This window comes from Pleurodeles waltl, chromosome 3_1 (assembly GCF_031143425.1).
Source record: "Pleurodeles waltl isolate 20211129_DDA chromosome 3_1, aPleWal1.hap1.20221129, whole genome shotgun sequence".
Taxonomy (NCBI): domain Eukaryota; kingdom Metazoa; phylum Chordata; class Amphibia; order Caudata; family Salamandridae; genus Pleurodeles; species Pleurodeles waltl.
In genome coordinates, this window is record NC_090440.1 from 1482442102 (window position 1) to 1483018817 (window position 576716).

The window sequence follows — 576716 nt, forward strand, 5'->3', positions numbered from 1 at the left end:
AACAAAAACAAACATTCCCCTTTCCTAGTGTGCTATCGACAAAAACACCTCCGAAGCCGCCTTGCGACTACGCAGTTCGAACACATAAAATAGGTAACATGCCAGATTTCTGTCAGTGGAAGGGCACTCAGGTTACATTTTTTCACTTCTTCCTACTTTGACATATGCCAAATCCTGGGACTAGGTCTCTGAAGAAGACCCTTACCCTCTGACGGAGGCTTTAGGATGGACCTCTGCCCTGCAGATTCATCAGAACTTCCAATCAATTGCGCGTCTGCTCACCTTTCCTTGTTGTGCAAATGTGAATCCGTCCGCATGTCCCTTTCCCTCAGCTGCAGTCTGGACCGAGGTACCAATCAGCTCCTATCTGGTGTGCCAAAATTTTGCTCCAATGTGATTTATCTTAAAAAAATGAAAGACAAGAGGTGTTTGTTTAATTAAACATTATGGCCGGGAGAACATTTATAGAACTGGGGTCTGAGGACTGTCTCAAGGTACAGTTGATCTGAGCGGTGTTTTATACATTTCTCTGAGTGCCATAAAACAATTACAGCATTACTTTTCAGGGTAAAGAATGTGAACAGTTGTCTTGGAGTCATAAATAAGGTCCTCATAACAAATGCAGGTGGGCATCAACCTTATGTGGACTCAATAAGGGCTAATGGTTAACATGTCAAAATGCCCAGCCTGAGGGGCGCATGATTGCGACATGTTACTGTGCGTGCTGTGTTCTCATTGGCTGAGTGTTCCTAACTACATGTGGCATCTGACTTTATGGTGTTTGGGAATGTGTGCAGCACTCTGGCCAAGTGTGCTTTATTGGGGCCAATCTCCTGGAACCATTGTGGTGTTGCTGCGCCTATCTGTGGGATTGATCTGAGTTTCCTGTTCACGTGCTAGTCTGCCGGCTACGTGCTGCTCCACCTGTAACCTTTAGATTCGTAACCTCAGACCTACGTCTCAGAGCCTGCCTGACCATGTACTTCTGTGTTGGGGTTGACAGAGAGTTCATGAGGGGTGAATTTGGCACTAGTGATGCAAGTTTGTTTTTATATGTGAACATATCACGGTACGTATCAACATCGCCTTTTCCAATATTATAGTACATACAAATTGTACTACCTATGTATCTTAAGCCACAGTGACATTTCACTACTTTGGTTGATCTACCAATTTTATAAAGCTTGTAAAATTGGTAGATCAACCAAAGTAGTGAAATTATGGGATGAAATGGAAATGAAGATAAAACATCGAATAACCTGTAACACAAGATTCACAGTTTATGTAATTGAATGTCACTGTGGCTTAAGATACGTAGGTAGTACAATTTGTATGTTAAAGAAAAGGATCTTAGAACATGTTAGAGCAGTTCTACATAAGGACATTACGTATGCCTTAGCCAAACATTTCCAACAACATGAAATTAATAGTTGGAAAATGTTACAATGTTATGGAATTGACCACATTCCTGAACATGAAAGAGGTGGAGATAGAGTAAAAAAATTGAGACAACTTGAATCTAAATACATTATCTTAATGAGGACAAAGAGCCCTTTGGGACTCAATAATGATGAGGAGCTTTATGTCCATCTTTACTAACCAAATAGATGTATTTGGAATCTTATTTATAACATTATCAAATTTATGAATTGAAATTGAGATACATTAAAATGGTCAATTAATTAATTAATTTGCTTTTGTACATACTGCAGGATAAAAAGATTTTGTGAATACATAATGTGACAAATTTTGATAATTAATTACTATTATTATCCAAATGAAAAGGCTGATTATTGTTAATTTATCACTTATGAATTATAATGTCCTTCTCTAATATAGTTCATTAAGGTATTTGAGCTATAATTTTCAATGCACACAGAATTTTATGAATTTAATTTTGAGTATATTCTTAATTAATTTTGTATGCACATTGTAAATTTTATATTTTATACAAAGGACTAATTAGACCATAATGCATTGTAATGGTTTTGGGGAAAGAGTAATATATAAATAGAGCTAATAGAGAAAGGACTGCATAACTAAGAAGAAGACTGCAAAGTCGAAACGCGTTGTTGTTGTTTTTTCTGCACCGATTAAATCTTCAAAAACGTCCTGTGGCTGAGCGGAGTGCGTGGCAATTACTTCCTTGTTTGCAAAAAAAATATCTATCTATCTATCTATATATATATATCAACTCCTCTTCTATTGTAAAGATCCAGGCGCAGACCACTGACACAGTTCAGCCAGAACACTGGCTTTGATCACATGACACGCAGCACTATTTTCCACCCATATTTATAACCCAGCTTGATTGTTAAAACAACATAAATACAGACAAAAGACTGGCTTTCTCGATTAAACATCAAACGGGGATTACATAATTCCTGTATTTTCATTTTATATTCCTTTTCTCCAAAATGAATGAAAATTGCCACTTCACAGAACCTGGTTTCATTGCACATGACTATTGTACGTTGGCTTGATTATAGTTATTATTATCTTGCCGTCTTCCATATTTCAGCCATCAATAAAAATACCTTTGCAGATGTGGTAATCATATTACGTTGGTTCAAATTCTATCCTTACTCTTAGCCCTTCATACACATTAATCACGCCCAAGTCTGCTATGTCTTAAATCTAATGCTAAAACACAACATGTATTACTTCATCTTAGATTGTATTAATGACCACGAAGACATGAAATGTAAACTATTTTTGGGTTGTTTCATACTACTAAAGTTGAATACTGAATAAATCACGTTTACCAAACTTATTATCATACACATTAAATCTTGGCCCTGCACACCAAAACAATCACAACCAAGTGGGCTATGTCTAAAACCTAGGGCTGATAAACAACATATACAAATTCATCTTAGATTATACAGATGACCATACTGATATGAAATCTACACCAAATGAGGGTTGTTCCTTTACTATTTTTCACTCCAGCTGAAAACTAACAAAATTGTGTTTGTCAATCTCATAATCATGCACACTGCATCATCATGTATCAAAAGCCCATGTTGCAACCTCTTTACCCAGCTACATGCTCATTAACTGTGAGCACTCATCATCAAATCACAGCAGCCACTCTCATTTTCAGTCTTACTCATGCTTTGGTGGGCTGTGTCTGAAAAAACGAATGAGAATAGTAATAGTGGCAATATCTCTCACCCCTCGAATAAAATATGAAAGCGGAGCCTCTATTTTACATCACTGTTGCCCCTATACTTTACTTGTATACAGCATGTCTCAGCGAGTAGTACAAAATTCATTGGCCAATGACCACTTTCCATCGGACTGGCTTCCACAACTATACATGATTGAGCAAATATTGCAGATTCATATGTACTTGAACCATGTCTCCTATAATCACTGGCCTATTAGTGGTAAATCAATCGCACTCAAAGGTCCACCCAGATGTAGTACCTCTTGTATTGATGACTGGGACAGATCTTACTTGTCTGCATATGTACTAGCTCAACATATTCCTGCACTGTTCAAATACTTGCTCAGTGCACTGACGTCAGTGTGGGAACTAAGCAATGCTAAATGCTACGTATCATTCTGAGCTCGGAACTCTTGTCGTGATTCACTACTTGTAACAAAGATGATCATAAACATTTTTGAAGTTCCTCTTCCATGTTGAGCCCATTGGGAATCTTGCTGTTTAACTTAATTATGTACCTGCTCTCCATTTGTCTTAATTTTCTCTCCTTGTTTCCACCCTATGATTATACTGCAACTGCATCAATCACAAAATACTTGAGATCGCTGCTGTCACCCCCTCGCATTTTTGCATTTCTGAAATGTGCCTGGCTACAGGGTAAGACGAATCCTTGTATTTAATGGCTCTGATTTGATGGAGTATTCTTTTATGGAGCTGTAGTTTTGTGCTTTCTACATACTGAAGGCCACACTTGCAATGTAGTACATATACTGCAAACTCAGACTTGCAGTGAAATGGTCCCTGACTAGAAAAGTACTTACTGAAGAAAGGTAGGTTACTCACCTTCATATCTAGCTTTGCATTTCAGACAACCATGGAATTCCTTTTTCTGCAACCAGCTTTTATTTTTATTGTTTCCGGATTACTAGAGACAAGGGAATCTTTCATAAGGTGGGCCCTCTGGAATGTAATTTGTGGGGATCTCAGAATGTAATTTGTGGGAATCTCGGAAGAGTCAGTCCTAATATTGGATCAGCCTTTCCTAGGTACTAATACTTATTCATAATGGCTCTCAATTCTCTGTGTCGTGTATTGTATGTAGTAATCATCCTGGACTAGAAGTCAGTGCTGTTCTGTGTTTTCTTGGAAAAGAGTATGGATTCCCTACTTATCGTCTCAAAAGCTGTGTTAATGATAGTAGTGGGGTAACCCCTCTGTTGGAATTTCTTTCTTGCTCTCTTCCCAGTCTGGCTTAACACTGCTATTCCTTTTCACCCTCAAAAGTTCCTTTTATGGTATGTTGTAATGTGTGAGTTTCAGGTGGAAACCAGCCTTGTCTGCAGTCTACCATTTAATGCGAAAACCTGAAGATCCAAAAATTCAGCATGTCTTTTCTTTCACTGATATGTTCGGTGAAGTGTAAGTTCAAATCATTTGTGTTTATGGCCTCCACAAACACCACAGCTGACTCAACTGTTCCCTTCCAGATGACAAACACATCATCTATAAATCTTAACCCGCTTACAACCTTCTCTGAACACCAATTACCATAGTCACCAAACAGCACCTGCTCCTCCCACCAAACCATATGCAGACAAGCATAGCTGGACGAAGCAGTTGCCCATTGCTGTCCCCGTATCTGTTTGTACTATTGCTTTTGAAGTAGGAAAAAGGTATCATTCAAACACCAGTCAATCATTTTTAGTAACATCATGGTATATTTGAACAGTCTCAGATGGCAACATCTGAGAAAGTGTTCTACTACTCTCAATCCATCTTTGCTTCGTATACTGTTATATAAAGATGTGAAATCTAAAATAATCCAGCTATATTTATCACTCCAAGGTATATCACAGATTCCTTATACATGATGGTAAACTATGCACATGTTCTTGTAGGAAAATGTCAACATATTTTGAGGTGTTTTCAAAAAGTCCATATTTATATATTCATATATACATAAAGATAGATAGATAGAGATATTGATAATTGTTTTCTTCTAAACAAAGTCTAAACATCAACCCCCCCTCACCGACTAAAAACCTTTACCTATAAAAACTATCAAAATCCAACCTATCCTAATCACTATGTATCTAACTGTTAAAACAAAAAACTATAAAGGTAACCCTAAAACATTCTTCATTAAAATGTTTATGCAAGTTGGGAGACCTGCACCAGGGCCTCCTTAATGTTGTCCATTCTCACCCGTAAGCTGGCCTGCTCACTCTTAATGGCATCCAATTTCTTGTTGATTGTCCTCTGTTCTTCTATTATGCAGTATTAGAAGATAGAATCTTGTCTTCTTCTGGGCCTCCTGGCCTGTGTGGTTGTTGGCCAGTTGTTTCCGGGTGCAGTTGGTGGAATTGGGGGTTTGGGTGCCTGATGCTGGCTTTGTCCTGCTGTGCTAGGGACATGATGTGTGTGCAATTAGGTTAACTGGAATGCTGGACTGGAGTCCAGAAATGTCCCTCCACCCACAAAATCTTCAGTCATATATGCCTGACCAGACCAACACCAGCAATAGAGATGGATATATGGACATTATAATGTCACTACATAGACATCCCCCACATGAGCAGGGAAAATAGAGTCAGGTGCCATCTGTGTGGGTGCATAAAATGTAACAGTAGTCACAATGAAATCACAACCATGTCATACAGAACATTAATTCACACTCATGATGATCCCCATAGTTGAAATTGGATACATGGTCCATATTTTTCCAAATTTTGTATTTGGAGTTGTGTCATGTAAATGTGCTGATCCTTGCTCATCAATAAAAGTGTAGGAGGTTGAGGTGATACAGTCAAGGCAGTGTGGCTCTGCGCTGTATACGCCATCTGGAGTAACACAAGGCAACACATATTGAATGCTTCACATCTCTGTGTCAGATAGTCAATAAATGGACAGAGGGTTGTTATGTATTTCTTGTAGACCATGGCTGTGGAACATTACTAATATTTACTCTCAGGCAATTGTACAGAAATGTAACATTTGTCTTCTGCTTCACACTTGTAGCGAAAATCAGGGTGAGTCATACATAAACATGCTTACACATACCATCCTAAGGCTGCATTTGGATGCATAAATTATACATTTCATAAAGTATCTCAGTAGTGTGTTTATGCTTGCCAGAGTACCTGTCTGACCAACAACATTGTTGCATATGATGCATGGACCCTTACACCATGACTCTTACGGAGGCTCAACTACACAGAGGTTGGATTAAAATAAATATACCTCGTGGTAGGCTAAGACATCACAGATGTATATGTCCATATCATAATGAACAAACACAAGAACAGACACACATTTAGCCATGTCATTTGTTGTCTGTCATTGGCCAAATACATTACTCATGAAGGTTTTTGTCCATCAAAAAACATATGCTGCAACTACCACATTCAAAATTGGTTTGGATATTGGCAACCCTGCTGACACTGTCTTACATGTTTCCACAACTCTGCTTTAGTTTTGTCATACTGGTTCTTTGGACAGTTATGTTTTCTACCAACATATTAGGTGTAACACAGCAGGTGTGTTTGCCCACCCTAATAGTCAGTCAAACAGAAATGTTTCTGGAGAGCTCAAAAGTATACAGCATGTCCGAGTCAAAATGTTGATGGAACATGTGTTGCATAATTATACAGTGTGTGGTTCTGATTCCATGATACCTATCCTGACCATGCTTGGTAACAATGCATGGGTATAAATATTGCACATCATCTGCACCTGCGTTATGCAAAGGTTTGGACATATTCATCAGAACTCTTCCCAGACATGCTTAGCAACACACATTTCACTGTGCTACGACATACATTAAATCCAGATTTCTTTGGTTTGTGCCATTTGATGTCTGAGGTAATGTGTTTGTGTTGAACATATGCAGAGTTTGCGCTAGATAATGGTCATTGTGCCCAAAGCAAAATTACTGTAGATGTGTCAACATTAAAAAAAATGTAAAGATCTGGGGGCCTGCTTACATACACCATGCATTCATAATGATTTTCCTCCTTGATCATTCCTAAAGAATCTGTGGGCATGTTTTGTTCTGATTCACAAACTAATAGCTAATTGACAGTAAGTGAGTGTTACCTCCCACCACACATCACAATGTAACATATCACACAAAGATGTCAAAATGGAACATACATGTACTTATAACACTTTCGGATAGCATAGGGGTCCTGGAAGAAGTTCACCTCTTCCTGTGTAAATGGTAGGTGTCCACCTAGAAGACATGAATGAGGACATTGCACTGTAAATAGTGCTTTCATGTATGTTTACATTTATATCTATCCCAGTATTTCCGATTTACACAATAGCTAAAACACACATATGCCAATATGACCAGATTTGTGGGTGCAACTAGCCTGCTTGCAGGCCTCAACTGGCTGGATGATGAAGTTCAGATATACCCATCATCACATGCCTGAAGCATGCCTCAGGCATGTGATCTATTTAGTAATGCTGGGGAGTATCATGTCAGACTCGATTATACCATGACACCTGGGGGACAACATTGATCCTAGGATTAAGTAAGTGTGGTTGTGATAGAAAAGAATAAGCATACACCATATGTAACATCATAAAATCCATATAATGGATTACTGGCACTTGAGCACAGAGTGCTGACTAGTGTTAAATCACTGTACCTTCCAACTTTGTGCAATGCTGCATGCCTGTCAGCATGTATAATGTTTTTGTTTTGCTTGGAAAAACACATGTAGATATACATAAGGCATATCAATCTGTGTGCACCTGCAGTACAATGCAGCACACATTTGGGATTTTGCGTAAAAGGATTTGGAAATTAGATCTCCAGCTCAGCCTTCAACAGCTCGTGTCCTGGGAACTTGGAAGCATCCCCTAGCCATTCCTGTATGTTACCTATGGAAATAGTCATACATTTTTGCACTTTAATTTATGAGTTCCTCCCACTAACCATTGAACTGCCGCTTGTGAGAGAGCATGGGAATTGAATGATTGACCCTGTGCTTGCTTTACATTTGATAAAAGTAGGTAATCTGAGGCACACAATGTCTCCTTAGATTAATCATTTCTTTATATAAATTTAGCTTTATATATACATAATGCACATTGCGATATGGAAAAAAAAAATGATGTACAGTCCATGTTTAGGTTTGGCATTATTTATAAATCTACATCACAAAATACTGAAGGAACACACATTCATACCTATGAGTCCACCATTTTCAAGTCCAGGGAGGTCAATGACATCTGCCTCCTGCGCAAGAACATCAGCCCATCTATGTTTGATCTGGATGGTGGTCCAAGAAACCTTAACCTCTTCTATGTCAAGGACGTAACGGTTACATCCTGTGGCACAACACTGCTGTGCCACGGACATAACTGTTACATCCTGGCAGTGACTCTTGGGGAAAGCGCTGGTGCTCCCCCCATGGGCCACCCACTGCACACCCCTACTGGGAATGGCAGCGGAAGACCTTGTGCTTCCACCCCTGTCACCCCAGCGATCTGATGACCTCAGAGTATGAAAGAGTTAAAGAAGTTCTTGGGTTTAACTTTTTTGATGGGATTGATGAGGAAGCTGTCACTGTCTTCATATTGGTCTACTAGTCCCTTGATGGCAACCGATATACTTCATGCAACCATGAGTCGTAATTGGTATTTGCTTCTTCTTCAGATGCTGCATTTTGTTGATAATGCTTTAGCGTTACCACAAAATCACCCTGATTCTGACTGTCTTTTTAAGATTCAGCCTGTCCTTGATCACGTTGTAGATTGGTTTTCAAAGCTATATGTTCCAGCGAAAGAAATAGCTGTGGACGAGTCTTTAGTCCTGTGCAAGGGCCGTTCGATTTTTAGGCAGCACATTCCTAGCAAGAGGGCACGTTATGGAATTAAGATGCATATGCTGACTGAGAGAAGTACTGGGTATTTCTACAATTTCCGGTTCTACACTGGTAGGGATTCCAGTATTGACCCCCCTGGTTGTCCGTCCATTTTTGGAGTTGGTGAGAAAATTGTGCAGAAACTTGGTAGACGACTATATAACAAAGGTCACCATTTGTACCTAGATAACTTCTACACTGGTGTGCAATAGTCCTGGGAATTGTTCACAGTAGACACTGTTGCTTGTGGCACAATCCACCTAACGGTTAAGGCTATCCAAGGGAGCTTGCGTGTAAAAAACATGAGAGGGGACAGTACAGTGCCTTGCATAATGATGACCTGCTCGCCGTAAAATTTGCAGACAGGAGGGATGTCTATATGCTGACTAACATCCATGATGAGCGTTCTTCACCTGTGACTGTTTGGGGTCAGGTTGATGAAGTGCGCAAACCTGAGTGCTTTTTAGACTACAATAAGCACATGGCTGGTGTAGATAGAGTAGATGAGAATTTGGAACCTTACACTGCATTTCGTAAGGCTTACGTTTGGTATAAAAAGCTGGCTATACATCTCTTCTATTTAGTAATTTTTAATTATTTTGTTGTGTTCAAAGATTGTTCTCCTGAGTCAAAGATGGCATTTGTTAAGTTATAGGAGTCTGTGATAGAGAGCGTTGTTGTAGTGGAACAGGCAAGAGTTTCTAGAGAAGCAGTAGTGGAGGATGTGGCTAGATTGAAAGATCGCCACTTTCTTGATCACATTCCTCCCACGCACAAAAAAGAGTTTCCCGCTAAGAAATGTAGAGTTTGTGCCCAAAGAGGTATCCGGAGGGAGACTCGTATGTACTGCCCCGATTCACCCTCTGAGCATGGGGTGTGTGTGGCTGGCTGTTTTAGAAGTTACCACGCCCAGCAGAATTGTTGGGCAAAACCGTAAAAGTGAGCTGCCTGTTCTGTATTGGTTAATATTTTTTGTTCAGTTTCATGGTTGGCATTACTGTTGTGTATTTAGTTAGAGCTTTTGTGTTTGTAGTTTTGTACTTACTTATAATTAGTGTTTTCTTTTTTGTTAAAAACAAACGTGATGGCCGTGTGTGATTGGCTGGTGGTGTGTGTGTGGAGTGGCGCTTGGCTGGCGGTATGCATGGAGTGGCGCTTGGCTAGTGATGTGCGTGGAGTCCGCTTGACTGGCAGTCTGTGTGGAGTGCCGCTTAGCTGGCAGTTTGCATAGAGTGGCGCTTGGCTGGCAGTGTGTATGAGCTGAGGCTTGGCTGGCAGTGTAAATAGTGACTTGCTGTTGGTCACTACAAGACACTGCTAGCCAACCCCAAGCCTCAGACTCTGTCAGCTGTGTAATTGCTGTGTCAGGCATGTGGGCCTATGAAAGTGATGGGCCCTTGAATGTCGCTGTCTGTTGATGTGAGTGTTGTAATGTGCTGGGCCCGCGGCGAGCGGCGTGAATGGTCTTGTACATGTCACATATGAAAGGTGTATGAATGGACTGTAAAGCGGTTTGTGTCTTGACGTGGCTTTACTGCTCATGATCTGTGAGTAATTGGATCAGTTTTTTGGCCTTTCAGTTATTAATAGTACATTTCATTTTTGTGAAATCTCTTGGTAATAATATTTGTTCTATTGAACCATCACTTCTATTGAACCTTGTGCCAAATCCAAGCAGTATTTGTGTGGTAAAATCATAAAGGAAAAAACCCCATCAGCTGGCGTCGTAGCACACCTGTGACATGCTAGGTGTCTCGAGTGGGACCCCAATGATGAAGCATGCCACCAACTAGGCTGGTGGGTGAGGGGTCTTTTTAACAAAACCTAATGGCGTTTCTTTTCACAATTTGAGTGTTTGGAATATCACAGAAGTAAGAGTCTTGGTAGCAGGCTCGCTTCTTCTTTAGGGAAAAAGTGCCAACTCGAGATAAGTTTGAAAACTAGACAGCCGGTGGAGTACAGGTTGGTGTGCCTCTTGTGGATCCCATTAAGTTTCTTAGCCACAATGCCCTGTAAATCTAAAAATGTGACTAAACTCATACATGTTTCCTGCATTTCTGTGCCATATTCTTCCAGAAGCAAAAATAAATCAGAAACTTCCTACCACCAACTGTTCCCCCCGGTCGCCTGATAAAAATGCTACCTCACTTGTGTGGGTGGGCCAAGTGCCGATGACAGGGAAGGAGCCAAAACACAACGTGGACACATCAAAATTATCTATTACAAAACGCCTGTTTTTTGAGGTGGAGGAACCTGCATTTTTAGTCCCGGGCTCGGCGGCCATCTAGGGAAAACTACCACACCCAGACATTTCTGAAAATTAGACTCCTGGGGGCTTGTGTAGATCCCCCAATATGTTTCTACCCAGACTCCCTTGCAAACCTCACATTTAGCCAAAAAAATCACATTTTCCTCACATTTCTGTGTAGGATAACCACATCGGCACAAATTTCCTACCACCCAGCGTTTCCCTCAGTCTCCCAAGTAAAATGATACCTCACTTATGTGGGTGCCCGAAACACAGTCAGCCTAAAAACAAATAAAAACATTGTGCTTATCAATTCATTGTGGTATCCCCTAAATCTCTACACGTTTTTGGCCCTTCCCTGTCGCAGGGACTTTGGCCACCCATACAGGTGAGGTATCATTTTTATCAGGAGACCAAGGGGAACGCTGGGTGCTAGGACATTTGTGCTGGTGTGTGATTCTACACAGAAAGGTACGGACAATGATCTTTTTTATTTTAGCTAAACTTAAGGTTTGCAGGGGGTTCTGGGTAAGAAAATATTGGTGGATCTATGCAAACCACACCTCCCTGGACTCCACTGGGTGTCTAGTTTTTAAAAATGTCTGGGTATAAAATTGGTAGGTTTCCCTACCTGACCGCCAAGCCGGGCACCAAAAACACAGGTGCCGTCCCCTTGCAAAGACAGGTTGTTTTGTAGTAGATGATTTTGATGTGCCCACATTGCGTTTTGTGGCATTTCCTGTTGCGGGCATTAGCCCTATCCACACAAGTGAGGTGCCATTTATTGTGGAATGCTGGGTGGAAGAAAGTCTGTGGCTCCCTCTGATTCCAGAACTTTGCAGCACACAAATGTGAGGAAAAACTATTTATTTAGCCCAATTTCGAGGTTTGCAAAGGATTCTGGGTGACGGAACCCAGTGACAGCCCCACATTTCAACTCATCCTGGTTTCCCCTAGGAGTCTACTTTTAAAAAATGTACAGGTTTAGTAGGTTTCCCTAGGTGCTGGCTAAGCTAGAAGCCAAAATCCACAGCTAGGCACTTTGCAAAAAACATGTCTGTTTTCTTTAGGAAAATGTGATGTGTCCACGTTGTGTTTTGGGGCATTTCGTGTCTCAGATACTAAGCCTACGCACACAAGTGAAGTACTAATTATTATCGGAAGACATGGGGGAATGCTGGGTAGATGGAAGTTTGTGGTTTCCCTCAGATTCCTTTGCAGCACCTAAATGTTTGGAAAGAGTGTTTTTTTAGCCCAATTTTGAGGATTGCAGAGTATTCTAGGTGACAAAACCCAGTGTGAGCTCCACAAATCACCCCATCCTGGATTCCCCCATGTGTCTACTTTCCGAAAATGTACAGGCTTGGGAGGTTTCCCTAGGTGCCAGCTGAGCTAGTTGCCAAAATCCACAGCTTGGCACTTTGCAAAAAATATGACCGTTATCTTTGGGGAAATGTGATGTGTCCATGCCGTGTTTTGGGACATTTCCAGTGGCGGGCACTAGGCCTACCCACATTTTTATTGAGCGACTTGGGGGAACACAAAATAGAAGAACAAGTGTTATTGCCAAATGTCTTTCTCTATATTGATGCCTTCCAAATGTAAGACAGTGTGTAAGAAAGATGTCATTTTAAGAAATGCCCTATACTTCAATTGCTAGTATGGGGACCCCAGAATTCAGAGATGTGCAAATAACCACTGCTTCTAAACTCCTTATCTTGTGCCCATTTCGGTTTTCTTTATACCTATTTTTCACTCTTTATATTTTACCAACTGATTTGCTGTATACAATGAAAACCCATTGCAAGATGCAGCTCATTTATTGGCTCTGGGTACCTTGGGTTCTTGATAACCCTACAAGCCCCATCAATCCTCACAACCAGCAGAGTCCAGCAGATGTAACGGCATATTGCTTTAAAAAATCTGCCATAGCTGCTATAGCTGGAAAAAATTACAAAAGAAAACACAGACAGAAATGGCTGTTTTTTCAACTCAATTTCAATTGTTTTTTTATTTCAACTGTTACTTTCTATAGAAAAACCTTGAAGGATCTACAGAAATGATCCCTGGCTGAATTCAGCATGTTATCTACTTTTCAGAAATGTTTAGTTGTCTGGGATCCACCATTGGTTTCATACCCATTTCTGTCACTAACTGGAAGGAGGTTGAAAGCACAAACAATAATAAAAATGGGGTATGTCCCAGTAAAATGCCAAAACTGTGCTGAAAAATGTGGTTTTCTGATTAAAGTCTCCCTGTTCATGAAAGATGGGAAGGTGGTGATTTTAGCACAGCAAACCCTTTTTTGAAGCCATTTGCAGGGAAAAAACAGATGCTTTCTTCTGCAGCACTTTTTCCCATTTTTCTAAAAAAACTCAACTTTTAGCTGTATTTTGGCTAATTTCTTGGTCTTCTTGAAGGGAACCCCCAAACTCTGGGTACCTTTAGAATCCCCAGAATGTTGCAAAAAAGGACACACATTCGGCGTGAATAGTTTATGTGGACAAAAGGTTATGAGGGCCTAAGCGTGAACTACCTCAAATAGCCCAAAAAGAGTCTTGGCACAGGAGGGGGAAAGGCCTGGCAGCGAAGGGGTTAAGCATAAGCTGATGGCACCAGCACACACACTTGTCCTTTGCAGGGTAACAATGGCTAATCCTGCACCAATGCCAGAATCCTGGGAAGATAATGAACAATGAGCCATATCAGCCCTGCCATCTCTGCCTCAGGAAATGTCTTCCTCCTCCCAGACATGTCTCTATCCCTCCAAAACACACCAAACCCAAATACAAACCCCCTTTCAACTATCTCCACCCCAACAAGTAAACCCCAAAAAGACTAACTCCCAACAAGACAGTGACAAATATTTATACAAAACAATGAGAAAGGATGAAATAGGAATAACAGAGACACAATACAGGGAAAAAGCACACACTAACAAGACCAAAAAACTCCACAATCACACAGACACTCTCAACACAATTCCATCACCCAGCACAAACTAAAAGAGAGCAAGAGAAAGTGATTGTAACTTCACACTTCCTGGTTGCAGCTTGCCATACCCATTGCATCAATCCCTTGGTGTATTCCACCCCTTTTTGACAAATGCGTCATAAACAATGCATCAGTTCCAAAATTGCCATTGCGTGATGAACGCACAGCACATTAGCACGTATGCCTTGTTTTTCAAGCATTGCCATCGATGGGCACAATGTGCCACACAAATGGGTTGGTGCGAAGGTTCAGACCCACACATCCTGCGTATTGTGTTAGATTCACTGGAGGATATTGCGCAATGCAGGAAAACACTTGTTAATTGGCCCTGTTTTTCTTTACCAGATCGGTTTGGTTTTTGCTGATGTGGGAACTTTCAGTGGTCGCAGTGTGCCTGTGGCAATTTACCTTCTTAGTGGTGACATATTGTAATGTATAGAGACATTTACAAGTGTTTCTTCCTCTATGGGTTTGTAGTATACATGGGTGAACGTAGGTATCTGGGTATAGTCAGAAGTGCCTTTTCTGCACATAATCTATATCTAGTTAATCAGTCAGGATTCCTACCATAGGATGAGCTATGAATGCAACACATACTTAGGGAACCACAGAGATAGTCTATATCAGCCATTTTACAGTGTATGTGCCAACCAGCTTACAGATTTACTGGATGAATCTGATAGGTATGCTGAAATACCAATATGGCACATGCACTCGTCAGGTAGCCATGTCTCTGCACACTAAACTAGGCAACTTCCAAAATGTAATTTGGCGGTACAGACACCTCTGCACTCAGGGCTAGTGGCTGAACCAATATGTGCGGCGCTTGCACAATGCACCATGGTAAATGTGTTTCGCAAACCTGTTTGCCTATTGTTTGAGCCTAACAGAGACAGCTTGAGTAGCCAAGACAAGTTTCATTAACCATGAGAGGCACAATAAGTTGCAAATCACTGTGTTGCCTTACTCTGCACAAGAGAGAGGTTCCTTGACCACTGCATGTGGGTAGCCATTCATATCTGATGGTAATATATGCCTTTACAAACATACCACACCAGAGAAAACTGAAAATGCGTCAGTAAGTAGTACCTTCCCAAGAGTGGCATTACATGGAGTTAGACCTTTACATCTCCTTGTTACTTCATTTTTCTATGTGTCCTGTGTAGAGCAGCACATGTAGATGGAGGAATATGGCTCACAGGATATATTGGTTAGATGTCAAATGCATCTTCAACCTCATATACCTTCCTGCATGCAATAGTTGAACCTTTGCCCCATGGTGCAAGTGTGCCATGGTACAAATGTGCCTGCGTTGGGCATAGGCAGCCAAAACAGCACAGGGGAAAAGACATTTTTAAAAAAAGTTTAATTAGATACAAAACATTTCTTGCAATTAGGTGTCACACCTAGCGGTGGCGTAGGGAGACTATCTGTGCTCCATTGTGTGGCCATGCTCAATATATACCCTTGCGTTTACAGCCACAGGACAATATGGGAACTATACTGTGATCCACATATGTAAGACCGAAACAAACATCCTGACGTGTAGCACACAAACTCAGTAATCGCACACTGTTTGGAACTGCAGTCCCTTTGGACTGTGCTAGAGGGTCTGAAAGTGAACATATTGTTGCAGCACACACACTCTCAGCATGTGAACACTCTTTCCACATTGCAACCTTTCTGCTGTGTATGTCCTGCATAGGCACACGGGGTCTGCACACGGTGTTATCATGCACACATATTTCTGAAGACATAATGTTGGTCATGGGTGAGTGTGACACACAGCAACAGCCGTTTGAAATAGGTGAGTGAGCCAATAGGCATCACTGCAGGGAACCTGGGTAAAATTGTCAATTTAACTAGTGATGTTCAATTAACATAATGCTGCCTAAAACACATGGGGGGTGATTCTGACCCCGGCGGTTCACTACCGCCGGGGCCAGGGTCGGCGGGAGCACCGCCAACAGGCTGGCGGTGCCCCGCAGGGCATTCTGACCGCGGCGGTTTGGCCGCGGTCAGAAAGGGAAAACCGGCGGTCTCCAGCCGGTTTTCCGCTGCCCTGGGAATCCCCAATGGCGGCGCAGCTTGCTGCGCCGCCATGGGGGATTCTGACAGCCCATACCGCCATCCTGTTCCTGGCGGTTCTCCCGCCAGGAACAGGATGGCGGTATGGGTTGTCGTGGGGCCCCTGGGGGCCCCTGCAGTGCCCATGCCACTGGCATGGGCACTGCAGGGGCCCCCGTAAGAGGGCCCCACATTGTATTTCAGTGTCTGCATTGCAGACACTGAAATACGCGACGGGTGCCACTGCACCCGTCGCACCTTCCCACTCCGCCGGCTCAATTCTGAGCCGGCGTCCTCGTGGGAAGGCTCTTTTGCACTGGGCTGGCGGGCGGCCTTTTGGCGGCCGCCCGCCAGCCCAGTGCAAAAGCCAGAATCACCGCAGCGGTCTTATGACCGCGGAGCGGTGTTCTGGAGGGGGGAACTCTGGCGGGCGGCCTCCGCCGCCCGTCAGGGTCAGAATGACCCCCATGATCTCTGTTTTACTTCTGTCAATATTAGGAGCAGTACATTTACTCTGAGAGTAGGGCTTTGTGTGGGCCTCCTGGTCCAACAAGACTGCACTCCCTGACACAGGCATACGCAATGGCACACACTCAACTCACATTTCCCCTTTGGGATGATACAAGATTTGTGATCCCCTCAACTATGCACTTGTACACTCAGGTCAGAGGTAAACAACTCTTGTCATGCAAAGGTACATTTATACTAAATTACTCCATCAGGCCATGCACAATGTGTTAGTATTTATGCACATACAGTGTTGACTGACTTTTGACATAGCAAAATCACACACTTGACATCTCTGTATTCTTCAGGGTTTCAGATGTTTGCATACTTCTCTGGCTATTTACTCACTGTACAATGTCATCTACTCATATTATTGTTTTTCAAGCATTTGTTCCTCATTGCATTGCTGTGCAATGCATGACAAATGTTTGATTTATCTACAGCAGCATGACGTGGTATATGTGGCAATGTAGCCAGGAATTTGGTCATATGTGCTGTGTTTTAAGGATGGCCACACATGTATGTATGCGTTCTTTACAAGTGACAGCTTTTACATGTTCACATGACACTAGGCTTTTGTCCATGACAACTGAGACTCATTTTGCATGCTACTGCATTGGTGAGACACACTACAATGGAGGTTTTTTTCAGGTATGGTAGTTGGTGGTTTATGTTTCAAAACTCACTGTGTGAAATCTGTAACACACTTTGCTGCTGCGGAACACAGCAAGACTTCTAGCTGTGGAGCTCTGCACTTCTCCAGTGTGTAAGGAAAGAAATGATAATTTTGGAATTGGAAATGTGGAATGCCAGGCCTGTTCCTTTAATGCATTACATTGCATCACGTTGAATTGTATATAGGTGGATTGATCGATGAAAGGCCTGGCCCCATGTTGCTCAATGGGTCTGATGACATGATTGTTACATGTGGAGGCCTAGGTCTAGTTGAGGAGATGTGAGTGACTTGATTTTTACTGTGACATAAAAACCAACACAGAGAACAAACTCAAAAATGTATTTTCATGTTGAATATTTCTAAAAACAATTGTCCATCAAGGTAAAAATAATTCAAGTAAAGACATTTTTCACAATGTTGTTGCATCGCTGTCTACCAGTCAATGTGTGTTAGATCTCTCCTCCATCCTCCTCCTTCTCCTCCATTGGTTCCTGCTCATCATGGTCCACGCCCCACAGGACATTCCTACATACACAAATGTTGTGGAGGATCGCACATACTAGGATAATCTTACAGACGATAGGGAGCGAGTATAGCAATCTTCCCCCTGAAATGTCCAGGCACGGGAACCGGGACTCCAGCACACCAAAAGTATGTTCCACAATATTCCGGATCATGACAAGTGCCTGGTTCTGTCTCAGTCTAGGAATGTGCAAGTGGAGTCATGACCCATGGCTGGAACCATATCTTTGGCCAGCTGAAAGTAAAAAAAAGAAATTACAACTGTCAAGGAATCTGCTCATTGTTACAGCAATATTCCTGTCCATGTGTGTTAAGTGTACTGAATAACTCAGACAATTTTTTTAAAACAATATGTGTTACATATACAGTTGGCTATTGGTTTACATAGGTCTCTTCCAGTTCTCTGTGTAATAGCAAATGATGAGTATGCCCTGATACTTTGGACACTTGTGCATCCTGACGTTAATGTTTATCCAGAATCTTACTGCGATAGGTATTTTGAGAGGCTATAGATCACTAAATGTTAGGTGCACTCACTACGGGCCCGATTCATAAAAGTAAACTTAGGCTTTTGATCTAAGTTTAGACCAAAAGTCTAAGTTTAGAACTTTTTGGTATTCACAAAAGTTATGAGTAGAATCTTTACCTCCGTACTTGGGACGGAATCTCAGCCCCAGTGCAGAGATTCTACTCCACACCTGGAGTGTAATCTCTGCATTCGGAGCGTTCTCTCTGCACCCAGAGTGAAATCTCTGCTCTCAGAGCGGATCTCTTCCCGAGTGTAGAGATTCTGCCTTGAGTGCAGACGTAAAGAAAGAACTCGTAACTTACCTTTGTGTATACCAAACAGTTGTAAGCTTAGACTTCTAGTCTAAACTTAGACCAAAAGTCCAAGTTTACCTTTGTGAATCAGGCCCTACATGTGTAAGATTATTGATCATATTTTTGACCAGTTGATCCTCCCTAGGTAGTCTGTGACATTGCCAACATGTTTGAAACACACCCATACATATGCTCATGTAAAACCACTGATGTTGCTGGCCTACACGACATTGACACAGCTTTTTAATTGTTTACTAACTTTAGCTTTTAGATTTGGTGTATACATGTGGTGCATTTCAAACAGATAACATGAATAGTTCTACAATTAATGTCTGCCTTCAGCTTTTGATTTCTGACAGAGAAGTTGTTATGGTGCACTTGGATTGACAGACAGGTCTTACAATGTGGGCCATCTTCATGTGGGACACACTGATGTTGTTACACATAGCTGTCTACTGTAATCCTGGACACAATACATTGGTTTTTAATAAGTATGTGTATGACTTAAAACCTGTAGGGGATTCTGTGCTTTTATATCTTGATTCTGTCACATTGCTGTGACCAGTGAATGTTGACATTGAAATCCTGAGTACATGTAAATACTTTTTACAGGTTGCATTTTAATCTATATTCATGACTGATGTATGACATGTTTGACAGCATTGTGTTAGACTTTGTGAGTTTTACATTGCTGGATTCATGTGCTTTTCATTTGGCAAATTACTCCACAAAACCGGTGATTTATAACACGTTGCTTACATAGGTCAATATGGCTTAATACCAATGTGTACGTGTGTACCTAGACTGTCAGTATGGTTGAGGCATATTTGTATTTTGTACTGCTGGTGTCACAAAGTTACCCAGTACTGAAATGTATACATTTATGTGGCCCACGCTTACATTAGATGCAACACATGGACTTTGCAAAAAAGTCTTCCAGTGTTGCTCTGGAAACTTTGGCCAACATACACAAATACTGTTATGTGTGACACACATATTCATTTCTGCCATATTTGTTATCACTCCATTGAATTTGTGGACCTTTGACTGATGCTAAGAGTAGGTACACCATTGAGGAGACACTCATCTCACATTTATCTATTGTGTAGCCGTAATACTCATATGGACTTGTCTGGCATACACATGTTTTTTTACATGATTCATTGACCAGTGCAGATGATGTGGTTCGTTTCATTCAAAAAGAAGTAATGCAACATTACTGCTCACAGATGTTTTGTAGTTAACAACCCTGTCAGATTAGTGAAGGAATGTCAGCACATGAAAACCTTAGCTACATGTTATTGTACATTTTTGATACTATGTGCTCATGCCACGAGTGGCCAGATATTTAGCAAAGTTGCACAATGCAGTGCTGCAAGCCACCTACTTACACTGCAATGCATCACTAGGAAAGGGCACTAGTGCACAGTATTTTGACAAAACAGTGCATTTCTGTCCTTTCACCCTGCATTGGCACACAATGGGCTGCCTAGCACAAACATAGGCATGCTTGCACCATGGTGCAAGGGTACCTGTAATGCACGCAGAATTGTCTTTGTGCAGTAAGGGACACATTCCTGCAAATAAATAGCCCTTAGAGACATAGGGGCTGATTCTAACCTTGGCGGACGGCGGAGGCCGTCCGCCAAGGTTCCGCCGTCAGAACACCGCACCGCGGTCGAAAGACCGCGGCGGTGATTCTGAGATTTGCCCTGGGCTGGCGGGCGGCCGCCAAAAGGCCGCCCGCCAGCCCAGGGCAAATCAACCTTCCCACTAGGATGCCGGCTCAGAATTGAGCCGGCGGAGTGGGAAGGTGCGACGGGTGCAGTTGCACCCGTCGCGTATTTCAGTGTCTGCTAGGCAGACACTGAAATACTTTGTGGGGCCCTCTTACGGGGGCCCCTGCTGTGCCCATGCCAGTGGCATGGGCACAGCAGGGGCCCCCAGGGGCCCCGCGGCACCCCCTACCGCCATCCTGTTCCTGGCGTGCGAACCGCCAGGAACAGGATGGCGGTAGGGGGTGTCAGAATCCCCCATGGCGGCGCAGCAAGCTGCGCCGCCATGGGGGATTCTAAGGGCAGCGGTAAACCGGCGGGAGACCGCCGGTTTGCCTCTTCTGACCTCAGCCGAACCGCCGCGGTCAGAATGCCCTGCGGGGCACCGCCGGCCTGTCGGCGGTGCTCCCGCCGACCCTGGCCCCGGCGGTAATTAGACCGCCGGAGTCAGAATGACCCCCATAGTCAATTATGTATGTGTGCCATGGAATGCAGCACACATATGAAGTGGTAGTGACTTCAGGGAATACAGTTATTTACCCTTCTTGCACATCAGCTGGGAGGTACTATTTCTTTGACACACTCCCAAGTTTCCCTTGTTTGGTATGTATGGCTTGAATCATCAACCATGAAAGCTTAATAGAAACACCCATACATCTCACATGGAACATCTCCCTTGCACACAGTGATTCAACACAGCATTTTGCACAGGGTTGCAATAGTCCTAGATGTTTTGATATTCAATTCCATATACAGCTGCTTTGTGTGTCCTGACATATCAGACTTAGGGATTTGCATTACACACGTACCATAATGCATGATGCAAGTCTGAATGACACCTCTCATGGAGATGCCCCTTGCTCTGTTGACAGACACAGAGATGACTATTCTGTCTTACATTTCTATATTTGTTAGAAATGGGGTCTTTGGTTGGCAGTCAGGTTAACCCCTGTCCAAGCAAGGACCCTCAATCTAGTCAGGGCAAATGACATACACACCTGTTTAACCCCCACTTCCCCCTTGGTAGCTTGGCACAAGCAGAAAGGCTTAACCCAGAGACAATGTGTAAAGTATTTGTACCAACACACACAGTAATACAGTGAGACACTACAAAATGGATACCACACTGGTTTAGAAAAATAGTAGATATTTACATAAGTAGAACAAGACCAAATATGTTAAAAATCCACAATACACAATTAAAAATATGACTTTGGCAATTAAAAACACAAAAATAGTGCAATTTAATGTTAAGTGGCGTGGTAATGGAGTCGTTTTCGGCAATGCAACACCACTGGCGCCAAGTGTGGAAAATAGGCCGGTGCACAGTTTCGGGGAGTGAGGCGTCGTGGCTCTAAGGCGGAATCGGTTCGGTGCTGCGAAGCAAAGGAGCGGAGGTGTCACAAAGAGGCGTCAGGTCCTTGCTGCGGAGCGGTGGAGGTGAGGCAGTCTGAGTTGCGAGGAGTGGATCCCTGGCACCTCCTGTAAAGCCAAAGTCCGGAGAAGTCACAATGCTGCGGTATGACCTCATGGGGTTGCAGTCAAGTCACAGGTGCTGCGAGGGAGTCCGGTGTCATGAACATCGGTGCTACGACACTCCGATCTTACGAGTTCTTGGGACGTCAGCGGCGTCGATGATGCAGGGCCTGCATCATACTTCTGCGAGGACCACTGATTCAGGTGCAGGCGGCGTCACAGGTTCTATGCAGCGACCTCCTTACAAAGTTGTACAGCATCGTCTGGCATAGTTTCACAGGATTTTACCAGAAATTCACTCTCAGGGGCCGAGGAACTGGAATGACTCCCGCTGACAAGCTAGAGATCACAGCATGCAGACTCCAAGACTGGTTTGTGAAGCCTTTGCTGTCCCTGAGGCATCAAAACAGGAGGCAAGCTCAGTCCAAGCCCTTGGAGATTCTTCTTAAGCAGCAACATACCACAAAGTCTATTCTTTGTCCTCTTTCACAGGCAGAAGAAGCAACTGCAGGATAGCCCAACAAAGCACAGTCGCAGCAGGGGCAGCACTTCTCCTCAGCTTTTCAGCTCTTCTCCTTGGCAGGGGTTCCTCTTGGTTCCAGAAGCAAATCTGGAAGAAATCTAAAGTCTGGGATTTTGGGCCCAATACGTATACCCCTTTCTGCCTTTGAGGTTGCCCAACTTCAAAAAAGGTTTCTCTTGTTTACAGGATCCTACCTTGCCCAGGCCTGGCCCCAGACGCACACCAGGGGGTTAGAGATTGCATTGTGTGAGGTCAGGCACAGCCCATTCAGGTATAAGTGACCACTCCTCCCTCCACTCTAGCACAGATGGCTCATTAGGATATGCAGGCAACACCCCAGCTCCCTTTGTGTCACTATCTAGAGAAGATTCACAAACAGCCCAACTGTCAGTCTGACTTAGACAGGGAATCCACAAACAGGCAGAGTCACAGAATGGTTAAAGCAAACAAATGCCTACTTTCTAAAAGTGGCATTTTTAAACTAACAATCTAAAAACCAACTTCACTAAAAGATGTATTTTTAAATTTTGAGTTCAGAGAGCCCATACTCCATATTTCTATCTGCTCTCATAGGGCAACTGCGCGTCAGGAATATTTAAAGGGATCCCCCTTGTTAACCTATGAGAGAGAGAGGCCATGCAACAGTGAAACACAAATTTGGCAGTATTTCACTGTTAGAATATACAAAATACATCAGTACATGTACCACCTTTAACATACACTGCCCATAGGGCTACCTAGGGCCTACCTTAGGGGCGCCTTACATGTATAACAAGAGAAGATTTTGGCTTGGCAAGTGGGATCACTTGCCAAGCTGATATGGCAGTATAGAACTGCACACACACACACACACACACTGCAGTGGCAGGTCTGAGCCATGTTTACAGGGCTACTCATGTGGGTGGCATAATAAGTACTGCAGGCCCACAAGTAATATTTGATTTACAGGCCCTAGGTACCACTAGTGCACTTTAACAGGGACGTACTAGTAAAACAAATATGCTGATGTTGTGGTTTCTTGGGGAAGAGAAGCTACTGGGGTGTGAGGCAAAAGATGGCATCCAGGACAGTGGGCAAGAAGGCAGAAAAAAATGCCTGGGATATTCCTGCCACTCTTGCTGTTGTGACCTGGAATGACCCAGAGGTAAGCATGTGGAGCACAGCCATCAATTTCGCCACAGGAGGAATGGTGGTGGGGCTGGCAGTTGGTGGCAGCAGATGTGGCCCAATCTTATGAAGCAATTCTATGACAGACTCCCTACTCAGCTTATGGAATTTTATCAACTCATCCTTCCTGAGGTTGATGAGGGAGCTAGGCTAGCAGAATATACGCTCCCTCTTCCTCCACTGCTTATGTGGTGGTGGTGGTCTCTTTGGACACCAAGCTGCAGGATCACTACCTCCATAGTGTATTGCAAAAGTGTTTTTGGGTGTTCTGTTTTTTATATCACTGCCACTGTGTCATTTCCTATGACTGGGTTACAGATGCACAGAAATGATGGCGCATTTCAGGTTCTGTGTGCTGCATCCATATGAAGTGTCAAAGACTGCCATACCCATAAATATCACTGTGTTAGTTTTCCATTATATTTTGCGGGGGAAAGCCTACCTTGCATATATTAATTTCTGCATGGCGCAGCTGCATTACGTGCAGTGTTTGTCTGATGCAAATCTGAAAAATGTATGCATTTGGGCAAATGCGCTGTCTCATAGATTTCGAGTAGTGCTTGCGCCGCAGATGCGGCAAACCTTTTAGCACAACAGTAGCACAAGCATCTCATAAAAATGCCCCCTAGTTTTCACTTCCCCAAAAATTGCTCCTGTTCTCATATGTCTAACAGTGTCATCTGTCCTCACAATTATTTTCTTGAACTCTTTTTTCATTCATGCCCTTCTTTTTGAAAAAGGCATGAGCCTCATGCTTTCTCTTCTCAACCCTCCACCTTCCTTTCTTTCTCTTACATACCATCCTCTCTCATAATGTTCACTTTTTTATTTGTACACCCATTTTAGTGTATCCTTTGAAACTTTGCTTTGTCATTCTCACTTCCCTCAAGCGCTGCACACACACTAATATTCCTGACTAATCTCACTGATATCTGTCATACACTTCTTTCTCAATTTTCTTTTCACACCCTTCTCTCAAAGTCATCTTATCATTCATTTTCAGTCATACATACACAAACCCTCGCCTCTCAATGAAATTCTCCTCTCACAAACACATGCACATATTCCATTCCTTGTTTCAAACGCTCCTTTCCCTCTCAAACCCCATTTACTTGCCTTTACCATACACTTAACCTCCAATACACTTCCTTGTCTTACTCATATTGCTTTCTCAGCTTCTGTTTCTAAGAAGCTCTTTTAGTTTGTTGTTCTCTTCCTCACACATATGCAGAAACTCATAGATTGCTTTATTTGTTTGGCCCTTATAACCAGTTTGAAAATGAAATGATTAGAGGCACTGCTGATGAGGTATGCATAGAAAATGGTATGCAGGATTATAGACTTCAATCAACACAGTGTTTTTTGAAGATGACAGGGATATTTTTTGGCAAACTGGAGAAAAATTGAAGTTTGGTGCCATTTACAAACTACTGGATCTGTGTTGATTCTTTTGTTTTCCACATATTGAAAAGTAGCCATTACATAGAAGACCATTGTTATATGGAGCAGCTCAGCCACAGTATAAGTAACAATGCTCCAGACAGGTGCACTGATGCCATCCTCTCAAAAATGATTTGCGTGCACACGCTCCTAGCAGCTGCTGGGAGATCCTAGCCTCAGTGCTGCACCTGTTGAAAATGTTGAGGGCTGCCAGTGGTATCTACGCTCTTTTAGCTGGACTCTTTGCCCTTCAAGCATGGCTGGGCTGTATCCATGAAGGTATCCAAACAGAACAGATGATGGACGGAATGCTAAACAATGACAAACATTCCTGTTCTTTCACACTGTGCTGGTGGCATTTTGGCTGCCAAGTGCCAATGCAGGCACCACTGCCCCATGGTGCAAGGGTGTCTGTGCTGTAGACAGGATTGTTTTTGTCAGGAAGTGACACCTTCCTGCACAAAAGCAATCCTGTAAGCCATTTTACGCTTTCTATGTGTGCTGCAGAGTGCATCACAGTTAGAAGAGTTAAAAATGAGGAGAAATAAAGCTATTTCTCCTTGTTGCGTCTGCTCTGGGGAGGCATTTGGTTTTGACTCATCCCCAGGTTTAAATGGCCTTGTAGATCTGGTGCTGCATCAAAATCCATGGGTGTTACATGGAAACACTGTGCAAAGCCCATGGAATGCCTCCCTGTCACAGAGTAAGGCCACGCAGCAATTTGCGCTGCCTTGCAATATCTATGAGGCTATGCAAAGCCATGCAAAGTGGCTTTGCGTGGCTTATAGATATGGTTAAAAGGTTTGGATCTCCATTGCATCACTAAAAGTGAAGCAACAGTGACGCAAACCTCTCATAAATATGCCCCTTAGGGTGACTAATGCAAAAAGCACAGATGATGGACAGAGTTCTGAACAATTTGAAACATTGGCCCTGAATCAGAGATCTAGGCCTAAATCCATCATTTTTCTGCCCACTTGTCCACCCCAGTTTAGCCCACCCGTATGCAAATAAGTGTTGACCCTGCTCACTATGGAAACACTCCAGCCGGAATATCCAAGTCAAGTTCTTCCTAAACCGTAAACAAGCATCCTGGGACCGGTTTCTGGGTATCACCCCTTATCAACTTGGCTAGCTTGAATCCAATGGCACAGTGAATCTGGGACCCACGTCTGGGCATACCCGGCGCACTTATGGTGACAAATGCAAAAAGAACAGTTGATTAACAGAATGATGAACAATGTCAAACATTCACCCCCAGTCAGAGATTTGGGCCTCAATCCATTGTTTTTTTTGCCACAATTCCTCTCCAGTTTGGACCCCGCCATGTGCAACTCAGTCCTGACCTTACACCCTATAGAAACAGTCCAACTCAAACTTCCAGGTCCTTCCTGGAAAGAAAACAAACATCCTGAGGGCTGGTTTCAGGGTATCAACCCTCAGCAGCCAGTCTAGTTTGAATTCAATGGTAGAGTGAGCCCGGGACCCATGTCTAAACACACCAGGTGCACGTAGAATAACAAATGCAAAAAGAACAGATGATGGACTGAATGCTGAACAATGTCAAGCATTCACCCTAAGTCAGAGATCTGGGCCTAAATCCATTGTTTTTTTTTGCTCAACGTGCCACCCCAGTTTGGACCCAGCGATATGCAAATCAGTCTTGACGTGCTCACCATGGGAACAGTCAAGCCCAAACTGTGAGGTCAGCCATTCCTGGACCAGAAACAATCATCTCTGGACTGGTTTCGAGGAATCACCACTCATCAGCCTGGCTAGCTATAATCCAGTGGCACAGTGAGCCTAGGACCGATGTCTGGGCATACCTGACGCACTGAGGACAACAATTGCAAAAAGAACAGACAATGGACAGAATGCTGAACAATGTAAAACATTCACCCCTTTCAGAGATCCTGGCCTATTGTTATCATTTATTTCCCACCATGCCACTCCAGTTGGAATCCAGCCATATGCAAATAAGTCTTGACTCTTCTCTCCGTGGAAACAATCCAGTCTGAATTGCCAGGACAGGTCCTCCCTGGACTGGAAACAAGCATACTGGGACTGCTTTGGGGGTATCACCCCTCATCAGCCAGGCTAGCTCAAATGCAGTGGCATGGAGAGCATGGGTCCCATGTCTGAGCATACCCTTCTAACTTAGGTGGACAAATGCAAAAAAGAACAGATGATGGACAAAATGTTGAACAATGTCAAACATTCACAAGGGGAGCAGGGTCAAGACTGATATGTATATGACTGGGCCAAAACTGGACTAGTGTTTAGAGTAAAAAAATGATGCATTTGCGCCCAGATTTGTGTCTGGGGTGAATGTTTGATGTTGTTCAGCATTCGGTCCATCATCAGTTCTTTTAGCATTTGTTGCCCTAAGTGGGAAGAGTATGCCCAGAGGTTGGTCCTGTGCTCGCTACGCCACTGGATTCAAAATAGCCTGGCTGATGAGGGGGGATATCCAGAAAACTGGTCCCAGGAGGCTTGTTTCTGGTCCAGGGAGGACCTGCCCTGGCAGTTGGGGCTGGACTGTTCCTATGGTGAGCTTGGTCAAGACTGATTTACATATGACTGGGTTCAAACTGGAATGGCGTGGCGAGCAAAGAAATTGTGGATTTAGGCCCTGATATGTGACAGGGGGTGAATGTTTGACATGGTTCTGTCACGATCTGCACGTCTCTTACAGCTGTAGGCGGCAGTACTTGGAGGGACGCCTGGTGTCTTGCTCGTTCTGGGCTGGCCAACATAAGGGCGACCCCTTCTAGTAGCCATGGTGTTGCTGACTAGAAAAATGCCAAGGCAGATCGTACCCTCCAGAATGAGTCCAAGAGGAAAAACCCAAGTAATGGGAAAAAAACCTCTATCACAGGAACACCTGAAAAAGAGGAAAAACAATGAAAAAGACAAAATAGAAATCAAATCCGAAGGGAAAAATGCAGGAGCAAGAGAAACTGGAAAAAGGAGTGAGGATCACTACCAGGACAGAAGTGTTTGCAACGCAAGGAAGGAGGGAACTGCAATACTTATATACCATGAAACAGTAAGTGACAAAACAGGAAGAACGTACAACACCATGTTGGATTGGGAAAAGCCACATAGAAATGAATGAGAAAGAAAGCCAGGTAGAAAAGGAAAAGGAAATAGGCATGATGGGAAGACAACCACCACAGAAGAAGACAATTTTGACAACCAAGAAGAAAGAAGATGTCAAGACAGAAGAAAAAGAAGAAAAAATAAGAAAAAAGTGAAAGGACCCAAGTAAGGTATGTGGGAATAGAAAGTCAGGGAGGCTGCCAGGGGCCGCGTGCGACCCGGAGCACGAAATGTGCCTCCTGGGCCACACTGCGGCACAAAATGCCAAACGAGCACCAAAAAACAGGCTGTGGCGGTTCCAGCATCCCAAAACATGGACTGTCAGTCCAACCGCGGCCCGAAAAAGGGACGCTGCGATAGTCTGCGGAGTCACAGGTTCAGCATTCTGTCCATCATCTGTTCTTTTTGCTCAGGATTTTAACCAGGCTTGTTGTCATTTGGTTATTCTTTCCGCTCAATGCATATTTCACAGCAGTATAAGCTGAAATCACCCCTTTTTAGGGTCTAGTCTGCAATAGCATGCGCATGCATATCGCTATCGATCGCTGTCGTGGTTAAAAAAGGGCTTGGAGCCTGCCCATCGCTTACCATTTGATGGCTGCAGCATCCCTCTTCTCTGCATTCTGTATTAATGGCCAGTGATGCCCAAACGTCACTTCCGATTCTGTCAATGGAACAGGGACAAAGCACAGATTAATTAAACTAAATTAGTGCCCATGAACTGCTCACACTGTGATTGAGGTTCTATTTTGTCTCTTCTCTCCCACACCCTCGTCTGGTACTCCCTCCCTTGTCCCCCACATCTCTTACTTTTTGCTTTCACTGTGGTCACGTTGAGTGACAGCAGCCTGTGTTGTCTCTGTGTGAACAGCACGCTGAGCTGACTATGTACAGAGTGTGGTTTGATTTTTACTGTGTTTATGCACTTTCCTGTGAGATTCATTGCCAGCATCACCATTTTGAGATGCCGCAGGAACACAGTTCTGTGACCGCTTTCCATATTGTGTGTGTTCACATATCTATATTTCAGGTAACCTCCACGCCGTAATCCAGGTCTTTTCTTGGTTCATTCGCAGCCCCATTCGAAGCAATATTTGCAAAAAAAACAGTTCCTGCCCTCGCACATAGGAAATTTGTTGTCACTTCTAGTCACTTCCATCAGCTCAGTCCCACACTCCTATCTACTAGAGTGATCTCTGCTGTGTCTGGACAGAGGGGCATTCGCGAGGCACACCATATTTATCAACAGTCTTGGGACACCCCTGACTGCTTGCCCAGTGAATGTGATGCTGTTTTTCTCTGTTTTAGTCTAATAAATAAATGTCAGCAGGTTACAGTAACAAATCACTGTCTCCAGCTGAAAGTAATGCTTTTATTGATAGTTTTTATAGTTGGAAGTTTTGCACAGGACACACACCACTTGTGCCCATTAAAGACATTCTTAACCTTATCTTTTAAGCGTCCTGGTGCATCTGCTCAGGGTGAGTGCAGCTTTCTCAGCAACTTGCACCTTACAGGGGTGGCTCCCAGGGGCCATGAGATTCAGAATGGGAGCTCCTTGTGGCCGCAACCAATGCATTTTTGTGCACATTCTATGTTGCAAAATAAAACAAGGTCTGATTCAGGGTAAGGCGAGCAGCGGGAGAGGTGATGCCCACTCAGAGGCACAAACACACATATAGAGATTTCACAGGCATCGATTTGTGCCTGGCACCCTCAACCACAGAGAGGCAAAATTTATATTTGAATATTGCCACTGCCTACATAGCTGTTGTGAGAAAGTAGCCTCTCTCTAGCATGGTTACCCCCACTTTTGGCCTGTTTGTGAGTGTGTGTCAGTGTGTTTTTACTGTCTCACAGGGATCCTGCTAGCCAGGACACCAATGCTCATAGTTTGTGGCCTATGGGTGTGTTGTCAGTAGTGCTTAACTGTGTCACTGAAGTTCTGCTAACCAGAACTTCAGTGCTTATGCTCTCTCTGCTTCCAAATTAGTCACTATAGCTTAGTAACTTCATTTACCAATTCCAATTGGCACACTGGACCCCCCTTATAAGTCCGTAGTATATGGTACCTAGGTACTCAGGGCATTGGGGTTCCAGGAGATCCTTATGGGCTGCAGCATTTCTTTCGCCACTCATTAGGAGCTCAGACACACCCTTTCACAAGATTGCCACTGCAGCCTGCGTGAAATAGTGCACACACCTATATGTCTAACCTTCATTTACTGAAGGCGAGGTGCAAAGTTACTAAGTGTGAGGGTACCCTTGCACTAGCAAAGGTGTCCCCATGCTGTCCAGGGCCAATTCCCCGGACTTTGTTAGTGCGGGGACACCATTACACACATGCACTACACATAGGTCCATACCTATATGTAGCTTCACAATGGTAACTCCGAATATGGCCATTGAAGGTGTCTATATTCATGGAATTGTCCCCCCATTCCACGTCTGGTATTGGGGGGGCAATCCCATGCATCCTGGGGGCTCCACCAAGGACCCCCAGTACTGCCAAACCAGCTCTCTGAGGCTTGCACTGCAGCTACAGCTGCTGCCATGTCACAGACAGGGTTTGGTCCTCCTGGGGTCTGCACAGCTCAGTCCCATGAAGGCATAACAAAGCATTTCCTTTGGGAGCAGGGTGTTACACCCTCTCCCTTTGGAAATAGGTGTTACAGGCGTGGGAGGGGTAGCCTCCCAGAGCCTCTGGAAATGCTTTGAAGGGCACAGATGGTGCCCTCCTTGCATAAGCCAGTCCACACAGGTCCAGGGACCCCCCGTCCCTGCTCTGGTGTGAAAATGGACAAAGAAAAGGGGAGTGACCACTCCCCTGTCCATCACCACCCCATGGGTGGTGCCCTGAGCTCTTCCAGTGTGTCCCTGGCGTTAACCATCTTGTTTTCCAAGGTGTGGAGACACTCTGGGTATCTCTGAGTGGCCAGTGCCAGTAGGTGACGTCAGAGACCCCTCCTGATAGGTGCATACCTGGTTAGGTAGCCAATCTCCCTCTCAGGGCTATTTATGGTCTCTCCTGTGGGTTCCTCTTCAGATTCAGCTTCCATGTTTCGACCAGGAATCCTCTGCAACTCCTGCTTCATTGCCTGACCGTTGGATCAACCGCAGACTGCTCCAGGAACCGCTGTAACTGCAACAAAGTATCCAAGAAGGCTACTGTGACTCTGCAACTTCAGCTCCAGCCAGCAACTGCAACAGTTTCCAAGGTGTGCATGCTCTGAGGACTCCCTGTCTTTACCGTGCACCAGAAGGACTGAAGAAATCTCCAGTGGAGTGAAAGAGTCACTTCCCTGCTCCAGCAGGCACCTTCTAAGACGACGACCGGTTCTCTGAAACTCCTCTCCTGATGACAAGCATGCTCCCCTTCGACCCACACTGTCCTAAGGTCCAGCTGTACAACTTTGGCGGAGTTAAGAGCTTGCCTTCCCGGTTTGTGACAGTACCCCTTTGCACAGGGTCATCTCTAGCCCCTGAGGCCTCTGTGCACTATTTGCAAGAATCCTTCGTGCACAGCCTGGCCCAGATCCCCAGCACTCTATCCTGCTCAGCTCAGCTCACTGAGTTATTCTCTGGCAGCGTAGGACCTTCTTTTGTAGTGCTGCAGCAACCACAATTTGCACCTTCTTTGTCCCCGTGTCCTGGGACTCCAGTGGGTGCTGCCTGGTCATCTGTCAGTCTGAGTTGAGGCCCCCAGGTCCCTCTTGTGTCCAGGCAGTGCCATTTTGATGCAAACCGGGACACTGCTTGAACCAAGGCTTGTTGGACGAATCCAGTGCTGCAACTCACCTGCATCCAACATCTCGACTCGGGTCATACTTTACATCATGCAGAAACCTGCAGCCGTCTTCTTTGGTGCCCTTCTGCTGACTTCTTCCAACCTGAGAATCCTCTTTTACAGCATCTTTTAGGTTGGCAGGAGCTCCTGTCCTTCCTGGAATCTTCTGTGACTTCTGGACTCCTCTCTTTACAGGTCTTCAGGTCCAGGAATCCACCATTTGTTGCTTGCAATCTTGCTTGGTTCTTGCAATAACTATTATCACAACTTGTAGTGTGTCATGAGGAAACTTGCAGTACTCCTACTTTCCTGGGCTCTGGGGTGGGGTATTTTACTCACCTTTGTAGTTTTCTTACACTCCCAGTGCCCCTCTACACACTACACTTGCCTATGGGGGAATTTGTGATTTGCATTCCACTTTCTTAGTATGTGGTTTGTGTTGGCCCTTGGCGTATTTCTTCCTATTGCATTCTGTGGGATATTCTACTGTTTTCATTATTCTGTGACTATTTACTTACCTGATTTTGGTCTCTAGTGTATATATTATGTATAATATTTACCTCCAGAAGGAGTATTGGCTCTAAGATATTTTTGGCCTTGTGTCATTAAAAGAAACTACTTTTATTTTTGGTAACACTGAGTATTGTCTTTTATTGTGTATAAGTACTGTGTAACTATAGTAGTATTGCAGTAGCTTTGCATGTCTCCTAGTTCAGCCTAAGCTGCTCTGCTACAGCTACCTCTAACATCCTAAGCTGCTAGAACACCAACTACATTTCACTAATAAGGGATAACTGGACCTGGTATAAGGTGTATGTACCTAGGGTACACACTACAAACCAGGCCAGCCTCCTACAGCTGTGATCAAAGTATGAATGGTTTTATGATCCTGACTGCTTGTGTTAACGTAAGTGTAGTATAGTTTCATTATAGTTCACTTCACTGCTCTGTGCTTTAAAATGACTTCACTTGGAGAGTAGCATATTTGCGGAACCCCTTAAGGGTTGAGGGGTAGGATCAAGCATTGAGTAATTCAACCCTCCATGTTCAACTGAAACTGTGGTCAGATGTGCTCTTTGTAGTGCATAACCTATTATTTTGCTATTACTCGTGCTAGGTAGGCACTCGGCATTTATTTTCTAACCTCTTTCCGTGCAAACCCATTCCTTTACAGCCTTAATTAATCTTTCACCAGATTCCCGAGGCCGCCCATCCTGATTAGAGTTTCCCTTCATCCAGACAAATAAAATGATTCTTACCTCCCACACGAGGAAGATAGAATTGAAGAGTAGTTCAAGCACTTTAAAGAAAAATATACAAAATAGCCCCCAAAAATAAAATGTAACTTTCTGCACATCCCCAGTTTTCTAATCACTTTGGGGTTAAAAAACAGAAATCTCGGAGTTTTACCATTATGACATTTGTTGCTGTGCTTGATTTCTATGTATGCATTCTAGGGTGTGCTCAAACACAATCTTTTGTAGTAACCCTTAAAACATGGCTAGTGGCTAAATGTTTTTTTTGTTGTTTCCCTATTGCATTGCAACAAGTGCACCTGAGACTTGATGCCCTTTATGAACACACACCGGAGAATGCAAGATCATACACTAAGCATGATGTGATGAAGCAGAAAATTAAGGTTTTACATTTATTAGCGCGTAAACGTAGTGTGAAATAATCATGTGTGACTTTAACCGAACTAATAAAGATTGTACGGGGACAAAATGTGCCCTCAGAGTAGTTTGCCAACATTTATAAGCGTGCTTTATATAACGTGGTGTATTAGAATTGCACTAATCCGACATAATCGTAAACGTGTGCTATGATTTGCTTGTTTGAAATGTTTTAGCTTAGCATTACTTTAGTGCAGGCTTCGGCCTAGTGGCCTGGTCTCACGGTTTAGATGCTCGTATTTTTCCAATGTGCTATTAAACGTGTATTTCTGCTTGAAGCTGTACTTTTCCACTGAGATCGTTCACATGCTTATCTTAAGGTTTCGTGCCAGCCTGGCATATTTTCTCTTTACTCCAAGGTCGATTTGCAGGTGCGAACAATGGAGGCTCTGAAAGTGAGCTAATTGGTATACAATGTTGCAACTTGCGTACCCATCTCCAAAGATAATGTATGCTTAAGTAAAAGCTTGAGAACTGTCGTTTTTGATTGGACAATTTGAAGCTAACCTATGAACCCTCCAATGGAAGACCCTACTGGATTTGAACTGTTGTCTATAAAAACCAGGTGCACGAGAAGAAGGTAGCGATTGCGCTATTATCAGCCATTGCAGCTATTACCAGCCCGATACCCGCCATTTTGCAGACTTCGTAGCTATTATGGCCCATTTTGCTGCGACGCCATTTTGAAAGAGACTTTGATTCTTTCTCTAATCGAGCGAAAGAGACTTTAGATGATTCTTGCCCTAGAGACTTTAACTTTGATCCCTTGCATGAAGTAGTAGTAGTTTTACCTTGCCGCCGTGAGGCAACTGCCCCGTCCACCCCTGCCCCTTTTGCCCCGTCCCATGCTGATCGAAACGGTACCCATGCTGATCGAGAAACGGTACCTGTGAGACGAAGACTTCCTTGTATGCTGATCATAATTGGTAAATATGAGAGGAAATTGTAAAATTGCATTGTGTTTCCTTTAGGTAACCAACTGCTGATTTTGATAAGAGCCCTAGTTAGGAGTTTTCTAAATTAATGTTGCTAAATTGTTTTTGCATGAAGTCCCACATGCCGATGCTAATTTGAGGTTAGACGAGGGTTCCATATGTCGCACGATGCAATTTGAGATCTTGTTATGCTGACTAAATGTATGCAATTAGTTCATTACAGATTATCGTATTAGTGATTTGCATTGCTATTATCGAATGCCTTGTGATTCAAATGCTACATAGATTGCACCTGTTTCGCCGCTATGGACAGCTATTAATGTTCATTTACGTTTACCATTTGGTGTTGAGACACATTTATATTGTGCTAGCTTTGTTAATATAGGGAAATAAATTTTACTAACTTTGAATAAACTGGTGTGGTTATTCCTGACTGAAAGGTCAGGGTTCGCCGAAATGTATTCTGGATTAATTGTCAAGTGTTATGTTGATCAAGGTATTGCTTATGTTCGTTATTAATTATTGATTTGAGGAAATTGATCGATATAGAGTACAGAGAGTTCCACTTAGTCAAAAGATTCAACGGCCTAAAGAGCGTCCAAAATACAGGTAAATTATTAATACGGAATGCTCTATCAGTAGATGGTAGCAGAGGACGGTTTCGTCTTTTGGGACCCTGTACTCTTAAAGTACATGGTGTTGAATTAACGGTTACGCATTTTGAGACCCCACTCGAGAAGTTGAATTAGATTTTTTGGGTAAAACAGATTGACAGAATGATGATGGGCTAGGTCCACCGCGACTTTCCCGGGATCTCGGAGCTTGCGAATGGAGAGAATGGAGGTGTGGATTCGGCGTTGGCGGTACTAGTGGTGGTATGAGTGAAGTTAGGGTTTTGCGCTTGCACAGCTTATTGCCGCAGGGTGTGTGAAAAGGTTGCGAGGATTTTTTTTTTCTTTTTCAGAGGATAGCGGAGGTGCGACTCCGAGTGTAGAAGTAGAGAAGTCGTCGAACTTCATAGAAATAGCGGAGGTGCGACTCCGAGTGTGAGAGTAGGGAAGTCGTCGAACTTCATGTGCGTGTGGCGCTTTGTGCATAAAAAGGTCCACGTGGTTGTTGTTGTTGAGACGGGCCCTGCGAGGTCAAGAGACTCCGGAGTATGTCGATCTATGTTGTGGTCTGGGCGGTTTAGTAGGTTGATCGGGCGTGGTCAACAAGTCGGTACGTGTGTAAGGGAGTGAAAGAAACTTCGACTTCGGGCTTTGACAAGATTCTAAGTGCACTAGAACAGATCATTGACAAGTTGAGAGTAGGTCTGCGGGTCAGATTTGCTTGCGAACGTGGGGATCGAGAAAGACGGAATAGCGGCCGAGGCTAGTGAAAAGTCCCTAAGGTCCTGAAGCAACTGTGTTACCCTTCCTGCAGTAAACCGACAGATCTGTTTTAATTTTTGGTAGCTCGCGATACATGCAAGAAGTTGTTACGAGAAGAGCTGAGTGAAGGAAGACTAGCCGCGAGGCTTTGTCAGCCGCAGTGTGTGTGAGTGTGACGTCACTAGGAGCCGCGCTGGGATAGGTTGGTTGCAGAGAAGGGTCGCGCACGGATTGGACGCAGTCCGTGGGGCCCGATTGGAAGGGGAAAGGCAAGCGAAGAGTATTCCGGGAATTAAAGTCACCTATTGATTACAAACTTTGTGAAATAAAAGATGAGAAAATGAAATTCTTTAAAGCATTTAGGAGTGCGATGAAAGGGGAGTCTTACATTAAAGCGAGCGTAGGAGAGGAGACGCCGCCCGAGGGCACACCAGCTTACATCGTAATGGAGGAAAAAGGGGTAGCTCCGTGTCTTTGGCTAAAGCAATGGCACAAACTGACAGAGAAACATGGGAGCGTAGCGTTCCCGATACATGGGACATTCAATATAAGGATTCTAGAGAATTTGAGATTCACGATGTACGACATGAAGGTGCCTCCAAGGCCAGCCCAGTTTGAGGCTCTAGCGATTTGGGAACTAATGGCCAGACAGCAGCAGCAAAATAAGTTCGAGAACAGGATGAGAAAGGTAGAAAAGACACTAGCGGATGCTAGGTGGGATAATGCACAGAAGGTGTGGAGGTCAGATGTATTGCAGGGGATAAAATTGTTTCCCGCAATTACTAAGGAAGAAGAGGAGACAGGTAAGAAAGCTACCTGTAAGACAGACAGGAAGTGTTCCAAGGATAGAGAGGACGAGCAAAAGTTGAGAAGAGAAGAGGAGTTAGAGGATGAGGAGTTAATAATGCAATTGCTGAACGACCGTCCACCACCCTATGCGGAGAATGGACAAGGTCCAAGTACCAGTTCTGCCCCTCCGGCACCGGTACGGAACAGTGAAACCCAGAGTTCAGGAGCGTCATCGGGATCTAAGGACCCGAGTTTATTGTTCACCCCGCAGATACCGCAGGTTAGGAGAATATATCCAGATGTGCCCATGTTGAAACCAGCAGAAAATTATCAGCCGCAGATGCCAGGGTACTACAGCAGTGACAACAGTGGAGGAATGATTCTAGAACAAACCGTAAGGGGAGTACAGAATGGTCACAACCAGACATTGGCACAAGCTGAATCAACTCAGTTTTTGATGCCCCAAAAGCAGATGCAGGGGGGAAACGCACATGCTCAAATGACGGGGAGTCAGATGGGCATGCCGGCAATGATGACCCATGGTGTGGGAATGAACATGCCTCAGAACATGGGAAATGGACAAAACCCAGATGCGATATCGCTACCCATTACTGTAGGTCCACCGGTACCTCTGTACAGTCAGCCTAATTTAGGTATGAGCGGTCAGGGATCAATGCTGCAGAATGGGACCGAAAGGAGGTGCATAGAAAACACTCCAGGGATAACTCCGATAGCGGCTCAGCCAACTGGATCTGGGTCCTTGATGGAGTTTAGTCCCATATGTGCTCAGTCAACACTGGTGAGGTCGAGCCCCCCACTGATAATACCTCTAACATCGAACACTGAAAAGTTGCCGCAACCATCAATGGCAGTCGATGTGAACGCTACACTGATGGGGGTAAATGCGCAACAGCTGACACAGTGGTTCAACAGTTTGAATTCCACCCAGGGCTCAGCCAGTGGGAAAGGAGAAGACTATCTGAATAGGATGAGGCTAAACATGGAAGCACAAGAATTGGTGGAAGGGACTATGGGTGTGAATAGGTTAGAGTCCTACTCGGAAGAGGAGCTGAGGTATCTATGTCCAAAGATTACGAAGGAAGTGAACAAGGTACATAAAAGCTTGCAGGAAATAGCTGACAAAAACGGGGTTGACATAGACAAGACAAAACATTTGAGCAGGAGCTACAGGTTGGATTTTGGGGCCACAGATTTTGAACACATGAGGTCAGCAGGCATGAAGGCGCACCTTAGAGAATTGCTACAGAGTGCACAAGTGTGGAGGTGCTTAGACAAGTGGGAAAGCAGGTGGGTAAAGAGAAAGGAAAAGAGGAGGGACAGTGCTACAGAGCACAATGAGAAAAGACCACAGAGCAGCGAGGCAGTAACCATGTTACCAATGAGGGAAACAGCAGGGGGAAAATTAGTACATGTACCATGGCACAGAAGCGATATATAGTCTTTTACCGATGATTTTCCCAAACTGAGAGAGAAGCCGATTGAATGGTATCAACAGACTGATAGGTTTGTGAAGCTTGCAAAATGTCTCTGGGAAGACCTGAACACTCTCTTTGAGATTGTGGTTCCGGCAGATTTGTGGGAGGATTGCAAAAGAGCTGTAGGTTGGCCGACAAGTGAACCAGAGAGAGACAGGGAGACAGGTGCACCATCACCTATGGTGATGAGCTTGTACTATAAGGTGATTGAGCATTTGAAGACGAAGGTTGCCGCGAAAAATGTGGATTGGCAGAAGATAGATCGAACTGCCCAAGAGGCTAAAGAGTCGATTCATAGTTACTATGAGAGATTGTTGAAGGCGTTTAAGAACTACAGCGGCACGGAAACAATAGAGGCAAAGGACATGCTTCATTTTGTGTTTAGATTTGTGGAAGGGCTGAGGCCAGAGATAAGTCAGATGATAAAGTCGCATTTGATTTGCTGGCAGTCTAAACCGATTGACGAAGTCTTGAATTATGCGAAATACTGTAGCGACGAAATTGAAGTGAAACAGAAAAAGTTGAAAGAGAAGGTGATGATGATGCAGCTTAAAGCAGCTCAGATAGGTCTGCAAGGTTTGCAAGGGATGCAAGGGTTCCAACAGCAGGTACCGCAACCGCAGCCGCAGTTGCAGGGAAACATGGCGTTTCAGCCACAGGCCAGAGGCAGAGGCAGAGGAGGTTTTGCGAATAATGGTCCGGATTTGAACACTGTTGTGACGGGTGTGCAGGCAATGAAGAAGGTGATGCCGTGTCACGCGTGCGGAATCGTCGGTCATTGGAAACGCGAGTGCCCGATGGTGGTGCAGGAAGGTGCAGGTGCAGGTGCAGGTATTGGTCAGCAAAACAATGATGTCAATGCATTTCAGACAATGAGGGGACCGAAAATGAGAGGTCCAAACACAAATTTTCAGACCATAAATCAATTGCAGGGATTGCAACCTATGCAGCCGCAGCAGATGCAGATGCCTCGTATGCAGATGACGCAAATGCAGCCAATGCAACAGCAGTTACCCATGGTACCTAATCAGCAAATGCAAATACCTTTGGCACCAATGAGTCAGCAGCAAGTGATGGTTCCTCCACAGGTCTCGGGTCAGGTAATGAGTACAAACGGCACCGTGCAACAGTTCCCATTACACAGTGAGAGTGGAATAAACAATTTATGGGAGAGTGAAAGTTCAGAAGAAGAAGGAGATTGTGTGCTTGCAGCATCCTTGGAAGTTGATCGAAAGGGTCCGTACGTAGAGGGAAGAGTAATGGGTCATCGTGTCTCGTTCTTGGTTGACACGGGAGCCACACGTTCAACTGTTAAGAGCAGTGAAGTACCAAATTTGCCACTCTCAGGGAGGACAGTTCAAGTGGTGGGAGTAGCAAACAGGCACCTGACGAACCCAATAACAGATCCGGTACCAGTCAGCATCGGCAACTATCAAGGGGTACATCAGTTTGTGGTATGTGACTCAAGCCCGATAGCACTATTGGGAGAGACCTATTGTGCAAATTGGGTTGTTCAATCATGTGTTCGAACGAAGGAATAACAATACAGACGAGCAGTGATGGGGAAGAAGAGGACAGTGTAGAGGGGGATGAGATGGAAACTGTCGATGAAGAGTATCCTCTGATTTGCCTTTTCCCGATGATAACTGAAGAAGATATTCCAGCCGAATTACGGGAAACAGTCGGAAAGGAAGTGTGGGGTATGACAGGGAAAGAGGTGGGATTGATGAAAGGAGTGGAACCAGTGAAAGTGACTGTAAAGCCCAATGCAATATTTCCCCAGACCCCACAATACCACATGGCACAAGACACCCTCATGAAAGTTGCTCAACTTATTGACGAATTCGTAAAACAGGGGGTACTGAAAGAAGTGTTAAGCAGTCCATGTAATTCACCAATAATGGGACTAATAAAGCCGAGTGGAAAGGTCCGACTCGTGCAGGACTTGAGGAGAATAAATGACATCATAGTCAAATGCTGCCCAGTAGTACCGAATCCAGCTGTGATAATGTTTCAAGTCCCTTGCGATGCTGAGTGGTTCTCAGTCATCGATTTGTCACAAGCATTCTTTTCTGTGCCTCTTCATGAGGACAGCCAATTTCTCTTTTGTTTCAAATTCCTAGACAGAGTGCACAGTTGGTGTTGAATTCCTCAAGGGTTTTCTGAGTCACCGTCAATCTTCAATCAGATTCTAAAGAAAGATTTGGAGGCATTAGAATTGCCATTCGAGTCAACCCTAGTACAGTACATTGATGACTTACTGGTTGCATCAAAGACAGAAAGTGGCTGCACCGCCGATACCATTGCTCTGTTGAATCATTTGGGAAGGAATGGACATAAGGTGTCTCCTTCTAAATTGCAGTTCTGTCAGAAGAAAGTGAAATACTTGGGTCACCAGATAGAGAAAGGGTCACGGAAAATAATGAAGGAGAGAATAACAAGCGTACTTCAAATGAGTCCACCAAAGACAAGGAGGGAGGTGAGGAAGTTTTTGGGAATGGTGGGCTACTGTCGCCAGTGGATTCCCAACTTCTCGACTCTAGCAAAGCCTCTACTGAAACTGACCCAGAAGGATGCTTTGGATCAAATTGAGTTGAAAGGAGATGAGATGGATGATTTTGTTGAACTGAAAGAATGCATGTGCAGGGCTCCAGCTTTAGGTATGCCTGATTACACAAAGCCTTTCACATTGTTTTGTCATGAACGTGATGCATGTTCTTTGTCTGTCTTGACTCAAGCCCATGGTGGCGTAAACAGACCAGTAGCGTATTTTTCAGCTACTTTGGATCCGGTCGCAGCAGCACTCCCAGGGTGTTTGCGCGCCGTAGCAGCAGTTGGTATCAGCCTCACTCAAAGTGAAGGAATAGTGATGGGACACCCAGTAACAGTCATGGTCCCTCACTCAGTTGAGATACTTTTGACCCGCTCCCGAACGCAGCACATGACTGGAGCTAGACTCACAAGGTATGAAACGATAATTCTGGGCTCACCGAATGTGCAGCTGAAAAGGTGCACTACGTTGAATCCAGCAACCTAGCTCCCTGGAGAAAATGCTGAAATTGAGAACGCTGAAGACGTCGAGCATGACTGCCTTCAGGTGACTGAATTTTGCACAAAACCCCGACCGGACATTAAGGATACTAAGCTTGATGAAAATGACCAAATTCTTTTTGTTGATGGTTCATGTCTAAGAGACGGGATGGGGATTTTGAAAGCAGGATATGCTGTATGTACTGTAACAGGTGTCTTGGAAGCGGGATAGCTTCAAGGAGTCTATTCTGCACAAGTAGCAGAACTTGTAGCCCTTACCAGAGCATGTCAACTGTCTGCATTGATGAAAGTCACCATTTACACTGATAGTCAGTACGGGTTTGGGATTGTGCATGACTTTGGACAACTATGGTCACAGAGAGGTTTCCTGACTTCTTCAGGATCCCCAGTGAAGAACGGGGAGAGGATAAGGGAATTGTTACACGCCATTCAAGTGCCAGCCGAAGTTGCAGTGGTAAAGTGCAGTGCTCACACGAAAGGACAGGACTATGTTTCTCTGGGAAATGCATATGCGGATCAAGTCGCGAGATTTTGTGCCTTGAACTGTATATTACTCAGGGACGAATGGAATTCAATAAGTGAACCAGAACTCGAACCAGCTGAAGCATTTGCCTTGAAGGTTGTAGATACAATAGATGAACTAAAAGCATTACAGAATAATGTCAGGGAGGATGAAAGAGATTCCTGGATTAAACCACAATGTATAAAAAGACCAGATGAGTTATGGGTTTCAAATGAGGGAAAATTCGTTTTGCCAAACAGTCTCTTATCACAGCTTGCGCGGTTCTATCATGGGCAAGCTCACCTAGGGAGAGATGCCATGATAAGATTGTTCAAAACTAATTGGTTTAACCCCAGATTTCGTCAAGCTGCAGAAGCAGTTTGCCATCGATGTGTCACTTGCCAGCAGATGAACCCAGGAAAGGGAACAGTTGTGAACGCGAGCCACATTGGTAGGGCAAGCGGGCCTTTTAGTCGAATGCAGATGGACTTCATTGAGATGCCTGTGCATGGAGGTCTGAAGTACGTGTTGGTGATTGTGTGCATTTTTAGTCATTGGATTGAGGCATACCCCACACGTAGAAATGACAGCCTTACAGTTGCAAAGCTATTGTTGAGAGAGTTGATACCACGTTTCGGATTCCCGATCTCTTTAGAATCAGATAGGGGAAGTCACTTCAATAACAAGGTGATAAAGTTACTTTGCGAAGCGCTGAACATTGAGCAAAAACTGCATTGTAGCTATCGCCCTGAAGCATCAGGACTGGTGGAGCAAATGAATGGTACACTGAAATCAAGAATGGCGAAAATATGTGCATCGACAAACTTGAAATGGCCTGACGCATTGCCCTTAGTGCTAATGTCAATGAGAAACACCTCTGATAGAAAGACTGGATTGTCTCCGCACGAAATTCTCATGGGCAGGGCTATGAGACTTCCTGCAGTTCCCGCAAACGCGCTTTTGAATATTACAGATGATATGGTGTTAGACTACTGCAAGGGTCTGGCTGACGTGGTTCGCTCTTTCTCTCACCAGGTGGAAGCAACCACCTTGCCACCGATCCAAGGTCCAGGACACGCACTGAAAGCAGGTGACTGGGTCGTGGTAAAGAAGCACGTGAGGAAGTCGTGTCTGGAACCCCGTTGGAAAGGCCCTTTCCAAGTGATCCTGACGACAACTACCGCCGTGAAGTGTGCGGGGGTTCCCAACTGGATCCACGCCAGTCACACAAAGAAGGTGTTGTGTCCCACAGATGAGGAAGTTGAAGCGCTAAAACTGCCAGTGCCTGACAAAGCAGTGCTGAGTGCTGAGACAGAACAAAACCGAACTGAAAGCGAACAGGCAGAAGCAGGAGAGAGAGAGATATTATTGGAGAACGAAGAGTCCGACTCACTTGGGGAAGACCAAGGAGAAAGTTCAGACAGCGACGAAGAAGCTGAAGGTGACAAAGAACCTGAAGCAGCTGAGGGTGACAAGGAACCTGAAGCAGCTGAAAGTGATACAGAGCCTGACGAAAGTAACGGGGACGAAGGGCTCGAAAAAGGTGAAAAAGCAGGAGAGCCTGATCAGAGGAGGGCTTTCCCAGAAGCAGACGATACAGAAAAAGAAAAAGAGAACGTGATTGATTCCCCAAAAGGAGGGGACAAGGCAGAACAGGACGAAAAGGTTCAAGCTTCTACAGAAAAGGTCGCAGGTCCATCAAATGGACATGGTGCAAAGAGGAGACTAAGTATATCACCAGTAAAACAAAGGACTGGAGAAGGTTTGAACGACGGAGAAAGGCCAAAAGTGAAAGAGAAAAGAAAGGAAGTGTCTGTCGTGGTACCAACCTCAAGTGAAGAAAAGGACTTGACAAAAGAGGAAAGTACCAGCGAAGCAGAATCAAAAAGAGAAGCAAAATTGAAAAGGAAAAGGATACCGAACAGAAGGTATTCCGGTCCTGAATGGGCATATGTAGTCAATGACGATTGGACTGACGAGTTTGTATCTCTAAGCATCGAGAACGAAGAAGAAGAGATACCAATAGAAAAGAAAAGTTTTATGGACAGTGTTGATTGAAAGGGTGATAAATGATATTGCTTGCTACAATATAGCGTGAAACAAACAACCAGCTGAGACATTGCTAAACCGGATGAGACATTTGCTAAACCGATAAAGACTGAGTTATTGCCGAATTGAGACAAATGCTGCTAACCGATAAGTGACTGGCCTCTTGAAGAAAACTGTGTGAACATTGCGCTCGTTCAGCTTTGTAACTGAATTGCTAAATAGTTTCATTTATAGGTGCTTCTAGCTCTCTGATTCTATACAGATCATGACGCAAAACAATAGAAAGAAGTATTGCAAATATGTGTGTATAGGCTTGATAATTGCATGTGTACTAATAATAATGGCAATTGTGCTTGGAATACATGGTAAGACTGAGAATGAGAGAATTGATGCTTCTACTTTTGCTCCTGTTACTGTCACCGAACTAACCGCATTGAAAAGACTAGCATTGGATGAGAGACTCTTGCACGATAAGAAAGAGCTTTCGTATAACGTTTTCTATCGCTTGCTAACAGAATATGTTGAGTCTATGGATGCGAAAGATTGTTATGTGTGTACACAGATACCGACATCAGTGAAGGAAGGGGTGACATATCACCACATGCCTCTTACATATGGGATTACATGTAGTATAGTAATGTCTAGATTTTATGGTCAAACTAACATACAGTATTTTTACTCGAATTATGATGTTACCTTTGCATATGTTCCTATAATAGCGCAGCTAAGCCAGATTGCTAAAGATTGGGATGCTAAGATAATGAGGGAATTTTTCGAGCCAATGCAACCTTTTGAAACGGCTCACGCTCATAGGGAAAACCTTACCTGCTCGCTCTCTGCAGTAGAAATAAGCTTTTTAGATCGCACAGATGATAGAAGGGCACAAATGAATGCGAAATTAGAAAAGGAGCTACATAAGAGGACTTCAGTAGATAATTATGATTTTGCTGCAATAAAGACACAAGGGAAAATAGCTTTAGATGCTTGGCATGTAGGGAAATGTTGTATATATCGAGGTGAATCTTATTATGACAACATTTTTGTAGGAGCGAGTGAGTGTAAACATACGTTTATCTTTAAGGCCAAATGGACATTCATGATGGACGGACTTGACCCTGTCATTCCAGGTGTATATTACATTTGTGGGTATAATGCCTATTATCGTCTTCCAAAGGGATGGTGGGGGAGATGTTATTTGGGTATAGTGTTCCCAAAGGTTTATCAGCTGGATGACCTATCGATGATTCAAAAGACATCTGGATCCCATCGTATCCAGAAAAGAGAGACCGCAGCAGCTGTGGTAGGAGATATATTTGGAGCCATGATTCCTTCATTAGGAGTTTGTTGAATTCCATCAAAATAAGAAAGTTGTCTACTATAGTGGATAACATGTTGACAAAGTTTTCAGGTGCTATAATCCGGATAGATGCTGAACTTGCAGCGGAAAGAGCTATGACTCTTCAAAATAGGCTTGCTTTAGACATTCTTTTAGCAAAGGATGGTGGCGCTTGCAAAATGCTTGGTGCACGACACTGTTGTACTTATATTCCAGACAATAGTGTGAAAATTAAAACTATGCTTGCTAATCTAACAAAAGAGAGTGCAGATTTGAAGGAACTGAAAGAACCAGGAGTGTGGGAGAAGGTTGGAAAGGGACTTGCTTCAGTGGGACATTGGATTGGGGGAATTTGGAATGGAATATTACTGAAAATAATAGAAGGAATATTAATAGTAATAATTTGCATATTTGGAATATGGGGAATAAAAAGGGGAATAATAATGATTATGGAAAGAATTAAAAGAAGAAAAGAAGAGAAAATTATGAAAAGAATGGCAGAAGAATACAAAGCGCAAACTAGGGGAATTAAAAGGAAAAGAGAACTGACAGAATTTTAATGGAATAAAATTTGTGGGCATGATTTGGTGTGATGACAAGTAGTCATCAGAGGAGGGATTGATGAAGCAGAAAATGAAGGTTTTACATTTATTAGCGCGTAAACGTAGTGTGAAATAATCATGTGTGACTTTAACCGAACTAATAAAGATTGTACGGGGACAAAATGTGCCATCAGAGTAGTTTGCCAACATTTATAAGCGTGCTTTATATAACGTGGTGTATTAGAATTGCACTAATCCGACATAATCGTAAACGTGTGCTATGATTTGCTTGTTTGAAATGTTTTAGCTTAGCATTACTTTAGTGCAGGCTTCGGCCTAGTGGCCTGGTCTCACGGTTTAGATGCTCGTATTTTTCCAATGTGCTATTAAACGTGTATTTCTGCTTGAAGCTGTACTTTTCCACTGAGATCGTTCACATGCTTATCTTAAGGTTTCGTGCCAGCCTGGCATATTTTCTCTTTACTCCAAGGTCGATTTGCAGGTGCGAACAATGGAGGCTCTGAAAGTGAGCTAATTGGTATACAATGTTGCAACTTGCGTACCCATCTCCAAGGATAATGTATGCTTAAGTAAAAGCTTGAGAACTGTCGTTTTTGATTGGACAATTTGAAGCTAACCTATGAACCCTCCAATGGAAGACCCTACTGGATTTGAACTGTTGTCTATAAAAACCAGGTGCACGAGAAGAAGGTAGCGATTGCGCTATTATCAGCCATTGCAGCTATTACCAGCCCGATACCCGCCATTTTGCAGACTTCGTAGCTATTATGGCCCATTTTGCTGCGACGCCATTTTGAAAGAGACTTTGATTCTTTCTCTAATCGAGAGAAAGAGACTTTAGATGATTCTTGCCCTAGAGACTTTAACTTTGATCCCTTGCATGAAGTAGTAGTAGTTTTACCTTGCGCCGTGAGGCAACTGCCCCGTCCACCCCTGCCCCTTTTGCCCCGTCCCATGCTGATCGAAACGGTACCCATGCTGATCGAGAAACAGTACCTGTGAGACGAAGACTTCCTTGTATGCTGATCGTAATTGGTAAATATGAGAGGAAATTGTAAAATTGCATTGTGTTTCCTTTAGGTAACCAACTGCTGATTTTGATAAGAGCCCTAGTTAGGAGTTTTCTAAATTAATGTTGCTAAATTGTTTTTGCATGAAGTCCCACATGCCGATGCTAATTTGAGGTTAGACGAGGGTTCCATATGTCGCACGATGCAATTTGAGATCTTGTTATGCTGACTAAATGTATGCAATTAGTTCATTACAGATTATCGTATTAGTGATTTGCATTGCTATTATCGAATGCCTTGTGATTCAAATGCTACATAGATTGCACCTGTTTCGCCGCTATGGACAGCTATTAATGTTCATTTACGTTTACCATTTGGTGTTGAGACACATTTATATTGTGCTAGCTTTGTTAATATAGGGAAATAAATGTTACTAACTTTGAATAAACTGGTGTGGTTATTCCTGACTGAAAGGTCAGGGTTTGCCGAAATGTATTCTGGATTAATTGTCAAGTGTTATGTTGATCAAGGTATTGCTTATGTTCGTTATTAATTATTGATTTGAGGAAATTGATCGATATAGAGTACAGAGAGTTCCACTTAGTCAAAAGATTCATCGGCCTAAAGAGCGTCCCAAATACAGGTAAATTATTAATACGGAACGCTCTATCAGATGCATCCAGATTTTTTGCACATGTATTGGAGGCCGTAATGCATTATTAGAGAGAATGGCCCCATTCCACTGTAATTTCGAATTTGCTGACTACCTCTTATTCCACAGCATTTGACCACGCACATTCGGTGCTATAAAAAGTGCGCAAGACGGTACCGCCCTTTCAGTAAAACAGTGTACTCCAGAGAAAGGAGAACTTTGTGGAGTCTTCTCAAGAAGTCCACTAAAAACTTTAAAAGGGCTGAGGGCAAACATTTTGCTTAATATGGTATATTACTATGACAACTGACTATGTGTTGTGGTTTTGTTCCTCCAAAGGCTAAAAAAAAAAAACATTGTCAAATCCAATAGATCTCGGATAGGAGAGATTAGACCTGCCAACTGAAGCAAAAATGTCAGTGTGAGGCGGGGGTGGGGCTTTGGAGATAGCATGGCCTCGTGCAAAGAACCACTTAAAATGCAATTTTGCCTGCGCCCCATTGCTCAAACATTCTACTCCACAACAAGAAAATGTGATATCCTAGGGAATTTTTACACCCCTTAATGGACGTAGGCAGTTCAAAGCTTCCGAAAACGTGCTCGAAATTCACTGTTTACAGCGGTTTCCAGGTTGTTTTCACTGCCACCATGACATATTGACTCCTCACTGGGAGACCATGTGAAAGGAGCCAATATTGTGTGTCACGCGATGGCAGCGTGTGATTTGGCTTATCTGTGAAACTTATTGGCTTTGGCAATGCTTGTTAATAAGGGGTGCCATTTTCGTCCAACGCATTTTAAGTTCATGGCTACAGCCTGAAGAGCATATGCAAAAAGTAAACGCTTTAAACAGCGTTCTAGAGCTGCCTTAACGATCCGTGCTTGATGAATTAATGTTAACAGACAAAGAAATGCCACGTTAGAAATAAATGTAGATGATTTTTGTAATTATGCCGCGTAGTTCTTTGTGGCATGATCTGTCCTTATTAGCTTGGCCTCGGATGTGCACTAATTACATCTTCTGGCCAGACTTGGCCAGATGCTATAAATAAATGGGGGACAGATCGCACTGGGTCTTCCACCTGAGTATATGTCACTGTGTGTGTCATCGTTATAATTGCCGCTAACGCTATTGCATTTTTCCGCGTTTCTATCACATCAGTGCCTTGACAGAATCTAAGAAGATGAGGAAACTGCCGGCATTTTTTCCTCTGCCTAAGGATGGCAACCCTAATAAATAAGAGCAGAACTTTAAGTCTCATGCTCGCACACAAATGTTTGAAGTTTCAATTATCTATATCAAATAGCTATTAACAAACTATTACATTAAAAACATATTGCACCGGGCAAGACGTTCGCACGGACAGTGCGGGAGGACCTACTGCGCATGCGCTTACCGGTCGTCAAGCTTGGACTGAATGAAAATCTCCTTAAGAGTCAGCCAAGTGACGCACCGGGAGCCTTTGTCATGCCACACACTGCCTCCCGGTGTCCCCCACCACGTGTCTACCTCGGGGCACCGCCACTCCGCAGGGCTTCAATCCACTCCTGTGTAGTGGATGTGGGACTCCCGCAGAAACTACTCCCGCCCAGTAGAAACACCTTGAATCTCGGCAGACTTTAGCACCCACTTAAGAGGACCAACGAATACCGGTCCAGCTTTGAGTGCTGGCACTGCCCGCTGTAAGTGCTATTTTGAATATTTTATTTTTGCTGGGAGTTGACTTGCGTAGTTCTGTGAACACACATGGGATGTACAAGTTCTGATGTTAACACACGCTCAATGGTTCGTGGGATAGAGAAGGTACGCTTTGCCTCTGTAAGGTACACGGTAGTTTTCCATGCTGGAAAACACTGGTATTAAAGGTCACATTTTATACTAAATTTACAAATATTGTACTGTGATTTCAAACACGGAAGGACGGTATGTTTACGCAGGGGCGTAGCTCGGTCAGTAAGATTTGGGAGTGGAGGGTGGGGGGAGTTTCAGAATTCCCGACAGTCACGTAGACATATTGTCAAAATAAATCAGTTGACAAGCAGGGCGCTCGAGAGGAGCTTAAGAGGCAGTGGTCTGGAAGAGCAGTGCTGATTAGTAGGAGTACTGAGGGAAACACAATAATTTGTAAAATAATTAACATTTTTTAGGGCTTTCAAAAGAGAGATCAGAGAGAAAGTGTGTGTTTTTTTATCAGTGTGCGTGCATACATGCTAGGTGAAATCCGACAGACACCTCGCCATAACCTACTATTAATCAGAAAACACATTTATTAGGGGGGAAGGGGTGTAATACCCCAAACACCGCCTGAAGCTACGTCCATGTTTTTACGTAACATTGGCAGTAAGTAATTGGCCCTCATTTTGAATGTGCAAAGCAGAAGTCTCCATTAGAAATAAAAAAAACATAACATTTTGCCTAAGCGTTTTCCCCCACTTAATGCTATTTCCTTTTAATATAACAATTGGCACTGTTGTAAAAATGTTTTCTAGTGCTTGGAAACATGAAAGAAATGAGGCACCCATAAAAAAATTAACCCTGGATCACACTCGTGGTCTTGTAAGAAAGCGGATTAGAACCCAGATTTTGTAGTTAAAATGTAATTCATCTATCATATGGGCAACATGTGTGTAAAATCTTAAAAATGTTCATGAACCCAAACGGAATCATAGAAAATAAGGTACGTTTATTTCAACAATAATGCCCCAGCCATCGATTCCACTTCACCGTCCTCCGATCCTCCAACCGTCCTCTCCCCGTCGCGAGCTCCGCATCACCTCAGAGACTGCACGAGGATTCTCCCTCGGCATCTCCGTGGAGACCTGCGCGCGGCGCGGCTCCAATACATCACACATCTCCCCCACTTATAATGAACAAATATTTAAACAACGAAACATATCTTAACTACATATACATCATGAACATGGACCAAACACAACCGTATGTAATTTAAAAACACAAATAAAATAACTGCATTCCAAACGGATACTCCAAAAACCTTTTAGATAAATAACATTCGATTTAGACCATAGTCATTCAGCTGTTCAGGATAGAACATAGTCTTTCAGGTGTTCAGGAGAATTCTTCCTCCGACAGCTTCTCCTTATCCCTTCACCCCTAGTACCACCACCATAAGATCTGTCACTTTGTGTTCTTGACTCATGACCATTACTACTGTTATTTCTATTACATAAATCTGATTGTACAAACTCATTAATCCTAACAACGCGGTTCATGTTCCAAATTCTGCCATCAGAAGTTTTTATAGCGTTTTTAAATAATTTGATCACCACCAAAGGTCTTGTGAAATTTGAATCTTTTACACACCCAGTAGGTGCCTTAATCTTCACCACATCACCCACAACAAGCTTCATTTCCGAAACTTTCTTTCTTGCATCAAATTCTTTTTTCCTCTTTTCTAAAAGTCTTAATTCTCTGTCCCGCCAATCAGAATTGTCTAAATTAAAACAATTTTTCCTCCACTCCATCCATCCAGGACAGAGCTTGGTGTTAGGTAACCTCTTCTTGAACAAAATAAAAGGAGATTTTCCAGTGGTAGCATGCAGTGAAAATCGATAATTTGTGATCCTCTTCAACAGCTCCGTCTTCCAATTTAAAGTGTTCACCTTTGCCAACTGAATACTTTCTTTAATAAATTTATTAAATCTCTCTACTGCACCATTAGTCTCAGGATGATATATCGCTGATCTTTTGTGTTTGATCCCACATTCACTCATATATTTCTCAAAATTTGAGGAACAAAATTGTGGACCATTGTCAGATAACAATGATTTAGGAAAACCTTCTTTCCTAAAAATGTCCTCTAAGAAACATATCACACTGGAAGAGGAAACATCACGTACACTTTTGACCTCCACCCATCTGGAAAACAGATCAATCAGAACGATCAGATATGGGGTGGAATGTTCTCCCGCTAATGGACCAACAATGTCTATAGCAATTTCATCACAGGGTTTACATGGCAATTGCCTACAAAACATTGGTACGTTTCGAGTCCTCAAAATTTGATCACTTTGTGAACATTGTATACAGTTTCTGACCACATGTTCCACCTCCGAATCCATCCCTGGCCACCAAAAACACTCTCTCAAATTCCCTTTTGTCTTCACAATTCCCAGATGGCCTTCATGAGCTTGGTTTATTATTTTAGCCCTTAATACCCCAGGTGGAATCAATCTTGTGCCTCTCAGCAACATACCATCATCCACAGCTAATTAATTTTTTACCAAAAACCGCACCTTGTTTAGTGATCCAAAACTCCCTCTCTCCAATGCTTCGCACACTTGTCGCAGTTCTACATCCTCCTTCACCGCATCTTTCCACTCATACTCAGATATCGCTCCACATGTAATTTCACACACATCATAGAATAATTCATAATCATTATCTCCCTGTCCATGGAATCCTAACTCCTTCTCCTTGACATCCTCTGCAACCAATCTGGATAGACAATCTGCGCTAAAATTTAACGCTCCCGGCAGATACTCTACTTTAATTCTGAACTCTTGCAAAGAAACTATCCACCTCCTAATTCTTGCAGAAATAGAATTCAAACCTTTGCTGCAAAATATCTCAACTAAAGGTTTATGATCGGACAGTACAACAAACTCTGTACCCCAGACAAAATGCTTGAATTTTCTCAGTGCCCAGTGAATGGCCAAGGACTCTTTTTCAATTACCGAGTAATTTTCCTCAGCTCCACTCAAAGCTTTAGATGCATAAGCAATTAAACATTTCTTCCCATTGTCATCTTGCATCAAAATTGCACCCAAACCCTTCGCACTAGCATCAGTGACAATAAAGATAGGCTTGTTTGGTTTAAAAGCCTGAAGACACAGAGCATTCTCCAATTCCTCCTTAACTTTAATAAATTCTTTATCACAATTAGTGTCCCAAATAAACTCCTTCCCTTTCTTTAAAAGAAGTCTCATGTTCACTGTCTTCTCAGACAAATTCTTAATGTACCTACCATAGTACTCTACCATCCCCAAAAATGAACTCACTTCTTCCTCGGTTTGGGGTGCTACTAAATTTCTTATTGTTGAGACTAACTCAGGTTTGGGTTTAACCCCTTCCCTTGTGATTAAATGTCCAAGGTACTCGACTTCCGTTAGGCCAAACCGACATTTTTTCCTTTTAAGAGTAAAACCAGCTCGACTTAATCTCCTCAGAACAAACCTCACACGCTCCCAATGTTCTCTGACCGTGTCTGCAAAAATTAGGACATCATCCTGATAACATTTCACACCCTTTACATTCCCCAAAACCTTGTGCATGATACGTTGGAATACAGAGGCTGCCAATACTAATCCAAAAGGCATCCTCTTAAATTTAAAGGCACCAAAAGGAGTGATAAATGCTGTCAATTCCTGAGAAATCTCCTCCAGTTCAACCTGATGGTATGCCGACATTAAGTCTAATGTGGAGAAAATTTCGCTCCTCCAATTGTGGACACAATTTCTTCAATATTTGGAAGAGGAAATCTGTCAACTACAACTTCTCTGTTTAGGACCCTAAGATCTACACATAATCTGATGTCACCATCTTCCTTCCTTGCTACGACTATGGGTGCGAACCATTCCGTTGCTTCCACTTCTTCTATTATACCCAAATCCTGCAATCTCTTTAGTTCTAACCTCACCGGCTCTTGTAGTGCCAACGGTATTTTCCTCACTTTGGCTACTACCGGAGTGGCACCCTTCTTCAGTCTAATTCTATGTCTGTATCCTTTTAAACAACCTAACTTCTCCATAAACACTTCAGGAAATTCAGAGATTACTTCACCTTCCACACCCTTAACACACTGTATTTGCACTTGTGGCTGTGCATTGGGATTCAATACTACCCCCAGCAAACTTTGATGTGCCCAACTTAAAAGATTGTCCCCCCTTATTGGACACATAAACTTTCCAACTAAATGTCTCCCTTTCAATTTAAGATGACCCTCAAAGAACCCCAACATTTTTATTGGTTGACCACCATAACTACCTGGGCGTACGTCCATTTTATTTAAAACCTTAACTTTCTTTGCTAATAAGTCGAAGCTTTTCTTGGAAATTATTGTTAATTGCGAACATGAATCAAACCTCATCAAAAGATCAACTTCCTCTACTTTCATCACTTCGCTTGGATGTTCACCATTTTTTCCCCATGTTTCAACTTGGAAAACCACTTCCTGAGACACTTCTTTAATCTCCTTCATAGTGTTGCCATTACCATACCTCTTCTTCTTGTTACGACAACATCTATAGTAATGGCCTTTTCTACCACAGCCACTGCACACTACATTTAAGGCAGGGCACATACTAGCATTAGCTTTGTGGCCAATTTTCCCACATCGAAAACATTCTCCTTTAAACTTAGACTCCTCATCTTTTTTCCTCACAGTATTAAGTTCTTTGCTTTTAACTTCACATATCACCTCATCCACCTTTGAAGATTCATAAGTCATAACCTTGTTACTGCCTAGCTCTTTAACACATTTAAGCATATGTTCAACTCCTTTTGCTACCAAAATCACTTCTTCTGGTTCATCCTTTAACCACAATTCTTCCCTAATTTTGTCACTACTACATCTAAGTACAAATTGATCCCTGATTCTTTCATCCACTGAAGATCCAAATTTACAAGAGGCTGCCAGTTTTCGCAAACTAGTAATGTATTCTTCCACCGATTCATCTTTCCCTTGTTCTCTTCTACCAAAATAATACCTCTCCATTATCGTACTGACTCTTGGTCACATCACTTCACAGAAAGGAACAGACCGGTTGATAACATCAAATTAAAGAAAGTTAAAAGCGTGCTGTATGTACCGGGTACAAAGACAGACAAATGAATTATATCTCAAGCATTTGCAGAGAAAAGAAAAATGTAAAGTTCTAGGGAAATATAGCCAATGTAGCAAAGGAAAGGAAATGGCGGTTAAGAATTACTTTTATCGTATTGTAGTGTTTATATATTTATGTAGTGTTTCATACACCTGCGTGGGTCCCTAAAGTGCATTTTCAAATGGGTACCTCTGCAGCGTGGTGAGAATGGGATCGGCAGAATGTTGTATTTGTTGACAGCCTACGTTAGAAGCTTTTTGGTGCTGCACATGAGTAACCATAGAGGAACTCTTGTCTTGGAGGTGCATTGCCTAGCAGTAGGATGAAGTAGGAGGTATTAGAGATGGGCATACAGATCTATATACTTAATACTAAATACATAGGCAGCTGCACAGCAATAACCTAGCCAGAAGGGCAGCAGGCAAACATCAGGGAAGGGGTCGGGGTGGGTAATCAGCAGTTGTCGAAGTGCACTAAAAAAAACGTAAAGGAACTGTGATGCTGGGTACAAAGGGAAACAGGGTGAGTGAGCGTAGAGGTGGGGTCAAAAGCGTGGCTAAAACACAACATTTCAGTAACCGTTTTGATCTTTCAACTTCACATACAAAGTAATGCATGGCTTAAATTAAAGTTAAGTTAATCTGGGGAAATGCTCTTTCATTATTATGGCACCTCTATAACTTGATGCACTGCAGAGTTCTGTGTGTGTAACCAAAGAGCCACAGAATTGAATCCTGGTTGCTGCAGTGGAGAATATTGACTTATGATGTTTAGTGTTATGAGGTCCCATTTTGTGACAGAATGCGCTGTGAATATGTAAGTCATTACTTCAAATTTACATGACACATAGTATAAGAAGGCTGCTACAGAATGCACAAAAAAGGTTTAACCTCTTAGCTGCTGGGCCTTCCCCCCACCCCCGCCCCAGTGCTGAGCCCTTTTTTGGCTATTTGGGGTAGATCGCGCTTAGGCCTTCATACCTTTTTGTCCACATAAGATATCCACGCCAAATTTGTGTCCTTTTTTTTCCAACACCCGAGGGATTCTAAAGGTACTCAGAGTTTGTGGGTTCCCCTGGAGGAGACCAAGAAATTAGCCAAAATACAGCTAAAATTTGGTTTTTTTTAAAAAAAAATGGGAAAAAAAGGGCTGCCAAAGAAGGCTTGTGGGTTTTTCCCTAAAAACGGGATCAACAAAGGGTTTGTGGTGCTAAAATCACCATCTTCCCAGCTTTCAGGAACAGGCAGACGTAAATCAGAAAACCACATTTTTCAACACATTTTTGGCATTTTACAGGGACATTTTTACTATTTTTGGTGCTTTCAGCTTCCTTCCAGTTAGTGACAGGGAATGTGTGTGAAACCAATACTGGATCCTGAAAAGCTAAGCATTTCTGAAAAGTAGACACAATTCTGAATTCAGCAAGGGGTCATTTATGTAGATCCTACAAGGTTTTCCTACAGAAAATAACAGCTGAAAAAAAAAAAAAAGATAATTGAAATTGAGCTGACAAAAACCCAGCCATTTTTCTTCACGTTTTACTCGGTAACTTTTTCTTGCAATGTCAGATTTTTTAAAGCAATATACCATCACGTTTGCTGGACTCTTCTGGTTGCAGGGATATATAGGGCGTGTAGGTTCATCAAGATCCCTAGGTACCCAGAGCCAATAAATGAGCTGCACCTTGCAATGGGTTTTCAATCTATACCAGGTATACAGCAATTAATTTGGTGAAATATAATTTATATTTCCAAAATGGGGACAAAATAAGGTGTTGAAAAGCAGTGGTTATTTGCACATCTCTGAATTCCGGGGTGCCCATACTAGCATGTGAATTACAGGCCATTTGTCAAATAGATGTCTTTTTTACACACTGTCTTACATTTGGAAGGAAAAAATGTAGAGAAAGACAAGGGGCAATAACACTTGTTTTGCTATTCTGTGTTCCCCCAAGTCTTCCGATAAAAATGGTACCTCATTTGCGTGGGTAGGCCTAATGCTCGCAACAGGAAAAGCAACATGGACAGATCACATTTTTACATTGAAATCTTATGTGTTTTTTTGCAAAGTGCCTAGCTGTAGATTTTGGCCTCTAGCTCAGCCGGCACCTAGGGGAACCTACCAAACCTGTGCATTTTAGAAAACTAGACACCTAGGGGAATCCAGGATGGGCTGACTTGTGGGGCTCTCACCAGTTTCTGTTACCCAGAATCCTTTGCAAACCTCAAAACCTGGCCAAAAAACACTTTTTCCTCACATGTCAGTGACAAAAAGTTCTGGAATCTGAGAGGAGCCACAAATTTCCTTCCACCCAGCGCTCCCCCAAGTCTCCTGATAAAAATTGTACCTCACTTGTGTGGGTAGGCCTAGCGCCTGCGACAGGAAATGCCACAAAACAGAACGTGGACACATCACATTTTCCTAAAAAAAAAACAGAGCGTTTTTTTGCAAAGTGCCTAGCTGTGGATTTTGGCCTCTAACTCAGCCGGCACCTAGGGAAACATACCAAATCTGTGCATTTTTGAAAACTAGGCACCTAGGGGAATATAAGATGGGGTGACTTGTGGGGTTCTCACCAGGTTCTGTTACCCAGAATCCTTTGCAAACCTCAATATTTGCAACAACAAAAAAACACTTTTCCTCACATTTCGGTGATAGAAAGATCTGGAATCTGAGAGGAGCCACAAATTTTCTTCCACCCAGCATTCCCCCAAGTCTCTTGTTAAAAATGGTATCTCAAGTGTGTGGGTAGGCCTAGTGCCTGCAACAGGAATAGATCACACAACGGTCATTGTTGATCCTTACATAAGGCAACTGTTGACCCTGGGGTGATCCATTCCTGACGCAGGCACTAGGTACGGGCACTCAAGTGGGGTAGTGTTTTTATCAGGACTGGTGAGGAATCACTGGGTGGTAGGAATTATGTGGATCTCAGCATATTCCTGTAGTTTGTGAGACAGAAATGCAAGAAAAATAGAGTTTTTATTTAACATTTCAGCTTTGCAGGGTATTCTGGGTAAGAAAACTTTCGGGAATCCACAGAAGTCACACCTCTGTGGACTCCCCCGGATGTCTAGTTCCTAGGAATGTTTGGGTTTAGTATGTTTCCCTATATGGCCGCCGAACCCAGGACCAAAAACTCAGGTGCCTGCCCTACAAAACCAGTTTGTTTTGTGATAGATAATTTTGATGTCTCCACAATACGACTTGGGAGGTGGAATTTGGGGCTGAACTAAATTGGGGAGCTCCCAAGAGAGCACTCTCTGTCTGTGCTTGCCACTGCATTCACCTGCTCTCTGGGTTGGGCTAACCCACTGTTGCCCCGTTGCACAGACTGTGCTTGCGAAGGGACAGTAGGACTGTCCTCATCACCTCCCTAATAGTTACTGGTAACTACTGGTAGAGGAGTTATCGAATGGGACTCCTCCGATGGAAAAATCACTCCCAGAGTCTGCGCCATTGTCCTATCCCTCAGATGCCGTCTCAGTATCTGCTGTCTCAGTCGCTATGTTGGAGCTGTCCTCTATAACCCAAGTGACGGCGTCAGCAGCAGTCATCCATCAAGATGCCATTTCTGCTACTGGCTAAACTGTTACTCTAAAACACTAGCCTACGTAGACAGTCACAAAATTCCCGGTGTTTGTGTGATACGTGCAACAGTAGAGGTCACCTTACCTGCTTTTCTTCCCTCAATCAGCACGTTCTTTCAAGACATTAAAAAAACACCTTGTCACATACCATTCGTCACTGTCTTTAGCACCTCCTGCGCCCAGTCCAACAATCATTATTGGTGCTCCCACTCCCATGTCCTCCTTGGATTCCCTCATTACCACCCTGCAAAAGTGGCCTTCATCTCTCCATAGCCGCCCCCACCCCTGCACATACATTTCATTTGTATTATAGCACAGGTAATGGCTGACTTTACTAATGTATGCAGCTATTTACATAAAATACAGATTTGCTCTTTGCAGTAGGCATATAAGCCTTCTGCGCTTCCTTATGCCACTAGTCAAAAGTATGATCCTTTTGTAGCAGAAACATAATCACAAGACTTACTTGACTTTTTTTATTGCTGCCTAAAAGCTACAATTGAAATGCGTCAGTTGAAGTATGTGCATTGCTTTGAAGATGCAAGCTGCAACTGCAAGACAACTGGTGGCAAATATATATATATAGATATATATATATATATATATATATATATATATATATATATATACAGAGAGAGAGAGAGAGAGAGAGAGAGAGATCACTTTTATATGTGGGTCTGGTTTTCCTGGGGGCCGATCCTAGCCCCCAGGGAGACCACACATGCATTGTCAAAAGCGATCTGTATATATATATATATATATATATATATATATATATATATATATAAAATCAATCACCAAAAAGTATTCACTGCACTCCACGAGGTTTTCAATAGTGCATATTTAATCCAATAACAACCACCAACGCGTTTCAACTCCCTCAGGAGTCTTGTTCACAGTGATTGAAATTTCGAGACTGGTCCTCTCCGTCACTGGCACTGGCAGTGGAGTGCGCCACCCAGCAACTTTGAGACCATTTTTGTTTGAAGATATATATATATATATATATATATAACTTTGAGACCATTTTTGTTTGAAGATATATATATATATATATATATATATAGATAGATAGATATATATGTATATATATATATAGATATATCTATCTACATATATATAGATCTCTCTCTCTCTCTCTCTATATATATATATATATATATATATATATATAGATCTATTTTTTTTAGTAGTTCTATGGTGTCCTTGGAGGCCAAAATGGCTCCCAGGGAAACCCTACAACTACTTAAAAAAAGTATTGCCTCCACAGGGGATCGCCCTGCCCACGGGTGACCCCCTGTCAATTTCTTTATTTAAAAAAAAAAACAAATTTAGCCCCTCCAGGGGACACCTACCTTTATGTTAAAAAATATATCCCCGGGGGGAGGGAGGGGGGGGGGGGCGTTTTCCGAGGAGGCCGACCCACCCCAAGTGAAATCCCTGGTGTCTAGTGGTGTTTCCTGGCCCTTGATCGCAGCTGTGCTGCGATCGTGGGACAGGAAACACGTTCAGGAAGGCCTCATATGAAAGAGGAAAGTCTCCCCTTTCACACAAGGCCGTTTTCCCCATCTGAGCAGGAAGCGACCTTATGGCCGCTTCCTTCTCCAATGAGGAAAACAACATTGTGGGGCGCGCTGATGTCACAAAGGGGTGGGTGGGGGGAGACACGGAAGATATTCTGCGTCTCCCGGGGGGGGGGGGGGTTTAAAACAAAACAAAATCCTTGGGTGCCACGCACCCGAGGATTTTTTATCCCCCTCCCTGGTGACGGCCACTGGTTGTGACCTGCACCAGGGAGGTAGTGTGGCACCAAAGGGGTTAAAATAAAGAGATTTCAAAATATAGATTTTATTGATACCCAGAGTGTACAAAATGTAATTGGTTTCATAACTGTCCATTAGTAGCACACACTTCACAGCTCAGCTGGTAACTCCCTTACAATACAACTCAAAAAGAACAAAGCTGTGTCAGGTACCCTTTACATTTGCAGATTAACCAGTTGTACACATTTACACTTCTTTCAGACAAGGAGGCACCCTGGCAAGTGGGCTTGTATAACTGTCTGTCCCTCTCTCAGTTTCACAGTACAGGAAATCCCTTCCTTGCATTTCAGCTGAAGCATTTGAACTCTCGAAATTAACCTTCCTAGGACGGTTCTCTTTTCACAAAAAGCAGGGGAACTGTTTTTCTTAAATTAGAAAAGTATGGGCACATTGTGCCCCTCAGATCCTGCCCACTTCGACCATTGGTAATCAGAGAAGGTCAGGTAATCCATATGGCAACAGTCACAAAAAAGAGATGGTATCAGATGAGCAAAATGATCCCAAATGGGCAAGAATTGGGAATTGGTGGCATGAGCAGTAGCCATCCACCTTATGTAGGCAGGGATACAGCCTTGTGCTTTACACATACACCTCATGATTGAGGAAGAAAGTGAAACACATCCAAAAGGAGCCACAGCTGGTGGCCAGCTGAACTCGGACCCACACCCATGCCAACAGACCACACATGCAGCCTGAGCATCATCCTCAACAGTGAACTGACCATGAAGTGACAAATCAACGCAGTATCCTCCTCCTGCTTCCACACCCTCAACATGCTTTACAGAATTTACAGATGGATCCCAGTCAACACCAGAAGGACCGTCAACCAGGTCTTCATCACCAGTCGACTCGACTTCTGCAACGTGCTCTACTTTGGCATCTCTACCCGACTCCTCAAAATACTCCAGACCATACAGAATGCGACTGTCAGACTCATTGTGGACCTCCCCAAATGGACCCACATCACCTCCACCTCAGAAACCTCCACTGGTACACTTTTGATGTGTTTCAAAACAATACTCTGTTGTTGGTCTACCCTCATTTTGCAGTTTTGTTTTCCTTTTTATTATTTTGCTGAGTTACTTTCTTTTTTCCTTTTATACAAATTCAGCAAAATGAGGGTAGACCAGCATCAGAAAATTGCTTTTCTACAGATCGGGCAAGTAATAACATTTACTTTAAGTTGATAAAAACCCCAAGAATCCACTGAAAAAGCAAAGGTTGAACTCACATTATAGTTAGGAGAAAATGCCAGTTAATGTAACATTTTAAACTTTAAAATAACTCTGAAATTGACCAGTTATAGTTAATTCAAAAAGCTATACCCCGCACCCTGCCCATGCACTTCTTATGACCTCACATATTACAGCACTCATGACATGTTCTATGATGTGATTGCTAACATTCCAGATGACAACTTAAATGTCATTGATGACAACACTGCACATTAAACAACTTGTGACTATTACCATGCTTCCTGAATGCTCATTGATTTTTTGCAAATTTACTTTGATAAAATTTACAGGCTGTATCTCTAAATTGTGGTGTAATTTTTAAAGACAATTTTAAATACCATTTCTCTAAAGTAACCATTAATAAAATATTTTTGATGTATGGCAGTATTTAAAAAAAAAAAAAAGAAGATCTGTGTAAAATCAAATGCACAACATCAGACTATGAGTTGCCTTGTTGATCCTCGCTGGCAAACTAGTGAGTAGACAGATTTGTATGATTGCTTGAGCGTAAATTTAGCAGAGAAGTTCACAAAACACTCCCTCAGAAACTAAAGTAAGGAGTGAAATTGATCAATTAGAACAATGATATATGCTGAACCTTCCAGTAATAGGAACTCCAGGGTAAAGAAGTTGCTCGCACATGCAGAGCCGTGCTGTGATTAGAAAGCTAGCCTGAACAGAGCCTGTTCTCAACCAAATGCAGAGCCAGGGAACATTTGAACTTTGGCCATAAATAGAGCCATGGTATGTTCAGAATCTGGTATGATCTGAGAAGCGTGTTTCAAAAACGAGGACAGGGAGATTTTATGGTCCAGTGTACAGCCTCCCGGGTATAATCTTCACAGAAATATGATACACTGTTCCAGAAAGAAGAAAGAAGACACAGGGTAACCCTTCTGTTAGAAGCAAGAGCCCTCACACATCCAATAGGATGTCATGCTTCATCACAGGGCATGCTCCTCGTCAGACCGGCGCTGCAAGGTCTGACGGGCTCCCCATAAAGGGGGCTCTTTGCCGGAGATCTTTTTCCCAATGTCTCTGTGCCGTGGATGGAAGTATAACGGACAATGCCGACCTACAGGCACAATAAGGATAGGAGAGCAAAGAAAGAATAAAATGGGCTCAGAACCTAACACGTCATCATCAATTTATTAGATCAGTAAAGAGTTTAGGCCAACATTAAAAAACAACATGGGGAGAGTGCAAGTAGAGGAAATGCTCATACACTCTCTCAATCGAAGAAAGCAACGGGGGAAGGACACTACCTTCCACCATCTAACGTTGGGTCAACATGTTTCGTGTCTTCAAGGGTCCAAAAGGATCCATCGACGCATCATCAGGACGAAAACAATAAAAAAAGTCTCCTTTTATAAACACGTATTGATATGTCAGTCTACTAGGCTCTGGTCACTTATTTAAACTGCACTTCATGCTAGTCTAGAAAAAGGTCGCCCTGTGGTGAGATAACAAACAATGACAAACATCCGAAATTCAATGTAAGCGCCATAATGCCATGCACAATGTGTACATGGCACACATGCTGGGTGGCACTCAGTGAGAAAACAATGGTAATAAAGTGCTAAGTGGTAGTGTGGAGAAACGTCAATATGTTGGCTTACCGTCCCAAATTATGCAAACGGCTCCCTAGGAATACACGTGCCAGGAGACAGGAGCAATTGCTATGAGAGAAAAGAACATTGTCAGCGAGTGATGTATTTAGAGGAACCTCAGGATCCCTTGGTTGAGGAAAGAGGGATCAAAGATGTGCGCAATCATATTCCTACTATACCAACCATGGGTAAACGAAGTCACACTGCAAATGTCGTAGTAGAAAGAACTTCAACAGCCCTCAAACTATGTCGCAAATTGTCAAGAGTTAAATGGGCTGAGGCAGCTAGACGCCCTACTTGGAGCCACGGAATCAAAGGGGAGAGGATACCTTCTGTGCTTCGTGGGAAGATAAATGGTTGCAAAGTAGTCAGTTTAGTGTGAGGATCCCTTATGTGCTTCTTGGGGTAATTAATTGTTGCTAGGTAGTCAGTTTATTGTGAAGAAAAAGCGCATCATGAAGCTGCTGAGAAAGACTGGAAAAGCGCATCATGAAGCTGCTGAGGAAGATGGGAAAAGCAACGAGGCTCGCTAACATAAAGCAGTAATTACTACCATGCAGCCTGTCTATGTCCCAAATTGTCAAAAATTATAAAGGCTGAGAAGGCTAAATAACCTACTTTGGTGAGCCGCAGCATCAAAGCAAAGGGGGACCCCTTATTGGATTTGCGGGGCAACTTATTGATTTAAAGCAGTAAATTTACTGTGTAGAAAAAGCGCATCCTAGAGCTGTTAAAAAAGCAAAACAGGGAGATCAACAAGGATCGCTAACGCGAGGCAGTACTTACTACCATGCAGCCTGTCATCCGCTGGGGACCTACCCCGGGGCAGCGTTCCTGAAAGTGAATCGAAACGCGAACAGCAGCGTTTAAAAAGAAAGAAAGGTCCCGGCGGTAGGATCCGCTCAAACTGTGCCAATAGGCTCCCCCTCGTCACTCGGTAGGGAGTTGTAAAAATAGAAAAAGGGGAAAAACGGAGAGTCAGACCTCTCCTGCAAAATGCCATAGTAACTGGAAAAGGACTTGGCTCAGCTATCGACAAACTTGTAACTAAACAATCTATTACCTGGTGAAAGCATAATCATGGAGAGTAAACAAGGCTTAATGCCTAAACAAATAATGCAACAAGCTCACTAAATGAAGGCATACACATAAAAGTGGTAAAAAAAGCAGAGAATTGGCTCACAAAGGAAAGGGTTATTGATCAAACAGCTAAGACAAAAATACTCAGGGGACAAACAACACATCATTGTCAAAAGCACATCCAAGAAAAATGAATGCGCAAGCTGTGACCGTGGGATATCATCATTTAACCCATGAATATGCCTTCTAGTTTGAACACCCAACACTGTTTAATCTTAAAGAGGGACCTCAAATCACTCCCTATCTATCTAGGGGAATCCAACACCACCCACCATAGATCATCAGGGCCGTGGCGCGATTCTGAGAAATGTACACTCAGTTTTGTGGTAGCACCGCCACACCTGATATTACTCTGGTGCTCATTAATCCTAGTTTTCAATGGTCTGGAAGTCATTGCAATGTAACGCAGGCCAAAAGGGCAGGTAATCATATAAATACAATTATTTGTGTTACAATTAGTGTGTTTGACGAGACGCCAAACGCCTACTGGTTCCAAGTCAAGAGTCTCTAGGCGTCTAGTCAGAGGATAAACGTTACACATACCACAAGGAAAGTGACCTGCAACAGGGGGAAAGTTCCAAAGGTTTGTTTGGTGAGAGGTCTCATGATCTTTGATATTGGTAGTCCTCTTAAATGCAAACAAAGGTTTTGGTATACATTCACCACCACTCACTAGAATCGACCATCTCTTATTGATCAATTTCTTGATGGTATTAGACAGCGGAGTGTATGTAGATACACAAGTCAAGCGAGAGTCAGGTTCCTTCATGGTAGGCATCAATAATGCATTTCTATTGTTATTCCTCGCCCTCTTATGAGTAGTGTCCATGACGTAGGGGGGGTATTGTCTCTCGTCCAATTTAGTCTTAAGGTCTTTCGCTTGGGTCTCAAATAATTCCGTTGTGCTACAATTACAACGTAATTGCAGGAATTGTCCAAAAGGTAGATTGTCACACAGAGATTTAGGGTGGTGACCCTCATAGAGTAGCAAACTGTTATGATCTGTAGTCTTGTGATACGTGCAAGTTATCAATTTGCCTTTGTCGATGCTGATCATTAGATCCAAAAAGGAGATGTGCGTCGAAGAAACCGAAGAGGTAAATTTCAAAAAAAGATCAAGGGTGTTAATCCAAATAATATAGGGATTGACATCTCCAAGAGATCCTTGCCAAACAATCAAAATATCATTGATGTTGCCTCGCCATAATTTGATGTTCTCATGGAACGGGTTAGAGGTAGGCAGTATGTGCAGTTTCTCAAAATCATACATATACAGGCAGGCCAGACTTGGTGCGAAGGTACTGCCCATCGAAGTACCCCGGATCTGATGGAAAAGTAGATCCTCGAATTGGAAGAAATTTTCAGTCATGGCTAAAGTGGCGCACTGCATGATAAAATGAACTGAAGTGGAGAAGCTCCAGGGACTATCGAGGAGGGCATTCTCAACTAATTGCAGTGTAGCCTCATGGGGTATGTTGGTATATAGAGCTTCTACGTCGAGTGTTATGAGTGCATGGACCTCCACAGTCAAATTGATTGACTCAGGACATCCTTTGTGACTTTTAAAAACGTGATGGATTCCCTCACTAATGGTTGTAAAAAATGGTCACAGAACACGGATAAGGGTTCTAATATAGAGCCAATCCCGGACACTATGGGGCGTCCAGGAGGGGGAACCTTCCCTTGTGTATCTTAGGGAGGCAGTAAAAATACGGGGTTCGTGGATGGACAATATCCAGAAACTCTGCCTCTTTTTGAGTGATCCACAAGTTACTATGAGCTTCCTCAACCATACTCCTTATCTGGATCTGTAGTCTCTCTGTAGGGTCTTGTGCAATTGGAGCATAGTAAGTAGAGTCACTTAAAAGATGAATACACTCCTGCCAATAGTCATCAGAATTCATGATGACAATGGCCCCGCCCTTGTCAGGTTGTTTGATCACTATAGTTCTGTCTACTGTCAAGACTTTCAGTGCTTTCCTTTAGTTGGGATGTTAATAAAGGGGCATTTTGGATGTAGATTGTTAAGGTCAGCTATAACTGCTTTCTCGAAGGCAAGTACTTCACAAGGCATTGTTGGTGAAGGGGGAACAAAAGAAGATGTTTTTTTTAACCCTGAGTCCTCTGACTGGGGATCTGCCGGTTTGTCCTTAAAAAAGAAATGTAACCGGATTTTTCTAAAGAATTGTGAAAGTTCACAAATCTAGGTGAAAAACATTTTCACTGGGGGTAGGCACAAAACCTAAGCCTCTGTTGAGAGCGTTGGTCTCGTCAGAGGAGAGATGCCTGGTGGATAGATTGACCACTAAGTTCTCGGTGGCAGGTTTTTGCCCTGGCTCCGAGTCACCATCTGGGGTTCCTCCCTGGCCCAATGTACACGTCTGTCCCTTCCTCTCCTTCTGCCTCTTCCTCTGCCCCGGCCTAAAAAAGGCATGTGGGGCATCATTGGGCGGTGTTGGAAGAAAGGGTAAGGTGACTGCCAAGTCATTGGCTGGTTAACAGGGTACTGAGGGAAGTTGAAATATGGTTGTGGCATATTATCATCAGTACTCCACCCATCCGAGGAAGAGCTGCTACTGTAATTACGCGGCTTCTTATAAGAAGAGGTCGACTTGTCTGAGGAGCGTGACTGAGTGTCAGCCTCAAAGTCATCCTTAATGTATGGGTAAACTTTTTCTCTGTTAAACTTATTAATGTCTTTCTGTAATTTTGTGATCTTTTGTTGCGTCAGGAATTCCTTGGTTTCATTAAGTTCGAAATTGATTTCTGTTAGACGACTCTTAAATGCTGCCAATGTAATGATTGTCAATGATATATGCTGAACGTTCCGGTAATAGGAACTCCAGGGTACTGAAGTTGCTCGCACATGCAGAGCTGTGCTGTGATTAGAAAGCTATCCTGAACAGAGCCTATTCATAAACAAATGCAAGCAAATGCAGAGCCAGGGAACATTTGAACTTTGGCCATTAATAGAGCCATGGTATGTTCAGAATCTGGTATGATCTGAGAAGTGTCATAATCAGAGGTTTACTAGATTTTAGACCATGAAAGCACATGAGCCCTGGCATAACTATAGAGAATATTATCGCAGCGCTAATTACACTATAACATTCACATAATTTGTCAGTTTACTGCATGACATCAAATCGGACAAGTGGATTTTCATAAAGGGAAATAGATTCCTGCAGCATTCCATTGGTTAGTAAAATAGATTTTTAATGATAAGTCCTACCCCTGAAAATTTACTTACGTTTGCAGAACATAATAATTGGTGGTCACTCCCAGTGTTCCTAGAATTCTCCTTAGTTACATGCAAATAAACACACATTTTTGGAAGTAAGATTGGTGACTATTTTCAAAATAAAATGTACCCAAATTATAAATGCAGTTTAACAAAGTAAACAATAAAAGTTACATGAAGCCTAAGAAGATATTGTGCAAAATTTAAGAACAACTTCAAGTACAATGTATATATAGCATCATTTGATGAAATGTTTATTCCATACTGGTATTTAAAAATGAATCATGAGAATTGGCATAGAACCATTAAGGACAACATTGTACACAATATGTAAATAAAAATTAAATGCCCCGTGTTAAATAAAGTCACAAAAGTGCAATCACAGATCTGTGACCCGGTGTTGGTGCAAACTCAGGACGTTTTATGAGTTAATACAAGATGGAAATAAACCTATGGGGCAAGTGCAAAGTTACTTATTAAATGTGTTTTTTATCCAGTAGGAATATATTTTCACCCATGGTGAACTTCTTTTCCTACACCCTCCTCATATTTAAGGGTTGGTTGCCCCTTCCCACCCTGGAAAACGTTTTACTCTTGTCCTTGTCAAGAATAAACTTGCTGAATTTCCCAGCACCCAGATGGTTTGGAGAAGGGATGGTAACAACCCTTAAAAATTTGAGTTTGTAGGTGTGCACAAATTCGCAGGACATTCTGCTTTTGTCCCTCTGACTAGGGTTGCTCAAACAGAAATCCTCATGCTCTTAAATCCTTTTACATGTAAAAAAATCATGCAAAGCTTAAATGTTTGAATAAGTTTGAGATTGTGGCCCATATCATTTTGAATCTTAGAAGATGTGCAGAGTTCATCTAGCTGTAACATGTAAAACTGTCCTTGATCTCACAGTTTGTATATGTTGACAATTATGGCAAGAGAAGGGGCGCACAGTGAGGTGACGTGATGTTTTAAGAATCACACCATGTTTGAAAGAAGATCATACAATGATCAATCTTATCGATCCTCAATTGGCAACCCAGTCACTGGATTGGAAATATAATCTGGGTTTATATATTAACATTTTGTGAACTGAATGAACACCTAAAAGTAAATTTGCCAACGCATTTTTACCACATGGTTCTTCAGAAACTAACATAAGAAAGCAAGAATTGATAATGTTAGAACAATGATCTGTCCAGAAGCCTGCTGTAATCAGAACTCTGGCATAACAAATGTGCTGGCATTTTCAGGATTTTACTGTGATTTAAAAGCTGACATTAAAAGAAATAATTTGTAGAATAACCTGTCCATATTGATGTATTTGACAAAATAGAACACTGATATTGTCATCATCCAGTGTAACTATAAATGTGGTATTATCCAAGCTTGCTAGCATACAAACACTGACATAAATTTAACCCTGGGGTTATCAGACAGGCTATCATTGGAGCTCTTGACATGCATAGGAGCAGTGGTGTGAAAGAGAATAGAGGAAAAGTGCAATTTTTTGCACTGTCTTTGTTGCCCTTGAGGAGCCACTGTAAGTGTATTTTGATTTGTAGGTGTTTTATTGCCAAAGTTTTGAAAAAAGTAATCCCACAACAAGAAATGTTTTTTTAATTAACAAAAATCTCCTAAGTTTGAACTCTGGTGTATGTTATACGCACAATACTGAACATGTCCTATTGGCTGATATATCTTGGGAATGCCTTCTTGTTAGAAATGGTGTTTCTGGTTGGCTAATGTGTCCACCTAAGCCAAAACACACCACCCTAGCCAGGGGAAATCAGACACACATCCTAAAATAACCTGTGCTCACCCCCTATTAGCTTGATGCAGGGCAGTCAGGCTTAACTTAAGAGACAATGTGTAAAGTATTTGTGCAATAATCAAGCAAAAATCGCAGTGAAGACACCACATCAGAAAAATACTCCAGACAAGGGTATAGTAAAAAAATAGAGACATTTTATCAGCTTTCAATATAATCACAAAAGAGAATATCAGTGTAGGAGGCTGGCCTCGTTTGTCGTGGGTACCTTGGGTACTAACACCTCATACCAGGTCCAGTTATCCCTTATTAGTGCAGTCTAGTAGTGTTCTAGCAGTTTAGGCTGATAGAGGTAGCTGTAGCAGAGCAGCCTAGGCTGAACTAGGAGACATGCAAAGCTCCTGCAATACCACTATAGATACACAGTACTTATACACAATAAAAGATAATACTCAGTGTTACCAAAAATAAAGGTAGTTTATTTTAGTGACACAAGGCCAAAATATCTTAGAGGCAATACTCCTTCTGGAGGTAAGTATTATACACAATATATACACTAGACACCAAAATAAGGTAAGAAATTAGTCATAGGGTAGTGCAAACAATAGATAATACCATAGAATGCAATAGGAGAAAATAGGTGTTGGGGCAACACAAACCATATATTAAGAAAATGGAATGCGAATCACAAATTCCCCCCTAGACAAGTGTAGTGTGCAGAGAATCGCTGGGAGAGTAACAATACCACAAAGGTGAGTAAAATACCCACCCCAGAGCCCATGAAAGTAGGAGTAAAATTTCCTTAGGACACACTACAAGTTGTGATTAGAGTTATTGCAAGAACCAAGCCAGACTGCAAACAACAAATGGTGGATTCCTGGACCTGAAGACCTGTGAAGAGAGAAGATCAAGTCCAGAAGTCGCAGAAGGTTCCAGGAAGGACAGGAGCCCCTGCCAACCTAGAAGATGGTGCAAAAGAGGAGTCTCCGGTTGAAAGAAGACTGAAGAAGAGCACCAAGGAAGATGGCTGCAGGTTCCAGCGTGATGCAATGAATGTTCCACGTGGAGATGTTGGATCCAGTCGAGTTTTGGCGCTGGATTCGTCCAACAAGCTTTGGTTCAAGCAGTGTCACGGATTGTGTCAAAATGGCGCTGCCTCGACCTAGGAGGGACCTGGGGGCCTCAGTTTGGACTGAGGAGCAGCATCTGCACCCAACACTGGACGAAACCCACAAATGACCAGGCAGCACCCACGGAAGTCCCAGGACACAGGGACAAAGAAGGTGCAAATTGCACTTGTTGCAGCACTACAAAAGAAGGTCCCATGCCACCAGAGAACAACTGAGCGAGTTGAGCATCGCAGGATGGAGTGCTGGGTACCTGGGCCAGGCTGTGCACGAAGGATTCTTGCAAATAGTGCACAGAGGCCTCAGGAAGTGAAGATGACGCGGTGCACAGGTGTACTGTCGCAAACGGGGAAAGCAAGCTCTTACCTCCTCAAATTTGGACACCAGGATCTTAAGACAGTCAGTGTGGAAGGGGTCCACCACCTATGTTCCAAGAAGCACGCTCATCGCCAGGAGAGGAGTCCAAGAGAACCGGTCGTCGTCTTAGAAGGTGCCTGCTGGAGCAGGGAAGTGACTCCCTCACTGCACAGGAAATGTCTTCGGTCCTTCTGGTGCAGGGTGAAGACAGGGAGTCCCCCGAGTGTGTACAGCGTCGAAACTGTTGCATTTTCTGGATGGAGCTGAAGTTGCAGAGTCGATGTAGCCCTTCTGGATACTTTGCTGCAGTTACAGCAGTTCTTGGAGCAGTCTGCGGTCGATCCAAGGTCAGAGGATGAAGTAGTAGTTGCAGAGGATTCCTGATGGAAACTTGCAAGCAGAATCTGAAGAGAAACCCACAGGAGAGACCCTAAATAGCCCTGAGAGGGGGATTGGCTACCTAACCAGGTATGCACCTATCAGGAGGGGTCTCTGACGTCACCTGCTGGCACTGTCCACTCAGAGGCCTCTAGAATGTCCCCACACCTTGGAAAACAAGATGGCTGACGTCTGGGACACACCGGAGAAGCCCTGGGCACCACCCCTGGGGTGGAAATGGACAGGGGAGTGGTCACTCCCCTTTCCTTTGTCCAGTTTCACACCCGAGCAGGGACTGGGGGTCCCTGAACCGGTGTAAACTGGCTTATGCAAGGAGGGCACCATCTGTGCCCTTCAAAGCATTTCCAGAGGCTGGGGGAGGCTACCCCTTCCAAGCCCGTAACACCTATTTCCAAAGGGAGAGGGTGTAACACCCTCCTCCCAAAAGAAATGCTTTGTTCTGCCTTCCTGGCAAATGAGCTTCGCAGATCCCAGGATGGCAGAACCATCCCTGTGAGGTGACAGCAGCTGTGGTTGCAGTGCAAGCCTCAGAGAGCTGGTTTGGCAGTACTGGGGCTCCATGGTGGAGCCCCCAGGATGCATGGAATTGGCTCCCCAATACCAGATTTGGAATGGGATGACAATTCCATGATCTTAGAGACCGTACATGGCCGTATTCGGGGTTACCATTGTGAAGCTACATATAGGTATTGACCTATTTGTAGTGCACGCGTGTAACGGCGTCCCCGCACTCACAAAGCCTGGGGATTTGGCCCTGGACTGCGTGGGGGCACCTTCGCTAGTGCAAGGGTGTCCTCACAATTAGTAACTTTGGACCAGGCCTTCATTAAATGTAGGTTCGACATATAGGTGCCTTATAGGTTACTTAAGTGCCATGCAAATGGCTGTGAAATAGTGTGTACACTATTTCACGCAGGTTGCAGTGGCAGTCCTGTGTAAGAGTTGTCTGTGCTCCTTATGGGTGGCAAAAGAAATGCTGCAGCCCATAAGGATCTCCTGGAACCCCAATACCTAGGTACCATATACTAGGGAATTATAAGGGTGTTCCATTGTGCCAACGAGAATCGGTAAAATTAGTCACTAGCCTGCAGTGACAATTTTAAAAGAAGAGAGAGAATTAACACTGAGGTTCTGGTTAGCAGAGACTCAGTGATACAGTTAGGCACCACACAGGGAACACATACAGGGCATACTTTATGAGCACTGGGGTCCTGGCTAGCAGGATCCCAGTGACTCAGGCAAAAACAAACATACATACGGTAAAAATGGGGGTAACATGTCAGGCAAGATGGTACTTTCCTACATGGCTCCCACTTCACGTTTTTCCGGCATTGCAGGAGGGGCCAGGCGGGAAATATAATTACTGTCGCAAATGCGGTGTTGCTCCTGAGACTCTAGGCATGGACAGGAGTTAGCTAGTAAAGCCCTGGGGTCACCCTGGAGTTGGCTTGTGGTTCCTTGGGCTGGGCAGAGATTATCAGGCAGCAGGGCGGCTCACGAGGCAGGGCAGCGGTCCCTAGGGCCGGCCAGGCAAAGTGAAGTGTCTATCCTTCTGGTACAGCACCCTTTACTCCTGCAGAGTTTCTTCTTGAGCCAGGAGTGAACTACTGAGTGGGTCAAGAGGCCTAGTACTTATACCAGAACGTGCCCTTGATGTGGGGGATGACCACAAACTAGTCCTTGTGAAGTGCAAAGGTCCCCCTTTCAGTGCAGCCTCGGCTCCAGAAAGTCAGTAGGAGGTACTCATCCCCTTCGTGTGAACTCAGAGGTCTCCAACCTTTTCTTTAACAAGAGCTACTTAAATTCAGTAAAAATCATCACAAGGTACTAATATTAATGATGAAGTGGTGACCACCCCTTCCAAGATTGTCAGCAGTGATCATGTCAGAGGATTAGACAGGGCTGAATGCCGCTAAATAGGTAATACATAACAGCCATTGCTGCACACCCCTGGCACCAGAGTAATAATGTGAATAATATATCTTACCAACTCTAATAATAGAAAATAAAACATTTTGAAGATTCAACCACTTTTCTCCAAACAACATCTTTTGAGCACTGAAAATGCACACATTTTCGTTTCGAATAAATGCTTTTTAATTTTGGCATATATATAACAATTCAACCAAGCAAAAGCTTCTACAGTAGTAGGCTGGGCTGCACACAGGCAAGCTACTGCCAGGAAGCTGGAGAGCTACTGGTAGCTCACGAGTTACTCGTTGGAGATCCTGATCCCTTGAGGTGTAAGTGTGAGCCCTTCAAAAACTCCCCAGGAAGACCCATCATTATGCAGACCAATGCTGATGTGGCTGAGTATCCTGTGTTGCACCTGTGGAGCTGTCACCTAACCCAAGCCAGTTGTGTATTTGGAGATAGGCTGTAGGCACACAGGGCAGAGAGTGCAGAGAAATGACCGTCTTCTAAAAGTGGCATTTCCAAAATAGTAATAATAAATATGACTTTACCAGTAAAGAGGATTTATTATTCCCATTCCAATGGTACTAAACATGATGCAGCTACTCCTCTTAGATCAGGAATTACAGCTTAGAGGTTTTATAAGGAATTCTTAATGCTGGCCTATGAGAGGGGCAGGCCTCACAGTAATGAAAAATGACTTAGGAGTTTTTCATTACTAGGACATGAAAGTTTTTAAGGTACATGTCCTACCTTTTGCTTAGATGGCACCCTGCCCTAGGGGCTACCTAGGGCCTGCCTTAGGGGTGACTTAAATTTAAGGAAATTGAGTTCTGGGCTTGGCAAGAGGTTTTAGATGCCAATTCAGGGTGGCACTGAGACTGCTTATGCAGGCTTTGCAGTGGCAGGCCTGAGACGTGTTTATAGGGCTACTGAAGTGGGTGGCACAATCAGTGCTGCATGCCCACTAGTGGTATTTACAGGTCCTGGGTATGTGGAATATCACTCTACAAGGGACTTACAGTTAAATTAACTGTGCCAATTTTGTATACACCAAGGTTACCATGTTTTAGGGGAGGAGCACATGTACTTTAGTACTGATTAGCAGTGGTAAAGTGCTCAGAGTCCTAAGGCCAGCAAAAAGTTACAGCAACAAAACAGGAGGTAAAGGCAAAAAGTCTGGGGTAAGACCACCCCAAGGATGCCAGGTCTAACACTTCTCTCTTTCTGTGTGTGCTCAATTATAAATAAATCCTACCCTCAATTTATATTCTTTTCCCCATTTTGCGTATTTTTCATCAGTTTGGAGGCACTTTGTAGGTTCCAAGATGAAGCTTTGGGAAAATGATACGCTTATAGGGCTTTCACTGTTTATAGAGGAACTTATTTTTAATTTTAATTCCCGTACCACAGCCTTACCAAAGCCTGCATTTTGACCCTGATCACAAGTAGGCTGTAAAATTCAGATCCCTTCACAAACCATTGTGAAGGGATTGGAGTTTCAAGTAAGGGGACTCTGCTGCACTGAAATCCTAGGTCAATTTCAGTAGGTCAAACCTGTTGATTTTTACCAGGGGTAAAATTCCTGGTAATTATTCAGACATGGTGAATTCAGTGAGGTCCATACTGAAGTGCATGTTTTATGCTCCAGTTCAAATTTTGAAATGAGAACAGATGGTGTTTATGAAAGCCGCTAAGTACCTCCCAGCTTAGTCACAGAATTTACTAGGTAAGTAAATACCTCACCCCCATCCATTGCACTTGTAATTAGAGCCTTTGAAATACTTGACCTCTATTACATCTGCAGGCAGAGTCTGGTTGAAATTTGACCATTTCTTATGTGGCATATAGTGTACTTACTTATCCTTGACTATAATGGCATTATTGCGCCAGAAAACCTAACTCCCTCTCAATTCAAGATGTCATTTTGTGCTGGTTTTGGTTGTGTTATGGTTTAATATGTAAGCTTGTATGTAATTTTGTTGTTTTAGTGTTAGTTTATTATATGGTGTTGTGTTGTTGTTTTAACGTTTTTTATCTGGTCCGTGTTTTCTGATATGTTAGAGTGGTTGATTTATGCTTTGTAATTATTGTCTATTTATATTTGTATATAGCTGTACTATCATTTGTATTGTACACTAACCATGTAATAAGCCTTGAGTTTTACAGACAATTGTGTTGTTAATAATTACTTGTCACTATGCTTTTAGCTTTATTTAGTCATTCTTTTTTATTCTTAGTGCGATTTGATATAGATGTAAGGCTAACAGCATAATTATTTGATAATAATTGTTTATTGTTCATGAGATTACTGTTTTTGAAGGATGGTTAAGGTTTTGTTACCTCTTTAACTGTTGAATATGCCTCCATCTTATTAACTTTCTATTTAATACATACTATAAGCTTAATAAAAAAAATAGCCATAATCAAATAATTTCTGTTTCCTTCAAAACTGTTACCATTATGTTTTAAAGAAGTCAAGTTTTTTTGTTCATCCTTTCGTTTCAAATATCTATATGATTAACATATTCGTTTGTGAATGATGTAAAATATAAAATTTATCACCAACTGTGCATTTTGAGGATATTGCAGGTGACAGAGAAATTTGGTGCCCATACTGAGCATGAGGCTGCAGGCCAGGAGCCTTTATGAGGCCTTGGAACTCTGAGGTAAAATACAATGTACTTTTTAGGTCTCAGCTACAGACAGTTGCCTTTTGACAAGACCTGTTGTCTCTAGTGCATTACATATACTTAGGGTGGCCTTTAGGCAAGCACTTTGGATGGCTTTATTGTCTCTCTTACTTCTCTTCTCTTGATTCGATGGCTTTTCTCATTATTCTTGTGTTTCTATCACCCACATCCATTTTGGTCTCATAGTGCTCTGACTGTCTAATGTACCCTTCCTGATTTGTGATGTCAGATGTTGCTTTGAAGGACTATTTTCTTTCCCTACTACCCATGCCCTTGTCTTCACTTTTTGCTACATGCTTTCTGTTGACGGGGGACATGAGATTATTTTTATTTTATTTTATCATTTGAAGACGGTTGCCTGCAGATGTGCATGCCCACAAATATAGGGTGGGCAAATATGGCCTCTGTGTATGTATGCATATTTATGGAGCCAATCCTTTAATGGGGTATATTCAAATAAACTACTATGTATTAAAAGATGGCTGCCACAGAGGCACGCACATTCATGTCTTCTGCAATGAGACCTGTCTTGGGGTTGTCGTCTTTGGCGTGCCAGATACGTTTTTCATTTGAAAAAGGTTCAGGAATTTGAACGAAGGAATATCTATAGTGCTGTGCTACATCACAGTTTTGTCATTGTTATTAAATGTTCATGTGGTTTGGGCTCAAGTTTGCAACTATTCATGCAGTTGGCATTGTACTGGGTGACATTAGTTTACTCACTTTATTACTACTAATGTTATTGTAGAGTTATGTGTTTCTTTATGACAAGTATTTTGCTGATTGCAGTCACTATCACATTTGAGAATGTAAATATTTGTGAATGATTTTTGGAGAGATGACCTTTGAGGGCTGTACAGAATTGTTTTGCCATATTGACCGGTCTGCCTGTGTAGTTTCACTGTTTACTCACGGAAACATATCTTGTTCACTTTTCTCACAAATATTTTACTCCAATATGTACTAAGTATACAGATGATTTAAAGGTTTTTGATCTGACAGGAATTGGGCTTCAAAGGAAATTAGATGTTTTGGGGGATTATCGCAAGGGGAAATAAATTAAAATAAACATGGAAAGAACTAAAGTGCTCCAGATAGGGAGACAAATGGGAACTATGAGTTGGGTAATTAGAATTTACAAGGCTAAGATAGAGTGAGTCAATAAATATTAATATTTAGAGGTATGGTTCTCCCAAAATTTAGGGTAGAAGGATCATTTGGCTGCAACACAAGTTGAAGCACTTACAACAGTAGGGGGTGTAAAGAAATGTGATAACCGATATGGGGGGCCTTTGTTCCACCCAGCGTTAAAGGCCTACCAAGCCATGATAAGGCCCCAATTTCAGTATGGTGCCAAGGTGGTCAGTATTGGGGGTAAAAAGAGTTGGGACCGTGTGGAAGGAAGGTGCCTAAAAAGTTAATCTAATTGCACAGGGTGTCGGTTTTTAGGGAAAAGAATTGGCGCTCTGAGAACTCGAGGTAATTGCAAAGCACTGACGGTATTACACACGGTGCACTCCTGGGGGCCTACACCCCTAGCCCCCTAACTGTAAGGTAAACAAACAGAAAATTGTCATACAAATAGGAGGCACTCAGTGAATTTGTCTAGTTAATAGTAAAAAAATAGATATGAATGTGTTCCGTATAGTCTCTGTAGTTTCCTGTTACGTGGTTATGTGCAAACCCAACAGCCAACACGTGTTTCGTCCAGGGACCACCCCATAGACTCCATCAGGGCTGCAAGATAAAGCAATTCTTAATCCTTTTATTGCAAGCGTACTCTCAACCGGAGCACTTTTTCTGATACTCACGTCACCACGGCGGTGCAGCTACGGAGTCATATCCCAGATTTAGGTGTCATCTCTTACTGCAATGTTTGATTGAAACATCAAAATAACTTACAGACATGAGATACATGGATTATCACCATTAAAATAAAAGGAGAGAAGCAAATTGATCCCTTAAAGGCCCATTTGTCTGATGTTTTTTATTTTTGCCTTTTCCTTGGCACAGAATGGAAGTGCAGTTGCGACTGTGAAGGGTTATTTATCAGCGCTGTCAGCCTTTCTGTGCCTTCCTGATTAGCCTTATTTAAGTCCCCTATAGTTATTAGGTTCTTGAAAGGCTTGACTAACAAGTTTCCCCCTAATCCGTTTCTCATGCCTCAGTGGGATTTGACTTTAGTTCTTACTTTTGTAACGGTCTCACTGTTTGAGCCTATGCATTCTTGCCCGTTGAGGCTTTTAGTTTTGAAAAGTTTTCCTCACAGCTATCAGGTCTGCTAAGCGTGTGAGGCTCCAGACTCTTAGTGTGAAACCTCCTTTTACATCCTTTCATGCTGACAAGGTGGTGCTGCAAACCAGGGCTGCTTTCCTTCCTAAAGTTGTCACTCCTAATCATCTGGGGCAATCTATAACACTCTTGTCCTTTTACCCTCTTCCCCATCCTTCAAAGGAGGAGGAAAGACTTAATCGCCTAGATCCAAGAAGGGCTCTGAGTTTTTATATTGAAAGAGACTTTCGTGTTGATGATCAACTCTTCGTTGGATATGTGGGCAAGATGAAGGGGAAAGAGTCCACAAGAGAACCCTTTCCAGGTGGGTCATTCTTTGCATAAAGATTTGTTATTCACAGGCAAAGAAGGTTCCTCCTGAAGGTTTTAGGGCCCATTCCACCAGGGCTAAGTCTGCTTCTTTGGCCTTGGCTAGAGGTGTCCCAGTTGCTGAAATTTGTAAGGCCGCAACTTGGGCTTCCCTACACTCTTTCGCGAAGCATTATTGCTTAGACTCTGAAGATAGGATGGTCAGCCATTTTGCGCGTTCTGTTTTGCGGGATTTCCTGGTTTGACTGGTCAGACACCCACCTCCGAGTGCGGGCCTGCTTTAGGATTCTATTCATAAGGTGAGGAATCCACAGGTAGTTGTATCCATCAGAAGAACAAGTTACTTACTTCAGTAATGCTTTTTCTGGTGCATTCAGTAGCTACCTGTGGATTCCTCAAGCACCTTTCTGCGATGACAACCGGTACTCTTGGACTCCTCTCCTGTCGGAGAGCGTGATCCCTGGAACACAGGTGGTGGAGCGAAGTGACCCAGACTGTCCAACGGTCCAGCTGTCCAAATTTGGTGGAGGTAAGAGCTTGCCTCTCAGTGCTGCGACAGAACCCCTGTGCACCGCGTCTTCTGCAGGTGCCCAGCACTCCATCCTGTGACGCACAGCTCCCTGAGTTGTTCTCCGGCGGTCTGGATCCCTCCAGTGTAGTGCTGCGACGACTGCACTTTGCATCTTCTTTGTCCCCATGTTCTGGGACTCCCGTGGGTGCTGCCATCAGATGTGGTGTAGAAATGTTGCCTCAGGGGTAACAAACTTAGGGCAGACTCTACTTCTTTCCCTATCTGTCTTTGGCAATAAAGTTGGGCGGTACTTGTATGGTGTAACGTGCATTGCCCATGGTATTCGTGTATTTGAAAGCTGTTCCCTATTCCTTTGGAGAGATTTCCAAATCAGGGTCTGTTTTTCAGTCTGTCCTTCTTTGTCAGGAGGTTTGACTATGTCACCTTTAAGTCCTTTAAAATTCAGTGATATTTTTCTATTCCTATCTGACAAGCCTTAAAGTAGTAGCAGCTTTAAGAACAGTTCTATATTGAGAAACAGTATCTGGAAATCCCAAATGTTTACTGCTCCCTCTCGGGTATATAAATGCACCAGTTCCATACAGATCACCCTTTAGGTTACAGTTTCCCTTCTCCAGCGGTCATCACTTTTGCTGCTAGTTTTGTTGTGATAATGACAGTATCCCCTGAGGGTCTCAAGTCACATAAGGGCAGTATTACCCAACATTAGTGTATCCAGGCATTATTGATTAGATACCAAAAGAAAACCCTGAGACGACACACGCTATTAAAAGTGAGAAAATGTTTCGTACACATAAACTGCAGTAGGAACAGCACAAATTTAACAATTCCAATTTAATATCTCATATGGGCATCACTACCTAAATACGTGTTATGAAGGAACTAGTGACTTACTCAGGTGAGGGAAATATGAGAAGACCCCACTTTGGCAACACAAAATGGGATGTTCTAGAAGTTTTAGGAACACATCCTGGGCATCTCATTATTAGTGAATCCAAAAAGTGGCTGTGGAAAAAGAAATTACCCTAGCACCAACCCCTTGTACCGTCCGTGCTTTTTTTGTTTATTTTGGTTCCGGTTTCTATTCATTTTCAATTTCAGTTAGTTCAAGCTAGATTCTTCTATTTCTCTTTCTGCACTGGGGCGTATCCCCACATTATCATGATTTTGTCATCCCTTCCTTCTGTCCCCTGGTGGTTGATATGCAGCACTCCAATGCCCCAGCCTCCCTGCTGAACCAGACACCGTCCTACCATAGCTTGCCCCTTCACATATGTTTGGGCCTGCCAACGCTTCTAGCTTGATGGGCCTTCCTGTGGACCTACGAGGCCCATTAACCTGTGTCATCCTCTGTTTGTCCCCGCTCACAGCTGGTGATAGGACCTCACACCCATTATCACTTGCTCAGGCCCTCCCTTCCTTAGTTTTTCCTTGGGTGCAAAGCACGCTACCACCGCTGCAGCCATCCTCCCTCTGTTGCTTGCCTAACCAGTTGCAAGGACCTCACCACCCAGGCCTGGACCAAGATGGCTGGCTTCAAAAGGTCAGTCCAACCCGTGTCTTTCAGCACCTGCAGCACTTTCAAAAATCTAGTATTTGCCACATTCCCTGGTCTAACAATACCTCACTACTAAATCTCTCAAAACAAAACTGTCTGCTGAAATTCCCCGCCACACCATACCTACTCCTGCAGGCCAGTGTGCACTAACCAAACTGCAGACTCTATCTGACTATCCCAAACCCTGCTCCACAGTCATTCTGACCAACCCCTGTCCAGCAAGTACTGACCTGGGTCACTTGAACAAAGTCCACGGGGTGGCCTACCCCTTTCACTATCCCATACCCCTGTGAAAGCAGAAATCAAACCGGAGATTGCAGTCAGTGGTTACTTTTACCTAGAAGGATTTTCCATTACTCAGATGTGAGCAGGAAGCATGCTACATATGTTTTCTTAGTCATGAGTTATTTTTGTGGACTGTAGAGATTAGCAGGGCTCTTCTAGATGGGCAAACTGTACCACTATGCTGAGTTAGTTGGTCAGGTTTGATTGGAGTTTTAGTTACAACACCCTAATTATGAGGTATAACTGTTTCAAAAGCCAAACTTCATGGGTAGCCATAATGATTGCCTTTAGTAGATGACATGGATTTTCTGTTCATACTGTGAGATAGAATGAAGGATGAAGTGGCAGTGGTGGCATTTTTGCAGTGGTTACAAAACAAGGAATACTGAACTTTCTTGCTCTTCAAAGGGTATTTGTTAGTGCTGGCCTAAATACAGTCTTGCCAGCGTCATGTTTTCAAGAAATATCACACAAGACAGGGCCAACCAACACTCTTTCACCGTTGGTCTGTTGACATGTCCCTCAAATTATACTCCCTCTCACCGCAGCAGAAGATATAAATCAAAAGACTACCCCACTGCACTCATTAGATGACTGCATTTTCCCCTTATACACATACACCTAATACATAGTTCCCCAAGATTAGAAATTATTAGACACTTGAACTTCCCATTGACCGACAACCTGTATGTATAGCAGGGTTTCATAAACTATTTCTATAACTCTCAAGGAATTTATTGTAAATTACAATGTTGATTCTTTTCGATAAACCAGTTTTGGTATATTTCTTTATCCAACAAAAAATGAGCATAAGTTATCAGAATAGCTAGAGTATACATGTAGATTTCTAGACTGAAGCTACACCACCCACAGATTTGTTATTGCCATTTTAACAACTTGCATCTGACTTCTAAGAGACCTCTAGTAACTACTTGCAGAATTCCAACTTTTCAAAATAATTTTTCTCCCCGTATTGTAGAGTTGGTGGTCATGCCACTTTGGGAAGGTTACAACTCAGCTTGTCCGACAAAAGTCCATTCCCTGGCTTCCTCTGCAGAGTATACAGGAAAAACATTTTTCCTTATCTAATGCTGGCCGGTGCATGCAGAAAGTCCACTGGGCAAAGACTTGCTAGTTTATAAATAAACTTAGACACACCTAAAAATAAAAAGCCAATATGAGCGATTTAAACACACTTGTATTTACCAATTAATAAAAGTTCATACATCTGATAGAGAATTCTGGCTGCAGATTCTTTACCTCTAAATATCGCCATGCGTCAGACTAGATCTGGAAGATTTTTTGAGTAGTACCCCTGGACGCTATCAGGTATTTTGTTCGGTTCAGTGCCGGCGTGGTCCACGACGGAAGTGAAGTGTGCTGAAACCTATATAGGCACCATTTCTGCCTGCTGACGTTGGTTCTTTACTTTCTGAGCCAGATATCACTGTTACAGATTCAACTACCCCATAATCACTTTTTGACTGGTCTTTTTTTACTTTAGGCCAACTCTTTTTGGAGATTTTTCTCTTGGTGTGAGGATGTCAGCTAAGGAACCCTCTGGTTTCAAACCATGTGGGTCCTGTCACAGGCAAATGTCGGTGACAGACCCCAACTTAATGTGTTTTGTGGTTTCTGAAGCTGGGACACAACTTCAAAGCGTGGTAGGATTGTTGAGCAATGGATCTGAAGGTGTTGGGAACAATCCCTTAAGATTCTTATCGTCCAACTTCAGTGAACTCTCGAGGCCTAGTTCACGATGGTAGAGCATGTCCCATCATTCCTCACTGCATTTGAAGTCATCGGGAAAGTTGGGTAAGTTCCACAAGCACAAGAAGTCGGAGAAGTCCAGGTGTTTTTTTACTTTCCCACGTCCTTCAAAGTCATCTGACGAGACATGGAAGTGTCTGCACTCCAGGCCCCACAAGTCAGTGGGGTCTGAATCTGGGTTCGCTCCGTACTTTCCACGTTTTTCCTGCAGCCGGAGTGACCCCTGGACAGTTAAAGAAATTTTATTAGGCTATGCGCCTCATTTTTGGGTGGCCCAGCTCCTCTGGGGCACTGTTGGGCCCTATGGGTGCAGTAGCGGCCCCCAAGAATCCCTTTGTAGGTCCAGAGAGGAGATGGCGGTGAGACCAAGCCCTTCATTGACATTGCTTCTGCTAAGCCCCAGAGCCTCAGACACCCTTAGGCATTGCCATCCCCATCATCATACCTGACTCCGACACTGCATCATTTCCCACCTTCAGACTACAGCAGGGGTGTGGAATTATTTAAAATATCTACTTGTCCATGGGACAGTTTGCTTCATAAATCTATTTGACCTGTAAAAAAGTCCCTTTGGTGCCGTATAGTGTGGCGGCGAATTATGGCACAATCTCATTATATAAGAGCACTGAAAATAGCCTCTCTGATTATGTCAGGGCTCATACTATTGTAGGGTTTAAATATTAGCAATCCCCTTATTTTGCCACCTTTCAAAAGATCTATATACAGGGCTGGAGATAGGGGTAAGCAATAATTCCAGGGTAGGAATGTCCTTTTTTTGAGTCTGTGCAAACTTACGAACTAGCATGTTTTATGGGTTTTCACCAGCCCTTCTCTCTTTTTTTCCTATGCAGAGAAAGGTTGGAAATTTACGCCTGACAAGAGCAGAAGTAAAACTTCCTCCAGGGTTGGAAAAAGTGGTTGAAGGGAAAGTGAACTATTAAACATTGAATAGTTTTTAGCATGCGCAAATCTATACATGCATTTTTGCTAGTGTTAAAACGCAGTTCATAAATATTTTCTACACTTGGGCCATAAGGTAACTAAAACATGCACCCCCTCCGTGCAGAGTTTTTTCTTCAATAATTTGACTGATAATGTTTCATTTATATTTGTTTGACATTATAGAACTTGTCATGAGTGGCGTAATATCTTGGGTAATCAGCAGTGTATGGCGAGGGTGCAATTTATAGTAACCTTAGGACGCGAGTTATAGTCACTTGAAATTACTCTAACCATAACTGCTGAATTTCTGTGGTTTTGTGCGAGTAAATTCAGAGCCCAACAATAACATCCCTGTAACCTTTGTTTTTTTAAGTGAATTTATATGTTTGTTTTTTAATTCTATTTCCTAACTATAACGCCCCTGTAACCTTTGTTCTTTTTCAATACATTTCTATGTTTTTTTAATGTAAAGTGATTTTAATTACTATACATTAATCCAACCTCCACTGTGCATGGCTGAAGGTCGTAGTGGAGCGTGGCTGCTGTGCCTGGCCTGCAGCCAAACCCCTATAACCATCCAACCCCGCATAGCGGATGGCCTTTGGACGTGTGTGGCAAAGATTGCCTGCAGGACCTGGCTTGTGGCCAGGCCTTGCAGCCAACCTCCTATAGCCACCCAGAGAGGTTTTCTAGACTTTGATGAATGATATACTTTGAATTAGATATTTTAGGACAAATTGAAAATAACTATTTGTCCAGTAAAAAGAGTGTAGTATATATCTTAAAAATTTGAATTTCAAAAGCAATTAAAGCAGGAATTGGACTGCTGACACATCTAGACTAGAACCCTCAACTTTCAGGGTGAGAGCCTGAGAGGTTAACCTCCAGCCCACAGGTGACTCTTTACTTTGAAGTTTCCAGACATACATATTACATTCAACCCAAAGATTTTGAGGGTCAAAAGATGTAAATGTTCCATCTCTAGAAATGTCTAACAGTCAAAACAGTAGTAAATAAACAGACACTGCATGAGATACCAGGATTTGAACCTTCAACCTAATCAGAGACAGTCCAAGAGCTTTAATAGTAGGCCAGTAGTCACTCGGCTCTGCAGTGCTTCCAAGTGTAACTATAACATTCAAAACAAACATCTTGCTTGTGCGCCGCTTTGAAGTCATTCTACGGAGAGACCATTGTTACTACAATGGTCTCTCCATGGAATACCTTCAAAATGGCACACATGCTAGATGCTTGCTGCCAACAGAGGACCATGGGGGAGCCTGAAGGCCCATGCGGTCCTAGCCAGCTCCCCACATCCTGCGGGAGCCAGCATTGGTTCTGCAAGCAGAGAGCTGTTTGAAATAGCAGCTTCCTGCTTGCAGGAGTGCAGGGAAACAGATGAAACTTCCGCTTTCTACAAGCGGGAGCTGTCTGACAGCTCCCACTTGCAGACTGCAGAGTTATGTCTGCTTTTGCTTCCTGGGAGCTGCCAGCTCCAAACAAGCAAAAGCAAACAGCTACCTCCCGAGGATGAGCACCTCGAGAGGTAGCAGGAGTGAGCCCTGGGGGGTGGTGATCTCCGGGGCCCCGGAGGGTCCGCAGGACCCCTCCTTTTATAATTTTAGTATTTTGCTAGGGTGTGGGAGGGCCGCACGGCCTGCTCATATATTATACTTATTGCTCTGGGGAAGTGGCTGTTTCTGGGACTTTTTAAAAAGCCCTAGTAGGGGAGTCCTGTGAGCCCCCCTTCTTTTTTCACCCCCAATGCCACTGGGACCAGGCCCACCCAGTGGTAATATCACAAGAAGCACGAGAGACCATGCTTGTTTTTTTAAAAAAAAACAATTGCACCAAAATTCAAAAATAATCACACATTTTAGCACAATTTTTATTTTAAAAGAATGCTTTTTAGCCTTGGGAGGGGGGGTCCCTGGGGACCCCTGCATGAAGTCTAGTGGGATAAAGTAAAGGTACACTGTCCCCTTTTCATTTGTTTAAGGTTTATTTTTGATGTTCAGCTGAAGCCAAGTCTCAAAATGACTGCCAGCACTTCCTGGTTGAAATGTTGACAGCCAGTCAGAGCTCAGTATGTCCCTTCACAAGCTTGTTTTTCTTTGTGAAGTTGTTGCGGAGGATCGACGGCCCTAGATATACAAATTTTGATTTCCTAAAATTTCTCAACAACTACTGAATGGATTTACACCAAATAACAAAAAGCACTATCTGCGGAACAAAATCTACCTTTCAGTAAAATTTGGTGTAATTCCGTCCAGCGGTTCAGACTGTAGTCGTGTTCAAAACTCCTGTGAAAATTAACATGGGAAGCACATTTTTTACCTCCTCCTCTCCCCTCCTCCTCTCCCCTTTTTCCCTGCGTCCACTTGACAGATCACCCTGAAACTTTCCCATGCGCAACCGGCACACTTTTTTTTGGCAAATTTTGGGAAGAACTGTTATATGGGTTCAAAGATATAGGCAAGTCAAAAAGTCAAAAAACGCTTTTCCTATGGAAATATGGTCCTAACCATAACTACCTATTTGCGACCACCAGTAGGTTTTATATATATATATATAGATATATATATATATATAAATATATATGTATATATTAAGCTTCAGCAGATCCACAAAAAAACCATGAATACCTTTCTTGATAAATATGAAAATCAAGTTGAGGAACGCAAAAAAAGTAAGTTTTTGAGAGATTGAGAGATGCACAAGACTATGAATCGGGACAAATTCTTACATTTGCCAAAAGATTTGACATATTGAAACAACAGCTTCACGCGGGACAGATAGACTTGGATCAGACCAAAAATACAGAAACTAGCAGATCGGAAACAGATCTGAGTGAAGGTGAAAGCACAAGTAAAAACATAAGGAAAACGACTTTTTTAGACAAAATGAAACTGGTATATCTGGACCAGACATCACCGAGGAGCAGAGGAAAAGCCGGCAGAGGCAGAGGCCAGGGGTGGCGAGACCCTATAGGAGGAGGAAGACGAGGCGGAGCAAAAGGAAAAGACTACATGCTACTCAGTCGGAAAGATCAATAACTCTCCAGCTTTCAAAGTCTGCAGTTGGACAATCTGAAAGTTTGATTGTCAATTGATCAAATTATGTACTAAGTAAAGTTGAAACAGCAGTGCTATCAAAGGGTCTAAGCTTCTGCCCGGAGAAACATCATGACTTCGTGCAAACAAGAATTGATCTGTATAAATTTATAAGGAAATTAAAACTGGCAAAATACTTTCCTAAACTAGGCCCTACTGTGATATCAGAAGTAGGTCAGATACATGATGAATTAGATCTAAATATTGAACAAAGTATTGATGTAAAAACAATGTATGATTTGACTCACAATTTGAGAGATGAAGAGTTGACTGAAACAGCAATATTGGCCACATTGGGTATTGAGACAGATCATAGTGTCAAAACGAAATTTAAACCTAAATCTAAATTTTGCCCATCTCTATCCCCAGGAAATAAAATTGACATATTTCATGACTTGGTGGTTAATGATCTAGAGAATTAACAATCCCCCCATAAAGAAGATAGGGAAAACCTGACGAAGGAACAACGACAGGCCTTGAAAGGCTTAATGGATAACCAAACAATAGTGATTAAACCTGCAGACAAGGGGGTCAATATTGTAATTCTAAACAAGGATGATTATGTAGAAGAAGCACTGAGACAATTGAATATGCATTTGAATTATTGTAAACTAACGCATAATCCTATCAATGATTTAATTTGGGATCTGAATGAGAGATTAGAAAAATGGGATTCAGAGGACTGATCAGTTATATATGACGAATAATAATCCAATTATGCCAACAATATATTTCCTACCCAAAATCCATAAAACCTTAGATAAACCTCCTGGCAGGCCCATCATATCAAGTTGTGGTTCATTGTATGAAGGTATTTCAAACTACATAGATTACTTCCTGGCCCCAATGGTCAAAGGTCTGAATCCATACATACAAGATGCTGGCGATTTCTTAAGAGCACTGGATGGTGTGGTATGGCAACCTGATTACTTGTTGGTAACAATAGACGTTGTGTCATTGTATACCTCCATTTCACATAAGGTGGGGATAAATGCAGTGACATTTTTTCTGTTGCAAAAAAGTATTAATTTCCTGAAACATTCCGAGATGCTATTAGAAATGATAGGAATATGTCTCAACAATAATATTTTTCTGTTTAATCATCAAATCTATAAACAAATCTGTGGGACAGCGATGGCAATTACCTTTTCCCCGAGTTATGCAAATCTCATGATGGGGTGGTGGGAGAGTTGCGTAGCTTGGGTTCAAGAGAATGATAGATACATGGATAAGGTGATCATGTGGCTTCGCGACATAGACGACCTGTTCCTGATTTGGCATGTAACTATAAGAGATTTTGAGGATTTTTTTTGTATATTAAATAATAATGACGTAGGATTACAGTTTACATACAAAATCAGTGATAGCCTGATTGAATTCTTAGATGTGCAAGTACACATTGTAGCAGGAACATTACAGACCACATTATATAGAAAACCCACTGCAACTAATAGTATCTTACATGGTACCAGTTTCCACCCTATATCTCTAATTAAAAGTTTCCCTTATGGTGAATTTATTCGTATTAGAAGGAATTGTTCGGATGAACAGGACATGAACGATAAATTTAGTGAAACTCGACAAAGGTTTACTAATAGGGGATACACTTTAAAATCTATCAAGCAAGGAGAATTGAAGGCAAGGGAAAAAACCCGTAATCAGGTGTTGGCCAAAAGAAGTAATGTGTTAGAACATTCAGAACAGAATAAGGATGAGATTAGATTAATTTTGGATTACAGCAAAGAAAACCATCAAATTGTAAAAGTACTGAAAAGATATTGGCATCTAATCCAAAAAGATAGTGACATTGGACATCGGGTCGGCACTTGTCCCTCTATTACATATCGGAAAGTACCATCTTTGAAGGACATGCTAGTAAAAAGTCACTTTGAGTCGCCCAGAGCTTTTGATTGGTTAATAGGGGGCAACAAGGTTTTTTTCTGTTGTAGGAAATGTAAAGCATGCAAAATTAGTTGTGATAAAAAGTTTGTAACAGATTTCAGAGAGAAAGATTTAGTGATCAAAGAAAAAAATACATGTGAGACTTCTTTTGTGGTGTATGTTTTGGAATGCCGATGTGGCTTGAAATATGTGGGCAGCATCATATGCCCTTTAAGAAAGCGCATCTTAGAACACATAAGGGCAGTGCAAAATGAGGACATGTCTTATGCTATAACGAAACATCTTAAAACTTACTCAGACCTGAATTGGATGACCATGAAATATTATGGTATTGCAACTGTACACAAACATGAACGAGGGGGTGACACGGTTCAGAAACTAAGACGTTTGGAGTCGAAATATATCATCAAACTAAAAACCAAGATGCCTTATGGAATTAATTACGATGAGGAGTTGTATTGTCACTTATGATTTTGAAATAATAATGAGATATTACTGTCTTTATAGCAAGTCAAGAAAAGGTGATTATGATTTTGATGTGGAATTTGAAAAAACAAGGGGGGCAAGTATCCCCGTAGTGATTTGAAATATATTTTACAAAGTTGGGTTGTCGATTATCAATCAGTAGGAATTTATAATTAGTAACACAAGCTATGACAGTAGTATATTATATATAATGCAATATGTATGGAGTAGTAGGAATTATAGGTGTTTTCATTTCGTTTTTGTTTGCACTTTATTATCACATGTCTGTTTGAATATTCTGGGTGCATATAAATTAATTTGTTTCCTTTTGTTATATTAGTAACACTTTTGGGGCAAGTTTAGGTTTATTGGTGATGTGTTGTAGCACTAGACATGTTATATATTATATATAACTATATATCCGAGAATGCCACATAAAGGCATAGCTTAGTGGAAAAGTATAAATAGAATATGGTTGTTTCTTTACTGAATAAAAGAGGATTAATCACAATTCTGTGAGAGCGGCATCTTTAACTTGAATGTTAAGCTGGCAAAATGATATATATATATATATGTTCCCTACCCAGATTCTTTGATGGTTGATAAATGCCCTGTCAAGTCAATATTGTGTGAATATATATATATATATATATATATATATATATATATATATATATGTGTGTGTGTGTCTGTGTGTATATCTATCTATCTATCTATCTATCTATCTATCTATCTATCTATCTATATATATATATATATATATATATATATATAGATAGATAGATATATAAAATTACCCTTCACCAAATATCTTTATCTGTTGTCTTGCAATTTACTTCTTCCTACCACAGCCCAAAGCATAAGGAGTGTGGGCATTTTACTGGGACTTAAACATATTGCAACTCCAATACCAGTTTCCCAACAATACAGTGAAGACACTTGACTTAACTAGTAACTGCTAGTACTGATATATACTAGCTTGTCTTCACAGGTGTTCTATAGTAATCAAGACAGTTTTTCAAATTACAATACTGATTGATCAGCGCATATTACTGTTGGCATATTTACTCACTCCATTGAAATCAAACACAATTTATTAGAGTAGCAAAGTAGATATGTAAATTTTTATGTTGAAGCCACCCCCCACTACATTTCGTGAAGGACGTTTAAAAGCAGTTGCACCTTAGTCATGAGGGACATTCAGGACCAACATGTGGGAGTGCAGCTTTGTGACAGGCAGGAATCAGTTTGAGACTTTCTGAAGGAGTTCTGCAAAGCACTGCAGAGCTCTTATCTTTGCACTTACATTCAAAATTAGCCTTTGTTGCGAACCTTGTCTCTTAAAGAGACAGGGGTTCAAATAATAAAGATGAGGCACAAGATGAATGTGACCATGGTGAGAGAGTGTAGTTGTCTCTGAATGCTCCTCTCAGTGTCCCAAGCCTGCCCCATCAGAGTATAAGCTGGAAAAATATAACATTGCATTTTAAATTTGTTATTGCCTGTCCTTGGTTGACACATATGTTCTTATGCTTTGTTGCTGCAGAAGAGGTTACAAATGCAAAGAATATTTGAATTCCCTTGCAAACTTTAAGTAAGAATGTCATTTGGCTCGTTGTTTGTGAGATATTGCAATACTTGCATTGCACATTGTAATACTAAATAAGAATGTTAATGCAGTTTTGTGCATTGAAAATGAAGACATCAGGTATTCAAAGTCAGTTGCACCGACCACGCAAATGTAAAGTCTTTTAACTATCTGGCCCAGTTCCGAAGAAAAGAGGTGGGTTTAAGAAGATACTGAAGGATTTCCCTTAGGTGCTGATGTCTGAGTGAATGGAACCAAAAGGACCATAAGGGCTGCGGCAATTTGTAACAGTGGTAAGCATTGATGTTCTGTTATTGAAAACATTAGCATGCCAATTGTAATTCAATATAATGTATTATTTTAAAATTAAACAATCAATTTATAGAGGTGATTTATTAACAGAGCAATGTAATTGGTTTATTTATAGGCAGGGATCTGAAGTCTGAAGTTAGCTTTGCTATCATGACTATGCTGTAAGGAGGCTGCCAATGGTGCCAACACATTTCTCTTCTCCAAAGACATTTGGTGGACATGTGGCTGAAAATTGGTGTTGCACACAGGTAGATTTTCTTAGTTTGAACATTTTCCCTGTAAATGAGAACTTACTTGGCAGCATTGTAATCTTGTTGATCGTTTCCAGATGTTTCAGAAAGTGGAATAATTGATTTGACATATTTTTGTGAGAAATTGGGTTGTTGGTTGACTGGGCTGGGAGCCCTGGTCAAGCAGCAGCCACAATCCCCTGCAGGATGAACCACAAAAAGTCACTAATTTAACCTGTGCTTAACCCTGGGTAGATTGGCACAAAAACAGTTGGGCAAAACTTACAGGCAATGTGTTAAGTATTTATGCAGTAAACAAACAGCAACACAGTGAAAACTTAGGACAATGAAAAACACTAGAAAAAAATAGAGACGATTTTAATACATTTTGTGACACTAATGCCATCAAAAGTCAATTTGTTGAAGCAGAGTTATGAATTTTTACAGTTTAAGGTTCAAAATAACAAGTCTTCAGTTTTGGAAAATGGCTACCTGGGCACCTTTAGCACCACAACCAAGGGACAGGAGTGGATAGGGACCTCTTGGGGGTTCAAGACTCACTCAGGCTTTGTCCATGTGCTGGCTCAAGATAGCGGGAGCCTGTTATGTCCTTGTGGCTCTAAACAGTGGGCCATCTAAACTAGCCATTGAGTCAATTCTTGAGTCCTGGGTGTAGGTCTCCACATCAGGGCTGCCCTCCAAAGGTTCAAAGCAGGCTCCAGGCAACAAAGCAGGCCTTCCAGGTACGACATCAGCTGGTAGAGTGCACAGCAGACAGTCCTCATGAGTGTCCTTCTGCAGGTTCTGTAGTGAACTGGAGAGTGGTTCTGGGAGCCCCAGTTTTATACCCTGGTGCCCTGCTCCTAGAAATTGGGAGAAGTTTCCAGGAGGGTTCGCTGAAGTTCCAGGAATATCCTGCCTCCCCTGACCTGGCTTCCAGCTGGCTGTACTGACAATACAGGGTTGTTAAACCTATTATGTGGAGGTATAGCCCAGCCTATTCTGTTGCAAGTGGGGCTGTGTTTAGCCCCCCACCCATCAAGTCAGTTAGTGGCCCATTCAGGCTCTCCTAATCCCTCTATTGAGCGGCTCTCTAGGATGAATTCACAAAGTCATAACTCAGTTACACCCATTTGTGATCTAAGGCAGACTGCAGGCACAAATCGCTGAAAGTGGCATTTTCAAACTTGTAATGGTAAATCCGACTTTACCATTAAAGAGGGTTTATCATTACAAGCTCATACGTACCAAACGCGATATATTTGCCACCTCTGGTTTAGGGATTGCAACTTATTAATTTAAAAATGGATTCCTCAATGTTACCCTAGTTGAGCCTGGGCTAGGCCTCTCAGTAATGAGAAAACACATTTGAGAGGTTTTCACTACTAGGACAAGTAGAACTAAAACATGCATGTCCTACCTTTTAATTACACAGTACCCTGCCCATTGGGCTACCTAGGACCTGCCTGAAAGGTCACCTATATAGATTAAAAGTGGAGTTTAAGGCTTGGCAAGGGGTTTTACATGGCAAGTCGACATGGCAGTGGGACACTGCCTTCAGGCTGCAGTGGCAGGCCTGAGACAAGTTTAAAGGTGCTACTTAAGTGGGTGGCACAATAAGTCCTGCGGACCCACTGGTAGCATTTAATTTACAGGCCCTGGGTATATGGTATACTACTCTACAAGGAACCTACATGTAAATTAAATATACCAGTGAGATATATGCCAATCAAACCATGTTTTAGGGAGCAAGCACAAGCACAAGCACTTTAGCACTGGTTAGCACCGGTAAAATGCACATATTAAAGGCCAATCCAGCAAAGTGTAGGAGGAGGAAGGAAAGAAGTTTGAGGGTGAACCTGTAGAGAGGGCCATTTCCAACAATTTGTATATAAAATAAGACTTTTATAATCATCATCATCATGAATCAAAATAGTCAATATGTGAGCGTGAATGCTTTCAGACCTATAGTCAATATGTGAACATGAATGCATTCAGAGCTATGGTAGGCATGATCTGCAAATACTCTGAGGTCTTTATTTACTAAGATAAAGCAGGGGTGCTTCTGCAGTGCAGAGACCCCCAAAGAAGCGCAAACAATTCATTTGATCAACTTTTTACTGCAAAAGGATGATTGATGATAAAGCAGATGCATGTGCTGCACCAGTACATATAAGGTGGTTGTTTGAAGGCAGAAGTAATGTAAACACCTCCATCCATAAAAATACCTACCAAAATGAATCAATGAAGCGAATATCAGCACCCGCATTTATTGTTTAAAAATTGCACAGAAAAGGAGCAGGTGTTAACATTTCACTCAATTATTCCAGGAAATACTGCGCCTCCCTATAGATTTACAGTGGGAATACAAATACAATGATGGAGACTGTGACCAATGTGAAAAAAGAGAAGGCTGTCCAGGGCATAAATCTCTAAAGTTAGACTGGCACTGTCTAGAATTTTAAATAAAGGTATAATTTCAACAGTATCATAAAGAAACGTCATGAACTGTTTCCACCTTCCTTTGAACCCACAACAGATAGGTCACATGCAATATCAACTCATGGAAAATTGCTCTCTGCATTGAAACAGCTCCTATCAAGCTTTCTACCCCTGCACATATGATGAAGTAACTGGGCTATCACAGACTGCATTATCTCCATTCCATCAAACCACGTGTGTTTCAAAAATCCGGTTTCAGCAACAAATAGTGAAGACAGCCTTCCACACCATTACCATCTTCCAACACTTATTGAGAGTCTTTGACTTCCCACATCACACTGAACCCACCTACGAACGGGTCACACGTTTAGAAACTGCCAAAACACACTCAGTAAATGACATGCCAAATACTGCTTCACCCAATATCCATAGAGTGTACATCTGCTTGGGTCTTCCTCATGGTCAGCGCTGCGCTCTGCTAAAAAATTCCATTGCTAGGACAGCAGCCACATATTCCTCTGTTGCAGTAAGGTATCCATGGGTGCCCACCTGTTGCCTGTGCTCCCTTTTTGTTTTGTGGCAGCTTTGATTTAGTGAGGTGCTTCATGTCATGCCTACATTGCATAATTTCACCCACAAGCCTTCTACGTGAAGGAACATTAATTTTCTTGAGTGTTATTTAAAAGTGCAGGTTTTCAGACTTCCCAATAGATATTTGATGAATTTAGATGATGTAAAATGTTTTCTGTATGTTTGCTGTACTCACTAACTCGTACCTAAGCTTAATTTTCCTCTTCAAGTCATCCCCAGTTTGGGCTTGAGGGGTTCCTTCTGGGGATCTTTTGTGTACTTCCATTTCCTGGACCCCTTATTCCACCATTTAAAGATGCTCTGCACTGAAAAAGGACATTTTGTGCAAGTCACTTTTTTTTCGCAGCCTGGCACAAACCTTGGTAGATCTGGACCTGACTTTTGTAATGTAAAGTATCATAGACGTTCATTTTTCTTTTTGTTCAAGTGAAAATGTAAGTGACATGCTGAACTGAAACCAATCCCTGGATATGTTATTTTGTGCTAATTAGCTGTGGGATATTATTTCTGTATCCATATTCTAGTTAACGATCGATGTATTGGATTTTATCATTGTTTTGAATTTCTTTATTAGGTAAAAGTGATGAAGGTGTCAAACGTGTGGACCATAAACAACTTCAGCTTTTGCCGGGACGAAATGGGAGCACCTATCAAAAGTTCATCATTTTCATCTAGTTTAAACGATAAAATAAAATGGTAAGCAGTGTATGCCATTTTCCCTATTGTTTATTTTGAATTGTATTTTGACACTTTTTCTGGCCCCAAGGTGAAATTAGAAATGTGCTATAAAAATTTGAACTGAAATTGGTTGTTACTGAATCCATCATATAGTAGCAATTATAAAGCTGCTTACTGGTTTTTAAATTCAAACTTTGCTCTGGCCCAATGAAAAGGAATGCAAATAATTTTTAAGTATTGACAGTTAAGAAACCTATGATAAATATTTTGCATTTCTCTTATTGTGCAATATGACTACTGTTGTTTTGTATGTTCAATGTTTCAGGTGTCTGAGAATATATCCAAAGGGATGTGGTGATGATGAAAGTAAAGACTACCTGTCAGTTTATTTACTCCTGCTGAGCTGTCCAAAAACGGAAGTCAGAGCAAAATTCAGATTTTCACTTATTAATGCTAAAGGAGAAGAAACAAAAGAAATGGGTAAGTTGAATGGAAAATTGAGACTTTGATTTTAATGGATTAATGATAGCGACCTCTAGTGGCAGCATTTGATTATAGCTGTCAATAGATATAAACTATAACTATGAAAGTTGAACATTCATTCATTCATTTTTTGAGCAACTTGCTACCTAATAAGGCTTCCTTGTGCTGAAAGAGGGACGGAACCAACAAAACGTACCACGCTGAAAAAAAACCTAAAGTAACCGCAAACCAAGTAAAGTATCAAAAGCTATGAATAGGAGACTCATTTCTTCAGTGGTGTCTGTTCCTTCTGTGAAATCACAAATTCTGCTTTGTTACACTCCTGTCGAGAATTACATTAACTTCCTGGTGTCTTAATTAGCTAGCTAATATTGGCTCTACACCACTTCCACGCCTCTTGTTTATAGACCTTCCATTATATGACAGTGCAACTGTCTTTAATCAAATTATCCCATCATTGGGCGAACAGTGGTAGTACTACCTATGACATATTGCCTTGACCCCAGCCACATTTTTCACTCAGGTGAACCATCTCTCCACTCTCCCCAACACCTGTTTGTTCCTCCCTTGCCCTTCCTTGCTTTCATCTTTGTCCATGTCACAAACTTCCATATCATAGCTTGGAATGGTCAACCAACCCAAATGTGACTTCAGTTTACATGTCCTCATCAAACTCTGTGTGGTATGACTGAAAGTGCTGAATCTGGCTCCCAGTGCTTTAATCTTTCTTCCACTCTACATGACCTTACTTTCAAAGTGCTCTGGTAATGTCAAATCAGGAAGGAAGCAGCACCACTGCGTCAAACCTTTACAGTACTCACAGCTGGAACCTCTTCCAGTTTGCAGCCTGCAGGAACATCTGCACCTAGATCAGTTGGTGGTGAGAACTGAGTAATCTGGTACTGCTATATGCTGATCAATCAGCCGTGGCTCATTGGCCAGTTGGTGCTCACCTAATACTGGTAGTCCCAATGTACCTATCCAGGACCTGATACTGGACTGTTCTTCACAAACCCCATTAAACTGGCACTTCAGATTAAGATTATATGTCCTGTATGATCTACATTGATTACTATATCCACTTTCTATTGGTTCCATATGACGATGTTGCTGAAGCTCTTACGCTTTGCTGTCTGTAATATAATGTTAATATTTGCTTATATTTCCAATGGTGCCATTATATATTGTAGACTGCCTATCATCTTCTTATGACCCTTTAACAACACCATCTGTCTCTCCATCTTCTGGTCACGCCTCCTGAAATCGTCAAGCTTGCATTGGCAGAAAGCATCCGCAGCTATGTTTTTGCCTTCCCACAGTTTACATAGCAAAAAAGCCCAGCTTCAAACATTCCAGCATTAATGCCCTCCTCCATCTCATGTGTAGCTCATTACCCATATGCCTATTCTAAACATATACAACAGTATAATTATTCAAACAAAAGCCTCTGCTTTTATACCTGAACTGCCCCCTGCCATCGAAGAAGCTCTAGAAAGCTGCAGACTTATATGATAAGACACACACCTTCCTCCCCAGGCGGGCCCTAAAACCAAAACTACCTGCAGCATCAGAATGCAACTCAAGTGCATTGCAGGAGATCCATCTCACCTTTCCCCAATGCAGTGCCAATGAAGGTTACCAGAATGTTGCTCCACAGTCTCACATTCTCCTTCATTCCAATGTACAATCTAGTGAGGTGAGACTTGTGCTTCTTGCCCCACTGTGTCCCTTGCCATTCTTCTAGAAAATGCCACGCCCAGTGTGATCATTCTGATTGCAAAACTTATGCAAGTGCCTGCGTCTGCCTGAACACCCTATTAACCAACCTCTCATATTCAGTCGACTCTGCCATGCTCACAAACACAAATTCATCTTGATAGGGTGTCACTCCATCCAGTCTCCACAGGAGCCGATGCAGACAGCTTCATAGCCTCCTCCTTATACATTTAGGGCCAGATGTAGCAATTTCCGCATTTGCGATTCGGAAATTGCGAGTCGGTGCAACTCGCAATTTCCGAATCGCAAATGCGAATGCAGAACGGTGTCTCAGACACCGTCTGCGAATCGCAATGGGGTCGCAAAGAACCACCTCATTAATATTAATGAGGTGGGTCGCATTTTGTGACTCCATAGCGAGTCCCTGCACTCACAGGGATGGTGGCCTGCTGAAGACAGCAGACCTCCATGTCTATGACTGCTTTTAAAATAAAGCAGTTTTTTTTTGTATTGGAGCCCGTTTTCCTTAAAGGAAAACGAGTTGCAATACAAAAAAAAATACAAAACCATTGGGTTTCGTTTTTTCAGAGTAGGCAGTGGTCCATTGGAACACTGCCTGCTCTGAAAAAACATATTTGGCAACATTCACAAAGGGTAAGGGGTCCCATTGGGACCCCTTCCCTTTTGTGAATGGGTTACCACCAGTGTGACACTGGTGGTAACTGCGAATTGCTTTGCGACCGCGTTCGCGGTCACAAAGCAATTTAGCATCGAGATGCGAGTCACAAGTAGGAAGGGGGCACCCCTTTCTGTTTCCGAGTCGCATTCACAATTTGCGAGTCAGTACCGACTCACAAATTGTGAATGAGCATCGCGATGAGCATTTTGCATGGCGCAAACTGAGATTTTCGCAGTTTGCACCATGCAAAATGCTCCCTACATCTGGCCTTTAGTGCTTTAAAACAATTTGCCGTTTTTTTATGACTTACAATTATATGCAAATTCATTAATGATTGTGGCTTGAAAGTTGAATAGGAAATCCTTGTCTAAATCCCTTACTCATAGCACTGCCTCTTTCTAATTTCCTATACCTTTCCCTAACTAATCATGTGCAGTTTGAGTAGGTTAATCAAAATGGGTAAGCAGTTGTCCTTTTTCTCTCCTGCTGTTCATCCCTTTTGGAGGCGGGACACTCTGGTTGGCTGAGGGTAGGTCGTAACCAGGCAGAACCTACCACTCCTGTCAGGGGCAGGTGATTGCACTCACTGTATATAACCTGCACTCACCCTTGTGTAGTTTGGTACAGAGCAGTTAGACTTATCACAAGGACAATGTGTAAAGCATTGAAACTGCACTTCCACATAACAAATACACCGAGCATCTCAAAGGAGGCTTCACATAAGGTGTATGTAAATAGTTTGTATTTTTAACACAACTGGAACATCATGTAAATCTGGACGTAAATCACATTTAGAAATATCACTAACAGTAGTAGGCCCAATTGTGTTGACATTAGCAGTATGTAGACATGGGAAAAATAATACATTCCTTCCCATCACCCTCATTCAGTGCCAAACTGTTGTCTGCACTTTATCCACCCTAGCAATTACCCCAATTCAATATCACACAGGTACAGGGAGCACCCTGGTTCACAAATATAGCAGCGATGTGTACATATAGAGAATTGCAGCACTTTTAAATAGCTCTGCGGCCTAGGCCGCACAGGTAAAACCCATTGTCAACCATGATAGTCCTCTGACAAAAACACAACGTGTGTGGCAACAACGCTGTGCGGTGTAGTCAATCACCAGCAATGACTCCCACTCACTCCGCACTGATACATGGTGCCACAGATATCAGGCAGGCTAATATAACATGCACACGCACAAACTCGTTCCCAGCACCCTAATGTGGTGCACTGATATCTGGTAGAATAGTTGTCATTGTGCCTGCAGTATCTCCCCGGGTCCAAATCTTCCTCCATCCTCCCACCAGTTCCTACTAACCCGCCCTCCATGAGCTGGAGATGTGAGCACACTTTCTCCGGATCCTAGGCCGCTTGTGGCCAGAGGTACACTTATTCAGGATCCCTGGGCAAAGGTTGGGGCAAGAAAGAGATAACGGCTGATCAGGCAACAGTGGACAAATAGAGGTTTGGCCACCACTCAGAAAGTTCACTCAGGGGGTCTCCATACCCTGCCTTTCGGTGTGGGACCCACTCTGGGGGGAGGGTCACTTTGGGACACATGCTGTTCACAGTGGTGCCCAGCCAAGCGTGGCACTCCAATAGCCAGATAGTTATCAATTCTGCACCTCCCTGGTAGGGTGCACAATGTCTAAGGCATGATGACCCGAGTCACCTCAGACAGTCCCAGTTTCATACAAAGAATGATCAAATCCGCCCCTCCCTGGAAGGAAGCACAACGTTTGGTGCATGATGACTTGAGTCCCACAAGACAATTCCATTTGCACATGAAGAGTTATCAATGTCGTTCCTCCCTTGAATGAGGCACGACATCTGGTACGCAATGACTTGAGTCACACTAGACAAATACGGACACACACGAAGAATTCCAATCCTGTACCTTGCTGGAATGAGCCACAACGTCTGGTGGACAATGACTTGAGCCGCACTAGACCAATCCGCAGACACAGACGGAAGTTGAACAATGCTGCACAAGGTATAATGTGTCACTACTCTGGGTATGTCCCCACCACCGAGGGTTGCAACCACTGAATCGGACACCGCATACAATGAACATGCAGTCGGGTGTCGCACAAGAGAAACACGTTGTGCTAAAAAAAAAGCAGAAAAAGTGGGCCACACAGGGTTCCGCGACCAATGAATCTGCTCACTACCAACAAGAAGCTTATACGTGTCATGACCCAACGATGAAGGTCCATACTTTGAATACGGACAGTACTTTGAAGGCTCCGCACCAGGCAAATTTGGTCTCCACACTCACACCACTGCTGCCAGGTGACATCCAGCAGATGATGTAGGCACTTAATAGGGCACTGCCGTCCAGGTGACACAGGTAGAAGGTGTAGGTGTCACACAGGAGATCTTTGATGTCCCTGAGACCTCGGCCATAGAACAGGGGCCAAGCCAATAAGCCCCTGGAGAGAACTCTTCAAGGTGCCACACAGCAGCAACCAGTTTTCTCAGGCCAGCCTCGATGCGTGAAGGGTGTGCGGTCCTTTCCTAGGGCAGTAATTACTCCTTGTGCACAGCAGGTTCTTCTGGCAGTGTGCACCACGCGGTCCATGGTCTCTGTCCCACGTTCCTGCAGTGGTTCTTTACTTTGCTGCAGTGTGGCACAAGAAGTTATACAGTAGTGTGCCTTTGAAGTTGGGTCCATGATCTGGATTTAGGAGGCTAAGTGTCAGAACCTGTCCCTCCCATCTTTCCAGCCCGGCCCACAAATGGCAGAAATCATATCTGTCGCTGGGGAATGCACAGATGGGCTCCTCCATCCCCCAGTGTGGACTTAAGTTGAATTAAAAGGCACATAGAACGTTTTAGGGTAGAGAAAAGTCCACTTTCCAGAAGTGGCATTTCTCCATGAATATTGACAAAGCCACCATTACCAGATAAAGGTTTTTTTTAGGATAAATCCACTGATAGTAAACAACATGAGGCTGCTCTGCTGCAATCCACTGTTGCAGCTAGGAGTAATTGTAACACTTTCCCCATGCTAACCTATGTTGCAGAGTAGCTCTTGTATGCAGTGAAAACACACATGGGTATTCTTCAATCGCTGGGCATACGTGCTCTTGTGCAAATACAAGCATGCATTGGCAGGATGGACACTTGGTTAAAAGCACCATAGGTGCAAGTCCACACAGACAGACAGGATACATGTTTAAAGCACCATGGGTGTAGTGCGCACACCCAAGTCTGCTGCGACAGGCTAGATACATATTTTTAAAAAAAAACTAGGTGGTAGTGCGCACACAGAGGCCTGTTACAGCAGGCTGGATACAATTTTGATGCACTATATGTGATAATGCGCACACCCAGGCCTGATATGACAGGCTGGATACATATTTAAACACATCATAGGGGCTGGTGTGCAGACAGGCCTGCTATGGCAGGCTAGTGGGCATGCACGCACACTGGCCAGCGCCTCTTCCCCGTATATGCAGGAAGATACCCCACTTCCACAGTGTACTGACAGTGTGAAAGAGCCCAGGACCCTAAGACCACTGGGTAGGAAATCAGCAAAAACCTATGGGAAGAGCTGTCCCCCCTTAGATAGGGAACCCATGTGGGGGGGTTCTTCCTTACCGGGCATGGGACACTCATGTGTACCTTCCCAGCCATCCATCTACTACTCATCCCGCCTTCAGGGTGTGCTCTAGGGGTAGTAGAGGGTCCCCTCAGGATTAACTACGAAGGTAGTAGCGCCAACCTAAGTCCATGCACAACTGTGCCTCCACAGGCCTGCATTGGCAGGCCTGATACATGCTTCACAGGCTATTCTAGTGGATGCCACACTCAGCTCAATGTCCTATTAGTAGCCAGGGCTGTACCTGCCCCGGGTATGTGGTGTACTATGTTACAGGGCACTCCGAGGTACCTCCTCCTAGCATGCGTAGGATGGGCATGTGCAATTTCCTACTGCAGCACCGTGGGAAAGTGCCCAAAGTCCTAAAGCCACTCAAAGAGAGCAAGCAAAAGACCAGGAGGAAAAAGCAAAAAAATCCCCTATGAAGGGCCATCTCCAACAATCCCCTTTAATGTTACTGACACTGCCTTGATTTCCTTTCCTTGCATTCTACTGTGTCTAAAGCTGGTGAGTTATTAGGGAGCCCTGAAGCCAGATATGGCCTTTTCTAACACAGAACATACATCATTATAATGAGTAGTGATTTAAATTTCATTTGTTTTACTCTATGCAGTTGCTCCCTTGGCAGCTTCTCCTGATGCACCGTGTAACCCACATGTTGTGCTTATATCTTTCTTGATCATACTCCTGGCAGACATAGGGAAATATTGTAAGCTGAGAATCTATTCACATAATTATTTCACATGCCACCTTCTGATACCAACAGAAATAACTGTCGTCGGAATCGTGCTATACTTGCTCACTCAAATAGTATAAATATCAATGACAATAAACCCAAAGCAAGATGGTGCCTGTTAGAAATTGAGTCTCTGGTTGGCAGTCAGTTTGCACTCTGTCCAAGCAGAGACCCTCACTCTATTCAGGGTAAGGAAGATTCTCACTTATAACAACCCCTGCTCACCCGCTTGGTAGCTTGACACAAGCAGTCAGGCTTATCTCAAAGACAATGTATAAAGTATTTGTAACAACACACAAACAGTAATATAATGAAAATACTACAAAACGGAAACCACACAAGTTTAGAAAAATAGCCAATGTTTATCTAAATCAAACAAGACCAAAACGACAAAAATTCAACATACACAAGTAAATATATGAATTTTTAAAAGTAAAAAGAGTCTTACTCCATCGAAAACAATGGAAACGTTGTTGTTACACAAAACACCTGGTTTGAGTCAAAAATAAAGCTGCAAGGGCGAGCGTGCTTTGGAAAAATCAGCGATGTGTCGACTCCTTAATCGCAAGTGAGCCCGTGCATCGTTTCTTCTTTGGTTGGTTAGGCGATGTGCCGTTTTTCTCTCCCGCAAGAGAGCGATGCATCCATTTCTGGATGAGCACTTCGGGTCTGGGCAGGCTCACGTCAGTTTTGATGCTCAGCGAAGTTGCTGGCAAAATCCGGCTGCACGAGTACGAGAATCCCTGCTGCGTGGGGTTTGCGTGGATTTTAGCAGCTGCAAGCTGTTGTTGCTTCGTTTCTCCAGCTGCAATGCAGGCGATGCGTCTATTTCCCAGCCACGATGCAGGTGGTGTGTCAATTTCAGCTGCGTGGCTGTGGCGCGTCATTTTTACAGCTGTGCCGCAGGTGGTGCGTCAAAATTTTCTGTGTGGATTTCCACCTTGGTTCCACCAGCTTCACCTTCAAGGGCTCAGGGACTGGATAGGCTACCACTTGTCAGTGTAGGAGGCTCAGCAGGCAGTCCAGGTGCTTCCAGAGGAAGTCGTTGATGGCCCTGAGACTTCAAAACAGGAGGCAAGCTTAGTTCAAGCCCTTGGAGACACTTCACAAGCAGGAATATACCACAACGTTCAGTCTTTGTCCTCTTTCAGGCAGAAGCAGTAACTGCAGGCCACCACAGCAAAGCACAGTCACAGGCAAAGGAACAGTAATCCTTCTCCAACTCTTCAGCTCTTCTCCTTGGCAGAGGTTCCTCTTGGTTCCAGAAGTAGTCTAAAAATCTGGGGTTTTGGTTCCACTACTTACTCCCCTTTCCACCTTTGAAGTCTGTTATTGACAAGATCCTGCCTTGACCAGGCCTGGCCCCATACACACACCTGGGGGATGGAGACTGCATTGTGTGGAGGCAGGCACAGAACATCCAGGTGCACGTTTAAGCACCTACCTCCTCTCTAGCCCAGATGACCCCTCAGGATATTCAGGCTACACCTCAGCTCAGTTTGTGTCACTGTCTAGTGGAGATCCACAAACAGCCCAACTGTCATTCGGATCCAGACAGGGAATACACAAGCAGGCAGAGTCACAGACTGGTTCAAGCAAGAAAATGCCCACTTTCTAAAAGTGGCATTTTCAAACAAACAATTTAAAAATCAACTTTACCAAAAAATGTATATTTAAATTGTGAGTTCAGAGACCCCAAATTCCAGATCTCTATTTGCTCCCAAAGGGAAACTTCAATTAACATTTATTTAAAGGCAGCCCCCATGTAAACCTTGAGAAAGAAAGGCCTTGCAACAGTGAAAAACGAATTTGGCAGTATTTCACTGTCAGGACATGTAAAACACATCAGTACATGTCCCACCTTTAACAAACACTGCTCCCTGTCCATGGGGCTACCTAGGGCCTACCTAAGGGTGCCTTATATGTATAAAAAGGGAAGGTTTGGGCCTTACAAATGGATACACTTGCCAGGTCGAATTGGCAGGTTAAAACTTCACACACAGACACTGCAGTGGCAGGTCTGAGCCATGTTTGCAGGACGACTCATGTTGGTGGCACAGTCAGTGCTGCAGGCCCACTAGTAGCCTTTGATTTACATGCCCTGGGCACTGCTAGTGCACTTTACTAGGGACTTACTAGTAAATCAAGTATGTCAATCATTGAAGCGCCAACTACACATACAACCTACACAGGGAGCACTGGCACTTTAGCACTGGTCAGCAGTGGTAAAGTGCCAAGAGTACCAAAAACAACAAAAACAGAGTCCAGCACACAGTCAGAACATGGGAAGCAGAGGCAAAAAAGATAGGGAGACTACGCCAAGGATGCCTGGTCTAACAGCGCCCAAGTCTTTCCTGACTAGAGAAGATCGTTCCCAATAATCCACATGGTCCGGAATCGTGCGCTGGCCTCGGAGAAAATCAATACGAAACACACAGCACAGTCAGCACTATCGCACACAATCGTCACGAGCACCGCAACCTGCACTCGAACCAACAGCCATTTAAGTTGCACAGATTCCGAAAAATCCTGACATTAAATCTTTGCTGTAAAACATATCTGACAACATAGTAAAGCCTGGATTACAGATTATGAAGCAATATATTTACACAGTCTAAAAAATAAATGCTTATGGATAATGGTTACAAACAAAGCACATCCTGCATCACAATACTGAACCCATAATTCCCCAAACTGGAAATTATAATAAAGCATAATAAAATACACTTATAAGAAGAACAAAAAGAAATTCCTACTCATCTGTTCAGGAGCAGCTACTAAAAGAGGTCTAGAGGATTCTATTCAAAGACTGTTTATATGTTAAACATTCTATTCCAGAATGTTCTAGTGTGTTCTTTAAAGGACTGCTGCTTGGAGTGGCATTAAAGGATGTTAATGCATAATGATAGCGTCCGGTCTTGCAATGAAATCCCATGGATAGTCTTTACTCAACTGACCTGGTGCGAGCCATTTCAACTTACCTAGCTACCCCTCCCTATCTCTTTTTTCCTGTGACTCTCCGTAAATTATTTATACGCCTTTGATTCCTCTCTTTCTAAGGCATCTAAATCCTGTTCAAATTGACCCCTCCCTAAACCACATCCATTAGTACTAACCTGTCACCATCATTACATGACCCCCTCCTCCGACTTTCTTTCCCTTCCTCCCATTTCCATAATTTTCGCTCTGAAAACCTCATCATGCTCCTCCTCTAAGCTGCCCATTTTGCTGTTTACTTCGCCTCTATTATTCCTTCCTTAGCCCCAGTTACCTTATTGTTGCGAGCTTGCATGTCGTGCTTTTAGCCAAATTCTGTTATTCCTTGACTGCTATCACAGCTTCTTTTTGTATTTCTACTTGGTCCCCTTCATTCCCCCCTCTCTTCTGCTTCCAAAGTTCTGCTTCTTTTTCTTTTCTTCTGATCGGCACTTTACCCCATTTCTATTCTGTCCTCCTATTCCCCTTTCCTCCTTTACTGAGAACTCCCCATGTCCCCAGCCTTCACTCCCTATGACAGCCCCTTCACTGTCTCTGTTTCCATTTAATACTGCCATATTCCCCTCTTGGACCTCGCATATTCTTCCCTTCTCTCTGCTCACTCTTTCCTTCCTTATGTCTTTCTTTCTCGCCTGACCAGTATCTTATTGATCTGATATTGACTGACCTTCATTTCCACCAGCTAGCACTGGTCGTAGCTATTAGCACTAATGTCAGTCCTTTCAACCCGTTAAAAGTACCCACTCCTTTTCCTTCTTGCATCCTGCTTTTCTATGCACTTACAACCATTGCCCCTATCTTCCATCACGCTGCCACCTGCTACCCTCTTACTTCCTTTGCCATGTATCTTCAGGCCTAACCTTTTGTAGTTGTGGTCTCCTGACAGCTGTGTGCTGCCCCCTTTGCCATCATTGTATTATCTGTGCTTCTTTGGCCTTTTTTCCCCACCAACAAACTTTATGCCACCCACCAGTTCGAGCGAGCCACTGTTCCTCCTAGACTTCTCAACTCTCTGTTGCTGGCCCAGTAGGAGTGTACCCTTTAAGTACTATTCGGAGGAATACCAATGCAGCGCAACAAAAGAGAAACACAGTTGACAGAATTGATGTAAGGCACATTTAATAAAGCAAAATACACGACTCTGTCCAATTTAATGCAGCTTATGATGTATTTTTTTAAATTTAGATTAGTTGTTCCTAATTTCATCTCCGAGCCGTGGGCTCAATTTAATCGGTAATGACCAACAAACCTGGACTGCGTTGCCAGGTGGCTGCAGAAGTAATCTCAGTAATAGAGACAACACCTATTTCTACCCATGATGCTGCCACCCCCCTTGTTGAATAAGCTTTACCTCTCCAGGAAGCTGGAGACTAGTACTACATTAAGAGATTGAAGTCACCTTGTTGCTCCAGCAATTTAGGGTTTAAAGGAAGACACCCCCTCCTTGCTGTTTGAGTGCAATTCACAAAAAATCACTCTTCCTGGAGCCAGCTGATTTTGAAAGGTAAATCCTGACTGCTCGGAATCTTCACCCTCAAAAATAGAAGAAAAGGGGAGTATTGCAAGAATTATTCCCTGAAATCTGTAAAAGACAAAGGTCACCTTAGGCACAAATTAAGGACCCAATCTTAAAACTATATGGTCCTCAAACATTTTAAGATAATGTGGATTCCTTATCAAAGCTGTTAATTCTCCCAGTCTCCTAGCAGTGACAATGCCTACCAAAAAACACCTTGAAAGTCAAAGATTTTAGGGGAACATCCTCTAAAGGCATCCTGTAAATATTCTAACACCAAAAGCATGTCCCTTACAGGAAACAAGTTCCTTACTATAGGCCTTAGCAGGCCAAGACTCTTAAAGTAATGAAATACGATCTTCAGTCTCAACCAGAGAACCCCAAGGAGACCAAAAGACCCTCACACTTGCCCATTGCAATTTCAGGGTGGCAACCAAGCAGCCCTTATCGAAACAAATTTCAAACATCTCAGTAGAATTTCTAGGGAACAAAATACTGGAGAAAATAATTTGTCCTTACACCATTTTGAAAAGGACGCCCAATGATGGACATATGCTGTAAATTGGAATTTAAATACCAAAGCATTGCTTTTTCCCTGAATGTGCATTGCTATGAGTGACAAAACATCTGTTCTCTAAATCCATTATTATTAGAACCATTCATTTAGAGAGGATGACCCTTTCCCAAACGTCCTGTTCAGATAGGACATAGCCACTGAATTGTCAGTCTTTACTTGAATGTAGGATCTAGTATTGGAACACCTAAAAGGTCTTCCAAATTACATAAGTTCATTCCAATTCGAGGAGTGGTCCTGCTCATGGCTTAACCAAAGTCCCTGACCAGTTTATGAGCCCAGTGCTGCACCCCAACCTTTTTTGCTAGTGTCTCTTGTCCATACTGCCATAGCTCGCGGAGGGCGAAATACTCCCCTCCCCAGGCTGCAAAGCACCAGCCACCAGTGAATGTATTGTCTCAGGCTGTGTGTTACTGGAATAGAGAAATTGAAACTGTGGCCGGAGCCCAGTGCAGCAGACTATGGAGAAGCAGAGGACACAAATGTCATCAAATCTATGGTAACGCAAACAAACAAGCTTAATGAAAGAAATAAAAAACAGCATCAATCCTCAAAAGAAAGTTAATTATTTTGAAAAACCTTTTAAAGTTCAAGGGCAATACACCTACCCTATCTACCTGAACTCCCTGAAGAGGAGGCTTTGAGACGGCGCCATCATTGATGTTTTGAGATTGGGAGTGTCTACTATAGGCTTTATGATCCTAAGTTGCCACTGTGGAAATCGGAGACCATCTAGAGATCGTCCAAGTATTGATAGACATGAATGTTCTTTTCATGTAGAATGACAACCACTGGATCTAAAACCTTGATAACAATCCAAAAGGTAATACCTGAAACTACTAGTGGGGCTCCCCCACCTCAACCCTCAGTAAGTTTTGATGCACCACACTTATCGGAATGTGTGGAGAAGCATAGTGGAGATTTAAGGATGTCAGAAAGTCTCCACTCTAACTGTCAGAATCACCTGTTGTAATTAGTTCATATTGAAGTGGACTGTTCTTTGAAAAATACTCAGATTCTTCAAGTGTATGATTAGCTGATACTTCCCAGAAGACGCCTTTATTGGGAACAAAAGAGAATACTATACGAGACCCTTTTCCTAGGGTGGTACAGGAATCACAGCCCTCTTCTGCCCCAACATCAAGATATTTTCCCAAAGCACTCATCTCTTTTGTCTGATCTTGGGAAGATGAGTTAAGAGAAAGCGATTGTCTGGAGGAAGATCCTGAAACTCCAGTGAGTACCCCAGAGATGCTGCCTGCAGTACTCAATTGCCCTTGACTTATCCTTGCCACTCTTTGAAAAAGAGGCACGACATCCCCTGAATCCTCACTCCCAGTAAAGTTTATTGATTTTTGAGCCTTGTGATTCTTGAAGCCTTCATCCTGCAGACTTGGGTTTAAACGGACTTGTGTTGGATGAAAGCTCATCACTCCCGTTTGTGGATCAATCAAAAGGCTTTCTATTCTTTACAAAACCCTTTGACTCGAACTTTAAAACCCGAGCTGATTTTCTGCCTTTAAAAGATTTAATGATGGCACTCTCAAGCTCTTCCCCCAAAAAATTGTTTCCTGAGAACGGCATATTTACAAAGTGTATTTCATTTTGTGTGAAGAATCAGTCTTACAGCCTCTCAGGTACAGCTGCCTCATTTCAGCCACCACCCCTCGTGTTGTCGTTACAGATGCCTTTAAGTTATAAAAGGTTATCTCAGACAGGTAATTGGCTCAGTGTTCTTTACCATTAAAAACTGCAAGCCATCTTCCCTATTCAATGATTGGGACGTATTAACCAAATAAACGTCCTCTCTCGTGACCAGGATTAAACCAGATAACACTCTGTTTAAAAACATCTTTACTTTCTTGTCAACAGGGTCTGAAACTGACACCTTCTCAGAAAGTATCTTAGCTGATTGTCCCTTGAGATTAGTAAGAAAGGGACCAATAAGAAAGGGACCAATAGTTAACTTCTGAGGGAGATTCAGTTCTCCGTTCACCAAAAGATAAAGTTTCTCCATTAACACAGGGACAGGCTTTTTCCAGGTCCTTCCATTCTCTCCTCAGGAGCCCCTGCCCTGCAGAATTTACACAAAAAATGGGAAAATCGTGTTTGTTGAACTGTTTAAAACACCCCTCACTGGTAAGAGTTTGCACTTCATCTAAAAGTAACGGCAGATTTCAGGAAATGTAGGACATCAGACCTTTTAGTTCATCTTTCTGAATGTATTTCCCCCTAGACCCTCCTGTTTGAAATGCATCTGTGCCATAACTGGGAGACAACCAGGAATAGGAGACTGAAGAAGGGGATGTAAAGCACATTCTGAGAAGAATCACTCCTGAGAGAGGAATGACAACCGCTTGACCTTCCTATTTTCTGGTACATGCCTCAGAAACTTACTCATATGTAGTTGCTTCCATGAAACACTGTAAACTATGCAAGTGTCCCTTTCTTTGAATGGTTTCTTCTTGAATCGGTCCTGTCGATTCCCTGAGAATGAGAAGTAGATAGGTGTCTCCACTTTTCATTATGCTTCGGCATTATGCGTTCCACTATCCAGACGCATGGCCTAGAGGCCCATTACATGCCTCCAGCGAGGACCCAAGGGAAATATAACTACCATTGTTTGTATTTTTTTTTTTATAATTTTTTTTTTTCATTTTCTCTTGCCAGAGAAACATAAAATAACACCAGGATTTACCAATTTAATAAAACTGTTCTTTAAAAAAAGTGGAATCCTTCGATGCTTGTATAGAATGAGTAATGTTTTTTTTGCTGAACCATGGTCACCCTTTAAAACAATCAAAATCACCAAAAAAATTCCATATGGAGCTTACCTTTTATGTGGCCTAATAGTTATTGGCTTCCTCCAGCATTCGAAGCCAACACACCACTTTAATGCACCCACACACTGTTCTGCCGATAATGCCCCCCACGCACTCCCCTCAGTTCAAAAGTAAAAGCACTATCTCTCCTAAACAAAGGGAGACGGGATGCACACTCCAAACTCAGGCTTTCCTTATCCGGAGTAACAACACGCCCAAACGTGAACACTCGGCTCCCGTAGACCGCAGAACGCAGCAACTGCCTATTCCATATCATGGGACAACCATTTTGCGTGGAAGAAGCTTGCTATATTGAAAAACACGGGACCTAATCACCCAATAAACTAAAGAAAATGTTTGACATAAAATAAAAACGGACCCCAACTCCGTATAGAAAACATAACTTAGGTCCCAGCAGATGTACACAGAAGTGGACTCGAAAGGTAACATAGGGTTAAAAACAGTATGTGTCAGTGGTATACCAGGGCCCTTTAATAGTTAAAGGGAGTGGTGCTTATATTAAGCAAAAACTGATCTTTTAAGGGGTGCCTGGAATGAGATGGGACGTCACTACTGTAAATAGTAAAGTATGAGATGAGGTAAGTGATATTCAGATCTTCAGCTAAACTTTATGTTTTGGTTTAGTCTAAACCCATTTACAAATGCTCTTTTCGGAATTCGAAAAGTGGGTTTGGGCTCCTAAGTAAAGCTATTTTAATGATAGTATTGTTGCACTTGTAAACTGAGATTTTTGGAGAATGGAGGTCTGACTTGCAAAACATGGAGAACCTTCAAGAATGAGGCTCAGTGTCTGTTTATGCGTTTCCAAATATGATGCATCGTATTTCTTTTCAAGTAGATTTTTTTCAGCTGTTTCTTTCTTCTTTTAAACAGAAAGCCAAAGGGCATATCGATTTGTGCAAGGCAAAGACTGGGGTTTTAAAAAATTCATTCGACATGATGTTTTGGTTGATGAAGCTCATGAACTTTTGCCTAGTGACAAACTTACACTCTTCTGTGAGGTAGGCCTTGGTATTCAGTAAATACACTTTCTTTAGTTTCACATTACTCAGGATTATAAATGTTATGTTACAGGTGTTGTGTTACAAACTGAATACAGTGATGGCCAGTGCAGTTGTGGATCATGGTATTTAAAGTGTAATCTTATTTGAAGTTGAGTTTTCTATGAAAAAATAAATAAGTGAGTCAAAGAATCATTTGATTTTCGCTATTGGTCAATCTTCTTTTCATTATTTCTCTTGTAATAATTTCTCCTTTTAATGAAGCTATTGATGCAGTTCTCTTAATTCTGCATAAGGAGGCCGACCTCAGTGTGCGGCTACAACTGATTGAATTTACTGCATCGTTTGCTTTTGTCACAGAGAAGGATTTACGTACAACTCCTCTTTTCTGAGAGCATCAACAAGCTATTTCTGCTTTTGTTTATTTTATTTTAGCTATGTTTTCAGACGAACTAATGCTTGAACTGAACATTAAAACCTGTACACAGGTGTCCATAAAGGTTTACCAGGGATGGGTCTCCATGGGTCACCAAGACTTCCCTTCCACACCCAGCCAACTGATGTTCTCCTGGGTAAACACCATTGAAATCATTAGCACTGACTAGTTCCACCCTACACCTGTTCCTTTAGAGCTTTTTATAGGAAACAAATTTTTAGGTGGAGCGAGCAAGCCCTTTCACCTGTTTTAACCACGCCCATCACTTTCACTCGTTCATGGGCTTACCTCTCAAAAATCTCTTGATGTCATTGGTAAATGTTTTACGTTTGTCCTGCCTTGAGGCTGTTTTTGTCATGCTTGCAGACTGCCCCTTTTACATGGATTATTGCACAACTGCCGATATACTTCAGCGTGGGCAAACAATTAGTTTCTTTTGTCTCTCCCCTTCGTGCTGCATGGTGGCCACGGCGCTCACAGTGCAGAACAGGCACCACAGCGTGAACTTGATAAACGGTATTGGAGCGCTGGTCACAGTTACCTAATTAGAGTCATTTCTTGTGGCTCTCCCCCGAAAACACTTGAAATTGGTAAATGCTTTACGTTAAACAGAAATCCTGAGAGAGAAAGTGGATCTTCCGGCACAGCGGGAGAGCCAATACTACAATACTACAACACTACAATATTCACTGCATTCTGGAAATTCGCCCCATAATGCTTTGCAGGGCATTACTTTTACAAAACATGTAAGCATCCCTGGGTCCCCACACTAGGTTAATGGGGACCCCTAAATAATAACCCCTCCCACCAGTCAGTGTCTTTTTAAGCTCTCATGGCTTGAGCTTTTGTTTTATAGCTGAGAGTAGTTAATGTTTTAAGAGCCTTGTTTACAATATTGTTGGAGTAGTCCTGCCAGCCCTGAAAATGTGTAATGTACTACATTCTCTAGGAGCTAAATATATGGTTATAGGCCATTATTTTATGTAATTTTTGTGTGGTTATGTCATCCAGGGACTAGCTGTATTGTTATATGACCATGTTGCTTACAAATGCTATTTTCATTGTGTTGTTCTCTAGGAGCTAGGTGGTCCTAGAACAATGGGACAACCTTCAATACATTGAACACAACGTGCCCTTTCTGTCTGCACCATCTCTGGGTCGCCACACTATGTTAGTGGGGACTCCAAAATAACAACCCCTACCACTTTTCATTATCTTTTTAAACTCTTTCATGGCTGGAACTAATGTTTTACAGGTGGGAGAAGTTATGTTTTGAAGGCCTTGTGTGTAATATCATTGAAGTAGGTCTGCTAGCCCTAAAAACACTCTCTAGGGGCTTTGTATATGGTTACGCTGCATTAATTTCTCCTGTTTTTTTCCATGGGGCTATGCTCTCTAGGGGCTAATAATATGGTTACATGACCGTGTTTTTTTTACAAATTATATTTTTGTTATAGTACCCTCTAGGGCCTACTTAGAGCATTACAGTATAATGCCAAACATTTATTTCTGATAAAGGTTTATATGATAATTGTATATGTTTTAATAATCTTTCGTATTTACAGTTAGCACCATGATTCAGGCCAACTTAACATCCTTATAACACTATGACTGTTTGAACACTCTTGATAGGGTTGGGTGACCCTTCTTGTTTATTTCTCCTCTGTGGGTGTCCTGTGTATTTTTGTGGGGAATTGTTTTAGCCAGACAGCAACTCTGATAGTGGCATGGAGAAAGTGGTATTCTATTGGAATTAGCATAGCAGATTTAAATTAGGATGCTAAATTGCAACATTTTCATTTTTTGCTGCAGATAGAGGACGAAAGGTAAATGGAACTGCTTTAGTTATATGCAGGGCCACTGGAATTATATGGCAGGAAAAGATGCAATTATAAGTCAGGGCTGACCAATTTATGTGGCAAGAAAAGTCCAGTTATACATTTACATTGGCAGTAGCTCTAACTCAAGCAAATGCGAGACCTATTGCCTTGCAAATGCTTGTTCCTTTTTTGTAAACTGATTCGCTCACTAAAAACATATTTTAACAGCCTTTTAAAGTAAACAGTTGGCAAAATTCCATTTTGTTTTTTAAAACAAGCTAATTTAAAATCTAAAAAGTAGCTGTATAGAACAATTGAAAAAAGCTTTCTTTCTCAAACCGTTTGAAAATTTAATGGAAAAAGAGTGATGTAACCAGAGACTCTGCACACATACAAGTCAGAAAAATCTACACTGTAGTTTACATAGTAATAGTATTTATATAGCACTTACTATCCCTAATGAGGAGTCGAATCGCTTTTCGGCGAGTAGCATGCTACTCCGGCACCCAAGAGGAATTAGTGGTGGATTAGTACAGGGAAATATGAGTTCAGTTTTTGTATTTTTATGAGTTAATTTGAGCAGAGGATATGTAAGTTTATAAGTTGGATTGACTAGAGTAACGGAGGGCTAGAGGAGGGAAGAATCCAGAAGTGTTAATTGGGAGTTTATAGTAATAGGATGAGGCTTGGGATGAGTAAAGGAGGGATGGAGGAGGGAAGAGTCTGGGGAAAGGGTTAGGGAGATCATAGTAGCAGGAGGGGTTTTGGATGATTCAAGGTGAGATAAATGAGGGAGATTTTATTAGGGTTGTTTGGGAGATCAGGTAGTAAAGTGAGGTTTGGGTGATCTAGATGTGGAGGAGGAAGGAAGAGCTTAGGCAGGGTTATTTTGGATAGATTGGTAGAGACATGACATATGGTGATGGGCAGACACATTGAAGCTTACAAGAGAGAACATTTACTTTGTGTTTATTTATAATTTTATTTTTATATATATATTTATATATACTTTAATACTCTTTTTCTTTAATTTATTTATGCATTATTATTATTATTTATTTATTTTTTAACTTTAATTCACTTATTTATAATTTGAGTTTTTATAGATTTTATTTTATTTATTTTTATTTATAAACACATATATATATATATATATATATATACGTATATATATATATATATATTCACATTCATATACATATTTAATCGTGAGTAAATATACATTTGTTAAACAGGTTTAAAGAGTATGTGTGTAATTTATTGTTATGACATAGTAGCAATACATATTTCCTAAAGAACTGTACATATCTAGAATATACACATATTCAGATTAAAAATATTTATCAACAGGCATGCACAGTCCATTGCTGTTTGAATATGGTGGTTATGAAGGAAAGAGCCAACTCTTGAGTAGTCTTCTGAGACAAGGTAGTTATCCATGGATCTTATATTTAGGGGTAATGAATTCCATAGTTTTGCTGCTTGATTGTAGAAGGAAGTACCACCTCTAGTCTTTTTCTTGCATGGTGGTGTTCTAGGGCGGGTGCCAGTCTTGAGCGGAGGTTTCTTTGTTGAATGTACTTGGTTATTTTGTTTCTGATAAAAAGCGGTCCTGTTCCATGTATAGCTTTGTGGGTGATACAAAGCAGCTTGAAGATGGATCGTCTGGCAACAGGTAACCAGTGTAGTGCTCTCAAGGCAGGGGAGATGTGGGCTTGTGGCTTTACATGTAATAGTAGCGGAGTTTTGAATATGTTGTAATTTTTTCATAATAGAGATGATCCATGGTAGAGGCCATTGGCATAATCCAGTTTGGATAGAACAAGAGAGATAGTAGCCTGTGGAAGGTGTGGAAATCCGAGGTGGGGGAAGATGCGTTGCAGAGTCTTCAAGGTGATGAAGATTGTTTGTGCTAATTTGTCCACTTGGGCATTCATAGTTAACTTGGAGTCCATGGTAATTCTGAGGTTTTTAACTCCCTTCGATAATTGAGGAGGTGGTCCGGAATCGTCAGGCCAGGCGCACAGTGGGTCATCATTTTTCCAGTCACTGTAAATCAGAATCCTCCTGAATCCTTTCATGCCCTGTCGGTGGGCTACTTGTCCTTTCCACCAGATAGGAGGGAGGGTTGCTTATGATGTCAGTGAAGATTTTCATCACAGAGAATTGGGACTACAGGTAACTATTTTGTCTCCTTCAGGAGATACTCATAGAGGGTCATAAGCGTTGAATAGAATTACAAGCCCATCCGTAAAAAGAGCAGTGGAAAAAATGGTTTGAGCAAAAGATTTATAGAGAGGCCTGGCCCACATGGGTATAGGCTGTAGAATCTAACTCAAGACAGTAATTGCGTGTGGGTGTATAGACTGTCAACTAGCTCCCTTGTAAATCACTGCAATAAATATTTCCTTGATAGTTTGGTAATTGTAGCTTTCCCTTTCGTAGAATGAGCTGTGAACACAGCAATGTACCGGATACTATCCATCTAGAGATGGACTACCATGAAGGAGACAAACCTGTCTTAAATGCCCATTGTTTAACAATTAATGTTTTGGTTTTTCTAACATCTTTGGTTGCTGTACTTTCCTGAGATGTAAGGTATAGCAGAATCAGTCTGCAGATGAAGTTGGAGTCCAAAAAAAGAAAGCCAGTGTCAAAACTGACTTTGCAACATACCATCAATGCATCCGCAACACAATTTTCTTCTTAAGGAAATGCATGGCTCATGGGTTCATAATGCCGAAACTCAATAACCATGGCTGCAGGTGTAACATCTACAAGGAAATTTTGCTTTCAATGAGAGATAATGCAGGGAAGCTTTGTGAATTAGCTCAAACAGGAATCATGAGGGTTAGTGGCGTGGAAGGTCTCTAAAATCGAAAAGCCCTTTTTTAACACACTCTAGGAATTCCTTGATCACGGACACACTGAAAACAACATTTGGAAGGACATTTTCCATGCGCATAAGTAGCTGTGAGGTCTACTTTTATTTTTAGAGAATTGTAGCCCTAACATGGGCAAATAAAAAATTTAAGGAAGTACTGTAGGAGGCTGGCCTGGCTTATAGTGGGTACCAATGGTACTTACACCTTGTGCCAGGTCCAGTTATCCCTAATAAGTAGAGTAGTAGTGTTCTAGCTGCTTAGGCTGATGGAGGTAGCTATAGCAGAGCAGCCAAGGCTGAACTAGGAGACATGCAAAGCTCATGCAATACCACTTATATCATATAGGTAAAGAAAGACAATACTCAGTGTTACTAAAAATAAAGGTACTTTATTTAAGTGACAATGTGCCAAAAATATCTCAGAGGATATACTCCCTTAGGAGGTAAGTAAAATACACAAAATATACAGAACAAACCAAATCAGGTAAGTAAAACAGACAGAAAGTAGTGCAAACACTAGAATACAATAGGATGCAATAGGCCTAGGGGCAACACAAACCATATACTAAGAAAGTGGAATGCGAACCACTTATGGACCCCTAGGCTAGTGTAGTGTGTAGAGGGTCGCTGGGAGTATAAGAAAGCACTAAGGGTGTCAAAGATAACCCACCCCAAGACCCTGGAAAGTAGGAGTAAAGTACTACTATTTCCCCAGAAACACACTGAAGTCGTGATAAAGTATTTTGCAATGACCACAACAGACTACAAAGCACTGAAGCCGGATTCCTGGACCTGAAGACCTACATAGGAAGGGGACCAAGACCAAGAGTCGCTAAAGTGTCCGGGGGGGGGGGCAGGAGCCCACCAAACCCCAGAGGAAGGTGCAAAATGGCTGCCTCCGGATGGAAGAAGCTGAAGATTCTGCAACATTGAAAGGCGGTAGGGACTTCTCCTTCGTGCAGAAGATGTCCCACGGCATGCTGGAGGATGCAGAGTTGTTTCCTTGGCAAAATACCGCAAACAAGCCTTGCTAGCTGCAAGATTCGCGGTTGGAGAAAAAGAGTGCTGCCCGGGCCCAGGAAGGACCAGGATGTCGCCACTTGGGAGAGGAGACAGAGGGGGTCCTCAGCAACGTAGAGACCCATGCACAGACAGGAATCACCCGCAGAAGTCCTTGAACACGGATTCAAGAAGACTGAATATGGCGGTCGTCTCAACACTGCAAAAGGAGGTCCCCGACACCTGAGATCAATTCAGGGAGCTGAGCATCGCAGGACGGAGTGCTGGGGACCTAGGCCCGGCTGTGCATGCAGGATTTCTTGGAAATGTGAACAGAAGCCCTTGTAGCTGCAGAACACGCGTTGCACAGGATTACTGTCTGGGTAGGGGAGGCAAGGACTTACCTCCTCCAAATTCGGAGAGTTGGACCACTGGACAGTCTGGGCCACTTGGGTCCACCATCTGTGTTCCAGGGGCCACGCTCGTGAGAATGAGAGGGGTCCCAGAGTACCGGTGAAGCTGAAGTTTGGTGTATCTGAAGCAGGGGGAAGATTCCGTTGACCCACGGGAGATTTCTTCATGGCTTCCAGTTAGGGGTGAAGGCAGCCCCCAGAGCATGCACCAGCATGAAACAGTTGAAAAAGCCGGCAGGATTGGGCACTACAATGTCGCTGGTAGTCTTCTGGCTACTTTGTTGCAGTTTTGCAAGCGTCCTGGAGCAGTCAGCGGTCGATCCTTGGCAGAAGTCAAAGGGAGAGGTGCAGAGGAACTCTGGTGAATTCTTGCAAGTCGTTATCTGAGAAAAAGCCCACTGGAGAGACCCTAAATAGCCCTCAGAGGAGGATTGGCCAGCTAGTCAGGTAAGGACCTATCAGGAGGGGTCTCTGACGTCACCTGCTGGCACTGGCCACTCAGAGGCCTCCAGAGTGCCCTCACACCTCTGGAAACAAGATGGCAGAGGTCTGGGACACACCAGAGGAGCTCTGGGCACCACCCCTGGGGTGATGATGGACAGGGGAGTAGTCACTCCCCTTTCCTTTGTCAATTTTCGCGCCAGAGCAGGGACTGGGAGTTCCCCTAACCGGTGTAGACTGGCTTATTCAAGGAGGGCACCATCTGTGCCCTTCAAAGCATTTCCAGAGGCTGGGAGAGGCAACCCCTCCCCAGCCTTTAACACCTATTTCTAAAGAGAGAGGATGTAACACCCTGCTCTCAGAGGAAATGCTTTGTTCTGCCTTCCTGGAACTGGGCTGCCCAGACCCCAGGAGGGCAGAACCCTGTCTGTAGGGTGGCAGCAGCAATAGCTGCAGAGAAAACCCCAGAGAGATGGTTTGGCAGTACCTAGGGTCCATAGTGAAGCCCCGGGGATACATGGAATATGCTCCCCAATACCAGATTTGGAATGGGGGGACAATTCCATGATCTTAGACATGTTACATGACCATATTCGGAGCTACCATTGTGAAGCTACATATAGGTATTGCCCTATATGTAGTGCACACTTGTAATGGTGTCCCCACACTCACAAAGTTTGGGGAAATGGCCCTGAATGATGTGGGGTCACCTTTGCTAGTGCAAGGGTGCCCTCATACTTAGTAACTTTGCACCTAACCTTCAGCAAGTGAAGGTTAGACATATAGGTGACTTATAAGTTACTTAAGTGCAGTGAAAATGGCTGTGAAATAATGTGTGCATTATTTCACACAGGCTGCAATGGCAGTCCTGTGTAAAGGTTTTTCTGAGCTCCCTATGGGTGGCAAAAAAAATGCTGCAGCCCATAGGGCTCTCCTGGAACCCCAATACCCTGGGTACCTAGGTACCATATACTATGGAATTATAAGGGTGTTCCAGTATGCCAATTGAAATTGGTAAAGGTGGTCACTAGCCTATAGTGACAAATTTAAAGGCAGAGAGAGCATAAGCACTGAGGTTCTGGTTAGCAGAGCCTCAGTGACACAGTTAGTCACTACACAAGTATACACATTCAAGCCACAAACTATGAGCACTGGGGTCCTGGTTATCAGGATCCTAGCGAGACAGGCAAAAACAAACTGACATAATGTAAATATGGGGGTAACATGCCAGGCAAGATGGTACTTTCCTACAAACGAGGGACAATAAGGCTCACCTTGCCCAGATGAGTTTTCATTATCTAAGTGGAAATATCTGGAGAGTCCATCGGCATTGGAGTGTATACTCCCAGGTCTATGTTCCACTGTATAGTCCATTCCCTGTAGGGAGATGGACCGCCTCAACAATTTAGGGTTTTCACCTTTCATTTGTTTAAGCCATAATAGAGGTTTGTGGTCTGTTTGAACAATAAAGTGAGTACCAAAGAGGTATGGTCTCAACATTTTCAAGGCCCAGACCACAGCAAAGGCCTCCCTCTCTATGGCAGACCAACGCTTTTCTCTAGGGGTCAACCTAATGCCGAAAAAAGCAACAGGTTGATCCTTGCCCTCAGTGTTAAGCAGTGATAGAACTGCCCCTACCCCTAATTCAGAAGCATCAGTTTGAACTATGAATTTTTTGGACTAACAAGGGCTTTTTAGGACAGGTGCATAGCACATGGCCTGTTTGAGCTCATCAAATGCCTTTTGGCAGCTAGTTGTCCATAATACCTTTTTAGGCATTTTCTTTGATGTGAGATCATTAAGAGGGGCAGCTATAGTGCCATAATTCTTTATAAACCACTTATAGTACCCAGTGAGGCCTAGGATGGCTCTCACTTGGGTTTGAGTTGTAGGGGGAGCCCATTCCATAATGGTTTGAATCTTCCCATGCCGTGGTGCAATCTGTTCTCCACCTACCAGGTTGGCCAGATAAACCACTTTCCCCTGCCCTATCTGGCACTGTGAGGCCTTGATAGTGAGGCCTGCAGGTGGACCAGGTGATCATCCCAGGTGGAGCTAAAAACAGCTATATCGTCTAGATATGCTGCACTAAAGGCTTCCATTCCTTGGAGGACTGTATTCACCAACCTCTGAAAAGTGGCAGGTGCATTCTTCAGTCCAAAGGGCATAAGAAGTGAACTGATAGTGCCCTCCAATGGTTGAAAATGCTGTCTTTGGTTTAGCATCTTCTGATAACTTAATCTGCCAATACCCTGCAGTTGAATCAAAAGTGCTTAGATACTTGCAAGAAGCCAGTGCATTTATCAGCTCATCTGCCCTGGGTATAGGGTGAGAATCTGTTTTTGTTACTTGATTGAGACCCCTATAGTCCACACAAAACCTAATTTCCTTTTTTCCATATTTACTATGAGGTTTGGGGACAAGCACCACTGGGCTAGCTCAGGGACTTTTCAGAGGGTTTGATCATTCCAAGATCCAACATTTCCTGTATCTCTTGTTTAATACAGTCTCTGACATGGTCAGGCTGTCTATAAATTTTACTTTTGACAGGTAAACTGTCTCCAGTATCAATTATGTGCTCACACCAGGTAGCTGTACCTGGAATCAGTGAGAAGAGGTTAGAGAACTGATCAAGGAGATTTATGCAGTTGTCCTTCTGCTCAGCAGTAAGACAGTCTGCCAGCACAACTCCCTCCACTAAGCCATCAGCTTCATTGGTGGAGAAGAGGTCAGGTAGAGGGTCACTCTCTTCCTCCTGCCCCTCATCTATGGCCATGAGCAGGGTTTAGTCAGCCCTGTCATAGTAAGGTTTCAGGCGATTGACATGAAGCACCCTAAGGGGGCTTCTGGCAGTGCCCAAGTCCACCAAGTAGGTGACCTCACCTTTCTTTTCCACAATGACATGGGGTCCACTCCATTTGTCCTGGAGTGCTCTTGGTGCCACATGCTCCAATACCCACACCTTCTGTCCTGGGTGGTACTGAGTCAGGACAGCCTTCTGGTCATGCTATTGCTTTTGGATCTCTTGGCTGGCCTGAAGGTTTTTGCTGGCCTTTTTCATGTACTCAGCCATCCTCGATCTGAGGCTACTCTCATTGTCCACAATGTCTTGTTTGGGAGCTTTTAAAGGTTGTTCCCAACCCTCCTTCACAAGATCAAGGGGACCTCTTGCAGTGTGCCCAGAGAGGAGTTCAAAGGAGCTGAAGCCCACACCTTTCTGGGGTACCTCCCTATAAGCAAAAAGGAGGCATGGCAACAGGACATCCCATCTCCTGAGTTTTTCAGGGAGTCCCATGGTCATACCTTTGAGAGTTTTATTAAACCTCTCAACCAGTCCATTTGTTTGTGGATGATAAGGGGTGGTGAACTTCTAGGTAACACCACACTCCTACCACATTGCCTTGAGATATGCAGACATTAAGTTACTACCTCTGTCTCATACCACTTCCTTATGGAAACCCACTCTGGAAAAGATTCCCAGGAGGGCTTTTGCCACTGCAGGAGCTGTAGTGGTCCTTAAGGGTATAGCTTCAGGATACCTAGTGGCATGGTCCACTACTACTAGGGTAAACCTATTTCCTGAAGCTGTTGGAGGGTGAAGGGGGCAAAAATGTCAACCCCTACCCTCTCAAAGGGCACCCCAACCACTGGGAGTGGAATTAAGGGGGTGCTTAGGTGTGTCACGAGTCTTTCCACTGGCTTGGCAGGTCACAGAGGAGTGACAAAACTCCTTGGTGTCCTCTGGCATATGAGGCCAGTGAAACAATGGAACAAGCCTGTCCCAAGTCTTACTTTGGCCCAAATACCCAGCCAAAGGAATATCATGAGCCAAATTCAGAAGAAACTCCATCTACTGCAAAGGGATGACCAATCTCCTGGCATCTCCAGGTTTAGGGTCCCTTGACTCAGTATAGAGAAGGTTATCTTCTCAATAGACTTTATGGCTATCAGTGACATCCCTATTCTGGTGTTTGTCAGCTTGCTGTCTTAAATCCTCTAGTGTGGTACAGGTCTGCTGCGCCACACTCAGCTCTTCCCTAGCAGGCCCCCTTGTACCCAAAAGCTCAGTAGTGTCTGCTGCCAGCTCATCTGGTGTAGGTTCTGCACAGGGAGAGGATTCCTCTTCCTCAAAAGGGGAATCTTCTGGAGAGGGAGTGATAGTAACAAGGATTTACCCTTTCTACCCCTAGCCTGTGGGAGCACTTTGTCCATTTTTCCTGGATCCAAGTTTCCCTGTCCTCCTTGCTTCTGGGCCTGAGCCCTTGTGAGAGCACAGATATGCCCAGGAATGCCCAGCATTGCTGCCTGAGCCTCCAACTCCACTTCAGACCAAGCTGATGTTTCCAAATCATTTCCTAGTAAGCAGTCTACAGGTAAATCAGTGGCTACCACAACTTTCTTTGGGCCATTGGGGTGGCTAAGAGTGTTGTTATGAGCATCAGTCACTTGGTACTACTGACCAAGTAGGTGTTGTTCATGGGCAACCAGTTTCTCAATCACCATGGTGACACTGGCTCCTGTGTCCCTGTAGGCCTTAACCTCAACACCATTTATTAGGGGTAGTTGCTTGTACTTACCCATATTAAGGGGACAAGCAACCATGGTGGCAAAAGTAATACCACCATCAGAGACTAAAACAGCATCTGTTGTCTCCCTAACTAGACCAACCCCCACTACATTACCAATGGTGAGCCCAGCTACACCCTTTGACTGGCTATTTGTAGTGTTCTTCCCACCACCACTGCTATTACTAGGGGCACTAGTGGATGCAGTTGGGGTTGTGGTGGTGGGAGCCTTGGTGTTTTTCTTTGGACAGGTGGAATCACTTGCCCAGTGGCCTTTACTTTTACATAAATAACACCATGGCTTCTTTTGAATGTGTGAAGAGGATTTGAACCCACCTCCCCCAGAGGATTTTTGTGGGCCTGATGAAGACTCTGAACTCTTGTCATGAGACTTACCATCCTTCTTCTTGCCATCCTTGTCACCATCTGTATGAGCCTTTCTGCTCACTCTTGTTCTGACCCATTTGTCTGCCTTCTTTCTCAGTTCTTGGGGAGAGGTCAGATCTGAGTCTAACACGTACTGAAGCAAAAAGTCAGACACACAATTATTAAAAATATCCTAACTCAAAATAAGATTATACAGGCTTTCATAGTCAGTCACCTTACTTCCATGTAACCATCCCTCCAAGGCCTTCACTGAACAGTCTACAAAGTCTGTCCAGTCTTGAGAGGACTCTTTTCTGGTATCTCTGAACGTTATCCTGTATTGTTCAGTGGTTAAGCCAAATCCATCCAAGTGTGCATCCTTCAAAACTTTTTAGTTATTAGCATCACTTTCTCTGACAGTAAGTGGTCTGTCCCTACCTTTGCCAGTGAAAGATAGCCACAATATAGCGGCCCACTGCCTTTGAGGAACCAAATGTACCATACAGGCCCTCTCAAGTGCAGAAAACCACTTGTTAATGTCATCCTCCTCCTTGTAAGGGGGGACAATCTTATGCAGGTTCCTTGAATCCGTTTCTCTAACAGGATGACTATCAAGATTGCTGCTTTTGCTGCCCCCGTGGGGAACTAACCCCAACTTCTGTCTTTCCCTCTCTACATCTACGGATTCCCTATCTAAGGCCAACTGCTGCTGTCTTAGCTTCAGTCTGGCCTCTTCTAACCTCAGCTTTCTGAGTTCCCAGTCTAGGGTGTTATCCTCAGGGTGGGAGGTTTGGGAAATCTCTGACACAGAGGTAATGTGAGAATTGGCAGAAGTGGATGTTTCTCTAACTACCTGAACCCTAGTGCCCTTTGGAATTAAAGGTGCCCTACTGGTGTGTGACCCCCTCCCACTACCAGCTTCTCTAGGTGGCCTAACAAGTAAAAGGTCTTTGGAAGTACCCTGCCCAGAGTTCTCAGGGCCCTCCTCTGAATTTATCTGGGTACCCCCCTCCTCTACCTCCTGATCCTGGGTTTGACCAGTCTGACTCTGGTCACTTTCAAGGAGACTCTGGTCACTTTCAAGGAGAAGGCTAAGAAGGAGATCCTTATTAGGGTTCTTACCAATCCCCAGACTTCTTTCTTTACAGAGACCCCTCACACTTTTAAAGTTTAGATTATCATAAGTTGTCTGCACAGCTTTGGGAGTGGCCTCTACCACAGGCATGGTGAAAGAACGAGGTTAGGGGTGAAAGAAAATGTTTAGAACATTTTTAAAGAAAAGAGAAAAACTTTTTCAAACTTTTCAGAAACTTTTTAGAAAGTTTTTAGAGAGAAAGTAAGACTGTTAAGTTTACGTGTGTATATTTCTAAGTATTTAGAATATGGTTTTCTTATGAAAAGCACCAATGACAAAGTGGTAAAGCAGTTACAAGTACTCATCCCACCGCTGCACCACCAATGTAGGAGGCTGGCCTGGCTTATCGTGGGTACCAATGGTACTTACACCTTGTGCCAGGTCCAGTTATCCCTTATTAGTAGAGTAGTAGTGTTCTAGCAGCTTAGGCTGATAGAGGTAGCTATAGCAGAGCAGCCAAGGCTGAACTAGGAGGCATACAAAGCTCATTCAATACTACTTATTTCATATAGGTACTATATTATAAGAAATACAATACTCAGTGTTGCTAAAAATAAAGGTACTTTAGTTTAGTGACAATGTGCCAAAAATATCTCAGAGGATATACTCCCTTAGGAGGTAGGTAAAATACACAAAATATACAGAACAAACCAAATCAGGTAAGTAAAACAGACAGAAAGTAGTGCAAACACTAGAATACAATAGGATGCAATAGGCCTAGGGGCAACACAAACCATATACTAAGAAAGTGGAATGCGGACCACGAATGGACCCCCAGGTTAGTGTAGTGTTTAGAGGGTCGCTGGGAGTGTAAGAAAACACTAAGGGTGTCCAAGATGCCCCACCCCAAGACCCCGGAAAGTAGGAGTAAAGTACTTCTATTTCCCCAGAAACACAGGTTAGTGTAGTGTGTAGAGGGTCGCTGGGAGTGTAAGAAAACACTAATGGTGTCCAAGATGTCCCACCCCAAGATCCCGGAAAGTAGGAGTAAAGTACTACTTTTTACCCAGAAACACACTAAAGTTGTGATAAAGGATTTTGCAAGGACCACAACAGACTGCAAAGCACTGAAGACGGATTCCTGGACCTGAAGACCCTCAAAGGAAGGGGACCAAGTCCAAGAGTCGCTAAAGTGTCCGGGGGGGGCAGGAGCCCACTAAACCCTGGATGAAGGTGCAAAATGGCTGCCTCCGGATGGAAGAAGCTGAAGATTCTGCAACAACAAAAGGTGGCAGGGACTTCTCCTTCGTGCAGAAGATGTCCCACGGCGTGCTGGAGGATGCAGAGTGGATTTCTTGGCAAAATACTGCAAACAAGCCTTGCTAGCTGCAAGAGTCGCATTTGGAGAAAAAGGGTGCTGCCCGGGCCCAGGAAGGACCAGGATGTCGTCACTTGGGAGAGGAGACAGAGGGGGTCCTCAGCAACGTAGAGAGCCCATGCACAGGCAGGAAGCACCCGCAGAAGTCCTTGAACACGGGTTCAAGAAGACTGAACACACGTTCGTCTCAACACTGCAAAAGGAGGTCCCCCGACACCGGAGATTAACTCAGGGAGCTGAGCACAGGATGGAGTGCTGGGTCCCTAGGCTCGGCTCTGCATGCAGGATTTCTTGGAAATGTGCACAGAAGCCCTTGTAGCTGCAGAACACGCGTTACACAGGATTACTGTCTGGGGAGGGGAGGCACGGACTTACCTCCTCCAAATTCGGACAGTTGGACCACTGGAAAGTCTGGGTCACTTGGGTCCACCACCTGTGTTCCAGGGGCCACGCTCGTCAGGATGAAGGGGGTCCCAGAGTACCGGTGAAGCTGAAGTTTAGTTCCTGCTGAAGCAGGGGGAAGATTCCGTCGACCCACAGGAGATTTCTTCGTGGCTTCCAGTGCAGGGTGAAGGCAGGCAGCCCCCAGAGCGTGCACCACCGGGAAACAGTCGAGAAAGCCAGCAAGATTAGGTGCTACAATGTCGCTGGTAGTCTTCTGGCTACTTTGTTGCAGTTTTGCAGGCGTACTGGAGCAGTCAGCGGTCGATCCTTGCAGAAGTCAAAGAGAGAGGTGCAGAGGAACTCTGGTGAATTCTTGCAAGTCGTTATCTGACGAAAAGCCCACTGGAGAGACCCTAAATAGCCCTCAGAGGAGGATTGGCCACCTAGTCAGGTATGCACCTGGGGAGTGGTCACTCCTCTTTCCTTTGTCCTGTTTCGTGCCAGAGCAGGGACTGGGGGTTCCCTAAACAGGTGTAGACTGGCTTATGCAAGGAGGGCACCATCTGTGCCCTTCAAAGCATTTCTAGAGGCTGGGAGAGGCTACCCCTCCCCAGCCTTTAACACCTATTTCCAAAGAGAGGGTGTAACACCCTGCTCTCAGATGAAATGCTTTGTTCTGCCTTCCTGGGACTGGGCTTCCCAGACCCCAGGAGGGCAGAACCTTTTCTGTGGGGTGGCAGCAGCGGTAGCTGCAGAGAAATCCCCAGAGAGTTGGTTTGGCAGTACCCGGGGTCCACAGTGGAGCCCTGGGGATGCGTGGAATTGGCTCCCCAATACCAGATTTGGAATGGGGGGACAATTCCATGATCTTAGACATGTTACATGGCCATATTCGGAGTTATCATTGTGAAGCTACATATAGGTATTGACCTATATGTAGTGCACGCATGTAATGGTGTCCCCGCTCTCACGGAGTTCGGGGAAATGGCCCTGAGCGATGTGGGGCCACTCTTGCTAGTGCAAGGGTGCCCTCACACTTAGTAACTTTGCACATAACCTTCAGCAAGCAAAGGTTAGACATATAGGTGACTTATAAGTTACCTAAGTGCAGTGAAAATGGCTGTGAAATAACGTGTGCGTTATTTCACTCAGGTTGCAATGGCAGTCCTGTGTAAAGGTTTTTCTGAGCTCCCTATGGGTGGCAAAAGAAATGCTGCAGCCCATAGGGATCTCCTGGAACCCCAATACCCCAGGTACCTAGGTCCCATATACTAGGGAATTATAAGGGTGTTCCAGTACGCCAATTGAAATTGGTAAAAGTGGTCACTAGCCTATAGTGACAAATTTAAAGGCAGAGAGAGCATAAGCACTGAGGTTCTGGTTAGCAGAGCCTCAGTGACACAGTTAGTCACTACACAGGTATACACATTCAGGCCACAAACTATAAGCACTGGGGTCCTGGCTAGAAGGATCCCAGTGAGACAGGCAAAAGCAAACTGACATACATGTAAAAATGGGGGTAACATGCCAGGCAAGATGGTACTTTCCTACAAGTACTTCTTCTTTTTGAAATCTGATGAGGTTAGAGTTCTTCTGTATACACCAAATGCAAAATTGTGCCCACTTGAAGGCATAAATAGCTCTTGTGGATGGATGTTTGGCATTTTTTTAATTGTCCATGTAGTCCTGAGGAATATTTTGCTGTCTGTTTTACATGAGCTCGGAAGCCAAGATGCCAAACTCAGCAATGGCAGGTTAGTGTGCAGACTCTGGTTCCCGAACCTATGAAAAAGATCCGGCCTGCATAGCAACCTCCTAAGTAGAAGATGTGATAGGTGCAGATCGGTCAATGTACCACCACTGCTTAGACCACTGATCCTCAAAGTACGGCCCAGGGGAGAAGGAATGAAGCCCTCCTGACTGTTACTTGTGGTTAAAAAGGAAGTAACTAGGAGTCCTGCACCACTTACCTTTGGAAACACCTTCATTTTTCAAGACGTTTTGCAACAAAAGTGTAAACATATGAAAAAGTGTAGGGTCACATAATTTGGTAAACTGATGAAGCTGTTAATCCCAGGTTTCCTGGTTTCTCATTGTGAAATTTAGCCACAAGATGTATATGCTTCACTTCCACTACATCAGCCTTACCTGCAAACACCCCCTCCCCCGCCTGTCTACAACTGCTGGCATCAGTGTGGCACTCCGTCACATCACGGAACAAACTTTTTGGCCCCTGTGAAAACATTTATGAGTACCTATACACTTGAGTGGTATAGGATTATCCTGACCTTTGAGTACATCAGCTTGATGATAACTGCTTGTCTCCAAGTCAAGTGATTATGTGAGATATGAAGCCTCATGTACACTAAGGAAATAAAGGGCCACGAGCCGTTTATGGTTGAGGCCTGGTGTTATGTTGTTCTCCTTTCCCTCTTTAAAGTGCTCAGAAGAGAAGACAAAATATAAGAAAAGAACACACTGCAAATCCACAAATAGATATTGGTCCCACTCGTGACATAGGTGTCCTTGACGTTCTCCATCTCTAGTGAAGTCCTCCTTGGAACTGGTGAATAATCACTCCCTCCTTCCCAGTGTATCCGGTGCTGATCCGGCGCAGTTTCTGCTCACCATGATGGTGCTGTTCAGGAATGGGGAAGACCCTCCTGGTGCACCTGTAGGCCCAATGGTTCCTTTTGGGGCTCCAACTGGAATACCGCTGGTCTTTTAACCCTCCGACCATTCAGCCTAAGAGGCCCTCCACACAGCACGCGATCAGAGCTCGCTGGAACTGCATTGACGCAAATCGCCCTGCAGTGGTCCCTCTATCGGTGCTGTCTATGACGTTACTTGAGCCAGTGCCAGCTCCACCCACCCCCTCAGCTGCATGCCACCAACACTAAAGGCATTATGATGAGGTCGAGGAGGGATCCTCAGAAACTGACTGAGAAGGCCAGGTATAGGGATGAAACCCAACCTGGACCTGTACCAAGACAGCAACACTAGCAAACAATAGATGACCTTTCTAGGTCAGATTCGAACCACATTCAGATGCCTTTGGCCATACCACATGATGATGATGACAGCAGAGAGGTGACCAATTCGCTGCTCATGCAATTTGGGACCTGATAGAATATTTGGTGCTCCATATTGCTAACAGAATAGACATCTTACCGGAAACAGAGAAGGAATGCCTTGTGAGGCCAATGCCTCTTGAGGCAGCATCCTTTTATGTGGTCCTTAGAAAAGCAGCAACGGGGCAAGAGTTACCTCTCTGCACAATGGAGGCAGCATAGAACATTGTGACAGAAATCTTGCAACTGTCTTGAGTGGCATCCAAACCATTGCTACCATTTAATTTAATGATGCCTTGAACCAATGAAGTTGATTTAAGGTAAGGCAACATCTCCGAAAGTCGGCCAGCTGATTGCCCGCAGCAAGGCGCAGTGTCTGACTTTCTGTCTACACATATTTCATCTGAAAGCTTAGTGGTACAAACATTTTCCATCTCTAAGCAAAATCCAGGAGAGGTCCACACTTCGTCTCCAGAAAGGAAGCCAAAAAAGTTGAAGGTCAGGAGAATGAACACCACATGCCTGCTAGCCAGATACATCCATGCTTTGTGGTTAATGATATATACAGCAGTTTTAAGTCTACTTGACCACTTAAAAGACAACTTGGTGTAAGCGGTAAAGGGTGGTCATGGTACTTCCGACAGATCATTAGGGCAGTCCTGTACAGTGTGGATTCAGTGGCTAGGGCCATAGGATCTTTGCACAGCTAAGGTCCACTGGTTTTCTGGTGGTGTGTAGCCTAGATTGATGGACATGCCGTTTGGCTGCGCCCTCCTGTTTAGGGACAAAGCTGAGTCGACCCTTGAAGGATTCAAGACAGACAGAGTGACCGTTTGATAACCAGTCTGAGACTTCCATAGGCAATGTAGGAAGTTTCGAGGCTACTTGAAGTAGATGCTCTTTAATTAATGCCAGCCCTCCCATCCTTTTTAAAAGCCTAATTCCTCTAGCAATACAGGACAGAGGGGGAGCCAAAACCGTACATGCCCAGCAGTCCTCCTCGTGCCACGGCTTCCCCTAGGCAGCTGCTGTAGCTCCCCTTATTGAAACATGCAGAGCCAGTTGTGAGAAGAGTATTTTCTTTTCTAAAGGCCTAGAGGGATGTTACAACGGACCCTTGGGCCCAACAGAATATCGACAAGGAATATGCTCTTCAGCTAGTTAGCTAGTTGGAAATGTTGCAATCTAAAAGACGGAATATAGGTGGAAAAACTGCTTCCTAAATTCTGAATAAAAACACCAAAACATAGTCCATTCGTATGGACAGTGGTCACAGGGCAATGATGCAAGTTTCTCCATACATTGCCACTTCACCGAAAAGGTTGGTAATCCATGTGCATTATCATATCTAAAACGAGTTTGGAAAAACCTGTGTTGTACATCCAAAATCGATAAAAACTAAGGCTTAGTACTACTACAAGTCAAAAACTATGTATGAATTAACATTTCTCATGAAATAAATTTATCAGCGTAACTTTTTTACAGGTGTTCGCACTAATCGGGGCCCTTCACATACGGAGTCTAAGGGATACATTTCCCATAGGGCAAGGAGGGATATTCTATATCGATAAGATGATTAAAAAAGTCTCCTCTTTAGTCTGAAAGCCATTGCATGAGAGGATAAAGTTTGATTTTATGTTCCATATTGTACATGACTTTCAGAACTGCTAGTAGCCTTCCCAAGAAGCCATTTTCGGACGTGTGAATCTTCTTTAATTCAGTGTAGGCCCCAATTTAAGCCTCGTAGGTTACAACAGTAGCACACTTGAATTATACATTGTCAGATTCTCCCTGATAGGGTTAGACCACAGTTTATTAGAAAGTCTGAACCTTGCTTCGATCGTTCTCTCAAACTGCTGTAGCCTAATTCTTCTCAAATAAACCCACTTATCTGCTGAATCAAACGGTACTATCAAATATTGAAAGGTTTTAAAGTAAGTGGAGTCAATAAAGTGAGATTTTGGGCCTCGTTACAAGGTTGGCGGTCTTAAGACAGGGCGGTCGTACCTCCCCATTATGACCGTGGCGGCAAACCGCGGACACCGCCAGGCTGCGGCTAGCTTGCAGCCTGGCGGTCCCAGCGGTTGTAATCCGCCAGGTCAGCGCAGCAAGCAGCTTTACCCTGGGGATTATGAGTCCCCACCTGCCAGCCTTTCCATGGCGGTAAACACAGAAATGGAAAGGCTGGTGGAATGGGGGAGTTGGGGGACCCCTGCACTGCCCATGCACTTGGCATGTGCAGTGCACTGGCCCCCATGCACAGCCCCATCGCACATTTCAATGCCCAAATTACGGGCAGTGAAATGCGCGACGGGTGCTGTCGCACCCAACGCACCACAACATTGCCGCCGGCTCAGTTACAAGCTGGCGTCAATGTTGTGTTGAGTGTTCCGCTGGGCCAGCGGAACACTCCCGATATGGTGGGGAAAAGACCTCTATTTCTGGCATTCTTTTGCCTGCAGCCTGTGAAAGGACCGTCGAAGTCTGAGGCCTATAGTCTTAGTGAACTTGGGGTCGCATCTCATAACAAATGATCTCGCCATATTCGTACTTAGATACAAATTCTTCCTAAAGTAAGAAAAAGTGTTGAGCAGTTTCTCAAGTCCCATTGGCCGTATGGGCAAACGGCCTGAGATTCCAACCTCAAATTAGCCTCTAACTCACTTATATAGAGAACAAGCATTGGAAAACCAATAGGTTATGTCTTTGTGAAATCTATTAGTTTTATCAGTGTTTTTTAAGACGCTGCAAAGTGGGGCTAGCTAAGTACTGTACAACATATCTTTTTTAACAAAAAGAAAACACTATGTTGCAGACATTGTTGATCGCGTTATGGCACTTTTTTTTAACATTAAGCCATGTTGCTTTGTAATATGTCTAAAAAAGATTGCCAAAACCAATAGATTTTGCAGTGGTGAAACCCATTGGCTTTGCCAATGCTTGTTATGTTTTAGTCCTTAAAAATGGCTTTATCATTTTTATTGCTGCAGTAATAAATTATGCTAAGCTCCTTTTTTCTGCACGTGTTGTCCCGAGTGTGGCCAGAGGTGCGCAACATCAGCGCGGGTCACTGTGGTGGATAAATAATAGCGAGGTGTGCACTCTGATACTGCAGATGTGTGTAAAACATTTAAAAATACATTATTCCAGGTGCCAGAAGGGCTCACAAAAGCGACTTTTTACATTAACCTCTAGAGAGGGAGCAATCTTGTCACCCTTAAAGAACACACCATTTTCAATACACACGTCATCACAGACCTTTTTGAAAGTTCAAACTTCACATGCACATTATGCTTTTCAAGCCACCCATTTGGCATGTGCACAGACTCAACAACTGCACTTATTACGGTGTCACACTCCATGCTGTCCCCAATACACTGTCACAGGGGATGAGTCATTATGGACTCGGCAAAGCCCAACATCTCTTATAGTGAGGCAACTTCACATGGACAGTTAGTGTCACTAATTAGAATCATAGAATGAAGGATCCAGTGGTGGGAGATTTGGAATGTTGTGGTGATGGGATTGCAACAGGAACCGTTGCTGCTAGCTGGTTAAGGTGTATAATTATTATAATATTAGCCTGTGCTCCTTACTAGAATGAGCTCCTGCAATTTCTTTACTCCGTCTGTGAGGCAGACTTATTATTGGCAGTAGGTTTCCATTACCTGCCCCAGGAGCATAAACGATAAGGGAAATATTGTTTAATAGCACCCACTATCTTATGGTATGATAGCATCAAGAAAGGAAGAAGAATTCATAAATAAATTGCTAACAAGCACCTCTTGAGTAACTTACTTGAAACTGATGAAGCAGAAGCTTTGGGGGCTGTGGGCATTTGCCTGACTTCCATCACGAACTTAAGGAGCGTCTAGATCACTCCAGTGGCAAAACATGTGAGTGCATCTGCCAATTACTTGAGCCCTCCATGAGAAAAGAGAAACAGAAAAGAGGCTTGCGTCAGTGCCTGCACCTCAATGAAATGCACCAGTGTTAGTGCATGCATTTGCAGCGAACTGACAACTAGCATCGTTCAAAATGTTTTCTGCTTGGTTGGGTTGCAGATATATGGGTTTCAGTGGAATAACACTGGCCAGTAGAAGGGGTACTTAGTCCATTCTCCACTGCAGGACGAAGACTCGAAGCTCGGGAGAAAGATAGAGACGAGGAGGAGGAGGTGCTGACCAATAGGAAGCAAAGAAATAAGAGTGACGTTGAAGGCAGTCTGCGGTAAAAATAATGGGCAGGCTCTAAGCCCCTTTTAAGATTTTCTTTTTTTTTAATACAAGAGATTTCACAAGTGATGTGCAGATAAAACCTTAAAAGGGGCACAAGAATCAATGGACTCCACAAGCTATAAGGAATGGTTATACATCTGTGTGGAAGCTAATCTCTCTGACATTCTGAACATCTGCACAAACCGCAGAATGTCTACAAGATAAATAGTGACCATCTCACTCTGTGGCTTTGAAAAAGCAGAACCCTCACAGTCATCAAAACAACTGTCAAACTTTAGATTATACCGAAAGATGAAAGAAATGCTTGCGAAGAAAAAAACATTTTATCCTGAAATACTCTGCTACTTTGAGGTCTCTTTATCCCACTGTGCAGTGCCTAGGGAAAGAGATGTTATTGTGCTTTTATATGCGGGGGAGGTAATGAGCTATGATAAAATAATAAATAATCAAAACAGAACAGATGTCTGCAGCCGCTCACTCTGGAGTGGTCTAGCAGTGTTAAGCGAAGTGTCTCACCAGGAGAAATCACCTACATGAATACATTTAGAAATTATTTTAAAAGATGGTTTCCTTGGACAAAATCAGTGATATTTTGAAGAGTAAGATAAAAATAATGCTTGTTTACTCCCTGGTATGTGTAGTCCTGCATACTTAACTGGAAAAGGCAAACTACAAGTGCCAGATTGTGAAAAAATACAAGTGTACTACTCGCTTCAGACATGTGACTAATCTCAAACGTTCATGAACCCTTGTGGCCAAGTAAAAAATGTCTACCCACTACAATTGTAGTGAACTTGGTTGCCACCAACGAAGGTAGAGGGCATAGGTGGCTAGATTTTTACTTGGGTGTTGGGAGAAATGTGACTTGGTTAGTTTAGAACGAATTTCGAGTGTAGGTTCGGTTAAAAAGTGAGTTCTCTGGCGCTGACAAATGCAGCCATAATGATAGCCTAGAAATGATACACTCAGATGGAGTGCTACACTTCAAAGTAATAAAAAAGTACCATTGTAGGCGCAATGGACACTGGCCACCGGAACCAGTACTAGGTCCAGGATCGACGGCAGGGCCACGGAGGTGAGGAGGAGGTGCTGAACAGCAGACTGACGTGAGAAGCCTTTGTGGAAGCCAGCCAATGGTAAGTAAAGTGAGGAGGGAGCTACATGAGAGCCAGCCAATGATAAGTGAAGTGAAGTAGAAGCCACATGGGAGCCAGCCAATGGTAAGTTTAGGTAAGCAAGTGACGGGTTCTAAGCAACTTTTTCTTTTTTTTCAACTCAAAAGATTTTGCAAGCACAGCATAAGCGCTGTGCAGGTGAAACCTAAAAAGAGTAAGTGCACATCCCTGACAGATCCCCTGCAGCTTTTAAAAGAGTTGGTAAGTTCTTCTGAAGTGCCAAATCTGAGGCAGACTTGAGTATCTGCACGGAACTGCGTAGACAAGTGCAGGATCTATCCCCAAACCTAGCATTTTGTGTCATCATTACAGCAATTTACTATATCAACACTGGACTATATCAACAGTGGAGGAAAGTTCCATAAATGCCAAGGAGTGGAGGAAAGTTCCATAAATGCCAACCTTTCTCCTTTGCCCACTGTGTATTCTGAGATCAGAAGTTAGAGGTTGAGATATTGCTCTGTAGCTCCCAAACTATGACGGAAACCATATTTGACCTCAGGGAGGATTGAGTTGTCATGTTTCCAGCATTCTAATTCTGCTTATAGAACTTCCCCCACCACTTTCACTGATTAATCAAGGGAGAAGTAGGTTTATAATAGGAGGGGTCTCTTTTGTCCCCTTTCTAAAAATCAGGAGAATGACCAAGTGATGGCACGATCTAGAGCACTTGTTTACTGCCACTACGCAAAGAACATTTGTTATTTGTATTTAGGGAAGCCCGTAAATCCATATTCCCAATAAAAATTCACTTGGGATCACATCTGGGCTTGGCGTCTTCTCGTTTCAGCTCTTTGAAATTGCAGTATGGACTTCAGTAAGGTCAAGCGAGATTGAAATGTCTGGCATTTTGCCCAACTCTTCCGAGGGATAATTGGGTGCCTCACTAAGAGCATAGATGCTGTCAAAATATTCTTCCCTTCTAAATATGGAAATGACCGTTGTTACTGATTCTCAATCACTAATTCCAAAATGAGGTGCATTAACCAACTGCTCAAATTCACTTTTACTACATAGCATGCATCAACGCTGTACGGTGGCTGATGCTTCTTCATTGATGATTGCTTTTTTTCAGTATAACTTTTTTGGTGACTTATTTTGGGTACCTTCTCATCTTATCCTGTAAATAGATGTCTTCCTTAGATGGGAGGACCACACCTAGTACAACATTGACATGATGTATTTGTTCACAGTGGAAAAACAACATTGACATTGTTATTTGTTCACATTTGCAGCAATATAGAAATAGACAGTGTTGCTATGTTCTTACAGTGATTTGATTTTGAAATTTGTGATCGTGTCCTCTGCAAAAATGTTGAAACGTGGAGGTTCACAGATGAGGATCTAGTAAAAGTGAAACCTCAGATCCCAGGTTCTAAGATACATGCCCTCATCCTCAGTCAGTGGAGGACATTGTGTCAGATTTTTTTTTTATCATAGCAACTTTATTAGGTTGCTTCTGTTACATAAGCACACATTAGTAGGCATTTTACTCTTATTAATCATGATCTTGATCAATCTCTTTATTTTCTCTGCAGACAAAGACAATATTTACTTGTGGACTGACCTTTTTGTACGCCGTATCCGATGGTCCAGACCAGCAGCCTTTCGTGCTGTTTTTGATGGGTTGCAGGGAAAACGCTTTCTATGGTAAATCTCTGAATACCCCGGCTATCTGATTTCTCCACCTTCATTTGGGCATGTTCCTCCAGATAATACAGTGGTGACCCGTCTTGCATCCTTTTTCTATCTCAACAGTGATCTCAGGATTTTTTTACATTTCCTGGGCTATTCTGTACACAGCAGTCCATTTTAGAGTGCCATTTTTCTAATACTAGGACCTCCGGGCTTCCCTATTGTTTTGCTTTATTTCTAGTGGCAACCATCCTTCCAAAGTTGTATAGCACATTGTTGGGTCATCCTCCCAGATTCCTAGCCGCATACGTTTAACTTCTATGGACTGAGCCCTTCTTAGCACCTTGTTAAGACAGTCATTCACTAATATCCAGAAGAGCAGAACCACAAAGCAGAGCCATAGAATGTGTTTAAAGGTTCTTCTAATCACCTTCAGTCGCTCTCCCGTTTTCTTCATTAACTGTAGTCTGGTACATATAATATAACTTGTATAGAATTTTAAGTTGTACTTGCCTGAACTTTACCCTTATGGTAATTTCACTGGGCTATTGCAGTGCCTCTTCCCAGTCTGAGTTCTCCATATCACCCAGTTCTGCTTCTCATTAGGCCTTCAGATAACTCAAGTGCCTGGTTGCATTGTTTTACCCCATACCCTGTGCTCCACTAGGGCTCCATCTGTGTTATCTGCCTTTTCTTTGATGTGCATACTTAAAGTGTGCAAGGAAAATTCCACTTCCCAAAATGATTTAAACCATGTAAGGACTGTTGCAATTGAATGTCTGTTACACATGCTCATCAATTTTCCTATGGTGCCTGAGGTCAAGTTACAACTTTAAGGCCTGCTGTGACTGTGCGACAATGAGCCCGAAGGCCATATGGAACTGTAAGATGAATCTACATCACCAAGCCCCGGAAGTCTCCTTGTTGAGATCAGTCCAAGTCCAAAGGTATGGCTTCATCTTGTTTTCGGTCCAGGAGTCACAAAGAGTCAATTCCCAGGTCATTTGTCATTGTGCTCTTTTTTTTTCAAGTAAATCGAAGAAACTGCACAAAGAGTCCAAGTGGCACTCGGCTCCTTACTACTACTCTCATACTGCTGAAAAGGTGCAAGGGCATGACCATACCTCTTGATCTCCCTCCCAAAGCCGGTCCAGTTCAGAACCAATCCTGTAACTTATCACGGCCCAACATGAGTTTCCTGAACCTTCTGCGACACTGAGGCAGATTGAAGTGGACCTAGAAGCCATGCTTCGACTCTTTTGATCCCTTCTGACTTCCTTGGATGTTCTGGTGGGCCCCAACAATACTGAAACCTCCATCGGCCCTCCTCCTGCACCTGTACTGACTCCGCCTGTGCCTCCAAAAGCATTGATGCTGATGCCACTCAATTGATGCTGCAGAGCGAGGTGACTATTATGCTCTTAGATTCCTAGTCGGCATCACCTCGACCAAGGCTGCACTCGATTTCCATCCAACCATAGCCTGAACCACTTGACATCCCACCTCCACAAAGACGATCCAATATGCTGCTATTCTTGTTTGGCATGGATTCTGACACTGCTAATATCACAGGTGATGAATTTGCCAACCCTGCCATGAGGAAAATTGATATGATAACTTCAAGGAGTCCAGTGGCCTTGACACCTCTTATGACTTTGCTTCTCCACACTCCCAGCTCCCACTGAAGAGAGTGCTTCATTTGCAGTGGTCAGGTGGAGGACTGCCAAAGTTCTCAACCTTACGTTTTCCACCATAGGTATCAAAACAAATGACCTGACCAAGGTTCTCCAGCTGGAGCAAACTAATACTAAGCCCCTATTACCCTTTGACAAGGCACTTACAGGTACTCCTGGCTCTGGCATTCCAGTGAATCATTAAATTGTGAGATGCCATTGACCAGCCTTGGGCGATCCTGCATTTTTGGCTCAGCACCCCTCTCCAGAGAGCTTAGTTGTGCTCTACCATCTACCAGACAAATCCAAATACTTTTGTGACCATTCTCCCAGATTGGTAGTCCAAAAGAATGGGGACCTTCTGGAAGAGGGTATTTTCTTCCACCAGTTTGCCCCTCAAATACGTTGATGCCAGAGACCTACTTGACTGCTATTCCCGGGTTCTTTGAGATTCAGTAGCTCACATTCTTTGTAGTGTCCATGAAGATGCCTGAACTGTCCTGATCCAAGCTATACAAGGCAATTTGTTGTGCCCTTGTTGCCATTGAGTTAATCGAGCTAGCTCTTGACACAAGTTTCACCATGCCTAACTGCGGTCAACAGGTTTTTCGGGCATTGTACAGTCATTTATTAACGACATGCATTTTTGTGAGACTTTCCTCTTGGGGGACAAGGCAGATTTTGCTCTAGAGTGGTTCAAAGAGAGCAGGGCCACAGCACACTCCCATGGCTTATCTGCCCTACCTTGTCAACTGCATGATCCCTACTGTTCATCACTTGGTTGAGGCAGAGGTACTCTTCACCGGCAGCCAATTCAGCCCAATCAAGGTGTTGAGCAGTTTTGCGTCCAAGGCTGCGGCACCCACCAACCCGGTGGTCAGGATCAACAAACCAGTCAGCTTTCTGACCCCCCACACCCTCACAGCCCACCTGACAAACCTCATTAGTGTTGCTTTAATGGAGCACAGCCATCCGGTTGGGAGCAGGATACAGCAATTCTCACCTGAAGACTTGGAGGCCATTACATCGGACAGGTCTTCAGAAGAGATACACCTTACCCTTCACAGCCACTCTGCACACTTTCCACCGACCCCCGACCAACTGACGGCAGACCCTTTGTCCGTCTTATGGCAGAAACTACAAGTCTTTTTGGACAAAGGAGCTATTGAGAGACTTTGTGCCAGAAGTGGGCTGTTGTTGTTATTCCCTCTACTTTCTGGTGCCAAACAAGGACTTATGTCCTATTTTAGACCTGTCCCCTCTCAATGCCTTCCTCTGGAAGGACAAATTCAGAATGCTCACCCTGGCCCAGATATTGTCTGCCCTGAACAGGTGACTCAAACATTTCCACTCCTAAAAGTCCTTCCGGCAGGATAGGGCTCCAGACCAGTTTCCTGTCTCAAAGAAAATAGTCACTTGCGCATAAGCCAGAGCCCTCCACCACCGTCCTCCCATGCAGTGCAGCTTTAAATGTTGAGAGCTCCTCTTTTGGGAGGTGGAAGGGAATCCTTATTTGGGAGCTAAACATATGGTCTCCATTAGTACCCATCCATATAAGAATAAAGTGTACATCACAAGAAGTAAACAGGCCAACATCACCCAATCCTGTATAATGTTCTGGTCACTTCAGGTTCGCTGACTAATTGCAGAATGTGATTTTCCTACAGAATTTGCCATTTAGTAATGGCTAGTTTTATCTGACTGTTTTATTGAGTACTGCATGTTCAAGTCCAAACCACGAAGGTCCAGGTGCTCTTCTGGGTGAAAGCTGCTAAGTGGAGTGCTTGCAACATTAAACAAAAGAGAAGACTTGTTTCACTTCCACTCTATTTCACCAAGTTCTTTTAATATTAAAGGTAATATAAACTAAGGTAATGAAAATGAAAATGCCAAATGCATGACAAAGCATGTCCAACACCCATTGTCTTAAAACAGAAGTTGCTTTGGCCTTAAAAAGGTTTTAATCTTCAAAAACAGTATTTCCTCAATTTCTCTAACTGTTTTATACATGGATAATTGAATATTTAAAGATGGTGTGATTTGACATCTTTACCACATGTGGTCTTCATAGACAGTGTCCCTCTACTACCATATAATCGTACCCACAATCGAAGGTCTATCTACAATGAGGCAAAACCAAGTTCATGCCTTACTTTATATGGCAATGTCAATGGTAAATTAGATGTGTATATTAAATCAAATTATAGTGGTTCCTATACAAATCAATAACATCAAATGTCACCATAAGTACCTAAGTATTCTTATTGCACTGTTTATCTCAATGCTCCAGCATTCAGTGCTCTATCAGTGCCAGGGAATTCCTTCCCTGGCTAAGATAGGGGTCTCCCCCACCCCACCCCCCCACCCCGAGTCCTTCCCCTACACGCCCCACCACCCCTGCCACCCCCCAAAGGTGGCAGGAACCCCCTCCCCACCGCAACCCCCAACATCCCATCACACATACACAGCCGACACGCACGCAGGCACCACAAACATGCATACCTGCACACACATCAACATACATGCGAACAGCCACACACACAGTCATACACGCACACCCACATTCAGACATACACGCATACATCCATACAGACATACATACAGACATACACGCACTCATTTCCAAACACACAAAACCCCCGCAAGCATACACGCACTCACACACCCCCTCTACATGCACACACGCACACCCCCATGCACCCACACAACACACAACACCCCCCCACCCCACTCCCCTAACGGACGATCAACTTACCTGGTCTGTTGATCCTCCGGGAGGGGACGGGATCCATGGGGGCAGCTCCGCCGCCACCACACCGTCAACAGAACACCGCCACGCCGAATCACAGGACGTGATTTGGTGGGCGGTGTTCTGTTGACGTGGAGGTGGAGGTGGAGCAACCTCTACTTCCCCGCCGCCCGCTAGTATGGCTGCTGGCGGCTCTCTGTCCGAAAAAGGACAGAGAGCTGCCAGCAGTCATAATACGCCGAGCAGAAAACCGCCACCACTGGCGGTCTTCAGCACGGCGGTCCCTCAGCGGTCTTTTCAAAAGACCGCTGAGGTCAAAATTACCCCCATAATCTATCAACACGCTTACTCTTTTGGCACGTGAATGGTTTGGCCAAATCTTTGGTGATGGGATCTTTTCTTGGATTTATGGACTCCTCCCCAACTGATGCATAGCTTGTGAATTTTTTATAACCCTGAAGAAGTCAGTTACAACTTGTGTAGTATTGATGAAACATGTGGTGGCATTGTATGGCCATGGATAATTTGTTTTAAGAAGAAAATAGAGCCACAATTGCTTACCAATTAATTTAACTTGGATTTATTTCAGTGTGCTTGAAGTTGATCATTAACTAAGTGGAGTTTTCCAATTAAGGAAGCCAAGGTGATTCTTCCTTTCTTCTTTAGCACCTGAAACTTGGGATACAAGGTATTGACTATTATGTTACAGTCATGATAGCGTAGCCAGTGTGCCACTATTTCCAACCACCCTGTGTCTCTTATCTCGAGTTCTACTTATTGGAGTTTTGTTATCTTGGTCTTGTTTTGTTCATAAATGTAAGCTCCATCTTTCTAACCAGTTGTGGTGTCTTTCTGTGTGGTGTTTTTACTGTTTTACTGTTTGAAGTGTTGCACAAATACTTTACACATTGCCTCTTAAAGTATGCCTGACTGCTCTGTACCAAGATTAATTTGGGGTGTGTACTGACTTAGCTTAACTATGACTGTGGTTCCTGCTTGGGCATGGTGGATACCCCTGCCAACCAGAAACCCATTTTTTAACAAGCATTATTTGAAATGTTTTAACTCCAAATCAGTGTTAACTCAGAGCAGCACTGACAAGTATAATGTAGAGTCATGCACATATTAAACTTCTCGTAGGGTGTTGCATATCTTGACATCTAAGGGTGGTCATATTTGGTATTGCTTTGTTTGATGTGAATTTGAAGTTCACCTTTCCTTACATTCATTGTTTGTGATTTAGAGCAAGCAGTTGTTCATCTGTATAGTTCAGGCATGTGTATGTTTAAAAGCATTAACTGAAATAGCACTATTAGTTGACATAAAAGGATCAAGAGAGGGAGGAAAGAGGGAAACAGGAGGTTGAGACTCACCCTCCTCTATTCAACGTAGCAATCAAAGGAGGATCAACCTTTGATCATGTGAAGAGAGCCCACTCGCCCTAGGAGAAAACGCTTTTTCTTTAAAAAACTCTCAGTCACTGAATCATACTATTCAGTGGCATATTTCATCATCAAGTGGCATATTTCATCATCAAGTTCTTTCCAATCCTGTAAAGACTGGGGCTTGCTGCAACCTTTGTCCATACAGGGGAGCCCTTTTTTATGAAAAGGGTGTGGGACATATATGTATTGATGATTAAAATTGCCTAGGCAGTGCCCATATTAACGTTTATTCCGGGGTCTGTCTAGCAAGATTGAAAACTGGGAAGATGGGTTACATAGAATTACTTTGACTCCTTAGCCTGAAATATGCCCAGCTAGTTTCTACCACACACCTCAGTACAGTGGCTTTCATCAGGATCTGAGAGTCCCTATAAATACTCTTTGGGAAGGGGTAGCTGGTTATCTAGAGGTCATCCATGCCATGCTACACATACAGTACAATAGAGTAATACAGTTCATAGAAGTGGGTCTACTTCATTAGTGGACGTCTGCTGTCCGATAGGGATCTCCAGAGGGTATTGTGCCCAGTAGTCACTCAATCGTCATGGGTCCCCACTTGGACCAAGACCTAGAGCGTGTTAGTTGACAGACAATGAGGTTAACTGCTTTTTCCAAACATAAAAAAAAGATAGTGAAATTGCACAAATTTCACAAATGGTTATGCACACGCATTCCGTTTCACGTGCAATTCTTTTGCATGTGTATTCAAAATGAACCACCTAATCAGTACTCCAAAATATTTTTGTAAAACTGGCTCCTTTGCTTCCAGCTCTTGAATGAGTCATCAGTCTCTTTGTGTTCTATTGTGTCTCATTGCTTCTGACAGCTGCTGTACAAATAGTGTCTCTAGTGTTGCCCAGTTAACTTTCGTAATTTTATATTCCATGAGGGGTTGTGTGTATCTGTCAGTTTTTTATCTGTGTCCTGAGCACAAGGACTTTAGAGTAGAAACAAGGAGTCCAGATGAATGAGTTAGTCTGCCCAGACCACTCGATCTTTCTTTTGCCCCTTTCTTGTGCTTGGTACATTTCATACTGAAAAGAAACAGTGGGGCGGGGAGCATCTAAGCTAGTTGCCTGAACGCGGCTGGCTGCTCTGTCAGAAGCTGCAAAGAGCAATGCAAGTCAGCGTTTATCAGGATGTCCGCGCTATGTTGGTTAGACTTCCTCTTCAAATTTAGAAGCAAACTCCAAGGGTGTTGCAGTTCTAGTGTTAGCGTGTGAGACACCTGGTCTGCTATGCCAGCAGGTAACTACTTCTGTTCTTGAGTCACCACATTGTTTTTGGATGAGGCTCCGCCTTGAACGAACTAAAATCCTTAGATTTCCTCCAGTTGGCGATTCTAAGTGTTATGATTTTAGCTTCTCCACTTGTTATGTTCACACTGCACAGTACTGTAGCCTTGCAGAGTTTAGAGCACTGAAACATAAGAATGAACACTGTTTAAAAACATACAGTACTAAAATATAATTAAGATACTTCCATCAATAATTACATTACTTTCTTTTTAATTAACCAAGTGAAGATAGCTGTTGTCAGAGTCAATTGTTAAATTTACATTGACAGGTTATTATTGTTGCCATATTTAAAGTGATGGATGCATTAACTGCTAACCAATTTCTTTTGAATTATACATTTTAAATAGATGTGTAAAAGTTGCCTGGTAAGATTGCAATTTGATTGTATGTTATTCTGTGTGGCGTTAATAATTGAACTCGTGCCCCTGGGATTACATGGTGGAAATATAGTGCATCTTATTTTCTCTTTATATGAGTTAAATTAGCTGTACGGTGAAGCTAGAATGAATGCAATTACTGAGTTAGGGCAAGATGTGTTTCATGGATCTGCAGTTCATCACCTTGAAACACGGTTTATGGAATTACTAGAGAATCTCTTATTTCATTACAATTCAATTAATCTATTACTGCCTGCTGGAACTGTAGTCCTATGACTAGAAGGATCTCGAATTCTTCTGGAACATCTTTATATACGAGCTCCAGCCCTTAGCAAAGTCCATTAAAAAAAAACCTATATATATATATATGTATACACACACACACACACACACGTATATATTACCTACTCTCAGCAGTCTCCAGTAGGTAGTTATAGTAAGGACCATGTTTCCCCATAGGAAAAGCATTTTTTTGCTTGCCTATATCTTTAGCGTTGTATGCTGAATCTTCACGAAATTTTTCAACAAAAGTGTGCCAGTGATTCTTGTTGCGCACAGAAAATTTCAGGGTGATGCGTCAAGAAGGGGGTGGGGGCAAAAAACTTTTCCCATGGTAACCCCTTCTGTGCCTAGGGTGTAATGGTTATATCCGAGGCTGCAGTGCTGCTGTGCCAAAGATGTTACTGTTACGTCCTGGGACCGATACACGGAGAAAGCACTGGTGCTCTCCTCGTGGGTCACCCACCCACAGGCCCCCACCGGGGATGGCAACAGAATACCTTCCGCCGCCACTCCTGATCCGCCTCCCCCTTGGCGATCTCATGACGTTGACGCGCATGGCGCATCTATGTCATCAGAGCGGGGAATTATATGTGCTGTGTTTTACGTGGCTCCCACAAGGTTTACTTTCCTAAAAACACTTGTAAGTGGTTGATTTATCAATGATATTTAGGTATTTTATTTTATTAAGTCATTGGTGAATAAAGTTTTTTTTTTTTAACCATTTAGTTACCCTTATGCCAAATCCAACCAGTATGCCTGAGATGGACTATTGGGTTGGTGTGCAATAATGTTTTGGTGTTTATCTGTGCTTTTTACCGTCCATGCATACTCTGCATCAAACACCTTCCTATCACATCTTTTTGGAAACTAGTCACTAAGGGAATAATGTGTGGTGTGTTTTGTTTGGATCCCACAAGGTTTACTTACCTAGAAGCACTTGTAAATGGTTTATTTCCATTTGCGGATTGCAGACTGGAGTGGGGCTTCCACCCACGGTCAGCCGGAGCTCTCAACCGGTGCCCGGTCATAGCTTCCCCACCCAGCCAGGCCTAGTCATAGCTTCCAGACCCAACCAGGGCAAACCCAGCCAGAGGCACTGAAGACTCAGAATTGACATTGGGAAGGAGTTTGTATACCTTTTGGACCATGTAGCGTGTTTTTTATTTTTGTTCACTTTTCTCTAAAAATCTGAAATCTTACCCGACTTGAAGCTCCATAGCCCTGGGTAGGAGTGAGTTTGTCCCATTGAACCGGAAAAACTCAAAATGTCGGAAATATCACTAAAGCAGGTGCTGGGAGGCTGGAAAGGCGCTGAAGGCTCAGAACTGACATTGGGAAGGAGTTTGTATGCCTTTTGCACCATGTGGCGTGTTTTTTTTGTTCACTTCCATCCAAGGGAAAAACCTGGAATCCTGCCCGACTTGGAGCCCCATGGCCCTGGTTAGAAGGAGTGACTTTGCCCCCTTGAACCAGATAGACTCAAAATGATGAAAATATCACTAAAACAGGTGCTGGGAAAGGGCCAGGGGCCTTTTTGCAGGGCTAGACACTGCTCTAGGCCTGAACCTGGTGGGGGAGAGCAAGAGTCCGCTCCGGTCTGCAGCCACCCTTCCCTGTGTAGTGACTGCCTTCACCAAACAGTGGGCTCAGGGTCATGCCTTTGGGCGGGTGCCTTCCCCCTTCCTGGAGCCTGGGCACAGGGAGACCAGGAGGCTTAACCTCGGACTGCCCCACACCCTCTCCCCACTGGCCTGCCCATCTTCCTGGACTATTAGGCTTACAGAACCCGGGGTGGAGACATAAGTCTTGAGTTAGCCCGACAGCCCAGCCCGCCGGCCATCTGGTCACCCAGCGGCGGGCCATCTGGTCGGCTAGCCCAGCGACCAGATGCCCCAGGACAACTTGATGACCAGATGGCTTGGGATGACCTAGCGGCCAGAGTGACCCAGACAGTCCCCATGGAAGTCACCACGGCAAAGACAAGAGCGGCTGTGCACTCTGAAAGGCTCCTTCCCAAGGCAGCTTGCCTCCTAGTGACTTGTCCGGACCCAGGATTTCTGGTGGTGCAGGGCGGGAGGGGGAGGCCGATGGTGCCATCCTGAAGCCCTTGGCCGCCTCCAAGAATGGAACACCCGGGGGTCACTTTAGCGGTGAAGGCAGGGCACAGGGGGGCTTCTCAGGCCAGCCACTGACTGGGCTAGGCAAAGGGTCGCCTGATGGTCACTCCTGCACTGGAGTTCGGTTCCTTTTGATCCTAGGGGCTGTGAGTACAGTGCTTGGTCCAGGCGTCGGGTTCTTTGTTCCTGGCAGTCGCGGTCAAGGGGAGCCTCTGGATCCTCTCTGCATGCGTCGCTGTGGGAGTGCAGGGGGGTCGTCTCAGGTTACTCACGAGGTCACAGTCGCCTGGGAGTCCTCTCTGCAGTGTTGGTTCTCTGGAGCTCGAGCCGGGGGCGTCCGGTGCAGAGGATGAAGTCTCACGCTTCCAGCGTTGCTAAAAAGTTGGAAAGTTGTTGCTGTTTTGGAACAGTGCCGCTGTTCTTGGGAGTTTCTCGGTCCTTCGGTTCAGGGCAGTCCTCTGAGGCTTCAGAGGTCGCTGGTCTCTGTTGGATGTGTCGCTGTGCAGGTTCTTTGAGTTTGGAGACAGGCCAGTAGGGCTGGGGCCAAGTCAGTTGCTGTCTATGTTGTCTCTTCAGGGCTTTCAGGTCAGCAGTCCTTCTTCTTGTTGCAGGTTGCAGGAATCTAGTTTCCTGGGTCACCCCTAAATACTAAATTTAGGGGTGTGTTTAGGTCAGGAGGGCAGTAGCCAATGGCTACTGTCCTGGAGGGTGGCTACACCCTCTTTGTGCCTCCTCCCACAGGGGAGGGGGGCACATCCCTAATCCTATTGGGGGAATCCTCCAAAACCAAGATGGAGGATTTCTAAAGGCAGGGGGTCACCACAGCTCAGGGCACCTCAGGGGCTGTCCTGACTGGTGGGTGACTCCTCCTTGTTTTTCTCATTATCCTCTCCTGCCTTGCCGCCAAAAGTGGGGGCAGTGGCGGGCATCTCCACTAGCTGGGATGCCCTGGGGTTCTGTAACAAAAGGCATGAGCCTTTGAGGCTCACCGCCAGGTGTTACAGTTCCTGCAGGGGGAGGTGAGAAGCACCTCCACCCAGTGCAGGCGTTGTTTCTGTCCTCAGAGAGCACAAAGGCTCTCATCCCAGGGTGGCAGAAACTCATCTCAGTGGCAGGCTGGCACAGACCAGTCAGGCCTGCACTGAAGGATTGGGTAAAATATAGGGGGCATCTTCTAAGGTGCCCTCTGTGTGCGTTTTGTAATAAATCCAACAGTGGCATCAGTGTGGGTTTATTATTCTGAGAAGTTTGATACCAAACTTCCCAGTATTCAGTGTAGCCATTATATAACTGTGGAGTCTGTACTTACTGTGTCTAAGAATGGACTTAGGTGCTGTAGGGGCATATTGCTCATGCAGCTATGCCCTCACCTGTGGTATAGTGCACCCTGTCTTAGGGCTGTAAGGCCTGCTAGAGGGGTGACTTGCCTATGCCATAGGGGATGCCAACTTTGCTTTTTCCTTCCCACCAACACATACAATCTGCAATGGCAGTGTGCATGTGTTAGGTGAGGGGTACATTGCTTTTTCCTTCCCACCAACACATACAATCTGCAATGGCAGTGTGCATGTCTTTGGTGAGAGGTCCCTTAGGGTGGCACAACACATGCTGCAGCCCTTAGGGACCTTCCCTGGTCACAGGGCCCTTGGTACCAGTGGTACCTTTTACAAGGGACTTATCTGTGGGCCAGGGGTGTGCCAGTTGTGGAAACAATGGTACATTTTTAGTGAAAGAACACTGGTGCTGGGGCCTGGTTAGCAGGGTCCCAGCACACTTCTCAGTCAGCATCAATATCAGGCAAAAAGTGGGGGTAACTGCAACAGGGAAGCATTTTCCTACAGCTGGCCAGATGGTGGTTTTAGCAGGGCAAACTCTTAGTTGATGCCATTTGCAGGGAAATACCCACATGCTTTCATCTGTAGCATTTTTTTCTAATTTTGCCCCAAAACTCCAAATTTTAGCTGTATTTTGGCTAATTTCTCGGTCCGACAGCTGGACAGAATTACACCAAATTTGGCAGAAATGTAGGTTTTGGTATCCAGATTTTGCATTTCGATATTTGGTGTAAATCCTTTCAGTAGTTTTTGAGATATTGAATGTGAAATAAATGTGTGTATCTAGTCTCTGTCGCAACGTTTTTGTTGTGATCGTGATGTATTCGCGAATGCGCACACCCGCAAAAATGCTGTGATTGGCGGGCTGCAACCTGACCAGAAAGATGCAGATGCCATTTTAAGTAATGGGACATGGTTCCCAAGGCTCAAAAATAAAATGAAAAGTGGCATAAGGGGTCAGGGTGGAGATACCCTGACCCCAGGGTAGTGATATACGGGCTTTTGAAGGGTGAAATTATGAGTTTATATTTATTTTTTCATGATGTATGATAGTTGTGAATACGTTGTGAGCTCAGCGCACCCCCCCATGTAATGTTGCGGTGAATATCGTTTAAAAAAATTAAAAAGAACATTCTTACACTAGCTCTTTCACTCATAGTAGCAATCAGACACTCACACACCGACTAACAAACCCACAAAGGCATTCACGCACCCACTCACACACCAACTCAGACCCTTATGCACCCACTCACAGACTGATGCACCCACTCAGGCTCCAACACATCCACTCACAGACCCACTCAATCACTGACAAACCCACTCACAGACCCACTCAAACCCACTCAGATGTCACATTTCCACTCACAGACCCACTCGGACCCTCATGCACCCACCGACAGACCCATTCAGACCCTCACACACCCACTCACAGATCCAATCAGACACTCATACACCCACTGTAAAACCCATGTGGAGCCTCATGCACACACTCTTAGACCCTCTCAGCCACTCATGCACCCTCTCACAGACCGACTCAAACCCTCATGCACCCACTCACGGACTCACTCACATTGACGCATCCACTCACAGACCCACTCAGACACTGATGCACCCACACACAGACCCACTCAGACGTCACACATCCACTCACAGAACCACTCAGACCCTTATGTACCCACTCTCACACCCAGACATACACTCTCACACTCAGAGACACTCTCTCACACCTATTCTCACTCCAAAAGAGACAGTTGGGTGGTTATAGGGGGTTGGCCACCCGGCCTGACTGCAGGCCAGGCCCTGCGGCCAACCCCTGCTTGGCGCAGCTGAAGCCCATACGCAGCGATGGTTGGATTAACGTATAGTAATTGAAATTACTTTACGTTAAAAAATCCATTGAAATTCACTGAAAAAAACAAAGGTTACAGGGTTGCTATACTTAGGTTCTGAATTTACTTGTACTAAACCTTTGCAAATCAGCAGTTATAGTTAGAGTTATTTTAAGTAACTATAACCCGCTCCCTAAGGTAACTAAAACTCGTGCCTTCGCCATGCACTGCTTATTACCCCAGATATTACAGCAATCATGACAACTTTTAAAATGCCATAAAAATATCAATGAAGCATTAGTAGTCAAATTACTGAAGTAAAAACTGTGCGCTACAGGGGCTCGAGTTATAGGTACCTTAGGGCGCGAGTTATAGTTACTTGAAATAACTGAATTTCTAAGTTTTAGTAGGAATAAATTCAGAAGCTAACTATAACGTCCGTGTAACCTTTAGTTTTTTTAGTGAATTTCTAGGTTTTTTTAATTTCAATTTCCTAACTATAACTACCTTGAAACCTTTCGTTTTTTCATTGCATGTATGTGTGTATGTCCACACCCCATTCTCCATCAAAGGGGGCCTCCAACCCTGCAGGGCAGCTCCAAAACACGGGGATGGAGAATCCTGTGAATTGAATCCCAACGCCAAACAAAATACTGGAGCCCCAATTCCATAAAAGCTACACGTTTATTCCTCATAGATACTGGCAGCAAAGGTAACTTTCTTTCCTGACGCGTTTCGTCATGACTGCCTTGTTCACAGGGATTGCGAGTTGGATACAAGTGCTTAAATCTCAATTAGTCACGTGCCACAAGTGTATAGTACTTCGATATCCATAATGCACCTTATTATCTTAATAATCATTAGAACAATGGTGTAGTCTTTCAATCTTGCTCATTAGCATCATTAGTCTTTCAATCTTGCTTAATAACGTAATTTCACCACAATTTCTTATTTTCGTATTTGAAAGGTGCATCATATTTCAAAATATAAGGTGGCCATGTGCACTGCATAATTCGAAATTCTTAGCAACTTGCAATTGCTTCAAGCTTAGCTGTCTTCCAAATGCATAGTCTCTTTCACATGTGGAAAAAAGGAACGTGAATATGAGGCGAGTCCCTCTTACTTCACCCTTTCTCACCTCTGTTTTCAATATTTCAGGCTAAATCCTTTTCTCATTACAGGGGCGAGCGAGTCATGACCCCTAAAAACAACATGTCCACACTCCATATTGTCCCAGTTTTGGTAGTTCATTAATCGAACAATGATGGGGCGGCTTTGTGCTCGTTCTATGGAAAAGAATTGGGAGGCACGACCTTGTAGTGCTATCTTCTCCAGCCAGTCCTTCACGAAAAGTTTGGTTTTCTGTCCCTCTGCTCTCTCATGGACTCCAATCAGGTGTACATTGCATCTCCTATATCTCCCCTCTGCGTGCTCCATGTGAACTGTAATGGCAGCCATTCCTTTTTACAGTTGCATGCAAAGTTTCATGAGGTCCTGCACCGTTGGATGCACCGTGTTCAGTTTGTTCTCTAAGTCTCTCGCCTTCTCTGCAAGTCTGTGTGGTCTGTGCGTAGGGTGCCCTCCTCATTCACTGCTGCTGCCATATGTATCTCTAGCATTTGTTTGGTATTCCAGGTGGCTGCCAGGATCACCACTGTTTGGGGTGTCAGTGGGTCCTCCTACTGGCCTGTGGTGTGAGGTTCTCCTCCATTTCTTCCCGGACATTTTCCTGCTCTTTTCCTTTCTCTGCCTTTGGTTTCCTTATGGAGTGCTGGGTCATAGTCACCAATGTCTGCTTTTATATGCAGACCAGGCCGGGGGGAAGGCACCGGGCCCTCTCCACTGCTTTCGTTTGGCTGTCAAGATGTGAGTAGGGGGAAAAAGGGGTAGGGCTCTCGAGTTTTCTTGATCCAGGAGGCTTCTTGCACTGTCCGGTGCCTCCCTGCCCTCACAGCCCTACCCCCTCACCTCCACTGGGTACCTGCTGGATCCACATAGGCCTTCTCCACGAAGGCCAACAGTTCTCCTCAGCAAGCAGGCCACCAGGCTTTGGTCCACGGCTTATTGGGAGGGGGGAAGCACTCTCCATCTCCTCCCCACCTCACCTCACCTCCTTTGCAGGCCTTGCCGCTCAAGAATTAAGTTAAGAGGCTGTACCTCGTTCACCAGTCTCTCTGCGATCTCCAGGCCTTATTCTTCTACCCAGGGTTGGCACATGCATGTCCTTTTAACTGTCCGCGTGTGGGAAGAAAGAGCGGTGGGAGGTTGGTGTACCTGTGCTCCTCATGTCCCGTAATCACAGCAGAGTTGCCTCAGGGGCCTTGTCCTCCTCAGGCTCTCCCTTGTGGTCAGTCCGCTGCAGTGTCTGTGTTATTGCTAAGACCCGAATCAGCTGTGGGTGCTCCCTGCTCAGCTGATTTGGCTCCATCTTTGGCCTTGACACAGCGCGATCCAGAAATCCGACAGACCCCATTGAAAATCTTGTGTGCCACTGCCAGTGGCGCACTCCTCACAACACCTCTGTTCGCCACCAGACAAGGCCACAGCAGGCCATAAACTGATCCTAGCGAGTGCAAACCCACGAAGTCTCCCGACATCCCTGCGGTGGCCCTCTGCTGGAGCAGTCTTTCCTCAACCATAGGTTGCGGGCAGTGTGTGGACGCAGGCTAAGCGTCATGGGGCATGGTTGGTGAAAGAAGCTCAGACATACATGTCTGCTGCCATTGCCTGCTAGGTCACACCCCAACCCGGTTGAAGTTTTGGCAGCCAATCAGATCTCAGCATGAGATCTGTTGGATCCTCAGATGATCCGCGTCTATAGATATCTACATATTTTGTTCCTCTAATATTTCAAAAACTACTGAACAGATTTACACCAAATAACAAGAAGAGATGTTTCTGGCTCAAGATATACCTTTCTACCAAATCTGGTGTAATTCCTTTTCAGCTTTTCGTGCTGTAGTTGTGTTCAAAATCCCTATGGAAAATTGCCTGGGGACAACGTGTTTCAGGACCTTCCCCCTTTTCCTAAGCCCCGCTTGATGAATCACTATGAAACTTTCAAGACAGCAGCTGAACTAAGTGGCAAACTCGTTTTGAAAATTTTGTGAAGATTTGTCGCCAAAGGTTTTAGCAAAACCAAAAACGCTTCATCTATGGGAATTAGGTCCTAACTATAACTACCAATGGCGACCGCCAGCAAGTAATATATGCACACACACACACATTTATATATATCTATGTATATGTATTTAAAAAACAGAGGTTAAAGTAACATTATAGTAAGGTGGAAATTTCAGTGTCAACCTAACATTTTAAACGTAAAAAACACTGAAATTCACCAGTTGTAGCTAGCTCTGGTAAGTATAACTTGTACACTAAGGCAACTATGGCTTGCGGCCCTGCCATGCACAGTTTTCTCATCGATAATTTCACTGCAACTGTCGCAGCTACATTATCAATGATGTCATAGAACATGTTGTGACTAATGTAATATGTGAGGCAATTTGCACTGCATGACGCAAGAAATAGTTACCTTTGGGCACGAGTTATAGTTTCTTGAAATAACTATAAAGGGCTGAATTTCTATGGATTTGTGTGCGTAAAATCTGAACCTAACTATAATGTCCTTGTAACCTTTGTTTTTTTCATTGAATTTCAGAGGTTTTCTAATTCTATTTCCTAACTATGGCATCCCTGTAACGTTTGTTTTTTTCAGTGAGTTGATATGTTTTTTTTAATGTAAAGTACTATTTAAATACCACACATTAATCCAACTGCCGCCGTGCACTGCCAACCCCATATATGCAGCCAACACCGCGCTGTGGGTCTGTTACTGGATTTGTGAGTGGCTGTATGGATGTGTGAGGGGGTGTGTGAGCAGTTGTGTAGTTGTGTGAGTGCATGTTTGAGTGGCTGTGTGGGACTGTGAGTGTGTGTGTGAGCGGTTTTGTGGGTTTGTGAGAGGGTGTATGAGTAGCTGTGTGGGTGTGTGAGTGGTTGTGCTTGTGTGTGAGTGGGTGTGCCGGTGTGTGAGTGGGTATGTGAGTGGCTGAGTGGATCTGTGAGTGGATGTGTGAGTGATTTTTTGGGTCCGTCAGTGGCTTTATGGGTGTGTGAGTGTCCGAGTGAGTCTGTGAGTAGGTGTTTTTTTTTTTAATTGTGGTCTGGATCAGCTGATCCACTGCAGGTTCAATCGGGGGCCCCACTGAGTGCAGCAGAGGCTCTGCGGATCCTTGCATGTCCCCAAACATTTTTGGGCCTATTCCTTGCCCATGAGGGGCTTTTCAGAGACCCCTATCAGTTCCATGGGGTTAGAATACCTATACTCTGAACTCTTCTGTCATTTTAGAATTTAATTTTTTTCCCCTGGAACTGAGTGCCAATACAAAAAATGTCAGCCACAACTTTCCTGTCAAGTTGCAGCCAGCCACTCACAGCATTGCGGCTAGCGCATGGATGCTGCGGATTTAAATATACATAAATCCTTTTTCTTTAGGCACTCCAAAACTACTGAACAGATCTACACACAAATTCCCCTGGGACCGAGTTACAATACAAAAAATGACAGCCGCAACATTCCTGTCAGGTTGTGGCCAGCCAATCACAGCATTGCGGTTAGCGCGTGTATGCTGTGTCTTTAAATATACATAAATCCTTTTTCTTTAAGTACTCCAAAACTACTGAACAGATTTACACCCAAAAAGAGGTTTGGGCTCTGTCATGTCTAAAACTCCTATGGGAAATTGCATTGGGAAAACGCATTTTGGGATCTCCTTTTTCTCGACTCCCCTTCACGAATCACCCCGAAAATTTCCAGACAGCAGCTGAAGTGACTGGCACACTAGTTTTGAAAATTTCGTCATTAGCAAAACAAAAAATACTTTTCCTATGCAAACTAGGTCCTAACTATAATTACCTACTGGCGACTGCCAGCAGGGAATAGTATATATTACCTACTGGCGGTCGCCATTAGGTAGTTATAGTTAGGACCTAGTTTCTATTAAAAAAGCTGATATTTAGTTGCCTGTATCTTTAGCACAGCTTGACAATCTTCACAAAATTTGCCAAAATATTTTGACATTCATGTGAGCTGCTGTCTAAAGAGTTTCGGGGTGATCGGGGAAGAATTTAGCAGTAAGCTATACCTTAGTGTGCAGATTGTGCTTTTGTGATTTGGTTTAAATCTGTTCAGTAGTTTCTGAGATATTAAAGGTTAAAATATTTAGATATCTAGGGACGTGGAGGATCCACAGATCCAACTGTCCCTGTGGTGATATCTGATTGACTGTCAGCATTTCAACAAGGAATAAGAAAGTGTTGGCAGCTATTTTGGGACTCAGCTTCAACCGAGCCCCAAGGAAAAAACACACAAAAATGAGAAGGGGTCAGGGTAGGAATACCCTGAGTCCCTAATTGTGGTGCATGGGGTCCCCCGGGGAACATGCCAGGGCTAAAAAGGTATTTAAAAAAAAAAAAAAAAACTCTGGATCTGCAGATGTTTCTGTTTTTTTTTTTAAAGCATGGTCTCCCACACTTTGCATTTATTATGTTGCCTCTGGTGGGCCAGATCCCGAGGCATTAGGGCATCAAAATAGGAGGGGGCACACATGGATCCCTTCCAAGGGCTATTAGAAGCCCTAGGGACCACCACCTCCCCGGGGCTATGTTATATAAGCATGCATGGGGGCCATGCATCCCTCCTTGCCCTAGGGATCACCACGTCCCTGGGGGTACATGATTAAAAATAGTAGGACCACCACCTCCCTGGGACTATTTTTTAAAATTATGTGGGCAACACATGAAACTATTATTAAGGGGCCTCCTATAAACTCAGCCCACACCCCGGGGACCTCCACCTCCCTGGGGCAACATATTATAAAGAAAACATGGGGGTCTTGCGGACCCTCTGGACCCCGGGAACTGCCACCTCCCTCGGGCTCCAAAATGCTTTAAAAAAGGGTTCAGGGCAGATCCTGGGCCCCATGGGACAACCAAATCCTTGGCGCCAAATAGAAAAAATGGAATGGAGACTACACGCCTCCCCCCTCCTGGAGCCATACTTGTTCCTGGGGGCTGCCACCCCCTTTGGAAGTACCTGTTTGCTTTTGCTTAGCGGGAGCTGACAGCTACCGCCAAGTAAAAGCAAGCACTCCGATCTCAGCAAGCAGGAGCTTTAACAATGCTCCTGTTTACTGAAAGTGGAGTTTTCATCTTTTTCCCTGCCCGCTTACATGCAGGCAGGGAAAGAAATGAAAACATTGCTCCTGCATGCAGGGAGCTGCTATTTGCAGCAGCTCGCTATGTGGGAGAGCAGTGCCGGCTCCCACACAACATTTGAGCTGGCTGGGACTTCAGGTTCCTTGAGGGTTCCCCTGCAGTCCCCATAGGTTTTGATGGGTGTACTGGACACTTGGAAACATGTGGCTGGGCCTCGGGGGATTGGGTCCCTGGGGCCAAAATCAGCCTAGGGAGGGGAGTCATGTTGCCCACCTTTGTTTTTTTTTAAACGTATTTGGTCCTGAGGAGGTGGTTGGCCCCATCGGGGTGTAGGGTCCTTGTGGCCCCCTATAAATATTTTTAAATTAGACCTGGGGAGGTAGCGTTGGTATGGTTATAAGAGATTGGCCACAGGGCCTGTGCACAGGCCAGGCCCTGCAGCAAACCCCGCCATGCTCTGCTGAAGGCCGTGGACTGCACGGATTGGATTAACATATAGTAATTAAAATTACTTTACATTAAAAAAACATAGAAATTCACAGAAAAACCTAAAGGTTACAGGGATGTTATAGTTACTCGTGCCCTAAGGTAACTATGACTTGCACCCTCACTGTGAACTGCTAATTATCCCAGATATTACAGCGCTCATGACAACTTTTATAACATCATTAAAAATATCAGTGAAACATTAGCAGTCAAAATATGGAAGAAAAAACTGTTCAGGTGAAGGTACGAGTTATATTTCTTTAGGGCCACGTTATAGTTACTTGAGAAACTTTTAACTATATTGAATGTCTATGGTTTTGTGCGAGTAAATTCAGAGCCTGATTATAACGCCCCTGTAACCTGTGTTGTTTTTCAGTGACTTTCTATGTGTTTTCTACCGTATAGTAATTTTAAATGCTATACGTTAATCTAATCACTGCAGCGCTTGTCCTTTGGGGGGTCTTATTGATATTTTAACGTGTTGTGCAGCTGGAGGGAACTGGGGCTGTGTACCTCACACACATCATTGTCATTTGCATGGTCAGCATTAGCATGAGGCTGGCTTTGTATGTAGTTTTGGGTAAAGCATGGGTTAACAGTGACCATCATGTTGAAAGGCAATTTTTACACTAACAGCTGATTCAAGATTTTGTCTTTTGGTTTCTCTTTTGCTTTGTCTGTTTTTAGTGAAGCACCGTTGCCTTGAAGAAGGGACAGGATGTCCCGAAAGGCATTTTGCAACACACTTTGTTTGCAACTGAAGAAACTCAAGCAATTGTTGCAATTTGATTCTTGTTTTGTTGATGAAAAAATATTTGTATATTTTTTCGTATATTTGGAATATTGTGTATATATTAAATATCTCATGTTTGGCATTATTATGTGGACATCTGCATAATTTATTGGATAAAATTGTAAACATTTTGTCTCATCTGTGCACATTGGGCCCCAGCCACGTGAGTGGCTTGGAATTTCTTGAAGTTTGTGTTGTTTTGTGCATTGGGCAGTGCACTTCCCATTGCATCACACATTATTCTGAGTAATTTGTAGATGTATATGAGTGTTGATGATTTTTAGTGTGCATGATATGCTGTTTTTGCTAAAGTACATAATCTGCTCAGGCTTGAATATCATGGAGTGCATTGATAGACTAGTCAATACCAATGTTAAGCTTTACAGACAAATCTGGATAAGATCAACCAGATTTTCTGGTGTTGTACAAGCATCAATAATGGACATGGCTTTTAATGGGGCATGCCTCTTCGGAGAGAAGGCAATTTTCGCTCTAAAATGCTTTTATAGATAGATAGGCTATAGTTTCTTGGGGTTGTTTACCTCTGCAATGTAAGTTCCCCACCACTTCCTCAAATTCAGAGGCTTCTTCTGGAGAAAGGGTGGCAGGACGATATGCACCAACAGCTTTCACAGCCAGAGAGCAGCAGACAGCCCAGCCCATTCAGGCCCACAGAAGTAGAACTGGTAGACACAACACAGGCCAACTGGGGCACCAGCCTTCCAGTAGTCCCCCCCACTTCTATGCACCGTTTTAGTTTGTCCTCAGCGGCTCACACCCAACTGGTAGGGACAGCATTCATCATTTCCTCTCAGATGTCCAATCCCTCACAACCAACAGATTGGTTTTGCAGATTGTTCAAAAGGGCTGCACCCCATCATTTCTCTCCTCCCCATCCAATACTCCTCCCACTCCAGAACAAATTTCAGAGGAACATCTATCCGTGTTCCTGCAGAAAGTACACCTATTGCTGTCTAATATTTCTAAAAATAGGATACTGGAAACTTAGAAAGATGGGGCTGCAATTCCCAGTATTTTCCGGTCCTGAAAAAAGACAGTGTTCTCAAGTCTGTCTTGGATCTTTGACCATTAAATGCCTTGTTGAAGAAGGACAAGCTCAGTATGTGAGCATTGGCTCGTAAGAACCTTTCTGCAGTTGACCCGGGAGACTGGAATGTGCCCTTGGATCTCTCGGATGCCTAGTTTCATATATTGGTCCTGCCGTCCATCAGTCCTGCAGAACTATAAGTATTACCTATGCTTCTAGGTTGGCCTGGAGCATTTCCAGGTTGATGTAATCACCTTCCTTCTCGCCTGCACTCTTCAAGTGTACACAAAAATGATGACGTTGGTCATTACCTAACTTCAGAGGGTGGATATTCCTGTATTCCCAAACCTTAATGACACAGCATTAATTAATGGACCTTCTCTTGATGGTGGCAGAACTCCTAACATCATTGGGGTTTACCATAATCGAGCCGAAGTCCATCCTAATTCCATCTCAGAGGCTCCATTCATTTGTTCATGTTAGAGTTCATGGCTTTTCCTCTGCCGCAACAGGTGATGGACATTTGAAATACAATCTCAATATTTCAGGCTCTGACCTGGATCCCGGTAAGAGTGAATTTGAAGTTTCCTGGCCTCTAAGCCTCTTGCAACCTCCTTGTCAACTATGCCAGATGGCACGTGCCAGCTATGCGGTTGAACCTGGAACCTCAGTGGGCCCAACACCAACCTTTCTTACAACATCATCGTCTGGGTGGAGATAGCCCGAGATCTGCAGTAGTGAATGACTGATCACAATTTGTTCTGTGACAAGCCACTCTCTCGCTGTTCCAGAGCTAACAGTGGTGATGGATGATCACTGCTGGGTTGAGGGGGGAGTGGAAATCAGAGGTTTGCTGTCAAGAGATTACCCATTTAATCAAACTTCCACAGGAGCAGATGTCTTTAACCAACTCCCTCCAACAGATGCATGCTCAGGCTTTACTGATTATCTGAACCCTGCATCCGCTAGGCGGAAATGGAATGAGAATAGAAAAAGAGAGACCACCTCCAGATCCAGTTCCAGCCTGTGTTTCCAACTTGAAAATAGGATATTCAGTGTGTGCTTCTGTAACCTGCACCTTTCTTCTTATTGCTATTTCTTTAAAGGAAGGACCTGCAGTCGGGTGATAAGAACATAGATAAGTACAATCGTACTGCACATTCAACTGTTCAGCCATTCACATTCACCCAGTGCTATCGTTCTTCTAACCTGGATCTTTTGAGAGACTAGCCTCTCTCTAAGAGAACAATGTTAACTTAATATCTTCTTTTCTGGAGGAGTCAGAGGTATCCAAAGATCTCTGGAGGACAGTTTAAAGGTTCACAAATATACAATCTACAAATGTCTTTTACAGGAAACGAAAACTCCTTCTCAAGGTTATGTTTTCTCAATCACTGTCTCTAGGAATTAGTCTGAGCACTGAGGTTTGTCTCTAAGACTGGCAAGTCTGCAAGGCGAAGAGTTTTTGAATATATATGTATATATATATATATATATATATATATATATATATAAATATATATTGGCAAGTCTAGAACTCATACAGAAGGATTCCTTACTGCAGTTGCTTGAAGTTCTGTTAAGCCAAATGAATTCTCCGCCGATAGCCAGTTGTTGGAAGACAAAAGAAATTCAGCTTCTCCAGAAGGGAAAAAGTAGCTGGTGTGCACACCGTAACAAGAAAAATAATTAATTACTCAAAACTGGAAGAATTCTTTATGAAACGAAGCACCTCAGGAACACTGCTCATTCTCTCCAGGATGACAAATGAAGTGCACAGCTCCCAGAGAGAAACATCTGGAGGGAAGCTTCAGCACAAGACTAAGAAAGAAACACTAGAGCCACCACGAGTGAGGACACCGCTGAAACCAACGTGGGAACAAAGAAAAGGGGAATCATTTTTGCTGAGGGAAGAACTTAACAACACCGACAATTGTTTTCCTGACACCTGCAGTCTAAGTGGAGGACCAGGTCCACATCATCAGGTATGGACCTATCAGGAGGGGTCTCTGATGTCACCTGCTGGCACTGGCGACTCAGAGCCCTCCAGAGTGCCCCCACACCTTGCAAAGCAAGATAGCTGAAGTCTGGGACACACTGGAGGAGCTCTGGGCACCACCCCTGGGATGGTGATGGATAGGGGAGTAGTCACTCCCCTTTCCCTTGTCCAGTTTCCCGCCAGAGCAGGGGAGAAGGGTTCCCTAACCCGGTGTAGACTGGTTTATGCAAGGAGGGCACCATCTGTGCCCTTCAAAGCATTCCCACAGTCTGGGGGAGGCTACCCCTCCCCAGCCTGTAACACCTATTTCCAAAGGGAAAGGGTGTAACAATCTCTCTGAGGAAACCCTTTGTTCTGCCTTCCTGGGACTGGGCTGCCCAGACCAAAGGAGGGCAGAAGCCTGCCTGTGGGTTGGCAGCAGTGGTAGCTGTAGTGAAACCCCCAGAGAGCTAGTTTGGCAGTACCCAGGGTCCATGCTGGAGCCCTGGGGATGCATGGGATTGGCACCCCATTACCCGATTTGGCATGGAGGGACAATTCCATGAACTTAGACATGTTACATGGCCATATTCGGAGTTACCATTGTGAAGCTACATATAGGTATTGACCTATATGTAGTGCACGCATGTAATGGTGTCCTCGCACTCGCAAAGTCCGGTGAAATGGTCCTGAACTATGTGGGGGCACCTTGGCTAGTGCCAGGGTGCCCTCACACTTAGTAACTTTGCACCTAACCTTCACTAAGTGATGGTTAGACATATAAGTGACTTATAAGTTACTTAAGTGCAGTGTAAAATGGCTGTGAAATAACGTGGACATTATTTCACTCAGGCTGCAGTGGCAGTCCTATGTAAGAATTGGCTGAGCTCCCTATGGGTGGCAAAATAAATGCTGCAGCCCATAAGGATCTCCTGGAATTCTAATACCCTGGGTACCTAGGTACCCTATACTAGGGAATTATAAGGGTGTTCCAATGTGCCAATCAGAATTGGTCAAAATTGTTACTAATCTGCAGTGACAATTTTAAAAGCAGAGAGAGCATAAGCACTGAGGTTCTGGTTAGCAAAGCCTTAGTGACACAGTTAGTCACCACACATGGAACACATTCACGCCACAAACTATGAGCATTGGGGTCCTTGCTAGCAGGATCCCAGGGAGGCAGGCAAAAACAAACTGACACATAAGTAAAAATGGGGTAACATGCCATGCAAGATGGTACTTTACTACAGTCTGCTCTTGTCCTGGCATTCCTCACTGGGGTCAGTAGCCATGAAAGGTTGGGGTAACCAGAGTCCCCTGCAAATATCGAGGGACAACTGTTAGATACACACTAACCCTTAGGGACAACCCCATACCCAGACACCTACTTATGCTGGGTGGGGACCTTGGGCTTACCTATTAGCCACACCCAGAGCCTCTGGAGTTGGCCTATCACATATGGGATGCTACTATTCCTCAAGATAAAGGCGTCATGCACAGAGCCAGGATACTTGCCATTCAAATGGGAGATGTACTGGTCCGCCAAACACACCATCTGCACATTTATAGAGTGATAGCTTTTTCTATTCCTGAAAACTTGTTCATTTCTCCAGGGGGGACAAATGCCACATGTGTACCATCAATGGCACCAAGAATGCTCAGATATGTCCCAGGGCATAAAATTCAGCTTTCACTGTGGCCAAATCCTCCACCTGGGGGAATACGATGTAGCTGCACATGTGATTCAGCAGGGCTGACAACACTCTGGTCAACACGTTGGAGAACATAGGCTGAGACATCCCTGATGCCATTGCAACTGTAGTTTGGAAGGAACCATTTGGCAGGAAACGGAGCATTGACAGGACCTGCACTAGAGGGGGAATACCTGTGGGCTGGCGGATAGCTGACATCAGGTCTGGATCCAATTGGGCACACAGTTCTTGGATTGTGGCCCGATCAAGTCTGTATGTTATGATAATGTGTCTCTCCTCCATTGTCGCAAGGTCCACCAGGGGTCTGTACACCGGAGGATGTCGCCATCTCATATTCAGCCTCAGCGGTTGAAGCCTATGTAAGAAAACAGTGATCAGAGGGCCAGATTCACACATCTACAGTATTGTACTAATGATGCATTTTTTCCTTTACAAAACCAGTATGTGAATCCGAAAATCAGTTGCAGTGCCAGTGTCTGCTGTGAAGCAGTTAGGTGACATGCCTTGTGCCCCCTGAAAAGGCGGCTCCCTGACCTGTGAGGAGGGACAAGTGGAAATGAGGCAATTCCGCTGGCGTTGTGCGCCGTCGCGGTAGGCGGTCGAAGACCGCCGCGCAACTTCACATTGGTTATAACTTTGCCCTATGGGTTCCAGCAGCCAATGGCGATATACGCCGGCGGTGACGGAAAGCACCACCGCGGACGTGACCGCCATTTTCTATCTGTTCACTCACTTGCTACCTGACCTTCAACAGGAGAGGGCTAACACTGCAAGTGCTGCTGTGACCTGTGTCTGGAAGCGACAATGGCTCATGCTCCTGGGGAAAGGGCCCCTGCCTTCACTGCGGAGGAGTTTGAGAAACTGGTAGATGGGGTCCTACCCCAGTACACATTACTCTACGGTCCTCCAGAAAAACAAGTGTGTACACAGTGAGCATGATGCTTGGGCCATGAATTGCTATGTGTATAAGACACATGTAGGGGGGGCAGAGGCATCCTGGACAGAGTGCTGCATGTATGGTGGTCAATGTATGTGTGCCAGGGGATGGGAGGGATCTGGTGGGCCATGAGTGTGACGTTCCGGACGGTTGACTAATTCCCTTTTCTGCTGTCTTTTCCATGCAGGTCAGCACCTACCAGAAAAAGGGAACCTGGGGGTCTTTGACAGGCGGACCACCCACTGCCGCAAACAGTGGGAGGACCTGCGCCGCTGGGCAAGAAGACGGCGGAGGCCCACCTGGGGCTGGCCTCCCAACGAGGAAGGGGTGCCCGTCGCACCGTGACCCCTCTGATGTTCCGCATCCTGGCGGTGGCCTATCCGGAGTTGGATGAGCGCTTGAAGGCATCACAGAAGCCACAAGGGGGTGAGTACAGATTCTGAATCCTGACTTTGCGCGCGTTAAGGGTTACCTGGGTGGGGGATGTGGGCTGTCGGTGCCCCTAGGCCAGGGCGAAGATGGCAGGGTAGGTCACTATTTGGGCAGGCTCTGAAGCACTCCTACCCCAATGGTGTTAGTGGGCATCTACTACTGGGAAGGGTCCTGTGGGTTTCAGGTGTGCAGCTAATGGTGGTAGGCATTGTACCCCATGGGCTGGTGACTATCTTAGTAACTGGTAGTGCATGGCCTAGTTCATAGGGCTGCTCCCTGTGTGCTGTGTACACCAATGGTAGTGGTGTTGCTGGCATTGACCAAGTGTATCCTCTGTCTCTCCCCCCCTTTTTGTTTTGTCACTCTGTCCTTGTGTGCATTAGCTTCATCTGGCGGAGGAGCAGAGGCACCGGCGACGGAGGGAGCTGCATCCCACATGGCCTGGAGGCCGAATCCACCGACGGTGAGGGCACCAGTGGGTTGGAGGGCGAGGGGAGCACCACAGCGGGAACAGGAGAGACCACAGACAGCGACTCCTCCTCAGATGGAAGCTCCCTGGCGGTGATCGTGGCGGACACTTCTGTGCCCACCCCAACAATAGGTACAGCCACCACCCCCCCCCACCAGCACAGCCTTCCCAGAAGCCCCTCAGCGTGTTTCCTGTGCCCGCTCACTCAGGAGGGTGGGCATCACCTTAACCCCAGGCACCTCAGGCCCTGCCCCAGTCAGCCCTGCTGCCCTCAGTGAGGAGGCTATTGACCTTCTGAGATCCCTCACTGTTGGGCAGTCAACCATTCTGAATGCCATCCAGGGTGTCGAGAGGCATTTGCAACAAACAAATGCATACCTGGAGGGCATTCTCTCTGGCGTGGCGGCCCAACAGAGAGCATTTCAGGCTCTGACCTCCTCCCTGATGGCAGCCCTTGTCCCTGTCTCTAGCCTCCCCCTCCAACTTCCTCTACTAAGTCCCAACCCCCTCAACCCCAGCCTATCCCAACCACACCTTCAGACCAGCATTCAGCCAAATCAACACACAAAAGTGGCTCAGGCAAACACAAGCACCACACTTCTTCTCACAGGCACTCACACAAGCACCATCCCCATGCAGACACACCACCATCCACTGTATCCCCCTCCTTCTCGTAATCCACCTCCCTCCCTGTAGCATCTCCACTCACACCTGCATGCACTACATCCTCATCCACCACCTCCATCACCAGCATGCCCATCACAACACACCCCTCACTGGCAGTCACCACCCCCACATCCATGAACACGTCCCCTGTGTCCTCTCCCAGTGTGGCTGTGACCCTTCCTCCCAAAGTACACAAACGCAAGCACCCACCCACCCAACAGCCATCCACCTCACAATAGCATCCAGCCCATGCACCTGCACCCAAACACAGCAGACCGACACTTCCTACAACCACTCCTTCTTGCTCCACTCCCTAACCCTCTCCCTCTTCCCACCCTGGTGTCTCTAAGAAGCTTTTCCTAGCAAAGATTGATCTTTTCACTCCCCCTCCCGCATGTCCTTCCCCTCTTGCCAGGGTGTCCAGAACCCACCCCAGTACCTCAGCCACCAGGTCGACGTCCGCTGTGGTTCCTGCAGCTAACAGAGGCTCAAAGGGGGAACCCGTCAGCCCAGCCAGTGTGCCACCAACACCTGCCAAGGACAAAACCATTCCGCCACCTGCCAAGGTGAAGATGTGGACAGCATGCAGCAAGGGGAAAGAGCACCAACCACCCAGCAAGGTCACCTCAAAGACTCCAGCTGCCAGACCCAAGGTGACACCACCATCAGCCAAGGTGAGGAAGGGGCACAAAACACCAGGCAAGGCACTTCAGCCGTCGGAGGCTGCAGGTGAAGGCTTGGTGGCTACCAGTACAACCGCCAGCCCTGCCACCTGCACCGCGTCCAGCACCGCCAGCAGCCCCGCCACTAGCACCGCCGCAAGCAGCGCCACCTGCACCACAGCAAGCACTACTACTGTTAGCAGAAGCAGCCCCAGTGGGCAGCCGTCTGAGGCTCCAGGAGAAGGGCTGGGGCCTCCCCCCACCACTGGCAGCACCGACAGCTGCATCACGGCCAGCACCGCCGCCTGCACTGCCGCTAGCATCGCCGCAGGCACCGCCGCAAGCACCGCCACCTGCACTGCTGACAGTAGCACCACTACCAGCACCAGCAGCCCCAGTGGGCAGCCATCCGAGGCTGCAGGAGAAGGGCTGGAGCCTCCCATCACCACTGGCAGCACCCCCACCAGCACCAGCACTACCACCAGTTTGCAGCCTTAGCCGCCGCAGGATGGAGTCTAACCCTGCCTCCATGGACTATCATGCAACCCTGCAAATCTCGTGCCTCAGACACCCAGGTGAGGGACTGTGAACTGCCACACCCCAAGTGTTGCATCGCTGGGCACAAGGCACCCGCCGTAACCAGTGGAGAAAGGCATCCACTCACCCTATCCTTGGCAGGATGAAGCACACTGGGCACAAAGCCCCTTCCAGAACCAGTGGAGAAAGGCATCCACTCACCCTATCCTTGGCAGGATGAAGCACACTGCGCACAATGCCCCCTCCAGAACCAGTGGAGAAAGGCATCCACTCACCCTACCCTTAGCAGGATGAAGCACACTGGGCACAAAGCCCCCTCCAGAACCTATGGAGAAAGGCACCCACTAGAGAGACTGTGGCTTTGCACTCCACATGACCAAGCACTGGGCAAACCATCCACTTGAGAGACTTGTGAGACTGTGGCTTTTCACTCCCCAGGAGCAAGCAGTGGGCATGGAGCCCCCTCGAGGAGCAGTGGCGTTATTCCATCTTCCGGCTGCAGGTGCCCCCAACTCCCCATTCCCCTGAGGTGCCTGTGTGTTTTCGACCTGATGGCCCTGCAGTGCTCTCTCCCTATTGAGGCAGGAATCAAGTGTGGGCTTGGCCCATGATTTTTGCCCCAGTGTACAGCGGACATTTTGAATGGACAATGTACCGCCTTATGTACATATAGTATATTTTTGTAAATACTGTTTTTCTATTTCTTACGTATATCTGCCTATTTCTGAAATATCACTGATTTAACTCTATTCCTTGTGTCCTTGCGTTCTTCCAGGGGGTTACGGGGTGCAACTGTAATGTTGATGCATGTATTTGTGTGCATGGTGTTGTGGGTGGGTGTGGGGGTGTTGCGTGTTGCGTGTGTGTGTCACTCTCTTTTTCCTGCCCCCCTCCCCTGTGTACTAGGTGCAGTACGCACCGTGGTCGTCGCCGCCGCCTTTCGTATTCCTGTTAGATGAGGAGGTAGACCAGCATGGGGAAGACCTGCAGCTCGGGCTCCATGGCGTCCTAGTTCTTCGTTTGTGTCGAGCGGTGAGTGGTTTCCCTTCCAAGTCCTGTTTTTGCCGTGCTTTTGATGGCACTGGTACCGCCCTGGAAAAGCTGGCGGCTCCATGGCCTCCTGGTTCTTTCTTTGTGTCGAGCGGTGAGTGGTTTCCCTTCCAAGACCTGTTTTCGCCATGCTTTTGATGGCATTGGTACCGCCCTGGAAAAGCGAGCAGATAGGTGGGTTGTGATGGGGTGGACGGCACAATGTCTTCCACCTGTCTGTTGGCGGTTACCGCCGCGTTGTTTGTTGCTACTGCCGTGGCAGTCAGAGTGTTAAAGTGGCTCTCTGAGTTGGCGGTTTCCGCTGTGGTCGTGATCCCATTTTTTTTTACCGCTTGCCTGTTGGCGGTATTACTGCCTCTTTAACACCGACCACCAGGGTTGTAATGAGGGCCTAAATGTGGTTTCTTGTTTCCTTTTCAGTTAGATACTTACACAAGCATATTTTTTATAGTTAGTGACCCTAGCTAGATGATTTTTCCTAATTGTTTTTGTCTTTCTTTTATCTTTGCTTTTGTCCGCATGTGTTAGCCCGTTCCCACACATGCAAGTTTAAATTTGTGTTAGTGATAGGAATGACCCAAACCTGAGACCTGAAATTAAATGTTGAGCTGTATTTTGATGATTTACTGATGTCATCTTCATTTGCTTTGAATTTTAGTAATAATGTGCACATTGTGTTGCTGCTAATCTATATCAGTCTTTTGGAGTGTTTAATAGTGTTTATGTTTAGTAGGAAAAATCGTTTTAGACGTTTTGGCCAGCCTATGGTTTTCATGTATGTTTATCATTTATATTTGCGTACATATGTGACATTGATTTTGAGATTGCTAAAAAGCTTTGATACTTTATTCAGTTTGGGAGTTGATTTAGTGTTGAATTGTTCATGGTGTTTAATAATGTTTATGGTATAATGTTATTGATTTGGGATTCATTTATTCTGACAACTACACTTTGCCAAGTCCAAAGATCTAGTCAACTTCGAGAGGTGAGAAAGGGATGGTGTCTCACCTGCATGCTTAGGTAGTTTATGAACCTTAACCAGGGAGAAGAAAAATCTTTTCCTGGGGCCGGGCCCATCAACAGGAGGAGGTCATCTGCCTACAAAGACACCTGATGGTTTTGGAAGCCCTCCCCTGCAAATTCCTAACCAATGTATGACATCAGATTCTCTCAGCTAGAGGCTCGTTTTTCATTTGCCACAACAAATACCACTGGGGAAAGGACTTACCTGATTGGTGACCCTCAAAATAAAAAAAGGGGGAGGCACCATTCACCGTCACCCTAGCTTTTGGATCTGTGTATAAGATCTTCACTTAATGAATGATGCTAACCTCCATGAGTTACAGGACCAGGAAATGATTCTTCCAGTCTGCTGCGCTAAACACCATCTTAAATTCATCCAGAGGAAGTGCACATGAACTGTCTCAGGACATTAACATGTCATGTCTAATAACCCCTCTGAAATAAAGCTGTTTTGAGCTGGGTGAGTGACAGACCTAATGACCTTTTCTAACCTATCTTCTGTTGGTTTTACAAGGATTTTTGTCTGCGTTAATAAGATAGATGGGCCTAAATGAGGGACACCGAGCGAGAGCTAGCCTATTTTAGGGATCGCTGAGATCAGTGCTCTCCACATTTTTCTTCATCTCTTACAGCACGGTGGAGGCCCATAAGTGTCCCTTGTGCAGCGAGAAGGAATGAAACAGGTGGAGCTCTCCGATTGAACAGAGACACAGGAGGGAATTCTGGATTTTGCCAAAGACAAAGAAAGATACACTAGGTAAGGCTACTTACCTGCAGCCATCAGTCCAACAGAAAACTTCACACAGAACAGATCAAATTCATCCGCTGCAGTTCCCTGTCTCTAGCTAAGCCCTAACCAATGCACTTACTAAAACAGACATTTTGAAAATTTTGCAGATGTTGAGACAGAAATTACGTAACAAACTTAAGAATGATATTGCAAAAAACCTGCAAGGAATAAGAGAAGACCTTGGAAGTAAGATATCAGAGTTGTGTCAAGATATTGATGCAGTAGGCACCAGAACGGTTGAGATGGAAACTAAAATCCAAGCCCTGAACGGACTGCATCAAGAAACACATACACTGGCCAAATGCATGGAAGACAAATTACAGATGACACTCTGAAAGCAGAGGACTTGGAAAACAGAACACAGCAGGAAAATCTACCCTTCAAAGGTCTCAAGGAAGACTGTGATGGGACTGATATAATCTCCTTTATATAAGGTCTATATGTGTCAGTATTAGATGATTACACCCAAAAGTGGCACTGGCTAGAGTTCATAGGGTGAGGCCACAACTCATGCAGACAGGTCAAAAAAGTGAGTTGTTGTTGTGAAATTTCACATTTTCTCAGAACACGAAGAAGTATACCAAGCCTCAAGAAGATGGAAAGAAATTAGCTTCTAGGGCACCGATTGTGAAATCTTTTAAAATGTAGCCCAGCCCACACTTCAAGGAAGTGGTGGATTCATACAATTCAGAGAACGCCTGAGATAACAGGTGTGGTATAGGTAGAAATATCCCTGCGGCTTAGCATTTGAACATGAAGAGTGAAAGCTGCCGAGATCTAAAGAAGAAGAAGTGATAATCGTGTGAATGGAGATGGAACATGGACAGTCAGTGGCTACCAGGCACCAAAATGAAACCGGAAGGCAACATGATACTGGTATGTGGTGTCAAACCCCAAAACCACAACAGAAGAACTTAATAGGATGAAACAATGCTGACAGATCCACATAACATTGCTATTATTGAGAGATAGACTAAAAGTGTAGCCAAGACTCGAGAAAAAGACAAAGAGAATGGCAGGGATACAACAACAGGAGCCCTCCTGGACGAGAGGGGCCTAAATAAGGACATAGTACTCCTATGAGATAAAAGAGGCTAAGTCCCTCGCATGTAGGACATGGAGGAGTATCCTTTGAGAGAAACATGGTGGGGAGCGTAAAGGGAAGGGACCTGTTCTGCAGGCACTCACATCAATTATCCGGTAGGAGGTACCCTATGGGCTGTTTTGGTTAGGAAGCAGGAGTAGTGGATCCTCTCAGTTAACTTGTATGTTGAGAGATTATGTTATGAGCAAGGTAAACAGTTTATCAATAGGAGTTAGGGTTCTGAGTGGTTTACAAATACGATGATGCAGGAGGGTGGGAACAATATGTGGGGCTTTTGAATTCTTTGAGACACCTTCAGCGGGTGATGGAGAGATACCTAGACCAAACCAAATAATGAAATTTACAACTAATGTGAAAAGCCTGAATGTGCAGACTGAAAGAAATTCAATCTAGTCATATCTAAAGTCTGCACAGAGAGATGTGCTAAGGATACAGTAAACTTGCCTGATATGTTCTGTTCAACCTAGAAAGAAGAACCGGGCATACCCCAGGACGTATTATCAATCATGCTGCATAAAATACAATGGGATTGTGATTTGTTTAAAAAAAAAATGAAATAGCATTTGTTGGCGAAGATTAGTAGACCAATTGAGAGGGAATGCACTTGATTCTCAAGGGACAACTCATGAGTAGACATGTTACACTTGCGACCATCTATGCACCCAACTTAGCACAGGGCACCTTTCTGAATATGTTCTTGGGACTCTTGCAAAATTCACAGGGGGAGGAATTATTCTAATGACCTAGTTTAACCCAGTACGGAATTCCCTACTAGGCAGGACACATAGAGGTGAGAGGATCGGGGCAGCATGATTTCAGCACGTACCGAGAAAGATTGGGGAGTTGGGTTGACTGGATAAATGGAGAGAACTTCAGAGAATACACATTTTGTTCCAATGTTCATCAAACGCAGTCCCGTATCAATTATATTCTAGTAATGTATTACTTATGATACAATTGCAGCAGATGTAGGGTCAGTCTCAGTGTCCGACCTCACACCAGTTCATATAGAACTCCAAATCCAAGTATCAGCATCACATCCACTATGGAGATTGCACCCATCTATAATGCAAGATCGGTTCTTTAGTAAGACGCTCTTAACAAATTTAAGAACTATTTTAATGAAAATGACTCTGATGATGCACAGTACACAGCAATCTGGGATGCTATTAAGGCGGTAATTAGGGAGAGGTGCTTTGCCTTTATGGTACGAAAGATATCCTGGACTGAGAAAATCAATTAAAACAGGCAGAAGCAGTCTATAGAAAAGTCCCACAGTATTACTCAAAAAGCAAAATGCTGGGGATCAGAGATCAGCTATGTATGGCCTACACAAATAAAGTAGAGCTAATGAGATTACATCTAAACCAACAAATAATTTTGATGGGTGACAAGGTAGGCACACCACTTGCACGTCTACTGTGTGGTAACCGAGGGAGGGAATTTCTCAAAGAATTTTAATTAATGAGAGCTGATAAACTAACAAGATATAAATACAAGAGGGCAGAGTTCCAAAACTTTTTAAAGTCACTAAACACAAAACAACACCCTCTTCCAAACTCGACAACAATGCATAGCTGGACCTAGAATATCTCCCCAGGTTTGAGCCCAGTTGAGGGTTTTAGTAGCACCAAATCAGTGAAGAGGATGTTAAAACGACAGTAGACGAACTGAAACACACTAGAGCCTCAGGCACGGATAGATTTCTTGGAATACTCTATGAAACATACTGTGGTAAGCTCACCTTCAAAATGACCCCTGTATTTAACTATTGTGCAGATCATAGCTGCTATCCTCGATCCTCGTAAAGGTAGGAGGTGCTGTAAATCATTTTGACCGGGGATTCTGAATTACTCTTGAAATTGCTGACAGTGAGGGTGGATCATATACTATCTGAGCTGGTTGTGTCTGAGCAGATAAATTCATAGCAGGGAGGTGGCCGCACAACAGACTGTGTAGGGAAATCTGTCTGGTTGAGAAGATAAAGAAAAGGAACATACCTGAGGTTCTCTTATCAGTGGTTGATGAATTAGCTTTATACCGGCAAGATTGGGTCCTTTTTAAAGATGGGGATGAGGCCCAAATATCTCAATGTGATCCTGGTCAATTAAAAAGTGCCACTAGCAGCAATGTCCTTAAATGGAGGGATATTGTAGGGTATTGAGTTGAGATGGGGCATACACCAGAGGTACCCCCTTCTCCTATGTGTGCTCAGCATGGAACCCTGTGCCAGAGCTATTAGGACATCAAAGGAGGTTGAGAGGATAACATTTAGGGCCACATGTACTAACGTCAGGTTTTGCGTCTTGCAAATTGCGAGATTTAGCGAGTTGCAAATCCTTTACTTCTTGCGTTTGGAACACCAAGTCAGTCACTCCCAGCACTAATCCAGCAATTAAATGTTTTCAAGGACGTGTCAGCGAATATAATACACATAATAATATCTGACATTTTTAATCTGTCATTACTGACAGAAGAGAAAGGAAGATTAACAAGGGTCCTTCCATTTAGATAGGCAAAGGTTCATATTAAGTACTCAGAAATCAAGATTCCTCAGATAATCAGTGACTTTGTTTAGATTCAGCGTCCCACCTGTACTCGAAACACTTACAGGTGACCTCAGGCGCTGGGCTTTGCTCTGTTTGTCACAGACAGGAAGAATGTTCTACTGCATCTCCTACATCTCTTTCAAGTTTATCAATCTCCTTAAATAATCACTTCTTGGAGCTGTTACAAAGGTGAGTAAGTGAATTTATTTGGAACAGGACAATGCAACTTTTCCAGCAACCCAAATCACATGGTGGAATTGCACTCTCAAAACCTCCAGGGATATTATGAAGCAGCTCAGCTACAAATTATGTTAGAGTGGTCCAAACATGATATGGACGTTCCTTGGGTGCTAATGTGAAGATTTGGGGTGTAAAGTGGCTAGCTGCCAGTGCATACTAAAGTACCCCGGTAGCAATGATAGAAAGTACATGGTATAAACTAGTGAGAAGGATTGCTTTGACCACCGTTGTAACACAACCAGAGTTTAAGGGAGATAAGAAACATGTATTTGATGGGAATCAGCCCATGCTAGCTCCCTACATCTAAAACCAGTCAACACATAAAAGTATGGGGTTCACCAATGATATGGAGCTACAGTCACGAGAAATTATCCGTAGGCTCCTAGACCTCGCTGGGTGTAGAAAACGGGCGGTGTGAGTGCTGTGTGGGGTGAGTGAGGGGAGGGGGTATTTCCTTTACAGACTTGGTGGTCTCACACACTATATAGTGTCATGCTTCATCATTTGACCACCTAGCCCCACCCAGGTAGGACAGTGCCACCTGGGCGGACTCAACCTCACCGTTAAAAGAACGGGAGGGAGTGCGTAAATATATTTTTACCCGGAGATAGTGGGATCCAGCTAAGCTAAGGGAATATAAAAACACCTTGGCAGTTACCTGTGTGTGATCTACACTTTTAATAGTGGTGTCTGGTGGTGTATTAAAAACAAGGACAGGACACCTCGGTGAGAGTAAGGACTCACTGGGTCGCCTATCTCAAAAACGGCTGCCATGTTTCTGCCCCCTAATACGGGGGGGGGAAGTCATTTGAACAAATGAAAGGGCCTACCTGTGGCCTCAGATTCCAGGAGGGAGAGTATCCCCTTATATTCACACTTACGTCAAAGGAGGCGCTCGATGTGCGCCTAAACCGACCCCTCGCTTGCGGTCCAGCGAGGGGTCGGTTTAGGCACACAGCGACTATTAGGGGTGGCTTGTCTATCTGCACTTTGCATGATGTTTAGGGATCCTAGGCCCTGAAGAATGCCCCCAGACCTTCCATGGCTCATAGTACAGGGCAGAAACATTCTCAAAATTCAGTGTGCAGTATGACAAAGGAAGTAGTCATTGGCCCCTTCAAGCGTCCCTAAAAAATCAACGTGACAAAGTTCTGCAACTCCCCATGAAATTCTCCAGGTGCCCAGCTACCCAACTAGAAGACAATTCAGTGGTCTTTCAGGAATTTGAAACTAAACCCAATTTTGTGTAGTTGACAAAATCTTAGTAAGCTGGTGTGTAAATGTGTTAAAAGGAGGTAAACTGTCTGAAAGTACAATTAAGTACTGTAAAGACTGTAAAAAGCCTAGAAGGGAAACAAACATGGAAAAATGGTATAAGGGAGAGAGAGTTTTGTAGACAATGTCAGATCGATTCAGAAGAGTAAACTAAGGAAGGAGAAAGAATGACCAGAACGTCAGGTAATTTATGGATCTCAACATTTGTGGTCCAGAGAAATGCTGAAGACAAAGAAAGATGCATTTTATAAAAGATGTGCACTTACCACAAGAGATATCAGAGAGTTCTGGAAGCTAGTGTGTCATGGTACATCCAAAAACAGCCCATCCATCACTCGTACAATTTCGAAGGAAGAATGGCAAAGTTTTACATGTGAAATATATAGGAATACCCATTGTTCTGCACCCTATACTAAACATGACAGAAAAGAAGAAATGGTAAAGGTACTTTCAGCAACATCTGTAAAAAGATGAATCTGCACTCTGTTTTGATCTAGAGACATGAAAAAAAAATCGGAATGGTAGGTGAATCTTTTCCATCTGTCTTTTTTTCGCTGGGTTACTACACTGAGTTGTTTTCTTGATAGCTGGAAAGAAAAAAGATATAATGAAACCACTGTATAAAAAACCCTACCCAGCCCAAATGTTACTGTTTTATTAATTTACATGACATAGGAGCCAAAGTATATGCCTTTATAATAATACCGGCCCTAAAAGACTGGATTGAAAAACGAAATCTTATTCCAGTGGGACAGGTTGAATTTAAGCAGGGCCACACTAAGGTGACTCTAGAATACAGCTCGAAAGTCGATAGAACAGAAGAATAATGTACTCTGATATTCTGGCCAGCATTTGATCTGGTATTTAGGGAAATACCTTGAAAGAGATTGTTAGAAATGACAATGCCCCATGGTCTTCTTTCAGTTTTGTGGGCTCCTCTTGAGCAGTTGGGCTCGAGTGGAAGTAGATTTAAATAGCACGTGGTCCTATAACTAATCCAGTAAATAATGGCTTGAGGCAGCTCTATGTGCTGACACTAATCTTTTTTGCATTATGTTCAGTGGATCTAACCCCACGTCTGTGAAAAACTCGTTTATTCTCTCCAGGCTTTCAGTGTGCAGACGATTTAGTAAAACTGAATAGGTCTGCAATGGAACCTAAGGGGGATATTTATATGGAGCTGACGTAGCATGGCGCTCCAAATTAAAGAGAAAGACCGCAAGGGGAACGCAAAACTCTCCACCACTCAACACTCAACACACTATTAAAACACTCATACACTCAAATGATCAATCTTTTTAAAGGAATATCTCGAAAAACATTTAAGAAATAATCCCATATACAACAAAAACATAAAACCACTGTTAAAAAAAAAAAAAAAACACCAGCTCCACAAGGGACCACTCGAAGGAATCTAAGCTAAAGCAAATAATTTGGGAGACAATACACAAGACATCCTCTTAGTCTATCATCCAATAGTGTCCCAGGTTTGGTATACTGATTCGCTCACTGAGTCTTTAATCTATTTTAGGACAATTCCAGTGGGTCCAGCACTACAACTTGCGTCTGCATATTTCTGTGGTCTTTCACAGTCCTTTCACCACCTTCTTTGGGACGATTATGTATTCTCTCAGCACAATCATTCCGTATCTGCATCCAATATGAATCATACAAGCACAAACTCACTAGTCATCACCAAAGTGTATCCTTATCCAGAGAGTTTCTTTTACTTCTCTTCCTCTCAAGGACCGATCACTTCATATATTCCAATCACTCGTCAAATTCATTCAAATGTTTAAAAAGGGTCCAGTGTCATAAAATTGTCTCTCAATCTCAGACCTTTTCGATGGAGCAGCATGACAGCGTTCTCGTCCTTCCTTCGTTGGTACACCAAAATTGGCAGCGCAGCGCTGCGTCAGTTATGAAACTCAGGGATGTGCCATATTCACGAAAATATGCCGCACCCCTGTGATTCCGCTTTCGCTGGCGCTACATTTAGCTGCCAACGCAGGCATCCTTTCATCATAGTGCAAGGGTGACTGCGTTCAAAGGAATGATTGTTTATGTGCAAGACGGTGTCCCTTCCTGCACATAAACTGTTTACAATGACGATTTGCCACATCTGTGTTGCCGAATGCAGCCCACACAGAAAGGGCAAAATGGAGGAGAAATAAAAGCATTTCTCCTTGTTGTGTCTTGTTAATGCCATCCCTGGTTGGCATAAGTTTTTGGTGCTGCCTCAGATTTACGATTCCTTGTAAATGTGGGGCAGCGTCAAAAGCAATGGGTGTTGCGGTGGACCACCCACAGAAACACCCATTGCACACCCCTCTGCCACAGAAAACTGCATCAAAGGAGTTCATATTTACAAGGTGGTGTTAAGCCACAAAAAGTGGCTTAGCGCTGCCTTCTAAATATGGCACAGTGCACAGTGCCACCAGACCGTCACGAAAAGTAACACTAAGGTGGCACTAGGGGCTTGCAAATATGCCTCTAAATGTTTTTCACGTTTACTTTAATCTATTCTGAGGATAGTATCTGTGGAAAAGACCATTGTTGTCCCTATTAGCTTAAAGTCAAGGTAATATGTGCAGTCTATGGGCAATATAAAAGTGGAAGACTCAGTCAAGTATAAGCATTTAGAGATCATTTTTCAGAATGATCTGCAATAGGTTGCTAAGCAAGAAGTGTCTGAAACGTGTGTAGATTCCTTCTTTGTTGGCATCAAAAATATAATAAAGCATTTGGTGGTTTGTTGCATGTTCATCTGCTGCATGTTTATAAAGCCATTGTCTAATCCCAGATTGCTGTTTGCATATTAAGCCACGGTCCAATCCCAGATTGTACACGGGTCAGAAATTATCGGACCAAGAGGTAAACTAACACAAGTAAATCTACACGTGTAATTTTATACTCACACCAGGGGTGTGGAATTTATTAAAATATCTACTTGTACAGGGGACAGGTTGCTTCTCAAATCTACTTGTCCTGTAAAAAGATCTACTTGTCCCTTTGGTGCCATGTAGTGTGGCGACAAAGTATGGCAGCAATTAATAGCCTCTCTGATTATGCCAGGGCTACTACCATAGTAGGGCTTGAATACTTGGAGTTTCAATCCCTACTGTAGCAATTTCCCTATTTTGCCACCTTTCTGCAGATCTGCATACTGGGGCTGGAGGAAGCAGTAAGCAATAGTTCCAGGGCAGGAATGCCTTTGAGTCTGCAAACCTACTAACCTGCATGTTTTAAATATTTTTACCAGCTTCTCTCTAATATTTTCCCATAATAAGAAAGGTTGGACGTTTACTCCTGACAATGGCAGAATTAGAACTTCTTCCAGGGTTGGGAAGAAAGTGGCTGGAGGGAAAATTAACTTGCAAATGCTCAATAGATTTTCACATGAGCAAATCTACACATCGTATTTACCCATGCTAAAATAGAGTTCACAAATATTTTATAGGGGTACGACATATACCATGGGTGGACTTTTGTGACTTTCTTTAAGAATTTGGGGCCACAAGTAGGTAGGTTCAGATTTGTGACCTGCAAATTGCGAGTCGCAAATCCGAATGTAGGATGGTGTCCTTGACACCATCTGTGATTCGCAAGGGCTTCGCGAATGCCCACATCATGAATAATCATGAGGTGGGTCGCAATTTGCGACCCCCTCGTGAATGGTGGCCTGCTGGAGACAGCAGACCACCATGTCTGTGACTGCTTTTCAATAAAGCAGTTTTTTGGGGTTTTTTTTTGTAATGCAGCCCGTTTTCCTTAAAGGAAAACGAGATGCATAACAAAAACGAAAAATGAAACGTTTTCGTTTCATTTTTTCAGAGCAGGCAGTGGTCCACAGGACCACTGCCTGCTCTGAAAAAATGTTTACAGTGACATTCACAATGGGGGAAGGGGTCCCATGGGGATCCCTTCCCTTTTGCGAAAGTGTTAGCACCCATTTGAAATGGGTGCAAACTGCGATTGGTTTGCGCCCGCGTTCGCGGTCACAAAACAATCCTACATTGCACTGCGAGTTGCAATTAGGAAGGGAACACCCCTTAATAATTGCGAGTCGCAAACCCGTTTTGTGATTCGGTAACCAGGTTACTGAATCGCAAAACTGGGTATGTGCATCACAATGTGCTTTTTGCACGTCGCAAACAGCGAAAGTCGCTGTTTGCGACATGCAAAAAGCTACCTACATGTGGGTCTTGGTCCCTAATTAGGTCTGGTGTTAACAAAGACATTTTGTTTTTATTAAACTTTTATTTCTCTCTCTTTCGGCTGGCTTTACTGTGAGTGATCGCATTCTGCTCTTCCACAAGGAGCATATTGCCACACAAAGTAGTTTTTTTCAGTGTCAGGAACTACAGTGGCAGTCAGTGACGTAACGAAACTGGAGGGTGCCCCTTTGCAAAGAACATGGAGGAGCCCCCTCTCCAGACTCACTCAGGGCAGGTGCTGTGCTGAAGGGGCCTCCTGGAGGGCGGCTGCGGGGCCTTTATTATGCCGCTGGTGGCAACGTGTGCTTTAAGAGTTCAAAAACTTTTTGGGGGGGTTTTGCCAATGTTTGTTACAATGTTGAGGGCCTGGTAGCTCCCACAACAATAAAGTGTTACAAATGCCATGTCAAAACAAGACACGCATTGATGAAACTAAAAGACTTATAAAAATATGTCAGATCAGTTGGCTTTGTCAGTGTTTGTTTATTTTCATGCTTCCCATAATCGTGTTGAAAATGGTTACACTGATTTTCCATTCGAAATATTTTTGGGAAATACTAGCATGCATCAACACATTTTACTAAATGACACTTCATTTGCATATAATCAGAGAGCATTCTGGGAGCATTATACTTAGCCTAAACTTTTCAAACATGTGTGTACACGTTTTTTTTTTTTTTGTATTGGAACCAACGTCAGTAGTGAAGTGTGACCTTAAAACATTTATTTACAGCACGCACCCTAATAATGAAGGCTTTCAAATAATGAACCATAAATACAAGTTCGAACAGCATTATCTTTTGGAAACACATTACCTCAACTGCAGAGAGTTCCACTCTCTGTAAACAGGCAGCCAAAGGGTTTGTGCTGCAGGGGGTTGGGCCTACTTGTCCCAAGGACAAAGTAAACATAAAAACTTGTTGCCCTTGACCCCAAACAAGATGTCCCGGGCGTCGGGAGATAGGAATTTCACATCCCTGCACACTTTTGAGTACCTTTACTTTTGGGTGTTCACCATTTACAAGTGTAGAGTTCATAAAAAATTTACACTTTGATGTCTCCACCCCTGAAACAGTGTGGAGCCCAAGTTATGAGTTAAAATTTACTACAGCCTAAAAGTATCTGTAGTAAGTCTAGCACTACACATGAAAACCACTGATACTGCAGCACCCTTCCTTAGAAAATAATGAAGGCATGGACTTAAAAAAGACTACTATTTGCACACAGCTTGGTACAAGTGTGAGAAAGTAGCCTCTTTCTAGCACGGCTACCCCCGTTTTTGTCCTGTTTGTCAGTGTTTGTCAGTGTGTTTTTACTGTGTCACTGGGAATCTACTAGTCAGGACCCCAGTGCTCATAGATTGTGGCCTACTTGTCAGTCTGTTTCACAGTTTTTGTCAGTATGCTTAACTGTGTCATTGGAGACCTGCTAACCAGAATTCCAGTGATTATGCTCTCCCTGATTTCAAATTTGCACTTGCATGCTGGTAACCCAGTATTCCACTCCAAATTGGTTTACTGGTCCCACTTATAAGTCCCTAGTATATGGTACCTAGGTACCCAGGGCATTGGGGTTCCAGGAGATCCTTATGGGCTGCAGCATTTCTTTTGCCAACCATAAGGAACTTCTACAAACACATCTTCAGGGCTGCCATTGCAGCCTGAGTAAAATAGTGTAAGCACTATTTCACAGCTGTTTTCACTGCACCAGGTCACTTATAAGTCACCTCTGTGTCTAACCTTCACACCCTGAAGGCTAGGTGCATAGTACATGTGTGTGAGGGCACCTCTGCATTAGCAGAGGTGCCCCCACGTCATCCAGGCCCATTTTCCCGGACTTCATGAGTGCGGCGACGCCATTATAAGTGTGCACTATATATAGGTCAATACCTATATATAGCTTCAAGTGGTAACTCTGAATATGGCCATGTGAGGTGTCTAACAACTGGGAATTGTGCCCCAATACTGATTCCAGTATTGGTTGCACAATCCCATGCACTCTGGGGACTCCACCATTGTCCCCCAGTACTGCCATACCAGCTTTCTGAGGTTTTCACTGCAGCCCCAGCTGCTGCCACCTCACAGACAGGTTTCTGCCCTCCACTGGGCTTCAGCAGCTCAATCCCAGGAAGGCAGAAAAATGCATTTCCTTTAGGAGAGGGGTGTTAAACCCTCTCCCTTTAGAAATAGGTGTTACAGGCATGAGAGGGATATCCTCCCAGAGCCTCTGGAAATGCTTTGAAGGGCACAGATGGTGCCCTCCATGCATAATCCAGTGTACACAAGTTCTGGGACCCCCAGTCTCTGCTCTGGCATGAAACTGGACAAAGGAAACAAGAGTGACCACTCCCCTGCTCCTCCAGAGTGTCCCTGGGTTCTGCCATCTTTCAGGATGGTCAGGGAACTAAGGGAGCATCTGAGTGGCCAGTGCCAGTAGGTGACATCAGAGACCCCTCCTGATAGGGCCATACATGGTTAGGTGACCAATCCCCCTGTCAGGGCTATTTAGGGTCTCTCCTGTGGGTGTTTCATCAGATTTGGTTTTGCAAGGCTCCAGCAGGAATCCTCTCTTACCTCTGCTTCACCTTCTACCGTCGGATCAACCGCAAAACTGCTCCAGGAATTCTACACCTGCAACAAAGTATCCAAGAAGGCTACTGCAACTCTGAACCTTCAGCTCCTGCCAGCAGCTGCAACAGTTTCCAGGTCGTGCACACTACGTGGACTGCCTGTCTTCATCCTGCACCAGAAGGACCGAAGGAATCTCCCGTGGAGTGACGGAGTCACTTCCCTGCTTCAACAGGCACCACTCTGCAGCAACGACCGGTACTCTGGGTCCCCTCTCCTAACGTGAGTGTGGATCCTGGAACACAGGTGGTGGACCAAAGTGATCCTCACTATCCAAAGGTCCAGCTGTCCCAATTTTGTGAAGGTGGGAGCTTGCCTTCCCGAGCCAGACATTAACCCTGTGCACCACATGTTTTGCAGTTCCTAGGGCTCCTGTGTGCTTCTCCAAGGAATCCTTTGTGCACAGCATAGCCCAGGCCCGAGCACTCTATCCTGCGATGCTCAGCTCCCTGAGTTGTTCTCCGGCAGCTTGGGATCCCTTTGTGTAATGCTGCGACGACCGAGATTTACAACTCCTTTGTCCCCATGTCCTGAGACTCCTGTGGGTGCTTCCTGGTCTTCTGAGGGCTCTCTGAAGAGCTGAGAGCCCCCTCTGTCTCCTCAGTCTGAGTTGAGACCCCCAGGTCCCTCCTGGGTCCAGGTAGCGCCTTTTCCCACCAAACATGTTGTTTGCATGAGCCAAGGCTTGAAAACCAGACAACGACAAAAACCAGCCTGCATTCTTCTACTCGATGTGAGATGTTCCACTTTTGCACCTTCATCCAGGTTAGCAGGGGCTTCTCTTACTCCTGGACTCTTCAGCTGTTCTTGGACTTGGTCTCCTCTTTCTGGAGGTCTTCAGGTCCAGGAATCCATTGTTAGTGTCTTGCAGTCATGCTTGTTTTTTGCATTATTCTTTATGACAACTTCTAGTGTATTCTGGGGAAACGTGCTGTACTTTAGTCCTGCTTTCCTGGGCTCTGGGGTGGGGTACTGTACTTACCTTTGGTGTTTTCTTACACTCCCAGCGCCCCTCTACACATTACTCTTGCCTAGGTGGGAAACCGAAATTTGCATTCCACTATTTTAGTATATGGTTTGTGTTCCCCCTAGGCCCATTGTAACCTATGGTGATTTTCACTATTTGCACTATTGTATGTCTGTTTACTTACCTGATTTGGTTGCTAGTGCTTATTTTAAGTATAATACTTACCTCCTAAGGCAGTATAGCCTCTAAGATATTGTTGGCCTTGTGTCACTAAAATAAAGTAACTTTATTTTTGGTAACAGTATTGTCTTTCTTGTGTGTAACTACTGTGTGATTACAGTGGTAATGCAAGAGCTTTGCATGTATCCTAGTTCTACCTCTAGACAACCTAGCTTCTAGACACTGACTACATTTCACTAATAAGGGATAACTGGACCTGGTATAAGGTGTGAGTACCTTTGGTACCCACTACAAACCAGGCAAGTCTCCTACAACAAGCTCAACGGTAATTGCTTGGTGTGGTGCTGGGGGGGGGGGGGAGGTGGCTGCTAAAAATGAGTACTAGGATGGAGGCTCGTGCAGTAGGTAATGGCATTACTGATTCTGACTAGGAAGGGGGTGGTCTTCTTGAAAGGAGAGGGATCCTGTTTCATTACTTATCATCTATGGCCGAGTTAGGTCCATTGTGATCAAGGCAGAAGGTCATAGTTGTCGATCAACAACTTATGGGCCTGCACTAGGTTGTCCAGAGGTCTGTTATGGGGGCCCGCCTAAGTTTTCGTTGTTCCTCCTACCTCAAGGCTGTGCCCTCCTCTAGGCATCTGAGCTGGAGATCAGCATGCCATGCCACTAGTGTATGGTGTGTCAAGGATTTCCAGAGCCACTTAAGGGCACGTCATGCTAACAGTATGGGGATGTCCAAGTATTGAGTTGTGAATTTGGCTGTTGCTGGTCTGGGGTAGCCTTTGAGGAGGACCAGCCCAGGGGAGCGCTCAAGCTGCCTGTCTGTTAGTTGCGTAAGTTCAGTGAGTACCTCAGGCCAAAAGGAGTGTAAGTACACGCAGCTGTATGGCATATGTGTCAGGTGTGCTCTCATTGACTGCCATCGGGCCAGTTAGAAAATGCTGTAGGGAATAGGGCCCGCAGCCTTTGCGGGGTAGGATATGCTCTAGGGAGTATGCATGTTTCTATGAACTTAAAGAGTGTATTAGCCAGGATTTGGGAAGGGTATTGGAGGATTGCCAGCCGGTCCTTATTATTAAATACTATGTGTAGTTCTGTTTTCCAATGTGACGCAGAGATAGTAGGGATATCCTGGTGTGGGCTCTAATGCCCTTGTACAGCCATGTTACCAGTCGTCTCCCATGGCCTAGAGTGTGGAGTATCTGTAGTGCAGTATGCGTAGTAGGTTTTTGGTGTAATGTTGCCAAGCCTGAAGCAGCGCTCATGACTGGAAAGCCCACCAAGAGCCCGTCCTCATACAGGTCACCCACTGTAGACGGTTTGGCCTCCTCCCAGTGTAGCATTTCTGATGAATACAACTACCTGTGGATTCCTCACCTTATGAATCCTCCCAATGCGCCAGCGTTCGACGAACACTTTCTTCCCAGCTCTTCACATCGACAAGGACGTCATAAGTGCATGGCTCTGCACGCGACTCCGTCTGACGTCATCGTGGCAATAAGAAGTCGTCGCCGGCGTGCTGACGTCAGTTCTCTTTTTTCTGCGCCTTCGACACTAACAGTTTTTCCTGGCTCTCGGACAGCTACTGTTTCGAAGGTATCTTGTTGTACTCATCACAATGTCTCCACCAAAGAAGTCAGGTTTTAAAAGAAAGAGAGGCTAAGCTCTTCTTAGTAAAAGCTAAGAGGGGACACAAGGGTCATCGAAGATCTAAGACAAGGGACTCCTTCTCACAAGTCCTCGAGGTCTCATAAGAAGTGGCGCTGACATGATTCTCTATGCTATTCTTCCAGAGATTGGTCTCGGTCCCCTCCGAGATGAAGTCGTACGGCATGGGAGGTCAGTCTAACGAATACTCCCCAGCCTCAGAGTCCACAGGCTTCTCCGGCGCCGTCACTGGTTGAGGTCGTTGAGTCTCCGGCGAGTCCTCCGACTCACTTTTCACCCGTGTTGGCTCAGGAGGCGGTGGCCCAAGTTTTGGATCCGACCCAAATGCCTCAAGATGAGCAGAGGTTTCCTGCCTTCCAGACTCCGGGAGCGGATCCAGTGGCTTTCCTTAATGCTATGTTTAGCATTTTCAACAAGGCTATGGCCCGTGCTGGTGCACCGGCTGGTCCCACGGGTCCATTAGCATTCTCTTTGGGTTCGCCGGCGCCGTACAAACAGGCTCCGTTTGTACCCTTCTATCCGGCTGAGAGTGCTGGTTCGGCGCCGATGGAGTCGATGCCGGCGCTGGATGGATCCCGGTCGGGACGCAGTGTATCTCCACCATATCCTCCGCCACATCCATCTGCCTTGAAGCTGGCGTCATCGATGTCGGCTTACTCTCTGTCGATGCCGAGATTGGAGCCCAGATTGAGATCAAGGTGGAGAGCTTGAGGCTCTTGGAGGAGCAGGAATATCTGCAACAGCTCTTGGAGGAAAAAGAGATTCCTGAGCCTATGGGGGGATTTCAGGGTCTGGACTATGCAAGTGAACTGTATACCCCCGAGTGGCATCTTTCATCCTCAGGTGAATTTACAGAGGAGGCAGCATCCTATCACACTGTTGTAAGGAAGGCTGCTGAATTTTTGGAACATTTAGCTGCCAACGCAGGCATCCTTTCATCATAGTGCAAGGGTGTCTGCGTTCAAAGGAATGATAGTTTATGTGCAAGACGGTGTCCCTTCCTGCACATAAACTATTTACAATGACGATTTGCCACATCTGTGTTGCCGAATGCAGCCCACACAGAAAGGGCAAAATGGAGGAGAAATAAAAGCATTTCTCCTTGTTGTGTCTTGTTAATGCCATCCCTGGTTGGCATTAGTTTTTGGTGCTGCCTCAGATTTACGATTCCTTGTAAATGTGGGGCAGCGTCAAAAGCAATGGGTGTTGCGGTGGACCACCCACAGAAACACCCATTGCACACCCCTCTGCCACAGAAAACTGCATCAAAGGAGTTCATATTTACAAGGTGGTGTTAAGCCACAAAAAGTGGCTTAGCGCTGCCTTCTAAATATGGCACAGTGCACAGTGCCACCAGACCGTCACGAAAAGTGACACTAAGGTGGCACTAGGGGCTTGCAAATATGCCTCTAAATGTTTTTCACGTTTACTTTAATCTATTCTGAGGATAGTATCTGTGGAAAAGACCATTGTTGTCCCTATTAGCTTAAAGTCAAGGTAATATGTGCAGTCTATGGGCAATATAAAAGTGGAAGACTCAGTCAAGTATAAGCATTTAGAGATCATTTTTCAGAAAGATCTGCAATAGGTTGCTAAGCAAGAAGTGTCTGAAACGTGTGTAGATTCCTTCTTTGTTGGCATCAAAAATATAATAAAGCATTTGGTGGTTTGTTGCATGTTCATCTGCTGCATGTTTATAAAGCCATTGTCTAATCCCAGATTGCTGTTTGCATATTAAGCCACGGTCCAATCCCAGATTGTACACGGGTCAGAAATGATCGGACCAAGAGGTAAACTAACACAAGTAAATCTACACGTGTAATTTTATACTCACACTTTTGAGTACCTTTACTTTTGGGTGTTCACCATTTACAAGTGTAGAGTTCATCAAAAATTTACACTTTGATGTCTCCACCCCTGAAACAGTGTGGAGCCCAAGTTATGAGTTAAAATTTACTACAGCCTAAAAGTATCTGTAGTAAGTCTAGCACTACACATGAAAACCACTGATACTGCAGCACCCTTCCTTAGAAAATAATGAAGGCATGGACTTAAAAAAGACTACTATTTGCACACAGCTTGGTACAAGTGTGAGAAAGTAGCCTCTTTCTAGCACGGCTACCCCCGTTTTTGTCCTGTTTGTCAGTGTTTGTCAGTGTGTTTTTACTGTGTCACTGGGAATCTACTAGTCAGGACCCCAGTGCTCATAGATTGTGGCCTACTTGTCAGTCTGTTTCACAGTTTTTGTCAGTATGCTTAACTGTGTCATTGGAGACCTGCTAACCAGAATTCCAGTGATTATGCTCTCCCTGATTTCAAATTTGCACTTGCATGCTGGTAACCCAGTATTCCACTCCAAATTGGTTTACTGGTCCCACTTATAAGTCCCTAGTATATGGTACCTAGGTACCCAGGGCATTGGGGTTCCAGGAGATCCTTATGGGCTGCAGCATTTCTTTTGCCAACCATAAGGAACTTCTACAAACACATCTTCAGGGCTGCCATTGCAGCCTGAGTAAAATAGTGTAAGCACTATTTCACAGCTGTTTTCACTGCACCAGGTCACTTATAAGTCACCTCTGTGTCTAACCTTCACACCCTGAAGGCTAGGTGCATAGTACATGTGTGTGAGGGCACCCCTGCACTAGCAGAGGTGCCCCCACGTCATCCAGGCCCATTTTCCCGGACTTCATGAGTGCGGCGACGCCATTATAAGTGTGCACTATATATAGGTCAATATCTATATATAGCTTCAAGTGGTAACTCTGAATATGGCCATGTGAGGTGTCTAACAACTGGGAATTGTGCCCCAATACTGATTCCAGTATTGGTTGCACAATCCCATGCACTCTGGGGACTCCACCATTGTCCCCCAGTACTGCCATACCAGCTTTCTGAGGTTTTCACTGCAGCCCCAGCTGCTGCCACCTCACAGACAGGTTTCTGCCCTCCACTGGGCTTCAGCAGCTCAATCCCAGGAAGGCAGAAAAATGCATTTCCTTTAGGAGAGGGGTGTTAAACCCTCTCCCTTTAGAAATAGGTGTTACAGGCATGAGAGGGATATCCTCCCAGAGCCTCTGGAAATGCTTTGAAGGGCACAGATGGTGCCCTCCATGCATAATCCAGTGTACACAAGTTCTGGGACCCCCAGTCTCTGCTCTGGCATGAAACTGGACAAAGGAAACAAGAGTGACCACTCCCCTGCTCCTCCAGAGTGTCCCTGGGTTCTGCCATCTTTCAGGATGGTCAGGGAACTAAGGGAGCATCTGAGTGGCCAGTGCCAGTAGGTGACATCAGAGACCCCTCCTGATAGGGCCATACATGGTTAGGTGACCAATCCCCCTGTCAGGGCTATTTAGGGTCTCTCCTGTGGGTGTTTCATCAGATTTGGTTTTGCAAGGCTCCAGCAGGAATCCTCTCTTACCTCTGCTTCACCTTCTACCGTCGGATCAACCGCAAAACTGCTCCAGGAATTCTACACCTGCAACAAAGTATCCAAGAAGGCTACTGCAACTCTGAACCTTCAGCTCCTGCCAGCAGCTGCAACAGTTTCCAGGTCGTGCACACTACGTGGACTGCCTGTCTTCATCCTGCACCAGAAGGACCAAAGGAATCTCCCGTGGAGTGACGGAGTCACTTCCCTGCTTCAACAGGCACCACTCTGCAGCAACGACCGGTACTCTGGGTCCCCTCTCCTAACCTGAGTGTGGATCCTGGAACACAGGTGGTGGACCAAAGTGATCCTCACTATCCAAAGGTCCAGCTGTCCCAATTTTGTGGAGGTGGGAGCTTGCCTTCCCGAGCCAGACATTAACCCTGTGCACCACATGTTTTGCAGTTCCTAGGGCTCCTGTGTGCTTCTCCAAGGAATCCTTTGTGCACAGCATAGCCCAGGCCCGAGCACTCTATCCTGCGATGCTCAGCTCCCTGAGTTGTTCTCCGGCAGCTTGGGATCCCTTTGTGTAGTGCTGCGACGACCGAGATTTACAACTCCTTTGTCCCCATGTCCTGAGACTCCTGTGGGTGCTTCCTGGTCTTCTGAGGGCTCTCTGAAGAGCTGAGAGCCCCCTCTGTCTCCTCAGTCTGAGTTGAGACCCCCAGGTCCCTCCTGGGTCCAGGTAGCGCCTTTTCCCACCAAACATGTTGTTTGCATGAGCCAAGGCTTGAAAACCAGACAACGACAAAAACCAGCCTGCATTCTTCTACTCGATGTGAGATGTTCCACTTTTGCACCTTCATCCAGGTTAGCAGGGGCTTCTCTTACTCCTGGACTCTTCAGCTGTTCTTGGACTTGGTCTCCTCTTTCTGGAGGTCTTCAGGTCCAGGAATCCATTGTTAGTGTCTTGCAGTCATGCTTGTTTTTTGCATTATTCTTTATGACAACTTCTAGTGTATTCTGGGGAAACGTGCTGTACTTTAGTCCTGCTTTCCTGGGCTCTGGGGTGGGGTACTGTACTTACCTTTGGTGTTTTCTTACACTCCCAGCGCCCCTCTACACATTACTCTTGCCTAGGTGGGAAACCGAAATTTGCATTCCACTATTTTAGTATATGGTTTGTGTTCCCCCTAGGCCCATTGTAACCTATGGTGATTTTCACTATTTGCACTATTGTATGTCTGTTTACTTACCTGATTTGGTTGCTAGTGCTTATTTTATGTATAATACTTACCTCCTAAGGCAGTATAGCCTCTAAGATATTGTTGGCCTTGTGTCACTAAAATAAAGTAACTTTATTTTTGGTAACAGTATTGTCTTTCTTGTGTGTAACTACTGTGTGATTACAGTGGTACTGCAAGAGCTTTGCATGTATCCTAGTTCTACCTCTAGACAACCTAGCTTCTAGACACTGACTACATTTCACTAATAAGGGATAACTGGACCTGGTATAAGGTGTGAGTACCTTTGGTACCCACTACAAACCAGGCAAGTCTCCTACAACAAGCTCAACGGTAATTGCTTGGTGTGGTGCTGGGGGGGGGGGGTGGCTGCTAAAAATTAGTACTAGGATGGAGGCTCGTGCAGTAGGTAATGGCATTACTGATTCTGACTAGGAAGGGGGTGGTCTTCTTGAAAGGAGAGGGATCCTGTTTCATTACTTATCATCTATGGCCGAGTTAGGTCCATTGTGATCAAGGCAGAAGGTCATAGTTGTCGATCAACAACTTATGGGCCTGCACTAGGTTGTCCAGAGGTCTGTTATGGGGGCCCGCCTAAGTTTTCGTTGTTCCTCCTACCTCAAGGCTGTGCCCTCCTCTAGGCATCTGAGCTGGAGATCAGCATGCCATGCCACTAGTGTATGGTGTGTCAAGGATTTCCAGAGCCACTTAAGGGCACGTCATGCTAACAGTATGGGGATGTCCAAGTATTGAGTTGTGAATTTGGCTGTTGCTGGTCTGGGGTAGCCTTTGAGGAGGACCAGCCCAGGGGAGCGCTCAAGCTGCCTGTCTGTTAGTTGCGTAAGTTCAGTGAGTACCTCAGGCCAAAAGGAGTGTAAGTACACGCAGCTGTATGGCATATGTGTCAGGTGTGCTCTCATTGACTGCCATCGGGCCAGTTAGAAAATGCTGTAGGGAATAGGGCCCGCAGCCTTTGCGGGGTAGGATATGCTCTAGGGAGTATGCATGTTTCTATGAACTTAAAGAGTGTATTAGCCAGGATTTGGGAAGGGTATTGGAGGATTGCCAGCCGGTCCTTATTATTAAATACTATGTGTAGTTCTGTTTTCCAATGTGACGCAGAGATAGTAGGGATATCCTGGTGTGGGCTCTAATGCCCTTGTACAGCCATGTTACCAGTCGTCTCCCATGGCCTAGAGTGTGGAGTATCTGTAGTGCAGTATGCGTAGTAGGTTTTTGGTGTAATGTTGCCAAGCCTGAAGCAGCGCTCATGACTGGAAAGCCCACCAAGAGCCCGTCCTCATACAGGTCACCCACTGTAGACAGTTTGGCCTCCTCCCAGCGTAGCATTTCTGATGAATACAACTACCTGTGGATTCCTCACCTTATGAATCCTCCCAATGCGCCAGCGTTCGACGAACACTTTCTTCCCAGCTCTTCACATCGACAAGGACGTCATAAGTGCATGGCTCTGCACGCGACTCCGTCTGACGTCATCGTGGCAATAAGAAGTCGTCGCCGGCGTGCTGACGTCAGTTCTCTTTTTTCTGCGCCTTCGACACTAACAGTTTTTCCTGGCTCTCGGACAGCTACTGTTTCGAAGGTATCTTGTTGTACTCATCACAATGTCTCCACCAAAGAAGTCAGGTTTTAAAAGAAAGAGAGGCTAAGCTCTTCTTAGTAAAAGCTAAGAGGGGACACAAGGGTCATCGAAGATCTAAGACAAGGGACTCCTTCTCACAAGTCCTCGAGGTCTCATAAGAAGTGGCGCTGGCATGATTCTCTATGCTATTCTTCCAGAGATTGGTCTCGGTCCCCTCCGAGATGAAGTCGTACGGCATGGGAGGTCAGTCTAACGAGTACTCCCCAGCCTCAGAGTCCACAGGCTTCTCCGGCGCCGTCACTGGTTGAGGTCGTTGAGTCTCCGGCGAGTCCTCCGACTCACTTTTCACCCGTGTTGGCTCAGGAGGCGGTGGCCCAAGTTTTGGATCCGACCCAAATGCCTCAAGATGAGCAGAGGTTTCCTGCCTTCCAGACTCCGGGAGCGGATCCAGTGGCTTTCCTTAATGCTATGTTTAGCATTTTCAACAAGGCTATGGCCCCTGCTGGTGCACCGGCTGGTCCCACGGGTCCATTAGCATTCTCTTTGGGTTTGCCGGCGCCGTACAAACAGGCTCCGTTTGTACCCTTCTATCCGGCTGAGAGTGCTGGTTCGGCGCCGATGGAGTCGATGCCGGCGCTGGATGGATCCTGGTCGGGACGCAGTGTATCTCCACCATCTCCTCCGCCACATCCATCTGCCTTGAAGCTGGCGTCATCGATGTCGGCTTACTCTCTGTCGATGCCGAGATTGGAGCCCAGATTGAGATCAAGGTGGAGAGCTTGAGGCTCTTGGAAGAGCAGGAATATCTGCAACAGCTCTTGGAGGAAAAAGAGATTCCTGAGCCTATGGGGGGATTTCAGGGTCTGGACTATGCAAGTGAACTGTATACCCCCGAGTGGCATCTTTCATCCTCGGGTGAATTTACAGAGGAGGCAGCATCCTATCACACTGTTGTAAGGAAGGCTGCTGAATTTTTGGAACATTTAGCTGCCAACGCAGGCATCCTTTCATCATAGTGCAAGGGTGTCTGCGTTCAAAGGAATGATTGTTTATGTGCAAGACGGTGTCCCTTCCTGCACATAAACTATTTACAATGACGATTTGCCACATCTGTGTTGCCGAATGCAGCCCACACAGAAAGGGCAAAATGGAGGAGAAATAAAAGCATTTCTCCTTGTTGTGTCTTGTTAATGCCATCCCTGGTTGGCATTAGTTTTTGGTGCTGCCTCAGATTTACGATTCCTTGTAAATGTGGGGCAGCGTCAAAAGCAATGGGTGTTGCGGTGGACCACCCACAGAAACACCCATTGCACACCCCTCTGCCACAGAAAACTGCATCAAAGGAGTTCATATTTACAAGGTGGTGTTAAGCCACAAAAAGTGGCTTAGCGCTGCCTTCTAAATATGGCACAGTGCACAGTGCCACCAGACCGTCACGAAAAGTGACACTAAGGTGGCACTAGGGGCTTGCAAATATGCCTCTAAATGTTTTTCACGTTTACTTTAATCTATTCTGAGGATAGTATCTGTGGAAAAGACCATTGTTGTCCCTATTAGCTTAAAGTCAAGGTAATATGTGCAGTCTATGGGCAATATAAAAGTGGAAGACTCAGTCAAGTATAAGCATTTAGAGATCATTTTTCAGAAAGATCTGCAATAGGTTGCTAAGCAAGAAGTGTCTGAAACGTGTGTAGATTCCTTCTTTGTTGGCATCAAAAATATAATAAAGCATTTGGTGGTTTGTTGCATGTTCATCTGCTGCATGTTTATAAAGCCATTGTCTAATCCCAGATTGCTGCTTGCATATTAAGCCACAGTCCAATCCCAGATTGTACACAGGTCAGAAATTATCGGACCAAGAGGTAAACTAACACAAGTAAATCTACACGTGTAATTTTATACTCACACTTTTGGGTACCTTTACTTTTGGGTGTTCACCATTTACAAGTGTAGAGTTCATCAAAAATTTACACTTTGATGTCCCCACCCCTGAAACAGTGTGGAGCCCAAGTTATGAGTTAAAATTTACTACAGCCTAAAAGTATCTGTAGTAAGTCTAGCACTACACATGAAAAACACTGATACTGCAGCACCCTTCCTTAGAAAATAATGAAGGCATGGACTTAAAAAAGACTACTATTTGCACACAGCTTGGTACAAGTGTGAGAAAGTAGCCTCTTTCTAGCACGGCTACCCCCGTTTTTGTCCTGTTTGTCAGTGTGTTTTTACTGTGTCACTGGGAATCTACTAGTCAGGACCCCAGTGCTCATAGATTGTGGCCTACTTGTCAGTCTGTTTCACAGTTTTTGTCAGTATGCTTAACTGTGTCATTGGAGACCTGCTAACCAGAATTCCAGTGATTATGCTCTCCCTGATTTCAAATTTGCACTTGCATGCTGGTAACCCAGTATTCCACTCCAAATTGGTTTACTGGTCCCACTTATAAGTCCCTAGTATATGGTACCTAGGTACCCAGGGCATTGGGGTTCCAGGAGATCCTTATGGGCTGCAGCATTTCTTTTGCCAACCATAAGGAACTTATACAAACACATCTTCAGGGCTGCCATTGCAGCCTGAGTAAAATAGTGTAAGCACTATTTCACAGCTGTTTTCACTGCACCAGGTCACTTATAATTCACCTCTATGTCTAACCTTCACACCCTGAAGGCTAGGTGCATAGTACATGTGTGTGAGGGCACCCCTGAACTAGCAGAGGTGCCCCCACGTCATCCAGGCCCATTTTCCCAGACTTCATGAGTGCGGCGACGCCATTATAAGTGTGCACTATATATAGGTCAATACCTATATATAGCTTCTAGTGGTAACTCTGAATATGGCCATGTGAGGTGTCTAACAACTGGGAATTGTGCCCCAATACTGATTCCAGTATTGGTTGCACAATCCCATGCACTCTGGGGACTCCACCATTGTCCCCCAGTACTGCCATACCAGCTTTCTGAGGTTTTCACTGCAGCCCCAGCTGCTGCCACCTCACAGACAGGTTTCTGCCCTCCACTGGGCTTCAGCAGCTCAATCCCAGGAAGGCAGAAAAATGCATTTCCTTTAGGAGAGGGGTGTTAAACCCTCTCCCTTTAGAAATAGGTGTTACAGGCATGAGAGGGATATCCTCCCAGAGTCTCTGGAAATGCTTTGAAGGGCACAGATGGTGCCCTCCATGCATAATCCAGTGTACACAAGTTCTGGGACCCCCAGTCTCTGCTCTGGCATGAAACTGGACAAAGGAAACAAGAGTGACCACTCCCCTGCTCCTCCAGAGTGTCCCTGGGTTCTGCCATCTTTCAGGATGGTCAGGGAACTAAGGGAGCATCTGAGTGGCCAGTGCCAGCAGGTGACATCAGAGACCCCTCCTGATAGGGCCATACATGGTTAGGTGACCAATCCCCCTGTCAGGGCTATTTAGGGTCTCTCCTGTGGGTGTTTCATCAGATTTTGTTTTGCAAGGCTCCAGCAGGAATCCTCTCTTACCTCTGCTTCACCTTCTACCGTCGGATCAACCGCAATACTGCTCCAGGAATTCTACACCTGCAACAAAGTATCCAAGAAGGCTACTGCAACTCTGAACCTTCAGCTCCTGCCAGCAGCTGCAACAGTTTCCAGGTCGTGCACACTACGTGGACTGCCTGTCTTCATCCTGCACCAGAAGGACCAAAGGAATCTCCCGTGGAGTGACGTAGTCACTTCCCTGCTTCAACAGGCACCACTCTGCAGCAACGACCGGTACTCTGGGTCCCCTCTCCTAACGTGAGTGTGGATCCTGGAACACAGGTGGTGGACCAAAGTGATCCTCACTATCCAAAGGTCCAGCTGTCCCAATTTTGTGGAGGTGGGAGCTTGCCTTCCCGAGCCAGACATTATCCCTGTGCACCACATGTTTTGCAGTTCCTAGGGCTCCTGTGTGCTTCTCCAAGGAATCCTTTGTGCACAGCATAGCCCAGGCCCCGAGCACTCTATCCTGCGATGCTCAGCTCCCTGAGTTGTTCTCCGGCAGCTTGGGATCCCTTTGTGTAGTGCTGCGACGACCAATATTTACAACTCCTTTGTCCCCATGTCCTGAGACTCCTGTGGGTGCTTCCTGGTCTTCTGAGGGCTCTCTGAAGAGCTGAGAGCCCCCTCTGTCTCCTCAGTCTGAGTTGAGACCCCAAGTCCCTCCTGGGTCCAGGTAGCGCCTTTTCCCACCAAACATGTTGTTTGCATGAGCCAAGGCTTGAAAACCAGACAACGACAAAAACCAGCCTGCATTCTTCTACTCGATGTGAGATGTTCCACTTTTGCACCTTCATCCAGGTTAGCAGGGGCTTCTCTTACTCCTGGACTCTTCAGCTGTTCTTGGACTTGGTCTCCTCTTTCTGGAGGTCTTCAGGTCCAGGAATCCATTGTTAGTGTCTTGCAGTCATGCTTGTTTTTTGCATTATTCTTTATGACAACTTCTAGTGTATTCTGGGGAAACGTGCTGTACTTTAGTCCTGCTTTCCTGGGCTCTGGGGTGGGGTACTGTACTTACCTTTGGTGTTTTCTTACACTCCCAGCGCCCCTCTACACATTACTCTTGCCTAGGTGGGAAACCGAAATTTGCATTCCACTATTTTAGTATATGGTTTGTGTTCCCCCTAGGCCCATTGTAACCTATGGTGATTTTCACTATTTGCACTATTGTATGTCTGTTTACTTACCTGATTTGGTTGCTAGTGCTTATTTTATGTATAATACTTACCTCCTAAGGCAGTATAGCCTCTAAGATATTGTTGGCCTTGTGTCACTAAAATAAAGTAACTTTATTTTTGGTAACAGTATTGTCTTTCTTGTGTGTAACTACTGTGTGATTACAGTGGTACTGCAAGAGCTTTGCATGTATCCTAGTTCTACCTCTAGACAACCTAGCTTCTAGACACTGACTACATTTCACTAATAAGGGATAACTGGACCTGGTATAAGGTGTGAGTACCTTTGGTACCCACTACAAACCAGGCAAGTCTCCTACAACAAGCTCAACGGTAATTGCTTGGTGTGGTGCTGGGGGGGGGGGGAGGTGGCTGCTAAAAATGAGTACTAGGATGGAGGCTCGTGCAGTAGGTAATAGCATTACTGATTCTGACTAGGAAGGGGGTGGTCTTTTTGAAAGGAGAGGGATCCTGTTTCATTACTTATCATCTATGGCCGAGTTAGGTCCATTGTGATCAAGGCAGAAGGTCATAGTTGTCGATCAACAACTTATGGGCCTGCACTAGGTTGTCCAGAGGTCTGTTATGGGGGCCCGCCTAAGTTTTCGTTGTTCCTCCTACCTCAAGGCTGTGCCCTCCTCTAGGCATCTGAGCTGGAGATCAGCATGCCATGCCACTAGTGTATGGTGTGTCAAGGATTTCCAGAGCCACTTAAGGGCACGTCATGCTAACAGTATGGGGATGTCCAAGTATTGAGTTGTGAATTTGGCTGTTGCTGGTCTGGGGTAGCCTTTGAGGAGGACCAGCCCAGGGGAGCGCTCAAGCTGCCTGTCTGTTAGTTGCGTAAGTTCAGTGAGTACCTCAGGCCAAAAGGAGTGTAAGTACACGCAGCTGTATGGCATGTGTCAGGTGTGCTCTCATTGACTGCCATCGGGCCAGTTAGAAAATGCTGTAGGGAATAGGGCCCGCAGCCTTTGCGGGGTAGGATATGCTCTAGGGAGTATGCATGTTTCTATGAACTTAAAGAGTGTGTTAGCCAGGATTTGGGAAGGGTATTGGAGGATTGCCAGCCGGTCCTTATTATTAAATACTATGTGTAGTTCTGTTTTCCAATGTGACGCAGAGATAGTAGGGATATCCTGGTGTGGGCTCTAATGCCCTTGTACAGCCATGTTACCAGTCGTCTCCCATGGCCTAGAGTGTGGAGTATCTGTAGTGCAGTATGCGTAGTAGGTTTTTGGTGTAATGTTGCCAAGCCTGAAGCAGCGCTCATGACTGGAAAGCCCACCAAGAGCCCATCCTCATACAGGTCACCCACTGTAGACGGTTTGGCCTCCTCCCAGCGTAGCATTTCTGATGAATACAACTACCTGTGGATTCCTCACCTTATGAATCCTCCCAATGCGCCAGCGTTCGACGAACACTTTCTTCCCAGCTCTTCACATCGACAAGGACGTCATAAGTGCATGGCCCTGCACGCGACTCCGTCTGACGTCATCGTGGCAATAAGAAGTCGTCGCCGGCGTGCTGACGTCAGTTCTCTTTTTTCTGCGCCTTCGACACTAACAGTTTTTCCTGGCTCTCGGACAGCTACTGTTTCGAAGGTATCTTGTTGTACTCATCACAATGTCTCCACCAAAGAAGTCAGGTTTTAAAAGAAAGAGAGGCTAAGCTCTTCTTAGTAAAAGCTAAGAGGGGACACAAGGGTCATCGAAGATGTAAGACAAGGGACTCCTTCTCACAAGTCCTCGAGGTCTCATAAGAAGTGGCGCTGGCATGATTCTCTATGCTATTCTTCCAGAGATTGGTCTCGGTCCCCTCCGAGATGAAGTCGTACGGCATGGGAGGTCAGTCTAACGAGTACTCCCCAGCCTCAGAGTCCACAGGCTTCTCCGGCGCCGTCACTGGTTGAGGTCGTTGAGTCTCCGGCGAGTCCTCCGACTCACTTTTCACCCGTGTTGGCTCAGGAGGCGGTGGCCCAAGTTTTGGATCCGACCCAAATGCCTCAAGATGAGCAGAGGTTTCCTGCCTTCCAGACTCCGGGAGCGGATCCAGTGGCTTTCCTTAATGCTATGTTTAGCATTTTCAACAAGGCTATGGCCCCTGCTGGTGCACCGGCTGGTCCCACGGGTCCATTAGCATTCTCTTTGGGTTCGCCGGCGCCGTACAAACAGGCTCCGTTTGTACCCTTCTATCCGGCTGAGAGTGCTGGTTCGGCGCCGATGGAGTCGATGCCGGCGCTGGATGGATCCCGGTCGGGACGCAGTGTATCTCCACCATCTCCCCCGCCACATCCATCTGCCTTGAAGCTGGCGTCATCGATGTCGGCTTACTCTCTGTCGATGCCGAGGTTGGAGCCCAGATTGAGATCAAGGTGGAGAGCTTGAGGCTCTTGGAGGAGCAGGAATATCTGCAACAGCTCTTGGAGGAAAAAGAGATTCCTGAGCCTATGGGGGGATTTCAGGGTCTGGACTATGCAAGTGAACTGTATACCCCCGAGTGGCATCTTTCATCCTCGGGTGAATTTACAGAGGAGGCAGCATCCTATCACACTGTTGTAAGGAAGGCTGCTGAATTTTTGGAACTTCCGTTACCAGCATCAGAAATGAAGGCAAACATCTTGACAGAGGTGTTGCATCCTTCCTCTAATTTCTGCGGAGCCCCAACTCCCTTTTAATGATGCCCTTACTAAGCCCATTTTAGACATTTGGAGAAAACCTATCACGACTCCAGCGGTTTCCAGGACTGTGGCTAGGAGGTACAGGGTTGGTCCTGGGGATCCGCAATTTTTATCTCAACATCTGATTCCTGAGACCTTGGTGGATCAAGATTCTTGTTCTGACCGATCTGCACCTGTCTCGTTTGCTGCTACCTCATCGGACAGGGAGACTAAGAAAATGGAGAAAGCAGCCAAGAAAGGTTTCTCCTCATGTAGTATGGCCCGGAAATCAGTCAGTGCTACCTGTGAGCTGGGGAGGTATGTTCATGCCCTGATGGCAAGAGCTGTGGTGCCGAGCTTGCCTCAGGATGTTCAAGGGCAGTTTGATGAGCTCCTTTTGGACACTCAAGCTGCGACCAAACAGATTATCCAGTCAGGTCTGGATACAGCGGATTCAGTTGCCAGGGCAATGGGCACTCGGTGGCGACCAGGAGGCATGCATGGCTTAGGTCTTCTGGCTTTTCCACAGACATTCAAACAACTTTGTTGGACCTTCCGTTTGATGGTGAAAAGTTGTTTGGGTCCAAGGCCGACTCTGCATTGGAACTTTTTAAAGACAGCAGGGTTACTGCAAGATCCTTTGAGCTACAGGCTTCAGCATCCACACCCTTTAGATCCTTTCTGAGGTTTAGGGGGTTTGGCCGTGGATCCTGTTTTCTTGGAAGGCCACAGTCTAATACTCAACAGCCTGCCAACCCTCTCTATAGATCTTTTAGAGGGTGGGGGAGGCGTTAGAACACGAGGAGCCACACAGCAACATCCTGCCTCATCCTCTTTCTCGGGGGGGAACCCAACAAGGAAAGCAGCCCTAGTTTTCCATCCATTTTGGATCATGCTACTCCCGTAGGGGGCAGTATATTTCATTTTCTCCACGAGTGGGAGCTAGTCACATCGGACTCTTGGGTACTAAATATTGTGGGGAAAGGTGCCCTTCCTTTTTGGGAATTTCCTCCTCTCATCCCTTCCCGTCATTCCTTTTGTTGGAAGATCATCTCCTGTTGCTTCAGGAGGAGGTACAAGTTATTTTGTTAAAAGGTGCAGTGGAGTTGGTTCCAGAGCAGGAAACGGGTCAGGGATGCTATTCGAGATATTTCCTGATTTCCAAGAAGGATGGTCGAATGAGGCCTATCCTGGACCTGAGAATTTGGAATTGGTTCCTCAAACAGGAGAAATTCAAAATGCTGACTCTAGCACAGGTACTTCTGGCGTTGAACAAGGAAGACTGGATGGTGTCTGTTGACTTGCAGGATGCCTATTTTCATATCCCCATTCTGAAGTCGCACAGGAAGTATCTCCGGTTTGTGGTGGGGTCACAACACTACCAGTTTGCGGTCCTTCCTTTTGGTCTTACTTCCGCACCTCGGGTCTTCACGAAGGTTATGGCGGTGGTTGAGGCGGACCTCAGAAGGAAGGGAATATCTGTATTCCCTTACCCGGACGATTGGCTAATAAAAGCCAAGTCCCCAGAGCTTGTGCTGCATCACTTGCAAATGACAATACGGTTGTTGTTCAACCTGGGCTTTACAGTAAACATGCCCAAGTCTCACCTGGAGCCCTCTCAGCACCTCCTGTTCATTGGGGCAGTACTGGATACCCCATTTAATCGGGCCTATCCCCTGCCTTAGCGGATTCAGGACATTCAGGCGTTGATTCCAATGTTTCAAAATGGAGCGGTTGTTCCGGTCCTGAAGGTCCTACGTTTGCTTGGTCTGTTTGCTTCTTGCATTCTGTTGGTCACTCATGTACGTTGGCACTTGCCGGCTCTCCAGTGGTGCCTCCGCAAGCTGTGGTTTCAACACAAAGGGGATCTCGAGGAGTCGATAACGATCTCCAGAGACGGGGCAACGGATCTGCAATGGTGGACTGTGGACGGCTACCTTTCCCAAGGAAGGCCGTTTTGTCTACCACCTCCGGTGGCCACAGTCATAACGGATGCTTCTACTTTAGGGTGGGGAGCTCATCTGGGGGACCTGGAGATCAAAGGTTGTTGGTCTCCAGTGAAACAGATGTTTCACATCAATCTGTTAGAATTAGAGGCTATACGTCTGGCTCTCAAGGCCTTTCTCCCGTCCCTTCGCGATCAGTCAGTTCAAGTCTTGATGGACAACATTATTGCGATGTGGTACATCAACAAGCAGGAGGAGTTGGGCCCTACCTTCTCTGCAGATAGGAACTACGGCTCTGGTCCTGGGCACAGGACCATCGGATTTGCATAGTAGCAAACCATCTAGCTGGGGTTGTCTACGTACGTGCGGACAGTCTCAGTCTGCATTTCTCGGTCAATCACGAGTGGCGTCTCCATCCAGACCTTGTTCTTTACATCTTCGTGATGTGGTGTTTTCCACAGATAGACTTGTTTGCCACTCTGGAGAATGCGCACTGCCGGTTGTTCTGCAGCCTCCAGTTTCCGGTGCAAGAAGCATTGGGGGACCCGTTTCAGATGTCTTGGTGCGATCAGTTACTTTACACGTTTTCCCCCATACCCTTGATTCCACAGGTTCTGAGTAAGATTCGTCAAGATCGGGCCAAGTCATTTTAATAGCTCCGGATTGGCCAAGAAGGGTGTGTTAGTCAGACATTCTTCAACTCTCACTGTGCCCTCCGCTCTGTCTCCCTCACAGGGCAGACCTCCTCTCGCAGGGGCAGGTTCTACACCCCAACCTCCAGAGCCTACACCTACATGCCTGGAGATTGAACGGGGCAATCTTTTTCTCTCCCTCCAGAAGTGGTGGATGTTATCTTATCGGCCAGGCAACACTCCACCAAAACTGTCTATGCAAACAGATGGGCAAAATTTGTTACGTGGTGTGGGAAGAGGCAAATTGATCCCTTAAAGGCCCATTTGTCTGATGTTTTGCTTTTTGCCCTTTCCTTGGCACTGAAGGGTTGTGTAGTTGCGACTGTGAAGGGTTATTTATCGGTACTGTTGGCCTTTCTGTGCCTTCCTGATCAACCTTCTTTATTCAAGTCTCCTATAGTTGTTAGGTTTTTGAGAGGCCTGACTAACAAGTTTCCTCCCACTCCGTTTCTTATGCCTCAGTGGGATTTTAATTTGGTTCTTACTTTTTTAATTGATTCACCGTTTGAGCCTATGCATTCTTGCCGGCTGAGATTTTTTGTTTCGAAAATGTTTTTTCTTACAGCCATCATGTCTGCTAGGCGTGTGAGTGAGCCCCAGGCTCTTTGTGTGAAACCTCCTTTTACCTCCGTTCATGCTGACAAAGGTGGTGCTGAGAACCAGGACGGCTTTCCTTCCCAAGGTTGTTATTCCCTTTCATATAGGGCAATCTATAACGTTGCCTTCCTTTTACCCTACTCCCCATCCTTCAAAGGAGGAGGAAAGACCTTGGGCCAGATGTAGGTAGGTTTCCTTTTGCGAGTTGCAAATTGCGAGTCCCAGCGACTCGCAATTTGCAATTCGCATAAGGAAATGCAGAAAGGTGTCTCAGACACCTTCTGCGACTCGCTATGGGGTCGCAAAGACCCACCTCATGAATATTTATGAGGTGGGTTGCAGTTTGCGACCCCATAGCGAGTCTAGGCACTCACGTGGATGGTGGCATGCTGGAGACAGCAGACCACCATGTCCGTGACTGCTTTTAAATAAAGCATTTTTTTTTTCTAAATAGAAAAAATACTGAAACCTTTTTGTTTCGTTTTTTTCAGAGTAGGCAGTGGTCCATAGGACCACTGCCTGCTCTGAAAAAATATTTTTGTGAGCATTCACAAAGGGGAATGGGACCCCTTCCCTTTTGCGAATGAGTTACCATCCACTTCAAGTGGATGGTAACTGCGAGTTGGTTTGCGACCGCTTTCACGGTCACAAAGCAACTCTACATCGTGATGCGGTCGCAAATAGGAAGGGAACACCCCTTCCTATTTGCGAGTCGGAATCACATTTTGCGAGTCGGTACCGACTCGCAAAATGTGATTCTGCATTGCGGAAGGCCTTTTGCGCCTCGCAAACTGCGTTTTTCACTGTTTGCGATTCGCAAAAGGCTTACTACATCTGGCCCTTCATCACTTAGATCCAAGAAGGGCTTTGAGTTTTTAGATTGAAAAGACAAAAGACTTTCGTATTGATGATCAACTCTTCTTGGGTATGTGGGCAAGATGAAGGGCAAAGCCGTCCACAAGAGAACCCTTTCCAGGTGGGTAATTCTTTGCATAAAGATTTGTTATTCTCTGGCAAAGAAGGTTCCTCCTGAGGGTATAAGGGCCCATTCTACCAGGGCTAAGTCTGCCACTTCGGCCTTGTTCTAGAGGTGTGCCAGTTGTGGGTATTTGTAAGGCAGCAACTTGGTCTTCCCCCCACACTTTCGCGAAGCATCATTGCTTGGATATGGAAGTTAGGGGGGACGGCCATTTTGCAAGTTCTGTGTTGCAGGATTTCTTGGTGTGACCGGCCAGGCACCCACCTCAGAGAGCGGGACTGCTTTGGGATTCTATTCATAAGGTGAGGAATCCACAAGTAGTTATATCCCTCAGAAGAACAAGTTACTTACCTTTGGTAACGCTATTTCTGGGGGATACAGGAGCTACCTGTGGATTCCTCTCAGTCCCACGCCTCCCTGTTGCCTGTCTGGTCATACCAAGACTAATTTTATAATATATGTATATCCGTTTTTGATGTTTTTTGTGTTTTTATATAAACAAATATTGTGGTTTATATTTGTATTTGAATTGGTATATATATTGTACTTGTGAAGTCGGTTTTCACCTGTTGGCCTTGAAGGCACATAAAAAATGGTGATACTGACGTCAGCACGCCGTCAAGGTATTCTTATTGCCACAATGACGTCAGATGGAGCCGTGTGCGGGGCCGTGCAATAGTGACCTCCTCGTCGACGTGAAGAGCTGGGAAGAAAGATCCTGTTGAATGCTGGTGCATTGGGAGAATTCATAAGGTGAGGAACAAGAACAAGAAATATGCTTTTTCTTTGCCAACATTGCTAGGCTTCTTTGAGTCCCTGGCCCCCATCCCAATCCCAGAGTATCAGGCTTCTCTGTGTCCTAAACATCCTGGTGGTCTGATAATCTATGTCAAATGGAGCCTGCACTAATAACTAATTGCTTAACAGTGGTGGCTAATTTTGAGAATTATAAATGGTAGGCTTATACAGTGTATTTTCATACTCAGGACTGCCATTAATGCCTGTTCTTTGGTACACAGCTAGGCCACAGTGACATGGCTAGCAAGGATAAGCAGGTATTAAGATATTTAAGCCCATATTTATACTCTGTCTGCGCCAAACTTGCATCAAAAATTTTGACTCAAATTCAGCGCAAACCTTACACCATATTTATTCTTTGACACCAGAGCCCGCAAACGCCAACATTCCGCTGCGTGCCTCATTTTCTGGGTGGGTGAAACCATCTTGCATTAATGACATGCAAGGTAGGTGTTCCCGTCCAAAAAATGACTTAAACACCTGTGCGCCATATTTATCCTATTGTGCAAAAATCCCGCACGGCTGGGAGGCGGAGGCGGAAAATGGCGCACAGCCCAATTTGCGTCAAAAAATAATGCCTGGGTCAGGGCAGGTGTTAAAATGGGGCAAACACACCAGTACTTAAGGAAAACACACAGAAGCAACATCTGAGTTCCAAAAGGAAGACACAGAGGTGCTATTCATCCAGCATGCACGAAGATGCAGAGCACAGGCCCAACACCAGCAGCTTACACCACACCAGCAAGGATCCCAAAGGCAACATGACATCATCCAGAGGTACAGACTCAACTGGCAAGCCATTCAGCAGCTGCTGCGCCACATTGAGACACAGTTGGCACCCAGCTTGCGGACACCCCTCACCATTCCACCAGAGACCAAGCTGCTAGCTGTCCTCCACATGTTGGCAAGTGGCTGGTTTCAAACCACTGGTGCCCTGGTTACCTGGATCTCACAGCCCTCATTCTCTGCCTTCCTACCCAAGGTATTGGGTGCCATCATCTCCCTCACACCCCGCCACATCAGCTTCCCCAACACACAGCAGAAGCAGCAGGAGGCCAAACAGGGCTTCTACCAAATCAACGGCTTCCCGCACGTGCTTGGTGCCATTGACTGCACACAAGTACGGATTGTGCCACCTGCTGCAACCAAGCATCTATACCGCAACAGGAAGCACACACACTCCATCAATGTGCAGGCCAGTGTCGATCACTGGGGATTGATCACCAACATCATGGCAAAGTATCCTGGGAGGGTACATGATTAATTCATCTTCCGCCACTGCACCATCAATCAACACTTCCAGGATGAACGATATGGCAATGTCCTACTTGTTGGTAAGTAGAGAAACCCAGGTATATATACACACAGCACAGCAACCCAGTAGGACACACAACACATACACCACTACATTGACACATGGCCAGGAAGACACTGAGGTTGTGACATTGCTAGGCATGTTTGGTATCCTCACCCAATGGGATACACACGTAGGGACAAATGACAGATGCAAATAACAACAGATGCCACTCCAGAGACACAAGGGAACAATTTTAAACCACACAGTGACAATGACATGGCCTTAACTGGTAGTACAACTTGGAAGATGAATCTTACAATATCACATCAATAACATTCAATCACACACCCTTCCAAACAATATGTACTGTGTAACGGGTAAGTTTTGGTGCAGGTCTAACACCATGACACAGCTAGCATAATGGTGATGACTCCAATGAATGGGACATGGAATCATTGAGGCTGTACCAACATCTCACATCACTCCTGGGCTGACATTGTCCACGACCAATAAGCAAGTGGACTGTGCTAAGAACACATATTGATGTGACAATATTGCAAAGTGCGCATTCCAGCAAATATGGATTGAGACAATTACACATATACACAACAGATGTACAGGCATATGGACCTTCTGACACTTAAACCTTCAACCCCACAACCAAGTTAGCCAGCTTAACTGGACCAGGTTCAGTAGTGTAGGTACACGTTTGAACATGAGTCAACTCGGTGAGGGCAGATGAATAGGTCTGCATAGAACTTGTCACACATTGGGTATTTGTGCATTGTCAATTGTCAACACGTCAGTGCTGATAACTTATGGAGATGTGTTGTACATTGTCACCTCGCCAAATCAAAGGGCCTCACTGATGTCTAATTTTGTTGTATAAGTTAAATTGAATGGGATCCCCAGGCCATATAGATGCAACGACGCTACCACCACTGTGTATGGATGTATCATGTCATCCCCAGTTAAGACACATGGACATCTCTTTCACATGAAATAATGCATGGGAGTACACAATGTACTGCAAGTCTACAAAAATACAGCTGACATCAGGTCAATCAGGTCAATCAGCCAAACACCAGTTCAATATATTGAAACATCCCAATGTTGATGGTACATCCTAGAAGCCTAGGATTTCACACAATAACACAAACACAGATGAGTCACAGACAACAGAAGAGAAAAACTGCCATGTAAAGTGATAATCAGAGTGCAAGGTCCATCAAAATGTTCCATTCATTTTCTCTTTCAGCTGATCAGGAGGATGGGATCCAGCCATGGATCATGACCCCATTTGCAAACCCAATCACAGCATCAGAGCTTGCCTATAATGAGGCGCATCAGAGGACACCCACCATAGAAGAGACCTTTGGCATCCTGAAGTCAAGATTTAGGTGCCTCGACAACACCGGAGGCAGCATCCTATACTCACCTGAAATGGTGTGCAAGATCATTTTGACCTGTGCCACCCTGCACAGCATTTGTGTAAGGAGGAACATTCCCCTCTATGAACCAGACCCACAAATGCCTGAAGAGGAGGAAGAGGAGGATGTTGTCCATCAACATGTGTGGGACCATCCAAACACTGCAGCAGGATTGCGTCAGAGACAACAGATTGTACAAAACGTCTTTTAACTCTACTCACCATCACCACTGTCTTACCATATGTCATTAAACTCCTAGGTGGTCATTACAAACTTGGCGGTCAGTGTTAAAGCGGCGGTAAGACCGCCAACAGGTGGCGGTCAAAAAATTGCAATTACGACCGTGGTGGAAACCGCCAACAAAGACAGCCACTTTAACACTCCGACCGCCACGGCGGTACAAACAAACAGCTTGGCGGTCACCGCCAACAGACAAGCGGAGGACAATGTACTGCCCACAGTATCACAACCTACCAATCTGCCACCTTTTCCGGGGCGGATTCACCGCAAACAAAAACACGGCGGAAACAGGACTTTGAAGGGAAAATGCTCACCTCTACACACCCCACGAGGAACCAGGACGCCATGGAGCCAGAGCTTCACATTTTCCTAGCCATTATCTTCTTGCTCCTCTACCAGGAGCACAAACGCCGGCGGCGAAGACCACAGTGAGTACTGCACCTACGACACAGGGGAGGGGGAGGAAAAAAACAGGGACACACACACGCAACACACAACACCCCTACCCTCACCCACTACAACACACACACAAGTACATGTTGAATGCAAAGACAAAAGGAATGAGTGTAACCATTGTAATCTATTAAAATCCAGTACGCCAAAATATATGTACACTATTAACAAATATATATACACCAAGAATAGAAGTCCAGGTATTGCTCCATTTAAGTCCGTGGAACACTGGGCCCACACTGCATGGTCGAGGCCCACACAAGGTACCCGAACATGATGGAGAGAATACTGCAGGGGCATCAGATAGAAATAAAACGGGCACCTCAGGGGAAAGAGAAAGCGGGGCACCTCAGCCGGTTGAGTGCACAATGCCAAATCCATGAGGGGGCCCCATGCCCACTGTTCAATCCTGGGGAGCGCAAAGCAGCAGTCTCTCAAGTCTCTACAGTAGGTGGGTTGCCTACTGTTCAATCCTGGGGAGTGCAAAGCCACAGTCCCTCAAGTCTCTCCAGTGGGTGGTTTGCCCACTGTTCAATCCTGGGGAGTGCAAAGCCACAGTCTCTCAAGTGGATAACAGTCTCCACTGGTTCTGGAGGGGGCTTGGTGCCCGGAGTGCTTTATCCTGCCAAGGACGGAGGTAGTGGATGTGATAATCCACTGGTTCTGGAGGGAGCTTGGTGCCCAGAGTGCTTCATCCTGCCAAGGACAGAGGTAGTGGATGCCTTTCTCCACTGGTTCTGGAGGGGGCTTGGTGCCCAGAGTGCTTCATCCTGCCAAGGACAGAGGTAGTGGATGTGATACTCCAGTGGTTCTGGAGGGGGCTTGGTGCCCAGAGTGCTTCATCCTGCCAAGGACTGAGGTAGTGGATGCCTTTCTCCACTGGTTCTGGAGGGGGCTTGGTGCCCAGAGTGCTTCATCCTGCTCGTGGCGGAGTCAGTAGCGCCAGTGCTCTTGGCGCTCATGGGCCAGCGGTGCTTGTGGCGGCGGTGTCCTTTGCAGCGGTGCTTGTGGCGCGGTGTCCTTGTCAGCGACTCAGCTGCTGGCGGTCCTGTCTGGGCCAGCGGGGCTGGTGCTGGCGGTCCTGTCTGGGCCAGCGGGGCTGGTGCTGGTGGTCCTGTCTGGGCCTGTGGGGCTGGTGCTGGCGGTCCTGTCTGGGCCAGCGGGGCTGATGGCGGTCGCCTCCTGGGCAGCGGGGCTGATGGCGATCACCTCCTGGGCAGCGGGGCTGATGTTGGTTGCCTCCTGGGCAGCGGGGCTGATGGCGGTCACCTCCTGGGCAGCGGGGCTGATGGCGGTCGCCACCTGGGCAGCGGGGCTGATGGCGGTCGCCACCTGGGCAGCGGGGCTGATGGCGGTCACCTCCTGGCCAGCAGGGCTGATGGCGGTCGCCTCCTGGGCAGCGGGGCTGATGGCGGTCACCTCCTGGGCAGCGGGGCTGATGGCGGTCGCCTCCTGGGCAGCGGGGCTGATGGCGGTCTTCTCCGCCATGCCGATCTTCCCAGACTTGCCGGGTTTCTCTTGCTCCTTCCCCACCTTGGAAGGTGTCGCAGCTGACTCCACACTCCCACCTGTACCCCTGGGAGCGGCTTTGGTGGCTGGGGTCTTCCCCCTCTCCTGCCGGACACTGGCCAACTTTTGATGCTTGACAGGTGGGGGACTGTCTGTGCTCTGGCTCCTTGCCACACTGGCTGCTCTGCTGCCTGGTGCACTCCAGAATCCATTGACTACTGGCACCACTGATCCTGCCGATGTTGTGGCTGAGGTGCTAGGTTGGGACCTGGACAGTCGGGCCCTAGGAGACTGACGGGGTGGGGGAGGTGAGGGAAAGAGGTCAAGGGTGGACAGGAAAAGTTTCTTGGGAACACTGGGACAGGTAGCTGGAGGGGGTTTGGGAGTGGAGGAAGGGGTTGTGGTTGTAGGAGGTGTACGCTTGGTGATGTTGGGTGAAGGTGCATGCGCTGGAGGCTGTCATGAGTTGGATGGCTGTTGGGTGGGTGTGTGGCTGCGTTTGTGTATCTTGGGAGGTGGCATCACCGACACACTGGGAGAGGACACAGTAGATGTGTGAATGGTAGTGGGGGTGGTGACTGCACGAGAGCGGGGTGTGGTGGTGTGTGTGCTGGTGATAGCCTTCATGTCAACAGCTTGTCGATCTGCACGTTCTTCAGCTCTGGCAGCCATGAGTACTCACTACAGACTAAGGGCCTGATTACAACTTTGGAGGAAGTGTTAATCCGTCCCAAAAGTGACGGTAAAGAGACGGATTTACCACCAGCTGTATTACGAGTCCATTATATCCTATGGAACTCGTAATACGGCTGGTGGTATATCCGTCACATTTGGGACGGATTAACACCTCCTCCAAAGTTGTAATCAGGCCCTAAGTGTTTCTTTCAGCATTTTTGCATGATGTAGTGCATGCAGGTGTGAGTGGAGACGAGACTGGGAGGGAGGAGGGAGACGAGGAGGAGGGGAACACAATGGAGGCAGTGGATGTTGCTGTGTCTGCATGTGTTTGATGTTTGCGTGAGTGCCTGTATGATGTGTGGTGCTTATGTTTGCCTGAGCTTCCTTTGTGTGTTGGGGTGTGTGCATGCTGGTCTGATGGTGTGCTTGGGGTAGTCTGAGGTACAGGGGTGTGGGTCTGGGTGGAGGAAGTTGGATGGGGGAGGCTAGAGACAGGTACAATGGCTGCCATCAGTGCTGAGGCCAGAGTCTGAAAAGCTCGCTGAAGGGCTGCCTGACCAGAATGAATGCCCTCCAGGAATGCATTGGTTTGTTGCAACTGCCTCTCTACACCCTGGATGGCATTCAAAATGGTAGACTGCCCAACAGTGAGGGACCTGAGGAGGTCAATGGCCTCCTCACTGAGGGCAGCAGGGGTGACTGGGGCAGGGCCTGAGGTGCCTTGGGCGAAGGAGATGCCCACCCTCCTGGGTGAGCAGGCACGGGGCAAAGGCTGAGGGGCTGCTGGAAGGGCGGTGCTGGAAGGGGGGGTGGCGGCTGTACCTGTAGATGGGGGGGGCACAGATGGGCCCACCATCGCAAGGGAGCTCCCATCAGAGGAAGAGTCCGTGTCACTGGTGTCAGCTCCTGTCCCCGCTGCGGAGCTCCCCTCGCCCTCTGTCCCACTGGTGAAATCAGACCCTGTAGTGTCGCCCTCTAGGGCCATGTGGGATGCAGCTCCCTCCTGCTCTGGTGCCACTGCTCCTCCGCCTGATGATGCTAATGCACATAAAAACAGGGAGACCACAAAAAGGGGACGACGACAGAAGAAAGACATGTTGAGTGCATGCATTACCGCTACCGTTGGCGGACACGACAGACACAGAAGCAGACACACAGACACACAGACACAGAAGCCCCCAGCACTACGCGCGCACTTGGGGTCCACGATGCAATCCCTGGGACATGGCCTACAAGGCTATGGCCGACATCTGCACACATGGATGTCACAGGAGCCTTACTAGGTGTAGTTGGCACTGTACCCAGGTGGGGTGGGGTGCCACAGGTCCTGCCTGAAAAAGGGGACCTAACTAGCACACTCGCCCTGGCCTGGGAACCCACAGCCCACCTCCCCCACCCAGACACCTCCACTGAGCGCTGAATCAGCAGAATGAGAGTGTACTCACCCCCTTGTTGCTGCTGTGATGCCCTCAAGCGCCCATCCAACTCCAGGTACGCCACCGCCAGGATCCTGAACATCAGTGGGGTCATGGTGCGACGGGCACCCCTCCCACGTTGGGAGGCCATCCCCAGCTGGGCCTCTGCCGTCTTCTTGGTCCAGCGGCAAATGTCCTCCCATCTCTTACGGCAGTGGGTGCTCCGTCTGTGATAGACCCCCAGGGTCCGGACGCCCTTGGTGATGGCACGCCAAATATCCTTCAGGTGGGCGCTGACGTACAGGAATTGTACAGGGGAAAAAGAGAAGTTATTACCAACTGCACCGTCACAGTCATTGGCCCGCATCCCTACCCTTGCCATGTAGCACGTGCACTCTCTGTCGTTTCATGCACGCCTCATTCTCCCCCCCCTGTCTTTCATCCACCCCACTCCACACAGGCAAAGCCCATATAGCATGCTCCCAGTGTACTTACCTGTTTGTCTGGAGGACCGTAGAGTAGTGTGTACTGGGGGAGGACCCCGTCCACGAGTTTCTCCAACTCCTCTGTGGTGAAGGCAGGGGCCCTTTCCCCAGACGCACGAGCCATTGTCTCTTCCAGACTGAGGTCACAGCAGCACTTGCAGTGTAGGTCCTCTCCTGTCGAAGATCAGGTATCGAGTGATTCAACAGATAGAAAATGGCGGTCACGTCCGCGGCAGTGCGTACCGTCACCGCTGTGGCGGTGCGTACCGTCACCGCCGGCGTACATCGTCATTGGCTCCTGGGACACATAGGATCCAATGTTAACCAATCCAGAATTGCGCTGTGGTCTTCGACTGCCTACTGCGACGGTGTACTACGCCAGCGCAGTTACCTCATATTCCCCTGTCCCACTATACATGTCAGGCAGCCGCCATTTCAGGGGCCCACATGGCTCTATTTTTAACTGCATCACACATACCTAGGCCTTGCCTCAGCACTCATACATGCTAATTTCAGATTATGAATCGTGTTCTGTGTAAACTGTGTGTATGTACCGCTGAGTTGGTTGACTCTATGCTCGCTGTTGTCCTTCATAGTCGCTGTCCGCTGGGACATGTGAGGAGATGCCGGCATCCCTCGGTGTACAGACCGCTGGTGGACCTGTCGACAATGGAGGAAAGACATGTAATCATCACTTACAGGCTTGATCGTGCCACAATCCTGGAACTGTGTGCCCAATTCGAGCCAGACCTGATGTCAGCTATCTGCCGTCCCACAGGAATCCCCCCTCAACTGCAGGTGCTGTCAGTACCCCATTTCCTTGCAAGTGGGTCTTTTCAAACAACAGTGGCCATAGCATCAGGGATTTCCCAGCCTATGTTTTCCAACATGTTGTCCAGAGTGTTGTCTGCTGTGCTGAAACACATGCGGAGCTTCATCGTTTTCCCTCAGATGGAGGATTTACCTACAGTGAAAGGTGACTTCTATGCCCTGGGACATATACCCAACATCATAGGTGTCATTGATGGGACACATGCGGCCTTGGTCCCCCCCGCAGGAGTGAACAGGTGTACAGAAACCGGAATAGTTATCATTCGATGAATGTGCAGATGGTGTGTTTGGCAGACCAGTACATCTCCCATGTCAATGCAAAATTCCCTGGCTCAGTGCATGACGCTTACATCCTACGGAATAGCAGCATCCCTTATGTGATGGGTCAACTCCACAAGCAGAGGAAGAAGACATGCGGAACAGGGACTCGGTGATCCAGCAATATTTCCAGTGAAAAACAGGTGAGAATACGTTCCTGCCTACTACATGTACTTTTACACTACTGCCTCTCTACTGTCTGTCGTTTTCACCCAGTGTATGGTCACTGAGTTGTCACTTTCCCTTACGGTTTCACAGATGTGGGTCCCAGCGTGTGTCATCTGCTTAGATTCTTCATGGACTAGAGCTGTGTGACATAGGTATGTTGACATTACTATTTCAAGAACATTTTGTCACAGTAATTGCAAATACACTATTTCGAAATCACAGACAGACTCCAGATCGTTTTGTGCTTTAGGTGTGTTTATTTAAATGCAAAATATTGGAGGGGGAAGTTAAATGGTGAGGGGTGATGGCGGAGGAGTGTCCATGGCAGAGTCCAGTCTATTAGTCTCACAGGTGCATTGCCCATATGGGCATAGGAAGTGGAGCTGGGGCAGTTTAATTATGGACAGGATGACAAAGTGGGACAGTGGGATGACAATCAGGGTGGTTTCATTTCTTGGCGGGGGTCTTGGCATCGTGCTCTGTCTTGTTCCTGGATCTCAGGGACCGTTTGCGAGGTGGTTCTCCGTCTGCAGGGGGTGGGATGCTGGTGTGGTGGTCCTGTGGCGGGGCATCCTGTCCACTAGCGCCGGCGGAGGTGGTGGGCAGTTCATCGTCAATGCTTGTGTCAGGGGCTCCTTGGAGTGCCACAGTGTCCCTCCTGGTGTTAAGTAGTTCCTTCAGCACCCCTATGATGGTGCCCAGGGTGGAGCTGATGGTTCTGAGTTCCTCGCTGAAGCCCATATACTGTTCCTCCTGCATGCACTGGGTCTCCTGAAACTTGGCCAGTATTGTTGCCATCGTCTCTTGGGAGTGGTGGTATGCTCCCATGATGGAGGAGAGGGCCTTGTGGAGAGTGGGTTCCCTTGGCCTGTCCGCCCCCTGTCGCACAGCAGCCCTCCCAGTTCCCTTGTGTTCCTGGGCCTCCGTCCCCTGGACCGTGTGCCCACTGCCACTGCCCCCAGGTCCCTGTTGTTGTTGGGGTGGTGGGTTATCCTGGGTTCCCTGTAGTGGTGGACACACAGCTGATTGACGTGTCCTGGGGACGGAGGTATGGGCCCGCTGGGTGGGTGCTGTGCTGGTGTTTCCAGAGGGGGGAAGGTCTGTGTGGCTTATGAATGGGTGCGGGGAACCGACTGTCCCGAGGTCCCAGATGGTCCGGACTGCTCATCTAGATCCAGTTGGACAGAGGTGCTGTCATCACTGTGGGTCTCTTCTGTGGGTGGAGTGGACATGTCTGGACCCTCCAGTCTGGTGACGTTGGGTAGGGGTCCTGCAGGGGTGGAAAGGCATGATTATTGCATCTGTGTGTGGCATGGTTTGCAATGGGTGGGTGACCGTGTACCCCAGTGCTGGCATTCCTGTGTGGGAGCTTGTGTGATGATGGTTTAGGGAGGTATATGGGTATGTGCAGTGTGCATGTTTTAGTGATGGGTGTCCATGCTTTGTTGTTGCATGCAGGGCTTGGTGTTGGGATGTGTGGTTTGTGATATTGGTACATTTGTGAGGAGTTGGAGTGATAGGGGTGAGGGCGAGGGTGGGGGTATGTGATAGCATGCAGGTAGGGTGGGGTAATAGTTAAGATTTGACTTACCAGAGTCCATTCCTCCACCAACTCCTGCGAGGCCCTCAGGATGCAGAATCGCCAAGACCTGCTCCTCCCATGTTGTTAGTTGTGGGTGATGTGGGTGTGTGTTTTATATTGTATTGGGTGTGTGGGAGTGGTGTGTGTATGTGTATCAGGTGTGTGTATTTTGAATTGTCCAATGTGGCTGTGTTTTGTAAGAGTGTGTGTATTTTGAGCACGGCGGTGTGTACCGCCAATGGAATACCGTGGTTGAAAGACTGCTGTGTGGATTCGTGTGTCGTGATAGTGTGGGCGTATTTCTGTTGGCGTGACGGTGGAGGTTTTGTTATCGCCAGTTTATCACTGACCTTTGGTGTGGCGGACTTGTGTGGGTGTCTGAATTTTGGCGGGTTCCAAGATGTGGGTCATAATAGCTGTGGTGGAATTCCGCAGCCGCGGCGGTGTGTTGGCGGTCTTCTGAACGGCGGTATGCGCCTTTTACCGCCAGTGTTGTAATGACCGCCAATGTTTGCTAATGTGCATGAAAGGACAAAATATGTTTGTGCCCTGACGGTCCACACACAGATTCACATTGGCTACAACCCAATGATGGTGCTTGCGTGGTGACTAGCTGGGAGATTAATCAGCACAGAGGCACTGATGTTCCCGGTTGCAGTGGGAATTTTAAAGGCCACTCTGTGTACAAATGTTGTGATGAAACCTGCTGGTTTCTATTTACTGATTCATTAAGTTTGTGAACACACCAAGGTTGCCCTGTTATCAGTCTCATAAAACGTCTGTAGTGCCATAGCTGGACTATCCCCATGTGTGTTGTCGATTCTTCTTTGGCTTTCGGTCAATTCTGCTTTGAAGGATACTCTGTTAATGCAGGGAATGGCTCCACAGACTCATGACTAGACCTGCACGTAACTGTGACAACATGGAGCCCAATAACGACACAGGGTACACATGGCCACACACTTGAACTGGACACCTTTGTGCTATTAACCACTGAAAATATGTGAACACATGCTGCCTGGTCTGCTGGTCCTCCACTGCCACAATAGAAACATAGGTAATTTATATGACTCAAACTGTGGAGTGACATAACATTTTTGGATTGGTATTGGGACTCTGTGTCACCAACACTGTACCTACATAGCATTTTCAAATGCCTGACTCATGGGTAGCATACAAGTGACCACGAAGTGGTATCCAACATTCCAGTACAGGTGATGGATTACTCTAGTAACATTGCCATTATCAACCGCCCTCTATCTATCCTGTGCAAAGTTTGTCATGGGAGATGCTTTTGTCCCAAAAGTAAGGGAAGTTCACACAGCATTAGTTGCTACGTGTATGACAAACACATTTCCTGACTCATTTCCACACTGAATAGCATCTGATGGTTATCCACATTTACAGCACATGCATACAAGCACATTTTTGAAAACACGTCTTGTGATGTTACACAGAGGCCCAACTAAAATTGAAATAGCCAATTCACAGACATTGACACACAGGCAATGAGTTAATGTATTAAGTTGCGTAGCCTTGCTATCCTATCCTCTATTGACGCACAACCTGCTCAAACTGGGTAATACTAATTTGTATTCCAAATGTTTGGGTATCTATTGCATCAGTGAAGAGTGCTCATCCGGTACAACAACTGGAGTATCATGATCCGCAGTAGTGTGATCTGCCACATGTGCCCAAACACTGGAATGCACAATGCCAGTGCAAACAGCCTATCTCTGTACAGTTACAGCTGTCATTTACTATAAAAATGTGAGAAATTACACAAACCCAGTAAAAGACATAAATGTTGACGCAAACGCATGAAAAAAGACGCATATGCGTAAAAACTTGCTGCATATGCATTGAAAAATGACGCCCACAGCCATGATACATCAATTGTCTCCCAGCAGTAATTCCTACACTGTAACCCATGAAATTGATTACCAATGCGAAATATTTTGAACTATGGATGCAGGGTAATTTTTAAGCATTTGCGTCAAATAAAACCGCCGCACAGACTGTAAGCGTCATAATATCTTGACGCATCATAATAAAAACGCACCGCATTTGAGGCAGGAAGTGATGTAATAGGATATCCTGTTTACAGAATTGGTACAGTGAGTGTACTTTCACTTTGCAGTCTGTGATTTTTCTAGACTGTGTGGCTGTGCTTAGAGTTTTGTCTGTCCCAATTGTGCTTTTGTCTCCCGTGTGCCATCCTATTTGTCATCTGTTCTATTTGTAATTGTCTCAGTTGTTCATTGTAAGTGTTTATTTGTCATAGTTGTTGTCAAATGTTGTCTTTGTACTGTTGGGAGCCTGTTGTGGTATTGTTAGTTTGGGGATAGTTGGGCTGTTTTAGGGTTACTTTTCTTTCATTTTCCTTCTTCCATTCCCTTTATTCTCCTCTGTACCCTTTATTTCTCATATTATTTCTGTCATGTTGGGTAGGCCTCGTCTGGGGAGAATGGGTGAGGAGGAGCTGGGGGCATTCATTTGGCTGGTGTGCCACTTCCTCCCCTTGATGATAGAAGCAGGTGGCAGGGTGATACATGGGTATCACACAGAGGTGAGAAGGCTCCGGTGGTCAAAGGTGTTGTACCATCTGCGACGCATCTTCAACACACTGCGCAACGACCACAAACTGAAGCACCGCTGGGCTGACCTCGTTGCCAGGGAGCAAGACCTGCTGGACCACCTGGGTATTGTGATTGGTGGCCCGGTTGGTGAGTACAATTCGGAGTAATGTGCACATTTAAATGCGCTGTAGTGACAGTAGCAGATTTGTTGATATGCTGCAGGCAATGTTTTTGGACATGTGGAATGCAAGTTAAACATACAGTGGCTCTGAGTTATACAATAATTGCTACACATTACCATAAATTGTTGATGCAACAGCTGCACTAACTTACAAAACACAACTGGATCTTGTAAATTAGTGCTGCCTTGACGTCAATAGATGATGCTAATGCGGCTCAAACATATGTTTTATCCATGGTCTGTGAGTGGACCAGGAAAGAGATGTTTTTCATACGCTAATTCAAAGACTTAAGGTGTTCCCAATTACTTTGAATACATGTCTGAACTGTATTCTGGCTCATACATGCCAATTTCTTTCTAACCTCCGGTAATATCTTAGGCTTATAGCTTGACTTGGTTGTGCCGCAATTAAATTAGGAATGGATGCCAAAGTAATGCACACAGGTTCATATCAAAATGTTTGGTGCTACTTTCCATAGCTGTTGCATATAACATGAAGCAAATGATACAAATTGAGGGATAACAACTATCCCTGGCCCTGTGTTCATTGTACCTGTGTGTTTTAAATTGGTCTTGGGCACAATAGCTGTGTTGGAAAATGGGTTATTGGTAGGGCAGGTAGGTACCTACACCTAGCAACAAGCCACAAACCTCCACATAAGTACAGTTAGGTCTCAGTAAATTAATCCCAGCTCTACCCTTGGTAGCTTGGCATCGAGCGTCAAGGCTTAACTTAGGAGACAAAGTGTAAAGCATTCAAATATCACAAAACAGTAATTAAATAAAACACAGGAAACAGTTTAAAAATCCAAAACCAATTTATAAAAATAGCTTATATTTTTATCTTTAAAATGACACAAAAACGATTAAAATCGGTTCAGGGGAACCGGAGATATGAATTTTTAAAGTATTATTATTTTCTAGCGCTTAGAAACAAAAAGCGCCAATCGGGTCATCTGGTTGCACCAGGACCGGGGCAAAGTCAAACTTTCAGGCCGACCGCGATGGAGCCCTGCTCGGCTACAAGTCGTGGGAGGCCTCGGTTAAAAAGTTACCTTCTGACTTAGTCTCTTTTTTGATGTTTTTCTTCCCCGGGACGAACCTGCCAGTTGGATCCGACCTCCTGGAGCCCTTGTCCGGATACGCGAAGTCGGTTTCCTCTGTGGTGATTTTTACCTTCGGACTTAGTCGTTTTTTCGAGATGAAAATCCTTCGACCGGGGTAAACCTGGATCTTGATCCGACGTCCGTGGAGCCCTTCTCGGATACGATGGCTGGAAGGTCCCGGTCAACTTTTTACGTTCGGACTTAGTCTCTTTTTTGGATGTTTTTCTTTACCGGGACGAACCACGAAGTCAGGCCGGGTCGCGGTTGAGGCAAGCCGGCTAGAATTTCCGCGTCGGGTCGGTCACTTTATGGAGCTTTTTTTCAAAAATTCTCCAATCTTTTCCAAACTTCTGGGGCTTCACCCAGATGTTCTTTTAAGGTTCTTTTGGGGTCCACAGCTCACCCCAAGGGTCCAGAAGTTCTGTGATGGTCCTTGGGAAGTGCGGACTTCAACTCCCAGAATACACCTGGCGCAAACTCCTTTTTGGCCACTCGACAGTGGTCAGCTGGTCACTTTTTCAGGAGTTGGTGCAGGGGACTCTGGATAGCAATTTTTCACCTGTAGCAAACAGGGAGTCCCTCCTTGAACCAGTGGAAGCCAGGCAAAGTCCTTCTTGTGGTGAAGCCCAAGTGTGCAGCTGGTGCAGTCTTTCTGAGTGCAGGGTCCAGGTGCAGGCCAGGGGTCCAGCAGGGAAGTCCTTCTTCTCCTTGTAGTTCCTTCTTCTTGAAATTTGGTGGGGATCTGAGGCGTGGGTGCAGGTCTGCCAGTTTTATCCTTGCTCCTGGGTGAAAAGCAGGGGGGCCCTGGTTCTCCAATCAGGGACAGGGTCGTCCCCCTGTGATGACCACTTCCTGGGAAGTGTGGCAAAAATCCATCCCAGAAGGCAACAGTCTCTAAAAATCCAAAATGGATGAATCTGATTTTTGGAGGAGAGATCTGGGTGAGCCCACCCACTGGTGTGGCTAAAAATCATAAACACACCCCTCTCCTGCCCTCTCCTAATCTAATCAAGGGGGCACCTAGCTGTCTGGGGTTGCAGGATGTGGGGGTGTTGCTGGGTGCTCCAGATGTCCTTCTCTGTCTTTGAAGACCAGTTTGGCAGCCCTCCCCTTCCTGCCTCACCATCTGCTGAGGGGAGATTCTCTCCCCCAAGCACATTCCTTTGTGTGAAGCCAGGCCACTTCACACCTCATTAAAGTAGCCTGGCAGAAGCTGCTGCAGGCTGGCCAATCAGAGCACAGCAGCAAAAACAATGCAGAGCTGAAATTGGCAACTTTTTAGGTAAAGTCTAAACTTTTTACCTGGACTAGTTATATTAAATCCCACAACTGGAAGTTGTGGGATTTATTATAACAATCAATTTGATACCAAATTCTTGGTATGTAACATTTAAGGAGACTTTAAAATTTAAAATAAAGTCTGCCCATTCTAGCCTATGAAGGCCATTTACTTCAATGAGGGAAAAACGAATTTGGCTGTTTTTACCTCACCAGGGCTTATAAATCTATTTTTATAAAGTCCCTGCTTATAGTTACATGGCACCCAGCCCTAGGGGCACATAGGGCACACCTTAGGGGTGACTTATATGTAAAAATAAGGTAGTTTAAGACTTTGGAAGTACCTTTAATTCCAAAGTCGAATTTGCATATAACTTTAATTTAAAAGCAGCCAGCAAGGCCGGCTTGCTTTTAAAATGACACTGGGCACCTCAGCAATGCACCTAGGTGTGCACCACCTATGCTGTGGTCCCTAAACCTACATGCCCTACCATATACTAGGGACTTATAGGTAGGTTAACTTAGCCAATTATAATTAGCCTAATTTGCATATCCATTTTACACAGAGCACTGGCCCTGGGACTGGTAAGCAGTACCCAGGGCACAGCCAAGAGTCAGTAACCACCAGTACCTATCCAGAAAGAGTGGGGGTGATCAGGCAAAAAAAGGACTTTCCTACAAGCTGGAACAGAGCTAATGCATTTCCCATCTGTGTTACCCTGTAGCCATGCACTTCTCATAAGTTATGGGTCATCATGGGATACCTGACGTTGGGGAATGCATGGTCACAATGCATTATGTGCATGATGTTGTGCAAGGGACCCCTCACCAATTCAATCATACGTATAAAGTTCCCTAATACTTTGCTGGTTTACGTTTGGTACACCCCTGCTGATGTAGTGCAGCATATGTACATTAACTAACTTCCCAGTATGGAGGCTATCACAGACATGGGTGTATGCTAAGATCAGACGACCAGCATTCCTGTGACTGCTGCCATTCCGAAGGTACATACAATTTGAAACCTACATCAATATGATTGACACAGTAGTACATTTGCTAAACCATGTTTCAATAATGTGACAGTGTCAGTTTGCTGTATACCCGCTGATCTCCCAACTTGGCAAATGTAAGATGATGAATGTGGCTAACTGTGATTTCCAAAACCCATTATGGGTACACAGGGCAATGAGTGACACATTTCAGGTGCAATCACTAAATCTGTGCCCATGCATTCTGTCATGGATGACCACAATATACACTGTCAGCATATATTTCATTGTTGTATCAAAATATTAAAAATGGCGAATCCATGTTTTGCCTCAAATTGTCACCAAGTAAAACTGGGATCCCTGCCTTTATGGTGTCATAGGGGGCATATGTGGCTCAGGGTACACTGTTAATGTAGCATATGTAACCAACACACAACACAGGCCCTACAGGTAAGGGACCATAGAAAGCATAATAAATCACACAGTAACTGATTGTCGCTTGGTGCACAAGCCACAATATTTGAGTGACTGGTATTGCAGTGCTCCAGGAACGTGGCTTTTCATGTCTCTCATTACTACAAATTATGAAAGTAGTACACTCCATAAATGAGTCTGCAACCAATTGATGGATCATGTTTGTCACCACATGATAGTTAAGGCCACTGCATGTGTGCACATGTGTGTGTATCACTCACTGCAATGGCAGGGTCTATACATGTTTGCAGTGCTATGTATGTTGGAGTATCATTATGCCTGAGAGGCTGGACTTTCAGATATACAGGGAGTGCATAATTATTAGGCAAGTTGTATTTTTGAGGATTAATTTTATTATTGAACAACAACCATGTTCTCAATGAACCCAAAAAACTCATTAATATCAAAGCTGAATATTTTTGGAAGTAGTTTTTAGTTTGTTTTTAGTTTTAGCTATGTTAGGGGGATATCTGTGTGTGCAGGTGACTATTACTGTGCATAATTATTAGGCAACTTAACAAAAAAAAAATATACCCATTTCAATTATTTATTATTACCAGTGAAACCAATATAACATCTCAACATTCACAAATATACATTTCTGACATTCAAAAACAAAACAAAAACAAATCAGTGACCAATATAGCCACCTTTCTTTGCAAGGACACTCAAAAGCCTGCCATCCATGGATTCTGTCAGTGTTTTGATCTGTTCACCATCAACATTGCGTGCAGCAGCAACCACAGCCTCCCAGACACTGTTCAGAGAGGTGTACTGTTTTCCCTCCTTGTAAATCTCACATTTGATGATGGACCACAGGTTCTCAATGGGGTTCAGATCAGGTGAACAAGGAGGCCATGTCATTAGATTTCCTTCTTTTATACCCTTTCTTGCCAGCCACGCTGTGGAGTACTTGGACGCGTGTGATGGAGCATTGTCCTGCATGAAAATCATGTTTTTCTTGAAGGATGCAGACTTCTTCCTGTACCACTGCTTGAAGAAGGTGTCTTCCAGGAACTGGCAGTAGGACTGGGAGTTGAGCTTGACTCCATCCTCAACCCGAAAAGGCCCCACAAGCTCATCTTTGATGATACCAGCCCAAACCAGTACTCCACCTCCACCTTTCTGGCGTCTGAGTCGGACTGGAGCTCTCTGCCCTTTACCAATCCAGCCACGGGCCCATCCATCTGGCCCATCAAGACTCACTCTCATTTCATCAGTCCATAAAACCTTAGAGAAATCAGTCTTGAGATATTTCTTGGCCCAGTCTTGACGTTTCAGCTTGTGTGTCTTGTTCAGTGGTGGTCGTCTTTCAGCCTTTCTTACCTTGGCCATGTCTCTGAGTATTGCACACCTTGTGCTTTTGGGCACTCCAGTGATGTTGCAGCTCTGAAATATGGCCAAACTGGTGGCAAGTGGCATCGTGGCAGCTGCACGCTTGACTTTTCTCAGTTCATGGGCAGTTATTTTGCGCCTTGGTTTTTCCACACGCTTCTTGCGACCCTGTTGACTATTTTGAATGAAACGCTTGATTGTTCGATGATCACGCTTCAGAAGCTTTGCAATTTTAAGAGTGCTGCATCCCTCTGCAAGATATCTCACTATTTTTGACTTTTCGGAGCCTGTCAAGTCCTTCTTTTGACCCATTTTGCCAAAGGAAAGGAAGTTGCCTAATAATTATGCACACCTGATATAGGGTGTTGATGTCACTAGACCACACCCCTTCTCATTACAGAGATGCACATCACCTAATATGCTTAATTGGTAGTAGGCTTTCGAGCCTATACAGCTTGGAGTAAGACAACATGCATAAAGAGGATGATGTGGTCAAAATACTCATTTGCCTAATAATTCTGCACTCCCTGTAATGACACACAGTTATTTTATTTGAAAGTGTTGTTCAGTGCACAGACATTGAGCACATTTCACCCTTTCATGCTTTATAGGTGGACCTGCCCCTTACACAGTTGGCGACGTGGCTTGATTTGTGGACCCAGACATATCCAGTAAGTGTTGATATTTCTGTTCTGTGTTGTGTTTGCAGCTGTTGTGTGATTGACTTCTCCGTGTTGAACACATAGCAAGGTATAACGTGCTGGCACATTATCTGATATGTAACTTGACTGGATTTTCACTTTTTTTCTCCATATTTGAGTTGGACAATCAGTGGCATATAGTCATATTTTGGGATTGTAGTGCAGCCCTGTAGGCATGGCCATGTGAATAGGATGATATTTGTTGTTACATTTATATTAAAGAAAGTTTAGCAGAGGGCCATATTTATGATTTAGTCAGCAAGTCAGACCCTGAATCTCACAGAATAGGGATGCCAAAGTCTTAACCACAAACCTGAGCCTCCCGGTTCACTAATGAACATATTCAACTGTATGTCTGACTTCCTAGCAGCATCTAGCTACACATGTTGTACTACGTGTATGTGACACTTGAGTACAATGTCATCTGTGTGCATGCAGCTCCTGCCCAGATGTGTGGTTGCATCTATCTTCTTTTTGTAGGAGAGGTATTGGTGGTATCAAATTATGTTGACAATTGCCTGCAATTACAAACATAAATGTGGATGGTATTGTCCAAGGCTTGTGTCTGTCCTAGTTAGACACCCTCCTTACCTGTGGTGGACTGACTAAACCCATGCACAGCTGCCCAAAGCTTCCTGGGTGTCCTTGATGTTTGAAAGTATGTGTTGCTTGTCCATCCCCCCCCTGAGGCACAGACTTATGGTTATGAAATGTGGACCTAGGTGTGATGACCCAAGTGTAGTACACAGACATGTAAATATGTAAATCACTTGTCCAAACTTAGGATACCCACTCTTGATTTGCAACTGCATATCATCCTGGCAAATCCATTTACAAATCCCATATCTTGTGGCTCTTGATTGTCACCGAGAAGATAGTCATTAGTTGCCCTGTCACATGTGGAGGACTTGCAGCATTTGTTACGTGACTAATGTCTGAACAATGATGCTTAAGTTGGTACACATCTTTTAGAGCATTGCTGTGCTGTTAGCTAGGACATGTGTAGGCTGCGTTGGCATGTACTTCCTCAGGGAGAATCTGTGATCTGTATGGTGATATGGCCTGTTTCAGCTACATTAGATGTATTGGCTGATTCTCATCAGTAACTTTATCACACAATGATGTACCTAATGTTTGGCTTTATCTTTTTTAACAGCAGCCAACATGGATGCCAGCCAGATCCGTGAATTTCAGCAGCGGGCGATGCGTTACCGCCACATTCGGGATATGGAGTCTGGGTTCTGCCACATGGCACAGCGTTATCGCCATGAAAGAGCTTCAGGGGTGTGGAGGGCATTTGCCCAAGGGGGCCCTTCTGTGTCCACAACATCCGCCACCACCAGCACCTCCACTACGACCCAGGTGGCACCAAGGATGCCAGCAACCACTGCAGGACCTTCAACTTCTTCAGCTCCAAGACCACTGACCTCCTGCACCTGCACCTCCTCCTCCAAGCATGGCACCACCAAGTGGACAACCCACAACAACTGGCACTCAGATCACCCCTGCTGCAGTCATTGACACTGGTGGTTTTCGTGCGATGCAATGTGACATGCAACGGATGTTGCGCAGACTGGACAGGCTGCAGCAGGAGGTGTCGCAAATAAATAACAGTCTACTTCCATTCTCATGTTGTGGCCTTGCACTGGCTATGGGTGTTCTGATGGCACTTGCACCACACTTAACAATCTGGAACTGCCCCAGTATCTGATATTTCACATCCAGCTATATGTTGCTGAGACCTAGCATGTACTATGTATAGCATTGGCATGGCACACTCCATATGTCAGCATTGGTAGTGTGTAATGTTGATGTTGGGGAATGTGTGCTACATAGGATTGCACTGATGGTCCTAGCAGTGTTCAATTTCCTCTTCTGACTGTGCGGGTGTATTTCACTAGCCAGTGACATATGTCCTCCTCCTCAATGCTGTTGTCTGAGCAGTATAACATTTGGGATGTTCCATGGTGTCATTGCAGCTATTGTGACCCAGGCACAGGGTGGACCCTGACATATACAGCATGGGTATGACATTAGTGCTGTGTACCTCATAATGTTTATGCCAATGGTTGATGTTTGTAGTAACTATGGACATTCACATTTGACAGGATTAGCACATTTGTATTGATTACAGGGGATTGATAAAGTTGTCATCCTGAACCCTCTAATTTGGGTGTGTTTGATCTATGGGCACGTAACTGCCATTAGCTACTTGACCTGTACACACAGCAGAGGTGGTAGTGGCAACTTTTGTCAATGTTAAATTCCACTTGCCGATATGGCCTGAGACTGTTAATTGAGCCCTAGTTCATGTAGGGAGAATACCAGCTGTCGTGTGACAGAAGACCAGTTTTACATTGTACCCTACCCTCCTGGACTGGCTTTACCTTTCCAACATCCTTGACATGGCAGCATACCCCAATGCAAAGGTTGTTGGTGTAGTGTAGTACTGTGCCCCAAGTTTCCTCTGAACAGCCCATGTCCCTGTGCCATGCCCCTTTACCCATTCCACTCCCTGAATATCATGACTTACATGCATTGTGTAGTAGGTATGTCCACTACCCCTGCTTACAGTTAACATTTGGGCATTTTAGTTCCCCATGAGACTTACCCTGCATCTGTGTTGTCTCCTGGTAGTCTGGGCTGTCCTGTCCTTGAATCCCTGTGACGATCTCCTCAGGGATGACGGCTGCCACCATCGCCTCCATGTGGTCCAGGGCCTCCTGCGGTGCATGACTCCTACCTCCAGTCTGCAGTGCTGCTTTCCTGTTCCTGGCCATCTTTTCCTTGGTCCTGCGCTTGCAGTCATGCCAGCATTTCTTGCACTCGATAACTGTTCTCCGTACTTCTGCCACACTGTTTATCTTGTCAACAATTTGTTGCCATATTGCCTCTCTCCTACTAATTGGCAATTTAGAGGTGACAAAAAGTTGGTGCTGGTGTTCCGTCATCTCTTTCACCAGTATTTCCGGCTCCTCTGCACTGAACCGACACTTCATTTTCTTCTTCTCCCTCTCCTGGGTCTTGTGTGTGTCCTCCTAGCTGGTTTCTTGTATGTTGTCATCTTCCTTGGGTCTCTCAAAGCTTCTGGGATCCATTTTGGCTCTCCTTTGCACATTTTGCTGTATTTGCGCCGGTTTTTGAAGCAATTGCGTCAAAGAAAGGCGCGTATCCGGTTTGCGACGTCGTAAACCGGATCAAAGTCATTTTCGCCACATTAACGTCGTTTTTCTTTACGACGTGACGCATTGGTTTGAGTAAAAAAAAATGACTCACACCAGTGGTTTGCACCACTGAGCGTCAAAGTATAAATTTGACGTCCGAGCGACGTAAAGAAATGGCGTTAGCTGGAGTTAAACTTTTTGACACAAAACTGCGTTGGCACAGTTTTGCGTCAGAAGTATAAATATTGCCCTTAGTTGTTTCTTCATTGCTATTGATGCTGACACAAGCGATGCTGAAGACATGTAGGCATATAGACCTCTCTGCCACCTAGACGTAAATAGCTTGCTTGAGAAGAGGTTTGAAGCCACCCATAGCAAGCTAATCCAATCTGATTATCAGACAAAGCTTATATCATTTTCATGCAGCCACTCAGAAAGAACTGTACTTCTTAGGATGAACAATTGCTACTAGAAGATATGGTGAAAGGGTGCAGGCCCACAGAGGTATTCACTGCTGTTGTATGATGTAATTGTTAAAATGTATTTAGATGATTTTAATTTCTATGTACAATACCTAGACATCAAGTTTAAACCACTTATGATGAAAGGTGTGGGATTTGGAGAATATTCTGGTCTAGGAATACATTATTAAAAATTCTATGGTGCGTTATTCACAAACTGCATTTTTTAGGCTTAGTATTATTACACTAGTACTAATAAAGTACTGCAAAATACTATTCACAAGCTTACAAGTATAAATTGCACATCCACCTCTCCTATACTTCCTATGGGGAGATCTCACATTTGCAAGTTTACTACTTATTAGTAGATGGGAGAGCAACCAGAAAACATGGTAAGGGTCACACTTAGGCCCATATTTATACTTTTTTAGCGTCGCAATTGCGTCATTTTGTGATGCAGAAGCCGCGCAAACTTGCAAAATACAAATGTATTTTGTTATTTTGCGCCGTTTTTGCGACAAAAAGCAGTGCAAACGCGGCCCCAAAAAAGTATAAATATGGGCCTTATTTCTAAATGGGAGGGAGGAGTAAGGAGGTGTTTAGGGTGACACATGCACCAACCATACAAAAGAGTAAGCCTATTGCTGTTAACAAACTGCAGTCCTAAAAAGCCAAAAGGTGACCAAAAGTAAAATACTCCAGCTCTTAGCTGCTGTATGTGTAGCACCAAACATGGCTAACTTCTAGTACTGCATCACACTCCCAAAGAAAATAATGGACTTGAAATAAAACACTGTAGTAAAAATACTTTTATGTTAAATACTGATGTAAATTAATTCCATATATTTATTTTAAATGTAGAACAAAATAAAAATGTTACTACATTATTAACTACGTTTTTAAATTAAATATATAATGCAAATATTATAAAACATTTTTGTGAAATTTAAAATAAAAATAAGTTCTCACTTAAAGTAAAAAACTATTATGCATTAATAATAAATAATACAAGTGATGTATAGAATATTAATTATATTTTAATCAGAAATATTGCTACAACAATTTATAAATTCAAAAAGATTGTTGAAATATTTGTGTAATTAAATAAACTGTGTGTTTTATTTTTAGATATTTTTACAATGAAATGATATCTATATTTGAACTTTTTTTCAATAATTTCAATTAACACAATTTCCATTTAAGTCCCTATCTCCATTATATTCAGTGGGAGTGTGTTGCAGTACCAGTGGTTGGCATTGTGTGCTGCTGGACTTACCAAAGTATCCTTTTGAGAGTAATAACTTTAACTCGTAAATTTTGCTCTACACACTGTTTCAGGAGATAGGAATGTGTAAGTCTACACTTTTGAGTAGCTTTATACTCCAATTTTGTGAATAGCCCAAAGTAGTAAAGTTACTTAAAAGTGTAAAGTGTAACTTATTCACAAGTGTAAGTTAACTCTTTGAATATCCTCAAAAACATTCACATTGTCGCCAGCCGTAGCCGAGTGTGGGCCAGAACCTTTATTTAAATGGTGTCATGATTCATTACGTTTGGTGTCCCTGTTCGTAGGAAATATGATGCACTTCTTTCGACCAATTTTGTTTTAGAGCTAAAACAGTAGAAGAATGACATTGAATGAAATGGTCCAATTGGTTATTCCAAGTTTTCTTTGTCTGTCTTTGAAATTCATAAGCCCCTTTCCAAAATATTCATCAGTAGATTATGCTGGTTGTTGACTACGCTCGTCTTTGTGAATTCCAGAATTACGATTGAATAGGAAATGCCGCCTTCTGACTAAAGAGGGTCTCAAAATGCGATTGTTTTAGCATCATCTTTCTGCTGAGGCGGATTATACTTCATGTAGGTATATTTCACATCTTGAGTTACCACATGTCCTTATAATGGAGCCCTTGTCTATCCAGCATCTCTTCAATTGAAGTGGTTTGGCTAAGTCCAAGGTCATGGGTGCTGACTTTAATATTTGGAGAATGTTTTGGATGGCCTGTAGGACCTCATGTGGGCTCAGAAGACTTGAGCATCCATATTGTTTTCTACTATCTAATAAGGACATAGATGCCCCAGTTTTCATAGGATGAGAAAGAAATTGCCAGAACCTTTGCCTAATGGGGCCACTTTGATGGAGGGCTGTCCCTGCAATGCTTTTGATCTAATTTTAAAGTCAAACACGCCATCACTTTTCATACACGTTAGTGCTTGCTGCTCCAAACTATTACAGCTCTGCAATATGCTTTTAAAGCCCTGTGAATGAGCAGGTTAATATAGAGTTTAATCCCACCGCCTAGGAGTTTTTCATGGACCTAAGGTGCCGAGGTCTGGATGGCTAGTAGCCTTAGCTATGGCAACTGATGAAGCCCGTGGGGTCTCCATATGCCATCAGACAAATTCATAGGTCGTGGAACCACAGGGTTTCATTCAGCCAACGCTTAGCTGGACCAGGGTTCCACGTTCCCAGCTGTTTTGAAGTGGAACGCTGGGCCACTTGATTATAACGCTCCCTACCTCGTCTTAATGAAAACAGGATGACCATCACTAGATTTCCCTGCTAGGGACTACCATGTGAAGCATGGCAGTCTCCCCCTTGAATTGGTTCGCGACTGACGCACAGCAGCAGAAGTCTCTGCACATCAGAGCAATTGCTTTTTAGTTTTTACAAAACTAGCTCCCATTTTCGAAGTTTGTTTTTAAATAAAAAAAGAAAGCTTTTCAGAGCAGGACGTAAACAACACTGTGCTGCTGGACATAGTGCCTTGCCTTGGCTGCAGCTGCTGTACCAGTGGTCTCATTGAAGTCATGGTGATCGCAACCAGGCACATGGAGATCTCATTAAAAGGACCCCTGCTAGAGGAAAGGCGGCCCAGTTCCAACCTGGCCAGCCGCCCTCCATGGTTTAAATCACCCATCGTGTCTTGTATGTAAATTGAGACCAATTGGGGTGTGCGTCTACTCCACCCTATAGCCAGCTTTTGTTTAGCTAGTAAAAGTGCCAAGTTGGTAAAGCTGTCTATGGTACGAGGGATCTTCCGGACATACCAATGCAAGGCCAGGAGCAGGGATGAGTTCAGTTTTAAATTAATCACAGCAGAAATGTCTGAACATAGCTCACCCCAGAAGGTCCTTTTTCCTGGTACATCCAGGTAAGGTTATAAAATCAGCTTTAGGGTACCTGCACCTTGAGCACTCATGCTGACATCTAGCTTAAGTATCTTTTCCCTCTGAAATACAATAAGCTCTTTGGGACGAGTTAATAGTATAATAGTCTACACCAGTAGTTAAGGGCATTTTCCTTGCCTCTGCATAGCAAAATGCCCAGTGTTGGTCAGTCAAGAAGAACTCAAATTTATGTCATTGTGAAATCGAACCAAGACACCTCCAGAATGTCTAGCTTCTTTGTAGCTGCACATACACAGGATACTAGGTGGCACAGTTCAGATCCATTGATCCTCAGTGATAGTGATGCATTCGCCTCAGGAATCGCCTGGAGTGAAAAACATTGTAAGACAAGGACTCCAGTCACATAGCTGCAATTCAATGAACATTGTATTGAGATATTGCAGCTGGCATGGCTTGCGTCATATGGTCAGTGCAGATCCATGTACACACGTGCTCAAAACATCAAGCTCACACGGAATGGCTACTGCGTCCCAAGACAGAACTTCAGTGAAACTGCCCGAAGAGGGATTTATAAAATCCTCTGGCCCATATGCACTAATGCTTTTCTCATAGACACCGAATGAGAAAACCCCTTTGATATGTCAGGCACTCTGCACAGAGAAGATCTCACCAAATGATCTCATATTCTAGTTTCATTACATGCAATTGTATAAATATGTCCATGTTAATACAACTGGTGGTTAGTTTTGAGGCTTCCATGTATGTGTGATAATATCATCAAATACTTGAAAGCTGCAAAGATAACTCTACAATAGTTGTGTCTACCTCTATTGGTATTATGGCTCCAACTCGTTTTTTTGTTGCATCTTTGAATGTGTATGTAGTTTTAGAGTTCTCTGCACTAACTTTAGATCTTAATCATATTTTGATAAAGCTGTATTAGAGAACATCTTTATCCACTAAGTTTATGTAAGCTTATATTTGTTTAGCTCCTCACGGCCATGACAAGAGTATTTCCAAATGACCTTCAGGGAGAGAGTTTGCTTTTAACCAGTAGCAGTGGGTTGAATGTTCTCCTCATGGTCCATGTAACACACCGGAGCTGTAGCGTATGCTGAAATTACAATACTGCGTGATGCTGCTGTATGTAATCATGCGTAGACCTACTGCTGAAAGTACAGTGTATGGTCCACAAAGCAGTCCTGATTTTTTACTTATTTAATTTATATGTATTGTCTTGGCATTTCTACTGATTTATATTATTGACTGTTGAAAAATACATCTAATGGCCAGAAGTAGTAATAAACGCATCTTGTTCTGTCAAAATTGTCTGTTCTATGCAATGTGTGCTGTTCAGAGAAACTTTTCTTGCCATTTTCCTCTGTCAGGTAAGGGTGATACTTGACTCTTTGAAGCTCTCAGGAAGGTCAAACAACAGTTTCAATGTACCTGAATGTAAACTGGCAGATGATTTAGGAGATCTCTGGGAAACATCAAGATTTGCAGACTGCACTCTATATGTAGGAGGGCAAGAATTTAAGTCGCATAAATCCATTCTAGCAGGTACACTCTGAAAACGTATTAATCAATATCATTTTTTATTTCAAATATACATTTTTGTAAGTTGTCTATTTTTGCTCTTTGATTACAGCACGGTCTCCAGTTTTTAATGCAATGTTTGAGCATGAAATGGAGGAAAGCAGAAAGGTAATTTTCAGTGTTAATATAGTGTTAATTATATTTATAGAGGACGTACACCCGAAGTTTTCCTGGGTCTAAAAAAGAAAACACATGACTGTAATAGACTGGAGGATGAGGCGGTTCAAGCCTATGATTGGCAGGGTAAATCTTGTTTAAATAGCAAGGTCTTGAATGCTGAACCCGAAATCTGATGGAGAACAAAGATGAGGTGTAAGAGAGTTCCATTCTGCAGGGGCTGAGATATAAAAACCTGTGACTTCCACGCCTGATTTTTTCAAGACTTCGAAATTCTAGCAACTTTGTTTAAGATTACCGAAGAGCATGGAAAACAATTGTGTTTAGAGATTTGTTTGGATATAAATTGGGGAGCCAAACAGCAAGTTTGAGTTGTATCCACTGTTTTACTGTCAGCTAGCGGCCATGTCAATTTCTGCTCTCAAGTCATCAACAAAGGGTAAAGTTACCATCTCGATATTATAACGAGGGCAGCTTGTAGAGGGTTGTGAGGAATTGGGTTGTTGACTGACTGGGCTAGCACAACTGCAATCCTTGTGAGGGTGAGGCACAAGCCAACTCTAATTTAACCTTTGTTCAACCTTCTGGTATCTTGGCACACAGAAGTCGGGCTTAGAGGCAATGTATAAAGTATTTATGTAACACTTTAAACAGTAATAACGTGAAAAACACCACACAAAAAGGATCTCACACCAAGTTAGAACGCCTTAATAAGAAAAACATTACCAAAACAACAGAAATCCAATCAGTAGAACCAGAGGTATGCATCTATAAAGACTTTAGGGAAACTAGAATAAAGCCCCAACAGTGAATATATGGTTGCACCCTACCAGGACAAACTCAGAAGTTCAGGCCATCCGGGATGGAGTGCTGGCTGACTACTAAGACCTAGTTCATAGCTGCCAAGGTTCACATTGCTTATCTGTGAGATTACTGTGGTTTAAGTGTCCTCATGTGTGACACTCCATGCTTTATACGTGACACTGTGTGTGAAAACTAACTGCTGTTAAAACCAGGCAAAAAAATTGTTGCAAAGATAATTATCAGAAAGACTCCACTTGGTTTACTTACTGACTTAAAACGTCACACTGAAAATGTTCTGGATATTAATCAACTGTTGCTTTGAATACATAAAAAATATGTAAAATGAAAAAAATGGCTGAACCATGGAGATGAAGAAACCGGTGACTTGAAAAGCAGTCTGCCCAGACTCCAGTACTTAATTTTCAAAGGGCATGTGTGGTACTGTAAGCTGAGATTGGGAACGGCAGCTATGCGTGCGCTATTGAGGTGCTTTCAAAGGCTGCGTCTGACAGGGAAAACACAGAAAAGAGAAATCTGTTTGCAGTTCATTGTACCTGGCATCAGAAAAAAATGAAATGCGTTGCAAATAAATGATGCATACAGAATAGGGGCATCTACCACTTCACATCACTACAGCTCTATGGGCCAGATCCACAAAGACCTTGCGCCTCCTTATGTTACATTTGTGTCATTTTTTCTGACACTTAAGTGGTGTTAAGGAGGCCATTCCCATTCGCCATATTTACAAAATGGCGCAATGCATGCATTTTATTGTAAATACGGTCCTACAATGGTGTCGTTAAGTGGCAGTAGTGGGATGCAAGAAAAGTGGCGTACGGAAATATGAAGCAAAATCTTGCTGGGTTTGATGTTTGCCCTTTCAACATGTATTATCAAACAGGCAACGTTCACACTAGAAAATCACTGCAATTACAGGAGACAGTGTAATTATGCTGTTTTCAGCAGTGTAATTCAGGGCAAAAATTAGAATAATCTGTGCCCACTAAAACCGAGTGACATACTTGAGCAGCCGACAAGTGCTTTCATCTTGTGTCTCCTCTGACACTGCCTGACTCATTAGTTTGGCAAATGGACACAGTCACGCTATGATGTATGTGTGTGATTATTGTTTACAACTTGCAGTCAGGTGATGCCATGTCTTGACACACCGCCACCTGTTAGTACGAGCCAGGCAGCACTGCACAAGTGCAGTGACTGGTACTGCACTCTACCAGACTTGCTGTGCGCGGTCCACACTTTGCTTGCTTGAGAGTGCTTGTTAGAGGGCGGCGCTCCCATCTCACTTATCTGCCTCAGCGCTATAAATGCAAGGATAGCGTAAACATTTTTGATGCAGTTTCTTTCAAATGAAGCAATCACTGATGAACATTTTTTAGGGAATTGTGACATAACAAAATAAAAGCTTACCAAACTGCTTGTTGTACACTTCTATCTCATAAATACCAAATTGTTTCATGGTAGAAAATGTCAAGGGAAACAGAGCTATATCGACCTATGATTTAATGCAATTAATTGAAGCAAAGAACTACAAATATGATACATTATGTAGTTGTTGGTTAGTACAAAATATTCCTCAAACACAACTCAGTTACCACAGCTCTGTGAAACAGTCTTGTCAGTTGTGTTCCTATTCCCAAGCTGTAATTTATTCTGATGGGAACAACATGATGTTTTACTTTCGTATTCTGGATCTGCGCATTATATACCAGTTGGGAAAATTTACCCTGTTAATGAATTGAGAAGTATGATCTGGATGCACGGTATTAGAATTATTTCAGCGTTCTCACCTGAGCCAGCATGAGTTCATCCATTCAAAACATAACTCCCCTTCAGCATCATCAAATACTGCACCCTGCATATACATTCTGCCCTTTGTCTTAATCTTTGTTTCGTAATGCAATTATCTTTGTCAAAGTGCTTATGCACACTTCCAACATGAGGTAGTAGTGTGGCTGCATATTCATATACTGCATGTACATCAAATGTGACAGAAAAATATTTAGTCTTTTCTAATAGCTAGTCATTCCTAAAAATGTGTGCACCTGTTTTGCGTTATTGGAGGTGGTAACCAAAATGGTATTTTATGCACTCTGCGTCCAATTACCTCCTCCCTTTTGCCAGAAAGTTTCCCAACCAAGAACCCACTAGTTGAACAAATTTCCATACTATTAGGGAATGCCTTTAGTTTCAGGTGACTTAAAACTCAGTAATTTATATTATCTGTGACGTAGTGCTTTCCAATAGTGCTGACCAAAACCAAATAATTTGCTTTCTGTATATCAATATCATACCTTATCAACATGTAAGAGTATCAAATTTGTACATATTTTCCTTACAAAAACGGTCAATATACTCTTGGAGGAGTCTGCATGAAGCAATAAGAAATCCGTCACAGATCTCAACATTAGTCCTAATTCAGACTAATAATTTAGTGTTTCAGAAAAGCATGTCTGTCTGCCTGCACCTTCTATATTCTGATTGGTGTTTTGTTCTCTCTGTCCTCTTTGTAACTGTTCTTGCTCACCTTTTGCACATTTCTGTACTAACATTTCTTGTTCTCCACAGGCTACATCACACACCTTTTCAATCTTTTTCCTTCCATAGTTCACTACTTTCTGAAACGTATCTCTTGACTCTGTCAACTGTCTCCCTCTTGTACAATCCTTCCATGCATAAAATGCCCCCCACTGTAATGATATTACCTTTTATCCTTTCATTTCCTATTCTCTCAAACTGTCTTCTAAATAATCTATTCTGCTTTCCTCAAATGACCCCCCTTTTGGCCATTGTCTCTGTAGGTCTTCACGTGTAATATAAACCCAAGTGTCAAAAAACGAAGTCATATGGTAACCACATGCGATGTTAGCATGTTAGGCTCTGGTGGTTCTAAAGTTTCATCAAATTTCTTACTTCTGTTACAACACTTAAACATGTAACAAAACATTTCACAAAAACAACCCATTACAATGCAAAAACAATTGTTTTATACTGCAGTTTCAGTTTTTGGCTAGATCTAGTTTGCAACCAATACTCCTTATAAAATGTACTCTCCAGTTTCTGAAACATTCTAGTAAATCCTAGGGACTTTTAAATACTTGTTTCAGTATTTATTGTAGCTACCTTCACCTTTTAATGCCTGGGGACGTCAACCCCTACTGGGATAAAAACAGGAACTTTGATCCTGTTTAAGGTGGGGACTCAGACCCTACCATATACAGGGGACTCTAGCACTCCATCTCCTCTATAAAGTCAGTTTAAACCCCCAAAAAACAAGAACATTTAAGTGGAACCCTGTTCCCTTTTTTGCACCATGGACCTAGTCCTGGTGCCAGTTTACAATGTTCAAAGTTGAACCCTGTTCCACTTTATTCAACCCAGACCCAGTCCTGGTGTCTTACCTGGTTTCACGATGACTGAGAGTGACTGTCAGACAACTCACCTCTTACTGTTTGAATAGAGCTGATAAGTTCACGTGTCTCGGGGGGCTCTACAGAGTCCTTCGTCTAGGTCTGCCGGAACAAACTCCAATGAAGGCAGTGGCCATCTAAGACAGCTGTACTCTCTGGCCCTGCGACCACAGAGTTTCTTCCGTCTGAAACTATCAGTCTGATCCGAGTCACGGCACCAAATTGTCAATACAAATATCTGAATAGAAATGAACAGTCAGAACACAATCATGGTGATAAAACGAAGCAAAGGTTTATTTGCTATAATCCAAGGCCGAAGCCTTACAGAAACTGTGGGTGAGCTTCGTTCTTCTTAAGTTGGGATGCACCTTTTATAGGTTTGACAGCCATTGGTTTGCATTACAAACACTATTTCATCATCCACAAGCAGCTGCAAAGAAAAATAATGACATTTTAAAGGAAAGATAAGCTTAACAGTAGGTAATTTATGATGGTGACATCTCAAGGGGGGCTGTGATCACCCCTTATCTTAGCTTCAAGGCCCCTGTTTGAAGCAAATTGCATTTTGTACGTGGCAACCCAGCCTGCCTAAAGGGCACATCCTGGTTACATATTGAAAAAGGATATCATTTTTGAACACAGGTCACTTTTATCTAAACTAAAAAATACTATTCTCACAAGTAAGTGCTCTGGCAGGATATTCATTGCAAAAAAGCCAATTATTTTCTTGAGTTTCTCAGAGTTCAGGGTTACACGCAAACACAGAGTTGAGATTAGACGGCCTTGTGTGCCTACGCTCTTGCACCTGCATTTTATAATTAACTCAGCAAGGCTAAAGCTTCACATATTATCTTAAGAGGCCATTTTCACAGAAGTGTGAGCATTTCTTTGAAAACTATTCTAAAAGCACTATTCAAAATGGAGGATATATTGCTAATGTTTGAACAGCGTTTCAAATCTATATTTTTTTCTTCTTTACCAAAGCTCACCTTCCATGCCGTTCCCCCTGAGCGCATAAAATGAGGTAAGTGCCTCAAGTTCATACGTGAACCCCTGCCTGATATGAATCTTCACTGGTCCTCATGCGTTAAGTGTGGGACCAATCCCCTCAGCCGGGTGGCCAGGTCTTTTGAAAGAAGCTTGTAGTCAACATTAATCATCTGTAAGGGGCGGTAAGTTCACGGATCTGCAGGGTCCTTGTCCGGTTTGGGGATCATGATTATTATCGCCTCCCACATGGAAAGGGGGAGAACCTCCTCTGCTGCACCTCCTGGAGTGGTTCAAGGTGTTTCGGAAGCATTGGACCTTGTACTGATGATACCACTCCCCTGGGCAGTTGTCTCAAAGCCTCTTCCGATTCCTCCCCAGGCAGGTCTGCCTCCAGCTGCGCGTTTTGCTCCCCACTCAACCTAAGAACCTCCACCTGGTCCAGAAAGTCTGCTATCACCTCTTGGGCCATGGGGGCGGGAGCACGCTATACACCATCTTTAGGTGTCTGTGAAGTAAAGCATTAATGGTCACCTGGGAGGATGCCATGCCCCTCTCTGATGTGACAAGGCTTAGGACCTGTGGATGGGGATGTTACGCAGCCATGCTAGTAGGCAACCTGGTCTGTCACCCTTGCGAGGCAAGCGCTGCTGATATTCCTGTCTGGTGAACTTGTCAGCGTGATCCGCGGGTTAATCTCCCTCATCATCCCTCCCTGGGAGTTTGGACTAGAAGGTCTCCAGGCGTGTCTCATTATCACTAGGTTCTGCCTCTAAATGTCGACACATGGCGTGGATTTTAGAAATTCACTTCCTGTTTAAGGCATCCCACTCTGTACCCCGCGTGTCACCCGGAGTGCCAATTTGTGGCAGAGTTATCATCTAAAATTGCACAGAGATCCTCCAGGAACAGAACATCACCGAGCACATCAGGTATCAGCCTCCACAACAGCACTCATTGCCTCTGAGTCTCTAGTCTCCACTCCACCAGCAATGGGGCACAGCCCAAAAGAGAAAGTACCAGGTATATGGTTTCACCCACCTCCTGTGTGATGTCCCCTGTCACCAGGATTCTATTCAGCCTTCTATGGGTACCGTGTACCACCTTATGTCAAGAGCACCTCCCAGGGTGCTGTGCTCTACAGAAATGTATGCAGTCATGGTGTCCAGGGGCCCTGCAGTCATCTGGGGCTTTGTCCCCCTCTTGGGTGGGTGTCAGTCTAGGTGTCCATCGAGGATGCAGTAAAAATCCCTAGCCCACAGTATTGGGGTCCCCGAATAGGGCAGGGGCAGAGTCCTAACTAGGTCATAAAAGTACACATTGTCCATGTTACGGGCATACACATTCAGCATGCATACTTCCCTACCATCCACTAGCCCCCCGCAGGAGGATGAATCATCCCTCCACATCTGCCTTGCAGTAGGATAGCCGTAAGGGTACATTGGGCATTATCCAGATGGCAACTCCCCTGGCATAATTCGAGTATATAGAGGGGTACATTTGGCCCTGCCACATCTTGCCCAGTTTCAGCGCCACCACGTCCCTCAGGTGTGTCTCCTGGAGGAAAGAGATACGGACATTATGTTGCTGGAGGAAGGTGTGGGCCCTGTAGCGCTTGATGAACGTTTTGAGGCCATGCACCTTCCACGTTCCATCCTAATGGAATCCCTCATTCTGCAAAACCACACATCCATGGGGTCCTCCCCCACATGCCCAGGAGGAGCCATTACTTTCATCACCCCCATGCACACACCCCCTTCACCCCTACTCAAACACATTCGCCTGGCTCCCGCTCAGCTAACAAACAATAACCAAACATCCCCTCCCATCCTGCCCCCAGGTAAACACTCATTACACCCAACTGTGTCTCCCCAATGTTACTTTTGCATGTAATAAACCCTTTCCTTAAAACACTCACCCCACAACTTAAACTTAGGTGAGGGGTCGGCTAAGAAGTGTACTGTGTGCCCTCGGGATGTGGAGTGATATCTCAGGATCACACCCACGGAGTGTTCTCTGCGATCCACTCACCTGAATTCCAGCCGTTCCGATGACAAGTCCCCAATCCCGGAAATGACTAATGACTAACGTAATGACTAACGTAACCATGATGAAGAGTACATTTCTCTCTCGCAAATCCTCCGGGGAAAAGGGGTTTTGGGAAGAGAAAAAGAGAAAATACCAGATTCTGCCTCGTTGGCTGCAGAATCGGACTGCTGAGCCCTGTTGTTGTGTTGGGCGTCAGGACTTCTGATTTCTTAAAATTCTGGGATCTTGGTTTTTACGATTCTGGGCTGCAAAATAATTACTTCATTAATACATTGAATTTGTATAAACTATTGCAAAATGTCAGTTATTGTTCACACATTGTGCATACGGTTGTATAAGCCTTTACAAGTCTCATCCTCTTTTTACAATACTTTTAGAGTCTCTGAAGCACTGTCCAGACTCGAAAACAATCAACTTGACTAAAGGGCTTCTTTATGTTCTGGTGTAATCTCTTGCCAGTAATAGTTTTGATAAACTTGCTCTATTTCTTCTAATTCTCAACAGAGAGCTTGTTACAGCAAATGTGTCTTTCCTTAATGTTTGTTTAGCGGGATCTAGGATTCCAACCCAAACAATAAATCATGCTTGTTCTTATTGTCATAAGCAATTTAATAGAAAGAGCTTTATTTTGTTTCATTTAAACGATTAATCTTTCTTTACCTTGAAATTAGGTTACTTGCTTGAAAATTTCAGAAGAACCCAAACTGGGTTTTTTCATCTTTCCTATTTTCTCTCTTTTACAGGAAATACGGGATCGTAGGCAAAATACAGAAAAGGAGAACCAGGACCCTACAGGAAGCCAACTGGAGGGCGAGAATCGCCGGAACTCGACTGGAGGCTGTCAAGAGGGCAAGAAATGCTGGAATTTGACTGGAAGCTGGTCGGAGATTGAGGAGCACTTGAACTCAAGTGGAGGCATGCTGGAGGACAAGGAACTTGACTTGCACTGAAACTGTACTGGACGCAGGCTGGAGGACAAGGAACCTGACCTGACTGTAAACAGCTGAGGAGAGCAATAGGTACAAAGCCAAGCAAGGCCTCAGACTCACAAGCATCCTTAACTAAGCAAATCTGCACATGTGCTTTTTGGCAGTTGATTGTTTGTTAAGGAAATGAGCAGTTATCCTCCTGATCGTGGCACATGTTCAATACAGATCACATTGTGAAGAGCACATGTTTTTGCAGTTACAGTTGGAGCAGGTGGAAATGCAGTTGGTTGCTTGGTAAGGAAATCAGCAAATATCGTCCTGATTGTGGCACATGTTCAATACAGATCACCTTGAGAAGAGCACATGTTTTAGCAGTTACAGTTGGCACAAGTTTAACAGATGAAATAAAATGTGTATATTCAACAAGCATTGGTTATAATAAATGAGACATTTAACAAGCATTGTTTTTTGCAAACTTGATATCCAAGGATGTAATGAATATACCCAAATAAGTCTGAATGTTGCAAGCAACAGCACCTTACTGTTATTGAGCTCTTGGATGTGCTAGTGTACCCACAACACGGAGATGCTAGCGCAAGGTCAGAGACTACCCTGATAGTAACTCTGGCCTGCCTTTCAAGCCTATCAGGACCGCCAAGTGCAGCATGCACACTACAACAAAGAGAAAGAATGAAAAAAACAGGGGAGGTAGAGAGCTGCATATATAAAGAGTAAAGAAAACAAAAACTAGTGTCTTAGCGCACTGTTACCATGCGGGGATATCAGGCCTTGGGGATTTCCTCAGGTGCGCTAGGGGGGCTAACAATTCTCCAGCTGCAAGGCTCCCCCCACCCCCCACAGTGTTTGCATCGCTGAGACCCAGTGCAATGTGTGGGACCATAGCCCCATCAGAGGTGTTTCCTCTGCACAGGGGGCCAGTGTACAACTGCCAACCACCTGGCTGATGGTCTCAGCAGTCACAGCCCACTGCAACAGCAGATGTGGCATGTAGTGCTCATTACTCAGTTTGAGGGGACAGGTTCAGCACTCCACTTGTCGCTGGGGTGGGGTGCTTCTATCAGTACCCTGTGTACAAAATCCGGTCCCCGTCACAGTGGTTTAACAGTTCTGTTATCATTGCTCCCACTCGAGGTGCAGGGCCAGGGCCTTATGTGCTCTTTTAATAACACCGACAACAGGTCAGCCCAGTTCACCACTGTCTGGATCAAGCGCTTGAGGAAGAGTTCCAGCTCCGCTGCCTTCACCACTTCAGGGAACCCCACAAAACTTAGCTTTCTGCGCCGTGAGCGGCCTTCAGCATCCATGCGGTTTCTTAGATTTTGGTCACTACACCTTTTATATTTTGCATCTCTTCTTGGAGCAGTTGCACTGTTTGCTCTGTTTCCTGCAACTTTTCAGACACCTTGCAGAGGTCCGCTTCCAGGAGGGTAACGTCCAAGGTGATAATGTTGATCTTTGTCTCAAGCATGGTGCAGGTGTGCTCTGTTGCCGCAAGGATTTGAGCCCCAGTTGTGTCTGACAAAGCCTCCCCAGGGCCCCCAGATGCAAATAGCGGGGTACCACCCTGGTCTGGACCAGGAGGTGTGTACTGGTCCATTTTTGTCTGCTGACTGCTTCTAAGTTGCCAGTCTTTGCCCATGGTTCGCCCGGGACGTAGTGACTTTAGATCAGGGGTCTCCAACCTTTTTTATAATGAGAGGCACTTCTGATCAGCGGAAATCATTGTGAGCTACTGGAGGCCAAGCAACTCATGCATTGTTACCAGACGTCCCTACACCCAGCTTGATTGACCTTAAACCTAATGTCCCTAGAGCCAGATACTATGGTTTGAACAAAATAATTTGATAAGGGACACTATGACAGGGCTGCCTTGTGCATCAGCAAGATTTAGATTTAAGGGGATGTATGAACATGTATGTAAATGAATGTGATATGTGATTGGGTGTCTAAGAGCCTGTGTCATATGTATTTGTGGCACAGGACCTACCATTCGCCAAATGTTGCACTGTTACATGTATAGCACAAACATGCAACCATTGTTTTAAATGGGAGGAATTTAAACTGCAGAAGAATGTTCTGCAAAAATGTTCTTAATATGAAACATATCTCTGCATCTTAAATTTCTCCCATTTAAAAAAATGGAAGTATTTTTCTATTAAAAATATTATAGTGTGTTTACCAGCCTCTGAGAGCAAGATGCCTGCTCTATGTAAATGTGACACTTTAAAATGGGAGAAAATTAAACTGAAGAGTTAACAGTATGTTTACATACATTCCATAAGGCTCATCATTTTCTCCCATTTCAGTGTTGCATTTACAAACCATAGGCATGGCAAGTGCCATATTTATAATAGAAAAATACAGCTATTTGTTTACATGGGATGACCTTAAAGTGAACAAGCATATTTCATAGAACATTAAAGTGTAATTTGCTGAAACAAGAGAAAAGACTTGGGTGGTCATTCCAACCCTGGCGGTCGGAGTTAAAGCGGCGGCTAACCCGCCAACAGGCTGGCGGTAAAATAAATGGAATTCCGACCCTGGCGGAAACCGCCAACAGAGACCGCCACTTCAACACACCGCCCGCCACGGCGGGACAAACAAACAGCGCAGCCGTCACCGCCAACAGACAGGCGGGAGTCAATGTACCGCCCACCCTATCACAACCCACCAATCCGCCACCTTTTCCTGGGCGGTAGCCCCGACGATAAAAACACGGCGGAAACAGCCATTTCGAACGGAAAACGCTCACCTCCATACACCCCACGAGGAATCTGGACAGCATGGAACCCGAACTCCACATCCTCCCAGCGATTGTCTTCCTGCTCCTCTACCAGGAGCACGAACGCCGGCGCAGAAGACAACGGTGAGTACTGCACCTACGACACAGGGGAGGCAAAAAATTATGGGGACACACATACGCGACACACCCACCCCCACCCTCACCCACTACAACACACACATCCATGCATAGCAATACATCACAGTTACCCCCCCAAACCTCCTGGAAGAATGCAAAGACAAAAGGAAATGAATCGAAAAATTGGAATATATTGTATCACTGGCTTATAAATATATCACACATCTAAAACCTTTATATACATTAATATTAAAGTCCGAAATTTGTAGCAGGCATTGTCCGTGGACCACTGGGCCCAAATCACATGGGCAAAGCCCACACAGGATACCTGACTCCAACGGAGAGAACACTGCAGGGGCATCAGATAGGAAAACTACAGGCACCTCAGGGGGAAGGGAAGGGGGGGCACCTCAGCCAGATGAGTCCACGACTCCAGATCCACGAGGGACATCCATGGCCACTGTTCAATCCTGGGGAGTGCAAAGCCACAGTCTCTCAAGTCCCTACAGTGGGTGGTTTGTCCACTCTGCCATCCTGGGGAGTGCAAAGCCACAGTCTCTCAAGTCCCTACAGTGGGTGGTTTGCCCACTGTGCCATCCTGGGGAGTGCAAAGCCACAGTCTCTCAAGTCCCTACGGTGGGTGGTTTGCCCACTGTGCCATCCTGAGGAGTGCAAAGCCACAGTCTCTCAAGTCTATACAGTGGGTGGTTTGCCCACTGTGCCATCCTGGGGAGTGCAAAGCCACAGTCTCTCAAGTCTATACAGTGGGTGGTTTGCCGACTGTGCCATTCTGGGGAGTGCAAAGCCACAGTCTCTCAAGTCTCTACAGTGGGAGGTTTGCCCACTGTGCCATCCTTGGGAGTGCAAAGCCACAGTCTCTCAAGTCTCTACAGTGGGTGGGTTGCCCACTGTGCCATCCTGGGGAGTGCAAAGCCACAGTCTCTCAAGTGGATAACAGTCTCCACTGGTTCTAGAGGGGGCTTGGTGCCCAGAGTGCTTCGTGCAGCCCTGCCCGACACAGATGCGGGCCTGCCCCTTCTGCCAATGGGCCAGCGGTGCTTGAGACGGCGGTGCCCAGTACAGCGGTACTTGAGATGAAGGGCCCAGTGCAGCGGTGCCCAGTTCAGCGGTGCTTGAGACGGCGGTGCCCAGTGCAGCGGTGCTTGAGATGAAGGGCCCAGTTCAGCGGTGCTTGAGACGGCGGTGCCCAGTGCAGCGGTGCTTGAGATGAAGGGCCCAGTTCAGCGGTGTTTGAGACGGCGGTGCCCTGTTCAGCGGTGCTTGAGATGAAGGGCCCAGTTCAGCGGTGCTTGAGACGGCGGTGCCCTGTTCAGCTGTGCTAGAGATGAAGGGCCCAGTTCAGCGGTGCTTGAGACGGCGGTGCCCAGTACAGCGATGCTTGAGATGAAGGGCCCAGTGCAGCGGTGCTTGAGACGGCGGTGCCCAGTTCAGCGGTGCTTGAGATGAAGGGCCCAGTTCAGCGGTGCTTGAGACGGCGGTGCCCAGTTCAGCAGTGCTTGAGACGGCGGTGCCCAGTTCAGCGGTGCTTGAGACGGCAGTGCCCAGTGCAGCGGTGCTTGAGATGAAGGGCCCAGTTCAGCGGTGCTTGAGACGGCGGTGCCCAGTTCAGCGGTGCTTGAGACGGCGGTGCCCAGTGCAGCGGTGCTTGAGATGAAGGGCCCAGTTCAGCGGTGCTTGAGACGGCGGTGCCCAGTACAGCGGTGCTTGAGATGAAGGGCCCAGTGCAGCAGTGCCCAGTTCAGCGGTGCTTGAGACGGCGGTGCCCTGTTCAGCGGTGCTTGAGATGAAGGGCCCAGTTCAGCGGTGCTTGAGACGGCGGTGCCCTGTTCAGCGGTGCTTGAGATGAAGGGCCCAGTTCAGCGGTGCTTGAGACGGCGGTGCCCTGTTCAGCGGTGCTTGAGACGGCGGTTCCCAGTTCAGCGGTGCTTGAGACGGCGGTGCCCAGTGCAGCAGTGCTTGAGATGAAGGGCCCAGTTCAGCGGTGCTTGAGACGGCGGTGCCCAGTGCAGCGGTGCTTGAGATGAAGGGCCCAGTTCAGCGGTGCTTGAGACGGCGGTGCCCAGTACAGCGGTGCTTGAGATGAAGGGCCCAGTGCAGCGGTGCCCAGTTCAGCGGTGCTTGAGACGGCGGTGCCCTGTTCAGCGGTGCTTGAGATGAAGGGCCCAGTTCGGCAGTGCTTGAGACGCCGGTGCCCTGTTCAGCGGTGCTTGAGACGGCGGTGCCCAGTTCAGCTGTGCTTGAGACGGCGGTGCCCAGTGCAGCGGTGCTTGAGATGAAGGGCCCAGTTCAGCGGTGCTTGAGACGGCGGTGCCCAGTACAGTGGTGCTTAAGATGAAGGGCCCAGTTCAGCGGTGCTTGAGACGGCGGTGCCCAGTGCAGCGGTGCTTGAGATGAAGGGCCCAGTTCAGCGGTGCTTGAGACGGCGGTGCCCTGTTCAGCGGTGCTTGAGATGAAGGGCCCAGTGCAGCGGTGCTTGAGACAGCAGTTCCCAGTGCAGCGGTGCTTGAGATGAAGGGCCCAGTGCAGCGGTGCTTGAGACGGCGGTGCCTAGTGCAGCGGTGCTTGAGACGGCGATGTACAGTTCAGCGGTGCTTGAGACGGCAGTGCCCAGTACAGCAGTGCTTGAGATGAAGGGCCCAGTGCAGCGGTGCCCAGTTCAGCGGTGCTTGAGACGGCGGTGCCCTGTTCAGCGGTCCTTGAGATGAAGGGCCCAGTTCAGCGGTGCTTGAAACGGCGGTGCCCAGTGCAGCGGTGCTTGAGATGAAGTGCCCAGTTCAGCGGTGCTTGAGACGGCGGTGCCCTGTTCAGCGGTGCTTGAGATGAAGGACCCAGTGGAGCGGTGCATCGGATGAGTGTCCAGGTCAGCGGATCCGGCCATGGCATGGAGGTCATTCGCCACCTGACCTGTGGCTGGCGGGCCTTCCTGCCCATCTGTCGTGTGGCTTGCGGGGCCCTCCTGGGCTGCAGTACCGGGCCTGTGGGTGTCCTCCGGCCCACCTGGGATGTGGCTTGCGGGGCCCTCCTGGGCTGCAGTACCGGGCTTGTGGGTGTCCTCCTGCACACCTGGGATGGGGCTGGTGGGGCCCTCCTGGCCAGCTGGCCTGCTGGCGGACTTGTTGGGCGTGCTGCCCTTCCCACCCTTCCCTGTTCGCCTGTGGCCCTTCCCCACCTTTGGCGGTGTGCCAGGTGGCACCACACTTCCTGCCGGAGCCATGGTAGGAATTTTGGTCCCTGGTGTCTTTGGCCTCTCGCACCGGGCACTGGCAATCTTCGGATGCTTTACCGGGGGTGGGCTGGCCGTGCCTTGGGTCCTTACTGAACTGGCTGCCCTTGAGGGTGGGGGACTCCACAGTCCATGGCAAACTGTCTTTACAGGGCCCGGTTTTGTGGTGGCTGAGGTGCTGACTGGAGTCCTATGAGATGGACGGGGTGGGGGAGTTGTTGGAAAGAGGTCAAGTTTTGAAAGGAAAAGCAATTTAGAAAGAGAGGGACAGGTAGGTGTAGTGGGTACGGGAGTGGAGGAAGAGGTTGTGGTTGTAGGAGTTTTCAGTCTGGTGTCTTTGGGTTCAGGTGCTTGGGCTGGATGCTGTCGTGAGGTGGATGGCTGTTGGGTGGGTGGCTGCCTGCGTTTGTGTAGCTTGGAAGAGGGGGTCACAGACACACTAGGAGAGGATACAGGGGACGTGTAAATGGTAGTGGGGGTGGTGACTGCACGTGTGCAGGGTGTTCTGGTGGGTGTGGTGGTGATGGACGTAGTGGCTGAAGATGTTGTGCATGCAGGTGTGAGTGGAGACGTCACAGGGAGGGAGGAGGGAGACAAGGAGTAGGGGGACACAGTGGAGGTAGTGGGTGTTGGTCTGTCTGCATGTGGATGTTGCTTGTGTGAATGCTTGTGTGATGTGTGGTGCTTATGTCTGGATGAGCTTCCCTTGGGTGTTGAGGTGTGTGCAGGCTGGTCTGATGGTGTGTCTGGGATAGGCAGAGGTACAGGGGTTTGGGTCTGGGTGGAGGAAGTTGGAGGGGGGAGGCTAGAGACAGGGACAATTGCTGCCATCAGTGCTGAGGCCAGAGCGTTGAACGATCGCTGATGGGCAGCCTGACCAGAATGAATGCCCTCCAGGTATGCATTACTCTGGTGCACCTCCCTTTCGACACCCTGGATGGCATTCATAAGGGTAGACTGCCCAACAATGATCGTCCTCAGGAGGTCAATGACCTCCTCACTGAGGGCAGCAGGGGTGACTGGGGCAGGGCCTGAGGTGCCTGGGCGAAGGAGATGCCCACCTTCCTGGGTGAGCGGGCACGGGGCAAACGCTGAGGGGCTGCTGGGAGGGCGGTGCTGGTGCGCTGGGTGGCGGCTGTACCTGTTGTTGCGGGGGGCACGGATGTTGCCGCCACCACAAGGGAGCTCCCTTCAGAGGACGAGTCGCTGTCACTAATGTCTGCACGAGTCCCCGCTGTGGAGCTCCCCTCGCCCTCCGTCCCACTGGTGAATTCTGAGTCCGTTGCATGGCCCTCCAGGGCCATGTGGGATGCAGCTTCCTCGTGCTCCGATGCCACTTCTCCTCCGCCTGATGATGCTAATGCACACATGAACAGGAAGACCACAAAAAAGGGAGGGGGAGAAATAAAGACATGTTGAGTGCATGCATTGGCGACACCGTTAGCGGAGAGGACAGACACAGAAGCCCCCTGCACTACGCCGCGCACTTGGGGTCGAATACGCAATCTGTGGGACATGGCAAACAAGCCTATGGACGACAACTGCACACATAGATGACACAGGGCCATGGATACCTGTACTTGGCACCCTACAGAGGTCGGGGCGGGGGCACAGGGCCATGCCTTACGGAGGGGCCTAGCCTACCGAAATCGCCCTGGCCTAGGGATACCCACAGCCCTCCTCCCCCACCCAGACACCTCCACTGTGCGCAAAGTCAGCAGAATGAGAATGTACTCACCCCCTTGTGTCTGCTGTGATGTCCTCACGCGCCCATCCACATCGGGGTAGGCCACCGCCAGGATCCGGGACATCAGGGGGGTCAAAGTACGACTGGCACCCCTACCACGTTGGGAGGCCATCCCCAGCTGAGTCTCCGCCGTCTTCCTGCTCCAGCGTCGGATGTCCTCCCATCTCTTCCGGCAGTGGGTGCCCCGTCTGTTGTGGACCCCCAGGGTCCGGACGTCCTTGGCGATGGCACGCTAAATATCGATTTTCTGGTGGGCGCTGACCTATGTGACATGTGCAGGGAGAGAAGTATAATCATCACCTTCTGCATGCTTGATGTGAGTGGCCCCCCATCCCCACCCTTGCCATGTGGCACATGCTCTCATCTGTCGTTTGATGCATGCCTCAATCGCTCCCCTCCCCACCATCTTTCATCTACCCCACTCAACACAGGCATTGCCCACAAAGCATGGTCCCAGTGTACTTACCTGTTGGTCTGGAGGACCGTAGAGTAGCGCATACTGGGGGAGGACCCCATCCACAAGTTTCTCCAACTCCTCCGCAGTTAAGGCAGGGGCCCTTTCCCCAGTCGCATGAGCCATTGTCTCTTCCAGACCGAGGTCACAGCAGCACTTGCAGTGTAGGTCCTCTCCTGTGGAAGATCAGGTATCGAGTGATTAAGCAGATAGAAAATGGCGGTCACGCCCGCGGCGGTGCGTACCGCGACCGCCGGCGCACATCGTCATTGGCTCCTGAAACCCATAGGGTTCAATGTTAACCAATGCTGCTTTGCGCCGCGGTCTTTGACCGCCTACCGCCACGGTGTGGCACGCCAGCGCATTGACCTCACATCCCATTGTCGCACTTCACAGGTCAGGCAGCCGCCATTTCAAGGGCCCACATGGCTTAATTTCTACTGCGTCACACATACCTAGGCCTTGCATCGAAACTCATACAAGCTATAAAATGCATTGGGAATCGTGTTATGTGCAAGCTGTGGTTACGTACCTGTGGGTTGATTGACTGTGCTCGCTGTTGTCCTTCATAGGCACCGTCCGCTGGGACATGCGAGGAGATGGAGGAATCTTCCCGTGTACAGACCGCTGGTGGACCTGTCGACAATGGAGGAAAGACATGTCATACTGACATACAGGCTTGACCGAGCCACTATACAGGAACTGTGTGCCCAGCTGGAGGCAGACCTGATGTCACCCATCCGCCAACCCACAGGGATCCCCCCTCTAGTGCAGGTTCTGTCAGTACTCCATTTCTCTGCAAGTGGGTCTTTTCAAACAACAGTGGCCATATCATCAGGAATATACCAGCCCATGTTTTCCAAGGTGTTGTCCAGAGTGTTGTCTGCCCTGCTCAAACACATGCGGAGCTACATCGTTTTCCCTGAGGTGGGGGATTTGCCTACAGTGAAGGGTGATTTCTATGCCCTTGGACACATTCCCAACATCATTGGTGCCATTGATGGGACACATGTTGCTTTGGTCCCCCCCAGCAGGAGTGAACAGGTGTACAGGAACAGGAAGAGTTATCATTCCATGAATGTCCAGATGGTCTGTTTGGCTGACCAGTACATCTCCCATGTTAATGCCAAGTTCCCTGGGTCAGTGCATGACGCGTACATCATGCGGAATAGCAGCATCCCTTACGTGATGGGTCAACTCCAGAGGCACCGGGTGTGGCTATTAGGGGACTCTGGTTATCCCAACCTGTCATGGCTACTGACCCCAGTGAGGAATCCCAGGACAAGGGCATAGGAACGGTACAATGAGGCCCATGGGCGTACTAGGAGGGTGATCGAGCGGACCTTCGGCCTCCTGAAGGCCAGGTTTAGGTGTCTCCATATGACAGGTGGATCCCTAATGTACTCACCAAAGAAGGTGTGCCAGATCATCGTGGCCTGCTGTATGCTTCACAACCTGGCTTTTTGACGCCAGGTGCCTTTTCTGCAGGAGGATGGTCCAGAGGGTGGTGTTGTAGCAGCTGTGGAGCCTGTGGAGAGTGAAGAGGAGGAAGCCGAAGAGGACGACATAGAGAACAGGAACACAGTAATACAGCAGTATTTCCAATGACACACAGGTAAGAGTACAAATCGGCATATTACATTTACTTAAAGACTCCTACCTCTCTACTGTCTGACTTTTTCCCCCAGTGTATGGTAACTGTGTTGTGCCTTTCCCTTCCGATTTCAGAGATGTGGGCCCCACTGCGTGACATCTGCTTTGTTTCCCGTGGACTACAGCTGTGTGACAGTGGTATGTTGGCATCACAATGTACATGAACATTTTGGCACGGTCATGTCTAATACATTTGTTCAAAATCACAGCCAGACTCCAGTTTTTCTGTGCAATAAGTGTGTTTACTACAGTGCTCTAAATTGGTGGGTGTTTGCAAATCGTTGAGGGGTGATGGTGGAGGATTGTCCATGGCAGAGTCCAGACTATCAGTATCACAGGTGCATTGTCCAAATGCCTGTGGAAAGTGGAGCAGGGGCAGTTTAAGGATGGACAGGGTGACAATGTGGGACAGTGGGATAACAATCAGGGCGGTATCCTTTGCTGGCGGGGGTCTTGGCATCTTACTCTGTCTTCTTCCTGGATCTCATGGCCCGCTTGCGGGGTGGTTCTCCTTCTGCAGGGGGTGGGGTTCTGGTGGCCTGTTGGTCTTGTGTCGGGGCCTCCTGTCCACTAGCGCCGGCGAAGGTGGTAGGCAGTTCTTGGTCCATGCTAGTGACAGGGGCCCTTTGTGGTGCCACAGTGTTCCGCAATGTGGTGACTACCTGATTCAAGGCCACTACGATGGTGCCCATGGCGGAACTGATGTTTCTAACTTCCTCCCTGAACCCCATATACTGTTGCTCCTGCAGAAGCTGGATCTCCTGAAACCTGGCCAGGACCGTTCCCATCGTCTCCTGGGAGTGGTGGTATGCTCCCATGATGGAGGTGAGGGCCTCGTGGAGAGTGGGTTCCCTGGGCCTGTCCCCCCCATGTCGCACAGCAGCCCTCCCAGTTCCCCTGTTTCCCTGGGCCTCTGTCCCCTGGACCGTGTGCCCACTGCCACTGCCCCCAGGTCCCTGTTGTTGTTGGGGTGTTGGGTTAGCCTGGGTTCCCTGTAGTGGTGGACACACCGCTGATTGACGTGTCCTGGGGACAGAGATATGGGCCCGCTGGGTGGGTGCTGTGCTGGTGTTCCCAGAGGGGGGAAGGTCTGCTGTCGCCTGTGGCTGTCTGAGGGGAACCGACTGTCCCGAGGTCCCCGATGGGCCGGGCTGGTCATCTAGATCCAGGTCGACAAAGGTGCTGTCATCACTGTGGGCCTCTTCTGGGGGTGGAGTGGACATTTGTGGACCCTCCTGCGCGGTGACGTGGCGTTCGGGTCCTGCAGGGGTATAAAATTATGGTTATTGCTTCTGTGTGTGCCATAGTGTGCAATCGGTGGGTGCCCGTGTACCCCAGTGCTGGCATTCCCTTGTGGGGGCTGTTGTGACGGTGGTTAGGGGGGGGATGGGTATGTGCAGTGGGCATGCTTTGGTGATGGGTGCCCATGCTTTGTGGACGCATGCAGGGCTTGGTGTTGGGATGGGTGGGTTGTGATGGTGAGACATTTGCAAGGAGTAGGTGTGATGGGGGTGGGGGTGAGGGTGGGGGTATGAGTTGGCATGCTGGTGGGGTGGGGGGGATGAAGTAGTGAAGATGAGACTTACCAGAGTCCATTCCTCCAGATACTCCTGCGAGGCCCTCAGGATGCAGGATCGCCAAGACCTGCTCCTCCCATGTTGTAAATTCTGGGGGAGGAGGTGGTGGTCCGCGGCCAGTCCGCTGCACCGCGATGTTGTGCCTGGATACCATGGAACGCACCTTCCCCCGTAGGTCGTTCCACCGCTTCCTGATGTCGTCCCTATTTCTTGGGTGCTGTCCCACAGCATTGACCCTGTCCACTATTCTGCTCCATAGCTCCATCTTCCTGGCAATGGTGGTATGCTGCACCTGTGTCCCGAAGAGCTGTGGCTCTACCCGTACAATTTCCTCCACCATGACCCTGAATTCAGCCTCCGAAAACCTGGGGTGTGTTTGCGGTGCCATGGGGTGGTGTGGGTGATGTGTGGGGTGGATTGTGTGGTGCTAAGTGTGGTGATGTGTATTGTTGTGTTGTGTGAAGTGCGTGCTAATACTGCTGGGTGACAGTGAATTGGGCGTCTGGGAGCTCGGATTTCTTTTCTCTGTGGGTGTTCACGTACCTCTAGGAGTAGGGGTTTGTGGGTGTTGTGGGTGTCTGTTTTATATTGTATTGGGTGTGTGGGAGTGTAGTTTGTATGTATATCAGGTGTGTGTGCTTTGAATTGTCCAATGTGGCTGTGTTTTGGAGCTGTGTGTGTATTTCGAGCGCGGCAGTGTGTACCGCCAATGGAATACCGCGGGTGAAAGACCGCCGCGTGGATTCGTGTGTCGTGATGGCATGGGCGTATTTCTGTTGGCGTGACGGTGGAGGTTTCGTCATCGCCAGTTTCTCACTGCCCTTTGGTGTGGCGGACTTTTGTGGATGTCTGTATTTTGGCGGTTTGCCTGTTGTGGGTCAGAATGACCGTGGTGGTTTACCGCGGCCGCGGCGGTGTTATGGCGGTCTTCTGCACGGCGGTAAGCGCCTTTTACCGCCGAGGTTAGAATGACCGCCTTGATGTTTCATGGAAACATTTTTCTTCAGTTTAAATTTCTCCCATTGAAAAAAATACTATTTTTCTGTGATACGTATGGTGCTGTGTCTACTGGCCCCTGGGAGCAAGATTCCCGCTGTTTGTAAATGTGACACTTTGTAATGGGAGAAAATAAAAAGAGTCAACTTAATTATTAGGATAACTCTTCATTTTCATTTTGGCCATTTTTAAAGCATTCAGAAACACCGTTTTGTTCTAACACTCCAATATTGAGTTGCAAATGACTTTTATTTAAGAGTTAAATACCTCAGTGTTTCAGTTCTTCACCTCTGTGGTCAACCTTGGATCATAAATATGAGTGAAGCTACTGTAAAGGGGTCTGCCTGCTCCTGGTAGCTCGTGAACGACTGGTTGGAAACACCTGCTTTAGATGTTTCACTCTGACAAGGCCGCTCAGACATATCCCAGCTGCAGGGGGCTCAGTATCCAAGAGAAGTGGGGCTCAGCAAGCAGGTCTCCCGCAGTAGCCCCCCTCTATATCTGCATTGCCTGAAGGGTTATAGACCAAGGGGGGACGTCAGTGCAAAAATTTGGCGATCAACTTGGCCCTCCACCATGGGGGGGAGTATGAAGGGAGGGAAACCCGCAGCATCTAGGGAGCAGACAGTGCCAGTGAAGGTACAGCGCGGGGGTACAGCTCTTGGTCCCAGCCCCCCAGCATCTCACCTCCTTTACCTTGGAGGTCGATTCTCCCCACGATGTGTGTGAAGAGGCTTATTGGGGAGGATAAGGCAGGTCTGCTCTCCCTCACAGCCTTGGGTCTTTGCGGGTGCTGCGGTGCACAGACTGCAGATCTCTGTGCTGGCTTTCTGCCTTCCACACCTTCAGGGGGGCAAAACAAGGACCTCTTCTGTGTCACCTGGTGCTTGGCAGTCAGGTGTGTGCGTCATTGGCCCCCTAGGAGTCTCCTTGGAAAGCATATTGTCGGCCATCTTGCTGGCTACACCTCCTCAACCTTCATATATCATAAGTAACAAAACAAAATGGTGGTAAATCATATTATGAATGAATACATCAGTACATTCACCTAACAGCAGCATGGCAGTGAAAACCCCCTAAAAGTGTCAACCCAGATTCCAAAAAGCCGGCAAGTAAACGGAAGACATGGGATTTCAATACTCTCTTATTTCTACAAAGGTTCTTTATTCAGGCCCATTAAAGTGAGCAAAAACAGTTACACTTACAAAATTGTTAATAAGGATTTGTTGTGTCTCTAACAAAGCGGAAAATTAGCAAAACCATATCTTACATTATATTTCTCGCTCAGTTTCATCCTAAAGCGATGCATTTAGAGAGAAGAGTAAAGGAGCTTACCTTCTGGGTCTTACTTGAGATAGCCATGACCGTATGTAGCCGCAAGAAAAGCTTTTGAATTAACAGCTTTTCCGATGAAGCAGGTCCTTCATGTTACAAACTGGTGTTTAAAATATGAGTGACCTGTTTCTATTCTGTTTTTTTTAATTTACAGATTAACTTACATAACTGCAATCTTCCCTGTCCATACTTTCAAGCTTTTAAAACCTGAAGTATCAACATTCTGATGTATAGATCTTCCTGCAGATTCCTCACCTTCTTGTAGAAGGCTGGTCTGGCTTATAGTGGGTACCTGATGGTACTTACACCTTGTGCCAGGTCCAGTTATCCCTTATTAGTAGATTAGAGGTGTTCTAGCAGCTTAGACTGATAGAGGTAGCTATAGCAGAGCAGCTTAGGCTGAACTAGGAGACATGCAAAGCTCCTACTGTACCACTTATATCATGTAGCATTATATCATAAGAAACCCAATACGCAGGTACTTTATTTTAGTGACAATATGCCAAAAGTATCCCAGAGGATATGCTCCCTTAGGAGGTAAGTAATATACACAAAATATACACACAGAAACCAAATCAGGTAAGTAAATAATTAGAAAAGTAGTGCATACACTGTAGAACACAATAGAATGCAATAGGGAAAGATAGGCCTAGGGGCAACACAAACCATATACTCCAAAAGTAATAATGCGAACCACGAATGGACCCCAGGCCTAGTGTAGTGTGTAGAGGGTCGCTGGGATTGTAAGAAAACACTAAGGGTGTCCGAGATACCCCACACCAAGACCCTGAAAAGTAGGAGTAAAGTTACCCTACTACCCCAGAAAGACAGTAAAGTCGAGATAGGGGATTCTGCAAAGACAACAACTGACTGCAAAGCACTGAAGATGGATTCCTGGACCTGAGGACGTGTAAAGGAAGGGGACCAAGTCCAAGAGTCACGCAAGAGTCCAGGGGGGCCAGGGGCCCAGTAACCCCCAGATAAAGGTGCAAAAGGGCTGCCTCCGGGTGGAAGAAGCCAAAGATTCTGCGTCAACGGAAGGTGCCAGGAACTTCTCCTTTGGTCAGAAGATGTCCCACAGCGTGCTGGAGGATGCAGAGTTGTTTCCACGCAGAAAGACCACAAACAAGCCTTGCTAGCTGCAAGAGTTGCGGTTGAAGGTTTTGGGTGCTGCCAGGGCCCAGGAAGGACCAGGAGGTCTCCCCTTGGAGGAGGAGACAGAGGGGGCGCTCAGCAACATGGAGAGCCCATGCAGTAGCATGCAGCACCCGCAGAAGCACCTGAACAGGCATTCAGAAGATCTGAGCACAACGGTCGACTCAGCACAACAAAAGAGGTTCCCACAAAGTCGGAGTCCAACTTAGCAAGTTGGGCAATGCAGGACAGAGTGCTGGGGACCTGGGCTAGGCTGTGCATAAAGGAAGTCTTGCAGAAGTGCACAGAAGCCCTAGCAGCTGCAGTTCACACAGTACACAGGAATACTGTCTCGCGTGGGGAGGCAAGGACTTACCTCCACCAAATTTGGACAGAAGGGCCACTGGACTGTCAGGGACACTTGGACCTAGCTCCTGTGTTCCAGTGACCACGCTTGTCAGGATGAGAGGGGACCCAGAGGACCGTTGATGCAGAAGTTTGATGCCTGCGTTGGCAGGGGGAAGATTCCGTCGACCCACAGTAGATTTCTTGGCTTCCAGTGCAGAGTGAAGGCAGACAGCCCTCAGAGCATGCACCGCCAGGAAACAGTCGAGAAAGCCGGCACAATGAGGTGCTACAATGTTTCTGGTAGTCTTCTTGCTACTTTGTTGCGGTTTGCAGGCATTCTGGAGCAGTCAGCGGTCGATCCTTGGCAGAAGTCGAAGAGGGGAGTGCAGAGGGACTCTGGTGAGCTCTTGCATTCGTTATCTGAAGAGAAACCCACAGGAGAGACCCTAAATAGCCCTCAGAGGAGGAATGGCTACAGAGAGAGGTAAGCACCTATCAGGAGGGGTCTCTGACATCACCTGCTGGCACTGGCCACTCAGAGGTGTCCATTGTGCACTCACACCTCTGCATCCAAGATGGCAGAGGTCTGGGACACACTGGGGGAGCTCTGGGCACCTCCCCTGGGGAGGTGCTGGTCAGGGGAGTGATCACTCCCCTATCCTTTGTCCAGTTTCGCGCCAGAGCAGCGCTGGAGGGATCCCTGAACCGGTGTAGACTGGCTTATGCAAGGAGAGCACCATCTGTGCCCTTCAAAGCATTTCCAGAGGCCAGGAGAGGCTACCCCTCTCAGGCCCTTAACACCTATTTCCAAAGGGAGAGGATGTAACACCCTCTCTCAGAGGAAATCCTTTGTTCTGCCTTCCTGGGACTGGGCTGCCCAGGCCCCAGGGGGGCAGAAGCCCATCTGAGGGTTGCCAGAAAACCCCAGAGAGCTAGTTTGGCAGTACCCGGGTTCTATGCTAGAGCCCCAGGGATGCATGCGATTGTGTCCCCAATACCAGAATGGTATTGGGGGGACAATTCCATGATCCTAGACATGTAACATGGCCATGTTTGGAGTTACCATTGTGACACTACATATAGGTATTGACCTATATGTAGTGCACACGTGTAATGGTGTCCCCGCACTTACAAAGTCTGAGGAAACTGCCCTGAACAATGTGGGGGCACCTTGGCTAGTGCCAGGGTGCCCTCACACCTATAACTTTGCACCCAACCTTCACTAAGTTAGGGTTAGACATATAGGTGACTTATAAGTTACTTCAGTGCAGTGTAAAATGGCTGTGAAATAACATGCACGTTATTTCACTCAGGCTGCAGTGGCAGTCCTGTGTAAGAATTGTCTGAGTTCCCTATGGGTGGCAAAGAAATGCTGCAGCCCATAGGGATCTCCTGGAACCCCAATACCCTGGGTACTTAGGTACCATATACTAGGGAATTATAAGGGTGTTCCAGTGTGCCAATAAGAATTGGTAAAATGAGTCACTAGTCTGCAGTGACAATTTTAAAAGCATAGAGCATAAACACTGAGGTTCTGGTTAGCAGAGCCTCAGTGATACAGTTAGGCACTACACAGGGAACACATATAGGTCACAAACCTATGAGCACTGGGGTCCTGGCTAGCAGGATCCCAGTGACACATATCAAACACACTGACAACATAGGGTTTCCACTATGAGCATTGCGGTCCTGGCTAGCAGGATCCCATTGAGACAGTAAAAACACCCTGACATATACTCACAAACAGGCCAACGGTGGGGGTAACAAGGCTAGAAAGAGGCTACCTTCCCACACTTCTGAACCCTCCTTCCAGGCTTAAGACTAGCGCAGATTTTCTTTTGTCCAGTAATGTGATTCTAGTATCGCCAGGTGGCTTCTTTTGAGACTCCAGCCATGACATCACCAGAGTAGATGAGGCGCAACAAGTTTGCCGGCATCAGCCACAGGTTTTCCAGGCATCAAAGTGGTCCGGAGCTTGCTAGCTGTTTGAGTCCTCAGCTTTTGAAAGCCTCTAGTCTAAATGTCTCTGCAACTGGAGTTACGTTTTAAGCCTTTCTTACGGTGCTGAGAGAAGATGTTCTCTCCTGATCCCCATGATGACTTTATGGGGTGTGTGGGGTCATTAAGTGATGCTGCGGACTGTGACTCTTGCGCCTTCATGCACATGAGGGCCATCAGGGAACAGGATTCTAATGTACTTTTAGCTATGACATGCATGAAGTCTCCCAAACGGGCTCCCTCTCTCAAAGATAAGTCAGTGGTTCATTGACTTATCATAAAAATAGGTCTGTTAGTGGGGATTACTTTTGGGTCATAGAACTTCTGCACCTTTGTTTCATCTGCCCTTCTGAGTTTTCTATCTAGCTGAGTTGGTCCTTAGCACTTATCTATCCTTAGCAATGGACTTTTCTGCATTTCATATGGCCAATCTGTTTCCCTTCCATTTTTCTTCTCTCCTCCTCATCCAGCTAAGGATGGGGAAAGTCTGCAAATGCTGCAAACAGGCATGCAGTGTTGTACTACAACAACTGCAGTCAACAGGGCAGAGTTGATTACCAGATGTTTGTGGAATTTGCTGAAGCTAAAAAGAATTATGCATCAGAATGAAAGGTTTCTGATGTTAATGATATTTCTGGAAGTTGCATAATCTTCCTGTAGATAACCTAGCTTATGAATGAGTCCCAAAGCAGTACCTCTCTTGAAGGTGGGATTGATAGAGCTGGTTTGCATGATTTCCTTTCTTAACCTGGACTGCTCAAAGAACCAGTGACTGTATGCCTGAAATATGAGGAAATGGTGTCTTGCCAACTTGTGGAAGAAAGACCAAGCAGCTGTTCAAGCAGTGCCTGCAACCATGACAGCAAAATCATTCCATTAGTGAACAATGTGTTAGGAAATTACATTAAAATATTTTCAAAAATGTTATGTAGTTACAGAAGTGTCCTCTGTGTCCGTTACACGTGACAGCATTTAAAGGTGTAGAAATAATGTAATTGATTTGAGTTCGTTGACCTGTAGCCAAATCCTTTGTTGCTGTCTGGGTTACATTAAAAAAGAGCTTAGTATAGGGAGTCAAAATTGTATTAACAAGTACCCCACTGTACAGCAGAGTACATCATATCGAAGTAAATATCCGTAAACTCTAGTGTTGACTCTTTACAAATATAAATATAGTTTCTGGTGAGCTAACATAGGAAATCGAGATGTCTAAATGTAGGTCTGAATTCTTTAGATTTATAACTACTTTCCCCAATGTCTGTACTTTCTGGAGAAGCTTAGCCTAATGGCCCACTTTAAAAAATATAATAAACAATTTTATTTGAACAAAAGGAAACAAACTTAACATTGCACCTTATGTGTATATAGTGAGATACGAGTATCCGACGAGCAGGGAGACTAGGTGAAATTAAAAAAAAGAAAAATGTATACATTATCACATTTATACATTATGGTGGCTGAAAATCACTTTGGCAATATAACCCATTCATGCTTCGCTGGAAATTCTCGTGTTTTTCACTCGATTTTTAACAGAAGGTCCCATATTGTCTGGTTTAACAAGTGTTGTTAGTATTGGTCCCTGGAGGTCATCTAGTAATTTATCATCTTTGTGGACCAAAGACATTATTTCTTCTTCAGCTAAAACACTTTCACATGCATCTTGCTGTAATTTCTAAAGTGCGCTCTCAGTTGCAACCAGTGGATGGAGAGGCGCCTTTTCGCCAATGTGAGACAGAATGCATCATTTCTTTTAGGTGTAGGGTGCAATCCAAGTACACAATGTTGTGTTAATATTAAATTAGGGTTCCTGCAACTGTTTGTAGACTGTTAACTACCTCATACCACAACTTATCAAGTGTCGCAACTCCATACCATATGCAATAAATCAGTTGCATTCGGGGCAAGCAAATTATTTAGTTGATTTTGTTTAAGGTCACAGGTGTAAAATACACTCTGTGTATATACTTCCATTGAATAAATGTGAGGCGAACAGTACCAGAACTTACATTGAAATAGTCCAATACGTATTCCAATTCTGTGGTACCTAAATGGCATTAAAGATCATCCTTCCCTTTATCCTGAATATCTGTACCTGTTAGCTTTTCAGTCCCTGCGCTATTGATATTGTTTCCAGTTCTTGGAGTTTACCTGAAATATCTCCCAAACCGTTCTAAATTTGATTGTCAGGCAGCACAGAATAAGATTTGTTCTGTCTTTACACCATATAACTGTTTTGCTTCCTCACCTCTTAGTCAATAAATAAATCAGTCCATCCTGACATTGTAGTTTGTCTCCTCAATTACTCAGCCTAAGATAGCTCCATATTGACACATTTCCATGGAATTGAGTCTTTCTTATTATTTTATTGATGACTCAGTTCTATTTTTCTAATCTATACGTAATCAGATGTGAGAGCCCCAAAGTAATCTCCTGCTTTAACAGCGAAAACGTATCTGTATTTAGTTATTTCAGGCCAACAGCTTTTTTTCATGATTAGTGTTTTCGTGTAGTCCATGTACCAGGTGCTTCATCTGTGCAAATAAATGATGGCTTTCTATGCCGGGCAAGGCCACATCTCCTTTGTCATATTGTAACTCCAGAGTTTTTAAACTTACTTTTGCTTTCTTATCGTTGTATATCAGAGGTAAACAATCTGACCCTTTCTTTGAATACTTGTTTTGGCGTTCAGCAAAATGTTTCGTGAAAAATATAATCATCACCCAGTAAGGGGTCGCAGCTTTATCCCCTCGCTATGATGGTCCCTGGTGATTACTAAGGCCTGCATCCCTGCTATGTGAGCCATAGGATAGCCATACGTTGTGCCTCTCATATGTTGATTGACATGCTGGACGCACCTCCAATATTGAAGAGGCTAGCATCAAGGCCTTTCTTGCTGGACCAAGGGTCCTAGAAAGAGAGGTCTCCAGGATCTGCGACACGTGATACCTTACTCCTCGTGACAGAGACAGAGAATATAAAGGAGATACCCAAAGGAGATACCCAAATCTCTCAACCAAAATGTGTCACCTTCACCACATGATGCACTGACCCATCAAGAAACCCTTTTATTAGGAAATGACAGATCAAAAGGATAAAGAGCGAGACCTCAGAGAAAGTAAGGAAAAAAAGGTAGGCTAAAAAATAACAAAACCACAGTCTCTAGTTCTCAGATTCACCGATTTAGAACAGATCCGATTCAGAGACAAATATTGATCTGGCTTTGGAGAAATTGAACTAACTCCATGACTTAACAAGGTCAACAAAGACAAACTCCAATTTCATGCAAGTAGAAATACAAGGACTCAGGAAAGAACACCAAAATATGTGGTCCAGAATGGACAAAGCAGAATCTAAAATAAGTAAAGTTGAGGATCAGACACGTTTATACCAAAAAAGTCAACACAATGCAGAAATAGTCGTGACCCTAGAAAAGGAGGTCAAGGATCTCGAGGACAGGCACCAGAGAGGAAACGTTAGAATCGTTGCCCTGCTGGAAGATGCAGGGTAAAAATCCTGGCTCGTGTGTATCCTTTTTAGAACCTGAATACCACAAACCTTCATCATTGGTCCCAAGAAAGAATTTGAAATCAAGAGGGCACCTAGAGCTCCAACCAGAATGCTAGATCACTCAAAATCACCCCGGATGATGATCTTGAGACCTTTGCACTATCTCCACACAGAAAACATCACCCAAATGGGAAAAATAAAATGCATTGTTTGGAAGGGTCACATGATTCGAACATCACAAGACTATGCCAAATAAACCGTGACTCACAGAAAGAGATTCTGCACCATAAAGAACAAGACGAAAGCCTTGAACATAGTGTTTTCTTTTGTTGGCCTGCTGAAAATGAGGATTATGGCCAATGGGAAAATACCATTCTTTCTTGAATAGGCCGAGCCGGAGTCATTCCTGGACAACCTGTCACAAACTGAAATGGACTTGTAAAGGTCTTGAAGTGTAAACCTTGGATGCTACTTATGAAGTCAACTACTTTCACATTGTTGCCTTACTTGCTGTATGTCATTTGTGACAAAACTGTCATTGTTCCATAGACACCGACTACCCATCACATACCAACTCAACACTGCCCTTACATGTATGACATGGAGATTACCTCACACACCAAATGCAACATAACACCCCCCAAATACTACTGCTAAAGGGGTTGCACGCGTCACTAAAATGACCTAACTGAACACATGTCTTAATGCTACCCTCTTTCAACACGTGCTAGTCATCCAATCTTACTCACAGGTCTTAAGGCGTTCACCTAATTTACACCATAGCTATCTCGAATTATAGTCCATGGAATCTCCACCCTCTAATCACACACCCAATCAATAACAGTTCTAACTGGTTTAACGGTACATTAGGCATCTCTGGGACTTAACATGATCTCATTTTTTAGGGGGTTATGAAAACATTTCGACCATCTCACTCTTGGATTTACAGGAACACAGCTTTTACTGTTAAGTGTGACCAGTTTGAAGTACCTACTAAAACATACATATGCACTTACAGTTTGAATACTTTGCTTAGTATGCTTTTGTTACATTCATACATGGTTCATACAATGCTGACCCACTGATGTATAGATAAAGTGCTAAAGGAGATATAGGTAGGCTTTTTCATACCAATGGATTGATGCACTGGTACTCATGGCGATAGGTGGAGATTTTGATGCTGAATAATGCCTTCAGTCGGCTAACTTATATTAAAATTGCCTCACTCTTTTTTAGCTAATTATCACTGGCTATCACTATCATGATGTAACAATGCTGAGAAGAATGCTGTTATTGTTATACTTACACCAATATCTGCTGTCTTTCGAGTTATAAACATTTGAAGAAGTCAAATTTCATGTATAAATAAGGAATGCTCTCTTATGGCTGCATCGCTTGTTTACACATAAGATAGGTTAGGGTTTGTTGGGCTGTTGGTGTTTTGTTCAGCTTTTTTCCTCTGCTCTTTCCTTTCACCCTATATACCCCTGCCTTGTTTGTTGGATACCTTTCTCCATACTGTCTATGTTAAAAAATGGGGTCCTTAGGTGGCAGTCAGTTTACACCATGTCCAAGTAGGGACCCTCACTCTAGTCAGGGTAGGGGAATCACACTCCTAAGATAACCCCTGCTCACCCCTTTTGTAGCTTGGCACCAGCAGTCAGGCTTATCTCAGGGGCAATGTGCAACGTGTTTGTACCCCAACATCGTAACACAGCGAAAACACTACAGATAGAAACCACACCAGTTTAGAAAAATAGCCAATATTTATCTAAGTAAAACAAGACCAAAACAACAACAAAAACAACAATCAAAGATATGAATTTGTAAATATTAAATCCCAATAAAAAAACTTATAATCACAATAACTCCAACTGGAGCTATCACAGCGTCGCTGACGGAGTCGTTCCCAACAGTCTGACGTCACTCATGAGGGGGTGCGACACCAGTCACGGAATCGCACTGACCCCAGGTACAGTACCTTTTGAAACCGATAAAACAAAGACATTGCGCAGAGTTGGGGAGGTGGGGCGTCACCGGAGCAGGTGCAAAAATGATTCCTTACTGCCACCTGGGAGGTGAGGCATTGGTTCCTTACGGTTGCAGGGGAGGTGATGCAGAGCCGATAGCAAGGCGTTGGTCCTTACGATCCGGTGGGGTCGATGAGTCCAGCAGGTGAAAACAGGATGAGACGCCCTCTCATGGTCGCGGTTACGCCACGGGCCACAGACGCCACAGCGGAGTCAATGTCACGGACGTCGGTGACACAGCACTTGGAACTCACAATGTTGTGGGACTAAAGCAGTGCTGCGGTGGGGTCGGGCCTGCAGCATTGGTCGCGGTCGTTGCACTTCAGTGGGGACCACAGCTTCGGGTGCAGGCAGCAGCATGGAGTTGAGCAGTGGCGCAGGTTCTGTAGTCGCCTGGCATCAGTGTGCCTGGTTCCTCTTGTTTTTATCCCAGCTTTCACTCCCAAGGACCCAGGAACTTGAGTGGGCACCACTTGGCAAGTCAGGGTCCTCAGCAGGAGAGCCCAGAGGCTGGCAGGGGAAGTCTTTGCTGTCTCTGATACTTCTTAACAAGAGACAAGCTCAGCTTGGAGAAAGTTCACAAGCAGGATACACAGCAATGTCTATTCTTTTCTAGTCGTTGTCCTCTCCAAAGCAGAAGGAGCAACTGCAGGCCAAACCAGCAAAGCATACACAGCAAAGGGGCAGTACTCTTCTCTTCAGCTCTTCTCCTTGGCAGAGGTTCCTCTTGATCTAGAAGTGTTCTGAAAGTCTGGGTTTTGGGTCCAATACTTTTACTCATTTCTGCCTTTAAAGTAGGCAAACTTCAAAGGATAGTCTTTGTAGTGCACAAGAACCTGCCTTTGCTGCCCTAGTCCCAGACAAACTCCAAGGGGTTGACGACTGCATTGTGAAAGAACAAGCACAGACCTATTCAGGTGCAGGTATCAGCTGTTCCCACCACTCTAGCCCAGGAAGATCCATTAGGATATGCAGGGCACACCTCTGCTCCACTGTGCCACTGTCTAGAGCAAATTCACAACCAGTCCAACTGTCATCCTGACCTAGACGTGTATTCCACAGCCAAACAGAGACACAGAATGGTTAAGCAAGAGTAGCATTTTCAAACATGCAATCTAAAAACCATCTTCACTAAAAGATGTATTTTTAAACTGTAAGTTGAGACCCAAAAGTCAATATCTCTATCGGTCTTGCAATAGTGAAAACGAAAATTGGCAGTATTTCACTATCAGGACATGTAAAACACATCACTACATGTCCTACCTTTTAAATACACTGTACCCTGCCCATGGGACTAACTTTAAGGATGCCTTACATGTACTAAAAGGTACGGTCTGGGCCTGGCAAGTGGGTGCATCTATCAGGTCGACATGATAACTTAGAAATGTACACACTGACACTGCAATGGCAGGTCTGAGACATGTTTACAGGGCTACTTATGTGGGTGACAATCAGTGCTGCAGACCCACTAGTAGCATTTGATTTACAGGCCCTGGGTGCACATGGTGCAGTATACTAGGGACTAACAAGTGAATCAAATATGCCAATCATGGATAACTAATCATAATCACAATTTGCACAGGGAGCACTTGCATTTTAGCACTGATCAGCAGTGGTAAAGTGCCCAGAGTACCAACACCAGCAAATATGAAACCCAGCCAACAGTCAGAAATACAGGAGGCAGAGGCAAAAAGGCAGGGGAAACCATGCCAAGGATGCCTGGTCTAACAATCTCTCTGAACCGAGCTGCTCTTTCCAAAACATTCCTGTTTATATCAGCTTTACCATGAGTATTCAACTTATCCTCACTAACTTGACCATAGCACCCCCTTAACGAACTGGGATATGCCTCACATATTCCAAAAATGTTCTCAATTCACTCTATATCTATACATCCAGTCTGCCCAAACACTATCCCATCAATGTATGAATACAACTGGGATAGTCTTCCCACAAAACATAATTGCCAATGTTGCCAAACTAATGATAAACAAAACCAAGAACAAAACTACAATCAGTTCGTAGCCATAACTTGGTCAATGGAATGTTACAAATCCTTTTGATTAACACCAAGGCTATTTATCACTAAGTTAGATGGAATTATTTTTTGGGGACTACTGCTTTAAACTCAAAGTGGATATAATCCCCCTGCAGGAGACAAAAAGAGATGCCAAAGAATGTAATGCAATCCATTATCATAGGATACACAGCACTATGTGCTCCCCAGCCAATAAGAAAACAATGTGGCAGCAACACTAATAATTAAAAAAACAGGCCTCAATGTCCTGGATAATATCCATGACAGCAATGGAAGATGGTCAATTACATGGAATGTTACAAATCCTCTTGATTAACACCAAAGCTATTTATCACTAAGTTAAGTGGAAATAAAGTTTGGACTACTGCTTTAAACTCAAGGTGCATATAATCCCTCTACAAGAGACAAAAAGAGGTGCCAAAGAATGTAATGCAATGCATTATCATAGGATACACAGCACAATGTGCTCCCCAGCCTATAAGAAAATAATTTGGTAGCAACAATAATAACTAAAAAACAGGCCTCAATGTCCTGGATAATATCCATGACAGCAATGGAAGATTGTCAATTACAAAAGTTGCTAAGAACATAACAACCTTTGTTTCATAGTTCATATATATGCACCCGCAGCAGATGACTTCCAGTTTTGTATTACCCTAAACAAAAGATTATGTGAACTACTTAATAATTCAGGGATAATATTAGTAGGAGACTTCAACCTCACTTGGGATATTCTGTTAGACAGCAGTTTTTTCATGTATTTTTAGACTCAGCAAATCACATAAATAAATGGGAAATCTATTTAAAGAACACTGCTTAAATGACATTTGGCACCCGCATAGTCCTACAGGGAGCAAATTCGTGTTCTACTCCAACCCTCACAACATGCTGTATAGATCTGATTACATCCTAGCTAACAATATCCTTATGCCTAGGGCTAAAAATCCCACAATTGAACCAATATTAAATTTGGATCATGCCTGCATCACCCTCAAACTACAAATATCTCAAAACACCCCCAAGTAGAAAGAGTAGAGAGTGAAAGAGGAGGTACGTCAGGACCAAACACTAAAAGACCAAATAAGCACCACTAAAATGAATTTTTTCAAGGAACATATTACTGATGAAATCTCAGCTGAGACCCTATGGGATGCTTTGAACGAATAATCAGAGGGGTGGTTATTTTTATTGTGGGCAACAGAAACAGAACTATGACCAAAAAACTAAAGAAACTAGAAACAACCATAAAATGGCTAGAAAATAATTTGGCCAGTACAGAAACCCAGAACTCTTATACAAACTAAAACTCCTGAAAAATGAATACACGGAAATTATAAGAAAATAAATTTAAAGAATCAAACAAACATGATAAAACATTGGCTAATTACCTTAAAATTAAAAACAACAATAACCCCTCTACCACCATTAAGAAACAAATCTGGTTACAGTCGTTGACCTTAACAAAAGAGGAAAGGTTTTTCAGGAATACTACAGTGAGCTATGCAATCCAGAATCAACCACCCCAACATAGTATTTGCCAAATGTACCTTGACAAACTACAACTACTAGTCCTCAGTGACTCTAACAACACATTTCTCAACCAAAGCATTACTTCTTTAGAATTACTTCAAACCTGTGAAAGCCCCAGGGCTTGATAGTTTCCCAGTTAGCTTCTATAAATATTTTCAGCATTCTATATTACCCCATAGTGAATCCCTATTCAATCACTTTGCAGCCTCAGGGAAGACCTTAGGATTGGCATCGGAAGCTGCAATAGCTGTGACTCACAAAGACTAGAAAGACCTTCTAGTGGCCAAAGAGTACAGATCCATCTCCCTAATAAATGTTGATTGCAAAATCTCCATGAAAATCCTGGCATGAAGACTGGAAACACTCCTCCCCTCTACTAATACACTGATCCCAAATGTGTTTTATCAAGTGCAGACTTGCATCAGATAATGTAAGGCTTTTCTGTCACATTATTGAAAAGGCAAGAACACTATGTACCCCCTCAATGACCATGGCCTTAGATGCAGAGAAGGCCTTTGATGAGGTCGCTTGACTCTTACTATGCTCAGTTATGCTCAAACTGAGCCTAGATGATGAGGTTTCCTGAATGGTCTTTTCTCTTTACACGCAGCCCTCGCCCTGCAAATGAACAGATATCTCTCAGACAAATTACACCTTTTACAAGAGACAAGACAAGGCTGTCCACTATTTCCATTACTTTTCCTGTTAGCCATTGAACCCCTGCTTTTGCCAATCTGGACAAACAAAAAATATCAAGGAAATTACTTTTGCTAATAACCCATACAAAGTTATGGCATGTGACAACAATTTGCTAGTCTTCTCTCGCAATACTTGACGCAATGAAATTATATGCAGAGGTATCAGGCTGCTCACTAAATCTAAATAAAACAGACATTTTCCGACTAATCTATGCTCACCATCACTATTTAACAATACAAAATTACGATGGTAGCCACCAAATACCTTGGGATGCAATTTAGCAATAATCCTGAAAGCACAAAATCGCAGGCTGAAGATATCCGGTTCCTTAAAGTTAAAGATGTATTCTTCACATGGTCACCTAACTTCTTGACTTGGTGCAGGAGAGCGGAATGCATCAAGATGAAGATTGCCCCGCAAATTAACTTTGTTACCTCCATGCTGCCCCTCCAACTCTCAACCAAATTCTTTAAAAATCTTTGAAAATGACATTCTGAACAGTAAAGATCTCAGCAACATTAAAATGCCCAAAACGTATGTCGAGATACAAGCCACTTACCACTTCAACACCATATACCACTACAACTTTTTAAAACTCAAATAGCTCAGAACAAATGTAACAAAATGCATACATGTGAAATTATTAACCTTCTAATAAATCTAACCTCCTGTTTCCTCTACACATGCATCATTTATTTTCTCCCTCAACTAAATCCTATTTGAGTAGGCACTCTATACAGTTCAAAGCTTGCTTGACACCCTTTAATGACAATTTGGCTCATGCCCCCTATGTTCCATATCCCTCCCTCTTGGCTTCATTTTCAGTGATGTAGCCACCAGCTGTCAAGATGTCCTGTACATGTTGTTTGTGTTGCACGTACTATTTATGTGTTTTTAGTACTAGAAAAACCCAATAAAATTGTTTTGAAATGGAAAATAGAATTATACACATCTGGCTAGTAGCATCATTTTTATTAATGCTGTCCTCGTCAGGGATGACGAAGGAATTCCAAAATGTAACCAGTTCCTTTGTTCCTTCAAGATCCCTCCCTATGTTAAGATTTATGGTGTCATTGGGCAATCATGCAATTTGTATACCGAGGTTTGAAAACTCTCTGTTTGACAATCCAACACTGATCTGGCCAATGACCTCATGTCCCTGCCACATTTTTGTCATAGATATCAGTCGAGATTTGGAGGGATGAATTCTCAGACCAGATAGTTCACCCAGTGTAATATTTTAATGTGTCATTGGTATACAAGTGCACATGAGGTTTCTTCCACTGATATCTCATCATCAAAGTTCTCGGAATAATAGGTTGACAGTGGGGTCCATACCTACACAGAGCAAGAGGGTTTTGTTTCTGAGAAAAGTAAAAGAAATCATGTCTAGGGAAGTGTATGATTTACTCCGCCAATGTCTGAGATCCACCAATTCTATCATACTCTCAGGCAGCTGAACAACCTCTTCTTCCATCATACAATGTCATTTTCAACTTGTAAAATAACTTATTTCAGCTGCAAATGTACTCTGTAGCCATTTTTTATACTCCTATCAAACCCACTTTCATGGCCTGCCATTCCACTGCGTTCGAGGACATCAACCTACTATTGAGGTCAAAATAATTTTGCGATTCATCACAGGTCGACTTCACTGACCCACTTTTTGAATGATGTGCCAGGCTGTGATGGTTGGTGCTTGTCACACTTGTCCACTAACAGCAAATCTACAGCAGATGGGTAGGCCACAGCTTGGCCAGGGCCTGAGTATGAGAACGCCTAAGTAGTGGCACCTCCTATGATGTTACTTGCTTAAAGGAGAATAAGAGAGATAGTGCTATCCTGCAGTGAAATTTGAAGTTAGCCATGCAGGAGCAGAACTCTAGTCTATCTCTAAATGCAGAATGGTTGGGAACCATCTGCGCACCTCAGATTCTTTGGTGTCAGTGTCAAAATGGCAGACCAGCTTTGTCACATTCCCACACTCATACACTTTTTGGTTTATGCACAAGAAGCACAGTACTGCTTCCAGGCAGCCATGACGGACCTGGGCAGCCTACTGGTGGATGGGACATCATATAAATGGCTTCCAAGAAAGAAGCCAGCTGAGGCTCAGCTGTTGGAAACATCAAGATTCCCCCATCTCTGACTGGAGATCTGCAAGATTGGTTGGCAGGAAAACTGACAACTCGACCTTTATTGTCTGCTTCATACCTTTAGATGAAGGCCTATTTCTTTTGTGATGATGACCAAGAAAAAACAGTTAATAGAACATATTAATAAGGTGAAGAAGGAGAGGATTAGTACCATCACCATGAGTATCATAGGAGTCTCTTTGCATACCTAATGCCCCTCGCTTGCTGATAGATCATACACAAGCAGACTTCCTTAAATGCCAGTAAAATACAATGCTGGATTTCTACTCAGAATTCTTTAGTCTCCAGCAGCCTAATGATTGTACCGATACCCCCCCTTCCTTGAACCAGAGTTGTCTTCCCACTCCTCACAATCCAGTAATTAATATTCTTAGCAAGTAATCCAGTCAACAAATCATGAGGAAGAAAATGAAGATTCGACAATGGAGAAAAACAAAGCAAAGAAGTTGAAGTTTATATAGAGGAAAGGTAGCTACAAGCATATAAAAAAGATACCCCAGAGACACCACCATCCAAGTCACCACCTGATAAAATCACTCAGTTTCCCTTTAGCATTGGGAGACACAAACATTTAAATTACCAATGCCTTCTAAGGTAAAATAGGTTTCCGCTACAGTTTCAAGGATGAAGCCAGAAGATCAATAAAACCCATCCCTCTATCAGACTGGAAAAAGGGTAAAGTATAGCCTTTATGAAGAATTATTATGTATTTTCCTGCTTGGTACCCATATAGTTGAAAAGTAATACAAAATTGTAGTTTGCTCTATGTGCTCCAAAGGATAGCCAAGGCTGAAATGAGAGGTGGTCTTGCTTTTCCCCTCTATATGCCTCCAGTAAATGATTATAAGCATTGTCTGGAAGCCCTAAGGAAGAAGATCAGCACAGTTGTGATAACAAGAGGTAAATCTGACAATGCCCTGGTAACGCATGAGCATTATGAAGGCAAGAATGGGAAAGTCTATTAGCAGAAAGGGCACACAAGTGTACACACATAGCTTCAAAGCTCAGATGCAAGGAAGTATGCTCAGTTGAACATTAAAGATTACTTCTCTGCAACATGTCATCGTGGATTATGCTCATCTTGTGTTGTTGCCTATGAAAGAAACCTGTGCAGAAGGGTGTGGATCTGTGAAATACATATACAAAATTAATGCAGCTTCACATTGGGTAGAGTAGGAAGGTGCTTGGGCATTTGTCAGTCACTATCTGGTCTCCTGCAAGTCTTATAACAGATCGAAGTGTGAATGATCCTATGGATCAGAACCCCTTGGGAAGTCTGAGGACCTAAATCAAAAAGCAGTAATATGTCACACAGTGTGTGTTTTAGCAATACATTTCTTGGTAGTTTGTTTAAGTCTCTGTGAACATTATACAAGTTATAATAACAGCATTCACAATTACTTAAGAACCTTGAAATAAAGAGCTGTATAAATATGCTACTTGCCTATTCTATAATCTATTTGATTCCAGTATCAAAATGATTAGAAAAGTGGACTTGTGCTATCCTGTAGTCAGAGTCTCAGCTATTGTTTGAACATGAAAGCCTGTTCTTAGTCCGAGTGAAATGTGATAACTAATTCCACTGACACAAAGCACAGTAAGTCTTTTGTGATTTAGTGAGCATTGCTTGATCCTGTGGTCATACCAACATGAAAGGAGGGCTTGAATCAGCAGCAAGTGACTGACAGTTTTATTGGGTGACCGGGGGAAGTGAACTGATTTGATTAAGGTGGAATATTGTGGACTGCTACTTTAGCGGGAGGAACATACAATGATCTAGCTATAGTAGATGTCCTGAATATTTGACAGATTTTACATTGAAAACCATGGGCCCGATGTGCAAAGCAATTTTGGCACCAAAATCCCTGTGATTCACGAAATTGCAAAAAATGTGGAGGGGCCCACGGTGGTACTTGTAAAAGAGCAGTTTTAAAAGTAGACCGGAATGTAATGTTAAGAAAAATGGCAATTGTCATTAAGGACCTCATTACGAGTTTGACGGTCCGTGGACCGCCATAGTGGCGGTGGCGGTCCGACCGCCACAACTTTGGCCGTCGGACCGCTGAATTACTAGTTTGGCAGTCGGACCGCCAGAAGACCATCAGCAGACAGCCATAGTTTGTTACTTTAAATTGTCTATTTCTTTTGTACGAAACCCCAAAAACTACAATTAGAAAGAGCTTGCCAATTCACAAAATGGCTTTTCCGATCCATACTGTATTGCAATTTAGCGGGTGTGTAAACGGGGTATCCCTTCCAAATTGCAGTTCAGTATGCAATATATAGTACTGCAGTTCACGTTGTAAACCATTGAACAATTTCTGAAGAAGTTACTGGGACAGCAGTGTCTCCTACCTGGTGTACAGTCATGTTCACCTGCCCTGAGTGCCTGTCTCCGAGTGTCCTGTTTTTTTTTATTTTGGCCCCAGCCTAATCTTTCATGCATGTGAAGGCCTAGGACTGTCCCTTGACATAAGTGACCTCTTGGATATGTCCTGTAACTTGGAGAGACGCACCAAGGTGGCTCCTATTTAACTGACAGTGAATACCTTTGTGTCATGGATTTGGCATATTAGGTGTTGGTGGCAGCATAATGTATTTTGTGGAACTGTAGTTTAGACAAGATCTTTTCTTCTGTGCAACTGCTGTGGAGGCCTACTGACCCGCTTATTTAACATTATGCTTTTGTACGCTACCCCAGATCCAACAGCTAATGTTTTAAGTGTATGTTATTCATCTGTGAACTGTGTGGTGTATTCAGTGTTTCTATGAATAAACCAGAATAATTTAAGCATGTGCATGCCATTTTGGAGCCCCTGCTGTGTTTATGTGTATATGGCGGAGGTAGGGTTGTTTTCCGAGACAATGGAAGTGTAATACTGACATTCCTGAAGCTGGAGAGAAGAGACCTAGACAGTGGGATTGGAAATGAGCACACCGGGCTTCATTTGAAAATCCAGTTAGGTCATGAAGTTCTGCTAAAGTGGGCTGTTCTGCTGCAACTGTGTGATGTGCCTGAGAGGCTTGTGATATGCTGGAGACCTCCAGTGATGCCAGAGCCTGCATTACTGCAAGATTCTGGATGGCATCCTTCAGTGCTGCATTTTATAGACTTGTCCGTGCTGGAGCTCGCACAGCCAGCACTGCTCCTTCCCGAAGAGGGCGAGATCCAGATGTACTTTGAGGGTCATTGCTGCTGCTGATGAGCAGACAAACTCTTCAGTTGTGAGATGAGGACAACTTAGACTGAGAAAAACTGAGCACACAATTCCAATAGAATGTGTAACTCCGCACTTGTGCCAGATACTTTCCGTAGACAGAATTCAAACAGGGGCAGGCGGGGGAGAGAGGAGAGGAGGGAAGAGGGGATTAGAAGCACCACATCCAGTTGCCCATGCCAGTGCAGCATCCTTATCTATGGCCTGCAGTGTATACTTTGAGTATACTTTCTTTCCACAAAGGCAATCACTGAGTTAAACAATCCATTATTGTTGTGCTCTATGATTGGTCAGTTCTGATTTTGAAGCATCCCCACACTTGCTCCCTAGGTAGCCTGTTACTATTCAACAACGCTACAAGTGCTGAAGGGTTTGTACTTGGCCGAGTGTGCAGATTTATATCAGATCAGATTCCAGGACATCAAAGGCTAACAACCCCAGTCCCGGAAAGCTGTGGACTAGTAGTCCGTGCTTTCCGTGGGCACTGGAATGGGGTATGACAATTGGAGGCAGTAGTAAAATCCTGCTAATCCAGTTCCTTCTTTCAACAGCAGAGTAATGAAGTCCAGCTGGCTCACCCTAAAGCCTATGCAGCAACATGTCAGATACAAGGTTGGTTGGGGTAGACATGGACATCCTGTCCCTTAGATCAGTTGAAAGATCTATGTTTGGATAAAGGATGTAAGGCTTACAGCAACAATGACAGGGAGGTCCTTGGAGTTACATTAAAAGACCAGTTAGTGAAAATTGGAGTGAAGGTCAAAACTGTGATGGACACCGAGGAAGGAGTGTTAAAGTGTCTGGCTTTCTTAGCCCTTTAAGACAGGTTTTCACCAGAAACACTGTATGTGTATCTCCAGATTTGCTTTCCAGTGTCTTCCCAAGACAATCACTGCAAACTGATTACTGGTGGACCATTATCACCAGCCAAGTTAATCTCTCAGAGGGTTTTTTAACATAGTTTTTGAGGTTTAGGATTTTACAGTAATAATCAGAAACATGATGCAGCAATGATTGATATAATACGTGTGCCATAATAAAGAGCTTGGTAGCAGCTGTATACCATCCTTTAACATGGACAAGTGACCAATAAACAAAGGGAAAAAAACAACAAAAATGGAGATCAGACATACTGGACAACCAGTCACTAACATAGTGTGAGGTAATGATCTTGTGTTAGGATGCAGGACTGAAAATAAAAAAAACAATGACACTCCCCCATGGGGTAATTTTGCAGTTTTCACTGCCTGTCACCTCCAAGAAGGCGTCGTCAGAGCTCACGGGTCTCAGCTCCTGTTGACCATCTTACTAGACTCCACCCCAATTGCCTCCAGAGTGTTAAGTCTAGTTGAGACCCTGAACGTGCTGTCGGCCCTCCAGAAAGCTAAGGATGAGGAAGAGAAGGCTTGTGAGTTTGGGAGAGTGAAGCTGAGTTTAGTTTGCCAAGAAGAAGAGGAAATAATGAGGAAGAGGCAGGAAGAATGGGCCCATGAGATGAGAAAAATGGAGCACCAGGAGCGACAAAAGGAAAAACAGGAAAAGGAGAGCATTGGAGAGGGAGACCATAGCTTTAAAGAAAGAAAGTGGCAGTGTAGCCATCTATATCTGGTAAAAGAGATTCCTACTCCAACTTTTGAGGTGTTCCATCTAAGGTTCCTAAATAGCTTCTGCATGTGTATTTGGAGAGATGAGACATTTTAGCTATTTTGGAATGGTTTTAAAGTTTTGATATTGTTTCTAAAGCTCAGATTTAGAATTATGTGTCTAAGGCATCTACTTTCTTGAGTCGCCTGCATGTAGAGGATCCGTCAGTCATTGGACGGATGCCTGTGGTTGAGCAAAAGTACTGTGAAAAGATGAAGGAGATTCTGTTTAAATGGTTTGGACTGAAGCCAACTCAGTACCTACAAAAGTTTAAGGATAGCAAGAAAGAAAATGGTGACCCATTTGATACCTAAATTCATGGTGTGTTTTGTAATTGGGATGAGTGGGTTAGAGGGATGGAAGCCAAAGGTGTTAATTCCCTTTATCAGTTCATGGTAACAGAGAGACTCAAAGCAGAATCGAGAGACATTTCCAGTGATGGCTGACAAGTGGTTAGCAAAGATGGTTAATAAAGGGCTGAGGTAACATGGCCCCTAGCCAAAGGAAGAGAGAAACTCACAGTAGATTGGTTCCAAACTGTAAAGGAAGCGCCATGGCATTTCCTAAAGTTTCAAGGGGGACATAAGCAGAAAGGGAATTAGATTCCAAGTCAGGAACACCACCAGGAGAAGGGAGAACAGAAAGGTTCTAACAAGCTAAGGGTGTTTACTTGTTTTAACTCTCACAAGAAGGGGCAGGGCATGAGAAACAGTCAGGTGAAAACCTTGTGGCAGCTGCACCCAGAATAGCAAATATGTTGAGAGGGCACTCTCGGTCTTAACTTAGTGATTATAGAAGATCTAGTTTGCCATGGTTGATGAAGGGTTGAAGAGTAGCAAGATGATGGATGTCTCTTGAGCAGTTATTTTATTACCCCTTGATTAGTCCTAGGGCCAGAAGCCTACATGATTTGATACACACGTGTAGGAGGCGGGACTGGCTTGTAGTGAGTACCAAGGGGTACTTATACCTTGCACCAGGCCCAGGTATCCCTTATTAGTGTATAGGGGTGTCTAGCAGCTTAGGCTGATAGAAAAGGTAGCTTAGCAGAGCAGCTTAGGCTGAACTAGGAGACGAGTGAAGCTCCTACAGTACCACTAGTGTCACTTGCACAATATCATAAGAAAACACAATACACAGATATACTAAAAATAAAGGTACTTTATTTTTATGACAATATGCCAAAAGTATCTCAGTATGAGGATAGAAAATATACACAAGATATATGTACACAATACCAAAATATGCAGTAATAGCAATAGAAAACAGTGCAAACAATGTATAGTCTCAATAGAATGCAATGGGGGCACATAGGGATAGGGGCAACACAAACCATATACTCTAGAAGTGGAATGCGAACCACGAATGGACCCCAAACCTATGTGACCTTGTAGAGGGTCGCTGGGACTGTAAGAAAACAGTGAGGGTTAGAAAAATAGCCCACCCCAAGACCCTGAAAAGTGGGTGCAAAGTGCACTAAAGTTCCCCAAAGAGCACAGAAGTCGTGATAGGGGAATTCTGCAGGAAAGACCAACACCAGCAATGTAACAACAATGGATTTCCAGACAAGAGTACCTGTGGAATAAGGGGACCAAGTCCAAAAGTCACGATCAAGTCGAGAGTGGGCAGATGCCCAGGAAATGCCAGCTGTGGGTGCAAAGAAGCTGCCACCGGATGGTAGAAGCTGAGGATTCTGCAAGAACGACAAGGGCTAGAAACTTTCCCTTTGGAGGATGGATGTCCCACGTCGTGAAGAGTCGTGCAAAAGTGTTTTCCTGCAGAAAGACTGCAAACAAGCCTTGCTAGCTGCAAAGCTCGCGGTTAGGGTTTTTGGATGCTGCTGTGGCCCAGGAGGGACCAGGATGTCGCCAATTGCGTGAGGGGACAGAGGGGGCGTCCAGCAAGACAAGGAGCCCTCTCAGAAGCAGGCAGCACCCTCAGAAGTGCCAGAACAGGCACTATGAAGTGGAGTGAAACGGTGCTCACCCGAAGTTGCACAAGAGAGTCCCACGCCGCCGGAGGACAACTCAGGAGGTCATGCAATGCAGGTTAGAGTGCCGTGGACCCAGGCTTGGCTGTGCACGAAGGAAAACTTCTGTGAGTGCACAGGAGCCGGAGTAGCTGCAAAACACGCGGTTCCCAGCAATGCAGTCTAGCGTGGGGAGGCAAGGACTTACCTCCACCAAACTTGGACTGAAGAGTCACTGGACTGTGGGAGTCACTTGGACAGAGTCGCTGAGTTCAAGGGACCTCGCTCGTCGTGCTGAGAGGAGACCCAGAGGACCGGTGATGCGGTTCTTTGGTGCCTGCGGTTGCAGGGGGAAGATTCCTTCGACCCACGGGAGATTTCTTCGGAGCTTCTAGTGCAGAGAGGAGGCAGACTACCCCCACAGCATGCACCACCAGGAAAACAGTCGAGAAGGTGGCTGGATCAGCGTTACAGTGTCGCAGTAGTCGTCTTTGCTACTTTGTTGCAGTTTTGCAGGCTTCCAGCGCGGTCAGCAGTCGATTCCTTGGCAGAAGGTGAAGAGAGAGATGCAGAGGAACTCTGATGAGCTCTTGCATTCGTTATCTAAGGAATTCCCCAGAGCAGAGACCCTAAATAGCCAGAAAAGAGGGTTTGGCTACTTAGGAGAGAGGATAGGCTAGCAACACCTGAAGGAGCCTATCAGAAGGAGTCTCTGATGTCACCTGCTGGCCCTGGCCACTCAGAGGAGTCCAGTGTGCCAGCAGCACCTCTGTTTCCAAGATGGCAGAGGTCTGGAGCACACTGGAGGAGCTCTGGGCACCTCCCAGGGGAGGTGCAGGTCAGGGGAGTGGTCACTCCCCTTTCCTTTGTCCAGTTTTGCGCCAGAGCAGGGCTGAGGGGTCTCTGAACCAGTGTAGACTGGCTTATGCAGAAATGGGCACCCTCTGTGCCTATGAAAGCATTTCCAGAGGCTGGGGGAGGCTACTCCTCCCCTGCCTTAACACCTTTTTCCAAAGGGAGAGGGTGTAACACCCTCTCTCTGAGGAAGTCCTTTGTTCTGCCTTCCTGGGCCAAGCCTGGCTGGACCCCAGGAGGGCAGAAGCTGGTCTGAGGGGTTGGCAGCAGCAGCAGCTGCAGTGAAACCCCTGAAAAGGCAGTTTGGCAGTACCCAGGTCTGTGCTAGAGACCCGGGGAATCATGGGATTGTCTCCCCAATACCAGGATGGCATTGGTGGGGCAATTCCATGATCTTAGACATGTTACATGGCCATATTCGGAGTTACCATTGTGAAGCTACACATATGTAGAGACCTATGTGTAGTGCACGCGTGTAATGGTGTCCCAGCACTCACAAAGTCCGGGGAATTTGCCCTGAACAATGTGGGGGCACCTTGGCTAGTGCCAGGGTGCCCACACACTAAGTAATTTAGCACCCAACCTTTACCAGGTAAAGGTCTGACATATAGGTGACTTGTAAGTTACTTAAGTGCAGTGGTAAATGGCTGTGAAATAACGTGGACGTTATTTCACTCAGGTTGCAGTGGCAGGCCTGTGTAAGAATTGCCAGAGCTCCCTATGGGTGGCAAAAGAAATGCTGCAGCCCATAGGGCTCTCCTGGAACCCCAATACCCTGGGTACCTCAGTACCATATACTAGGGAATTATAAGGGTGTTCCAGTATGCCAATGTAAATTGGTAAAATTGGTAACTAGCCTGTTAGTGACAATTTGGAAAGAAATGAGAGAGCATAACCACTGAGGTTCTGAATAGCAGAGCCTCAGTGAGACAGTTAGTCATAACACAGGTAACACATACAGGGCACACTTATGAGCACTGGGGCCCTGGCTGGCAGGGTCCCAGTGACACATACAACTAAAACAACATATATACAGTAAAATGTGGGGGTAACATGCCAGGCAAGATGGTACTTTCCTACAACATAGAACACACCAGCTGTGTTGACCACAGCACAGGCTGCATGTCAGTATCAAGTAGAGACTTGAACCAATACAGATTCACAGAGACCAAAACAAGGTAGGAAACAGATGAGGGTAGACTAAGAAGGCCCTGGCATCCATTGCACCTGCTTCAGATGGATAGGCAAACCAGATGTCTGACGCAGACCAGTTGTTGGGATGTAGGTCACTGCCAGAGCATTTAGTCTTGTTACCTGCCAGAAAATCTACCTGGGAGGAACCCAGCAGAGTGCATGTTTTGAGCCTTGCATTTGTGGGACTTCAGAGCAAGTTGAGGAATACAATAAGGCCCTCATTCTGACCTTGGCGGGCGGCGGAGGCCGCCCGCCAAAGTCCCGCCGTCAGGTTACCGTTCCGCGGTCGAAAGACCGCGGCGGTAATTCTGACTTTCCCGCTGGGCTGGCGGGCGGTCGCCTTCAGACCGCCAGCCAGCCCAGCGGGAAAGAGGCTTCCACGATGAAGCCGGCTCGGAATCGAGCCGGCGGAGTGGAAGCTGTGCGACGGGTGCAGTTGCACCCGTCGCGTATTTCACTGTCTGCACAGCAGACAGTGAAATACATGTAGGGGCCCTCTTACGGGGGCCCCTGCAATGCCCATGCCAGTGGCATGGGCACTGCAGGGGCCCCCAGGGGCCCCACGACCCCCCCACCGCCATCCGGATGCCGGCGGTCCGACCGCCGGGATCTGGATGGCGGTAGGGGGGGTCGGAATCCCCGCGGCGGTGCAGCAAGCTGCGCCGCCGCGGAGGATTCAATGGGGCGGCGGTACACTGGCGGGACCCCGCCAGTGGTGCCGGTCCGACCGCGGCTTTACCGCCGCGGTCGGAATCCCCATTGGAGCACCGCCGGCCTGTCGGCGGTGCTCCCGCGGTCCTCCGCCCTGGCGGTCAAAGACCGCCAGGGTCAGAATGACCACCTAAGTCTCTTCCTGACTTGCTGCAAAGTGACATGAGTTATTGATCTGTGAAAGGGGTAGAACTTGCCCCTGAGTTGACACCTAAGGAGCGGAAAGAATGTAGAGAGATACTGGGACGATTTCCCCACTTGTTCTCATTGACTGCAGGTTTGATACCTCCAGAAGATTGAGACAGAAAAAAGTCTGCCTGTTAAAAGCTAGACTTATTGCATGTCTGACCTAAACCAGGAGTGCATTAGAGCAGAGATGGCCAAGAGTTTGAGAGATCTTGTAGTCCTTGAGCAAGTCCTGTGGTTTTGGTACCCTGGTAAGGTTACATACACTTGCCCTCTTTTGTGGACTGCAGAGCCATCAGTAAAATCACAGGGACCATATTTATACTCGGTTTGTGCTGAATTCGCGTCATGTGTTTTTTACAATAATTCAGCACAAACCTAGCTCCATATTTATACTTTGGCGCTAGGAGTTTATGTCGTTTTCTGGACATGAAAACCTACCTTGCGTCAATGAGATGCAAGGTAGGCGTTCCCGACCAGAAAAGGACCATATGGCCTTAGCGCCATATTTATCCCCGGTGCTAATATCCAACACAGGGGCCTTAAATAATGACGCTAAGCTTTCTTAGCGCCATTATTTAACGCCTGGGTATAAGCAGGGAATACTGGACCTGTATGCATATTTCCATGGTCATAGACCATGGAAAGAGCCCACAGGTTCCCTTTCCTGGCCCTAGGGACACCCCCACCCACCTCCACCCACACCGGAGGGACACCACAGGATGGGGGACCCATCCCAGGTAAGTCCTGGTAAGTATATTTTTTTCTGTATTTTTTTCACGCCCGGGGGCCCTGACTTGGGGCCCCCTGCATTGCACTGGCCCCAGTGGCCATGCCCAGGGGACTTTTGTCCCCTGGGCATGGCTATTGGGGTGGTGGGCATGGCTCCTGTCTTTACTAAGATAGGAGCCATGTCCTTGGGGGTTGTGTGCCCAAAAATGGCTCAACACTGCTTAGAGGCATTTGTTTGCCTCTAAACAGTGTAGCGCAATAATTCGGCGCACAAGCTCCGATTTCCCCTACACCTCCCACACCCTGTTTGCGTCCTTTACAAGGACGCTATCAGGGCATTAGCGCCATTCTGTAAACATGGCGTCCGGCCGGCGTCTTGGAACGGCGCTAGCCTACGCTATACTTTTTCACTGAAAACTGCAGTTTTGCATGGAAAAGTATAAATCTGGGCCTAAGTTAGCTGTGTATCTGGTTCCCAGAGCTGATGAGCTTGTGGACCGGCTAGGTTGTAGAAAGTGGTTGAGCACTTTGATATGACTAATGGTTACTTTTCAGGGCCCGGTGCACCCTGTTCTAGCAGGGCTAGAAGAATTCTGCGTGGCCTACTTGGATGAAACTGCAGTGTTAAAAGGACCACCTGAAACACCTAGAATAGGTATAGGACAAGAAACGGGGAACAACTTCCCATGAAGTCAAGGGCTAAGTTTGGCAGTTGACCATAGTCTACATAGGGCTTCAGGTGGGCAATGAGACTATTCACCCATTGGATGCCAAGGTTTAGTCAGTGTTTGAGTAGTTGGTGTTCAGAACCAAGACACAGATAAGAGCCCTTTTGGGACTTACTGGTTACTACAGTAACTTTGCAGCTAGCAATGGGACTATAGTGGATCCTTTGACAGCTTTGACATCCAATAAGCAGCCCAAGAAGATGATTGGGACTGAGGAATGTCAAGCAGCTTTCAAGAAATCGGAGAACACTGCAGTGCAGTTAAGAGAAGCATAAAGCTGGAAAGAGACATATAAATGTAGATGGACTTTCCCTCCGGTTTTGCCGATCTCTTGATTAGACTTCTTCAGCAGTGAAGTAAGGTTTCGGAAAGTATGATCTGGGAGGGAAGGTCTGTTAGGATGAGAATACCACCTGCATGGTGTACAGTTGTGTTTCTCTGTCCTGAGTGCCAGTCTGCAAATATATTGTATTCTGGTCTTGTAGCTTGGCCGAAGGTCATGCTAATCTAGTTTGTGCACATCAGCCTAGGCCTGTCCCTTGACATGAGTGAGGTTCTGGACCTATCCTGTGTGTCTTCTAGTATACAGGTGCAGAAAGCTCACACATCTTTGTGCTTCTATTATGGGTACTCCAGACTGGAGATAGCCCTGCTGTGAAGAGCATTACTCTGCACAAAATAGAATGGCCTGGAGAGACTAGAGGAAAGACAAATCAGACCAAAGTGGTTCTATAGGCACAGACAAAGAATCCACATCCCCTGTCCGCTATGACTATATGAAGGGGGGTTGGTGCCAACCCACTTGTGGTTCCAGTTCCACGATTGTTTAAATTGAAGTAAGCGTTCTTCACGGTACAGTGAGTAATGTGCAACCAAACTTGGTGTCTGCCTGAAAGCCTTCTTTCCTGAGGTGAATGGACATCACCTTGAGCCTAACCTGGAAGGAAGAAGTTGTCCTTCTATTTTGAAGCACTTATATTTCAACCTGCATAATGAGACAGGGAAGAAGCATGCCAATCCTACAGGAAGATTGATTGTACAGTTTGAGCCAGACGGCAGCTAACTACTGAGCTAGAGGGTCTGTCCATCCAGGAAGACAAAGAGAGTGGTCTGCGTGCTCCAGAGAATGGAAAATGGAGTGCAGTATCTTTTGAGCAGTCAGCATAATGACAACATCATGAAGATGTCCCCAAGTAGTCCCTTCGGCTGAGACACTGTGGAGATGTGCCTAAGCACCCTGTGCCGCTGTGACATTATGAAGTTGTGCCCAAGTGGACTCTACCACTGTGACATTGTGAAGTTGTGCCAGAGTGGATTGTACTGCTGCAACATCCTGACGCTAAGCTTGAGCGGACTGTTCCTCTGTGTCTTTCATCTGCACCTGAGCAGACTAGCTTTTGCAGGGTTGTGTGTTTGGCAGCAACCATCCTTGAGGTGGTCCCATTATCCTGAACCCCACAGCCCACCTGATGTCCAGAAGCTGGTATACGACCAGCCAGAAGCCTGAGATGGTGCCATAGCCTGCATGCGTGCACACACTCCACGTGGGTGACTTCTCATCTGCCTTCAGTTGACTTAACCTGAGTGCCAGATCAGTCACAGCCATCTCATCTCCTTCCAGAAGTGGAAGAGAATGCAAGACACATGCTATTGGTCCCTGTCGCAGCCGAAAACCAGACAAAACTCCATAGTGTGTGTTGGACTTTTGGCCATACGCATGGTCATCCCTAGTCTTTTTGCCTCCTTCCTCCTGGTTTTTCTGACCTTTCGCTGTTGGCTCTAGGACTCTGAGCACTTTATCACTGCTGACCAGTGCTAAAGTGCAGGTGCTCTCCCATCTAAAGTTGGTATGATTGGCTTATACCTAATTGGCATATTTAATTTACCTATAAGTCCCTTGTACAGTGGTATCTCTATACCCAGGGCCTGTAAATGAAATACTACTAGTGGGCCTGCAGCGCTGCTTGCGCCACCCACTGAAGTAGACTTTCAAACCTGTCTCAGGCCTGCTAGCGCAGGGCCTGTGTGCACAGTTTTCTGCCACAGGGACCTGGCATCTAAATTTACTTGCCAGGCCCAGAACTCCCCTTTTACTACATGTAAGTCACCCCTAAAGTACGCCCTAGCTAGCCCTATGGGTAGGGTGCCATGTATGTAGAAAGGCAGGACATGTGCCATATTGCATGGCCTGTCCTGGTAGTGACAAACAGCCTAACTTGGTGTCTCTCTGCTGTGAGTGCTGCCTTCTCATAGGGTTGCATTAGAAATGCCCTGCTTTATGTGTAAAGGGTATTGTCTGATTTATGAGGGGTAGCGTAGGCGTGTTTGGTATGGTTGTGATGGTGATAATAAATACTGCTTACTGGTGTGGGTGTATTTTTTATTACTATCACAGAAATGCCACTTCTAGAAAGTGCGCATTTATCTGTGCTTATAATTCTGGTGTTTTGCAGCTTGACTCCAATCCACGTCTGGGCAGAGTGACAGTTGGGGCTTTGTGCATACTTTTCAGACAGCCTGTACACAGGGAGGGTGGAGGTGTCACCAAGGTACATCTGCATACTGAATAGTCTTCCTGGGCTGAGAGAAGGGAGAGGCGGGGCACACCTACATTTGTAAAGACTGTGCCCTGGCCTCACACAATAGGGTCGTTAACCCCCCACTGATGTTTGGAGCCTGTGCTGAAAGGAGAGAGGGGGCACTCCCAGAACCAGTTGTAACTGGCTGGAACCTCCTCTCCCTATCATTGTAAAACACTGTAAAAAAGGACTATAAGTACAGGGGAATTTTCCCCACAATTTGAACATTCTTGGAACTTGAAACTGGACACAGGACGCTGATGAATGGACTCACCAGGAAACCGCCATGGACTGCTGCTGCTGTGCTGACCTGTGACCTGCCTGGTCACTAGGAGGAACTGCCACCATCTGCACCCCTTGTGCTGGCCTGTAGCTGGGCCCACCAGCCCTATGCTCCTTCTTGTGTAGTTGTTCCCAGGGGCAGGGTGATGTGGCCCCTGACCCCTGCAACGATCTTTGACATCTTTGCCCAGGATGCTTGAAGAGAAAAAAAAGGCATTCTTTTAATGGTGGAAGCTGCTGAGGTCCTAGCGCTTTGAAAGCGCTTTTTTTTTTGCCGAAGGAAATCACCGCCGCAGCCCGGGTTTTAATTATGCCCTCGCGCTTCCTGGAGCGCGTCTCTACCAAAAAGAAATCACCGCCGCTACCGGGCACCTTTAATCCTTCAAGCGCGTCGGAGCGCGCTGTTGGTAACCCCAGGACGAAGAGAGGAGCCGGCGCGCTCCTCTCCGTGCCCCCGGGGCACCTTCAAACCAAATATCGGAGCGAACACGCTCCTAGCGTGCCCCCTGTGGCGAGGTTCGCTCTAGAGAGCGCCCCCGGGGCACAAGCAGGCACCTACTTGGGTGCCTGCCTTCGGCTGCAGCCCAGACGGGTCGCAGCGTCCAGCGTGAAGGTGGGCAGGAGGAGAAGCCCCGTCGGAGGCTCCCTGCCCCACCGCAACCCTCGTGTGGGCCGCGCCTGGATCGCGGGCCCCAGGAGGGGCCCGGTCAAATTCCTCGACCGAGCGGACGGTACGGGAGCCTCATCGGAGGCTCGCCCGCACCGCCGGTCCCCAGCTTGGCCCTTGTGTGGGCCAGCACTAACTTTTCTGGGCTCCCCCCCTATTGAGGAGAGCCAGACAAGGCCCGGGGGCCCCACAAAGTTTGCGGGTCCCAGGAGGGGCCCGCACTTGAATCGGAGGGGGTGCGTGGCGCCCCCCTCCTTCCTAAAAGTATTGGGCGAGCTGGGCCCCCCTCAAGAGGGCCGGTGGAGGTCCAGGGGGGCCCCCAGTGATCACAGGCCCCTGGAGGGGCTCGTTAGGAGTACGGAGGGGGTGTGTGCTACCCTCTTCACTCCCAGATTTGCCAGGAGGCCCCCGTTTTGCGCAGAGGAGCGCCGGGGGCCCCATTTACTCGTTTTAGGCACTAGAAGTGCCTCTGTATCAGAACAGGTACTTTTAAATGGACAAATATAATTATGATTTAAAGTTCTTTCTACAGACTTTCTTAATTGTGTTATATTACCTGCCTGTACTATGATGCTTTTACATATGTGTGCACATGTTCCTTTTATGGGCATGACTTGCTAATATGTTTGCTTAAACTTGCCATAGATTTTCTAATGTTCCTACTATGGGCATTTTATGATATTCTTGTGACAAGTGTTCTAATGTGATTACGTGTTTCCTGACTACTGCTTATGTTGCAGAATACTGAGTAACCCGTGTGTTATGTGTGACTACTGCTAGTTTGCAGAGTAACTAATGTGTAACGTTCTGACAACTGCTAAGGTAGCAGGATAGTACTGTTATGTGATGTTGGTCTAATAATTACGTTGTGTACAATACAGTGTATTTTTATATAATCTGGTGTTGTGTTTCCTTTGTGGTGGGGATATTGCGTCACATGTATGTGTGTGTTGTGCAAACGCTTTACACATTGCCTCCGGGTTAAGCCTGACTGCTCGTGCCAAGCTACCAAGGGGGTGAGCAGGGGTTATCTTGGACGTGTAACTCCCTTGCCCTGACTAGAGTGGGTAAGTTCCGCCTGGCTGAGGTGCATACCCTAGCCAACCAGAAACCCCATTTCTAACAGTGTGCGCGGTGCCTTATAACTGTCCAAGGTAAATGTCAAACTCGGCAGAGGGGAGAGAGATTGAGAGGACAAGCAAAGAGTTGATTATCAGCAATAAGTACATTTACCCTATACGAATGAAGCATCTGCTTCTATGACCTGTAATGTGTAGTGTTTTCTGTTACTGTGCATGATAAAGTACTGTTTTTTTTTAACAAAGACAAGTTCTGGGTTAGGCAATCCGTTTTTGCACTGCTTGGTGATTGTTGAGTTCTGAGCTTGAAGCTCTTTCACACTACCTCCCTGAGAAGCCTATTAATGCTCTCCATTGCAACCACTTAGACTCAAGTGCTCATTGGTTTGTACGTGGGCCAACTTGCTCAGATATAGTTGGACAGATCCAGAACATCAGAGGCAAATGAGTCCATCGCCCACAGCTGAGGCCTGATATATCCGAATGGGCCTGGCAGAGGTGGTTGCAGATCCGCCACTTTGCAGAGGATGCCCTGGGACCTCAGATGGAGCATTGATGGAAGACATGACTTAATGAAAAACTTTAACCAAGTTGATTCTCACTCATTCATTTGGAATATGCTAGTTATTTTCTCATGGAATTGAAATGGTAAAAGTCCCATCTACTTCAAATGAATAACTATATTTGTCTTGTACATTGGGGGTGCGGCATAATTCATGTTTCATCAACATTGCAGGAGGATTACTCTGTCAGTTTAGTTTGACCTAGTAATATCTACTTCATAACACACCTATACAACTATTTTAGCAGGAATGTCTGCAGCTACAACCCTACATAGTGTATACCCTCACTCTTGTGTACTGGCACATGTTGAATGCTCACTAATAAAAGCTGGATCTGGAAAGAAGAAATCTGACCCCAGAGCTGTTTAGCCTTGATCAATCTTCCTCTTAAGTCCCTGGATCCACTGGATTTACAATGTTTCACTAATAAAAGCTGGCTCTGGAGAGCAGCAATCTGACCCCAGAGCTGTTTGGCCTTGATTGAGCTTCCTCTTAAATCCTTGAATCTACTGGATTTACAGTGTTCCAGGTCTGTTATTACTCAAATGAAAATGTCAGAGTCTGAAACTACTAGAGTTGTAATGCTTGGATTTAAAGGGCAAATAATATCAGCTATTTGTTCAGTATAATCTCTCAGAGGTTTAGTGAGAGTCTGCTGAAATGTGAATTCTGGAACCTCAAGCATGTTTTGCACCACTGGGCAGAAGGTCAGTTGTTATAGTTTGTGGATTAATATTGGGTTGTGATTGTGGAGGAGAGTATACTAGCCCTGGTGTTAGTATCCTCTCCCTGGGGTACATACTGTTTCAATTGCCTGTAGATTACAACATGGATTTAGTAACCCCTGTAGTCTGTCAATACCATATATTCCTAATGTTGCAATGCTTGTTGCAGTTACATTAATGGACCTATTTGTATTGGTCTTTTTATATGCTGCATCCTTCTGTGAAACTGTCGTGCTCAGAACATTCAAGGAAACTTCTGTATGTTAGTATGGATTGTACTGAGAAGATAGTCCAGCATGTGTGTATCTAGCAATAGCCCTGTATTAGCATCTCTGTAAATTATAATATGTGCAGCAGTATTTTTCAATAGGTGTTGGAAATGGGGTCTATAGTTGGCAGTCAGTTTACACCCTGTCCAAGTAGGGACCCTCACTCTAGTCAGGGTAAGGGAGCGTGGCACAAGTAGTCAGGCTTATCTTAGAGGCAATGTGTAAAGTATTTGCACCAACACACACAGTAACACAGTGAAAACACCACAAAAGGACTCCACACCAATTTAGAAAAATAGCTAATATATATCTACATAAACAAGACCAAAATGACAAAAGTCCAACATACATGAGCAAAGTTATGAATTTTTAAAGTAAAGAGAGTCCTAATCCATAGAACTCAATGGATGTGTTGTTTTAGCACACAGTACCTGGTATGCGTGAAAAATAAAGCAGCAAGGGCGAGCGTGCATTGGAAAAGCAAGCGATTCGTCGATTCCTTACTCACTAGTAAGGCTGTGCATTGATTCTTTCTCTGCCGGGTAAGCAATGCATCGGTTTCCGGACAAGATTTTAATGCCCTGGGATGATGTGTCCAAAATCTGTACACACGGCAGCGATGAATCCACGTTGAGTTGGCCAGGCGTCAATTTCTCTGGAGCTGCATCGGTCTTTCAGTCGCGGTGCAGGTGCTGCATCACTTTTTCTGCTGCTCGGCTCAAGTGTGTGGATTTTCTCTCTGGTTCTGCCAACCCCTCCTTCCAGGGGCCCGGGGACTGGATGTGGCACTACTTAGCAAGCCAAGGGGTCTCGGTAAGGGAGCCCAGGTGCTGACAGATGAAGTCTGTGATGTCCCTGAGACTTCGTAACAGGTGGCAAGCTCAGTTCACGCCTTTGGAGAGTCTTCACAAGCAGGATACACAGGAAAGTCCTCTCTTTGTCCCCTCTAAGGCAAACGCAGTAACTTCAGGTCAACCCAGCAAAGCACACACAGCAAAGGGGCAGTACTCCTCCTCCAGCTCCTCAGCTCTTCTCCTTGGCAGAGGGTCCTCCTGATCCAGAAGTGTTCTAAAAGTCTGGGGTTTTGGGTCCACTACTTATACTCAATTCTGTGTTTGAAGTAGGCAAACTTCAAAGGAAAGTCTCTGTTGTTCACAAGATCCTGCCTTGCCCAGACCTGGCCCCATACACACTCCCGGGGGTTGGAAACTGCATTGTGTGAGAGCAGACACAGCCCTTTCAGGTGCCGGTATCAGCTCCCCCCCTCGCTCAGAAAGACGCATCAGGATATGCAGGACACTTCTGAGCTCCCTTTGTGTCAATGTCTAGAGGGAATTCATAAACAGCCCAACTGTCAGTCTGACCCAGATGTGGATTCCACAGGCAGGCAGGGGAAGCACTCCACCTCAGCTCTTCAACTCTTCACTTTGGCAGAGGTTGCTCCTGAATCCAGAAGTGATCTTGACGAAATCTAAAGTACGGGGTTTTGGGTCCACTACTTATACCCCTTTCTGACTTTGAAGTTGATAAACTTCAAAGGGAAGTCTCTCTTGTTTACAAGATCATGCCTTGCCCAGGGGGTCGGAGACTGCATTGTGAGAGGGCAGACACAGTCCATTCAGGGGTAAGTGACCACTCCTCCCTCCACTCTAGCACAGATGGACCATCAGGATATGCAGGCTACACCCCAGCACCCTTTGTCTCACTGTCTAGAGGGGATTCACAAACAGCCCAACTGTCAATCTGACCCAGACAGGGAATCCACAAACAGGCAGAGTCACAGAATGGTTGAAGCAAGAAAATGCCCACTTTCTAAAAGTGGCACTTTCAAAGTAACAATCTAAAAACCAACTTCACTAAAATATGTATTTTTAAATTGTGAGTTCAGAGACACCAAGATCCATATTTCCATCTGCTTCCAAAGGGAATTTGAACTTTAAAGTTATTTACAGGCTCCCCATGTTATTCTATGAGAGAGATAGGTCTTGCAACAGTTAAAACCAACTTTAGCACTATTTCACTTTTAGGACATGTAAAACACATCAGTACATGCCCCACGTTTAACCTACACTGCATCCTGCCCATGGGGCTACCTTGGGCCTACCTTAGGAGTACCTAAGATGTATAAAAAGGGAAGCTTTAGGCTTGGCAAGGGGATACACTTGCCAGGTCGAATTGGCAGTGCAAGACTGCACTCACAGACACTGCAGTGGCAGGTCTGCAACATGTTTACAGGACTACTCATGTGAGTGGCACAATCAGTGCTGCAGGCCCACTAGTAGCATTTGATTTACAAACCCTAGGCACCTCTAGTGCACTTTACTAGGGACCTACTAGTAAATGAAATATGCCAATCAAGGATAAACCAATCACCAATACAATTTACACAGAGATCATATGCACTTTAGCACTGGTTAGCAGTGGTAACGTGCCCAGAGTTGTAAAGACAACAAGAACAGGTCAGAAAAAAAGGAGGAAGGAGGCAAAAAGTTTAGGGATGTCCCTGCAAAAAGGGCCATTTACACCAGCCCCCAATGGAAAACTGCACTTAAAAGATATTTAAAGGCATGTAAAACACACCAGTACATGTTCTACCGTTACACACTGCACCCTGCCCATGGGGATACCTAGGGCCGACTTACAGGTAGTAAAAGGGAAGGTTTGGTCCTAGGAAGTGGGTTCACTTGCCAGGTCAAATTGGCAGTGCAAAACCGCCCACACAGACACCTCAGTGGCAGGTCTGAGACATGTTTACATGGCTACTCAAGTGGGTGGCACAACCACTGCTGCAGGCCCACTAGTAGCATTTGGTTTACATGCCCTGGACACCTCTAGTGCACTTTACTAGAGACTTACTAGCAAATCAAATATGGCAATCAGGGATAACCAATCAGAATCACAATTTACATAGGAAGCACTTGCATTTCAGCACTGGTCAGCAGGGGTAAAGTGCCCAGAGTCCCAAAAACCAGCAAAACCAAAGTCCAGCACATAGTCAAAAATAAAGGAAGCGAAGGCAAAAAGACAGGGGAAACCACAACAAAGATGCCAGGTCTAACAGTAGGGAATATAGAATCAGTATGTATAGCCCCATTAACAGGATCCCTATATCAGTTCTAGGGCAGTCAGTTCAGATTTAGTATCTTTAGAATTTCTACCATATCACTGATTGTACATAATATCTCAGGTACCATCCCATATTTTATGTCATCTTTATATGTGATAAACTTAACAAACCTTGTCTGACCTTTTCTGGTCCTAAGGAAGATTTATAGATTTATCAGTGTATTACAACTGTCTCAGCCACATTAATACCAGTAGCTGAAAATTCACTGACACTTAGATATTTTAATATATCCATCCTAGTCTTCAGATCAGCAGAACATGGGCAGTTATCTCATACACGTCCATGTGTACTAAACATATTTATAAGAGAGACATTTGGAATGCAAAAGACCATTAGGAGAACTTGCAGGGATTCTAAGGGACTTGAGCCATTCCCCTACTAGTACACATTCACTATATACATTTTATGAGTGAGGGCTTATTAGTCCCTAACTTATTGTTTAAAATATGGATCAAAATTTCAGAATTATATTGCAAATACTAGCCCGGGGGAATGAAATCAGGGAAAACATTATGGTTAGTGGGAATCATAACCTTCATCCTTTCTCAGATCTGCAGAGATGTTTTGATCTTCCATTCATGCTTTGGTACTTCTCATGTGACTGGGCTGCTGGTTTATCAGTGGGAAAATGTGATTTGGGCGGGCACAGCTTTGCTTAGAGATGCTCCTCCCCCTTGTGATAATATAGTTTTGTGCCTGGGTAAACTGGTTGCTAAATAGTGATGGCATTTCAAACGGTTGTTGTGCGTGGGTGCTTAGAAACACCTTTGTGTGTGAGCTCACCAGGCACCCAGTTTGGGGCTCAGTCTCTTAGTGACCTGTTGCTAAGCTGGATGGCATGGCAAACATTTCTTTTTAGAGACATTGACAGAAGGATAGCATCCAGTCTGTTAGTAGTATGACAACGGCACTCATTGTTATGCTCAAGTTGCATAAAGGTTTCTCAGAGAAAACACCAAATTGTACTATATCTTTTTTACAATATAAACACAAGATGCATTGTTAGGCTTATAGGCGTATACCTGGAAGACAGGGCCTGATTTACAGTTTGGTAGATGCGTACTCTGCCACAAAAATGACCGATATTGCATACACGTTATTCTAAGTGTCATAGGATATAATGGACTTGTAATCAAACGGATAGGTTATCTGTCACATTTGTGACTAAAAAATCCATACGCAAAACTAAATCAGGCCCTCAGTAAGGGAAGTTAGTGAGGCACTATACTCTAGGATATGCCTTTCCTTCGATCTTTGTCAAATGCAACATGGGACTTTGAACACTCATTTCAATGTTGCTAGTAAGGGACGTTAGTGAGGCACTATACACTAGGATATGCCTTTCCTTCGATCTTGGTCAAATGCAACATTGGACTTTGAAAACTCATTCCAATGTTGCTAGAACAAATACTGGACTGCTGGATAACCAAATCTCTCAAGATTAATGCCCACCAGCTGTGCTGTTCTGGAACCAAGGAAGAGTGAGTCAGTGTCTGATGTCTTGACTCCTGAACAGCCTGAATTTAGTTCCCTTCAAATAGTAGAAAGCTGCAGAGTGAATTTAAGACAGACAAATGTGCCAGATATGTCAGCCCAGCCACATCATATATCTAAACAGTGTCTGCATGATAGCTACTTTTGGGACTATATATCGTTATACATTTCTAAAGGAAATAAATAAATGCAGTGACCTCTGCTCTTAAGTATAAAAACTGCAACTATCAGAAACAAGACCTTTGCAACTCTGCTGCAGGTTCAAGATATTGGGGCCAATTCATCACTTTATGAATTGGAAATGCACTGCTGTTGTCCAAAACCATGACCTAACCAAAACTGTTTTTTGTACAAACGCACAAATATGTTTGCACTTGAATATGTGTGCTTCTCTTAGTTACAGAAGTTGTACTTAAAAATGCAAGTCATCTGTGAATGATTATCTCTGTGTTGACTCCAAACAGCATTTTTTTAAAAAAAAATATTTTTGTGAAGGAAGCATGTAACCTCAGATTATTCGCTAAATTGCCAGACTGGATCTGGAAAACCTTCCAAAACAGCTCCTGCATGCCAGCAGGTGGCACCATTGACCCCTGTTGTGACTCCTTCCCTCCTCTGGACATGATGTAACGGAGCAGCCTGCAGGTAACACCCTTCTGCTTATGTCAGTTCTGCCATCAGTTCTGCCTTTCAGCGTTAGGGTTTAAACAATGGCATGCTTATCACAAGTTACAGATTTACTCAGTCTGCCTGTGGTGCCTTTGCACCAAACTCCAAGTCCTGTGACCAATGCTTCCTGATGCACCTGAAGGGCATCAGGAAGCTGGAAGCCAAAGTCTACATTTCTGAACAGAGGGCATGGGGTTGATCTTGATCCAAGTCTTAAGGTCATTCCTTTTTGCAGTCCTCAGTAAGTGTAGGATGAAGTCCAAGGACACGTTCAAGTGCAAACATGTGACATCCAAATGAGGCTCAAGGGCAAACATAAAAAATCCAAATGAGGCCTATCACCAATGTGACTCTCCTGCTCCAGGAAGATACTCCATATTTAGCTCTTAAGATCATTCCTGTTGGCAGTCCTCTATAGGTGTAGAATGAAGTCCAAGGACAAGTTCAAGTGCAAACATAAGAAATCCAAATGAGTCTCAAGTGCAAACATAAGAAATGCAAATTAGTCCATCACAGGTGTGCCTCTCCTGCTGCAGGAAGATATTCCATACTCTGCTGTTGACCCCACTTCCCCCCAACTTTGACATCTAGTTCAAAGCTAGTTCTGGACAAGAGCCAATTTCCGCAAGAGAATTCCCCATGTCATGTTTTGGCATAACCAGGTTGAGGTGTTTTACTCTCCTCTTCCTTTGCCTCAGTGGCAATATTTCAGGGCAATGGAGACCGTCTTCAGTTCTGACTATGGCTGTCTCCAAGGCCTGGAGCCTTATGACAAAGATGGCAATGAGGTGGTGGATAATTTGCTCCCCTCTTATTATACTGATGCTGGCTTGTACCTTGACCTCCAAAATGCTAGTGGTGTAGGTACATTGTCTGAAATGGAATTAAACTCACACTTAGAGGCCTCAACTGAGCAAAGTGCTGCTATTGCGCTGGTGGTGTGTAGTACCTCAGATATGTTGTATCTGCAGTTGTCTATTGTAGAGACTAAAGCCAGTCACTAGATTGAGATCTTGTGGCTGGACATTCAAATTAAGAGCCCTTGGTTCCATTATACGATGCCTTGATGGAGTCTTCCATGGTGGCGTGGCATAGACCTTGCTTGACCATGCTAGTAAGTTGCACAATTGCTTGGCGATTATAGGCTTTTGCCTTCTGATCTGACCTTTCTGACAGAGCATCTTACTTCTGAGAGCCATATTTTTTAAACCCTACCAGCTGTGAAAAACTAAATGCATTTCTGATTGCAGTCCCAGAATGGTTTTCCAAGAAAATTTAAGATTTTGTCTCCTCCACTGGAGTAGTTTAGTCCAAACTGTGCAGGGAGATCAGGACATACCAAGACACATTTCGAGGTTTGTCTTGGACACTAAGGGCAGTGTTGCCCAGGCGATGGGCCCCACTGTCGTAACTTGCTACCATGCTTGGATGCTCCTCCGCACATTTCACCAATTTGTGCCCCAAAAATGGGAGTATATGCTGCTATTCCCTCCACCAGGTACAGCTATTGCTTGCCAAGGGTGCAATCACTATCGTGCCAGAGGTGGAGCGGGATACGGGGTGTTATTCCTAATACTATCTGGTCCCTCAGAAGCATGGGGTCCTGAGGCAACTCTTGAACCTCAGACTAGTGAATTCGTTTTTCAGAAGGGAAAATGTTGACTCTGGCCCTGGTCCTGTTTACTTGGACCCTGAGCACTGGCTAGTGTCTTGGGCTTTGCAGGACTTGCACTTCCATGTTCCAATCCTGCAATCCCACAGGCAGTACTCACAGTGTGGGTCAGATCTTTATAAATTAACCATCTTGTTGTTTTGCCTCGACCCGGTCTTTGAATGCTCATGGAGATCATACCAGTTGTCGCAGCCTATCTTTGCGAGTCAGAAATACATATATTCACATACTTTGAAGACTGGCTCCTGAAGATGGGCTCACCTAAGCTTTTCTCTCACTACTTTCAGACAACAATTTTGTATTTGCCCACCATATTGTTCTTGCTCAGTGAGCCATCTTTAACCAGTGCAGAGAATTCCCTTTATAAGGGTCACCCTGAAAACACAGTAGCTCTAAAGACCGGCAACAGATGCTGGACGTTCATGCTATGAACCTGATGCTGCAGAAGCAAGCACTTTTTTTTCATTGTTAATTGGGAGGATTCTTGGGCTCTTGGCTTTCTGCATCTTGCTGTTGCTTCTTGTCCATTCAATGGATATCATTCTGATGTACTGCAGGCCATTATCGTCTCCCCAGCCAGACCTTACTCTGGTAAGAAGCATGTCTTTCATGGGGTCACAAGGGGTATCTGGAAAAGATGGAGACCAGGGTCTCCAGTAATTTGTAGAGCAGCACCCTCACATCAATCAGTTGGAGTTGTGTGCAGTGAGGGAGCTGGCCCTCAGTTCTTCTTTGCCTTTTATCTGGGACATATTTGTCTAGGTCCTGAAGGCCTACATGACTGCCATGTGGTATTGCTTCTAGTAGGCCATTGTGGCTTTCTGGACCCTTTGTTGGAAGACTCTGAAGCTGTGGATAGACCTTCACAAGACTTCTCTAACAACAGTCACCTAGCAGGTTTTTACAGCATCCAGGTGGATGTGGTCAGAAGGCATTGTCTTGCTGATCATGAGTGTCACCTGCACCCGGAAGTAACACAGAGAATCTTTGCTTAGTTTGGTGAAGTAAATCTGTTTGTCATCTCCTAGAATGCTCAACTCTAACCCTGGAGTTTTCTCTACAAAGATCACTAGGCGATGGCTTACATCTTCAATGGGACTCAGGCATTCTGTATGTCTTTCCTCCTCTGCTGCTGATCACTCAAGTCTTGAAAGAAGGCAGGCAGGACCAGGTCAGGCTCATCCTCATATCCCTGAACTGAGCTCAGAGAGTCTGGTACTAAGAGCTGCCAAGTCTCAGCTTTTGCCCTGCGTTTCAGCTGCCTTTTTAAGAGTAACTTCTGTCCTCACAACAGGTCAGTAGACTGTATCCAAATCCCCACAATTAATCCCTCTATTCATGGAGTTTGAGCAGAATCAACTAAAGGGGTTTGATCTTCTGTTAGAGGTGATTGATGTTATTTTAGCCATTCCACCAAAGCCTAGCTTGCTACTACGGCCCTAGCTTGGAGTGTTCCTGTTTTGGACACTGGCCAAACCACTATGTGTGTGTTCGTCATTGCTTTGACCAGGCACTGCTGTATCAACTCAGATCTCCAAGAATTGTCACTTCCCTGCTCAGACCTGTTAGTCTTCTTGTACCGCAGACCCAAGTTGCTCTCCACGTCTGTTCCTAAGGTACTCACATTGTTGAAGGTGTATTGCTTTAGGATTAGGTCACAAGGTGAGGATTATCCATCAAAAAAACTAGTTACTTATTTTTGGTAGCACTTTCTGGTGGAGACTCTGTCTAACTGCAGATTGCTCACTGTCTGCCCTACTCCTTATTTTGTGGAGTGACATAACAAAGCTCTCAGTTAGGTCACTCATTCTATTAATATCTGTAATTTCTCAGTCAGACTCTGCGCCTGATGGCACAAAAAATGTCAGTGCATAAACTGATGATAAAGTGTAAGTATGGCGCATTTATGCAGGTCAGAGGTGGGATGAACTCATGACATAGGTCGGTGGCCAGTGGTGCCTCCTACCAATACTTTTGGAGAATGTTTTGGAACCCAGTCTGGCTCCATGTGGATTCACAAAGTGGAAAATCTACTTAAACGTAGTGTCCACCAGAAAGAGCATTACTGACGGTAAATAACTTGGCATGTGTATTGTTAGTGGATTGATCCGTTTTCAAAGATTTTTGTCAAGGTCATAAGCACTCCTTACTTGTACACCATACCATCCGCTGTCACTTCTTGCAACAACATACCTATCTTACTCTCATATTTTACATCTCCATCCTACAATCATTCTTTAAACTCCTTCTTTTCCCCTTCTACAGCTCCTTTATTATGATGGACAGTTGACAATTACATTAACACCTTGATACCATTTTGAGAAGCATGAAATGTGATTAATATTGGAAATAAGCAACAGTTGGTTGTCATAAACAACATATGTTCAATCATCTGCACATACTTCTTTACAAGTAGATATGTTCTCAATCCACGTGCTCATGTACTTTTTATAAATATCAATCCATGTACATTGTTTTCTTAATGTGACTTTGATGGTTGTTTTAGAACAGAGTACATATAAAAGATATCGATCCAGATGTGTTTAAAGAATTGATGGGATTCATTTACACAGGAAAATCGCCACCAAATCTTAAAGAAATCGCAGACAGCTTGTTAGCTGCAGCCGACAAGGTAATTATGGGAACAAAATCTAAAAATGCAAGTAAGTGCTCCATAAAACAAGGCAATGATAGTGCTTAGTGACAGTAGTGCCTAATGACAATAGTAAAAAAGTGTGTGGTGATTATAATAAAGAGAAACAATGTTGACTGAGAAGTAGTTAAATTTAAAACGCACAGAGTCTTGCTCAATTTCAGGCTTGAAGATCCTAAGTTTATACAGAAAACAGTTAGGTATGTTGTCAACCCCCTAAAAATGATTCATATCAGGGTCTTCATCAGGGCACAATGAGATAGCAACCTCTCAAATTATTGTTTTACACAGAGGAACAAATCCATTGGAATTTTAGTTCCAACTAATGGTGTCTGGGACAAAGCATTTAAAGTGCTGTGCTGGCAAACCAGATTCGAATGGATTTGATCCTGTGGTCAGTGCAATTATTTGGAAGGTTGATACCTCATCAAGTCCTGATAAATATTTCTTCCTGCAGATTTCCCAGTTTTTCAATATTCTGGACTGAATCTCTAAAAGTTTGCAATAGCTCTTCTGCGCCAGCAGGGGACCCCAACTTCTTCTCAACATTGCAGCCTGGACATGATGCCAATTGAGGCATACAGCAACCCTCTCAAATTAGTTTGATCTTATGAGACCATTACTGAAGTCTAAATGTGTATTGTGGAGGATAAGACAGCTTTCCCCAGCTCTCCCCCTGCTGCTGCATCGCTCTTGCTTGTCTTCTTCAAACTTTTCTCCCATTTTTTGAGGGCATTCTAATTGCTTTTCCCTCGTTCTCGCTGCTTTCTCCTTGCTTTTCCCCCCGTTTTTTTGTATGCCCTCTTCTTGCTTGTTCCTTGTTTTTACTCCTTTTCCCCCTATTTTTTGTGTGACGGCTCCTTGCTTTTCCCTCATTTTCAATGCTTTCTCCTTGCTTTTCCCCCATTTTTGTGTGCCTTCTTGCTTTTCTCTCATTTTGTCTGCTTTCCTCTTCCTTTTCCCCCGTGTTTTTGTGTGCCTCTCCTTGCTTTTCCCTTGTTCTCACTGCTCTCTCCTTGCTTTTTCTCCTGTTTTTTGAGTCCCTTCTCCTTGCTTTTTCCCGTTTTCACTGATTTCTCCTTGCATTTTCCTCTGTTTTTAGTATGCCTTCTCCTTGCTTTTCTCTTGTTTTCATTGCTTTCTTCTTTCTTTTCCCCCCATATTCAGTGTGCCTTCTCCTTGCTTTTCTTTCATTTTCACTGCTTTCTCTGGGACCTGCAAGTACCTGGATACCCTATTGGGTGATTATCCGCGCTTTACAGGTCCTGATTGATTGAAAGTGGTAGGGAAAATGGACACAGAGATTGGCATATCAAAGCTTCTTGTATACTTACTGCATTACTGCAACCCATATAATAATATTTATATATGTATATAGATATATAGATATATATCTATATATATATATATATATATATATATATATATATATATATATATATATATATATATATATATATATAAATATATGTATTTTACCTTGTGGTGCTTATCACCAGGTAGTTATGGTTAGGACCATGTTTCAATGGAAAAATGTTTTTGACTTGCCCATATCTTTGGCATGGTTTGACGAATCTTCACCAAGTTTTCCAAAAAAAATGGCCTGGTAATTCTTGATGCACATGGAAAGTTTTGGGTGATCTGTCAAGAGAGGGCCGAATGAAAGCGAAGTCAAAAAACGTTAACTTTCCCATGGTAATTCCCATAGGACCTTAAGACATGACGACAGCGTGAACCGCTTTACTGAATTACACAAAATTTGGCAGAAAGCTAGCTTTCAATATGCAGATCATGCTTTCACTTATTTGTTGGAAATCCATTCAGTAGTTTTGGAGATATTAAAGGGAAAATAAAATTGCATATCTGGGGCTGCAGATCCTTCACGAAAATTCACACATTTTCACGAATGCACATGCAAATAGAAACGCTGTAATTGGCTGGCCACAACCTGAATAGAAAGTTACAGCCACTGTTTTATGGTATTGGAGAGGGTCCCCGGGGCTGAAAATATTAATTATAAGTGGTATAAGGAGTCAGGGTGGAGGTATCCTGAACCAAGGAGTGTGATATAGAGGTGTTTTAGGGTCAAGTCATAGGTTTAAAATTACTTTTCTCCACCATGTGCAATATTCACCAAAGGCCCTGCATGGCTGGATGGTTATAAGCACTTGGCTGTAGGGTATGGCAGCAGACCTGGCCATGCTACCAACAACCGCCACACACGGCCAAAGGGGGTGGGGGTTAGAACAACGTATAGTAACTAAAATTACTTTACGTTAAAAAAACCATAGAAAGTCACTGAAAAAAACAAAGGTTACTCGCACCCTAAGGTAATTGTAACATGTGCCTTCACCATGCACAGCTAATTACTCCACACATTATATCATTGATGACATCTTCTATGGCATCTTTGATATTATCACTGCAACATTTGCAATAAAATTATTGATAAGAAAACTGTACATCGCGAGGGTGCGAGTTATAGTTACCTTAGGGTGCAAGTTAAAGTCACTTATATCTGCTGATCTTCTATGGTTTTGTACCAGTAAATTCAGAATGTAGCTATAATGTCCCTGTAACCTTTGGTTTTATCAGTGAATAAAAGATCACGTTACAGGGACATTATAGTTACCACCGGCGGCTCCTGCTATGTCCCAGGGTGCCCACCCCCGGTACATAGCACTTTACTTTTCCTCGGTGGGAGCTGACCGCCACCACCAAGCAAAAGCACACATAACTCTTCTAGTATAGTTGGGACCTACTTTCCATAGGAAGATAATTTTTTATTTTGCTAAGATTTGGCACTGCTTGATGAATCTTCCTGAATATTTCAAAACTAATATGACAGTTGGTTCAGCTACTTGAAAACAGGGATGATCCATCAAACGACAGCTGAGAAATTGGGGGTTTTCAAAAAGCGTTTTCTCCATGTATTTTCCCTTAGGGATTTTGAACATAACTACAGCTGGAACCGCTGGGCGGAAATGCAACAAATTTTACAAAAAGCTACATATGGGTCCAGAAAGTGTGCTTTTTGTGATGTGGTGTAAATCCGTTCTGTAGTTTGTGAGATACTAAAGAAAAAAAATATATAAATATCTAGGGATGCAGAGCATCAATCAATCAATCAGGATTTATAAAGCACAGCTAATCACAGCTAATCACCTGATAGGTTATCCAGGCGCTTGCAGCTCGAACAACCAAGTCTTGAGGGCCATTCAGAATTACAGAAGTGAGGTGATGGCCCGGAGTTGTGTGGTGAGCCTTTTCCAGGTTTTTGCTGCAGTCCTCCACGTCTGCTTCGGTAGATGCAAGAAGTATGGACAAGTGAAAGGGAGACAGAGCGTAGTCTTCTCGACGTTGGGTTGGTCCACTTATTGAGCTTTTTTCATAGTTGCTCCAAACTTCTGAATCTTCTTCCAGAAGTCCTTTTTGGGTCCTTGAAGTGCCCACAAACTTGATCCAAGGTTCAGAAGCTCCAAGTTGCTCCTTGGAAGTTGGGACTACAGTTCCCAAAATGCATGTGGTAAGACTCCTCAAATGGCCACTGGGCGCTGGTCAGTTGGTTCATTTTGTGGAACTTGATGCAAGGGTCTCTGGTCAGCTCCTTTGTACCTGTAGCTTACAGGTAATCCACTTCTGGATTTGCAGAAGCAAGGCAAAGTCCTTTCCTCTATGAACCGCCAAGTGTGCAGCTGGTGCAGTCCTTGTGAGTGCAGTTCTTCTGGTGCAGACTGGGGGTTCAGCAGGGCAGTCCTTCTCCAGTATCTTCTTCCAGCAGGGATCTGAATTGTGGGGCAGCTCTGCCATATTAATCCTTGCTCTTGGGGTGGGAAGCAGGGAGTGCTCCAGTCCAGTGGAGTGCAGGCCACCACCCTCTGGTGTGACCAGTTGCTGTGAAGTGTGGCAAAAATCAGTGCCAGAAAGCAACATTCTCTAAAACTTCAAGGTGGCAAAAATGAATCCTTGGAGGTTAGATCTGGCTGAGTCTACCCACTTGTGTGACAAAGTCTTCCTTAGCACACCCCTTCCAGCCCGTCTGGGGGAGCAGGAAATGGGGGAGGTCAAGTTTCTGTTCCAAGTGGCTTTCCTCCTTTGAAGACCAGTTTAGCTACGCTTCTGCCATCTTGCTCTGCCATCTGCTGCAACAGTTCTTTGCTTATCAGATGCTTCCTTTGTCTCAGCCCAGGCCAATGTACACCTCATTAAGATAGCCTGGCTCAGGCTGACAGAGGCTGACCAATCAAGGAAGGCACTACAGGGCTGACTTTGGTAACTTTCAGAAATAGTTCTAAAACTCTTTCCCTGGGCTAGTTATATTAAATTAAACATTGGCAAGTTGTTGGATTTATTATCAAATTTAATTTGGTACCAAGCTTGCTATATTTAGCCAGTCTCTATTGGAAATAAGACTTTAATATTTTAAAATAATGTTAACCTAAGGACCTTATTTACTACAGTGGGGAAAACACATTTGGCTGTTTTTCGATCACCAGGGCTTATAAAACATCTTTTATGAGGTCCCTGCTTATATTTACACTGCACTCAACCATGGTGGCACCTAGGGAGGACCTTAGGAGTGGCATATATGCAAAAATAAGGTAGTTTGAGTCTTTGGAAGTACTTTTATTCCTAAAGTCGAATTGGGGGTTAAGTATAACTTAAATGCAGCCAGCAAGGCAGGCCTGCCTTTACAATGACACCAGGGACCACAGCAGTGCACCCAGGGGTGCCCTATCTACCCTGGGGTCCCTACACCTACATGCCCTACCATATTCTAGGGACTTACTTATAGGTAGGTTGTTAGAGCCAATTAAAATTAGGCCTAATTTGCATATGGCATTTTAAACAGTGCCCAGGCCTTGGGACTGTTTAGCAGTGCACAGGGCAGAGTCAGAAAACACCAATATTAGCTAAAAATGGGGGCAAAACGTGAGGGGGCTTCTGCAATCGGCCTCGTTTTCCCACACTGCCCCCCTTCCCGGACCCCCAAGCCAACACACCCAGGAGACTCAGCCCAACCCTGTGAGAGTCTTCCTGGCTTGTCAGGCGAGGAAGGGAGTTAGGAAAACTGGCTGTACTATTGCCAGGCCTACTCTGCCTTACATCCTCCTGTCAGGGCCACTCCCCCTGCCTGGGCAATTGACTCATGCAAACAGTAACTGGGCCCATTTTAACATGAAACCTCACTCCAGGGGGTGTCTTTCTCCTCTCACCTCCTCTGTCCCTAACTTTGCTAGGGTATGCCTAGCGTACCCACATACATTACCCAGCACTTGAGTAACCCCACCATGACCAACAGGGTCAGTGGGCCCACTTTGCTTTTGGCTATGGGGTCTGCCTCCTATGCCAAGGGTAGTGTTGCCATGAAGGCCAGCACACAGCAGTGGCTACCCACAGCTGTTTACCCTGGGGTCCCTAAACCTACATACAGGTTGGCAGAGCTAATTATAATTAGGCCTAATCTGCATATAGCATTTTAAACAGAGTACTGGCCCTGGGACTGGTTAGCAGTGACCAGGGCACAGTCAGAGTTAGAACACACCAGTATCAGCTACAAATGGGGACAAGAAGTGAGGGGCTGTCTGCAATCAGCCTAGTTTTCCCACACTCACTTTCACACGCAGAGACACTCTCACACCCACTATCACACCCAGACAGACACACATCCCTTCTCTCACCCAGACTCACACTTTCACACTGAGTGTGGGTATCTTTAAAAGGGTTCTGCGGCAATATTGTGTGTTGGAATGCATAGGAAGAGGTCAGGGTAGAGGTTCCCTGACCCCAGTGGCTTGATATAAATGTGGCATAGTAATTGATAATGGGTGTGAAATTTCAAAAAATTGTTTTAATTGACATTTTCTAGATCCTCTGATGGATCTGCACATCCGAATAATATGTAAAAAGTAGGAATAAAAAAAATGTAAAAGTGAAATCTATGGTTAAGGGGTTGGCTCTGAAAAGAGACTGTGTTTATTAGGTGTAGTTGCCAACTACACATGAAACAGGATGCAGTCTTTTAAGTTCTGCAGGAACACCCTGTTGCCTTTCTCTGTCAGGTTAACTCCATCATTTTATATATACCGTGCATATCAACCTGGGATTTATTGTGGTGAATAGAACCCATGTTAAAGTATCTGATGGCTGCAGAAACAGTTTAACATGTTTCCTGGATTTGGCTACTTCTGGACAAAATTTACTTGACCTCTTCACTTCTGCCTTTGGAAAATGTTAGAAAAAAAGGCAGTGAGTAGGAAAATTGCCATTAATTTTCAAAATGTATCTTTCATTAAAATTTCCATTCCTACCCCAGTAATTTTGCCCATGTCATTTCCACTACAATCATGAGGTCTAGATGTTGGCAATCCTTAATGCTTTCAACCAAAGGGAGCAATTGGTGACACTTTAACTCTCTCTGGCCAACCCAAGTAATAACCACATTAGATAAATCCAGGTCCCTGTATATGGCACTGTTTCCAGCACTCTCTGGCCCAAAACACAAAGCTGTGTCCTACAATCCACACTCTTAACATTCTGGAGGGAAGATGGAGTACCACACAGGACAAGGCTGCAGTTGAATGAGGTACATTTCAAATGAAATGCAGTTGAAATGGAAACTACTAGTTACAATTTGAAAGAACAGATTTTATTGGTTGTTCCAAATATGTTTGTGCATAAAGCTAGGTAGTGATTATGTGGCAAAAGGTAATAGATATTGGGTTGGGTTTTCAGAAATTAGAACAGGTATTGGTGTTTAGGATATGTTTATTATTTTAAAAAATCAGCTACACCTGCTACATTTACTTGTAAAGTAGGAATGCTGCTCTCAAAAACTGTTATGAACTTGTGACCTACTGCTGTAAAAGAATGTTGCAAAGTATGTTACCATGGTAGCACAGCTACAGGAGAATGGGGGGAAGGGATTAAAAAAGACAATACTGTGACTTTGAAGTTGCAGTTCTAGTGTTAAAATGTGATTAAAAGTGTCATTATGTGTGTATATTTTTTGTCATCAAACAGGAGTGTATATGGTATTGTTTACAGTTAATAGTAATAACGAATTTCGTACTCCTGCGTGGATGCGGAGATCTGCTGGGGAGTTACATAGAGTGGGGTGTGGGGATGCGCTGAGTGCCGTGGTGAATTCACGGATCCAGGCAAAACCCCTACCAAATTGCTCTATCTTTTAAGGTGTGTTGGAAAGGGTTAACTATAGCAGCCAGTCAGTCAGAAGTGGTATAATGTAACTTAAGTATGAAAGGGAGATTGTGATTGTTTTTCTGATTGAATATCCTTGAAAACAGATTTGGAAAAGTTGTCATTAATGGTTGCCTTGTATGAATGTTGTGTACCATTCTTCTGCTGGGTTTTTGAACATTTTCAGTGTGAGAAAAAACTGATACTGAGACACAAATATGCAGACCAACCAAAAAACACTTAGCAGGTATGTGTACTGAAATGTAGTTTGATTTAAATTACATTAGTAAAGGTATGACTGTATGTAAGGCGAATGAAAGTAACATGTTCATAAAAACTGAAAATGAATATAATAGAGGGTAAGTGATAAAAATATAGACTGTATAATACTAATATAATACTGTCAAATGAAGGAAAAACGTTGCTTGCAAACCTGACTTATAAAAAACATATTTCCTTCAAAAAAATCTGAGCACAGTTAATGTCTGACTTTTTTCAACAGCAAAAATCCATTTTATGTCTAATGCCTACTCTTTAGGAATTTGCCTCTTAATGAACAATTGCTACAACTGGAGAAAGAACAAATATTGGATCTCACAGCAATTGATCAAATGGAACACCAAGAAGTGACAATACTGTTGAATGAAAAACTACAATAAAAATTGGACTGTATGGAGAAGTCTGTTTCCTAAACTGCCGGATTAGAAAAGAGTTTATGTGTTTGTAAAAACTTTAGGATAATTTGGCTGCATATTTTAAACATTGAGTAAGGATTAGTTAATTGTGCCATAGTGACAATAATTGATTTCTCTCAAACAGAAATGATGTTGAATACCTAGCCGTTAAATTTGACCAACTTGATGTTGTAAAACTGATAGCGAGAAGTGTTGAGTGTTTCTTGCTTGTAACAGACTTGTACATCTGAAGAAAACAGTTCCCAGCATCTCTAGAAGATGCTGTAACAATCCATAAATCTCAAGGTTTAAGTGTAGATACAGCATTTCATTAACATTGGTAGTACTGTTTTCAAGGAAGGTATGTCATATGTACCAAAAGTAAATAATGTATCACTCTCCTTAATTTTTAGAACGTCAGCTCAATCTAGAATGACAGAGACTGAAATCAGACTAATTTCTTCTTTATTCACAATAACAGTTTATTCCAAATCTGTTAATGTCTTCAAAATTATATATATTGTATTTTGCAACATACATCAATAACCCCTCTTGGCCAATGAACTAATAACAAATCAAACAAAACAAACCAACAGGACAAGGACAATTCACAATGACACATATCACATCCAACAATAACAATGCATCAAATGACAATTAAAATCATAAATATTAATCACTATATATCTACAACTCATGACTGAATGTAATCAAAGTGGTCTCCCTTTAGTTGCCAATAGTTCCAAAATAGTTCCAAATTAAGATGAACCTCATGTATACCAGTGCTAGAACTCAACATTCGAGTGTTCACTAACACTGCTCAATCCAGTCCATCATAGGGGTATCATCCACTTGGATATCCGTCGTTCAATTCAATCATGTGCCAAACAAAACGGCTTTTGAGATATAGGTCGTTTCAGTATCTAATGTTAAAGTTATATAGCGTCAGACTTGCCCATTGCGTGCCATCAAACTCGTCCTTGAAATATAGTTCGCATCAATGTAAGTTGCTAAATTCCATTGTGTGAAGTCACATTTGCCCACTGTTGATCAATGCAATCATGTACCAACAAACTTGCTGATGGTCGTTTCGGTGGACTTACAAGTAGGGTCAACACCCCTTACTTACAGCCACCTTCCCCAGGGCAATCAATCCTTAATGGTACACAAAATCTTCACTTTTGTTCTATATCTAAACCGAAATCAAATACAAAAATCAATTTCAAGTACCTAAAATACGCAATGAAAACATATTCTGCGTCTGTTCAGACATGCATCCAACCGGAAGCCGTGAAAGTGACAAGTCTAACTACCACTAGTGCAAGTAACCAATTCGAAACACCATGTGAAGAAAATAAATAAAGAAGTCCAAATACCAAGACCGAGGTGCCAAACGAAACTGCTTACCAATTTACAAATATCACAAAACATAAAATCTGCAAAGGAGAAGAGCTAAGGAGAAGTGCTGCCCCTGCCTGTGACTGTGCCTGTTGGGCTATGCTGCTTCCGCCTGAAAGAAGACAAAGACTGGACTCTGTGGTACATTCCTGCTTATGAAGAATTTTTAAGGGCTTGGACTGAGCTTGCCTCCTGTTTTGAAGTCTCAGGGCCATCAAAGACATCCTCTGCCAGCACATGGACTCTCTGATGAGACTTCTGCCCTGCCAAGTGGAGCCCTGTCTAGTCCCTGGGCCCTTGAAAAGTGAAGCCGGTTGAAAAAGGATGAAATCCACACAAAATGTTGACGCACCACCTGCAACACAGGTGTAAAAACAATGCGCCGCGTGCCTCATGGTTGAAATTGACGCACCACCTAGCAAATCATAGCATCACCTGCATCATGGCTGGAGAAACGCGGGAACACCTGCTTGCGGCTGCTAAAAACGCTGCAAACCCCAAGCAGTGCGGTTTTCCATCACCGTGCGGCCGGATTTCACATGCATCATCGCTGGGTGTCAAAATCAATGTGAACCTGCGTGGATCTGAGGTGCCCTGTCTGGAAATCGACGCATCACTCTCTTGCGGAAGAGAAAAACAACACATCGCCTAGCCGACCGGAGAAGAAACAACGCACGGCCTCGCTGGTGAGTAAGGAATCAACGTATTGCTGACTTTTCCGACGCACATTCACCAGTGCAGCTTTATTTTTTACGCAAACCAGGTACAACATTTCCATTGTTCTCTATGGAGTAAGATTCTATTGTTTTGAAAATTCCTACCTGTGTATGTTGGATTTTTTTCGTTTTGGTCTTGTTTGATTTAGATAAATATTGCCTACTTTTCTAAACTGGTGTGGTATCCATTTTGTAGTATTTTTACTGTCTTACTGTGTGTGTTGGTACAAATACTTTACACATTACCTTGTGCCAAGCTACCAAGGGGATGAGCAAGGGTTATCTAAGTGTGTATCTCCATTGTCCTGACTAGAGAGAGTGGGTCCCTGTTTGGACAGAGTGGTAACTGACTGCCAACCACAGACCCAATTTCTGACAGCAATGACATAAATTTGTTGTGTTTTATTATTAACAATAGCTTTTTTATTACCAATTGTGAAACTTTAATAAACACATTTATAATATGAAACTTTTAGTTCTAATTATGTTTTCTTTCTTTTTACTCAGATTAACTGACCTATTTATTACAGTAATGTAGGTAACTAATTATAGCTTTCCCCATTTATAGACCATTCGTAAATATCGCCAACTAGACATAGATAATTACAGTGATACACTAATACACACTGATGAAAACACTGATATATCCACATATATACTTGTACTTGCACTACCTCACCCAGGTACACACTCATGTATACCCTGGCACACCCAACCATACACTGATGCAGGCACTGACACAACTAGTCAAATAATAAAGCATGTGATAATATACTCAAGCAACACTAATGCTCAAAGTGCCAGATCCAGGCACACACTGACGCATACACGGAGGCACGCAGTCACACTCCTGCATACACTGACACACTCTGACACACACTTAAGCATACACTAACATACTTAGGCACACATTGATAAATGATGTAGAAAATTCAGGCATACACTAACATACTCAAACACACATTCATGCATACACTAACACACCCAGGCAGAAATTGATCTATACACTAACAAAGTCTGGCACACATCGACACAACCTAGCAGACACTGATGTATGCACTAACACATGCAGGCACACACTGATGCACACAGTAAAACACACAGGCACACAATAAAGAGACAGACACAGCTCTTTTATGTTGGTTCTAACAAGAGTGTTGCACAGTGAAAAACAACAGTGTTTTACAACACTAACAATACAAAAAAATAATAACAACAATGGTTTTTCACCTTCTCCAGAAACATCAGCATATTTGCAGTTTTCAATGTCACAGTGAACTACCATATCTCCTAGCTCATTGCAGGTAGCCGGTATGTTTATTTGAGCTGGAGGTTGCCTGTGTACAGATGTTGAGGCACCAACATCACTTTCTGATGTGGCTCTCTCTCAGCTTTGGCATGTAAGCAGGTTCATGCAAGGTTTAAACATGGATAATGTTCCGTGGCTGTACTTCATCAATGTGCCTCGGGAAAGCTGTTTCCCTCACAGCTTGCACTCTACAAACCATGCAGACACTTTCTTTTCCCCTGACGGTATTACAAAGCACTTCCACACATCACTTTCTTCTTTAGAAGGACTTGCTGTCTTGCACATCAATATCTTCCTCTGGTTCCAGAGAAGCAGGTGGTAGATTGCCTTCTGTCATGATTTTGCTCAAGGAAAAGATTTGCAACCTTTCTTCAGGAAGAAACTGTACAAAAATGATGGTTTTGGTGTGGTCTTCTCAAAACCTTGGGTTTAGTTGAACATAAACCAATAGGAATGGAGCTTTTATTTTTGCCATCAAGCATATCTGCAGATCTCGCTGTGGGTCCGCAGATTCGCCAAAATGTTAAAACAACTGATTTCTGTAGAAAAAAGTAAAGAGGACCATTTATAGGGTTTCAGATATGTTCACTCTTATACTTTAATTTATTTGAGAGGCTCCTGTACACTTAACATTTTTTATTTTATTTGGAGAAGCCATGCATCCGTATCTGTGGATCCATTCTGTTCACGTGATCGTAACAAAAACCCTAGGGTATGTCCCGTTGACATTCCACGGAACAACAGAGGATACGTGGATCCAAAAAATAGAGATAATAGAGTAGATAAATGTATGTTAAAATTATCAATACTGTCTTATTGTTTTATCCAAGTTATTTTCTTGTCCTTCTTCATAATTTTATCTCATTCTCACTGCTTTCTCCTTGGTTCTTCTTCATTTAGTGTATTACGTCCGTGCTTTTCCCTCATTTGGTACTTTCTCCTTCCTTTTTTTGCATTTTTTGAGTACTTTCTCATTTTGCTTTTTCCTACTTTTAAGTACTTTCTCCTTCCTTTTTGCCATATTTTCAAACTACCTATTAATTCTTTTTCACTTGCACTGTGAAGTATGAATAATGTAGGAGAATGGCCACAGGGCCTCGCCGTAGGCCAGGCCCAGTAGAAAGATTCTCACTGTGTTTAAAAAAAACTAGAAAATCACTGAAAAAACAAAGGTTACAGGGACGTTATTGTTAGGTACTGAATTTTCTCAAACAAATCCATAAAATTCCATCAATTTTAGTTACCAGCCTTAACTTTGAGACTGCTTATGACCTCACATATTACATCACTAATGAGGGTCTGAGTGGTTCTGTGAGTGGGTGTGTCAGTGTCTGAGTTGGTCTCTGATTGGGTGTGTGAGAGTCTGAGTGGGTTCGTGAGTGGGTGTGAGAATGCCACTCTTCGTAAATGAATTAGTGTATGAGTGACTGTTTTTTTTGTTTTTCACTGATATTTGCAAATTCGTTGCAACGTTATACAGGAAGCCATGTTGAGTATCGCAAAGTATTCACAAATATCATGCAGCATGAAAAAAATATTTTGAAGGGCATGATTTCACCCCTACTGACCCCTATAACACAGCTCTATTACCTAAAAATGGTGGCCAGGTTGTGGTCAGGCAATCACAGCATTCCTGTTGGCACACACATTTGCGAATACGCTGCTTCTGCTGTGAAAACTGATCCGAGCCCTAGATATATACATTTATTTCCCTTTTAATTATTCAAAAACTATTGAATGGATTTGCACCAAATAATTAAAAGCGTATTCTGCAAACCGAAATCTAACTTGCTGCCAAATTTTGTGTAATTTCATCCAGTGGTTCGGGCTGTAGTCGTGTTTAAAGGTCCTATCGGAATTAAAATGGGAAAACCCCCCAATTTCTCTCAGCCCCCGCTTGACGGATCACCCTAAAACTTTCTGTGCACAACAAGAATCACCTGCACTTTTTTTGTAACATTTTGTGAAGGTTCATCAAACGGTATTCCACCTGGGAGGCCCCCATGTTATATCAGTACATTAAAATATGAAGAAAAAAAAATAAAGGCACAGAAATCACTAAAAGACTGAGGTCTTTTGCAGCTGCCAGGCCCTCTTAAAGTTAAATACTTTTAAGCTTAGAGTGTCACATAAACAGGAAAGTCTGGGTAGTTCCCAAGTTTAAGTGGAGAGCAGCTCCATATGGAGCACCCTACAAACCCCCTGAGACTTTGACAAAATGACAGCCTGGCTTCTAGACACTGACTACATTTCACTAATAAGGGATAACTGGACCTGGCATAAGGTGTAAGTACCTTGGCTACCCACTACAATCCAGGCCAGTCTCCTACAATGGCGTGCTAATCCCATGCTTAAAAAATCCTATTTTGGAGATGTTTTTCATGCTCCTTGCCCGAGCAACATTATGATGGTGGACATGTTAATGAAGGGCCCACATGTTGGACCTGTCCTTGAAAGGCTTGTGGACAAAGAAGAGGAAGCTCCAATATAATATCCTGGAATTGAGGGTAAACATTATCGGCCTACAAGCTTCACTGCCAAGGCTGAGAATTTAATTGGTGCTCATAAGGATGTGCAGTCCCACCTCTATTTATTAAAACATGAAACATAGTGGCACAAGGTTTCGGATCCCATTGAAGAAGGAAAAGCATTGGGGGACCTGGTGGTAGCCAGCAGAGAGCACCTCATGTTGAAGCACCTAATCTGTCACTGTCAGACTGATACGAATTGGAATTACATAAGGAGCAGATAATTTTCAAGCACTAGGGGCAATCCAAACTGGAACTCTTCGCCACCCACTGAAGAAAAACTACTGGTTCTCTTACAGGAAGCACTGGCAACTGAAAACTTGTGGAAGGCTTTTTGCTTACCTTTTTCCATCATGTCCCCTGTTCTCCAAGATTCCCTGCTAGGCCAGCATGAGGGAGTCAGGTACTCTCATTGTGTTTACACCCGAATGGCTGAGACATTATTGGTTCCTCATTCTACTGCAAGCATTTTGTTAACCACCAGTAACCTCATGACCTTTCTTGATTTATTGTCGGAGTACCAGTGTCAAGTTATTTCTAAACCACAACCTCAAGTCCCTAAACCTCACTTTCTGCTTTCTGATCACACATAATTCAGAAATGTGAATGTTGCTCCTTAATACAAGCAGATTTTAGTGCAGGCTACTGTGCATCTACTAGTAGACAATCATTAGTAGTTCTGCATGTTGTGCAGCAGGAAGGACTTTCTTACACTCTTGTCATAGCTTCAACAAATCCTAAATCTACCACATCTACTTCCATCTTGCTAAAAATCATTCAAATACATACCTATCAGTGTGCCTTCAAGGCATTTGTTCATAAAAGCGCTGTAATTCAATAAACCTTTCCTCCACTTCACAAATGACAGGGTGGCATTGCAGTTAGACTCTAAGATAACTCCCATGGTGCATTCATACTTCAATTTGAACAATCTGTTGATACTCTGTTCTTCTTTAATCTGTTTTCTAGTGTGGAGAGAACAAAGCAAACCATTCCCAGAGGGGAGGGGAAAATGTTAGGTGCACTTCACAGGAACCATGTTGGCTCCATGATAGCAGTTGTGCTTCAACCTAAAAAAACAAACACACAATCATGATGCACTGGTGCTTGGACTTGAAAGCATGTGCAGATTCTTCAGTGGACCAAGCAGTTCTGAGTACCTTGTTCCATTAATTGTTACACTAACTATGCTCTCCTCCTGTTAGTACTGATATATCTTTCATAGATTCACATGCAACACTCCCTCATATCTGGCAAAGCACACTCACATTACATTCTCTCTTTCACACTTGTATTGTGAAATCTGATCGATGGTGGTTTCTAGAGTGGGCTAATCAGCATTTTCACCTTTGGTCTGAAATTTGAAGTGTCCTGTGAGTTGAATGTTCCTCTAGACAACTATTATTCTTTTACATACGGTCATATTAATGATTCTTATCTTGACGACGGGATCGCTTCAAGCATGAGATTCTATGAAAGATATTAACACTAGAGTACTATAAATACATGTAAGCCACTTATTACTTCCCTGCCTACCATAAGGTTTATGTGCTATGTTTTCTTATCAGTTCTTGCTGATATAGATTCCTTTGTATGCATATCCTGGAACTCTACTTTTAATTCACAGTTTTCTGAATGAAAGATACGAATTTTGCAGCACACAAAAGTGTTTTCGGCCCATCTTGGCATATTTCCATCTTTCTTTTGCCACTTTTTTACTGCTATTTATGGCATTATGGAACTGCCTCATGTACAACCACAGAACATAATAGGAAAGGAGACCACTTCATGATAATCTCTCTGAAGCATGGGTATTTCTCAACCACCTCGAAGACTGTTTTTCAATGAAGATTAATATAAAAATAGTGACACACGGGTGCTTTGATGAGACATTCCACACCCTTCCTCCTCCTCTCTGAAGAGTTAAAATGTTTGGTGTTTTCTTTCTGCACTCATTTTTTTCGCTACTGTTTTCTTGTTGAGCATTCTACTCACTAAACATGCGTTAAAGGTTTTCAGAGTGACTGGGTTCATTGACCGTCACCTCCTAGACACCGATGTCCCTTGCATGGTTTGATCTTTCAATGGATACAAATCCTTTTTTCTTTCAGCTTTTGAGACACTGGTATCTTCAAGCCGTCCTACAGCTTTAAGAGTGCTGCCAAAAACACTGCATGCTTGCTCAACTTATGCAGTAAAATACGATTCTATCCTTTAGCACAACTCGTTTCACTGCTTACATCTGTATTGAAGAGATCTTTCGGGCTAACGTTTATGCCTCTGAAATAAAAAACGCGTCTGTCTTGTATGATTGATATTAGCAGCCCTTTATGCAGACTTCTCTGAATAGTAAGATGATTGTTTTTCTTTAACTTATTTATTATTCCTAAATGGCACTTTTTCCATTTTGGCATTCTCATTTTGTTAAGCTTATTTGTTCCGTGCTTTCGCCTTAAGAATGGCAAAGAACACTCAAAATGAACCAATAAAAAGAACAATTTTAAAGAAATGTATCTCGGTTGTCCTATTTTAGATTTGTTGTGCTTTGTAATTCTTAAGGCCACGGTGTCTAACCTCGAGAGCTTCTCTGTAACTTGCACAAAGTATTTGTTTCCACCAGTAATTAGCCATTTTGGTTTCAAAGATCATTGCAGCAGACTTGAGGAATATTTCCTAGGGCATAAATCGAAGGTCTGTTAAAGATAAAGTTAACACTTAAAAAGGGTGATTTAGACTCCCTTTTTTCTTTCCTCTTTTGGTAGGTGAGCTGTTGGTTTTTTGTGCATGTGGTTTCTGATAATTATCTAGAGCAGTGCCTCCTTAAACTTTTAAGAGCCAGGACCTACTTTTTATAACAACAAATTTTGGCGACCTGCCTAGGTTTAATGGACATAAGGCGAGAGATTGTCAACTAAAGCATATTTTCCATTGAGATGGTCATTACATTTTCACATACATACAGACTGATAAAACTGTATAGCACACAAATGATAGCATGTTTCACTGTATAATGATAATTTGTGGATCTCCAAGTAAAGTAACTTGATCCAATAAAAATCTTTGTTTCCGTCACAATTTAAAATTTCAAAAAAGTGCTTCATTGTTTTTGCTTTCATAAGTACTAAATGTGCACATTTAATTAAAAGGTATTCACATTTTGTTGTGTGTTACAAGAAACGGTATCCTGCAGCCTTTACTTTCACACTGGTGAACTTAGCAAGATTGTCTCATAATTCACTTTACTTTTCCTTCTCTGATAGCAAAGTACGGAGAGTTTGTAAATGCCTATCCCCATGTTAAAAAACATAAGCAGCATTTTGTTGTTTCAATGGCAGCAATTGTGGCAAGATAAATACAGAATGTAAAGACTCCTTTACCTACCAAAAATCGGTTCACGATCAACAGTTTGGGAAACACTAATCTAGATGGTTCTCAACAGACAATTATTCATAGTACTGTTTATTCTTAAGGAACACTGATGTTTCCTAAAGTATGTTTAGTTTAAACAATATTTCTTTCATGAGGCGTTCACTATAGGCGCATAATAGTTAATGAGGCTTCCATTCAGTTTATTTTTCCATATTTTACTGGAAGGTAAATTAGCCAGACAAACTAAACAAATTTGCTCTTTAAATTTAGAATTTCAAATTTGCTAGCCGTGAAGATTCCATCCCTTTGATGTTTGGACAGTGTCCATGGACACCTGCAGCTTAGAAAGCATAACCAGAACTGCTATCAGGGCTTTAAACTGTGAATCTGATAAGTTCGATGTGAAGGTTGGGTTACTGCAAATCCTGTTTGCTCAAGTGATAAAAGATTGGACTGCTTAATTGTCCCATAAAATGGAGAAATCTAGGATGTTACGGCCAGTATGGCACTGCTATCTGATATTTGATTAGCTAAATGTATCAGAGACTGAGCATTTAAAAGAGGGTATCTCAGCCAAAAGTGACTAATTTATTTTTACATCCACGAAGAACTTGGAATCTAACAGCCTACGTGAAATTAAAGTGAAGTTAGGAAAATCACTAATCCTAGAAATCAGTTTAAATATAGTACATTAATTGTTGGGTGTTGGGTGTTGATGTTGCTCAAAATGAAAGCAGACTCATGTGACTTGCAGGTATTTGTGGTGTTTATCTCGAGGAAGAATACCAAACGGTTAAGAAAATTGACAAAAAGCAACAGGGTGACTGTCTTTATTGCTAGTGCAAACCCTAAAATCAAGGTGACTCCATAAGTCACTACTTACTATGTTTTTACAGGGTTACGAGACTGAGGAAAAATTTGCAATGTGGATTGTCAGGTCCCCTCACCTGAGATGGACGAGCACAATGTGTTTGTCGACTTTCCACTGACACAAAATGTTTTCCCCAGCCAAGCTAGGTCGGGATCTGGCCTTTCTGGGTAAAATCCCCGGCTTTGCCTCTTGAAATTGGTGGAGAATAGAGTTGCACTCTAATGGTATCCTGAAAGTTATATGGCAAGAAAGGGGTTCAGAGAATTCAAAATACTTTACTAATTTGAACCCAGTAAATCTGAACATTTTGTCATTTGAGGGACTGGTTGATACATTTCATGGGGAATGGAGGGATAGGAATTAGCACAATTGAGTTTTAAATATCAGTCTGCAAAAATGGTGTGACCAGAATGTCGACTGTCACAGTAATGAGACAGTAAGTATTCATCCACATATAGCTATCCATTTTTGATGATATGCCCTCAAGATATATAAATGTGGCACTTTGACTAGTAAAACTGTACTTACTTATATATCCTTTCGTTCATAATATTGTAGCAGTCTATGTTCTCCAGCGCTGGATTTTTCATAGACTCACACGCTTGAACCATTCCCAGTTCTTGCGATGGGAGCACCACAGAGACATTAAAATAGCAATATCTAGCCGTTCCCACAGAAAGAATAGGTGAGACATGCTTCATTTAGTAACACAGCCATCTCAATAAAGAAGACCCTAACTTGAACCAATGAGTTGATATCACCAAGCCCTTAGAATCCCCCAGAAGCTACCATAACTCAAATGTCTACTACACATCATATGGAAGCAAGTCCCACTCAGAGCTCTGGTTAGAGATCTTTCTTGCATCGTGTTAAAAATGAGGTCTCTAGTTGGCAGAGGTATACACCCTTGTCCAAGAGGGGACCATAAACCTAGTCAGGGTATGTCACACACATTATCCTTTGCACACCCTCTGGTAGCTTAGCACTGAGCAGTCAGGCTTAACTTAGAAGGCAGTGTGTAAAGTATTTGTGCAATAAATCATACAGTAACACAGTGGAAAACACCACAGAGAGAGGTCACACAGTTTTAGAGAAAATAGAGAATATTTATCTGAATAAGGTCAAAACAATGAAAATCCATTGTACATAAACAGAGTTATGAATTTTTAAGAATTAAATCCAACTAAAGAGCTTAGAAAACACAATAGCTCCACCTGGTGCCAGACCCCCAGGTACAGTACCTTTGGAAAACGAAGAACAAGGATGTCGCACGGAGTCAGAGAGGGGCGTCGCTGGAATCGGTGCAGCGTCGGTCCCTTACTGAGTCCGACGTGATGAGGCATCAGTTCCACACTGTGAAGCAGGTGGAGGTGAGGTGTCGGTTTCGCCCGGAGGCCGGGGGAGTTGATGCGGCGTCATCCTTGATACGTCAATCCTTTGTGACCCGGCGGGCCGCTGGTTTCAGTCCGTCAGGACGTAATGTATTGACTTTTCAGTGTTGCAATGTCCCTAAGTGACGTCAGCGGAGGCGTGGCATTGTTGGACTTGCGTTGCAGGCCGGAGTTGTTGCGTGCAGCCATGTCCACGGAGCCGGAGCAGGCGGCGAGGTTGCTGGCGTCAATGAAATCATTCCGGTGTCGCTGAAGTCAGAAACTAGCAAAAAGTTAGGTTGTGAAGTCTTTTTGGCCCTGAGACTTCAGAAAACAGGAGGCAAGCTCAATCCAAGCCCTTGGAGAGCACGTCTCAACAAAGTCAGAGGTCAGCAGGGCAACAGCTGGGCAACAGTCCTCCTCAGCAAAGCAGTCCAAATGAGTCCTTTGGGCAGCCAGGCAGTTCCTCTTGACAGATTGCAGGTTCAGGTCCAGAAGTATATGAGTTGGTGGGGTCAGAGACCCGGTTTAAATATCCAAAAATGCCTTTGAAGTGGTGGAGACGTCAAAGAGTGTTTTTGAAGTGCACAGGTTCCCCTTACAGGTATGTCTGCCGGGATCCCAGTAGGAGGCATGGCAGTCCATTGTGTGAGGGCATGCCACTAGCCTTTGAAATGTAAGTCTCAGGCCCTCCATCCTTCCAGCCCAGTAAGACCCAATCAGTATGCAGATGAGTGCAGGTGTGACTGAGTGTCCTGTGTTTGTGGTTGTCTTGGTAAAATGCACAAGGAAGCTGTGAACCAGCTCATCCCAGACGTTGATTGGAGACAGGCTGTAAGGCACAGATGGATTTTAAGTGCAGAGAAATGCTCACTTTCCAAAAGTGGCATTTCTAAAATAGTAATATAAAATACAACCTCACTAAATAAGCACGATTTTCTATTACCATTCTGGCCATGCTACATATGACCTTGTTACCCCTTTCTGATCAGAATCTACCACTCAAACAGTATATGGGGGTAGCCCTAATGCTAGCCTTCAAAAGGAGGAGGTCTCACAGAGGTTGAAAACTAGTTTAGGAGTTTTTCACTACCAAGACATATAAAACACACATGTGCATGTCCTTCGTTTTACCTGCATAGCACCCTGCCCTATGGGTTACCTAGGGCCTACCTTAGGGGTGACTTACATGTAGAAAAACGGGTGTTTAAGGCTTTGCAAGTACTTTTAAATGCCAGTGGCAGGCCTGAGACATGGTTAAGGGGCTACTTAGATGGGTGGCACAATCAGTGCTGCAGGTCCACTAGTAGCATTCAATGTATAGGCCCTGGGCACATGTAATGCACTATACTAGGGACTTACAATTGAGTCAAATATGCCGGTTTGGAATGAACCAATGTTACCAGGTTTAAGGGAGAGAGCATATGCACTTTAGCTCTGGTTAGCAGCGGTAAAGTGCACAGAGTCATAACACCAGCAGAAACAGTGTCAGAAAAGTGTAGGAAGGCGGCAAAAAGTTGGGGGATGACCATCCTAAGGCTGTCAGGTCTAGCATGTGCAGCTAGAAGTGGCACCAGAGAGCTACCCAACCCCTTGTGAGCTCTCATCGCTAAGGCAGAAGAATCTGGGGAGACCATCAGCATTGGCGTGGTCAGTCCCCAGGCGATGCTCGACCGTAAAGTCCATCCCCTGTAGGGAAAATGACCACCTCAAGAGTTGGGAATGTTCACCCCTCATCTGCATGAGCCATTTCAGGGGCCTGGGTCTGTCTGAACCCTGAAGTGAGTCCCAAACAGGTATGGTCTCAGCTTCTTCAGTGCCCAGACCACACGAAATGCTTCTCTTTCAATGGCACTCCACTTCTGTTCCCGTAGTAATAGCCTTCTGCTAATAAAGGCTACTGGTTGGGCTAGGCCCTCCTCATTTAGCTGTACTAGAACTGCCCCTATGCCATGCTCTGAAGCTTCTGTCTGCACAATGAACTCCTTAAGTAGTCAGGGGCCCTGAGCACGGGTGCCGTGCATATGGCTTCCTTCAGAGAGTCAAAGGCTTTTTGGACAAGCCTTTGTCCAATTCACCCACCTCAGTTGCTTTTTGGATGTGAGTTCTGTCAAAGGGGCCAATATGGTGCCATAACCCTTAACAAACCTACGGTAGTATCCAGTGAGACCTAACAAGGCTATCACTTCTGTTTGGGTTCTGGGTAGTTGCCAGGCCTTGAGGGCTGCACCTTGCCACCACCTACAAGGTGTCCAAGTACACCACAGAACCCTGCTAAATCAGGCACTTACTGGCTTTGATTGTCAAGGCTGCCTGTTGCAGGGGCTGGAGCACCTCTTGGAGGTGGAGCAGGTGTTCCTCCCAGCTGAGACTGTAGACGGCAATGTCATTTTGGTAGGCAACGCAGAACGCATCCGTACCAGCTAGGTCCCCATTAACTAACTGTTGGAAAGTAGCGGGCATTTTTCAACCCAAAGGGCATTACTCTGAACTGGTAATGTCCCTCAGGAGTGGAAAAAGCGGATCTCTCTTTAGCCCCCTCAGTCATTGTGATCTGCCAGTACCCTGATGTGAGACCAAAGTACTGAGGAAATTGGCAGCACCTAGCCAGTCTACGAGCTCAGCAGCGCAGGGGATGGGGTGAGTGTCTGCCTTTGTGACAGAACTGAGACCCCGGTAGTCTACGCAGAACCTAAGTTCTGGCTTAGGACAGGATGCGGTAGCCTCAGGTACCAGAACCTCAATGCTGGACCAGGGACTGCTGGACTCCTCACTCACTCCAAGAGCCAGCATCTTGGCAACTTCCTCCTTAAGGCTGGCCTTCAGTCTTTCTGACAACCTGTAAATTTTGTTATTTACTGGGGGACTGTCTCCTTTGTCAGTATCATGGACACACAAGTGTGTGTGTCCAGAGGTGAGGGAAAACAGGGAGGAGTACTGATCCAGTAGCTAGTAGCTGGTCTTGCGTCCCTTGGACCCTTGCTGGTCCAGCATCAGGGAGTCAGAGAGATTGACACCCTCCCCTGACCCATCACCTTCTTTGGCAGAGAGGAGGTCGGGGAGAGGTTCACTTTCTTCCTCCACACTCTCATCTGTCACCAGAAGCATGTTGACTTCATTCCTCTCTAAATGAGGCTTCAGTCTATTCACATGGAGCACCTTTATGGGGTTCCTAGGGAATTGGAGGTCCACTAAGTAAGTGGCCTCCCCTTTATGCTCCTTGATCTCAAATGGGCCAGTCCAGCGGTCCTAGAGAGCTTTAGGTGCTACTGGCTCCTATTACCCAAACTTTCTCGCCAGGCTGAAACTCAACCAGGGTGACCTTCTGATCATACCAGCATTTCATCACCTCTTGAATGGCCTCAAGGTTGCTCTTGGCCTTTTTCCAGAAATGTTGCATCTGGTTGCGGAGGGCCAGCATGTAGCTGACTACATCCTGACGGGGTGCCTTGGGAGCTTTTTCCCACCCCTCTTTGACAATGCCCAAGGGTCCCCAGACATAGAGAAGTTTGAAGGGACTGAATGCTACCCCCTTCTGGGGCACCTCTGTAAGCAAAGAGAAGGCATGGCAAGAGGACGGACTCATGGCCTCACTAGACCACTGGATTGAGGAAGATAGGGCGTGTTGAACTTGTAGGTCACCCCACAGGTATTTCACATGGACTTCATGTATGCAGACATGAAGTTTGTGCCTCTGTCAGACACAGTCTCCTTGGGGAATCCCACACAGATAAATATCCCAATCAGAGTTCTGGTCACCACCGGTGCAGTCATTGTCCTCATACCAATTACCTCTGGGTAGCTGGTGACATGGTCCACCAAAACCAGTATAAACCTGTTGCCTAGGGCAGTTTTGGGGTCCAATGGACCAATAATGTTGATTCCCACCCTTTCAAAGTGTGTGCCAACGACGGGGAGTAGGATCAGAGGGGCCTAGAGCCTTTTCCTTGTCTTCCTACTGGCCTGGCAGGTAGGACAGGACCAACAATATGGTTCTGAGACTGTTGGCATTTGGGCCAATAAAAGTAGTGACATGTCTGGCAAATGTCTTGTCTTGTCCTAAACATCCTGCCAGGGGAATGTTGTGAATCAGGCTCAGTAGGAAGGCTCGGCAACTCTGGGGGACCACCAGCACACGTGCTGCCCCAGCCTCCGGTACCTTAGGCTCACTGTAAAGGAGATCATTCTCTCAATATATAAGGTGATCACCAGACTCTTCACCTGCTGCTTGAGCTGAGGCCTGTTGCCTCAAACCCTCAAGAGAGGAGAACTCGTTCTACGCTTTGCAGAATTCTTTCCTGGTGGGCCCACTTTCAGCTTGCCAGCCAGCAAGCTTCGCTAGGTCACCTAGGGCAGCAATGCCCTCCCCGGTTGGCTCAGGGGCCTCCTTCTCAGGGACCCCATCAACCACCGCAGGAACTTCTGGAACCAGTTACCCGCGTCCCTTTCCCCTCTCCTTTGCAGCTGTCTGGGCCATTCTTCCAGGCTCCAGACGCCCTTGACTCCTCTTCCGGGCTGCCACAAACCTTGTGGTCATGCAGACCCACTCAGGCAATCCCAACACTTCCAAGTGACACATTAGCTCCACCTCTGTCTAGGTAGTGTGCTAAGGCCCTTGCCTAACAGACAATCTACAGACATGGCAGGACTCACAGCTACTTTTAGGGTACCAGAGACACCCCCATTCCCTCAAAGGGAACCAGAGCAACCGGTAGGTGGCTCTCACGATTGTCAGCGACTATCACTTGGTGGAATGTGTTCGGGAGGACCTGCTCTGCTGACACCAGCTAACCCCTGACAGTAGTCATGCTGGCTCTTGTGTCACATAGAGCCTCCACCCGTTGCCCATTGATGTTGGAAGTATTTGCAGGCATGTGGGCTTTTGGCACCATCTCTGCATTCCCCAGGGACACTAGGGTTACCTCTATCTGTTCCCTAAGGCTAACTGGGACTACCTCCTCCCAGAGCGCTACACTAGCCAACCCAGGTGTCTGCCCTCCAGTGGGGGGCTGTGCCCTCTTGGGACACTTGGAGTGACCCTTAGAGTGACCATACTTAGTGCACTTTGTGCAGTGGGTTACAAACCTCCCTGTATTACTGTCATAGAACCTTTCTTTTTAGACTCAGACTGGGACTGGTTACCATTATTCCCTTAGGAATTATTTCAGGGGCCTTTTGAGAACTCCTTATTGTAAAAATTTTCTCCCCACTCTTTCTTCTGGTGGGAACCCTGACCAACTTTGTGGGTGTCCCTCCCAGATAACTGTTTGGACACTTTGGACCTAGCACAGAGGTCCACTTTCTCAGCAGGCTTCCTGAGATCAGTCAGCTTACAGTCAATCAGGTGCTGGTGCAACTCTGTAAAGCAAATACTGAGCATATGCTCTCTCAGGATCAAATTATAGAACCCCACATAATCATTTACTTTACTGCCCTGAGGCCATCCATTCAGTGCCTTACTAGAAAAGTCAAAAAAGTCTATGTAGGCTTTGTTGGGAAGCTTGGTACTGTCCCTGGATCTCTGGCAATACTTTTCAGGGGTCAGTCCAAATTTGGCTATCAAAATGGCTTTAATAGGGGCATACTTGTTCAGATCCCCAACCTCTAGTGTAAGAAGTGTGCCCCTCCCAAGTATTGGCACATTTCTACAAACCCACCCCCCATTGCTCTTCAGGAACCCCATGAGCCCGTAATGCTACTTCATATGATAAAAACCACTTATCAGAGTCATCTCCCACCCCATAACTTGGCATCACATCCTTGGGTATACAAACGTTTTTGTCTGTAGAAGGTCTTGTATGTATGCTGCCACCATCACTACTGGACTCAAACTGCCTAGAGCTCCAGCTCATTCAGACTCAGTTCATAAGCCAAGATGAGTTTCTTTTCAGCCAAGGCCCTTTCAGCTAGAGCCTCAGCTTGTTTGGCTTCTCTCTCAACTTGTCTCTCTGCACTCCTCTGCCTCCATGTTTAATCTGGCCAACTGCAGTTGAAACTCTCTCTCTCCTTCCTCCTTTCCTCTGCGGTCAGGCTGTGAATTGAGATACTGTTCCCTGGTGTAGCAGGGGGCACAGATCCAGGGGTGTCACCCCCCACTGCTGTTGGCAAATCCTCTGCAGAGCCCTCCTCTGGCTCTTTCACCTTAACAATCTCTTGTTAACGGGCTTCTGCCCAGGCCCTCAGCGTATTTTTGTACTCCTCCTTCCCGGAGTAGGTACTCCCTTCCCCTTGCAGAACCCTTTCAGCTGGCTGACAGTGTATGTCTCCAGTTTAGCTAGGTCAAACTCTACAGCTCCTCCTTGAGACCCAGCCAGAGACATGTTGTATAGTATTAGATTAAAATGTCAAGCAGGGAAATTGCAGCAAAAAGAGAACAAATCAAATTGACCTTTAACTGTGGGTAGGTAGTGTAACATTGCTATTGTATGTCACTGCACAAACACACATCCTATCCTCACCGCTGATCACCAATGTTAGAAATGGGGTCTCTAGTTGGCAGAGGTATACACCCTTGTCTAAGTACGGACCACAATCTGAGTCGGTAAGTCACACAGAGTCCAAAATTATTCTGTGCCCACCCTCTGGTAACTTGGCACTGTGCAGTTGGGCTTAACTTAGAAGGCAATGTGAAAAGTATTTTGTGCAATAAATCATACAGTAGCACAGTGGAAAACACCACAGAAAGACACCACATAGGTTTAGTAAAATAGGGAATATGTATCTCAATACAATAAGGTTAAAACAATGAAAATCCAATATACATAAGCAGAGTTATGAGTTTTTAAAGATTAAATCCAACTAAAGCGCTTAGAAAACACAATAGCTCCAACATCGTTGACGGAGTCCTTACCAACATTCCGACACTAGTGGTGCTAGTCACAGACTGTCCAAATGAGTCCTTTGGGCAGCCAGGCAGTTCCTCTTGACAGGTTGCAGGTTCAGGTCCAGAAGTGTCTGAGTTGGTGGGGTCAGTGACCCAGTTTACACACACAAAAATGCCTTTGAAGTGGGGGAGACTTCAAAGAGTGGTTTTGAAGTGAACAATTTCCCCTTTGGGTACAGTTCTGTCTGCCAGGGTCCCAGTACAGGTTTTGGCAGTCCATTGCGTGAGGACAGGCCACTAGCCTTTAAAATGTAAGTGTCAGGACCTCCACCCTTCCAGCCCAGAAAGACCCATTCAGTATACAGATTAGTGCAGATGTGAATGACTGTCCTGTGTTTTTGGTTGTCTGGGTGAAATCACGAGGAAACTGTCAACCAGCCCAGATGTTGATTTTAGACAGGCTGTAAGGTACAGATGGATTTTAAGTGCGGAGAAATGCTCACTTTCCAAAAGTGGCATTTCTAAATTGGTAATATAAAATTCACCCTCACCAATAAGAAGGATTTTCCATTACCATTCTGGCCTCACAGTAGTGGAAAACAAATTTAGGAGTTTTTCACTACCAGCACATATACAACACACATTTACATGTCCTGCCTATTACCTAGAAAGCACCCTTCCCTATGGGTTACCTAGGGCCTACCTTAGGGATGACTTATATGTAGAAAAAAAGGGAGTTTAAGGCTTGGCAAGTACTTTTAAATACCAAGTCAAAGTGGCAGTGAAACTGCACACACAGGCCTTGCAATGGCAGGCCTGAGGGATGGTTAAGGGGCTACTTAGTTGGGCGGCACAATCAGTGCTGCAGGCCCACTAGTAGCATTCAATTTACAGGCCCTGGACACATGTAGTACACTTTTCTAGGGGCTTACAAGTAAATCAGATATGCCAATTGGGAATGAACCAATGTTACCATGTTTAAGGGAGAGAGCATATACACTTCAGCACTGGTTAACAGTGTTAAAAACCAGCGAAAACAGTGTCAGAAAAGTGGAGGGAGGCAGGCAAAAAGTTGTGGAATGACCACCCTAAGGCTGTCAGGTCTAACACATTGGTTTTCACTTTCTTGACCATTTTGACACATGTTCCTCAGAAAACTGATCTGTTGATGATAGAGTTGTATAATTTTTTACAGTCTTGTTCACCAAATAGTGAAATGACCTCACTGCAGTTTTTTTTTTTTAAAGACTGTTTATAGGCATTTATCAGCATGGTAAACATATTACACATGTAATGGGTAGAAAACATATGGCCAGCAGACCAGCCAAACTTACATCAATTAGAAAAATTCCCTCAACTCCCCCCCAATTTCCCCTGTCGTCCCCATCCCCTGACAGACGGCTCTATAACAAGCTTTCGTGTGTCATACCCAAGTATCATACCGCTCCATCTTCTACCATTACGGACTGTCTGAAATTTGGTGCTTTAACATATCTCTCAGGGATGCTGTCACCCATGATGACCAGAGCAAGTGGCCTGTCCATCAATGCCCATGCCGTCGTCACCCATCGGTCCCCTGAGATCCTCCCATCAAAGGGCAGCCTTCCTCAGTTGCAGGCTACTGCTTCCCTCCAGGGTCGCCAGACCCTCTCAAACTTGCAGGGGCACCATCCTAATAGCCACCTCACGTCAACATCTCATATTCTGCCTGCAGTTCTGGAAGGGTGCTCAACCTGCTGTCCCTCCCGACGTCTCACACTACAGAGATCCATCAGTTTTTTTTGCCATGCCATTCCAGTTTTGACCCAGCCATATGCAGATCAGTCTTGACCCTGTTCCCCTTGGAAACAGTCCAGCCCGAACTGCCAAGCCAGGTCTTCCCTGGACCAGAAACAAGCATCCTGGTTTTTGCTCCACTGGATTCAAGCTAGCCTAGCTGATGAAGGGTGATACCCTGAAACCGGTCCTAGGATGCTTGGTTCTGGTCCAAGGAGAACCTGGCTTGGAAGTTTGGGATGGACTGTTCCCATTGGGAACAGGATCAAGACTGATTTGCATATGGTTGGGTCCAAACTGGGGTGGTGTGGTGAGCAAAAAAAAAGATGGATTAAACCCAGATGTTTGTGACTGGGGGTGAATGTATGCATTGTTCAGCATTCTGTCCATCATCTGTTCTTTTTGCATTTGTCGTCCTAAGTGGGAAGGGTATGCCCAGACGTGGGCACCATGCTCACTGCGCCACTGGATTCAAGCTAGCTTAGCTTATGAAGGGTGACACCCTTAAACCGGTCCAAGGATGCTTGTTTTTGGTTCGAGGAGGACCTGGCTTAGCAGTTTAGGCTGGACTGTTCCCATGAGGAACACGATCAGGACTGATTTGCACAGGGGTAAGTCCAAACTGGGGTGGTGTGGTGAGCAAAAATAAATGATGGATTAAACCCAGATGTTGGTGACTGGGGGTGAATGCATATATTGTTCAGCATTCTGTCCATCATCTGTTTCTTCTAGAAAATTGGCATTTTCTTACTTTAGCCAATTGTTGCCTACTGCCTGTCCCTGAATACATATCTGGCTTGGGTGATGGCTTTGTGCATTCCCTCTACACAGCCACATGCAAAAGGACTTTAGGTGTGACTGATGGGCCATCCACAGCCTGAGGGGCTTTCCTGAGCAGGATGAGAGGGAGGAGCTGACACTTCTTAATAGGCTGTTTCCTGTCCCCCACACTAAGGGCTACATACCCCCCTGTGGTGAGTCTGGAGCCTTTCGTTATCACCCACAGGGTGGGGGAGAGCTGCAGCAGGGGCCCTAGTCTCCTTTCCTTGATGTGAGGTACAGCTGCCACTGGGTCCAATTTCACTCCTCCTCGGCCCAGCAGGCACGTCCCATGAGCGCTTCCACAGCAATGATGGACAACCTCACTGCATGGGGCAGCTCACGCTGCTGCCCTTCATCGGCATCCTTACACTGTTCCCGGTCACCCGCCTCCATCTTGGATCAGTGGATGGTGACTCAGATGCAGCACTTTTCTCCACTGTGGAGGACTGCTAGGCAGGGGGGCCCTTCTCTACAATGTCACCTTGGGCTCGGGAAACCCTCAGGAACGTCTGGGGTCCAATGGCAGTCCCCAAGGCTAAGGATTACTGTGCTGCGGCCTCTGCTGTCAGACCTCTATGGAGACCCAACTGGTTGCATGCGGTTCCAGGCCATGCCTCCTGAGTTGTTGGTTGAGGAGGGTGACACCCTTCTCAAGCAACAACCAGAATCATTGTCAGTGTGAACCACAAAAAGTCGCTAATTAACCTGTGCTTAAACCGATGTTAACCTAGCACTAAAGCAGCCAGGCTTAACTTAAAGGCAATGTGTAAAGTATTTATGCAGCATTTAAACAGTAATAGAGTGAAAATATAGCACAAGAAAAATCTCACAACAATTTAGAAAAATAGAGAAAAATGTAATACATTTTTGACACCGAAACGACACCATGAGACTGGGGCAAAGATGAAAGTTATGGCTGACCATGATGGAATGCTGTTTGGAAACACAAAGTAGATTGAAGCAGGTTTCTGCTTAACTTTGGACTTTTTAATGAAAAATGCTTGAAAAGGTAAAGCTCAGTGGGGCAAGGCAGCCGAGGAGGGAACCTCTTCTCTACAAATCTGCTTGCCAATGCTGCAGAGAAGATTTATACTTTCGGACTAACGACCTGATTTAGATTGTGGAGAATAGGGTTACTCTGTCTGAAATATGACGGATATTCCATCCGCCACATTACGATTCTATTATATCATATGGACATCGTAATACGGCGGATGGGATATCCGTCATGTTTGTGACAGAGTAACCCATCCACCAAACTATAAATCAGGTCCTTTGTCTCCTTTAGGAAGTTGAAACTCTCAATTGGGACAAAGCTGCAGGCCAGATATCTTCTGTGAGGAGTTTCTGAGCAGGATTTGCTGCTGCAGAGAACAACACAGCGGGAGCTACCACAAGGTCAGGCGGACTAGCAATGCACCTTGGGCAGATTGGCGGGCATGTAGGTCCCGGACTCCTCTTGGTTCTCAGGGCACTTTTTGCCTAAAAATGTTGTGAGTCCTATGTTTTAGATTTAGACTATGTGGGCACCTTAAGCACCACTTCCAAGTGCCCTGGACTGAATAGACACAACTTGGAGTGTCAGGACTCACTCAGGCTGGATCTAGGTGTGGGTTCAAAATGGTTAGAACCTGTCTGTCCCTGAGGCTCTTATCAGAAGTCCAGCCATCTAGTCACTCTGGTAGTCCTGTGCTCAAGTAGGAAAGCAGGTCTTAAGCAGTGGTACAGTCCTTGGAGGGCACAGGGGAGGCTTAAGGCAGCAGGGCAGTCCTCTTTAAGCAGCAGGGCAGTCCTCTGAAAGTCTTCTGCGAGCCCAGAAGTGAATTTAAGAGTGAATCTGAGGGTACTATTTTTATACTGGTTGGCAGCTTTGAAGTGGAAGAAAATCTGGAGTTTCCCTCCCCACAGATGACCCTAAAATGTCCTGCCTCCCTGCCCAGGCTCCACTGGATCGGGGTCACAAAAAGCTAGTGTGAAGTTTTGTGTGTGTGCCAAGGCAGCTCCCTTCATATATAAGTGTGGTGGTGCACAGCTCCTCCCCTCTCATCCTATAAGGATGGCCCATTCCAACAGCAACTAATCCCCTTTCATGTTACTGTCTGGGAGTAATACACGAAGGCCAACTACCAACTACAACTAGTCATGTGAACCAGGAAATGAGCTGCATGCTCAAAATGTTTAGGACCAGAAAATGACAAACCTACCAGTTTCCAAACAAACGTTATCACTTATTAAATGTAATAATGTATCTCAATATTAACCTATAGGTGAGGTTGCCATCAATGTAGTGGAAAACAAATTTGTGAGTTTTTCACTAACAGGACATGTAAAACTTTAGTGTACATATCCAGTGTTTTAAATGCATTGCAGCTTGCCATATGGGCTCTTTGGGGCCTACCCTATATGTCTTAAATATTAAAAAGGGAGTTTTAGGCTTGGAAAAAAGTTGTTTTTTCCAAGTATTATTGGCAGTTTAAAACTGCACACAGGCTGCCATGGCAGGCCTGAGACATATTTTAAAGGGCTACTTTAGTGGATGGCACAATAAGTGCTGCAGAGCCCCTAGGAGTATTTAATTTACAGGTCCTGGGTACATGTAGTACCGCTTTTGTAGCAACATATTAAGTAAATTCAATGTACCAATTAGGTGTAAGCCAATTTTACCATGTCTAAAGGATAGAGCACTATCACTTTAACACTGGTTAGCAGCAGTAAAGTGTACAGAGTCCTAATGCCCAAAAAAATGACATTCATTCAACAGGAGGAGTGAAGGCAAAAAGTTGGGTGGGTGGCCCTGCAGAGAGGGCCAAGTGCAACATGAACATTATCAACATTGTCTCTAGACCTCAATTTTTCACCCACAAATTATTGTTTCAGGCATAGTCTAGTCCAGCTCTAAAATGGCAATCACCGTCCTGAGGTTATGCAGCTGCTCTTTACAGAGTCTCCACAACTATTCAACTTCAGGTTTGTGTTCTCTTTTCTTTTCTCTTTTTATCATGGCTGTTCTTCCCTTGTTTTCTTCCTGACTTTCAAAATGCACCATGTCTTCTGTCATGTGCTGTTTAGATGTAATTTTCGTTTTTTTCTGTTGAAAGGCCTCAGTCTGGTTGAGGGTGCATCCCAACATATCTGTGTTCCTTCACTTGTTTCTTTACTCACTCCACTTTCTGATAGTGTGGTTTCTTCCACAACCTTCTAACAGATCTCCTCCATCATCATATTGTAGGCAGCAGAACTGAATGATCACCACCTATAGCAAAGAGCAAGATCAATCTCGTCAACATATTCCTTTGTTTTATATCCCCAAAACACAGTTACATAAGATTTGAAGTAGCCAGGCAGCAGTGTTGTATGTTCTGCTTTATTTCTGTATCTGAGCCCTCCCATCATAATGTCTATTGATCTTAGGTCCTTTGTTTCTATGGCTTCACATGTATACGTTATAATGTATAATTGCTAATTATTTTATGTCTGTTCAGAGTATAACACTATTTTATTGTTCTTAGATAGGGTATATCCAATTAATCTGCTAGATGTTCTTGAAATTTGACATTTGAAGAAACTGACAGTGGTGGAGACAAATTTGCAAGGGAATTCACATGCATCTGCTCTCACCTTATATCACTGATCATAGGATTACTTTTTCTTACATAAAGTTGCTAATTATTAACTACAGTGTGTTTGCAAACCTCTCTCAAAAAGGCAGGAGCATCATACCTTTCAGAGGGAGCTTCTACAACAGACAGGCTGTACCAAGGTTATGCTTTCTTGCCACCATACTGTTCTTTTAGGAAGAGTGACGTAGCAAATACGAGACCCAGCCTACCAGAGAACAGGCTGCAGGCTTGAAAAATGTGAGCATTGAGCTGGTGTATGTGTGTACCATCTGGGAAGCTCTTATTTTTGGCAGAATGTTGTTGCTAATGTAAACATGAGTTACACTATGAAAAAAGGGATTCCTCGCACCCTTTTGCCTAAAATGCTGTTAGTTTTCATATTATTTACCTGTTGTGCCTTTAGCACCACAATTTATTTACAGTTAGGATATTACACACATTCTGCTCTACAATTAGGCTTTAATATTTAATATAAACTTTTGAAAATATAACAGTGTGGATTTTGTTGTGAGTGAGTACACTTTGGGGAAGAGTAAAAACTGGTTAGTTACTACATATACCTGTAAGAGCCAAGAAGAATTTGCTGGACTGTGGTTACAAGATGACCTGTAAAATTGTATCACCACTATCAGTTCATGGTCCTGTTTCTCGACCTTAATTTGAGGTCAGGGTTTTCACAAAGCAAATGAACTCTGTGGCAATTTCCTGTGTTGACTAGGGAATCAAATCTTCCTCTATTTTGAGGAGTGGCCAGGAAAGGGGAAGTCCTTTTGCATAGCCAGAGACAGGCAGTTGTTGACAGATTGGGCCTCTCAGGCAGTATGGCCAAATACTATTTGCCGCCCACATCTTCCATCTAATTCCGGGGCTCCATCTTGTACACCAAAGCTGGTAAGGTTTGTCCTTCAGAAGGGAGAACGGAGCTTAACATCTTTCCATCTCTTCACTGTGTCACTATGTCACTGATTCTTCATTGCAGTTTGTGACTGCATTCTCTGCAAGAGAAGTAAGAATCACAATGGTGTCAGGATCCTCAACAACGGGCTGAAATTCAAACCTAAGCCTACTCACTTTGTCATAAGTACAGACATGTTTCTAGAGGGATATGTGTCCATTTTTAAAGAGTTTTATGTCTTTCCACCACTTCCCATCATCCCTAGTGTACACAGCAGAACCAAGAGAGAACTCTGCCGACTAATCCTAATAGCCCCATCCTGGCTTCCTCAATATGGTTTCAGTTACGTCCCTGACCTATTAGAGGATTCCCCAATATAGCTGGGACTTCCTTTACAGAGAAAGCAAGCAGAGTTTTTACCCTGACCTGTCTTTCCTGAACCTTTATGTATGGCATCTGAACACTGAGAGTTTGCTTTACTATCTATTCCTGGAGAGTTTAGAGAGATTCTGGTCCAAGCCATTGCTCCATTTACAACCTAACGGAAATGCTTCTGCATCTTACTTATTGAAAGGAGACTACATCCTATAAAAGTTGAACATTACTGCTTACACACAAACTCAATAATGTTCTCAACAGTGGACCAAGCTGTCTTATGGCATCTCTGGTAACAAGGTGGGCCTGATCTTTTATTGTATCTATTAATGCTGGCAAGAATGTGTTAGGAGGTGGATGCTGCTTACTAATCTGGCTCAAACATGTGAACCTATAAAAGGTCTAATGTTAAACAAGCGACTTACTTGTAACTGGTGTTGGTATTGTGCCTAGATTCACATTTAACTCTTACCCCTCCTCATTCAGAGTATTTAAAATCTTTTACACAATGAAATGTAATGTAATGTAAGGTAGTCGCTAGGATAGTGGAAGTTCTGGGTGCTGTCACCTCAATGGTTGAATTTTGAATTGTCTTTTTAATGAGTTGCCTTTATTACTGAAGTGATGGTGTTCCTCCCATTCTTTCTATGGGAATTTCTTTATACTGCTACTTAATGTCCCCTTCTAATTCCCCACTGCATGGAGTGATTCAAACATTTGAATCCATGAAAAATACCAGGATTAGAGAACTGCACTTATAGTAAGGTAACTTGTTTTTTCTTGTTATATTTTTGCAGGACATTATTTTTTTACTTGATATTCTGACATGCAGCCTAACTAAATTTCAAGCATTAAGTCAGAATCAAAACATTGACGTACCAAAGTCACCTGAAAAAATGTAGATGCTGATAACTGCACAGGGAGATTGTGGTGAATCTTGTTTACAATTCGGGGGTTTAAAGTTGACAAGGAGCCACATGTACGGAAGTTTTGCGAGTTGCAAATTGGTTGCAGCGCTATTTGCGACCGTTCAAAAAGCGAAATGGTATGTTCCAATGCCATTTCGGAGTCCCAAATAGCGATACGACCAATTACCGACTCGCAAAATTTGCGACTTGAGATTGCGACTCGCAATTAAGACATCGCAATTTGCGAGTCGCAATTTCGCATGTACAAGGTAGTCGCTAATTGCGAATAGTCGCAAAAAGCTCGTTTTGCACATCCAGATTAGCACTGATTCCAAACAGGTGGTAACCAGAACCAAAGTATAAAAGCAGACCCAGAAGGCATCTGGGTTTCTCAAAATGGCTGCACTCTACGTGATTGCATGGAGGAGGAGAGTCCAGGCTGCCCAGCAGAGGAGAAGGAGGCGGAGGCAGGAGAGGATATACAGAACCAGGCAGACCATATTTCAAAAGACTGAGGAGGAAATATATGACAAATACAGACTGAGCAGCGCAGTTATCTTAGAGACTATTGAACTGTTGAAACCTCAGCTAGAACACCAGACTTTGCGCAGCTGCTCTATCCTCACACATGTGCAAGTGCTCTGCTCACTGCACCTCTTGGCCTCGGGTAGCTACCAGGGGGTGATTGCTGTTGCTGGTGGGGTGTCCCAAAGTGCCCTGTCACGATTCTTTAGACGGTTCTTAAATGCCATACTTGCACACATGTCCAGATACATATACCTTCCCAGGATTGAGGAGGAAATACACAACACCAAGTTGGACTTCTACAGAATTGCCAACTTTCCTCTTGTAATAGAGTGTGTGGACGGGACACATATACCCATTTGCCCACCTGCAAATCTGGAATATGTGTTCCGCAATAGGAAATGTACTCACTCACTCAACATCCAGGTGGTATGTGATGCCCATAATGTAATAACTGACATAATGGCTAAATTTCCAGGGAGTACACATGATGCATACATATTCAGGCACAGTGGGATACACCAACGCCTAAAACGTGGGGAGTTTGGTGAAGGATATTTAGGTACTGTGTAGTACACACCGATGTCTTAAATACATGTCACTGCAGAACCATGTAAAGTCATGCTCATACCTGCTGTTTTGTTACACAGGTGACAGTGCATATCCTCTGAGGCCATGGATACTCACCCCATACCTAACACCTGCCAATCAGAATCAGAGGTGCTACAACATTGGACATCGGCAAACCAGAACTGTCATTGAGAGGACCTTTGGCATGTTGAAGTCACGTTTTCGATGCCTGCACAAAAGTGTAGGGGCACTCCAGTATTCCCCAGAGACTGCATGCAAGATTGTGACAACATGTGCCATCCTACACAACATGGCAACCAGACGTGTGCTACATCTCACCCTAGATGACACAGATTCGGAGGATGAGGAGCAAGAGCCACCACAACGACAGCCTGGGGATGGTAGCATTGCACTGGAGGGCGCACAGAGACGGGACCACATTGCAACTCACTACTTTGGTAGGTACGTGGCAACCGGTACAGCACTCACAAATGTAAGACACACATAGCCAGGTTGTGCAAGAACAAAAATTCCCTTTAATGTCAGGAGTGTAATGATGAACTGTTGACGTCTACATATAGCAATAAACACTTAAAATGTTACAACGTCTGACACATTTACATCATGTGCCTCAGGCAATTCCCAGATTAGCAAAATCACACCCTCCTTCGACTATGGCCACCATGGCCCGATCTTGGTTGGTCCCCTGATGTTTGGCAGGCACTGCTACTCCGCAGGATGCGTGTATCTGAGGCAGAAACGCTGCTCACGCTGGAGATGTTCCCACTATCCTGAGGGGTATCCCCAATGCCCCTTGCTTTCTTGGTGGTCAGTATTTGGACCACTGCATGACTTATGCGCCCTAGTCCCCTTGCTAAATCACCCGCAAAATGGCCAAGTTCCACCTGTAGTGTTACAGTGCGCCTTGACAGGCAGGTAGTAGTGGTTGTGAGGCGGCCAATCAACTGACTCAGCCGGTCCAAACATGCAGCAGTGCTACACTCTCTGCGCCTTCCATGGGCCCTATTCCCCACCATTTCCCTAAACAGGTCATTGATGGCGGTGGTGAGATTTGCCATGTTGTTGTTCATGGTGGTGAAATGTGTGTCAACATTGGCACAACCCTTTGGGAGGGTCTGTTGCAGTCTGTGCAGGTTCCTGTTCATTAATCGAATATGTTTATTTTGCAGGCGGTGACTGCTCAGTAAGGAGGCCTCCAGTCTTAGAAATTGTGACATCCTCCTCACCTGCTGACTGTGTTTGATATCGCCTTCTCCGCCCAGAACCAGCTGACCTATGTGGCTGACTCACACTCATCTGTGGCCCCGGTGTCAAGTTGCCTATCTCAGTGTCCACATCTGTCTCCTCGGTGGTATCACGTGGACAAGTGATGTGGTCATGCACTCCCCTGCTGATACACTGGCTGCCTCGTCTGCGGTGATAGTGGCAGATTAATCTCCCTGCACAGTAGGGTCATCGGTGCGTACTTGTCGGAGACCTGTGGGACACAGGGGATACACTGTTAGTGCCTCTCATATGTGTGTATCAAAATAAATATTCCTCAAAAGTTGGACTACGGTACTGCATTGCCCATAATGCATTGTTCTGTACGTTGCAATATAGGCATGGAACAATTTTGGAGAATGCATGCTTTTGTGTACTGTGGTTGTGTGCATGGTGCATTGAATGGTGTAAATAAGTAAGATTTGCTACTTACTTTTGGATGTTCCCGGTGCAGAACTGTCTAGGTCCCCAATTCCAACGACAGCCTTCGGCTCCAGAGTGGTCTCCACCATACTCTCAATGGCTATCGGAGGCGGTACTGTGGATGGTCCTCCACCAGTTCGGTGCGCCTCCCTCATCTGCTCTGCCACCCTTCCTTTGGTCCTGGACCTGAAATCGTACCACCTTTTGAGGACCTCATCGATGGTGAAATGGCTGACTCCACTTGCATTGATCTTGTTCTGAATGTCCAGCCAGATCTGCTTGTTCTGTGTATCAGGGACACTCATTGCTGCCTTGCCAAACCGGACCTCATGGTGCAGGCAGCACTCATCAGTCAAGACCTCCAGCTCCTTATCAGAACTTGTTTCCTCTTCCTCCCTGCAATAGGTGTCTCCTTGGTCTGAGCTGCCATGGCTGCAGTTGCTCCTCTGTTTAAGCAGAGGGTGTGCCTCTGCTGTCTGTGCTGGGTAGACTCCTCCCAGTTCCATGGGGGGTACTTCCTGGCTCTGATGTCATCACTCAGAACCAGGAAGTGTGTTTTCTTCTTTTTTTTTTGCACCCTCTCGCAAATTGCGACTGTGTTGCAATTTACGAGTCCGGGCCACACCCTTGTGCAATTTGCGAAACTGGAATTGCGATTCTTACTTACATCCTGTTTTGTGACTCGCAAATTGCGAGTCGCTCTGACTCGCAATTTGCAAGTTTCAAAACCAGAGTTTGATACATGTAGCCCTAGGTTCCTTGTGATTGTTATGTACACATATTTACATCTGATTTCTCATGTTTTCAATCTGAAAATAGTCTGTATTTTTCTAGGGATTGCAAATTATTGTGTGGTTTTAACAGGCCAATTTTTACATGGCCCCAAAGTGCTGACTTCTCAGGTAGTTTCGCTGAAGGCAGTTTGAAAATCTGTTGTTTCAGACCTATATTATCATCGCAGGCCACAGATACCATCTGTATACATAAGATAACACTGAGCATGGAAAGATTGGGATTGGTTGGCCTCAGTACGAAGGCAACAAAGTAAGTTTTCCTTACAGATTAGATAACCGAAAATGCCATGACAGACCAACTCGCCATTATGTAGCAGCGTACCCTTTTGTCCTGTAACAAGCAGGGTTGTGTCGCCTGCTGAAGTTGATTACGTTCTGGTGTTTATAAAGATTTTGGACATTTGCTGTCTGCAGAAGTAGTGGTTTCTGGATCCTCTCTTTCCCAGGTTACCTGCTGTCACGGGTCACTGCTTGTGTAGGGCTGGTAGAGACTTACCTGTTTATATTTCTCCAGCATTAAACGTCAAGGCTCTGCACTACCCCAAGACTATTGATATGTCCTTACAGTTCAGATTCTGAAATTGGATAAATAGAAATGTCTTCATTGGGTTTTGTTAATCATTTTTACTTGTGCATACACAGAGGTATTAGAGTTATAAAATATGAACTGTTTCACACCGCTTTAAGATATCTAATATGAATTCAAAATATAACTTCTTTGTGACAGGCGACTTTAATCCGAATCTTATAAACTACTCCATTGACTCAGAAACAGAGAGGTGGGATTATTGAATATCTCAATGAGTGTCCCTGCTGCACAGAAGCTTGATTCAGTGGGTTGCTGATTGTTAGATGATCCCTATTCCCTTAATATCTGTGCTTTGAAAAGGTGCACAGTCTTGGACACTCCTTAGAAGTATACTCACATGTTTTCAGAACCATAGAGCAGTTTTTTCTATCGTTCCTCTCTCTAACCACAAATTCAATCTGTGTGTAATAGGGAGTGGGGAAAGTGTCCACTTCCCTTTGATTATGCTCTTACAGAGTGAAGTTGAGTGAAGTCAGTGTAGTTGGAATGATAATTGAGTTAGTGCAATGTAAGATTTAGGCCCTCATTACAACCCTGGAGGTCGGTGGAGAAATGGTGGTAATACCGTCAACAGGCTGGCAGAAAAAAATGGCATTACAAGCATGGCAGTGACCACCATGCTAAACCACCACTTCTCCACTCCGACCACCAGGGTGGTAACGACTGCTGGGCGGGAGACTTCGGTCTCCAGACCAGCGGCTGTCACAACACCGCCGGCGGTATCACGACCCCGCATACCACCATGGATTTCGTGGGGTTCTGTACCACCACAAAATCCATGGCGGTAGGCACTATCAGTGCCAGGGAATTCCTTCACTGGCACTGATAGGGGTCTTCCCCACTCCCTCTCCCTCCCCAGACTCCTCCCCCCACACCGTGATCCCCCTACCACCCCCAAAGGTGGCAGGACCCACTCCCCACTTCCCAACATCGACACACACCCCCCTACACGCACACAGACACTACCACTACACATACCCGCACACATACTAACACACATTCTAACAGACACACACACACACAGTCATACATGCACACATACAGGCATTCACGCACACATACTCACAGACATACAGACAGAAATGCACACATTTTCAAACACACAACACTCCTCGCATGCATACACGCACTCGCACACCCCGTCTTCGCACTCACACCCCCATGCATGTACACAACACACAACCACCCCACCCACTCCCCTAACGGACGATCACCTTACCTGGTCCGGTGATCCTCCGGGAGGGAACAGGATCCATGGGGGCTGCTCCGCCGCCAGCACCCCGTCACCAGAACACCGCCACACCGAATCATGGACTTGATTCGGTGGGCGGTGTTCTGATGACGTGGCGGTGGAGGTGGAGCAGCCTCCACTTCCCCGCCGACCGCCAGTATGGCTGTTGGCAGCTCTCTGTCTGAAAAATGACGGAGGGCTGCCAGCAGTCATAATACGCTGTGCGGAAAACAGCCTGCACTGGCGGTCTTCAGCACGGCGGTACCTCTTCCAAAAGGATCGCTGAGGTTAAAAATGAGGACCTTAATTAGTATTCTGAAGCAGAGCTGCTATTATCTTGGAGAAATTATCTGAAGGCTCTAGGTTGTGGGATCCTGATCCAGTTGTATCTGCCCTATTAAGGCCTATTTTTGGAATTATTTGTCCAACAGTTTGGACATTTCTGATAACACCAGCATTGTATAAAACTGCTGGTAGTGCATTCGCTAAAAATAGTTGGTTAACACCAGCAATGAGAAGAAAAGTGTATATTGATGGAGGTGGAAGTGAGACAACCGGGTATGTGCTTCCAACTAGAGGTAATTCCACACCAACAGAATTGAGCTAACAAGTACAACAAATGCGTTTTACCCACAAAACAGGAGTCAACAAAGAAAAAGTGCGCTGAACGTGTTGACATTGATATTCCGAATAACCACAAGCAATTCTTCCTTCTTGTTATTGGCCTGGACAAAATTGGTGTCTCCAGATTTCCCACTATTGCCATTCTGCTTAGCTGGACTAGACACACTGGAGCCTATCCAAAACTTGTACTTTGTAGTAATTTTGTTGGAGAGTGGATTATTGATAAGGGCAGGTAAGTACTTACACTTAGCAATAGGCCACTAACCTCCACTAGCCTCCACTAGGTTCAGTTAGGTCTCAATAAATTAACCCCAGCTCAACCTTTGGTAGCTTGACAACAGCAATACGGCTTAACTTAGGAGACAAAGGCCCTCATTATGACATTGGCGGTGAGTGATAAAGTGGCAGTAATACCGCCAACAGGCTGGCGGTATTTACTGTCAAATTATGACCATGGCGGTGATAACTCCCATGGACAGCCAATGTACCACACCAGCCGCCAGGACGTTAACACCACTGGCCATGGGGGTAGCCATCAACAACCAGGTGGAAGACAAAGTACCGCCCACCATATTATGACCTTGCAATCCACCAGGATTTCCCGGGATTGTACCAACGCCACCAAAGCCTAGCGGAAGCAGAGCACAGAAGACCAAAGACTCACCATCAAAGACACAGGGAATAACAACACCGCCATGGAACCGGAACTCAAGTCTTTCCACTGCTCATCTATGTCATGCTCCACCTGGAACACCAACGGCGACGAAGACCACAACAGTGAGTACAACTGCCTAGCACACAAGGGAGGGAGGGAAGAAAACAAGAGTGACACACCACACACATGCACGGCACACACCTGACTTACACACACCATACACACAACCAGCTGCAGACGAAAAACAATGGCACACTATACACGGCAGAATAATGCAAGGACATCTGGACGTGAGGGTTGCACTGTGTCAGCAAATGAAGGTGCCTCCTGGGCATCCTCTGCATGAGGAGTAGGCTGCACTTCCTCAGCTGGCGATGAGGGCCCCGTGACCACTGGTGGTGGCGGTGGTGGTGTCACCCTGACAGCCTCTGCTGGAGGTGAGGGCTTCTTCCCCTTCATGGCAGGAGGTGTGGGATTCTTACCCTTTCTGGCAGGGGTTGAGGGTTTCTTCCCCTTCATGGTAGGATGTGTGAGCTCCTTAGTCTTCCTGGCAGAAGTTGAGGGCTTCTTCCCCTTCATGGCAGGAGGTGCAGGATCCTTCCCCTTCATGGCAGGAGGTGTGGGATCCTTAACATTCCTGGCTGGTGGAGTGGGATCCTTCACTGACTTGCCACCACAACTAGGTGATGCCACTACTGTCCGTGTGGACTGTTTGGCTGAGGTGCTGGGCTGGGTCATTGGGACCCTGCTCTCACAGGCAGGATGTTGGGGAGGGAAGAGGTCAGGTTGGGCAAGGAAAAGCTTCTTAGGGACGGTGGGGCGGGATGAGGGATGGGAATGGAGGTTGAGGGAGTGGTTGTTGGAGGGGTATGTCTGCTGGACTTGGGTGCAGGTGCATGGGCAGTGTGCTGATGTGAGGTGGATGGCTGTTGGGTGTGCGAGTGCTTGCATGTGTGTCCTTTAGGAGGGGGGACAGACAGGATGGGAGAGGATACAGGGGACGCGTGCATGGATGTTGTGGAGGTGTCTGCTACTGAGGTGTGTGATGCCTGGTGTGGTGATGCTGGTGGTGGATGTTGATGTAGTGCATGCAGGTGTGAGTGTGAAGGAGGTGTAGGAGGAGGGGGGACAGTGGAGGCAGTGGATGTTGTTGTGTCTGCAACTGTCTGGTGTGTGCGTGAGTGCTTGTGGGCTGAAGTATGGTGCCTGTGTTTGACTGTGCCACTCTTGTATGTTGTCTTGTGTGCCTGCTCATCTTTATGTGTGCATGGGATGGGCAGGGTTGAGGAGACTGTGACTGGGAAGTCGTAGTTGGAGGGGGGAACGGTAGGAACAGGGACAATGGCTGCCATCAGATAGGAGGCCAGAGCCTGAATCAATCTCTGTTGAGCCGCCAATCCACTGTGGATGCCCTCCAGGAATGCATTGCATTGCTGCATATGGGATGCCAACCTCTGGATGGCATTCACAATGGTTGACTGCCCTACAGAGATGGATCTCAGGAGGTCAATAGCCTCCTCACTCAGGGCAGCAGGGATAACTGGGACATGGCCTGAGGTGCCTGGGGGCGAAGGAAATGCCCACCCTCCTAAGTAAGCGGGAACGGGGTGCTCCCCTCGCCCTCCGTCCTACTGGTTCCCTCGGCGTCAGTGAACCCTGCCTCCAGAGTCCTGTGGGATGCAGCTCCCTCTGTCGCCGGTGCCCCTGCTCCTCTGCCAGATGATGCTAATGCACACATGGACAGGATGACAGAAGAAATAGGGGAGAGAGAAAAAGGAAACACTGGGTCAATTACTGCACCAGACCACAGTTGGCATACACAGCACCGTCACACACAGGGATCAGGATTGAGAGCTATGCGTTGCACTGCCAGTGATTTGGCTAGCTGCCACTGCAAGATGAGGGCCACACACCGCCAACTGCATTCCTACTGGTACACACAAAGCCCTGACTGACAAGGAATCCTAACAAGCTAGGTTTCCTGCATTTACCATACACCCATTACCCTTGAGCTGGATCACGCTGCAATTTCTGGACTGGCATTAAGGGGCACCCACTAACTCACACCCACCACCCAGATCCCATGCCACCTGCCAATTATTGTAGTAATGCCTACTGTACTCACCCCCTTGTGGCTGCCGTGATGCTCTCAAGCGTCCATCCAGCTCTGGGTAGGCCACCACCAGTATGCGGCCATCAGGAGGGTCAGGTTGCGACAGGCACCCCTTCCTCGTTGGGAGGCCATCCCCAGCTGGGCCTTCTCGGTCTTCCGTGCCCAGCGTCTCAGGTCCTTCCACCGTTTCCGACACTGGGTGCTCCGCCAGCTATAGACCCCCAGGGTGCGCACATCCTTGGCGATGGCACGCATCATCCCTTCTTTTGATGGGCGCTGACCTGCAGAGGTAATACAGACAGGAGGACACCATTTCACATACAATCCAGCCTGTCACACAAATGGCTCACCAATCCTATTTCTGTCACCATTGATACACACATCGGTCGGTGCACACCACGTACACCACCACATTACATCCCACCCGATGACACAGTGCTTGCACACACATCGCCATGCATTCTTCACACATGCATTGTGCCCAAGGTGTACTCACCTGTTGGTCTGGAGGCCCATACAGCAGTCCGTACTGGGGTAGTACCCCATCCACCAATCACTCCAACTCCTCCGAAGTGAAGGTAGGGGCCCTTTCCCCGGTCACACGGGCCATGGTAGGGTCCAGACACAGGTCACAGCAGCACACGCAGTGTAGGTGTTCTCCTGTTGAAGGTCAGGAAACAAGTGAGGAATCAGATAGAAAATGGCAGTCACGTCCGCGGCGGTGTACATCATCACCACCGGCGCTGCTCTCCATTGGCCACTGTACTCCATAGAGTCCCATATTATCCAATGAGGAATTGCATGTTCCACCGCAACACCCAAAGTTGGCAGAGTTACGTCACTTCCACCGGTCTCTACATACAGGAGAGGCAGTCGCCATTTCATGGTGGCAGACAGCGGTCATATTAACCTTAACTGGGTCATAGCCTAGCTTAGCACATACCTCGCCATTCCCACTGTCCCATCACATAAATGCACTATGTACACTGAGGTTGTGGTTCCATTGTTCAAACTGTGACAGCCTCCTCACTCATGTGTCCTTTAGATACCTACTGCTGCGGATGCTTAGGAGAAGGAGACCACACCTCGTGTACAGACCCCTTGTGGACTTGGCTACACTGGAGGACAGGCTCATTATACTCACCTATACACTGGACAGGGCCACAATCACAGAGCTGTGTGCCCAATTGGAGCCTGACCTGATATCTGCTATCTGTCATCCCTCTGGGTTCCCCGTCTTGTGCAAGTGCTATCAGTGCTCCATTTCCTGGCAACTGGTTCTTTCAAAGTAACAGTGGGCTTGGCAGCAGGAATGTCACACCCAATGTTCTCAATCGTGCTGGCAAGAGCTTTGTCTGCCCTGGTGAAACATGTGCAGCTACGTAGCTTTCCCCCAGGTGGAAGATCTGGCAACTGTGAAGGCCGGATTCTATGCAATGGGACATATACCCAATATAGTTTGGGCAATTGACGGGACACAAATTGATTTAGTCCCCCCCCCCCGCCAGAATGAACAGATGTTCAGGAATCAGAAGAGTTCCCACTCACTGAATTTGCAAATGGTGTGCCTGGCGGACCAGTACATCTTCCACGTCAGTGCTAGGTATCCTGGGTGACGTCTTTGTTCTAAGCAATAGCAGCATCCCAAATGTGATGGCCCAACTACAGAGGCACAGGGTGTGGCTAATAGGTGAACCAGGGTCCCCACCCACTGTATGTAAGTGTATGCCTTCAGGTGTCATCCCCTTAGCATTGTGTGAGTCTAGATTTTGTCCCCCAATACTTGCGGGTGACTCTGGTAACCCAAACCTATTGTGGCTGCTGACCCCTGTGAGGAATGCCAGGACGGGCTGAGGAATGTTATAATGAGGCACATGGGTGAACCAGAGGGATTATCGAGAGGGCCTTCAGGCTCCTAAAGGCCAGGTTCAGGTGCCTCCATCTGACAGGTGGATCCCTTTGCTACTCACCCGGGAAGGCCTGCCAGATAGTAGCGGCATACTGCATGTTGCACAACCTGGCCCTCAGACGGCATGTACCTTTTCTGCAATAGGAGGAGACTGGAGATGCCCCTGTGGCAGCAGTGAACCCTGAGGACAGTGAGGATGAGGAGGCAGAGGATGAGGACAGCTGAACATCAGTTATACGTCAATACTTGACAAATGACCATTCCTCTGACTGTTGATGTTTTCTGTTTGGCTGTAGCAGGATGGCATTAACTTCCATTGCTTCTCAACTTACTGTCACCTATGGCTTGTCATTTTACAGATGTTGGTGAGATAACAACTGTCTACTGATGTGATGAGTACAGACAGCTACAGGTAATTATTTCTATGCTCTCACATTGTTCAGATCATTTGCACTAGATGTGACTGTTTCCATAAATGCACATTTTCAACACATAAAATACTAGTAGTGAAGTTGTGTTCAAAGGTGTTTATTATAGTGCTATGAAATTGATGGAAAAGTGCAATGGAATGGGGTGATGGTGAAGGGAAAGGCCAGGGTATTGTTCCAGTCTGTTTGTAGCACAGGTCCAGTGTCCAAGGGACCATAGGAAGGGGAGCAAAGGCAATTGAAAGTGGGCATGGTGGCTGTTTGGGACACAAGGGGGGCAATCAGTAGAGTCTAATTTCTTGGCGGTGGTCTTGGCAAGTGTCTCTGGCTTCTGTCTGGGTCGCAGGGAACGATTGCGAGGTGGTTCACCTGCTGGGGGAGGGGTGCTGATGGCCTGTCGGTCCTGTGGTGGGGCCTTCTGCCCACTAGCTGCAGCGGAAGTGGAGGGCAGGTCAATGGACTGGCTAGTGGTAGGGGCCCGCTGCTGTGCTGTTGCTTCTCTTATGATGTTGGCCATGTCTGCCAGCACCCCTGCTATGGAGATCAAGGTGGTGTTGATGGCCTGCAAGTCCTCCCTGATCCCCTGATACTGTTCCTCCGGCAGATGCCTGTCTCCTGCAATTGGTCAAGGATCTGGCCCATCATGTCCTGGGAATGTTGGTAGGCTCCCAGGATCTTGGTGATTGCCTCCTGGAGAGTCGGTTCCCTGGGCCTGTCCTCCTCCTGGCGCACAGCGGTCCTCCCAGTGTCCCTGTTGGCCTGTGCCTCTGTCCCCTGAACGGTGTGCCCACTGCCACTGACCCCAGGTCTGTGATTGTCTTGAGGGCGAGGTTGTGGACTGGTGTCCCTGTAAGTGTGGGTACACTGCTGATTGACGTGTCCTGGGGACAGATATGTGGGTATGCTGGGTGGGTGCTGTGGTGTTGGGTACTGATGGGGGAAGCTCTGTGGTGGACTGTGAGTGGGCTGGGATGACCGGCTGTCCAGTGGTCCAGATCCTGAAGTCTGGAGCTACTGTCATCACTGAGGCCATCTTCTGTTGGGGGACTAGATAGTTGTGGCACCTCCTCTCCGCTGGGATTGGCTGTGGCACCTGTGGGCAGGTAAGTGATGTATTATGCTACATGTCTGTGACATATTGTACATTCCTGACTTCCCCTCTATTGTTGCTGTTGCCTTGCCACCTTTGTTTGTGTATGTTGATGTATTGTGTGATTGTTAGTTTCCCTATGCTGTGCATGCTTAAGTGATTGGTGTCCATGCAGAGCCGTCCATGCATTGGTATGGCATGCAGGATTTGGCATTGGAGTTAGTCATATGTGTAGGTGCAGTGTGTGGGATGGAGTGGAGTGATGGGAGCGAGGGTGAGGGTGTGGGATGGTATGCAGGTATGGGGGGTGATAAGTAGTAAATCTTGACTCACCAGTGTCCAGTCCATCGGCTACTCCCGCAAGTCCCTCAGGATATAGTAATGCCAAGACTTGCTCCTCCCATGCTGTGAGCTGTGGGGGAGGAGGTGAGGGTGCACTGCCAGTCCTCTGTATGGCGAGCTGGTGCCTTGCTGCCACAGATGTACCTTCCCCCATAGGTCATTCCACCTCTTCCTGATGTTGTTCCTTGTTCTTGAATGCTGTCTCATGGCGTTCACCCTGTCCATGATTCTCAGCCATAGATCCATCTTCCTGGCAATAGATATTTGCTGTACCTGTGCTCCAAACAGCTGTGGCTCTACCCTGACAGTTTCCTCCACCATGACCCTTAGCTCCTCATCAGTGAAACGTGGGGACATGGGTGTTGTTTGGTGTGTGTTGTTGAGAGTGTGTTGAGTAATGTGGTGGGGTGTGTGTTGTAGGGTGCGTGAGGGATGTATGGGTATATATGGTGTGTGTCTAGTTGTCTCTGTGCTGTTCGTGTCAATCTCCTGGCAGTACTTCCTGTTCGTAAAGGGTTGTGGGTAATGTGGGTGTGTTTTATGGTGCTGTGGGTGGGTGTGGTGTGTGTATGAGTGTCAGGTATGTGTTGTTAGTATTGGCCAATGTAGTGTTGTTTTGTATGTTGGTGTCCATTGTGAGCGCGGCGGTATGTACCGCCATTGAATGTCTGCCGTGGTGATTCGTGGGTCTTAATGTGGTGAGCTTTGTTTTGTTGACGTAACGGTATGGGTGTTGGTACCGCTACTTTAGCACTGACCTATGGGCTGGCGGATTTGTGTATGTGGCTGTATTCTGTCGGATTGGTGTGTGTGTGTCATAATACTGGGAACCAATATTCGCCACCGTGGCGGTATGTTGGAGGCCATCACCGTAGCGGCAAGCAGGAATTACCGCCAATGTCATAATGAGGGCCAAAGTGTGTAAAGCATTCAAGTATCACAAAACAGTAGTAAAATAAAACACAGGAAACAATTTAAAAATCCAAGACCAATTTATAAAAGTAGGAACTATTTTTATCTTTAATTTGATCATCTGGTAGCACCTCTACCGGGGCAAAGTCAAAGTTTCAGGCTGACCACGATGGAGCCCTGCTTGGCTACAGAAAGAGGGAGGCCTCGGTCAAAACTTTACCTTCGAACTTAGGCCCTGATTTATACCTTTTTTTTCACCGCATTACTGTCATTTTTTACGCAAAAGCGGCGCAAAATTACAAAATATGATTGTATTTTGTAATTTTGCGCTGCTTTTTATGTCAATAAATGACGGTAATGCAGTGCAAAAAAAGTATAAATCAGGGCCTTTGTCGTTTTCTTGAAGATTTTCTTCAGTGGTAGAAAGTCACCATTCCGATCTGACCTCCCTTGAGCCCTCTTCCGATACATGTCGTAGGAGACCTCGGTGAAGATTTCTACGTTCGGACTTGGATGATTTTTTGGGAGAAAAATCTTCATCTGGGCCAAAGCTGAATCTTGATACAACATTCCTGGAACCCTCCTCCGATACGCTGCACGGTAAATCCTGGTCAACTTTTTACCTTCGGACTTAAGCCTTTTCTCTCTGATGTCAAATGACCCTTCAAAGCAAGCAAATTTCAAGTCAACGTTATTGGATTGCTTTTCCAGGAGCCCCCGGTGAAATCCTGGATGTCTGGGACTCCAGAGCTTTTTCACCTGTAGCAAGCAGGGAGTCCCTTCTCGAACCAGTTGAAGCAAGGCAAAGTCCTTTTAGTGGTGATGCCCAAGTGTGAAGCTGGTGCAGTCCTTTGGAGTGCAGTGTCCAGGTGCAGGTCAGGGGTCAAGCAGGGCAGTCCTGCTCCTGATTCTTCCTTGTAGGGAACAAAGGTTTGGGTGCAGCTCTGCCATATTTACCCTGGCTCCTGGCCTGAAAAGCCGGGGGGGGGCGACAGTCCAATTACAGACAAACCACTTCCCCATTGGATGACCACTTCCTGAGAAGTGTGGCAAAAATCAACCACAGGGAGCAACATTCTTCAAAAATCCAACATGGCTGAAACTGATTTTTGAAGGTTAGATTTGGCTAAGCCCACCCACTGGTGTGGCTAAAAATCCCAAACACACCCCTCTCCTGCCCTCTCCTGATCTAATAAAGAAGGCACCTAATTGTCTGGGCGTTGCAGGAAATGAGGGAGGTCCTGAGCTGCTCCAAATGTCCTTCCCTGCCTTTGAAGACTAGTTTGGCTGCTCTCCCCCCATCCTATTTCACCATCTGCTGAGGCAGACCTCCTCCACCTGACATATCCTTTGTGTTCAGTCCAAGCCACTTCACACTTCATCAAGGCAGCCTGGATAGGCTTCCAGAGGCTGGTCAATCACAGAAGGGCACTACAGAGTTGAAGTTGGCAACTTTCAGGTAGAGTTTTAAAACTCTTTACCTGAACTAGTTATATTAAATCCACCAATGGCAAGTTGTGGGATTTATTATAACAATTAATTTGACACCAAACTCAAGATATCAGGCACACATGGGGACTTAGTTAATTACAATGAAGTCTGTCCATTTTAGCCTATGGAGGCCGTTCACTACATTGAGAGAAAAACGAATGTGGCTATTTTACCTCACCAGGGCTTATAAAATAATGTTTATAAGATCCCTGCTTATAATTACATGGCACCCCAACATAGGGGTACTTAGAGCAACCTTAGGGGTGACTTATATGTAAAAATAAGGTAGTTTAAGACTTTAGGTACTTTTAATTCCAAAGTCAAATTTGCATATAACTTTAGTTTAAAAGCAGCCAGCAAGGCAGGCCTGCCTTTAAAATGACACTGGGCACCTCCACAGTGCACCCAGAGGTGCACTTACTGTGCTGAGGTCCCTAAACTTACATGCCCTACCATATACTAGGGACTTATAGGTAGGTTGATACTGCCAATTATAACTAGCCTAATTTGCATATTCACCTTACACAGAGCACTTGCCAAGGGGGTGGTAAGCAGTACCCAACGCACAGTCAAGAGTCAGTAAACATCAGTATCTGTACAAAAAGTTTGGGAGTGGCCAGAGCAAAAAGGAGGACTTTCCTACAAAGTTTAGTAGTGCTACAATAGTATTTCCACATACTGCAAAATGATATTCGCAAACCTACGTGTTGAGGCTTCTCCCTCTCCTATCTTTTCTATGTGGAGATCTTTGCTCCAGTTGCCGGGGTCTCCACACATGTTAGGTATTTGTTAAGGAATATGTGCGGGAAGAACCTGCAGGAGAGGCAGGAAAACAATTACTATTAAACGAAAGGGGATTAAGACGGGATAAGGAGTGGTGAGAGGAGTGTAAGGAGGAGCTTAGGGAGGACATCAAAATGTCCACCCATAAAACAGTAAGCATTTTACTATTTACAAACTTCATTTTGTAAGTCGCTGCAGCCAAAAAGGTTTCAAAACAATTGGAAAGGTATTCCATCCCAGACTTGCAGTAAGTTTGTTCACTTTTAGGTCCTTCAGCTCACACACAAACAAAATAATGGAGACAGGCAATTAACAGAATAGCCTATAGGAATAAATATATATAGTTCTCTCACAGGAAGCCTGCCCCAGTCTGCACACTGTTCTTCGGGAATTCTGAGAGACTGCATAAATCCAGTTTGACTAGTTGCTTTTCAAAAGGGATTTATTGTTTCATTCAGTAGAGTGCAAAGTGTGAGGTGCCACAAAGAAAACCTGGCCATATATATAAATATTACCTAGTTAGTTAAAGTTAGGACCATGTTTCCATTAAAAAAAAACATTTTTTGGCTTGCTTATATCGTCGGCACCTACAAAAGTTTCCAAAAAAAGTGTTGCGATGATTCTTGTTGCACACAGAAAGTTTCGGGGTGGTCCATCAAGCGGGGGCCGAGAAAAAGAGGTTAAAAAAACATTGTGTTTCCCATGTTAATTCCCATAGGATTCTTTAGACATGTCTACAGCCCGCACCACTGGACGGAATTACACCAAATTTGGCAGAAAGCTAGCTTTTGTTGCGCAGACTATGTTTTCGCTTATTTGGTGTAAATCTGTTCAGTAGGTTTCAAATTTATTTATCTCTGGCTGCGAAGTATTCGCTAACAAAGATGAGCCTGTGGATGGAAATACAGAGCTCTGACTGGCTGCCAACACTTCAATCCAGGAAGTTTTGCCAGCCATCTTAGGACTCAGCTTGAGCTGAGTCCCAGATAAAAAGTTTTAAAAAAAGGAAAAGGGCCAAGGTAGAGTCACTCTGACCCCTTAGCACTGGTGGGGGTAGGGGAGGGGTCGCAGAGGGGCCCTCCCACAGCAAAAAACCTTTTTGTAATTATTTTTTGCTGCAAATTTGCGACATTGGCAAATTCGGGCAATTAAAAAAAAAAAAAAAACACAAGGGCTGGCTTGTATTTTTTATAGGCCCCCAGGTGGGCCAGGACCTGTCCCCTCCACAGCCCTGGGGAACCACCACCTCCTCAGAGCATTCATTTTAAAAAAATGCAGGGGGTGGGGGTCCAGGACCAGCTCCGGGCCCCCCACAGCACAAGGGACCACCACCTTCCCAGAGCTTTCATTTAAAAAAAAATGGGAGGTGTGGCCCCCTTGCTGCCCTGGGGACCGCCACCTCCCCAGGGCTTTTATTTTTAATAATGCTCCCCCACGCAGCCTGGGGACTGCGACCTCCCCAGGTCTTTCATTATTTTATATTCAGGGGCCCTGCACCCCGGGGTCCTACACCCCAGAGGTAAAAAGTAATTTTTTTGAGGGGGCCTCCATGCTGTCCTGGGTCCCCCGAGCCCCAGGCATCACCATCCCCTGGGGCTATTCTCATTCTTATTGCAGGGGAGCTGCGCGTTCCCTTCAAATAAATTACTTTTTGGAAATATCCAAGAAAGAAGTGACTCAGATGGACTCGGCATAGAAAAAAAATACATTTCCATAAGAACGTGTTGACGTCTGCCTTCCTCAAGTAGTACAAGATGGTTTGCTCAGTGGCTGCTGGATTTTCAAAAAGCATCATGAGTGAGGATTCCATTTGGAATGTGTAGTCATTGCAGTCTTGCGATCTCTTAAGATATGCAGTAATCAAGTGGTATTGTCAGTGGTGTTCTGTCCGTGCAATGATTTCTAATGGTATGTTCATCAGTTTTGTCTGACATTCAGTAGTTCTTCGTTTAAGAACTGTTCCACATGGAGAATCTTGAAACCTGATATTAATCGTCCACAAGGTTAAAATGACTGGCGACAGGCTGGTCAAGTTTCTCATTAATTATTTGTGGTTCCTGAATCATGTATGGAGGTCATTTTCTGTTTGGCCTAAATATTGTTTTTTACAGCTTTGACTTTGGCACTGAATCACATAAGTAATGCATGTTGAGCAACACGACATGCTGTCTGATTCCAGAAGTTCTTCTCGTAACAGAGCTAGTTTCTGATGGTGTTTGTAAAAGATATTCACATGTGATACACCTTTTAGAATCACAGCAGTGAATGAATCCCTGCATTTGTGACAGCTTGCTTTAGTTCAGCTCTCACAGTAAGCAATTGTAAATTGGGAGCTCTGAAGTAAGCAATGACTAGCGGTGGATAGTAAGGGAAATGTTTTTGGATTATATTTCTGTAGTTGGGAGCTGATGGATGATAGTCAATTACAAATGAGGTTCTATCACTTTTGGTATTGTGTTGGTATTCCAAATAAATGCTTCCCTGGGCAAAGAAGTGTCACTTAGTTGTTGCATTATATGCAGAAGATAGCCTTGCTTTTTTAATAATGTAGCATAGCTCCTGTAGAAGGTCTTTACAGGTGTCCTCATTGATACAGATGTGTCATATTCTGAGTGCTTGGCTGTAGATGATGTTGAGTTTAGTGTGGTGTTGGTGACATGAAGTTCAGTTTAGATACAAATGAGCATCAGTAGGCTTAGGTTTTTTGTTTGCGAATGGGGAGTAGCACGCCCAGAAACAGTCGCTGATGCTATTGTTTAGTATTGCTGTGGTGAATTTGATGGTAGGATGGGCACTGTTGATGTAAGCTGTAAATTGTTCCAGTGTTCTACTTCCTGTACTCTATGTTATAAATATGTCATCAATGTATTGTAGTCATACCAGTGGTCTACTGCCAGAAGTAGCAGGTATATAGTCCTCTAGTTTTCCCATGAAGATATTTGCATAGGATGGAGCCATCCAGGTCACCATGGAAGTTCCTTGTATCGACAACTAATGTTTACTATTTGTAGGAAAGTACCCTCTTTCTTGGAATGGTTACCCCCTTTTCTGCCTGATGTCAGTGTTCGGCTGTGTTCACTGGGATCCTGATTATGCTCTCTCTCCCAAAACTCTTTATTTCATGCAACAATTCACATACTGGTGCCCCCATGTAAGCCCCTAGTATATGGTACCCAGGGCATTGGGATTCCAGGGGATCCCTATGGGCTGCAGCAGTTATTGTTCCACCCATAGGGAGCCCAGGAAAAGGGTTCTGCAAACTGCCATTGCAGACTGTGTGAACGGGGTGCATGTACCCATTTTCACTATAGGTCCCTACACCAGGTCACTATAAGTCACCTCCATGGTAGGCCCTCTCAGCCCAGAGGGCAGGGTGCATGTACCTGCGTGTGAGGGCACCCCTGCAATAGCAGAGGTACCCCCACAAACTCCAGACCCATTTTCCTGGACTTTGTGAGTGCAGAGACACCATTTTATGTGTGTACTGGACATAAATCACTACCTGTGTCCAGCTATATAATGGTAACTCCAAACCCTAGGCATGTTTGGTAAACTTTTGCAAGTACTGGTTGTATGAAGCCATGCACTCTTTGGGCTTCTTAGAAGGCATCCAGCATTGCTTCAACAGCCTTCTGAGGTTTTCCAGACAGCCCTAGGTGCTGCCACCTCACAGACAGATTTCTACCCTCCTTTTGCTTGAGCAGCTCAAGCCCAGGAAGGCAGAACAAAGGGTAAGGATTTCCTCTGGGAGAAGGATGTGACACCCTCTCCCTTTGGAAATTGCTGTTACGTGGCTTGGGAGGGGTAGACTCCCCATGCCACTGGCATTCTTTGAAGGGCACATTTGGTGCCCTCTGTGCATAAACCAATCTATACCGGTTCAGAGACCTCCAGTCCCTGCTCTGGCATGCAACTGGACAATGGAAAGGGCAGTGACCAATCCCCTGTCCATCACCTCCCCAGGGGTGGTGCCCAGAGCTCCTTCAGAGGGTCCTTTGGTGCTGCCATCTTGAATCCAAGGTTGGCAGGGAACTCTGGGAGCATCTGAATGGCCAGGCCAAGCAGGTGACATCTGAGCCCCCTCCTGATAGGTGGTCACCCAGCCAGGACCCGACAATCTGCAACAAAGACGAAGACTTTACCTACAACATTGTTTCTCTGGCTCCTTCCAGCTTCTGCAACATTTCCCTGGTTGTGCATCCTCTGAGGAAAGCCTGTCTTCAGTCTGCACAGGAAAGAAGAAGGAATCTCCCTTGGAGTCAAGGAATCACTCCCCTGCATCTGCAGGCACCAACAGCAATGACGACCGACTGCATGGGTCACCTCTCCTGCTGAGCTACGTGGATCCTGCAACACAGGTGGTGGTTGAAGGTGGTCCAGACAATCCTCTCTACTAGCTGTCCAACATGGGTGGTGGTAAGCCCTTGCCTTCTAATGCAAGACAGTTCATTGCCCATCGCCATAGCAAGGCCCAGATGGGTCTTAATGTGGATGAGGAACTTTTTGTTCATGTTGCTTGAGTCTCTTCTCTCAGACAGGGACATTTGGTAATTTCCTCTCTGTCTCTTTTTTGTGTATTTGTTGCCTTGTGTGGCAAGAGTCCTCATCCCTTTACCCACAAATGTAGTTCTTTGAGATTTAGAATATTTGTATTTGCTGTTGGAATATGCTCCACATTGTACTAATATTTGTATGTGCTTTTCTCCCAAAGATCACAGTATAATTGTTTTTTTTTTCATTAAGTATATTCTGTTTCAGCCACAATATGAGTTTCAAGGCCACTTGGCCTGGGCTTTTAGCATAAACCTAAAATGGACGTTTCTGAATTAAGTGGATCAAGTGTAGACCACTTGGCCTGGACCCTGTGCATAAACTTGAAATAGTCGTTTTTGAACTGAGTAAATCATATATTATGTGAATGAGATTGAGATTTATTATTATTATCTCTAAATTATGATGTAGGTCTTATTTAGACTATCTGTTATTTGATTTTAACAATTTTCATTTTTTATTTTTTGGGGTTATAATATCATGTAAAGTTATTATGTTTCATAACATAACTCATGATGTTTTTGCAGTGAGTCTTTTTTCTAAAATTGTGGCTGTATTAGAGTCTTTTCACTGTATTTATGTTTGTGGTGTTCCTTATTGTTTTTAAATGTGGTGGTGCACAATGTATGGTGTAAGCCGTGAGGAAGATCTTTATAAGATTGAAATGCGTTGCCATTAAATTTCTGTTTGCATCTATATCAAACTCTGGAGTGCAATCTTTTAGTGCCTGTAACAAGCAGCACTTTTCTTTGTTCATATTAACGGCTACATGACTTGCACGGACCGCGTGATGGTGGATGAGGCCAAGAGTTACCTGAACACCCACATATATATATATATATATATTTACTAAATAGTCATTCCACGGTCACAACCCAGTCTTTCCTGGATTCACTCGTAGAAATGACGACGGCACCACCAATTTCAAACCATATATATACATTTATTTATGTGTATATATATATATATATATATATATATATATATACACCATACGGTGTAGGCCAGATCCTAAAAATACCCGGGAACTGAACTTGGCATAGATAAAAAAAATATAAGCAAATAGTCAAAACTAGAACTCGCAGGGGTGTGTGAATGAACAATCAATCCCAGGGAAACTCTCTTCACAAATGTTGCAAGATACAGGTACAGAGGATAATCAGCATGAATGGAATACACACGTTTTTGGAGATAAACACATGAATATGTTAAATTGTATCAAATATTTCATTTATTGTAAAGTTGTGAGTCTCACTAGATCAATGACGGAGAAAAGACAAAATAGATGGAGGAAAGCAATGGAGCGAACAGTTACTGATAAATCTGACATTGATATGATAAATGAAAAACAAGACCATGTAAAAATAACATGTATACATATAAAAGGAACTAGACAAAGCAAGGAAGTAAAAATCAAAACATTGGTGGGATATTACATCGCTCACAAAATCCAGAGAATGTGGCAGGGTTCCCAAAGGCTTATGTAATATGCCCATGCCAACATATGAGAATATGAATGAAGATATGATAAAGAAGTGGTGCTCTCATACGGACCAATGCACAGTGAAATTGATGAGTGCATTAATAAAACATCCTAAACGTAACATGTAGGCACAAATGCAAATAACTATGACTCTGATGAAGATGTTAGAATTGAATAAGGAGGATGGGTTAGTAAAAGAATTATCGATCAAGCTGGAGGAAACTCTGGAAAAATATGTTAAACAGATAAGAGAAAGAAAAGCTAGGAAATTAATCCAAGATAGAATTGGTTACCAGCATGGTAGGAATTATACCTTTGCTAAACGATTAGACTATATGAGGATAAACGATAAGACTGAAAACCCATCATGGCTGCAGAAAGTGAAACTGAAAGGAGCTCTAAGGCTGGATCGAGCACCGATGAAGGTACCATTTTTTATGGGAAATGCCCCTCTTCCACATGAGAACACGATTTAGAGGCACAGGCAAGTATGTGAATGGAGAAAAAGAAAATGGGGGGGGGACACAAAAGGAAAAGTAAGGTGCTGTGGGCAAGCAATAAAATGGGTGATATAGGAGGGGAGGATAAGGATATTATGGAGAGATCATTGATTGTTAATATTTCTTTGACCAAATGAACACAAGAGCAATAAAAACAATTTAATTATGGACTGAGCTTCTGCCTTGTAGGTCACAAATGCAAAGGCGGCAACCATTTATTTTCTTCCTAAAATACATAAACATCTCCATAGACCACCAGCTAGACCTATTGTAAGTTCCAATGGAACTTTATTAGAACCCGCCTCGAGGTATCATATCTCCATCCATATATAACTAGCTTACCTTTTTATATTATGGACACTACAGACTTAAAAAAAATATTGATCAAATTCCACTAGATATAGTGTCATTATTTACTTCAATGAATTATGATCATGACATTGCAGTTTGTAAGTACTGTCTTAGAGATAGACCATTATAATATTTGAAACCTAGTCAAATGATAATTTGGAAGCTAGAATATTTCCTGAAACAGTGTACTCCTTTTTGATTAAAAATTGTATTTGCAAAATCAGGGAACAGCCATGAGAAACTCCTTTGTCTCACCTACGTAAATGTATTCATGAAGTGCTGGGAGAAGGAGGTTGCCTGGGCCGAGGAGAATCATACATTCATTGAGCATGTGGTCATCTGGAGCTGCTTTATTTTCAAACCTGTTCATCCTTTGGGATAAAGATGACCATTTATTGGAAGAGTTTGTACGGGTTTTGAATATAAATGAATTGCATATCAAATTTACCAACACATACAAGGCAAAACATATGGAATTTTTAGATGTTGTTCTGAATGTAAAAGAAAATTCCACAGTTCAAAGGAAAGTGACAGCCGCAGACTCCATGCTTCAAGCCAATACCAGACACCTGAAAACATTAAAGTGGAATATTCTATATAGCCAGATGTTAACAGCCAAATAGTGTGCTCAACAGAGGAAGAATTTAATAACAAAGCTGTAACCATCATTAGAAGATTCATTTTTCGAGGCTATCCGCAGAATGTCCTGGATGATTCATTAAGGGCAAGAATGAAAAAAAGGGAATCCCTCCTGCAGCAACACAATAAAGAGACATTGGGAGCGGATGCAATTGGTGGTAAAGACCCTAACGTATGCAGATTGAATACAGTTTGACACATTCAGTTATAAGAAAGGTCCTAAAGAGGATTTTCCACATTTTGCAGCATGATGAGGAACTAAAGGACACTGTGAGCCCATATCCGAGAGAAATTTTACCAAATGGTTGAAGAATTTGGGAAATGGATTCATGAAATGTGATGTTTTCGAAAATGGAATATGACTATGGAAACCATATATTAGTAGCACTCTCAAGAAATTGAAAGTAAGGATTCTGTTTGTTAGAACTGGGGTCTTTGGTTGATAATCAGATTACCCCCTGTCCAAGCAAGGACCCTCACTCTAGTCAGGGTAAAGCAGAAACACATCTGGTTAACCCCCACTCACCCCCTTGGTTGCTTGGCACGAGCAGGAAGGCTTATCCCAGAAGCAATGTGTAAACTCTTTGTACCAACACATACAGTAATACAGTGAAGACGCTACAAAATGGACACCACACCAGTTTAGAAAATAGGAAATATTTATCTAAATCAAAGAAGACTAAAGCTGCAAAAATCCAACATACACAACTCAAAATATGAATTTTAAAAAGAATAAGAGTCTGACTTAATCGAAAACAATGTAAATATTAATTTTGCATCAAAAATAAAGCTGCACGGGCGGACGTGCATCGGAAAGGTCAGCGGTGTGTCGATTCCTTACTTGCAAGTGAGGCCGGGTGTCGTTTTCTTCTTCGGTCGGGTTGGCGATGCGTCGTTTTCCTTCCTCGCAGGAAAGCGATACGTCGATTTCTGGAAGGGGCACCTCGGATCCGCGCAGGTTCACAATGACTTTGATGCCCAGGGATGATGCACGGTGTTAGAAAAATGCGCTGTGTGGGGTTTGATTTGTTTTCCGCAGCTGCAAACAGGTGTTGTGTCAGTTCTCCAACCACAATGTGTCGATCTCCCAGCCACGATGCAGGTGGAGGGTCGATCCTTGCTGCAAAGTGGGTGGCGTGTCATTTATCAGCTGCGTTGCAGATGGTGTGTTGAAAATTGCCTTGCACAGCGTTCTGTGCGTGGATTTCAGCTCTTGTTATAACATCTTCACCTTTCAAGGTACCAGGGACTGGATAGGGCACCATTTGGCAGGGCAGAGAGTCTCAGCAGAGAGTCCAGGTGCAGGCAGAGGAAGTCTTTGATAGCCCTGAGATTTCAAAACAGGAGGCAAGCTCAGTTCAAGCCCTTGGAGATTCTTCTTCAAGCAGGAATGCACAGCAAAGTCCAGTCTTTGTCCCCTCTCACAGGCAGAAGCAGCAACTTCAGGATAGCCCAACAAAGCACAGTCACAGGAAGGGGCAGCACTTCTTCTCAGCTCTTCAGCTCTTCTCCTTGACAGAGGTTCCTCTTGGTTCTAGAAGTGATCTAAAGTATGGGGTTTTGGGTCCACTACTTATACCCCTTTCTGCCTTTGAAGTATGCAAACTTCAAAGGAAAGTCTCTGTCGTTCACAAGATCCTGCCCAGGCCAGGCCCCAGACACACACCAGGGGGATGGAGACTGCATTGTGTGAGGGCAGGCACAGCCCATTCAAGTCTAAGTGACCACTCATCCTTTCACTCTAGCTCAGATGGCTCATCAGGATATGCAGGCTACACCCCAGCTCCCTTTGTGTCACTGTCTAGAGGGAATTCACAACAGCCCAACTGTCAGTCGGACCCAGATAGGGAATCCACAAACAGGGAGAGTCACAGAATGGTTTAGGCAAGAAAAATGCCTACTTTTTAAAAGTGGCATTTTTCAAACTAACAATCTAAAAACCAAGGGCCAGATGTATGAAACTTTTTTGCACTCGCAAACGGTGCAAATCGCAAAATTCGTCCGTTTGCGAGTGCAAAAACATGGTCTGCGATGTATGAAACGCATTCACAGACCGAAAATAAGAAATTGCAAAAATTTAAATTTTTTGCGTTGCGACCTGGTTTTGGGAGTCGCAATTTGCGATTTGGTATTTCCAGTAGGAAATTGCGAGGCGCAAATTGTGACTCGCAAAATACAAGTCACAAAGAGATGTATCAAAAATCACAAATTGCAATTTTTCGCAGAATGGCATTTTGCACATGCAAAATACCACTAACTGAAACCAGGTGGTAACCAGGTGCAACCTATATAAAGAGGCCCAGATTGCCTCAGACTCTTTTCAACAATGGCTGCACTCAACGTCATGGCGAGGAGGATGAGGATCTTAGCAGGTTTGAGGAGAGGGAGGAGGAGACAGGAGCGCATTTTCAGAGTGCGCATTACACTTTTTAACCTGACAGAGGAGGAAATACATGAGAGGTATAGGTTGAACTCAGCCATGATACTTGATCTGATAGCTGAGCTACAACCCATACTGCAGCGCTGTACACTTAGGACTCACAGCATACCCACCCACGTGCAGGTATTATGCTCCCTCCACCTACTTGCCTCAGGGAGCTATCAAGGGGTCATAGCAGCAGCTGGAGGGGTCTCACGGAGTACCCTCTCTAGATTTTTCAATGCATTTATCAACGCCATGCTGAGAAAACTACACCAGTACATCAGATTCCCCCACACCCCACAGGAAATACAGCAGACAAAAGTAGAATTTTACCAGATAGCACAGTTACCCCACATCCTAGGTGCCATAGATGGGACACATGTGGCAATCTGTCCACCATCCGCCACAGAGTATGTGTACCGCAACAGGAAATACCAACATTCAATGAATATACAGGTGATATGCAATGCCTCCTACATCATTACTGATCTTGTGGCGAGGTACCCGGGGAGCACACATGATTCGTACATCTTTCGCCACAGCAGGATTCACACAAGACTGCTAGCTGGGGAGTTTGGTGAAGGATATTGTTAGACCTGACAGCCTTAGGGTGGTCACCCCTAACTTTTTGCCTGCCTCCCCCACTTTTTGGACACTGTTTTTGCTGGCTTTTAGACTCTGCGCACTTTACCACTGCTAACCAGTGCTAAAGTGCATATGCTCTCTCTCTTAAAACATGGTAACCTTGAATCATACCTGATTGGACTATTAATTTACTTATAAGTCCCTAGTAATGTGCACTCTATGTGCATAGGGCCGGTAGATTAAATGCTACTAGTGGGCCTGCAGCACTGGTTGTGCCACCCACTTAAGTAGCCCCTTTTCCTTGTCTCAGGCCTGCCATTGCAAGGCCTGTGTGTGCAGTTTCACTGTCACCTCGACTTGGCATTTAAAAGTACTTGCCAAGCCTAAACCTCCCCTTTCTCCACATATAAGTCACCTCTAATGTGTTTGCCTAGGTAACCCCTAGAGCACAGTGCTGTGTGGGTGAAAGGCAGGACATGTACCTGTGTAGTTTACATGTCCTGGTAGTGTAAAACTCCTAAATTCATTTTTGCACTACTGTGAGGCCTGCTCCCTTCATAGGCTAACATTGGGGCTGCCCTCATACAGTATTGAAGTGGTAGCTGCTGATCTCAAAGGAGTAGGAAGGTCATAGTTAGTATGGCCAGAATGGTAATATAAAATCCTGCTGACTGGTGAAGTTGGATTTAATATTACTATTCTAGAAATGCCACTTTTAGAAAGTGAGCATTTCTTTGCACTTAAATCTTTCTGTGCCTTACAATCCACGTCTGGCTGGGCTTAGTTGACAGCTCCTTGTGCATTCACTCAGACACACCCCAAACACAGGGTACTCAGCCTCACTTGCATACATCTGCATTTTGAATGGGTCTTCCTGGGCTGGGAGGGTGGAGGGCCTGCTCTCACACAAAGGACTGCCACACCCCCTACTGGGACCCTGGCAGACAGGATTGAACTGAAAGGGGACCTGGTGCACTTCTTAGCCACTCTTTGAAGTCTCCCCCACTTCAAAGGCACATTTGGGTATAAAACAGGGCCTCTGCCCTACCTCATCAGACACTTGCTGGAGAAGAAACCTGAACCAGAAACTACATCCTGCCAAGAAGAACTGCCTGGCTGCTCAAAGGACTCACCTGTCTGCTTTCTACAAAGGACTGCTGCCTTGCTGTTGGCCTGCTGCCTTGCTGAACTCTTGTCTGGCTGTGAAAGTGCTCTCCAAGGGCTTGGCTAGAGCTTGTCTCCTGTTCCCTGAAGTCTCAGGACCAAAAAGACTTCTCTTTTTCACTTGGACGCTCCGTGCGCCGAAATTTTCGACGCACAGCTTGTTCCATGGCGAGAAAAACGCCGCACACTGACGCTGATCGACGCGACGCCTTCGGGACGACCGGAACTTCGACGCACGGCTTCGCAAGGACAACGCCGCCCGACCTCCAGAGAAGAAATCGACGCAACGCCTGCTGTGAGATCAAAATTTCGACGCACAGCCCCGCAGAACGACACGCAGCCGGAAAACAAGCAGGAAAATCCACGCACAGACCCAGGACATCTGGTAATCCCCGCGATCCACAGAAAGAGACTGTCCGCGCGCCGGAAAACGACGCACGACTTCCCCGCGTGAAAAATAACTACGCAAGTCCATGTGTGCTGGGGAGAAATCGAAGCACACACCCTTTTTCCACATATCTCTTCTTCTGTGGCCCTCTGAGGAGATTTTCCACTCCAAACCAGGTACTTTGTGCTTGAAAGAGACTTTGGGCCTCATTATGACCCTGGCGGGCGGCGGAGGCCGCCCGCCAGGATCCCGCCCTCCAAACTACCGCGCCGCGGTCAAAAGACCGCGGCGGGTATTACGAGTTTTCCCCTGGGCTGGCGGGCGGTTCCAGTAAAACCGCCCGCCAGCCCAGGGGAAAACGACCTTCCCACGAGGATGCCGGCTCGTAATCGAGCCGGCGGAGTGGGAAGGTGCGACGGGTGCAGTGGCACCCGTCGCGTATTTCAGTGTCTGCAAGGCAGACACTGAAATACTTTTCGGGGCCCTCTTACGGGGGCCCCTGCCGTGCCCATGCCATTGGCATGGGCACGGCAGGGGCCCCCAGGCGCCCCGCGACCCCCCCTACCGCCATCCTGTTCATGGCGGCTTTCCCGCCATGAACTGGATGGCGGTAGGGGGGGTCAGAATCCTCATGGCTGCGGAGCACGCTCCGCAGCCATGGAGGATTCCAAAGAGCAGCGGAAAGTCAGCGGGAGACCGCTGACTTTCCGCTTCTGACCGCGGCTGAACCGCAGCGGTCAGAATGCTCATTGGAGCACCGCCAGCCTGTTGGCGGTGCTCCCGTGGTCGGTGGCCCTGGCGGCCACCGGCCGCCAGGGTCAGAATGACCCTCTTTGTTTACTTTTTAAAGACTTAAGACACTTTATATCACTTTTCAGTGATATCTCTACAATTTCACATTGCAACTTTATTCGTTTTGACCTGCAATTATCCTGATAAATATTATATATTTTTCTAAACACTGTGTGGTGTATTTTTGTGGTGCTATATGGTGGTATTGTATGATTTATTGCACAAATACTTTACACATTGCCTTCTAAGTTAAGCCTGACTGCTTGTGCCGAGCTACCAGAGGGTGGGCACAGGATAATCTTGGATTGTGTGTGACTTACCCTGACTAGAGTGAGGGCTTTTGCTTGGACAGGGGGTAACCTGACTGCCAACCAAAAACCCCATTTCTAACAGATATCTACTAGGTATTGTCCCTCTATACGATGGCGCACTGATGGCGTGCTGATGTCGTATGGCCCACTTCTTATCATACCCTCTGTCCCTTCCAGGAGACAGTGCTTACGCAATGCGCACCTACATGATGACGCCCTACCTTAATCCTGCAACACCAGCTGGACGGAGATACAATGCAGCATACAGGGCAACCCGCAATGTGGTGGAGTGCACATTTGGACTGCTGAAGAGTCGCTTCCGGTGCCTCCACAAAAGTGGAGGGGCACTACAGTACAGTCCAGAGATGACATGTAGAATAGTGGCTACTTGTGCTATCTTGCACAATATAGCTACTACCACGGGCATACCTGTAGAAATATGTGATACTGAATCTGATGAGGATGATGATCCCATACCACCCCTACATCCAGCAGACAGGACCAGTGCAGCAGAGGGAAGGCAAAGGCGTGCTGACATCACACACAACCATTTCAGACGTGAGTATAAATGACAGAAATCCTCTGACAACTGTAACTGTACTGAAATAAATGTATTACCTTAAGTCAGGTAATGTCCGTGAGAGGAATAACAAAAAAATGGTTACGTGAGAAACTCAAAACAATGAAGGACCTGAGTAATGCACTATTACTTCATAGTGAAAACAGAAGTCCACTGGCAGCTAGAGCAATTTTTTGCACCCACGCACACCACTCGGGTGCCCAGTTACATCACTGGCACCTCTAATGTCAGCCTCAGTGGCAGTGCTGTGCCTGGCACTGTGCCGTCTGGTGTCCAATGCTGGTACAGCTACACTGCTGAGTCTCGAAATGTCCTCAGTGTCCCCCAGTGCAAGCTCACTCGGAGTGGCTGACCTTGGTCCCATAATGTGTTCGATCACATTGGTGATCTGCACCAGTCCATTCACAACGTCCCTGCTGCTGTGTGCTGCCTCTACTTGCGCAGCCACTGCACGACGGGCAATCAGTGCAGTTGAATTTGCCACCCTGTTAGACGAACGACAGAAGCTGCCAAGCATGTTCCGAAATCTGTGCTCCAGTCTGCGCTGGCTCACCCACTCATGGCGCAGCTCCTGGCAGAGTTCATGGACAGCACTTGTGAGGTCCCTGGTGTCCTGTGATGCCTGCACCTGTCCCTCACGCAGCTGTACTATGTTGTTATTGAGGGAGTCAAGTTGGCGATTCAGGCCCACCATGTTGCGGTTAAGTTTTTTTCGAATCCGAGGATCCTCTTATTTTGTAGGCGCTGCTGCTGCAACATAGCAGCTTCCAGCCCACCAAAGAAGGAGGGACCCTCACCTGCCTCATGCTGCTGTGCCCCGGACTCTGTCACCATCCTGCGTGGTGCTGTGGTCTGATGACACCTGACCTTCTGCATCTGGCTGCGCCTGCCTCTTGCTGATGGGGAACTTGGCCCTTTCTGCTGCTCATCTGAGTCGTTGCTGAGCTCTGGCAGTGGCAGTGCCCTGGGCCTGTGTCGGACAGTCGCAATGTTGAGGGACCCACTGGTGTTTGAATCGGAGGGTAGATGGGTGTCAGTCTCGCCTACCCGTGCTGATGCTGTGGCTGCTGGGCCTGGCCCACCTGCAACGACAATATGCAGCATGTCAGTTATGTATGTTACATTTACGGTCAGACAATGGTAATAAAGGTACAGGTACTTCTCTACACTGTGTTGTGTGTGTTGTGTTCCTCTGGGTGTCACTCTACTTAAATACATTGTATGTGCTACTTTTAGCTCTGGGTTGTAGACCTCCACTCCCATAATCCATTGTTGTGCTGCTTCTAAGATGTGGACTGGACTACTTCTCACAATGTTTTACATTACTTGCTAATTCCTAAGGGGCTTTTGTGCATACACATATGGGGTTACAAATCAATATTGCACTTACCTTGGCTGGTACTTGGTGTGCCGGAGGTGTCGATCTCTGTGACCCCTGTCACAGCTTCAGGGAGGAGTGTGGACTCGACTAGGTCCTCTAATGGTGTGGATGGTGCCTCTGTGAGTGGTCCGCCTCCTGTGCCCCTGGCCTCCTGCAGTCTCCTTGCCACCCTCTCCTTCGCACGGGACTGCAGGTCATACCACCTCTTCTTGATTTCTTCAACGGAGTGCTGCGCCACTCCAATTGCGCAGATTTTTGATTGTATATCCGCCCATAGTCTCCTTTTCTCACTCTCAGGCACCTGGAGTGAGCTTTTTCCAAAAAGGCGGTCATGGCTCCTGACCACCTCCTCAGTCAGCACCTCAAGCTCCTGCTCGCTGAATTTTAGCTTGCGCTTTCTTTCTCCCTTCTCCTGTGCTTGGCCTGGGGTGTCCATCCTTGCTCAGGTGTGCTGGCTCCTTCTGTGTGCTGCTTTGTGTGGCTGGGCTGCTCTCTCTCAGGATGCTGGTTTGGGTGTGGCACCTGAAACTGCCTGGAATGACTCATTTCCTGCTGGTGATGTCATTAGGCTCCTCCAGTTGTGCTTTCTCGAAATTTCTCGCAATTTGCGAGTTTTTACCGAATCGCAAAAAAATTGCAATTTGCGAAAATGCTAACTGCGATTCAGTAAATCGGCCTTGCAAACCACAAATAGCGATTTTTAAGAAATCGCTAATTCTGAATCGCAATTTTGTTACATGGCCAATTGCGACTCGGAAATAGCGATTTCTTAAAAATCGCTATTTGCGATTCGCAGTGCAGTTTTTTCATACATATGGCCCCAAGTTCACTAAAATATGTATTTTTAAATTGTGAGTTCAGAGACACCAAACTCCAAAGCCCCCATGTTAACCTATGAGAGAGATAGGCCTTGCAACAGTGAAAAACAAATTTGGCAGTATTTTCACTGTTAGTTCATGTAAAACATGAAGCCAGCTCGAATTGGCAGGTTAAAACTGCGCACACAAAAACTGCAATGGCAGATCTGACCCATTTCTACAGTGCTACTAATATGGGTGGCACAACCAGTCCAGGACGCCCACTAATAGCATTTGATTTACAGGACCTGGTCACCTCTCGTGCACTTTACTAGGGACTTACTAGTAAATCAAATATGCCAATCATGGAAAAGTCAATTACACATATATTTTACACAGGAGCATTTGCACTTTAGTGCTGGTCAGCATTGGTAAAGTGCCATAGTACCAAAAACAGCAAAAACAGAGCCCAGCACACAGTCAAATCATGGGAAGCAAAGACAAAAAAGACAGGGGAGACCACGCCAAGGATGCCAGGCCTAACATGTGTCCCTGCAGCTGAAAGTGGGGAGAACTACTCTACCTCATTAAAATTCTCATCACTAAGACCATCATCATTGGTGTGTTTTGTTTGAGGGCGGTGTTTTACCGCAAAGTCCATCTCTTGTAGGGAAATAGACCCCCTCAGCAGTTTTGGATGCTCACCCCTCATCTGCATTAACCATCTGAGGGGCCTGTGGTCGGTCGGAACATGGAAGTAAGTACCAAACAAGTAGCATCTGAGCTGCTTCAGGGCACAGACCATAGCAAAAGCCTCACGCTCAATTGCACTCTACGTATGTTCTTGGGGAAGTAACCTCCTACTAATGAAGACTACAGGCTGGTCTAGGCCCTTGTCATTTAGCTGTGATAGGACTACTCCTACGCCAAGCTCTGAAGCATCCGTCTGCACAACAAATTCATTGGAGAAGTCAGGTGCCTTCAGCACGGGCACCGTGCACATGGCTGCCTTAAGGGCATCAAAAGCTGTCTGGCAAGCCTCAGTCCAGATCACCTTTCTGGGCTGCTTCTTGGAGGACAACTCGGTCAGGGGAGCACCAATAGTGCCATACCTCTTTACAAACCTCCTATAGTACCCTGTAAAACCTAGTAAGGCTCTCACCTCAGTCTGGTTCTTGGGAGGCTCCCAACCCTGAATGGTATAAATCTTTGGCTGTAGTGGTGCCACCTAGCCACTCCCCACCTGGTGTCCCATGTACACCACAGAACCCTGCCCAATTTGGCACTTACTAGCCTTACTAGTGAGGCCTGCCTCCTGCAGGACCTCTAACACATTGCAGAGCTGCTGCAAGTGTTCTTCCCAAGTGGAGCTGAACACAGCAATGTAATCCAGGTAGGTGGTATTGAAATCATCCAGTCCAGCCAACACCTGGTTGACCAACCTCTGAAAGGTGGAAGGGGCATTCTTCATCCCAAAGGGCATTACCCTAAATTGGTAGTGCCCATCTGGGGTGGAGAACGTAGACCTCTCATCGGCCCCCTCAGTCAGGGCAATCTGCCAATATCCCGACGTTAAGTCATACGTACTTAAATATTTGGCAGCCCTTAACCCATCAATGAGCTCATCAGCTCCGGGGATGGCGTGCGTGTCAATCTTAGTAAACGCATTGAGTCCCCGGTAATCCACACAGCACCTGAGTTCTGGGTTGGCATCAGGAACAGCAGCTTTTGGGACCATGACCACAGGGCTGGCCCAAGGGCTACTGGAGAACTCAATTACCTCAAGGGCTAACATTTTGGATACCTCACCCGTTATGCTGGCCCTAACCTGGCAGTCACTTCGTAAACCTTATGTTTAACAGGAGGACTGTCCCCAGTATCCACATCATGTGCACACAGATGAATGACCCCTGAAATGAAGGAAAAGAGAGAGGCACTTGGCAAAAGTTCACACCCTCCACAGACCCATCCTTCTCTTTGACCTACAGGAGGTCAGAAAGCGACTCATTCTCTTCCTCCACCCCATCATCCGTTGCAAAGACCATTGATACCTCTGTCCTCTCAAAATGAGGCTTGAGGTGATTGACATGTAGAACTCTCAAAGGGTTCCTGGGAGTCCGCAAGTTCACCAGATAGGTGACATCACTCTTGTGTTCTACTATCTCCACTGGCCCAGTCCACGTATCTTGGAGAGCCCTAGGCTCTACTGGGGCCATCACCCAAACCTTTTGGCCAGGCTGGAACTCAACCAGAGTGGCATTCTGGTCATACCAGCACTTCATATCTTCCTGGCTTGCTTCCAGGTTCTCTTGGGCAAGCTTCCTAAAGCGAGCTTTCTGGTTCCTAAAAGCCAGCGTGTAATTGAATACATCCTTGGGGGGCTTACTGGAGGCTTTCTCTAAGCCGTCCCTAACCAGACTCAAAGGTCCCCTGACAGGGTGGCCATACAGTAACTCAAAAGGGCTAAATCCAAGACCCTTTTGAGGCACCTCCCTGTAGGCGAACAGAAGGCATGGCAGAAGGACGTCCCATTTGCGCCTCAAAGGCTCTGACAGGCCCATGATCATGCCCTTCAAGGTGCAGTTGAATCAACCAGACCGTTACTTTGGGGGTGGTAAGGAGTGATGAACTTATATGTCACCCCACACTCCTTCCACAGAGACTTCATGCAAGTTGGTATGAAGTTGGGACACCTATCAGACACCACCGCCTTGCGGAACCCCATTCAGGTAAAAATCACCATCAAAACACATCCCACAATAGCGGAGGTGATTGACCGCAAAGGAATGGCTTCTGGGTACCGGGTGGCATGGTCCACCAAAACTAGGATGAACCTATTGCCCATGGCTGTCTTGGGATCCAGAGGTGGTCCCACAATGTCAATACCAACTCTTTCAAAGGGGGTGCTGACCACCCAAAATGTTTATAGGGGAGCCTTACATGTCCCCCCACTCTTGCCACTTGCTTGACAAGTTTGCAAGCCCTACTGTGTGTATCGGAATGCCTGCAAATTTGGGGCCAGTAGAAGTGGGTGACAAGATGCTCAAAGGTCTTGTCCTGCCTCAACTGTCCAGCTAGAGGCACATAATGAGCCAGACACAAAAGAAAAGGCTCGGAAGCACTGGGATACCACCAGCACTAGGGCTGACCCAGGCTCAGCAACCTTAGGCTCACTATATAGGAGGCCATTCTCCTAGTAGATCAAGTGTGATCCAGACTCTTTTCCAGACGCCTGGTCTTGAGCCTACTGCCGTAAACTCTCCAGAGTAGGGCATGTTTTCTGTGCCTCACATAATGCCTTCCTGGTGGGCACCCCCTCCTGCTGCCACTGCATCAGCTCAGCGACCACCCCCAGTTCAGCCACTTGTTCCCCTGTAGGCTCCAGGGCTGCCCCCTCAGTTTCAGCCTCCTCCTGGAAAGTGGGAACATCTGGAGCGGGTTTCCTGCGCCCCTTACTCTTCCTCCTTCTGGCAGACACCTGGGACACTCTTTCAGGCTCCAGGGTCTCCTGATCACCCTGACGGGCTACAGTTGACTGGGTGGACACAAACACCCACCCAGGCAGACCCAGCATCCCCAAGTGAGACCTGTGTTCCACCTCCTTCCAAATATAATCCTCCAGGTCATTGCCAAGCAGGCAATCTACAGACATGGTTGGACTCACAGCTACTCTCCCCCATTCAAAGGGAACTTGCACCACTCTGCACAGGCGCTCTGAGTTGTCTACAACAACTATCTGATGAAGTACATGGGGGTCTATCTGCTCTTCAGACACCAGGTGACTTCTCACAGTAGTTACAGTGGCTGTTGTGTCTCTCAGAGCTTCCACTTTCGGTCCATTGAAGGCCACCTACCGCCTGTACTTCTAAGTGTTATCAGGCACAAGGGTTCTCTGGATCCTCCCACTGTCCCCTAGTGAGACAAGGGTCATCTCAGCTGGCTCCCACCCACCTGGAACTCCTCCCCAAATGCTACACTGGCCAAACCCTGTGACTGAGCACCGGTGTGTGCCAGTGACCACTTAGGACATTTGGGGTCCCTCCTCACATGAACCACCTGGTCACATGCATAACTTTTGCGGGATCCCCCTCTGCAGGTTTCCCTTTGGAAAACCAAGGCGTCTTTTCAACTGGGGGCTGGGAATCCTTACCCTGGAACTAGGTTGGGACCCTTTAGAGAACTCCCCCTGTTTAGCCTTACTCCCCTTATTCTTCTGAGAGGGACCCTGCCCACCCTCAGCATGGTCTCCACATTCCTCTTTTGGACCCCGGTGCTCTCCCAACAGTCCGCTTCCTGTGCAAGCTTCCTGGGGTCAGTCAGCTTGCTGTCAATCAAGTGCTGGTGCAGCTCTGGAAAACAAAGACTATACAAATGCTCCCAACCAATCAAACTGTACATCTCCTCAAAAATTGTTACTTACTGCCCTTCACTCAACCATCCAGTGACCTGTAAAAAGAGTCAACACATTCCAACCATGTTTGGGATTCTTTCTTTTTGTAGGACCTTAACTTGTCCTTATACTGCTCAGGGGGGAGACCATATCCTTCATGATAAAGTAAGTGAGCCCCTGTGGATCCCCTAAGGATGTCAGAGTATCCCTCCCCTCTACTTCAAAGTGCTTCCACAGGCCCGCCCCCCAATGTGCTTCAGGGACCAGATTCATGTGGAGAGCAGACTCATACCCCTTAAATCACAGATATATGTCATCCTCCCTCTTTTAATCCTTGACTAGGTCTTTAGGAATGTGCACCCTCCTCTCAGGCTGCACTGTGGTACCGCTGCCATCATCTCTACTAGACTGGCTCCTCTGATCTAATTCCCTCAAACTAAGCTCATGAGCCAGGAGCATCTTCTTTTCTGCTATGGCCATCCTCCTCTCGTCCATTTCCCTCTCCATTTTCATCCTAAGCTTCTCTAATTCTAATTGGTTAACCATCTCTGCCTTTCTATCCTGCAACTCTTCAGGAGTCAGGCCCTTGGATGACACACTGCTAACTGCACTGGAGATCCTTTCCCCAGGCATTACAGGTACCTCCACTACACCATTGTGAACACTCTGCACCCCCCCATCCTCCTCCTCCTCCTCTGTGTGTCCCCCCCCCCACATCCTTGGCTGTCACCCAGACCCTCAGTGCCTTTTGCAGTTCCTCCTTCCTGGTGGAGCTTTTAATGGGACAGGCAAGACCCTTACGGAACTCTCTCAGTTGAGTAACTGTGTAACTTTCCAGTTTCCTTAATTAAAAAATGGCTCCAGCTGGTGCATCTCCAGATTGAGACATGATAGCAAATCAAAAGTGCAAAGTTCCAAGGCAGAAAAACGAGTTCCCAATGAGAAGTTCAAGAATCAACAAAAAGATCACCAAAAATATGGAAGCAGGAAAAAGTCCAAAAAAAGAGCCCAAGAAAAAACAAGTAGCATGTGGTCACGTAATGGTCTGCACTGAAACAGCAGTGTACACTTAGGGCCAGATGTATCAAGGTTTTTTGCATTTGCAAACGGTGCGAATGCCCGTTTGCGAATGCAAAAAGCCAGTTCAGAATGTATGAAAGACATTCTGAACGCAATTTTAAGGAATAGCAAAAATAGTGATTCCTTAAAATTGCGACCCTGTTTAGAGAGTCGCACATTACGACTCTCTAAATAAGAAATCGCAAATAAGGATTCCTTATTTGCGTTTTCTTAGCACATGTATGAAGCCATTCCTAAATGCGATTTGGGCATTTAGGAATCGCTATTTACCACCAGGTTGACCCTGGTGGTAACCATGTGCAAAATGTAAAAATGCATTTAAAATGCATTTTTAAAATGTACATGTAAAGCACACATGCCCTTTTGGCATGTGTGCACCTTACATGTCCCCCAAAAATGTTTTGGGGTGCAGCAGAGGGGGCCTTAGGCCCCCAGCACCCTGGGGTTTTTCATTTCCAAAATTGAGATTTCTGGTTAAGAAATCGCAATTTTGGAAATGCAAAACATTCGCAGATATGGGCCAACAGGCCATAGGTGCGAATGGGGACAGATTCTCTATTTGCGATTCGGTAATAGCATTTGCGATTTTTGAGAAATCGCTATTACCGAATCGCGAAAATCATACATACCTTTTTGCATTTCTGAAATAGCGATTTCTTAAAAATCGCTATTTGAGAATCGCAAATCGGTTGTATGATACATCTGGCCCTTAATCACTGTATGTGGAGTACACATACAAGTCAAATCCGCTGATCACTAATGTTAGAAATGGGGTCTTTGGTTGGCAGTCAGGTTACCCCCTGTCCAAGCAAGGACCCTCACTGTAGTCAGGGCAAAGGAGAAACACACCTGGTTAACCCCCACTCACCCCTTGGTAGCATTGCACGAGTAGGAATGCTTATTCCAGAAACAGTGTCTAAAGTATTTGTACCAACACACACAGTAACACATTGAAGACACTATAAAAGGGACACCACACCAGTCTAGAAAACTAGGAAATATGTATTTAAATCGAACAAGACCAAGATGGCAAAAATCCAACATACACGACTTAAAATATGAAATACAATGGAAACGTTGAAAGTACCTGGTTTGTGCCAAATATAAAGCTGTACAGGTGAGCACGCTTCGGAAAAGTCAGCAATGCATCAATTCCTTACTCGCAAGTGAGGCCGTGTGTCGTTTTCTTCTCCGGTCAGGTCGGCAATGCATTGTTTTCTTCCCTTGCAGGACAGTGATGTGTCAATTTCCAGAAGGGGCACCTTGGATCTGCACAGGTTCGCGATGACTTTGATGCCAAGGGATGATGCGTGAGAAATCCAGTTGCACAGTATTAGAAAACTGAGCTGCTTGGGGTTTGCGTCATTATCAGCAGCTGCAAACTGGTGTTGCGTTGATCTCCCAGCCCCTATGCAAGTGGAACGTCGATTCTTGCTACAAAGCGGGTGGCACGGCGTTTATCAGCCACGTTGCAGATGGTGCGTCGAACATTTCCCCACACAGCGTTCTGTCTGTGGTTTTCCCCTCTTGTTCCGCCAACTTCACCTTTCCAGGGCCTTGGGACTGGATAGGGCACCACTTGGCAGGGCAGGTGTCTCAGCAGAGAGTCCAGGTGCTGGCAGAGGGAGTATTTGCCCTGAGACTTCAAAACAGGAGACAAGCTTAGTTCAAACCCTTAGAGATTCTTCTTCAAGCAGGAATGCCCAAAAAAGTCCAGTCTTTATCCCCTTTCACAGGCAGAAGCAGCAACTGCAGGATAGCCCAACATGGCACTTCTCAGCTCTTCTCCTTGGTAGATGTTCCTCTTGGTTCCAGAAGTGATCTAAAGTCTGGGGTTCTGGGTACAATATTTATACCCGTTTCTGCCTTTGTAGTAGGCAAACTCCAAAGGAAAGTCACTGTTGTTTACAAGATCCTGCCTTGTCCAAGTCAGGCCCCAGACACACACCAGGGGGTTGGAGACTGCATTGTATGAGGGCAGCCACAGCCCATTCAGGTCTAAGTGACCACTCATCCTTCCACTCCAGCTCAGATGTCTCATCAGGATATGCACGCTACACCCCAGCTCCCTTTGTGTCACTGTCTAGAGGGAATTTCCAACAGCCCATCTATCAGTAGGACCCAGACAAGGAACACACAAACAGGCAGAGTCACAGAATGGTTTAAGCAAGAAAAATGCCTTCTTTCTATAGGTGGCATTTTCAAACTAACAATCTAAAAACCAAGTTCACTTAAAGTTGTATTTTTAAATTATGAGTTCAGAGACACCAAACTCCACATTTCTCTCTGCTCTCAAAGAGAATCACCACTTGTAAAATATTTAAAGGCAGACACATTGTTAGCCTACAAGAGAGATAGGCCTTGTAACAGTGAAAACCGAATTTGGCAGTATTTCACTGGTAGGACATGTAAAACAGATCAGTACATATCCCACCTTTAACATACACTGCACCCTGCCCATGGGGCTACCTAGGGCCTACTTTAGGGGTTCCTTACATGTATAAAAAGGGAAGGTTTTGCTGCATGCCTCAGCGAGTATGTCCCTCTTCCCCCCAGACTGACCCGTTCCGGACCGCCTTCCTAGCATCAACCTTGCCGAAGATGCCGGGCCATCTCTGGACCTCTTCTGCAGACCCTGCAACGGTCTCCACTTCCCAGTGTGGTATATCTGTATGGGTCTTTTCCCATGTAGCCCAATGTCATGTTTTATTCAGTTATCCCGTAATGTTACCTACCCTCCAAGGTGTATACTTTGTTGGACATAATTTATTTTTGGTGTTACTTTCTATTTACATGATTCACATGGTGTTTTTTGCCTAGAGTGGGTGGGGGTGGAGGGGAACAGCATGGGTTCATGTTTTGTTGAAGACTGTAGTTCATCTAGAAAGGATACACATACTTGATGCTCATATATTCTCTATCACCATAACTCTCAATGATAACATGAAACCTGGCAGAGCACATGACACTAGGCTACCCTTTATATCTTGAAATATAATGGGACTTAACATAGCTTTCCTACAAGAGACTCCACCCACCCCCCATCTCAGGCTTCCTCTATATTTACATGTTCCTGGGGACTCTGCAGATACTTTGCAGGTTACAGCATGCACTCACTGAGGAATACGTTCTCATCCACAATTTACTAGATGACACTAAGAGATATGTTGTAGTTGAGGGCACTATGATGGGTTGCAGTGTGCTTTCTATCAATGTACATACCCCAGACTTGGACTCCCATGATATTTTTTCAAGAACTTTTGTCTCTGCTGTGGCGGTTTGACACTGATTTCCTAACTTTGAGGGGAGACCTCAACTTGGTTTTAGACCAGACATTAGACTCCAGTGGGGTGACCCGAGCAGCAAGCTGCAGTCACTCTGGATCCTTTGGGACCTCAGAAAGACTTACACTTCAAGGGTCGCTCAGCATCTGAAACATGCAGCTACACCTAGATGCACTTTCTACTCTGTGACACACGGGATATGGACCCATATAGATTAATGGCTATTGCCCGCGACCATTACCCCTTGGTTGATGGATGCTCAGTATCACCCACGTACCATATCAGAACACTCCCAGAGTACGAATGGTGCAATGCCCTACTCGATGAGGCAGTACGCTCAGAGCTTTAGGATTCTATAACGGAGTACTTCTTGTTGAAAACTGGCTCTGTCGCTTGTTAGGCCTTTAAGGCATAAGTGTGTGGGATCTGCATCTCCAAGCATACTGGCGTACTGCGAGATATACGGAACCAATTGCATTGCTTGAAGACAGAGCTGCCGACATCGAGCATCCAACATCCCAAATCCGTGGTGGACCCCAAGTGCGTTGCTGGGCGACATTGTTAACTGAGTTTTGTGATCTGGAGGAGAGTGAAATGGCATTTTTAGGAAACATGCACAAACCCGACAATGTGGGGAGGGTGAGGGCCCACGTCACACACTGGTGAGGCTTTTGCATCCCAACCGTGGCAAAGGCTACATCTCTGCATTGGCAACTTCCTGATGGTTGTCAAGTAACTGACAACCAGGGTATTACTCAAGGGCTTCTTTGATACTATACACAACTACATGCTTTGCGAGATAGCAGTTATACGACTGCACGCGTGGAATATCTAGCCAAAGTCGCACTGGTCTGGCTGACTGATGCTCAGCAGCAGTTTCTGAGGTTGCTGTTCTCATGCGAGGAGATCATTCAGGCTGTTGACTCCTTGATTGAGTCTAAGCCCCCTAGCCTTGACGGGCTCCCAGGTTTTTTTTTTTATAAAACCTATAAACATATCCTTGCCCCACACCTACTTGAGGTGAAGGCAGCACCACTGGATAAAGGAGCAGTTCTATGTGTGACTGTATGGATGGTCACTTTCAGAACAGCAGGTTGGAACATTGGCAGCAAAAATGAATTTCTTACTTTGAATATGCCGACTTGGGGTAATGAATTGTGTTTTATTATTTTGTTTGGCCTCAGCAACCCACCTGGGATATAATTTTAAAATGTGCTGGACTACCCTTACCAGGATGCACTCTTCAGCTAACTTGCGGTCAACTGGGACAAAACTGGCATTCAACTGATATCAGGTGCCTGCAATTAAATCTGCTGAGCAGCCAGGCAGTTGGCCTTTGAAAAAGGAAGGAAATGTTTGTTCTCTGGAGATGAAGGGATGAACACAGAAACACATGTCCAGAGATGCTAGAAAATACAAGGCCTGAAATAATGAAAATGCCAAATATTTCTCTGTAAGTTGCTGAATTTGCTACATTCCATAATGACCAGCTGTAAGTGCGCTTTCGTTCAGGACAATTCTCTCTTGTACAAATATATGTATTCATATATATATATATATATATATATAAAACTCCACAAACATGTACCTAGATGATATATATATCTTCAAGGTACGCAGATGTGGAGTTAAGAATAGGAAATCGTTATTTATGTATTTGCACTTACCTTCTAGAAATTTGCTCATCGATATTTTGACACAATAATATGTCCACACAATATTTCTGTTTCGGATATTCTGTCAGTGATCTTGGACAGCTTAGTGGTTTAAGCCTTCATGTCTAGGATTGATGCAGGGGCATCTCCTAACACTTCACCAAATATGGAATCCAAAAGGATGAACAACCTTGGCAAAATAATGTTTTTTTTACCTAGCCTAGCACTGCAGTCGGTGAACACCACGTGCCTTTTAGACTGTTGTTCCCATATGAAATGACACTCGGTGCTGCCTATAGTCTCGGAGGAGGCTGGAGCCATACTTGCCCAGGCTATTGCTGGGGTACGCGATGCAGCAAGGTTCACCATAAGGTGTGGGCTCAACATGACCAACTCACTGGGTAGAGGGATTTCCTCGTCAGCGGCCTTGTGACTTGCCCATTGATGGCTCTCAACTCTTTGGAGAAAAGGCAGATTCAGTGCTGGAGCCCTTTGAGGACAGCAAAGCTACAGCCAGCTGTTTGGGCTTGTCTGTGGTGCCTCACCAACCCCAATCTGCTTCCACGCCTTTCATAGCCACAGAAGGTGTCTCCAACCATGCCCTTACCCTCCCTGCCACCACAGTCAACTGGATTGTCTAAAAGTGCTACTCCCTCTCCTTTGTGACTACCCCACCCTTTCCACCCACTTACCATTGGCTGATGTAGGGCCATCTCTCCTTGCTCTGTCAAGAGGTGCAAGCTCTCTTGGCCAAGAGAGCCATTGAGAGGGTGCCTGCATCCAACGTAGGTCATGGTTGTTATTCCTGCTACTGTCTGGTACGGAGGACTTTGTCCTATCCTAGATCTTCACCTTATCAACCTCTTCTTGACTCAGGAGACTTGAAAGACACACAGTGGGCCAACTCTACTTTCAGTTTGCCGTGCTGCCTTTCTGCCTTACCCAGCGCACCTTGTTTGTTTACGAAAGTTATGACAGTGGCTGGAGCTTATCTGAGGAGATCATGAATTCCAATCTTCCCATACCATCGACAGTTAGCTATTGAAGACCTGCTCTTCCCATGCAGTCGTCTCCCACCTTCAGACTACGGCAAACTTCCTGCATTTTTTGAGGTTAACTGTCAGCATGCCGAAGTCACACCTGTCTCCCACTCAGACACTCCTCGTTATCAGAGCAATTCTGGACACTGTGCATTTTTCGGCCTATCCTTCCAAGCAGCAAGTCCAGGATATTCAGGCTATGATTCTGATGTTTCAGCCTCTATCGTGGATTCTGGTGAGACTTTTTTGAGGCTGTTGGACCTCATGGTCACCTCTATCCTGCTTGTTACTCATGCCCATTGGCATATGCAGGCCCTTCAGTGGAACCTGAAGTCCCAGTGGGCACTGCATCAAGGGCAACCCTCTGGCATGCTCCATATCTCAGAGGGAAATGCAAAAGATCTGCCTTTGTATCTAACGAACCATGATTGAGTCAGTGGCGGACCCCTTTCTCTTCCCCAACCAGTGCTGACTGAGGTGACAGATATGGCACTACTGAGCTCGGGTGGCCATCTGGGAGAGGTGGCAGGCAGATGCCTTTGGTCTCCAGCAGACAGTCTGAGCTCTTTATCAACCTGTTGCAGCACCAGACTATTTGCTTGCCATTTTAAGACTCTTGGTGCACTCTTATTACATCTATTTCTTTCTGGACAGGCTGGTCCTCTGGACACATGCCACTTTCCCTTTGAATTTTGTGACTCTTTTACATGTGGGTCAAGATATCACCCTGCCCCCTTTCTTTGCTTCACCTCATCCCTTCAAAAAAAAGGAGATACTTCACCATCTGGATCCAAAAAGAGCATTGTCCTTCTCTATTCACCACACAAGAGTATTCAGGGTGGATGATCATCTCTTTATGGGTTATATGAGAGCAAATTAAGGGATGACAGTACAGAAAAGAAAGATCTTGCAATGGATTGTCCTGTGCATTAAGATCTGCTACGCACTGGCCAAGAAGCAGCCCCCTGGGGCATTGCGGGATCACTTTACCTGAGCCAAGGCTGCCTTCACGGCGTTAGCGTGCTGCGCCCCGGTCCTGGTCATCTGCTAGGAAGCAGCATGGGCCTCACCTCATACGTTCATCCAAGCACTAATGCCTGGACAGTCAGGTCCATTCTGACGAGCACTTTGTCTGTTCGGTGCTGCAGGACTTTATAATCTAACTGAGCTTCGCAGTCCCACCACCAGGGAAGTATTGCTTGGTTATCTATTGTAAGGTAAGGAATCTGCAGCTAGAGGCCTCTATCAGTTGAATAAGTTACTTAACTTTGACAATGCCCTGTCTGGTAGAGACTCTGGGCCTGATTTAGATATTGGCGGACAAGTTACTCCGCCCTAGCGGTGAAGGATTTTTCTGTGACAGAATAACTTGTCTGCCAACATCTAAATCAGGCCCTCTGTCTGGCCTCAGATTCCTTATCGACCCTCCTTTCTGCCCCACCTGTGAAAGAATTACTTTGCAGGAACCCCATTTCAAGGGCCTTTGTTTTTAACCCAGTCGCTCCTGTCATGGAAAGTCTCGAAAGTAATTGACATAAGCTTGGAGGTGGCACCTATATAGGTACTCTGCATATTACTTCTGGCGTGGAAACTAACAACGCCACCCACCTCGCACAGTAGTATTGCTTGAAACTTTCTGGATCCAATCTGGAGCATGGGGATAACTCTAAGATAATCAATCTGCAGCTAGATAGAGTCTTTACCATACCAGGTAAGGCATTGTTGAATTTACGTAACTTGCTTAAATATCTTCAATGAATAAACCAAAAGGTAAAGCTTAGTTATAGTTAGGAAAACGTCTTTCCCTATACAAGCCAAGTTTAAACTATGCAAACTTTAAAGATTCTAAAGTTATAGTTGTAACTGTCATTTACAATTTATCCTCCGTCTTCAAATTATAATAAGTAGCTTACCTCATGTAACACTCTTTTCAGCTCGCAAACCAGACTCTGTAGTAGTTCTAAATTAACTATTTTAAGTTATTTTACGTGTTTAATTGGCCTTCAAATAGCTGTAGTATATTTTTAATGATTATTAGGCTTTCTTAACTATCCTTAGACTTTAATGTAATGAACGATATTTGTCTAGATGTCAGCTGAATAAATAGAAAATGTGCACAAGTGTAAAAAGCTGGAGACACAACGGCGCACAACCCCTCCAACAGGTTTCCAGCACCCCTATTTAGTCTGGTATTCAATTATAGTAACATTGGTTCAGCCAGGTATTTGTCGCCACATTTGAAACAACTATGATCCCTTACTCATGGAGGGGCCACTGCTCCATCCACTGTTCAAGAAAGGTCAAGAAGGATGATCCACAAAATAACCTGCAAATGGTGCTCCTCGGTGCGGACACAAAGGTAAATGCCAGTCTCCTCTGACGAATTAAGAGTGGGTAAGTGATAATAGTTATCTCCTTGTCAACAAATTGGCTTTTGGGCTTAATGAAGCACTACAGATAAGATAATCGATGTTCTATATCTGACTGTATACAGAGTTGGAACTGAAGCTGCCGTGCATTCTTGCACTACTCCTCTTCAGCCTTTCTGTGGCAGACCTGGCACCCTCACTGGCTGTGGGCAGGGTGTTTCCAAAATGCTGGTGAACCAGCATGTACAGGTCAAACAAGGTCCTGATGATACAGCAGTGCTGTATGGCACTCACATTGGCTTACAGTGCACTGTATCCACCCCTGATGAGTACAGTTGTGACTACATGCTGTTGAACAGTAGTAAAATCAAAAACATGACATATGCTAGAAGTTTTAAGAACGGGGACAGTAAGATAAGAAAACGACTAGTGGACCATTACTTAAAACCTTTTGGGAATTTAGCTTAAACTCGGTATCTATTGCAGATTCTGTGCAAGTTATAAAGTCTGGCATGCAAGTGATTTGTGCTAACTTTTTGATCTCTCTGACTTATAGATGAAAGGCCTTTCCAGGTATGATGCTGGTTGAAATGCAATTTGGTATTTATAGAAAGGTGTTTAACCTTTCTAGCTCAGTATGTCAGGCTTTAATGAGAATTTAATTTTATTTGAGGAGACAAGACTTAGCAAATATGGCTGTTTTTATTAACTTTGTCAGCGATTGAAACTTGGACATGTAGGCAGGTTATTTACCTGAAGTACATATATTTAGAGGTGACAGTAGTCCAATTGGAGACCTCCAGTAATTCACAATCACTGTCATATCTTAAACAATTTTTTCTGTTCAACGGATAATAAAGTCTAGGTTGATAGAATCTACGGAATCTGGTAAGAGGAAGATCACACCCTACTTGAACACCTATGAAATGATCCAGGAAGGGTATATAAAGGATGTGATTGGTATTGAAATGAGACATATGATCATTCCTATTTGTTTACTTGAAATCCCCGTAGTTTAGTTTAGGCAACGTTGGGCCAGCTTTTCTGACAACCAGGGAGTTTGAAAATAGTTTTATATATATTATATGTTTGTAAACAACTAGAAGAAGAAAGTATTTGCTCAGTCCAATTTTTGTTAGCATAGTCAGACTTTTCATAATGTAAAATGACCGCTTTACAAGCATCACTTAGTGTGAAAGGGGCGTACAATCGGTGTTGCTTTGGGCGCTCCACAGCAGCACCCATTGCATTTTGACATTGCTCCAGTTTTATGAAAAATCGTAAACCTGAGCAGCACCAAAAACGAACACCACTATAGGGGTGGCGTTAGCATGGAGCACCGAGGAGAGATACTTTAATTTCCCCTCGTTTTGCTTTTTCTATGTGTGCTGCATTCTGCAGCACACCTAGAAAGACCAAAACGCCATGAATGATTGTTCATGTGCAGGAAGGCGTCTCTTCATTTTTCTTTTGCGATCCAAGTCTTTGGTACAGGTTTCTCCCTCAGTACTTGATATTCAGTTGGTCCATTGAGTTAACATGGTTGTCATGGTTCTCCCAAACATCAAAGTTGCAGGGCTTTCACCTTGGTTGAGTGAAGGGGAGAACAACAAACTTGCAGCGAAGAATTCCAGACAGTTTTAACCCCTTAGCTGCTGGGCCTTTTCCCCCCCAGTACTGAGCCCTTTTTTGGCTATTTGGGGTAGTTCGCGCTTAGGCCTTCATAACTTTTTGTCCACATAAGCTAACCACGCCAAATTTGCGTCCTTTTTTTCCAACATCCTAGGGATTCTAATGGTACCCAGAGTGTGTGGTTTCCCCTGGAGGAGACCAAGAAAATAGGCAAAATACAGTGAAAATTTTGTTTTTTTCCCAAAAAATGGGAAAAAAGGGCTGCCGAAGAAGGCTTGTGGTTTTTTCCCTGAAAATGCCATCAACAAAGGGTTTCTGGTGCTGAAATCACTATCTTCCCACCTTTCAGGAACGGGCAGACTTGAATCAGAAAACCACATTTTTTAACACAAATTTGGCATTTTACTGGGACATACCCCATTTTTACTATTTTTGGTGCTTTCAGCCTCCTTCCAGTTAGTGACAGGAATGGGTGTGAAACCAATGCTGGATCTCGGAATGCTAAACATTTCTGAAAACTAGACAAAATTCTGAATTCAGCAAGGGGTCATTTGTGTAGATCCTACAAGGTTTTCCTACAGAAAATAACAGCTGAAATAAAAAATATTGAAATTGAGCTGAAAACAAAAGCCATTTTTCTTTATGTTTTACTCTGTAACTTTTTCCTGCGATGTCAGATTTCCAAAAGCAATATACCGTTTTGTCTGCTGGACTCTTCTGGTTGCGGGGATATAAAGGTCTTGTAGGTTCATCAAGAACCCTAGGTACCCAGAGCCAATAAATGAGCTGCACCCTGCAGTTGGTTTTCATTCTATACTGGGTATACAGCAATTCATTTGCTGAAATATAAAGAGTAAAAAGTAGGTATCAAGAAAACCTTTGCATTTCCAAAATGGGCTCAAGATAAGGTTTTGAGGAGCAGTGGTTATTTGCACATCTCTGAATTCCGGGGTGCCCATACTAGCATGTGAATTGCAGGGCATTTCTCAAATAGACGTCTTTTTTACACACTCTCTTATATTTGGGATTTAAAAATGTAGAGAAAGATAAGGGGCAATAACACTTGTTTTGCTATTCTATGTTCCCCCAAGTGTCCCGATAAAAATGATACCTCACTTGTGTGGGTAGGCCTAGCGCCCGCAACAGGGAATGCCCCAAAACACAACGTGGACACATCCCATTTTTTTTACAGAAAACAGAGCTGTTTTTTGCAAAGTGCCTAACTGTGTATTTTGGCCTCTAGCTCAGCCGGCACCTAGGGAAACCTACCAAACCTGTGCATTTTTGACAACTAGAGACCTAGGGGAATCCAAGATGGTGTGACTTGTGGGGCTCTGACCAGTTTCTGTTACCCAGAATCCTTTGCAAACCTCCAAATTTGGCTAAAAAAACACATTTTCCTCACATTTCGGTGACAGAAAATTCTGGAATCTGAGATGAGTCACAAATTTCCTTCTACCCAGCGTTCCCCCAAGTCTCCCGATAAAAATGATACCTCACTTGTGTGGGTAGGCCTAGCGCCCGTGACAGGAAATTCCCCAAAATACACCGTGGACACATCACATTTTTTGACAGAATACAGAGCTCTTTTTTGCAAAGTGCCTAGCTGTGGATTTTGGCCTCTAGCTCAGCCGGCACCTAGGGAAACCTACCAAACCTGTGCATTTTTGAAAACTAGAGTCCTAGGGGAATCCAAGATGGGGTGACTTGTGGGGCTTTGACCAGGTTCTGTTACCCAGAATCCTTTGCAAACCTCAAAAAGTGGCTAAAAAAACAAGTTTTCCTCACATTTCGGTGACAGAAAGTTCTGGAATCTGAGAGGAGCCACAAATTTCCTTCCACCCAGCGTTCCCCCAAGTCTCCCGATAAAAATGATACCTCACTTGTGTGGGTAGGCCTAGCGCCCGCGACAGGAAACGCCCCAAAGCGCAACGTGGACACATAAAATTTTTTGGAAGAAAACAGAGGTGTTTTTTGCGAAGTGCCTACCTGTAGATATTGGCCTCTAGCTCAGCCAGCACCTAGGGAAACCTACCAAACCTGTGCATTTCTGAAAACTAGAGACCTAGGGGAATCCAAGGAGGGGTGACTTGCGTGGCTCGGACCAGGTTCTGTTACCCAGAATCCTTTGCAAACCTCAAAAAGTGGCTAAAAAAACAAGTTTTCCTCACATTTCGGTGACCGAAAGTTCCGGAATCTGAGAGGAGCCACAAATTTCCTTCCACCCAGCGTTCCCCCAAGTCTCCCGATAAAAATGATACCTCACTTGTGTGGGTAGGCCTAGCGCCCGCGACAGGAAACGCCCCAAAGCGCAACGTGGACACATCCAATTTTTTTTAAAGAAAACAGAGGTGATTTTTGCGAAGTGCCTACCTGTAGATTTTGGCCTCTAGCTCAGCCGGAACCTACGGAAACCTACCAAACCTGTGCATTTTTGAAAACTAGAGACCTAGGGGAATCCGAGATGAGGTGACTTGTGGGGCTCTGACCAGGTTCTGTTACCCAGAATCCTTTGCAAACCTCAAAAAGTGGCTAAAAAAACAAGTTTTCCTCACATTTCGGTGACAGAAAGTTCTGGAATCTGAGAGGAGCCTCAAATTTCCTTCCACCCAGCGTTCCCCCACGTCTCCCAATAAAAATGATACCTCACTTGTGTGGGTAGGCCTAGCGCCCGCGACACGAAACGCCCCAAAGCGTAACGTGGACACATAAAAAATTTTGGAAGAAAACAGAGGTGTTTTTTGCGAAGTGCCTACCTGTAGATTTTGGCCTCTACCTCAGCCAGCACCTAGGGAAACCTACCAAACCTGTGCATTTCTGAAAACTAGAGACCTAGGGGAATCCAAGGAGGGGTGACTTGCGGGGCTCGGACCAGGTTCTGTTACCCAGAATCCTTTGCAAACCTCAAAAAGTGGCTAAAAAAACAAGTTTTCCTCACATTTCGGTGACAGAAAGTTCTGGAATCTGAGAGGAGCCTCAAATTTCCTTCCACCCAGCGTTCCCCCACGTCTCCCGATAAAAATGATACCTCACTTGTGTGGGTAGGCCTAGCGCTCGCGACACGAAACGCCCCAAAGCGTAACGTGGACACATCCAAATTTTTGGAAGAAAACAGAGGTGTTTTTTGCGAAGTGCCTACCTGTAGATTTTGGCCTCTAGCTCAGCCGACACCTAGGGAAACCTACCAAACCTGTGCATTTTTTAAAACTAGAGTCCTAGGGGAATCCAAGATGGGGTGACTTGTGGGGCTCTGACCAGGTTCTTTTACCCAGAATCCTTTGCAAACCTCAAAAAGTGGCTAATAAAACACGTTTTCCTCACATTTCGGTGACCGAAAGTTCCGGAATCTGAGAGGAGCCACAAATTTCCTTCCACCCAGCGTTCCCCCAAGTCTCCCGATAAAAATGATACCTCACTTGTGTGGGTAGGCCTAGCGCCCGCGACAGGAAACGCCCCAAAGCGCAACGTGGACACATCCAATTTTTTTTAAAGAAAACAGGTGATTTTTGCGAAGTGCCTACCTGTAGATTTTGGCCTCTAGCTCAGCCGGAACCTAGGGAAACCTACCAAACCTGTGCATTTTTGAAAACTAGAGACCTAGGGGAATCCGAGATGAGGTGACTTGTGGGGCTCTGACCAGGTTCTGTTACCCAGAATCCTTTGCAAACCTCAAAAAGTGGCTAAAAAAACAAGTTTTCCTCACATTTCGGTGACAGAAAATTCTGGAATCTGAGAGGAACCACAAATTTCCTTCTACCCAGCGTTCCCCCAAGTCTCCCGATAAAAATGATACCTCACTTGTGTGGGTAGGCCTAGCGCCAGCGACAGGAAACGCCCCAAAGTGCAACGTGGACACATCCAATTTTTTGAAAGATAGCAGAGGTGATTTTTGCAAAGTGCCTACCTGTAGATTTTGGCCTCTAGCTCAGCCGGCACCTAGGGAAACCTACCAAACCTGTGCATTTTTGAAAACTAGAGACCTAGGGGAATTCAAGATGGGGTGACTTGTGGGGCTCTGACCAGGTTCTGTTACCCAGAATCCTTTGCAAACCTCAAAAAGTGGCTAAAAAAACAAGTTTTCCTCACATTTCGGTGACAGAAAGTTCCGGAATCTGAGAGGAGCCACTAATTTCCTTCCACCCAGAGTTCTCCCAAGTCTCCCAATAAATATGATACCTCACTTGTGTGGGTAGGCCTAGTGCCCGCGACAGGAATAGATCACACAACGGTCAATGTTGGTCCTTACGTGAGGCAGCTGTTGACCCTGGGGTGATCCATTCCTGACTCAGGCACTAGGTGTAGGCACTCAAGTGGGGTAGTGTTTTTATCAGGACAGGTGAGGAGTCACTGGGTGGTAGGAATTTTGTGGATCGCAGCATATTCCTGTAGTTTGTGTGACAGAAATGCGAGAAAAATAGAGTTTTTATTCACCTTTTCAGCTTTGCAGGGTATTCTGGGTAAGAAAACTTTGGGGAATCCACACAAGTCACACCTCTGTGGACTCCCCCGAATGTCTAGTTTCCAGAAATGTTTGGGTTTAGTGTGTTTCTCTATATGGCCGCCGAATCGAGGACCAAAAACACAGGTGCCTGCCTTACAAAACCAGTTTGTTTTGCCATAGATAATTTTGATGTCTCCACAATACGATTTGGGTGGTGGAATTTGGGGCTGAACTAAATTGGGGAGCTCCCAAGAGAGCACTCTCTCTCTCTCTCTGCTTGCCGCCGCATTCACCTGCTCTCTGGGTTGGGCTAACCCACTAATACCCAGTTGCACAAACAGCTTGCGAAGGGACAGCAGGACTGTCCTCATCACCTTCCTCATAATGTACTGGAAGAGGAGTTATCGAATGGGACTCCTCCGACTGAAAAATCACTCCCAGAGTCTGCACCATTGTCCTATCCCTCAGATGCTGTCTCAGTATCTGATATCTCACTCTCTGATCCTATGTCAGAGCGGTCCTCTATAACCCGAGTGCAGGCAGCAGTCATCCATCAAGATGCCATCTCTGCTATTGGCTAAACTGTTGCTCTAAAACACTAGCCTACGTAGACAGTCACAAAATCGGTGGTGTGTGTGAGATACGTGCAACAGTAGAGGCCACCTTACCTGCGCTTCTTCCCTCAATCAGCACGTTCTTTCAAGACACTCAAAAAACACCTTGTCACATACCCTTCGTCACAGTCTTTAGCACCTCCTGCGCCCAGTCCAACAATCATTATTGGTGCTCCCACTCCCTCCTCCTAGGATTCCCTTATTACCACCCAGCAAAAGTGCCCTTCATCTCTCCATAGCCGCCCTCCACCCTGCACATACATTTCATTGGTATTATAGCGCAGGTAATGGCTGACTTTACTAATGTACTCAGCTATTTACATAAAATACAGATTTGCTCGTTGCAGTAGGCCTATAAACCTTCTGCGCTTCTTTATGGCACTAAAACTGCCACTAGACAAGTCTGACCCTTTTCCCCCCAGGGAAACCACACACATTGACAAAAGTGATATATATATATGACAGCCAACCACCTGAAACTCAACTCAAGCAAAACCGAAATAATCCTCTTTGGCCCACGCTAGGCCCTGCACCCACCCCCGCCAACCACGCACGCAACCTCGGCATCATCCTAGACTCCTCCCTCTCGATGACCCAATAAATCAACGCTCTCACCTCCTCATGCTTCAACACACTCCGTATACTGAAAAAAACATTCAAATGGATCCCCACAGAGACCAGAAAAACTGTCACTCACGCACTTATCAGCAGCAGACTTGATTACGGAAATGCCCTCTACGCCGGCACCACTCTAAAACTCAAGCGCAAACTACACTCATCCAGAACTCAGCAGCACGACTCATCCTCGACCTCCCCGGACACATCTCTCCACACCTCAAATCCCTCCACTGGCTCCCCATTGACAAAAGGATCACCTTCAAGATCCTCATCCTCGCACACAAATCACTCCACAACACAGGCCCTGCCTACCTCAACGAGAGTCACCTTCCACACCCCTACACGAAACCTCCGCTCAGCTGACCTCTCTCTCGCCTCTGTCCCCCGCATCAAACACACCACCACCGGGGGCAGATCCTTCTCCTACCTTGCACCCAAAACCTGGAACGCCCTCCCAACCCACCTTCGCAAGACCCAAAACCTACTTCTTTTCAGGAAGGGCCTCAAAACCTGGCTTTTTGAACAGTGAACCTCCCAGCCCCTTTCCCTCCCACCCTCCCCCCTCCACCAAAGCGCCTTGAGTAACGCGCTTTATAAATCTCTTTGATTGATATATAGATCTATCTATATATATATCTACTGTTGGACTTTTGCTTATGCAGGGTCATCCCCAGACTTTTTTGCCTCCTGCCTCCTATATTTTTCTGACATGTTGCTGTTGGCTTTTCGACTCTGAGCACTTTACCACTGCTAACCAGTGCTAAAGTGCATATGCTCTCCTGTCTAAATTGTATGTAAGTGGTTTATCCATGATTGGCATATTTGATTTACTAGTAAGTCCCTAGTAAGGTGCACTAGAGGTGCCAGGGCCTGTAAATCAAATGCTACTAGTGGGCCTGCAGCACTGGTTGTGCCGCCCACATAAGTAGCTCTGTAATCATGTCTCAGACCTGCCCCTGCAGTGTCTGTATGTGTATTTTTACACTGTAAATTCGACTTGGCAAGTGTACCCACTTGCCAGGCCTAAACCTTCCCTTTCCTTACATGTAAGGCACCCCTAAGGTAGGCCCTAGGTAGCCCCAAGGGCAGGGTGCAGTGTATGGATAAGGTAGGACATATAGTAATGTGGTTTATATGTCCTGACAGTGAAATACTGCCAATTTCGTTTTCACTGTTGCAAGGTCTGTCTCTCTCTCATAGGATAATATGGGGGCTACCTTTAAATATGATTAAAGTGTAGATTCCCCTAGAGAGTAGATGGACAGGTGGAGTTTGGGATCCCTGAACTCACAATTTAAAAATACATCTTTTAGTAAAGTTGATTTTGAGATTGTGCGTTTGAAAATGCCACTTTTAGAAAGTGAGCATTTTCTTGCTTAAACCATTCTGTGACTCTGCCTTGTTTGTGGATTCCCTGTCTGGGTCAGTTTGACAGTTGGGTTGTTTTTCACCTCACACCAGACAGTGACACAAAGGGAGCTGGGGTGTGATCTGCATCTCCTGATTAGCCATCTCTGCTAGGAGGGAGGGGTGGAGTGGTCACTCTCATCTGAAAGGACTGTGCCGGCCTCTGACAATGCTGTCTCCAACCCCCTGGTGTGTGTCTGAGGCCTTGCCTGGGCAAGGCAGGATTTCACAAGAAGGTGTGAGTCCCCTTTGAAGGAAGGTGACTTCAAAGACTAAAATGGGTATAAGAAGGGCACCCAAACTTACAAACTTCAGAAACACTTCTGGAATCAAGGGGAACCTCTGCCTGGAGAAGAGCTGATCGCTGAGGAACAAGTGCTGCCCTGCCTGTGACTGTGCTTTGTGGAGCTTTCCTGCAGTGCTGCTTCTGCCTGAGTAAGAGGGCAAAGACTGGACTTTGTGTGCCTTCCATCTTGAAGAAGAAATCTCCAAGGGCTTGATGTAGAGCTTGCCTCCTGTTGTTGAAGTCTCAGGGATAGCAAAGACTTCCTCCTGCCAGCACCTGGAGTCTCTGGAGAGACCCCTACTCTGCTCTGTGGTGCCCTTCCAGTTCCTGGGACCCTGAAAGGAGAGGCTGGCAGCCTAAGGACAAAAATACACGCACCGAGCGCCGTGCGGGGAAAAGATCGACGCGAATCCGATCGTGGCTGAGAAAACGACGCGACGCCGGCTCCGCAGCTGAGAAACGACGCCGCAGGGAACGCGACCGGAGAATCGACGCCCGGAGCAGGAGAAACGACGCGCAACATCGCTGACGAAGGCTGAGAGATCGCAACCTGCGCCGCGGGACTTTCGGACCGTCGCGGGGCTGGCTTTTTCGACGCGCATCGCCGTGCCGAGTTGTTTTCGACGCACACCGCCCGTGCGGGGTTATTTTTGACGCAAACCAGGTACATTTACACGCTAGCAGCGCTAGTGTGTTGTTACAACTACCTAAAGACTCTTTTTATTTTAAACCTTAAAAAAATCATAACTTGACTTGTGTATGTTGGATTTTTGTCGTTTTGGTCTTGTTTTGTCTAGATAAATATTTCCTATTTTTCTAAACTGGTGTTGTGTCATTTTGTAGTGTTTTCATTAAGTTACTGTGTGTGTTGGTACAAATACTTTACGCCCAGCACTCTGAGGTTAAGCCTACTGCTCTGCCAAGCTACCAAGGGGGTAAGCAGGGGTTAGCTGAGGGTGATTCTCTTTTATCCTAACTAGAGTGAGGGTCCTTGCTTGAACAGGGGGTAACCTGACTGTCAACCAAAGACCCCATTTCTAACATCTACATAGATATATCTATAGATATATCCATGTACATAGATATATCTACATAGATATATCTATATCTATATATATATATATACATCTACATATAGTTCTATTTTTTTTTTAGTTGTTGTATGGTTCCTTGGGGGCCAAAATGGCCCCCAGGAAAACCCTACAACATCAAAAAAAAAAATTGCCCCCACAGGGGGTCACCCTGCCCACGACCCCCTGTCTTTTTATTTTATTCATTTTTATTTTATTTTTTAAATAAAATTTCCCGGGGGGGGGGCGATCGCGCTGTGCTGTGCTGCGATCGGGGGGCCAGGAAACACTTTCAGGAAGGCCTCGTAAGAAAGGGGAGAGTCTCCTCTTTCTTACGAGGCCTTCCTGAAAGTGTGCTGCAATCGGGGGCCAGGAAACACTTTCAGGAAGGCCTCGTAAGAAAGGGGAGACTCTCCCCTTTTTTACGAGGCCTTCCCGAACGTGGGGAAGGCCGTTTTCCCCATTGAAGCAGGAAGCGGCCGCAAGGCTGCTTCCTGCTTTGATGGGGAAAACACCTTTGAAACCTCAGCGCGCCTCGCGGCGTGCTGACGTCACAAAGGGGCTGGTGGGGGGAGGGGGGGAGACACGGAAGCTTCCGTGTCTCCCGGGGAAAGGTAAAAAAAAAAAATTATAATCCTCGGGTGCGACGCACCCGAGGATTTATTAATACCCTTCCTGGTGTCGGCCACTGGTCGTGACCCGCACCAGGGAGGGTGTGTGGCCGACGCCCGCACCAAAAAGGTTAAGGTTAAGATTTTTTAAATACAGGATGCTAAATAACTTTCTTCAATGTGCTCATGAAACATTTGGCATGGCCGTTGGCCTGAGGCTAAAGAGGTGTGCTTTTCAGATGCTTCATATTAAGATTACTGAAAGGTCACTGTAGGAGGCTGGCCTGGCTTATAGTGGGTACCTGATGGTACTTACACCTTGTGCCATGTCCAGTTATCCCCTATTAGTAGATTTGTAGTGTTATAGCAGCTTAGGCTGATAGAGGTAGCTATAGCAGAGCAGCTTAGGCTGAACTAGGAGACATGCAAAGCTCCTACTATACTACTTATATCACATACCACTATATCATAAGAAACACAGTACTCAGAGTTACTAAAAATAAAGGTACTATGGACCTTATTTATACTTTTTGGTGCAAAACTGCACTAAGGCAGTTTTGCCCCAAAAAGTTTTGCACCTGCTTGCACCATTTTTTAGCACCAGCTGGGCACCATATTTATGGAATGATGCAAGCCGGTGCAAAGGGTAGGCTAGCTTAAAAAAAAATGACGTTAGGCAGTTTTGAGTCAAAATAAATGATTCTGACCAGTTTAACATCATTTTTTGACGCTAAGGGGCATATTTATACTCTGTTTGCACTGAATTAGCGTCATTTTGTTTTTACTCTAATTCAGTGCAAAACTAACTCCATATTTATACTTTGGTGCTAGACCCGTCTAGCACCAAATGTATGAAGTTAAAGTCATTTTTTGGAAGTGGAAACCTACCTTGCCTTAATGAGATGCAAGGTAGGCGTTCCCGTGCAAAAAAATGACTCTGTGGCCTTAACACCATATTTATACTCCCATGTAAAAATGGTGCAAGGGAGGGAGGAGGGGTCAAAAAATGGGGCAAAGCTTGCTTTGCCCGATTTTTTAAGATCTGGGTCAGGGCAGGTGTTAGGGGACCTGTGGCCCTATTTCCATTGTGGAACACCATGGAATAAGCCTAGAGGTGCCCTCCCTAGGCCCTAGGGGCACCCCCACCCACACTAGAGGGACTGCGAGGATGGGGGACCCCATCCCAGGTAAGTACAGGTAAGTGCATTTTATTTTTGAAAGTGCCATAGGGGCCCTGAAATGGGTCCCCATACATGGCACCGGGTGCAATGGCCATGCCCAGCGGACCCCTGTCCTCTGTGCTGGCCACTGGGGTGGTGGGCATGACTCCTGCCTTTTCTAAGGCAGGAGTCATGTGGCATGGTAGGTTTAGGACCATAAAATGACGCTAATCTGGTTAGAGTCATTTTTTTTTACTCTAACCTGCCTAAAGCCATTTTTTGGTGCTAAACCCTCTTCTTCTACTGTATACTGCCAGCCCCACCCGACTAAAGTCATTTTTTAAAACTCTAGCCTACCCTTTGCACCGGCTTGCACCATTCCATAAATATGGTGCCCGGCTGGTGCGCAGAAATTGTGCAAGCCGGTGCTAAACTTTTTGGTGCAAAACTGAGTTAATGCAGTTTTGCAGCAAAAAGTATAAATAAAGGCCAATATTTTGTAAGTTTGCGCCACTTTTGTGTCATAAAATGACGTTAATACGGTGCAAAAAAAGTTTAAATCAGGGCCTTATAAATATGGAGTTCGTTTTGCACCGAATTAGAGTAAAAAAAAATGACACTAATTTGGTGCAAACAGAGTTATAAATATGCCGCAGAGTATAAATATGCCCCTAAATATGGCGTTAAGGCCATAGAGTCATTTTTTGCACGGGAACGCCTACCTTGCGTCTCATTAAGGCAAAGTAGGTCTCCACTTTCAAAAAATGACTTTATCTCCATAAATTTGGTGCTAGAGGGGTCTAGCACCAAAGTATAAATATGGAGTTAGTTTTGCACCGAATTAGAGTAAAAAAAAATGACACTAATTCAGTGCAAACAGAGTATAAATATGCCCCTATATTTTAGTGCCAATATGCCAAAAGTATCTCAGAGGATATACCCCCTTAGGAGGTAAGTAAAATACACAAAATATACACACAAACCAAAATCAGGTAAGTAAAAAGTTAGAAAAGTAGTGCAAACACTCTAGAATACAATAGGACACAATAGGCCTAGGGGCAACACAAACCATATAATCCAAAAGTGGAATGCGAACCATGAATGGTCCCCAGGCCTAGTGCAGTGCAGTATGTAGATGGTCGCTGGGAGTGGAAGAAAACACTAAGGGTGTCCAAGATACCCCACCCCAAGACCCTGAAAAGTAGGAGTGAAATTACCCTACTACCCCAGCAAGACAGTAAAGTTGAGATAGAGGATTCTGCAAAGGCAACAACTGACTGCAAAGCACTGAAGATGGATTCCTGTACCTGAGGACCTGCAAAGGAAGGGGACCGAGTCCAAGAGTCATGCAAGTGTCCAGGGGGGCAGGAGCCCACTAAACCCCAGATGAAGGTGCAAAAAAGGCTGTCTCCGGGTGGAAGAAGCCAAAGATTCTGCAACAACGGAAGGTGCCAGGAACTACTCCTTTGGTCAGAAAATGTCACACGGCGTGCTGGAGGATGCAGAGTTGTTTCTACGCAGAAAGAGCGCAAACAAGCCTTGGTAGCTGCAAGAGTTGCGGTTGAAGATAATGGGTGCTGCCAGGGCCCAGGAAGAATCAAGAGGTCGCCCCTTGGAGGAGAAGACAGAGGGGGCGCTCAGCAACAGAGAGAGCCCATGCAGAAGCAGGCAGCACCCGCAGAAGCACTTGAACAGGCGTTCAAGAAATTTGAGCACGGCAGTCGTCTCAAAACAACAAAAGAAGGTCCCACAAAGCTGTGGTCAACTCAGTGAGTTGAGCAATGCAGGACCTGGGCTGTGCTGTGCACGAAGGAATCCTTGCAAAAGTGCACAGAAGCCCTTGCAGCTGCAGATAACGCACTACACAGGATTACTGTCTGGCGGAGGTAGGCAAGGACTTACCTCCACAAAATTTGGAAAGAAGGACCACTGGACTGTCCGGGTCACTTAGATTCAGCTCCTATGTTCCAGGGACCACGCTCGTCAAGATGAGAGGGGACCCAGAGGACCAGTGAAGCAGTGAGCAGAAGTTTGGTGTCTGCGTTAGCAGGAGGAAGATTCCGTCGACCCACAGGAGATTTTTTCTTGGCTTCCAGTGCAGGGTGAAGGCAGACAGCCCTCAGAGCATGCACCACCAGTAAACAGTCGAGAAAGCCCGCAGGATTAGGCGCTACAATGTTGCTGGTAGTCGTCTTGCTACTGTGTTGCGGTTTTGCAGGCGTTCTAGAGCAGTCAGCGGTCGATCCTTGGCAGAAGTCGAAGAGGGAGATGCAGAGGAACTCTGGTGAGCTCTTGTATTCGTTATCTGACGAGAAACCCAGAGGAGAGACCCTAAATAGCCCTCAGAGGAGGATTGGCCACCTAACCAGGTAAGCACCTATCAGGAGGGGTCTGTGACATCACCTGCTGGCACTGGCCACTCAGAGGCCTCCATTGTGCACTCACACCTCTGCATTCAAGATGGAAGAGGTCTGGGACACACTGGAGGAGCTCTGGGCACCACCCCTGGGGTGGTGATGGACAGGGGAGTGGTCACTTCCCTTTCCTTTGTCCAGTTTCGCGCCAGAGCAGGGGCTGGGGGATCCCTGAACCGGTGTAGACTGGCTTATGCCAGGAGGGCACCATCTGTGCCCTTCAAAGCATTTCCAGAGGCTGGGGGAGGCTACTCCTCCCCAGTCCTTAACACCTATTTCCAAAGGGAGAGGGTGTAACACCCTCTCTCAGAGGAAATCCTTTGTTCTGCCTTCCTGGGACTGGGCTGCCCAGACCCCAGGAGGGCAGAAACCTGTCTGAGGGTTGGCAGCAGTGGTAGCTGCAGAGAAAACCCCAGAGAGCTGGTTTGGCAGTACCCAGGTCCATGTTGGAGCCACGGAGTTGCATGGAATTGGCACCCCAATACCAGATTTGGCTTGGGGGACAATTCCATGATCTTAGACATGTTACATGGCCATGTTCGGAGTTACCATTGTGAAGCTACCTAGAGGTATTGACCTATATGTAGTTCCCGCGTGAACTGGTGTCTCCGTACTCACAAAGTCCGGGGAAATTGCCCTGAACAATGGGGGGGGGGCACCTTGGCTAGTACCAGGGTGCCCTCACACTTAGTAACTTTCCACCTTACCTTCACCAAGTGAGGGTTAGACATATAGGTGACTTATAAGTTACTTAAGTGCAGTGTAAAATGGCTGTGAAACAACGTGGACGCTATTTCACTCAGGCTGCAGTGGCCGTCCTGTGTAAGAAGTGTCTGGGCTCCCTATGGGTGGCAAAAGAAATGCTGCAGCCTACATTGATCTCCTGGAACCCCAATACCCTGGATACCTAGGTACCATATACTAGGGAATTATAAGGGTGTTTCATTGTGCCAATCAGAATTGGTGAAAATGGTCACTAGCCTGCAGTGACAATTTTAAAAGCAGAGAGAGCATAAACACAGAGGTTCTGGTTAGCAGAGCCTCAGTGATACAGTTAGGCACCACACAGGAAACACACATAGGCCACAAACTATGAGCACTGGGGTCCTGGCTAGCAGGGTCCCAGTGACACATATCAAACACACTGACAAATAGGGTTTCCACTATGAGCACTGGGGTCTTGGCTAGCAGGATCCTAGTGAGACAGTAAAAACACCCTGACATATACTCACACACAGGCCTAAAGTGGGGGTAACAAGGCTAGAAAGAGGCTACCTTCCTACAGTCTCAAATTTTCGACTGTTGAAAGGTGGGCCATTGTCAGATTTTAAGATCACAGGAATACCCCATGTCACAAAGATGCCATTTAATCTCTCATCTTGGAAAGGGCACCATGACACTATGTAGGCACTAGGGAGAAGTAGTCGCCAGGGTTTTGATCTTTGCCTGGATAGTGCACAATTATTTAGTTGTATTCTTGTAATGGTAGACTCCAGCTTTCAAAGCAAAGGGACATCTTGGCCTTTTGATTTCTGAAGTTGGTCAACAATTCTGATGATCTGTCACGAGCGTAAATGCTTTCTGCATAAGATCACATAGACATTTTCACAAGCCCACACCACTGCTAAACTTTCTTTCACAGGTAGTGAATAAGCATGTTCAGTTTTGGGTGAGGCGGGAGGCTCTGTGGTGGTATGCTACTGTGGCCGGGGAACCAACTGTCCAGAGGTCCCTGATGGACCAGTTTGGTCATCGTGATCCAGGCGTGGAGAGCTGCTGTCATCACTGTGGGCCTACTCGGGGTGGGGGCTAGATGTTGGTGGCACATCCTCTCCGGTGATGTTGAGTAGGGGTCCAGTGGGGATACAAATGCAGTGTTATTGTATCTGTCTGTGCCATCTTGTGCATGGGTGTGTTTCCCTGTATGGTTGTGATTGCCCTGTCAGCTTTGCCTTGTGTGAGTGGTGATTTTGTGGGCTAGGTGCTTCTCCCTAATGGGCATGCTGTGGTGATGGGTGTCCATGCAGGTCTGTGATTGTGGTCCATTCATTGGTGTGGCATGCAGGGCTTGGTATTGGAATGGGTGGGTTGTGATGGTGGGGTGTATGTGAGGTAGTGGAGTGATGGGGTGAGGGTAGGGGTAGGAGTTTGTGATGGCATGCAGGAAGGGTGGGGGATATAGTAGTAAAGATTTGACTTACCAGAATCCAGTCCTCCTGCTACTCCTGTGAGTCCCTCAGGATGCATGTTCACCAAGACGTGCTTCTCCAAAATTGTTAGTTGTGGGGGAGGAGGTGAGGGTCCAACACCAGTCCTCTGTACTGCTACCTGGTGTCTTGCAGTCACGTAACGCACCTTCCCCCCAGGTAATTCCACCTCTTCCTGATGTCATCCCTTGTTCTGTGGTGCTGTCCCACGGCGTTGACCCTGTCCACGATTCTCCGCCATAGCTCCATCTTCCTAGCTATGGATGTCTGCTGTACCTTTGATCCGAATAGCTGTGGCTCTACCCGGATGATTTCCTCCACCGTGACCCTTAGCTCCTCCTCAGAGAACCTGGGGTGTCTTTGGGGTGCCATGGATGTTGCATGAGTGATATGTGTGAGAATGTATGGGGTGCGGTGTTGGGGTGTGTGGTATGAGGTGTGTGGATGGTCTATGGGTGATGGTGTTCTGTGGCTCAGATTGGGTGCGTGCTCCTGGCTCGTGTCTCTCTCTGTTGACAATCTTTGTTTACTCGTAAACGGTTGTGGGTAATGTGGGTGTGTGTTTTATAGTGGTGTGAGTGTGTGGGTGTGGTGTGTATATGTGTGTCAGGTGTGTGTAGTTTGAATTGTCCAATGTCGTGCAGTTTTGTAAGTGTGTGTGTATTTTGAGCACAGCGGTGTGTAGCCCGCCGCAGTGATTCGTGGGTCGTGATACTGTGGGGGTATTCCTGTTGGCGTAACGGTGTGGATTTTGCTATCGCCAGTTTATCACTGACCTTTGGTGTGTCAGACTTGTGAGGGTATCTGTATAGTGGCAGATTTCTCTGTGTGGATCATAATACCCATAGCGGTATACCGCCGCGGTCACGGTATCTTGGCGGCCGTCAGCACGGCGGTAGGTGGCATTTACCGCCAGGGTTGTATTGAGGGCCTTAGTCTTTTATATAGAAATAGATCAATAAGTTAGAGAAGGTTGTAATGTACCTGCAATCCTCCTCAAGTTCCACTGGATGATATCCTTTATTTAAATCAAGGCGAGAGAAGACCTTCTCATAATTCAATTGTGTTATCATGGCAGCAATGTGTGACCTGGATGTTGTTATTTTTTAATTGCCTTGTTCGCTTAACGCATATCCACACAGATGCGTACAACTCTTTCACTGTCCATTTTTCGTAATATTGCTATGGGAAAAACTCATGGTGTTGGATCTGTAGAATGCTCAATGATATCATGTTTAAATAATGATTCAAGTTCATTTCCACCCGCTTCTTGTAAATGAAATGCAATTTGTCTGTGTAGTTCAGCAGCAAGATTGAAGTCCTCATTAATATGCAATTGTACTTTCATAGTCTTAAGTTTTCCTAACCCATAAAACAACGAAGGGGACTGACTTACTATTTTGTGAGGAACATTCATATTGTAGTTCACTAAGATCAGTCCCATATTAGCAGCTGTGCTGAAACTGAGTAACCAGGCATTTGAAGCCGAATCTTGAAGCACATGAATGGGGGCTTGCACTTTTGTCTTTTTGTGTTTCATTCATGACAGTGGAGATCATACATTATATTTCATTATATTTCAACTCAGGCATAATGTTTATCAACTCACTGCTGTCAATAATCAGGCCTCGGAAAATCTACTGTCTGTCTGTAAATGACAGTGTGTAACAACATCATGCTTTAGTAATATATTTAGTAAATATAAACCTAGAAACACTCCTGCCCTGGTAGCAATGCTATTAGTAAACTACGAGGAAAGTAATGGATCATGTGTCCCCTATATGTGGGTTAGATTATTTTTATACATGAAACTAACATTTAGTCTATTTAATCAAACACATTTATTTTTTGCACAGCAGAAACGCTGAGCTGACATATTTGAAGGTACATTCATATGTGACAATGAAGAAAAAGGTGACTGTAAACTAAAATATCTTCCTAGGATCACACAACTTGATACCCGCTTACGGGTCAAGTACATTACAGTTATGGTCGATTAGCTTATTCAAGTTACTTAACCTGCAGATCTAATAACATTTTTACGATTTTTGAGGCCTGATAATGAAAGGTATTGAACAACCACTAGTGCCCCGCCTTAAGTATCTGCTCCTCAAAGTTTTTCTCGAAATGCTAGTCCCCCCTCACACTTTGCACCCAATTCCATCTCAGAAGTTTTAGAAACTGACGCAATCGTCCATGGGATTTCTTGCTCTAACCGTTTTTCCATACTGGAATCGCAAGACAGTGCCCAACAGATCCTCTCGGCTCCATTGCTCTCGGAATGTGACCCCCCTAGAGAAGGTCTATTAGCATTGGTGTCTAGCTTAAAGAGTGAAGTAGGTGAGCTGAAGCATTTACTGTTTGAAGTTCTCAAGCTTCTTAAGAAATCTTAGCCACCTCCTTCCTGTGAACCGAAGTCATTGCCTTTGCTAACTAACCATCTATTGACTCCTGGGTCTTTGCCAACTGGTTTGTTGTTGAATTCTGAGGTTCTTTTGGGTTCCAAACAAAGAACTTATCATAGTAGAGCTGCTGTGCCTGCTTCTATAAAGTCTGTACCTTCTCTTTTCCATCTAGACTCGAAGCGGGACACCACACTAGTATCTGGTCAGCTTTCTCACACGACCAACGACAACTGCATTTATATGTGCAATGTCCCTCCACTTCCAGCAAAATTGCAGGAAGATACATTTTCACTAATCAACAAGGTTTCACATTGGATTCGCCATGACAGAGGCTGCGGCTCAATCATTCATGCCGACATCGTGTCGGCTAAACGGTCAAGTAGCTTATCCGTGGGCGGGATGCTATAAAACTCAATCTTACAAGTCACCATCTGGTGACGGGCCTATTGCAGATGGAAGCACGCAACCATATGAGGAAGGAACATGATATATTTTTTAGCGACAGTTGTCCCGTTTTGGGAAACACAAGGCCGATTCTTCCATCATGCACGACCATGCCAGCATGAAACAATGTCACAGGTCACCATGTTCCCACCAGATCAATATCCGGCCTAGCCTCTGAGTCTGATATGGGTTCTGTTACTAAACGCACTACTGTATGTGATTCTGAGTTCCAGGGGGTCACTTCAGACGTTGATTGACTATGTTTTTCTAGTTCCTGCAACTCTAGTGTTAGATTTGATTTACAGGCCCCATTATACTCAAAACATTTATCAAGCCTAGGAGTTGCACCTTTACAGGAACTTCAATCTGCTTCCATTATGAACCTTAATTCTGCACCTCATGATGAGCATATTAACACCTATTTCCCAGACGTTTTAACTAGTGAACCTATTTGTTCCACTGTACACTCAACAGGGAAGATTTTGTCCTGGAATGTGGCTGGCATCAACAGCAAATTAGTTGTCTCTGAATGGGGGGTTTATGTTGAAGATTTCAGTATTTGTGTGTTTCAGGAAACATGGGCCACGCACAGTGTGTATAGGCAGGGGTACTGCTGTTATATCAAAAACGCTATCCAGTCTTCTGCAGGCAGGGCAATAGGGGGACTATGTACCTGGGTTAAGACGATAGAGGTGGGCGAAGTAAAGGAGATCCACGTAGATTCCTCTGATATTTTGGACGATAGCAATTCTGCCTAATATAGGAACTCCTGTCCTATGTAGAAACATTTAGAATAGACCAGGCCCTCCTAACCATCGGTCTGCCACTAAAGATCTTTTGAACACCTTAATTTCAGACCTTCGCCCCAAATATCTTATCATTATTGCGGATGACCTTAATGCCCCAATTGAATTCAATTCTGCCTTTATTGAGGCTAAGCAGACTGAAGACGAAGTATGGAATATCCCCTTTCCTTTAACTCAGCCAGTGTCATCCATCGTTTGTATTAGGGTGCTGCAGATAACAGATCTTATAATACTCCATGGTCTTCGTCTTGGCAATGGGCGCTTTAAAGCTGACACCCCTGCTAGACCAACCTTCTTTAGGGGACCATATAGTAGTACCCTGGATTATGTTCTTTTGGATTTAAGGGTATGGCACTCTATAATAGATGTGAAAGTGGGCCCACAGTATACCAGTGATCATGCGTCTCTCCAAATTGTATATGACAGAACCCTTTTATCAGGAGATGTGTCTTTCCCTGTTTCCAAATTTCATGGTGCCTTGAAGCTATCTAGCAACAGGTGCACAGTAAGATGGGATTCTTTCCAGGGGTCCAACAAGTTACGGGACAAACTTTGTGTTCTAGTTTATAGACATCAGCTTTTTGACGATCATCTCTCATTAACTCCGTTGGAAGTTATGTCCTCTCATGTGGACCTCTTTGCCACCCTTAAGGTGTTGTTCTCTAAAATTGTTATGAACCGAAGCAACCCCTCCTCTCAATCTAGTAGCAAGTGGTTTGACAAGAGGTGCCGAGAGGCTAAAAGCACTTTGATTAAAGCGTTAAGATCTAAAGATAGGGAAGACATTGTGAGGGCAAGAAGAAATTATGCCTCTATATGTAAGATGTGCAAACTCAAGTCTGAGGAGAGATTATGGGGTGAATTGGCTGAGACTGCTAGGGTCCACGATGCCAAACATTTTTGGCTTTTGGTCGCGCGTAGAGACCAAAATCATTCATTCAACCCAGAGTGCCATATTGCCCCTGACATCTGGTTATCTTACTTTAGGGAGCTGTACAGTTCTACATCTGACCCTGATGCCACCAGTTCTGAAGAGATGTTTTTCATTCCATTCACCAGCGATCCCTTTGCCTCCCTTTACACTAAAAGAAACTGAGTTGGCAATTATTGCCCAAAAATCAGGGAAGGCTTCTGGCCCGGATGGAACCCCCTCAGATTTGTATAAATCAGATTTGAATAACTGGACCCTGTTTATAAGTAGGATTTCGAATATTGCCTTGTCTAATAGGTCCTATCCTGACTCTTGGAAGGAGGCAATAACCGTGCCAATACATAAGAAAGGTGAGAAAGGCCTTCCAGGGAATTATAGACCTATCAGCCTACTAGATAACTTACAAAAAATATTTTGTTACCAGTTATTAAGTAGGTTGAAGAAATGGATTGTGAACAACCAGGCACTAAGCAACCTCCAGACAGGGTTCAGAGACAAGGTCAGTAATATCGATCAGGTTTTCTGCTTTACTACTATAAAGTGGAAAACTGTAGATGTGGACTCAGGCCATCTTTTTGTGGCATTTGTACACCTGAAATCCGCTTTTGACCTTGTCCCGCGTCCTAAATTGTGGGAAGTTATGAGCAAAGCTGGAGTTCCCCGCTCCGTGCTTAATATAATTAGAGACCTTTACTCAGGCAATTGTGCCAGAATACGATGGGAATTGGCAGGTGAATTGACTTCAGCATTCCCCACAGATCGTGGTGTGAGACAGGGTTGTGTACTTGCGCCCACTCTGTTCTCTTATTCATCAATGGATGTATTCCCTACCTTTTGGATTTCTCTAGCGATGGTCCTACTATGGGAGGGCAGAAGATTCCATGTCTTCTATTTGCTGATGATACCTTGTTACTATCTCGGACAGCCATGGGCCTTTCAAGTTTGCTTGCGAGGTTTATGGAGTTTTGTAAAGATCATGGCCTGGAAATTAACTCACTAAAAACGAAATACATGGTGTTTGGAGACAAAAAGTATAAAATGAAAAGATCTGTTCGCTTAGAGGGCGCCTTATTGGAAAGAGTGGGCACTTTCGATTATCTAGGTGTCAAACTAGAAGACACACAACTGGTATGCCCACCTCCAGAAATCATTAATATGTCTGAAACAAAGGGCGGGTGGCATTGTGAGATTCGCAACCAGATCCTCTCAGATTTGCTTTGACTCCTGCTCTTGAAATATATAAATCTCAAGCTGGGGGGGTGCTTTGTATGGTGCTGAGCTATGGGGCCATTGCAATCTGGAGGACTTGGTAAGGGCGTAAAACTTATTTTTAAAGATGCTGCTGAGAGTCCCTTCAAGTACCCCTTCTTTGCCCATCCGAATGGACCTAAATCTCCTTCCAGTCAATCAGATTGCCACCTTAAGGCCACTGTTGTTCTGGATTCGCTTGTGGTCATCAGATGCTCTTATTCCATTTAGATGCGGGTTGACCAATTTGGTGGGTACCAATTTTAACACTAGTGTTAAGTGGTGTGCCTATGTCGAACGGTCCTTATTTCATCTTGGCTTGGGGTCCTATTGGAAGGATCCCTCTTCTATTCCTAAAAATGCTTTCCAGATCTTGAAGGACGCATTTTGGCTCAATGTCCAAACTGTGCAACTGGCTGAAGTCTCGCCCTCTTCTATGACTGACAGTTTTCTCCAATTTAAATGCCACTATGAGCTTGAGCTCCTCATGGAAGCAGCACTCTCTCCATTTGCACGTGCCCTTTACATTAGATTTAGAATAGGGTCTATTCCTCTGCGCTCTTTAACTTACAAATGGTCCAATTCAATCAAGAGGTCCAAGTCATGCCCGATGGGCTGTGAGAATGAAGAGACTGATTTCCATGTTCTTTTCCAATGTCCTGCATATTGCAAACAGAGGGCTCTTTGGATTATCCCTTTATGCAAACAAATGGGTTTTATGAACTGCTTACCTGCTTTGAGAGTACTCAAGTCAGATTCATCCGCACAAATAGTGTGCCCTGTGGCAAACATTTTCGAATCTATTTGGCGTTTTAGACTTGGGATTTTAAAGGACAAGACTCAGTAGTAGATATTAGAAGTAGGCATTATAGCATACAGTTGCCACATATAAGTGTATGGACATCAGTTTAATGTATTTATTACTCAGCTGAGGTTGCATGTCCTTTTAACATTTTTAATTCATGGTAAATTTTTTAGCCATTGTTTTACTCTGTTTTAAATTTTCCTGTTTTTAGAGTTTGTTTCTAATTTTATCTGTTTTTCTTTTTATATTCTTTCCTCTGGATTGTTTTGTACTGTACTTATATGGTATGTTTTTACAGAAATAAAGTAAAGTGGTGATGGAACAACCATTTACTTTCATTGTAATCTTCTGACAATTTTGGATTGACTTTGGTGCTTTTTCATGTCAGCTTTTCTTTGACTGGTATTTTTCTTCATGTGCGGCTAGTCCAACATGGGCACATTTTTCTGAGGTAAACATCAACATTGCAATGCCATCTTCTTCACTATCACATGATATTGATATTGAAGAACATTTTGATGATGATTATATGACAATCTACTTCATTTGGTGTTTATTTTTCTCAACTTGTGTTGTTGCTTAGCCTTGTGGGCATGCATTGAACGTCCTTTCTGGAATGCTTAGGCGGACATTTTGTCTTCTTGCCACAAAGCACTTATTTTTTCTTCGCCTTGAAAACAGCTTTTGCGTATCTGTCCAATTTCAGGACATTTAACTTCATGTGGAAACAAAAATCCACACCTGAAACACAACTTCTTTTTCCATGGAGACATCACTTTGTGTTCTTCAGCCTTGTGCTTCTGCTTGCTTTCATGAATGACTCACTTTGGACACCTCCGGCCTCCAAGTCGGTAGCATGTCACTCAGCAGGCTCTTCAGCTTTGGCAGCCACGAGAACTTGCTCCAGACTAAGCATTTCTCTCAGCATTCGTTGTCTGAATGAATCTGACAGACATTGGTAGACGTAGATGTATTGCTTCCAGTTCATGAAATTCAGTGAACTTAGTGTTTGATGAGCCTATCCAGCCACCAACTCTCTGTAGTTTTTGCCTGAAAATGTACCTTTCGGGATCTACATTCGACATTGGATTGAACTTGAGATTCAAGGCTATTTCAACTTGACAGTGTTTAACAGTGGGCTTAACCTGCTACCATGCCAAAGGGTGAAAATAATTCTGCCAGAGCTGTCACACAATTTGCCTTTTTTGCTGCATAATTTAGGTCACCTTGCTACATCATTTAGATTTTCTTGTTGCATATTCCCTGTAGCCTTGACATTGGTAAAGCTCTACAGTGAGTTCCCGCTTCATGACCATAGTACTTCTTCTTGCAAAATGCACACTAACACTTCATTGGCACTCCCCTACAGCTCATTAGTATGGAGCAGTACACAAATGTGGTGCATCAGAAGAAGGTGCCCTCCATTATGAGAAGGTATGTCATTTGAACAAGCAACCTATCTCCCCCCAGTGGGCCACCGTACTCACACACTTCCAGCAGGAGGTGAAAATCGATGATCTACCCCAGTGATCACACTGTGTGTCCCACACACAATGTACCTTTGATCTCTACCAGGAGTTCCTTCACCAGTACTCAACAGTCTTTTTTTACCCCCCTTCACCCAGTTAACATCACCCGCCTGACCTCACCGCAATGCAGAGCATACTCTACACACCCTATCACCATCACACAGTGTTATTCCGATCCCTATACACCTCCCCAGTAGTACTGTTAAGACAATCTACAGCTGTCTAAGTCCAGAGTACACCTGGGATAGCAAGAATCTTCTGGCCCATATGCTCTCAGTGCCGCTGTGTGTGCGTGGTGTCTCTGCATATTTGTAAATCAGCTGTACACTACTGAATATTCTGATTTTTTTGGCTCCTAGTTAATATCTTCCCAGGAGATTAATTGCTTGTATCTGGGACAAACCTCATTACAGTTTCAGCCTACATATCACTACACGTTCTTCTCATAAAAGTTTCCTGTCAACATCACAGAGTGCCAATAAAGAGCTAGAATGTTCAACTAACTCACAGAATGTGCCTGCAATTTGAGACATATTGCAGTTCAAAGACAGTTTTAGAATGATTTACTCTCCTGTCCAGAAGGATGAATATGTACTTGAAAATGCTTCTTTTCTTTGTAGTTACAAGTTCCTGAAATAATCCAGTCCCCACAACATCTTTTTCTGTTTACAAGTCTTACATATTTAAATTGTTCAGCATGTGTGAAAATGTGTTGTGTTGACGGTTTTCACTGTGTTATAAAATAAGAGACTCATTTTTCTCTCTGATATTTGTTACTTAATTTAAAATGTTTTAATGACTTCTCCTTGAGTGCAGTAGTTTACAAGTAATGCAAAGCAACATTTCTATAGACAATAAACAGATCTATTTAACTATTTTTTGATCATTTCCTTATTTATCTCACAATAAATATATTTTTTGGCAGTGTACATTCATGTAGTTAGATGCAACTACTTACAAGAGGAAGTGAGAAAACCTAAAAGGAAAAAAATGAAGGCACTGATTTACTGTTTGATAGCTAACGTGACAAATTTTGGGGGAGTACCCTGTCCACCAAACTGATGGTCTGCCCTCTGCTTTTAGAGTTGGGTAGACAGTCATGTTTTAGATGGTGGTGAGCCTATTGACTGTGCTGGCAGAAACCCTACACTGATATCCCAAGGAATTTCGAACTGTCAATGTAAGTGCATCAGACAAGCTGTCCTATGTATTTTATTTTCTGTTCAGCATAGCCAGGGAAAGCCTCCCAGTCCCGATTAGGAAACAAGAAATGTCAGTTCTACAGCTCCTATTCCAGTAGCATATTATTAAGAAGTGCCTCATTTTTTCATAAATCTAGAACGTTAGCACTTCTAATCAGAAGCCGTTGTTTGCTACACTGCGAAGAAAACAGCTTCCCTGCCTGCCGTTTACAGACAGTGGGCCTGATTTAGATTTTGTCAGTAACAGTTCCGCCACTGGTTTTCTGACTGAAAACCCACCCACTGCCTGGAAGGTCCGCCCGATATATTTAGATGTAGGCGGTCCCATAGACCTTAACCAGCCCAAGTCCCGCTGACTAAACCAAGGATTCGCATCCACTGCTATAATAAAGAGTGTCTGACGGCAGGGTTTGAGCCAACCTTATCGCCGAACAGATTTGGATGTGCCATACCACCAAGCAAAAAGTGTCAGTCCTTCCTCCACTTCTGACTTGGTGGATTGGAGAGGAAAGGGGGTGTAAACTCACCTTTTTTCTCAATTCTTCTTCTGTTACCAGCTGGATACAACTGAATAAGACCCTCTGTCGCTGCAGCAACGAGACCCAGGAGAACACATGACCATCCCCTCCCACTCCCCCTCATCGTCGCTGGACACAAATGTTAGGGGTTCACTTCACATGAGCAAGGTACCACTGCAGACATATACATGTTACAATATTTTTTTTAAAATTTACTGTGCCATGCATATGTTTGGGAAACGGGTGGGTCAGACACGAGTGGGGACACACAGGTACACAACACATACCAAACACATACACAACTGTCATTACGGTGACATTCACACTTGTCAACTGTGCTGATGTGTGCACATTGCAAGGGGATATGGACCTGTCATGTTGTGCTTGAGTTGTGTGTGAGTCAATGTGTATATGTGTGTGTGTGATGCAATTGGCTGGATGAGGTGGAGGGAGGTGTAGTGGGTGATGTGGTTGTCGAAGTTGTGGTGTATAGTGTGTTGTATTGCTGAATGCGGAACTCAGGTGCATGTTGTGTGGCAGTTGCTATCGTGATGTGTGTAGTTGTGCTTGTGCTTTTGTGTGCGTTTCTGTAGATGAGTGTGTTGGTTGTTGTGGTTGTGTCGTATTTGATGCAGGGGGACTCATGTGAAGGGTAGATTGTTTGTGACTAACCTCTTTTCCACGGCCTCTGGCATTTTCCGATGTCCATTGGGTCCAATGTTGTGCTCCCTCCATCAGCAAACACCGCCAGTACACCCCCTGTCCAACTGTAACATCTATATACGACTGGTGGGAATCAGCCTGTCTGACGGCTAGGAAGAGCACACCGTTGTGGCAATCTTCGGCTCAGCTGCAATACATGTAAATAGGGCATGTAGAAGACTGTCGGCTTAGCAGTCTTCTTAGGCCCACTACCGATGTGGCTTGGCGGTGCAACCGTCAAAATCTAAATCAGGTCCAGAATGTGTTTTTCACAGTGCACAAAATGTTTTTTCTAACTGTAGGAAGTTGGCTCTGCATATACTATCTCAAAGTAAGAGATAGTGTGCACAGAGTCCAAGGGTTCCCCTTACAAGTAAGATAGTGGCAAAATTAGATAATTCTAATGCTCTAATTTGTGGTAGTGTGGTCAAGCAGTAGACTTATCAGAGGGTAGTGTTAAGCATTTGTTGTACACAAACAGACAATAAATGAGGAACACACACTCAAAGACTTAACTCCAGGCCATTAGGTTTTTATATAGACAAATATCTTTTCTTAGTTTATTTTAAGAACCACAGGTTCAAGATTTGAAGTAAATACATAAAATGCAAGGTACTCCACACAGGTAAGTTGGGAACTTTGAATTAGAGCAATAGCATATACAGTTTTAGTTAAAATGGCAATAAGCTATTTTAAAGGGGGACACAGTGCAAAAATCAACAGTTCCTGGGGAGGTAAGTAATGGTTAGATTGTGAGGTAAGTAAGACACTTACAAGTCTCAGTTCCTGGGCATAGGCAGCCCACCATTGGGGGTTCAAGGCAACCCCAAAGTTACCACACCAGCAGCTCAGGGCCGGTCAGGTGCAGAGGTCAAAGAGGTGCCCAAAACATATAGGCGCCTATGGAGAACAGGGGTGCTCCGGTTCCAGTCTGCCAGCCGGTAAGTACCCGCGTCCTTGAGGGGCAGACCAGGGGGGTTTTGTAGAGCACTGGGGGGGACACAAGTAGACACACAAAACACACCCACAGCGGCACAGGGGCGGCTGGGTGCAGTGTGCAAAGCAGGCGTCGGGTTTTGTATTGGATTCAGTGGAGGGACCCAGGGGTCACTCTGGCGGTTCAGGCAGGGCACAGGGGGGCTTCTCGAGCCAGCCACCAACTGGGCTAGGCAGAGAGTCGCCTGGAGGTTACTCCTGCACTGAGGTTCAGTTCCTTCTAGTCCTGGGGGCTGCCGGTGCAGTGCTTGGTCCTGGCATCGGGTCCCTTGTTACAGGCAGTCGTGGTCAGGGGGAGCCTCTGGATTCTCTCTGCATGCGTCGCTGTGGGGCTCCAGGGGGGTTGTTTCGGGCTACTCACGGGGTCGCAGTCGCCCTGGAGTCCTCCTTGTAGTGTTGGTTCTCTGGAGCTCGAGCCGGGGGTGTCGGGTGCAGAGGGTGAAGTCTCACACTTCCGGCAGGAAGAGTGAAGTCCTTTAAAAGTTGCAAGGAAGTTGCAAAGTTGTTGCTGGTGTTGAGCAGAGCCGCTGTTCATGAGGGTTTCTTGGTCCTTTGGGTCAGGGCAGTCCTCTGAGGCTTCAGAGGTCGTGGGTCCATGTTGGATGCATCGCTGTTGCAGATTTTCGAGTCAGGAGACAAGCCAGTAGGGCTGAGGCCAAAGCAATTGTCTCCGTAGTCTCTGCAGGGCTTTCAGGTCAGCAGTCCTTCTTCTTGGTTCAGTTTGCAGGAATCTGATTTCCTTGGTTCTTGGGTGCACCTGAATACTAAATTTAGGGGTGTGTTTAGGTCTGGGGGCAGTAGCCAATGGCTACTGTCCTGGAGGGTGGCAACACCCTCTTTGTGCCTCCTCCCTGAGCGGAGGGGGGCACATCCCTAATCCTATTGGGGGAATCTTCCAAAACCTAGATGGAGGATTTTTAAAGGCAGGGGTCACCTCAGCTCAGGACACCTTAGGGTCTGTCCTGACTGGTACGTGACTCCTCTTTGTTTTTCTCATTATCTCCTCCAGCCTTGCCACCAAAAGTGGGGGCAGTGGCCAGAGGGGCGGGCATCTCCACTAGCTGGGATGCCCTGGGATGCTGTAAAGAAAGGCATGAGCCTTTGAGGCTCACCGCCAGGTGTTACAGTTCCTGCAGGGGGAGGTGAGAAGCCCTTCCACCCATTGCAGGCTTTGTTTCTGTCCTCAGAGAGTACAAAGGCTCTCACCCCAGGGGGGCAGAAACTCGTCTCAGTGACAGGCTGACACTGACCAGTCAGTCCTGCACTGAAGGATTGGGTAAGTTACAGGGGGCATCGTCTAAGATGCCCTCTGTGTGCATTTTGTAATAAATCCAACACTGGCATCAGTGTGGGTTTATTATTCTGAGAAACCTCCCAGTATTCAGTGTAGCCATTATGGAGCTGTGGAGTTCGTTTTGACAAACTCTCAGACCACATACTTAATATGGCCACGCTGTACTTACAATGTCTAAGAATAGACTTAGACACTGTAGGGGCATATTGTTCATGCAGCTATGCCCTCACCTGTGGTATAGTGCACCCTGCCTTAGGGCTGTAAGGCCTGCTAGAGGGGTGACTTACCTATGCCACAGGCAGTATTTTGGGTGCATGGCATCCTGAGGGGGATGCCATGTCGACTTTGCCTTTTTCTCCCCACCAAAACACACAATCTGCAATGGCAGGGTGCCTGTGTTAGGTGAGGGGTCCCTTAGGATGGCACAACACATGCTGCAGCCCTTAGGGACCTTCCCTGGTCACAGGGCCCTTGGTACCACTGCTACCTTTTACAAGGGACTTATCTGTGTGCCAGGGATGTGCCAATTGTGAAACAATGGTACATTTTTCAGTGAAGAACACTGGTGCTGGGGCCTGGTTAGCAGGGTCCTAGCACACTTCTCAGTCAAGTCAGCATCAATATCAGGCAAAAAGTGGAGGGGTAACTGCAACAGGGAGCCATTTTCCTACACTAACGTTTTACAGTCATAAATACATCACTAAGTATTCCTTGTACTGCCAAACTGTGTAGTGTAGTATTTGTCTTAATGTTGTCAATACCTCCCGGTTTGAAACAAAAGCCTCCCTTTTGAACCCCTGTAGAGTTTCCTGTTGAATTCTTTCGCTATAATGTTACCATCTGATATTACTATTCTACTTAACGGGATAAACTGGAAACATGCTAATATTGTTATCATCATGCTTTTACTGGGGGTAAAAAGTAACTAGATATTACCTCACTACTCAAGAGGCCAGATGTACTAAGCATCTTTGAGCAAATGGCCCAAATTGCAGAATTTGGGCATTTACCACAGCTGGAATATGTTTTAATGTACAAACACCAAACGGTGATTACAACGAATCACAAGTTAGATTCCAGATTCACTAACCATAAGAAGCGTGTTTAGGTCATACCTTCCAAATACCATATTGCAGTGGTATGGTATCAGAACCCATTTCAGAGTACCACGAGACACAGCTGTGGTTGAGCAGTCAAGACTCCCTCCGCGGGGGAATGTAGATACAGGTCAGTGAACATGACTCATAACTCAAAGTGCAAACAGTACAAACAATAAATCAATGTCCAGCCGAATACTTGCTTTCATTAGAAAACTAGTATTTTATTTCAAACTCTACACATGCACAGAAATATGACATTCAAAAGTGACAACACAATTCCCCCCTTGCGGCCAGGACTTGAGTAGCTCTCAGGCAAATCCCTGTCTCACCCTATTTTGTATAACATGTGCGGGGTTATTAACCATTCACTGGAGCCGTATCCAGGTAGTGCCCACTATTATGCCGTACTCAAGAGTTCCCCCACATGGCTCTCCTTCCTGCAGGTTGACTTTACCCAACAGGGGAATCGTTTTTCAGCTCCCGACTGAAGCTACTGAGGGTGTGACGTTGTCCATGAGCTTTCCCGCAGGTCTTAGGAGTGAGTCAGGAGCAGTTCCTTAGCAGTGTGGGTTCAGCCCACCAATCATAGCCTTAGTCATTCTTTCGGGCGGTGGTCCAGGAACCTTTGGCAATGTTAGTACCAGAAGCCACTCCTGGCATGTGGGGTTGCTGCGTTATGTGGTAATATGGGTGCATGCTCTTCCAGCGCAAGCACCCCTGTGAAGGTGGTCACAAGTCTTTGGACTCTTACAATTAGTAGCCTTACGGTGGCCTCCTCAGGCAGGAGGGTTCACCATGACGGTATGGGCTTACCAAGACAGTATGGCACTCAACACACAACTCAATCTATGCTGGTCTATCATGGCATACGGGCTGCCTAAAACAATCCTGCACACGGACTATGGCCTGATTGGTGCACAGCAGATCCTCACACCTTGCACAGGCAGTCCTTTCGGCAGGGCTCTCCACTGGACCTTGCTTCCTCCTGGATTCTCGTCTTCACAGGACACACCAGTCTTGGCAAGCAGGTGAGCGCTGGTGCTCCAGGCTCCAGGACAGGTAATCTTGGTTTCCCAGGGTAATGTCCTCTCACTCACCAGACTACCAGGCCTTTACCCCTGTTCTAGAAAAAAAGGCAGATGTCTTGAAGAGCTTCTCTTCACCCACAGCCCATCTGTCTGCTCGGCAGATGACAAAGGTTGGGGTCTCAACCTCCCTTTCTTGTAGTCCATTTTTAGACACCAAGGCCAATATTTATACTTTTTTAGCGCCTCATTTGCACCACTTTTTGACACAAAAGCGGCACAAACTTACAAAATACAATTGTATTTTTTTGCAGTTCTCGCAGTACACAGGATTACTGTCTGGCGTGGGGAGGCAAGGACTTACCTCCACCAAGTTTGGACAGAAGGACCACTGGCCTGTCCGGGTCACTTGGATCCAGCACCTGTGTTCCAGGGACCATGCTCGTCACGATGAGAGGGGACCTAGAGGACCGGTGAAGGGGAAGATTCCGTCGACCCACAGGAGATTTCTTCTTGGCCTCTGGTGCAGGGTGAAGGCAGATAGCCCCCAGAGCATGCACCACCAGGAAACAGTCAAGAAAGCCAGCAGGATTAGGCGCCACAATGTCGCTGGTAGTCTTCTTGCTACTTTGTTGCAGTTTTGCAGGCGTCCTGGAGCAGTCAGCAGTCGATCCTTGGTCGAAGTTGAAGAGGGAGATGCAGAGAAACTCTGGTGAGCTCTTGCATTCGTTATGTGAAGAGAAGCCTACAGGAGAGACCCTAAATAGCCCTCAGAGTAGGATTGGCCACCTAGTCAGGTAAGCACCTATCAGGAGGGGTCTCTGACGTCACCTGCTGGCACTGGCCACTCAGAGGCCTCCATTGTGCCCTCACACCTCTGGATTCAAGGTGGCAGAGGTCTGGAACACACCTGAGGAGCTCTGGGCACCACCCCTGGGGTGGTGATGGACAGGGGTGGTGCCCAGTCCCCTTTCCTTTGTCCAGTTTTGCGCCAGAGGAGGGCCTAGGGGTTCCCTGAACTGGTGTAGACTGGCTTATGCAAGGAGGGCACCATCTGTGCCCTTCAAAGCATTTCCAAAGGTTGGGGGAGGCTACTCCTCCCCAGCCCTTAACACCTATTTCCAAAGGGTGAGGGTGTAACACCCTCTCTCAGAGGAAATCCTTTGTTCTGCCTTCCTGGGACTGGGCTGCCCAGACCCCAGGAGGGCAGAAGCATGTCTGTGGGTTGGCAGCAGCGATAGCTGCAGTGAAAACCCCAGAGAGCTGGTTTGGCAGTACCCGGGGTCCATGCTGGAGCCCCGGGGATGCATGGAACTGGCACCCCAATACCAGATTTGGCATGGGCGGACTATTCCATGGTCTTAGACATGCTACATGGCCATATTCTGAGTTACCATTGTGAAGCTACATTGACCTATATGTAGTGCGCACGTGTAGTGGTGTCCCTGCACTCACAAAGTCAGTGGAAATTGCCCTGAACTATGTGGGGGCACCTTGGCTAGTGCCAGGGTGCCCTGACACTTAGTAACTTTGCACCTAACCTTCACCAGGGGAGGGTTAGACATATAGGTGACTTATAAGTTCCTTAAGTGCAGTGTAAAATGGCTATGAAATAATGTGGACGTTCTTTCACTCAGGCTGCAGTGGCAGTCCTGTGTAAGAATTGTCTGAGCTCCCTATGGGTGGCAAAAGAAATGCTGCAGCCCATAGGGATCTCCTGGAACCCCAATACCCTGGGTACCTAGGTACCATATACTAGGGAATTATAAGGGTGTTCCAGTGTGCCAATTAGAATGTGTAAAAATGGTCACTAGCCTATAGTGACAAATTTTAAAGGCAGGGAGAGCATAAGCACTGAGGTTTTGTTTAGCAGAGCCTCAGGGACACAGTTAGACACTACACAGGGATACATACAGTCCACAAACTATGAGCACTGGGGTCCTGGCTAGCAGGGTCCCAGTGAGACATATAAAACACACTGACAACTAGGGTTTTCACTATGAGCAATGGGGTCCTGGCTAGCAGGATCCCAGTGAGACAGTAAAAACACCCTTACTTATACTCACAAGCAGGCCAAAAGTGGGGGTAACAATGCTAAAAAGAGGCTACCTTCCTACAAGTGTTATGTTGATGTTCTGCTTCTCTTGAAGTGAACACTTGTCTGTTTCTTCTTTCCTCATGAAAGATGTCTGTCACAGCAGAGAGGACTCTGAAGCTGATCGTTCACAACATAATTCACAGGAGTGAAAAGAATTCACACCTTGGACTGTATTACACAATGTAGTGCATTTTCCTTGTTTACACCGGACACACCGTTCAAAAGATGGGCGCTGCACGAACAAGGAGAATGTGCAGTATTAGATTGAAGGCACTGCCCTTAGGGCAGCAGCGAACTTGTGCTACCCTGTAGGCAGCACATTCATGTGAAATACGGAGCGGCTTTAAAGCAACAGCTCCGTGTTACATTGTGTAGGCGACAACCCGTGAATGACTGTACCTGCCTGCAAGGGATGTCTGGTGGAGCAAAGGACCCCATTTCCAAACCGCCTTCAGAGGGCTGCTGTCAGGGGGCACACTGACACTACACCATGTTTTTGTGGCGCACTATCAGTTTACCTCCTGAGTGCTTATTTCCCTTTTCACCGGTGTCTCTTACACGGTGTGGGCGCAGAAGCAAAGAGATTTCCTTACGTGCAGGGGGCCACGTACCCATGCAAATGAGGGAATGTCCTCTAATGGTAGTGCTGATACTATATGTGCACCAGTGTAATCTGCATTACGGAAGGGCCCACACAAGTGTCTGTGGCCCCTTCTGTAATTTCAGAGTGTCTGGGGGTGCGCAAATCAGGTGCAAACACCCTTTTTGCCCCCAGCGCACTTTGTATAACAGAGCCCCTGGAGGTTAGTCACAATGATATGTGTATCACAATGTAAATCCCAGCCCCATAGCCCTACCCCTTATAATTTCCTTTACAGCTCCATCTCCCTTCCTGAGATGTATCCAGGCTCATGTTTTGTGTATCGCTGAATCAAGGAACAGTCTTTTGAAATGTAAAAAGTCTCTCTTCCTTTTCCCTCCAGAGTTTGTCCCACTCAGCTCACATGAATGTAAAAATACAACAATCTATCTGGGGGATTCCTCGCCTTCTCATGTCTCCTCTAGACAAGCCTGGCTTCCCAAAATGGAACCCATGGTCCTCCATGTCATGCACCATTGGAGGCACACTTATTCAGTACGCATTCACAGCACACTTACTGTTCATCACTAGTACCTCAAGGCATTGTATCATTGCATGTACACATGCATTCAGCACACACAGTCTGCATACAGTGTTCAGTACTTTTAGCCTTTCTAAATTTAACCAGGGTGTGCTATTTACAAACACCCACACGTTGCTAACACACACACCCACCATGTGCATGCTGCACAGTACTTCACCCTTCATGTATTGTACTTCACATGCAAGTACCTATACACTCAGCTCATGCTCTCCTTGCGCACACACACTGTACAGTAGTACATCATGTACTCCTAGCAGACACACTAATTTCACGTGTACTACACAGTACTGCCCGATCCCTGTACTGTACCTTTCTCGGGCACACACACAACCATCGCAGAGTCACTACTCCTGTGCTACCCTGCACTCCATATCTACCTGATGTAGGCCAAGGGTTGAGTTAAGCACACTGGAGCTATGAGGGTAGTGCTTTAGGTGCCTCTTTTGGTCTAACTGGAACGCAGTCCGTGAGACAAGCCTATGTCATGGTGCATGCACATGATCCGTGTTTGCCTGTTACAAAAAAATCAACATTAGGGAGCCAGACAGCAGTACAGTTGAGCACTCAGGACAGGGGTTCATGTCTTTACCATGCAAAAAATGTTTCCATCCCAACATATGTATTAATGTTTTATGACTGAATTCCAGTCACAAAGCATTACAATTTTACCACCAATTCAAAATTCGTGGTAACCTAGTCACAAATAGGAAGATGCCCTAGGGGTACCTCTTGCCCTTTGAGAAAGTCAAAAATATATTTTGTAAGAGCAAGCAGTGGTCCTGAAAGTTTAAAATATCTATTTTCTTTTAACGCATCCTGTTTCGAAACAGGCTGCATTTCAACAAAAAAGATTGCTTTATTTGAAATCATTCTCAGACATTGTCATCTGCTGACCTCAGCAGGTAGCCATCCCTGTGATAGCTATCATTCCTAATGGGTTACAAACTGATCCAACTCACTAATATTTATGAGGTTGGTCAACTTGCGACCCACTAGGAATTGGTAATTTAAAAATAAAGGTTTCATGCTTTAGGAATAGCAATTTCCTAATTGCGATTTGGAGTAAATCGTAACTTGGAAATCGCTGTCCCCAATGTCAGAACATCTGGACCTAAATCTGTGAAATCTGTGACCTGTGACGGTGGGAGGAATGTGCTGTAGTTAAATTCTTAAGGAAAACAAAAAAAGTGATGGCAGGAATGCTTAAAGTAATCTCAGCAGTAGGTAACTACTTGGCTTTGCACCCCAATATGTAACCTCATGGAGGAACCAGCCATATGCAAACTAGCCTTGGGTTTGCTCTCAGAGAGCACTTCTGCTTAAACTGCCAGGCCAGGCTTCCCCTAAACAGCAACACAAAGATCCCCAGAATTGTTCATGCCTAGTTAGGGCTCATCAGTGAGGTATAGCTTGAGTCCTGTGGCACAGTGAGCACAGGGTTTACTTCTGAGCAATCCCGTAGCACTTAGGGCTTTGAAGTGAGGAAAACAAAAAAGTAATGGGTGGAATGTTTGAATTAATCTCAGCACCTGGTAGCTACTTAGTGCTGCATCCTAAACCATCATTTTTTCAGCTTTGCTTGTTGCCAGAATTATTATCTAGCATTTTCAAAAAATATTCAGTAGTACTTATTTTTAGATGGACTGAAGTTGAGTAGTAGGGTTCAGTTCGATGAGTTGCTGTAATTATTTATTTTCTTTTACAGTATGCACTCGATCGTCTAAAAGTCATGTGCGAAGAAGCTTTGAGTAATAACTTCACAATAGAAAATGTTGCTGCCTTTCTTGTACTCGCAGATTTGCACAGCGCAATGCAGCTGAAAGCACGAGCAATTGACTACATCAGTCGGCAAGTAATGTTTTTTTGTACGCCTTTTCTTATTATTTGTGCCTGTAATCTCTGAGCTTTTTGGTACATAAAACGTTTCATATAAAGCATTTTTGCTAGTAACAGAGGCGCACATCTGGGACTGTATCCCCTTCAGGATTGAAACATTAAGGCTGACCTTAGGTAAAATGATGCAGAAAAGGCAGCACAGAAGCATTCATGGAGTGGTGCGTCAACTGTGTCTCAGTGCAGCCCTGTCTACAGTGTATGCCTCAACTTTCTAGAGTTTTCTAATTAGCATGCAGTTCTAATAATTGTCACGAAGCCCCAATCGCTGCCACGGACCTCTGTGGAGTGTTACCGATTAGGACGGGACCCATCATGATTTGGCCTACATGCGTGTCGATCCGCAATCTCTTAGTTTGCGTCAGGTGCAGTTGTGGACGAGGCACCTTCTTGCCAAATAAAAGTGATTGCTGTGTTTCACACAGCAGGAGTTGCCCCGCCTCCGAGGGGCGGCCTGAAGGCCCTCACATGTGCTGATACAGCCATACTGAAGAGTCTGTCCTGCGTTCAGATATACGTGCAAGTCTAGATTAACAATGTGTTTGCATCAGGTATGTATTACTTTTTTAACTCATACCTAGTCTAGATTGGTATTTACAAACCTACTCAAATCACGATTAGCATTGGTTTCTAACCAAAAGTAATGAAACGCAGCACAATACTCTACGGGCCAGATGTAGGAAATCCATGAATTGCGACTCTCAAATTGCGAATCAGAGAGACTCGCAATTTGCAAGTCGCAATTCAGGATGCAGAAGGGTGTCTCAGACACCTTCTGCGACTCGCTATGGGGTCGCAAAGACCCACCTCATCAATATTCATGAGGTGGGTCGCATTTTGCGACCCCATAGCGAGTCCCTGCACTCACAGGGATGGTGGCCTGCTGTAGTCAGCAGACCTTCATGTCTGGGACTGCTTTTTCAATAAAGCAGTTTTTTTTTTCATTTTGCAGCCCGTTTTCCTTAAAGGAAAACGAGTTGCAAAATGAAAAAAAAAAACGAAACCCTTTGTTTTTGTTTTTTTCAGAGTAGGCAGTGGTCCAAAATATTTATGTCGACATTCACAAAGGGGAATGTGTTACCACCGGTGTGACACTGGTGGTAACTGCGTGTTGGTTTGCGAACGCATTCGCGGTCACAAAGCAACTCTGAATTGCGATGCGAGTCGCAAATAGGAAGGGAACACCCCTTCCTATTTGCGAGTCTGATTCCCAAATTTGGGAATGTGCATCGCGTGATGCCGTTTGCATGGCGCAAACTGCGTTTTTCGCAGTTTGCGCCATGCAAACGGTGTGCTACCTCTAGCCCTACGTTGCGTTATTTTGCGTCAAGGGGGCATTCAATGGGTGGTGCTTAAGCGTTCCTTGGCAACCACCCATGGGTTTTGAGGCAAAGCCCTGTCTATAAAGAGTTGTAGACCAAGATTTGTTCCAAAATCCTACACCTTTCTGAGGCAGGGATCAGCAGAGAAATATTTTATTTCTCCTTGTTGTCACCTCTTTGAATGTGTACTGTATTCAGCACACATACAAAAATATTTGCCTTAAAGCATAGGAACCTCTTCCTGTACAAAAACTAAGCTGACCACAATGAAGACACCCTTGCAAGAGTCTAGTGCACGTGTCTCCAACAAGTAACTATCCAGCTACCAGTGAATAGCTCTTCTGTGTGTCCCCCATCCTACTAATATAGAAGCTTTTGCTTGATTGGATTATAATATGTATACCAAAATGAACAAATTATGTATTCAAGATGAAAATATGTGTATTTTCAGAACTCATAATCTTATGTTTGGAGGAAAATGTGTATAAAGCTATTATCGGGTTAGAGAGGTTTATTACTCATATCATCACCTTACCACCAGGGGAATTTCAGCTATTGCTTTTATGTATTTCAAATTGACAAAGCATTATTTTTTTACATTAGTACTGGACACCATGCCTTGTGCACTGATGTGATCACTGCTGACAATCTTGGGTGGTGTGGTCACTATTATGTCAATAATGTTAGTAGCTAAGGATGATTTTCAATTGAACATAAGTAGCTCTTATTACAGAAAAGGTTGGAGACCCCTGGTTGAGTTTATGCGGGCCCTAAAGTACTAGAAGACTAGAACTGCATTCTTTGAAATATTTATTACAACAGCAGTGAGCGATATGCATTTGGGATGGAAATGGGCCTACTGCTCTACAGTTACATTAATGATTTTAGATTAGGAATGCTAGACATCATATATCTTGAACGTTTTTTGTATATTAAATAATCATTCATAAGTCTTCAATGAAAATAGAGTAATCATTTATTAGGTACAGAATCATCTAGAAACTCAGACAGACAGACAACATGTGTTTTGCATCTTCAGGCACGCAGGTCTGAGGCTTTTTCAAGGTTCTGTTAGGTTCAAAACTATCTACTGTTCTTGGTCTTTCAGGAGCCAAAATCAGGATTCAGCTTCTGATTGGCATCAGAAATGTCAAGAGTGGGGAAGAAGGCGCTCACCTCAGTTTTAGCCAACTCAGGTCTCTGTTTGCTCCAAAAAAAGAAATAAACTCCAAAGTGGTTATTTGACTGGGTCGTGAAGAGTCATTTCTGCTTTCTAGTTCTATTACTATTAAATACAATTTATCATTACCATTCCAAAAATATGAAATATGATCCAGCTACTCCTTTCAAATCAGGATTACAACTTAAATGTGTATTCCCAATGCTAACCTATGAGGGAAGTAGGCCTCACAGTAGTGAAAAACAAATGTTGATATTTGTCACTACCAGGACATGCAAAACTTAAAAGTACATGTCCTTCCTTTTGCTCACACAGCACTCTGCCCTGGGACTACCTCAGGGGTGACATCAGTAATTGGAATTGTATTTATACAGCGCTTACTACAGCTGATGAGGCATCAAAGCTCTTTTTGGCAAGTAGCATACTACTCCAGAACTCAAAGGGTTAGTGATGGATTAGTATAGAGAATTATCAGTACAGTGTTAGTATGACTTGATTTGAGCAGAGGCTATGTGAGTTTGTTAGTAGTTTTGAATAGGATAATGGAGGGATACAGGAGGGAAGAATCCAGAAGTCTTAACTGGGAGTTTATCGTAATAGGGTGAGGCTTGGGATGTGTAAAGGAGAGATGGAGCAAAGAAGAGTCTGTAGAAAGAGGTTAGGAAGATCATACTAGTAGAAGGGGTTTTGGAGGAGTCAAAGGTAAGATAAGTGAGGGAGAATTTAGTAGGGTTGTTTGGGAGATCATAGTAGTAAACTGAGGTTTGGGGTGAACCAAGAGTGGTAGAGGTGGGAAGAGCTCAGGCAGAATTATGTTGGAGATCATAGTAATAGAATGGGTTTGGGATGAGTCAGAGAGTGGGGATGGAGGATAGATTGACAGAGGTATAGGGTGATGGAGAGCCAGAGGAAAGCTTACAAGAGAATTTTCTTTTTCTTTTCTTTTTTTTTTTATTTCTTTTTTTCCCTCTTGTACAGTAGGACTAAAGAAATAAATAGAAACATAAAATACATAGTAAGAGAATATATGTGTAAGAAATATAATAATGGATATAATATTTGAGATTTAAAGTTGTGTTGTATAAACACAGACTTTCAAGATTAGCAATATCTCTTATCCACATGCAGGTCTCACATCTAGGTAGGCAAAAGAAGCTGCACCATACTAGTTGTGGTGCTTCTGTTCTACCTACAGGTTGGACATGTGTGACCATGTCACTTGATCTTCCAGTCCTTCCAGATATTTTGCAAAGCATGACAAACATAGTCTCACCTGCTCCACATAAGACAGGCTACTTGGTTGCCTTGTTTGCATGCCTTATTTAGTGGCCCACCCCCTTGTTCTAGCACCAAACCTGGGCACCTCTTCTATTGTATGTGTACCAGTGCAAGGGCCCAAAGGCTTTCTAAGAGCATGCTCTCAAGATTGTCGAATGTCAGGGTTACTGGATGCCAAGGCTGTCTCGTCTTGATACCACCTCATGCCTCCTACTTTCACCAATCTACATTTCCTTGCTGGCTCTTCATCTCTGTTAGACCTGGCTTCCTTGGCATGGTCTCCCCTGTCTTTTTTGCTCTGCTTCCTATGTTTTGAGTGTGTGCTGGACTTTGTTTTTGCTGTTTTTGGTATTCTGGGCACTTTACCACTGCTGACCAGTGCTAAAGTGTAGGTGCTCCCTGTGTAAAATGTATGTGTAACTGGCTTTTCCATGAATCACACATTTGATTTACTAGTAAGTCCCTATTAAAGTGCACTGGAGGTGCCAAGGGCATGCAAATCAAATGCTACTAGTAGGCCTGAAGCACTGGTTGTGCCACCCACAAGTAACCCTGTAAACATGGCTCAGACCTGCCACTGCAGTGTCTGTGTGTGCTGTTTTAAACTGTCAGTTCGACCTGGCAAGAATACCCATTTGACAGGCCCAATCCTTCCCTTTCTATACATGTAAGGCACCCCTAAGGTAGGCCCTAGGTAGCCCTATGGGTAGGGCGCAGTGTATGTTAAAGGTGGGAAACGTGCTGATATGTTTTTCATGTCCCTACAGTGAAATACTGCCAAATTCATTTTTCACTGCTGCAAGACCTATCTCTTTCATAGGTTTACAGGGCTGCCTTTAAATATCTTTTAAGTGCGGTTTCCCTCTGGGAGCAGATAGAAATTTGGAGTTTGGGGTCTCTGAACTCAAAATTTAACAATACATCTTTTGGTATAGTTGTTGTTTAGATTATCAGTTTGAAAATGCTACTTTTAGAAAGTGGGCATTTTCTTGCTTAAACCATTCCATGACTGCCTGCTTGTGTATTCCCTATCTGGGTCATACTGACAGTTGGGCTGTTTGTGAGTCTCCACTAGGCAGTGACACAAAGGGAGCTGGGGTGTAGCCTGCATATCCTGATGGGCCATCTGGGCTAGAGTGGAGGGAGGAGTGGTCACTTACACCTGAAAGGGCTGTGCCTGCCCTCACACAATGTACTCCCCAACTCCCTGGTGCGAGTCTGGAGCCAGGCCTGGGCAAGGCAGGATCTTGTGAACAACAGAGACTTTCCTTTGAAGTTTGCCTACTTCAAAGGCAGAAAGAGGTATAATAGTGGACCCAAAACCCCAGATTTTCAGATTACTTTTGGAACCAAGAGGAACCTCTGCCAAGGGGATGTGCTGGAGGAGGGGTACTGCCCCTTTGTCTGTGACTGTGCTTTGCTGGGTTGGCCTGAAGTTGCTGCTTCTCCCTGAAAGAGGTCACAGACTGGACTTTGTGGTATATTCCTGCTTGTGAAGTGTCTCCAAGGGCTTGGACTGAGCTTGCCTCCTGTTTTTTTGAAGTCCTAGGGCCATCAAAGACTTCCCCTGCCAGCATCTGGACTCTCTGTTGAGTCTCCTGCCCTGCCAAGTGGTGCCCTATCCAGTTCCTGAGCGCTTGAAAGGTGAAGCTGGTATAACAAGGACTGAAATCCACACACGTGAAGCTGTGCGGGAGAAAATTTCGAAACAGCATTTGCAACGCAGCTGTAAAAATGACCCGCCACCCGCCTTGCAGCTGAAATCGACACACCACCTGCATCAGGGCTGGGAAATCAATGTATCACTAGCATTGCGGCTGTATACCCCTGAGATGCTACATCCGAAAACTGATGCATCACTCTCTTGCGGGAGAAAAAAATTATGCATCGCCTACCCCACTGGAGAAGAAACTACGCACGGCCTCACTTGTGAGTAAGGAATTGACACATCGCTGACTTTTCCGACGCTCGTTTGCCTGTGCAGCTTTATTTTTTACTCAAACCAGGTACTTTGTGTAACAAAAAACTTTTCCATTGTTCTCTATGGGGTAAGAATCTATTATTTTGAATAACTTTACTTGTGTATGGTGGATTTATGTTGGTTTGATCTTGTTTGATTTAGACAAATATTGCCTATTTGTCTAAACTGGTGTGGTGTCCATTTTGTAGTGTTTTCACAGTGTTACTGTGAGTGTTGTTACAAATACTTTACACATTGCCTTTGAGATAAGCCTGACTGCTTGTGCCAAGCTGCCAAAGGGGTGGACAGGGGTTATCCTAAGTGTGTATTTCCATTACACTGACCAGAGTGAGGGTCCTTGCTTGTACAGAGTGCAAATAGACAGCCAACCAGAGCCCCTATTTCCAACAATCTCTATCCTCCTGGTTTTTACATCCCTGCTTTTTATGGGCGAGCGCAAAGTGCTCCGTCCCATTCTGTAATCTCTCTTTGGGCTTCCAACCACGCCCATGTCACGTCAGTCACTTACATTGGTTTGTGTGCTTGCCTTTTAAAATTTGTTTGCTTTCATTTGTAAAAGGCATGCATACGTCATGCCTTTTCTGATGTATAGCCCACCTACACAGCACCAGTAAACTACTAAAACCATACGAGGCTTGATGTTTTCAGCATGGTGTCCGGACTACTTTATCTGTTTATTTTCTGTGTTCGCGCTGCATTTTTTTTCTTTACATCGCTAATAGCTCTAACCCGTTGCACTGAAAATGCTTGGTTTTTTCTGACTTCTTTCAAATCTTTCTATTTATAATTTCTCCCTTTTCTACCCATCTCTAACATTCACACCATCAAAAGCTGAAGATGAAAATTAAGTCCCAGTTGCCTAAACGGTGAGCTGGTGTCCAGCACCTGTATAAAACAAACACTGATTCACAGTTATGAAAGTGTCTGGTTTTGTATTGTTGCATTTCTATTGTGATTTCTTTATCTCTAGGAGATCCCCCAAAGAGCTTTCCTGTTGGACGATTAGGTAGGTATTAGCCAAACTTCTACTGCTTTGGTGAGGTAAGGAGTTAGTTTTCTCAACCGCGAAGTGTAGAGTTTTAATGTACGGTGTGAGTCCAGAGAGGGTGCTCTAGACATGTTGCAGCAGCGTGTAGCAGCGTGGTGTCATCCATCACTCTGATCTTTCACTGAACTGATTCAAGTCTTATAAAGGTCTGCCTGATATCAGACTCCACCTCTTAAAATGGGTTTCCAGAGGAAAATACATCATCTGTAACCAGCCCTGTATAAGACAGGAAGTAACTGAATATAGCGGGTGTCGCAGCTGGCCTGTTGATCCTTACACGCCAAGGAGAGGGCTTCCAGTGGGAAACATGCTTTTAGTGGTGTGGGCAACTACGCAATAATCTTCAAAGAACCAGCAGCTTCATTTAGAATAAGGTGCTGTGGTTTAGAAAATTCATCCAGCGGATTCTCTTTGGCATTCAACACTTCCTCCAAATATCCATTATTTTCTGTTAACAACTAAATAAATCTTCACCAAATTCATGTTACAGTAAAACAAATCTCAGGGACTCCTTAAAGAACCAAGAATATATCTTGGAGAAATCAGTGGATGCTGGAATGTTACCCTTTAATGCGTTAGTAATGAACATTTTAATATTATCTTTGTGCTGGGGACATTTGCAGCTATGGCTAGTATGTATTACTCACCTTGAGACATTCCACATTAACAAAGTCTTCTATGCATTACTGTTTTCAGCCATGCCTGTTGAACTGAGGTGATCACTGCTAATAATCTTACAAATGGTGGTTCCTGATGTAAACTTGTCTGATGTTGTTACTATTACAATATTTATAATATTAGTAGCTCTGGATGATTTTCTTTCATCATAGGTGGCTCTTATTACAGAACAGGTTGAAGGCCCCTGATCTAGACAATCAGTGCCAACATGTCAATTTGTCATTACCTAAATACCCAACTCCACAAAGAACCAGAGCTCGGTTAAGTAGCTCCATGTTCAGCCCTTTTTTGTGCCTTGATATACAATATTTATTTTATTTCATGTTAAGTTAGATGAAAATGTAATTTACAGGCATTACAAAAGTATTTGATTATGCCCTTATGAAACCCATTCTTGCCCTGGCCCCACCCTACTCTCAAAGAGAAGCAGATGTAGTTTAGCACTGGTCAGTAATGGTAAAGTGCTCAGAGTCCTGAGGCCAACAAAAATAAAACAGCAAAAATATTTGCAAACATTGAAAACTTTTGGAAGAAGACCACCCTCAGGATGACAAGAATAAGAGGTGACACCCCCCAGCTGAAAGTGGGGAGATCTACCCAACCGTTAGGGAGCTCTCATCACTAGGGCTGAAAAACCTTGAGAGACCCTAAACATTGGCATGGTCTATCCCTGGTATGTGTTCCACACTGAAGTCCACACTGTGTAGGGAAATGGACCACCTCAAAATTTGGGATTCTCATCCCTCATTTGCATGAGCCACCTGAGGGGGATGTGGTCAGTCTGAAACAGGAAGTGAGTGCCAAACAGGTGTGGCCTCAACTTCATCAGTACCCAGACCACAGCAAAATCTTATCTTTCTGTAGCACTCCACCTTTGTTCCCTAGGGAGGAGCCTCCTGTAGATGAAGGCTATAGGTTGGTCTAGGTCCACTTCAATAAGTGTGAAAGTACTGCCCCTACGCCATGCTCTGAGGCACCTGTCTAAACAATAAACTCCTTGGAGACATCAGGGGCCTTAAGCACAAGGACTGTGCACATGGCCTGCCTAAGGGAGTCAAACGCTTTTTGGCATGCATCTGTCTAAATTGAATTTCTTGGCTGCTTCTTAGAAGCCAGTTCTATCAAGAGGGCAACAATGGTGCCATATCGCTCAACAAACCTCCTGTAGTACCCAGTGAGGCCGAAGAATGATCTGACCGCCTCCTGGTTTTTGGGAGGCTCCCAGGCCATGATAGTCTCTTTTTTGGTCTAGAGGTGCTGCACCTTACCCCAGCCCATTAGGTGTCCCAAGAACACAACGCCTGTCTGACACTTACTGCTCTTGATAGTCAGGCCCGCTTGTTGCAGAGCCTGAATTACTTCCTGGAGGTGAAATAGGTGGGTCCTCCCAGCTGCTACTGAAGACAGCTGTGTCATCCTGATACGCAGCTGAGAATACCTCCATACCAGCAAGGGACAGGTTCACCAACCACTGGAAGGTGGCAGGGGCATTCCTGAGTCCAAAGACCATCACTCTAAACTGGTAGTCTTCACTTTTAGTACTGGCCTTCACCTCATCTGACAAACTATAAGATTTATTCTTGACGGGAATATTGTCCCTTGAAGCCATATCATGAGTACACAGGTGGGTGGTCCCAGCAAAAAAGGAGAACAAAGAGGAATACTGTCCCAACACTTGGCAGAAGCCTTTCTACTGTGTGCATGTACCTCCATAAACTACCTCCCCAGGATTCCTCTGGGACCTTGTGCACTCTTAGAGCCGCTTCGGAGGCTTCAAACCATTTATCTCTGCCATCCCCCACTACATAGCAGGGCACCATATCATTGGGTTTCCAGACTGCTGCCACCATTACTGCTGCTGGACCCCACTTGTAGGGCTCTTATTTTCAGCTCTCTGAGGCTCAGCTCATGGGACAACTTCCTCTCCTCCATGGCCAACCTCTTTTCCTCTAGGGTCTGATTTTTCTCAGCCAAAGGAAGTTTCTGCACCTGCACTAGCTCAGCAAGCTCCAGCTTGAGCTTTCTCTCCTCCCTTCTGTCAATCAGCTCCTCTGAGGACAGCTTCCTTGATGGCATGCTGCTCCCTGGTCTGGGATCCACCACTGCTTCCAGCAAGTTGTTGGCCCCTTTCACGGGTAGTCCCAGATCCACACCAGACTCTAGGATCAGCTCACCCTCCTCCTTTTCCTCCTGAATTTCTGGCTTCTAACCTTCTGGGACCTCAAACCCCACATTTCGGGCCTCAGCCCAGGCTCTCGAAGCCTTCTGCAGCTCCACCTTTAGGATGGAATCTGTCATGGAAACCTGAAACTCCTTGCAAAAGCTCTTCAGCTTGACCACAGTGTAAGATTCTAACTGGGCCAGCTCAAAATCAATGAAGCAGGTTCTCTGGAGTGAGACATGGTTTAGCAGAAAAAAACAAAAGGCCAATCAGGGCGAATTGAAAGGGCTCAAATTGGTATTAGTATAGAGTTGTAGTGAACAATGAATATGGTATTGCACAAATACAAGTCCTATCCTCGCCACTGGTCACCAGTGTTAGAAATGGGGTTTCTAGTTGTCAGAGTATGAACCCTGTACAAACATGACCCACCATTCTAGTCAGGGTAAGTCAAATACACACTGAAAGATAACCTGTGCTCACCCTCTGGTAGCTTGGCATAGAGCAGTCAGGCTTACCTAAGAGGCAATGCGTAAAATATTTGTGCAACACACACAGTATCACAATGAAAATACCACAAAACACTCCACATAGGGTTAGACAAATAGACAATAATTTTATAAATAAATCATGACCAAAGCAACTAAAATCCAAAAAGTGGAAGTTGAGTTATGAATTTTTAAATAATGAAAATGTTCTAGCGCTTTAGGGGTTACTTTAGGCTGTGCTGGACTGGAGCAAAGTCAAAGTTTGGCCCACCTGTAATGGAGCACAGGCATGTTACAGGACTCATGCAGGCCCTTGTGAACAAAGTAACTTTCCTGGTTGCAACAGCAAGATGCATGGCGAGATGTGTCAGTCGGGTCCATGCAGGGATGGTGATGTTTCGACCTGTCCCATACAGTGAAAGCAATGCATCGGTTCCAAGACAATCTCTGGAGCAGAGATGTGTTGGTATCGAAGTGAGATGCGCCAGATTACTCCACACAGTCAAGAGATACGTCAGTCTCCTTAGACTTCTGTGGCGGCTGTACACGTTTCTGATGCATCAGGCTCTCAAGGCGATGCAGTGATTCTGGGAGGAATGCGCCGATTCTGCTCCCACAACGAGTTCAGTGCACCGGTTCTGCTTCACGCAGACAGGGAATACTTTGTTTTCCATGATGCAAGTTATCTGGGTCCATTTCCAGTGAACCAGGCACAGGAGCAGGGATGGAGACTTTGGTATCCCTGAGTCTCTAGCAGCAGGAGGCAAGTTAACAAGCCTTTGGAGATCACTTAGGGTGCAAGGTAGAGTCAAGCTTTCCCTCAGCAAAGTCAGAGAGCAGCAGGGCAGCACAACAAAAAACAGCCCTTCCAGGTCAGCAGTCCAGCACAGTGACAGTCCTTGATGCAGCACCGCAGTTCGTCTGACAGAGTCTTGCTGCAGGTCCAGAAGTGTCTGATTTGGTGGGGTCAGAGACCCAGTACTTATACCCAAATGAACCTTTGAATTGGGGGGTGACTTCAAAGAAGGGTATTTAAAGTGCACATAGGTCTGTTCTTCCTACCCCAGGCTCCAGATTATCAATAGGAGGTAATCAGCCCTTTGTGTGGGGACAGGCACTCCCTATTCAGGTGTAAGTGTCAGCTCCCCCTCCATCTTCCTGCCCAGAAAGAGCCATTAGACTGCAGATGAGTATTCAGACACACCTAACCTTCCTGTGATTGTGTCTGTCTGGAGGAAATGCACAAAGTGTTGCTGTCACTCACCCCATACGTTTATTGAACAGAGGCTCCAGGCACACAGAGCTGTATGAGCAGATAAATGCCCACTTTCGAAAAGTAATCACCAAGTGGTTGGGCCTGTTTTTGTCAGCAAGGTTAGGCCACTTTAAAATGGAAAACACAAGAATAAACCTATTATTAACAATAAACCAAAAGTGGAGCTCAAAAAAACAATTGAGGCTCTCATGATTTTGTGAGTACTGTGTCACTAAACCTATACAAAAAAATGACACACATTAACCTTTACAATCAATAAAAAACATTTTAAGCAAAGATCACATATAAATACATCAGGCACACTGAAGAATTCTTTTTGCAGCACAATTTTGTGAATTAGTGTCCATTTGAAATGTCCCATTTCTCAACATTCACTTTTTGCAGAGTGCACTTATTTTATCGCTATTGACCGTCCTCCTGATACAAAACCATTGGCCTTGGTGTAGAAGATCTGCATTTGGCTGAGCCTACGTCAGGGACAACTCCCTAGTCGAAAAATGTTTACACATTTTGAACTTTTACATTCACGGTTCTCAGGACCAAGAACCAGCTGACACTTATGACACTGTTGAAAAAAGTAAGGGGAAAACATTGTGAACAAATCAAAAATGTGGTGAGCCAAAGAGAAAATCTTCTAGAAAAGAAAGAAAAATCCTCATCTGACCAAATGCAGAACTTCTCCGCCAGTCCAATGTTTTCATATCAGGAGTATGGACGATGGCAATAACACAAGTGATATCTACTTTTGGTTCAAGTGTTCCAAAGTTTATGATGTGATATGTCTATATTTTAGGGCAAGCTGATGAAAAGTATAAGACACATTTAGAAGTGGTGGCGCTAATTGATTTCGGGACTATACATGAATTGTATGTGTTAATAATTATAGAGGATTATTCTTGTGTTTTTCACTTTCTAAAAGTGACATTTCTAACATAGTAATGTTAAATCTAACTTTACCATTAAACCGGATTTATCATTGACATTCCAAAGATATGAAACATGGTTCAGCTACTCATTCCTGATCCAGAATTACAGCTTAAAAGTGTATTAATGAATTCCATATATGTAGCCTATGAGGGGAGTAGGCCTCAAGGAAGTGAAAAGCAACAGAACATGTAAAACCTGAAAGTACATGTCCTTCCTTTTGCTTACACAGCATTCCGCCTTAGGGCTACCTAGGTCTTACCTTAGAGGTGACTTATGTGAAATAAAAGGGGAGTTAAGGTTTGGCAAGTAGGTTTAAAACCCAAGCCCAAGTGGCAGTGAACTAAACAAACAGGCCCAGCAATGGCAGGCCTGAGAGAGGTTTGATAGGCTATTTGTGTGGGTGGCACAATCAGTACTGCAAGCCCTGTAGTAGGATTTAATTTACAGACCCTGGGTACATGGTATACCACTTTACAAGGAGATTACAGGTAAATCAAATTTGCCAATTGGGTATACACCAATGTCACCATTTTTGAGGGAGAAGCAGATGCAGTTTAGCACTGGTCAGCAGTGGTAAAGTGCTCAAAATCCTAAGACCAACAAAAAGAATCTGCAACAATATGAGCCAAGTAGGCAGACATTTTATGGGAAAATCACCCTAAGGATGACAGGTCTAACAGTAACTAGATTTGCCTTTGGAGGTATTGCGGTCTGAGTGAAGTGGTGGGTAGATTTTCTGGTATGGATTGCCTGCTGAGGCATAACTGTAAATGTTGGGGTCCCTGCACTCCTGCATAGTATGGGCTTAGCCCCTGTTAGACATCTTGCTAGTGATGTGTTGATGCACTATGGGAGGGATGGATAATGTTGCGCTACTGCACTCCGGGATCTGTATGAGTACATTGCTGTTTCGGCTATTTTAGGTAAGATTAGGTCAATATTGTGCTTGGTCTTGGAAGCTGTACGCATGTGCTGCATGAAATTCACACAAGAATTGGGACTACCTGGTGCTTGGGTGGAGATTAATTCTTAAATGAAAGGACATTACTTCATATGAAATCTCCTTTTCAGTGGTACAATTTCAGCACCAATAAGTCCTTGTAATTACCCTGTCAGATAGGATATTGTTAGATTTTAATTGACTTGAAGCCCAATTTAGAATTTGGAGCTCCAGTTACTCCATCATTGTGACAGATATCCTGTCCTTATTACAAGTTAATTGTGTCCCATGACACTTAAAATTAGGCAGATGGGACATCCGTCACATATGAAGGGAGTCACCCATCTGCCAAACTTTAAATCAGGCCCATCACCTTAAAAAATGTGTGTGTGTATGTTTTTTTTTTAGTGAACATAAGTATGTATTCACTGAAAAAAACAAAGATTAAAGTGACATTATAGTTAGATGGCAATTTCAGTTCATATGTTTTAAACATATGTCTTGGGGCTGACCACGGGGCTTGGTCTTTCCAACTCCCTACCGGCAGCCAACCACAGGCTGTGCACAACCTTTGGCAGTGTGCAGAGTGGGCTTGGTTGCAGGGCCTGGCTGTGCCTCAACCCTGTGAGTTTTGGGATTGGCCGCAGGGCTGTGCTCCATTCAGGTAGATGTACTGACTTTGCGAGTCACAGCATTAAAATATAAAAAGTTCCCTGTTAGATCTCCCAGCCTAAGGTTGGTTTCCCACAAACCTTTTTCCTACTTACCTCCACTTTTGTGCTGAAATGCATTTTTGTTGGTCTGAGGACTCTGTGGCCTTTTACCACTGCTAATCAGTGCTAAAGTGCTTGAGCTCATTCCCTTACACATGGTTTGATTTTCTTTCACCTGATTGGCATATTTAATTTACTTATAAGTCCCATGTAGAGTGGTATAGCCAAAGGGCCCCCAGCACTTATTGTGTTACCCACTTGGGTAGTACTTTAAAGCATGTTCCAGACCTACCATTGCAGCCTAAATTAAGTTTTAAACTGCCAACTGCACTTGGCTATGTAACCCTCTTGTAAAGCCTTAAACTCCCCTTTTATTTCATATATCTCACCCCTAAGGTGGCTGCTATAAGCCCCTAGGGCAGGGTGATTTGTTATCAAAAGGTTGGACATTTATGTTTGTGAAAAACACCTAAATTTGTTTTTCACAACTCTGAGACCTACCCCTCTCATAGGCCCATAGGATAACATTAAAGATTCCTTATTACAGTTAGTAAGCTGTAATTTCCTAATGAGATCAGGTAGATAGGTCATGTTTGGTATCTATGAAATTGTAATGATAAACCCTCTTCAATGGTAAAGTGAGATTTTTCATGACAATTTTGAAAATAGCATTTTTAGAAAGTTGCAAATAGAACAGATGATGGAAAGAATGCTGAACAATGTCAAACATTCACCCCCAGTCACAGATCTGTGCCTAAATCCATCGTTTTTTGCTCATCAAGATATTTCAGTTTGTATCCAGCCATATGCTTATCGGTCTTGCCTCTGCTCCCCACGGGAACAGTACATTCTGAACTTCCAGACTGGGTCCTCCCTGGACCAAAATCAAATATCATGGGACTGATTTAGGGGTAGATGGCGGGGAGGAGCTGAGCACAGTCCCACTAGCAACTGAATACGTTGTGCTCTGCCTTCACACAAAGGACCAAACACCTCCAGATTGTTACTGCAGCCAGCTTGGAGCCAGTGCAAGGGATGCAGGGAATTCCATGCACTTTAAAGAACCGTTCTAGAAGCTTCTCCCACATTCCAGAAGAAGGGCACCGGGGTATAAAAATAAGACTTTCAGTTCACCCCTTAATCTGCAGAAGGACTCTCAGAGGGCTGCCTGTGGTGACTTGCTATGCACTCTGCAAGACTGCTTTGCTGTACCTGTAAGGACTGCTTTGCTGCCTGGAACCTGCTTTGAACCCTCAGGGGCCTCACTGCTTATGAGCCCTACATCGTCACCTGAACCAGGACTGCCAGAGTGACTCCAAGGGCTAGTTTGCTAGCCTTCTGTTCAATGACACAAAAGGCCCCCACCATTTTGCATCAGCATCTAGACCCAATTTGAATGAGTATGAACTCCCAAGAGGTGTCCCGCCAGTCCTGGACCCTTTGCTGTGGTGCTAAAGGTGCTTACATGGCCAGATCCCAAAACTGAGAACTTGTAAAAACTCTGGCCAAAAACTGCACTGCGAACCAGGAAGAGACCAGTACCAATCTGCTCACCTCCCCACCCGAGATACATAGCAAGTCGGAATGGCTTCACGGCTTCTCCCACTACAATATTCTCTACAGCAGCAGATCCTTTTTAGTGGTCCTTTGCCAAACGGGCATCGGCCTCATGGAACTCTCTTCGACTACAGCCACTTCCCGCTCAAGCTTTTCGACTTCTATTTCAGAGACTAAGTTCAAACTTAGAACTCCTCACTGTGGTTTCAACAAAAGGCTATCCAACTACAATGCTCCCTCCTCAGGCACCTCCTGCAGCCTTCCCCTCTCAACATTACCTTCTTAGACACCTTTTCTCAGAATTTCTTCTAAGTCCAAAGGTGAGCGCTGACTGGGCCCAAGCCGCTTCTTGTACCCGAACCACGCTCCAATGCAGGCAGTATATTTTTTTTACCTTAACCCAGTCTTGCATGATTAGATGTCTTCTTTGATGTTTTGTGCACTATCTTTCTCTAAAAACATTTAAAAAAATCCTATCTCTGGTTCTGTGATTGTATTTTTGTTGTTTGGGTGTCACTTAATTTATTAAACTTTATTCTATTTTTCTAAATTGGTTTAGGATTTTTCTTTCTGTTATGTTTACACTTTATTATTGTTTGTGGGCTGCATAAATACTTTACACAATGCCTGTAAGTCAAGACTGACTGCTTTTTGTGCCAAGCTACGAATTTGTAGATCTTCACTAAAAAAAGAAAAGTTTTTCATCAAAGGTGCGGTTCCTCTAGGACCAGGCCTACAGACGTCAGTGTATCCCTACTGACTGCAAGCAGATTTTTGATGTGTTTCGCTGGCTGCACTGATGCGGGCATTGACACAGATCAAGATATTGCTCCCTTCGGTAGAGAGTAGAATACATAGCTGTTCCCTCTGAGCAGGAAGGATGCCAACTCCAGCAGCATGCAGGGAAGTGGCTGGGGCCACAGGGGACCTGAGGCTCCCCCGCAGCACTAAACATCGATATGGTGGGTGCTCTGGTTGGGCACCCCCGTAATTAATGCGGGTCCCGGGAAGGGGTCCGCAGGGCCAAATACTGCTCAAGAGCTGGGTGCGCTGCCCCCTTCCCTTTTGAAAAAAAAGCCCTGCATTCCCTAGTGACTATTAAGGCTCAGGAGAGTGGACCAAGCAGCCTCTCTCCCCTTTAAATATATGTGTCCCTAGGGGATGGGGGTCCTGAGGGCCATATTAGGCCTTGGTAATGGGGCTGCACAGTCCCCCTCCACTTTAAAAAATTGCACTGGGGAATGGAGTCCCCAAGGCCTAGTTAAGCTCAGGCAGAGAGGCTGCATGCCCTTCCTCCCCCTTAAAATAAAACAAATGGCCCTGTAAATGGCGTCCCCAGGACCTGATGAGGCTCAGGGGTGGGGACCACGTGGCCCCTTCCCTCTTTAAAATAGATAGGACCCTGTTGAATGGGTCTCTGGGGCCCAAGAAGGCTTGGGAAGAGGGACCTCACGGCTGCCACCCCTTTTTAATTGTATTTTACCCCAGGGCCCAGAAGCGAATACTACGTGGCAAAGGCTTAACCCCAGGCCACAGATGTCCAAAGGCTGTGCACAGCATGGGGTTGACTGGTTGGGGCTGGCTGACAGCGGGAGCCAGGCTCTGTGGCCAACCACCCTGCCACGCATGGCTGAAGGCCCTGCGCAGCGTGGGGTTCACTGCCTTTTGGGGGACCTTTGGCTACCTTAGGGGGGGGGTGGGTCAAAGGGCCTGGCCACTGGCGATGACTTGTGGCTCACCCACCACCACGCATGGCTCAATGTTCAATAATATATTCGGAGCTAACTTTCCAAAAACAGTTCAACCACCTCAGCTCCTTTATGGAAAGTTTCAGTGTGATTTATCAAGCATAGGTCAAGAAAAAGGGGTAGTCTCAAAACGTTATTGTCCAGTGTTAATTCCATAGGAAATGTTGGGAAGCCATACGGAAAGGTAGCACTAGGTTGAGTTCAGGGCCTGTCCAGCAGCCTGGACCTGCAGCCAGCCCTATGCTTTGCACAGGTGAAATCTCTGTTCTGTAGGGTAGTTCACTGAATATGATCAAAAAAATCTCAGAAACTCACAAAAATAAAGGTTAAAGGGATGGTATTGTTAAGTAAGGTATTAACAAAAAAACCTTAGCAATCAGTGATCATGAATGATGTCATTTGTGATGTAATTTAACATGTCATAAGTGATATGATATGTGAGGTCATAAGCAGTGCATGGCGGGCACAGCTTATAGTTAGCTTGGTAGAATGAAACTGGTGAAGCTCAGTGTTTTTGTGTTTTTGGTCTTTTCAACACATAAATATAAACTCACTTTAACCTTTAGATTTTTCAGTGAATTTCTTATTTTTTAACGTAAGCTAAAATCCGATTATACCTATATGTGCAACCCCCGCAGAAACTCAATCCCCCATTGCTTTGCCCATGCATGGCATGAAATTGACCGCAGTTGATTTATGGAGGGTTATTTTTTCTTCTTACTAATAAAGTAATAGACATGGAGGGGCACTATGTTATTGTGCTGGAAGTGTTGCAGGAAAGAGTCACATTCTTTATTACATTTGATCCTAGTATTGCTAATCCCCTTTTTTATAGTACAATATTATAAGTCATGAAAATAGAGCTCAGATGGATTATGTGTGGTGGTTGAGAGCATTTGCTGCCAATTCTGACCTGGTACTGGACAAATAAATTACTAATTTTAGATTGCTATTGGCCATCACGTGCTATAAACCTACTGCGTGCTTTATCTGATCAGTCCACTGCCACATTTACCGACGTTCCCTTTAGACAAGCCTAGTCAATGAATGTGACACATTACCTTGGTGAGCCCATCTGGATACAATTTGTAAAGCTAAGTTGCAAAATTAACACTTAAATGAACACTTGAATGTAAATGTCAAGCAAGTTTATCTTATGGGGTGCTTCATTGCAAAACATACTTCCCTGCATAATGGGATGCGGGCCCTCAGTCTCCTATGTCTTAACAGACATTCATCGGCCTTCAGCTGACTAGGGGTCCTCCCTGAAAGTTTGGGAGGCCCTGGATGGTTGGGGGACCGCATCCTGCACCTCTGGGACCTGCGCTACACCAACGTTTGATAGGTTAAATGGAGTAGAAAGTAGACTTTGGGGTTGGAGCTAGAGTACATTCCAAAACACAAAGGTTGACGTGCTGCACATCACTCTGATGTGGTTCTACGAACAAGGCGTATTGCAAAGTGAAATACTTGAACAACTATGCTGCTGCCTGATGGTACGGTGAAGGAGAGAGCTCTGGTAGAACACTATCCCCCCCTTCTGTTGTGTTCATACTGGGCATAAAGAGATATGATGGAACTTGAGGATGGCAATGGTGGGTTGTTATTTAACACCCCGAATATACATGCAGCATTTATGATTTGCTTTTCTGAGCTTTAGTTTAGATTGGGCAAAATGGGGTCTGATATCCTCCCTTATTAGAACAGGGTGACAAAGACATGGCTTGAGAATGCTCAGCATGAATACTTTACACAGCATATCAAAAAGGCAGAGAATAAAGACTCCACCAGACGTTTTCCTGATTGTAAGAAATATGGAAAGGATATTTTGAGAACTGATTTTTATCAGGAATATTGAGCTTCAGTGCCCACCAGTCCTTTGGTTATGTTTGAGACCGGACAAGTGGGAGTACTTCCACCATTGCTAGCCGAAGCAAACATATATGCACTACTTAAACATGTTAAATTGGCTATCAGTTTACATCATTTAGTCTCCTGTCTTCAATAATGCAGGCAGTAAAATGTTAATGAACATTGTGGCTACAGGTCTGCTTTTGCTGATGAGATGGCTGGTACTTTCCTAGCAGACTGGATTTGTGTTTGGACGTCCATTGACGTATTACAATTGCACCCTCTTTAGTTTAGTTAATCAGATATGACCCGATTTCCCTTAATGGCATGTTTCTGGATACCAGAAAAGCCTTTTGGATGGGCCTGCATGTTTACAGACCTTGAGAAAATTGTCTTGGATAAGGAACTTATCTTTACTAGGCACTGAACCTTTTATATGCTTCAGGCACACCTGCTGAATACTGGCATCCTCTTTACCTTTGCTATCGCATCATATGATCAAAAGGGATATTGCTGCCCCTTACTTTTAAATTCAGCGCTGGCAAAACCCCTGCCCAGACTCATTCTTCAAGTGAACCCATTTGTGTGCACTAACAGAGCCTGGCACCACCTATGTATGAGGTGAGGAAACCAAGACAGTACTCACTTGAGCCTTCTGTGGAGGATAATCTAAGTACCCCCTAGGGGGAATTGCAGGCACTTGTTCAGCTGCGACCGCCACTCATGAAATAAATTAATCCAGGAAATGTATTTCTGCCTCTGCCTCAGTTTAAGGTTTTTGGCGACACGAGTCCGCTGGATATGTTCTGCACTTCGCATCCAGCTTCAGGCTCACCTGGTACTTTCCTAGCTAATTAGCGGCTACGACTTCAGATTCTCTTCACACGTACAGCACTCTGGCCAACAACATGGTGGCTGGTGCTCTTCCAACTAGACACCACTAGGATGTTGAACCTAGATTTCTGGTGTTGGATGTGCAATGGTTATTCTACTGATCACAGACTTGAGGCCTAAATACTAGATGAATCTACTATAAATTCATGCATAGAGAGTTTTGCACATTAGTCAGGCTTAAATCATTATGTCTACATTTAGATGACATTTGTGCTCCCTAAAGTGTTCCGAGCTTGACTTTATACTTTTTAGTCTGGAGATGCCCTGTGCTGTGCTGCTTTTGGATGGAAATAAGGTAGATACTCTGAGCTATGATTGATTATGAAATACGGGTCCCTCCCCTCGTGCTTAATCGGTGTCCCTCCCCTCTTGCTTAATTTGTGCTTGTTGTTTCCGGTGCGGTTATTTTTTAGGGAAGGCACTTTTTTCTGCCTCAAGCATTTACTGCGAGCAGAAGACACATATGGGAAAGACGGAGGAAGAGAAAAACTAAAAAGCGTCACAAAGGGAGAGAGCAGAAAGCAGCGAGAGTGAGAAGAAGGAGAAGGAAGTGGCTGTAAATGGATTGAAGAGGCCCAAGACGGCTTTAGGAATAGACTGCTTCAGTATTCCGTGTTAGCACATTTAACTGCAGCAGCCGCGAGTTTCAGAGGAGAGCTTTAAGCACCAGCACGTTTTTATTTACAAATGAAGCACTGCCCTCCCCCCCCCCCCCCCCACCCCTCTCCTCCCCACGGGTGGTTTTGAGGAATCACTGGGGTATTTTACAGATCTCCCGGCCTCCATAAGACAATATGCAACTAGTTTTTCGTAAAACATCACTTTATGGAGATTTATACAGGTATCCGTTATAGCTGTAGGGTTGGAGGAGGAGGGCTGATTTTACAGATTAGTTGATGCAAGCTTATTCTGAAGGTTTAGAAAAGGAGGAAAGCTATGTCACGGTCAGCTATGTCACGGTCATTTGCTTGGGGCGGGGGCGGCACTCCAGATGGCGTTATAATCTTTACAAACGGTGACTTAGATTATTCCTTTCTAGGTTTCTGAGCATGTGCGGTCATAATGCTCTTTATACGAAGTGCTTGCAGATTCAAATGATGTGCTTTCTTAACTTGCGTTCTGTGCAGTCCATATCGTCCACTCTCTGTTACGTAAAAAGTGAATAGTTTTAAAGGAAAAAACACCCCTTTGCCAGTTCTTATTCTGTTTCCCATCATTACCCCTCCTTTTGTTACATGCTCTGGAAACACTTCTCAGAAATGTCCTTATGTTCTCTACTTCAGTTTTTCTAATTAACTGCTTCCTTATTAATCACATTGTCTTATTTCTATATTGTTTCTCTCCTTATCCTTATTCTAGTTTATGTTTATCTATCTTGAGTTCTGCCCTCTGTAATTTCGTAATGGTTCTTGAGATGGGTCTTCACAGTGGTATATTTTGTTGTAGCAAAGTTGAACTAACTAGTGAATGAAGTGCATTTTCTATGTTTTCTGTATTTGTAACAATCCAGCATTTTCCTCCTCTTTCTGATTCTGTGGGTATGCAAGCCACCTAGTGGCGGGCGAAATAAAACCTAATTATAAATGTTTGAATATGGTTTGCAATGTGGCATCACAGGCAAGCAAGCATAACGAACACCTGTCATGCCCCATCCTTGTCTCTAGGCTCTCACGCAACAGTTTAATTTGTCCTGCTAAATAGTCGGAACCAGGCTATCTCGCTGTCAGTGATTTTCCTGCATGATGCGACACCTCATATATTCTTATAATTTTGTGCGATCTCCATTTCCTTCCTTCAGGTCAGCGTGCCTATGTGCAATGCTATGACTTGTGCATTGCCAGTCGCAATTTTCAGCAGCTGATCCTCTTAATTTAACCTCTGACTCCTGAAGTACCATCGCCCAAATTTAGAGAGCCATTGACATCAAGGCAGCTAGTATATTTTTGGGCAGATATCATACAACTGCCAAACTCTAAATAAGGTCCATAGTCTAATAGTGTGGATCGCTCATATGATTCTTTGTGCACCCCCACACTAGTGTCTGACTTACGTGCAATTCATGGGGCTGTTAAGGAGGTGGGTGCTCCAAAGAACTGCACCAGAAATTGGAGCTCAGCAACAGTGCTGGACTGATGATGTAGGCCTCTGTTATGACTCCATCTGCACCTACCCAGTAAAGTCTGTCTTCAGTGCTGTGCTGTTCAGTTGGCTGTTGAGAAGGGGAGTGACAGTCAGAAAGCATAGAACCTCTGGGCAGCAACAGGCAAATAAATCAGTATTCATTTGCGCCATGAATCACCTTCAGAACACTAAAGTATCGGGAAGACCCGGGAGTCAATGACCCCTTCTAAGTTAGACCCCCTTAGATCTCCTCGAGGAAGCACACTACACTAAAGAGTGTATGACCCCGCAGTCTACTCTGCCAACTTACTTTCGGGAGGAGGAAGATTTGGCGCCTAGGTCTTCTGTCTACCCATGAGACCTTCATGAAATTCTTCTTATAATAATTTTGTTTCTTCACAACGTAGTCTCTAGTGTATTCTCATCTCAATGTCTTTACCACGTGATTTGAAGTCTCCATGGTTGGCAGATTAGATTTGTTGCATTCTTCAGATTACAAGGGGCTTGATCAATATTTGAAACGCTCTTCTCAGGCCCTTATGGATCAGACTGCAGGATTTGCCTTCATGCTGTCATCAATTGTCTCCTCTAGCTCCTTTCTAGACTCTGAGTGCAAAGATGAATACCAGAGTAACACCCGTCTTTCCTACATCCCAGAGTTACTCCGCACAACCCTGCTGCAACTCCTTGTACTTCCAGTACATTCAATAGCAAGGAGTGGGCTCTCACAGGCTATCCAGTCTAGCAGTCTAAATGTTCCCTGACTCATTATCAGGTAGAGTTTCCCTTCATTGACAGCTATGGTCTTCAACTCAGCCGCCAGTTTGAAACTGCTACTTATCTCCTCTAATACACATAGGAAGAGTGCTGGTTCATGACCAATCTGGACAAAACAAGAACAGAAACTGATGTCCAGGGACCTCCTTGACTTGGCCACAACGACCATGGCCTCCACTCTAGCCACGCAGTGGTTGTCATGACTGAAGTCTTTGGTCTTGTTAGCAGAGACCAAAAATCATCAACTTCCCTCAGTGTCTTTATTGATGTGATCCTTTAGCAGTAGAAAATAGGCATGGTCTTGGCCAAAATACTTAGGCCCATATTTATACTTGTTTAGCGCTGCATTTGCGCCGCTTTTTGACACAAAAACGGCGCAAACTTACAAAATATGGGCCTTACTGCTTTCTGATCAGTGCCAGGCAGTCATCCTCTTTGCTAGCTGGTAACATCATTTTAGCATGTTAAGGGTAGGGCCTCATTTCAACCAAAGGCACCACCAGCAAGACCAGCCTCTCCAGCTGTGCCATCCAGTTCATCCTCCAAGAACAAAGCAATGGCAGATGCTCTGCATAATACTCAAAACATGTCGCCCTCAGGGTTTCTTGAGTCATAGAAATGCCCCACCCCCCACCGTTTGCTAAAATGAAGTAATTTATTTATGTTTTGAATAATTCTGTCAATATTGAAAGCGAGCCGTCCTCATTTTGTGTCACCTGCATCCTCAGGTTTCTGAACGTGTCTCGACTCTGTTGTATCATTGAATCTGGTAAAGCAGGGTGATGGTGATTATGTGCATCCTTGTTAAGTGCCTTCTCTAGTGTCTGCCTGTATTAATCCAACATATCCCTTTTTACTCTCTCCATAGGTCTATTGTACAGGCCCCATATCCAAGCAAACCCATTTCTCACAGTACTTGTATTTCTTATGCCCACAACACTCTCTCACATGGCTTCTTTCTATCTGTTTGGAGCGGTACTAAGGGCCAGATGTAGCAAAAAAGCAAATTGCGACTTGCAATTTGCGAGTCCGTGCGACTCGCAAATTGCAAGTCGCAATTTGCTATGCAGAAAGGTGTCTCAGACACCTTCTGCAACTCGCAATGGGGTCGCAAAGACCCACCTCATTAATACTAATGAGGTGGGTCGCAGTTTGCGGCCCCATTGCGAGTATGGGCACTCACGGGGATGGTGGCAAGCTGGAGACAGCAGATCACCATGTCCGTGACTGCTTTTTAATAAAGCAGGTTTTTTTCCATCTGCAGCCCGTTTTCCTTAAAGGAAAACGAGCTGCACTTGGAAAAAAATACCGAAACCTTTAGTTTCGGTGTTTTTCAGAGCAGGCAGTGGTCCACTGGACCACTGCCTGCTCTGAAAAAATATATTTTTTTCCATTCACAAAGGGGAAGGGGCCCCATGGGGACCTCTTCCCGTTTGCGACTGGGTTACCATCCACTTCAAGTGGATGGTAAATGCGATTTAATTTGCGACCGCAACGGTCGCAAATGAAATTGCATAGCATTGCGAGTCGCAAATAGGAAGATAACACCCCTTCCTATTTGCGAGTCGGAAATGCATTTTGCGAGTCGGATCCGACTCGCAAAATGCATTTCTGCATACCGGAGAGGCTTTTGCGCCTCACAAACGGCGTTTTTCGCCGTTTGCGAGTCGCAAAACCCTTTATACATCTGGCCCTAACTCTCTTCATCCATATGTTCAGTCTCTCCCAATATCCGTACCAGTCTCAGAAGTGTAGTTTAATCAATAAAGTTGGGGGGATGTGAGTCCGAAATTTCCCAACAAACAACATGGTGTACCCAGTTAAAATAGATTGGATGGGTTTGACTGCTGGATACGGTAATGGACAGAATTAAGAATATTAGCTTTGAGCTATTTAGGAAAGTAAAGCTAGTCAGTGAAGTGTTTCAGTGAGACAGTTGGACGATGTTGTCCACTTCAGTTCAGTTCCTCCACACAGCTGTGTAAGGCAGGGTGGCCAGGTAGAGCAGGCCTATCACCAGCCCAGCAGACCAGACTTGGAGAAGGCACCAAAAGCAGCCCTTGTAGTACTCTACGGCCATCAGCAAACTAGGCCAGGAAGGGTGGAGGGTTACAACAATGAAAGCATAATTGAAATCTTTGAAATAAGATGAACAGCTGTGGAATACCTAGCAACTTTTAATGACACAAGGCACCCAAAACGTTGTGAAACATAATGTTTTAAACTACTTGAACCAAACATTTCTTGCTTACAGTGGTGAACACATTTTCTTTCTCTATTTAAATAGATAATGTGGTCTGAAAATTATGGGCCAGATTTACCAAAAAGTGGCAGAGCTCACTGCTGCGCCAAAATTTGCAGCACCACGCTGCGTCACTTTAGAAACTAAAATATGGCGCACCTCTGTGTTAATTCCTGCGCTGGAGCTAAATTTAGCTGCCAGCGCCAACGCAGGCACCTCTGCACCATAGTGCAAGGGTGTCTGTGTTGAGGTGATTGATTGTTACTGTGCAGTAAGGTGTCCCTTCCTGCACATAAACAATGTACCATGGCGATTGGCACTTCTATGTGTGCTGCACAATGCAGCACACGTAGAAATAGAAAATCAGCATTTTTAAATGATTGTTTATGTGCAGGAAGGTATGTGCAGGATGGGACACCTTCCTGTACATAAACAATCATTCATGGCCTTGTGCTCCTCTATGTGTGCTGCATTTTGCAGCACACGTGGAAAAAGCAAAAACAAGGAAGAATAAAAGTATTCCTCCTCGTTGTGCCATGCTAATGCCACACCTGGGGTTGCAATAGTTTTTGATACTACCACATATTTATGCTTTGTTGTAAATCTGAGGCAGTGTCAAAAGGAATGGGTGCTGTGATGGAACGCCCACAGCAACACTCATTGCACGCCCCTCTGATGCAGAAAACTGAAACGGAGGGGTTCATACTTACAAGAAGCCACAAGAAGTGGCTTTGTGCCACCTTGTAAATGTTGCGCACTGCACAGCGCCACCGGAGCGTCACCCAATTATAATTCAATTTTAATGCCTCATTTTCTGTAAGGTGAGTTTCTTGTAGAAGTATTAAATCTGGGTTAAAAGAGGCAAGATGAGATAATATTCTCTCCCTTTTCACTGGCTTAACAAAACCTTTCACATTCCAAGATATCACCCTGAATAAAACCAATACAAAATAAATATAAAACTACACAATCATTAATAATGCATGACTTGTAAGTGAAGACAAAAAGACTTTCAGTTATAAGGAAAAGCAAAAAGGGAGAAAAAAACACAGGAAGTAGGAAAAAGAAAAAGGAAGGAGAAAGGGGCAAGGAATCAAGTGCAGAAAAAGATGACAGTACATATCAGATGACAAGTGATCGAAGTACCTTAAAATGAAACAAGAAGGAAACAGTGAGAGGGGAACCACACAGAAGACAGCACAACCAACACGAAGGAGCGGGCCACACTGGAATGGAACTTCACATGAGAACAAATGAGAAACGGAGATATAGATGACTGAGACGATTCTGTAAATAGATTAAAGAATTATGGGTTAAACCAGCAATAAACAATAGTACATATTAATTAATGTCATATGATTCAAGAACAAATACATTTAGGGCCTGATTTATACTTTTTTAGCGCTGCATTTGAGTCATTTTTTGCCCCAAAAGCAGCGCAAACTTACAGAATTCAATTATATTTTGTAAGTTTGCGCCGCTTTTGCGTAAACAAATTACGCAAATGCAGCGCTAAAAAAGTATAAATCAGGCCCTTTGAGTGAATATTTAATTCATCCTGAAGAGTAAGAGTGTGTGTGTGTATTTATATATATATATATATATATATACATATATATATATATATATATATATATATATATATATATATATATATATATATTGATCTCTAATGCTAAGCCAACCTAAATATCTGCTGGCTCTAATAAATGTTTTTCATAATAAATAAGTCAACCCTACTGCTGTTGTAGTAACATTTTCTAAATTCAAAGAGCTGACCTATGGCAACTGAACCAATCAGTCCTAAGCTTTTACAATTGGCTTGTCGCAAGGACCGATGCAGGTGTTGTACATTAAATGTAAGCCTCCCCACAAGACAGCCAATATACATACATTCAGAAGAGGGTTTAACAAAGATCATCAAACTGAGAAACTTCTACCGAAAGGGTTTGTCAGAGGGGTTGACCAACAACAAAACTTTGTGAGATTCCATGTGACAAAATACTTGTCTACAGGCTTCAACACAGTGTGATATTAATCCAACCTTAAATACCTTTTGTAACTTCTTAATTTCCCATTAAATATGTCAGGCCTACTGCTTATCAGGGCTTCTGGAGACACATTGATCTTTGTACTATGATTGCATAAGTAGCATGAACCCATTATGCCTTTGCTCCCTTATAACCACCACTGGAACATTACACACTGTGATGACTGGATGAACTGAGCCTATCTTTACGCTTGACATATTCCATTCCAGTGACTGTCTTCCTGATGCAAGTCTCTGACTTCTGTTACTTAATTCACAGGCCCAATTGCATTTCTTTGGCTCAAGCAATACTTTTTTTGCTTCAGTCTTCATCAGTGCCACAATTAAAAAGGCACCCTATAAATGTTCTGATTGCTTATTTCCAGGCTGCATGCAATTATACAAAAGAAGTTAAGCTATAAGAATAATCATTAAATCCTCCCCTGCCGCATGCTCCCACTAAAGTAACTGACACATGCTTAATGTTGTTGACATGTGCTAGTGCAGACTGCTTAGCTGCTTCCAGGGAAGTTTGCTAGAAGTCTTCTCCCTGAAGATCCCAAGCTGTCTAGCGAGCTGGGACCTGATTTAGATTTTGGCAGATGGGTTACTCTGTCACAACGGTGACGGATATTCCGTCCGGTGTAATTTAAATCCCATTATTTCCTATGGGATTTAGATTTTGGAGAACGGGATATCAGTCACCGTTGTGAGGGAGTAACCCATCTAAATTAGGCCCCTGGTCTTTTCCAGCTTTCTTTCAGATTCTCATTGCAAACCATCGAGAGTCTGAAGGGCACTGTTTATATAGGGACTGAGTTTATAATGAATGCCACAAGTTCAAATCTCGCAAGACCCTACAAATCTTTCTCGGCGTCATATGTTACAAGTGCGTTGGAGTACTTTCAGTTTTTCCAGTCTTCATGGCCCAGAGACAGATCCTTTCTCTGGGCCAGGGTCCATTTAAGCATTGATGATTGGTGTACTCCTCCCCTCCCACTGTTGTCTACTGGCACTTGTACCTCTCTTTGGTAGACCAGTGAACTAATATCTTAAGCATTTCGGATCTGCCCAAATCAATATATTCAGCGATGTAGGTGTCCTAGAATCTAGATGCTCTCACTGCTGTCTCAATTTAAAAAAATTTGAAATATTTCAGAATGGGCTCTTTACCTTAATATTTCACCCCGAGAAAGCAGAGGATTGGGCTCCAGCGATTTGGGTGCTGGAACCTCGATAGACAAGCACGCTCCTGTGGAACCAGGAGAGGGGTGTTAGTTTCAGCCCAGCCTTTTGCTGAGTTCAGCAGATGGCCCTTGATGTAGTACCTTGAAGTAGGTGGGAAAGAGAGAGGCGCTGCAGTCGGGATACAGCAGGTGTTTTACAGATAGTTCACTGGGGCTTAGTTAGTTGTGCACCACCTGATCTGGGGTGTCAGCATTGGAGACAGGAAGGGAGGGGGATGCAGACTTTAAGGCTATCGGCTCAGTTGTTGCCACCGCTGCCAGGACATAGGGAGCTTCTCACCCCCCTTTAAAACATACATAATAGGAGCAGGCTTAGTACAATTATCCACACTCATTCACTATAATCAGCCCCAAACTATTCCTTGCTTGCGAATTTTGTTGTTTTTGTGTACCACCAGTGAGGAACAGTGGTGGCTATAAAGGTAGTTGGTAAGTAGGGGTTCATTATCTATTTGTTCCTTTTGTAAGCTGTCAAACCTAGTTTCTCCCCTTATTCTCGTACTAGTACTGTACTGTATCAAATTTAGGAAGCCTTTGTAAAATGCCAAAGCAACTAAGGTGTGAGAAAACAGGGCTGATTGCAGAGGGCCCCTACGTTTTTGCCCCATTTTTCACTTTTTGCTGCTGTTTTCCTCACTCTGATGATACCCTGGGTACTGCTAACCAGTCCTAGGGCCTGTGCTCTATATAAAATAAGTATGCAAATAAGGCTAATTATAATGGGCTATGTCAACCTACCTATAAGTCCCTAGTATATGGTAGGACATGTAGGTTTAGGGACCCCAGCATAGATAGTGCACCCATACGTGCATTGCTGAGGTGCCCAGTGTCATTTTAAAGGCAGTCCTACCTTGCTGGCTTCTTTCAAATTAAAGTAATATGCAAATTCGACATTGGAATTAAAAGTACTCCTAAAGTCTTAAACTACCTTATTTTTTACATATAAGGCACCCCTAAGGGTGCCCTATGTGCCCCTAGGGTTGAGTCCCATGTACCTATAAGCAGGGACCTTATAAAAATAGTTTTATAATCCCTGGTGAGGTAAAACTGCCGAATTAGCTTTTCCCTTATTGTAGAGGATGGCCTCCATAGGCTAGAATGGGGAGACTTTATTTTAATATATAAGGTCCCCTTAAGTGTCAGATACCTCAAGTGTGGTATCAAATTAATCGTTATAATAAATCCCACGCATTACAATTGTCGGATTTATTATAACTTGTTCAGGTAAAGAGTTTTAACTTGTACTAAAAAGTTGCCAACATGAGCCCTGTAGTGCTCTGGTCTGATTGGCCAGCCTCTGGCAGCCTGGCCAGGCTGACTTGATGAGGTGTGAAGTAGCCTGGGCTAAACACAAAGAGATGTGCTTTGGAGAGGAGAACGTCCCTCAGCAGATGGAGAGGCAGGAAGGGGTAAGGGCTGCAAACTGGTCTTCAAAAGCAGGGAAGGACATTTGGAGCAACCCAGCACCTCCCTCACATCCTGCAAACCCAGAGAATTAGGTGCTCCCTCGATTAGATGAGGAGAGGGCAGGAGAAGGGTGTGTTTAGGATTTTTAGCCACACCATCGGGTGAGCTCAGCCAGAAGTAACCCCCCAAAATAATTTTCAGTCATGATTAAGTTTTGAGGAATGTTGCTCCCTGGGATTGATTTTTGCCACTCTTTCCAGGAAATGGTCACCACAGGGGGGAAGGACCCTGCACCTGATTCGAGAACAAGGACCCCTCTGTTTTTCACCCAGTAGCAAGGATAAAACTGGCAGACCTGCACCCACACCTCAGATCTCTACAAGGAAGAACCACAGGATAAGAAAGACTGCCCTGCTGGACCCCTGACCTGCACCTGGACACTGCACTCTGGAGGACTGCACCAGCTGCACACTTGGGCTTCACCACAAGAAGGTCTTTGCCTGTCTTTAATTGATTCAAGGAGGAACTACCTGTTTACTACAGGTGAAAAATTGCTAACCAGAGTCCCCTGCACCAACTCCTAAAGAAACTGACCACTGTCCAGTGGCCAAATTGGAGTTTGTGCCAGGTGCATTCTGGGAGTTGTAGTCCGCACCTTCAAGGAGCATCTCAGAGCTTCTGGAGCCTTGAGGTGAGCTGTGGACCTCAAAAGAATCTTAAAAGAACATCTGGGAGAAGATTCATAAGAACTTTTTGAAAAAAGCTCCATAAAGGGACCAACCCGCCGCAGCAACTCTAGCCGGCTTGCCGCAACCGTGACCAGGCCTGACTTGCAGGTTCGTCCCGGTGAAAAAAATCTCCGAAAAAGTGACTAACTCCAAATGTAGAAAGTTGACCTGGACCTCCCAGGCAGTGTATCCGAAGAGGGCTCCGGGGACTTCGGATCAAGATTCAGGATTGGCCCGGTCGAAGGATTCTCATCTAAAAAAACGACGAAGTCTGAAGGTAAAAATCTCCACTCAGGGCTCCGGCGATGCGTATCTGAGGAAGAGTTCCAGGAGGTCGGATTGGACTGGCTACTTGGTCCAGCTGAAGAAAATCTTCAAGAAAATGACTGAGTCCGTAGGTAATATTTTGACCGAGGCCTCCCGCGAGCTGTAGCCAAGCAGGGTTCCATCGCAGTCGGCCTCAAACGTTGCCTTTCCCCCAGTCGAGGTGTGACCAGATGACCAGATTGGCACTATTCGTTTCTAAGCACTAAAAAGCATTAATTCTTTAAAAATTCTCTGGTTCCCCTTATCTGATTTTAATCGTTTTGGTGTCATTTTTCAGCTAAAAATAATAAAATTACATAAATTGGTGTTGGATTTTTATTGTGTTTTACTTATTTACTGTTTTGTGGATTTTAAATGCTTTACACTTTTTCTTCTAAGTTAAGCCTTGTTGCTCGTTGCCAAGCAACCAAGGGTTGAGCTGGGTTTAATTTATTGAGACCTAAATGGACCTAAGTGAGGTTAGTGGCCTATTGCTAGGTGTAGGTACTCACCTGCCCTTACCAATAACCCTTTAGTCTGGTAATAAGCTGAACACAGCCAGGTAGAACAATGTGGAATATTTGAGTACTATAGTCACTGCAGCTCCTCCTCTGCTAGTAAAATTTATTTGAGTTTTTGTGGGAAACACTAAACTAAAAAGAAATAAAAGTCCCCTGTGCAATGCTACCAGAAAGAAAAGGGATACATCGATAGATTTTTCACAACAGCTGGTCATGATTTCCCCCCGCAATTGGTTTACGAACCTGCTTCAGAAATTAATGCACCGAAAATAACAAGCAATTCAGTTTCTACATGAAATAATGAGGCAAACAATTTACAGTCAATCGAGGGAACCTATTTGAGGAAGTCCAGTTTCGATGCCTCACCTTTGTCCTCCATTCTGGAGGTGCTACTGTTAATGCAGAAGACTACACAGGATATTCAAATGTTTCTGATGGATACAAACTACCTGTGGATTCCTCACCTTATGAATTCATCCTTGCGCCAGCATCCGACGGAAAGTTCTCTTCCTAGCTCTCCACGTTGACAAGGAAGTCACAATTGCACGGCTCCGTGCGAATCCGTCTGACGTCACTGTGCCAATAAGAGGTCCTCGTTGGCGTGCTGACGTCAGTTTCCTTTTTTCCGTGCCTTCGACGCCAATGGTTTTTTTATGGCTCGTTGGATAGTGTGTATCTTTGGGTGTTACAATGTCTCCCCCGAGAAAATCGGGTTTCAAGCCTTGTAGTGAATGTGGGGGTAGGATGTCGGTCACGGATCCGCATGCGAACTGCCTTTGGTGTCTTAGCTCTGAGCACGATGTCGAGGGGTGTGGTTCGTGCCAGAGTAGGAATCCTAAGGCACTTAAGGAAAGAGAGGCCAAGCTTTTCTTAGCTAAGGCTAAGAAGAAGGACCACAAGAGGGCTTCTTCTCACACCTCTTCCAGGAGGCATAAGAAGAGGCGTCGGCATGACTCTCGGTGCCGTCATGTTTCACGACGCTGATCGACACAGAGCCGATCGAGGTCGAGGTCTCCATCAACTCGACGTCGAAGTAATTGGGAGGTGAGCCCTACTGTGACTCCGCAGCCCCAGATCCCAGGAGTATCTCCGATGCCGTCAGTCTATGATGTGGCTCCTCATAGCTCTCAGTTTTCTCCGGCGTCGTAAGAGCCTGATGTGCAGCTGCAGGATCAAGATCAGCGTTATCCTGCATTCCAAGCTCCGGGAGCGGATCCAGCGGCATTTTTAAATGCCATGTGTGCTGTTTTCCAGGCTATGGCCCCTGCTAGTGCACCGACGGGTCCCACGGGCCATTAGCTTTTTCTTTGGGCTCCCCGGCTCCATTTCAGACGAAGCCGTTTATGCCATTCTGCCCTGTTGAGGGTGCCGGGTCGACGTCGATGATGTGTCCTCGAGGTATGGCGTCCCCATCTAGATCCATGGCGCCGTTGCCATCTCCACGTCAGCCGATGCTCTCCCCTGGACAGCCGTCTCCAAAGTGGGCGCCGGTGGAGTCCGTGTCGGCACCGGGTCCGAGTGATGCTCGGATCCATGCATCTTCTTCTGTGCCTGATCGGGATTCGGCATCGATGGAGTCGATGTCGACGCCGAGGTTAGAATCCAGCTTGAGATCTCGGAGAAAGGCCTTGCGTCTTCTTGAAGAAGAAGAATACCAACAATTGGAAGAGGGTGAGCTTATGGAGCCTTCGGAGGAGTTCCAAGGATTGTGGCCGGCCAGTGGATTGGATACTTCCCCGGAATGGGACATTTCATCTCCGGGGGATTTTGTGGAGGAGGCAGCATCATTCCACTCGGTCATTAGAAAGGCAGCAGACTATTTAGACCTGCCTTTATCTGCAGCATAGGTAAAGACAAATCTGCTGACTGAGGTGCTGCATCCTTCTACATCCTCAGCTGATCCTTTGCTGCCCTTCAACTAGGCATTGTTGGAGCCTATTATGGACTTGTGGAGGAAGCCAGTTTCGGCTCCAGCTGTTAATAGAGCGGTGGCAAGGAGACATAGGGGGCACCCAAGGATCCTGGGTTCCTTTCACCTCATCCAACCCCGGAGAGTTTAGTGGTTCGTTCCCTGCGGCCCCGTCTGATAGGAAGTCCAAACGAATGGAGCAGTCTTCAAAAAAGATCTTTTCGTCTTGCAGCATGGCGCTTAAGGCTGTGAACGCTACCTGTGTGCTAGGCAGGTATGTCCATGCCTTTATGGATTCAGCCAAGGCTATGGTCGGGGATCTGCCACAGGAGGCGCAGAAGCCTTTTGGATCACTTTTTTTGGATGTGCAGGCTGCAGCGCAATAGATTATACAATCTGGCCTTGATACCACAGATTTGGGTGCCAGGGCGATGGGGACATCTGTTGCTACAAGGAGGCATGCGTGGCTAAGGTTCTCCGGATTCTCCTTGGACGTACAGACCACCTTACTTGACTTGCCCTTCGATGGTGAACAGCTGTTTGGAGAGAAAGCTGACTCTGCCCTTAAACGTTTTAAGGAGAGCAGAGCGACTGGAAAGTCCTTAGGTTTACAAGCTACCCCTGCTTCTCCGTATAGGTCTTTTAGCAGATTCAGGGGGTTTGGTCGTGGGGCGGTTTTTCAGAGGTCCCAGTACTCGGTCCAACAGCCTGTCAATCCATCCTATCGAACCTTTAGAGGGTGTGGGAGGGCTAGAGCTAGAGGGGCAGTCCAGCAACTCCCTTCTTTGTCATCCTCTTCCTCTGGTGGACAACAGCATGGAAGGCAGCCCTAGTTTGCCCCACTTGATCGAACATGCCTCTCCTGTAGGGGGAAGGCTTCATCTTTTTCTTCACAAGTGGGAGTTGATAATTGCAGACTCCTGGTTGTTGAATATTGTGGAAAAAGGATATGCTCTCCCCTTTCAGGAGTTCCCTCCTCCCTTCCCCCCTCCGTCCCTCGTTTTGTTCGGAGAGCCATCTTCTGTTGTTGAAACAGGAGGTTCTGATCATGTTATCAAAGGGTGCAATAGAGTTGGTTCCGGAGCAGGAAAAGGGTCAGGGTTGTTATTCAAGATATTTCCTGATCCCCAAGAAGGACGGTCGCCTGAGGCCGATCCTAGACCTGAGGATTTTGAGTTGGTTCCTCAAGCAGGAGAAATTCAAAATGCTGACTCTGGCACAGGTACTTCTGGCGTTGAAGAAGGAGGATTGGATGGTGTCTTGCAGGATGCGTACTTTCACATCCCTATACTCAAGTCGCACAGGAAGTATCTCCGGTTTGTGGTGGGGTCACAACACTACCAATTTGCGGTCCTTCCGTTTGGGCTTACATCAGCACCTCGAGTCTTCACAAAGGTGATGTCGGTGGTTGCAGCACATCTCAGGCAGAAAGGAATAGCGGTATTCCCTTACCTCGACGATTCGTTGATCAAAGCCAAGTCTCCAGAGTTGGTGCTGCATTACCTGCAGGTGACAACCCAGTTGTTGTTCGACCTGGTGTTTTCGGTAAATGTGCTCAAGTCTCACCTGGAGCCCTCTCAACGCCTCCTGTTCATAGGGGCATTGCTAGATACAACATTGTATCGGGCCTACCCTCCGCCTCAGCGGATTTGGGACATTCAGGCGCTGATTCCAATGTTTCGAAATGGAGCGGTTGTTCCGGTCCTCAAGGTCTTACTCCTGCTTGGTCTGTTTGCTTCTTGCATTCTGTTGGTCACTCATGCGTGCTGGCATATGAGAGCTCTTCAGTGGTGCCTCCGCAGGCAGTGGTTTCAGCACAAAGGGGATCTCGAGGATTCGATAAGGATCTCCAGGGACACTGCAGCGGATCTCCAATGGTGGGCAGTGGATGGCAACCTTTATCAAGGAAAGCCGTTCTCACTACCACCCCCAGTGGCCACAGTTGTTATGGATGCCTCCACTCTAGGGTGGGGTGCTCATCTGGGGGATCTGGAGATTAAGGGTCATTGGTCTCCGGTGGAACAGATGTTTCATATCAATCTGTTGGAACTGCAGGCGATACGTCTGGCTCTCAAGGCCTTCCTCCCTTCCCTTCGCGGTTGGTCGGTTCAAGTTCTCACGGACAACACTACTGTGATGTGGTACGTAAACAAGCAGGGAGGAGTAGGGTCGTACCTTCTCTGCAGAGAGGCTCTGCGGCTCTGGTCCTGAATTCAGGACCATCAGATTTGCTTGATAGCAAATCATTTGGCCGGGGTTTTGAACGTACGTGCGGACAGTCTCAGTTGGCGCCTCTTGGCCAATCACAAGTGGCGTCTCCATCCAGATCTAGTCCGGTACATCTTCGAGATGTGGGAGTCTTCGCAGGTAGATCTGTTCGCCACTCGGGAGAATGCGCACTGCCCGTCGTTCTGCAGTCTCCAGTATCCGTTGCAAGGAGCGTTGGGGGACACGTTTCAAATACCCTGGGGCGGCCAGTTGCTTTACACGTTTTCCCCCATACCCTTGATTCCTCGGGCCTGAGGAAGATTCGCCAGGACAGGGCCCAAGTCATCTTGGTGGCACCGGAATGGCTGAGAACGGTGTGGTACACAGACCTTCTACAACTCTCAAAGTGCCCTCCACTCCGTCTCACACTCAGGGCAGACCTCCTCTCGCAGTCGCAGGAGCAGGTTCTACACCCCCACCCCCAGAGCTTACACCTACATGTCTGGAGATTGAACGGGGCAACCTGAGTTCTTTTTCTCTCCCACCGGATGTAGTGGATGTTATTGTATCGTCCAGGCGACTCTCCACTAAATCCATTTATGCCAATAGGTGGGCTAAATTTGTTAGTTGGTGGAGAGAAGCAGAAAGATCCCTTGAAGGCTCACCTTTCCGATGTTTTGTTATTTGCCCTTGATTTAGCAAAGAAAGGCTGTTCAGTAGCTACAGTGAAAGGTTATTTGGCAGCTCTATCGGCTTTTCTTTGTCTCCCGGATCAGCCCTCTTTATTCAAATCTCCGATTGTAAATAGGTTTATTAAGGGCTTACTTAATAAGTTTCCCACGCCTTTTCACATGCCTCAGTGGGATTTAAATCTTGTGTTAACATTTTTTATGGGTTCACCGTTCGAGCCCATGCATTCATGTCCTTTAAGGTATTTGGGTCTTAAGACTCTATTCCTTATTGCTATAACCTCTGCTAGGAGGATTGGGGAGCTTCAAGCCCTTTCCGGAAAACCCCCCTTTACCTTGTTTTTTCCTGATAAAGTGGTACTGAAAACAGGGCGGCTTTCTTGCCAAAAGTTGTCACTCCTTTTCATATGGGACAGGCTATTACCCTTCCCTTTTTCTACTCTCCTCCCCACCCCTCTAAAGAGGAAGAGAGACTCCATTTATTGGACCCTAGAAGGGCTCTCAGTTTTTATATTGAGAGGACGGAAGACTTTCACCTAGAGGATCAGCTGTTCGTGGGGTATGTTGGTCAGCGGAAGGGCAGAGCAGTCCATAAAAGAACGATCTCCAGGTGGGTCATTCTTTGTATAAAAGTTTGCTTCTCACTGGCAAAGAAAGTTCCTCCTGAGGGAATCAGGGCTCACTCCACCAGGGCTAAGTCGGCCATTTCGGCCCTGGCAAGGGGAGTCTCGGTGGTAGATATTTGTAAGGCAGAAACTTGGGCGTCCCTCCACACTTTCGCTAAGCATTACTGCTTGGATGGTGAGGTTCGGAGGGACAGCCATTTTGCGCAATCTGTTTTACAGGATTTCTTGGTGTAATCAGACGGGCACCCACCTCCGAGTGCAGTACTGCTTTGGGACTCTATTCATAAGGTGAGGAATCCACAGGTAGTTTATATCCATCAGAAGAACAAGTTACTTACCTTCGGTAAAGCTTTTCTGGTGGATACAATAGCTACCTGTGGATTCCTCACAGTCCCACCTGCCTCCCCGTTGCCTATCTGATTGCACTAGGATATGTGGTTGTATAGATATATGTGTATATAGATATTTTTCCTGTATATATATATATATATATATATATATATATATATATATATATATAAATATAATATGATGGTTTTTCATTATGTTGCATCATGAGGGTTTTATGTGTATACGTATTTAATTGGATTTATTGTGGAAGTCGGTTTGCACCTGTTCGCCTCAAAGGCACGTAAAAAATGGGTGAAACTAACGTCAGTAGTTTCGTAGTGTGAAGTAATATTATATCATACGATATTTGACGACATACGGATGGGAGGGGGCTTAGTGAATGGAATAGTGAACCTGAAAGAGATATCCTAGGTAGTGTGGGCGTGACAGTATGTGTTCTTTTCTTATGTAGCAAAGTCATAGTTGCCTTCATTGGCAGTTACACTGTTTGATGACATTAAAATATTCTTAAAGAAATGTGACAAAAAACAAGAAAAAGACCTTAAAAGCCCTGCAGGTACACTGGTAGGTGGTGCAGCCCCTATAGCCAGAGATGCCAAGAGATGAGAAAGGTTAGTATAGGAGCAACTGTCACCTCTGCAGGCACCAGCTGTAAGGATGACCTCAAAAAAGAAGTTAGGTTTTAGAATTGGCATCCTTGACGTGGTCTTCCCTAATTTTTTGCCTCTGTTTCCAAGGTTGTTGATGTGTGCTGGACATCTGTTTGTGCTGTTTTTGTTACTCTGGGCACTTTACCACTGCTATCCATTGCTAAAATGCAGTGCAAGTGCTCCTATACAAAATGTGTATGTAATTGGTTCATCCATGATTGGCACATTTGATTTACTGGTAAGTCCCTAGTACAGTGCACTAGAGGTGCCCGGGGCCTGTAAATCAAGTGCTACTAGTGGGTCTGCAGCACTGGTTGTGCCACCCACATTAGTAGCTCTATAAACATGGCTCAGGCCTGCCACTGCAGTGTCTGTGTGTGCAGTTTTTAAACTGCCAATTCGACTTGGCAAGTGTACACACTTGCCAGTCCTAAACCTTCCCTTTTCATACATGAAAGACCCCTAAGGTAGGCCCTAGGTAGCCCCATGGGCAGGGTGCAATGTATGTTTAAGGTAGGACATATACTAATGTGTTGTATATGTCCTAATAGTGAAATACTGCCAAATTCGGTTTTCACTGTTGCAAGGCCTATCCCTCTCATAGGTTAACATGGGGGCTGCCTTTAAATATGATTAAAGCGTATATTCCCTTTGGGAGGGGATAAACATGTGGAGTTTGAGGTCTCTGATCTCACAGTTTAAAAAACATAATTTAGTAAAGTTGATTTTGAGATTGTGTGTTTGAAAATGCCACTTTTAGAAAGTGAGCATTTTCTTGCTTAAACCATTCTGTGACTCTGCCTGTTTGTAGATTCCCTGTCTGGGTCAGTTTAACAGTTGGGCTTGTTTGCACCTCTCTCTAGACAGTGACACAAAGGGAGTCTGCATATCCTGATGAGCCATCTGTGCTAGGAGGGAAGGGAGGAGTGGTCACTCACACCTGAAATGGCTGTGCCTGCCATCACACAATGCAGTCTCCATCCCCCCTGGTGTATGTCTAGGGCCTGGACAAGGCAGGATTTCACAAACAAAAGAGACTTTTCTTTGAAGTAAGCCTACTTCAAAGGGCAAAATGGGTATAAGAAGGGCACTCAAAATCACAGACTTTAGATGACTTCTGGAAATCAAGAAGGACCTCTGCCTGGAGAAGAGCAGAAGAGCTGAGGAAGAAGAGCTGCCCTGCCTGTGACTGTGCTTTGTGGAGCTATCCTGCAGTTGCTGCTTCTGCCTGGTAAAAGGGGACAAAGACTGGACTTTGTTTAGCATTCCTGCTTGTGAAGATATCTCCAAGGGCTTGTTCTGAGCTTGCCTCCTGTTGTTGAAGTCTCAGGGCCATCAAAGACTTCTCCTGCCAGCACCTGGACTCTCTGCTGAGACTTCTGCCCTGCCAAGTGGTACCCTATCCAGTTCCTGGGGCCTTGACAGGTGAAGCTGGCAGACCAAACCTGAAAATCCATGCACAGACCGCTGTGCGGGGAAATTTCTGACGCAACCACCGAGTGCGGCTGGAGAAACGACGAGCCACTGGCTCTGTGGCTGAAATCGACGCACGTGGCTGGTGAACCAATGCGCCACATCGCTGACGGAGGCTGGTATCGTCACAACCCACACAGCGCGGTTTTGCTGTCACTGTGCGGCAGGATTTTTAGCGCAAATCTTGCTGGGCGTGGAAAAACGACGCAACAACTGCCCAGACCGGAGTGCTGCACGGATCAACGCATCGCTCCCCTGCGGGAAGAAAAAACAACACCCGCCGGTCTGACCGGAGAAGGAGAAACGACGCACGAGCTCGCTTGTGGGTGAGAAATCGACGCACTACTTGCCATTTTTGATGCACACTCGTCCATGTGTGTTATTTTAACGCGACCCAGGTCCTTTTCAACGCTATCAGTGTTTTATCTGTTTACCAAAGGACTTAAGACTGTTTTTGCTTTTTAATTAATAACTTGACTTGTGTATGGTGGATTTTTGTCGTTTTGGTCTTGTTTTGTTTAGATAAATATTTTCTATTCTTCTAAACCTGAGTTGTGTCATTTTGTAGTGTTACTGTGTGTGTCAGTACAAATACTTTACACCTAGCCCTATGAAGTTAAGCCTGCCTGCTCATGCCAAGCTACCAAGGGGGTGAGCAGGGGTTAGCTGAGGGTGATTCTCCTTTCCCCTGACTAGAGTGAGGGTCCTTGTTAGGACAGGGGGTAACCTGACTGCCAACCAAAGACCCCATTTCTGACATTAGGTAAGAAGAAAGGGCCTCCTATCTCTTTGAGAAAACCCAATTGTAACAAACTTTGGGTTTATTTAGATCTGGTAAGAACAATAAAAGACAAATCATATGGAGACCCTAAACCCGGTGTCTAATCTTTTCCAACTGCCCCCTAGAAAAAGTGATTCCTTCAAACAAATTGAAACAGGGTCTAGAGGGGGTTGTAAATAAGAATAAGAGAAAAATGACTAAGGGTCTGGTTTACTTACATTTCTTTAAGAATGTATCAGGTAAAGCACAGTGCATTTTCCTCTCCGAAGTCATTAAATAGTGAGTGGGAAATAAATGGAATGTATAAAATTATCACTCAAACAGTTCCTTTTTAATCATTGTGGGTTAAGACCTAACCCAAGTCCCTTTTCCAACCACAAAGTAATGAGCCTTACCTCCCCAAAGAGAAAAAGTGTTGATTACTGTTAGACCTGTCAGACTAAAGGTGGTCATCCCCCAAACATTTTGCCTACTTACCTCCCATTTTTTCTGAATTTCATTGAGTTAACTATAGGGCACTGTGCACTTTACTACTGCTAACCAGTGCTAAATTGTTTGTGCTCACTGCCCTAAACATTGTCTGATTGACATGTACCTAATTGGCATATATCGTTTACATATAACTATATCATATTCCTATAGCCTGTAAATTAAATGCTAGCAGTGGGCCTGCAGCAGTTATTGTGCTAAAGTGCTTGTACTCACTGCGCAAAACATGGTCTGATTGCCATGTACCTAATTGTAATATACAGTTTACTTATAAGTCCCCTGTAGAGTGGTATACCATATATCTAGACCCTGTAAATTAAGTGCTATCCGTGGGCCTGTAGCACATATTGTGCAACCCACTTAAGTAACCTTCTAAAACATGTCCCAGGCATGCCATTGCAGTCTGAATGCAGTATTCCACTGCCATTTAAGCATGGTATTTAAACCCCTTTCTCAAGCCTTAAACTCCTCTTTTAAGAAATATGGCAACCCTAAGGTAGGCCCTTATTAGCCTGTAGGTGGTGTGTAATTAAAAGTTTGAGTGTATACTTTTAAGTTGTGCAAGTCCTGATAGTGAAAGCCCCCTAAATTTGTTTTTCACTACTGAGAGGCCTACCCCTCCCCTTGGATAACATTGCAGATTCCCTATTGCATTTATTAAGCTGTAATTTTTAATTGGGAATAGGTAGGTATTTCATGTTTGGTACCTATGATATTGTAAAGATAAACCTTCTTTAACGGTAAAGTCTGATTGGTCATTACAGTTTTGAAAATGTCACTTTTAGAAAAGTTCATGCCTTCAGCCCGTTGTGCCTACAACTTGCTTAGGGTCACATGAATGGATGCAGCTGATAGTTGGGCTTTGTGCATTCTTCCAAGACAGTCACACAATAGAATGATTAGGTGTATCTCAATGGGCCATCTGCTGGCAGGAATAGGGTGGTGGAGCTCACCACAGCCCCACTTGCACCTTACTTTCCTGTGCTCTGTCTTCACACAACGGGCCTAACAACCTTGTAGCTACCTTGGATCCAGGGCAGGGGATTCAGGAAAATTCATACACTTCAAAGAATCTTTCAAGAAGCTTCTCCCACCTTCCAGAAGAAGGGCACCAGAGTTTAAATATAAGACCTTCAGACCCACTCTTCAGTGCACTACTGGATCTGCAGAATGACTCTCAGAGGACTTCCTGCTGCTGTGACTTGCTGTGTACTTTGCCAGACTGCTGCTGTACCTAAAAGGACTGCTTTGCTGCTTGGAGCCTACCTTGAACCCGTGGAGTCCAGCCCTACTGTTGAGCCCTCATCTTCACCTGCACCTGGGACTTCCAGAAGCGACTCCAAGGGGTAGTTTGCTGGCTTCTTGTTCAGAGCCACAGGGACATAAAGGCACCCATCTTCATCCCGTACCTGTACTCAGCCTGAAGGAGTCCTGAGCCTCCACAAGGTGTCCCACTAGTCTTGGATGCTGGGTAGGTTGTGGTGCTAAAAGTGCCCAGAAGGCCAATTTCCAAAACTGAGCACAACGACACAATTTGGCCGAAAGGTACAAAGGATTGTGACCGTTGCTTGTCTAGGGCTCACACTCCAGTCAACCAGAAAACCAATTTCTCACAATTACAATTAAGGTATTTTAAGGATATTAGTCCTAAGGGTTGGTACAACATCACATGAATATAACCATATCTGTGGGAGCCTTTTTGATTCTGGACTTCGGATTTGGAAACTGTAGGTGAACATTTCAGATTAAGCAAGTCTAGGTTTCCTGTTCTTCACTTAACCTTGTTTTGTTCTTGTGGAATATTCATAACTTAAGAATGCTATAGTCTGAATGTGCTAATAGTCAAAGGGTTTATTAAAATGCTTTAATATGGTATTGCTAACATTTTAGGTTGTGCCTCAGGTAGTTTATTAAATTTAGCCTCTACAGAGGTGGCACAAAAAGTAATGTTGGCAAACTCAAAATGTAAATAATCATTGGTTACTTTAGTTAATTTATATAGCAACTTTGTTAACATAGAATCTCTGTGATAAGTGTATATATGAATTTGGTGAACATCTATCATAGTAGAAAACTGCAGGGATTCTTATTTGATGGTGTGTCCAAAAATGTCTAACTATTCAAATAGCATAGTTGTAATTGTGAGTAATTTTAATCTTCATTTAAACCCTACAAAGAGTGATTGGCCGCCATGGCGATCACTGGTTGTCTTTAATTTTTCATTTGCAGCATCATTTCCCGACTCCATCACTACTTCTCGAACCCGAGATTATTAAACTCTTTAGTGTCTCAAGTTATGGTTTGCCTAAATGGGCGTTTTCTTTCAATCTCTCCAGCTGCACAAACATTTGTTCAAGGTAATCACAAATAGCCAATGAACTGTATATTCTTGCAAGCACGGAATTTTGATATGACATTTTATGTTATGCAAATTGATGGTAGTGATCATCGACCATTGCAAGCATCTTTACGCTTTCATGCTTCAAAACTTCAACAAAAGGACCCCCCTTTTGAGAGTGGATTTCGCAGCGAGGCTGAGTACTCAGATCAATGAAAAATATTTTTTATTACTGTCTGCTTACCATAAAAAAAGTGAGCCCATTACTGAGTCGTTATTCAATTACATCTCATTTAAATGGTATTCTAGTATAATAAAGCAAATTGTAAATTGCCTTAAGGCTAAGCTAAGAAAAGAAGATAATTTGAGAAAGGTAAACCAGTGTATTCAAAGAAATGATAGGAGTGCTTTTATTAGGATTTTCACACCATCAAGAGGCAGATTAGGAAACAAAAACAGAAAATCAAGAGTTTAAAGGTGATGCATCTACTCATACCTTGTGTTTGTTAAGGTTAAAATACAAAGCTCTTGTAAATAAGAAGATGCCATATTACAACAACTATTGGGACAACATGATTTTCAAGGGCTGGGAGCTCAAAGAGTTTTTTTCACCTACATTTCCTGGCTTGAAGACAGGACGATTTTGTCTGGGAGCCACCATGCCAGCTACTAAAGGAAATACGAAGCTGGAGTGTGCCCTCTAAGGAAACCATCAGGAGGAAAAGAAATACAGTGGCAAATAAAAAAACTGTAGAAAGTTGCAAAAAGCAATAGCACAGATAAATCACAGAGCTTTGCAGGAACACCAGGAGAAAATAGCCCAGTCGCAATCCGAGAGTGTTGCGATACACAGTACAATAACCCTTGCAATGTGACCTGGGACTAGAACTAGAACCAAAGAAAGTGATTTCTCCATAATAGTTAGGGAATATTCCTTTAGAATTGAATCAGATCGCAACCATGATGAATGGGGTCAATGACTAGGAGATCCCGCCCCACCATGGTGCAATAACTTCCTGTCACTGGACTCCCGCTGATGCCCAAACCTCCATGCGGACTCTCCAAAATCCCCACCACCCTGGATGGATGCTGCAAGTAAGTTACCTTACAACACCATCCTGCAAGATTACTCGCAATATCACAAGAATGAAAGCCTATCATTCACAGGCATTATGAGGTTCTTCCGTGAACAGACTCTTTTTCGTGGTCTTGATGCAAAGGGAATGTCCACAATTCCAGATCTTGAGGGTTCTTGTCTGCCTAAGGTAAGGGCGACCCTTTCTGGTAACCATAGTGCTGCTGACAATGGAGCAAAGAGTCAGCAAAGAAACTAGAAAGAGAGCGAAGACACACCAGCAGGAGCAGCGAGGGTGGCAACGCAAAGAGAAAGGACAGTTCTGACCCTTAAATACCCAAGACAGAAAGTGAAGACAGGGGAAGTTTAAGCCGCAATTTTGGTTGGAGAAAAGCAACAGAGAAAGCATGGTAGCACCTCCATGATGGATAGATGTAACAAAACCCTTCCTGACATATACTGAAGGAAGAACTACAAGAAAGAAGAACATGGCCCCATAGGAGAAAAATGCCTCCATGCCAGTCGCACAGCAAAACAAAGAATGGCCCTCTGCAGCCCTACACATGGTCCCTCAGGCTGCACGTGAGTATTAGGAGCATCCTATAGTTTGACGCAAGATGCTATGGAGACAATCGTGGGTCACCGCGCCGTCCCACAGACTGCTCAGGAATGTGAGGGGTGAGCCATGGGCTAATTCACGGCCTGCAGCGTAACAGAGAATGCAGTCCACTAACTCGTCAAGCATGATAGTAGCAATATCACAACAGACTCAAGGTAATTTTGGAAGCTTTTCCAGCAGGGCTTGGGAAGGAAATATCACCAGGTACTCTTTATTGTCCCAGAGCAACCATGAGGAGGTTTTTTGGAGGTAGTATAGTCTTTAGGTTATACAGAGACCACCTGAGAAACCTTACAAACTAATGGTAAAATAATTTAACCCTTTTTTCCGTCACCACAGTAGATCGTGCAATTTCTTCCCTGAGCCTCACAAGAGCTTCAGCCCTGTTAATGTTTCCACCATGGATATAAAATCAAACAAAGAATTGCATGCTAGGTTATTTTCTTTACTTTGTCCATCACAGGCTTGCATGACATCCACCTCTAGTGCAATGAGTTCAGCCCCACAATACCGAGTCCTCTAAATCATGCAGGAGCATGTGCCCTAAGTCCATAAACGATAGGAAGTGAACATTATTTATAGCCCGGGCACAAGATGATCATCCAGCGATGCAGAAGTCAAAACCAGGATGAGGTGACTGAAATTTCTGCTGTCATAATGTCATCCCAACAAAAACATAAGATACAACACCACAACTCCTTGCTACATAATTAGTTGAAAGATAAGTCACCAGGGCACTTCCTCTTGCCTTTCAAGTCCTTGTCGTGCTGAAGCTCATTAATCTTCCTCCAGAGGATACGGTGCCTGCAGTTCCTTCAGAACCCCTGCTGATTCCTGAGATGCTGACTCTTGAGGTGCCCCCACTTAGGCCTAAGCTAGACAGCAGTACCTTGAATTCCCTGCCCCTGAAACAGACCATGCCTTATTGTTGAATGCCATGTTTGACATATTTGGCATGGCTGTAGTCATGTCTGAAGCATCTTGGGACCCTGTGAGTCCTATGGAATTTATCTTTGGTGTGAGACTACATCCCTTTAACGTTGGCTCTTTTGCTCCCTTCCTTTTGTTTTCTCCCAGAACTCTGGCTCAGACTCCGACACCGGATCCCACACCAGGCCTGGCACCACAATTCATGGCTCCACCCCTCCCTCTCCATACGGGTTCTTCACCATCTGCGAAGGGTCAACGTTCGTCACCACTACCAACGCTGCCAGCACCACAGTCAACATCTGCGCCACTGTCGCCAGGGCGGCAGTTGACACCATCTGAACAGTCTTCAGCTCCGGATCCATTGCCCTTGATGGAATTTTCTGAACCTACCCATAGATTGAAACGAGAGGACCAATGCCTCATGGAAGAAAAACGCTGCTTCTTTAAGAATTCTAATCGACTTGAGACTCCCAATCCATATATGAATAACAGTGACTTTTAGTCGATCACCATGTACACTAACTATACAGTGCATATAGAGCCATTGACCATGACACCAGAATGGGAGCTATACTCCTCATGTCACCTTAGATCACACACTTATGAAAAAAGCAGCTGAGGCCCATAATCTCCCACTTCCCTCCACAGAGACCAAAGCTAATCTCTTAACAAATTTACTGCATCCAACCTTGTTCATGCTTCAGAACCTGTGTCACAGTCCTTGAAGCTCTAACGGAGCTTGTTCTTGCTGCTTGGAAGAGGCCCACCTCATCTCCCACTGTCAGCAGAGTAGTTACTAGAAGGTATATAGGCCAGCACTTGCACTCTTGCCTTCTTATGAACACATCTCTTACCAGAAAGCCTCATCGCCCAAGCTTCGTGCTTCTCTAAACTCTTGGCAGATGTTTTCCCTGCTATGCCCTCAGACAGGGAGTCTAAGAAAATAGAACAGTTTGCTAATAATTCCTTTTCATTGAGGAGCATGACTTACAAATCCCTCAATGCCACATGCCAGATGGACCATTATAACCCACACCTAATGAGACATGGCACAACTAGCAATCCTACACTTGCTGGAATACCTTCAACCACACTTTCTGGAGCTGGTGAAGGACAGGCAGACTTCAGTGAAACAAGTCATTCCTGCCACTCCCGCAGATAATATTCCCATTGTTTGTCAGGAGGTAGAGATCTTACTATAAAAGGGGGCAGTGGAACTGGTGCAAAATGAGAAGTTCAAGATGTTGTACCTGGCAAAGGCGTTGCTGACATTGAAAGCTGGAGACTGGATGGTGTCTGTTCACCTGCAGAATTCATATTTTCACATATCATATCTGCGGACACCTTAAAAAGTATCTGTGCTTCACAGTAGGATCAGCGCATTACCAATTTGCGATCGTTAAATTTGTTTTGACTTAATCTACACATTTATTCATGAAAGAGCTAGCAGTGGTAGCGATCCATCTTAGATGTGCCGGAAACCCAGTGTCTCTATGCCTTGGCAGCTACCTCCCCATGGTGAGTGGCTGGAGATGAAGTTGTACCACTGCAAAGTCACAGCATTTCTGCTGTTTGATGAGGAATTTTCCACCAACAACCCTAAATCTCATGTTGTGCCCGCTCAGTGCATCCTGTTTATGCAGTCAGAACTGGACACTAGGTAGAATCAAGGATTTCTGCTCCACAGAGAGTAAAGCATATTCAGGGTATGATTACGATGTTTCAGAACAGAGCAGAAGTTCCAGTCCCGGCGGCTTTATGATTGCTAGATCTGCTGACTTCTGGACTAAGGATACTCAGGCCATCATTCCAATGTTTCAGAACAGAGCAGAAGTTCCAGTCCTGATGGGCTTATACCTACTAGATCTGCTTGCTTCCTACATTCATGTGTATGCTGGCAAATGAGGGCCCTTCAGAGGTGCTTTTGCAGGCAGTAGTTCCAACATGGCAGAGATCTACAGTATTCTGTATCGACCTCAAGAAGCACTAAGGCGATCTTGATGTGGTGGAGTGTGGAAGGCAAACTGGTGTATGGGAGATCATTCCAACCACCATCAGAAGTGACCACAGTGGTAATGGACGCTTCCACCCTTGGTAGCAAACAAACACAAATGATGGACGGAATGCGGAACAAATCAAACACTCACCCCTAATCACAGATCTGGGTTTAATCCATCAATTTGTTTGCTCACCATGCCACCCTAGTTTGGACCCAGCCATATGCATATCAGTCTTGACCCTGTTCCCCATGGAAATAGTCCAGCCTGAACTGCCAGGCCAGCTCCTCCCTGGACCGAAAACCAGCATCGCTGGACCGTTTTCGGGGTGTAACCCTTCATCAGCCAAGCTAGCTTGAATCTAGTAGCATAGTGAGCCCGGGACCCAGGGGTGGCTAGGGGCTAAGGGTTCTTAAATATGTCACTTAGTGTCAAGCCTTCCTTTACCACCTTTTTTTCCCAACAAGCAGGACTTCTTTCCTGCCCAAGGTGGTCACACCCTTTTATATAGAGCAGTCCATCGCCTTACCTGATTTTCCCTCCTCTGCAACCCACCAGAGATGAAAAGAGGTGTCATTGGTGTGAGAAAAGGCCTCTTTTGTCATGGTTAGCCCCCACTTTTTGCCTTTTTTTTTTACGTGGTATCAAAGTTGTTAGTGCCCAGGGCCCCTGCCAACCAGGTTCCCGGGGCCATATCTCTTTCCCAAAAGTATTGTATTGCATGGGCACAATTGGCAACACCTTTAGCTGCCATTGTAAGTCGCTGGTCAATGGTACTTAAGTACCCAGTGCATGGGGTATTAAGGGTAGGCCCATGTCAGGCAGCAGCACTGATTATGCCACCCTCTAGAGCCATGCATCCAGAAACACCCAGCCCTGCCATTGCATGCAGAGTGTTCTGATGCAATCCTAAAATGCAAACTCGACATGGCACACTGCCTGTGTGCCCTGACCACTATACACTGCATGCAATATAGGTGAGTGAGCCATTTGGCAAGCCTTCTAGCCCTAGGACAGAGTCCACTATCTTGTAAGTGTGGGCATAGATGCGTGAGCAATATGTCACTACTGTTTCCCCGCCAAACCTGACATATAGCAAGTGAACAGAGCAGCCATTTTAAATGCATGTGCTGGACACTGGTCATTATGAGTTTCCCAGCTACATGATTGTTACTCTGACCCCTGGGTTGTTTGGTATCAACAATTCAAGATGATAAATCCAAACTTGTACCAGTGCTGGATGTATTACAAAATGTACCTAGGGGTCACCTTAGAGATGCCCCCTGCAAACACTAACTACCCTAGCACAGTTGCTGACTGGTCACAACCAGCCTGACACCACCAGACAAGATTTTGGAATCCTGGGGTGAGAGATCCTGCTGTCTGGGTCCCTGAACAAAGCCCTTCCTGGGCAGAGGTGCTATCATACCTACCTCCATGAATATGCACTGCCGTGCTAGGGAGCTTCAGAGGGCTTACCGCCCTTGAAACTCAACCTCAAAGCAGATAGCAGCCCTGTGTCAAACCCCCCCACTTTTGGCGGGAGCAACAGCAGGAAAACACACAAAGGACAGGAGTAGTGGTCAGCCCCAGCTTGCACCACCCCTAATGTGTTGCATGTGAGGTGACCCCTTCATTTCATTTTCCTCCATCCTGCATGGAAGGAAAATAGCCACTCAGGTGTAGGGAAGTGGCCCCTGCCCACAGGAAGTGGTCCCTTAATGGGTGTAGCCCCCCTAAGGTAGTCCTCTAGACGCCCACTAAACACAGTATTTAGTGGGCATCCAGAAACCGGGGAATTTCAAGGACAAAGGAAGACCAGCAACAAATAAGACCCAAGACTCGAGAACTGAAGTCCTGCTGCACAAGAAAAAGCCACCAAACCCTGCCTGCTGCACCCAGCAGTCGCCACTGAGGGGTTGCTTGGACACTGGATGGACTTTACAAACCCCCAGAGGACATCCACACTTTGACGATCTCTCTCCAGAGTGAAGGCATCACTCTCCTGCAACAAAGACCCAGTGAAGTCCACTCCTTTTTGGCCTTACCAGTGCCCCTCGGTGTTCATCAAGGTGATGGTGGTGGTTGCGGCTCATCTGCAGAGATTCTCCCTGTATCTCGACGGCTAGCTGTTGAAGGTGGGCTCGCCTCAGGCTGTTGTCTCCCTCCTCCAGTCTACAGTGGACCGCTTGCACTCGCTGGTGTACACTATCAACATGCCGAAGTCACACCTGACTCCCTCTCAGACAGTCTCTTCATCAGAGCTGTTCTGGACACGGTACAGTTTCGGTCTTATCCTCCCGATGGCGAGTCCATGATATTCAGGCTATGATACATATGTTTCAGCTTTATCCTGTATATCGGTGAGACTGACTCTTAGGCTGCTGGGGGTCATGGCCTACTGCATCCTGCTTGTGACACATACTCACTGGCATGTGCGAGCTGTGCAGTGGGACCTGATGTTCCAGTGGGCGACGCATCAGGGGAATCTCTCCGACATGGTCCACATCTCAGAGTGAAGTGCAAAAGATCTTCCCCAGCCAGATCTGACAGTGGTGACAGATGCTTCACTTTTGGGATGGGGTGGCCGTCTTGGAGAGGTGGAGATCAGAAGCTACATCAACCTATTAGAGCTCCAAGCAATCCGATAGGCAATTAAAGCCTTTCTATTCTGAATCAAGGGTAGGCTAGGGCAGGTTTTCATGAACACCACCACCACTATGTAATATTGCAACAAACAGGAATGGGCGAGGTCATAAACCAAACCTTATGTCAGAGGCACTGGACATGGCTGAAATGTCACGGCATTTCCCTGGTGGTTCAGCACCTAGTGGATTCTTAAAACTCCAAGGCTTTTGAACTCAGCCAAAGATGCCTAGCAGGTCACAAATGGTGTCACATCTGGAGGCGGTACAGGGTCTCTTTCAGCAGTGGGGAGAGCCTTGGTTAGATCTATTTGCCACCACTGAGAACGTGCAATATCAGTGGTTTTGCATGCAGGATTTTACGAGGTGACTCTCGCTCTGAGACGCTTTTCATCTCGAGTGGACCTCTGGCATACTGTATGCCCTTCCGCCAATACCACTCCTGCCCAGAGTTCTCAAGAAGATCAGGAACGATCTTGCCCAAGTCATCCTTGTGGCTCCGGACTATGCTTGAAGAGTTTGTTATCCTGAGCTGTTGAGCATGGCTATGGGTCCTCTGATCAGGCTGCCCCTTCTGGAGGACCTACTATTGCAGCAGCAGGGGAGGGTTCTCCACTCTAACCTGTTAACGATCCACCTCCATTTGTGCAGATTGAGCGGCAATTGTTGACAGCTTTCAACCTTCCGTCCAAAGTCTGCAATGTTATCTTGGCAGCCAGGCATCCCTCTACCAACACTGTCTACGCCTGCTGTTGAGCAAGTTTGTGGCATGGTGTGCAGAGAAGCAGGTTGACCCTCTCTTTGCTCCCCTCTTTCAGGTCTTTCTCTTTATCCTTTCTCTTGCCCATCACACCAGGGCTATTTATTTAAATAAACAGCTTTATTCTCCCAATTAGCAAATGGCCAAAGCATGTTTCAAGACATCAAGGTTGCTTCACCAGGGCCTCTACAATAACCATTGTCATTACTCTTTTGCAATTTATGAGCTGTTTGCCATTCATTTTACTAAGTTCACTATAAACGAGTATACATAATGATATTGATTCAATCTCAGATAAAAACTTGTCATGAAATTCCTAATGCTATTGTGGAGTTGAGATAATGCTCAGCATAATTAGCCTGTTTCTTTGATTTCCCAATGGCATGATAACAAACGTCTACTAAAGTCACTTGTTGTGTAGCCTCAGGCATCTATTATAGGTATTTCTGTCCTCGGCTGATCCTCACTAGTTTGGCCATTTTTTCAGCCCTTGTGTCTTGGGCTCTATTCCTCCCATTTCTTTTTAGGTCGAGCGTAAGCGTTCAATCTCGTGTATACTTTTGGTATACTTCATATGGTTTTAAGTGATTTCATTTGTGGATGTCCTTTAAACATTCTTGCTTGCTAGTGGTCAGTTCTGCCTTTTTCTCGCCCCTTTTTCTGTTTCAGAGCAGTGACCAATTACTGTATTGTTCCACTTTGGTTTCTTTTTCTGTTGCTGTGACAGACTACTTTTCTAATTCATGTCGCTGACATTTGTGTTGGCTTTATTCCATTGCTGTCCTCATTTACCTCTGGGTCCTAAAATAAGCTTATTCTACAAATGAAACATCTGGTCGTTTAGCTAACTGCTCACGAAAAGAAACATCCGGTCGTTTAGCTAACTACTCACTTGTAGAATGTAGCAAACCTAGAAACTTGCCTAGCCCCGCATAGCATATTTGAGTCTCTCCTTCCAGGGCTCCTCCGCACCAGCACTCACAACATGGCACACAGGGCATTGCTTATCTCATTTATTGGGTCCATAAAACTTCTCAGGCTGCATCTGCTGGTTGAAATGCAAGGCAAGAATGCTTGTGAGACTTCATTCTCTTCAAATAAAAATAAAATACTTTTCCAGCCTTATTTTCCAATTTCTGTTTACACAACTTGAGGTAGTGCAATATTTTTCTCACCTCTCCTCAAGGGCTTGTGATTTCTGATGTCAGTAGCCGCCAGCGATTGCCACAACATGGCAGGAAAAGATGAAATTATGATACAGGGATGACCAATTTATGTTGGAAGAAAAGTCCAGTTCTGAATTTACAATGCCAATAGCTCTAACTCAAGAAAATGCAAGACGTATTGCATTGCAAATGCTTGTTCATGTGATAGGCAATTTGCTTTCAAAAGCATTAAGGAGGTGAATTCTGATCTGTTTTATTTGCATCAAAACACCAACACGTCAGTAAAGAATACTACCTAAAGGTGTATGTTCGCACAGCTGTTTGTCTTGGCACTTCTCTGTAGCTTGGTGGGGACTGTCAAGTTTTTTTTCAAGATTCAAATCTCACACTGGAACTAGTCAGTCCCAAGTTTTTGCAGCATCACGTCCCATCTATATTTGATCCAGACAATCAGAAGTGAGCATAGCAGTTGTAATGGGAGAAATGGGGTCCCTGAAACCCAAGATAGAAAGGAAAGTGGGGAGGTAGTAAAATGAAGCAATGTAGCTTCATTGCTAGCGTTCTTGCATCATTCCCACGGAAAGTACCTCATCCATGTCTTTAACTCCATGCACAGTTCACATACACTTTTGTTGGTGTTCAGATTTTAACCTGAGAGCCAGTAGGCACCTTGACCTAGGTTCTCAGGTATAAATGGTGTATTCCTGCACTAATACACAGAGCCACCAATTGTCAGTATCTCATTTGCGTGGTAAGAGGGATCAGTAGCCATCCTCCACGCTGAGTGAATTGCACTCCTCTCCAGAACAATATGACACTTCTGGGAAACCAACCTATTGAGATAAAGGTTACAAACCCGTCCACCCAACTCTCAATCAGTCCCAAAGTGTGAAGGGGTATAGGTATAGGTATTCACAGTGCTATTTTTACTTTTTTGCCTCCCCGTTACAGGCAACTGCCACGCTGCTGAACATTTCTTTCATCAGGATGGTGTGTTATTGATAAAAAATAAACGTGAAACAGGTTAATCTCCAAAATATGGTCTACAGCATTTGGCAAAGCAGAGCATTTCGGGAATTACTAATACTGGTGAGTATCTTTACAAAGAGAGAGCACATCTTCTTTTGAGTCTGCAGTGCTGCACGTTTAGGACTTCTCTCTGTCCCAGAGCTGCTTACTGGAGGCTACCTACATCACACGCATCCCAGAAATGGCCTGCCAAGGCCACTCAGATTCACACATGGTCTTTCCAGTGTGCAGTAGAGGAAAATCTACTCTTTTTCCTCGAACTTACTGTGGTGTTTCTCATTTTAAAATCGTTTGTTTTCCAGCATGGCACTTTTTTGGTCAACATCCACATCAAAACGAATAATACTACATGCTTCTATTGTTAGCATGCTTGTGGTGCTGAATAGCGGATAGCGGATATAGTTCTGAATGGTTGTTATTGTTAAATGTTTCTGCTTTCCAAACCTGTGCATTCGTTATTCCAAGGATCTCTAGATTGTACAGAATCTGTGTCGACACTTTCCGTCAAAACGCTACATATGTGACAGAACGAGAAAGTAATGAAAGGCTGAAGTAAATCCGCAAAACATAATGCCTTGGCATTTTCATTTTTTAGTAAGTGTCAGTGTAACTGTTTCTATACTTTTAATTTAATATATTTTGGATTGGCATTGTGATGTGCCCTTTTTGTATTTTATTAATAATATTAGAATTTCTGTATTTTTCAGACATGCAACTGAAATAATGGAAACTGTGGGATGGAAGTCAATGATCCAGTCACACCCACATTTGGTTGCAGATGCCTTCAGGGCGTTATCTTCTGTACAGTCTTCAAAGTATGGAATACCACGGAAACGGCTAAAACCATCCCCCACCCTACCATGAACTTCATAAATCACATCATTGCCTTGATTCAGCATCGTTTAGATCTTTCTTTGTTGCACTGACTCAGCTTTTTGTCACAATATTTGACCCTAGTCATTCATGCAGCCTATGTGATTTTAAATAGGTGTTTAAGTTTTGATAGGAATAAGTAACTTTCATTGCCTTCACTAGTTTTGGTGAACCCTTTGCAAGCTGTTAACAGGTCATTATCCATTAAGGCCCTGATTTATACTTTTTGGGGCAAAACTGCACTAACGCAGTTTTGCACCAAAAAGTTTAGCACCGGCTTGCACCATTTCTGTGCACCAGCAGGGCACTATATTTATGGGTCCATGTCCATTTCAAGATGCATTGCCAACTCAAGCAACTGCTGTGTTGCAGTACTAGTCATCAATATTTTTAGTCTTCTTGTAGTCTAGAATCCACATTTTCCACCAGATGACTGACATAAATATTGTTTCCTGTTTTTACAACACATCTTCCTACTAGGTGTAGATTTTCTTATGATACTTCCAATGGGGCAATTAAAAAATATATATATTTAGGACATGATCATTTTGTAAGACTATAGCCCATATTTATCAAAAATGACGCACAACTGTGCCAGTGCAGTTGTGCATCAAAAATTTTACAGCGAGCTAACACCACTTTTTAGTGCATCTATGCACCATATTTATAAAATGACGCTCAATGGCGTTAAGGAATGATTAGAATAAAACAAATTTTGCTAACTTTTGCGACATGCCATAAGTAAAAATAACACTAATGCTGCAAAAGTGGCATTAGAGCGTTTTGTGGCTTTTTTTGACGCAGAACGTGTTAGCCCAATATTTAACAGCATTAGTGCAGGAAAGTGCCTATCTTGGCATGGTTACGCCCCCACTTTTTGCCTAGTGTTGATGCCAACTTTGATTGAAAGTGTGCTGGGACCCTGATAACCAGGCCCCAGCACCAGTGTTCTTTCCCTAAAACTGTACTTTTGTTTCCACAATTAGCACGGCCTTAACACACAGTTAAGTCCCTTGTAAAAGGTACCCATGGTACCAAGGGCCCTGTGGTCAGGGAAGCTCTCTAAGGGCTGCAGCATGTATTATGCCACCCTAGGGGGCCCCTCACTCAGCACATGCACACTGTCTTGTAGCTTGCATGTGCTGGTGGGGAGAAAAAGACAAAGTGGACATGGCACCCTTATAAGGGTGCCATGCCCACAAACCATTGCCTGTTGCATAGGTAAGTCACCATTCTAGCAGGCCTTACAGCCCTAAGGCACAGTGCACTATACCACAGGTATGCCCCTAAAGTGTCTTAGTCCATTCTTAGACGTTGTAAGTGCAGTGTAGCCATATTGAGTATATGGTCTGGGAGTTTGTCATTACAAACTCCACAGCTCCATAATGGCTTCACTGAATACCGGGAAGTTTGGTTTCAAACTTCTCAGCACAATAAACCCACACTGATGCCAGTGTGGGATTTATTGAAAAATGCACACAGAGGGCATCTTAGAGATGCCCCCTGTATGTTAACCAAACTGCTAGTGTAGGTCTGACCGGTCTGTCCCAGCCTGCCACTTTCAGACAAGTTTCTGACCACATGGGGTGCGTGTCTTTATGCACTCTGTGGCCAGAAACAGAGCTTGTCATGGGTGGAGGTGCTTTCCACCTCCCACCTACAGGAACTGTAACACCTGGCGGTGAGCCTTAAAGGCTCAAGCCTCGGGTTACAGTGGCCCAGGGCACTCCAGCTAGTGGAGATGCCCATCCCCCGGATAAAGCCTCCCTTTTGGCAGCAAGTCCGGCGGGAAAATTAGAGACCACAGGGAGGAGTGACTACCCCAGCCAGGACCACCCCTAAGGTGTCCAGAGATGAGGTGACCCCTCCCTGCAGAATCCTCCATCTTGGTCTGGAGGACAGGGACCAATAGGGATAGGAATGCCCCCCCCAAAGGGAGTGGGCACAAGGAGCATGCTACTGCCCTCTGACCCCTAAAGCACCCCTAAATGTAGGATTTAAGGGCCTCCCTGAATCCAGCTCACCAGATTCCTGGCGACCTACAAGAAGAAGAAGGACTGCTGAGCTGAAACCCCCAGCAGAGAAGAAGGAAGACGACAACTGCTTTGGCCCCAGCCCTACCGGCCTGTCTCCTGCTTCAAAGAACCTGCAAAAGACCAGCGACGCGTCCAGCGGGACCAGTGACCTCTGCCCAACTCCAAAGGACTCCCTGCACCCAAAAGGACCAAGAACTCCAGAGGACAGAGGCTCTGTCTAAAGAAACTTACAACCAAGGACACCCACATCACTCCAGATGCGTAAGTCCTCTCACCTGTGCACCCGACGCCCACAGCCCGTGTCCAGGTGGTCCAATCAGCAAGAGAGAGTTCCCAGGCGATTGCGAGCAAGTGCCCACCCTGGGTTGACCCCTCCACGACGACGCCTGCAGAGGGAATCCCGAGGACCCCCCCAACCGCGATGCTCTGGATGAAGATATCTAACGCCTAAGAACACACTGCACCCGCACCCCCCAGGCATTGGAGAAACCGACCTCTGGTGCCTCAACGTTCAGCGGGCAGCCCTTCTCCCTGTCTGACCAGTGGTGTGCCTGAGACACACCCCGGACCTCGCCTACAGCCTCTGAGTGACCCTCGGGGTCTCCTCATAGACCAGCATTGGACACCTGACATCCTGTTTGCACCCTGCACCCGGCCGCCTCTGTGCTGCTGAGAGTGCGTGTTTGGTGCCTACTTGTGGCCCCTCCAGTGCTCTTCTAATCCCTCCTGGTCTGCCCTCCGAGTTGTGGGTACTTACCTGCTGGCTGACCTAATTCCGAGTATCCCCTGTCTCCGTAGGAGCCCACAATAAATTTGCTCAACTTTGACCTCTGTACCCGGCCGGCCCCGTGTTGCTGGTGTTGGGTGTTTGGGGTTAACTTGAACACCAACTGGTGGACTTCCTAAAAACAGGAGACCAAAACTGTAAGTGTTGTACTTACCTGTAAAATGACCTAACATTTCTCCCCCCCAGGAACTGTTTCTGAAAATTGCAGTGTCCATTTTTAAAACAGATTATTGCAATAAAAAATAAAAAAACTGTATTACTTACCTATTTCAAACAAAGTACTGTTGATACCTGTGTGAAATACGAAACTTTAAAGGTAGTTCCCTGCAACTTGAATCTTGCGGTTCTAAAAATAAATTAAGAAAATATATTTTTGCAATATAAAAACCATTGGCCTGGAGTTAAGTCATTGAGTGTGTGCTTCTTCTGTCGTCTGTGTGTGTACAACAAATGCTTTGCACTACCCTCTGGTAAGCCTAACTGCTAGACCACACTACCACAAGAGAGCATTAGTATTATCTACTTTAGCCTCTGTTAAGCCTTTGGGGTACCCCTGGACTCTGTGCTCCCTATATCTCACTTTGATATAGTATATACAGAGCCAGCTTCCTACGATCAGCGTGAAAAAAACATGCACGAGCAAGAAATAAATGGAAGACAAAATGGAGAATGCAGGCCAGGAGAGACCCCAGAGACATCCCAATCAGCCCAGTACCAGCCAGGAGGGACCAGCAAAGTACCAGGAGAGGGAGAAGAGGAAGCAGAAGTGTTGCTTTACTGAGGAATAGAATTACATCTTGATCAAAGAGGCGACAGAACAGCTCTTTGTCACCTCCAAATTGCCAATAGGTCGGGAGGCTATAGAGAGGCTATATGGCAGGCAATAGTAGATAAAGTCAACAGCGTGGCAGAGGTGAAAAGGACTGTCACTGATTGTGATTGCAAGTGCAAAACAAAGAAGAAACTGAGGCTATATGGCAGGCAATAGTAGATAAAGTCAACAGCGTGGCAGAGGTGAAAAGGACTGTCACTGATTGTGATTGCAAGTGCAAAACAAAGAAGAAACTGGCCAAAAACCGAAAGGCAGCACTGCAGACTGGAGGTAGAAGTCCTGCACCCCAGAAGGACCTGGATTAGCTGGTGGAGATGTTGGCAGCAGTCATCCCAGAGGAGTTGGTCCCTGGAATCGTGGGACAGCGCAGATTACCATCAACTACCACAAATGCATGGTAAGTTGCCGGGGGGACTATCTGGAATTTTACAAATGCTGAAGGGGGAGGCAGATAGGAGACACAGAATGCATGCAAAAGGGTCGCATCGGGACACATAGGGAAACTCTGGTGGCGCTATGCACTCCACATATACAAAAAGTGGTCTTAAGCCACTTACTGTGCCTTAACACCACCTTGTGAATATGGCCCCTACACACGCAGCACTTTGCCTGGAAGGGTGGTGCAATCAGTATGACTGTGGCTGTGCCACAACAACACCCATTGCATATTGTTTTAGCCCCAGATCCAAGACTACATGTTAACCTAAGGCTGTGGCTAAAGTCAACACCACCCCAGGGGTTGTGTTAGACTAGACAAAATGCTTTCCTTCCTCCTTGTGTCATTGCCCTGCTTATGTGTGCTGCATCCTGCAGCACATATAGAAATGGCAAATTGCCATCATAGACTGTTCAGGTGCAGGAAGGGACACGTTCCTGCACATAAACAATCTACCCCTCAACGGAGGCACCCTTGCACTATTGTGCAAGGATGCCTGCGTTGGTGCAGGGAGCTTTATTCTGCGCAGGGGGAAACAGGGGTGTGCCGTATTCCTGTAATTACGGCACATCCCTGCATTTCAAAAGTGGCGCAGTGCAGCTATTTGTGCCTCCTCACCGAGCTGCACCACTTTAGAAAAAATCAGGGCCTCAGTGTGCAACATGTCCTACGCAACTCGCACAAGGTGGCCCAACAACAAATCTCACACACCTCTGTGCTCCATTCGGGAATGGGCACAAAAGTGCACATATACAACATATGGGGCATGTCTGTGATCATCATTTGCGCTGCTGTACAAGTAGCTTCAATTTCATCATGAAACAAGGTTGACTGTGTTGTAGGAATGGTTCGCGTTGTGCATATAGGGGCACCTTCATGCGTAAGAACAGGCACAAGTGGCATCAATGTTACACTATGGGCACAATACCACTAGCCCATAATGCAGCAGTACCATCATACAAATAGTTTCCAATGTGGATCCAAGCTGCCCATTCCCCTTGTGCCACATTAACAAACTCTCAAAATGCACGCATTGATCCATATTGTCCATCTTACACCAACATATGCCTGTAGCAGATATACTGTATGCAAGGAAATGTCCCTAATGTAGGGAGGGACGAACTAATGGGGCTGACAATCCATTAAGGTTGCACTGTACCATCCAATTAGCACATGTGTAGGGCCTGCGAAAGGCAGATTACAAAGTTACACAAGCATTGTGAGCAATGGACCTCCCTGTGTTTTGCTCCACTAGTGCCATCATTCATGGTGCCAGTGCAGTAAAGCACCAAAATAGTGACAACACTCATTACACTACTGTGGGAATGTCCACCTTGGTGAATAGGAATGTAAATGACGTGATGCCATAGTGTCAGCGGCTGGCTGGGGCAAGGGGCCTGCCAGGAATATTGTGGTTTGGGATCATTGCACAAAATACCTTTAAAGGTTGCTCCATGTGTGACGCACAATGCAACACATAATACACAACTACAACCTAGGGTCTGTAACATGTCACTGAGCCACCAGTAGCAAGTAAATAATGAGCTATATCAACAGCCACTACAGTCAAAGATTGACATTTCACTATCCAATTGCAGAGGGGGATAACTTACCTCCTGCCGGCCTGCCTGTCCTGGATTTTACAGATAACATGGATGACCAGCTGCCTACCATCAATGAAGAGACTCTCCAGGATGTCCTAGGTTTCTTCCAGACACCACCTCCAGTCACAGGGAGGACACACAGTGTTGCGGGGTCTCCACATGAACCACCCAACTACCAACACACAGCACCAACCAGTCCTGCCAAAGCCTTGGACTCTGAGGACCCAGACATCCCCTTTCAGAGGACAGTGGTAGGAGCCCAGTGAGAGCTCGCACAGCAGGTGCGGGTGGGGGGTGGAGACCATGGCAGGCAGCCTAGAGGGAGTGCAGAGGTGCCTCAGACCAAATAAGGACAACTCAGCTGCCATCAAAGGCACCCACTCCCCGCTACGTGGACTCCAGCAGTCCCTGGCTGATATAGCTGCTGTCATGAGGCAGAGGCTTCCGCAGTTGCCCTCCCACAGTGGCAGCAGCATAATACATAAGAGGCTGGGGCAATAGAAAATGCCCTGGAGTCCATACAGCGGGAAGTGGCCTCCCTCAGAGAAAACATGGCTGCCTACCTCTGTGATGTAGCTGTGGCGTTGAAAAATCTGCAGTTCCTCCTCGTTGCAGTGATGCCTTATGTGTTTCCCCAAATTGCAGCTACTGGGACCTTTGACACCTCTTTCCCCTGATGTGTGTGTGGCTCCCTCAACTTCAACAACAGCATGACCCATGGCACAGGAGGCACCTCACACGTCAGAGGATGAAGCTGTGAAAGAAACAACATTCACAATCAAAATCACCCTGTAGCACTAGTCTGGGCCACATGGGCAGTATCTCCTTATTTCTGTGCTTAAGATCATGCCAGTGTTGTGACAATTGGCAATGTGCCCTTTTCACTCAACCATTGTTGACGTATCTGCTATGGACTGTCATTATCTCAATTCCTACCAATTCTCAATTGGGACACCTGGCTAATGCACACTTTTCCTACCCATGTCTCATGACATGTCCCTCACCCTTGAATGTCCATCAAATGGTTCAGGATCTCTCATCACATTCTATACACATTTGATGGGGCCACCCTCACTCCCAATTATCATGATGGGTAGATCATGTAGGTTAAACTGCACACATCTTGTTTGCTACCATCCGTAGACATGGACCACATCCATCTGGAGTAGAGCCGAAATCTCATTGTTTACTCAACCGACTGTTGCCCAGCACAATAAGGCTCCTTGAACAGCTGCTGCCTCACTTAATTTCAGAAGAGTAGCGAGGCACCGGTGGTGCAAGTGTCTTCTTGATAAGCCCCCTAGAGACTTCAGCACATGTACATGATTTGTGCCATGTCCTGAGTAAGTGAAAGCAACCTGTGGCACACGGTGCTGTAAAATGTGCTGTGACGAATATGTTGGCAACAGGCATGCTAATCAGATCAACAGCACCTCTGACACATATCTTGAGTGACATCACTGTGTATGTGGGCGTGTTTTCCTTTTCCTAACACCCACAATTCCATAGCAGCACACGTTGGCACTTGTGCTACAATCAACTTAATCTACATACTCAACTTTGCATCAGACATGATTCCACTACTCAAACTCACACAATGTTATATAAGTGGTCACACATGCCATTTTAACATTGCATTGCAAACATCATACCCTCTCACACAAAACCCTAGATGGACACGTGATGCACAAGGTGACACTGGCTGCATTGGGGTCTTCAAACTGCGACACCTCTTCAATTGTGTAGGGTGAAGGGCCACCTGCAAGACATTACAGGAACACATAGCTTTGTGATTTACGAACATTTATGAGCATGGACAGCTGTTTCACATTCAACTTGTTAAACTGAGTAAGCTAGTCAACTTTGTGTTAGGAATCAACAACTAAAAACCGGTACATTTCTGTCTGTAAGACAACGGACCAGATGAAAGAGGTTCTGGTGCCACCAGAGCGTCACTTTCCGTGACACTCCTGTGGTTCTTTTCACTGCACTATATGTACAAGGAGCTGGTATGCCACTTTTTGTAGCGTGACGCCATCATGTACATATGGGGCAGCATGAGACAGCATTGTGCATCAGAGGGGCATGCAATGGTTGTTGCAGTGACCGTCCCAACACCTATAGCTTTTGACACTGCCCCTGATTTTCAAGATATCATACTTACTGCCAACGCCAAAAAGGTAACAACAGCCTAGGGGTGGTGCTAGCATGGCAAATAGGTGGGGAAAGCTTTAATAACTCCTTGTTTCTTGCTTCTAATATGTGTGCACAATTAGAAGGCACACACTGAAGTAAAATGCCATGGATGTTTGCTAATGTGCAGGTAGGCGCCCCTTCCGACACATTTACAAACTAACGTAACATATGTTTTGGCACCACTATGTGGCCTGCATTCTGCAGCACACATAGAAGTGGCATATTGCCATTGTAGACTGTTTATGTCCAGGAAGGGATACCTTCCTGCACATAGACACTCCCCTCAAAACAGACACACTTGCACAGTGGTCCAAGTATGCCTGCCTTGGCGATGGCTGCTGAGTTTTGTTCCTGTGCAGGCGCAAATGCGGGCCTGCCTCATACTCTAGGAAATATGGAGCAGGCCTGTGTTTAAAATCTAGCGCAGTGCTGCTGATGTTGGTACAGCACTGCGCTGCACTTGTTTCCCACATATGTGGCTCATAGTTATCGCACAAGAACATGCACAGATTTGGGTGGCAGGCATATGTACATGTTTCAGATATATAATTTTAACAATATAGGGGGACAGGATAGTAGCCATTGGCTAAAGCTATGACTCTTGTAGTTGATCTATGTGAAGAAGCAGGCAACCACTCAGATACCTGGATGTTTTCAGTCACATAGCACTAACAGATACCTCCATCATGTGCGTGCCGTATGTAACATTTGGCAAACCATGGTGGATGTCAGGACATTGATATTGGGAACCGTGTCAGTATGGTTACACTTGGCATGTTTAGCACCATACATGAATATGCTACCTGTGCAAAGTGGAAATTGGCTTTTTGATGACAAGGGAACAATGAGGTAATCAACCAGCGTTAGGCAGAAATATAAGTTGACTCCAATAAAGGAACAGTGCAACCAAGTTGATGTTAAGGTTACATTTTTTGGGTGCCACCTACGGCAGGAATACACAGCTTGCATTCCTCAGGCCTGGTTCTGGCGTCATGTGGCACCTGCCTTCCACACTGCTACAATGCTAGCACTTGTCAAAAATGTACATATGGTTAGGTAGTAGTTGTCTCCATTGGCAACATTACCTTCAAGAAAATAGACACAGATTTAGCATCATGAGGCAATCACTCCTTTATACATTTGTGTAACTGTCATGTCATTCTGCACATAGATGACTCTCAGCACACACACACACACACACACACACACCCATGACTGACAATACTCCTGCGTCATGTTTCCCATCACTTTAACATTACTTACCCCATTTACACAGTTGTTAATGACCATGATGGACATGTAATTTTGTACATAGGAAACATGTACCCTTGCACCATTTCACATGTGTGGTTGATATTTGACACTTTATGGTGTATTTTGATTCACAGTGTACACACAGAGGAATGTGCAATGTGACTTCGACTGGTGCATTGTTAAGCTCTCTTAAATGCTGTTTGGTTTAGACACTAAACTTCCTGTCCTGACTCCATGACAAAACATGCTGGAGTCAACCTTATGTCCTCCTGTCATGCACATGCAAATGAGGATGTTGCGATGTAAAAGGGGTACTTATCAACTGGTCCACCAATCCGATCCACCAGGTGATTCAAGAGATCTCCCTCCTGCACAATGAGGTCTGCCCACCGGTGTTTGAGTCCATGGTCTGTCCGCACAACACCAAATATCCTACGCAGGTGGTGAAACACCTTGCCTCACCTCAGCTTCCGTGCCTCCATCTCGGTAGTCCTGGATGACCCAGCCACCCATACTCAACAAAACATGGAGATAGTGCTTCACGAACCAGATGAACCCTCCCAGTTCATCTCCACTCATGTGTTGGCCTCTCCTCTTCTCCGATGTATTGCAGTTTCCCTCGACTGCAAATATATTAGCCCCAAAAATAATGAAACACTACCCCAACTAACCCCAAATACCCCAACAGACTATGCTACTCCAAGACAAACACCTGACAAAACAGTTACTATGACAGGTCAAATACGCTACACAAAACTTCAGAAAATGACAAAATTGACAGGACATCAACAGGACACAGCACAAAACTCTGACAAAATCTCCACTCCTTGACCAGCACCAGCTCCATACAACTTCTCACAATCACAGACAAAAAGACTGTAAAGTAAAAGTGAAAGTAAAATCACTGCCGCAAGGAAGTCCTGTTTCATCACTTCCTTGGCGTGTGAGTGTCATGTTTTCTGATGTGCGTCATTTTTGGACACATGACAGTCATGCATGTTTTTTTTTCCATGAAGGCTGACAAGGCCTGACGACTTGCGATTGACGCGCAGGGGCCAGGCGTAATTTATTGATTTGCGATATATGGCGAATTTCCGTTTGTGTAAAAAATGTTGCTGCATAACAGGAATGCATTTTTTTTTTCCATGAAGGCTGACAAGGCCTGTCGACTTGCGATTGAGGCGCAGGAGCCAGGCATCATTTTATTGTATTGCGATGTATGAAGACCTGCTTTTTGCGTCAACATTTTTTAAGCATAGCAGGAATGTGTGGGTTTTGTTGGAAAGGTTGACAGTGCACCCAGATTCCCATTCCTTGTTACAGGGTCTCTGCATGTATGTAGTCAGTATGGTATGGCTATGTGTGTGTGTGCATGTGCATTCATATATGTAACAGTAACATTGGAATGTGTTACCATATGTTTGTGTGTGTGGTGCATGCTATGACTGATACTGTTTGCATATGTGCATGTGTTGGTAGACTTTTTCCACATACGTTACCACATGTCTACTGGGAGTATACATATGTGGGGTAACACATATTTGTGGGTCTACCACATTGTCATGTCTGATTTCCAAATCTGCGTTGACAACACCACTTTAGATATGATGGGCTATGTCCAATACATGTTTATGCATGTGATGCGCTTGACAAATCGTACACAAAGGATGCTGTGGACTGTGCTGGGTTGATTTCACTTAACCAATGGCAATGTGAGTGCATGTGTGTTCACACTGTGGTGTGTTGTATGGTTCAGGGTTCATGGTGCTTTGCTACACGTGTAACGCATGGTTCCTCATGCATATATGATGAAGGAGATGCTGTACTTACATGTGTCAATGAAGGTAGGTGTGTGTGGAAAGATATGTATTGAGTATTATGTGTAATGAATGCCAAAGCGGTGTGTTCATGGGATATCACACTTCCCAAATCTATTTTCTGCATGGACACACGTTGTTCTCATATCCGTGCCACCTATGTTTCCCTACATGGGAACATATATGAAGGTCATATAAATCTATGTATGATCATGTGATACATATACATTTTATTTAGTGTAAAGTTGACTTTTGTGCATATTCCAATACATGAAACAAAGCCTGAACCATTGAAGTGGTACATGTTTGCTGAGAATTCAGACACATGTGTGAAAGGCACAAACTTGGTACATACAGTTGACCAAAACAGGTTTGTTTTGACTGTTACATACAATGAAATACAACTGTATTGCAGGGTTGCTGTCAAGCAATGATGGTGCCTGTTGGAAAATGGGTTATTGGTAAGGGCAGGTAGGTACCTACGCTTAGCAATAGGCCACTAACCTCCACTGAGGTCCAGTTAGGTCTCAGTAAATTAAACCCTGCTGAACCCTTGGTAGCTTGGCAACGAGCGTCAAGGCTTAACTTAGGAGACAGAGTGTAAAGCATTCAAATAGCACAAAACAGTATTTAAATAAAACACAGGAAAAAGTTTAAAAATCCAAAACCAATTTATAAGAATAGATTATGGGGGTCATTCTAAGTCTGGCGGGCGGAGGCCGCCCGCCAGACTTCCCCCCTCCAAAATACCGCTCCGCGGTCGCAAGACCGCTGAGGGTATTTTGGCTTTTGCACTGGGCTGGCGGGCGACTGCCAAAAGGCCGCCCGCCAGCCCAGTGCAAAAACCCTTCCCACGAGGACGCCGGCTCAGAATTGAGCCGGCGGAGTGGGAAGGTGCGACGGGTGCAGTTGCACCCGTCGCGAATTTCACTGTCTGCAAAGCAGACAGTGAAATTCAAAGTGGGCCCCACTAAGATTTTCAGTGTCTGCAAAGCAGACACTGAAAATCGCGACGGGTGCCACTGCACCCGTCGCACCCCTTCGACTCCGCCGGCTCCATTCGGAGCCGGCATCCTCGTAGAAGGGGGTTTCCCGCTGGGCCGGCGGCCGGCCTTCTGGCGGTCGCCCGCCGGCCCAGCGGGAATGCCAGAATGGCCGCCGCGGTCTTTTGACCGCGGTGCGGTCATTCGGCGGTTCCTGCTTGGCGGGCGGCGACCGCCGCCCGCCAATGTAGGAATGACCCCCTTAGTCTCTTTTTCAAAGATTTTCTTCAGCGGGACGAACCTGCCAGTCCAATCCGACCTCCTGGAGCCCTTCTCCGGATACACGATGCTGGAATCCTCGGTGGAGATTTTTACCTTCGGACTTAGTCTTTTTTTCGAGGTGAAAATCCTTCGACCGGGGTAAACCTGGATCTTGATCTGACGTCCATGGAGCCCTCTTCGGATACGCTGGCTGGGAGGTCCCGGTCAACTTTTTACCTTCGGACTTAGTCTCTTTTTCTGAGATTTTCTTTGCCAGGACGAACCAGCAAATCAGGCCGGGTCGCGGTTGAGGCTAGCCGGCTAGAGTTGCCGCGGCAGGTCGGTCCCTCAATGGAGTTTTTTTACAAAAGTTGTCCAAACTTCTCCAAACTTCCGGGGCTTCTCCCAGATGTCCTTTTAAGGTTCTTTTGGTGTCCACAGCTCACCCCAAGGGTCCAGAAGTTCTGAGATGGTCCTTGGGGGGTGCGGACTACAACTCCCAAAATGCACCTGGCGCAAACTCCTTTTTGGCCACTGGACAGTGGTCAGCTGGTCGCTTTCTTCAGGAGTTGGTGCAGGGGACTCTGGATAGCAATTTTTCACCTGTAGCAAACAGGGAGTCCCTCCTTGAACCAGTTGAAGCCAGGCAAAGTCCTTCTTGTGGTGAAGCCCAAGTGTGCAGCTGGTGCAGTCCTTCTGAGTGCAGGTTCCAGGTGCAGGCCAGGGGTCCAGCAGGGCAGTCCATCTTCTGTTGTTCTTCCTTGTTGGATGTGGTAGGGAACTGAGGTGTGGGTGCAGGTCTGCCAGTTTTATCCTTGCTCCTGGGTGAAAAGCAGGGGGGTCCTGGTTCTCCAATCAGGTGCAGGGTCCTTCCCCCTGTGATGACCACTTCCGGGGAAGTGTGGCAAAAATCTATCCCAGGAGGCAACATTCTCTAAAAATCCGTCATGGCTGAATCTGATTATTGGAGGTTACATCTTGCTGAGCCCACCCACTGGTGTGGCTAAAAAACATAAACACACCCCTCTCCTGCCCTCTCCTAATCTAATCAAGGGGGCACCTAGTTGTTTGGGGTTGCAGGATGTGGGGGTGTTGCTGGTTGCTCCAAATGTCCTTCTCTGCCTTTGAAGACCAGTTTGGCAGCCCTCCCCCTTCCTGCCTCACCATCTGCTGAGGGGAGATTCCCTTCCACAGGCACATTCCTTTGTGTGAAGCCAGGCCACTTCACACCTCTTCAAGGTAGCCTGGCCAGACTGCTAGAGACTGGCCAATCAGAGCACAGCAGCAAAAACAATGCAGGGCTGAAATTGGCAACTTTTCAGGTAAAGTTTAAAACTCTTTACCTGAACAAGTTATATTAAATCCAACAACTGGAAGTTGTGGGATTTATTACAACAATTAATTTGATACCAAATTCTTGGTATGCATCATTTAAGGAGACTTTAAAAATTAAAATAAAGTCTCCCCATTCTAGCCTATGAAGGCCATTTACTACAATGAGGGAAAAACGAATTTGGCTGTTTTTACCTCACCAGGGCTTATAAAGCTATTTTTATAAAGTCCCTGCTTATAGTTACATAGCACACAGCTCTAGGGGCACATAGGGCACACCTTAGGGGTGACTTATATGTAAAAATAAGGTAGTTTAACACTTTGGAACTACTTTTAATTCCAAAGTCGAATTTGCTTATAACTTTAATTTAAAAGCAGCCAGCAAGGCCGGCCTGCCTTTAAAATGACACTGGGCACCTCAGCAGTGCACCTATGGGTGCACTACCTATGCTGTGGTCCCTAAACCTACATGCCCTACCATATACTAGGGACTTATAGGTAGGTTAACTTAGCCAATTATAATTAGCCTAATTTGCATATCCATTTTACACAGAGCACTGGCCCTGGGACTGGTAAACAGTACCCAGGGCACAGCCAATAGTCAGTAACCACCAGTACCTGTCCAAAAAGTGTGGGGGTGACCAGGGCATAAAGGAGGACTTTCCTACAGTGCCCTAGTCATCATTGCTCCTGTAGCACTTTGTGTGCCCACACTGACCCATGTTTGCATGTATTGACACAGGTTGATGGTGCTCCACCCAGCCCAGTCAACTGTGCAAAAGCAGAATGTCCCTCACTGTGTCAAGAGGCAATGTAGCCTCAGCACAGGAGTTGGGGGTATAGGGCAGGGATCTACCTTCATCATGATTGCTCTTCAGCAGCGCATTTTGCAGTCCCCTGCAGACAGACACCTGCACAAATGTGATCCCATAGCCTAGCATGTTTTGTTTCCTTTGAGGTACTTGATGTCAGGCTTGCCCTATCATATACAGGGGACTGGCTGCTTGCTCATCATTTGGCATGGTTTGACACAAATGGTTATACGTTGTTTGGATTTTCCATGTGATACTTGGTTAGGTCATTTATCTCTAACGTAACTTGGTATTGTTTTTAGACCCAAGGGACAGATAAGGTCATCCGTCACTGCCGTCTGTCACAATAGCATGCGATGGGCAAGTACATAGTTGCTGCCGTTGCCAACATGAATGGGTTATGACCTAGACATCCTCTGTGAATATATATCTGGTGATCATATGGTATCATTGTTGTGTAAAACTGTCAGTATTGGTCCATGTGTGTTTCTTCTCCAACATTAACAGCATATCTTGTTTGAAATTGATTTGGCCCTACTTGCTGGCATTCTTTATGCTGCTTACACTTTGTACACATCTTCTATTGTAACATTGTTCTGTCATACATGGACAGGATACTACATTCGACTTGTGTACTATGTAGATGAACACATCTTCTACTACTGGCTAAATGATATTATCCCTCCCATTTCCAGGCTTTCCTAGATTACTTGACTTCCACACATACAGGACAGTACACCAGCCACAGTACTTGTGTATTGTCAGAGTGACCTCCCCATGTTGTATCTCCAAGTGCCTGAGGGAGTCTCTCAGCTGTTCTTCCACATCCTTTGGTGTACATGGGCATGCACTCACATCTGCATTCCACAACCTATGTCACTTTCACCATAAGTGTATTGTGTTATTATGTGAAGTAATCTCAGCTATGATTATGTGAAATGCCACATGCAACATTTCTGTCTCCTTCTTCACCCATACAATTTTGGATGGGTCTGTGACATGTTTGGACATTGCTAGACTTACATGCACATCCCACACCAGACTGGCATGACCTAAACATTGTAGAATTTTGGTCCCATTATGTCATATTCTCTTGGTCAGACGGGAGTGTCATTAAGAGGTATGTTTTCATATGTCATGTGTGATTGTGTCATACAGACTTTACTGGGTTACCTTGCGGACACAAACCAACTATTGCATGTAATTGCTAACCCTTTCCTACCTCGGCCATACACCGGTACGGCAGTCTTCACATGTATTTCCAGATTAGCTGCAGACATATGCCAAGACAACAACATTGTGTGACATGTCTAAGAATGTACATTGAAAGTGCTACAGACTATGCCTACATTCCACCCACACATTCATGTGGTGGTGCATTCTGCCAATTTATTAATCATTCATGGCTATGGGGCATTTGCGTGGAGAGTGGATAAGCACCCATTGCTGCTTCACTTGCCTTAGGTCCCTTAGCGCACTCCACAGCCAACATGTGTGTGATATATTTGAGAGACAGAACACCATGCGGCAGGATTGGGGCCAATAGTGCTCACTGTATGTAATGCCATTGACATACTGTGAAAGGTTAGGGTCAAACTTTTGGCCCTAACTATTACATAATGGTCTATTGATACCAATGGTGTTCCCCCTTGTCACACCTGCTCAGTGCTGGCGTTACAGCTAATTGCCTGAGATGTGACACAGTTTAGTTCATTAGTTTCAAGTACACCATTTTGAAACAGCCCCTACCGTATGTACGCCCCCCATGCATACATCTTGCCTGGCATAGGCATGATGTGGTGCAGGGGTCGCAATCGGTGCAATACATACATTACAGCACTTTGTGACCCTTTGTGGCAGATTATGCCTGTGCCAGGCATCATGTGTTTAAGGGAAAGAGTCACACAATAGGAGGACTAGCAAACTTGGTGCAGAGGATTCTCCAATGTTCCTAGACATGATTTTTCACAGATACTTTCAACACCTGCACAGAGCAGGCTTTAGGAGGGGGCACACCATATATTTGAATAGGTCCCCATGTACTGTGCATGAAATGGTCAGGTAGTTGTCAGTACTCCTATAGAGTGCATCAATGGCTACCATTATCTACGGCGCCCACATAGTGGCAATAGGGTGTGACAAAGGGGCACAATTAGAGTGCGCTGCTGTCGACGCTGAACCACTTTCCTGACATGTGATACTCATTCCCTTCACTTTAGGCTTGCAGAAGAGTGATGTTTTGGGACTTTGAACTGATTTTGTGTGTTGTGTGCCATGACACAGGTGTTGTGACCTGTGTTTAGCATGTGATTCCCACCCCTTTTCCCTTTGAAAAGCTCCCTTGTACAAAGTGTTATTGCCAGTTGCTGGCTGGTATCTGTTTATGCATGTGGATCATGGGCACAGTGTGGCACAGTTGTATGGTATGTTTTGTGATGTATGCATGAGTTTTCAGACACCTGTGTGACAGGAGATGGAATGATTTGGTTTTCTGCAAAGCCCTGCATTGTTTGACCAATCCTGCTAAGTCCCATGTCTCTTCATTCACTTGCATCTCTAGCCTCACCCAGTACATTGTCAGTAGCCCAGCTGCTGCAGTCCCCTATTAGTACCCTGATATCATGTTAGGGAGTTGTGAAATTACCGAGTATGATTGTAGGTGTGCTGTGAGGTGTCCATCCCTACACATGGTCTTTCATGGCTAGTGATGTGCTTCTATGTGTCCAGCACAATGCACCAAACAGGTGAAGGTGAACACAATGGGTATGTCTGGTATGTTTTGGTGATATGTAGATGGTGACGGCATCCTTGGATGGACTTTGATATTGGTGCCACCGGAGGCTTCTACACCATGACAAAGGTGAGGCTGTGCCTATATGTGACTTTCTTTACGTTGACATGACCAATGGCATTCACAAATCTGAGCTATTCCTTGTTAGGTGTTTTATCTGAGGGATGTATATTTAGTTGTTAACCTGTGGACACTTGTAGTGGTTTGGACTCAGCTTCTGTATGCAAAGGGGACATAGCTTCAACTGTCTTTCATGTGGTGTGTCAGTCAGGTTGTGCCTGTATTATGTACATGTGGGTGCATGTGTGTGTGACGTGCAATGAATGCGGTGTAGTGTGACTTGGCATATGTGTTGTTGTCTGTACATCTGTGTTCCCCTGTCCTTGTGTGTTTAGTGTGGTGTATGTATTATTTGTCCTACAAGTTTGGTGTGTTGCGTGTGTAATGATTGGTATGGTGGTTTACCTACGAGTAGCCCGTTGCCATATTCCCCATCCTGGAACTGCTCATTGATGGTGGAGTGCCGGTATATGTAGGTATCATGGACGCTGCCGGGATATTTGGCTAGGATGTTTGTGAAAAGCCCACAGTGGTCCACAATGGCCTGCATATTTATGGAATGGGTGTGTGTAGGAGGCTGGCCTGGTTTGTAGTGAGTACCTTGGGTGCTTACACCTTATACCAGGTCCAGTTATCCCTTATTAGTGAAATGTAGTAGTGTTCTAGCAGCTTAGGCTGATAGAGGTAGCTATAGCAGAGCAGCTTAGGCTGAACTAGGAGACATGCAAAGCTCATGCAATACCACTTATAGTTACAGAGTACTTATACACAAGTAAAGACAATAGTCAGTGTTACCAAAAATAAAGGTATTTATTTGGGTGACACAGTACCAAAAATATCTTAGAGACAATACTCCTTCTGGAGGTAAGTATCAAACACAATATATACCCTAGACACCAAAATTAGACAAATAAACAGTCATAGAACAATGCAAACAATAGGCAATGCTATAGAATGCAACAGGAGAAAATAGGTCTAGGGGCAACACAAACCATATACTAAGAAAGTAGAATGCAAATTCCCCCCTAGACAAGTGTAGTGTGTGCAGAATCGTTGGGAGAGTAAGAATACAGTAAAGGTAAGTAAATTACCCCACCCCAGAGCCCAGAAAAGCAGGAGTAAAGTACTGCAAGTTTCCTTAGGACACACTACACCTTGTGATTGGAATTTTGCAGCAACCATCCAAATCTACAAAGAACAACTGCTGGATTCCTGGACCTGAAGACCTGCAAAGGAAGGAGACCAAGTCCAGAAGTCAAAAGAAGTTCCAGGAAGGACAGGAGTCCCTGCCAACCCAGAAGAGGGTGCAAAAGAAGAGTCCCCGGTTAGTCGGAGACTGCAGAAATGCACCCTAGGAAGATGCCAGCGGGTTCCTGCGTGATGCAAAGGATGTCCCATGGCGTGAAGATCATTACAGACGTGAGTTCGTGTTGGAAGTTGCCAACAAGCCTTGGTTATGACAAAAGTGCGGTTTGCCTCAAAATGGACCCAGGAGGGACCTGGGGGCCTCAATTCTGTGTGAGGAGGAAGAGGCGGCTCGCAGCACTTTAGAGAGCCCTTAGGATGCCAGCCAGCACCCCCGGAGGTCCCAGGACATGGGGACAAAGGAGGTGCAAAACAAGGTTGATACAGCACAACAAACAAGGTCCCATGCTGCCGGAGAACAACTCAGCGAGTTGAGCATCACAGGATGGAGTGTTGGGGGCCTGGGCCAGGCTGTGCATGAAAGAAATTTTGCAAATAGTGCACAGAGGCCTCAGGAGGTGAAGAAGACGCAGTACACAGGGGTACCGTAGCTGTCTGGGAAGGCAAGGTCTTACCTCCTCCAAATTGCATCAGCAGGACCTCAGGACACCCTCTGGGTCCTTAGGAACACGCTTGTCACTGTGAGAGGAGTCCAAGTGTACCGGTCGTGGTCTTGGAAGCTGCCTGCTGGAGCAGGGGAGTGACTCCCTTCACCCCACTGGAGATTTTTTGGTCTTTCCGGTGCAGGATGATGACAGGGAGTCCCCCAGAGTGTGCACACCATGGAAACTGTTGCAGTTGCTGTCATGGAGCCGAGGTTGCAAAAGAAAAGTATCACTTGTGGATACTTTGTTGCTGGTACAGCGTTTCTTGGAGCAGGCTGCGGTTGATCCTAGGTCAAAGGATGCGGAATTAGTTGCAGAGGATTCCTGAAGGAATCTAGCAAGCAGAATCTGAAGAGAACCCACAGGAGAGACCCTAAATAGCCCTGAGAGGGGAATTGGCTACCTTATCAGGTAAGAACCTATCAGGAGGGGTCTCTGACGTCACCTGCTGGCACTGGCCACTCAGGGTCCACCAGAGTGCCCCCTGACCTAGAAAACCAAGATGGCTGAAGTCTGGGGCACACTGGAGGAGCTCTGGGCACCACCCCTGGGCTGGTGATGGACAGGGGAGTGTTCTCTCCCCTTTTCCTTTGTCCAGTTTCGCGCCAGAGCAGGGGACAAGGGGTCCCTGCACCGGTGTAGACTGGTTTATGCAAGGAGGGCACCATCTGTGCCCTTCAAAGCATTTCCAGAGGCTGGGGAGGCTACCCCTCCCCAGCCTGTAACACCTATTTCCAAACGGAGAAGGTGTAACACCCTGCTCTTAGAGGAAATGCTTTGTTCTGCCTTCCTGGGACTGGGCTGCCCAGACCCCAGGAGGGCAGAACCCTGTCTGTAGGGTGGCAGCAGCTCTAGCTGCAGTGCAAGCCTCGGAGAGCTGGTTTGGCAGTACTCGGGGGGCCATGTTGGGGCCTCCAGGATGCATGGAATTGGCTCCCCAATACCAGATTTAGAATAGGTGGACAATTCCATGATTTTAGACATGTTGCGTGGCCATATTCGGAGTTACCATTGTGAAGCTACATATAGGTATTGACCTATATGTAGTGCACACGTTTAATAGCGTCCCCGCACTCACAAAGTCCCGGGAAATGTCCCTGAACTATGTGGGGGCACCTTTGCTAATGCAAGGGTGCCCTCACACTTAGTAACCTTGCACCTAACCTTCAGCAAGTGAAGGTTAGACATATAGGTGACTTACAAGTTACTTAAGTGCAGTGAAAATGGCTGTGAAATAGTGTGTGCACTGTTTTACGCAGGCTGCAATGGCAGTCCTGTGTAAGGGTTTGTCTGAGCTCCTTATGAGTGGCAAAAGAAATGCTGCAGCCCATATGGATCTCCTAAAGCCCCAATGCCTTGGGTACCTAGGTACCATATACTAGGGACTTATAAGGGGGGTCCAGTGTGCCAATTGAAATTGGTAAATGAAGTCACTGGCCTACAGTGACAAATTTAAAAGCAGAGAGAGCATAAGCATTGAGTTTCTGGTTAGCAGAGCCTCAGTGAAACAGTCAAGCACTATACAGACATACACATTAGGCCATACACTATGAGCACTGGGGTCCTGACCAGCAGGATCCCAGTGGGACAGGCATTAACATACTGACATACAGGTAAAAATGGGGGTAACATGCCAAGGAAGATGGTACTTTTCTACAGTGTGTTTGCAGTTCCTGTAGAGGTGTTCTGTTGTAGCAGGTGGCACAAGCTGGACAAGGGTGCAGTCCATTGCACCCAGCACATGCGGGAACCCAGCGATTTGGTAGAAACCTTGCTTGGTCTCCTGCTGCAGTTGCTGGGTGTTGGAGAACTGGTTGTGGTAGGGTGTGAGGCAGATGATTACATCTAGAACCTTTGGAAGGAAGGCAGAGAAAGATGGCTGGGAGATACCACCTACTTGTGCCCCAGTTTTCTGGAACGATCCTGACACCAGCATATGGAGGTGAGCCAGAAGTTTGGTCATGGGTGGAATATTTGTTGGAGTTTCCACCCTTGCAGTGATGTCTAGCACAATGTGGTGCAGCAGGTATACTATTGACTCCTGCTTTAGACGGTAGAGTCTGATGACATCTTGTTCCCTGAGAGCAAGGATGGTTATGCGCTGTTGAAATATCCTTTCCCATCTTCTACACTGCCTTTGTGGCTGCTGTGGTGGTGTTTGTGGTTGCTGCAGTGGTGCTGGTAGAACGTGTTGCCACTATCGTCTATGCCGTGGGCCGAGCTGGAGCAGTAACAGATCCATGTTGTCCCAGTGATTGCAAATGCTCCTTCTGTGTGTTTTTTTATGCAATAGAGTGTGGGCCTCATTTTAACGCCTAGTCTGGCCAGGCATAAAATTTTGACACTTTTCGGACTTTGCGTAATTCTTTTGGACCAGTTACTTAACGTGCATCGTTTTTGCGCCAGGTAGTAAATATGGCACAAGAGGGCTAGCATCATTTTTTTGAAGGCAACGTCTACCTTGCAAATCATTGTTGTCAAAACAACGTAAGGTGGGGTGGCACTCCGAAAAAATTGTGCTAACTCTGAAATGTTGTCACTAGACAAGGCTAGCAACAAAATATATATATGGCTCTAATGGCCAGATGTATCAAGCGATTTTGCATTCGCAAACAGTGCGAATTGCAAAATTCGGCCGTTTGCGAATGCAAAAATGCCTTTCAGAAAGTATGAAAGGCATTCTCAGTGTAATTTTAAGGAATCGCAAAAATAGCGATTCCTTAAAATTGCGACCACATTTAGAGAATCGCAAATAGCGATTCTCTAAATAAGAAATCGCAAATAAGGAATCCTTATTTGCGATTTCTTAAGCACATGTATCAAGCATTTCCTAAATGTGAATTGGGCATTTAGGAAATGCAATTACCACCAACAAAAGTTTGGTGGTAACCATGTGCAAATTTAAAAAATGCATTTTAAATGCATTTTTAAAATTGACATGTAGCGCACACATGCCCCTAAGGCATGTGTGTGCTTCACATGTCCGTAAAAATATTTTTGGGGTGCAGCAGAGGGGGCCTTAGGTCTCCAGCACCCTGGGATTTGCATTTCCTAAATTGTGAATTCCTAACTGGAACTCGCAATTTAGGAAATGCAAAACCATTCGCAGCAGGCCCATTGGTGCAAATGGAGTTGGATTCTCTATTTGCGATTCGGTAATAGCATTTGCGAATAAATCGCTATTACCGAATCGCAAAAATCATACATACCTTTTTGCATTTCTTAAATAGCAATTTCTTAAAATTCGCTATTTAAGAAATGCAATTTGGTTTTTTGATACATCTGGCCCTAAGTTAGCACTGCTTTTGCATCAGAAAAAATGCTGCAAAGGCGGCGCTAAGTTTTACTAAATATGGGCCTTTATTTTATCCAGGATTTACTGGTACACTACCAGGTAAAATAGAGCCCCTTCTAAGAAGAATTGGACAGTGACAAAAAAAACTTGTGATCCCTTCAAAGCAGGTTCTTTGTCATGTTACAAATGCTTGCCTAAAACTTACCACAAGAGTAGAAAAAGTGATAGGCAGTTTCCTACTATTTGAGAACTACTCAGTGGTAATTATACACCCATTAAGCAGAGTGGTGTTGCTCGAATGTGTATTTACCTTAAAAAATTAAAGACAAGAGGCGTTTGGCAAAACATATCTCAAAGTACATTGGTTCTGAGCGCCAACATATACATTTTTCGAAGAGTCATAAAACAGTTCTCTGAATTTTTTGGAGAAAGGAATCCGGGCCTAATCATAGAGTCATAAATCTCAACATCTGATAAAGTGTGCAGGTGAGTCTTTACCTTGTGTGGACATAATGCCGGCCAATAGGTAACATGTCTAGATGTTCGGCATGAGAGCGCGTAACCACTGCATGTTGTGTGTGTGCTGTGTTCTGATTGGCTTAGTGTTCCTAATTTCATGTGACAGCTAACTTTTATGTTGTTTTTGGAACCGGCACTCCTCTGTCCAAATGTGTTTTATTGAGGCCAATCTCCTAGGACCATTGTGGTGTCGCTGCCTATTTGAGGGATTGATCTGGGTTTGTCCCGTTTGTGCATTTGTCTGTGGGATGTTGCTGTTGACTCCTGTTGTAGTAACAAGACGGCTGGATTTTGGCTGGCAACACCACTGAGTATGGGGGTACTGAGTCTGATCCCCTCACCATGTGACAGCTGTCATCCTAACACTTCCGGCTAGCTAGTAGCACCTCACCAATACCAAGCGTAAGAGTGATTTGTGGCATTCTGTCGCATGACACTGAGACTCCTCAGGGAAGTCGTGGTGGGACAGATTGTACCCCTTTCTCTCAGTTATACAAGTCTCATACAGTCAAAGACAGAAAAGAAGCAGGATCTTGGTTCAATAGGTTTTTATTGAAGCAACTGGGTTCTATATAAAAAGGGCATGAATTGCAATTATGAGAATAATGAAACACAGCCTTATTACAGCAGTGACCAAGAAAGTGAAACACAAGAAGAGTCCTACCATTTTGTCACAATAGCGTGTCTAACGTCCCTACCTTCACTTCTACGTTTCTACATGAGAGCAAGTAGTAGTGGTAGCCCTAATCTGCCCTTCTTGTAACAGGAAGGAAGCCCAACCCCCATACCTGCGTTCAGAGGTGAAGAAGGGGTTGGTTAGTCTGCTGGGAGTCCTCCCATGTAGACGAAGAGAAACCAAAGGGTTGCAGCAGAAACTGCGACAATGTGTAGCTTGAAATGGCAAACTGGCTTGAATGTCTCCTCTAAGAAGGTGCGGGCAGTGTGATGTTTTATAATAAAATATCCGTTATTGTAATAACTGGCCTGACGTGACAAAACGTATTCTTCTGTGTAGGGTAGACAATGTGCTCTTTGGACCGGCAATACCCGATAAATATCGTGTACAGCATTGGGTTGGGCACAGGATGAAAACCTAGTGCAAAGAAATGAATAACAAATTCGTCGTGGAAGGGCAACTGATAAAAGAATGAAAAACATCTCCAATAAAATGAAGCATTGCTAAAAGAATAAAAGGAATAAAAGCAAAATGTAACTAGGTGAGAGGGTGCAGGCCTCAGGCCCAGGGCTAAATGATGTGCCCATGTAAATGCTAAAATAACCTCATAACATCCTCCCCATTGTTTGTTCAAAGGTGCGGAAGTCTACAACAAAATCTAATACCAAAATTCCATTTCCTACTTTAATCACTAAAAGCAAGCTAAAATGTATTGAATGAAATAAAATGTCCATGTCAACAAGCAAAGCAGACCAAATCTGAGCCAAATTAAAATGGTCAATTTAGAATTTCTAAGACTTGAACATCAGTTAAGGCCAAATTTCAGCAAATCAAAAATAATCAGGATCTTTTGAAAAATTGCCATTATCATCAATTGTTATGGACTCCAGCAAAGGCCCCACTTCGGCAGATGGTAATGTAGTCAGTTTCTTGCCAAGGAAAGTGAAGGAGCACGCATGTTCTGTTGCCTCAGTGATAGCTCTGGCAGAAGCAGCAGTTTCTCGTGCAGTGCAAGATTTTGTAGTATCAAGAGCTACTTGATCCACAAAGGGCGGCTCATAGGAAGTTTCCTGTAGCAATCACAATCTCTGTGTGCATGTCTGGTAATGAACCCTCATCGAGAACACCAACAGACTAGCGTCCAAAGAAGATATGCACTGCATGGTAAGGCACACTTCCAGTGCATGTTCGAATGGACACCATAAACATCGAAAGACAGGCTGCACGCAATTCAGAAGCGGTCTGAATGACAAAGACCAGTTGGGCTCCAGTTCTTCCAGGAATGGTGTGCCAAAATACCGCATCATGCAGTCGCAACACAGTTGGGCTGGTGGAACCACCAACAGTCCTTGTTGAGATGGGGCAGCCATTGTGAATTAAATGTAGCAACAGCAAAATGCATGCTGTCAATCAATGCCAAAGTAACAGGGAATTCCCAAAAGACACTCGAAAAAATAGAGTGTATGGCTGAAGGTATGATGCCAACTATAGAGGAGAAGGTCCTGAAAAAAACAGAACCAACAGCATTAAAGAAGTGTACAGTCTCAGCGGTGTTAGACATGTTAGAGATGTGACCTATGAGTACACCAAAATTTCTTGGAAAGTTTGTATTTAAAAGGGACTATGGGCCACATGTACGAAGCTAAAGAATTGTGAGTCGGAAATAGCACCTCAATGCGAATCGCTATTTCCGACTCACAAAACAGGATGTACGAAAAAATTGCAAATCAAATTTGTGATTCGGTGCCGAGTCACATCGCAATTTACGAAATCGCAAATTGCGATTTCCTAAATTGCACATGGGTCTTTAACAGAATCGCAAATTGCGACTGAGTCCCAATTAGCGAACAGGCTCAATAAAAAAGAGAAATTACACTTCCTGGTGCTGGATGATGACATCAGAACCAGGAAGTATCTCGCATGGAAGTGGGAGGAATGTAGCCAGGACAGACAGCAGAGGCACACCCAGCTGAGAGGAGCAACTGCAACCATGGCAAGCTAAACTAAGGAGGCAACCAGGAAGGGAAAGCTAACATTCTCTGACAAAGAGTTGGAGGTCCTCACTGAGGAGTCCTGCCTACACCATGAGGTCCTGTTTGGGAAGGCAGCAATCAGTGTCCCTGACACACAAAAAAAGATTTGGCTGGACATACAAAGCAAGATAAATGCCATTGGAGTCAGTCATCACTCTATCGAGGAGGTGTGCAAAAGATGGCATGACCTCAGGTCAAGAACCAAGGAAAGGGTTGCAGAGGGATTGAAGGAGGCGCATGGAACAGGTGGGGGACCATCCACAGTACCACCATCACAGCAAAAGAGAGCATGGTGGAGACCACTCTGGAGCCAGAGGCTATTGTTGGAATTGGGGACCTGGACAGTTCAGCACCTGGAACCTCCAAAACTAAGTGGCAAATCTCACTTATTTACACTATTCAAGGCACCATGCACACAACCAAAGTTCACAAAAGCATGCATCTTCCAAATTGTTCCATGCCTATATGCCCACCTCAAGTTTAGTGCATTATGGGTAATGTAGTACAGTAGTCCAAATTTTGAGGAATATTTATTTTGATAAGCCACACATCTGAGATGCACTGACAGTGTATCCCCTGAGTCCCACAGGTCTCCCTCAAGTATCCACTGATGACCCTGGTGTGGAGGGAGATGGCAATGCCACCATGACAGCAGATGAGGCAGTCAGCATTTCCGCAGGGGAGTGCCACACCACACCGATTGTTCACCATGCACGTGAGACCACAGAGGAGACAGATGTGTACAATGAGGCAGTAAACCTGACACCAGGGCCACAGATGGGTGAGAGTCGGCCACTTCGAACAGCTGAGTCTGGATGTAGAAGGTGTCGTCTGACACATGATGCAGGTGAGGAGGATGTCACAACCAAACAATTCCTTGGACTGTAGGCATCCCTACTGAGCAGTCACCACCTGCAAAACAAACACATGCGGATGATGAACCGTAACCTGCACCGAATGCAACAGACCCACACACAGGGTTTTGGAATTGTTGAAAACCAATTATCCACCATGAACACCAACATGGTCAACCTCACCACCACCATCAATGACCTATTTAGGGAAATGGTGGCGGATTGGGCGCATGGAAGGCGCACAGAGTGCAACACAGCTGTACGTTTGGACCAGCTCAGTCTGTCCATTGTCCGCCTAGCCACCACAATTACCTGCCTGTCAAGACGCACTGTCACATTCCAGGTTGATCTAGGGCATTTTGCTGGAAATGTGGCAAGGGTACTAGGGCACATTACTGCTGCTGTTGACTTCATTCATACCTTCCAGGCAGCAATAGGTACTGGTGACACCCCTCAGGACAGTGAGGACATATCAAGCGTAAGCAGCGTTTCTGCCTCAGATGCCTTCATCCTGCGTAGTAGCAGTGCCCGCCAGACATCTGTGGACCAACCAGGCACAGGCCATGGTGTTCGTAGCCGTAGGAGGATGTTGTCTCCCTAGGTTTAGCCTAAGGCACATGAGTTGAATGTGTTAGGTTTTGTTACATTATACTTCTTTTGTGAAATTTTCCATATTTTGTTATATATTGCATTTAAGAAGCGCTTTGTGCATGCTTGTCTTGGACCTAACAAGAAATCTTGTAAGCCTGTGTTTTCTGACAGGAGACTAAGGTGTTCTTTAATGGCGGTTAACATGGAGAATTTCCACCATTGTTGACATCATTTGCCCACGCTGAATGTATGGCAATTTCAGTGTTGCAATATGTACAAAGGGTCAGGTCAGCGCATTGTAAAACCCCCTGTGGAGTTTACAAAACAGCGCATGACAACCATTTGTGTCCACTGGCCACAATAACCCCCCTTTTGGACCTGAAAGGACCCATCTGTCAAGCTGTTCTTCAGTAACATTTAAAATCTTTTGCCATTTGTTAAGTTTAGCTGGTGACAGAATACTGGCTGCATTCAATCCTTAACTTTTGCTGAGCCTAAACCACATGTCTGTTGTAGTTTCATTTAAGAATATAGGGGGTCATTCCAATATTGGCGGGCGGCGGGCGCTGCCCGCCAAGCGGAAACCGCCAATTGGCCGCTCCGCGGTCAAAAGACCGCGGAGGCCATTCAGACTTTCCCGCTGGGCCGGCGGTGTTGCAGGGGTGCGACGGGTGCAGTTGCACCCGTCGCGATTTTCACTGTCTGCTATGCAAATCATGCTGGGGGCCTGTTAGGGGGCCCCTGCACTGCCCATGCCAGTGGCATGGGCAGTGCAGGGGCCCCCAGGGGCCCACAACACCCGTTCCCGCCATCCTGTTTCTGGCGGTGAAAACCGCCAGAAACAGGCTGGCGGTAAGGGGGTCGGAATCCCCATGGCGGCGCTGCTTGCAGCGCCGCCATGGAGGATTCTCCCAGCCGGGGCTAATCCGGCTGGGCGACCACGGCTTTACAGCTGCTGTCGGAATTTCACATGAAGCACCGCCAGCCTGTTGGCGGTGCTTCCGTGGACAGCAGGGTTGGAATGAGGCCCATAATTTACAACAGAATGAAGCCTGCTATAAACAAAGCTACTCATCCCTGTATTTGACAATTTCTAGCTTCCCATACACACTTTAAATCAGTTAACTTCAACAAATATTCATAGCATACAATAGTCAACTGGGAAACAAATGAATCAGAATAGATTAATTTGGTATCTGTTAACAGGACATTATGAAATTTCATAGGAGAGACTTAGGGGGTCATTCTGACCCCGGCGGTCATGGACCGCCGGGGCCAGGGTTGGCGGGAGCACCGGCAACAGGCTGGCGGTGCCCCGCAGGGCATTCTGACCGCGGCCAAGAAGAGGAAAACCGGCGGTCTCCCGCCGGTTTTACGCTGCCCAAAAGAATCCTCCATGGCGGCACAGCTCGCTGCGCCGCCATGGGGATTCTGACACCCCATACCGCCATCCTGTTCCTGCCGGGAACAGGATGGCGGTATGGGGTGTAGTGGGGCCCCTGGGGGCCCCTGCAGTGCCCATGCCAATGGCATGGGCACTGCAGGGGCCCCCGTAAGAGGGCCCCACTTTGAATTTCACTGTCTGCATTGCAGACAGTGAAATTCGCGACAGGTGCAACTGCACCCGTCACACCTTCCCACTCCGCCGGCTCCATTCAGAGCCGGCGTCCTCGTGGGAAGGTTGTTTTCCACTGGGCTGGCGGGCGGCCTTTTGGCGGTCGCCCGCCAGCCCAGTGGAAAACCCAGAATCACCGCAGCGGTCTTACGACCGCGGTGCGGTATTCTGGAGGGGGGAACTCTGGCGGGTTAGAATCACCCCCTTAGTATTTGTGACATCATGCCCAGAAAAATTTGCAAAGTTTCCTTCATATGTTTTCGAACTCACCACTGCTGGAGTTGGACAATGGTCCTGTTGTGTGTAATTGTAGATGTTTCTGGGGGTGCTAGCTTTATGTATGAAATGGTGGTCGTAATGATGACAACAGAACAATTCCCCATGATTTGCTTTTGTTTGGTAAACATCTTCACTTTCAAACAGTATAACATTCAAACTCAGAAAGCATGGAAGCAGCTGTTTTTACATCCCAATCATTGAAATATAATTCAAAGAAACTTTGACTACATATGGAATTTGAATCATTTTCAGTGGCCTGAATATATAAAATGATATTATATCCCAAACAATCCCATCAGGAATTGGTATAGCTGAAATGTTCACTAGGGACAAGTCTCTGTGGACCTTATGTGAGGACCGGTGAGGCTTCAAAACCTCATCCACCCATTCAACAGCAGAGCGTTCAGGAACATAATGACCATGTATCGGCACAAGAAAATGATGACAAAATCAATCCAAAGAAGGAAGGCAAGCACAGTTAACAAGACCCATTTATAACTTCCATGGGCGAATAAGATAGTTAGGGGCATATTTATAATGCCCTAGTGCCACCTTGCACCTCATTAACGTCATTGTTTTTTACGTTAATGTGGCCCAACGAGGCCGAAATCCCTGTGTCTTATTTTCAAGCCACCCTGTAACCCTTTGCGCTACAGTATGCCTTTGCCAGGCATAATGTAGGCAAAGGAGGCATTCCCCCTTTAGGGGAACCAGGGAAATGGTGTAAGGAAATTTATGAGATTTTCTTGTGCCATTTTTTATGACACTTTTAACGCCTGCTCATGAGCAGGCGTTAAAAGGGGGCTTCCATTCTTTAGAAGGGGGCCCCATGTACGCTGCAGGAGTAACGCCAATATTTTGGCACTACTCCTGCAGAGTACATCAATAGCGTCATGAAAAATGATGCTATTGCCCCCTACCCTGCGCCATGGTGCGCCGTATTTTAAATATGGCACACACATGGTGGTGGTAGGGGGAGTGCTAAGGGGCGCAGGGAAAGTGGCGGTGTACTCAGTGCAGCACCACTTTCCATAAATCTGCCCCTTCATTTTAAGCCAATTGAATACCGTATGTGCTCTTGATCCAGGTAGAGTTGAAGATGATGAAGAGTTTGATAAGGAATCGTTGATGTCGGCAAAATATCTAGAAGCAGTTTGTGCAAATACTGTAGCCGGTGTTGAAGAAGGAAAACTGGCAGATGTGTCCCTTGGTGGTTCATAGTAACCAACTCCCTCCGTTTGTGTTGAATTGGAGTAATACTGCTCAGAACTTTGGACATTTCTTGTCGTAGATGTAGAGACAGGTACTAATGGAAGTTCATTTTCTACCCTCCCCAAACTCAGGGAAGTCACATCACTGTAGGTTAAATTTTGGAGAGACACATCTTAACTAGCAGTGAGAAGGGTTCAGAAACTGCTAAGGAGTACTCATGGTCTACTGTGTAGGACTGGCCACATGGTGCAATTTGATATTGTCAATTGAAACAAAGCAGTTTTCTTTAGAACCAGACAGCGATGGTAGAATTACGGTTCTGGTACTGTGTATTCCCATGACTGGAACTGGTGCTCGACATAAAGGGCCAAATTCCTTCTTCACAGCAGTTTTTTCATGCATTAGGTCCCCAACTTTTGTAATCCAGCCTGTGGACATTGTTGGTGAATCCCTCATTCCCAAGGTGGCAGAACATGCAGATGAGTTTTCATCACGGAACTGTTGTAATTCCTGCAAGACAGTGACACATTCATTTATGTCAAAAGGTGTGTCTGCTGCCACTGCGCCAGGGCCATCAAGACATAGGTATGCCAAACAGAACCTCAACCTCAAACCGAGTGCTCTAGCTGCTCAGGGTTGCTTTAAGTCTTGGTTACTCCTCTCCACAACAGCGTTTCCCTCTGGATGATATGGAGACGAGACATGTAGTTGAACCCCCATTGTCACCATGTGTCCGTGAATGCTCGGGAGGCAAAGGCATGGCCCTAGTCCGAATGGAAAACCGCAGCTGCATATGTCTCTAAAAAGACTTACAAATCCTTAATAACAGTTCGAGCGTCAACTGATCGTTGTGGCCATACCCATATAAATCCGGAGCAAAAATCAACAGCGACTAAGATGTATTTGTAACACAAACATATGATGGACAGAGTTCTGAAACTTTTTAAATAGTCACCCCCAGTCACAGATCTGGGTTTAATCCATTGTTCTTTTGCTCCCCATACCACCCCAGATTGGGCCCAGACATATAAAAATCAGTCTAGACCCTGTTCCTCATGAGAACAGTCCACCCCAAACTACCAGGCCAGGCCCTCCCTGAATCAGAAACAAGTATCCTGAGACCGGTTTCAGGATATCACCCTTTATCAGCCAGGCTAGCTTCAATCCAGTGGCACAGTGAGCACAGGACCCACATCTGGGCATACCCTTCCCACTCAGGGCAACTTTACCGACACAAAAGGATGATGAACGGAGTGCTGAAACCTTTCAAACACTCACCCCCAGTCACAGATCTGGGTTTAATCCATAATTTTTTTTACTCACCTTGCGGCCCTAGTTTGGACCCAGCCATAAGCAAATCAGTCTTGACCCTGTTCCCCATGTGAACAGTGCTGCCCAAGCTGCCAGTCCAGATCCTCCCTGCACCAGAAGCAAGCATTCTGGGACTGGTTTCAGGGTATCTCCCATAATCAGCCGGGCTAAATTGAATCCAGTGGCACAGTGAGCACGGGACCCGCATCTGGGAATACCCTTCCCACTTAGTGCAAATTTAGCAAACGGAAGATGGACAAAGTGCTGAAACTTTTCAAACACTCACACTTAGTCACAGATCTGGGTTTAATCCATTGTTCTGTTGCTCACCATGCCACCCCAGTTTGGACCCAGCCATGTGCAAATCAGTCTTGACAGTGTCCCCCATACGTTTTGCGTATGGTTGGGTCAAAAAACTGGAATGGCATGGAAAGCAAAAAACTGATTTATTAAACTCAGATCTGTGACTGGGGGTGAATGTTTGATTTGTTCTGCATTCCGTCCATCATCTGTTGTTTTTGCGTAAGATGTATTTGTATGTGCCATAATGGTCCAGGTACATACACTGTAGTAGCTTGTTGGAAATTAGGTGGGGTGTCTGTAGTCAGTGTTTAACAGTGGATTCTCCTATTTGTTAAGAGATGTCACAACAAAGGACATATTGTTTTGTCTGTTTGTATATTCCTGGCCACCAATGGCATTTTTGCAATAGTGTAACTGTTGCCGCCACACCTGCATGGGCAGAAGCAAACCCTTCATGCACTGCTTTTCTTAGATCTAATCTTTGGTCTTGCTTGGGGATCATATGATCACCCACCCATGGTATTGATATAAATGAAATATTTTGGGGACTTAAATGGTAGGAATATTTGGTGAGAGATGCCTTTGGCAAGGGCTTGCTGTCAGTCGAAGCTTTCACAGCAGCTAGTGTTTCATCATCCAACCTTGTCTTGGAATGAGTAATTGCAGCAACAGAAGCTATAAATATTGCTTACTTGGCTGCTTCTTCAGCCAAAATGTTTCCTGCAATGTGTATACCTACATGTTGATGGCTCATTGTATGGACTACATGGGTATTTGGTGCATCTCGTTTAGATCTGCCACCTTCCTCCAGAGAAGTTTGTTTGATGGTGTTCCCTTCTGAATCTCTAAACCCATTCTGGGGCCAGTAATGCAGCTATTCATTAAAAGACTGAACTGAATAATACAAATTACACACAGTCAGTGTTAGGAGGTCAGGATCTGTGTGTTCCAGTGCCAGCATTAGAGCCTTAAGCTTTGCCAATTGTGCAGTGCAGTCCCCTAAGGTCTGCATGTATGTGTTTTGGGGTGGAACTTGCCATCCCTCATGAACCTACTCACAGCCGCACAGGCAGCAAAGTATTGATGTTTTTTGCCAACTGCTGGTTTGCTGAACCATCAGTATAAATAATCAATTCATACTGACCCAAGATGCAAAATGTTTGTCAGTGTTTTAGTATTCAAGTTGATATTGAAGGAACTACTGTGTCTGACGTTTTGGTTCAAAAACATAATCAATATCAATGGCAGTCAGAGAGGTGGTCCATTATATCCAATGTGGATGTAATGCTTTTGCATTTGGAACACTGGCTTTCATTACAGACTCTAAGGCCGGTATTGGGATCACAACAGCAATTTGTTTCCCCTGGGCTAGAGGTCTATCTTTTATGACAGCCATCTGAACAGCAGTCAGAATTTTCTCAATGGGAGCAAAGCGTTGTTCAGCTGTTGAATACAAATGTGATTTCTATGCTCTGGGGACAGATTATTCTGATGATTCTGATTTATAGCCTGTTGGACTTTTTTGCTTATGCAGGGTCATCCCCAATCTTTTTGCCTCCTGCCTCCTATTTTTTCTGGCCTGTGGCTGTTGGCTTTTGAACTCTGAGCACTTTACCACTGCTAACCAGTGCTAAAGTTCATATGCTCTCTGTGTAAATTGTATGTAATTGGTTTATCCATGATTGGCATATTTGATTTACTAGTAAGTCCCTAGTAAAGTGCACTAGACGTGCCAGGGCCTGTAAATCAAATGCTACCTAGTGGGCCTGCAGCACTGGTTGTGCCACCCACATAGGTAGCTCTCTAATCATGTCTCAGACCTGCCATTGCAGTGTCTGTGTGTGCAGTTTTATCTGTCAATTCGACTTGGCAAGTGTACCCACTTGCCAGGCCTACCCCTTCCCTTTTCTTACATGTCAGACACCCCTAAGGTAGGCCCTAGGTAGCCCCAAGGGCAGGGTGCAGTGTATGGTTAAGGTAGGACATATAGTAATGTGTTTTATATGTCCTGACGGTGAAATATTGCTAAATTCATTTTTCACTGTTGCAAGGCCAGTTTCTCTCATAGGTTAACACGGGGGCTACCTTTAAATCTGATTAAAGTGTAGATTCCCTTTGGGAGTGGATGGACATGTGGAGTTCGGGGTCTCTGAGCTCACAATTTAAAAATACATCTTTTAGTAAAGTTGATTTTGAGATTGTGTGTTTGAAAATGCCACTTTTAGAAAGTGAGCATTTTCTTGCTTATACCATTTCTGTGACTCTGCCTGTTTGTGGATTCCCTGTCTGGGTCAGTTTGACAGTTGGGCTGGTTGCACCTCACCCTAGACAGTGACACAAAGGGAGCTGGGGTGTAGCCTGCATATCCTGATGAGCCATCTGTGCTAGGAGGGAGTGGAGGTGTGGTCACTTACACCTGAAAGGGCTGTGCCTGTCCTCACACAATGTAGTCTCCGACTCCCTGGTGAGTGTCTGGGGCCTGGCCTGGGCAAGGCAGGATTTCACATTCCAAAGAGACTTTACTTTGAAGTAGGCCTACTTCAAAGGAGAAATTGGGTATAAGAAGGGCACACAAAACCACAGACTTAAGAACTTTTCTGGAAACAATAGGAACCTCTGCCTGGAAAAGAGTTGAGGAGAAGAGTTGTCCTGCCTGTGCTTTGTGGAGCTATCCTGCAGTTGCTGCTTCTGCCAGAGTAAGAGGGCAAAGACTTGTCTTTTTGTGCCTTACATCTTGTGAAGAAATCTCCAAGGGCTTGATTTAGAGCTTGCCTCCTGTTGTTTGAAGTCTCAGGGACAGCAAAGACTTCTCTCTGCCAGCACCTGGAGTCTCTGGAGAGACTCCTGCTCTGACAAGTGGTGCCCTATCCAGTCCCTGGGCCCTTGAAAGGAAAGCTGGTGGAAATCCAAACGAATCAACTTTGTACAACTTCGGACTGACTCTGCTGCTGAATCCGGTGATGCCGCCTGCAACCGACTCCGTGACCTTTGCTGGAACGCGACGACCTTTGCAGGCCTGATGCCGCTGCAGCCCCGCTGAAGTCCGCGACTCTGTGGAAGTCACCGCACCACGTCGGGACCGACGCAGCTTATTTTCACTCTTCACCAAAGGTACTGTACTTGAGGGTCTACGCGACTCCATGTCTGGCGCCGTTGGTGTCGGGTTGTTGGGAACGACTCCGTCACAACGCCGTGTTAACACCTCATCGAAGCATTTTGTGTTTCTAAGCGCTATTTTTTAGTTTAATCTTTAAAAATTCATAACTTGACTTGTGTATGTCGGATCTTTGTCATTTCGGTCTTGTTTTGTTTAGATAAATATTTCCTATTTTTCTGAACTGGTGTTGTGTCATTTTGTAGTGTTTTCATTAAGTTACTGTGTGTGTTGGTACAAATACTTTACACCTAGCACTCTGAAGTTAAGCCTACTGCTCTGCCAAGCTACCAAGGGGGTAAGCAGGTGTTAGCTGAGGGTGATTCTCTTTTACCCTGACTAGAGTGAGGGTCCCTGCTTGAACAGGGGGTAACCTGACTCTCAACCAAAGACCCCATTTCTAACATAGCCTATTTCAGCAAAACCTGCCACAATGCAGTCCAAACATCATCCTTCATGATTGCAATACAGCTCCTGGACTTGTGCCAATGCCCAGTCTTCTGCGTGAGCCTGTCTTAATTATTCAGGAACAAGGACCAAGAAAGATGTCATAGTTACATCTTCCCCTAGTAGGAGTCTACAGACAAATTCCGGTGGCTAATCTTTTTCTGCCAGTAGGATGTCATAGCATAACATTAGTTTTTGCCAGAATATAACGTTAATTGTGTGTTCTATGTCTCCCTCAATTTTTTATTTTCACTTTGAAAACTCTATCAGGGTGGGGGAGGGGGTTGCATGCATGTCCGTGGTTTCAATTTATAAAAATTGTTGGTTGCTGTCACCTCTAGAAGCTCTTGAAGACTCCAGCAAACTATTGTGACCTCTGCCGCTCTGTCTTGCAGAGTCAGTGCACACGTCCTATTCTTCAGTAAATTTCTCACTATGTGTGACATTTATAGCCGAAATAGCTGCCACTTTTTTCTTTTGAAATTGTGCTTTGTGTTGTGGAAGTTTCTCTTCCTTTTTTTGTGGAAGGTTCAGATGAGCGTTGTGAATCTTTTTTCTGTTTCATGTTTAGTTGTTCAAAAGGCCCGCCTCTCACTGCATTTATCAAGTGAGTCCTGAAAGGAACAAGATAGGTCTGTATCAATATATTGGTATCTATCGGGAGTTTTTAAACTATCTGTTTCTCAAATTATAGTATCTCTCAGAGGTCTCCGAATGTAGAGATTCTCCACTTTGTTTTGCATTATCTTTATTTTGTTGTTATTTATCCTAGAGTTTTTTGGAACCGTCTGCTTCTTGCTAGGTTGAATCCTGATTGGCTTTACCTTGTAGTTGTGATTTCCTTGGTCTGGCCCACAGATTATCCTGGCCTATACTAGAATAAGTCTCAGTGATAATCTTTGGCAGCTCGAGCTCCTGATCCTGTACGGGAACATCCCAGAGCCTCTGGCTTACTTTGAACGCTTCTGCTTCCCCTTTAAGGTTACTTAATAAGATCGAGGGTACTGTGGCAAAATTGCCCATTAATTAAATCCCCAGATCTAGGGCTGAGGCATCCCCATGTTCATCATGAATTTGTTTTAACACTTCTGGAAGATTCACAAGTGTTGGCGTGCCATGTGCAGTAGTGGAGAGTGCAGCAAACATTGCACTCCAAGTGACGCAGTTGTCCACTGAGGGAACCATCCCAAATGGTAAGCACATTGTGCAAATTCTCTGTTTATTTTGGGGTCCCGTATGGGGAAATATTGCTTCCAATGGACTATTTTTTTTGTGCTAACCAAAACGGAATCTCTTCATGTTTGATGTGTACTTTACCTATAATTGAATGCACAGTGGCAGGATTAATGCCAGCTGTGGCCACATGTGTTTGTCCTGGAGCAGCACATTCTAGTGCGGTATTCAAAATCTGTATTACAAATTGTATTATTTGTCCACATATCTCTACCAAATTAGTGTATAAGTGATGTACTTCCACTACAGGCATTATACGCATTAGACTGTGGTGTATAGGTGACCAGTTCTGGCCATGTAGGTCTGTCATTACTTAAAGGACCTAGGTCTAACGTCCTGTAGAGCATGGGGTAGGGAACCATCAAGCCAATTTTGCTATTCTTAATGAGATAGTGGTATTTCTAAGTATGCATATGGTCTTCATTCTGCTGTGCCTTTGCTGGAGTACAGTGATGAAATCTGTGTGTATTCCTATTTGCTGCTGGAAAAGTGACCCAAGAATAAAACATTTCTGTTCTGTATGCATTGTGAGCCTCAATGACAAATGTAACCACTCCTCCTTCATTTGTGAGGCCATTATTTCATAGATGTGTTGTGAGAGAGTCTCAAGTTTGCTGCAGTTACAACACTGTTTTGGTCTGCCATTTTTTAAAATGGAATTTAATTATTTAGAGATATAAATACCAACTGGGTAATCATTTTAAGAGTTCAAGCTTGAACTACCTACAGCGTCAAATAAGTACTACCTATCTAGCTGAGGAGCATATTCCCTTATACGACAGACATTTCCCGTATATAGTAGTTAAGGTGTCTTTGCTTAGAGTGAGACAGAGATACTTGGGAGATCCTTAAAATCAGTGCCTTATCAATGTTGGCGGCGTCTTGTCGTAGACTCCAGTTGAAGTAACCAGACTGCTGTATTTTGGCTGGCAGCACCACTAAGTATGGGGGACTGAGTCTGATCCCACACTGTGTGAGAGCTGTCGGCCTAATCCTTCTGGCTAGCTAGCTACCTCACCAGTACCAATGGTAAGAATGATTTGAGGCAATCTATTGCATGACACACAGACTCCTCAGGGAAGTCGTGGTGGAACATACCCTCTTTCTTTCAGTTATACAAGTCTCATACATTCAAAGACAGAACAGAAGCAGGATCTTGGCTCAATCTTTTTTTATTGAAGCAACTGCATTCTATACCAAAATGCATGAATTGGGCTTCTGAGGATAATGAAACACAGCATTATTACAGCAGTGACCAAAAAAGTGAAACACAAGAAGAGTCCCACCATATTGTCACAATAGAATGTCTAACATCCTGGTCTGCACTACTAAGCTTCTACATGGGAGCAAGTAGCAGTGGGAGCCCTAATCTGCCGTTCTGAACCCAGGAAAGAAGTCCAACCCCCACACCTGCGTTCAGAGGTGAAAAAGAGGTCTGTTAGTCTGCTGGGAGTCCTCCAATGTAGATGAAGAGGAACCAAAGGGTTTCAGCAAAAACTGCGATGACGTGCAGCATGAGAAGGCAAGCTGGATGTAATGTCCCCTCTAAGATGATGTGGGCAGTATGATGTTTTATAATGACATATCTGTTAGTCTAAGAACTGCCCTGACGTGACAACACTTATTTTTCTGTTTAGGGCAGAAAATGTACTCTTTGGACCGGCAGTACCCAGTAAATATCATGTACAGCCTTAGTTTGAGCACAGGATGAAAATGCCATGCAAAGAGATGAATAACAATTTCTGCGTGAAAAGGCAACTGATAAAATAATGAAAAACATCTTCACTAAAATGAAGCTTTGGTAAAATAATAAAAGGATTAAAAGCCAAACTGAACTAGGTGACAGGGCAGAGGTTTCAGGCCCAAGGCTAAATAATGTTTCAGTGTAAATGCCAAAATAACCTCACAATAATGGGTCACCCCACCTGTGATCTGTCAATCAGTTGCTTCAGGCCTAGGTCTCAGGGCTTGCCTGACCACGTATTTCTGACTCAGCGGTCACATCAGATTGATTCGACAACAGTGAAGCGAGTTTGATGTTGTGCGTACACATATCATGGTGTACATTGACATCATTTTTATCAATATTAACAGAGGCAAAACCAAATATCTCAAAACAACTATTGCTAAATTCAAACAACTGCTCAAAGACCTCTCAAATTTCTTCAGCAAAAATTCAAATCCATCCACAAATCGTCATCTGCTCACATACAGACTGTCAAGCCAGTTTCTTGGGGTCTGAGGAACTGAAGGGCAACCATGCAAACCTTGTGACAAATATTGATTCTGTCACTGGAAACAGCAAAGCCAGATACTACTGAGATCAGGGGATAGCAAGGTCTAATAACCGAGGTTTGCACTTCAAGTGACCTTGTAGAGTAGAATGTTCACTTTTATGTTAGCTCTTAAAGATGTTGTGAAAATGTAATTGTCCAGTAACTTATGTTTTTGAACAGATTTGCTTAGTTACTGTAACTCATAAGAGGATTGAGGGATGCCTTCTCTGCACTAATGTTCTGTGTACAGACTTCATTCATTTATATTTCTAGGGTCCTGCATGCAGGAGGTGCAGCACCTAAATTGTTTACAACAAACACAACATTTGCACTGTACAGTCTTATTTAGTTAGTTGTACACACTTTTAACAAGGGGTAGCGACAGGTAAATTGGGCAATTGTGCAGTCTTCACTGCTCAAGAATGTGCAGTGGCCAGGCCATTATGTTAAGTCGATGACTCTGATGTCTCTCACATGCAGGAAGAATTCTTCATAGCCACAGCTGTGGGTGGCATGCAGATTAAAGGCATTAATGGTTCTCTGTATGCACACACAGTCAGGGAAGTTATCTATGGCTGGTGCACAGCTTGGGTCCCTCCGGTATGCAGCATAGGTGTCACAGATCAGGGACTTGCAGCCTCTGTTGCTGAAGTTGGTAGTCACAAGTTAAGGTACAGTGGGCCATTGGAGATGTCACTTTGGTCATAGACTTCAGGAAACATGTGAGATGATTAGCTAGTCAGTTTGACCATGTAGTTCTGTTAATGGGAAGGTAGGTGTGAGAAAATGGATCATTAGTTGAGGTGGATGGGTGTCCGTCACAAGTAATAGTGGCACTATTCTTGGTAAGTGAAGGTTCTAGTTATTTACACCTGAGCTCAGCTCTTGGTAGCTATGGCACAGAGCCGAAGGAATAACTTCACAAAATGTGTAAAGCATTTAGAAGTACCAAACCAGCTAAAAAGTTGAAAACAAAACAAAAACATAATAAAAATCCCACTACAATTTATAAAAATAGAGCATATTTCATTGAATGAAATGACACAAAAGCAACAAAAATAAAATATGGGGAACCATAACATTTATAAAAGCTTTAAATAAAAATACCTCCAAAAGTGCAGAGTGCCAACCACAGGCATCTGGTTGTGCTAGATGGAGATAAGGGTAAAGTTTAAGGCCAGCGCGGTTATATTCAGAGACCAGGTTCATCCTGGTTAGAAGTTTTACCTTCTGACTGAGGGCCTGGTTTAGATGTTGGCAGTAACTGTCCTGCCGTTCTGCTTCCAAATGAAAACCTGTCCGCTGCCTTGTAGGTCCGTCCGTCAGATTTAGATGTTAGCGGTCTTATAAGTGAAAGCCTGCCCAAATCCTGCTGAGAGGAAAGAGTGGCTGATTGCAGGACGCCAGCCACACTTATCGCAATGTAGATTTGGATTTGCCTTACACCAAGCAAAAAGTGGCTTTCCGACCTTAAAGTCTGACTTGGCGATTTGGGAGGAAAAAGATTGAAAACCCGCCTTTTTTCCAGATTCCACTTCCTCCTCTGACTGGACAACACCCTCTGTCACTGGTGCCACTGGACCACAGAGAAAACATCCCCCGCCTCTGGACAGAAAGGGAGAGAACCACAATTGGCTGTGTATGTTGGGGGGACCACTGCAGACATGTAAATGTCATAGGAATTTTTTAAGATTACTGAGATATGCATGTGTCGGGAATACAAGTGGATCAGACACTGGTAGGGAGACATTAGTACACACACATTGCACACGTACACAACTGTCATTATGGCGTTAGTATTCATTGACAAATTGATGCTGGCACCACAATGACGGTACATTCACACTTGCCAGTAGTGTCCATGTGTGCACACTGAAAGGGGACCTGAACCTATTATGTTGTGCTTCAAGTTGTGCGTGTGAGTTTGTGTAAGTATGTGTGTGATGCAACTGACTGGTTGAAGTGGAGGTAGTTGCTGTGGGTTGTGTGGTTTTGTCAGTATTTTTCCTTCTTACATGTGGCATTGATGTTGTGTATGTTATGTAATGTGTTGTGTTGCCGGGTGCAACATACAGTTGAGTGTTGTCAATTAATCAATCAATCAGTATTTGTAAAGTGCAGCTACTCACCCATGAGGGTCTCAAGGCGCTGGGGGGAGGGGAAGGGCCTCATCTGAAGAGCCACGTCTTGAGGTTCTTCCTGAAGATGTTGAGCGACGGGCTTTGTCTGAGGTGCAGGGGGAGAATGCTCCAGCTCTTCGCTGCAGTGTAGGTAAAAGGTCGTCATCGGCGGTGGTTTTGCGGATGCGAGGGACGGTGGCCAGGGCTATCTGGGTGGGTGTGGAAGGAGACACGGTGGTTCAGGTAGTCTGGTCCTGCGTAGTGTATGGTCTTGTAAGTGTGGGTGAGACGCTTGAAGGTGATTCGCTTCTCGACTAGTAGGTGTTGGGAAATGTTTTCTCTGCGAGGGAGGTCTAGAATCGGTCTGGTGGCGGCGTTCTGGATGAGTTGAGGTGTTTGGATGTTCCTAGTTGTGGTGCCTGCATAGAGGGCGTTGCCGTAGTCGAGCTTGCTTGTAACTAAGACGCGGGTGACTGTCCTGCGACAGTCTGCTGAGATCCATCTGAAGATCTTCCAGAGTTTGCGGAGTGTGTGCCAGCAGGAGGAGGTGACAGAGTTTACCTGGCGGGTCATGGATAGGGTGGAGTCAAGGATGATTCCTAAGTTGCGGGCGTGCTCGGTCGGTGCAGGGGGGGTGCTGGGGATGTGGGCCACCATGAGTCGTCCAAAGCTGAGGTGGTGTTTCCAAAGATGATGAGCTCCGTGTTGTCGGAGTTGAGCTTGAGGCAGCTTTCTCTCATCCAGGTGGCAACTGCTTCCATTCCTGCGTGAAAGTTCCTTTTGGCCATGTCCAGGACTTCGGTGAGGGAAATGCTGAGTTGTGTATCATCGGCATATGACACACAACACGGTGTTGTTGTGTGACGGTCGTTGTCGTGATGTGTGAGTGTGTTTGTGCAGATGAGTGTGTAGTTGTGTTGGTTGTTGTGGTTGTGTCGTGTGTGGGTGCAGTGTCACTAGTGATGTGTATGTTGGGCTACGGATGTATAGGCATGGATAATAGTGTGTATGTGGTGTGTTGTGTCATATTTGATACAGGGGGACACATATGACAAAGGTACAATGTGGGTGTGTGATTTACCTCTATTACTTAGCCGCTGCCATTGTCTGCTACCCATTGGGTCCTGCAGTGTCCTCCCTCCATCAGAACTGCTGCCAGTACACTGCCCGCAGGGCGGTAACATCTAAATACGGCACTAATATCGAAATCAGACCGTTGGTCTCTCAAATGGAAGTCAAGCGTGGGGCAAGGCAGCAAGCAGTGGGCAAGAAGGATCCCACTTGGCCGGATAGCTGAAGGACAAAGTCCTAGTGAAGCAGTTCACTTTTGGCAGGAAATTCAAAGTTCACGCCCAAGGATAGTCCCTCGCTGGCTGGATACTTTTGGCACCATCGCCCGTTGAAGCTTTTTGCCTTTGGATTTTAGTCATATTTTGGAGCTTGGATTCCTCCTGTGTGGCAAGTCTGTAGGCTGTAGCTCCACGGTTCCAGATACCTTCTCTGCAAGGTCTCCCTCTAATGGATTTGCTGGTGCGGAAAAGCTCAGAGTGAGACAAAGCTAAATGTTTGGCCCAGCTGCAACGCACATTCATCAGATTGACTTGGCAGGTTTGTCCTCGTCTTCTTTTGACTCTTCAGACAGAAATCATTGGGAAAGGTTGTATTCCAGGATGTCTCCACAAATGATGCACATTGTAGTCAAGTAAATGATGCAGCATTCATTTAATGTGCCATATTCATCAATATTCATCAATGGCAATATATATTTAAATTTATCAGCTTATTTATTAATTAACACACATTAAGTGTGTTTTGCAGGTATTGCGAAAATGAAATCATTTAAACTTGTCATCCATTTTATTAAAAAATAATCTATTTTTGATTGTGGTGGTCCTCTTTGATTAATCAATACCACGCACTGCTACTGCAATATAGAAAGTATGCCTGGGAAAAATATTTGGCCTCTGACCAATGATCACATCAAACTAATTCAAAAGGCCCTAGCGGAACAGCAACGTTGGGGCTTCTATACAACAAACAAACATGTATTTGCATCAAGTACTACAATTCATGTTCTTCTCTTTTGGATCATCTAGCTACTCCGGCTGGAGGACCTGCCACAGAGGCCCACTCCCGACGGGACAGAATGATAATTGCGGCATTTGAGGTCAAGTGCCACCGACTGGTAGTGCTTGAGGAGGAGGAAGCAACTGCCACTGTTTCGAGCAGCTGGAGGGACACCAGCCACCATCTTCCCACCACAGCTGGCAGCCGAGGTCCCCAGCCACCACCCAAACACCACCACCATGGATTCTGCCCTCTCTAGCAAATTGCATGGGACCTGGAGTAGTTCAGGCCTGGCCAACATTACCTTTTGCACTGGAAAGAGGCTATTGAGGCCTATTTTTTATAAGGAGGAGTGGGGCTTGTTGTGGGAGATGAGGGTGGGAAGAACAGTTGGGGACAAGTGTTCTGGGGTTTTTGGGGTTTGGGTGAGGGAATGGGACTGTTGTGTGAGGAAAGGGTGAGAGTTTTATTACTTTTTGTTAAGTAAATGGGATATTTCTTATTATGAATATCACAGTTAAAGCGGAAGTGCTACCAATGCAGTGATGACAGAGACTGTTCTCAACACCTGTCCTATCGCAAACCAATTTTCCCATTGTGTCCATCCCCTTCCTGTTCAGGATTTTAGAATTTCCCCACTGGATCTCCCTTTCCATGTGATGTTAAGTAGGGTACTTACCTTAACTCTTTTAGTCCATAGCCCCTCCCCAAACTCTGTTATGAAATAGGATATGGGTGATCATAAACAGCCCTGCAGCCGTTTAATGCCTTGATCAGGCTCAGGAACATCACCCATCCTAACATCCATGTCATTAATATTTATATAGTACTTACTGCCTTTGCCCTCCTCTCTGTAACTAGTGACTGTCCGCTAATGGGTTCTATCAACATACAGCAAAACCAATCCTTTCTTCCTGAGAGCTTCTTTTGATACTCAGATAGATAAAGTGATGTCTGCTACCTCTCTTATATTCAGTCTATATCTTAATGCAGGGTTTTGCAAAGACCTTCATATTACTAGTGGTGGTGGATCAATGGTGTTAACAGGAATGACATCACAGGTCTTGCATCAGGACATCATTCTTATTTCAAATTAATCTGGTGAGCTGAACTAGTGCCTCACAGTTAGCAGCTAGACTAAAAGAAAACACAGTAAGAAAAATCCAAGACTGAGACTACCATGATAAAACAATTAGCATAATAGTTTTTAGTTGCTAATTTACCTAACCTTCGACACATGTTGTTGTAATTAAGTCTCTGCACCATGATGTCCCTTTCATACCTTAGGAAGGGTGTTGTGGGAAAATTACAGTTTTGGTAACCAACCACTTCCTGTAACAGTTGGCGTTGCTTTAATCACACCCACCCCACCAAATGTGAGATCTGTTGATAGTGGAAATTAACACCCAACTCAACTGATCACACAACCTGGGAACAGAGGTGTTTTGGTTTCATGAATGGATCGATAGGGGGAATTATTGAAACGAGATATAGAAACGGAGCATTCATCGAGGTGATGAGCCCATCTCATCTGTTGTGGAAGAACGTGATAACAGTTCATTTACCAGATGCAAACAGTCCTTCAGCCCCAGATTCTCAAGGTATCTAATCAATTGGTTACAGAGGCTTGGAAAATGCAAAATAGGGAGGACCCACACAGTCCAAAAACAGTTATAGTTACTAAAAGAAAAATGATTACGCATACAAAAAGATGGTGCATCTGTGTTCTTCTGGCATTGTTCTTCCTTCTTGCAGGGCTGATACGCAAAGTTAGAGCGCTATAGATGGTTCTACTTAGACGAGATGGCCTGTGGGGTGCAAAAATAAAAGGTAAGCATGATGGTGCCTGAGGAGTAAGAGGGCATAGGTATGTGCAGTGGTGTGCCCTTTACTAAGAAGTGAGAAAAAACAGTTTCAACCACCATTCCCAGACAACTAGTGTAATGTACCCCAGATGATAACTCTAACACTAATATTTTACTGTCTATTGAAGCAGACAGCAAGTCAGCAACTTAATTAGAAATTGTAATTTGAGCCACTACTCTGCATTTTCCTAATCAATGCTCCTCTCGAGTTCACAGGGGTAGGTCTATTTGAGTCCTCTTATTTTCAGTGGAAGCAGATAGGCATATTGTCATTGTCAACTGTACTTAAAGATTTCACCCAAAAGCAATAGACCTATAGTGTTGAACAAGAAAATTAAAAGAATTTGCGGGCAAGCTTAGTTTTGGTAAATAAAGTGATTGGTCTCAGACGAACCTAATGATGATGGACGATTAGATACTGAAAGGAAAATTAAAGTATAAAGTATAAGTAAAGGCAACCATTGGTGCAGAATGATTGCCCCAAACATTACATTATCGAAAGTAGCTTACTGGACCCTTCCATCCTCCACAATATGAATCATTTATTTAGTAATTCTCATTAGTGCAAGTAAGATACCTGTACCAAGTGTGGGGTCAATTTTTGTTAGGTGTCTGTCTTTTCTGTAGAAGCAATAAACCATTTGGTGCAGTCTTTTCTCTTAACTCACATCCCAGCAAAGGAATGAGATAAAGGATAGGAATGGGAGACATTTTCTTGTTCTTTATTTATTTTTTAGGAAACTGAGGCAGCAGACAGTCACCATTGGCTGATTTCCAAGTCAGTCAGTCAGTCAAAAGAACTTTATTTCGGCTACAAGAGCCACAAAAGAACAGCAACAATAAATGATTACACAGGATTAAATAAAATATATACAGTACATGTAATTAGATAAAATAATTAAATTAAATTAAATGCACTCCCAGAGTCAATTAATAAATTTTTACAAAAACCATTATACAGATAAAAGTTTCCCTCTGACAATCCACTTGCCCTAAGGAATTTGGCAACAGCAATCACTAGCATCAGGCGAGTGTCTGATCTGAGAATTTGGAGGGCTGAGTCAGACCTGCGGACTCCCAGCAGCCTACAAGCCAGGGCCAGCCATTTCCTGCTTGAGAAAGTGTATGCAGGGCAGACAAAAAGGACGTGAGGGAGGTTTTCAATGGGTGCTTTGCAATCTGGCAGATGGTTGTTTCATCATGTGACCAGCGACTGGTAAGTAGTCTTAATGGTAAGGTGCCAATGCGGAACTGGAAGTATAACTTTCTTACTCTTGGCACTGTGATTATGTCCCAGAAAGCCTCATATTTGCACGTCTCTTTTAGGTTGGCGAAGTCCATGATAGTGTAGAGTGAAGTGCAACCCTTATGACTTCAGAGTCTACCATTTGCCAATACAATTTTTTGAGGTCACTTTTTGAAGGGAAGGAGGTAGTGGTTGGAGAATCCCAGAGTTCTCTAAGCCCAAGCGAGTAAAGTAGCCCCTTGATGTGTCTGAACCAGGGGATACTATGTGAGTGGTCAACTCCTAAGATGACTTGCAGGGCTATAGTAAAGGAGGCAAGCTCTGGGGTGGCCCAAAGATGCTGCCAATACAAAAGGGGACATAGGCGGGCTTTGTGGTCAATGTGTTTCATGCCTAAGTCTTTAAAAAGGGGAAACAGTTTAGTACTTGGCGGGAGGGGCACTAGATTTCTTAAAAAAATATTTTCAGAACTCTTTATTTCTTGGGCTTTGGCATAGCCCCAAAGTTCAGCCGCATAAAGGGCTGAGCTCACTGCCTTGGTTTCATATATCTGGATTGCAGGGCGTATTGGTTTAGTATGTGAGAGGTTAAAATGCTTTATTAAAACCCCCGTTGTTTGCTTTAATTTTAGTGCTTGCTTTGCAATATGTGACTTCAAGACATTTTTTCAGTTAACTTTATGCCCAGGTAACTAAAAGTGCCAACCTTTTCAAGTAGGGTTCCCTCAAGAATAAACTTTCCTCCAAAGGATCTGTGGGGATTAAGCGTCATCAATTTCATTTTAGAAGCATTGATTGCAAGTCCCTGTGTGGAGCAGAATTCCTCAAAACACATGAGGAGTTTACATAATCCACTTGGGGTCTTGGATATCAGGAGTGTGTTGTCTGCAAAGAGCAAGACCGGAAATTTCTGTGTGCCTAGCGATGGTGCGCCAGCCTCCAGTCTGAGTCAAGAGGGGACAATAGCATTAATGTACAGGGAGAACAGGGTGGGGTCAAGGATACACCCCTGCCGCACACCCCTTGACACCTGAATTCTGTCAGTTAGCTGCCCCCTGTCATCCCACCTGACACGTGCATAGTTACCTTCATGGAGCCGATTTAGTAGTACAAGAATATGCTCAGGGATTCACATTAGGGAAAGAACTTCCCACAACTTGTTATGGAGTACTAGATCGAATGCCGATTTCAAGTCCACAAAAGCAACATACAGGTTCCCTTTGCCAATAAAAACGGTTTTCCAATCTAAAAGCAGAAACCTGAGGGCTTGCTCAATGGTAGATATTTTGTTTTTGAAAACCTGTCTGGAGGGGACTAAGGATGTCGCGTTCCGTCATCCAGTCTTGAATCTTTCCCAGAAGGCAGTGACAGAACCCTTTCTGCACACAATCTATTAAGCTAATTGGCCTATAGGTACAGGGGAGGCTTCTGTCACCCTTTTTAAAAATCAAGACAAAAATGTTCCCTTGCCAAGACTCAGGGATTGGCGCCCCAGATGCTATTGCATTCGCTATGATGGTGATATATCTTGACCAGATTGTTATATCGGTTAAGAATAGGTCTGGAACACCATCCAAACCAGGTGCCCTACCATGCTTTAGAGTAAAAAATATGCTATGTCCTCTTGGGAGAATAGTTGCAGCACTGGAGGGGTGGGTGTTGGGTAATATTTGAGCAAGTGTCCTTATGTCCAGAGGTTGAGCTGTCATGGTCGTAAGAGCACAACCCACTATAGTGGTCTACCCAGTCCTTTGGTGTAATATTAGTTGTAATGTTATATTCACTGTTTGCAGGGCCACGCGCTGCCAGGGACCAAAATGTGCTAAAGTTCCTCTCTTGTGCAGCCTCACTAAGTGCTGCCCACCACTTGTCGTCTTGTTTACGCTTAGCTTTGTTGATAGCTGATTTGTAAGACTTTCTGGCTGAGTGAATTGCATTTACATCCTTAGATTTGATAGCTTGGATTAAGTGCTTGCTTGAGGAATGGAACTCTTTGTTAAACCAGCGATGCCTACCCTTAAGCCTCTTACTGTCAGAGGCTATGTCTACCGAGAAGAGGGCTGCAATACACTTGAAGCATGAGGTGTGAGTTAAGCTTTCCTCGTTGGGGATTGTGGAACCTGCCTCTAAGCCCATCAATGTGGTCCTCAAGGTGTCGATGAGTGTAGGTCGGGCCAGAACTTTGTTCCACTTTAGGTGGCATTTGTCATTAACCAGACTAATTCCCTTTGATGCTTTTACTGAGGTGTTAATCATGGACAGGTGGTTGCACAAAGCTGACATATGGACTGAAAGAGGATTATGGTCACTTTCAGATCTCTCAATAACCATCATGTCAATGACTAGGGGCCATAATCTTATGTTGACTAGACAATAATCAATTCTGCTAATATGGTTGACTTTGTTATACGTGTGACAGCCCTTTGCATCTGATTTGGTCCTGTCATTAAGTGCCCTTAGTCAAAGTTCCATAGTCAATGATTTTACTTGAACAACAAACTGTGACCACCTTTTAATGGGTGGGATATCCAGGGAAGGGATAGACCATACCCAATCCTCCTCGTGGGTGGACCCAAGATCATCCCAGTCAAGAGGTTCAAATGTGACATTGAAGTCGCCTGCCACAATGATTTTATGATGCCGGGAACAGTTTTGCAAAAATGCCTCCAGAATGCAGAGAGTTTTTGAAACCCTCCACCCCCCCGCAACCCGTCTGGTATAGATGTTAAAAATAATCACAGCTGTATCAGCCCCAAATTATAGGCGAAGACCTAGCAGGTCGGGGGAATCAATGGATAGCTGTGATATGCAGCAGTTTAGTGATGTTCTAGTACAAATGGCTAGACCCCCAGAGGGCCTGCCCTTGATACTGGGCAGAGTAGGGATATAAAGGTTTGAATAGCCAGTTCGAAAGAGTGGGTCAGTTGACCATGTCTCCTGAAGAAGACATATGTTGTGTTCCTCAATAAAGGAGGTAAAGGACAGGAGGGGGAGGACAGATCTCAAACCTGCCACATTCCATGAAACAAGTCGTACCCCGGTGGTTGGAAGGACCGCCCTGTCCACTGACTTTTTTTTAAGTTTAGTTACCAAAGGTTGGGATTGCTTGAGAGGAGAGGGGTCATTTTCACTATTGCCCGGCAAGTCCGGTATCGAGTGCTGATATCCATCTGGGGGACCTGACCTGGTCCTAGGTGAGGTATTCTCATGCTTTGCTATCTGTTCCTGGATTAATGGGTGATGTTCACGTGGAGGGAATGTTCAATGTTATCATGATTATGCAATGGGTCACAGGTGGTCTGGTAGAATCTGCTAGGAGAAGAAACGTGAGTGCTTCCGGTGGCAATATTGGGGACTACAATCAGACCAGGGACAGTTGTTTCATGTAAGTTAGAGGGAAGTGCAACATGTATTTCAGATGGTACTTCAAGTAAGCCATTCTCACTGAGAGCAGATAGATTACCTGTTGGGCAGTGGATGGGGCGAGCCACATAGTGCATGGGTGGACTAGGGAATTTGAACTGGATACAGGATTGCTCTGGAGCACTTGTCCTTGCGTCTAGGGCCACCAGGTTGTCCACCATGCTCCTATACCTAAATATCAACTGCAGAATGTCGAAGTGTGTGCCTAGGTCGGGCCTTACAGAGTAACAGCCTCTTACGTGGCGAATCCAATGGATTGCCTTGTTTCTAATAGAATCCCCCCTTCTCTTTGTGCCAGTGGGTGTAGCTTGGGAACATTGACCATTAGAACAGTGCTTTTAGATTGGAGTCGGTCAATGGCGGGTTGTGCAGTGTAATTAGGGGACAGTGTTGCTTGTGGATTTTGTGTTTTGATAGCAGGCATCAAATGCCTTCCCTGCACCTAAGCTGTTGCATGGGGGGAGCTGATCGGAATTCTGGATCACCAGCTAGAGGTTGGTCAACACAACTGGTTGCTGGCGTTGTGGACAATTTCGTCATGGTACCTAATTTATTTGGCATTGGGTTGCAGTTATGATTTATGGAGGTCGTGGCATCTGAAGGAAATAGCTGCTTGACTATTGCAATTAAGGAATTGACCATGGACTTGAGTTCTGACACCTCCCTCTTTAAATCGTGTATGCATAACGTGCATTTGACTGGGCTGAGTGCTCATTTACATCTACTGACCCACCCACCCTAATGCCTGGATCGGGGTCGTCGTGTGGGTCTGAGATATTTAATAAAGGAGTAAAGCGCTTGATACACTGAATAGGGTCGCTGGGATCAGTTGGAGCCTTATCCGCTGATAATGTGGGAGCATGGGTGATGACATTCCTACCCTCCTCCTGCCCTGTGGAGGCTGTGACCTGTTGGCCACTTTTTATGAATATGTCAGCAATTTTCTTATGACCAGCCCCCTTCCTGACTCGGGAGCACTCGCCCCCAGTTCCGTTGGGGCCATTGTTCGGGGAGGAAGTTAAAATTCCTTCGCATTCACCAAGAAGGTTGTCAATTCTGTCCATAACAAAGTTATTAGCTGCATGCTTGTGTCTTTCCCACTTACTTTTTAAAACCGCCCCTGCCCAACCCTCTGTTGCTTTCCTTTTACCCATTAAGACTATAATTGATGGATAAGTGTTCTATAGAGAGTTAGTTCAATGATACACCTACAAGAAAATACAATAGTAGCAAGAGTCAGCGGTGCCTGCTTAGAAATAAATGCAAGGGGGGTGGACCAGCCGCCTCTGGGCTACGACGGGCATAGATGGGCCCGCCCTTGGCCCGGGCTTTGCCCGGGGGCACGGCCCGCGCACATCTCACACCGCGAAGTGCCCCCACGTGCTTTATAGCGCTCGTTGGTATGTTCAAGTGAATGCAGGTGCTGGTAAGATGGCCGCCTCCTGGGGCTACAAAGCAGTCTGGGATATGTAGTCCCTTCAGAGTTCCTGACGCGTCCCGCGCCTCAGAGTCCCACCACGTGCTTTATAGCGCTTGTTGGTCTGGTCAAGTGGATGCAGGTGCTGGTAAGATGGCCGCCTCCTGGGGCCACAAAGCAGTCTGGGATATGTAGCCCCTTCAGAGTTCCTGACGCGTCCCGCGCCGCGGAGTGCCCCCACGTGCTTTATAGCACTCGTTGGTCTGGTCAAGTGGATGCAAGTGCTGGTAAGAAGGCCGCCTCCTGGGGCCACAAAGCAGTCTAGGATATGTAGTCCCTTCAGAGTTCCTGGTGCGGAATGCTTTCTTATTGTTAAGCTCTCCTGCATCCCAAATGTAACCCTGGAAAGTTTTCTCAATCCCACAAAGCCGTAAATCTGCGGTCTACGAAGGTGTTTTCACCCTTCTTCCTCGTTTGGTGTACCGACACACCTGATGATAAAGTTCCCAGATTTAGGCAGCTTTGTTATTTAACAAACCCGTCTCGTTCTCTTTTCTCTTATTGGCGACGAAAACCTCTCTTGAGAAAAGTTATTCTTTGTATGCTGCATACCAATGGCTCCTCTCTTCAGACTTGGGAATGTGGGGCATGAATGCCGTCTGCCATTGTTGATTTCCAAGTCAACGGTTGAACTCAAAGTTAAATTCGGCTTTCTCAGTTCTCACTGTTGGTATATGTATGTATATATATATATATATATGCATATATATATTCACTGTAAAAACCAAATGTTACAGGGACATTATAGTTATTTCACTTGTGCAAAACCAGTGAAATATTTAGCAGTTATACTTATCTGAGCTAACTATAACTTACGCCCTCTCAATGCAGTGCTTATTGGCTCACACAATACATCACTCATGACATGGTCAGTGACGTCACTGATGACATCTCAAATGACATCACTGATGACCTCATCCAGTGATTGAGAGTGTTTTCCAAAAGTTTATGAGTGTTAAACATATACTAAGGTGCTAGAAAATTGAAATGAGTATACTTGGTGTACAACTGATGAGTGATACTATTTCTAACATAGTGTACTCTTCTCAGGACACCCCCGCGCCGCACGGCCACCAGCTGTGTGTGTGCCCCCCCCTCGCTACTGACCTCGTTGTGCCTGCCTCGCTGATCTCGCCGTATTTGCGTGTGCCTTAATATTTTGTTCTGTTTCCTTTCTGTTTGATAAATTGCCTGTATAATCGTGACTGTTGTTCCCTTGCACGTTGGTGTTTTGAAGTGTTTTTTGTCCTCCAGTCCCCCTGTGCCTGCCCGCCCCGCTCCCCGCTTCCTGCCGCCGCCCTAACAGACACGCCCCCTTTTCGTTCTGTGCCCTCCCCTCTCCCGCCTCCCAGCTGCTCCTCCCTCCCTCTTCGCCATATATGGCGACCGCGCGTACGCGCAGCGGGCGCGCCGATTGTGCGCCGAAGGCGTGCCAAAGGCAAGCCCGTCTGCGCCCGTCCGCGCCTGGACCGCGCCCAGCGCCAGGACCCCTGGCCCCCACCAACGCAAGACGAACCGAAGGACCTACGACGCCGCCGCCCTCAACGCACTCAACGCCGGCCGGAACCCCGCCTGCTGCCGAGCCGCCCCCAAACACTTCCACGGACCCTTCACCTGCACTAGCTGCAAGTTCACCTGCCCCGAACCTGCACCGCACCCGCCAAGCCAAGCACCAGCAACTATCGCCTCAAGTGCATCCTGCTCAACACCCGCTCCGTCCACAGACACGCCGTCGAACTCTGGAACCTGCTCGACACAACTTCACCAGACGTCGCGTTCCTCACTGAAACTTGGATGAACGCCTCCTCAGCCCCCGACATCGCCATCCCGAATGGATACAAGATCATCAGGAGGGACCGCGTCAACCAGACCGGAGGAGGCATCGCCATCATCCACAAGAACACCATCCGCATCACGACTGACGCCGACGACACCTTCACCGCCGCCGAACACCTCCACTTCCAGATCCACACCGACCCAAAGACGACCCTCAGAGGCACCCTCATCTACAGACCCCCGGGACCACGCACACAATTCAGCGAAGACATCACGGACTTCATCAGCCCACACGCCCTCCCCTCCGCCGACTACATCCTCCTAGGGGACCTCAACTTCCACCTGGAAAACAACATGGACCGCAACACCATCGCCCTGCTGGACAACCTCGCCAACCTCGGACTCAAGCAACTGGTCAACACCCCCACCCACTACGCCGGCCACACGCTTGACCCCGTCTTCTCATCCAGCAAGCACATCGCCTTCAACCACTCCACCGGACTTCACTGGACCGACCACAGCTGCGTCCACTTCAGCTTCAGGAAAACCACTACCCACCACCACCCGCAACAGGCTCCCCACAGAAGCTGGAGCAGGATCACCGCCGACCAGCTCACCACCTCCCTCAGCCAGAACCCACCTGCCAGCACACCGGACCCCAACGAAGCTGCCCGCAAGCTGCCCGCAACTTCACTGCGCCGACGACCTCGCACCACTGAAGAACCCTCCCAGCAAACCCAGAGGCACGAAGGCCCCCTGGTTCACCGACGAACTCAAGGACTCCAAAAAGACCTGCTGCACCCTCGAGAAAGCCTGGCTACACGACCGGACCACTGACAACATGACCGCCCTCAAACACGCGACCCGCAAGCACAACCAGCTCATCCGCACCACCAAGAAGAAATCACTGAAGGAGCGACTGGACAACAACGCCCACGACAGCAAGGAACTCTTCAGCATCGTCAAGGAGTTCTCCAACCCCAGCACCGGCAACAACGACATCACCCCCTCACAAGACCTCTGCGACTCCCTCGCCTCGTTCTTCCACCGCAAGATTGCCGATATCCACAACAGCTTCGGCACACCATCCCCGCACCCAACCGTCGAACCAACGCACCCCACCACTACCCTCCGCACCTGGACCGCAGTGACCACCGAAGACACAGCCCGCACGATGAACACCATCCACTCCGGTTCTCCGACTGACCACTGCCCCCACCACGTCTTTAACAAGGCCGACTCCACCATCGCACCCCAACTCCGAGACGTCATCAACACCTCCTTCGACACCGCCACCTTCCCGGAGAGCTGGAAGCATGCCGAGCTCAGCGCCCTACTGAAGAAACCAACAGCGGACGCCACCGACCTCAAAAACTTCCGCCCCATCTCGCTCCTCCCTTTTCCTGCCAAAGTCATCGAGAAGATCGCCAACAGACAGCTTGCCGCCTTCCTCGAGACGAATGGATCCCTCGACCCCTCGCAGTCTGGTTTCAGAGCCAACCACAGCACCGAGACCGCCCTCATCGCAGCCACCGACGACATCCGAGCCCTTCTCGACAACGGGGAAACAGCAGCACTCATCCTCCTGGACATCTCCGCCGCGTTCGACACTGTCTGCCACCGCACCCTAGTCCAACGCCTCAGCAATACCGGCATCCAAGAGAAGGCATTGAAGTGGATCATCTCGTTCCCCGCTGGAAGAACACAGAGAGTTCGCCTCCCCCCGTTTCGTTCCGAAGCCACCGAAGTCATCTGCGGCGTCCCGCAAGGATCATCCCTCAGCCCCACCCTCTTCAACGTCTACATGAGACCTCTTGCTGCCATCGCACGCCAACACAACCTCAACATCATGAGTGATACTATTTCTAACATAGTGTACTCTTCTCAGGACACCCCCGCGCCGCACGGCCACCAGCTGTGTGTGTGCCCCCCCCTCGCTACTGACCTCGTTGTGCCTGCCTCGCTGATCTCACCGTATTTGCGTGTGCCTTAATATTTTGTTCTGTTTCCTTTCTGTTTGATAAATTGCCTGTATAATCGTGACTGTTGTTCCCTTGCACGTTGGTGTTTTGAAGTGTTTTTTGTCCTCCAGTCCCCCTGTGCCTGCCCGCCCCGCTCCCCGCTCCCGCCTCCCAGCTGCTCCTCCCTCCCTCTTCGCCATATATGGCGACCACGCGTACGTGCAGCGGGCGCGACGATTGTGCGCCGAAGGCGTGCCAAAGGCAAGCCCGTCTGCGCCCGTCCGCGCCTGGACCGCGCCCAGCGCCAGGACCCCTGGCCCCCACCAACGCAAGACAAACCGAAGGACCTACGACGCCGCCGCCCTCAACGCACTCAACGCCGGCCGGAACCCCGCCTGCTGCCGAGCCGCCCCCAAACACTTCCACTGACCCTTCACCTGCACTAGCTGCAAGTTCACCTGCCTCCGAACCTGCACCGCACCCGCCAAGCCAAGCACCAGCATCTATCGCCTCAAGTGCATCCTGCTCAACACCCGCTCCGTCCACAGACACGCCGTCGAACTCTGGAACCTGCTCGACACAACATCACCAGACGTCGCGTTCCTCACTGAAACTTGGATGAACGCCTCCTCAGCCCCCGACATCGCCATCGCCATCCCGAATGGATACAAGATCATCAGGAGGGACCGCGTCAACCAGACCGGAGGAGGCATCGCCATCATCCACAAGAACACCATCCGCATCACGACTGACGCCGACGACACCTTCACTGCCGCCGAACACCTCCACTTCCAGATCCACACCGACCCAAAGACGACCCTCAGAGGCACCCTCATCTACAGACTCCCGGGACCACGCACACAATTCAGCGAAGACATCACGGACTTCATCAGCCCACACGCCCTCCCCTCCGCCGACTACATCCTCCTAGGGGACCTCAACTTCCACCTGGAAAACAACATGGAAAGCAACACCATCGCCCTGCTGGACAACCTCGCCAACCTCGGACTCAAGCAACTGGTCAACACCCCCACCCACTACGCCGGCCACACGCTTGACCCCGTCTTCTCATCCAGCAAGCACATCGCCTTCAACCACTCCACCGGACTTCACTGGACCGACCACAGCTGCGTCCACTTCAGCTTCAGGAAAACCACTACCCACCACCACCCGCAACAGGCTCCCCACAGAAGCTGGAGCAGGATCACCGCCGACCAGCTCACCACCTCCCTCAGCCAGAACCCACCTGCCAGCACACCGGACCCCAACGAAGCTGCCCGCAACTTCACGCAATGGCTGACAGCCTGCGCCGACGACCTCGCACCACTGAAGAACCCTCCCAGCAAACCCAGAGGCACGAAGGCCCCCTGGTTCACCGACGAACTCAAGGACTCTAAAAAGACCTGCTGCACCCTCGAGAAAGCCTGGCTACACGACCGGACCACTGACAACATGACCGCCCTCAAACACGCGACCCGCAAGCACAACCAGCTCATCCGCACCACCAAGAAGAAATCACTGAAGGAGCGACTGGACAACAACGCCCACGACAGCAAGGAACTCTTCAGCATCGTCAAGGAGTTCTCCAACCCCAGCACCGGCAACAACGACATCACCCCCTCACAAGACCTCTGCGACTCCCTCGCCTCGTTCTTCCACCGCAAGATTGCCGATATCCACAACAGCTTCGGCACACCATCCCCGCACCCAACCGTCGAACCAACGCACCCCACCACGACCCTCCGCACCTGGACCGCAGTGACCACCGAAGACACAGCCCGCACGATGAACACCATCCACTCCGGTTCTCCGACTGACCACTGCCCCCACCACGTCTTTAACAAGGCCGACTCCACCATCGCACCCCAACTCCGAGACGTCATCAACACCTCCTTCGACACCGCCACCTTCCCGGAGAGCTGGAAGCATGCCGAGCTCAGCGCCCTACTGAAGAAACCAACAGCGGACGCCACCGACCTCAAAAACTTCCGCCCCATCTCGCTCCTCCCTTTTCCTGCCAAAGTCATCGAGAAGATCGCCAACAGACAGCTTGCCGCCTTCCTCGAGACGAATGGATCCCTCGACCCCTCGCAGTCTGGTTTCAGAGCCAACCACAGCACCGAGACCGCCCTCATCGCAGCCACCGACGACATCCGAGCCCTTCTCGACAACGGGGAAACAGCAGCACTCATCCTCCTGGACATCTCCGCCGCGTTCGACACTGTCTGCCACCGCACCCTAGTCCAACGCCTCAGCAATACCGGCATCCAAGAGAAGGCATTGAAGTGGATCATCTCGTTCCCCGCTGGAAGAACACAGAGAGTTCGCCTCCCCCCGTTTCGTTCCGAAGCCGCCGAAGTCATCTGCGGCGTCCCGCAAGGATCATCCCTCAGCCCCACCCTCTTCAACGTCTACATGAGACCTCTTGCTGCCATCGCACGCCAACACAACCTCAACATCATCTCCTACGCCGACGACACCCAGCTGATCCTCTCCCTCACGAGAGACCCCGACACCACCAGAACCAGCCTCCACGAAGGGATGAAAGACGTCGCAGAGTGGATGAAGAAAAGCCGCTTGAAACTGAACTCAGACAAGACGGAAGTCCTCATCCTTGGACGATCACCCTCCGCATGGGAAGACTCCTGGTGGCCCCCAGCCCTGGGCACCGCCCCCAAGCCGACAGACCACACACGCAACCTGGGCTTCATCCTGGACTCCTCCCTCTCGATGACTAGACAAGTCAACGCCGTCTCCTCTTCATGCTTTCACACCCTCCGCATGCTCCGCAAAATCTTCTGATGGATCCCGATCGAAATCAGGAAGACGGTCACCCAGGCCCTCGTCACCAGCCGGCTGGACTACGGAAACACCCTCTACGCCGGAACCACAGCCAAGCTACAGAAAAGACTACAACGAATCCAAAACGCCTCCGCTGACTCATCCTGGACATCCCTCGACGCAGCCACATCTCCAGCCACCTGAGGAACCTGCACTGGCTCCCCCTCAACAAGAGAATTACGTTCAGACTCCTCACCCACACACACAAGTCTCTCCACAACCTGGGCCCCAAGTACCTCAACGACCGCCTGACCTTCCACACGCCCGCCCGCCAGCTACGATCCGCTAGCCTCGCCCTCGCCACCGTACCACGCATCCGAAGAGCCAACGCCGGAGGCAGATCCTTCTCCTACCTGGCGGCCAAGACATGGAACTCCCTCCCCATCCACCTTCGGCGGACCCTGGACCACCTCGCCTTCAGGAGACAACTCAAGACCTGGCTGTTCGAGCAGTAGCGGCCCCCCTCCCCAAGCGCCTTGAGACCCTTCCGGGTGAGTAGCGCGCTATACAAGTGTTCTGATTGATTGAGTGGCTGTGTAACTGTCTGAATCTGTGTGTGAGTGGCGATGTGAGTGGTTGTCTGAGTGAATAAGTGGGTGTGTGGAGTGGGGTTATTGGTGAGTAAGTTGTGTGTGAGTGGCTATTTGCATGTGTGAGTGGCTGTATGGGTGAGTGACTAGGTGTTAGAAGTGAGGTCTTTGGTTGGCAGTCAGGTTACCCCCTGTCCAAGCAAGGACCCTCACTCTAGTCAGGGCAAAAGAGAAACACACCTGGTTCACCCCCACTCACCCCCCCCCTTGGTAGCTTGGCACGAAGAGTCAGGCTTAACTCAGAAGCAATGTGTAAAGTATTTGTACCAACACACACAGTAATACAGTGAAAACACTACAAAATGGACACCTCACCAGTTTAGAAAAATAGATAATATTTATCTAAATCAAAGAACACCAAAACTACAACAATCCAACATTCACAAGTTAAAATATGAATTTTCAACAGAATAAGAGTTCTACTCCATCAATAAGAATGGAAACAATGATTTTGCACAAAGTACCTGGTTAGCGTAAAAAATAAAGCTGCACAGGTGAGCGTGCATCGGAAAAGGCATTGATGCTTCGATTCCTTCTTTGCAAGGGAGGCAGTGTGGCGTTACTTCTCGGTCGAGTTGGCGATGCGTGGATTCTTCTGCCTCGCAAGAGAGCAATGCGTCGATTTCCAGATGGGGCACCTCAGATCCGCGCAGAGTCGGGTTGCCTTTGACACCCAGGGACAATGCGTGGAAAATCCTGTTGCACGGTGTTAGAAAACCGCGCTGCGTGGGGTTTGCGTCATCAGCAGCCGCAAGCGGGTGTTGTGAGTCATTTCAACCAGCCCCAATACGTCCATCTTCCAGCTGCGTTGCAGGTGGAGAGTCGATTACAGCCGCAAAGCCGGTGGCGCGTCATTTATCAGCCGCCTTGCAGATGGTGTGTCGAAAATGTTCCCGCACTGTGTTCTGTGTGCGGATTTTCAGCTCTTGTCTGCCAACTTCACCTTTCATGGGCGCAGGGACTGGAAGGGGCACCACTTGGCAGGACAACAGTCTCAGCAGAGAGTCCACATGTTAGCAGAGGACGTTTTTGATGGCCCTGAGACTTTAAAATAGGAAGCAAGCTCAGTTCAAGCCCTTGGAGATTCTTCTCAAGCAGGAATGCACAACAAAGTCCAGTCTTTGTTCCCTTTCACAGGCAGAAGCAGCAACTGAAGGATAGCTCAACAAGGCACAGTCACAGGCAGGGGCAGCACTTCCTCTCAGCTATTCAGCTCTTCTCCTTGGCAGAGGTTCCTCTTGAATACAGAAGTGATCTAATTTCCAGGTGTTTGGGTCCAATACTTATTCCCCCTTCTGCCTTTGAAGTAGGCCTACTTCAAAGGAAAGTCTGTGTTATTCACAAGATCCTGCCTTGCCCAGGCCAGGCCACAGACACACACCAGGGGATTAGGACTGCATTGTGAGAGAGCAGGCACAGCCCAGTTAGGTGTAAGTGCCCACTCCTCCCTCCACTCTAGTACAGGTGGCTCATCAGGATATGCAGGCCACACCCCAGCTCCCTTTGTCCCACTGTCTAGAGGGGATTCACAAACAGCCCAATTGTCAAACTGACCCAGACAGGCAAGCCACAAACAGGCAGAGTCACAGATTCAATTGATGGCGTGCTTTGTTCTAATGTTCATGACCTGTGCTTTGATAAAGTCTTATTCGAGTTGCCAAATAATAGTAGTATTGATGTGCTTATTGATGTTGCGACTAATAAATATGATACTAGAGTGTAACTAATAGGGAATAAATATCTTAACTCTTACTTGATTTGTGTGGTTATTCATGGCTAAAAGGTCATGGTGTGTTTCATTCTTATTAAATGTTATTGATTAGTTTGATTGATTAGTTATAGTGAATATTGATTAGGTTGTTGATCTATTGATTGAAATGCTAAACGGATATCTCGTTCTAGGAAGTCCCCAAACGTAGTCAAAAGATTCATTAGCCTAAAACGAGTCCCCTTGTAAGTTAAATTAACAAGGTTTGGACGCGTTATCAGTTCTGGTAGCAGAGGACGGTTTTGGCCCTTTGGAGCCCTAAGACGAGGGACCATTGTTTGAAAATTGTTTTGGGATAATGCAAATTGTAGAGATGATGTGCCCCTAAGTCCCAAATGACTTTCCCGTAATCTCGGAGCTTGCTGGAGTGAGTTGGGTATGTTCTTGGTGTTCTAGTGATAGTGGGAGTGACGTAGGGTTTGCTCTTGCACAGCTTATGCATACCACAGGTGAATTGTGAAGTTTGCGAGAATTTTAGGTCAAGTGATGTTTTAGTAGGAGTGTGCGTACTCCGCAGTATGAGAGTAGGGAAGTCGGCGAACTTCATGTGAGTGTGGCGCTTTGTGCTCAAAAATTGTCCACGTGGTTGTTGGTGATGTACGGACCCTGCGTGGTCTAAGACTCCGGAGTATATTGATGGTTTATGTTGTAATTTGTGCAGTTTAATAGGTCAATCGGGCATGGTAGACGAGTTGAGTTTGAGTCAAAGTGAGTGAATGAAAACTTCGATGGAGATTTGTCACGTTCTAAAGTGCATTAGGACAAACCATTGACAAGTCGAGAGTAGAATTTGCGGGTGACATTTTGCTTGCGAGTGCGGGATCTAAGAAGGAGAGAGTAGCAGCCGAGGCTAAAAGCAAAATCTCTGTAAAGTTCTGAAGCGATTGTGTTACCCTTCCTGTAGTAAACCGGCTAATTGGAGTTTTGTTAGTGCTCGCAATATATTGCATTAGATTTGTGTGAATTGACAGTGAGGCAGACAAGCCGCAATACTTTGTCAGCCGCACTGTGTGAGTGTGACGTCATTGGAGCTGTGCTGGGATAGGTCAGTCAGTGAAAAGGGTCGCGCACGGATTGGCAGCCGCCCGTGAGAGGCAATTGGTTGAGAAGGTGGGTGAAGAGAGTTCTGGGAATTAAAGTCACTTCCTGATTCGATTGTAAACAAAATAAAAGATGCAAAAATGAAGTTTTTCAAGTCTCTAAGGAGCACTTTGAGGGGAGATGTGTACATTACCGTGAGTGTGGGGGAGCCTACACCACCAGAGGTTACACCGGCTTATGCCGTAATGGAGGAGAGAGGATTCGCGCCATGTCTTTTTCTAAAGCAGTGGTGCAAAATAACAGAGAAAGATTGTTGTTTGGCATTTCCGGAGCACGGAACGTTCAATATAATGATTTTGGAAAATGTGCGGAAGGTGTTAAATGAGCAAAAGCCACCTCCGAGGCCAGCACAGTTTGAGGCTTTAGCAAATTGGGAATTGATGGGCATACGACAACGGCAACAGAAATTTGAGAGGAGAATGAGGAAAGCAGACAAGACGCTAGCGGAGGCTAGGTGGGATAGTGAACACAGGATGTGGGGAAGGGAGATAATAGATGTTTTCGGCAATAACTCAAGAAGCCGGAACGCAAGGAAGAAAGGCCACTTGTAAAACGGATAAGGGGTCTAGCAAAGAAAAGGAGACTAAAAAGTCATGGGCAGAGGCAGATGACTCAGATGATGATGAGTTTCTTAATCAGTTGCTACATGATCGACCGCCACCATATGCCCTAGATGATAATAGACCAAGTACTAGTGCGGGTCCTGTAAATTCGACACAGAACCAGGGGACAACAAACACGGCACAGGTTAATACAGTTGCAACACCAGCCCCGGTACAGAATAGTGTCAGTGTGTCTACTGCTCCAGAGATGCAGACACAGTTGCAGCCACCACCAGTTCAGAGGCTCTATCCTGATGTCCCAATATTAGAGACAACCACGAGCTTGATGGTGCCGTCAGATGCGGCATATACGAGACCAAAATTAGTGCAGATTGAGCCAACTCAACTTTTACTGCCTCAGGCACAGCAACAGATGGTTCTGAATTACACCTCAGTCACAGGACCGCAGTTAGCTACAGCACCGATAATGAATCAGAATATGGGGGCTAATGCTCCACAGGGTTCAGGAAGCAGGCAGTCGCCAGCCGCCATATCCTTACCGATTACAGTTGGTCCACCAGTACCATTGTATGTACAGGGGAAGTCTGGTGTATGCGATCAGGGAGTAATGACTCAAGAGATGACAAGAGGAGGGTTAGTGGGGAGCCCTCAAGGAATAACTCCAGTGGACCAGACAATAGAGAGATCCAGATCCCTGTTAGACTTTAGTCCTATACGGGTTCTTCCAGATACCATGAGACACTCAGGTTTGGGACTGCTGACTCCGCAGATCTCAAGTGCGAATGTACCGCAGACACCGATAATGCAGGCTGGAAATATCTCGTTGAAGGGTTTAACAGCGCAACAACTGAACAAATGGTTAGACAAGTTAAATTCACCACAGACTACTCCTGCGACAGCAGAGCGGTCGGAAAGAGAGGAAATCCTGAATTTGATGAGGTTGGGCATGGAAGCAGCCGAGCTAGTTGAAGGAAGCATGGGAGTGAACAGACTAGAGTCATACACTGAAGCAGAATTGAGGTATCTGTGCCCAAAGATAACTAAGAAAGTGAGCAAGGTGCACCAGAAGTTGGCAAATCTGGCAGATAAATACGGTATAGACTTAGACAATGCTAAACATCTGAAGAGGAGTTACAGGTTAGACTTTGAGCCTAAGGATTTTGATCACATGAGGTCTACTGGGATGAAGGCACATCTTAAAGAAATACTGCAGTGTGCACAAGTTTGGGGAGCATTAGAGAAGTGGGAAGGCAGATGGGCAAAGAGATGAGAGAAGAGGAAAAGTGACTGCTCGGAGCAGCAGCAGGCGAAATCAGTGCCTGATACCGGTACAATAAAAATGCTACCCATGAGAGAGACAGCTGGAGGGGTTCTTGTCCATGTACCATGGTCTAGAGGTGACATTCTGTCATTCACGAATGACTTTCCCAGGCTGAGGGAAAATCCAATAGAGTTGTATCAGCAGACAGATAGGTTTGTGAAGCTTGCGAAGAGTCTTTGGGAAGACCTGAATACCCTGTTTGAGATTATAGTTCCAGCTGATTTGTGGATGGAATGCAAGAGAAGTTTTGATTGGCCAACAGCAGAACCGGCAAGGGACCGAGCTACAGGAGCACCATCTCCTGATGTAATGAGGTACTGCTATAAGGTGATTGAGTTCTTGAAGCAGAAGGTGTCGCCGCAGAATATTGATGAGCAAAAGATTGATCAAATGGCACAGGAAGCCAAAGAGTCGATACATGCCTACTATGAGAGGTTGTTAAAGGCGTTCAAACACTACGGCGGTACAGAGGTCATAGAGGCGAAGGACATGAATCACCTTGTGTTCAGGTTTGTTGAGGGATTGAGACCAGAGATTAGTAAAATGATTAAGAATCATTTGATCTGTTGGCAAGCGAAGTCGATTGATGAGGTATTGCAGTATGCGAAATACTGTAGTGACGAAATTGAGTTGAAGCAGAGAAAGTTGAAGGAGAAAGTGATGGTAATGCAGATTAAGGGAGCACAAGCAGGGATGCAAGGAAATGGTTTACAGCAGATGGTGCAACAACCGCAAGGAAACAGGATGTTTCAGGCGCAAGGGAGAGGCAGAGGTCGAGGAGGTTTTGTGAATCGTGGTCCAGATTTGAATACCATTGTGGTTCAAAATGATGTGCAGGGGATGAAGAAGGTGTTACCTTGTCATGCTTGCGGGGGCATTGGACACTGGAAGCGGGAGTGCCCAATGATGGTGCAGGAGGGTGTTGTTCAACAAAGCAATGATGTCAATGCATTCCAAAATGTTACAGGACCAAGAATGAGGGGTCAAAATCTGAATTTTCAGAATAACATGGTTCAGATGCAGGGTCTCCAACCCATGCAACAAGTGCAAATGCCACGTGTACAACCAGTGCAGATGCAGCAAGTGCAAAAGCAGATTCCTGTGGTACCTAGACAGCAAATGCAGTTGCCCTTAGCATCAATGGGACAGCAACAGGTGATGCTTCCTCAACAGGTCACAGGTCAGGGAATGAGTCAAAATAATGCAGTACAACAGTTCCCATTGCGTGGTGAGAATGGAATGGAATAAACGATGAATGGTCAGATGACAGTTCAGATGGCGAGGAGTGTAGACTTGCAGCATCCCTAGAAGTAGATCAGAGAGGGCCCTATGTGCAAGGGAAAGTGATGGGTGAAAGAGTTTCATTCTTGGTTGACACAGGAGCTACACGCTCTACAGTCAGAAACTCAGAGGTTCCGAAATTGCCCCTTTTGGGACGTACAATAAGGGTGGTGGGAGTAGCAGATCAGCTTTTGACTAACCCGATCACAGATCCGATCCAGGTTGAGATTGGCACCTTTGAGGGGTTGCACAGATTTGTGGTTTGTGACTCAAGTCCCGTGTCCCTACTGGGAAGAGACTTACTGTGCAAGACGAGGTGTTCTATCACCTGTTCCAATGAAGGGATTGAGGTGCAGACAAAGAGTGACGATGAAGGGGATGATGGACAGATCTCAGAGCCCGAGACTGAGACAACAGATGAGGAGTACCATCTGATAAGCTTCTTCCCAATGTTTACAGTGACTGATTTGCCAGCGGATTTGCAGGGGACAGTAAAGGAAAAAGTGTGGGATCTGACAGGAAAGGAAGTGGGACTGATAAAAGGAGTAGAACCAGTTAAGGTCAGTGTAAAGCCAAATGCTGTGTTTCCCCAGGTACCTCAGTACCACATGGCGCAAGATGTCCTTATACAGGTAACACAGATAATTGCAGACTTTGTGAAGCAAGGGGTCCTGAAAGAAGTGATGAGTAGTCCATGTAATTCACCTATAATGCGACTGAGAAAGCCTTGTGGGAAAGTTTGAATTGTCCAAGACTTGAGGAAAATCAATGACATAGGGGGTCATTCTGACCCTGGTGGTCGGTGATAAAGCGGCGGCCAACCCGCAAACAGGCCGGCGATCAAAAAAATGGAATTCTAACCCTGGCGGGAACCGCCAACACAGGCCGCCACTTTAACACTCCGACCGCCACGGCGGGACCGACAAACAGCGCGGCGGTCACCGCCAACAGGCAGGCGGCAGACAATGTACCGCCCACCCTATCACAACTCACCAATCCGCCACCTTTTCCGGGGCGGGAGCCCCGCCGATAAAAACACGGCGGAAACAGACTACGAACGGGAAAACGCTCACCTATACACACTCCACGAGGAAGGAGGACAGCATGGAGCCCGAATTACACATCCTACCAGCTATTGTCTACCTGCTCATCTACCAGGAGTACGAACGCCGGCGCAGACGACAACGGTGAGTACTGCACCTACGACACAGGCGAGGGGGGAGGAGGAAAGCTTACGGGCACACACATGCGCCATACACCCACCCCCCCACCACAAATACCTACACCCCAATGCCGAGCAACAAGTCAGAGTGACACTACACAAACCCCCCGGAATAATGCAAAGACACAATTTAAATGTTCGATAAAATATATGTATAAATAGCTCCATTGAAGGAATGGCAAATATGCCATATAAAAGATACAAAAATAAGGAATGAACATAGTCAACAATATATCCATAGGCAAAAAGTCCTGCACATTCCGTCAAAGTTCCATAGTCCGTGGGCCAATGTGCACAAACACATGGGCAAAGCCCACACAGGAGACCAGATACCATTGGAGAGAACACTGCAGGGGCATCAGATGATAAAACTACAGGCACCTCAGGGGGAAGGGAAGGGGGGGCACCTCAGCCACATGACTCCACAACGCCAGATCCACGAGGGGCCTCCATGCCCACTGTCCCATCCTGGGGAGTGCAAAGCCACAGTCTCACAAGTCCCTACAGTGAGAGGCTTGCCCACTGGACCATCCTGGGGAGTGCAAAGCCACAGTCCATCAGATGGATTACCGACTCCACTGTTATTGGAGGAGGCATGGTGCCCAGAGTGCTTCCTGAAGCCCTGCTCGACACAGAACCGGCACTGTCAATGGGCCAGTGGTGCTTGAGATGAAGGGCCCAGCGGTGCGGTGCCTGAGATGAAGGGCCCAGCGGAGCGGTGCTTGAGATGAAGGGCCCAGCGGAGCGGTGCTTGACAGGAAGGGCCCAGCGGAGCGGTGCTTGAGATGAAGGGCCCAGCGGAGCGGTGCTTGAGACGGCGGGGCCCAGCGGAGCGGTGCTTGAGACAGCGGGGCCCAGCGGTGCGGTGCTTGAGATGAAGGGCCCAGCGGAGCGGTGCTTGAGACCGCGGGGCCCAGCGGAGCGGTGCTTAACAGGAAGGGTCCAGCGGAGCGGTGCTTGAGATGAAGGGCCCAGCGGAGCGGTGCTTGAGATGAAGGGCCCAGCGGTGCGGTGTTTGAGACGGCGGGGCCCGGCAGGGCCCAGCGGAGCGGTGCTTGACAGGAAGGGCCCAGCGGAGCGGTGCTTGAGATGAAGGGCCCAGCGGTGCGGTGCTTGAGATGAAGGGCCCAGCGGTGCAGTGCTTGAGACGGCGGGGCCCAGCGGTGCGAGCTTGAGATGAAGGGCCCAGCGGAGCGGTGCTTGAGACGGCGGGGCCCAGCGGTGCATGCTTGAGATGAAGGGCCCAGCGGAGCGGTGCTTGAGACGGCGGGGGCCAGCGGAGCGGTGCTTGACAGGAAGGGCCCAGCGGAGCGGTGCTTGAGATGAAGGGCCCAGCGGTGCGGTGCTTGAGACGGCAGGGCCCAGCGGAGCGGTGCTTGAGACGGCGGGGCCCAGCGGAGCGGTGCTTGAGATGAAGGGCCCAGCGGAGCGGTGCTTGAGAGGAAGGGCCCAGCGGAGCGGTGCTTGAGATGAAGGGCCCAGCGGAGCGGTGCTTGAGACGGCGGGGCCCAGCGGAGCGGTGCTTGACAGGAAGGGCCCAGCGGTGCGGTGCTTGAGATGAAGGGCCTAGCGGAGCGGTGCTTGAGACGGCGGGGCCCAGCGGAGCGGTGCTTGAGATGAAGGGCCCAGCGGAGCGGTGCTTGAGATGAAGGGCCCAGCGGTGCGGTGCTTGAGATGGCGGGGCCCAGCGGAGCGGTGCTTGAGACGGCGGGGCCCAGCGGAGCGGTGCTTGAGATGAAGGGCCCAGCGGAGCGGTGCTTGACAGGAAGGGCCCAGCGGAGCGGTACTTGAGATGAAGGGCCCAGCGGAGCGGTGCTTGAGACGGCAGGGCCCAGCGGAGCGGTGCTTGACAGGAAGGGCCCAGCGGTGCAGTGCTTGAGATGAAGGGCCCAGCGGAGCGGTGCTTGGGATGAAGGGCCCAGCGGAGCGGTGTTTGACAGGAAGGGCCCAGCGGAGCGGTGCTTGAGATGAAGGGCCCAGCGGAGCGGTGCTTGAGACGGCGGGGCCCAGCGGAGCGGTGCTTGACAGGAAGGGCCCAGCGGTGCGGTGCTTGAGATGAAGGGCCCAGCGGAGCGTTGCTTGAGACGGCGGGGCTCAGCGGAGCGGTGCTTGACAGGAAGGGCCCAGCGGAGCGGTGCTTGAGATGAAGGGCCCAGCGGTGCGGTGCTTGAGACTGCGGGGCCCAGCGGAGCGGTGCTTGACAGGAAGGGCCCAGCGGAGCGGTGCTTGAGATGAAGGGCCCAGCGGTGCGGTGCTTGAGACGGCGGGGCCCAGCGGAGCGGTGCTTGAGATGAAGGGCCCAGCGGTGCGGTGCTTGAGACGGCGGGGCCCAGCGGAGCGGTGCTTGAGAGGAAGGGCCCAGCGGAGCGGTGCTTGAGATGAAGGGCCCAGCGGTGCGGTGCTTGAGATGAAGGGCCCAGCGGTGCGGTGCTTGAGTCGGCGGGGCCCAGCGGTGAGGTGCTTGAGATGAAGGGCCCAGCGGAGCGGTGCTTGAGACGGCGGGGGCCAGCGGAGCGCTGCTTGACAGGAAGGGCCCAGCGGAGCGGTGCTTGAGATAAAGGGCCCAGCAGTGCGGTGCTTGAGACGGCGGGGCCCAGCGGAGCGGTGCTTGAGACGGCGGGGCCCGGCGGAGCGGTGCTTGAGATGAAGGGCCCAGCGGAGCGGTGCTTGACAGGAAGGGCCCAGCGGAGCGGTGCTTGAGATGAAGGGCCCAGGGGAGCGGTTCTTGAGACGGCGGGGCCCAGCGGTGCGGTGCTTGAGATGAAGGGCCTAGCGGAGCGGTGCTTGAGATGGCGGGGCCCAGCGGAGCGGTGCTTGAGATGAAGGGCCCAGCGGAGCAGTGCTTGAGATGAAGGGCCCAGCGGTGCGGTGCTTGAGACGGTGGGGCCCAGCGGAGCGGTGCTTGAGACGGCGGGGCCCAGCGGAGCGGTGCTTGAGATGAAGGGCCCAGCGGAGCGGTGCTTGACAGGAAGGGCCCAGCGGAGCGGTGCTTGAGATGAACGGCCCAGCGGAGCGGTGCTTGAGACGGCGGGGCCCAGCGGAGCGGTGCTTGACAGGAAGGGCCCAGCGGTGCAGTGCTTGAGATGAAGGGCCCAGCGGAGCGGTGCTTGAGATGAAGGGCTCAGCGGAGCGGTGCTTGACAGGAAGGGCCCAGCAGAGCGGTGCTTGAGATGAAGGGCCCAGCGGAGCGGTGCTTGAGATGGCGGGGCCCAGCGGAGCTGTGCTTGACAGGAAGGGCCCAGCGGTGCGGTGCTTGAGATGAAGGGCCCAGCAGAGCGGTGCTTGAGACGGCGGGGCCCAGCGGAGCGGTGCTTGACAGGAAGGGCCCAGCGGAGCGGTGCTTGAGATGAAGGGCCCAGCGGTGCGGTGCTTGAGACGGCGGAGCCCAGCGGAGTGGTGCTTGAGATGAAGGGCCCAGCGGTGCGGTTCTTGTCCCGGTGGGGCCCTGTTCAGCGGTGCTCCTCCCGGTGGGGCCCGTTCAGCGGTTCTTGTCCCGGCGGGGCCCTGTTCAGCGGTGCTCAATCCCGGCGGGGCCCGTTCAGCGGTTCTTGTCCCGGCGGGGCCCTGTTCAGCGGTGCTCCTCCCGGCGGGGCCCTGTTCAGTGGTTCTTGTCCCGGCGGGGCCCTGTTCAGCGGTGCTCCTCCCGGCGGGGCCCGTTCAGCAGTTCTTGTCCCGGCGGGGCCCTGTTCAGCGGTGCTCCTCCCGGCGGGGCCCGTTCAGCGGTTCTTGTCCAGGCGGGGCCCTGTTCAGCGGTGCTCCTCCCGGCGGGGCCCTGTTCAGCGGTGCTCCTCCCGCCGGGGCCCGTTCAGCGGTTCTTGTCCCGGCGGGGCCCTGTTCAGCGGTGCTTGTCCTGTGTGTCTAGGGAGCCAGACCTGGGCAAGACTTCCCGCTCATTCACCATCCGAACTTGCGGTCGCGGCGCCCTCCTGTGATGGAGTCCTGGGCCCGTGGGTGTCGTCCGTCACACCCGGAATGGGGCTGGTGGGGCCCTCCTGGGCAGCTCGCCTGCTGCCTGACTTCTCCGCCCTGCTGCCCTTGCCCTCCTTCGCTGGAGCTCTGTGGCCCTTGCCTCCCTTGGATGATGTGGCAGGTGACGGGGCAAGGCTACTGTCCTTGGTGGCAGCCGTCTCAGGCTTGTCGCGCCGGGCCTTTTTCTTTTTTGTCCTCTTCCCAGGGGGGGGGCTGCCTGTCCCCTTGCTGCTGGCCGATGTTCCTGCCCTAGGATCTGGTGGACTCCAATAGCCCTGCACTATATTCACAGTAGATGCAGGGCTGGTGGTGGCTGAGGTGCTTTTATTTTGTCTTCCCAGATGGAGGGGGTGGGTCAGTGATTGGAACGAGCTCAAGGTTGGAAAGGAAAAGGACTTTGGGAGGACAGGGACGGGTAGGTGTAGTGGGTTTGAGAGTGGAGGAAGAGGATGTGGTTGTAGGAGAGTCAAGTGTGCTGTCTTTGGGTGCAGGTGCTTGTGACGGAGGCTGTCGTGAGGTGGATGGCTGTTGGGTGGGTGGCTGCCTGCGTTTGTGTCCTTTGGAAGAGGGGGTGACAGACACACTGGGAGAGGACACAGGGGACGTGTAAATGGCAGTGGGGGTGGTGACTGCACGTGTGCGGACTGTAATGGAGGGTGTGCTGGTGCTGGAAGTACTGGCTGATGGTGGTGTGCATGCAGGTGTGAGTGGAGACGTCACAGGGAGGGAGGAGGGAGATGAGGAGGTGGGGGACACAGAGGTGGTAGTGACGGTTGGCATGCCTGCATCTGGATGTTGCTTGGGTGAATGCTTGTGGGATCTGTGGTGCTTATGTCTGGATGAGCTGCCCTTGGGTGTAGAGGTGTGTGCAGGCTGGTCTGATGGTGTGGATGGGATAGGCAGAGGAACAGGAGACTGGGACTGGGTGGAGGGAGTCAGAAGAGGGAGGTTGGAGACAGGGACAATGGCTGCCGTCAGTGCTGAGGCCAGAGCGTTGAACGATCGCTGATGGGCAGCCTGACCCGAATGAATGCCCTCCAGGTATGCATTGCTCCGATGCACCTCCCTTTCTACACCCTGGATGGCATTCAAAAGGGTAGACTGCCCAACAATGAGTGTCCTGAGGAGGTCAATGACCTCCTCACTGAGGGCAGCAGGGGTAACTGGGGCAGGGCCTGAGGTGCCTGGGGCAAAGGAGATGCCCACCTTCCTGGGCGAGTGGGCATGGAGCGAAGGCTGAGGGGCTGCTGGGAGGGCGGGGCTGGTGCGCTTGGTGGCGGCTGTACCTGTTGTGGCGGTGGGCACAGATGTTGCCGCCACCGCTAGGGAGCTCCCTTCCGAGGACGTGTCGGTGTCGCTGACGTCTCCACGGGTCCCCGTTGTGGAGCTCCCCTCGCCCTCTGTCTCACTGGTGTACTCGGAGTCTGTTGTCTGGCCCTCCGGGGCCATGTGAGATGCAGCTCCCTCGTGCGCCGATGCCACTTCTCCTCCGCCTGATGATGCTAATGCACACATGAACAGGAAGACAAAGAAAATGGGGGGGGGGAGAAATGAAGACAGGTTGAGTGCATGCATTGGCAACACCATTGTCGGAGAGGACAGACACAGAAGCCCCCTGAACTAGGCAGCGCAATGGGGGTACACTACTCAGTTATTGTGACTAGGCCTACGGGTCTATGGACGACAAATGCACACATGGGTGAGGCCGGACCATGGATAGCTGTACTTGGCACCCTACAGAGGTGGGGGGCGGGGGCACAGGGCCGTGTCTAACGGAGGGGCCTAGCCTACAGAATGCGCCCTGGCCTGGAGATAGCCACAGCCCTCCTCCCCCACCCAGACACCTTCACTGCGCGCAAAGATAGCAGAATGTGCTGATACTCACCCCCTTGTGTCTGCTGTGATGTCCTCACGCGCCCATCCAAATCGGGGTAGGCCACCGCCAGGATCCGGGACATCAGGGGGGTCAATTGGCGGCTGGCACCCCTCCTACGTTGGGAGGCCATCCCCAGCAGAGACTCGGCGGTCTTTCTGGTCCCGCGGCGGATGTCCTCCCACCTCTTTCGGCAGTGGGTGCCCCGTCTGTTGTGGACCCCCAGGGCCCGGACGTCCTTGGCGATGGCACGCCAAATGTCGATCTTCTGATGGGCGCTGACCTATGTGACATGTACAAGGTGGTAAAGGAAATCGCATCAGATTTCTGCCTGGTCAATGTGAGTGGCCGCCCCCTCCCCAACCTTGCCATGTGGCACATGCTCTCATCTTTCGTGCGTTGCACTCCTCATTCGCTCCCCTCCCCACCGTCTTACATACACCCCACTCAACACAGGCATAGCCCATTCAACGTGCACCCTGTGTACTAACCTGTTGGTCTGGAGGACCGTAGAGCAGCGCATACTGGGGGAGGACCCCATCAACAAGTTTCTCCAATTCTTCGGCAGTGAAGGCAGGGGCCCTTTCCCCAGTCGCAGCAGCCATTGTATCTCCCAGACCGAGGTCACAGCAGCACTTGCAGTATAGGTCCTCTCCTGTGGATGATCAGGTCTCGAGTGATTAATCAGATAGAAAATGCCGGTCACGCCCGCGGCGGTGCGTACCGCGGCGGTGCGTACCGCGACCGCCGGCGCACATCGTCATTGGCTCCTGAGACCCATAGGGTTCAATGTTAACCAATGCTGCTTTGTGCCGCAGTCTTTTACCGCCTACCGCCACGGTGTGCCACGCCAGCGCAGTGACCTCACATCCCACTGTCACACTTCACAGGTCAGGCAGCCGCCATTTCAAGGGCCCACATGGCATGATTTCTACTGCGTCACACAGGCCTAGGCCTTGCATTGCCACTCATACAAGCCGTTCCATGCATAGCGATTCGTGTACTGTGCAAGCTGTGTGAACTAACCTGTGGGTTGCTTGACTCTGTGCTCCATGTTGTCCTTCCTAGGCACCGTCCGCTGGGACTTGCGAGGAGAAGGATGAATCCTCCTGTGTACCGACCGCTGGTGGACCTGTCGACAATGGAAGAACGACATATCATACTTACATACCGGCTTGACAGAGCAACTATACATGAACTATGTGCCCAGCTGGAGCCAGACCTGATGTCCCCCATCCGCCAGCCCACGGGGATTCCTCCTCTGGTGCAGGTTCTGTCAGTACTCCATTTTTTGGCAAGTGGGTCTTTTCAGACAACAGTGGCTATATCATCTGGGATGTCTCAGCCTATGTTTTCTTAGGTTTTGTCCAGAGTGTTGTCTGCCCTGATGAAATACATGCGGAGCTACATTATTTTCCCTGAGGTGGGCGAATTGGCTACAGTGAAGGGTGATTTCTATGCCCTTGGACATATCCCCAACATCATTGGTGCCATTGATGGGACCCATGTGGCTTTGGTTCCCCCCAAAGAAAGTGAGCAGGTGTACAGAAACAGAAAAAGTTATCATTCGATGAATGTCCAGGTGGTCTGTTTGGCTGACCAGTACATCTCCCATGTAAATGCCAAGTTCCCTGGGTCAGTGCATGATGCGTATGTCATGCGAAATAGCAGCATCCCTTATGTGATGGAACAGCTTTTCTGCAGGAGGATGGTCCAGATGGTGGTGTTGTTGCAGCTGTGGAGCCTGTGGAGAGTGAAGAGGAGGAAGACGACGGGGACGACACGGACAACAGGGATACAGCCATACAACAATACTTTCAGTAGCACACAGGTAAGAAACAGCCACCCCAATTTACATTTACTTGAGGCCTCATGCGTCTCCACTGTCTGTGTTTCCCCCCAGTTCCTGTTAACTGATTTGTGACTTTCCCTTCCCTTCCCTTTTCAGAGCTGTATGACCCACTGCCTGACTTCAGCTTTGTTTGCCCATGGACTAAAGCTTATTGAAATTGGTATGCTGTCATCACAAAGTAACTGGACATTATTGCACCGTTATGTGTAATACATTTGTTAAGAATACAAGCAGACTCCTGTTTTTTTATGTGGAATAAGTGATTTATTTTAAGTGCTACATATAGGTAAATGATTGGGAAGCGGGGATGGGTGGGGGTGGAGTAATGTCCATGGCAGAGTCCAGTTCTCAGTCGCACAGGTGCATTGTCCATATGCCTGTGGAAGGATGGAGCAAGGGCAGTTCAAGGTTGGACAGGGTGACAATGTGGGACAGTGGGATGACATCAGGGGGTATCTTAGGCTGGCGGGGGTCTTGCAATCCTACTCTGTCTTCTTGTGAGATCTCAGGTTCCGCTTGCGGGGTGGTTCTTCTTCTGCAGGAGGTGGGGTTCTGGTGGCCTGTCGTTGTGTGGGGGCCTCCTGTCCAGTAGCGCCGGCGGAGGTGGTAGGCTGTTCCTGGCCTGGGCTAGTGACAGGGGCCCTTTGGGGTGCCACATGGTCCCGCAATGTGGTGACGATCTGGGTAAGGGCCAGGACGATGGTCCCCATTGCGGAACCGATGTTCCTCAGTTCCTCCCTGAACCCCATGTACCATTCCTCCTGCAGTTCCTGGATCTCCTGGAACCGGGCCAGTACCGTCGCCATCGTCTCCTGGGAGCGGTGGTATGCTCCCATGATGGAGGAGATGGCCTCTTGGAGAGTCGGTTCCCCGGGCCTGTCCCCCCCCTGTCGCACAGCAGCCCTCCCAGTTCCCCTGTGTTCCTGGGCCTCTGTCCCCTGGACGGTGTGCCCACTACCACTGCCCCCAGGTCCCTGTTGTTGTTGGGGTGGTGGGTCAACCTGGGTGCCCTGTAGTGGTGGACACACCGCTGATTGACGTGTCCTGGAGACAGAGGCATGGGCCCGCTGGGTGGGAGCTGTGCTGGTGTTCCCAGAGGGGGTTGGGTCTGGTGTAGCCTGTGGCTGTCTGTGGGGAATCGACTGTCTATGGGTCCCGATGGGCCGGGCTGGTCGTCTGGCTCCAGGGAGACAGAGCTGCTGTCATCGCTGGGGGCCTCTTCTGGGGGTGGGATGGACATCTCTGGACCCTCCGTGGCGGTGTGGTGGCGTTCGGGTCCTGCAGGGGTATAAAGGTATGGTTATTCCTTCTGTGTGTGGCATTTCGTGTGATGGGTGGGTGTCCGTGTACCCATGTGCAGGCATTTCCTTGTGGGGGCTTTTGTGAGGGTGGCTTGTGGGGGTGATGTGTGTGTGCAGTGGGCATGCTTTGGTGATGGGTGTCCATGCTTTGGGGTCGCATGCAGGGCTTGGTGTTGGGATGGGTGGGTTGTGATGGTGAGCCTTTTGCTAGGGGTTGGTGTGATGGGGGAGGGGGTGAGGGTGGGGGTATGATTTGGCATGCAGGTGGGGTGGGGGTGGGAAGCAGTAGTGAAGATTTGCCTTACCAGAGTCCATTCCTCCGCCTACTCCTGCGAGGCCCTCAGGATGCAGGATGTGCAAGACTTCCTCCTCCCACGCGGTAAATTCTGGGGGAGTAGGTGGGGGTCCGCCGCCAGTCTTCTGCACCGCAATGTTGTGTCTTGATACCATGGAACGCACCTTCCCCCGTAGGTCGTTCCATCTCTTCCTGATGTCCTCCCGATTGCGTGGATGCTGTCCCACCGCGTTAACCATGTCCACTATCCTTTGCCATAGCTCCATCTTCCTGGCAATTGTGGTGTGCTGCAACTGTGCCCCGAAGAGCTGGGGCTCTACACGGACTATTTCCTCCACCATGACCCTGAGTTCGGCGTCACTGAACCTGGGGTGTCTTTGGGGTGCCATGGGGTGGTGTGGTTGAGGTGTGGGGTGGCGTTTGTGGTGATGAGTGTGGTGCGTGTGGTGGTGTGTGGTGTTTGGTGCGTGGATTCTGTGTGGGTGATGGTGTTGTGTGCCTCTGTGTTGTGGGATTCTCTATTCTGTGCTCTCTCTCTAGCCTTCGTCAATGATTTTGGGTCGTAGGGGCTTGTGGGTGATGTGGGTGTGTGTTTTATATTGTGTTGGGTGTGTGGGAGTGGTGTTAGTATGTGTATCAGGTGTGTGTATTTCGAACTGACCAATGTTGCTGAGTTTTCTATGTGTGTGTGTATTTTGACCGCGGCGGTGTGTACCGCCAATGGAATACCGCGTTTGAAAGACCGCCGCGTGGATTTGTGGGTCGGAATGGTATGGGCGTATTTCTGTTGGCGTGACGGTGGAGGTTTGGTCATCGCCATTTTTTCGCTGACCTTTGGTGTGGCGGATTTTTGTGTATGTCGGGTTTTTGGCGGTTTGCCAGTTGCGGGTCAGAATGACCGTGGCGGTTTGCCGCGGCGGTGTTATGGCGGTTTTCTGACCGGCAGTAAGCGACTTTTACCGCCGAGGTCAGAATGACCCCATAGTAGTGAAATGTTGCCCAGTGGTGCCAAATCCAGCTGTGATCATGTTCCAGGTTCCATGTGATGCAGAATGGTTCTCAGTCATTTATTTGTCTCACGCATTCTTTTCTGTGCCTCTTCATGAGGAAAGCCAATTTCTCTTCAGTTTCAAATTCTTGGACAAGGTCTACAGTTGGTGTTGAATTCCTCAAGGGTTTTCAGAATCACCTTCCATCTTCAATCAGATATTGAAGAAAGATTTGGAGTCATTGGAATCGCCTTTCCAATCGACTCTAGTACAGTACGTTGACGATTTGTTGATTGCATCCAAAATGAGAGATTATTGCAAGTACGATACCATTGCCTTACTAAACCACTTGGGAAAGAATGGGCATAAGGTGTCCCCAAAGAAGCTGAAATATTGTCCGAAGGAGGTGAAATACTTAGGTCACCTAATTGAGAAAGGGTCGAGGAAAATATCCAAGGAAAGAGTGACTGCCCTATTACAGATGAATCCCCCAACCACACGGAGAGATGTTAGGATGTTTCTGGGAATGGTGAGCTACTGTCGCCAGTGAATCCCGAACTTCTCAGTCATCTCCAAGCCACTGGTAAGACTGACGGTTAAGGAAGTTAAGGATGGCCCAGATGTCATAACTTTGTCTGAGAAAGAGATGAAGGCGTTCATTGAGCTAAGGGAGTGTATGTGTAGGGCTCCAGCTTTAGGTATGCCTGATTACACGAAGCCTTTTGTCCTGTTTTGTCATGAACGGGATGCATGTTCTTTGTCTGTCCTGACACAGGTCCATGGAGGTGCAAACCGACCAGTAGCATATTTTTCAGCTACTTTGGATCCAGTTGCAGCTGCCTTATCAGGTTGTCTGTGTGCAGTAGCAGCAGTTGGTCAAAGCCTCACACAGTGTCAAGGCATAGTGATGGGACATCCTGTAACAGTTATGGTCCCACACTCAGTTGAGATCTTGTTAACCCGAATCAAAACGCAGCACATGACAAATGCCAGACTGACAAAATATGAAACAATGATATTGGGGTCACTAAATGTAACTTTGAAAAGATGTACAGTGCTGAACCCGGCAATTTTGTTTCCAAATGAAAATACAGAGGTTGAGGATGCTGATGATGGAGAACATGAATGTCTTGAGGTAGCAGAAATGTGCACCAAACCGAGACCTGTTATTAAAGATACCCAATTGGAAGAAAATGACCACATTATCTTTGTTGATGGCTCATGCTTAAGAGACTTAGTAGGAGTGCTGAGAGCCGGATACGTTGTGTGTACGATCACTGGCATCCTGGAAGCATCCTGGCTTGAGAGAATGTATTCTGCTCAAGTGGCTGAATTGGTTGCTCTTATTAGAGCTTGCTATGCTGCTGCTGAATTGAAAGTGACTATCTATACAGATAGCAGATACGGATTTGGATTTTTTCATGATTTTGGTCAGCTGTGGTCACAGAAGGGTTTCCTGACCTCTTCTGGCTCTCCAGTGAAAAATGGTGAAAGAATTAAGGAGTTGTTGCAAGCGATTCCATTACCTCACAAAATTGCTGTGGTGAAATGCAGCGCTCTTGTGAAATCACAAGACTTTGTTTCAATGGGAAATGGATATGCAGATCAAGTCGCAAGGTTTTGCGCATTGAACTGTATATCATTCAAGGATCAGTGGGAATTGTTACCTGAAACAGAAAATGAGACATGCACAGCTTACGCTTTGACACATTCGAGGAATTGAAATTGTTGCAAGGACATGCCAGCAGAGATGAGAAACGCACTTGGCTAAAGATCCAATTTGTACAAAGACCAGATGATTTGTGGGTTTCAGATGAGGGGAAAATGGTCTTGTCGAACAGTCTTCTGTCACAGTTTGCAAGGTTTTACCATGGGCAAGCACATATTGGGAGAGATGCCATGATCGGGTTGTTCAAGATTGACTGGTTTAACCTTAAATTCAGACAAGCTGCAGAAGTGATCTGTCACAAGTGCATCATCTGTCAGCAGATGAATGCGGGGAAAGGGACAGTGGTGAATTTGAGCCACATTGGGAGAGCAGGAGGTCCATTTAGCAGAATGCAATTGGATTTTATTGAGATGCCTGTGTGTGGAGGTCTGAGATACGTGTTGGTGATTTTGTGTATCTTTAGTCACTGGATTGAAGTTTACCCTACACGCAGAAATGACAGTCTCACAGTAGCAAAGCTGCTGCTTAGGGAATTGATACCACGTTTTGGGTTTCCGATCTCTTTAGAATCAGATAGGGGAAGTCATTTCAACAACGAGGTGGTTAAGCTCTTGTGTGCAGCATTGAACATTGAACAGAAGTTGCATTGTAGTTACCGCCCTGAAGCATCAGGACTAGTGGTGCAGATGAATGGTACCCTGAAGTCGAGAATGGCTAAAATGGGCGCAGCTACAAATGTGAAATGGCCTGATGCATTGCCCTTAGTGCTAATGTCAATGAGAAATACACCCAACAAGAAAACAGGACTGTGTACGCATGAAATTCTCAAGGGCCGAGCAATTAGACTGCCCGCAGTGCCTGCAAATGCTCTTGTGAATATCACGGATGATATGGTGTTGGACTACTGCAAGGGTCTGGCTGACGTGGTCCGCTCTTTCTCTCACCAGGTGGAAAGCTACCACACTACCACCGATAAATGATCCAGGTCACACTCTGAAAGCTGGTGACTGGGTTGTCATCAAGAAACACGTGAGGAAGTCGTGTTTGGAGCCACGGTGGAAGGGGCCATTTCAAGTAATACTGACAACTACTACTGCTGTGAAGTGTGCGGGAATTCCAAACTGGATCCATGCCAATCACACGAAAAAGGTGACGTGTCCAACTGATGAGGAAATTGAATTGTCGAAAATAACAGCTACAAAAAAGGAAGTCTCAGGGCCGCAGAGAGATCAAAGGGGAACTGAGACAGAAGGAGAGCCCGTTGAGGACGGCTTGGTCACTCCAATAAGAGTCGAGATCCAGAGGGGTGACGATGAGCCTATCTAAACTGAGGCGCCAGGAGGACCGACCCAGAGAGAGGTTCTCCCAGAAGCAGACGGATGCGGTATTGAAGTAGAGCCCCTGACAGACCCAGAAGGCGAAGGAGTTGAGGCGGAAGAGAGTCAAAGTGTCCAGAGTCCTCCTGAGCAAATTGCAGGTCCATCAAGAGAAAACACCATAGAGTCAGAGGAGGATGAAGAGCTGCCACAAGGAAGATCAAAGACCAGAGAGACGCTGAAAGGAGATAGGTGGCCAGAATCGCAAATGACAAAAGGGAAGGTGGTTGTCAATGATGCAATAGAGGAAGAAGTTGATACAGCAAGGAAAGAAGATCTGAGTGAAGGAGATTTGCAAGGTGATCGCAAGTTGAAAAGATGAGAGTAGCAAACAGAAGGTACGCAGGTCCTGAATGGGCATACGCAACGTCAGCTGAGTGGCAGCAAGAGTTCTTGGCTTTCTGTTTTGATCGAGAAGTTCCAGGTCAATACTATGGCACCTGAGTCTGGCTGAAAGACACTGAGTGGGTGTGAAAAATTGAGTAAAGAAAACTAAGAAAAGAGACTGATAAATTACCGGATGTGACACTGTTATCCTGAATTGCCTTTTGGAAACTGATTTTGACAAGCTGCTAACCGGAATTGACAAGGATCCTGGGAGTGAATGTGAAAGCTGTAAATAATTGCTGCCAAAAATAAGACTTTCGCTTGCTTTAACTTGCTGAAAAAGAAAGAGAAAGCTTTAACCATCCTTTGTTGGTTGTTGTTTGAGCTAATAATAATTTGCTTTCTGATTCTTTACAGATCATGGCTAACACTAGAGATGATAATAGGGGAAGTAGGCATTGTAAATGTTTGGGTGTTGCTTTGGACGTTGTATGTGTGATATTCATTATAGTTCTGATTGTGGGAATGCCTTTGGTGGATAAGAGTGAAACTAACAATGCTACAATTCCTAAGACCACCGCTACACTAACAGCTTGGTAGAGGTTCGAGCAAGACACAAGACATTTGCATGAGGGAACTAACACAAAAGGGGAACTATCAACTAATGTTTTCTATCGCTTGCTGAGTGAGTATGTTGACACTACGGATGCAAAAGATTGTTATGTGTGTATACAAATTCCTGTTTCAGTACAAGAAGGAGTTACCTACCATAGTTTGCCTTTAACGTATGGGATAAGCTGTAGTTTGTTGCTAACATGATTCTATGACCAGGAAGAGATTCAATACTTTTATTCTAACAATGATCTTGTGTTTTCTTATGTGCCTATCATAGAGGACTTGCCTTTTCTTTCTAGGTACCAACTGCTCTTTTGATAGAGACCATAGTTAGATGTTTTCCAAATTCATGTTGCTAAATTGTTTTGCATGAAGCCCAACATGCTGATGCTAATCAGAGGTTAGTTAAGGAGTTCACTAATATCCGGTGCAAATAGACAAATGACCGAATCCTTGCTTTGTTGAATAATGTACTAATGATACTCTGCTAAAGTTGATTCATGTTGACGTCGTGCTTTGTTCTAATGTTCATGACCTATGCTTTGATAAAGTCTTATTCGAGTTGCCAAATAATAGTAGTTTTGATGTGCTTATTGATGTTGCGAATAATAAATATGATACTAGAGTGTAACTAATAGGGAATAAATATCCTAACTCTTACTAGATTTGCGTGGTTATTCATGGCTAAAAGGTCATGGTGTGTTTCATTCGTATTAAATGTTATTGATTAGTTTGTTTGATTAGTTATTGTGAATATTGATTAGATTATTGATCTATTGATTGAAATGCTAAACGGATATCTCATTCTGGGAAGTCCCCAAACGCGGTCAAAAGATTTATTGGCCTAAAACAAGTCCCCTTGTAAGTTAAATTAACAAGGTTTGGACGCGTTATCAGTTCTTCAGCCTCTGGACAAGTCAAAGCGACAATAGACCCATCCTCACTTTCATTAGTCTCCAGGTTTTATGAGCTTGCAGCTGGCAGGTGTTGCTTCCTACCCAAGAACTCACAGCTGTTGCCTCTTTCTTGTACCCAGTGGAGCTTTATGACTTCAATTGCACTACACAGACAAGTCCATACTGGAGAGTGCAGTAAAGAGGGAATCTGCAGCTGCATTAAAGGGAGGCAATAAATGAATGCAGGGAATAATAAATGTGCAGGTAAAACTGCAGTTGTACGAAACAGCTGCAATGAGAAGTATATATTGGACAACCAAGTTTCATTTCATACAAAAGTACAGTGCACCTTTTCATCAGCTTCCCAGAACTTTAAATAAACATTGGCAAAGTTTGTTGTTTTTATCCGGTGTATTAGCACCATAAAAAATATCACGCCTGTTTGTTTCATCAATGTTTACCTTTTTTGTAATAGTTGTAGCACCTTACCAATTACCTATGTCACTGTGTCTTAATGTGTAAGCTTAAAAAGTTTAACATTATTTGTTTATGTACGTATTGCCATAACAATGACATATGATATGGCTAACAGGTATATTGTTACAGAAAACTATACCCACAAATTGGGTTTTGCCTTAATAATATATTTCATTCTCTAACGATGATTGTAGCGAGAACTCTAAGACATGTCATCGCCGCGTCACCTCAAGTGGAAACATTTCACTGAACAATCAAGCTCATTAATGAGTTTCAAAGTGTTCTTGCCCTGCAAGGGGTAACAAGCACCTGTACCCAGCATCAGATTGCCAATCCTTCCTCACCAGGCTGGTCTTGTATCAAGGCTTTATGACCCTTTCTCTCCTGAGAGACTGAAGGACCATCTACATGTCTGGGAACCATGACTGTCCCAAGAACGTTTTGTTAGATAAGCTAACGGCATAGTCATAACATTTTACATGGCTCAGCAGACCTAAGAACAAATGTAGTCTAGGATTCTTCCTAGTGAACTACAGTGTTTGTTATATTTATGTCTGTCACTCTGATTTTGCCTTTGTTAGTCTTTTTATTATAATCATGACTGTAATACATATTTTTTCAATAGGTTTATGTGTAAAAAATTGTTGTGTCCTTTTGTGTGTCTGTATTGGGATTTGGGGCCCCCCAAAACAGGGTAGGCAGTGTTTATTCCCTGAAAGCTCTCTGCCAAGTCCAATGATCTCCAAACACCTTTCTTCTAATGTGTATAGCCCCCTGGAAGGACTGTGAGAGACCTGTCTATTTTCTCTGTTCTAAGGCCCGAAAGACAATTTTCAGTTACTGTAGCAGAGATGTCTGTAGGAACTAATATGAAACTGCCAGTAAGTGGATTATTGGTTGGGGTGTGGGTTAGTCCATCACAAGTAACAGTGTCACTACCCTTGTTAGAAAAAGTAAAAGCTTCAGTAATTTAAACCTAAGAAGAACCCCTGGTAGCTTTGGCACAAAGCAGACAGACTTAATTTAAGAAAATCTGTGAAGTAATTAGAAGTAACAAAAAAGATAAAAAGTCAGAAACACCACACAATAAAAATCCCACTCCAGTATTTAAAAATAAAGAATATTTTAACAAGCAAAATGACACCAAAACAAAAGAAAATCCAGTAAGAGGAAGCGTAGATATGAGTTTTAATTTTTTTAAATAAAAATAGAACCAAAAAGCACAATACATCAACTGCGTGTCACTAGTCACCATAGACTTTACAAGGGTAAGCTTTCAAGCTGATCACGATGGAGCACAGATTGAATACGAAGACCAGGCTGGGCTTAGTACAGGAGTTAACTTCAGACTTAGAAAATTTTCAAGACGGTAGAGTCCACAGCAGGGTGAGGCTGGAGGCTGAATTTGAAGATGGGCTCCTCCGCAATTTGTTGAGGAAGGGCGAGGTCTGGTTGAAGCTGTCAACAAGGATGTCAACACCAGGACAGTGCGCGCTCTACGGGCATCTAGAATGCAAAAACCCAACACTCGCAAGATAAAGTAATTTATGCATTGTGATGATATGTTATTGTTTAACCTTTTGCATTGCAGAATTCCATCCAAAAGATTCATTTTTAAGGTGTTTATAAATACTGTACATTTACAATGTGTTGCTGTAGACATTCAGAGTGTGTTAGGGTGTGGTCCCTTTCCAGGGCCTTCTGGAGACTTTCCCTGCAACATGCCTGGGCATGGTTCTGGGCTGGGCCAAGACTCTATAAAAGAGAGTCAGCCCAACTTCCAGTGCTCACTATTCAGAGGTCCCGGTGCAGAGCAGCAGCTTCTTCCTGAGCTCCTGTCCCGGCGGCCTATTTGGATTTTCCAGTCTTCTGCACTCATCTCTCATTGGTGATCACTGTTTCCAGGCGGTAAGACGGTGTTTGGACATTTCCCAACACCGTAATTGAGAATCTTCATATTCTTGATTTTAATTCTTAAATGAATAACAGATTACTTGTGCGCTGCCATTTTTTGACATTTGTATGGTGGTTTGCAAATAGGGAGGACGCGCAATTTATTCCATAAAGATCTGACTTCGTTATTACATTATTGTTCATTGCGCGCTGATATTTCTTGATATTTACATGATGTTTTACGAGTTGGCAAGACGTGCAACTCGTTTCATGAGCATTTAACGTTGTTGTTCATTGCGCGCTATCTTTTTTTGACATTTACATGGTGGCATTCGAATCGGCGAAACGCGCGATTCACTTCTCGTGTGTAATTCATGCTGTTCATTGTGCGCTACCATTTTCTGGCATTTACATGGTGGCATTCGAATCGGCAACACGTGCGATTCTTTCCTTGAGTGTTTTTTCATGTTATTCATTGTGCGCTACTATTTCTTGGCTTTTGTATGGTGGCATTTGAATCGGCAAGACGCGCAATTCTTTCCTCGTGTATAAATAATGTAAGTTACTGTGCGCTACCATTCTAAGACATTTTCTTGGTAGCATTTCAAGTTGACACGTCGCGTGATTTATTCCTTGAATCTACGTTGTGTGATTTCATGGTGCACAAACCTTTATGGTGTTTAATACTCATATAAAAATCTGCAGTGTGCGCAATTTACTTTCCAATGTTTTTTCTGAGATGAACACAACACAATACCAGAGTTCTAGAGGTAATTCTGTGTGTTCCTGATATGTATTCCTAAAAGGAGATTCATATGGTTGTTAGAAAATGCTCAGAGTGTTTCCTGATTCTCATGCTAAAGAAAGTACTTGAATCTGAAAGTCCTATTTAACTTTTCCTGTTTCCTCCTCAGGTATTCGGTCATCTAAAGCCTAGTCAGTTTTAGGATTATTCTAGGGTTGTTCATGTTTTTCGGAAAAGACGAAGCTTAGAGTTGTAGCATGGTACTGATTTCATGAGATGTAATTTTGATGTTGTGTTTTAACCTTTTGCTTCCTACAGGTCTCCTTCCCAGCTGTTCCCGTCCTAATCCCCTTTTCCCCACTTGGACTCTCTTAGACTCTGTGATAAATCTAATCAGAGTATTGGAGCTGTCTTGTGGTGGAAGTGTTGGGAACGTGCACGAACCCCGAGGATCTGGTGACTCTGACAAAGGATGACAAAACCTCAGAGCGGGAAAAGACCAGAGTTCCCAGCCAGGAATCAGTCGACGTTAATCAGATGCTGCTCATCCTTGGACTCTGTGCTGATTTCTTCCTATAGACTTGGGCCCTCATTATAAGGCTGGCAGTCATCAGACCGCCAGCTTTGCGGAGGCGGTCTTACCGCGTGGACCCAGCGGTAAAGACCGCCATATTACAAGGTGTGGGGTTTTGGCTGAAGCCAAACCACCACAACGCCTCCTGGGCCGCCGGTGCCATCGCACCAGCGTGGCCAGCAGTGAGCTTCTCTGGGCTGGCAGCAGACCTCAGGCTGCCGGCCGCTGTAAGAGGCAGCATACTGCCAGGCTTTTCGCAGTGGTGGCCCCGCCACGAAAAACCTGGCAGTCATGCACCTGGTGTCAAGAATCCCATTCCTGTCCCCGGCACATACACACACACATGTCCACACACCCCCATGACCCCCCACTCATCAGGATACACGCACACACACCTCTCTAAATTTATACTCATGCACACCCCCCTTCATCCATACTCATCCACACACAACCCCTTCATGCACACACACACCTTCATCCACACTCTTCCACACACACCCTCCTTCATCCACACTCATCCACACCCCCTTCATCCACACACATGCACACACACACACCCTCCATGCACACAGACATGCACTCCCTCACACCCATTCAGGCACACATACATGCACACACCATACACGTGCATCCAATACCTCCCTTCCTCTTTTAGATGATCAACTTACCTTTTCCGGCGAGGGATGGGTCCTGGAGTTTTCCACTGCCAGCACGGCACTGCCGTACAGGACTCCGCCACGCCGTATTACATATTATAATACTGCGAATGCAGTCTTGTTGCCGTGACGGTGCTGGTGGTGGAAGTCCATTCCGTTTTTGTGATATGGCGGTCAGCAGACTGCCAATACTGGAGTTCTGCTGGCTGCAGCAGCTTCTGCGGTTTTCAGAAAAGGCCACCAAAGTCGTAAAGAGGGCCTTAGTCTCTTTGCTGGATGTCAGATTCCCTCAGCAGGGCAAGGCTGCCTGGTGTAGTCGAAGACGGTTCAATGTTATTGGATGCCAGTTTGTGTCAAGCCCCCGGAATCAGATTTGCCGCTTTGAGGAAAAAGGTAGCAGCTGCGAAGTCAGGCCCACTGATGATGCACTCTCTGCAGATTAGCTGGCAGATTGGTCCCCGTCCCATGATGTTTCTCCAGGCAGAAACTCAGCAGAACCTTTCTAAGTCACAGCTTTTATGGTTAGGCAGAAGGAATATACTCTGACACCAGCTAAGGGTTCCAGGACTCCAGGACCTCAGAAACACCAGATGGGTGGTCAGGACTCACCACAACAGAAGACTCCTGCAGGGTCCAGTTGAAACTGGCCATCTGGGCTCTTACAGGAAAGTGGGCTTCTTGAGGCATTTGTGTCACTATCTTAGCAAAGGTCAGGCAACTGATCCTTGGAGTCCATTTCTTGGTCCTGGGAACAAGTGGGAACATATACAGCCCTTTGAGTTCTACTCACAGATCACAACAGGTGCAGTTATTTTGTCTTCTTCAGGTCAAGCAGTGGTCTGAACACAATGTCGTACCCGGCTATTTCTACTAGGGTCAAAGCAAAAAACTTTACCTTCACCCCTCCTGCTTTGCTGAATTCATTTTCTATTAGCTTTGGGGCTCTGTGCTCCTTTACCACTGCTATCAAGTGTTAAAGTGTTTGTGCTCTTTGTATAAAACATGGTTAATCTGGCCTACACATGATCTGTATCTTTAACTTTCTTGTAAGTCTCTAGTTTATTGTACTCAGAGCCTGTGAATTAAATGGTACTAAGGGACCTGCAGAAGTCATTGTGCCAGTCATTAAATTCAGGCCTGCCACTGCAGCCTGTAGTGCAGTTTTAAACTGCCATTTCGACTTAATATAAAATAAATCATTTGTCAGGCCTAAACCTTCATTTTTAATGCTTATACGTCACTCCTAAAGTAGGACCTAAAATCTGCTAGGACAGGGTGCAAGTTATCTAAAATGTCAGACACATGGGTTTAGGTTTTACATGTCCTAGTAGTTAATAACTGCTAACATCTTTTTTACTATTATAAGGCATATCTCTTCGATTGACTAGCACTGAGTTGCGTTATTATATTTAATAATTGCTAACTTGGTAGTAGATAGAAATATACTGATTAGACTCAAAATCATTGAAATTTTAAATCCCCTTTAATGGTAAAGTCAGATTTTGAGTCACAATTGTGAATATGCCATTTTTTGGAAAGTTGGCATTTTCTTGTCTTAAATATTTGGGTCTTCTGCCAATATCACCTGACTGTAAATGGCACTGCTGTTGGGCTTTGCATATTACTCTCAGACAATGACACAAATTTGCTCAAGTGTTGACAGTATAGCTAGGGAAAGAGCTGTTCTTTGCCCCACTTACTATTAAAAAGGTGCCTTACTCCAGCACACAAAAGGAACCTAACACTAGTCTTTTTTTCACCCCTGACATCTTGATAGAAGAGAATAACTTTCCAGAGCCAAAAGTAGGGTTAGAACAAGGTGTCGCTCCACATATGAAGGCTGGCATAAATAATGGCCCCTCAGAACAACTATTAAGTATACCTTTGGGTCTGTTGAAGACTAAGAAGGACTACCCTTCTGTTAGAAGGACTTCCCTGCTGCTTGATAGACTGCCCTGCTGCTTTAAGGCCTGCTTTGCTTCTTGAAGGGGAGAGGGACTATCCCCTTGAACTCAGGACGACCAGACGTGACTCCAAGGGCTAGCTGGCTGGCCTCCTGTCTCAGCTGCAGCAAGTCCTTTTCAGAGGGACCACTCGGTCAGGGTATCCAGCCTTGTGGATTACTCATTGGTTACAGCTTGCAGCTTCATCTCTTTGGAGAATTTTGACTTTCAAAAGGTTGACAAAGTCCGAAGGAAAACATTTGCTCTGCGACCTTGACATGTGGCTCCCTGATAAAGATGCCTCCACTTCAAACACCATCTACTGCCTTGCCCCTTTGAACTCTACCTTTTAAGGAACTTTTCTTCAGAACTTTATCTTAGTCCAAAGGTAAGGCGAGACTGGGCCCAATCTACCCCTTATATCTGACTCATGCTCCATCATGGTCAACTTGAACTTTTGACTTTGAACCAGCAATGTGCGACCAGATATCTGCAGTTGAGACTTTGATCTTATAGGTGCTATTTTCCACTAAAAACTTTTAATATTCATAACACTGGTTTTACTGTTTGTATGGTGTATGCTGCATAAAAACTTTGCACATTGCCTCTATGTTAAACTAGACTGCATTAGTGCCAAGCTACTAGAAAGTTAAACACAGCTTAACTTCGTGACTTATGTGGTTCACACTGAAAAGGATTTTGGCTGTTGCCTGAGTGAAGCTTCCACCCTCTCAACCAATAACACAATTTTTTGACACCAGGGGTGCAACACTTATGGTTCTCACTAGACTGTTGGTGAGGATGACTCCTGGCCCCTCCCTTTCCAGCAGGGGAAACTATGTGCCCTGCTGTAAACAATCCCAGAGTATTTACCTGAGTCCAGGATGGGAGCACACCCTATCTCCTGTTCAGAGCTCCTGTGCTCACCCTCGAGATGCAGCCATAGAAATGAGCAACCCCTCCTCTGTGGTCGCTTAATGCTGGTTCCTTAAACAGCTCCACATCCATGTGATTGGCACCTGACTCACTAGAAAAGCAAAATGAAAACAGGTATAAAAACATCTGCCAATGACTGTGTAGGCATTCCTTGAAGTTAATAAAGTCTTCGGACACAGCCCAGATGTTCATCCTGTCAGAGGAACAAAATACCTCCCCACATCGAAAGCCTTTGTCTCAGTTGTGGGAGCCATTTCACTCCTCATCAAGAAGCTATTCAGCTCTTGGGTGATAGCTGAAAGCTCATGCAAATGGGCCTCCAGAGATTTTATGCAGGTTAAAGGTTACTTTGTACATTTTGTAAAAGATTTGTTGCAAATCGGAATTTACCAATGATTGGATTTGTAATGAAAATTTTAAAAGCCAGAGAATTAACTTTGTATTTGGTTACAAGGTGTACATAACTTCATTAACTTGAATTATGTATCCCAGTGCTTCCCTTTAGAACAGCTAACCCTGCTACATTGAAAATAGCTTTTAGGGCATTGTTACTGTGAGAATATGCTTAATGTTAACTTTTACATGTCCCACTTATAAATATTGTGTGCCCTGCCTAATGGGTATCTAAGGCCTACGCAGGGTTAACATTTGAAAGAAGAAGTTATGCCTCTCAAAAGGGGTCAGTTTTGCAGTTTAAACCTGCACAGCCAGGTTACAAGTGGCAGGCCTGCAGTTGTATATTGAATTGCCATTTTCGTGGTGGCAGAATATGTGCTGCAGTCCAACAGTGACATTTACCTTATAGGCCCTGAGTATACTTTGTTATATGTACAAGGAGGGCCTGTACGTATAAATATGCAAATTTGCAAATTTACAGTATTGCTAATTTCAGAATGTTTTAGGGGTCAGAGCACAAGCACTGTGGCCTGTTCGGCAGAGTCCCAGTGCATAGCAAAAAACCAGTAGCATTAGTCCAAAACAATGGGGGTGTGCACGCAAAAACAAGCCTTTTCATGCAACCATGTGTTCAGCTTCAGTAATGGAGCTGATTAAAATAATATCAATCTAGAGGACCAAACATACATCCGGAACGTCCCAGATGTTCTCATTTATGAAAAAACTGGAGAATTACAGAGCACAAACGACTTAGGAGAGTGCTTGTGAAGATCGTATTTTGTCCAAAATGCTATCTCCCATTCATCTCCCTCTTGGACAGTCATTTTCTTTTTTGGTTACTGATTGCAAGGTGAGATTGCTCCTAGTTGCAGCTTAGTGTGTATGCAAGACACTAGCTTTTGTTGAACATATATTGAAAACCACTTTATTGAACTGGTAGACAAGAGTGTTTTCAGCCCCTGCAAAAGTCCACGGTAAGGGTTCTGTGGTATAAGCAATTAGTTCTGATCGCAATTCAATGTTGTCCATGGCTCAAACACGTTTTGGGCACTCTTTCTTAAGAAATAAGTATATGTAAGAGCTTAGTGTAGGTTGTGTCCATACAGCATACCATATTATCCAGAGTTTAATGCATAATGAAAAATGTCCTAGCTGTCGTGACGGAACGTTTAAATTCTATTAAGGGCACCGAGGATTATGTTTATACTTTCATTCTTTATTTCCCCAGCAGCTTCAAAGACAAGCTATTTTTCCCAGAAGGCCGCCTGAAAGAACTACAAAAATAACCAATCAATATCAGCAAATACTGTACATATAAGATGCCCTCTCAGTAGACACTTCCTCCTTCTTGATGCAACTGGAGAATCATGGTATACTATTCTTTGGTGAATCCATTGCCTGGAGAAAGAAACACAAGATAATTACATCCTTCTAGAAACTTCTAGTCTAAACTCCTAACATAAACTGTACAATTCACCACCAGGATGGCTTCAACAAACTTGAACATTGCAATTCTGTGTCAGTTAAAAAAACAATCCTAAAATAAGATTGAAAACATACTTAGACCCAACAGAGTTACCATAGGGTGAACTGACAGACAACAAGATTGCAAGTAATTTTCTGTGATGGGTTTGGCATCCATGTATCAGGGCAGGAATAACCCTTGTCTGTGTGTCCTTACTAGAACTGATACTTTCTATTACAATAAATAGGACTTTTTTCATTCTATGTCAGGACCAGAGGTAAGGACTATGCTTGTTTTAAGCTTTTCCACCACCAAGGTTGCCACATCAATCACTGGTTTGAATTAAAACCTCTTAAACATGGAGTCCGAGGACAAGTCAGCCGCATTCATAATGTCCTCTAGTTTAACCCCTAGAGAAAAGGCTTTTGAGGTCATCTCCCCTCTGAGTTTTGGGCACCAAAAAGCAACAATCTATGCCTGCTTCTTGGATTACTCAATGGACCTGGCAAGCAATGGTGGTGGTGGGTACCGCCTTAAGAGGCTTTATAAGGGATATCAAGAGCTGTTATTTCCCCGGGGTCAGAATTCCTCTGTCATCTGTGTTACACCTTAAGACATTGCACCACACAAAGCTTGGAGTGTGTACCAAAAGCCAGGTAGCAAATCATTCTAGAATCTGTTTTAGTTCTCCTAGAAATGTAAAAAGTGAATCCTTGTGGGGTAAAAACCCTACTTGAAACATTCAGGGCTCTATCATCCAAGATCCTGCGACAGGAGACCATACACAGAAGCATTTCCAGTTTAGTCAGCAGTGTTTTTACTCATTTCTCTGCCAAGAGCATAAAAGATTTAACACTACATTGACATCCCAAAGTTTAGAGTAACAAGGTTTCCGAGGAAAAGATAACTGCATTCCTCACAGCAGCTTACATATTGATGGATGTTCACCCACAGGAGATCCTTGTATTGCCCAGTGCCCTGCTGATATAGCTGAGTGGTAGCTGAGTGGTAGGAATTGATTGTCCGGTAGGTGGGACCCTGATATGCCAGGGATGCCAAGAAATTCATAATCGGAATAACGTTGCACCTCATGGGAGCCTCACTGTGTTGAAGACACCAGCGAACCCACCTTGACCAAGCAGATGTATGTCATTTGGAGGTGCCTTCAGCCCAGGTCATGGCCAAGAGTTTTTGAGGCCCTTATAAAAGCCCTGGGACTGTCCACCTTTCCCAGAAATTCGCCAGGCCATAAGAGGAAGACGGCCCTGGAGGACTAATGGGTGACTCTGGCTGATGGGATTCCGAAGAATATCTGGAGTATGGGGAAGAAGGATTGGAAAATGTCAAGAAAGTTCCAGTAGAAGTGGAAACCACACTTGCGACCTCCAAAGGAGCATGATTAGAACTACATCTGCCTATTGTTTCTGTACCTGCGCTGACAGTCTTGTGATCATGTCGAAGAGGGGAAAAGCATAGCTTTTCTCCTTTGTCCAATCCTGAAGGAAGGCATCTGTCACTGCACCTTGGGGATCTGGTTTCCAGCTGAAGTACCTTGTGAGTCGATGATGCAACCAGGAGGCAAATAGATCAACGGAGAACAGGCCCCACCGTGATTTCAGTTGCAGAAAAACATGTGGATCTAGGTCCCATAATCTCATGTCAGGCCATTCTCTTGTACACCAATTCGCAATTTGATTGGATGCACCAGAAAGGTACTACACTAGGACAAAAATACTGTTAACTCCAAAATTCCTTGGCCAGGTCCACCAGAACCCTTGGGCAGGGGTCCTCTATGTAGTTTAGGTAGAGGACTGCTGAGAGATTTCCATCTTCAATTGACCACCTCTTTGGTCCAACACTCTGCCACGAAAGAGCCTTCCATGAGTTCCAGGATGTTGATATGAAGGGAAGGCTCCTCCGCCGACCACTTCCCATCTGTGAGGGATTCGCCACGACGCACACTCCAAACTGACTTGCTGGCATCGGACTTGATTCCATTCCACGCCTCTATGTAGGTCAACCACCATCTCATTTATGACTGCACTTCCTCTGTAAGAGGGACCTGTTCTGAGTACTGCAGGCCTCTGCACAAGTGTAAAGTTTTGAGCCATTGGAAGGCCCTGTAATGAAGCGGACCCGGAAATATTGCTTGCATAGAGAAGGAAAGAAGACCCAGTATCTGAGCCACCTGCGTCATGATGTTTCAGGTTAGGCCAAAGTCTTCCTCAGCTCTTTACGGATCTTTGATATCTTCCTGGAAAAGAGGCAGAGAGCCCTGTCTACTGAGTTTACGATGAAACCCAAAAATGTGGTCTGTTTGGATGGTACCAACAGTGACTTATTTGCTTTGATGATAAAGCCTAAGCTTTCTAGGAGGTGAATCGTTTCCTGTAACTGTTCTCTCAACCGGAAAGAACATTGAGCCATTAAGAGGAGGTTGTTGAGATATATTATAAGGCGGTAACCCCGAGCTCTCAGGTGCTCCACTACTGGTTTTAGGACAATGGTGAAGTACCAAGGCGCTGACGAAAGACGAAAAAGAAGGGTTTTGAACTTGTGGATTATCCCCTGACATTGGAATTGTAAAAAACGCCAATAAAAAGGGAAGATGGCTACTGTGAGGTGTGTGTCCTTGAGGACTGAGCATACCAACCAGTTGTCAGGGGCGCATCAGGTCACAGAGAAGATGGATCCCCTCCATATTGAAATGGCTGTATACCAACCAGCCACTTAACTCCCTTAAGCTGATGACCGGTTGCTGACTGACTTCTTGTTTCTCCACTAAGAAGATGTTGCTCAGAAAGTCCAGCGCATGCAGTTGGGAGAGAGCGATTGCTTCCTTGTGGAGCAAGTCCTCCATCTCTTGATCTATTAACATGGCCTGTTGATCAGGAAAAAACAGAGAACATGGGCGTGAAATCTAAGGGAGAACAATAGAATTCAGTTTGAAAACCCTGGACCATTTGTTGAACCCAGGCATCTGAGGTAAGAGCCTCCCAATTTTTGAATAACAAGGCTAACTGGCCCCCACTTTTAGTTGAGAGTGAGACGTAACACTTACCAGTTTGGAAGAGGCCTCTGGTGGAGCCTCTTCCGCCTCATCCTTCTGGTGGGGAGGAACTCTCCCGAGCAGTCGTGGTCTTGTCCTTTGCTGGAAGCGTGTCCCCTCGGAGGGCCTTAGACATAGGAGTGGCTGGGTGAGCATCCTCTGCCACGACATGCACCAGTGAAAAGGCGGCGCTGAAAGACCTTCTCGATCGAGGACTGGGCCTTGTCCAGGGACATGAAAGTCGCTACAAATTTGGCTAGTACCTTTATAAAAGGGTCCCTGAGGAGATGCCCTTGCACCACCATTCAAGCCTTTGTGGAGGCGAGGTCTCCGAGAATAGGATCCACCTTAAAGAGCAACAAACATCGTCTCTCCCTGGGAAGCGTGCAACTAGCATTGCCCAGAAAGGTGACCGCTCGTTGTCCCCAACCAGAAACTACCTCAGGAGAGTGGCACCCAATGTTTTTGCTTCTTCTGCCAGTTCGAGGATTTAGGTGAGGGGTCCCGCCACGTCCTGAAGTTTGTCTTGTCAGGTCTTCTAAGACCTGTCTATCCCATTTTTTGGGTCACAAACAAACTTTTGGAGGAACATGGACATGTGAGATTTAATTTCAGGGGTAGAGGTTACCTTGCCTGTCAGAGAGGGGAGAGCATTCCATCCAGGGCTATGCTCGGACCTCTTTCTCTAGAGGCTTCCTGAGATGGCTAGCCACATAGGACCCTACTTTGTCTGAGGGGAACCATTCAGCAGAATGGGGATGGACCAGATCCTCAGGGTCCAGCATATCTGAAGGTTCACTCAGTCCTGACAAGGAATCTGGGCCCAAGGAGGCCACCAATGAGGTTGAGTTCCAGGGCCTATAGGGGCCGGCTTCGTCAGTGGAGTCCACAGGGAAATCGTCATCTGCATCTCTTGAAGGCAGAATTCCAGAAATCTATGCCAGAGCGCATAAGGCGTCTGCTGAAGCAGCCAGCTCTGGAGAAGTTGAGCGCTCTAGAAACACTTGCTTTACGCTGTCAAAGGCTGCCATGTCTATTTCAGATTCTATTCTGCGCATAGGGAGCAATGTGCTGGTTGCTCCAACCCCATTAGTGTGGCCTTAGGTAGGGACTGAAACTCAGGGAGGTTTAGGGGCACAGGGCAGGAGTAGGCCAGCTGTTGGAGATGCCTTTGAAGAGTCTCTATGGTCGAGGCTACAGCATGATGGATGGAGGCATCCATCGCTTCATAAAATTCATTATCGATGGGGAGGACCAAGATGGCTTCCTCTTCCACATACTCATCTGCTGCCTGCATGGTCTTAGAGCGTGGTGCTAAAGTCTAAATGCAACTATAGTCAGCGCTCAGTAAAATATACAGGACCCTCCCAGAGCATTAGTACAACACTCAGGCGGTCATTCTGACCGCGGCGGGCGGCGGTCGCCGCCCGCCATGCGGTCACCGCCAAATGGCCGCTCCGCGGTCAGGAGACCGCGGATGCCATTCTGGCTTTCCCGCTGGGCCGGCGGGCGACCGCCAAAAGGCCGCCCGCCGGCCCAGCGGGAAAGCCCCTGCAACATAGAAGCCGGCTCCGAATGAAAGTGAAAATCTTCATGGAGCCCTGTTAGGGGGCCCCTGCACTGCCCATGCCAGTGCAGGGGCAGTGCAGGGGCCCCCAGGGGCCCCACGACACCTGTTCCCGCCATCCTGGTTCTGGCGGTGTAAACCGCCAGAAACCGGCTGGCGGGAAGGGGGTCGGAATCCCCATGGCGGCGCTGCAAGCAGCGCCGCCATGGAGGATTCCCTGGGCCAGGGGAAAACCGTCGGGAAACCGCCGGTTCCCCTTTTCTGACCGCGGTTTACCGCCGCGGTCAGAATGGCCCTGGAAGCACCGCCAGCCTGTTGGCGGTGCTTCCGTTGCCCTCTGCCCTGGCGGTCAAAGACTGCCAGGGTTGGAATGTGGGCCTCAGTATGTGATTTTTAGGACCCCAAAAGGGTGTGCAGAAAAGGCACCCAGGCAGATAGGGCGCACCAAGGGAAAACAGGGAAATCACCCTGTCAGAGAAGGCACTCAACCAAATTTTAACTGGGAAAAAAACCCAGGTAGAGTTTGTCGTGCCAGAAGCACTGCTGCACTATGGGTCAAGCCCTGGGGCCTCTCCCTGTGTTATTGCTGGAAAAACACACCTGGGCCCAGCTCCTGAAGCGGCTGAGCGCGGAGCACGTTCCTTGTGAGGAATGACCCTTGAGGAAATTTAAGTGAATTTTTACTGACCTAGCATTGGTGTCGCTGCTTCAAAAGCCGAATAAAGACCCCACTGCCGGGGTGTATGGGCTTCCAAGGTGCCGGGAGAAGAATAAAATTGACCATGGGGAAGGTGTCTCTATGGTAACAGAAATACACACACTTCGCCTGCGGAGAATGCAACATGCGCTTCAGGAGCACCCCACTCATTGTTGCCAAATTGGGCTAGATCACGCACAATTGAGCTATATTTCTTCCAGTTGTGCGGGAAAAATTGGTTTGTGTGGGTTGCACCCTGCAAGAATGAGAGAAGGTATACAGTTCGCAAGAGCAGAAATACTGTGCTTACCACTTCTGTAAGACTGTCCAGCCACAAATTTCCATCTACTGCTCCCATCTACTGCCTGCCACTGGCCCATCTTCGTTAAAGTAGCAAAATTGGGCTACTTTGGGCTACCTTTTAATTGGCTTTGGGCTAGAGAATGCTCTAAAAATTTGGCAACACTGACCCCACCCCCTCGCGGTTGACCAGCTACACCGCACTCAGAGGGCCCCGATCATGTGCAAGAATACACCGCAAATGGATCGGTGAACACGCTTCTGTGGCAAAGGAGTAAAACACAGCAACACTATCTACACTCAAAGTACAAAAGGTAACATTAACGTCAGACACATCTTTCTCACTGGAGCAGGAAAGAAAGGGGACATTTTGACTGAGAGGGCAACTTATATGGACTGTATTTGCTGTTGTTGATTACTTATTTTTTGCAGTTCTTTCTGTCCTGCGGCCTTCTGAGTAAGATAGTTTGTCTTTGAAGCTGCTGGAGAGATAAAGAAAGGAAAATATCAGCATAATCCTCGCCTCCGGCCCTGACATAAAATTGATTATGCAAATTATATTCTTTTGGAAGACCCACACATTCTTGGTATTATTGGACTCCAGACATTAAGGGCAACTACTCAAGAGAATTTATACTTGTCCATTTGAGAAATGCAAAAATTTATTCAGCAACCTTTTTTTTAAAAAGATGAACAATTCTGAACAACTTTCATTATATAGTCAGGTTGCAATCAGATATTGCTGCGGTGTTTTTAAAAAAATAGAGAAGCGTAATAATTGTTACAAAAAAACGAATGCCTTTAAAAAAAAAAAAAAAAAGCTCTTACACAGAGGGGCGCACAAACACCCTAGCTGCAAAAGGGCTAAAAGACTCCAGTGGAAATACAGGCTTCCTGAACACAGTGGAGACCTTGGTCCAAAAAAAAGCACGTGCATAGATTTTATGACTCAGTTATGTGACACTTTATCACATTATTGCATTGAACATTACCCGTTATAAGCTAATATTAGTAGACTTGATATAAACATCTGCTTTTGACAAACAAAGCAAAACCTTCATTATGTGCATAGTAGATTATCTTGGATTTGTGGGCAAATGCCAATTATCAGTTCTATTTGTGTAATGTTGAATGCGAGATGCGAAGAATTCACACTACTATATTCATGTCAAAAAAGGACAAAAAGGTCGCTTTGCTCTCTGCAAATATCTGCACATCTTCCTAGTGCAGTGATGGTTCTCTAACTGAAGGCAGAATGTAGGATATAAACACAATTTACAAATGAGTTGCAATGGTAAATGCAAAAATAGCAATATTGATGCATGATAGCATGCAAATAACATAGCAAAAATGCCTAACAACGCAAACTACCGTGCATATCACTGTAACAGGGGTTTTAAATAGTGATTTGCAGAAGTAATAGTAATTTGCAAAAGCAATTTGCAAATATTTGGAAAAAGATAGAAAAGTGTACCATTTACCAGGGTGTAAGCAGGATCTCCTATGAAAGGCACACTGATGATGCAACCCACCTTCATAGTGGCACCTCCGAATATTGATGTATGAAGGAACATGATTTGGAGGAAACAGAGAATCTGGAATATGAGGGACAGTTTTTAAAGTGAAATAGGTTATTTTTGTGGGTAACATAGTGCGGAATTGCACGGTCTCTGCCAAGGTGGATGGACAGCTCTCCTGGCATCTTAAAAGCTGTCCAACATGAATATCCTACACCTCCACCCCTTCCAGTTACCAAAAAGCTTCCTGATTATCCATTTCCACATATGGTCAGCGTTAAACATTTTGAACCGGTGTAGCTCAAAAGTGCAGAATCTGAAAGTGTGTGGAGGGGCTGCAGACAAGAGGAGGTGGAGATGAGCAGCAGAGTGAGAGGCATGTGACACCTGAGAAGGACATGGTCGAAGAAGAAGCGAGGTGCACTGGGTACTAGAAGGACGCGGTTGAACCAGCAAGAAAATAAGACCTGTTGGAGTCAAGGACCTGAATAGAGGAGCAGAGTGAACCAACGATGTTTATAGAAGTGAGACACCTGGGGAAGAAAATACGATGGGAATGGTGAGAAGTGTTGAACATAGAGAGAATTGCAAAAAGAACACCCGTCACACAACCTTTGCCTACACTACTAAATCAGACACAGTTGCCACTGGAAGCCAGGTGCTGAGCCGCATTCCGCCGACCTTTGTGAGAAGGATCGTTTTCCAAAGTAAGCTCTGGTCAAGTGGAAGGCATGAAACATGGATCTTTTCTGATGAAAAACTCAGTAGCACATTTAGAAATGGAAGAGCACTGAAAAAGGGCACTAAAAGGAAACAGTGGAGCACCGAAAAGGAAACAGAAGGGGACCATGTGTTGAGGAAGATGCAACAATAAATAGGTGTTCAGAATAATAGGAATTATGGTGGAGGTGAATTCCACCCTTGATTTTGGAGAGACAGTATTTTAAAGATTATGCCAAGTTTAATGGAGGCCAAAATTACCATACGTATTTTTAGGGTGCATGTAAACGATGGAAATTACTATACATGTGTTTATGAAAGAGCCTGTCTATCTGAAAAGGTTCATAATTCGATTACTGACAAAGAATCGTTTTTCAGTTTCTGTGTTTCAATGTACAATGAATTTGTTCTGATTTAAGCAAATATACATGTCCTTGGCATCTGTGAGTTGTGAAAAGAGTCTTCCCTCTTCTAAATTCAATTACCAATGGATTTGAGACTTGATTCAGAGTTTGTCCAACATATGACTGACTATCCTTCTGCCAGACCGACTGTTCATCCGCTCCCTTTTTGCTTGGGCAGATTGTGTTTTCTGATGGCAATGCCCTCACTGGCTCTGCTGTCAGATAACCTACTTCAATGGTATAACAGAGTAGAGGCCTACGAAGTGAGAGCATCATATTGCCCACCCTATTTAGAGTGTATGGTGCGATGTCCTTTTTTTCTGTTCCCTACCACCATGTAAAATCTAGCGGTGAGTAACAGAATAAACAAAAACATCCCCACACCCTGGGAGAAAGCTCCCAGGCTGTTGAGCCCATTCGTTTTTTTTTGTTTTTCAGAATCAAATTCCCTCTTTGGGAGCTTGTTTCTGAAATACGAAAAAAGCTTGGCACCTGGCCTCGCACCAAACTTTCATTGCCTTCAAAGGAACCACTGCGGTAAAGGCTCCTCTAAAGGCGAAGAGATCACTGTAATTTTGTGAACGGCGTAGCAGATAAGATGACTTCCACTACCATAACTTCACTCAGTATTCTTAGATTCATGTAATGCTTTATTTCCTGTATCATTACCCTGTGTTAGAACAGATAGAATGGAAGACAGCATCGCTAAAACATGATCTAATTGTAAGGACTTACAACAGAGTTAAAACTGAACCAATCATCCTACTGATAGCTTCCAACACTATTGAAAATTGAACATATTCTCCTGGAAGTTGACAGGATCCGTCTTGGAATATTAGGGTCGAAGATCAATTAGATTCAGAATTAGGTTTATCGTTAGGAGTACTGATAAAAAGATTTTATGGTGCCTGACTGGCAACTGTAGTGCAATATTGACTATAATCAACAGAGTAAATTCTAGTGGCTCTGAAGCATATGGTTTTTAGGGTCGAACGGGCGAGCCCTCTGACCTGTTGTAATCTCTCTGTGGGCTTTTAAACATGCCCACTCTTGCTAATCATTCTTTGTTGTGTTTGTCTTAAAAGCTTAATTTTTATTGGTGCATTTTAGGAAATGTCCCTCCTATTACAGAGTATGATGGCCCCTCCTCCAGTTTCGGTTTGCCTTTCATCCCAGCTGTGATCCTTTCCAGACATTCACACAGGGAACCAAAAACTCTTGCGTTCACGGTGGCTGTAGTGCTTTCAATTGACTTGCTTCTGTTAACTGTTTCACTTTTCATTTTCAATTTATGTGGCAAAAAAAGTCCAGTTAGGAATTTACAACGCTAATAGCTCTTACTCGAGCAAACATCAGACCAATTGAATTGCAAATGCTTGTTGTGTCTCTGTAATCAGATTTTGGATTAATGGAATTCAGAAATGTTTTTTTCTATGGTTATTTGAAGAGCATTTTGATCCAGAATGTGTGCATCAAATAGAATAGGACGCTCTCATTTTCTCTTTTTCACCACCTCTTGTGTTGTGGAGTTTGACAGAATTTTCTTTACAGCCTTTTTTCTAGAGAAAAATAACAGAATGGGACGTAAACCAGCTAAAGACTCCATTAAGGAGAATTTTCTTTTTGATGCTTTTTTATATTAGAATGGCAAGGGCCTCCATCTTACAATAGTCCTAAAGCACCACAGCTTTTTAACAGTCATTGTTTAAGAAGTCTTCTAGTATCCAGCATACACAAGATTTGGCTTGACTAGTGTAGGAGGCTGGTCTTGTTTGTAGTGGGTACCACAGGTACTTACATCTTATTCCAGGTCCCGTTATCCCTTATTAGTGAAATGTGGTCAGTGTCTAGAAGCCAGGCTGTCTAGAGGTAGCTGTAGGCAGAACAACCAAGGCTGAACTAGGAGACATGCAAAACTCTTGCAATACCACTGTAGTCACACAGTACTTACAAGCATGAAAGACAATACTCAGTGTTACCAAAAATAAACATACTTTTATTTAGTGACACAATGCCAAATCTATCTTAGAGACTATACTCCCTTAGGAGGTAAGTATGATACACAAAATATACACTATTAACCAAAAAGAGTCATAAAATAGTACAGATAGTGAAAATCACCATAGGTTACAATGGGCCTAGGGGGAACACAAGCCATATATTAATATAGTGGAATTCCTATGTCGGTTTCCCACCTAGGCAAGAGTAGTGTGTAGAGGGGCGCTGGGAGAGTAAGAAAACACCAAAGGTAAGTAAAATACCCCACCCCAGAGCCCAGGAAAACAGGAGTAGAGTACAGCAAGTTTCCTCAGAACACACTAGAAGTCGTGATAAAGAATAATGCAAAAATCACCAAGACTGCAAGACTCCAACAATGGATTCCTGGACCTGAAGACCTGCCGAGAGAGGAGACCATGTCCAAGAACAGCTGAAGAGTCCAGGAAGAACAGGAGCCCCTGCTAACCCGGAAGAAGGTGCAAAAGTGAAACCTCCGGTTGGAAGAAAAAGTCAGAGATGCACCAGAGAAGACAGCTGCGGGTTCCTGCTTGGTGCAAGATATGTCTCATGTCAAGTAGATGAATGCAGGCTGATTTTCGTCTTTGGATTCCGCCAACAAGCCTTGGCTCACGCAAGAGACGCGTTTGGTGGAAAGAGGCGTTGCCCAGGCCCAGGAGGGACCTGGAGGTTTCAACTCGGACAGGTGAGAAAGAGAAGGCTCTCAGCACTTCAGATACCCTCAGAAGACCAGGCAGAACCCACGGGAGTCCCAGGACAGGGGGACAAGGGAGTTGCAAATATTGGTTGTTGCAGCACTACACAGAGGGATCCCACGCCAAAGGAGAACAACTCAAGGAGCTGATCGTCACAGGTAGATTGCTGGGGACCAGTGTTACGTACTGCGCTGGACTTCTCACCTCTGGATACCGGGTTGTTGAATACACCAAGTCTTCTACGGGTTCTGGATACTCCCAGATAAGGGCGACCCCTTCTAGTAGCCACGGTGCCGCTTGACTGGCTACGCCAAAGCAGACCGTACCCTCAAGAAGGAGTCCCAGAGGGAAAAAACCCCAACACTGGGGAAAAAACCTCAAACAGGAACTCCTGAAGAAAAACAAGAAAAAACAGGACTAAACAACAGGAAACAAAAATAGGCAAAAATCTCCCAAGGCAAAAAGCAGGAACAAAGAACAGGCAAAAATCTCCCAAGGCAAAAAGAAGGAACAAAGAACAGGCAAAAATCTCCCAAGGCAAAAAGCAGGAACAAAGAACAGGATTGAACGGCAGAACCAGTGGAACAAGACTGACTGCCTTATATACTGAGAAAAGGGAAGTGACATCACAGGAAAAGGAAAGAACACCATCTTGAATTGTGAAGAGCCCATAGACCAGTATAGGAAAAAGAAAGTAGTATAAAAGAAAAACAGAGCATGCTGCGACAAAAACACGAAGAAGACAAGATGGACACAACATGGACAGAGACAGGTAAAAAGACCAGACAAACCCACCAACAACAAAAAGAAGAAAAAAAAAAAGGCTGCAGGTAAGTGTAGCGCGACCGGGAGCGAAATATATGCTTCCCAGAACTGTGTCACATGACTTTAATGTAGTGCAAATTTTGTTATCCTGATTAAAACATTGTAGGCACAGTTGCCTTTTTAATGACTTTAAATTGTACACACAAGCTATCATATAAAACATAAATCCGTGCTGATGAGCCCAACACCAAATTCTTGTCCTTATTTCATTTACAGCGATGCCCCCCGGCATCCCATGTTGTATGGTACTTGCATGGGTAGCCAGGTGCCTTATACACTGTTTGTTTATCTTCACCACAAATGTCCTTCCATGCATCCACTCCTTGAGTCTGGGGAGAGTTGGATGCAATGCAGTGTCTGGCAACATCACATTTTGCCACTAGCAGGCCCGCTGCCACCAGGTAGTGAGTACATGTGCTATCTACCCCCTCTTTTTTCCCCCCAGTATTGCATTTGGAAGGTCGCAGGTTCAGCCAGAAACTCTCTATGCCACCTTAGGCGGTAGGTATCATCCCAATAATAAATAATCTTCAGGCATTTCCACACCATATACAAGAAGGTTGCCTGTTGTTCCCAGCAATGTGGACAGCATGGATCTTTCCCATGTGCCAGAGTTTGTTTGGGACATAATAAGTGTGATGGAAATGTTTCCATTGAGTCAGTCATAGTTTGGTTGATATCACCAGACACCTGGCTGCAATCTTACCCTCAGTTAATTCCTCTATGGGACGAACATCCATTTGTCATATCTCCCTCAAGTGCAACAGGAGATTTGGCGTGTTTATTACTAGGGAATTATATATGTGGAATTTCCCCTTTTTGCTAATGGTTCCTTAAGTACTTTGGGTTCAAGTGAGTTGAAGTTTGGGATGTTCTGCAATAAGTGCTGATATGAATGGAGTACAGGTAACACATAAATTAGAAGGGGTAAAATATATATTCTTCAGTAAGGTGGAGAAATGATTTAATGTTTCCCTTTCCCACACATCTCCAACCTTCTAGATGCCATTCAAATCCCATGGCCTGAACCCAGTAAAGCACCAGACCTGGGGCAGCTAAGTTCATGTCCACAGGGGTTTTCCTTGTGACATTTTTCAGCCATCAAGTAAGTAGTTGGGTCTGCTGCCAACAGATTAAGGGAGCTCTGGTGGATTTCAGAATCCCATTAGGGACAGAGGTACTATATTAGATTATACCCAGGGACTTAGTTTGAAGAAAGTCCCTCTCAAGTTTGTATGACAAGTCTTAAAGTCCCCATATATCTAGTTATTTATGACCACCAGCTGTAAGGCCCAGTAATACAAACGGATGACAGGTATACCTAGCACTCTATTATATTAAGCTTGGAAACTCTTTGCGAGTGATATCTGGGGTTGGGGTCTAGCCCATAGCAACCTATGGAGCAGAGCATTCACATCATTGAAAAGGATTTCTGGCAGTATGAATGGAGAATTCTGAAGTACTTACAAGGGCTTACATGACAAACACTTGGGTATTTTCCTTGTTTATGGATCATCACATTTGTGGCACCCCTAAAGTCGGCTGGTTGTTGTCCTTGCTCCATCATCTCTTCAAACAGCACCAATAGGTGTGGGGCCAATATGGAGGAATATTTCTCAAAGAACTCAGCTCAAAATGAATTTGGGCCTGGAGTTCTGCCGCTGTTTAAAGAATGATTTCTTCTTGATCTTCAAGAGTCAGATGAACATCAGGGCCACCGCTCTGCAGTGGGTCCAGTGGCTTTACTGGCAGGTCAAAAGCTAGGACTTGTGGCGTGAAGGGTAGAGTAGTAGCCAACAAAAACATTGGCAATGAATGTGGCTTCAGACACCAAGGTGTCATTAATTTGATGTATCTATGGGATTATATGGAGTTCTAGGTCATGTATTGCTAGTCAGTATAGTAACTTTCCTGAACTGTCACTGTATTCTTGTAATTGATGCCAGGGTGCCAGCCAAACAAATGTGGTCGTCCCCAGCCTCAATTGTTTGAGTTCCTTCACTAAAACTGTCAGCCGCCTAAGAGTAGAAACCCTGCTGCAACTGGTAACTGCTGTCTCAAGTTCTTTAATTTATTTCTCTAGACTCTCGGCTGTGTTCTTCTCTTCTGCGACTGGCCATGGCTAATATGGTCTTAATGTGGCCCGAGCTACTGTCTTTAAGGCTTCCCAAATGGTAACTGCCAAATTCACTGACCCAATGTTTGTATTAAAGTACAATGATACTACTTCTCAGAGTCTGACAGCAAACCCTCCATCGTTGAGTCATTATGTGTTAAGGCGCCACCCACTGGATTCCATCTGTGGGCAAGCTCTGTACGATAACTTCACTGGGGTTGACCAGACAGGCTTTGCAGAAGAATATGTACTCCCTCACTCCCAGCATATTGGAAGCAGGCATAAAGTAGTAGTCTAGACGGGAAAAAGAGGAGTGTGAGTATGAAAAGAAAGTATATTGCCTCTTGGCTGAGTGCCATCTTCTACAGACATTGCATGGACCCACGGAGTGAGCTCATACTGCAAGAGGGTACAACCTAGGTGTCTTGCTACCTCTAAGAGTGGCAAGGGTCGGGTCTGTGATGGTGTTGAAGTCGCCAGCCACCATTTGCCTGTTAATTGGAATCAATGTTAGTTGGTGTGATAATTTAGTCAGGGAGGAGTCTGCCAAGTTTGGGGGAATGTAGGAGCTTACGTTCAACCAGGTTTGGCCATCCAGTGTGCATGTGAGTATCACAAAGTGCCCAAGGGGATCAGCGTGGACCTTGGAAACTACCATGGGAAAGGATCTTCGAAGAAGGATGGTCAAAGCCTACATTCTGTTGGTGTACCCAGCATGATAGACCCATATGTAACTGTGTCTTTTTAGACAAGACCAGTTCTTACCCATAAGATGGGTCTCCTTAAGAAAGAGGCCATCAGGAGCTAATTTTTTAACACAGGAGACGACTACAGCCCTCTTAATTTCATCATTAAGCCTTTTCGCACTCCAGAAAAGGAACAAAAAGTGTTTCTCTTGTGGGGTGGGAGTCATCCTCAAAGTAGGTGTGATGTGGATGAACTTCATGTGGACTATTGTGTAGTGCATACCAAACAATAACCCTTACCCTCTGCGTAGGTTGCAACCAGCAGCCCCAACTTAACAACTCCCCCTCTACACTTCCAAGATTGAAGCATTTGTCCCTCATCAATATAGTTAAAGTAACTAAGACCTTCCCCCAACAATTGCCATAGACCCAACAAAAGAGTAATGATAACATTTTACAGTAAATCCACATGTGGAGAGGCTGCAAAAGTAGGACAAACCTTGTCCCACTGGTTGAGCAAAAACAGTTGCCCTCCCCATCTACCAGCCTGCATTCCCACTTTGTGAGAGTGCCAAGTGCAAACTTTCTGCATATAGGCCTGTGGAACAAAAGTCTCGCAAGTTTGGAGACTGAATTCTTACCCATCATCAGTACTAGTGTGGGACTCTATAGGTAGGCCAACTGGCCTTCAGCGGGAGATTCAGACACACTTGCAGGTGGGTCTTTATGGAGAAGGGACTCTAGCTGAGGCCTGTGAGTCTAGTTTGTCAGACTGGGTCACACTCCGGAATCCTGTGACATTGCCGTCAGAAGCCGAGGAGTCTCCTTCCTTGACCACCACTGGTCTTCTACCTGGGGCTTATTTAGCCTGCCTGCTTCATCTTCATTACTTAGGTGTATAGGGTCACAACCTCTCAAGTGTCGGGCCATGAGAGAGACTCAAAACCAAGTCTGAGGTGGCCTAGCACGTCTTGCCTTGATAGATGACTTTGAGTCGAGCCCCAATGAAGTAAAGCTTTGTCATCCCCCTAATGGGTAGAACAGCCAGGTAATGCATCTGTCCCCATGGGCTGTACGCCATGATCTGTCCTGCAGGGTATGGCACCAAGCTGCCGCCTAAGGCCCAGATGTTGTGCTTATGTCAGCTGAACACTGCTTACTCACTGTCTGACCCAGGCTTTAAAGGGAGACAGGGCCGCTCTGACGCTGCTGATGTTTTTCAGATGCAGTCCACCTCTTCCTCATTGTCAGCCTGCAGCAAGTCAAGACCCACCAAAGCCTCAGGATGGAGGGAACGAGCAGCCACCCAGTAAGTCTTCCAGTTCAAGAAGGGAGGAGGTGGGACTTGATAGGTCAACTAGCTGTCCGTAGTCCCTGTGGTGTGCATCCGTCAACCTGACCTCACGCAAGCTGCCACTTCAGAGTCAACCACTCTGCCCTCCAGTCTCCGCCAGCCCTGACCCAGGTTATGGCTCCCAAAAACTCGGGTACGAGTAGCAAGGAGTTTCTGGACCCTTTGGGCCCAGTTCTAGTCACAAGACGACACACATAATGTCCCAAATGGATGTTTGATGGATAAGCCAGAACTTTACAGAACTTTACAGAGTTGTGTTTGCCATCTTGGCTGGCTCAGCCACGGCCCTGCTATTAATTGCTCCTTAGCGGCCATCTCCTTATTTATAAAACACATTTTTATTTTTATTTTAGGAGCAAAGCACACATTGGAAATGGAGTACCATTTTCTTCTGGTTATGTTTGTGATAAGAGGCTGCCTGTAGCTGCTGCCTACTGCCACTCCCTACTGCATTCCTGCCACGTCCATGGCTCTGCAGCGACAGGTGGGCATAGAGATGTGATGCCGAGCACCTCACTATTGATTTCAATACTTACTCGTGGAACAGGACGGCTACAGGCAAACAGTCCTGGATAGAGGAAATCAGCAGCTGGAGGGCTGGATATTAAATACTGGTTTTCCAGTCATGAGTTGAGAGCTCAATCACGAGTGTGCACACATTTATTCAGGACACGAGCATGGCCAGAAGAGCAGAACAACAGACAAGCAGGACTTTGGCATGAGCACGCAACTTTACTCACTATCCCCCAGCCACGTCTAGCTTATTGATGCATTTTTGCTTTTGAGGGATGAAAGGAGGACTGCCAGACGTTATGTTAACAAATTAACTCCATATGAATGCATCATTTCTAGAGCCTGGCCGACTCCTCTCTCACATCAAGGCCCATATTTATACTTTTTTAGCGCCGCATTTGCGCCGCTTTTTGACGCAAAAGCCATGCAAACTTACAAAATACAATTGTATTTTGTACGTTTGCACCGCTTTTGCATAAAAAAAATGACGCAAATGCAGCACTTAAAATGAATAAATATGGGCCCAAATTTGTTATCAATACTAGAGAGACTAAAAGCAAATAGAAGAGAAACACCAATTGCCATGGTGGTGTTTGCAAGACGACAGAATGGCTAACATCACTGTTAATAGTTTTAAAGGACTTGGGGACACATGTACAAAAATCAGGTTTTGCGACTTGTAATCTGCGAGTCAGAGTGATTCGCAATTTGCGAATCGCACACCGGATGTACAACAGTGTCAATGACACTGTTTGCGATTCCCAATGGGGTCGCAAATGACCTACTTCATGAATATTCATGGGGTAGGTCCCAATTTGCGACCCCATTGGGAATGGCCGACCTCACAGGGATGGTGGCCTGCTGGAAACAGCAGCCCACCATGTCTGTGACTGCTTTTAAATAAAAAAAATTATTTTAAATGCAGCCCGTTTTCCTTAAGGGAAAACGAGATTCATTTCATAATCAAATATGAAAAGAAACCTTTAATTTTTTCAGAGCAGGCAGTGGTCTGTGGGACCACTACCTGCTCTGAAAAAATATTTTTGCTATCATTCACAAACGGGAAGAGGTTCCATGGGGACCCCTTCCCGTTTGCTAATCTGTTAGCACCCGTGTGAAACTGGTGCTAACTGTGATTGTTTTGCCACCTCATTCACGGTCACAAAACAATCATACATACCATCTGGAATCGGTATTAGGAAGGGACGCCCTTGTCAGGCCCCTTCCTAATACTGAATCGTAAAACCCAAACTGCGATTCGGTAACAAGTTACCAAATCGCAGTTTGGGCTTTGTACATCCCAAATAGCATTTTTCAAGTCGCAAACGGGCCAATTTGCCATTTGTGACTTGAAAACTGCTTTGTACATCTGGACCTTGGAAACAATGTATAATGTGAAAGGCCACTTCAAAGTAGCCTGGAAAAAAATTCTCAGATACATATTTATTTTACTCGGAAGGTGAAATGCACCCTTTTAGATTAAAGTGTATAGTCTACTCAAAACTTCAAGTATCCAGACTATAAAAGTTGCACATTACTAAATCTACGAAAAATGGCCATGTGAAAAGATTACTGCTGACTCTGATATTAAACAGTATTTACCAGTACTTCGTATAGTCAGTTTCCAAAGCAAACTTATCTCATTTTTTAGGACTCAGCTAAAGACAGTTTCAGCTGTCTGGTGTGCAGACCTGTTGTTTCCTATAGACATACAATGGGCATTGGGTCAACCTCTTGCTCATGATTGGTTTGGATGATGGTATTTTCTGTCTTCCTTCCATGCTCTGGATTCAATGGCTTTCCAACGTATTCACGTGTTTGTCACACAAAGGAGCATTTTGTTCTCAATGTCTTGATTGACTGATCTGCATCCTTCCACTGCTGCTCTTCCTTGCATTCCGCGAATTTTTTTATTCAACTGTAAGCATGTCATGGGAGTGCATGTGTTCTCTTTTTCTTTCTTCCGTGTGCTGCATTTCACTTCACTTCCCCTCGACCTTCTCACTCTCCTATTGTTTCATCACACGGCCCACAAAGCTCATCTGTTGCTTCCCTAACCCCTCCCCGTCCTCTCATTTAATTTTGAATGTCCTCCCACTCCCGCCACTCCCCACTTGCTAACAATGTACAGAGTTTTCTGTTAACGTGTCCCTTTTATGACTAATTTTACTCACATTGGGACTTGTTTTAGGCCAATTAATCTTTTGACCCTGATTGAAGACACCTTAGGACGAGATAGCTAATCAGCATGTCAATCAATACGTCAATAATGTCATCAATATTTATTATAACAATACACTTCACCTTAGTCAATGACATTAATAAGACTCAGAAACACCATGACCTTTTAGTCATAAATAACCACATCAGAATAATATGAATTTTGTGAAGTTTATTCCCTATTGGTTACAATTCTACTAGCAAGTTTATTAGTCTCAAAACCAGGAAACACAATAGCATAGTCACAATGTGGCAACTCTGATAAGATTTCATCAAAGCAAGAATCACAAACATTAGAATATAACACAGCGTCAGCATAAGATGTCTTTAACAGAAAATCAGCATAAATCAGAAATTCAACAAAGCATAGACTCAGTCATTTGTCCATTTGCGTAAGTTTAGTGAACCCTCTTAACTAACCTCTAATTAGCATTGGCATGTTGGGCTTCATGCAAAACAATTTAGAAACACCAATTTGGAAAGCATCTAACTATTGTCTCTGTCAAAAGAAGCAGTTGGTACCTAGAAAGGAAAAGCAAATAGACAATCACAATTTAATTGTCATATAGTTACCCTCCAGTTATTGGGTCAGCACTCAGCTTCAGTCTTCGTCCTCAGGACATCAGTTGATTCGCCATCAAGGATTCAGCTCCGGTAAGAAGGGGACACTTCCCTCATTAGGAGGTAAAGTGTAAACGGGCAATCTAAGGGCAAGGATGGTTCTAAAAATTAGCAAATCACTAGACAAAGTGACAAGGTCTCTGGATCACAGCAAATCGCATCGGCATCTCCCCCTCTCCTAGTATCCTACTCCCTAGTTCTGATTTACTTCCTGGTGTCAAGGGTTTTTATCCCCTTTGCGTTGTACATTCCCCTAAAATTTGGTTGGACAAAGGTTTGCACCCCACAATCTTTAACCAATTAACTTCACATTAGGTCATCGAATTTATCACCCCATAACAGTTCTCACGTATTTTATTGGTCCTTATGATTGACGTCTTTAGCGGGCGGAATGTCCGGTATGATTTCATAGACTTGTGGTCTTCGGTCAGTGGCTCCATTGTCTCTACCGTTTCAGGCGACCTTGTACCCACGGATGATCTACAGTGTTGCATTCAGCTAAAAAAAATTCTATAGGCAAGTCGAATTTCATGAGAACGGATCTACTACTGTTAGATTCAGCTTCTAGTTTGGAAAAAAACAAGAGTTCATGTCCTTCAGCAAGTCAGCACACTGCACGTTAGAAAAATACATTTAATATGAGAGTCAGGCAGCTAGGCCACGACTCATGCTAACTAAGGCCTAATGATTCATTAGCAAAACCTTACATATGTCTATTATTATTAATGTAAAATCATATCATAACATATCAATTTCAACATTATTAGTCAGTTTCGTTAGTCCCCGTATATATTGGCAGCTACTCCCCGTGGGCACATTTCAAGCGCACGTTTTAGAAGAATACATTAATGCAGTTTCTATGCGGCATTATTATACATTAATTCATAAACATTTCATGTTAATGTAGATTATATAAGCTACGCTCTCTCAGTATTTCTTTCTAATTTCCAGCACTTAAAACATGGCGCTCAACCTATCAAACATTTAAGGACGTAAACCACCCCTTCAAGTTTGGCCCACTAGGGCCCGTATTTATACTTTTTGACGCTAAACTGCGCTAACGCAGTTTAGCGTCAAAAATTATTGCGCCGGCTAACGCCATTCTGAAGCACCATGCGGGCGCCGTATTTATTGAATGGCGTTAGCCGGCGCTAGCAGACCGGCGCTGCCTGGTGTGCGTGGAAAAAAAACACGTCAGGTTGACGCAAAAAAATCGCCTCCACCCGATTTGCGCCATTTTTTACGACGCTCAGACGCCATTTACATGACTCCTGTCTTAGTAAAGACAGGAGTCATGCCCCCTTGCCCAATGGCCATGCCCAGGGGACTTATGTCCCCTGGGCATGGTCATTGGGCATTGAGGCATGTAGGGGGGCACAAATCAGGCCCCCCTATGCCAAAAAATAATAATAATAATAATAATAATTATACTTACCTGAACTTACCTGAATGTCCCTGGGATGGGTCCCTCCATCCTTGGGTGTCCTCCTGGGGTGGGCAAGGGTGGCAGGGGGGGTCCCTGGGGGCATGGGAGGGCAGCAGTGGGCTCATTTTGAGCCCACAGGTCCCTTAACGCCTGCCCTGACCCAGGCGTTAAAAAGAGGCGCAAATGCGGGGTTTTTTGCCCCGCCCACTCCCGGGCGTGATTTTTGCCCGGGAGTATAAATACGACGCATTTGCGTCGCATTCATTTTTTTAGACGGGAACGCCTACCTTGCATCTCATTAACGCAAGGAAGGCGTTCATGCAAAAAAATGACGCTCTTTCCTCATACTTTGGCGCTAGACGCGTCTAACGCCAAAGTATAAATATGGCGTTAGTTTTGCGCCAAATTTGCGTCGAAAAAAACGACGCAAATTTGGCGCAAACGGAGTATAAATATGCCCCTAGATAACTCCCCACTGGGCTGAACTAACCCGTTTATACCATTAGGGATCGATTGGTATCAACATGATTTATGAACACTAATTATTTGACACAAAATAAGTGCATAATGGATGGTTACATATTGCTGGATTTTCTCGAGAAGCCCATCAAGACCCCTGAACAAATAAATTGAAATAACTGCCACTGTTTCGAAATTCCTAATTATGCCATCACCCTGGCCAAGAATCATGAGAACACAATGCTACTCTGATTGCATTGGTAAAGGGCAGGAAGTGTGACTAGGAGTATGCCTTTGTGAAAGAATGTATTTACGTCAGACCAACTAAGCATGAAACATGTCTGAGTGGAGCCATCTTATAGTGAGCCAAAAGTATCTTTAGCAGTGCTATCTTTTAGAATTTCCACATACGCAAGCTGGTGCTAGAAGCAGTGTGAGGATACGCAAACACTGCATGAATTCACAGCAGGAATGGACTTTTTAAAGTCATGTAATAATATCTTGCTAAATCTACAGGGTGCAGAGAGAGGCCATTAACTATCTAAGACATGGCACGGTCTACACTAAAGCTTCTTATGATGTGTAAGAAAGAAACAATTAAAATAACATGTACCCTATGGTCACTGTTTACCCAAAGTGCCTTTTTTCAGCAGGTGCTACACTTTGAAATTGTATAACAGTGCAAACTCCAGAGTTCCAACATTTTTGGTTCCTCTATTATTTGGATCCATGGACAAATTAAGCACACACCCGTCAGTTCTAGTGCAATTGAGGGTGGTGGCCGTGTAGAAACAGAGTGATGTACATATTAACATATTAATCTGGCATGATTGGACAATATGTGATTGGGGTATTTTCTTTCAAGTAATAAGATCTTAATAGGGATGTGTACACACCATCACAGAGGAAAAAGGCTTTTGTGTGAATAATTGGAATTCTAAAGGACACATTTTTGGCATGTTCATATTGAGCATATTGTACACTTTTCTCATTCAGAGTACAAGCAGGTCCTAAGTAATTTTGTTGACTATAAACACACTTAAAAAGCAAACATACTACGTCAGTTACAACTTTATTTCAGCAGTAAGCCATAAAAAGCAAGATAGTACAGGGCACAAACATAAAAAAACAATTAATTTAAAGAACATCAAAAGACAATAAAATATATAAAATCGAAATCAATAAAATTCCAAAAGATCAGAAGGGAGTTACATCTCTTTCACATTAAGATCTCAGGTTAAATTTACAAGCTCGTACCGGTCTCTAACTCAAATTGCACTCATTAAAATTTAACACAGCATGGCACAAATCAATCAAAGTTAATTTCTGTAAAAATTCCATTTCAGGACGGTATTGTCTAAGCTCCCCTTGAGGCAGCAATGGAGTCAAAAATTTCCTTCTTGGATCTGCATAGAGTGGACAGAATAAAATAAAGTGACAAGTGCTTTGTTTGGTGACATGATCACAAATACAGAGAGGCAGATCCTGCAGCCAAAAGCATTTTGTTTCCAAAGTTACTTTAAAATGGATCAACATGAGTCTAAAATATGGGAAAAGAAGCCAGTGATTTCGGTACTTAATCCATCTCAAATATGGTTACAGGGCTTTAACCATGACAATCTGCAAATAAAGGTCCACCGATTTTACATCCAGAACACCTCTTAGTCTCTCCTCCCCACAGCAGATTGCAATCAATTTGGCGTTCCTTGGAACACATGTGGGGGAGTTAAACCATTCAAATAAACCTAGATTCTGAAGGCCTGATTTTACATATGTCAACCACGGTATCTTGTCCACATTATCAATAGCTAGACAATCTAGCATACAAGCTCTAACTAATGCTGCTTCTGGATTTTGCCAACACATAATCCACAATGAGTGTGGTGAGACTTTTATTTGGTGATATGAGGGACACTCACCTCCTCATGGCATATAAAATTTGCTGTATTTTTTGGGACTGCAAGCAACCTGCTGTAGGAGGCTGGCCTGGTTTGTAGTGGGTACCCTAGATACTTACACCTTAATACCAGGTCCAGTCATCCCTTATTAGTGAAATATAGTCAGTGTTCTAGCAGCTTAGGTAGCAGAGCAGCTTAGGCTGAACTAGGAGACATGCAAAGCTCCTGCAATACCACTATAGTTGCACAGTACTTATACACAATAAAAGACGATACTCAGTGTTACCAAAAATAAAGGAACTTTGTTTTAGTGACACAAAGCCAAA

The 576716-nt window shown here is 45.4% G+C and overlaps 1 protein-coding gene across 1 annotated transcript; it reads left to right on the forward strand.

Annotated features, from left to right (window-relative positions):
• The first annotated feature begins 49098 nt into the window (after positions 1-49098).
• SPOPL (speckle type BTB/POZ protein like) lies at positions 49099-463581 on the forward strand. Its single transcript, XM_069221532.1, has 10 exons — positions 49099-49266; positions 90505-90637; positions 94227-94348; positions 94656-94810; positions 110361-110488; positions 227876-228050; positions 228139-228194; positions 292597-292722; positions 409375-409517; positions 463425-463581. The coding sequence occupies exons 2-10, from the start codon at positions 90566-90568 to the stop codon at positions 463579-463581; spliced, it is 1134 nt and encodes a 377-aa protein (XP_069077633.1). The 5' UTR covers positions 49099-49266; positions 90505-90565.
• Positions 463582-576716: the final 113135 nt, after the last annotated feature.

Bases quoted from the DNA above. Each gene is read 5' to 3' on its own strand.
- SPOPL (XM_069221532.1), top strand. From the start codon at position 90,566: ATGGTGCCAACACATTTCTCTTCTCCAAAGACATTTGGTGGACATGTG. The intron at 228,051-228,138 runs GTACACTCTGAA...CTTTGATTACAG, and splicing joins GCATAAATCCATTCTAGCAG to CACGGTCTCCAGTTTTTAAT. The intron at 409,518-463,424 runs GCAAGTAATGTT...TGTATTTTTCAG, and splicing joins GCAATTGACTACATCAGTCG to ACATGCAACTGAAATAATGG.